At 45.3% G+C, this 461,391-nt stretch overlaps 3 protein-coding genes across 10 annotated transcripts; 2 read left to right on the forward strand and 1 right to left on the reverse strand.

The window, feature by feature from the left end:
* Positions 1-43,112: 43,112 nt before the first annotated feature.
* Positions 43,113-135,815, reverse strand: LOC143810089 (allantoinase, mitochondrial-like). 2 transcript variants are annotated; one of them, XM_077292979.1, is made up of 12 exons: positions 135,598-135,815; positions 120,574-120,728; positions 99,059-99,210; positions 86,827-86,941; positions 84,550-84,696; positions 53,881-53,929; positions 53,419-53,512; positions 52,014-52,200; positions 50,861-50,999; positions 50,588-50,760; positions 50,019-50,051; positions 43,113-45,007 (listed from the first exon to the last, which is right to left on the reverse strand). In XM_077292979.1, exons 1-12 carry the CDS (start codon positions 135,617-135,619, stop codon positions 44,846-44,848), a joined length of 1,428 nt encoding a protein of 475 aa, XP_077149094.1. In that variant the 5' UTR covers positions 135,620-135,815; the 3' UTR covers positions 43,113-44,845. The 2 variants fall into 2 exon arrangements, with proteins under 2 accessions (XP_077149094.1, XP_077149095.1); XM_077292980.1 differs by lacking the exon at positions 120,574-120,728 and having other exon boundaries at positions 135,598-135,778.
* A 56,400-nt stretch (positions 135,816-192,215) lies between these two features.
* Positions 192,216-428,107, forward strand: KIF1A (kinesin family member 1A). Of its 6 annotated transcripts, none has more exons than XM_077291029.1 (49): positions 192,216-192,476; positions 242,471-242,579; positions 248,627-248,703; positions 255,452-255,631; positions 257,751-257,816; positions 261,103-261,281; positions 276,512-276,623; positions 280,004-280,081; positions 280,614-280,679; positions 281,869-281,886; positions 282,171-282,246; positions 294,037-294,115; positions 297,958-298,100; positions 313,181-313,380; positions 315,807-315,886; positions 316,042-316,117; positions 321,910-321,989; positions 333,516-333,622; positions 333,730-333,813; positions 335,371-335,551; positions 336,237-336,309; positions 339,236-339,329; positions 339,429-339,577; positions 343,759-343,937; positions 351,566-351,703; positions 355,598-355,716; positions 359,503-359,588; positions 359,833-359,968; positions 361,422-361,587; positions 361,748-361,838; positions 375,222-375,340; positions 376,963-377,018; positions 381,244-381,352; positions 384,390-384,456; positions 387,491-387,575; positions 389,317-389,422; positions 390,145-390,171; positions 401,354-401,377; positions 404,475-404,589; positions 408,171-408,304; positions 408,736-408,797; positions 409,246-409,391; positions 409,963-410,175; positions 411,156-411,233; positions 411,554-411,678; positions 412,738-412,875; positions 423,669-423,861; positions 424,509-424,627; positions 425,470-428,107. In XM_077291029.1, the coding sequence occupies exons 2-49, from the start codon at positions 242,474-242,476 to the stop codon at positions 425,510-425,512; spliced, it is 5,178 nt and encodes a 1,725-aa protein (XP_077147144.1). In that variant the 5' UTR covers positions 192,216-192,476; positions 242,471-242,473; the 3' UTR covers positions 425,513-428,107. The 6 variants fall into 6 exon arrangements, with proteins under 6 accessions (XP_077147144.1, XP_077147147.1, XP_077147145.1 ...); XM_077291032.1 differs by having other exon boundaries at positions 313,247-313,380; XM_077291030.1 differs by lacking the exon at positions 401,354-401,377.
* A 17,244-nt stretch (positions 428,108-445,351) lies between these two features.
* On the forward strand, positions 445,352-458,799 carry ILKAP (ILK associated serine/threonine phosphatase). 2 transcript variants are annotated; one of them, XM_077291036.1, is made up of 10 exons: positions 445,352-445,553; positions 449,751-449,873; positions 453,452-453,566; positions 454,173-454,279; positions 454,351-454,444; positions 454,528-454,615; positions 455,429-455,550; positions 457,103-457,222; positions 457,897-457,978; positions 458,089-458,799. In XM_077291036.1, exons 1-10 carry the CDS (start codon positions 445,511-445,513, stop codon positions 458,215-458,217), a joined length of 1,023 nt encoding a protein of 340 aa, XP_077147151.1. In that variant the 5' UTR covers positions 445,352-445,510; the 3' UTR covers positions 458,218-458,799. The 2 variants fall into 2 exon arrangements, with proteins under 2 accessions (XP_077147151.1, XP_077147150.1); XM_077291035.1 differs by having other exon boundaries at positions 445,439-445,568.
* The last annotated feature ends 2,592 nt before the right edge of the window (positions 458,800-461,391 follow it).

Genomic DNA, 461,391 nt, shown 5'->3' on the forward strand with positions numbered 1-461,391 from the left:
AATAAGAGTACTTTCTTCTTGGACTGGTTCTGTTTGTTCACTTTGAGCTCTGAGTCTCTCAGTTATCTCATGTTATTGTTTATCTCATGTGAGCACTGCAGTCTATCAATAGCCGCTGATTGTCTGCAGCCTTCAAACTTCCATCTGACAGCAAACAATAGACAATAGAGATCACTTAAACAAATGGGCACCATGGAAGACTAATATATGATCACTTGTCTTACCTGAGCTATGCTACCCTTAACTGTATCAGTGTGCTGTGCAAGTAATCTCTGCCTGCCCAATAGCCAGTACGACTAATTACCCTAGGTCCAGTACCTATCTGACCTGAGGGTAAAGGGGGCGCCAGAGAGCTGCAAGATCCAAACCAGAACTGGGAAGCGGGATATAGGTAAATCCCCTTCAGAAGGAACCAGGGGCATCCAAACAACCCCGGTTTGTGATAAATTGGTGTGAGTAGTGGGGACGATAAAGATATCCTCCCCAGGATCCCTGACATATTGTTGGGATCCGTGACATATTGTTGGCAGCACGGTGTGAACCGTGACACAGTACAACAATTTTTAATCTCCCTGGAGTACGCCTTTAAGTGAGAACTTAGGAAGCATTTGTCTTATAGGGGCAGTCAAAGTACTGTGGCTGTCACAGGGGCAAAATATGGGACTGTTTTCTAGGGAATTTACACAGTGCATTCATATTTTTTTAAGGGGCAATTCCACCATCTAGAGGGCACAAAGGAGGCATTATTACTATGTGATTGTAATGGGCACACTGGTGGGCATTATTATATGGGGCACTAAGAGGTTAGCTGTTATTTTGCCAAAAAGCAGGTGCAATGATAAAGGCACATATCGTAACAGCGGCTCAGTTTTGGGGTATCAGTAGGATGAGGAGTTTGTGCAGGTTGGGAATTGATGGAGATGGTGCTGGAAATGTGAGAAGTCAAATGTGTCTTTGTTGTAACCTCTGCAGACAAGTTGGAAAAGACAGGACAAATGAATGACAGAAAGAACGTCATCTGTAAGTTACTATACAGTATATAACTGTACTGTAATCACTTGTATATTCTAGAACACTGGTATCAACCACTGTGTCAACATATGGCAACCATTTACCGTATATACTCGAGTATAAGCCGAGATTTTCAGCCCAATTTTTTTAGGCTTATACTCTAGTCATTGTCCCAGGTGGTCAGCGGGGGAGGGGGAGCGGCAGCTGTCAAATCATTCTCACCTGCTCCCGGGGCGTCTCTGCATATCCCTGCTTTTCCGGCACCCGCAGCTCTTCCTATGTTCAGCGGTCACATGGTACCACTAATTAAAGTAATGAATATGGATGCGACTCCACTCCCATAAGGGTGGAGCCACATATTCATTACTTTAATGAGCGGTATGATGTGACCGCTGAACATAGGAAGAAGCTGCGGGCGCACGGAGACCATCTGTCAATGAGAAGCTGCCAGGGACCGCGCCGGGAGGGTGAGTATAATGGGGGAGGGTGAACATTCCTATATTCACCTGTCCCTGTTCCACCGCTGCACGCTGCTCTGTCTTCCGCGTCCTCTGGCTGTGACGTTCAGGTCAGAGGGTGCAATGACGTGTTTAGTGTGCACGCCGCCCTCTGCCTGAACAGTTACTGCAGAGAGACTGAAGACAGCGGCGCGCAGCGGTGGAACGGGTACAGGTTAATATCGCAAGTGCTGGTGTCCCCGCCTGCTCAAGATAAGAGGTGACTATGTCCTTTTTCAAATGTTTCTATGGAGCATCTTATGGGGCCATAATCAACCCTTATGCAGCATTATATGGGGCAAATATTTCTATGGAGCATCTTATGGGGCCCTAATCAACCTTTATGCAGCATTATATGGGGCACATTTTCTATGGAGCATCTTATGGGACCATAATCAACCTTTATGCAGCATTGTATGGGGCATAATATTCTATGGAGCATCTTATGGGGCCAAAATCAACCTTTATACAGCATTGTATGGGGCATAATATTCTACGGAGCATTTTATGGGGCCATAATCAACCTTTGTGCAGCATTGTATGGGGCATAATATTCTATTGAGCATCTTATGGGGCCATAATCAACCTTTATACAGCATTGTAAGGGGAATAATATTCTATGGAGCATCTTATGGGGCCATAATCAACCTTTGTGCAGCATTGTATGGGGCAAATGTTTCTATGGAGCATCTTATGGGGCCATAATCAACCTTTTATGCAGGATTATATGGGGAAAATGTTTCTATGGAGCATCTTATGGGGCCATAATCAACCTTTATGCAGGATTATATGGGGCAAATGTTTCTATGGAGCATCTTATGGGGCCATAATCAACCTTTATGCAGGATTATATGGGGCAAATGTTTCTATGGAGCGTCTTATGGGGCCATAATCAACCTTTGTGCAGCATTATATGGGGCATATTTTAATATGGAGCATATTATGGAGCCCATCATTAACTTTTTGGAGCATTATATGGGGCGTATTTTGTATGGAGCATATTATGGGGCCCATCATGAACTTTATGGAGCATTATATGGGGCTTTTTATTCAATATGGATATTCAAAAACACTTAACTTACTGATTTCTCAGTGAATTTCACTTTTATTGGTATCTATTTTTATTTTTGAAATTTACCAGTAGCTGCTGCATTTCCCCACCCTAGGCTTATACTTGAGTCAATAAGTTTCCCAAGTTTTTTGTGGCAAAATTAGGGGTCTCAGCTTATACTCGGGTCGGCTTATACTCAAGTATATACAGTAGTTGTAATCAAGGTTACTGGTTAGGGGCCCATTCAAATGTTTTGCCTCCCCCCAAGCTGAACCCCTTGCTACACCTCTGAATCCTTCCCATATAATTCTATACAATTTTAAAAATAATTACTTAGCCCTTTACCACAATTGGAGGCCAAATTTTTGGAGACAATATCCTGCTGTAAGAGTGCAAATGTTTTGTTTGATGTTGTTCCCCCTTCACCTACAGTGGCCCTTTGTGGTAGAGTAGTACACAGGAGACAGTTCAAGAAAAACTTTACTCATGAAGAGGTAAATAGCTTGGTGGTTATAGATGGCAACAATCTTGTTGGTTTCAGCAATAAAATGGTATACACAATCTACTCTATACAAACTTCTCTGTAGCCCTGGAACAGAGGGTGCCGTACCCATTTTTAAGGCCGGAGTCACACTACCGTATAACACGGTTAAGTGCTATGTGATAAATCATCATCACATAGCACTCTGCCCAGTGTTATTCTATGGTGCAGCTCAGATCTGCAGTTATTTTCTCATGCTGATTCGGCATGAGAGAACAAACGCAGCATGCTGTGATTGGCAGCGAGACTCTGCTCATTCGTACCCATACAAGTCTATGGGTGCGAGTGAAACACTGTATTGCACTCAGATATCACCCGAGTGCATTGCGATATACGCTGCCGCCGGTAGCAGAGAAGATGGAGAAAGTAATTTCTCCATCTCCTCCGCAGCTGTGCTGTGATCCTGTCATGTGAGAGGATCGGAGTACAGAGCACTGACACTCGGCTGACGGTCGCAGCAAAGCAGCAGCCGAGCGTCATTAGCATATCACATCCGATGTTCTCGCAGCAGATGCCATACACTGATGTGACTCCAGCCTGACTCTCATACACACTACTACCAGTTTTCAATCATAGTGACCATTAATTTATCAGCAATTTTTGTGAGATGGTAACATAGGGACTAGCTTCTGCTCATCAGTCAGCTTTGGCTCTACATGAACCTGTCACTCGTTCACCATTTGTCTGTTCTTAGATCACTTTTGGTTGGTAGTAACCACTGTATAATGGGAACACTCCATAGATGAAGGTGTTGTTATGCGTATTGAAGATCTATACTCATACAGCACCCCAACATGAATACTTGTGGACAAAATGCCTGCTGTACCCATATGTATATTGCATGACCCTGGCATATGTACTGTATATGGAGCGCCCGCTAGGGCCTAGGGGTACTGGTGGTCGTTTATGATGCTTTAGTGGATAACATGTCCCCATACTTTTGATATCACAATTACGTATGACCAGGGCACTGGTACCGCATGTTTTCAAGCTGTTTTAGTTGCTCTGGTTCTTGTTAGAGATGCTAGAGCACATTGCACTCTGATCTGCTTCGCCCCCTCACACCTCTGTCACTCCCCTTGTTTGTGTCTGGTTCAGTAAGTCCTGATGAAGTTATTATTTAATGGATCACACACTTAGACTTGCATATCTGAAAGTTATCTCATACATTAGACAGACAACAAATCAAAAGTTCATTTTATCTACAGTCACCGTTCAGTTAAATACTGTATTGCTCCATATTGTATGCTGGGGGAGGGTGGCTGTAGTGTTCTTCAATGGGATGACTATAACAGTAAGTCATTAGTAATAGCATAAGGAAGGCCGGCTGTCTCCCTTTTGTGACTCACTATTCTATCTAGTTACTGTTGATCAGACTCCATAAAATTAGATGCACATGCTGTAGCCCAATATTCAGTTCTCATCCCAATACTAGCCACACCCCACATGATCATACCCACATCTCAAACACGTACCCTATAGTAGAACCTGAATTACTCCGAATAGTAGTGCTTATGTGGCGCCCCTGAGGGTCCAGTCGCCACAGAGGTATTGCACCTCATCCAGAGGTGTGGAACTCCACTCGGGTAAAGAGGGGACACTACCCAGTACCCACACACTGGCACCCAACACTAGCCCTCTATAGCCCCTTAACCCCCAAGGGTGGTTTGCACGTTAATGACCGGGCCAATTTTTACAATTCTGACCACTGTCCATTTATGAGATTATAACTCTGGAGCACTTCAATGGATCCCACTCATTTTGACATTGTTTTCTCATGACATATTGTACTTCATGTTAGTGGTAAAATTTCTTTGATATTACCTGCGTTTATTTGTGAAAAAAGCAGAAATTTGGCGAAAATTTTGAAAATTTTGCAATTTTCCAACTTTGAATTTTTCAACTTTGAATTTTTATGCCCTTAAATCACAGAGTTATGTCACACAAAATACTTAATAAATAACATTTCCCTCATGTCTACTTTACATCAGCACAATTTTGGAACCAACATTTTTTTTGTTAGGGAGTTATGAAAGGGTTAAAAGTTGACCAGCGATTTCTCATTTTTAAAACAAGATTTACAAAACCATTTTTTTAGGGACCACCTCACATTTGAAGTCACATTTAGCTGATCAAAACCACATTCAAGAAGTCTATTAACCCTTCAGGTGCTTCACAGGAGCAGAAGCAATGTGGAAGGAAAAAATGAAAATTTGAATTTTTAGTCACAAAAATGATCTTTTAGCAACAATTTTTTAATTTTCCCAAGTGTAAAAGGAGAATTTGGACCACAAAAGTTGTTGATCAATTTGTCCTGAGTACGCTGATACCCCATATGTGAGGGGGAACCACTGTTTGGGTGCACGGCAGGGCTCGGAATGAAAGGAGCACCGTTTGATTTTTTCAACCTAAAATTGGCTGGCATTGCGATCGGACGCCATGTCACGTTTGACGAGCCCCTGATGTGCCTAAACAGTGGAAACCCCCCACAAGTGACCTCATTTTGGAAGCTAGTCCCCCTAAGGAACTTATCTAGATGTGTGATGAGCACTTTGAACCCCCAGGGGCTTCACAGAAGTTTATAATGCCCGGGTGTGAAAATAAAAAGTCATATTTTTTCCACAAACATGATGGTTTAGTCCCCAATTTTTTATTTTCCCAAAGGTAACAGGAGAAATTGGACCACAAAAATTGTTGTCCAATTTTTCCTGAGTACGCTGATACCCCGTATGTGGGGGGGGGGGGAAACCACTGTTTGGGCGCACGGCAGGGCTCGGAAGGGAAGGAGCGCCGTTTGATTTTTTCAACCTAAAATTGGCTGGAATTGTGATCGAACGCCATGTCACGTTTGACGAGTTCCTGATGTTCCTAAACAGTGGAAACCCCCCACAAGTGACCCCATTTTGACTGAGGAGACCCTGATAGGCCCGCTGAACCCACCGTCAGCTCTAAATCCCAGCCAGGCGTTTAGAAAACTTAGCCTGGGACTGGACATCAGACATCAGAGATAAACTGGTGGTGCTTCAACCTAACCGTATGCCCTGGGAGGAGTGCGGAGGATGGGTGGCATTCCGCTGGGAACGCACAGGAACGGATTTAATGTGGTTTCCTGGGGAGGTCCAAGTGGAGGGGGACCATGTGGAGGCCATTAGCTGGGAAGAATATCGCTAGCAGCAGTTGCTCAAGTGGGATCAGGAGAAGGAAGAGCGCGAAGCCCAAAAGAGGGCCATGGAGGACAGGAACAGAGAAGCTAAGGCCCAGACCCGCCAAGCTAGCCATACCAACCGGGGTCCGCTGAGGCAGGGCACGGTGGTTGACTTTAGACCGAAGAAAGGCTGGGGGCTCATCAAGGAGCCCGGGATGCTCTCTGAGATTTTTTATATAACCAAAGGCCCCCCCAAGATATTATACAGGCCACTGAATGTTTAGTTCAAACATATAAAGTTTATTTATCATACATGAATAAAATTATTTCATTTCTTTAACATCCATAATTACATAATGTGCAAGTACCTCCAATCCAAAAATAGCTGGTCATATGTGCTTAGTGACCAATCCTGACATACTGACAACCAGTTCTATATATTACATAACTTATTTCATGTCAGATCACTTTATAAAAATTGATAAGCAGGATCGAAATATATCTTCAAGGTAAATAAATCTACTTCAGTTTTAAATTTCTAAAGTGCCACCATGCATAAATAAGTACCAATGTACATAGATTTGTAAAAAACTAGCTGTGTAATACCTATGTGCAATTAATATATGCATGTATTAGCAAAATAAGATAGTAAATATAGTGTAATTTTAACAATTTTACTAATTTACAAATAATTTGTCTCTCAAATCTGAGAATAGGACCCCTACATAATTAGCATATGCACCCTTAGAAAAAGAAGTGGTAAGTATAATATATAACTATCTGAGCATATTTACCTTACCAAGCACATATAAGACCAGGAATGGGGCGCGCCCGCACGTCAATAGTTAACAACAGCCGCCAGCCAATTGGAGGCTGGCAGCTGAAGTCGGCCGCAGGCGCAGCGCACACATCGCCGGCTGTTGTGAATTTGGTTTCTGGGCTCCCCCGGTGGTTACTGGTGGTGCTGAACCTGTGTGCTTCATCTCCTCTGTTCTCCTGTTTCCATCGGGATGTGGGAGTTTCTGTTTGGCATGGCTCCTCAGTCATTTCTATGCCGGCCAGCAATGTTACCAGAAGCCTTTCTGTTGCATGTTCCTGCTCCTAGACTACTATCAGCTAAGTTGGACTTGTAGTCCTAAGATTGTTTTGCATTTTTGTTCCAGTTCTCTGTGTTTGAATATTTCTGAGGCTGGAAGCTCTTGTGAGCTGAAATTGCCACTCTGGTGTCATGAGTTGATATTAGAGTCTTAAAGTAATTTCAGGATGGTGTTTTGAAAGGGTTTTCAGCTGACTGTGAAGTTCCCTTTTCTGTCTTCCTACTATCTAGTAAGCGGACCTCAATTTGCTAAACCTATCTTCATACTTCGTATGTCAATTTCCTCTAAAATCACCGACAATATATGTGGGGGCTACTGTCTGCCTTTTGGGGAAAATTTCTCTAGAGGTAAGCCAGGTCTGTATTTTCCTCTGCTAGGGTCAGTCAGTCCTCCGGCTGGCGCTGGGCATCTAGGGATAAAACGTAGGCACGCTACCCGGCCACTGTTAGTTGTGCGGTAGGTTTAGCTCACAGTCAGCTCGAGTTCCCATCTTCCAAGAGCTAGTCCTTTTGTATGCTTTACTACGGTCTCTTGCCATTGAGAACCATGACAGTTTGGCCGGCCAAGGGTTAAAATAATTGGCAGAAGAAAGGAGAGAAAAGAAGTCTGCAGAGAATTTTTTTTTTTTTTCTGAGTTTGCTCATTAGTTGCTTCACTTGCACCTCTGCTTACTGCAGCCTTCATCTCTCTCTCCTTCTAATCCTTGAATGGTTCTGATTTCACCTGATTAAAATGGATCCTCAGAGTTTAGCTACAGGTTTGGATAATCTCGCTATGAAGGTTCAAAGTTTACAGGATTTTGTAATTCATGCTCCTATATCTGAACCTAGAATTCCTTTACCTGAATTTTTCTCCGGGGATAGATCTCGCTTCCAGAATTTCAAACATAATTGTAAATTATTTTTGTCTCTGAGATCTCGCTCCGCTGGAGATCCTGCACAGCAGGTCAGGATTGTAATTTCCTTGCTCCGGGGCGACCCTCAGGATTGGGCATTTGCTTTGGCACCAGGGGATCCTGCGTTGCTCAATGTGGATGCGTTTTTCCTGGCTTTGGGGTTGCTTTATGAGGAACCTCATTTAGAGATTCAGGCTGAAAAAGCCTTGATGGCCCTGTCTCAAGGGCAAGATGAGGCTGAAATATACTGCCAAAAATTTCGTAAGTGGTCTGTGCTTACTCAGTGGAATGAGTGCGCCCTGGCGGCGAATTTCAGAGAGGGTCTCTCTGATGCCATTAAAGATGTTATGGTGGGGTTCCCTGTGCCTACAGGTCTGAATGAGTCCATGACAATGGCTATTCAGATTGATCGGCGTTTGCGGGAGCGCAAACCTGTGCACCATTTGGCGGTGTCTACTGAGAAGGCGCCAGAGATTATGCAGTGTGATAGAATTCTGTCCAGAAGCGAACGACAGAATTTTAGGCGAAAAAATGGGTTATGCTTCTATTGTGGTGATTCAACTCATGTTATATCAGCATGCTCTAAACGTACTAAGAAGGTTGATAAGTCTGTTTCAATTGGCACTTTACAGTCTAAGTTTATTCTATCTGTGACCCTGATTTGCTCTTTATCGTCTATTACTGCGGACGCCTATGTCGACTCTGGCGCCGCTTTGAGTCTTATGGATTGGTCCTTTGCCAAACGCTGTGGGTTTAATTTAGAGCCTCTGGAAGTTCCTATACCTCTGAAGGGTATTGACTCCACGCCATTGGCTAGTAATAAACCACAATACTGGACACAGGTAACTATGCGTATTAATCCGGATCACCAGGAGATTATTCGCTTCCTTGTGTTGTATAATCTACATGATGTGTTGGTGCTTGGATTGCCATGGCTGCAATCTCATAACCCAGTCCTCGACTGGAAAGCAATGTCTGTGTTAAGCTGGGGATGTCAGGGGACTCATGGGGACGTACCTTTGGTTTCCATTTCGTCATCTATTCCCTCTGAGATTCCGGAATTTTTATCTGATTATCGTGACGTTTTTGAGGAGCCTAAACTTGGTTCACTACCTCCGCACAGAGATTGCGATTGTACTATAGATCTGATTCCGGGCAGTAAGTTTCCAAAGGGTCGTTTATTTAATCTATCTGTGCCTGAACATGCTGCTATGCGGGAATATATTAAGGAGTCCTTGGAAAAGGGACATATTCGTCCTTCGTCATCTCCCTTAGGAGCCGGTTTTTTCTTTGTATCTAAAAAAGATGGCTCTTTGAGGCCGTGTATTGATTATCGGCTTTTGAATAAAATCACGGTTAAATATCAGTATCCTTTGCCATTGCTTACTGATTTGTTTGCTCGAATAAAGGGGGCCAAGTGGTTCTCTAAGATTGATCTTCGTGGGGCGTATAATTTAGTGCGAATTAAGCAGGGGGAGGAGTGGAAAACCGCATTTAATACGCCTGAGGGCCATTTTGAGTATTTAGTAATGCCTTTTGGTCTTTCAAATGCCCCTTCAGTCTTTCAGTCTTTTATGCATGACATTTTCCGTGAATATTTGGATAAATTTATGATTGTGTATCTGGATGATATTTTGATTTTTTCGGATGACTGGGACTCTCATGTCCAACAGGTCAGGAGGGTTTTTCAGGTTTTGCGCTCTAATTCCTTGTGTGTAAAGGGTTCTAAGTGTGTTTTTGGGGTTCAAAAGATTTCGTTTTTGGGGTACATTTTTTCCCCCTCTTCCATTGAGATGGACCCTGTCAAGGTTCGGGCTATTTGTGATTGGACGCAACCCTCTTCTCTTAAGAGCCTTCAGAAGTTTTTGGGCTTTGCTAATTTTTATCGTCGATTTATAACTGGTTTTTCTGATGTTGCTAAGCCGTTGACTGATTTGACTAAGAAGGGTGCTGATGTTGCTGATTGGTCCCCTGCTGCTGTGGAGGCCTTTCGGGAGCTTAAGCGCCGCTTTTCTTCCGCCCCTGTATTGCGTCAGCCTGATGTTACTCTTCCTTTTCAGGTTGAGGTCGACGCTTCAGAAATCGGAGCTGGGGCGGTTTTGTTGCAGAAAAGTTCCGACTGCTCCGTGATGAGACCTTGCGCGTTCTTTTCTCGTAAATTTTCGCCCGCTGAGCGAAATTATGATATTGGTAATCGGGAGCTCTTGGCTATGAAGTGGGCTTTTGAGGAGTGGCGTCATTGGCTTGAGGGGGCTAGACATCAGGTGGTGGTATTGACCGACCACAAGAATTTGATTTATCTTGAGTCTGCCAGGCGCCTGAATCCTAGACAGGCGCGCTGGTCGTTATTTTTCTCTCGGTTTAATTTTGTGGTTTCTTACCTACCGGGTTCTAAAAATGTGAAGGCGGATGCCCTTTCTAGGAGTTTTGAGCCTGATTCCCCTGGTAATTCTGAACCTACAGGTATCCTTAAGGATGGAGTGATATTATCTGCTGTTTCCCCAGACTTGCGACGGGTCTTGCAGGAGTTTCAGGCGGATAGACCTGATCGTTGCCCGCCTGGTAGACTGTTTGTTCCGGATGATTGGACCAGTAGAGTCATCTCGGAGGTCCATTCTTCTGCGTTAGCTGGTCATCCTGGAATCTTTGGTACCAGGGATTTGGTGGCTAGGTCCTTCTGGTGGCCTTCCCTGTCGCGAGATGTGCGAGGTTTTGTGCAGTCTTGTGATGTTTGTGCTCGGGCCAAGCCTTGTTGTTCTCGGGCTAGTGGATTGTTGTTATCTTTGCCTATTCCGAAGAGGCCTTGGACTCACATCTCCATGGATTTTATTTCTGATCTCCCTGTTTCTCAGAAGATGTCTGTCATCTGGGTGGTGTGTGACCGTTTCTCTAAGATGGTCCATTTGGTCCCCTTGCCTAAATTGCCTTCCTCATCCGAGCTGGTTCCTCTGTTTTTTCAAAATGTGGTTCGCTTGCATGGTATTCCGGAGAATATCGTTTCTGACAGGGGAACCCAATTCGTGTTTAGATTTTGGCGAGCGTTCTGTGCTAGGATGGGCATTGATTTGTCTTTTTCGTCTGCTTTCCATCCTCAGACTAATGGCCAGACCGAGCGAACTAATCAGACCTTGGAGACTTATTTGAGGTGTTTTGTGTCTGCGGATCAGGATGATTGGGTTGCCTTTTTGCCCTTGGCGGAGTTTGCCCTCAATAACCGGGCTAGTTCTGCCACCTTGGTTTCTCCTTTCTTCTGTAATTCGGGGTTTCATCCTCGTTTCTCTTCCGGTCAGGTGGAGTCTTCGGATTGTCCTGGAGTGGATGCTGTGGTGGAGAGGTTGCATCAGATTTGGGGGCATGTGGTGGACAATTTGAAGTTGTCCCAGGAGAAGACTCAGCAGTTTGCCAACCGCCGTCGTCGTGCTGGTCCTCGTCTTTGTGTTGGGGACTTGGTGTGGTTGTCTTCTCGTTTTGTCCCTATGAAGGTTTCTTCTCCTAAGTTTAAGCCTCGGTTCATCGGCCCGTACAAGATATTGGAGATTCTTAACCCTGTGTCCTTTCGTTTGGACCTCCCTGCATCTTTTTCTATTCATAATGTCTTCCATCGGTCATTGTTGCGCAGGTATGAGGTACCGGTTGTGCCTTCCGTTGAGCCTCCTGCTCCGGTGTTGGTTGAGGGTGAGTTGGAGTACGTTGTCGAGAAGATCTTGGACTCTCGTGTTTCCAGACGGAGACTTCAGTATTTGGTCAAGTGGAAGGGCTACGGTCAGGAGGATAAATCTTGGGTGACAGCTTCTGATGTTCATGCCTCCGATTTGGTCCGTGCCTTTCATAGGGCTCATCCTGATCGCCCTGGTGGTTCTGGTGAGGGTTCGGTGCCCCCTCCTTGAGGGGGGGGGTACTGTTGTGAATTTGGTTTCTGGGCTCCCCCGGTGGTTACTGGTGGTGCTGAACCTGTGTGCTTCATCTCCTCTGTTCTCCTGTTTCCATCGGGATGTGGGAGTTTCTGTTTGGCCTTGCTCCTCAGTCATTTCTATGCCGGCCAGCAATGTTACCAGAAGCCTTTCTGTTGCATGTTCCTGCTCCTAGACTACTATCAGCTAAGTTGGACTTGTAGTCCTAAGATTGTTTTGCATTTTTGTTCCAGTTCTCTGTGTTTGAATATTTCTGAGGCTGGAAGCTCTTGTGAGCTGAAATTGCCACTCTGGTGTCATGAGTTGATATTAGAGTCTTAAAGTAATTTCAGGATGGTGTTTTGAAAGGGTTTTCAGCTGACTGTGAAGTTCCCTTTTCTGTCTTCCTACTATCTAGTAAGCGGACCTCAATTTGCTAAACCTATCTTCATACTTCGTATGTCAATTTCCTCTAAAATCACCGACAATATATGTGGGGGCTACTGTCTGCCTTTTGGGGAAAATTTCTCTAGAGGTAAGCCAGGTCTGTATTTTCCTCTGCTAGGGTCAGTCAGTCCTCCGGCTGGCGCTGGGCGTCTAGGGATAAAACGTAGGCACGCTACCCGGCCACTGTTAGTTGTGCGGTAGGTTTAGCTCACAGTCAGCTTGAGTTCCCATCTTCCAAGAGCTAGTCCTTTTGTATGCTTTACTACGGTCTCTTGCCATTGAGAACCATGACAGCCGGCGTCTGACGTCATTGTCAGTCGCCTGCGAGTGCGTGCTGCTGGAGGGAGCTTCGCCGCTGGAGCGCAAGTCAGGTGAGGAGAACTCGGTTTTTTTTTGCGAACGGCAATCCGGGGGGCCCGGGCCATAATGCTGGACACTGTCTGGGGGCAATATGCTGGACACACTGGGGCAGATTGCAGGACACACTGGGGGCAATGCTGGACACACTGGGGCAGATTGCTGGACAAACTGGGGGCAATGCTGGAGACACTGGGGCAGATTGCTGGACACACTGAGGGCAATGCTGGACACACTGGGGCAGATTGCTGGACACACTGGGGGCAATGCTGGGGACACTGGGGCAGATTGCTTGACACACTGGGGGCAATATGCTGGAGTCAGACACTGGGGCAGATTGCTGGACACACTGGGGCAATATGCTGGACATACTGGGGCAGACTGCTGGACACACTGGGGGTAATATGCTGGACACACTGGGGCAGATTGCTGGACACGCTGGGGGCAATATTGTAGACACTGGGGCATAATGCTGGACACACTGGGGGCAATATGCTGGACACACTGGGGTAGATTGCTGGACACACTGGGGGCAATATGCCGGACACACTGGGGCAGATTGCTGGACACACTGGGGGCAACATGCTGGACACACTGGGGGCAACATGCTGGACAGTTTATGGGCAATATGCTGGACACACTGCGGGCAGGATGCTGGACACACTGGGGGCAATATGCTGGACACACTGGGGCAGAATGCTGGACACACTGGTGGCAATAAGCTGGAGACACTGGGGGCAGGAAGCTGGACACTCTGGTGCAGATTGCTGGACACACTGGGGGCAGGATGCTGGACACACTGCGGGCAGGATGCTGGACACACTGCGGGCAGGATGCTGGACACACTGGGGGCAGGATGCTGGACACACTGGGGACAGGATGCTGGACACACTGGGGGCAGGATGCTGGACACATTGGGGGCAGAGATGCTGGACACACTGGGGCAGGATGCTGGACACTGGGGGCAGAGATGCTGGACACACTGGGGGCAGGACTGGAGACATGGGCAGAATGTAGATACGGGGCATGATTGGAGACATGGGGCAGAATGAAAGACATGGGGCAGGATTGGAGACAGATCGTGCAGGATCATGGGGCAGAATGGATACGATGGAGACTGATGGGGCAGGATGGGGAGATTATATGGGGCAGAAAGGATACTCATGAGGGCAGGATGGGAGAATATATGGCTGGAGCCAGGAATGAGATACACGGGGCCAGGATGGGGGATATTATTATTACCATAGGGGCTAATTAAGGGATATTATTACTGCAGTGATGCATTTATTTTATTTTTTGAGGACACTGTTTTAAATGGGGGGGCTGTCCTGTTACTGTGTAGAGTGACACTATGTCGCCTCTTTTTCTTCATGTGGTGTAATGTAGAAGTTGGGAAAAATTAAGTAAAGTGTTCTACAAGCGGAGCTCGAGATAACTGTGTTTTTTCCTGCAGAGACGAGTCCTGGCTGGATGAAGTGATGGCGTTCTGTGCTGGATGAAAGATGAAGGACTTCACCTAGAGACGTCACTGGTGAGTCAGTGTTACCTATACACTGACACTATACACTGTATACTATATACTGAACTGAAGGGTAAATTGACTAGATCAATGGATGTTTGACAGGTTATAGTTTTACACAGCAACTATTTTTCTGGAATAATCTGGTTCAGGTATATGATGACCCCGTCACGACCCATCACATGACCCCATCATATGACCCCATCACATGACCAGGGGCCCACAGTGTCTTGAACAGCCCGGGGCCCTGGCTACCCTTAATCCACCCCTGGTTGGGTGTTTGAGATGGGTTCCCCCATATTGCACTAAGGACAGTGAGGAGAATACCCAGCTCGGGACCTAACTGTAATTTATTGAACTTGACTAAAAAAGTTTTATTGAAAGTAATGCTATGTTTGACACTTTGTTATGCAACGTTTAAGTGTACAATACCTCCCATAAAGGGAAGAAAAAGTTACCTGTTTAACTGTTTTACATGTTTTGAATGCATTCAGAAAAATATTTGCATGATTTTAAACATTTTATTTTTCTTTGTTCCAGCCCGCAGATGTGCTGTGTTTATCGGGAGGGAGAATGTGGTGCCCCTGAGGGTCCAGTCGCCACAGAGGTACTGCACCTCATCCAGAGGTGTGGTACTCCGCTCTCGGGTAAGGAGGGGACACTACCCAGTACCCATACACTAGCACCCAACTGTAGCCCTCTATAGGCCTGGAGGGTACTAGGTAAAGGGTGCGGGTGGAGGAAGTAGAGAGGGGAGGAGTCTTTAACAAGAAGGAGTTGGTGCTGTGGACTGGAGGAGTGAGGAGCTCGTCCCAGCACGGGAGGACAGGAAGAGAGAGAACAAGGAAGATAGAGAGAAGTTCCAGAGAGTGAGAGAGGAAGAAGGGGTCCTAGGGGCACGGGTAGTAAGGAATCCACCCGTGGGGCCCGAATACACGCCGACCGTAGTTGGGTGAAGGGACCAGGTCGCAGTAGGGGACTGGCCCTAGACTAGTGGAGAAACTGAGGACTCAGCTAGCAAACCGGAGGCTGTGGTATCTGTAAGTGCCACAGCCACATCCACACTTATTCGCTGAAAAGGCAGCCACATAGGATCAAGAGGACATCGCCCGACAGGATTCGATCCTGCTGGCTCGGGACACTGTGTGAAGGCGCAGTGAAGGAGAGGTGTGAACCAGCGCAGTAAGGCTGGTTTCACACTTGCGTTTTGATCTGCAGCGTTTAAAAAAAAAACGCATGTGGTGAAAAAACGCATGAAAACGCATGCAAATGGTGCGTTTTTTAGACGCATGCGTTTTGCGGCAAAAAAACCGCGGCAAAACGCGGCGTTTTCCCGCGTTTACATTCGTTTTCTCCCGTGTTTGCGTTTTTGAAACGCATGCTGAGAAGTGTGTGACAGCTGCCAATCATCAAAATCAACTAGAAAACACACTATTAATAGAATTAGCTAGGGTTAGGCTTAGGATCCCTAGGGTTAGGGTTAGGGGTAGCTTTTTATTAGAATGTCCTGGTCACCAGGTCACTGATAAGCCACCCCCCACCATCAAGGTGATAAAGGGATCCAAACCCTAACCCTACCCCTAACCCTACCCCTAACCCTAACCATAACCCTAGGGATCCTAACCGTAACCCTAACCCTAAGGGTTAGGATCCTAACCCTAACCCTAAGGGTTAGGGTTAGGATCGCTAGGGTTAGGGTTAGTATTCCTAGGGTTACTAAGGATCCTAACCCTAACCCTAACTGTTACTCTAGGGATCCTAACCCTAACCCTAACCCTAAGGGTTAGGATCCTAACCCTAAGGGTTAGGGTTAGGGTTAGGATCCCTAGGGTTACTAGGGATCCTAACCTTAGGGTTAGGGTTAGGGTTTGGATCCCTATGGTTAGGGTTAGGGTTTTCTTGTTTTTTTGTGATTTCTTGTGTTTTTCTATAAAAACGCATGCGTTTTTAACGCAAACAAACGCATGTGCTTAAAAACGCATGCGTTTACATAGACAGCAATGCATTTTTTTGCCACGAAAAAACGCATGCGTTTTTTCACGGCAAAAAAACGCCGCTAGAAATTACTACAGGTTGCATTTCTGCAAATGAACGCACGCGGCAAAAAACGCATGCGTTGCCAAAAACGCGTCAAAATGCATGCGTTTTTAATGTTAAGTATAGGAAAAAAACGCATGCGTTTTTTTGCATTTTTTAGCGCTAAAACGCAGCTTACAAAAACGCAAGTGTGAAACCAGCCTAAGATGGCTAGGGAAGGAACATAAGAAGGGGGTTCTAGCGAAGTGTACCACAAATGATCTGACAGCTGACTGGACCACAGACCCGGAGGACACTGCACCCGGCTGGGAATAGCATATAAGAACTGTGAGTAAAGTGTGGAAACTGCAACCTGCTGTGTCCTCTGAATTATTACTGCGTCACTTGCCCTGCCCTACAACATTCACCATCATTGACTTTAATTCCGTAACTGCCCCGGGGCCTTGCTCTACCCGTGGAGAACTGTAACATCTCTGCTGCGTCACCAACTGCCTCGGTGGACCTGAACTGCAGCGTTGGCCATCTCCTTATTGCTGAATACCACTGGTGGCGTCACAAACACCCCCCTATAAACTGGATCTTCCCCTTTAATTCACTTTTATTGGTCGCCCAGGGCCACAGACTGGTCACTGCTGCCATTACCACCCATTTAAGAACCGTAGAACCCAGCCCGAGTACCCCACGGGCCTAGTGGGTGCGCCACTTACAGCAGACTGTATCCACCATACCGTACCTAGAATCTCACACTGAAAATATCTCATTGTAAAAGTCATGACATCACAATAGTGACCAGTGGTATAGTGACCAGTGGTATAAATGGAGGTGTGCACTAAAGGTCTATCTTCTTCATGAGCAGACCAGGATTACTGAAGATGTGAGGCGCTATGCCCGAAGCCCCTACATGGTGTCCCTTCTGTCACCATGCGGGGATGCCGGCTTACTCCCTGCCCCAGCGTACTCCTGTTCCTGCTTCCATTCTCCTCTGTGCATGTTGCACTGTGTCTCGGTAGTGTGCCTAGGGCGTGGGTGCACACACTTCCCTGCAGGTGCTAGGAGGCATTTAGTAAAATATGCTGTAAAAATGTAAAAATGATGTTCCACATTATTAAGCAGGCCACAGTTTTCAAGAAACATGGGAAAGAAAAAGGATCTCTCTGCTGCCGAAAAGTATCAAATAGTGCAATGCCTTGGTCAAGGGATGAAAACATTAGATATTTCCCGAAAACTTAAGCGTGATCATCGTACTGTTAAGAGATTTGTGGCTGAATCTGAGCACAGACATGTTCGTACTGATAAAGGCATAATGAGGAAGGTTTCTGCCAGGCAAGTTCATCGGATTAAGAGAGCAGCTGCTAAAAAGCCATTACAAACCAGCAAACAGATATTTGAAGCTGCTAGTGCCCCTGGAGTCCCTCGAACCTCAAGGTGTAGTATCCTTCAAAGGCTTGCTTTGGTTCATAAACCTACTATTCGGCCACCCCTAAACAGTGTTCACAAGCAGAAATGGTTGCAGTGGGCCCAGACATACATGAAGACTAATTTTCAAACAGTCTTGTTTACTGATGAGTGTCGTGCTACCCTGGATGGTCCAGATGGATGGAGTAGTGAATGGTTGGTGGATGGCCACCATGTTCCAACAAGGCTGCGACATCAGCAAGGAGGTGGAGGAGTCATGTTTTGGGCCGGAATCATGGGGAAAGAGTTGGCAGGGCCCTTTAAGGTTCCTGAAGGTGTGAAAATGACCTCTGCAAAGTATATAGAGTTTCTGACTGACAACTTTCTTCCATGGTTTAAAAAGCAGAAACGTGCCTTCAGGAGCAAAATCATCTTCATGCATGACAATGCACCATCTCATGCTGCAAAGAATACCTCTCAGTCATTGGCTGCTATGGGCATAAAAGGAGATAAACTCATGGTGTGGCCACCATCTTTCCCTGACCTCAACCCTATAGAGAACCTTTCGAGTATTATCAAGCAAAAGATCTATGAGGGTGGGAGGCAGTTCACATCAAAACAGCAGCTCTGGGTGGCTATTCTGACTTCATGCAAAGAAATACAAGCAGAAATTCTCCAAAAACTCACAAGTTCAATGGATGCAAGAATTGTGAAGGTGATGTCAAAGAAGGGGTCCTATGTTAACATGTAACTTGGCCTGTTAGGATGTTTTGGAGTTAAATAGCTTTTTTGTTCAGTGAATGTGACCTCCTAAAACTGCAAATTCAACAAATGAGCATTTTAAGTTCTTTAAAACATATCAAATGTTTAGAAATTCTACTGTGCCTAATAATTTGGAACAGTGCATTTTGAGGTTTTATTAATTTTGGACATTATACTGTTATCATTGGGGATTTCTTCAATAAAATTTGATGTATACTCTAAAGCAGGAGTCCCCAACCTTTCTTACCTTAAGAGCCACATTCTGCTATGAAAGTTGGTTGAGAGCCACATTGTAGTACAGTGTATAGGGTCAGTGTACAGGTAACACACTGAGTCACCAGTGACGTCTGTACGTGAAGTCTTTCATCTTTGCTTTTCATCTTCATCCAGCACAGACAACCGTTACTTCTTCCAGCCAGGGCTTGTCTCTGTAGGAAACACAGTTTCTAGAGCTCCGCTTGCAAAACACATTACTTTTTTCCCCCAAATTCTAAACTACACCAGATGAAGAAAAAAAGGCGACAAGTGTTGCTCTGCACAGGAACAGGACCGCCTCCCCCATTTAATACACTATCCTCAAAAAATAAAATAAATACCTCACTGCAGTAATAATATCCCCAATCTTGGCCCCCATGTGTCCCATTCCTTGCTCCAGCCATATGTTCTCCCATCCTGCCTCCATGTGATATCCCATCCTGCCCCATCTATCCCATGATCTTGCCCCAACTGTCCCATGATCCTGCCCCATCTGCCCCATGATCCAGCCCCATCGGTCCCATGATCCTGTCTCATGATCCTGCCCCATGATCCTGCCTCATCTGTCTCCATTACATCCATCCTGCCCCATGATCCTGCACCATGTGTCTCCATCCTGCCCCATGATCCTGCCCCATCTGTCTCCATCCTGCCCCATATTCCTGCACCATGTGTCTCCATCCTGCCCCATGATCCTGCCCCATCTGTCTCCATACTGCCCCATGATCCTGCCCCATCTGTCTCCATCGTATCCATCCTGCCCCATGATTCTGCACCATCTGTCTCCATCCTGCCCCATGATCCTGCACCATGTGTTTTGTGTCTCCATCCTGCCCCATGATGATGCCCCATCTGTCTCCATCCTGCCCCATGATCCTGCACCATCTGTCTCCATCCTGCCCCATGTTCCTGCACCATCTGTCTCCATCCTGCCCCATCTGTCTTCATCCTGCACCATGTCTCCATCCTGCCCCGTGTCTCCAATCCTGCCCCCTGTGTCCATTCTGCCCCGTCTCCATTCTGCCCGTTTCTCCCATCCTGCCACCGTGTCTCCATTCTGCCCCTTGTCTCCATGCTGCTCCTTGTCTCCATTATGTCCCCTTATCTCCATTCTGCCACTTGTCTCCATTCTGTCCCTTGTCTCAATTCTGCCCCGTATCTCCATTCTGCTCCTTGTCTCCATTATGCCCCCTTGTCTCAATTCTGCCCCGTGTCTCCATTCTGCCCCCTTGTCTCAATTCTGCCCTGTGTCTCCATTCTGCCCCTTTTCTCCATTCTGCCCTTCATGTCTCCATTCTGCCCCATGTCTACAATCCTGCCCCGTGTCTCCAATCCTGCCCCTTGTCTCCATTCTTCCCCGTGTCTCCATACTAACCCCGTGTCTCCATCCTGCTTCTGTGTCTCCATTCTGCCACTTGTCTCCATTCTGCCCCCGTGTCTCCATTCTAACCCCGTGTCTCCATCCTGCCTCTTTTCTCCATTCTGTCACTTGTCTCCATTCTGCCCCCGTGTCTCCCATCCTGCCCCCTTGTCTCCAATCCTGCACCCGTGTCTCTATTCTGCCCCGGGCAGGATGGAGACACATGGATGGAGACACATGGTCCATGTGTCTCCATCCTGCCAGTGAAACATATTGCTTAAAAAAAATAAAAAAATAAAAAAACAAAAAACAATTTTCTTCGTACCTCGTATCCTGCGGCGATGATGATCCCTCTAGACGTCTCAAGCGCGCACTTGCCAGAGAATGACAATAACGTCATACGCTGGCGAAGTGGGCGTTGACGTCAGCTGCCAGCCTCCGATTGTCTGGCGGCTTTAACTATTGCCGTGCGGGCCTGGGCCCACACTGCAATAGAGTAACTGAACCTGCGTCTCGGATGCGGGTTCAGTTACTTCACGGAGCAGAAGCCTGCCGCTGGGGCTCGATCAGCAGAAGAGAAGGGGCCCGATGTGGGCCTCCTCTGCTGATCAGGCACCATACGCCAGTCAGGGCAGTAATGCCCTGATGGCAGCCCTGGTAGCATGGGTCACTGTGCTCTATTGAAGCCGCAGTAACCAAAGTTTTGCGAGATTTGTGAAGTCTCGCGAGACTTTGTGCAGCTTCAATAGAGCACATTGACTACTGCGCTGGAGTGAATGCAGTCAGTGATTGACACAGGAGGGGCGGCATATTACCATCAGCGGGGCGGGTATTACAAGCGGTGGGGTGGCTCCCTGTGGACTTAACACAGTCTTCTTTCCGGTGACCGTTGACGAGCCACATTTCAGGAGCAGGCGAGCCACATGTGGCTCGCGAGCTACAGGTTGGGGACCCCTGCTCTAAAGGGTGATGACTTTTATTAGACTGACTGTCATTTGCACCAACCATTTAGGAAAATCAGACAAAAATATCATTTGCATAATAATTTGGAACATGGTGTAAATGAAAGAAGAGTTTCAACGAAATATAAAGTACGGTAAATCCAAAATTTCTTATATGAAGCGTAGACACAAGGACATGTAAGGACATTAAACCAAGAAGCATTGTTATACCCCTACAGAAGACATAATATTCATGCCTCAGACTGTTCCTAGTCAGAGATACTTGAAGGTATACAGCAGACCTGCAAGACCTGTGGCCCGCCAAGTGACGCTGTGCCGTCCACGCAGCTGTCTGGGAGATGCTGCTCCCTCTTTCCATCTGTGGTTAGCACTGCAGCCTTGCAGCACTGGGGTTCTGGGTTCAAATCCCACCAAGGACAACATCTGCAAGGAGTCTGTATGTTCTCCCCATGTTTGTGTGGGTTTCCTCCGGGTTCTCCGGTTTCCTCCCACATTCCAAAGACATACTAATAGAGAACGTAGATTGTGAGCCCCATCGGGGACAGCGATGATAATGTGTGCAAACTGTAAAGCACTGCGGAATATGTTAGCACTATATAAAAATAAAGATTATTAGATTAAGTTTGATTTACTTGGAATTATATTCTGTTGTTTAAGTGTTCCCTTTATTTTTTTGAGCAGTGTATTTTAGGGAGGGGCAATGTGAGGGATATTATAAAGAGGGAATATTTTGTCCAGGAAGCACAATGAGGGGCAATTATTTATTCAGTGGTGCAGCATAGAAGATATTTATATTTATGGAGCAGTATAATGACACTTTTATTTTTAAGGGCGACGTGTTGGGATGTGCTGCAGAAGATAGAGAAGATGGAAGTCTGCAAAGACGAACTTTGGGCATGAAATCTCATCATGGCATCTGGACAAAATGGAGACGTAAAGAAAAATGACTTCAAATTAAAAAGGCAGCAGCAGATAATAATAGGTTCCTTATTATGGGAGATTTTAACAGATTTTATTCCGGACATTCAGGGTATGTGCACACGTCCGGATTTCTTGCAGAAATTTCCTGAAGAAAACCGGAAATTTTCTGCAAGAAATCCGCATTTTTTTTTTTGCGGTTTTTTTTCCGTTTTTTTCGCGGTTTTTTTAGCATTTTGCAAGCGTAATTAGCTTGCAGAATGCTAAAGTTTTCCAAGCGATCTGTAGCATCGCTTGGAAAACTGACTGACAGGTTGGTCACACTTGTCAAACATACTGTTTGACAAGTGTGACCAACTTTTTACTATAGATGCTACTTATGCAGCATCTATAGTAAAAGATAGAATGTTTAAAAATAATAAAAAAAATAAAAAAATGGTTATACTCACCCTCTGCAGCCTCCGTTCCTATAGATGCCGTTGTGGTTCAGGACCTTCGGTGATGTCACTGCTTGTGATTGGTCGCGAGCGGTCACATGAGCGGTCACGCGACCAATCACAAGACAGTGACGTCATCGCAGGTCCTGAACCACACCATCTATAGGAACAGAAGCGGCAGCATGCAGCGGTGAGAGGCGGGAACACTCCGGGGACATCGAAGGTGAGTATATGACTATTTTTTATTTTAATTCTTTTTTTTTTTACCAATTATATGGTGCCCAGTCCGTGGAGGAGAGTCTCCTCTCCTCCACCCTGGGTACCAACCGCACGTAATCTGCTTACTTCCCGCATGGTGTGCACAGCCCCGTGCGGAAAGTAAGCAGATCAATGCACTCCTAGGTGTGCGGAATCCCCGCAATTCCGCATTTTTAATGAACATGTTGCTTTTTTTTCCGCTATGCGATTTTTTCACGGAAAAAATCGCAACATTTGCACGCAAAATGTGGAATACACTGTAAATAATAGGAGGCATAGGTTAGCGTTTTTTTCGCGTTTTTATCACGTTTTTATAGCGAAAAAACGTGAAATAAACGCAAAAAACCTGAACGTGTGCACATGGCCTAAATGGGACATAGAATCTTCTGGTTGTGCTAAAAGCTGCTTGTCTGCAGTTTAATACAATTATCTCTCTCAGCTAGTAGATAAACCAACCAGGGGAAATAATCTGCAGGATCTGGTCCTGTCAAATAGACCAGATGCAATTTCAAATCTACAGGCATTGGAGTATTTGGGATGCAGTGGCCATAATATGGTAAGTTTCAATGTAATTTTCAATCAAACATTCAAAAGGGGAAATGAAAAAACCTGGAACTATACATAGGAAAGGTGATTTCAACAAATTAAGGGAAGAACTTAGTCGTGTAGACTGGGACCATTTTTATGACGACTGGAGATACTGAACATAAATGGGTAATTTTTAAGAATAGGCCCCTTTAAAAGACAATAATAACAAATAGAAAAGGCTGAGATTTTAACAGTCACTGGTTCTTTTTATCTCTTTATTAATGACCTTGTGGATGGGGTTAAGAGTAAAGTATCATTTTTTACTATTGACACCAAACTATGTAAGATATTAAAATCTGACTTCGACAGTACAATATTACAAAATGGTTTGGATAAGATGACTGAATGTGTAAACATATGGCAAATGAGATTTAATGTAGATAAATGTAGAGTAACGCACCTAGGATGAAATAATCCTATTGCTTCATATACATTAAATGAGAGAATACTGAGGACTGCAGAACAGGAGAAGGACTTGGGTATTCTGGATACAAGTAAGCCGAGCAGCAGTACTCAATGTCAAGCAGCATCTGCAAAAGCAAACAGGATTTTAGGGTGTATGCAGCGCCCCAGAGTCCTGGTCGTTGCAGTATTGTCGCTCTGCCACAAGGGGGAGTGATGGTACGTCTGATGACACTAAAGGAGTTCACCTGACCAGGTATCACAGTCACACATTACACTTCACATTCTGGCCACCAGGGGGAGCAAAAGGTTCTATGTATTAGGCCACTCCTCACACTCTGGTAAAACTGGGAGTCGGATAGGAAGTTAGAGAGAAGCTGACTGGGTTTTGCCCAGGTAACATCTAGTGAGAGGAGAGCGTTGCTTGGGAAGATTCAGGGAGGTCGCTGTCAGGGGTGGGATCCTGGCAGAGGCCTAGCACGAGATAGATCGTTACGGAGCCGTGCCTGCACCTCATTGCGGCGGCATCCTAAGAAAGGACACGAAGCAAAGTATATTGTGGAGAAGTGAGAAACGAGATCACAGCACAAAGGCGATAGAACCAGGAGGAGTCGTGCCCAGGGCCGGACTGGCCATCTGGCAATTCTGGCAAATGCCAGAAGGGCCTGTCTGATAATGGGCTGCCTTGTCTGCTACTTTGTTAACAGAAATGGTGTTCTCAGGATACCCATACTGTTAGGAGTTGTGATGGAGCACAAAGTTGATGACTCTATCACTTACACCAGTAGCCCACGGGTATCAATAGACATATTGGTCTTGTAGAAAATCTTCCTTTCCTCCATCCAGGGTAATATTAGTAATACATCCCATCTGGTTCATGGGGACAGGGACAACATGGGCCTGTGTGATTTCACATGCCAGGGCTGAATTTCAGCCCCAGTCCGTACCTGGTCGTGCCCCAGGATCGGCCACATCCTTCTGAGGCACGTAGCCAGCGGCCGGAACGCCGAGGAAGTAATAGACTCTACGCATTACTCTGAACTACGGCAGGACAGTTAACTCTAGGTTGGCTGTCTCACCTTTACACCTAATGAAGACAACGGAGGCAATTGTGGGAGAGGGGCGTCTCTAGGGTCCCTATAAAATAACTCCAGGCCTACCCCGTCATACGGGTGCATCCTATCCAAACCATCTGGGGGACGGAGAGAAAGAACAGAAACATACACGACAGTTGTGAGGACTATCCCGTGGTGCTCAGCAGGGAGGTACTACAACACCCAGGCGCTAGTAGGTAGGCTACTGATTTCCACCTGCAAAGGGAACTCTGGATGTGCCTTCGGACCGGCCGGTCTCAGCCAGCCCTGTTACCAGTGCTCTGGATTGCGGATGCCGAAGCCTTCAGTAAAGAGGTAAAGAGACTGCAACCCTGTGTCCTCGTTATTTACTGCGACCTACACCATTACCATCTACTCATCAAGGGAAGCCCTGGGGACATACTTCACCTGTGGGAAGTTACAACATCTAGCTGCCATTCCATCACCCCAGCGGACCCCTAGCAGCGTTGGTCACCCTGACGGAATACCACAGGTGGTGTCACGAGCACTTGACAAACTCTCACCTACACCTTTATTTGGGCGCCCCTTAGCAGGGCCACGGACCGGGTCGGGCCACCGTGACACCCCTAGAACCGGGACCGAGGGACCCGGTACCGAGTACCCCGCTGCCCTGCGTTTGGGGGCCGCTCTATGTACAAAAAGAGAAATAAAAAAATTGCGATCCCAACTTATTTTTACTCCTTTATAAATCAGTTTTGAGGCCACATCTAGAAGATGGGATCTGGTTTTTGTCTCCACATTTTAAACAGGATATTCAAAGTTAGAGTCAGTTTGAAGGCTTAACTAAATTATTACAAAGGATGGAAAGCCCCCCATATGATGAGACGTTGGATAAAGTTTACATGTATATGTCTGGTCAGTACAAAGGACTGGCACATAATTATTCCTTCCAAAAAAACATATTTAGGAACAGGGGGCACTCATTATGGGTGGAAAAAATGTGATTCCAGAAGTTGAATAGGAAGGGTTTTTTTTACAGTTAGAGCAGTCAGACTGTGGAACCGCAAAAAGTAGTAATGGCAGAAGCTATAACAGCTTTTAAAAAGGGGATGGATGATTTCCTCAATACACATAACGTTATGTTATAGTTAATATAGTGACAAAATGTACAGTCTATGTGTATGTCTTTTTCCAACCTATGTAACTATGTAAATCTCAAGAGATGTCATTTTTAAGGTACCTGGATGTAAATATTTGTGATACTGCCTGCGTATCATCAGTACTGTGGTTCCTGTATAGTTCGGAGTCTGATAACTGATAACAGCAACTCCCAGCATCTCCTTACCATTGGTTGAGGTTATAATGGAAGCTGTAGGTTCATGTAATACGCTTGTATATGGGGATGACCTGACATTGCAATTGATTGCTGTACTAAGCTCGGTGCTTGATAGATGTACTGATGGTGTTTATAGCATTGCATTCATGTGCTGATGATGGTTTTGGTGCTGCATTCATGTACTGACAGTGGTTCTGGCACTGAATTCATGTACTAATGGTGGTACTGGCACGGCATTCATGTACTGATGGTGGTTCAGGCGCTGCATTCATAAACTCACAGTGGTTCTGGCGCTGCATTCATGTACTGTTGGTGGTTCTAGCGCTGCATCCATGTACTGACAATTGATCTGGTGCTGAATTCATATATTGATGGTGGTTCTGGCACTGCATTCATGAACTAATAGTGGTTTTGGTGCCATACTCATGAGCTGACGGTGGTTCTGATCTTCTACACACATAGCAATCCTGTCATTACTCAGGTCGGAGCGGTTTTGCTCCATCCTGGTCAGGTCAGGGTTAAGTTTGTCCACCTCCTTGGTTCTGGGGTGGCTGTTGTGAATGCTGCTCTTGGGCTCCCTCCGGTGGTTGTAAGTGGTAGCGCTGCTGTCTCTGAATCACAGCATTTATCAGGTGTTTTCACTTTTTGCAATTTGGACAGGGCTATTTAGTCTTGCTTCACCCTTTAGTCAGTGCCAGTTGTCCATTGTTCCTGGAGGATTCACATTCCTGCCTGGTCTCTTCTGCTTTGCAGTTCTTTTCAACAAAGATAAGTTCTGGCCTTGATTTTGCAGTCCACATGCTGTGGTCTTATTGTTCAGTTATTTTCCATATTTTGTCTTGTCCAGCTTGATCTGTATAAGGATTTGTTTAGCCAAGCTGGTATCTCTGGAGATGCAGATATACCCTCCATGTCTTTAGTTAGCTGTGGAGTTTTTGTATTTTCTGTGGTGGATATTTTCTAGTGTTTTAATACTGACCGCATAGTACTCTGTCCTGTCCTTTCTATTTAGCTAGAAGTGGCCTCCTTTGCTAAATTCTCATTTCAGTCTGTGTATGTTTTTTTCCTCTCCTCTCACAGTCAATATTTGTGGGGGGCTGCCTGTTCTTTGGGGATTTTCTCTGAGGCAAGATAGTTTTCCCTTTTCTATCTCTAGGGGTAATTAGTCCTCCAGCGGTGTCGAGATGTCTAGGGAGCGCTAGGTACATTCCACGGCTACTTCTAGTTGCGGTGTTAGGTTCAGGGTCTGGGGTCAGTACAGGTACCACCTTCTCCAGAGTACGTCCCATGCTGCTCTTAGGCCACCAGATCATAACAGTACAACTGGCCAACAATGAGTTAACCGCATCTCAGAAGAAGGGAAGGAAAGTGCTGAGCCATTTTTTTTTCTGTAGTCTGCTGTGTTTTTTTTTTCTCTTCCCCCTTTGCCTCTGGGTGGCTCAGGAGTTCGGCGCTGGTATGGATGTTCAGGGATTGGCTTCTCGTGTGGATCAACTTGCTGCTAGAGTACAGGGTATTTCCGATTATATCGTTCAGACTCCAGTTTTAGAGCCTAGAATTCCAACTCCTGATTTGTTTTTTGGGGATAGGTCCAAATTTCTGAGCTTTAAAAATAACTGTAAACTGTTTTTTTCTCTGTAACCCCGTTCCCCTGGTGATCCCATCCAGCAGGTTAAAATTATTATATCTCTGCTGCGTGGTGACCCCCAGGATTGGGCATTTGCCCTGGAACCTGGGAATCCGGCGTTACTTAATGTAGACACCTTTTTTCAGGCGCTTGGGTTATTGTATGACGAACCTAATTCAGTGGATCATGCTGAGAAGACCTTGTTGGCCCTGTCTCAGGGTCAAGAAGCGGCAGAATCATATTGCCAGAAGTTTAGAAAATGGTCTGTACTGAATAAATGGAATGAGGATGCCTTGGCGGCAATCTTCAGAAAGGGTCTTTCTGAATCCGTTAAAGATGTTATGGTGGGGTTCCCCATGCCTGCTGATCTGAGTGATTCTATGTCTCTGGCCATTCAGATTGATCGGCGCTTGCGCGAGTGCAGAGTTGTGCACACTATGGCATTGTCTTCCGAGCGGAGTCCTGAGCCTATGCAGTGTGATAGGATTGTGTCTAGAGCTGAACGACAAGGATTCAGACGTCAGAATAGGTTGTGTTTTTACTGCGGCGATTCTGCTCATGTTATTTCTGATTGCCCTAAGCGTACCAAGAGAATCGCTGGTTCTGTTACCATCAGTACTGTACAACCTAAATTTCTGTTATCTGTGACCCTGATCTGCTCATTATCGTCATTTTCTGTCATGGCATTTGTGGATTCAGGCGCCGCTCTAAATTTAATGGACTTAGAATTTGCCAGACGTTGTGGTTTCCCCTTGCAGCCTTTGCAGAGTCCTATTCCTTTGAGGGGCATTGATGCTACACCGTTGGCTAAAAATAAACCTCAGTTTTGGACACAGCTGACCATGTGCATGGCGCCAGCCCATCAGGAAGATTGTCGTTTTCTGGTGTTGCATAATTTGCATGATGCTATTGTGCTGGGTTTCCCATGGTTACAGGTGCATAATCCGGTGTTAGATTGGAAATCTATGTCTGTGACTAGTTGGGGTTGTCAGGGGGTTCATGGTGACGTTCCTGTGATGTCAATTGCCTCCTCCCCCTCTTCTGAAATTCCTGAGTTTTTGTCAGATTTCCAGGATGTATTCAATGAGCCCAAGTCCAGTTCCCTTCCACCGCATAGGGACTGTGATTATGCTATTGACTTGATTCCAGGCTGTAAGTTCCCTAAAGGCCGACTTTTCAACCTGTCTGTGCCAGAACATACCGCCATGCGGAGCTATGTGAAGGAGTCCTTGGAGAAGGGGCATATTCGGCCATCTTCTTCACCATTGGGAGCAGGTTTTTTCTTTGTTGCCAAAAAAGATGGCTCCTTGAGACCCTGTATTGATTATCGCCTCTTGAATAAGATCACGGTCAAATTCCAATACCCTTTGCCTTTGCTTTCTGATCTGTTTGCTAGGATTAAGGGGGCTAGTTGGTTTACTAAGATTGACCTTCGAGGGGCATATAATCTGGTTTGTATTAAGCAGGGGGACGAATGGAAAACTGCGTTTAATACGCCCGAAGGCCATTTTGAATACCTTGTGATGCCATTCGGACTCTATAATGCTCCATCTGTGTTTCAGTCCTTCATGCATGATATATTTCGGAATTATCTTGATAAATTCATGATTGTATATTTGGATGATATTTTGATTTTTTCAGATGATTGGGAGTCTCATGTGAAACAAGTCAGGATGGTATTTCAGATCCTTCGTGATAATGCCTTGTTTGTGAAGGGGTCTAAGTGCCTCTTTGGAGTACAGAAGATTTCTTTTTTGGGCTTCATTTTTTCTACCTCATCTATAGAAATGGATCCGGTTAAGGTTCAGGCCATTCATGATTGGATCCAGCCCACATCCGTGAAGAGCCTTAAGAAATTTTTGGGCTTTGCTAATTTTTATCGCTGTTTCATTGCCAACTTCTCCAGTGTGGTTAAACCCCTGACCGTTCTCGGAGAGGGAGTCCACGGACAGAACTCGCCGAAGTACCATTCATGACCACAGGAGGGAGTTCGAGAACGGAATTCACAACACTTCCTCTTCTGATTTGGATCCGTTGTTTTTTCAGCATGTGGTTCGTTTGCATGGCTTTCCGGAGAACATTGTGTCCGATAGAGGTTCCCAGTTTGTTTCTAGGTTTTGGCGGGCCTTTTGTGCTAGGCTGGGCATTGATTTGTCTTTTTCTTCCGCATTTCATCCTCAGACAAATGGCCAAACCGAGCGAACTAATCAGACTTTGGAAACTTATTTGAGATGCTTTGTGTCTGCTGATCAGGATGATTGGGTGGCTTTCTTGCCATTGGACGAGTTTGCCCTTAATAATCGGGCTAGTTCTGCTACCTTGGTTTCACCCTTCTTTTGTAACTCTGGTTTTCATCCTCGTTTTTCTTCAGGGCAGGTTGAGCCTTCTGATTGTCCTGGGGTGGACTCTGTGGTTGACAGGTTGCAGCAAATTTGGGCTCATGTTGTTGACAATTTGGTGTTGTCTCAGGAAGGGGCTCAGCGTTTTCGCTGTGTTGGTTCCCGGCTTCGGGTTGGGGATTTGGTCTGGTTGTCTTCCCATCATGTCCCTATGAAGGTTTCTTCCCCTAAGTTTAAGCCTCGGTTTATTGGCCCTTATAGGATTTCTGAGATTATCAATCCAGTGTCTTTTCGTTTGGCCCTTCAATCCTCTTTTTCCATCCATAATGTTTTTCATAGATCTTTGTTGCGGAAATATGTGGTGCCCGTTGTTCTCTCTGTTGATCCTCCTGCCCCGGTGTTGATTGATGGGGAGTTGGAGTATGTGGTTGAGAAGATTTTGGATTCTTGTTTTTCGAGGCGGAGGCTGTTGTGAACTCTGTTTTCAGGCTCCCTCTTGTGGTCACAGGTGGTATTGTGTGACTTTTGTTTTTGGCTCCCCCTGGTGGCTTTCTTTGTTATCCTGCGGGTCTGTGGCTGATCAGCTGCCTCGTTATTCACTTGGGAGTTTCCTATTTAGCTCTGTTTCACTTCCACTTGTTGCCGGCTGTCAATGTATTCAGTGCTATTCTGATTTCTTCTGACTACCTTGCTACCAGTCTCTTCAAGAGAAGCTAAGTTTCCGTTTTGTTCATTTTTTGATCATCTGTGTTCAATTTGTTTCTTGTCCAGCTTGCTAATATGTGATTTCTCAGCTTGCTGGTAGCTCTAGGGGGCTGAGTTTCTCCCCCCCACACCGTTAGTTGGTGTGGGGGTCTTGAATTCTCAGCGTGGATATTTTGGTAGGGTTTTTTGCTGACCGCACAGTTCTCTATCTGTTTTCTGCTATCTAGTATTAGCGGGCCTCATTTGCTGAATCTGTTTTCATTCCTACGTGTGTCTTTTCTCCTTACCTCACCGTTATTATTTGTTGGGGGCTTCCTATATCCTTGGGGTTATTTCTCTTGAGGCAAGTGAGGTCTTGCTTTCTCTTTAGGGGTAGTCAGTTTCTCAGGCTGCGTCGAGACGTCCAGGATTTTAGGCACGTTCACCGGCTACCTTTAGTGTGTTTGGATAGGATCAGATTTGCGGTCAGTCCAGTTACCACCTCCCTAGAGCTTGTTCTTTGCTTAGTAACTTAGCTGGTATTTCCTGTGATCCCCAGCCACTGGGATCATAACAGTACAGCCGGCCTGTAAAGTGTTAATTGCATGGCAGAAGCAGGAGAAAAGAAGCCTTGAGAATTTTTTTTTTTTTTTTGCCGTGTGTCTAGCTGCTGTGTGTCTAGCTTCTCTCCTCCTCTTAATCTTGGTGTGGCTCTGAACTCAGCTGCTGATATGGATATTCAGAGTTTGGCCTCCAGTGTAGATCATCTTGCTGCAAGGGTACAAAGTATTCAGGATTTTGTTGTTCACAGTCCTATGTCAGAGCCTAGAATACCTATTCCGGAGTTGTTTTCTGGAGATAGATCTAGGTTCCTGAATTTTAAGAACAATTGTAAATTGTTTCTTTCTTTGAAACCTCGTTCCTCTGGTGATTCCGTTCAGCAAGTTAAAATTATAATTTCTTTCTTGCGTGGTGACCCTAAAGATTGGGCCTTCGCATTGGCGCCAGGGGATCCGGCATTGCTCAGTGTTGATGCGTTTTTTTCTGGCCCTTGGATTGCTCTATGAGGAACCTAATCTTGAGAACCAGGCTGAAAAAGCGTTGTTGGCCCTCTCTCAGGGGCAAGATGAAGCAGAGGTGTACTGCCAGAAATTTCGGAAATGGTCAGTGCTTACTCAGTGGAATGAGTATGCCCTGGCTGCAAATTTCAGAAAAGATCTTTCTGAGGCCATTAAGAATGTCATGGTGGGGTTCCCTACGCCTGCAGGTCTGAATGAGTCAATGACTCTGGCCATTCAGATTGATCGGCGTTTGCGGGAGCGCAAACCTGCGCACTATTTGGCGGTGTCTTCTGAACAGACACCTGAGTCTATGCACTGTGATAGAATTCTGACCAGAAGTGAACGGCAAAATTATAGACGGCAAAATGGGTTGTGCTTTTACTGTGGTGACTCAGCTCATGTTATCTCAGCATGCTCTAAGCGCAAAAAAAAGGTTGATAAATCTGTCACCATTGGTACTTTACAGCCTAAGTTCATTTTGTCTGTTACCCTGATTTGTTCCTTGTCATCTTACCCGGTTATGGCTTTTGTAGATTCAGGTGCTGCCCTGAGTCTGATGGACTTGTCATTTGCCAGGCGCTGTGGTTTTGTTTTGGAGCCTTTAAAATTCCCTATTCCACTAAGGGGAATTGATGCTACGCCATTGGCTACGAGTAAACCTCAGTACTGGACACAAGTGACCATGTGCATGACTCCTGTTCATCAGGAGGTGATTCGCTTTCTTGTGCTGCATAATTTGCATGATGTTGTCGTGTTGGGTCTGCCATGGTTGCAGACTCATAATCCAGTCCTGGATTGGAAAGCAATGTCTGTGTCAAGTTGGGGTTGTTAGGGAATTCATGGCGACGCTCCTGTGGTGTCAATTGCTTCATCCACTCCTTCTGAAGTCCCTGCGTTTTAGTCAGACTACCAGGGTGTATTTGATGAGCCCAAACTCAGTTCTCTACCTCCTCATAGGGATTGTGATTGTGCTATAAATTTGATTCCTGGTAGTAAGTTTCCTAAGGGACGACTTTTCAATTTGTCAGTGCCGGAGCATGCTGCCATGCGGAGTTATATAAAGGAGTCCTTGGAGAAAGGACTTATTCGCCCCTCCTCCTCCCCTCTTGGTGCAGGGTTCTTTTTTGTGGCTAAGAAGGATGGTTCTCTGAGACCTTGTATTGATTATTGCCTTCTAAATAAAATCACGGTCAAATTTCAGTATCCTTTGCCATTGTTATCTGATCTGTTTGCTCGCATTAAGGGGTCTAGTTGGTTCACCAAGATAGATCATCGTGGTGCGTATAACCTTGTGCGTATTAAGCAGGGTGATGAATGGAAAACTGCATTTAATACGCCCGAAGGCCATTTTGAGTACTTGGTGATGCCTTTTGGACTTTCTAACGCTCCTTCTGTCTTTCAGTCTTTTATGCACGACATCTTCCGCGAATATCTGGATAAATTTATGATTGTGTATCTGGATGATATTCTTTTTTTTTCTGATGATTGGGAGTCCCATGTTAAGCAGGTCAGGATGGTGTTTCAGGTCCTGCGTGCCAATGCTTTATTTGTGAAGGGCTCAAAATGTCTTTTTGGAGTCCAGAAGGTTTCTTTTTTGGGTTTCATTTTTTCTCCTTCTACTATTGAGATGGACCCAGTCAAGGTTCAGGCTATTCATGACTGGACACAGCCTACATCTGTTAAGAGTCTTCAGAAGTTCTTGGGTTTTGTTAATTTTTACCGTCGCTTCATCGCTAATTTTTCTGGTGTTGTTAAGCCTTTGACGGATTTGACCAAGAAAGGTTCTGATGTTACTAACTGGTCTCCTGCGGCTGTGGAGGCCTTTCGGGAGCTGAAGCGCCGGTTTTCTTCGGCTCCGGTCTTATGTCAGCCAGATGTCTCTCTTCCTTTCCAGGTCGAGGTTGATGCTTCCGAGATTGGAGCGGGGGCTGTTTTGTCGCAGAGAAGCGCCGATGGCTCTGTGATGAAGCCATGTGCTTTCTTTTCAAGAAAGTTTTCGCCTGCCGAGCAGAATTATGATGTCGGTAATCGGGAGTTGTTGGCTATGAAGTGGGCATTTGAGGAGTGGCGACATTGGCTCAAGGGAGCTAAGCATCGTGTGGTGGTCTTGACTGATCACAAGAATCTGATTTATCTCGAGTCGGCCAAGCGGCTGAATCCTAGACAGGCTCGTTGGTCGTTGTTTTTCTCTCGTTTTGATTTCGTGGTCTCGTACCTGCCTGGTTCGAAGAATGTAAAGGCTGATGCTCTTTCTAGGAGTTTTGTGCCTGACTCTCCTGGAGATTCAGAGCCGGCTGGTATTCTCAGAGAAGGGGTGATTTTGTCTGCCATCTCCCCAGATTTGCGATGAGTGCTGCAGGAGTTTCAGGCGGATAGACCTGACCGTTGTCCACCGGAGAGACTGTTTGTCCCGGATAGATGGACCAGCAGAGTTATTTCCGAGGTTCATTCTTCGGTGTTGGCGGGCCATCCTGGAATATTTGGTACCAGAGATTTGGTGGCCAGGTCCTTTTGGTGGCCTTCCTTGTCGCGGGATGTGCGTTCCTTTGTGCAGTCTTGTGGAATTTGTGCTCGGGCTAAGCCTTGCTGTTCTCGTGCCAGTGGTTTGCTGTTACCTTTGCCTGTCCCGAAGAGGCCTTGGATGCACATTTCCATGGATTTTATTTCGGATCTCCCTGTCTCTCAGAGAATGTCTGTCATCTGGGTGGTGTGTGATCGTTTTTCTAAGATGGTCCATTTGGTGCCCTTGCCTAAGTTGCCTTCCTCCTCCGAGTTGGTTCCGCTGTTTTTTCAAAATGTGGTTCGCTTGCATGGGATCCCTGAAAATATTGTTTCCGACAGAGGATCCCAGTTTGTGTCTAGATTTTGGCGGACCTTTTGCGCTAATATGGGCATTGATTTGTCTTTTTCGTCGGCCTTCCATCCTCAGACGAATGGCCAAACCGAACGAACTAATCAGACCTTGGAAACCTATTTGAGATGTTTTGTTTCTGCTGATCAGGACGACTGGGTGACTTTTTTGCCATTGGCCGAGTTTGCCCTTAATAATCGGGCTAGCTCTGCTACTCTGGTTTCTCCTTTTTTTTGTAATTCGGGGTTTCATCCTCGTTTTTCCTCGGGTCAGGTGGAGCCTTCTGATTGTCCTGGAGTGGATGTTGTGGTGGATAGGTTGCATCAGATTTGGAATCATGTTGTGGACAATTTGAAGCTGTCACAAGAGAAGGCTCAGCGCTTTGCCAACCGGCGTCGCTGTGTGGGTCCCCGACTTCACGTTGGGGACTTGGTGTGGTTGTCTTCTCGCTTTGTTCCTATGAAGGTCTCCTCTCCTAAGTTCAAGCCTCGGTTTATCGGTCCTTATAAGATTTTGGAAGTCCTTAACCCTGTGTCATTTCGTTTGGACCTCCCAGCATCGTTTGCTATTCATAATGTGTTTCATCGGTCGTTGTTGCGGAGGTATGTGGTGCCTGTGGGTCCTCCGGTTGAGCCTCCTGCCCCTGTGCTGGTTGAGGGAGAATTGGAATACGTGGTGGAGAAGATCTTGGATTCTCGTATTTCTAGACGGAGGCTTCAGTATTTGGTTAAATGGAAGGGCTATGGTCAGGAGGATAATTCCTGGGTTGTTGCCTCTGATGTTCATGCGGCCAATTTGGTTCGTGCCTTCCATGTGGCTCACCCTGATCGCCCTGGGGGTTTTGATGAGGGTTCGGTGACCCCTCCTCAAGGGGGCGGTACTGTTGTGAACTCTGTTTTCAGGCTCCCTCTTGTGGTCACAGGTGGTATTGTGTGACTTTTGTTTTGGGCTCCCCCTGGTGGCTTTGTTTGTTATCCTGCGGGTCTGTGGCTGATCAGCTGCCTCGTTATTCACTTGGGAGTTTCCTATTTAGCTCTGTTTCACTTCCACTTGTTGCCGGCTGTCAATGTATTCAGTGCTATTCTGATTTCTTCTGACTACCTTGCTACCAGTCTCTTCAAGAGAAGCTAAGTTTCCGTTTTGTTCATTTTTTGATCATCTGTGTTCAATTTGTTTCTTGTCCAGCTTGCTAATATGTGATTTCTCAGCTTGCTGGTAGCTCTAGGGGGCTGAGTTTCTCCCCCCCACACCGTTAGTTGGTGTGGGGGTCTTGAATTCTCAGCGTGGATATTTTGGTAGGGTTTTTTGCTGACCGCACAGTTCTCTATCTGTTTTCTGCTATCTAGTATTAGCGGGCCTCATTTGCTGAATCTGTTTTCATTCCTACGTGTGTCTTTTCTCCTTACCTCACTGTTATTATTTGTTGGGGGCTTCCTATATCCTTGGGGTTATTTCTCTTGAGGCAAGTGAGGTCTTGCTTTCTCTTTAGGGGTAGTCAGTTTCTCAGGCTGCGTCGAGACGTCCAGGATTTTAGGCACGTTCACCGGCTACCTTTAGTGTGTTTGGATAGGATCAGATTTGCGGTCAGTCCAGTTACCACCTCCCTAGAGCTTGTTCTATGCTTAGTAACTTAGCTGGTATTTCCTGTGATTCCCAGTCACTGGGATCATAACAGGAGGCTTCAGTATCTTGTCAAATGGAAGGGTTATGGCCAGGAGGATAATTCTTGGGTTGTTGCCTCCGATGTTCATGCTGAGGATTTGGTTCGTGCCTTTCATTTGGCTCGTCCGGATCGGCCTGGGGGCTCTGGTGAGGGTTCGGTGACCCCTCCTCAAGGGGGGGGTACTGTTGTGAATTCTGCTCTTGGGCTCCCTCCGGTGGTTGTAAGTGGTAGCGCTGCTGTCTCTGAATCACAGCATTTATCAGGTGTTTTCACTTTTTGCAATTTGGACAGGGCTATATAGTCTTGCTTCCCCCTTTAGTCAGTGCCAGTTGTCCATTGTTCCTGGAGGATTCACATTCCTCCCTGGTCTCTTCTGCTTTGCAGTTCTTTTCAACAAAGATAAGTTCTGGCCTTGATTTTGCTGTCCACATGCTGTGGTCTTATTGTTCAGTTATTTTCCATGTTTTGTCTTGTCCAGCTTGATCTGTACAAGGATTTGTTTAGCCAAGCTGGTATCTCTGGAGATGCAGATATACCCTCCATGTCTTTAGTTAGCTGTGGAGTGTTTGTATTTTCTGTGGTGGATATTTTCTAGTGTTTTAATACTGACCGCATAGTACTCTGTCCTGTCCTTTCTATTTAGCTAGAAGTGGCCTCCTTTGCTAAATTCTCATTTCAGTCTGTGTATGTTTTTTCCCTCTCCTCTCACAGTCAATATTTGTGGGGGGCTGCCTGTTCTTTGGGGATTTTCTCTGAGGCAAGATAGTTTTCCCTTTTCTATCTCTAGGGGTAATTAGTCCTCCAGCGGTGTCGAGATGTCTAGGGAGCGCTAGGTACATTCCACGGCTACTTCTAGTTGCGGTGTTAGGTTCAGGGTCTGCGGTCAGTACAGGTACCACCTTCTCCAGAGTACGTCCCATGCTGCTCTTAGGCCACCAGATCATAACAGGTGGCTATTTAATGCTGGGAGTTCCTGGGTCCAGTGTCGGTGATACTTCTGTTTACTCGGCTAGAGATTGCTGACCCCGGTTACTTGTCTGCAATCGCTGTTCCTCTGCGTGTGAGTTTCGCTGTGTATGACCCGGTATGTCCCTTTACTACTGTCTCTGTCTTCCTGCTCAGTACTGCTTTGTCCCTCCTAGTATTCTGGCCCCTTGGCTCGTCCCTGTTTACTCATCTGTCTTGCCCTTGGTTACCTCGTACTTGTCTGGCTTCTGACCCTTGGTTTTGCTTTGACTTCATTATTCGGTTTGCGCACCTTTTTCCGCACCATGGTCTTCTCTCCGTCCACTCGTGGGTAGCGCCACCCCCTGTGGTCACGAGAATGGCATAGCTCTGCCCCTGTGATCACGTGACTGGCCTAGTTCAGGTCCTGTGCGCTCTACACACCTCAGTCTTCACGCTCCGTGTGTATCGGCTCGCGTTCCCGGCTAGCTCCCCTGGCCTAAACCCCGGTGCCACTATCCCCGTGTCACTACAAATCCAAAACATGTATCATGGCTGTTTAAGACAAGAGTCAAATAATCAGTATATATCACAACGGTCAAGAAAGGAAAGTACCTCACTCCCAATACAGAGTCACCCAATTTCATAGAAAAAAATGTAGAACACCCATAGATGTCAGTGTCCGCTCAGCTCCTTGCTGCCCCCTTGACGCGCCTTTTGCGTGGAAGCTTTATCAAAAGGGTAATGATTAGTGATGAGCGAATATACCCGTTACTCGAGATTTCTCGAGCATGCACGGAGGTCCTCCGAGTATTTTTTATTGCTCGGAGATTTAGCTTTTCTTGCCGCAGCTGAATGATTTACATCTGTTAGCCAGCATAAGTACATGTGGGGATTCCCTTGCAAGCAGGCAACCCCCACATGTACTTATGCTGGCTAACAGATGTAAATCATTCAGCTGCGGCAAGAAAAACTAAATCCCCGAGCACTAAAAAATACTCGGAGGACTCCCGAGCGTGCTCGAGAAATCTTGAGTAACGAGTATATTCGCTCATCACTAGTAATGATACCTTTGTATGTGATATTATTTATTAATAAAATAATTTTAGTTTTTTACATTTTTGGTGGTGTTTCTGTACTCTGTTCTTTTGGTGTGTATCATGGCTATGTTAAAAGGTAAAAATACTCAAATCTTAGAGATTATGATGAGGATTTAGCGAGTTTCTTCTCCAAAAACTCAGTTTAAGTTACCATATGTTCACACTGATTTTGTTGTAGCAGAAACTCTCCAAATCCTCCTCATTTACTCAGAATTTTGTTCTGGTGATGTATTAATGTACTTGTAATAATTATAGGGGATAATTCAGGAGACTCTTTGCATGGAACAAGACAACAGGACACAGTTTTATACACTGTGTTCCAGATTATTATGCAAATGGAATTAAATGTCATAAAGATTTAATTGTTTTGTATTTCAAATAAACTCGTGGATGGTATTGTGTCTCAGGGCTCAATGGATCACTGAAATCAATCTTAAACACATGTGATAATTGGTTTTCCAGGTGATTCTAATTAAAAGAAAACTACTTAAAAATGATGTTCCACATTATTAAGCAGGTCACAGTTTTCAAGTAACATGAGAAAGAAAAAGGATCTCTCTGCTGCTGACAAGCATCAAATAGTGCAATGCCTTGGGTGAAGGGATGAAAACATTAGACATTTTCCAAAAATATAAGCGTGATCATCGTACTGTTAAGAGATTTGTGGCTGTATCTGAGCACAAATGTGTTTGTGCTGATAAAGCCATAATGAGGAAGATTTCTGCCAGGCAAGTTCATCGGATTAAGAGAGCAGCTGCTAAAAAGCCATTACAAAGCAGCAAACATATATTTGAAGCTGCTGGTGCGTCTGGAGTCCCTCGAACCTCAAGGTGTAGGATCCTTCAAAGGCTTGCTGTGGTGCATAAACCTACTATTCGGCCACCCTTAAACAGTGTTCACAAGCAGAAATGGTTGTATTTGGCCCACACATACATGAAGACTAATTTCCAAACAGTCTTGTTTACTGATAAGTGTTGAGCAACCCTGGATGGTCCAGATGGATGGAGTAGTGGATGGTTGGTGGATGGCCACCATGTCCCAACAAGGCTGCAACGTCAGCGAGGAGGTGGAGGAGTCATGTTTTGGGCCGGAATCATGGGGAAACAGCTGGTAGGGCCCTTTAAGGTTCCTGAAGGTGTGAAAATGACCTCTGCAAAGTATATAGAGTTTCTGACTGACAACTTTCTTCCATGGTCTAAAAAGCAGAATCGTGTCTTCAGGAGCAACATCATCTTCATGCTGACAATGCCCCATCTCGTGCTGCAAAGAATACCTCTGTCATTGGCTGCTATGGGCATAAAAGGAGATAAACTCATGGTGTGGCCACCATCTTCCCCTGACCTCAACCCTATAGAGAACCTTTAGAGGATCATCAAGCAAAAGATCTATGAGGGTGGGAGGCAGTTCACATCCAAACAGCAGCTCTGGGAGGCAAAGAAATACAAGCAGAAACTCTCCAAAACCTCACAAGTTCAATGGATACAAGAATTGTGAAGGTGACATCAAAGAAGGTTCCTATGTTAACATGTAACTTGGCCTGTTGGGATGTTTTGGACTTAAATAGCTTTTTTGTTCAGTGAATGTAACCTCCTAATGCTGCAAATTCCACAAATGAGCATTTTCAGTTCTTTAAAACATATCAAATGTATAAAAATTCTACTGTGCATAATAATTTGGAACAGTGCATTTTGAGTTTTTATTCATTTTGGAGATCATACTGTTATCATTGGGAGGTTTATTCCATAAAATTCGATGTATAATCTAACGGGTGATGACTTTTATTAGACTGACTGTCATTTGCACCGACCATTTAGGAAAATCTGATAAAAAATGTAATTTGCATAATAATTTGGAACATAGTGTAAGTGGTAAAGTTTATATTATCACACGGTAATTCAAACAGGTGCAGAGAGAAACTCAAGTCCACAACACTTGGTGCAGATAATAAACGCAGCTTAGCAGTCAATAGGAAGCTTCAGAGGTAGATGCAAACAAACGGAAAGTCTATGAAGCACAGTTATTCTTGAGGAAACTTGACACGAATAGATCCTTGACTTAGTCCAGACACAGATAGATATGCTATAAGGCAGTTCAAATCATATCTTAGCTCAGCCAGGGAGGCCTGGTTAATAGTCTCAGGTTTTGCAGAGCAGAAACAGCTTACATGTTTTCTATCTCTTCCATCTTTTTTTCTTTCCTTTGGTTCTACACGGTGGGAATCCAACTTTTGGCCACCCCACAATGTTGACATGTAACGAGCAAGTATTGTGCTGTTTATGATGATTAGGCCGGATTAACATGAGTGTTTGCAAAATCATCCGCTTTTCATCCCCCCAAAATTTACAATTTTTCATCCCAATTGTCACCCATATGCAATTGATGTGCCTGTTTTTTATGTACGAGTACTATCTATGCCTATTTAGTATATCCTTGTGGCATCAGTTTTTTTGCATGAACAAATTCATAAATAATCAAGGCCAATTACAGTTTCCTATGTTAATAATTATAATGCATCTGTGAAAAGCGCATGACGTGGATGGTAACCCATATGTTACCTGCTTTTTATGTACCCATTGCCTTTTAATGGTCGACTCTGATCTGGAATACCGATCAAAGTAGTGCATGTTGCCATGTTTCACACATGTATCACCAGTCTATGTGTAAAAACGTTCATGTGAACTACCACAGTGAATTGCATTAGTCAGTGTGCTGTCCCTATGCTATCAGTTTTGCATACAGACAGCATAGGGATGTTTAATACGCTCATCGGAACAAGCTCGCACTTACACGCTTGACTGTTATCAATGAGGTTTTAATCGGTGCCTGAATGTTCTGCCACAATGAATGCATTTGGGTGAATCAGCAAGATCCACTGCTGGCAGCTTGATCTGCAATTGCAGACCAATGATGTCCCAGATGTGCGCGATGAGAGACAATTCTGCAGATACTGCAGGCAATGGAAACACATTTAGGCCACACAAGATGCTCACAGTAGCACCTGGAACACTTTAGAAAAATGTCCGTACACCTGGTTTCATGAACAAATCAATGTAACACCGAGCTGTTGGAGTATATGGTATTAGGACTAAAGGGATTTGGCTACTGTACATTATGCCGCCCCACACCATAATCTAATTAGAAGGGCTGGAGTGATATTACTTGGTGAAGGCAATTTCTTGGCGTTGGCCACATGCCCATTGACCTTATCCAAGCTCGCTGAAAATCTATCATGGTGCAATGCAAAATGGCACTGAAGGCTGGAATGAAGGTCTATCCTCTTCAGCGATAAGTCCCGTGTTTGTCTTTGATACAATGATAGCCGGAGATTGGTCTGGAGACCCAATGGTTATGTCTTAAAAATTTTGTTTCCATTTTTCATGATTTACATATCAATAACATGTCTATCAATCCTGGGATTTCCAGAATGCCATGACTTTTCCTTGATGCAATTTCAATGTCGGAGAGTGGAGGAAGATGTTGTATTAATAGGTCAACCTTGTTCAGACTCCACAGAGCCGCAGTAGTTTGGTAATAATTACCGTATTTTTCCGACTATAAGACGCACTTTTTTCCTCCAAATTTGGGAGGAAAGTGTGGGTGCGTCTTATAGTACGGATATAGCATGTGGGGAGGGGGGCAGCAGCGACTGGGATCACAATGATATCCCACTTCAGGATGTCCCCGCTGCCGGAATCAGCTGCTGGGGAAACCACATGGCCCCACTGATTAAGTGCAGTGAATATTCATTAGCGGCTCCCCGCCCACCGATCAGCTGAGCTGTGAGCGGGGAGCAGCAAATGAATACTGCACTTAAGCAGCGACACACAGTTTCCCCAGCACTGATTCTGGGGAGAATCTGTGTGTCCGGGGGAGGAGGCAGCAGCAGCAGGGGCCAGGAGATCGCTGCATACCTGCCTGTGCTGGACGCTGAGCTGTCTGTGGTGCACAAGGAGGACCTGTGTGATGTCAGGAGTGGGCGGGCTGGAGCATCACATGGCAGCTCAGAGCCCTCCCTCTTCTGACATCATGATAGGTCCTTCAGACTCCCACCTAGAATCTGCAGCTTCCTCTTATGTCCTGTGAGTGTGCTGTGGAAAGGCAACAAGAGAGAGGGCTCTGTGTGTGCAGCCATGGGATGCTCCAGCTTTTACCTCACCACAGGCTGGCTGCCCCAATTAAGAGGTTAGTCTTTACAAAACACAATAAAGCACTCTGCCACACCTTTGGTGAACTATAACTCCCAGCATGTCATAGGATCTGCAGGACATGCTGGGAGTTATAGTTCTCCCATGGGATTTTAAAGCAGCACTACAGTGTTATTTTGCAGTGCTGGAGTGGTGCTTTCACTATAAGCCCTGTGCCCCCATTCTTATACTCACCCTCCAGTGTCTTCATATAGTACTTTACAGACACCACACTGGTCCCGCAGCTTCCAACATAATAACGTACTATTATATATAATAACACCACATATAATAGTATGTTATTTATGTTATTAAATATTTTACCACTTTTTTTTGCTTCAAATATTTTTTTCCCTATTTTCCACCTCTAAAACCTGGGTGCGCCTTATAGTCCGGTGCGTCCTATAGTCCGAAAAATACGGTATATTACTTACAGACATATTGCAAATATATTGTCAGCTTTATTTTATATCCTCAGAAACTTACAAAAATGACAATCAATTATTAGTTTAGAATTGCTGATAACACATTTTGCTCTGTGTCCTGCTATCACTTTTGCCAAAATTGTTGATGCAACAAAACTAAAAAAATACAATATCTCTGTGAGCTAAAGGTAAGTAAAACCCATTTAAACTATCATTGTTTTTTGTAACATTAGAGCTTTTCTTTATTGCTGGCCATGTGACAGTTTTCAGTGTTGTATTTTCCATTGTTACTACGAAAGCCCCGTGTGTGTGCTCCACGTTGATAGATGCCCTGCATGTGAGTAGTCACACACTGTCATGGCTGCTTCTACAGGTGTACAAATCTGTGAGGATGATGACTCCCATCATGAGGTAGGGTTTCTATTTTTCGTTATTTTAGGGCAAAGATTTCTTCTTCATCTGTAATGTGTATCTCTACAGTCCTGTGACCCCCAGTACTCATGGGGCGGGGGCTTTGCTCACAGTGAAGATCACACTGCACTGAACCTTACTAATGACATTCAGCATAAGGAACTAGGCGCTCTTTGATCATTTTTATCCAATATTGTCACTGTCGTGTATATTATATCCAACTCTGAGCACAAATTTGTATAGTTTTCAATAGGACAAAAAAGAGAACGATAAAGTGGATGCTTCCTGTATTAAGGACGGCGATTATACAATATGGAACTTTGTTTTACAAGGTCATAATCAGGATTGTATTAGTACATACTCCATTATTCAGCAGGACAGCGATTCGGGACTGGTTTCCGTGCTTTATCAAAAGTATCCAGTGAAGAATTTGTATATCGTTAGAGTTAATTTCGTAAATTAGTAGTAAAGAAATCCACTCATTTGTAGGTTACAGTGCAAATTAGAACAAATCTTTTAATATATGTTGGATTTCTGTGTAATAATGTAGAACACTGATAACATATGATATAAATATTACCACTAGAGGCTTATGATAACAATAAGGTTCAAGATTACTTCTAGTGGCCAATTTATTAGGATCAATAATTAGTTTTTTGGTAAAGCGGTTACTTTGCTGATATTACTAAGGTCAAATCAGTGGAAGGTGTAAGAAGATCAAGGTATTAAAAGGGTTGGACATTGCTTTTGTTATTGATGGCCTATCATTAGGATAGGTCATCAATATCTCATCAGGGGGTGTGTGACACCTGGCACTCCCGCCGATCAGGTGTTACCGGCACCGTCCGAAGTTCTTGGATGTTGCCAGAACACAGCAGCTCTGTCATTTCTATAGTGGTCCCGGCCGGGTACTAGGGGTGGATCTATAGTACCCAGCCGGCTACTATAGTTTTGACAGAGCTGCTTTGTTCTTGCAGTATCCAAGAACTTTAGATAGCGCCGGTAACAGCTGATCAGTGGGTGTGCCAAGAGTTGAACACTCTATGATCAGATATTGATAGCCTATCCTAAAAATGAACCATCAATATTGTGAATCTGGAAAATTTCTTTGAAGATTTTCAGCATTTGACCAGAAGATAGAAATCACAGCCCAAGCAAAATGACCATGCTGATAGTTAGACTGTTAGATGCTGGAGTAGACAAATGTTAACATATAACAGATATTTTGAAGTCGACATTTCAATGTATAGTGAAATGGCGGATACTACAAAGTAGATGGACATGCAATAATTGATCCAACAACTTCTAATAAACTAGTCACGAGTGTATATGTGGTTCATTTAGTAATATCGCGAACTAGGTTCTTGTGGGTCCACAGTGTGATTGAGAATCAGCTGTCCTGTAGGTTGGGGGACATGTTTGCCTTTGTAATAAACCAGAATTCCCCGAATAACAGTTGCCACAACTTGTCCCCAAAGTAGGAATCCCAGGTAAGGTGTGAGCTGAAAAACACAGAAGCAGTATAAGAGCTGGACTGACTTATGACCACTAATATTACAAAAATCACAGGGCTAGGACAATGGAACCATAATGGATGTGCCTGCTGAGGTCTCTTCTCTGGGTGCAATTTACTTCTATTATTCTAACTTCAGTCTTGGCATTTAAGTGACCTTGTACAGTCCCATTCCACCTTCAGGCCGAGTTCATAAAAGCGTATTTCATGGTCCGTATACAGACCACATTACCAAGTGTCTATGAGGCGGTAAGCCTAGTTCGGGAGAACCACTATTAGTCTTGGCATTATGGTCTGTATATGGATCATGAAATACTGGTGCTTCTCACAAAATTAGAATATCATCAAAAAGTTAATTTATTTAAGTTCTTCAATACAAAAAGTGAAACTCATACATTATATAGAGTAATTACAGAGTGATCTATTTCAAGTGTTTATTTTATTAATGTTGATGATTATGGCTTACAGCCAATGAAAACCCAAATGTCATTATCTCAATAAATTAGAATAATTAACAAAAAACACCTGCAAAAGCTTCCTAAGCATTTAAAAAGGTCCCTTAGTCTGTTTCAATAGGCTCCACAATCATGGGGAAGACTGCTGACTTCACAGATATCCCGGAGGCAGTCATTGACACACTCCACAAGGAGAGTAAGCCACAAAAGGTCATTGGGTGTCATGTCAAATTGGCAGAGCCCATGAGGTGCCAGAACAGCAGAAACCCCATTTTACAAACTACACCTCTCAATGAATTCATCTAGGGGTGCAGTAATCATATAGACACCATATGAGTGTCACAGAATTTTATACCAGGCGTTGAAAAAAAAATTACATTTTTTTTTACATTACAATAATTTTGTTTCAGCCCCAGATTCTAAATTTTCACACGGGGAAGTGAGTAAAAATGGACCAAAATGTGTCACACAATTTCTGCTTAATGTGGCAATACCCCATATGTAGCTGCACGGTACTGCTTAGTCATACGGCGAGACTCGGAGCGCTATTTGACTCTTGGAGGACAAATTTTCATAGAATAGTTTGCGAACTCCAAATGCAGAACCACTAAGTGCAAGAAGAGCAGAATCCCACCTTAAGTGACCACATTTTGGAAATTACACCCCTCTAGGTATTTATCTCCAGGTGTAGTGCTGATTTTAGCTCCATGGGTGTTTTTCAGAAACAGACAGCAGTGAATGTTGTAGAGTGGAAATTGCAAACTGCCGTTGTAGTGACCAGTACCCTGTAGAGCCCATAAATTGTGGTTTGTAGTGCCCGTACACTGTGACCAGCTTGTGGTTCTGGAGACATTGACCCCATAAATTAAGTGGGCTCTCTTCCCTACAGAAATACCAAACATGGATGCTAACTGTAGTTAGGTACACTGTGGAACTCAGAAGGGAGAACGGGGTAAGGAGCCATTTCACTTTTCCAGAGTCTTTGTGTTACCAGTAACTTGCTTTTTTTTCTGGATTGAGCTGAAGCTTTTATTGAGAACATTTTACAGAACATTTGGGATCACATTTATCCGGCGCTCTATGCTGAGCACTTTCATTGGGGTTTCCATCTAAATCTCTGAATAACAAGATTCAAATGAACCCCCGAGGGATTCTTTCACTATATGAAGCAGCAAAGTTACTCTGGACTCCATCTGGCTTTTGTTCAACAGTGTCCTTCTTCTCAAACATTCAGAAATCTGTGGTCTACCAAGCTTTTGTGCACGCCTAAAAAGACGGACACCACGGGATTATAGACCAGACAGCGTCCACAGTGCCTCCATCTGTCTTATTATAGAGAATCTTTTGTCAGGGGTTCCCCCTGAATAACGTATTTCAGAGATTGTTTTTTGCAGGATAAGTTGACGGGTTTTTGTACCATTTTCAAGTTCATGACATTTTTTGATCACTTTCAACTCCGATTTTTGGGAGGCAGAATGAACAAAAACCAGTGATGCAGAATTTGTTTTTTTCATGCCATTCTCCATGTGGTAAAATTGATAAGGCAGCTTTATTCTTCAGGTCAGTACGATTACAGTGATAGCATATTTATATCTTTTTTTATGTTCTGTCGCTTTACACAATAAAAGCTATTTTTTCTAAAAAAGAATTGTTTTTGCATCTCTATATTTTGAAAGCTATAACTTTTTTTATTTTTCTTCTCATGGAGCTGTATGGTGGCTTGTTTTTGTGGGACAAGATTCTTATTTACATTCAAGTTTTTGATCGCGTTTTATTTCACTTTTTGTTCGGCAGTCTGATGAAAAAGCATAGTTTTTTGCCTAGTTTTTTATTTATTTTTTACGGTGTCTACTGAAGGGGTTAACTAGTGTGACAGTTTTCTAGCTTGGGTCGTTACGGACTCGTCAATACCATATATGTTTACTTTTTTTTCCTTATTTTTGTTCTTACATAAATATATGTGTTTATTGGTATAATATTGTTTTTCATTTTGTGACTTTTTAAAAATATTTTTACAAGTTTTAAAACTTTTTTTTTTCTTTTTTTTTTCTTTATTCCCTCTAAGGGACTTTAAATTTTATGATGCTAATCGCTGGTATAATGGATTACAATGCACTAGCACTTCAATAAGTTACACCTGTAAGTGCTACACTGACAGAAGCCTCTTAGACCATGCTCTCAGTATGATCTAACAGGCTTGCCATAACTGACCCGGAAGTCAACATGACGACCTAGGGTTACCATGGCAACAATCTAGCCCTTGCGATGACTTTGTGGGGGCACAGATTGGAAGGGAGAGGGAGCCCCCTCCCTCTCTAAGCCTCCTAAGTGTTGTGATCGATATCGATTGTGGCATATCGATTGTTAACTGGCTCAGGGCAGTGCAGGCACCGCTCCTGGCAGTAACATCCAGGGTTCGGCTATTACTAACGCTGAGCTCCCAGATGAGATCGCCATGACATAAGTTTATGTCATAGGTTGTGAACCCCTTCCTGACCACGATGTAAACTTACATCAAAGGTCTTGAAGGGGTTCATTTTCTGTTACCCTATTAAGGCATTACAACATACCCACAATGCATGGCGGATGGCCCTGACTGCATGTTTTCCACAATACTACAGTAAAACCAAAAAACATTGAGCCAGAGCACATGCTGGTATGAGTGAAATACTGTTATGACCTGGTGGTTACGGAGAAGCACTGATATGACCGGGTGGGTAAAATGAATCATGGACGAGCTCTGAGGAGATGGTAGCTTTACTGACCGCAGTTCCTAATCCTAACACAAACACTAGAAATAGCCGTGGAGTGTTCCTAAAACTAAAAATCCACGCAGAGTTTACAAAAATGATCTCCACACCGACTCACGGTGTGGAGGGGCAAATCTGCTTCCCCAGAGCTTCCAGCTAGCCTGAATAATTCATAATGACAAGCTGGACAAAAAGGAACATAACTTAAACTGAGCAGTAAGTCCAAAGCAAATGGACAACCAAAGAACTAACAAGAACTTATCTTATGCTGAAATGGACAGGCCATCAGAGAAATCCAAGGAGAGATCTGAATCCAACCCAGAGAACATTGACAGCTGGCATGGACTACAGACCAGAGCCAAGTTAAATAGCAAGGCCAGGGGAGCCGATTAGTGAAAGCAGCTGCTGCGGCTAAACTCAAGGAGCAGCAGTTCCACTCGAAACCACCAGAGGGAGCCCAAGGGCAGAACTCACAAAAGTACCATTCATAACCACAGGAGGGAGCCCAAGAATGGAATTCACAACAAATACATAGGTGTGCATTCATACTGTGGCCATTTAACAAGCAGAGCTTAAGATAAAACAAAATGAGCAAATACCCTGTAGTATGTAAATAAATAAATAAATAGTAATTGTAAATATAAATAACATGGGGAACTTAGTGAAAATTGTTTTGATAAAAAAAATGTAAAAGTCATCCCACCACGACAAGGTGAACCCCGATCAGGATGGACCCTAACTCTTGTATTATACCTCACTATGTGTCAGCAGACATAGCAATAGATAAGAGCAGAGTAGGACCTGGGTCCCGACTGTTCAGACACTTGACCGTGGAAAACTATATAAACAAAGTCCCCTAAACAGACCCCAAAAGGGGAGCCACGCACCATCTTGTGCAAAGTACAAAAAACTAAACCAAAATTAAAAATAAGGACATTGGGTTGAATCTCAAAAACTGTAATGATTTTTTCTAAAGAGCCCACCTAAACCAAACACCCCCGCCCACTCCAGTAAATCATCTTCTCTACGGCCTCAATCAGACATCCATTTTTCATGTACATGTTCTCTGTTTTTCGTGGACAGAATGCGTACACATCATAGTCTATTGGGCTTTTCACATGTCCAGTTTTTTCGTGGACTGATTGCCCCCAACATTAAAAATGGAGACAAGTCTTTGATCTAACCTGTGGATTGCCAATTCAAATGTATGGGTCCATGATAAAAATGTACATTATAGCACTTGGGTGCTGTTCGTTTTTTACTGTGTGATGGTAGCAGGAGCTTTTAAATAATTTTTTTTTTGTATGTGGAAAACTCAAAGATGGATAATTTGTTAGTGATCAGCGAGTGTACTCGTTGCTCGGATTTTCCAGAGCACACTCGGGTGGTCTCTGAGTATTTGTGACTGCTCGGAGAATTAGTTTTCCTTACGGCAGCTGCATGATTTACAGCTGATAGACAGCTTGAATACATGTGGGGATTCCCTAGCAACCAGGCAACCCCCACATGTACTCGGGCTGGCTAGCAGCTCTAAATCATGCAGCTGTGTCAACAAAAACTAAATCTCCGAGCACTCACAAATACTTGGAGACCACCCGAGTGTGCTCGGGAAAACCCAAGCAACAAGTACACTCGCTCATCACTAAAAAATTATATGATTTTTTCTAGTATGCATTAAAAAATAGAGACCTGAATGAGGCCTTACTACAACACTGAGCATATGAAGAACATATTCTGGTAACCTGTTAGATGACATTTTGGGGTAGAGACTAAGGTCATACATAACCATTAATACCTTGTTTTTATGATAAATGTTCTTCTCTTGCACCTAGAAAACAACCGAGAATTACAATAATAAGACACATGCAGATAGATCAGGGGCATAGATAAGGAGCAATAAGGCACCTAGGAGGAACGAGAGGGCCCCTGGTAATAGTGTTGGGTGCTTCCAATCAGGCCAGAAGTTTGTTGTTCCTATCGTTTCCCATGAGTCCTCCGCCCTTGTTTGCTAATGTTAGTGTCTATAGAGTCCTTTGCAGGTTGTCAACACGTAATAATGAAGGGGACAGGACTATTTCTCCAGGGGACAGGTATGGGCTACGTAAGTACTTGAGATAAATGTAAGCTTCTAATAGGACTAAATAATAAAAATCTCATTATTGATTAAAAAAAATAGTTCACAGTGTATGTACTAAAGCTTAGTGGAGTTGCTGGTCTTTCCATCTAGTTGCATTATGTATTAATATGATCTGTAGATAGGGAATAGGTGTTGTATGCAGTGTGTTGCACGTCCTAATTCCTACATATTACTGCGGCATATACACAAAATGCAGCAATGTCTTTAGTACTCACTATTTTACTTACCTGAAAATTACCATCTGGATCCCAAATGACCAGGTCAGCATCACACCCTATTTTAATGGTTCCCTTGCGATCTTCCATGTTGCATAATTTGGCTGGGTTGCTGCTCATTATACGGGAAACGTCTGGCAATGAAAACCCCCGCATCCTTGCAGAAGTCCAAAAAAGGGACAACCCTGTGTACATCACAGTGAGATAAGAAAACTAAAGCCATTCTCTATATTTGTGGAGTATTCTTCATCCCCCCCCTATCCCCACCATAGCACATCTTCTCACCTAGTTGTAGAGATGAAATCCCTCCCCAGGCCTTTAGGAAATCTCCATCTTGTAGATGCTTGAGGTCTGGTGTGCATGGTGAGTGATCAGATACCACCATGTCTATGTTGCCCTGCAAAAGTGCATTCCACAGCGCCTCCTAGTGGTAAGGTTAGGAATTCCATATAGTTATTATTTGCACACACAAGTCAATTATTGTCAATATGAAACCAAATCGCTGAGACAACTAAAACTGTTTATACATACTTACTAAATTTTAATGCCATATCTTAAGTCATGTGGCAAGGCTTGCTAAAGAGGAGCTTTCACCATATAGTTCACGTTGAACTGGACATACAATGTAATAGTGGCTGCAGAGCTGAAAATAGTTTTTTATTTTGCCTCTGTGTGGTGGAGATATTAGCAATCAAAGTATTTGGCACCTAATGAGTTAATTTTTGTTAAGTCCAAGTGGATGTTATCAGAGAATTTTCACTGGGGGGGTGTACTTCTTCCTCTTGAGTGATTCTGCCCATTCATAAACAGGCAGCAATACTCAAGAGAAAGAAGAATGCGCCCCCAGCAAAGCTTAGAGTCAGTTTCTCAGTGTGTGAGATCTAATAATACAGCTCTGATCTCCTGGTATAACCTCCTGCTTGATTAGAAAGTGCTGTAAGTTGAGCACAGATGACTAACATCTCTCAGTGGCAGACAGTGTGGAAGTGACAGACAGTACGACTGAGTTTAGCTGTGTCACACTACAAACCCTTCTATCCACTCTTCTCCTCTCATATCACTTTTTAATCATGTAGGAGGTTAGACCAAGAGATCAGAGCTGCTTGCCATTACAGCTCCCACACTCATAAACCTGCTCTAAAGTATTGAGAGGCGTGTTTTATTCACGCTCTGCAGCCACTATTACATTATGTGTCCAATTCAACATGAAAAATATGGCTAAAAGTCCTCTTTAAAGAGCCGAATTTGACTTTTAGTATTGTTATATCTAGTAGGTGGAACTAGCTTTCCACTCTACAGAGGCTATATGCAAATTATAAAATCAAGTGACTGGCAAGTGACACTAGAGATGGACTGAGACTGGACTCATTTTTATTTATAAAAGGAAAATGATATGTCTATCAGTTAACTAATGATGTTTCAGAAAGAATAAGCATACCTTATTGCAGTGTCCTCTCACAGGTGGGCAGCACTTATAGTATGTAGCTCCTGGAGGAATGTTTTCAGCACTTAGGGTCAGATAATGGTGAGTAGTCTCTACTGTGATAGGCGCCCCTTCTTTTTTTGCCTTTCTGATAATGGGGAGTGATCGTGCTGATGAAAGGTGTACAATGTGACAGCGAACTCTGGGTATAGAATTGTAGGGTTTTGTTACATATATAACATCAAGCAAACATCATCCAAAGTATCACTTTCATTTTTAAAGAGCAGTTGCCCTCTTCTTCCATGCCTCTGTGAGTTAGTAATTATCTACCCCATAACAATTCTGGAATTTTATTCTTTAGTGTTTTGCAGTCAAACATGCAAAATCAGTGTTGTCAACAAACTAAGAAACATCTGAACAGAACTTTGACAACTTGATTACAAGAACAATTATGTCGCAGGTGAGCGCGTGGTTCATGGACCCACTGTGCCACAGGGCCGGATGTGCCTAGGTAGAGGCGTAGCTAAGTGGCTACCTAGTGTTCGATGGAGCGCCTGATGGAGAAGGCAGACTCCTAGGAGGGCACCGGTAATGTAGCTGCCGATCCCAGGAGTCGGGGTCGCTGACGCAGGGAAACGTGACTGAGGTAACTGAATAGCTGGAACCGAAGATTGGTGGACTGTATGGACAGGTTGAATACAGATGATAGGTTCTTTTTCAGACTTGTAGATATCAGGAAAGGTTCTGGAGCTGGCTGCACTAAGACCAGGAACAACGGACACTGGACTGGCCACACCGGGAAAAGGGTTTGGGTACAGATACCGCAGATGAGCGTTCAGGAATAGTATGCAGCCGAAGCGGTAACAGGAACATGGGAAAACTATACTGGACTAATGGGACACAAGATATGGAAATAACTTTGTAATAAACTCAGGAATAGTAATAATAATAGACTCAGAACAGGGACCTGGCAACAGACAGTTGCACACTATAAACACAAACTATGGGGGTTGCTCAGGCACCTTCCTATTGTCTCTCGGAGAAACGCCTTGCAGGTGAACATATTACTACATTCCTCCCACCTGTTAGCTGGGGGCATTTACCATGTGCGCGCACTACCCTTTTAAGACCTGTAGTGTGTGCACTAGGCACGCCACCGAGAAACAGTGCAGCGTGCACAGCGACAGGAGATGCTGATGGTCATGCTGAGGACCGGGACAGTGAGTAAGCCGATGTGCCTGCACGGAGGAAGAAGTGGACACTGTGCATGGGCGCTGGCAACAGCACTACAAATTAAACCTTTACAATGCACATTTTTTTGGGGAGAAATGCTTTACCATCTTTGTGTCCTATGGGGAGTTTTAAAAAGAACAAACATATTATTGTATTTTTTTTTTCAACGTAGTTACCAAATACTAACTTGTACTGTAGACAAAGATCAGCCACCATCTCAACCGCAGACACTTCCATATGATCTAAACGGGAGTTTAGAAATGTTTCATACTGTGTAGGATCTAAGAAAGATTAACATATTGAACATTAATATTAATAACATTATTAATATAATGGTTTTGTTTCATTTCATTACTTTCGTACCTTCTATAACTTTTACAAGACAGAGTAGTTGCTTTTTTTACTATCACTTTTGTTGACTAGTGGATGTTTTTTATTATTATTTTGAAGGTGCATCTTTAGTGACTTTTTTTACCATTTGTAATATGCATTTTTCAAGTTTAATAGAGATGCCTATGTAAAAAATGTCATACCCAGAGCATGCGGCATTTAAAAAAGCGACATGCTAAAAACAAAAATGTGCTACTTTTTAGTACATATTTTATTTATTTATTTATTTATTTATTATATATCAAATATAGCTCCTTACCTCCGGTGACTGGTGTCACACTTCTTGTATCTTCAAGTTCAGCATGAAACTTTAAAAACAAAATATTTATTCATAAGACTTCTATATATGTGGAGATTATTCATACAGAGGGACAAATCCTCACTATTTTCACTGCTCACAAACATTGTATAAAGACATGGCATTTTATGAGGGTTATTGCTGAAAGTTGACCACTATTTGAGGCTGTGATTCTAGGAAATTTCTGCTACCCCCAACATTAACGTTTTAATCCTTCTTTCACCAATTGCACTCACTAATAACTACATTTGTTTGGGGTAGCAATCTTAAAAGTTAATATCCGTGACGTTCCAGCGATATCCATATGATATCGCTGTGTCTGACACGCAGCAGCGATCAGGGACCCCGCTGAGAATCGTACGTCGTAGCAGATCGTATGGAACTTTCTTTCGTCGCTGGATCTCCCGCTGTCATCGTTGGATCGGTGTGTGTGACACCGATCCAACGATGCGTTCGCTTGTAACCAGGGTAAACATCGGGTTACTAAGCGCAAGGGACCTGACGGACACCGGAATGTGAGTATGTACTGTTTTTTTTTTTTTACTTTTACGATGGTAACCAGGGTAAACATCGGGTTACTAAGCGCGGCCCTGCGCTTAGTAACCCGATGTTTACCCTGGTTACCCGGGGCCTTCGGCATCGTTGGTAGCTGGAGAGCTCTCTGTGTGACAGCTCTCCAGCGACCACACAACGACTTTCCAATGATCACGGCCAGGTCGTATCGCTGGTCGTGATCGTTGGAAAGTTGCAGAGTGTGACAGTACCCTTAGGTGGAGCTAGAGTTCTAATCCTCTTCCTCTCTGAAGAGGCAATTTACATGTTTAATTTCAGCCTATGAAAAAAACACAGACACGTGAATAGACCCATAGATTATAATGGGTATTTGTGGCATCAGTGGAAAAAAAACGGATAGGACGCATACTGGAAACACGGACCTGTGAGTGAGGTCTAGCAGTGTATCACGTGTGATGTTATAGACCTTCACGAGACAAACACTAGAAAGAATACAGTATAATACATTATATGCAGAAAAAAAGATATATTCAGCTCACCCTTTAGATGAATTTCCTTATGAGTCCAGGAATCTTGAGCACGGATTCACGTCTCTGCCAGACGCCTAGAGATGCACATGTGGGAAAAAGGGAATCCAGCTCCAAGAGAGAACATCACTTACCGTATTTTCCGGCGTATAAGATGACTGGGCATATAAGACGACCCCCCAACTTTTCCAGTTAAAAGTTTTTCCAGTTCTTAAAAGTCGGGGGTCTTCTTATATGCCATGTGTCATCTTATAGGGCGGGTGACTAATGTGCCTTTTGATGGGGGGGGGAGTGGTCCCGATGACGAAGAGGGGGGCGTCTCACAGGAAAGTGTGAGTGGAGTATGCCTCCATTACCTCATTGTGGCAGCGTGGGGTCTCTGTGCTGGGGAGCGGCAGCTCCTCTTTGTGCCGCGTGGGTGCTCTGTGCTGTGGGGAGATGGATCTTCATGCAGCGTTGAGGCTCTGTGCTGTGGAGCGGCTGATCTTCATGCAGCGTCAGGGCTCCGCCGGCCTTTCCTCAAAGCCCGGAGGCACCGGCAGCTCCATTGCTGCGATGCGGTGGCCTCCGGGAAAATGGCCGCTGGGGGCGGCGCATGCTCAGATTCAAATCTCGTCTCCCGAGCTTTGAGGAAATGCCAGCGGAGCCCCGACGCTGCACGAAGGTCCGCCGCCCCACAGCACAAAGCACCCACGCGGCACAAAGAGGAGCCGCCGCTGCTGCTCACCAGCACAGAAACCCCACGCTGCCACAATGAGGTAATAGGGGGATACTCCACTCACATTTTCCTTCTTCGTCATCGGGACCACTCCCCCCTCACCCACCATATGCACATTGGTCTGCACCCAGCGTATAAGACAACCCCTGACTCTTAAGAAGATTTTCAGGGGTTAAAAGGTCGTCTTATACGCCGGAAAATACGGTAACTTTAATAGTATTCATTCAAAATAGAGTTTAAGACTGAGACTGGGAACACTTGTGTGTTCGAAACGCGTACAGTTTAGACAGGCACTCGCCCTCCGGTATATCCATTTTTTGCATGTCTCACAGCTTACTTCTATTATAAATGAATACTATTAAAGTTAAGAGATTTTATCTCTTGGAGCTGGATTCCCTTTTTTCCACATGTGCATAATACATTATATGACAAAACGCAGCGGATGCTGGCAGCGTATTAATTTACGGACCAGCCATTTAAAAGTGAATATATATATTTATTCAGGAGGTTTCAGCAAGTGGTAGTTGCATCCGTCTCCACAATTGGGATCCCTTAACCACCGTCCCACCTGGTAGACAAGTATGCTTGGCTGTTTCTGTAATCTCTATAGAAATGGATAGAGGCCCTTAGAGACCATCTCTCCTTTATTTCTCTGCCTGAATGTGGAGACTGCCTCATCTGGCGTGACAGAAATCAGGGGACCTTCGCTCTGTGTAGGACCCACATCTATCAGACATTTATGGCATATCCTGTGTAATATATAGTACAGACCAAAAGTTTGGACACACCTTCTCATTTAAAGATTTTTCTGTATTTTCATGACTATGAAAATTGTACATTCACACTGAAGGCATCAGAACTATGAATTAATACATGTGGAATTATATACTTAACAAAAGTGTGAAATAACTGAAATTATGTCTTATATTCTAGGTTCTTAAAAGTAGCCACCTTTTGCTTTGATGACTGATTTGCACACTCTTGGCATTCTCTTGATGAGCTTCAAGAGGTAGTTGCCGGGAATGGTTTTCACTTCACAGGTGTGCCCTGTCAGGTTTAATAAGTGGGATTCCTTGCCTTATAAATGTGGTTGGGACCATCAGTTGTGTTGTGCAGAAGTCTGGTGGATACACAGCTGCCAGTCCTACTGAATAGACCGTTAGAATTTGTATTATGGCAAGAAAAAAGCAGCTAAGTAAAGAAAAACGAGTGGCCATCATTACTTTAAGAAATGAAGGTCAGTCAGTCCGAAAAATTGGGAAAACTTTGAAAGAGTCTCCAAGTGCAGTTGCAAAAACCATCAAGCGCTACAAAGAAACTGGCTCACATGAGGACCGCCCCAAGAAAGGAAGACCAAGAGTCACCTCTGCTTCTGAGGATAAGTTTATCCGAGTCACCAGCCACAGAAATCGCAGGTTAACAGCAGCTCAGATTAGAGACCAGGTCAATGCCACACAGAGTTCTAGCAGCAGACACATCTCTACAACAACTGTTAAGAGGAGACTTTGTGCAGCATGCCTTCATGGTAAAATAGCTGCTAGGAAACCACTGCTAAGGACAGGCAACAAGCAGAAGAGACTTGTTTGGGCTAAAGAACACAAGGAATGGACATTAGACCAGTGGAAATCTATGCTTTGGTCTAATGAGTCCAAATTTGAGATCTTTGGTTCCAACCACCGTGTCTTTGTGCGATGCAGAAAAGGTGAACGGATGGACTCTACATGCCTCGTTCCCACCATGAAGCATGGAGGAGGAGGTGTGATGGTGTGTGGGTGCTTTGCTGGTGACACTGTTGGGGATTTATTCAAAATTGAAGGCATACTGAACCAGCGTGGCTACCACAGCATCTTGCAGCGGCATGCTATTCCATCCAGTTTGCGTTTAGTTGGGCCATCATTTATTTTTCAACAGGAAAATGACCCCAAACACACCTCCTGGCTGTGTAAGGGCTATTTGACCAAGAAGGAGAGTGATGGGGTGCTACGCCAGATGACCTGGCCTCCACAGTCACCAGACCTGAACCCAATCGAGATGGTTTGAGGTGAGCTGGACCGCAGAGTGAAGGCAAAAGGGCCAACAAGTGCTAAGCATCTCTGGGAACTCCTTCAAGATTGTTGGAAGACCATTTCCGGTGACTACCTCTTGAAGCTCATCAAGAGAATGCCAAGAGTGTGCAAATCAGTCATCAAAGCAAAATGTAGCTTCTTTGAAGAACCTAGAATATAAGACATAATTTCAGAATTTCAGTTGTTTCACACTTTTTTGTTAAAGGGCCACTGTCACCCCCTCCAGCCGTTATAAACTAAAAGAGCCACCTTGTGCAGCAGTAATGCTGCATTCTAACAAGGTGGCTCTTAGAATGTTAGAATGCAGCATTACTGCTGCACAAGGTGCAGTGGTGTAGGAAGGGGGGTGCGGGGGGGGCGGGCCGCCCCGGGCGGCACAATGCCAGGGGCGGCTCCGACGAAGAGAGGAGGAAAAAAAAAAAAAGAGAGACGCGGGCCCTTTAAATCTTCGGGCGGCGCCGACCGCCGCCACGACCAGGCCCCTCCCGGTGCCAGCGCTGGCATTGGGCCCCCCTTTAATACTCACCTCTCCTGGTTCCTGCGGCAGCTGCAGCGTCTTCAGCGCCCTCTGACTCTGCGATGTCTCAGGGCAGAGGGTGCGATGACGTCATCACTGCGCGCTCAGCCTCTCTGTCCTGAGCATTGCAGAGCCGGAGAGACGCTGAGTGCACGGGACCTGCGCTGGGAACGGGAGAGGTGAGGATTTTACTTTTTTTTTTCTTTATGTCTGACTCAGACAGACTGGGGGCAATATGCTGGAGACAGACTGGGGGCGATATGCTGGAGACAGACTGGGGGTAATATACTGGAGACAGACTGGGGGCAATATGCTGGAGACAGACTGGGGGCAATATGCTGGAGACAGACTGGGGGCAATATGCTGGAGACAGACTGGGGGCAATATGCTGGAGACAGACTGGGGGCAATATGCTGGAGACAGACTGGGGGCAATATGCTGGAGACAGACTGGGGGCAATATGCTGGAGACAGACTGGGGGTAATATGCTGGAGACAGACTGGGGGCAGTATGCTGGAGACAGACTCGGGGCAATATGCTGGAGACAGACTGGGGGTAATATGCTGGAGACAGACTGGGGGTAATATGCTGGAGACAGACTGGGGGCAATATGCTGGAGACAGACTGGGGGCAATATGCTGGAGACAGACTGGGGCAATATGCTGGAGACAGACTGGGGGCAATATGCTGGAGACAGACTGGGGGCAATATGCTGGAGACAGACTGGGGGCAATATGCTGGAGACACACTGGGGGTAATATGCTGGAGACAGACTGGGGGCAATATGCTGGAGACAGACTGGGGGCAATATGCTGGAGACACACTGGGGGTAATATGCTGGAGACAGACTGGGGGTAATATGCTGGAGACAGACTGGGGGTAATATGCTGGAGACAGACTGGGGGCAATATGCTGGAGACACACTGGGGGCAATATGCTGGAGACACACTGGGGCAATATGCTGGAGACAGACTGGGGGCAATATGCTGGAGACAGACTGGGGGCAATATGCTGGAGACAGACTGGGGGCAATATGCTGGAGACAGACTGGGGGCAATATGCTGGAGACACACTGGGGGCAATATGCTGGAGACAGACTGGGGGCAGATTGCTAGACGCACTGGGGGCAGATTGCTGGACGCACTGGGGGCAGATTGCTGGACGCACTGGGGCAGATTGCTGGACGCACTGGGGGCAGATTGCTGGACGCACTGGGGGCAGATTGCTGGACGCACTGGGGGCAGATTGCTGGACGCACTGGGGGCAGATTGCTGGACACACTGGGGGCAATGCTGGACACACTGGGGGCAATGCTGGACACACTGGGGGCAATGCTGGACACTGGGGCAGATTGCTGGACACACTGGGGGCAATGCTGGACACTGGGGCAGATTGCTGGACACACTGGGGGCAATGCTGGACACTGGGGCAGATTGCTGGACACACTGGGGGCAATGCTGGATACTGGGGGCAATGCTGGACACTGGGGGCAATGCTGGACACTGGGGCAGATTGCTGGACACACTGGGGGCAATGCTGGACACTGGGGCAGATTGCTGGACACACTGGGGGCAATGCTGGACACTGGGGCAGATTGCTGGACACACTGGGGGCAATGCTGGACACTGGGGGCAATTCTGGACACTGGGGGCAATGCTGGACACTGGGGCAGATTGCTGGACACACTGGGGGCAATGCTGGACACTGGGGCAGATTGCTGGACACACTGGGGGCAATGCTGGACACTGGGGCAGATTGCTGGACACACTGGGGGCAATGCTGGACACGGGCAGATTGCTGGACACACTGGGGGCAATGCTGGACACTGGGGCAGATTGCTGGACACACTGGGGGCAATGCTGGACACTGGGGGCAATGCTGGACACTGGGTGCAATGCTGGACACTGGGGCAGATTGCTGGACACACTGGGGGCAATGCTGGACACTGGGGCAGATTGCTGGACACACTGGGGGCAATGCTGGACACTGGGGCAGATTGCTGGACACACTGGGGGCAATGCTGGACATTGGGGGCAATGCTGGACACTGGGGGCAATGCTGGACACTGGGGCAGATTGCTGGACGCACTGGGGGCAGATTGTTGGACGCACTGGGGGCAGATTGCTGGACGCACTGGGGGCAGATTGCTGGACGCACTGTGGGCAGATTGCTGGACGCACTGGGGGCAGATTGCTGGACACACTGGGGGCAATGCTGGACACACGGGGGCAATGCTGGACACTGGGGCAGATTGCTGGACACACTGGAGGCAATGCTGGACACTGGGGCAGATTGCTGGACACACTGGGGGCAATGCTGGACACTGGGGCAGATTGCTGGACACACTGGGGGCAATGCTGGACACTGGGGCAGATTGCTGGACACACTGGGGACAATGCTGGACACTGGGGCAGATTGCTGGACACACTAAGGCAATGCTGGACACACTGGGGCAATGCTGGACACTGCGCCTGTGCGGCCGCCCTGCTTGTGAATCCCAGCCCCGCACTCTGCATAATGCATAACACACTGCGGGGCTGGGATTACCAAGGTGGGTGGCCGCACAGGCGCAGTCTGCAAGCCTGGCTGTGACGTCAGACGGCCAGAGCTCTCTGCGCCTGCACCAAACAGCGATACACAGCGCAAGTGCAGCGCCCCAGAGTCCTGGTCGTTGCAGTACTATGGCTCCGCCACTAAGGGGAGCTATGGTGCGTCCGATGGCACTGAAGGAGTTCATCTGATCAGGTATCACAGACACCAATACATTTCACAGTCGGGCCTCCGGGGGGAGCTAAGGGTTCTATTCATTAGGCCACTCCCCACCATAGTGGGTAAACGGGGTCAGGCAGGAAGTTAGATCAGAAAGCTGACTGGGTTGGAACCAGGCAACACCTTGTGGCAGAGGGTGTTGTGGGGAAGATACAGTAGGGTCTCTGTCAGGGGTGGGATCCTGACAGAGGCTTGGCAACTTGAACGAACGTAACGGGACCGTGCCTGCTCCGGGTAGCGGCGGTGCCCAAGGAAGGACTAGAAGAGAGATAGATTGTGCTGAGTGAGAAACGAGATCACGCAAAAGGAGAAATACCAGTAGGGGTCATGCTGTAAGACCGAGGCAACATCCTACTGAGGCGCACTACCGGTGGCCGGAACGCCGAGGGAGTATAATAACATTCAGCTTCAAGCAATACTCCAAACAACGGCAGGACAGTCAGTCTAAGGCGGGCTGTCTAACTTAAATCACCTATGCAGTCTTGGGGGGCAACTTGTGGAGAGGGGCGACTCTAGGGTCCCGGAAGAGCTCCGAGCCTACCCGTCAAACGGGTGCCGTCCCAACCAGAACACCAGGGAGGGACGGAGGATTAGCAGAACATCATCTAATTGAGTTGTGAGGGAACTTAAGAAACAGACACAACAGTTGTGGGGACTTTCCGTAAGCACAGCAGGGAAGGACCACAACACAAAGCGCTAGAAGGAAGGCACCGATTTCCACCTGTGAGGAGAACTCTGGAGGTGCCATTGGACCGGCCGGACTTGCGCAGCCTGGTGAACCGTATTCTGGACTGAGGACCCAGAGATCTTCAGTAAAGAGGTAAAGAGACTGCAACCTGGTGTCATCGTTATTTACTGCACTGCACCACCACAGCCTCATCACCAGCATCCGTTATACCTATTTCACTGTGCGCCCCTCGGCAGGGTCACGGACCGGGCCTAGCCACCGTGACAACCCCGGAGCAGAGACTCCGAGGCCCGGCACCGGGTACCCCTCGGCCCTGCGGCAGTGGGGGCGCTACAACTTGGCGTCACGAACAGGATCTACTTAAGCCTGAAGAATCAGGTCATGTGTGCCTTGGAACTGTGATTTACTGTACTTTATTGCAAAGACTGTGGATTGTCGCTTGCCGCCAAAAATTTGCCGCCATCATAGCGCTGAGGAGAGCGCAGAAGAAGAGGGGCGTGGAGTGGGCGTAAGCAAGCTGGAGAGCGCGAACAACCATGGCCGCCCAGTCTAAATATTTCTGTGTCCTGAGGACGTGTCCGTCAACAGCTGAGGTCCGCCTCCTGATCCTGTTTGGAGGGTGGAGACCATGGAGACGGGGCCGCCCACGAAAGAGATCGCGGGAAGAAGACACTGGAGAGGAGATAAAGATGGCGACGCTGGAAGCACCGTATGGGAATGATCGGACTCGGAGAGAGGCTGGGCAGCCTGATGTGGCCCAGGGTACGCCGTCACTGCGGGAGCTGACCCTTGCAGAGCCAACGATGGGCCGACCTCCCCGGCCGCCGTCAGAGGAGTGTATGGCCGCGGCCGAGGCTCGGCGGATCGCTGCCCGCTTGGAAGCCGATGCCCGCGTGATCGCTAGGCTGGGCCAGCCCATGGAGGTCTGCTTGTCCCCAGTGTCCCCTGCTCCTTCCAACCCGGCCGCTGCTGAAAGTGCATTGCAGACGCAGGGCCTGAAGCTCATGCCAGAGGCTGAACACCTGCGGCGCTTGGTGGCTGCATGGAGAGATCGACCACAACCGGCAACCCAGGTTGATCTGACCACCGTTGCAGAGGTCCCCTTGTCCCACTGGGGTGTAGTGGTCTCCTTCAACCCCCGACATGGACGCGGGGTTATACAAGAGATCGGGGAGCCGCTACAAGTCCACGTGGATCGGGAGGAGGTGGAGCCCTGCGGAGGAAGATTCCCTCGCGACCTGGAGCCAGGTGATGCGGTGACTTACACCAGATGGAGGAGGGCTACGGGAGAGGCTGGCTGGATGGCGCGGGGCGTCCAACGGTGCGTCGCCCTCCAAGCCACTGCCGGAGCATCAGAGGATAAATCTCCTGCTGGAAAAGCCGCAGAACCTGACCCTGAAGAACAGCGGAGAACCCGGACCCACCATGTACCTTGGGAGCGTGCCGGGGCCTCGGTGAAAAGAACATCCCGGCGAGGGATCCTGTCGTTGTTGGGGCGGGACCCGATCCTTGAACCAGCAGGATGACCTGTTGGTCTGGTGAGGCCCGGGAGGAAACCACCTTCTTCCCCGAAGAACGAGTAAGCATGACTGCTTTAAATATGTACATAGTTCTTAACTGTTGGTTTGTTGATTTCTGATGCTGCTAGAACCCGTCCAGGGTTAACTCTCAAGGGGATCCTTCTGTTGACCCGGGATCCCTATTGTTTTGTTTCTTGTTTGATTTTTCCAAGTTTTTGCACAAAGTTTCCAGAACTGCTGAAATCATGAACAGTGCATGATCCGAACTTCTTGTACATAGTTTGCACCTTATTAAAGGTGCTCCCTACTGGTTTTACTTAAAGAAGGACTCTTTGTGAAGATACCACACTGGAACCTTTGTTGAGTATGGACTGGTAGCTTGAGAAGGCGTGCTACCTCATAGAGACTTGGTCCCCTCTTAAAGGGGATGTTCAATTGTCGCACTTAAACGATGATATTGCTTTAAGATAAGTAGCAATAATGTTTGACGAAAGAAAATGATGATAATGTTTACATGAGTAAGTTATATCTAGTTAATTGTGAAGAAATGCTGATGATGTTCTCTAAAAAGGAAAAGTGAAAGATAGTAGAGGGATGCAGTGGGCCCGTAGGGGTAGACGTGGTGTCCAGCATGCATGTTAGTGAGAAAGATAATGAGAAGGTTTGATGTTGTGTAAAGAAAATGGTTGATAACGTTGGTAGATAATTAGGATAGAAGGTAAACCCTGAGTCCTCATAGGAGTCATGTAGAGATGGCTCAGTGCTCTTAAACTGAAAGTATGTTATGTTCTATACTGTGTATAGTAGTTGAAAAGACAGAAGGCTCGGGCTGAAAGGAGCGGTCCTGTAAGAAAGGAGAGGCAGTAGGTCTGGCGCCGTTAGGACAGGCGATCCTGCAGATTTAAAGAAGGAGAATGAAAAAGTTAAATTGCCTTATAATGTGATTATAAGAAGGTCTTTAGTGGATGCAGAGTGTATGTCCTTAAAGGCAATGTTAAATTATTGTTCAACAATTTTGTACTTAGTAGAATACCCGGTTGGGTAAAAGGAAAGTTATTTATAGCATGTTGCTATGATATCTAACCATGTTTGTAACGTTCAAGTGTCCTCACCTCCCATAAAGGGAAGCTCTGTTTAAGTATACTTAATGTTCTTGCACTCAACAAAACTGTATGTCTTTTTACTAACTTGTATTGTTGTTTTCTTCCCAGTCCCGGAGTACTGTGTTTAACCAGGGGGGAGTGCAGCGCCCCAGAGTCCTGGTCGTTGCAGTACTATGGCTCCGCCACTAAGGGGAGTGTTGTGAATTTGGATTCTGGGCTCCCCCGGTGGCTACTGGTGGAATTGAACTGGTGTTTTCATCTTCTCTGTTCACCTGTTCCCATCAAGATGTGGGAGTCGCTATATAACCTTGCTGCTCTGTTAGTTGCTTGCCGGTCAACAATGTTATCAGAAGCCTCTCTGTGCTTGTTCCTGCTCCTAGACAACTACTAGATAAGTTGGACTCTTGTCCATGTTTGTTTTTGCATTTTTGTTCCAGTTCACAGCTGTAGTTTCGTTACTGTGTCTGGAAAGCTCTTGTGAACAGGAATTGCCACTCTGGTGTTATGAGTTAATGCCAGAGTTTTAAAGTAATTTCTGGATGGTGTTTTGATAGGGTTTTCAGCTGACCATGAAAGTGTCCTTTCTGTCTTCTGCTATGTAGTAAGTGGACCTCAAATTTGCTAAACCTATTTTCATACTACGTTTGTTATTTCATCTTAATTCACCGCCAGTACATGTGGGGGGCCTCTGTCTCCTTTCGGGGTATTTCTCTAGAGGTGAGCTAGGACTGATATTTTCCTCTGCTAGCATTATTTAGTCCTCCGGCTGGTGCTGGGCATCTAGAATCAACGTAGGCATGCTACCCGGCCACTGCTAGTTGTGCGTTAGGTTTAGTTCATGGTCAGCTCAGTTCCCATCTTCCAAGAGCTAGTTCCTATATATGCTTATGCTATGTTCTCTTGCCATTGAGATCATGACAGTTTGACCGGCCTACTAAAGGGTTAAAATCCTTGGCTGAGAAAGGAGAGAAATAAGTAGTCTGCTGAAATTTTTTTTTTTTTTTTTTTTTCTCTCCTTCTAATCTTTGAATGGCTCTGTGTCCACCTGTTTGTAATGGATCTTCAGAGTGTAACTGCAGGTTTGAATAATCTCGCCACGAAGGTACAAAATTTGCAAGATTTTGTTTGTCATGCACCTGTATCTGAGCCGAGAATTCCTTTGCCGGAATTTTTCTTGGGGAATAGATCTGGGTTTCAGAATTTTCGAAATAATTGCAAATTATTTTTGTCCCTGAAATCTCGCTCTGCCGGAGACCCTGCACAGCAGGTCAGGATTGTGATTTCCTTGCTCCGGGGCGACCCTCAAGACTGGGCTTTTTCATTGACACCAGGGGATCCTGCGTTGCTCAATGTGGATGCGTTTTTTCTGGCCTTGGGGTTGCTTTATGACGAACCTCATTTGGAGCTTCAGGCAGAAAAAACTTTGATGTCCCTATCTCAGGGGCAAGATGAAGCGGAAATTTACTGCCAAAGATTCCGTAAATGGTCTGTGCTTACTCAGTGGAATGAGTGCGCCCTGGCGGCGACTTTCAGAGAGGGTCTCTCTGATGCCATTAAGGATGTTATGGTGGGGTTCCCTGTGCCTGCGGGTCTGAATGAGTCCATGACAATGGCTATTCAGATCGATAGGCGTTTGCGGGAGCGCAAACCAGTGCACCATCTGGCGGTATCCACTGAGAAGTCGCCAGAGAGTATGCAGTGTGATAGAATTCTGTCCCGAAGCGAGCGGCAGAATTTTAGACGGAAAAATGGGTTGTGTTTCTATTGTGGTGATTCTACTCATGTTATATCAGCATGCTCTAAGCGCACTAAAAAGCTTGATAAATCTGTTTCTATTTGCACCTTACCATCTAAGTTTATTCTATCTGTGACCCTGATTTGCTCTTTGTCATCTATTACCACGGACGCCTATGTCGACTCTGGCGCCGCTTTGAGTCTTATGGATTGGTCCTTTGCCAAACGCTGTGGGTATGATTTAGAGCCTTTGGAGACTCTTATTCCTCTGAAGGGGATTGACTCCACCCCATTGGCTAATAATAAACCACAATACTGGACACAAGTAACTATGCGTATTAATCCGGATCACCAGGAGATTATTCGCTTTCTGGTGCTGTATAATCTACATGATGATTTGGTGCTAGGATTGCCTTGGCTGCAATCTCACAACCCAGTCCTCGACTGGAGAGCTATGTCTGTGTTGAGCTGGGGATGTAAGGGGGCTCATGGGGATGTACCTGTGGTTTCCATTTCATCATCTATTCCCTCTGAAATTCCTGAGTTCCTGTCTGACTATCGTGACGTCTTTGAAGAATCCAAGCTTGGTTCATTACCTCCGCACCGAGAGTGCGATTGTGCCATAGATTTAATCCCGGGTAGTAAATACCCAAAGGGTCGTTTATTTAATCTGTCTGTGCCTGAACATGCTGCTATGCGAGAATATATAAAGGAGTCCTTGGAAAAGGGACATATTCGTCCATCGTCATCTCCCTTAGGAGCCGGTTTTTTCTTTGTGTCAAAAAAAGACGGCTCTTTGAGACCATGTATCGATTATCGGCTTTTGAATAAAATCACTGTAAAATATCAATACCCTTTGCCGTTGCTGACTGATTTGTTTGCTCGCATAAAGGGGGCCAAGTGGTTCTCTAAGATTGACCTTCGTGGGGCGTATAATTTGGTGCGAATCAGGCAGGGGGATGAGTGGAAAACCGCATTTAATACGCCCGAGGGCCACTTTGAGTATTTAGTGATGCCTTTTGGTCTTTCAAATGCTCCGTCAGTTTTCCAGTCCTTTATGCATGATATTTTTCGCGATTATTTGGACAAATTTATGATTGTGTATCTGGATGATATTCTGATTTTTTCGGATGACTGGGACTCTCATGTCCAGCAAGTCAGGAGGGTTTTCCAGGTTTTGCGGTCTAATTCTTTGTGTGTGAAGGGTTCTAAGTGTGTTTTTGGGGTACAGAGGATTTCCTTTTTGGGATATATTTTTTCTCCCTCTTCCATTGAAATGGATCCTGTCAAGGTTCAAGCTATTTGTGATTGGACGCAGCCCTCTTCTCTTAAGAGTCTTCAGAAATTTTTGGGCTTTGCTAATTTTTATCGTCGATTTATTGCTGGTTTTTCGGATATTGCTAAGCCATTGACCGATTTGACTAAGAAGGGTGCTGATGTTGCTGATCGGTCCCCTGATGCTGTGGAGGCCTTTCGGGAGCTTAAGCGCCGTTTTTCCTCTGCCCCTGTGTTGCGTCAGCCTGATGTTGCTCTACCTTTTCAGGTTGAGGTCGACGCTTCTGAGATCGGAGCTGGGGCAGTGTTGTCGCAGAAAAGTTCTGACTGCTCCGTGATGAGGCCTTGTGCCTTCTTTTCCCGTAAATTTTCGCCCGCTGAGCGGAATTATGATGTTGGGAATCGGGAGCTTTTGGCCATGAAGTGGGCTTTTGAGGAGTGGCGCCATTGGCTTGAGGGGGCCAGACATCAGGTGGTGGTATTGACTGACCACAAAAACTTGATTTATCTTGAGACCGCCAGGCGCCTGAATCCTAGACAGGCGCGCTGGTCATTATTTTTCTCTCGGTTTAATTTTGTGGTGTCATACCTACCGGGTTCTAAGAATGTTAAGGCGGATGCCCTTTCTAGGAGTTTTGAGCCTGACTCGCCTGGTAACTCTGAGCCCACAGGTATCCTTAAGGATGGAGTGGTATTGTCAGCCGTTTCTCCAGACCTGCGGCGGGCCTTGCAGGAGTTTCAGGCAGATAGACCGGATCGTTGCCCACCTGATAAACTGTTTGTTCCTGATGATTGGACCAGTAGAGTCATCTCTGAGGTTCATTCTTCTGCGTTGGCAGGTCATCCTGGCATTTTTGGTACCAGGGATTTGGTGGCAAGGTCCTTCTGGTGGCCTTCCCTGTCACGAGATGTGCGAAGCTTTGTGCAGTCTTGTGACGTTTGTGCTCGGGCCAAGCCTTGTTGCTCTCGGGCTAGTGGATTATTGTTGCCCTTGCCTATTCCTAAGAGGCCTTGGACGCACATCTCGATGGATTTTATTTCAGATCTGCCTGTTTCTCAGAAGATGTCTGTCATCTGGGTGGTGTGTGACCGTTTCTCTAAGATGGTCCATTTGGTTCCTCTGCCCAAGTTGCCTTCTTCTTCCGAGTTGGTTCCTCTGTTTTTTCAAAATGTTGTTCGTTTGCATGGTATTCCTGAGAATATCATTTCTGACAGAGGGACCCAATTCGTGTCTAGATTTTGGCGGGCATTCTGTGCTAGGATGGGCATAGATTTATCTTTTTCGTCCGCTTTCCATCCTCAGACGAATGGCCAGACCGAGCGGACTAATCAGACCCTGGAGACATATCTGAGGTGTTTTGTGTCTGCTGACCAGGATGATTGGGTTGCTTTTTTGCCATTGGCAGAGTTCGCTCTCAATAATCGGGCCAGCTCTGCCACTTTGGTGTCCCCGTTTTTCTGTAATTCGGGGTTTCATCCTCGATTTTCCTCTGGTCAGGTGGAATCTTCGGATTGTCCTGGAGTGGATGCTGTGGTGGAGAGATTGCATCAGATCTGGGGGCAGGTGGTGGACAATTTGAGGTTGTCCCAGGAGAAGACTCAGCTTTTTGCCAACCGCCACCGTCGTGTTGGTCCTCGGCTTTGTGTTGGGGATTTGGTGTGGTTGTCTTCTCGTTTTGTCCCTATGAGGGTCTCTTCTCCTAAGTTTAAGCCTCGGTTCATCGGCCCGTATAAGATATTGGAGATTCTTAACCCTGTTTCCTTCCGTTTGGACCTCCCTGCATCCTTTTCTATTCATAACGTTTTTCATCGGTCATTATTGCGCAGGTATGAGGTACCGGTTGTGCCTTCCGTTGAGCCTCCTGCTCCGGTGTTGGTTGAGGGTGAGTTGGAGTACGTTGTGGAGAAAATCTTAGACTCTCGTGTTTCCAGACGGAGACTCCAGTATCTGGTCAAGTGGAAGGGATACGGCCAGGAGGATAATTCTTGGGTGAATGCATCTGATGTTCATGCCTCTGATCTGGTTCGTGCCTTTCATAGGGCCCATCCTGATCGCCCTGGTGGTTCTGGTGAGGGTTCGGTGCCCCCTCCTTGAGGGGGGGGTACTGTTGTGAATTTGGATTCTGGGCTCCCCCGGTGGCTACTGGTGGAATTGAACTGGTGTTTTCATCTTCTCTGTTCACCTGTTCCCATCAAGATGTGGGAGTCGCTATATAACCTTGCTGCTCTGTTAGTTGCTTGCCGGTCAACAATGTTATCAGAAGCCTCTCTGTGCTTGTTCCTGCTCCTAGACAACTACTAGATAAGTTGGACTCTTGTCCATGTTTGTTTTTGCATTTTTGTTCCAGTTCACAGCTGTAGTTTCGTTACTGTGTCTGGAAAGCTCTTGTGAACAGGAATTGCCACTCTGGTGTTATGAGTTAATGCCAGAGTTTTAAAGTAATTTCTGGATGGTGTTTTGATAGGGTTTTCAGCTGACCATGAAAGTGTCCTTTCTGTCTTCTGCTATGTAGTAAGTGGACCTCAAATTTGCTAAACCTATTTTCATACTACGTTTGTTATTTCATCTTAATTCACCGCCAATACATGTGGGGGGCCTCTGTCTCCTTTCGGGGTATTTCTCTAGAGGTGAGCTAGGACTGATATTTTCCTCTGCTAGCATTATTTAGTCCTCCGGCTGGTGCTGGGCATCTAGAATCAACGTAGGCATGCTACCCGGCCACTGCTAGTTGTGCGTTAGGTTTAGTTCATGGTCAGCTCAGTTCCCATCTTCCAAGAGCTAGTTCCTATATATGCTTATGCTATGTTCTCTTGCCATTGAGATCATGACAGGGGAGCTATGGTGCGTCCGATTGCACTGAAGGAGTTCATCTGATCAGGTATCACAGACACCAATACATTTCACAGTCGGGCCTCCGGGGGGAGCTAAGGGTTCTATTCATTAGGCCACTCCCCACCATAGTGGGTAAACTGGGGGTCAGGCAGGAAGTTAGATCAGAAAGCTGACTGGGTTGGAACCAGGCAACACCTTGTGGCAGAGGGTGTTGTGGGGAAGATACAGTAGGGTCTCTGTCAGGGGTGGGATCCTGACAGAGGCTTGGCAACTTGAACGAACGTAACGGGACCGTGCCTGCTCCGGGTAGCGGCGGTGCCCAAGGAAGGACTAGAAGAGAGAAAGATTGTGCTGAGTGAGAAACGAGATCACGCAAAAGGAGAAATACCAGTAGGGGTCGTGCTGTAAGACCGAGGCAACATCCTACTGAGGCGCACTACCGGTGGCCGGAACGCCGAGGGAGTATAATAACATTCAGCTTCAAGCAATACTCCAAACAGCGGCAGGACAGTCAGTCTAAGGCGGGCTGTCTAACTTAAATCACCTATGCAGTCTTGGGGGGCAACTTGTGGAGAGGGGCGACTCTAGGGTCCCGGAAGAGCTCCGAGCCTACCCGTCAAACGGGTGCCGTCCCAACCAGAACACCAGGGAGGGACGGAGGATTAGCAGAACATCATCTAACTGAGTTGTGAGGGAACTTAAGAAACAGACACAACAGTTGTGGGGACTTTCCGTAAGCACAGCAGGGAAGGACCACAACACAAAGCGCTAGAAGGAAGGCACCGATTTCCACCTGTGAGGAGAACTCTGGAGGTGCCATTGGACCGGCCGGACTTGCGCAGCCTGGTGAACCGTATTCTGGACTGAGGACCCAGAGATCTTCAGTAAAGAGGTAAAGAGACTGCAACCTGGTGTCCTCGTTATTTACTGCACTGCACCACCACAGCCTCATCACCAGCATCCGTTATACCTATTTCACTGTGCGCCCCTCGGCAGGGTCACGGACCGGGCCTAGCCACTGTGACAACCCCGGAGCAGAGACTCCGAGGCCCGGCACCGGGTACCCCTCGGCCCTGCGGCAGTGGAGGCGCTACACAGGCACCGGATTTCATGGGTAAACAGTGCTGAGGGGGCGGTGCCCGGCGTTGAGTGACGGCAATGGGGGGGGGGCAAACTCGGAATCAGCCCCGGGCGGCAAAAGCTCTAGCTACGCCAGTGACAAGGTGGCTCTTTTAGTTTATAACGGCTGGAGGGGGGTGACAGTGGCCCTTTAAGTTTATAATTCCACATGTGTTAATTCATAGTTTTGAAGCCTTCAGTGTGAATGTACAATTTTCATAGTCATGAAAATACAGAAAAATCTTTAAATGAGAAGGTGTGTCCAAACTTTTGGTCTGTACTGTATGAATACCACTTTAAAACTGAATCTAAAGAGTTCTGTTAGGGGCAATGGAGAAAAGAGAAATGCATAATCTCTGCATCATCATCTCTGGCTATGTGGCTGCCACTTCCCACAGCAGTGAGGGTCCTGTGTCTCCCCATAAGCCCCTTTTTCCTGTGACTGCTTTGGCTGATATTGTACCTTCATGCATGACAGAAGAGAAAATCAAGTTTTTATTTGGATCAGTAAAACAGAATATCTTATTTCTTACACTAGTACCATAAGACAATCAAAAATAGACACAAAAATCCCTAATTGCCTTTGATATGAAAATATAAGCATCTGTTTGTAAGTAACGAGTAAGTATTCAACAAATGCAGCGGGAATGTGACAGTGACACGCGGCTGATAAATGAGAATATATGGCTTCTCACAGTTTGGCATGAGGCTGTATATTTACATGACAGCTGGGGAGTCGGTGACAGAAGCATTGTCTGGAGAATATTAATATGCATGCAAGTGGATCGCTGTCATCTCTTGGTGAAATCCTGCATGTGACACACACAGACTGTAGTACCGGAGACATTTTCGTTTTAGTCATATTTTTACCAAAGTATATTCTAACAAAGCATGTGAGAAACATACTATGCCTCTTCTCTTCTGCTTGCCCATGAGACTTCCTGCCCACCGGTAAGGAATCCCAAGATAAAAGGTGAAGACCGTTTTGTCTTCCTCAGTTTTTATTTCCTAAATGCCAGATGGCATGTACTAGAGGAGAGGCTCCCTGTCTTCTGGAGAACATCTCCTCTGCCCTAATCATGTGTATATCAATGCTATCACTTGGCATAAACCTGCATCATTGTCTGCAATGTAGCCAATTTATTGCCTACACCTTGTCCCATCATGTCCTCTCCTCTGGCGTCGAAAAACGCTAACATGAGTGACACCTACAGGAACGGACACAGACAGAAGGGGTCCGCTGTACAAGAACAATACAGTTGTGCTCAAAAGTTTACATACTGTACCCCGGCAAAATTTTTGCTTTCTTGGCCTTTTTTTTAGATAATATGAATGATAACACAAATCTTTTTCTCCACTCATGGTTAGTTGTTGGGTGAAGCCATTTATTGTCAAACTTACTGTGTTTTCTCTTTTTAAATCAAAATGACAACCCAAAACATCCAAATGACCCTGATCAAAAGTTCACATACCCCATTCCTTAATACCGCGTATTGCCCCCGCTAACATCAATGATAGCTTGAAGTCTTTTGTGGTAGTTGTGGATGAGGTTCTTTATGTTGTCAGATGGTAAAGCTGCCCACGCCTTTTGGCAAAAATCCACCAGTTCCTGAAAATTCCTGGGTTGTCTAGCATGAACTCCGCGCTTGAGATCTCCCCAGAGTGGCACAATGATATTGATGTTAGGAGACTGAGATGGCCTCTCCAGATCCTTCACTTTGTTCTGCTGTAGCCAATGACAGGTCGACTTGGCCTTGTGTTTTGAATTGTTGTCATGTTGGAACGTCCAAGTATGTCCCATGCACAGCTTCCAGGCTAATGATTGCAAATTTGCCTCCAGTATTTGCTGATAACGTGCTGCATTCATCTGTCCTTCAACTTTGACCAAGTTTCCTGTGCCTTTGTAACTCACACATCCCCAAAACATCAGCGATCCACCTCCGTGCTTTTCAGTGCTTTCATCATAGGCCTTGTTGACCTCTCTCCAAATGTAACGTTTATGATTGTGGCCAAAAAGTTGAATTTTGGTCTCATTTCTCCAAATTACCTTGTTCCAGAAGTTTTGAGGCTTGTCTCTGTGCTGTTTTGCGTATTGTAGGTGAGATACTTTGTGGCATTTGCTCAGTAATGGCTTTCTTCTGGCGACTCGACCATGCAGCCCATTTTTTTGTTTAAGTGCCTCCTTATTGTGCATCTTGAGACATCCACACCACTAGTTTTCAGAGAGTCCAGTATTTCAGCTGATGTTTTTTGTGGGTTTTTCTTTGCATTCCCAACAATTTTCCTGGCAGTTGTGGATGACATTTTTGTTCGTCTACCTGACCATGGTTTTGTTTTTACAGAACACCTGATTTTCCATTTATTAATCACAGTTTGAACGCTGCTGACTGGCATTATCAATTCCTTGGATTTCTTCCCTTTCCTGTTTTATACAGTTCAACTACCTGTTCCCATAGATCCGATGACAATTCTTTTGCCTTCCCCATGACTCACAATCCAGAAATGTCAATGGCTGGATGAAAGATGCAAAAGTGTCATGATCTCAATGGCAAGAGAACATAGCATCAGCATATATAGGAACTAGCTCTTGGAAGATGGAAACTGAGCTGACCATGAACTAAACCTAACGCACAACTAGCAGTGGCCGGGTAGCATGCCTACGTTGATTCTAGATGCCCAGCACCAGCCGGAGGACTAAATAAAGCTAGCAGAGGAAAATATTAGTCCTAGCTCACCTCTAGAGAAATACCCCGAAAGGAGACAGAGGCCCCCCACATGTATTGGCGGTGAGTTAAGATGAAATAACAAACGTAGTATGAAAATAGGTTTAGCAAATTTGAGGTCCACTTACTACATAGCAGAAGACAGAAAGGACACTTTCATGGTCAGCTGAAAACCCTATCAAAACACCATCCAGAAATTACTTTAAAACTCTGGCATTAACTCATAACACCAGAGTGGCAATTCCTGTTCACAAGAGCTTTCCAGACACAGTAACGAAACTACAGCTGTGAACTGGAACAAAAATGCAAAAACAAACATGGACAAGAGTCCAACTTATCTAGTAGTTGTCTAGGAGCAGGAACAAGCACAGAGAGGCTTCTGATAACATTGTTGACCGGCAAGCAACTAACAGAGAAGCAAGGTTATATAGCGACTCCCACAACTTGATGGGAACAGGTGAACAGAGAAGATGAAGACACCAGTTCAATTCCACCAGTAGCCACCGGGGGAGCCCAGAATCCAAATTCACAACAGTACCCCCCCCTCAAGGAGGGGGCACCGAACCCTCACCAGAACCACCAGGGCGATCAGGATGGGCCCTATGAAAGGCACGAACCAGATCAGAGGCATGAACATCAGATGCATTCACCCAAGAATTATCCTCCTGGCCGTATCCCTTCCACTTGACCAGATACTGGAGTCTCCGTCTGGAAACACGGGAGTCTAAGATTTTCTCCACAACGTACTCCAACTCACCCTCAACCAACACCGGAGCAGGAGGCTCAACGGAAGGCACAACCGGTACCTCATACCTGCGCAATAATGACCGATGAAAAACGTTATGAATAGAAAAGGATGCAGGGAGGTCCAAACGGAAGGAAACAGGGTTAAGGATCTCCAATATCTTATACGGGCCGATGAACCGAGGCTTAAACTTAGGAGAAGAGACCCTCATAGGGACAAAACGAGAAGACAACCACACCAAATCCCCAACACAAAGCCGAGGACCAACACGACGGTGGCGGTTGGCAAAAAGCTGAGTCTTCTCCTGGGACAACCTCAAATTGTCCACCACCTGCCCCCAGATCTGATGCAATCTCTCCACCACAGCATCCACTCCAGGACAATCCGAAGATTCCACCTGACCAGAGGAAAATCGAGGATGAAACCCCGAATTACAGAAAAACGGGGACACCAAAGTGGCAGAGCTGGCCCGATTATTGAGAGCGAACTCCGCCAATGGCAAAAAAGCAACCCAATCATCCTGGTCAGCAGACACAAAACACCTCAGATATGTCTCCAGGGTCTGATTAGTCCGCTCGGTCTGGCCATTCGTCTGAGGATGGAAAGCGGACGAAAAAGATAAATCTATGCCCATCCTAGCACAGAATGCCCGCCAAAATCTAGACACGAATTGGGTCCCTCTGTCAGAAATGATATTCTCAGGAATACCATGCAAAAGAACAACATTTTGAAAAAACAGAGGAACCAACTCGGAAGAAGAAGGCAACTTGGGCAGAGGAACCAAATGGACCATCTTAGAAAAACGGTCACACACCACCCAGATGACAGACATCTTCTGAGAAACCGGCAGATCTGAAATAAAATCCATCGAGATGTGCGTCCAAGGCCTCTTAGGAATAGGCAAGGGCAACAATAATCCACTAGCCCGAGAACAACAAGGCTTGGCCCGAGCACAAACGTCACAAGACTGCACAAAGCCTCGCACATCTCGTGACAGGGAAGGCCACCAGAAGGACCTTGCCACCAAATCCCTGGTACCAAAAATGCCAGGATGACCTGCCAACGCAGAAGAATGAACCTCAGAGATGACTCTACTGGTCCAATCATCAGGAACAAACAGTTTATCAGGTGGGCAACGATCAGGTCTATCCGCCTGAAACTCCTGCAAGGCCCGCCGCAGGTCTGGAGAAACGGCTGACAATACCACTCCATCCTTAAGGATACCTGTGGGCTCAGAGTTACCAGGCGAGTCAGGCTCAAAACTCCTAGAAAGGGCATCCGCCTTAACATTCTTAGAACCCGGTAGGTATGACACCACAAAATTAAACCGAGAGAAAAATAATGACCAGCGCGCCTGTCTAGGATTCAGGCGCCTGGCGGTCTCAAGATAAATCAAATTTTTGTGGTCAGTCAATACCACCACCTGATGTCTGGCCCCCTCAAGCCAATGGCGCCACTCCTCAAAAGCCCACTTCATGACCAAAAGCTCCCGATTCCCAACATCATAATTCCGCTCAGCGGGCGAAAATTTACGGGAAAAGAAGGCACAAGGCCTCATCACGGAGCAGTCAGAACTTTTCTGCGACAACACTGCCCCAGCTCCGATCTCAGAAGCGTCGACCTCAACCTGAAAAGGTAGAGCAACATCAGGCTGACGCAACACAGGGGCAGAGGAAAAACGGCGCTTAAGCTCCCGAAAGGCCTCCACAGCATCAGGGGACCAATCAGCAACATCAGCACCCTTCTTAGTCAAATCGGTCAATGGCTTAGCAATATCCGAAAAACCAGCAATAAATCGACGATAAAAGTTAGCAAAGCCCAAAAATTTCTGAAGACTCTTAAGAGAAGAGGGCTGCGTCCAATCACAAATGGCTTGAACCTTGACAGGATCCATTTCAATGGAAGAGGGGGAAAAAATATATCCCAAAAAGGAAATCCTCTGTACCCCAAAAACACACTTAGAACCCTTCACACACAAAGAATTAGACCGCAAAACCTGAAAAACCCTCCTGACTTGCTGGACATGAGAGTCCCAGTCATCCGAAAAAATCAGAATATCATCCAGATACACAATCATAAATTTATCCAAATAATCGCGAAAAATATCATGCATAAAGGACTGGAAAACTGACGGAGCATTTGAAAGACCAAAAGGCATCACTAAATACTCAAAGTGGCCCTCGGGCGTATTAAATGCGGTTTTCCACTCATCCCCCTGCCTGATTCGCACCAAATTATACGCCCCCCGAAGGTCAATCTTAGAGAACCACTTGGCCCCCTTTATGCGAGCAAACAAATCCGTCAGCAACGGCAATGGGTATTGATATTTAACAGTGATTTTATTCAAAAGCCGATAATCAATACATGGTCTCAAAGAGCCGCCTTTTTTTGACACAAAGAAAAAACCGGCTCCTAAGGGAGATGACGATGGACGAATATGTCCCTTTTCCAAGGACTCCTTTATATATTCTCGCATAGCAGCATGTTCAGGCACAGACAGATTAAATAAACGACCCTTTGGGTATTTACTACCCGGGATTAAATCTATGGCACAATCGCACTCTCGGTGCGGAGGTAACGAACCAAGCTTGGATTCTTCAAAGACGTCACGATAGTCAGACAGGAACTCAGGAATTTCAGAGGGAATAGATGATGAAATGGAAACCACAGGTACATCCCCATGAGCCCCCTTACATCCCCAGCTCAACACAGACATAGCTCTCCAGTCGAGGACTGGGTTGTGAGATTGCAGCCAAGGCAATCCTAACACCAAATCATCATGTAGATTATACAGCACCAGAAAGCGAATAATCTCCTGGTGATCCGGATTAATACGCATAGTTACTTGTGTCCAGTATTGTGGTTTATTATTAGCCAATGGGGTGGAGTCAATCCCCTTCAGAGGAATAGGAGTCTCCAAAGGCTCTAAATCATACCCACAGCGTTTGGCAAAGGACCAATCCATAAGACTCAAAGCGACGCCAGAGTCGACATAGGCGTCCGTGGTAATAGATGACAAAGAGCAAATCAGGGTCACAGATAGAATAAACTTAGACGGTAAGGTGCAAATGGAAACAGATTTACCAAGCTTTTTAGTGCGCTTAGAGCATGCTGATATAACATGAGTAGAATCACCACAATAGAAACACAACCCATTTTTCCGTCTAAAATTCTGCCGCTCGCTTCGGGACAGAATTCTATCACACTGCATACTCTCTGGCGACCTCTCAGTGGAAACCGCCAGATGGTGCACTGGTTTGCGCTCCCGCAGACGCCTATCGATCTGAATAGCCATTGTCATGGACTCATTCAGACCCGCAGGCACAGGGAACCCCACCATAACATCCTTAATGGCATCAGAGAGACCCTCTCTGAAAGTCGCCGCCAGGGCGCACTCATTCCACTGAGTAAGCACAGACCATTTACGGAATCTTTGGCAGTAAATTTCCGCTTCATCTTGCCCCTGAGATAGGGACATCAAAGTTTTTTCTGCCTGAAGCTCCAAATGAGGTTCGTCATAAAGCAACCCCAAGGCCAGAAAAAACGCATCCACATTGAGCAACGCAGGATCCCCTGGTGTCAATGAAAAAGCCCAGTCTTGAGGGTCGCCCCGGAGCAAGGAAATCACAATCCTGACCTGCTGTGCAGGGTCTCCAGCAGAGCGAGATTTCAGGGACAAAAATAATTTGCAATTATTTCGAAAATTCTGAAACCCGGATCTATTCCCCGAGAAAAATTCCGGCAAAGGAATTCTCGGCTCAGATACAGGTGCATGAAAAACAAAATCTTGCAATTTTTGTACTTTTGTGGCGAGATTATTCAAACCTGCAGTTACACTCTGAAGATCCATTACAAACAGGTGGACACAGAGCCATTCAAGGGTTAAGAGGAGGTAAGAAGCAGCTAGACAGCAATTAAGGGCTAGGCAGCAAAACTCTGAAGGAAAAAAAAAAAAAAAAAAAAAAAAAAAATTTCCCTTAAACACTTCTCTATCTCCTGCTTCAGCCCAAACAATTAACACTTTGTTGGCCGGTCAAACTGTCATGATCTCAATGGCAAGAGAACATAGCATCAGCATATATAGGAACTAGCTCTTGGAAGATGGAAACTGAGCTGACCATGAACTAAACCTAACGCACAACTAGCAGTGGCCGGGTAGCATGCCTACGTTGATTCTAGATGCCCAGCACCAGCCGGAGGACTAAATAAAGCTAGCAGAGGAAAACATTAGTCCTAGCTCACCTCTAGAGAAATACCCCGAAAGGAGACAGAGGCCCCCCACATGTATTGGCGGTGAGTTAAGATGAAATAACAAACGTAGTATGAAAATAGGTTTAGCAAATTTGAGGTCCACTTACTACATAGCAGAAGACAGAAAGGACACTTTCATGGTCAGCTGAAAACCCTATCAAAACACCATCCAGAAATTACTTTAAAACTCTGGCATTAACTCATAACACCAGAGTGGCAATTCCTGTTCACAAGAGCTTTCCAGACACAGTAACGAAACTACAGCTGTGAACTGGAACAAAAATGCAAAAACAAACATGGACAAGAGTCCAACTTATCTAGTAGTTGTCTAGGAGCAGGAACAAGCACAGAGAGGCTTCTGATAACATTGTTGACCGGCAAGCAACTAACAGAGAAGCAAGGTTATATAGCGACTCCCACAACTTGATGGGAACAGGTGAACAGAGAAGATGAAGACACCAGTTCAATTCCACCAGTAGCCACCGGGGGAGCCCAGAATCCAAATTCACAACACAAAAGTCTGTCTGGATCCCAGAAACTCACTCATATACTGTACACACACTGATTACAAGCAAACAGGTCAAAGGTGAGGATGTTACCTTTAGCAGCCATTCAAACCCATTTGTGCCAACTTCTGTGCATGTTATCAGGCCAAAATCACCAGGGTATGTGAACTTTTGATCAGGGTCATTTGAATGTTTTGGGTTGTCATTATGATTTAAAAAGAGAAAACAGTAGTTTGACAATAAATGGCTTCACCCAACCACTAACCATGAGTGCAGAAAAAGTTTTGGTGTTTTTTCCTTTTGGTAATGAAAGTATTTATAGAAAAAGGAAAAGCCAATAGAACCTTTAGTCTGGAATTCCTTTGGCTCTTTTGTCCATAAAAATGTATCCTCAAAAACCATCAATAAATCTACAAATAGTAAGCATTCTATAGTTTAAAAGGAGTTCCAATCTCTTACCTTTAAGGAATCTGTCACTAGGCTATTGCTACCCCATATGAGAGAAGCATGATGTACTAGCGGTGACCTGCAGCGACCAGTAAAGTAAGTGACACATTGCTGGAATCCAGGTATCTGCCCCTACATTCTAATGCTCTCAGAATAGGTAGCAAAAATCTGGTGACAAGTTCCCTTTAAGCTTTCGAATCAATGTTTGAAAATTGAAGCTATTATTGAAATGAATAGTAACTAAACTACAAAATCCTGAGAAAGAACACTACACAGTGAACCAAGCTGTGCTGTTTGGTTACTTTCGTTGTTTACATCTGTCCAGCAATGGAGTTGGAAACAGCTGATCAGTGGGGCTGCTGGGTTTTGACCTCCACCAATAAGATATTGATGACCTCTCCTAACGATAGGTGATAAATATGATAAGCGCAGAAAACCTCTTCAACTCAGCCAAGATAACTTTATACAAAAATGCCTAGAGAAAAAAAAAAGTTTAAAGTATTTGAGGTGTTCCATGAGAAAATAAAGATGTTTATGCGGTTGTGGGGTATTTCGGGACTTTTCAGATCTCCTAAGTTAAAAGCTATATACACATTTCAACACTATATTATTATTATTGCTTTTAATGTACTTTTAGAAATAGAGATTTGATAAAATCCTCTATCATTTGACTTGTAGAGCATGCACGTAAAACACCACAGTGCAGACTGCTTTAGATTGTTCTATTGTCATTTGATCAAGTAAGCTCTCTGCAGCTACTTTCTGACCTCTCATGAATATAAACTCAAATCTAAAAAAATAATAATAAAATGAATGTGAAACAAGCAGAAATTTAGCTTAGATCAGCTTCAAGAGGGGTCATAAAGGGACTGCAAAGAGTTCATTTGACCCAATATTGAAAAAATGAAATAGAGCAGTCAGCATTGTAATGCATTACATGTAAGCTCCACAAGCTAAATAACATATACAGTATACATACACAGTACAGACCTAAAGTTTGGACACACCTTCTCAGTTAAAGATTTTTCTGTATTTTCATAACTATGAAAATTGTACAATTCACACTGAAGGCATCAAAACTATGAATTAACACATGTGGAATTATATACTTAACAAAAAAGTGTGAAACAACTGAAAATATGTCTTATATTCTAGGTTCTTCAAAGTAGCCACCTTTTGCTTTTGTGACTGCTTTGCACACTCTTGGCATTCTCTTGATGAGCTTCAAGAGGTAGTCACCGGGAATGGTCTTCCAACAATCTTGAAGGATTTCCCAGAGATGCTTAGCACTTGTTGGCCCTTTTGCCGTCACTCTGCGGTCCAGCTCACCCTATATTATCTCGATTGGGTTCAGGTCGGTTGACTGTGGAGGCCAGTTCAACTGGCGTAGCACCCCATCACTCTCCTTCTTGGTCAAATAGCCCTTACACAGCCTGGAGGTGTGTTTGGGGTCATTGTCCTGTTCAAAAATAATTGATGGTTCAGTATGCCTTCAATTTTGAATAAATGCCCAAGAGTGTCACCAGCAAAGCACCCCCACACCATCACACCTCCTCTTCCATGCTTCACGGTGGGAACCAGGCATGTAGAGTCCATCCGTTCACCTTTTCTGCGTCGCACAAAGACACGGTGGTTGGAACCAAAGATCTCAAATTTGGACTCATCAGACCAAAGCACAGATTTCCACTGGTCTAATGTCCATTCCTTGTGTTCTTTAGCCCAAACAAGTCTCTTCTGCTTGTTGCCTGTCCTTAGCAGTGGTTTCCTAGCAGCTATTTTACCATAAAGGCCTGCTGCACAAAGTCTCCTCTTAACAGTTGTTGTAGAGATGTGTGTGCTGCTAGAACTCTGTGTGGCATTGACCTGGTCTCTAATCTGAGCTGCTGTTAACATGCGATTTCTGAGGCTGGTGACTCAGATAAACTTATCCTCAGAAGCAGAGGTGACTCTTGGTCTTCCTTTCCTGGGGCGGTCCTCATGTGAGCCAGTTTCTTTGTAGCGCTTGATGGTTTTTGCCACTGCACTTGGGGACACTTTCAAAGTTTTCCCAATTTTTCGGACTGACTGACCTTCATTTCTTAAAGTAATGATGGCCACTCATTTTTCTTTACGTAGCTGCTTTTTTCTTGCCATAAAACAAATTCTAACAGTCTATTCAGTAGGACTATCAGCTGTGTATCCACCAGACTTCTGCACGACACAACTGATGGTCCCATCCCCATTTACAAGGCAAGAAATCCCACTTATTAAACCTGACAGGGCACACCTGTGAAGTGAAAACCATTACCGGTGACTACCTCTTGAAGCTCATCAAGAGAATGCCAAGAGTGTGCAAAGCAGTCATCAAAGCAAAAGGTGGCTACTTTGAAGAACCTAGAATATAAGACATAATTTCAGTTGTTTCACACTTTTTTGTTAAGTATATAATTCCACATGTGTTAATTCATAGTTTTGATGCCTTCAGTGTGAATGTACAATTTTCATAGTCATGAAAATGCAGAAAAATCTTTAAATGGGAAGGTGTGTCCAAACTTTTGGTCTGTACTGTATATCTACACTATATATATATATATATATATATATATATATATATATATATATATATATATACATATATATATATATATATATATATATATATATATATATATATATATATATATATATATATATATATATATGTGCATCTCACAAAATTAGAATATCATCAAAAAGTTAATTTATTTCAGTTCTTCAATACAAAAAGTGAAACTCATATATTATATAAAGGCATTGCAAACAGAGTGATCTATTACAAGTGTTTTATTTTTGATGATTATGGCTTACAACCAATAAAAACCCAAAAGTCATTATCTCAGTAAATTAGAATACCTTATGACACCAGCTTGAAAAAATTATTTTAAAATCCAAAATGTTGTTTATCTGAAATGTATGCTCAGTAAATGCACTCAATACTTGATTGGGGCTCCTTTTTCATCAATTACTGCATCAATGTGGCATGGCATGGAGGCGATCAGCCTGTGGCACTGCTGAGGTGCTATGGAAGCCCAGGTTGCTTTGATAGCAGCCTTCAGCTCGTCTGCATTGTTAGGTCTGGTGTCTCATCTTCCTCTTGACAATACCCCATAGATTCTCGATGGGGTTAAGGTCAGACGAGTTTGCTGCCCAATCAAATACAATGATACTGTTATTTATAAACCAGGAATTGGTACTTTTGGCAGTGTGGACACGTGCCAAGTCCTGCTGGAGAATGAAATTTCCATCTCCATAAAGCTTGTCGGCAGAGGGAAGCATGAAATGCTCTAATATTTCCTGGTAGACAGCTGCGCTGACTTTGGTCTTGATAAAACTTAGTGGACCTACACCAGCAGATGACATGGCTCCCCAAACCATCACTGATTGTGGATACTTCACACTAGACCTTGGAAATCAGGGTCCCAGAGTCTGGAGGAAGAGTGGAGAGGCACACAGTCCAAGATGCTTGAGGTCTAGTGTGAAGTTTCCACAATCAGTGATGGTTTGGGGAGCCATGTCATCTGCTGGTGTAGGTCCACTAAGTTTTATCAAGACCAAAGTCAGCGCAGCTGTCTACCAGGAAATATTAGAGCACTTCATGCTTCCCTCTGCTGACAAGCTTTTTGGAGATGGAAATGTCATTCTCCAGCAGGACTTGGCACCTGTCCACACTGACAAAAGTACCAATACCTGGTTTAAAAACAACAGTATCACTGTGCTTGATTGCTCTGCAAACTCGCCTGACCTTAACCCCATAGAGAATCTAAGGGGTATTGTCAAGAGGAAGATGAGAGACACCAGATCCAACAATGCAGACGAGCTGAAGGATGCTATCAAAGTAACCTGGGCTTCCATAACACCTCAGCAGTGCCACAGGCTAATCGCCTCCATGCCAAGCCGCATTGATGCAGTAATTCATGCAAAAGGAGCCCCGACCAAGTATTGAGTGTATTTCATGAATATACATTTCAGTAGGCCAACATTTCGAACTTTAAAATCATTTTTCAAGCTGGTGATATAAAGTATTCTAATTTACTGAGATGATGACTTTTGGGTTTTCATTGGCTGTAAGCCATAATCATCAACATTAACAGAAATAAACACTTGAAATAGATCACTCTGTTTGTAATGAGTATGAGTTTTACTTTTTGTATTGAAAAACTGAAATAATTTAACTTTTTGATGATATTCTAATTTTGTGAGATGCACCTGTATTCATTTATTTATGAATATCTTAATGTCTTTTATTTAGACCCACAATAATCATAAAATAAACTGTCAGAGATGTAGGTAACTATTAAAGAGGTCTATCACCACAAACAATTTGCTGGAACTCTTCATTGTCCTCAATCTACTCAACACCGTACAAAACTTTAAAACTAAATTTCTGTAAGTGGGAAATGTGTATATGATTTCGTTACATCCATTCTCTAGCACATATTTGTTCTAACTTTTCAGTGATGCAGGACAGATCTAGAGTCAGAATCGTCCAATTTGGGATACATTGTTTTTCACATGAATTAATACTTTTCTAGAGCAAGCCTTAATATGGTATACTAACCAGCAGAACACTGTTGGTCCCCTGTAGTTCAGACATAGCTGAGTGTAGATCCATTAAATTGACATGAGGAAATTCTGGCACCCCACTGTTTATAAGGAAGCATTTGAAGCCTGCAACACCTGCCTGTAGCATAGGGATCAACTCCACCTTCAACACAAAGTCACAGGTAATTATTAAAAAATGTGTCATCTTACCAAGAAAAACAATTAGAATCTGCAATATACTTTCAAAGGCTAATGACTTTTTACATAATTATAGTATTGCTCTGTTAGTTTACCTGTAAACCTATAATAATGAAATTCACAAACCAATGATCTTGTGCAGCATCCTGCTTTGTCTGATTCTTGAGGACAGCGCCTCTCAGTGTTCAATGACGCTTACATGAACCCTATATACAGTATCAACTCATGCAAATTGCTGGGGAAGTCACAGACTTTTATAGGGGGTTTGAAGCATATTAATACCCACAATGAAGACAGCAAATTAACCTCTCATGTTATAGAGGTTATTTAGGGATTTACATGGTAACGTAGGCTACAGGAAGCTGAATAAAATAATACATTGATAGCTGCGATCTGATGTCTTACTCCAGAGAAATCCACGTTTTTCTTATATGTAAATGAGCTGTTCAGATCTGTGAGCCGGACAGAGATCCCCCTGAGAATCTGCCTCCAGAGCTTATTGTAAATGAAAGAAGGCGTTACCAGTGTGAGACATGTAATGACTGACAGTCTGCCCTCCTGATCTCACTGCAGAGCTGTGTGTGATGATACCTGACACATCTGCTGGTTCCTATCAGCTTCAGCTTCCATCTCACAGGCAGAAAGTGCTGCAATACAGCAGAGCTGTGAGAGCTGCAGCTGCTAACGTGTTTGTAAGAAGACTAAGTTCAGTACTCCTGTTCTGTGTTAGTTACACGTCTCACACTGATAACTCCCACTTTCATTTAATATAAGCTCTGGAGGCAGATTCTCATGCAGATCAGTTTCCGGCCCATAAATCTTAACAGCTTACTTACATATTTAAAAAAACATGGATTTCTCTTGAACAAGACATCGGATCGCAGATATCAGGTATCATTTTATTTAGCTTCCTATGAACTTCATGCTCTTATAGACGGCTAAGAGTGATGCTACTGTCAGATTCCCTTTAAGATGGTGCAGGGGTTAATAAAGGTGTATATTTATTCTGTTTGAACACAATTCTATTCTAAATAGTTCCAACATTCTTTATAAGGGTGCAGTCAGACGGCGCAATAACACGGACCATGCAGTCATCACAGTGCACGGACTGGCTTTTTCCATGCAGCCATCACTGGTTAGCCTTTATACTAAATCCATATAGAGATTGGGATTAAGGCACTAAAGAATAAAAAAAGAAATGTGACCTCTGTGAATCTAAAATAAATTCCTAATTACAGAATTTTGGGCTTTGGAAATAAAAATTGTATCCAGGGATGGACATCCTTACTATGCTTGGTGCCACTTTTATGTTATTACATTGTGAAAGTTATAGTCCAACATATTAGTGGATACTTGAACATATTGGGGTAGATTTACTAATCTGGTTTAATATTTAAAGAGAAGTGCATGGATAAGACACTGGCTGTATCATTTCAGCAAGGTATGCTTTACTATGAAATGTTGCAGGATATTTACACATAGAGAGAGACCTGTCACTCAGGGGGATCTGGGCGGGAAGAAGCCACCAGGGAGCGGCCTCTTGCACTAGTCAGCCGAACTTCCTGGTACCTGGCCAGCTTTTAATTGTACGTGGCAGTATTTTGAAGAAAAACACAACTATCTCAAATGATAAAGTCAATGTCTGATACACGGTGCCCATAGCTCGAGTGGCAAGTATCAGCTGTCAGGCTACATTTAAACATAGTAAACTAAGTGTACCAAATTTATCACCACGGCTCATGCTGTACGAGAAATTTTCTTTAGACACCTGTTTTTTCTATACCATCTATTGCGTTGCATGTTTTGTGCCAAAATGTTTACACCATTTTGGTTAATATTATCCCATTAGACAGCGCCCTTCTACACTATGCCACACTGTTTTTGTGATAACCAATGACCACTTGTTGAGTAAAGCACAAAAAAAAGTGTCTTAAAAACCCTTAAGACATGTTCCCCAATTTTGGTTGCAAATTGGAACAAAATTCTGGCACATTTATTCAAGTAAAATCAAGCCCAGTATGACTAAAGTATGGCTAAACACAAGAAAAAAACAAACCATAAATGTATTAATTTTGCAACATGATATTATTCTTACCTGATTATTAGGAATCACTCCTCCCCAAAATGCCACATCCACATAGCATTGTCCCCGAGCTGCCTCCAGTTTTGTATGGAAATTGCTCACAGTTGTAGTAGGAGGGAGACTGTTCCTGCCAACACAAAATATATGTTATATCTATGGTTCTGTATGAATCTGGATCCCAACAATCTCTCCTTTCATCCTAGATGTACTCGCATACTCTCCAACTGGGTAAGATTTGGCTCTCATGCCTATTTTAGAGTAACTGCTTGTAACCTACAGAGACCAAGAAGAAGCAATAAAGTCCACTATCTCAAAAAAGTATCAAAATTTACTGAATACAGAAATTCATCAATACATAAAAACAATAAATCACAAGGTACCAAAAATCAGTACACAGTAATGGTGACAGAAATTCAAAAAACTGCACCCTAAGCCAGAAATATATGTTCAAGCAGAATAGTATCTGTAAATGGATATGGCGGCCATGTGGAGATATAATGGCATGGGCTATATAATATCTCGTATACTACTGTATATAGAATTTGGCCAACCTTATAAATATATAGAAAATAGTATATACAAAGGCAGTAATACATTTTCACTATAATAGTCCCCAATCCTATGTATACTGCCCCAAACCCATGGATGTGACCCAGATATTGTGTGTATCATAATGTAATTATAGCGGCAGATTTTGCCGCTATAAGATGCGGCCACTGCCTTTCAGGGCTTATCAACAGCATTCTATAATGTTGTAGATAAGCCCCCGGTCCGACCTGCAAGGTAAGAAAAATAACTTTTATTATACTCACCCGGGGAGTGGTCCGGTGCGGTTGGGTCCAATAGGTGTCACAGGTCCGGGTCTGGCGCCTCCCATCTTCTTGCAACGCCGCTCTCCTGCTTCTTCATCACTCCCCGGCATCGCGCTCCTGCGCAGGCGTACTTATCTGCCCTGTTGAGGGCAAAGTAAAGTACTGCAGTGCGCAGGCGCTGGGCCTCTCTGACCTTTCCCGGCACCTGCGCACTGCGGTCCTTTTCTTTGCCCTCAACAGGGCAGATAAGTACGCCTGCGCAGGAGCGCGATTCCAGGGAGTGATGAAGCAACAGGAGGGTGGCGTCGCAAGAAGGTGTGAGGCACCAGACCCGCACCTGCGACACCTATCGGACTGGACCGCCCCCTGGGTAAGTATAATATAACTTATATTTCTTCACTTTCAGGATACATCGGGGGCTTATCTACAGGATTATAGAATGCTGTAGATAAGCCCTGAAAGGTGGTGGACGTACCTTATAGCGGCAAAATCTACTGACAGGTTTGTTTTAAAAGTCATCTTCATCGAGATCCCTAAATTTTATCTCCTCTTGAATGTAAACCAAAACAAATTAAAGTTTTTTTCAAGGACTTTAATATTGATGGCCTATACTTAGGATTGGTCATCAATGTCTGATCGGTGATGGGTGCAAAACCCGGCGCCAACGCTGATCAGCTGTTCCCGTTGACACAGCGGATTCCCACCCATGGCTGGGCACTGCACATCCGCCCCCTATTGACTTGAAGAGTGGATGGATGTACAGTACCTGATCACAGCAACTATACAGTAGACGGGGCTGTGCTATGCAGCTCCAGTCAATACTGGGAACAGCTGATTGGTGGGGTGCCGAGTGTTGTACTCCCACCGATCAGACATTGAGGACCTATCCCAAGGATAGTTCATCAATGCTAAAGTCTTGGACAACACATTTAATTGATTTGTTTTACTCACTTTTATAAGACCATCATATTGTGCAGCACTTTAAAGACATCATCATCACTGTCCCCGATGTGGCTCACAGTCTAAGTATCCTATCAGTATGTCTTTGGAGTGTAGGAGAAAACTGGAGGAAACCAAGGCAAACACGGGGAGAACATACAAACTCCTTGCAGATGTTTTCCTAGGTGGGATTTGAACACAAGACCCCAGTGCTGCAAAGCAACAGTGCTAACCACTGAGCCACCTAGCATGCAAGTGAATTGGGCAAGCTGTAGTTTCCTACACATGTAAAGATGTTGTCCTGCTCTGATCTTAGAAGTGGAGCTCTGCATTGTGCTGTTCCTCTATTATCCGTACTGGAAATGAATGAATAAAGTGACAATTGGGCGTTACCAGTTTGTGGTGTATCGCTGCACAGTCTGATGCTCCACCCACATCCAGGTGCAAAATCTGAAGTCCATGGGGCCTATTGCAAAATCCTCAACAGACCCCAACTATCACAGGTTTTTAATAGTATTGGTCTCATAAAGCCCAAAAGGACCAATTGCCCCTCGCCCTTAGTCCCACCCTTAGTCTCCAGGGTCTGAGCCTGGGTGCAATTGCAACCTTTGAATTTATTATAGTTAGATCCTTGTCCAAACCCAGCTCCTATTATTATTTTATGATGGGATAATAGGAAATATGATCTGTGTATTACAGGACCTTAATTAACGTTTAGGCTGAAAGCAGCTATTTTTTGATGCAGCACATGTGAATTTTCCATCGCCTCTGAAGAGGTTTTCATCCGCTTACATCATCTGTAGATATAGATCTTTGTTACAGCTTTTGTAAGTATTCATAATACAGGCTTTTCTGTAGACTGATTATCATACAATGAGGCCCGAGGCATAAATAAAACTGCCCACACACAACAGTCGCCATCATACTAATCTCTGCCTCGAGATCTGCCTGCATTCAGAAAAATGACTATGAGCGGGGAAATAGCAATATTATCAATGTATTCGAGAATTCTGGACTGGGTAATGTCTTTACAAAGGAGGTGAGGCTGAACATAGGCTTGTGCTGGCAGAAACTGGCAGGTTTCATCTAGGCATATTAATATTAATATCGTTTTTACGCATTAGGCCCAGTTCATCATATGTTGGGAGGAAAGCTGCAATAAATGCCTTTGTGTCAGCCTATTGGGGCATATGTCCAGTGGGGAACATAGAAATCACCTTGCAAATGTTTTGCACACCCCCATACTGAATGTAACCCCAGACCATGATCTTTTCACCACCAAATGTAACTGTTTTCTGGGTGTATTTTGGATCCATACGGGCTCCAGTAGGTCTCCTGCAGTATTTGTGGTGGCTGTGGTGTAATTCTACTGAAGATTCCTCAGAGAAATCCACCTTCTGCCACCTTTCCAGCGTCCATCTGTTTAGCAGGCTGTGGGACTTTGCAAATGCCACATGTTTTTTTATTTGCCTTATGTTTAGTGCTGGCTTCTGGGCACCGATTCGACCATGGAGGCCATTTCGAGACAGAATAACGCAAACTATTCTAGTTGACACAGGGACTTGAGGTGACCAGGCCTGTTGGAGCTCTGCTGCAGTGGAAGAGGGGCTTGCTTTGGATTTTTTAACCAACAAACGTTCCTCCTGAGCAGTTGTCTTGAGGGGTCTGCCAGACCTGAGCTTGTCAAACACATCTCCAGTCTCTTCAAATCTTTTTTTAATTCTTTGTACTTGACACTGAGACACATTAAAGGTGCCAGCCACCTCTACAGTGGATCTGGTCTTCAGCCTCTTGATAATCCAGGCTTTGGTCGCAGGGTGGATTTTTGGCATGTTGTCAGAGCTCAAGTTGCAGTTCAAGTGAAGGTCTGGGGTGCTGGGTTTCTTTTTATACACACACACTAATTAACCGCTCATTTGCTGAGCACAGGTGAGGATGTAAACTAGGATTGGGTGCATTATATGACCAGGCGACAAAACTTTTGTCTTGCCAAAATCTGACCATTCTGTGTCCATTAAATGATCAATATTTCTGCCTTGATGCCAATTTATTATCTTAACCAAAACCAAATTTCAGAGGGTTTCAGCTTTCAAAAGAATAATTTATACAACCAATGGATGAATTTAACGTCAGATTATAAGCTTTTATTTACATAACACTAGATGGTGGCCTGATTCTAACGCATCGTAGTATATTGCCCAGCGACGTAGTATATTGTCCAGTGACGTAGTATATGGCCCAGCGACATAGTATATTGCCCAACAGCGTAGTATATTGCCCAGCCATGTAGTATATTGCCCAGCCACGTACTATATTGCCCAGCTACGTAGTATATTGCCCAGTAACATAGTATATTGCCCAGCTACGTAGGATATTGCCCAGCCACGTAGTATATTGCCCAGCCACGTAGTATATTGCCCAGCCACGCAGTATATTGCCCAGCCATGCAGTATATTGCACAGCAACGTAGTATACAGCACAGAGCCACGTAGTATAGAGACTTAAAATAAAAAATAAACATATACTCACCTTCCGAAGGCCCTTTGAAGTCCTGGCTCTGTGTGCGGTGCACGCGGCAGCTTCTGGTCCCAGGGTTGGTATGAGCGCAGGACCTGTGATGACGTCGTGGTCACATGACTAAGACGTCATGGCAGGTCCTTCTCGCAGGACCTGTGATGACGTCGCGGTCACATGACCGTGACATCATGGCAGGTCCTTCTCGCATACCATCCTTAGCACCGGAACCTGCCACTTGCATGGAGCGGTCACCGGGGCGTCGCGAGAAGCGGGAAAGGCGGCGGAAGGTGAGTACATAAAGATTTTTTATTTTTTTATTATTTTTAACATTAGATCTTTTTACTATTGACGCTGCATAGGCAGCGTCAATAGTAAAAACTTGGTCACACAGGGTTAATAGCGGCAGTAACGGAGTGAGTTATCCGCAGCATAACGCGGTCCGTTACCACTGGCATTAACCCTGTGTGAGCGGTGACTGCGGGGAGTATGGAGCGGCCGCCGGGCACTGACTGCAGGGGAGTAGGGAGGGACTAATCGGACTGTGGCAGTCGCTGATTGGTCGCGGCAGCCATGACAGGCAGCTGGCGAGACCAATCAGCGACTTGGATTCCATGACAGACAGAGGCCACAACCAATGTCTGTGACAGACAGAAAGACAGACAGACGGAAGTGACCCTTAGACAATTATATAGTAGATGGATAAGCGACATAACTTCGGTCAAGGAGTGTATGATTTGTGTGCACATTATGTACGTTTTTCAAGACTATTCATTTTGGGGAGAAAAAACGTCTAGGGCAAGCAATTAACTTTTGTGATTGTACTGTACATGTTGGGGCCCAGCAATGTACTGCTTCTCTTGCTTGGTGTGACACTAACATAGTGAAAATATGTAGCCACCACTAGGGGGCGCTTACTGCATGCATAATAAGGCTACGTTCACATTTGCGTTGTTGGGCGCAGCGTCGGCGACGTGACGCAACCAACAACGCATGTACACAACGCAGCGTTTTGCGACGCATGCGTTGTCATAAGATCCTACAGATCGGGAATTTCAGTGCAGGGAAAATGCTACAAGTAGCGTCCCCTGCGCCCTCTCTTGTGCGTCTATATGACGCATGCGTCGTAAAACGCAGTACAACGCATACCGGCGCATGTCCATGCGCCCCCCATTTTAAAGATAGGGGCGCATGACGCATGCGTCGGTATGCGTCGCCGACGCTGCGCCCAACAACGCAAATGTGAACGTAGCCTACTACAGCTCCTGTGCAGTTCAGTACTAGCTGAAAAAATCAAAATGTAGTTAGCTCCTCCTAGTGGTGGCTGTATGCAGATAGAATAATGTACTTCATTACATTTAAAACCTAGGGCTTTTCTATATAAACTAATAATATTATTACCATTATTACTAATATTTTGAACCTGAATTTGGAATGGTGGACGTTTTTTATTTATTATTTGGAACATTTGTGTGTGCTATTCTGTATGTCATCGCTCTCAATATTTGGGGGGAAATTATGCAATAATATGGGTCATATTTCCAGCAGGGTTTTGATCAAATGTGGATTATTTTAAAGGGAATCTGTCACCCCTAAAATCGTATATGAGATAAGGCCTCTGGCATCAGGGGCTTATCTAGAGCATCCTGTAATGCTGTAGATAAGCCCCCGATGGGTGTCATGGTCCGGGTCCGGCGCCTCCTATCTTCATACGATGATGTCCTCTTCTTGTCTTCCCGCCGCGACTCCGGCGCAGGCGTACTTTGTCTGCCCTATTGAGGGCCGAGTGTTGTGAATTCTGCTCTTGGGCTCCCTCCGGTGGTTGTTGGTGGTAGTGCAGTTGTCTTGGGGTTGTAATCCTGGGCAGGTGTTTCTGCTGATTTCAGCTCTATTAGGTATTTAGGTGTGCAGGATCCATGAGTCCTCGCCAGTTGTCCATTGTACTTGGAGGGATTGCATTTCTCTCTGGCACCTCATGCCCTGCTGCCAATTCAACTAAGATAAGTGTCTGTTTTTTTGTCTCTGTGCACACATGCAGTGTGCTTTGCAATTCAGTGCAATTCATTGTGTTTTTGTCCAGCTTAGACTTTGTTTGGATTTTTCAGTCATGCTGGATTCTCAGGAGATGCAGATATACTTTCTATGTCTTTAGTTAGATGTAGTATATTTGTATTATCTGCTGTGGATATTTTTAGGATTTTAATACTGACCGCTTAGGATTCTGTCCTATCCTTTTCTGTTTAGCTAGAAGTGCCTCTTTTGCTAAATCCTGTTTTTCTGCCTGCGTGTGTTTTTCCTCTTATACTCACAGTCAATATTTGTGGGGGGCTGCCTATCCTCTGGGGTTCTGCTCTGAGGCAAGATAGAATTCCCATTTCCATCTATAGGGGTATTTAGTCCTCCGGCTGTGTCGAGGTGTCTAGGACGTGTTAGGTACATCCCACGGCTACTTCTAGTTGCGGTGTTAGTTTAGGGTTTGCGGTCAGTACAGGTACCACCTACTCCTGAGAAAGTCTCTCATGCGGCTCCAAGGTCACCGGATCATAACAGTACAACTGGCCAACAATGAGTTAAATGCATCTCAGAAGAAGGGAAGAAAGAGCCATTTTTTTTTCTGTAGCCTGCTTTGTCTTTTCTTCCCTCTTTTCCTCTGGGTGACTGAGGAGTTTTGTGATAGCATGGATGTTCAGGGATTAGTTTCTCGTATAGACCAGCTTGCTGCTAGGGTACAGGGTATTTCTGATTATATTGTTCAGACTCCGCTTTTAGAGCCTAGGATTCCTACTCCTGATTTGTTTTTTGGGGACAGGTCCAAATTTTTGAGTTTTAAAAACAATTGTAAACTGTTTTTTGCTCTGAAGCCTCGTTCCTCTGGTGATCCCATTCAGCAGGCTAAAATTGTCATCTCCCTGCTGCGTGGCGACCCTCAGGATTGGGCATTTTCCCTGGAATCTGGGAATCCGGCCTTGCATAATGTAGATGCCTTTTTTCAGGCTCTAGGATTATTATATGATGAACCAAATTCTGTGGATCAAGTGGAGAAGACCTTGTTGGCCCTGTCTCAGGGTCAAGAAGCGGCAGAATTGTATTGTCAGAAATTTAGAAAATGGTCTGTGCTGACTAAATGGAATGAGGATGCTTTGGCGGCAATTTTCAGAAAGGGTCTATCTGAATCTGTTAAAGATGTTATGGTGGGGTTTCCTACGCCTGTTGGTCTGAGTGATTCTATGTCTCTGGCCATTCAGATTGATCGGCGCTTGCGGGAGCGCAGAACTGTGCGCGCTGTGGCGTTGTCCTCAGAGCAGATGCCTGAGCCTATGCAGTGTGATAGGATTCTGTCTAGAGCGGAACAACATGGATTCAGATGTCAGAATAGGTTGTGTTTTTATTGTGGCGATGCTTCTCATGTCGTTTCAGTCTGCCCAAAGCGTAAAAAGAGAATCGCTAGTTCTGTTACCATCGGAACTGTACAACCTAAATTTCTGTTATCTGTGACCTTGATCTGCTCATTGTCGTCATTTTCTGTCATGGCGTTTGTGGACTCGGGCGCCGCTTTGAATTTAATGGACTTTGAATTTGCCAGGCGTTGTGGTTTCCTCTTGCAGTCTTTGCAGAACCCTATTCCTTTAAGGGGCATTGATGCTACACCTTTGGCTAAAAATAAACCCCAGTTTTGGACACAGGTGACCATGTGCATGGCGCCAGCCCATCAGGAAGATTGTCATTTTCTGGTGTTGCATAATTTGCATGATGCTATTAAGCTGGGTTTTCCATGGTTGCATATACATAATCCTGTGTTGGATTGGAAGTCTATGTCTGTGACTAGTTGGGGTTGTCAGGGGGTTCATAATGACGTTCCTGTGATGTCAATCTCCTCTTCCTCCTCTTTTAAAGTTCCAGAGTTTTTGTCTGATTTTCAGGATGTATTCGATGAGCCCAAGTCCAGTTCCCTTCCACCGCATAGGGACTGTGATTGTGCTATTGACTTGATTCCAGGCTGTAAGTTTCCTAAGGGCCGACTTTTCAACCTGTCTGTGCTGGAACATACCGCCATGCGGAGTTATGTTAAGGAGTCTTTGGAGAAAGGGCATATTCGGCCATCTTCTTCACCGTTGGGAGCGGGATTTTTTTTTGTTGCTAAGAAGGATGGCTCCTTGAGACCCTGTATTGATTATCGCCTCTTGAATAAGATCACGGTCAAGTTTCAATACCCTTTACCTTTGCTTTCCGATTTGTTTGCCAGGATTAAGGGGGCTAGTTGGTTTACTAAAATTGACCTTTGGGGGGCATATAATCTTGTTCGTATTAAGCAGGGTGACAAATGGAAAACTGCGTTTAATACGCCCGAAGGCCACTTTGAATACCTTGTGATGCCATTCGGGCTCTCTAATGCTCCATCTATTTTTCAGTCCTTCATGCATGATAGCTTCCGGAATTATCTTGATAAATTCATGATTGTATATTTGGATGACATCTTAATTTTTTCCGATGATTGGGAGTCTCATGTGAAACAGGTCAGGATGGTATTTCAGATCCTTCGTGATAATGCTTTGTTTGTGAAGGGGTCTAAGTGTCTCTTTGGAGTGCAGAAGGTTTCTTTTTTAGGCTTCATTGTTTCTCCCTCATCTATAGAGATGGATCCGGTTAAGGTTCAGGCCATTCATGATTGGATTCAGCCCACATCTGTGAAGAGCCTTCAGAAATTTTTGGGCTTTGCTAATTTTTATCGCTGTTTCATTGCTAACTTCTCCAGTGTGGTTAAGCCCCTGACCGATTTGACGAAGAAGGGCGCTGATGTGGCGAATTGGTCCCCTGTGGCTGTCTCTGCCTTTCAGGAGCTTAAACGCCGACTTACTTCTGCCCCGGTGTTGCGTCAGCCAGATGTTTCTCTTCCGTTTCAGGTTGAGGTTGACGCTTCTGAGATTGGGGCAGGGGCCGTTTTGTCTCAGAGGAATTCTGATGGTTCCTTGATGAAACCGTTTGCCTTCTTTTCCCGTAAGTTTTCGCCTGCTGAACGCAATTATGATGTCGGCAATCGGGAGTTGTTGGCTATGAAGTGAGCGTTTGAGGAATGGCGACATTGGCTTGAGGGAGCCAAGCACCGTATTGTGGTCTTGACCGATCATAAAAATCTGATTTACCTCGAATCTGCCAAACGGCTGAATCCTAGACAGGCTCGATGGTCCCTATTTTTCTCCCGTTTTGATTTCGTGGTCTCGTATCTTCCGGGTTCTAAGAATGTTAAGGCTGATGCCCTCTCTAGGAGTTTTTTGCCTGATTCTCCTGAGGTATTGGAGCCGGTCGGCATTCTGAAGGAAGGGGTGGTCCTTTCTGCCATTTCCCCTGATTTGTGACGGGTTCTGCAGGAATTTCAGGCTGACAAACCTGACCGCTGTCCAGTGGGGAAACTGTTTGTTCCTGATAGATGGACTAGTAGAGTGATTTCTGAGGTTCATTGTTCTGTGTTGGCTGGCCAACCTGGTATTTTTGGTACCAGAGATTTGGTTGGTAGGTCCTTTTGGTGGCCTTCTTTGTCGCGTGATGTGCATTCTTTTGTGCAGTCCTGTGGGACTTGTGCGCGGGCCAAGCCTTGTTATTCCCGTGCTAGTGGGTTGCTTTTGTCTTTGCCGGTCCCTGAGAGGCCCTGGACGCATATTTCTATGGATTTTATTTCAGATCTTCCGGTTTCCCAGAGGATGTCAGTTATCTAGGTGGTTTGTGACCGGTTTTCTAAGATGGTTCATTTGGTGCCTTTGCCTAAATTGCCTTCCTCTTCTGATTTGGTTCCGTTGTTTTTTCAGCATGTGGTTCGTTTGCATGGTATTCCGGAGAATATTGTGTCTGACAGAGGTTCCCAGTTTGTTTCTAGGTTTTGGCGGGCCTTTTGTGCTAGGCTGGGCATTGATTTGTCTTTTTCTTCCGCATTTCATCCTCAGACAAATGGCCAGACCGAGTTAACTAATCAGACTTTGGAAACTTATTTGAGATGCTTTGTGTCTGCTGATCAGGATGATTGGGTGGCTTTCTTGCCATTGGCCGAGTTTGCCCTTAATAATCGGGCTAGTTCGGCTACCTTGGTTTCGCCCTTCTTTTGTAATTTTGGTTTTCATCCTCGTTTTTCTTCGGGGCAAGTTGAACCTTCTGATTGTCCTGGCGTGGATTCTGTGGTTGACAGGTTGCAGCAGATTTGGGCTCATGTGGTGGACAATTTGGTGTTGTCTCAGGAGGAGGCTCAGCGTTTTGCTAACCGTCGTTGGTGTGTTGGTTCCCGGCTTCAGGTTGGGGATTTGGTCTGGTTGTCTTCCCGTCATGTTCCTATGAAGGTTTCTTCCCCTAAGTTTAAGCCTCAGTTTATTTGTCCTTATAGGATTTCTGAGATTATCAATCCTGTGTCCTTTCGTTTGGCCCTTCCGGCCTCTTTTGCCATCCATAATGTTTTCCATAGATCTTTATTACGGAAATATGTGGTGCCCGTTGTTCCCTCGGTTGATCCTCCTGCTCCTGTGTTGGTTGATGGGGAGTTGGAGTATGTGGTTGAGAAGATTTTGGATTCTCGCTTTTCGAGGCGGAGGCTTCAGTACCTTGTCAAATGGAAGGGTTATGGCCAGGAGGATAATTCTTGGGTTTTTGCCTCTGATGTCCATGCTGCTGATTTGGTCCGTGCCTTTCATCTGGCTCGTCCTGATCGGCCTGGGGGCTCTGGTGAGGGTCCATCTTCAAGGGGGGGGGTACTGTTGTGAATTCTGCTCTTGGGCTCCCTCCGGTGGTTGTTGGTGGTAGTGCAGTTGTCTTGGGGTTGTAATCCTGGGCAGGTGTTTCTGCTGATTTCAGCTCTATTAGGTATTTAGGTGTGCAGGATCCATGAGTCCTCGCCAGTTGTCCACTGTACTTGGAGGGATTGCATCTCTCTCTGGCTCCTCATGCCCTGCTGCCAATTCAACTAAGATAAGTGTCTGGTTTTTTGTCTCTGTGCACACATGCAGTGTGCTTTGCAATTCAGTGCAATTCATTGTGTTTTTGTCCAGCTTAGACTTTGTTTGGATTTTTCAGTCATGCTGGATTCTCAGGAGATGCAGATATACTTTCTATGTCTTTAGTTAGATGTAGTATATTTGTATTATCTGCTGTGGATATTTTTAGGATTTTAATACTGACCGCTTAGAATTCTGTCCTATCCTTTTCTGTTTAGCTAGAAGTGCCTCTTTTGCTAAATCCTGTTTTTCTACCTGCGTGTGTTTTTCCTCTTATACTCAGAGTCAATATTTGTGGGGGGCTGCCTATCCTCTGGGGTTCTGCTCTGAGGCAAGATAGAATTCCCATTTCCATCTATAGGGGTATTTAGTCCTCCGGCTGTGTCGAGGTGTCTAGGACGTGTTAGGTACATCCCACGGCTACTTCTAGTTGCGGTGTTAGTTTAGGGTTTGCGGTCAGTACAGGTACCACCTACTCCTGAGAAAGTCTCTCATGCGGCTCCAAGGTCACCGGATCATAACAGCCGAGCAAAGTACTGCAGTGTGCAGGCACCAGGAAAGGTCAGAAGCCCGGCGCCTGCGCACTGCAGTACTTTGCTCTGCCCTCAATAGGGCAGACAAAGTACGCCTGCGCAGGAGCCGCGGCAAGAAGACAAGAAGAGGACATCATCGTATGAAGATGGGAGGCCCGGACCGGACCGCGACACCCATCAGACTCGGGCCGCAGCGGGACTGCCCCTGGCTAAGTATAATATAACTTGTTTTTCTTATCGTTCAGGTAACATCGGCGGCTTGTCTACAGCATTACAGAACGCTGTAGATAAGCCCCTGATGCCGGTGGCCTTATATCATATGCGATTTTTGGGGTGACAGATTCCCTTTAAGAGGAGGAATAAGCTGTTGCCATACCCCTATAGTTAACAAGCTCTCAGATGTGAAAAATATTAGATCTGCATTTTTCCCTTCACTGACAGCAAGCTGTTCTTAGCATACTTGTAGCATTCTTACAGTGGCATATCCACAATGGTTGTAATTCCTCCAGCAGCTGCTGACAATGTGGCGGTCCGGTAACCCTCCCAGGCGGTGCGCCCTGGCTCATTAACGTGAACATGAGGATCTATGATGCCAGTCATAACAACAAGTTCACCAACATCCAGGAGCTGTTAAGGAAAAGTAGAAGGTTATACGTAACATTCAAGGTTTTGTGTATCTTCAGGCCAACCAACTCACAAACTATTTTGTTCAAGATTCATAATTTTACATGGGGATATTTAAGTTGTGCTATGTTCACAGAGAGTATTTTTAAGAGTTTTTGGAGCGGATCTGCCCAAAAATCCTCCTAGCAAAACTTGGAAAACGCTTACTATTCATTTCTATGGGAAATCCACTTTGCTGTCCATATCACGAGGTTTGAGGTTTTCTTTCCACATTTCAGGTTTTGTAATAACGATTGATGAAAAAAAACCTGAAGTTGGATCTGATGGAATCTGCTCCAAACTAGGCCCTTCCCAAAAGTAAGCCTGCAAATAAACCTTCAGGGAAAGAAACTCTTCTAAGGCTATGTGCCCACGTTGCGGATTAGTGTGCAGATTTTTCCGCACCGTTTTTGAAAAATCCGCAGGTAAAACGCACTGCGTTTTACCTGCGGATTTACCACGGAATTCATGCGTTATTTGTGCGGATTTCACCTGCGGTTTTACGCCTGTGGATTCCTATTGAGGAGCAGGTGGAAAACGCTGCGGAATCCGCACAAAGAATTGACATGCTGCGGAAAATACAACGCAGCATTTCCGCGAGGTATTTTCTGTAGCATATGCACTGCGGATCTTGTTTTCCATAGGTTTACATGGTACTGTACACCGCATGGAAAACAGCTGCGAATCCGCAGTGTCAAATCCGCTGCGGATCGGCAGCAAAATCCACAACGTGTGCAGAAAACTGCTTCATTAAACGTTTTAAGGGTATGTAAACATAGTGGCATTTAGATGGTGGTGAAGTCACAGAGTTTTTCCAGGTAAAGCCACTTCAGGAAAAGTTGTTTTCCTGAACTACCTTCGCTGACAGTTTCAACATCATTCTTGCAGCAGCTCCTCCACTGACGTGTTACTCTATACTGGGAAGCAGGGGTGGACAGACCATTGCTGTAACCTGTGCAGCCACACAGGGGCCCAAGTGGTAATGGGTGAAAAATGCAGTTGGAATTGTGCACTATGACGAGCTATTGGACTGCAAATAGCCTGTGTATTGTTCTTAGGCCGGTGTCACACTTAGCGTATGGAAAATCGAGTCTCCCTGCTGAGAATCGCACAAGTGTTCTCCGTTTGGTCACCCGTGTATAATGCATTTGCAATGCAATGATGCAATTTTCTCGCACCTATGTATCCGTATGACAACTGTATGACATGTTTATGGCTTTATGTAACACTCCAGGTGACCGGTTGTTACAGTGATGTTGCCTTCCCTTCGGGGAGGGTAGTATCATGCTCAGAGGCAATGGAGTTCTCTTTCCCAGGTAAGGCACCCACACACAGCACATTCCAAATCCAGGCCAGGAGGGGGAGCTCAGGACCCGGATTCAGGGGAGCTTCCCTGAGCTATATGTATCCTGACCTGAAGGAGGAGTGAGAACAGTCTGATAGACACAATGAAGGAGAAGGAAGTCTGGAACTGAGAGCAGACAGAGAGGCTGAGCAGCCACGAGGGAGCTGCAGTCTCTGGAAGGAGTGAGAGAACCTGAAGGGTTGTATGTGGTGGAGCTACAGAGGGAAGGAGCAAAGGAAAGAAAAAGGGCTCAGAGCGGAACTGCGATCGGACACCCTCAGAGCCAGACCGCAGCAGCCGGGTACCGGGAGCCCGAGGCTTTTGTGGGTCTCTAAGACACAGAGCAGACTCGGAGGGCCAAGAACTGTATGTAATTGGCCCACACCACACCTGAGACGCAGCAGCACCTGAAGAGCCCGGGGCATGATAGAGTCCCTGTAAAACGGCTCAAGCTGCCCATCATGCAGGTACCTGTCCCAGGACAGGGGGAAAGAACGAGGACCTTGTTAGAAAGCTTCAGGCAGCAGGGACCTCACAAAACAGCGCAAGGAGGAAAGGCTCACGGACCTCAACTGGGAAGGAGATTCTCCCATTGCCTCCGAGCCGGCCGGACCACAGGACACCTGTACCTGGTACCCTGGACTGTGGACTACTACCACCTGTAAAGCAGGTAAAGACTTTACAACTCTGTGTCCTCCACTTATTCGTCGGCATACACCATCCTTGCCACACACCTTGGGAGCCCTGGGGACCCCGCTTCACCTGTGGGAAGTGTTACCATCTAGCTGCAACAACATCACCCCAGAGGACCCCTTTAAGCAGCATCGGTCCCTATTGACCGAAAACCACAGGTGGTGTCACGAACAATAGACTTTATCCACAATTCCCCTTAAAACACCTTTCTCCTTTAATTGGGCCCCAGGGTCACGGACCTGGTCGCAGCCACCAGGACATCCCCTTTAAGAGTGACCGTACCCGGTGCCGAGTACCCCGCTGCCGAGTACCCCGCTGCCCTGGTGGGTGACTCATCTTTTGGCATCACGAACAGGATGGACCGACCCTGAGAATCGGGTCATGTGCGCCTTAGAGACTGCTTAACTGTGTGACTATTGAACTGTAAATTGTGCCAAAACTGCCGACATTATAGCACCATGTGGTGTGCAGGAGGCAATGGGCGTGTTGTTGTGGGCGGCACTTGGAGGAACGGCACGAAAATTATGGCCGCCCCTCATCAGTACTACTATGTCCGAGAAATTTGACCGTCAACGAGAGAGGTCAGCCTCCTGATCTGGCGGGAAGGAGCGAAAGAACCGCCCACGGAGATGGGCGTGGTGCAGATGTGGTACCCCAGGAGTTCAGGTACCACAGTAGTGCTGCTCGGGGAGGGTAGTGCTTGTCAGGACTCTGAACATTTTTTACCTTTTGTGTCTTACTGCCCTATTCCAAGACGGCATCTTTGGTCTCATGTGCACTGCGTCTTCCTGCTATAAAACTCCACCCCAGCCTTCAGTCTGTGCTAGTGCAGCGCCCCCACTGACGCAGGGCCGAGGGGTACCCGGTACCGGGCCTCTGAGTCTCTGCTCTGGGGTTGTCACGGTGGCTAAGCCCGATCCGTGGCCCTGCCTGTCAGGGGGACGTACAGTGAAGGATATGATATGATGGTGATGGTGGTATAGTGGTGCAGTGCAGTAAATAACGAGGACACCAGGTTGCAGTCTCTTTACCTCTTTACTGAAGATCTCTGGGTCCTCAGTCCGGAATCCAGATCACCAGGCTGCGCAAGTCCGGCCGGTCCAATGGCACCTCCAGAGTTCTCTTAGCAGGTGGAAATCTGTGCCTTCCTTCTAGCGCTAGGTGTTGCGGTCCTTCCCTGCTGTGCTTACGGAAAGTCCCCACAACTGTTGTGTCCGTTTCTTAAGTTCCCTCACAACTCAATTAGATGATGTTCTGCTAATTTTCCGTTCCTCCCTGATGTTACGGTTAGAACGGCACCCGTTTGACGGGTAGGCTCGGAGCTCTTCCGGGACCCTAGAGTCGCCCCTCTCCACAAGTTGCCCCCCAAGACTGCATAGGTGATTAAGGTGAGACAGCCCGCCTTAGACTGACTGTCCTGCCGCTGTTTAGAGTATTGCTTGAAGCTGAATATTGTAATACTCCCTCGGCGTTCCGGCCGCCGGTTGTGCGCCTCAGTAGGATGTTGCCTCGGTTTTACAGCATGACCCCTACTGGTATTCTCCTCTTGCTTTGATCTCGTTTCTCACTCAGCACAATCTATCTCGCTTCCAATCCTTCCTTGGGCACCGCCGCTATACTGAGCAGGCACTGTCCCGTTACGTTCTCTCTAGTTGCCAAGCCTCTGTCAGGATCCCACTCCTGCCAGAGACCCTACCGAATCTTCTCCTGCAACACCCTCTGCCACAAGGTGTTGCCTGGCTCCGACCCAGTCAGCTTTCTCCCTAACTTCCTGCCTGACCCCCAGTTTTACCAGTATGTGAGGAGTGGCCTAATGAATAGAACCCTTAGCTCCCCCTGGAGGCCCGGCGGTGAAATGTATTGGTGTCTGTGATACCTGATCAGATGAACTCCTTCAGTGCCATCGGACGTACCATAGCTCCCCTTAGTGGCGGAGCCACAGTACTGCAACGACCAGGACTCTGGGGCGCTGCACTAGAGTATTCTGCCTTGCATCCAGCTTCTGACCTCTGATTACTCCCTGGCTATACACCTGCTCCTGTGAACCTGTGTGGTGATCCTGCTACTCTGCTCTGAGTCCCTGCTGCATACACAAGATTCCAGTAATCCTCCTTCATCTGCTGCTCGTGTTTACTTCATCTGCATTTGCTGGACATGTAAGCTGCTGCTGCTTTGCATTAACCTGAGACTGTTAACCAGGCCTCCCTGGTTGAGCTAAGATATGATTTGAACTGCCTATAAGCATATCTATCTGTATCTGGAATAAGACAAGGATTTATTCGTGTCAAGTATCCTCAAGAATAACTGTGCTTCATAGACTTTCTGCTTGATTGCATTTTTCTCTGAAGACTGCTAAGCTGCGTTTATTATTTGCACCAAGTGTTGTGGTCTTGAGTTTCTCTCTGCACCTGTTTGAATCACCGTGTGATAATATAGACTTTACCACTTATAAAACTGTGTCCTGTAGTTGTCTTGTTCCACGCAAAGCGTCTCCTGAGTTATCCCCTATAATTATTAAAGGATACTCTAGCCTAAGAAAAAAAAAAGGAGACTGCTGGAACAATGACTGCAGAAAGCAGATTAGAGCAGGTGTTTTCCATAATTAGATCACTGCAGTAAGATGTGGAAGGTCTGCAAAAGAAGTTTGGAAGCTTTGAACTCAATCAACAAGTGTTTGGACAGACTTTGCAGGACTTGAGCAACCACATGGCAGCCCAGGAAAACAAACTTGCTGGCATAGAGTCCCAGTATGGACGGGCTTTTCAGGACATAAGCATGCGAATAGCTGCACAAGTGACTTTAACCTCTGGGCAACCGCCACCAGCTAGCCCACCTAAGTTGCCCCCATTCAGATTTAATGGTGATCGCGACAAATTTCGTGGCTTTGTGAATCAATGTATGCTATATTTTGATGTGCATGCTGACCGTTTTCCTACTGATAGATCCAAAGTATTGTGTGTAATAATGCTACTGACCTCACGAGCGCTCGCCTGGGCGAATCCGATGATTGAGTCTCGTGACCCATGGTTAAATGACTTGGATGATTTCTTAGCCGCTATGGCATTAATGTTTGATGACCCTAATCGCCATGCAACCGCTGAATCTGCTTTGTTGTCTTTACGCCAGGCTAAACGTTCTGTTATTGAGTATGCCACTGAATTCAGGAGATTGGCGGTAGATACCAATTGGGACAGTTATGCACAATTGCCTATTTTTAAAAGGGGTCTGTCTAGTATTGTAAAAGATGACCTAGCCCGCTCTGAGTCACCACAAGAGCTAGAGACATTTATACAGCATTGTGTGCACATAGACATTCACCTTACTGAGCGTAGGCAGGAAAAATTGGCTGCATATAACCGTGTTTCTAACTATTCCCTTCCTTCCAAAGAGCCTGCAAGCAAAACCTCTCGGGAGATGGAGGAGGTGCCAATGCAAATTGATTCCGTTCAGAGGCGCGAGATCAATGAGTGCCGGGAGCATCGCCTTCGTGAAAGTCTATGTTTCTACTGCGGCCAGTCTGACCACTTCTTTATCAATTGTCCTAAGTGTGTTGTGAATTCTGTTCTCGAACTCCCTCCGGTGGTTATGAATGGTACTTCGGTGAGTTCTGTCCATGGACTCCCTCTGGTGGCTGTGAGTGGAGCTGCTGGTTCTGAGGTTCCTTCCTCAGCTGACCTCGTTTAGTCCTAGGCTGGCTGCTCTATTTAACTCCACTTAGATCGTTACTGGATGCCAGCTGTCAATGTCCTAGTACTGGTTCAGTTTGCTCTTGGATCTTTCAGATGACCTGTCTACTCCAGCAAAAGCTAAGTCCCTGCTAGCTTATTTGTTTACCACTGTTTTTTTGTTCAGCTTGCTATCATGATTCTGCCTGGCTAGCTGGAAGCTCTGGGATGCAGAGTGGCACCTCCATGCCGTGAGTCGGTGTGGGGTCTCTTTAGCACACTCTGCGTGGTTTTTTGGTAGTTTTTTATGCTGACCGCAAATATACCTTTTCTATCCTCAAGTCTGTTTAGTTAAGTCTGGCCCTCCTTTGCTGAAACCTATTTCATTCCTGTGTTTTGTGACTTCCATCTTAACTCACAGTCAATACGTGTGGGGGGCTGCCTATTTATTTGGGGAATTTCTCTGAGGCAAGTTAGGCCTTATTTTCTATCTTTAGGGGTAGTTAGCTCTTAGGCTGTGAAGAGGCGTCTAGGCAGAGTCAGGTACGCTCCACGGCTATTTCTAGTTGTTGTGATAGGATTAGGGGTTGCGGTCAGCAGAGCTCCCACTTCCCAGAGCTTGTCCTGTATTACTAGTTTGCTCATCAGGTCATTCCTAGTGCTCCTAACCACCAGGTCATCATAACAAAGTGTCCTAGACGGCCTAACAAGGTGCTAGCAGCAATAGGGGAGTATGACAACTGTGATGATGAATCTGACATATCTGAATGTAGCCTGCCTTTAAACGCTGTATTCCATTCACTTTCTATGACTTCACCCCCCAAGGAGCTGAAGGAAAAGAACTCTCACTGTTCTCTCACTATTAAGATCCTGTGTTCAGGACAGTGGATTTCCAGTTCAGCAATGATTGACTCTGGTGCAGGTGGCAATATCATGGATATCGCATTTGCCAAGGAACATGGTATTAAAATTCAGCAAAGAGCCTCTCCAATTACCATGGAAACCGTGGATGGGTCACCTTTAATCTCTGGGCCTGTGGATCAGGAGACCGTACCCCTTGAAATTTTGTTGGAGCCTAATCATCAGGAGCAACTTTCTTTCTTGCTAATTTCTTCTCCTCATTTTCCTGTGATTTTAGGCATTCCTTGGTTGCGTTCTCAGAACCCAATTATCAACTGGGAGACCAAGGAGATTATCTTCCCAACAAGGAGCAACTCAGCATTAACAGAAACTGTCCCTGAGTCCACGGCTACGGAACCACATGTACAGGTATTTTCTTTACCTCCAGCTTATAAAGAGTTCTCTGACATCTGTGACAAGAAGAATGCAGATCAGCTTCCTCCACACAGGCATTATGACTGTCCCATTGAGCTGCTTCCCGGGGCAGTCATTCCATTTGGTAACGTATACCCTTTAGCGGCACCTGAGCTTCAAGCCTTAAAATAGTATATTGATGAAAATCTGGCCAAAGGCTTCATACGTCCTTCTTCCTCACCAGCAGGGGCACCTATCTTTTTTGTAAAGAAGAAGGATGGGACCCTGAGACCCTGTGTTGACTATCGATAACTCAATAAGGTAACCGTACGAAACCGTTACCCTTTGCCTCTGATTCCCGAATTACTGGAAAGAGTCTGCCATGCTAAGGTGTTCTCTAAACTGGATCTTCGTGGGGCTTATAATTTGGTGCATATTCGTCCAGGGGATGAGTGGAAGACAGCATTCAGATGCCTGTATGGACACTTTGAATCTCTCGTGATGCCCTTCGGGCTTTGTAACGCCCCTGCAACATTTCAACATCTTGCTAATGACATTTTCAGAGATTTGTTGGACCAGTTTGTAGTGATCTATTTGGATGATATACTAATCTTTTCTGACTCTCTACAGGAACATGAAGAACATGTCAAAACTGTTTTAAGACGTCTGAAAGAGAACCATCTGTATATTAAGCCAGAGAAATGCGAGTTCCATCGTTCTGAGATACAGTTCTTAGGTTATATCATCTCTCCCCAGGGGCTGAACATGGAATCTGGTAAGATTCAAGCTATCCTTGACTGGCCGGTACCCAAGAACGTTAAGGAGGTCCACGTTTTATTGGTTTTGCAAATTTCTACAGACGCTTCATTCAAAATTTTTCTGATATTGTCCGTCCCATTACTTCCTTGACAAAGAAGGAAAAGCCCTTTAAGTGGTCATCACAGGCTCAAGAAGCTTTTGATCGGCTTAAGATCTGTTTCACATCAGCACCAATGTTGATACACCCAGACCCAACACAACCTTTCATTGTGGAGGTGGACGTGTAGCGCCCCCACTGCCGCAGGGCCGAGGGGTACCCGGTACCGGGCCTCTGAGTCTCTGTTCTGGGGTTGTCATGGGGCTAGACCCGGCCCGTGACCCTGCTGAGGGGCGTACAATGAAGGTGGAGGTATGGTGATGATGTTATGATGTGGTGCAGGTCGCAGTAAATAACGAGGACACCAGGTTGCAGTCTCTTTACCTCTTTACTGAAGGCTTCAGGATCCTCAGTCCAGAATACGGTTAACCAGGCTGCGCAAGTCCGGCCGGTCCGATGGCACCTCCAGAGTTCCCTTTGCAGGTGGAAATCTGTGCCTACCTTCTAGCGCTTGTGTGTTGTGGTCCTCCCCTGCTGTGCTTACGGGATAGTCCCCACATCTGTTGTGTCTGTTTCTGAAGTTCCCTCACAACTCGATTATGATGTTCTGCTTCATCCCCCAGATGATATGGCTAGGACGCACCTGTATGACGGGTAGGCTCGGAGGTCTTCCGGGACCCTAGAGTCGCCCCTCTCCAAATGTTGCCCCCTATGTCTTCTTAGGTGATTTGAGTGAGACAGCCCACCTATAACTGACTGTCCTGCCGTAGGTTTGAAGTAAGGCCTGGAGCTCAATACTTCCTCGGCGTTCCGGCCACCGACTACGCGCCTCAGTAGGATGTTGCCTCATCTTACAGCACGACTCCTACTGGTGTTTCTCCTTGTTGCGTTGATCTCGTTTCTCACTCAGCACAATAAACCTCGCTTCTTGTCCTTTCTTGGGGTACAGCCGCGACGAAGTGCAGGCGCGGTCCCGTAACGTTCTCTCTGTTCGCTAGGCCTCTGTCAGGATCCCACCCCTGACAGGGACCCCCCTGAATCTTCCCCTGCAACACCCTCTGCCACAGGATGTTGCCTGGTTCCAACCCAGTCAGCTTCTAACTAACTTCCTACCTAACCCCCAGTTTTACCAGATTGTGAAGAGTGGCCTAATACATAGCACCCTTAGCTCCCCCTGGAGGGCAGACTGTGAAGTGTATTGGTGTCTGTGATACCTGGTCAGGTGAACTCATTCAGTGCCATCAGACGTACCATAGTCCCCCTTAGCGGCGGAGCATTAGTACTGCAACGACCAGGACTCTGGGGCGCTGCACTCCCCCCCGGTTAAATCCAGTACTCCTGGACCGGGAAGAAAACAACAATACATGTCAGCAAAAAGACATACAATTTTGAAATGCAATAACAATAAGCAGATTTGAACAGAGCTTCCCTTTATGGGAGGTGAGGACACTTGAATGTTACAAACATGGTTTAATACTTTAAATAACATACTATAAATAACTTTTCTGACCCAACCGGGTATTCGGTATTCTACTAAGTGCAAATTTTTGAACAATAATTTAACGTTGCCTTTAAGGACGTACACGCTGAATCCACTAAAGACCTTCTTATAAAACACTATAAGGCTAATCAACTTTTCTTCATTTTCCATCTTTACATCTGCAGGACCGCCTGTCTATCTGCCCCAGGCCTACTGCCTCTCATTCTATTGCAGGACCGCCCCTTTCCGCCTGGGCCTACTGCCTTTCTGCTACTATACACAGTATAGAACTTATCTTCCTTCTCTCAGTTCAGGATCACCGAGCCATCTCTGTATGGCTCCTAGGAGGACTCACCAACTAACCCCATCCGGGTTCACTTCCTGTCCTCATTCTTCTAGCAACATCATTAAACATTTCTCACAATTAACTAGCTTACTACATATAACTCTCATATGTAAGCATTATTAGTACTTCCTTTCAAAGCATCATCATTCTGCAAGTGCTATGGATGAACGTTCCCTTTAAGAAGGGACCAAGTCTCTATGAGGTAGTGCAACTTCTCAAGCTGCAAGTCCGCATGCAGCAAGGACTCCGGTACTGCTTCCAGGAACAGTTTCTTCGCAAAGAGTCCTTTTCTTTGTAAAACCAGTAGAGGGCACCTTTAAGAAGGTGCAAACTATTTACAATATGTTTGTAATCATGCAGTGTTCATGATCCAGCAGTTCTTGTAACAAAAGGGGGAACAAAGGGACAAAAATGAAAAACAAAAGCAAAAATAAAAAGCAATAGGGATCCCGGGTAAACAAAGGGATCCCTTTAAGAATAACCCTAGTCGGGTTTAAAGCAGCAAAAAGCAGGGAAACAAACAGTTAACTATTTACATACTCGTGGTTCCGAGGTTTACTCTCGCTCTGGCGGCCGTAGCTCCGCATAGACCTCGCCCGGCAAGGTGATCGGCGAGATCGGAGCCTTTAAGAAGTGCTCCATACCCGGGGCCTGATCCTAGGGTGTAAGGCGCTGGAATCTATAGGTCCCAGGGAGAGGGGGTGCCGCGACGGGGCCTATCAGCAGGTCCTCTGCTGGCGGGGCAGGGTCGTTCTTCATACCTGCTTCAGATGCGGTCCCTCCAGTGCCGATCTGCTCCGTCTCCACTGGGATCTGGAACGCTGGTTGCAGGGCCTTGTGCTGCGGCGCTGTCATCTCCGTTTGCAGCATCTCGCTTTCCGGCAGGGCCTTGCTTTCTGGCTTCGGAGCGCTGGAACTTCTTTCCGGCTCCGGACCAGACGAGGCTGCCGACAGACGTCTGGTGAGGCTCCCGATGAAGGTCTTCTTCCACCCGGCCTCAGTGCTCAGCTGCGTCCGCAGGAGTTGGTCGCTGAGCTCATCCACTCCGGCCTGCAGGAAGTCAGTATCAGCGGTGGAGGCCTGGTCACGGTTTCCCTCCGGGTAGCTGGGGGAGTCCTCTGCTCCGACCCCACGCTCCGGTTCTGGGCAGCTCGCCATGGCGTCCTCCACGTGTTCTGCTCCTTCTTCCTCGTCCTTTTCCCGCTCTCTCCTTTGTGGGCGGTTTCGTTTTCTCTGTCTCCGCCCGCCATTGAGAATCAGGAGGCGGATCTCGGCCGCAGAACGGACACGTCCTCAAGGTACGGAAATATTTAGATTGGGCGGCCATTGTCTTTCGCGCTCTTCAGCTTGTCTACGCCCACTTCCACGCCCTTCTTCTTCTCCTGCGCTCTCCTTAGCGCTGTAATGGCGGCGGTTCTTGGCGGGAACTTTTGGCGGCAAGTGGCAATACACAGTCTTTGCAATAAGTCACAGTCCAAGTATAATAAATCACAGTTCCAAGGAACACATGACCTGATTCTTCAGGCTTAAGTAGATCCTGTTCGTGACGCCAAGTTGTAGCGCCCCCACTGCCGCAGGGCCGAGGGGTACCCGGGACCGGGCCTCTGAGTCTCTGTTCTGGGGTTGTCACGGTGGCTAGACCCGGCCCGTGACCCTGCTGAGGGGCGTACAATGAAGGTGGAGGTATGGTGATGATGTTATGATGTGGTGCAGGTCGCAGTAAATAACGAGGACACCAGGTTGCAGTCTCTTTACCTCTTTACTGAAGGCTTCAGGATCCTCAGTCCGGAATATGGTTAACCAGGCTGCGCAAGTCCGGCCGGTCCGATGGCACCTCCAGAGTTCCCTTTGCAGGTGGAAATCTGTGCCTACCTTCTAGCGCTTGTGTGTTGTGGTCCTCCCCTGCTGTGCTTACGGGATAGTCCCCACAACTGTTGTGTCTGTTTCTGAAGTTCCCTCACAACTCGATTATGATGTTCTGCTTTGTCCCCCAGATGATATGGCTAGGACGCACCCGTATGACGGGTAGGCTCGGAGGTCTTCCGGGACCCTAGAGTCGCCCCTCTCCAAATGTTGCCCCCTATGTCTTCTTAGGTGATTTGAGTGAGACAGCCCGCCTATAACTGACTGTCCTGCCATAGGTTTGAAGTAAGGCCTGGAGCTCAATACTTCCTCGGCGTTCCGGGCACCGGCTACGCGCCTCAGTAGGATGTTGCCTCGTCTTACAGCACGACTCCTACTGGTGTTTCTCCTTGTTGCGTTGATCTCGTTTCTCACTCAGCACAATAAACCTCGCTTCTTGTCCTTTCTTGGGGTACAGCCGCGATGAAGTGCAGGCGCGGTCCCGTAACGTTCTCTCTGTTCGCTAGGCCTCTGTCAGGATCCTGTTGTGATTTTGCTTTTGTTTTGTTTGGTATTTTTGTCCAGCTTGTTCCTATCTGTATCCTGACCTTTGCTGGAAGCTCTAGGGGGCTGGTGTTCTCCCCCCGGACCGTTAGACGGTTCGGGGGTTCTTGAATCTCCAGCGTGGATTTTTATAGGGTTTTTGTTGACCAGATAAGTTATCTTGCTATATTCTGCTATTATTAAGCTGGCCTCTCTTTGCTGAACCTGGTTCATTTCTGTGTTTGTCATTTCCTCTTACCTCACCGTTATTATTTGTGGGGGGCTTGTATCTTGCTTTGGGGTCCCTTTCTCTGGAGGCAAGAGAGGTCTTTGTTTTCTTCTCCTAGGGGTAGTTAGATTCTCCGGCTGGCGCGAGTCATCTAGTGATCACCATAGGCATGATCCCCGGCTACTTCTAGTGTTGGCGTTAGGAGTAGCTATTTGGTCAACCCAGTTACCACAGCCCTATGAGCTGGATTTTTGTATCTTGCAGACTTACACGTTCCTCTGAGACCCTGTCCACTGGGGTCATAACAGGATCCCACCCCTGACAGGGACCCCCCTGAATCTTCCCCTGCAACACCCTCTGCCACAGGATGTTGCCTGGTTCCAACCAGTGGCCTAATACATAGCACCCTTAGCTCCCCCTGGAGGCCAGACTGTGAAGTGTATTGGTGTCTGTGATACCTTGTCAGGTGAACTCCTTCAGTGCCATCAGACGTACCATAGCCCCCCTTAGCGGCGGAGCATCAGTACTGCAACGACCAGGACTCTGGGGCGCTGCAAACGCTTCTGATAATGCTTTGGGTGCTATTCTCTCCCAAAGAACTGGAGAGAAGGGTCTGCTACAACCTTGTGCTTTCTTTTCCCGTAGACTAACCTCAGCAGAGAAGAATTACGACGTGGGAGACAAGGAATTGCTGGCTATTATTGCGGCTTTCAAAGAATGGAGGCATCATCTGCAAGGAGCTGCACAACAGATCATAGTACTAACTGACCATCACAATTTAGAGTTCCTTAGATCTGCTAGATGTCTTTCTCCTCATCAGGCTCGTTGGAACTTATTTTTAAATCAATTTAACTTTGTTATCTCGTACCGTCCAGGTTCTCGTAATGGGAAGGCTGATGCTTTGTCCCAAATCCATGCTGCGGATTCCGTACCTGGAGCCCCGTCCAAGACCATTCTATCTGATGCCAATTTCATTGGAGTTATCCACGATCAGGACTTGTGGAAGGAGTGCAGGGAGGCCTATGAAGGTGATGTATTTCTGGCCAACCCACCTGTGGATATTAATCTTGTCTTTAAGGGTGGCATGTGGTTCAGAGATCGACGTATCTACGTCCCGGAGGTCGTCCGTCTGCAGATCCTCAAGTTGGTACATGACTCCAAGTTGGCTGGTCACAGGGGGGTACAGAAGACACAAGACTTCCTGAGCCAATTCTTCTGGTGGCCAACTTGCCTGAAGGATACCAAGGACTATGTTCTCTCTTGCGAGGTATGTGCCCGTTACAAGACTCCTCATGTGGCACCTACAGGTCTTCTACAACCATTACCAGTTCCGTCCCGCCCTTGGGGGTCTATATCAATGGCCTTTATTGTGGAGCTGCCTACATCAGGGGGCATGAATACAATCATAGTGGTAGTTGATCGCCTGACTAATGCTGCTCATTTTGTTCCGTGCACTGGCCTCCCCTCAGCTAAAGATAGTGAACTTGGTTATACAAAATGTCTTTCGGTTGCACGGGGTTCCGGATGAGATCATCTCTGACCGTGGAGTACAGTTCACTTCAAGATTCTGGAAGGGGTTTTGCTCTGCACTCAATATTAATTTCTGTCTCTCTTCTGCTTACCATCCCCAGACAAATGGTCAGACTGAGCGTACCAACCAGATGCTGGAACAATACCTAAGATGCTATGTCAGCCATCTCCAGGATGATTGGTTGGAGTTGTTGCCGTTAGCCGAATTTTCACATAATAATTCTCAGAGCGCCTCCACTAAATTTACACCATTCTTTGCCAATCTGGGTTATCATCCGTGTATTTTACCTAGGTCTCCAATTAATTCTCCGGTTCCGGCAGTGGAGGAAAGGCTGACTGCGATTAGACAAAATCTGGAGTTTCTGAAGGAATCCCTGACTACAGCTCAAGAACCTTATAAGAGATTGGCTGATAGATTCCGTAAACCTGCACCCATGTTCAAGGTAGGAGATTCCGTGTGGTTAGCAACTAAGAATCTGAAGTTAAACGTTCCTTCATAAAAACTTGGACAGAAATTTATTGGCCTTTTCAAGATCAATGGTATTGTGAGCTCTGTGGCCTGCCGGCTGAAGCTGCCTAGGACAATGAAGGTACACCCAGTTTTTCATGTATCTTTACTAAAACCTGTATCTCCTAATACCTTCCAGGGACGTGTTGTGCCACCTCCGCAGCCTGTGGTGATTGATGGGCAAGAACAATTTGTGGTGGAGGAAATTATTGATTCCAGGATTCGCAGGAATCGGCTCCAATATCTGATAAGATGGCAGGGATATCCCCCTGAGGAAGACTCTTGGGAACCTGTGGAAAACATCAATGCCCAACAGAAGATTTCTCGTTTTCATCAGAGATTCCCTGAGAAACCAGGTCCAGGATCGTTCTGAGGCCGCTTCTAAGGAGGGAGTAATGTCAGGACTCTGAACGTTTTTTACCTTTTGTGCCTTACTGCCCTCTTCCAAGATGGCGTCTTTGGTCTCATGTGCACTGTGTCTTCCTGCTATAAAACTCCACCCCAGCCTTCAGTCTGTGCTAAAGTATTCTGCCTTGCATCCAGCTCCTGACCTCTGATTACTCCCTGGCTATACACCTGCTCCTGTGAACCTGTGTGGTGATCCTTCTACTCTGCTCTGAGTTCCTGCTGCATACACAAGTTTCCAGTAATCCTCCTTCATCTGCTGCTCTTGTTTACTTCATCTGCATTTGCTGGACATGTAAGCTGCTGCTGCTTTGCATTAACCTGAGACTATTAACCAGGCCTCCCTGGTCGAGCTAAGATATGATTTGAACTGCCTATAAGCATATCTATCTGTGTCTGGACTAAGACAAGGATTTATTCGTGTCAAGTATCCTCAAGAATAACTGCTTCATAGACTTTCTGCTTGATTGCATTTTTCTCTGAAGACTGCTAAGCTGCGTTTATTATTTGCACCAAGTGTTGTGGTCTTGAGTTTCTCTCTGCACCTGTTTGAATCCCCGTGTGATAATATAGACTTTACCACTTATAAAACTGTGTCCTGTAGTTGTCTTGTTCCACGCAAAGAGTCTCCTGAATTATCCCCTATAATTATTACAGTGCTATGCCTGGAGACAAGTGAGATTCCCTTTGGCAGGTTATCACACACACAACACCTTCCAAATCCAGGCCAGGAGGGGGGGCTCGAAAGCCTGTTTTAGGGCAGCTTCCCTGGATAAAGATCCTGGTTTGGAGGAGGAGCTAGTTGTTCAGTTTGTACAGACAGTCTGTGAGCGAGGACAGACAGGAAAGGAGCAGAGAGGAGAGATTCAGGGCTCAAGGAGGCTGAGAATAGGCCTCCGAGGAGTCAGTGCGCAGAGACCGGATACCGGGAGCCCGAGGCTAGAGTGGAACTACAGTACACTCAGCAGAACTGGAGGGCATAAGATCATACAGACATTGCCCAAATTATGCCTGTGGCACAGCAGCATCCTGGAGCCTGGAGACACCGTGTAGAGACCCCAGAAATTACAGCTCAAGCTGCCTGCCATACAGGTACATTTCCCAGGACAGGAGAAAGAACTGAAAGAATTAGGACCTTGTTTTGAACACTTCAGACAGCAAGGGACTTTAGCAAGCGCAGAGTGGAAGGCTCCTAACTTGACTTGCCAAGGGGATTTCGCTTGTTTTCAGGATGCCTGGACTCCTATGTACCTATTGTCAGTGCCCTGGACTGTGGCCTGCCAACTACAGTAAACCAGGTAAAGACTTACAACTTGTGTCCTTTACTCATTTACCGGCAACCGTCATCACCACCATAAGGCCCCTGGGGACCCCGCTTCACCTGTGGGAAGAGTACCATCAGTGCTGCAATAACATCCCCCAGAGGACCCCTTTAACACAGCGTCGGTCCCACTATTGACTGAACACCACAGGTGGCGTCGCGACAGACTTATAAACACTTCCCTTAATAATAAATAATAATAATAATTTTACTTATATAGCGCCAACATATTCCGCAGCGCTTTACAAATTATAGAGGGGATTTGTACAGACAATAGACATTACATAACAAAATCACAGTTCAAAATAGATACCAAGAGGAGTGAGGGCCCTGCTCGCAAGCTTACAATCTATAGGAAAAAGGGAGACACGAGAGGTGGATGGTAACAATTGCTTTCGTTGTTCGGACCAGCCATAGTGTAAGGATTGGGTGTTCATGTAAAGCTGCATGAACCAGTTATCAGCCTAAGTATGTAGCAGTACAGACAACGAGGCCTAAAAACTGCATGAAGTGTATGAGAACATGATGTGAGGAACCTAATTATGTTTTTGTTGTTTTTGTTGTTTTGTTTTTTTTAATGGGCCACCCAGGGATAGTTAGGTTAATGCGATGAGGCGGTAGGCCAGTCTGAACAAATGCGTTTTTAGGCCACGCTTAAAACTGTGGGGATTGGGGAGTAATCGTATTAACCTGGGTAGTGCATTCCAAAGAATTGGCGAAGCATGTGAAAAGTCTTGGAGACCGGAGTGGGAGGTTCTGATTATCGACGATGCTAACCTCAGGTCATTAGCAGAACGGAGAGCACGGGTAGGGTGGTAGACTGAGACCAGGGAGGAGATGTAGGGTGGTGCTGAGCCATGGAGTGCTTTGTGGATGAGGGCGAATCTAGTTTTGTACTAGAATCTGGAGCAGATGGGTAACCAGTGTAATGACTGGCACAAGGTTGAGGGATCGGTGTAACGGTTGGTGAGGAAAATAATCCTGGCAGCAGCATTCAGGACAGATTGGAGTGGGGAGAGTTTGGCAAGAGGGAGGCCGATTAAGAGAGAGTTACAATAGTCAAGACGAGAATGAATGAGTGAAACAGTAAGAGTTTTACAGTGATGTTGCCTTCCCTTCAGGGATGTTAATATAATGCTCAGAGGCAATGGAGTTTTCTTTCCCAGGTAAAGCACCCACACACAGCACATTCCAAATCCAGGCCAGGAGGGGGAGCTCAGGACCCGGATTCAGGGGAGTTTCCCTAAGCTATATGTATCCTGACCTGGAGGAGGAGTGAGGACAGTCTGATAGAGACACTGAAGGAGAAGGAAGTCTGGAACTGAGAGCAGACAGAGAGGCTGAGCAGCCACGAGGGAGCTGCAGCCTCTGGAAGGAGTGAGAGAACCTGAAGGGTTGTATGTGGTGGAGCTACAGAGGGAGGGAGCAAAGGAGGGAAAAAGGGCTCAGAAGGGAACTGCGATCGGACACACTCAGAGCCAGAGCGCAGCAGCTGGGTACCGAGAGCCAGAGCCTTTTGTGGGACTGTAAGACACAGAGCAGAACCGGAGGACCAAGAACTGTATGTAATTGGCCCACACCACACCTGAGACGCAGCAGCACCTGAAGAGCCCGGGGCATGATAGAGTCCCTGTAAAACGGCTCAAGCTGCCTGTCATGCAGGTACCTGTCCCAGGACAGGGGGAAAGAACGAGCACCTTGTTAGAAAGCTTCAGGCAGCAGGGACCTCACAAAACAGCGCAAGGAGGAAAGGCTCACGGACCTCAACTGGGAAGGAGATTCTCCCATTCCCTCCGAGCCGGCCGGACCACAGGACACCTGTACCTGGTACCCTGTAAAGCAGGTAAAGACTTTACAACTCTGTGTCCTCCACTTATTCGTCGGCATACACCATCCTTGCCACACACCTTGGGAGCCCTGGGGACTCCGCTTCACCTGTGGGAAGTGTTACCATCTAGCTGCAACAACATCACCCCAGAGGACCCCTTTAAGCAGCGTCGGTCCCTATTGACCGAAAACCACAGGTGGTGTCACGAACAATAGACTTTATCCACAATTCCCCTTAAAACACCTTTCTCCTTTAATTGGGCACCCAGGGTCACGGACCTGGTTGCAGTCACCAGGACATCCCTTTTAAGAGTGACCGTACCCGGTGCCGAGTACCCCGCTGCCCTGGTGGGTGACTCATCTTTTGGCATCACGAACAGGATGGATCGACCCTGAGAATCGGGTCATGTGCGCCTTAGAGACTGCTTAACTGTGTGACTATTGAACTGTAAATTGTGCCAAAACCGCCACCATTATAGCACCATGTGGTGTGCAGGAGGCAATGGGCGTGTTGTTGTGGGCGGCACCTGGAGGAACGGCGCGAAAATTATGGCCGCCCCTCATCAGTACCACTATGTCCGAGAAATTTGACCGTCAACGAGAGAGGTCAGCCTCCTGATCTGGCGGGAAGGAGCGAAAGAACCGCCCACGGAGATGGCGTCATGAACAATAGACTTTATCTACAATTCCCCTTAAAAGATCTTTCCCCTTTAATTGAGCGCCCAGGGCCACGGACCGGGTCGCAGCCACTGTAACATCCCCTTTAAGAGCGACTGGACCCGGTATCGAGTACCCCATGGCCCATTTACATTTCTCACTACTTTTGCCCATTGAATTTAATGACACAATGAGCTGAAATTAGGAACATGTGTGCGTATTTGTCGCAAGTCACACTGATGGTCCATGTGGCATCTGATTTTTTTCTTGCACCAATAGACTTGCATTGGTGAGACTCGGGCGATATACGCGTACAATCGTAGCATACTGCGATTTCACTTGCACGCTGAATGTGCACAAGAAAAAAAGGTGAATGGAGCTGCCCCATAGATTAATGGAGCACCCGCTAGGGCCGTGGGGTACTCAGGCCGGGTCCGGCAGTACTTAAAGGGGTGGTCACAGTGGCAGTGACCCGATCCGTGGCCCTGGGCGTCCAGTAAAAGGGGATGAGTGGAAGTGGAGAATAAGTCTATAAAGAATAATTTGTGAGGCCACCTGTGGTATTCGGCCAGGGATGGCTGACGCTGATTAAAGGGGTCCACTGGGGCTGATGGAGTTGCAGCAGAGTTGGTATAGCTCCCCACAGGTAGAGCTTAGTCCCCAGGGCTACCGGTACAGTTGGTAATAGGGATGATTGACAGTGGGGTGCAGGACTGAGGGTGCAGGAAATAATTGAAGGACACAGGGATAGCAGTTTCCTTTACCTTTTACTGATGAAATGCAGGTACAGTCCAGGGTACAGGTAGCAGTTGGTGATGAGGTCCGGGCAGCCTGGAAACAGCTTGGGATCCACCTATCCATGTGGGTTCGGAGGCCTTCCTTCTGCGCTTTGTACTCTGACCCTTGCTGCCTGAAGCTCTGCACAAGTCCTCAGTGTCTGTACTTCCCACCCGTATGGCTGACAGCCTGAGCCTGTCTTGGGCACTGCCTTCTCACGGGCAGCCCCAGGCTCCTGACCTGACGTGCTGCCTCCGGATGTCAGTTGGGGCCAGGAGACTTGAAATCTCCTGCCCTCCGGATTTGGTGGCTGAGTATGCAATACTCTCACCACCACAGATTCCGGTGTCCGGTCTCTTTGCGCTTTATCTTTGGGTGAGCCCAATCGCAGCTCCAGACCCCAGGCTCCTCTCTCTTTCTTCCTTTCCCTTCAGTGTCTCACACTAAACACCCTAACCCTGCCTCCAGACCAGAACTTATAGGGAAGCTACCCTGAAACCGGCTTAGAGCTCCCCCTTCTGGTCTGGAGTTAGGAAGATGTTGTATGTGTGTATTACCTGATTAGGGAACCCCTCCTTGCGTCCAGGCATGACATCACCCCTCCTGTGAGGAAGGCAATTCCATTGTGGCAACCGAACTCCTAGGGTGCCACATTAACACGGGGCCGAGTGCTGTGTGATGTTTTCTTGCATAGCACTCGTCCGTATTCTACTCTAGTGTGACCCCAGCCTTAGGCTAGGTTCAGATTGCGTTAGTGCAATCCGTTTAGCGCGAGCGCTAGCGGATTGCGCTAACGCAATGTCTTTTTCGGGCCCGCATTCAGGGGTCGCGTTAATGTCCCCGCTCTCGCAGATCCCCGATCTGCGAGAGCGGGGAACGGACCTCTGACGCGCCGCGGACGCTGCAAGCAGCGTCCGAGGCGCGCTACAAAAGACCGGCACATCGCTAGCGCGTGCCGAAAATGACACGCGCTAGCAATGCGCTCTAACATTGCCGGCAATGGGAGCGCTAACGGACGCGGTGCACGGCGTTAATTTCGCCGTGCAACGCTGTCCGTTAGCGCTATCCCATTAACGCAATGGGAACCTAGCCTTACAGAGTTTCTCTTCAGTCTGTGTCCGCTCCTGCCGTGAAATTTAGAGAGCGGGTGGATTCAGGGTTTCCAAACCCTGAAGAAGTTCAAAGAAGAGACATAAGAGAATATGTGCGCAGAAATGTTGTTTTGGTATTGCTATGTATTGTGTTCATTTTGTAAAGCGCTTTTTCAAAGAAAAGAAAAACGCCTTCAAAAACTCCTCAAAAAAGAGCGTTTTCTGAAGGTGGCTTCTACTTGAGAAATTCATCCACCTAAAAAAAGAAAAACTATGTATGAACATAGCCTGATATGAACTTTTTTTCCACCACTTTTTTTTCCACCAGTTGTTCTTTCAAAACCTCTTCAGGAAAACAAAATGCCCAAAACACACCTCATATGAACTGAAAAGTGGATTTCCCAGAAAAATTAATAAAAATAGCTTTCCAACTGTTTTTGAGGAGGAATTTAGGGATGATGGTCTCCAATAAAACTCAGTGTGAACATAGCCTTACACAATAAATAGCCCTAATACTACAGTCACAAATAGTCACCAGAAGATATCTCTATTCAGAACTAAACTTGGAGCCAACTGCTTGTCTTTCGAGATGATTCATAATTAGGCTGAGGTCACATAACCATATTTTCGCTCATCCAAGAAAATTGGTCCTATTATACTAATTATGCTGTGATCAGACGCTAATCAGAGATTGATCAGAGTGTGATCACACTGTGATTTGAGATTCTCAGATGTGAAGAAGATGGAAGAAAAAAAAATGTCTCCATCTTCTCCATTGTATCAGTCGGTGAAAATTACAACCACACTCGGATGTGATCCAAGAGTTGTTGATGTTTTCTTTTTTAACAAGAATTTTACTGGTTCATCAGGTGTTTGCCATTCTGTTCATATGGGCCTTGAGCCGCCAAAATTAACTCCTCAATCAATACTTCCAAGACATAGTCATCCTGGGTGTTACCTGTGATTCAGACGACTGTAGTTTTCCCCAAGGCAGAATATTACTAATTTTGCCATCAGTGATGATGATGTCAGCAGCAGATATGGCGTTACCAATTACCACTCTTTTACTCCTTATGATGATCAGCTTTGACCCTAATGTCGTATTCATTTTTCCTATGGCAAAACAATTACAGATTGGTTAATACCATAAGTTTGATATCTCCTGCTTACCTAAAGCATTGCATTTAATCTGCCATTGTAAATGTAGCGCTTACAGGACCAGCAGATAACGCAACTATTGGCAAAGACAGTTCTAAGGCTGTGAACCCACGATGAGTTTTGACGCTGCGTATCAAAAACGCAGCGTCTTACAGTTCCAGCCAAGTGGATGGGATTTATATAAAGCTTATGCCCACAGTGCTTCTTTTTTGGTCAGTGTAAACTGACCTGTGGTGCGTGTTTCAAATCCGCAACATGTCAATCTCTCTTGCGGGTACGCTGAGTTTTATGTGCAGATTTTCCCCACAGACTTTTACTAGATGTGAACAAAAATTAACCAAAATAATGCATGATGAACCAAATAATGTTTATTACAGTACGTATAAAGATAAATCATAGTGCAAAAATACAAATATTACATATACCAGAAAAAGTTAAAAACAATGGGTGAAGCAGCCAACTTGAAAACATACACCACACAGTGCAAAAACTAGCAAAATACAAAAAAGAGGGTTGCTATGAAGAAGTACATACAAAGGACCACCTACTTATTACATATATATTAAAGTCCAAGACAACTGGAAGAATGCATATGAAGGCAAAAAAGTGCAAGAAAAAAACAAAAGGCCTAATAGCTACACAATGAGTTAAAGAGCATAATAGGTCATGAACAACTAAGGCTACTTTCACACTAGCGTCGGTCGCGCTGCGTCGGCCCGACGTACCGACGCATACTGTGCAAGCGCCGCACAACGGGGGCAGCGGATGCTGTTTTTCCACGCATCCGCTGCCCCATTGTGAGGTGCGGGGAGGTTGGGGCAGAGTTCCGGCCGCGCATGCGCGGTCGGAAATGGCGGACCGTCGGCACAAAAAAAGTTACATGTAATGTTTTTTGCGGCCGGCGGTCCGCCACAACACGACACAACCGTCGCACGACGGTTGCGACGTGTGTCAATACGTCGCAATGCGTCGCTAATGTTAGTCTATGGGGAAAAAACGCATCTTGCAGACGACTTTGCAGGATGCGTTTTTTGACCAACATATGCCTATGGGAGGTGGAGCCGCATATTCATCACTGTAATGAGCGATACCACGTGACCGCTCACACAGGACAAGCTGCCGGTGCTGAGAGGAAGCATTGCGGGAGCTGGGTGAGTATTTTAATGCAAGTGGGCGGGCGCACAGGGGGTGGGAGGCAGGAGGTGACCAGGAACTTTATTTTAAACACAAAAATAATTAAAAAAAACCTTGATTTTTCATTCCTTCTCTCCAGCGAACCCTGCTGGGGAGAAGGAATGAGTGCCGGCTTCAGCACCACACGCAGGGGGGACAGCGCTTAACTCTAGCGCTGTCTCCTGCACGGTCCGCGTGGTCCTCAGTCGGCACACGGGCGGCACACGGCTGCCGCACGTGTGCCACACTGATGTGCCACGTGAGCACACGGACACGGATAACTCCGGTACCGCTTTTTCCTGTACCGGAATTATCTGGACGTGTGAGACTGGTCTTAGGTAAAGGCAAAAAAATCCCAGTAAACAGCATATTACAAAGGAACAAAACCTCAGCGCTACTAAGTCACAGCGCTTTTTTAAAAAAATATGTATAAACAGAAAAATAAATGTACAATGGGATTAGGATGCGACACCTGGAACCATTTAATTATTTATGTATTTTCACTTATATTGTGCACAATATTTAATATGTATTATTGTTATAATGTTTTATAAAAAATCACATGTGTATGCACTAAGCACTAATTATATACTTTGTATATATTGTATACTTTTTAATAATTTGTGAATAATTGATATATCAAATTGATGAATGGAGCACCTATATATGTCTGCATTTGTAGTATATTCATTGCTTGAAAAAGGATTGTATCCGAAACGTCGCCACGCCATTTGGGCAATAAACATCACTTTTTTTCTGGAAGTCTGCTGTGCTGTTTCCCCTTTTTTTTCTACTATTGCAAGGAGCCTTCTGAGATTGCTTTTTTAACCTAGATAGATAGATAGATAGATAGATAGATAGATAGATAGATAGATAGATAGATAGAAGGAATGAGACAGATAGATAGAAGGAATGAGATAGATAGATAGATAGATAGATAGATAGATAGACAGATAGAAGGAATTAGATAGATAGATAGAATAGAAGGAATGAGATAGACAGATCTATATCTATAGATACATCTATAGATAGATATAGATAGACAAAAAAAAAATCTGAGTTAGGCTGGGGTCACAATTTACGAGAAACTCGCATGAGTCTCGCACCTCAATATCCGGCACTGGCACCGGCACTCGGACAGGAGCGTTCAGCTGCATACAAATTCATGCAGCTGCACACTCTGGTCCCAGTGTCAGCTGCAGTGCCGGGTATTGAGGAGTGAGACTCGTGCAAGTTTCTCGCAAGAGTGACCCCGGCCTTAAACGCAATATCTGTTTAATTTTTTTTAAAAAATTGCGTGGGTTCCCGTGCAATTTTCAAGTCCAGAGTGGGAAAGCCAGCGACTGGGGGCCGGTGTTTATAGCCTGGGAAGCGGGTAATACTCATGGCCCCTTCCCAGGCTATGAATATCAGCCCACAGCTGTCTGCGTAGCCTTTACTGGCTTTTTTAAATAGGGGGACCCAAAAAAATGACATGGGGTCCCCCTATATTTTATAGCCAGAAAGGCTACGCAGACAGCTGCGGGCTGATATTCATAGCCTAGGAAGGCACCATGGATATTGCCCCCCCCCAGCTACAAATACCAGCTCCCAGCCACCCCAGAAATGGCACCAATGTAAGATGCGCCAATTGCGGCCCTTAGCCAATCTCTTCCCACTGCCCTGTAGCAATGACATATGGGGTAATAAGGAGTTAGTGTCACCTTTGTATTGTAAGGTGACATTAAGCCCGGTTAATAATGGAGAGGCATCAATAAGGCACCTATCCATTATTAATCCTATAGTAGTGAAAGAGTTAAAAAACAGACACAGCTAGAAAAAAATATTTTAATATTCTTAATTTCACCATACTTACAACCATGCCTAATTCCTGCAACACCCTTGATCGCCTGTAAAAAATAAAAAATAATAAATCAAACGTATACTCCCTGTCCGACGCAGTCCAATTAATAGCGATTGTCCCACGACGATCTCCCCTATAGAACAGTGACATCAGGTGATGTCACCGCTCTATAGGGCCTCCAGTGACACACTGACAGGAGACAATGGCTCCTGCAGTGCATCACTGAAGAGGTTACTTTAGTTCATTGCTCTCAGTTTATGGCAATGCTATGTGGGAACTTTCCCACGCAGCAGTACAGCAAGTGACAGTATGAACTATACTGTACTCACAGCGGCGGAGGGATACAGTGCGGAAGGATACCCAGAACCCCTGGAGAGCGGTCGCATCAGCTGATGTGACAGTTCTCCACGGGAGATCATCGTGGGACAATTGTATTAATTGGATTACTGTGGATCAGGGAGTATATTGTTGGTTTATTATTTTCATATTTTTTACAGGAGAATCGAGGGCTTCGGGGATTAGCTGTAGATGGTGAGTATGTTGTATGTACTGTATGTCTATACCTTTGTACTGTATATTCTGTTTATGTGTGTATGTGTTATTTTTTTTACACTTGAACATAGTAGCCAGATCATGGGACTATACTATCCCATCATCCGGCTACCTGTCACTGTAGCAGGCATAGCCGGATGGGACTAGTAGTCCCATCGGACGATGCCTGCCTACATACAGACCTGCACACACACAGCCCCGCACACACCCACGCACAGCCCTGCGATCCTCACACAGCCCTGCGTTCCCCGCACAGCCTGCGATCCCTGCACAGCCCAGCGATCCCCGCACACAGACACACACAGACCCGCAGACCACCGCAGACACACACAAACACCCGCACACAGACACGCACATCTTCCCCGCGCACACACACAGTCTCCACCCACACACATAGTCTCCGCCCACACTCCACCCACACTTCCCCCTCCCGAGCTGCAGCGTTTCTCGCATCAACTTCGCAGCAAAACCGCAGATCCTGTGGTTTTGATGCAGATTTGACTGAATCAATGGCAGTCAATGGGTGCAGAAACGCTGTAGATCCGCAAAAAGAATTGACATGGTCCTTTTTTTAATCTGCTGCGTTTTCAGTGTGGATTTTTCTGCACCATTAGCACAGCATTTTTTTCCCCATTGATTTACATTGTACTGTAAATCACTTGCGGATCTGCAGCGTTTCCGAGCGGAAAAAAACGCTGCGGATCCGCAAGAAATCCACAACGTGTGCACATACCCTTACACTTAGTAAAAAAAAAATCACAATTGGCAGGAGATTTTTATAAATACCATCCCCTTTGCTGGAACTGTAAGAAGCAGCGTCAAAAACTGACCAAAATCTCCTCATAGGAACACAGCCTTAGACTATGTTTACACTTGTACAGTACATTCTGCTAGACATACTGTATATACTGTATGCCTGAGTTGCAAAAAACTGTATTCAAATGTATATGCCAGTGTATCCTGTAAGATGCCTGCAGCGCCCCAGAGTCCTGGTCGTTGCAGTATTGTCGCTCTTCCACCAGGGGGAGTGATGGTACGTCTGATGGCACTAAAGGAGTTCACCTGACCAGGTATCACAGTCACACACTACACTTCACACTCCAACCACCAGGGGGAGCAAAGGGTTCTATGTATTAGGCCACTCCTCACACTCGGGTAAAACTGGGGGTTGGATAGGAAGTTAGAGCAGAACGCTACTGGGTGAGACCCAGGAAAGACCTGTCAGGCAGACAGGGGGAGAAAGAGGAACATCTGAGCTGCAGACAGAGGTCCCTGTCAGGGGTGGGATCCTGGCAGAGACTGAGCGAGAGATAGAACGTTACGGAGCTGCGCCTTCACCTCATTGCGGCAACATCCTAAGAAAGGACAAGAAGCGGAGTATATTGTGGAGAAGTGAGAAACGAGATCACAGCACAAGGAGATAATACCGGGAGGAGTTCTGCCCTAAGATCGGCAACATCCTTCTGAAGCGCGTAGCCGGTGGCCGGAACACCGAAGGAGTAATAGGCTCTACGCATTACTTCAAACTACGGCAGGACAGTTAATTCCAAGTTGGCTGCCCAACCTTTAACCTAATGAAGACAACGGAGGCAAATTGTGGGAGAGGGGCGTCTCTAGGGTCCCTATAAAATAGCTCCAGGCCTACCCCGTCATACGGGTCGTCCTATCCATATCATCTGGGGGACGTAGAAAGAGAATATCAGAAACATACACGACAGTTGTGAGGACTATCCCGTGGTGCTCAGCAGGGAGGTACTACAACACCCAGGTGCAAGTAGGAAGGCTACTGATTTCCACCTGCAAAGGGAACTATGGATGTGTCTTCGGACCGGCCGGATTCAGCCAGCCCTGTTCACAGTGCTCTGGATTGTGGACGCTGAAGTCTACAGTAAAAGGTAAAGAGACTGCAACCCTGTGTCCTCGTTATTTACTGCGACCTACACCATCATCATCTACCTTACTGGGAAGCCCTGGGGACATACTTCACCTGTGGGAAGGTATACCATCTAGCTGCCATAACATCACCCCAGCAGACCCCTCAGCAGCGTCGGTCATCCTGACCGAATACCACAGGTGGCGTCACGAACACTTGACAAACTTCACCCCTTTAATTGGGTGCCCCTTAGCATGGCCACGGACCGGGTCGGGCCACCGTGACATCCCCAGAACTGCGACAGAAGGGATCCGGTACCAAGTACCCCACTGCCCTGCGCCTGGGGGCGATCCATGCCTGCCGGAGAGGTTCTTGAGAGGAGATATGTATCATTGAGGTTGGTAGCTTTGGTGATGTAACCCGGGAAAGCTTGCTCCAGCACGTATAGTGCTAAGAGAGTTAATAGGGCGTATCAATGCCGGGTTTACAAGCAGAGATGGTGGGAATGGCTGTTCACATGTCCCCACCCTGGGGGCATGGTATGACAAATAAAATGGAGACCAGTTGTCTCATTCAGTGGAGGTGAAGTCCTAAGGACTCAAGAACTGGACACTAATCCAAGCAAGTGAACCCGCTGTGTGGACCATTTACTTTGTCTTCTCACTTTTTTCCAGAAAAGGCAGTTTTTTTGTTTGATTTCCGGAGTGGTTTATTAAGTATTAATAAACCAGTCTGGACATTTTTACTGGAACTGCTTCCTGTGCCTACCTCGAATGCAACCAAGTGAGTAGAAACCTTACAATTGGTGCCAGAAGCAAAGCCATGAATCCCAAGGGGCAGTGTGACTGCCCCTGAGATACCGCATGTCCTGGATAAAAGCTACTGCAGGAGCGAAAGCTGACAACATGGAGGAGTTGATAAAGCAACTGGTGCAGGCTGATCTCCAGCAGCAACAGCTATGGCAGCAGCAGAAACAGAAGCTGAAGCAGTGGCAACAGCAGCAGCACAGGAATCAGATGGAACTCCTAGCTGAGGTGATGCATGGCAGGGCAACCGCCCCACCCCATAGTCAAGGTGATGACTTACATGTCAGGAAGATGGTAAGGAGAGCCTTGCAAAATATGACACCATGTGATGATGTTGAGGCGTTTCAAAAGGGTGGCGGAATTTGAGAAATTGTCTCCAGAGCAGTGGGCACAGGTTCTGGTGCCATACCTAACTGGAGAACCACAGAAGGCTTGTTATGACCTCGACTTGCAGGACACAAAAGGGTACGCCAAGTTTAAGATTGAGATCTTGGCGCTCTTAAGAGTGACTCTGACTGGCTCAACAGGTGCACCGCTGGGCCTATTGCAGTGACAATCCCCCAGGTCCCAAATGTTCAATGTTATGGTTCTCAATGGCAAGAGAACATAGCCCAGCAAACATAAGAACTAGCTCTTGGAAGGATGGAAACTAAACTGACCATGAACTAAACCTGCCGCACAACTAACAGTAGCCGGGTAGCGTAGCCTGCGTTTTATCCCTAGACGCCCAGCGCCGGCCGGAGGACTAACTAATCCTGGCAGAGGAAAATATAGTCCTGGCTCACCTCTAGAGAAATTTCCCCGAAAGGCAGACAGAGGCCCCCACAAATATTGGCGGTGATTTTAGATGAAATGACAAACGTAGTATGAAAATAGGTTTAGCAAAATTGAGGTCCGCTTACTAGATAGCAGGAAGACAGAAAGGGCACTTTCATGGTCAGCTGAAAACCCTATCAAAATACCATCCTGAAATTACTTTAAAACTCTAGTATTAACTCATAACATCAGAGTGGCAATTTCAGATCACAAGAGCTTTCCAGACACAGAAACGAAACTACAGCTGTGAACTGGAACAAAATGCAAAAACAAACAAGGACAAAAGTCCAACTTAGCTGGGAGTTGTCTAGCAGCAGGAACATGCACAGAAAGGCTTCTGATTACAATGTTGACCGGCCTGGAAGTGACAGAGGAGCAAGGCTAAATAGCGACTCCCACATCCTGATGGAAACAGGTGAACAGAGAGGATGATGCACACCAGTTCAATTCCACCAGTGGCCACCGGGGAAGCCCAAAATCCAATTTCACAACAGTACCCCCCCCTCAAGGAGGGGGCACCGAACCCTCACCAGAACCACCAGGGCGATCAGGATGAGCCCTATGAAAGGCACGGACCAAATCGGAGGCATGAACATCAGAGGCAGTCACCCAAGAATTATCCTCCTGACCGTATCCCTTCCATTTGACCAGATACTGGAGTTTCCGTCTGGAAACACGGGAGTCCAAGATTTTTTCCACAACGTACTCCAACTCGCCCTCAACCAACACCGGAGCAGGAGGCTCAACGGAAGGCACAACCGGTACCTCATACCTGCGCAATAATGACCGATGAAAAACATTATGAATAGAAAAAGATGCAGGGAGGTCCAAACGGAAGGACACAGGGTTAAGAATCTCCAATATCTTGTACGGGCCGATGAACCGAGGCTTAAACTTGGGAGAAGAAACCCTCATAGGGACAAAACGAGAAGACAACCACACCAAGTCCCCAACACAAAGCCGAGGACCAACCCGACGCCGGCGGTTGGCAAAAAGCTGAGTCTTCTCCTGGGACAACTTCAAATTGTCCACTACCTGCCCCCAAATCTGATGTAACCTCTCCACCACAGCATCCACTCCAGGACAATCCGAAGATTCCACCTGACCAGAAGAAAATCGAGGATGAAACCCCGAATTACAGAAAAAGGGAGACACCAAGGTGGCAGAGCTGGCCCGATTATTGAGGGCAAACTCCGCTAAAGGCAAAAAAGCAACCCAATCATCCTGATCTGCAGACACAAAACACCTCAAATATGTCTCCAAGGTCTGATTCGTCCGCTCGGTCTGGCCATTAGTCTGAGGATGGAAAGCAGACGAGAAAGACAAATCTATGCCCATCCTAGCACAGAATGCTCGCCAAAATCTAGACACGAATTGGGTACCTCTGTCAGAAACGATATTCTCCGGAATACCATGCAAACGGACCACATTTTGAAAAAACAGAGGAACCAACTCGGAAGAAGAAGGCAACTTAGGCAGGGGAACCAAATGGACCATCTTAGAGAAACGATCACACACCACCCAGATGACAGACATCTTCTGAGAAACAGGAAGATCCGAAATAAAATCCATCGAGATGTGCGTCCAGGGCCTCTTCGGGATAGGCAAGGGCAACAACAATCCACTAGCCCGAGAACAACAAGGCTTGGCCCGAGCACAAACGTCACAAGACTGCACAAAGCCTCGCACATCTCGAGACAGGGAAGGCCACCAGAAGGACCTTGCCACCAAATCCCTGGTACCAAAGATTCCAGGATGACCTGCCAACGCAGAAGAATGAACCTCAGAAATGACTTTACTGGTCCAATCATCAGGAACAAACAGTCTACCAGGTGGGCAACGATCAGGTCTATCCGCCTGAAACTCCTGCAAGGCCCGCCGCAGGTCTGGAGAAACGGCAGACAATATCACTCCATCCTTAAGGATACCTGTAGGTTCAGAATTACCAGGGGAGTCAGGCTCAAAACTCCTAGAAAGGGCATCCGCCTTAACATTCTTAGAACCCGGCAGGTAGGACACCACAAAATTAAACCGAGAGAAAAACAACGACCAGCGCGCCTGTCTAGGATTCAGGCGTCTGGCGGACTCAAGATAAATTAGATTTTTGTGGTCAGTCAATACCACCACCTGATGTCTAGCCCCCTCAAGCCAATGACGCCACTCCTCAAAAGCCCACTTCATGGCCAAAAGCTCCCGATTCCCAACATCATAATTCCGCTCGGCGGGCGAAAATTTACGCGAGAAAAAAGCACAAGGTCTCATCACGGAGCAATCGGAACTTCTCTGCGACAAAACCGCCCCAGCTCCGATTTCAGAAGCGTCGACCTCAACCTGAAAAGGAAGAGCAACATCAGGCTGACGCAACACAGGGGCGGAAGAAAAGCGGCGCTTAAGCTCCCGAAAGGCCTCCACAGCAGCAGGGGACCAATCAGCAACATCAGCACCCTTCTTAGTCAAATCAGTCAATGGTTTAACAACATCAGAAAAACCAGCAATAAATCGACGATAAAAGTTAGCAAAGCCCAAAAATTTCTGAAGACTCTTAAGAGAAGAGGGTTGCGTCCAATCACAAATAGCCTGAACCTTGACAGGATCCATCTCGATGGAAGAGGGGGAAAAAATATATCCCAAAAAGGAAATCTTTTGAACCCCAAAAACGCACTTAGAACCCTTCACACACAAGGAATTCGACCGCAAAACCTGAAAAACCCTCCTGACCTGCTGGACATGAGAGTCCCAGTCATCCGAAAAAATCAAAATATCATCCAGATACACAATCATAAATTTATCCAAATAATCACGGAAAATGTCATGCATAAAGGACTGAAAGACTGAAGGGGCATTTGAAAGACCAAAAGGCATCACCAAATACTCAAAGTGGCCCTCGGGCGTATTAAATGCGGTTTTCCACTCATCCCCCTGCTTAATTCGCACCAAATTATACGCCCCACGGAGATCTATCTTAGAGAACCACTTGGCCCCCTTTATGCGAGCAAACAAATCAGTCAGCAGTGGCAACGGATATTGATATTTAACCGTGATTTTATTCAAAAGCCGATAATCAATGCACGGCCTCAAAGAGCCATCTTTCTTAGCCACAAAGAAAAAACCAGCTCCTAAGGGAGATGACGAAGGACGAATATGTCCCTTTTCCAAGGACTCCTTTATATATTCTCGCATAGCAGCATGTTCAGGCACAGACAGATTAAATAAACGACCCTTAGGGTATTTACTACCCGGAATCAAATCTATGGCACAATCGCACTCCCGGTGCGGAGGTAATGAACCAAGCTTAGGTTCTTCAAAAACGTCACGATATTCAGTCAAGAATTCAGGAATCTCAGAGGGAATAGATGATGAAATGGAAACCACAGGTACGTCCCCATGCGTCCCCTTACATCCCCAGCTTAACACAGACATAGCTTTCCAGTCAAGGACTGGGTTATGAGATTGCAGCCATGGCAATCCAAGCACCAACACATCATGTAGGTTATACAGCACAAGAAAGCGAATAATCTCCTGGTGATCCGGATTAATCCGCATAGTTACTTGTGTCCAGTATTGTGGTTTATTGCTAGCCAATGGGGTGGAGTCAATCCCCTTCAGGGGTATAGGAGTTTCAAGAGGCTCCAAATCATACCCACAGCGTTTGGCAAAGGACCAATCCATAAGACTCAAAGCGGCGCCAGAGTCGACATAGGCATCCGCGGTAATAGATGATAAAGAACAAATCAGGGTCACAGATAGAATAAACTTAGACTGTAAAGTGCCAATTGAAACAGACTTATCAAGCTTCTTAGTACGCTTAGAGCATGCTGATATAACATGAGTTGAATCACCGCAATAGAAGCATAACCCATTTTTTCGTCTAAAATTCTGCCGTTCACTTCTGGACAGAATTCTATCACATTGCATATTCTCTGGCGTCTTCTCAGTAGACACCGCCAAATGGTGCACAGGTTTACGCTCCCGCAGACGCCTATCGATCTGGATAGCCATTGTCATGGACTCATTCAGACCCGCAGGCACAGGGAACCCCACCATAACATCCTTAATGGCATCAGAGAGACCCTCTCTGAAATTCGCCGCCAGGGCGCACTCATTCCACTGAGTAAGCACAGCCCATTTACGGAATTTCTGGCAGTATATTTCAGCTTCGTCTTGCCCCTGAGATAGGGACATCAAGGCCTTTTCCGCCTGAAGTTCTAACTGAGGTTCCTCATAAAGCAACCCCAAGGCCAGAAAAAACGCATCCACATTGAGCAACGCAGGATCCCCTGGAGCCAATGCAAAAGCCCAATCCTGAGGGTCGCCCCGGAGCAAGGAAATCACAATCCTGACCTGCTGAGCAGGATCTCCAGCAGAGCGAGATTTCAGGGACAAAAACAACTTGCAATTATTTTTGAAATTTTGAAAGCAAGATCTATTCCCCGAGAAAAATTCAGGCAAAGGAATTCTAGGTTCAGATATAGGAACATGAACAACAAAATCTTGTAAATTTTGAACTTTCGTGGTGAGATTATTCAAACCTGCAGCTAAACTCTGAATATCCATTTTAAACAGGTGAACACAGAGCCATTCCAGGATTAGAAGGAGAGAGAGAGAGAAAGGCTGCAATATAGGCAGACTTGCAAGAGATTCAATTACAAGCACACTCAGAACTGAAGGGAAAAAAAAAAAAAAAATCTTCAGCAGACTTCTCTTTTCTCTCCTTTCTCTGTCAATTAATTTAACCCTTTGTGGCCGGTCAAACTGTTATGGTTCTCAATGGCAAGAGAACATAGCCCAGCAAACATAAGAACTAGCTCTTGGAAGGATGGAAACTAAACTGACCATGAACTAAACCTGCCGCACAACTAACAGTAGCCGGGTAGCGTAGCCTGCGTTTTATCCCTAGACGCCCAGCGCCGGCCGGAGGACTAACTAATCCTGGCAGAGGAAAATATAGTCCTGGCTCACCTCTAGAGAAATTTCCCCGAAAGGCAGACAGAGGCCCCCACAAATATTGGCGGTGATTTTAGATGAAATGACAAACGTAGTATGAAAATAGGTTTAGCAAAATTGAGGTCCGCTTACTAGATAGCAGGAAGACAGAAAGGGCACTTTCATGGTCAGCTGAAAACCCTATCAAAATACCATCCTGAAATTACTTTAAAACTCTAGTATTAACTCATAACATCAGAGTGGCAATTTCAGATCACAAGAGCTTTCCAGACACAGAAACGAAACTACAGCTGTGAACTGGAACAAAATGCAAAAACAAACAAGGACAAAAGTCCAACTTAGCTGGGAGTTGTCTAGCAGCAGGAACATGCACAGAAAGGCTTCTGATTACAATGTTGACCGGCCTGGAAGTGACAGAGGAGCAAGGCTAAATAGCGACTCCCACATCCTGATGGAAACAGGTGAACAGAGAGGATGATGCACACCAGTTCAATTCCACCAGTGGCCACCGGGGAAGCCCAAAATCCAATTTCACAACAGTTCAACCTCCTAAACCTGGTCCATAAGTGGTTGCAACCTGAATCTTCCTCCCCAGCACAGATGGAGGACAGTATCATTATGGACAGGCTCATACACTCCTTTCTGAGCCAGTGCAATCCTAGGTTGCCCAGGGAGATCTCCGGAATTCTGATTACCTAGTGGGCCTGGTGGAAAGGTACCAGGCAGTCAAGAGTTTCTTGGGGAAGAAAGGAGTCTTAACTGGGGGCTGACAACCAAAAGAGGGGAACTAGAGCCACATCTAGGAAGTGTCTGAGTTGTTGCCAAAGGCCCCACCCAACAACGTGTTTTGTTGGAGATGTCACACCCTGGGTTACATAGACACCCATTGCCCCATGACCACTGAGCCAATGGACTTCAGTGTAGGACAGTGCTGCTCATATTTTGCATACCCTGCCTGCAGTGCTGTCTCTCACCCAAGTGAGGGACTGCAGACATGTCCCGTATCAATGAACAATGTGCAAATGACTGGTCTGTTGGACTCGGGTAGTTTGAAACCTTAGTAAGAGCCACAATTCCTTACTGGCTGGTTCCTGGGAAGATGGTGGGCGCTAAAAACTACCCTGTGGCCTGAGTAGTCATAGACACAAACTGTGGCACCAAATCCCATAAGGTTGGCATAGTCAAGGACCTATTATACCCTACTATAATAGGGTGGAACTTTGCATTGTTTTGAGGTTTGTGGAGGAAAAGGAGGACGCCTGGTCCTGCAGATGACAGCCTGATCGCTTCAAAAAAAAAAAATCTTGTTGCAGACTGCAGCTGAAGGGTTTACCTTTTCTGTGCCTGCTGGTGCCTGGGGGTCAAGAAAATCCAATAATGTATCCACCAGAGGGTCTACTGGCCCGGTTATCACCAAGAAATCTCAAACTATTGTAGGTCCTTTCCCACCTGCCAGTTGACCTTCCGTAGCCCCTTAGTGCCATTGCCCATCATTGAGGTTCCTTTTGATTGCATAACCATGGATCTAGTGGGACCCCTGGTCAAGTCCGCCAAAGAGCATCAGTATATCCTGGTGATCTTGGACTATGCTACATGGTATCACTACGAAACTCCTCCACGCATGCGCGGTCGGAAAAAGCGGACCGTCGGGAGCAAAAAACGTTACATGTAACGTTTTTTTCTCCCGACGGTCCGCTACCACACGCCCAAGCGTCGCAAAACGGACGCAACGTTTGGCAATGCGTCGCAAATGCGTCGCTAATGTTAGTCTATGACGAAAAAACGTATCCAGCAAGAACTTTTGCTGGATGCGTATTTTCGGCAAAACGACGCATTTGCGACGTATTGCAGTTAACGCTAGTGTGAAAGTAGCCTTAGATGGTTTAGTGAATCCTGCATTGTGCAGAGGTTTGGACACGATGACCTTTGAGGTCCCTTCAACTCTAATATTCTATGATACTATAAATTTGTAGTAAACCATCCTGGCCATTTTTTACTGTTTACTGAAACCCCTTCCTGTGTCTACCTCAAACGCAACCAAGTGACAAGAAACCCTTCAATCCATAGCCTAGAAGGGGTAAATTTAGCAGGTTTTTTGAACATACAAAAAATATAATTGACCACTTTTTTTGGTCCCCAAGAAACTATAAAAGACATAAAGTTGTTTATCAATTATTCTCAATAAAAGACGTGTTGAAATGTTTTAAATACACTTAAATTATATATATTTTCTTGTCTACACCACACGCACACTTGCATTTGGTTTTGCCGCATATCATATGTCCGACACATAAATTATATGTTTGCAAACATTCAAATGTGAACCTAATTTCTCGTCATGAAATGGATATTCCCATCTTGTCCATTTAGGACATACGCACAGGATACTCCCTAACTGAATGGCAGGTCCCACCCTTATCTCGAGAAATGGACCCCAACGCTTGCCGCTATCAGTGTCGAGGGGGGCAGAATTTCCCTTCATTTGTATGGAAGTTCTCCACTAACATCAGCACGCAATGAGATAACAGGGGTCACATTGGAGGGTCCAACATTTACTACACATTTATGGCGTATCTTGTGGATATGTCATAAATGTATGAGATTCCTCTTTAAAGGATTTGTAATGTTTACATAACCAAAAAAAATGCATGAGAATTTGTATAATTATTGTGATAATGATTTTTGCAATGTAATAAACAAATATACATGGAAATACATGGAAAAGTGATACATAGAGAAAAAGTACATATAGATTGCATAGATTAGCAGCTGCAGCCAGTAGTTATGTAATTACGCTGTCTCATTCTCTGCTATTACCTGGGTTTGTGCTCATAGACATAGTGATCTCACAGCGCTGTTCACTTTCATCCGTGTCCCTTGATTTCTTTGCTATATTTAGGTGTGTGATTACTCGCCTTTTCCCCAGTGAAAGTGTTTTCTCCTCTGATTTCTGACTACCTTTTGACCGTGCCACTCTTGTTCCACAGACTCCCCCTGTAATCTTTGCTCTCTGTGTCAGTGTTTTTAATGTTTTTCTTTGTTCTGTCCTGTTTGCTGACCCTAATAATTGTTGCAGTATTCATTCCCTCCCAGTCTGCTCAGTCTCCCTTTGTAAAGATTAATAATTGACTTCCGAAGCAAAGGCCACCATGGACATTACAATCTGGAGTGTACGGTAATTCAATTTACTGTAATAAACCTATCACTTACAATCTGCAATGACACTTCAATCTATAAAATCATTTATACTCCGCCGTCAGATTGCCTGCTATTCTGTGACATTAGAATTAACCCCTTTTAGCCCCGAGGGTGGTTTGCACTTTAATGACCGGGCCAATTTTTTCAATTCTGACCACTGTCCCTTTCTGAGGTAATAACTCTGGAAAGCTTCAAAACCACTGTTTGGGCGCATGGCTGGGCATGGCAGGGAAGGAGCGTCATTTGACTTTTTGAATGTAAAATTTCCTGGAATCATTAGCGCACGTCATGTCCCATTTGGAGAGCCCCTGATGTGCCTAAACAGTGGAACGCCTCCCCCCACAAGTGACCCCATTTTGGAAAATAGACCCCACAAGGAAAGTATTTAAATGCATGGTAAGTACCTTGAACCCCCAGGTGCTTCACAGAAGTTTATAACGTTGAGCCATGAAAATAATAAAATCACATTTTCCTCACAAAAGTTGTTTTAGCCCCAAGTTTTTAATTTTTCTAAGGGCTAATAGTAAATTTTTTTTTTACAACAAACTGAGGTCCATTTTTTCCTGATTGCACCAATACCCTATAGGAAATATTTTTCAGACACAGTGCAAAGTTCAGAAGCGGGCGATTGCTCTATATTCTGTCTATGGTCAAATAGGCCCAGGACAAATGGACGGAATATTTCGTCTGATGTCAGAAAGGGGTTAAAGAGTAAATATCGTTTAATCTTTTTTTCTTACAGAAATTAATTATACAAGTGAAAATAACAATTGTTGTAATATATATTATCAGTGAAATCCACTTAATTCTCCTACTGGACAGGAAAGATATATACCTTGGTACCGTGTTAGCCAGTGGATAAAAAATATTTATAATTGAGAGTCCTCAGTGGTTGATACGTTTAAATGGCTAACTGAAAAGATGGTAACAAATTGCAAGCTTTCGAGACTACTCAGGTCCCTTCATCAGGCATAGAAGAATAGAAATTCTGAAGAATCACATATTTATGCACAACAAAGCACAGAAAAATGCCATAGATAAGACAGGTGACGTGAAGCAGAATTACAATTATGTGAGTGATAAACAGTTATGTCCATAAATATTGAAACAGTTCATAGATAAGGAGTGTAAATGTTTTTTATTGTCCCCTGATTGGGGTCTGGTTCTATGTTATGATGCCCCCACATGGTCTGTGGAGCAAATTCCTTAATTGATGTAAAAAGACATAAATCCATGCGACACATTCTTTCCTGCACTGAGTGTGTCAAAGGTCATCATCAGCTTATATTCCCAGACTCTTCTGTCTCTCTGAGATTTAAAGTTACCTTTTAATACAAGTAATTTCTTGTCCATAATGCTGTGATCAGGGAGAAAAAAAAATGTATTGCCACAGGTAGATCCATTCTTTTTCTCTTATTTTGTGGCGATGAGAGTTCATTCTTGTTCATCCCAGCCTATTAATATCAGCTAGCAGCTGTCTGTTTAGTCTTTGCTGGATGTCATCTGTATGTCATCTGTGTTTCATCAGTGTGTATGTGCACGGGATGTATTGTGCACCCTGCTGCCAGCAAAAAAACGGACATGTCAATGTGTTTTGCACACGGACATGTGGTCCGTGGAAACACAATGACCTGCACAGTCCCATAGATTTGAATGGGTCCAAGTGTGTAAGTGTCTCCAGTATGTGTGAAAACTGCCACCACGCCTACAGGAGACACTGACCTGTGAAGAGGGCCTTAAAGGGAATCTGTTAGCAGGATAATGAGCAGCATAATGTTGGAAAAGAGACCCTGATTCCAAAGATGTCACGTTCACACGTTCAGTATTTGGTCAGTATTTTACCTCAGCATTTGTAAGCCAAAACCAAGAGTGGAACAATCAGAGGAAAAGTATAATAGAAACATGTGCACCAAAAATATATGCACGTGCCGCCTAATAAGTGACACATTGCTGAAACCAGTGTGTCAGTTCCTAAGTCATACTACCCTCGGATTACATAACAAAAGCCTCCCGACATATTCCCATTAAGCAACCAATAAGGGTCTCTGTACCTGGATCCTTATCTATTTACTGCAAATTTAGAAATTTGGAGGAGCTACAACAAAACAAATATTCAAAAGTTTATTTTCACTTACCGGTGTTATTCCTTTATAACATGATGTTTGCCCAAATGTATCTCTCAATCTGGTCTAGTTATTGGCACAGTGAGACTAGGTTCCGTCTGCAGTTAACTAGTGAAAAACTAAAAGGACTCTCTGTCAGACATGTTAGTTTTTTCGAAGCCAAGATACATACCCACTTATCTGTTACGTATAATAGAAAACTGAAAAAGGCACGGCACTTCTTCCCATTTTTCTGTGAAAGCCTCATTATGCTACCTGCAAATACCACAATGAGGAGTGAAGCCTATTCTGAAATTGTGCACCCTTTCCGGTGTAGGATGTGCCAGGATTATATTCCCTAGCCCATTGTAAATTTTCAAAGTTTATATTTGAGAAAATTGGGACCATCCAGGAAAATTCATAACCATTGACAACTAAAGTACTTAGCAGTAATTCTAAAAATGCTTGATGGAAGAAACTGTTTCTCCCAATGCTCATCATGTTCCTTCCACCAAAGAGCATTCGTAAGAGATAAAGAATATTTACCTAAGCCTTATTTCTCTAGCACTGACAACAGACAGCTTACATACCAGGAGAAATTATTTATGAGACGTTTCTGCAGTGAAGTTGGTTGAATACGAAAGCTAGAAGTCCTTGTGCCCAAAATCAAAACCCGTAACAGAGCCCTTCACCTACATTGTGCCGTTTATTATAGCGTTGTAGTAGTATATGGAAGAGAGGTGCGATTAATTAGTGTGACTGTTACTTCTGTAGGTCTTGGGTCGCATCCAGGGCCAGCGTCACCACCCGGTGCACCCGGATAAGTGCAGGGGCCCTGGACAAATGGGGGGACCCACTCACTGTTGGGGACAAGGCACATTATGGGGCCCGTAAGTCGGCTCCCATCGCACACATTGTACTTTCAACTGTTTCAGAATCCTGGATGCTGATGCATTTGAAAACAATGATGGGAGAGAGACCTGTCTGCTGATGCCCCCTCTCTCATCACTCCTACTCTGTTTCTGAGCTCTATGACGTCTCAGCACAGATGACGTCACTATAGCGAGCCCTCTGTGCTGAGCAGCGAAGAGGTTTAGAAGACACTGAGGAGACTGGAGCAGTTGGGAAATGAGGAGAGGTGAGTATTTTTTTTTTTATGTTTGGAGTATTATATGAGGCCCATTATACTGTAAGTATTAATATATGAGGCCTATTACACTGTAAGGAGTAAAATATAGGGCCCATTATAATGTTTGGAGCATTATACAGAACCCATTACACTGTATGGAGTAACATATTGGGGCCATTATACTGTTTGGAGCATTATATGGGGCCCAGTATACTGTATGGAGCACTGTATGGGGCCCATTATATTGTATGGAGTACTATATGGGACCCATTATACTGTATGGAGCACTATATGGGGCCTATTTTACTGTATGGAGCACTATATGGGGCCCATTATACTGTATTGAGCACTATGTGGTTGCCCATAATACTGTATGGAGGAATATGTGGTGCCGTAATACTGTATGGAGGACTATGTGGTGCCCATAATACTGTATGGAGGACTATCTGGTGCCCATAATACTGTATGGAGGACTATCTGGTGTCCATAATACTGTATGGATAACTGTGTGGTGCCCATAATATTGTATGGAGGACTATGTGTTGACCATAATACTGTATGGAGGACTATGTGGTGACCATAATACTGTAAGGAGAACTATCTGGTGCCCATAATACTGTGTGCAGGACTATCTAGTGCTCATAATACTGTGGCAGCTATCTGATCCATCATGGGTAAGGGTGCAACAACTTAGATACTGCATAGGCACTTTGGGTAAAGATGACTTTGTGTCCATTATGCCGATTATGTTTATATCACACTCTATTGACCTGTGTTTTACCCTTGATAGATTTGGTATTCCTGCTTTTCTATGGTAGGACACACTCTTGTTGGATACTATTACATGCCACTGGAGATTTGTTTGGTTCTCTGTCATCCCGTTTTCCATGTTTGTCTTTATATGCAATTTTATAGTTTATATTTAATAAAGAGTAATTTATAACTTGCCAGTAATACTCCCTTGTTCTTCATCACGTCATGGAGGAATTAAGAAGTGAATTCTTTCGCATTGTACATACCTATATTTCCCTGCTGTATCGTTGCATCATGAAGTGTGGTATGTGTTAAAGGAGCCCACTGAGACTCTTTCACCTGGGGCCCAGGAAAACTTGGCGCTGGCCCTGGCTGCACCCCTGGGGACTATGCTGTTTGTAGCAGCAGGAGTCAGAGGCGTAGCTAGGGTTTTGGATCAGGGGGGGCGAAGCTTCTGAGTGAGCCCCTAACCAGGTAACCTTGATTACAATTCGGTGACGCACCCTAATAGTGGAGGAGAACCTCAGCAGATGACCGCGCTATTACTGAAGATAATCTCTATATAACGACCAACATGGATATTACCGCCATATGGTCAATTGAAGATACCAGTCCTACAGAACATGTAAGCGATCACAGCACAGTTACAGACTTATCGCTGACGTTTTCTGATGGAATTGTCACTTTTCCCGTCTTTTCCATCTGGACCAGACCAACATAACTTCTTCCAGCCATGACTCGTCTGCAGAGATTACAACAAAGACACATTTCACTTCTCACATTCCAGCGCCATCACCATCTATCCCCAACCTGCACAAACTCCTCATCCTGCTGATATCCCAATACTGAGCCCCTGCTGCCGTATATGTCCCTATTACTGCACCTGATATCCCAAAACTGAGCCGCTGCTGCCGTATGTGTCTCTATTACTGCCCCTGATACCCCAATACTGAGCCGCTGCTGCCGTATGTGTCCCTATTACTGCCCCTGATACCCCAATACTGAGCCGCTGCAGCCATATGTGTCACTATTACTGCACCTGATACCCTGATACTGAACCGCTGCTGCCATATGTGTCTCTATTACTGCACCTGATACCCCGATACTGAGCCACTGCTGCCATATGTGTCACTATTACTGCACCTGATACTGAGCCGCTGCTGCCGTATGTGTCCCTATTACTGCCCCTGATACCCCAATACTGAGCCGCTGCAGCCATATGTGTCACTATTACTGCCCCTGATACCCCAATACTGAGCTGCTGCTGCCGTATGTGTCCCTATTACTGCACCTGATACCCCAATACTGAGCCGCTGCTGCCGTATGTGTCCCTATTACTGCACCTGATACCCCGATACTGAGCCGCTGCTGCCATATGTGTCACTATTACTGCACCTGATACCCTGATACTGAGCCGCTGCTGCCGTATGTGTCCCTATTACTGCACCTGATACCCCAATACTGAGCCGCTGCTGCCATATGTGTCACTATTACTGCACCTGATACCCTGATACTGAACCGCTGCTGCCATATGTGTCTCTATTACTGCACCTGATACCCCGATACTGAGCCACTGCTGCCATATGTGTCACTATTACTGCACCTGATACTGAGCCGCTGCTGCCGTATGTGTCCCTATTACTGCACCTGATACCCCAATACTGAGCCGCTGCTGCCGTATGTGTCCCTATTACTGCACCTGATACCCCAATACTGAGCCGCTGCTGCCGTATGTGTCCCTATTACTGCACCTGATACCCCAATACTGAACCGCTGCTGCCATATGTGTCCCTATTACTGCCTTTGGTACCCCAATACTGAGCCGCTGCTGCTGTATGTGGAGCGGCCCCCAAACGCAGGGCAGCGGGGTACCCGGTACCGGGTCTCTCTCTGTTCTGGGGTTGTCACGGTGGCCTGACCCGGTCCGTGGCCCTGCTAAGGGGCGCCCAATTAAAGATGTAGGTGACGGTGTAGGTCGCAGTAAATAACGAGGACACAGGGTTGCAGTCTCTTTACCTCTTTACTGAAGGCTTTGGCATCCACAATCCAGAGCACTGCTAACAGGGCTGGCTGAGACCGGCCGGTCCGAAGGCACATCCAGAGTTCTCTTTGCAGGTGGAAATCAGTAGCCTACCTACTAGCGCCTGGGTGTTGTAGTACTTCCCTGCTGAGCACCACGGGATAGTCCTCACAACTGTCGTGTATGTTTCTGTTCTTTCTCTCTTCGTCCCCCAGATGATATGGATAGGACGCACCCATATGACGGGGAGTTATTTTATAGGGACCCTAGAGACGCCCCTCTCCCACAATTGCCTCCGTTGTCTTCATTAGGTGTAAAAGGTGAGACAGCCAACCTAGAGTTAACTGCCCTGCCGTAGTTTAAAGTAATGCGTAGAGTCTGTTACTTTCTCGGCGTTCCGGCCACCGGCTACGCGCCTCAGTAGGATGTTGCCGATCTCGGGGCACGACTCCCACTGGTTCTATCGCCTTTGTGCTGTGATCTCGTTTCTCACTTCTCCACAATATCCTTCGCTTCATGTCCTTTCTTAAGATGCCGCCGCAATGAGGTGCAGGCACGGCTCCGTAACAATCTGTCCTTTCGCTAGGCCACTGTCAGGATCCCACCCCTGACAGGGACCCCCCTGAATCTTCCCAAGTAACGCTCTCCTCTCACTAGATGTTACCTGGGCAAAACCCAGTCAGCTTCTCACTAACTTCCTATCCAACCCCCAGTTTTACCAGAGTGTGAGGAGTGGCCTAATACATAGAACCCTTTGCTCCCCCTGGTGGCCGGAGTGTGAAGTGTAATGTGTGACTGTGATACCTGGTCAGGTGAACTCCTTTAGTGCAATCAGACGTAACATCGCTCCCCTTAGTGGCAGAGCGACATTACTGCAACAACCAGGACTCTGGGGTGCTGCACTCCCCCCCGGTTAAATCCAGTACTCCCGGACTGGGAAAGAAGAACAACAATACATGTTAGCAAAAGACATACAAAATTTTGAAATGCAATAAACAAGTAAATTTAACAGTGCTTCCCTTTATGGGAGGTGAGGACACTTGAACGTTACAAACAAAAACATATTTACATAGTGCTTAAGATTTTAAATAACATTTATTAAATAACTGACTATAAATAACCATTATTACCCAGCCGGGCATTCTATCTACTAAGTGCAAATTCTGAACAATAATTTAACTTTCTCCTTTAAGGGCGTAAGGGCAGGTACCCACTAAAGGCCTACTATAAAACACTATAGTACATATTACCTTTCCTTTATTTTCCTAAGTACAAATTCACCAACCATCTTCTTATGACTTTCCGGAGGACTCACTAACCCCTACAGGTTCACTTTATTGAAGCTCAGTCTTCAACTTTCCTTCGTCCTCAATCTCTAGAGAACATCATTAAACATTTTCCTATTGCTATCTAACAAACTACTTACTATTCCTATGTAACATTATTACTATTTAACTCTCTTAAGGCAACATTGTATCTTGGCTAAGTGCAACAGTAAGGCCATGTTCACACTTCGCAGTTTTTACCGCGGATCCGCGGCGATTTTGATGCTGCGGGTCCGCAGCAGTTTCCATAGTGTTTACATTAACATGTAAACCCTATGGAAACCTCAAACCGCAGTGCACATGCTGCGGGAAAAACCACGCAGAAACGCAGCGGTTTACAACCCGCAGCATGTCACTTCTTTGTGCAGAATCGCTGCGATTCTGCACCCATAGGAATGCATTGATCCGCTTACTTCCCGCATGGGGCTGTGCCCACGTTGCGGGAAGTAAGCGGATAATGCGCGTTTGCTACTCGGGGTGGAGGAGAGGAGACTCTCTTCCAGGCCCTGGGAACCATAAATAGTGTAAAAAAAAAAGAATTAAAATAAAAAATGATGCTATACTCACCTCTCAGCGCTGCACGCGGCCGTCCCCGGTCTCAGTTGCTGTGCGAACAGGACCTGCGGTGACGTCACGGTCACATGACCGTGATGACGCCGCGGTCACATGACCGTGACGTCACGAAGGTCCTTCTCGGCACAGCAACTTTGGAACCGGAGCGCCGCGTGCAGCGCCGAGGAGATCGCGACGTCAGAGGGTGAGTATAACCAATTTTTATTATTTTTAACATTACTATTGATGCTGCATATTGCTGCATATGCAGCATCAATAGTATAGGCGGAAACCCGCAGCGGAAACCGCGGAACAAACCGCGATAAATCTGCAGGGATAACCGCAGCGGGTTTGCCCTGCAGATTTATCAAATCCGCTGCGGGAGAACCGGCAGAGCACACCGCAAAGTGTGCACATAGCCTAAACATTCCCTTTAAGAGGGACATCTCAAGTCTCTTTGAGGTAGTGCAAACTATCGATTTGCCAGTCTGATAAAGCAAGAACTTCTGCACTGTAATCCGGAACAGTCTCTTCAAAAAGCTCTTCTTTTTGTAAAACCAGTAGGGGGCTCCTTTAAGAAGGTGCAAGTATATACAACAACAGCTTGCGAATTATTCACCGTCCATGATTCGGCAGTCTTTTAAAACAGTGATGAACTTTGTGCAAAACATAAAACAATAGGGTTCCCGGGTAAACGAAGGGATCCTTTTAAGGACTAACCCTGGTCGGGTTTTAAAGCAGCAAAAACAAGGAAAGGAGTTTTAGAGAACTATTTACAGTTGTTCTGATTCTGGGGTTTACTCCTGTTCAGGCGGCCGCAGTTCCACAGGTAGTGTAGCGCCCCCACTGCCGCAGGGCCGAGGGGTACCTGGTACCGGGCCTCTGAGTCTCTGTTCTGGGGTTGTCACAGTGGCTAGACCCGGTCCGTGACCCTGCTGAGGGGCGTACAATGATAGGTGTGCGTGATGGTGGTGTTGTAGTGGTGCGGTGCAGGTCACAGTAAATAACAGGAACACCAGGTTGCAGTCTCTTTACCTTTTTACTGAAGGTTTGGAGGTACCCAATCCAGAGCACTGTTAACAGGGCTGGCTGAGACCGGCCGGTCCAACGGCACATCCGGAGTTCCCTTTTCAGGTGGGAATCAGTGTCTACCTTCTAGCGCCTGTGTGTTGTAGTCCTTCCCTGCTGAGCACCCCAGGATAGTCCTCACAAACTTATTCTGTCTGCCTCTGATGTTCATTCTCTCCGTCCCCCAGTTGATATGGCTAGGACGCACCCGTATGACGGGGTAGGCCTGGAGTTCTTCCGGGACTCTAGAGTCGCCCCTCTCCCACAGCTGCCTCCGTTGTCTGCTTAGGTGTTTAGAGCGACATTACTGCAACGACCAGGACTCTGGGGCGCTGCACTCCCCCCCGGTTAAATCCAGTACTGGGAAAACAAGAACAACAATACATGTTAACAGGAAACACACAACAATTTGAAAGGTTATAAACAATTAAACATAACAGTGCTTCCCCTTATGGGAGGTGAGGACTTCTTGAACGTTGCGAAAGTTAGGTCATGCACAGTTTATGACTCTCAGTTCAATGGTTGAAACAGCAGGGACCCCGGGTAAACAAAAGGGTCCCCTTTTAGAAGTTTTTGGAGCAATTCACCGTCCATTACTCCGTTGTCCATTTTTAAAACCTGTAACAGAAGATATGCACACAAACATTTTCAACTAAATAGCAGCCCTCATTAATACCTCCAAGTTTTGTAGCGGAGGGGAGTTTGATTCTGAGTGCTGCGTGTGGACCTTCGCAGGGCAGTGGTCGCTATTGACCTACCAGGGCCCGCTATGCTTGCTACCGCTGGTGTAGTGCACTGTCTTCTGGCTACACTTCTAGTGAGTCTGGGTAGCACTGGCAGGCTAGAGCTCTCAGGGCTGCTGCTACCAACAGTGGGTACGGCAGGCTCGCCGATAGCAGAGGGAGGATTTGCCATTTCAACGGTCGGCACAGCATCTTCAGATAGGGCTTGTTGAGGTTGCGGGACCGGATGATCTGGTACCACCATTGTTTCTGGTGGGTCCGGCTGGTGGAACGTTAGAACAGGTACCACGATGGCCTGATTTATCTGAGTCCAGGACTGGGGAAAGTCACCAAGGACAGTGTGGATCATCTTCTCCTTTTCTACAGGTGGGGAGGTTCCTGGATCCATTTCCTTCGCTCTCAGCTTATCAGGGCAGGCTTTAAGGTGGTCCCTGGATATCACCGTCGAGGTCTCCCCTCTGTCCTTGCTGATGAGACAGACCTTCGTGTTGTCGAAATCGGATGGCAGGATGGTATATGGTTCTGCTTCCCATTGGTCATCGAGCTTGTGTAGTCTCCTCTTTCGTTTGAGTACTTGCTCACCAGGTGACAGGGGAATCGCAGGAGCGTGCTGGTTGTAGTCCCTTTCTTGTTTCTGCCTAGCCTGGGCGAGACTTCTTTCCACGCACTCCTGTACTTTGCGGTACCTTCGCTGCCTTTCTGCATCCCAATCTGCATCCGGCGAGGTATCTTCAGGGATTAGGACCCCCATGTCCAGATCAACGGGTAACTGGCTAGACCTTCCTCGCATCAGGTACGCTGGAGTGCAGTTGGTAGAATTTACTGGGATGTGATTGTATATATCCACCAAGTCAGGCAACTTTGTCGGCCACAGGTTCCGTTCCTCTACGGGCAAGGTCTTCAATAAGTCGATCACCACTTGGTTCATCTTTTTGCACATCCCATTGGTTTGAGGATGGTACGGTGTTGTTCTGATCTTCTTACACCCGTACAGTTGGCAGAACTCTTGGAACACTTCTGCTTCGAATGCTGGTCCCTGATCGGTCAGTACCTTCTCCGGGTAGCCATGGGGCCTACAAAAGTACTGCTGGAAGGCCTTGGCGGCAGTCCTGGCCGTTAGATCCTTGACAGGCACAACCACCAAAAATCTGGAGTAGTGATCTACGATGGTAAGAGCGTAAATATAGCCTGACCGGCTAGGTGTCAGCTTCACATGATCCAGCGCGACCAGTTCGAGCGGCTGCCTGGTGATGATAGGCTGCAAGGGAGCCCGCTGGCTGCCACGGTCCCTCCTGCGTAGGCTACATGGACCGCACTCCCGACACCACTTCTCAATGGCTCTCTTCATGCCAATCCAATAGAACCTCCCTCGGAGTAGCCTCTCCAGCTTCCTCCACCCGAAGTGTCCAGCTCCATCGTGGTAGGCTCCTAGAACCATGGGCGCATCTCGCCTTGGCACCACTATCTGCCATACCAATTCGTGAGTACGTGGGTCGATGCTTCTCCGGCACAGCTTGCCATCATGGATAAACAGTTTACTTCTCCCCTTCCACAGCTGTTGGGTCTCCTGTAGATCATCTGGGACGGGATGCAGCCCTGCCTGCGTCAAGAGCTCTTTCACCCGACGGACCGTGGGGTCACCATCCTGAGTTTCCGCCCATCCGTGATGGGGCAGGGGATTCAGCGTGGCATCCGGTTGGTTCTTGTGCCTGTTCCTCACATGATGGGAGTTCTGAGTGGCTTTGGGGCGATGGAATGCAGGCAGCTCCACCTCTTCAAGTGCCTCCGGGTCTTCCCCCGTTTCTGGCAAATTTGGCATTCGAGACAAGGCATCGGCATTTGCATTCTTGCGTCCTGCCCAGTACTTGATGGTGAAGTCGTAGTTGGACAGCCGGGCCATCCACCGCTGTTCCAAGGCCCCGAGTTTGGCGGTATCCAGATGCGTTAGCGGATTGTTATCCATGAAGACGGTGAATTTCGCTGAGGCCAGGTAGTGTTTGAACCTCTCTGTCACTGCCCAGACGATGGCAAGGAATTCCAGCTTAAAGGAGCTGTAGTTGTCAGGGTTCCTTTCTGTGGGGCGAAGTTTCCTGCTGGCGTAAGCGATTACCCTTTCCTTGCCTTTCTAGACCTGGGACAGCATGGCTCCCAATCCTACATTGCTGGCGTCCGTGTACAGCACAAACGGTTGGTCGTATTCAGGGTAGGCCAGTACCTCTTCTCCCGTCAGTGCCGACTTCAAGCAAGTGAAGGATCCTTCCAGCCCCTCGTTCCAATCAAATGGGGTGTTCTTCCCCTTGGTCTTCTTTGATTGGCCCACCAACAGGTCTTGCAAGGGCGCTGCCTTCTTGGTGAAGTCCTTAATGAACCTCCGGTAATAGCCTACCAGCCCGAGGAACTGCCGGACTTCGTGGAGGTTGCTGGGCTTCGGCCAGTCCTGGATCACCGTGACCTTGTCGGGGTCTGGGGTCACTCCTTCAGCACTCACCACATGGCCCAGGTACTGCACTTTGGGTTTCAGCAGAAGACATTTGGACGGTTTCACCTTTAAGCCAAAGTTGGACAGGGCTTCAAACACATCAGCCAGGTGTTTCAGATGGTCTTCGTAGGTCTTAGAGAAGACAATGACATCATCCAAATACAGCAGTACGGTCTCAAAGTTCTTGTGCCCCAGACAGCACTCCATCATTCTCTGGAACGTCCCCGGGGCATTGCACAATCCGAAGGGCATGTAGTTGAACTCGCAGAGACCCATCGGTGTCGTGAAGGCCGTCTTCTCTTTGTCCGCCTCCGCCACGGGAACCTGCCAATACCCACTGGTGAGATCTAAGGTAGAGAAATAGTTAGCAGACTTTAGGGCAGCCAGAGACTCCTCTATCCTGGGCAGTGGGTATGCGTCCTTATGTGTAATGCGATTCAACTGCCTGTAATCAACGCACATCCTCATGGTGCCATCTTTCTTTTTAACAAGGACTAACGGAGCTGCCCAGGGGCTACAACTGTCTCTCACCACCCCAGCCTCCTTCATTTCTCGCAACATGTCCTTAGCGCACTGGTAATGAGCTGGGGGTACAGGGCGGTATCTCTCTTTTATGTGCCGGTGATCTCCCGTGGGGATATGGTGTTGGATCCCTTTCACCTGTCCAAAATCTAAGGGGTGTTTGCTAAATACCCGCTCGTACTCGTGAACCACCCTGTAGGCCCCCTGTTTCTGATGGGATGGGGTGGAGTCAGTGCCCACATGCAATTCCCGACACCAATCTTTCGAGGGCCCTGCAGAACCGTTGTCCCCCGCCAGATTAGATGGGGCCAAGGGTCCAGGTGTCTGTATCACACTATTATTGACGGTGAACAGTTTGGCGAGCGTGGCATACTTGGGGAGATGGACCTCTTCCTCCCCGCAATTAAGGACATGTACTGGCACCCTCCCCTGGCGGACGTCGACCACCCCCCTGGCTGTTAGGAGCATAGGTCTATTGTCTGAATAGACGGGTTCTACCAGGGCCTGGTAGTCCTTTCCCCTGAGGCCTATGGCTGCCCGACACCATATTAACATCTCACTCCTGGGGGGTATCGCGATGGGGTTTGAATCACTCACAGTGACACGACCAATCTCACAACCAGTCAGCTCTACCTGCTGTCTTTGCATCAGAGCTCTGATTTCTTTTTGCAGGGCGCGTTGTTCACTGTGGCCAGCGGTTTCTGCTACCTGTTGCAACAGAACAATAACTTCTGCAAGACAATTTTCTATAACATTAGTACCGATAGTCATCATGGGATTACATTCTCGGCGGTCAATATCAACAATTACAATCCCCTGGGCTTTGAATTCCACCCGCCCCACTTTGATGGTGGCCTCTTTATACCCCACTTGTGGCAATGGCTGACCATTACTGGCTATTATGGTGAAATCGTCATCGGGGCCACAAGTAATATCGGTGTCCTCCGAATACCGTTTATAAAGCACGTAAGGCATAGTCGTCACCTGAGAACCAGTGTCCAGCAAAGCGTTCATGGGGATACCGTCAACCACTACAGGAAGGACTGGTCGCCCTCCAACGTATTTGGCTCTCCAATGTTGCGGGCCCGATCGTCCTACTCCTGGGGGTTGGCCCTTTTCCCCAGGGGTTGCTCGTTTAAAGGACAGTACCTTGCAAGGTGGCCCACCTGGTGACAGCGGCGGCAGATGGGTCGTCCGTCCTGATGGAAGCGATCGCTGTCCCGGCCTCTGGTCGGTGGAGTCCTCCTCTGTCGCATCCAGGGAACATCTTCTGGTCTGGAGGCCAGCTGGATCTTCTCCTTGGGGGCCTCCTGTAGGGACTGCACCGTCCGGGCCAGGGCAGCAACGCTCTTGGTCGGCTCCTGCATCTGGAGGCGGAGTCCTGCAGGGGAGTCGTCCTCTAGGCTCTGGGCATCGGCCTCGGCGGCAACTGGGGCATCCGACGCCACCTCCTGGTGGTATGTGAGAGCGGGACGCCTGGGTGGTATTGTGCGGCTGGGTTGTCGCTCCTGCAGCGCCTGGATAACTTTATCCTTGAATTGCGCAAAAGTCAAGTCTGGATTCTGCATGGCCAGGAAGTGTAATTGGCTCCTTTGGTGACTGCACAGGAGCCCCTCAATGAACCGCTCTTTCAGGAGTTTATCCTCATCTTGCTTGCTGCCGGGGTCACTCTGCTTAATGGCCCGCAGCGCCTCCTGGAGATTAAGGGCATGGTCCCGTAAGCTATCCTGCGGTCTCTGTTTGCATCCATAGAAAGTCAATTTAATTTCTGTAGCAGTACGGGTATCGAAGGTGGCTTTAAGCTTTGCAAAAACCTGCTGTGCCGTTCCCTTATCCGCGGCGGGCCAGGACTTCACTTCTCTCAGAGCCGCCCCAAAGAGTTGGCCGATGATCATATGAACCTTCTGAGGCTCTGTCAGAGGATAGAACTCGAGCAGGCTGCAGATCCCTTCTTTAAAGTCAGTGAATGTATGCGACTCCCCGGAGTATCGTGGGAGCCAGGCCGCTCCGGGCAGGTACGGCATAGAGAAGGGCATTATGGCCTTTGTGGTAGCGGCAGCGTCCGACTGGCTGAGGGGGGCAGCGGGTTCTGCGGCCACCAGTGGTGGTATTAGGGCTTTGTCCGCTGCGGGGACCGGAGCTGCCCCTGCGTCCACGGCTGCGACCGCCGCCTCCGCTCCTCCCGACTCGGACATGGCTGTCCCTTCCTCCCACTAACCTGCTGGAGGTCGGAGTTCCTCTTCCGGGGCTGGCACTTTACCGCGCTTTCTCGTTCCGCGCTTCTTTTTGACCGGTTCCGTCCACGAAGCTAAGGCTCCTCTCTCCGTGCGCGGCAATGGTGAATTGTGGCGGGAACTCTTGGCAGCAATTGGCAATACACAGTCTTTGCAATAAGTCACAGTCCAAGCACAACAAATCACAGTTCCAAGGCACACATGACCTGATTCTTCAGGCTTAAGTAGATCCTGTTCGTGACGCCAAGTTGTAGCGCCCCCACTGCCGCAGGGCCGAGGGGTACCCGGTACCGGGCCTCTGAGTCTCTGTTCTGGGGTTGTCACGGTGGCTAGACCCGGTCCGTGACCCTGCTGAGGGGCGTACAATGATAGGTGTGCGTGATGGTGGTGTTTTAGTGGTGCGGTGCAGGTCACAGTAAATAACAGGAACACCAGGTTGCAGTCTCTTTACCTTTTTACTGAAGGTTTGGAGGTACCCAATCCAGAGCACTGTTAACAGGGCTGGCTGAGACCGGCCGGTCCAACGGCACATCCGGAGTTCCCTTTTCAGGTGAGAATCAGTGTCTACCTTCTAGCGCCTGTGTGTTGTAGTCCTTCCCTGCTGAGCACCCCAGGATAGTCCTCACAACTTATTATGTCTGCCTCTGATGTTCATTCTCTCCGTCCCCCAGTTGATATGGCTAGGACGCACCCGTATGACGGGGTAGGCCTGGAGTTCTTCCGGGACTCTAGAGTCGCCCCTCTCCCACAGCTGCCTCCGTTGTCTGCTTAGGTGTTTAACCCCTTCATGACCCAGCCTATTTTGGCCTCAATGACCTTGCCATTTTTTGCAATTCTGACCAGTGTCCCTTTATGAGGTAATAACTCAGGAACGCTTCAACGGATCCTAGCGATTCTGAGATTGTTTTTTCGTGACATATTGGGCTTCATGTTAGTGGTAAATTTAGGTCGATAATTTCTGAGTTTATTTGTGAAAAAAACGGAAATTTGGCAAAAATTTTGAAAATTTCGCAATTTTCACATTTTGAATTTTTATTCTGTTAAACCAGAGAGCTATGTGACACAAAATAGTTAATAAATAACATTTCCCACATGTCTACTTTACATCAGCACAATTTTGGAAACAAATTTTTTTTTTGCTAGGAAGTTATAAGGGTTAAAATTTGACCAGTGATTTCTCATTTTTACAACAAAATTTACAAAACCATTTTTTTTAGGGACCACATCACATTTGAAGTCAGTTTGAGGGTTCTATATGGCTGAAAATACCCAAAAGTTACACCATTCTAAAAACTGCACCCCTCAAGGTGCTCAAAACCACATTCAAGAAGTTTATTAACCCTTCAGGTGTTTCACAGCAGCAGAAGCAACATGGAAGTAAAAAATGAACATTTAACTTTTTAGTCACAAAAATGATCTTTTAGCGAAAAATTTTTTATTTTCCCAAGAGTAAAAGGAGAAACTGGACCACGAACATTGTTGTCCAATTTGTCCTGAGTACGCTGATACCTCACATGTGGGGGTAAACCACTGTTTGGGCACATGGTAAGGCTCGGAAGGGAAGGAGCGCCATTTGACTTTTTGAATGAAAAATTATCTCCATCGCTAGCAGACACCATGTCACGTTTGGAGAGCCCCTGTGTGCCTAAACATTGGAGCTCCCCCACAAGTGACCCCATTTTGGAAACTAGACCCCCCAAGGAACTTATCTAGAAGCATAGTGAGCACTTTAAACCCCCAGGTGCTTCACAACTTGATCCGTAAAAATGAAAAAGTACTTTTTTTTCACACAAAATTTCTTTTAGTCTCAATTTTTTCATTTTCACATGGGCAACAGGATAAAATGGATCCTAAAATTTGTTGGGCAATTTCTCCTGAGTACGCCGATACCTCATATGTGGGGGTAAACCACTGTTTGGGTGCACGGCAAGGCTCGGAAGGGGAGGCGTGCCATTTGACTTTTTGAATGGAAAATTAACTCCAATCGTTAGCGGACACCATGTCGCGTTTGGAGAGCCCCTGTGTGCCTAAACATTGGAGCTCCCCTACAAGTGACCCCATTTCGGAAACTAGACCCCCCAAGGAACTTATCTAGATGCATAGTGAGCACTTATAACCCCCAGGTGCTTCACAGAAGTTTATAACACAGAGCCGTCAAAACAAATAATAATTTTTCTTTCCTCAAAAATGATTTTTAGCCCAGAATTTTTTATTTTCCCAAGGGTAATAGGAGAAATTGGACCCCAAATGTTGTTGTCCAGTTTGTCCTGAGTACGATGATACCCCATATGTGGGGGTAAACCACTGTTTGGGCGCACCGCAGGGCTCAGAAGGGAAGGCACGCCATTTGGCTTTTTGAATGGAAAATTAGCTCCAATCATTAGCGGACACCATGTCGCGTTTGGAGAGCCCCTGTGTGCCTAAACATTGGAGCTCCCGCACAAGTGACCCCATTTTGGAAACTAGACCCCCCAAGGAACTTATCTAGAAGCATAGTGAGCACTTTGAACCCCCAAGTGCTTCACAGAAGTTTATAACGCAGAGCCATGAAAATAAAAAATAATTTTTCTTTTCTCAAAAATGATTTTTTAGCCCACAATTTTTTATTTTCCCAAGGGTAACAGGAGAAATTGGACCCCAAATATTGTTGTCCAGTTTCTCCTGAGTACGCTGATACCCTATATGTGGGGGTAAACCACTGTTTTGGCACACGTCGGGGTTTGGAAGGGAAGTAGTGACGTTTTGAAATGCAGACTTTGATGGAATGCTCTGCGGGCGTCAGGTTGCGTTTGCAGAGCCCCTGATGTGCCTAAACAGTAGGAACTCCCCACAAGTGACTCCATTTTGGAAACTAGACCCCCAAGGGAACTTATCTAGATGTGTGGTGAGCACTTTGAACCCCCAAGTGCTTCACAGAAGTTTATAACGCAGAGCCGTGAAAATAATAAATGTGTTTCCTTTCCTCAAAAATATTTTTTTAGCCCAGAATTTTTTATTTTTGCAAGGGTAACAGGAGAAATTTGACAACAAAAGTTGTTGTCCAGTTTCTCCTGAGTACGCTGATACCCCATATGTGGGAGTAAACCACTGTTTGGGCACATGCCGGGGCTCGGAAGGGAAGTAGTGACGTTTTGGAATGCAGACTTTGATGAAATGGTCTGCGGGCATCATGTTACGTTTGCAGAGCCCCTGATATGCCTAAACAGTAGAAACCCCCCACAAGTGACCCCATTTTGGAAACTAGACCCCCCAAGGAACTTAGGCTACGTTCACATTTGCGGCCAGCGCCGCAGCGTCGGGCGCCGCAGCGGCGCCGCATGCGTCATGCGCCCCTATATTTAACATGGGGGCGCATGGACATGCGGCGCACTTGCGTTTTGCGCCGCATGCGTCGCTGCGGCGCCCGCGTCGGGGCGCAGAGGACGCAGCAAGTTGCATTTTTGCTGCGTCCAAATTCAATGAAAAAAACGGCGCATGCGGCGCAAAACGCAGCGTTGTGCATGCGTTTTGCTGCGCTTTTGTTTGCGTTGTGCGCTGCGGCGCCGACGCTGCGGCGCACAACGCAAATGTGAACGTAGCCATATCTAGATGTGTGGTGAGCAAGTTCAACCCCCAAGAGCTTCACAGAAGTTTACAACGCAGGGCCGTGAAAATAAAAAATCATTTTTCTTTCCTCAAAAAAGATGTTTTAGCAAGCAATTTCTTATTTTCACAAGGGTAACAAGAGAAATTGGGCCCCAATATTTGTTGCCCAGTTTGTTGTGAGTGTGCTGGTACCCCATATGTGGGGGTAAACCACTGTTTGGGCGCACGTCAGGGCTCGGAAGGGAAGTAGTGACATTTGAAATGCAGACTTTGATGGAATGGTCTGCGGGCATCACGTTGCATTTGCAGAGCCCCTGATGTGCCTAAATAGTAGAAACACCCCACAAGTGACCCCATTTTGGAAACTAGACCCCCGAAGGATCTTATCTAGATGTGTGGTGAGCACTTTCAACCCCCAAGTGCTTCACAGAAGTTAATAACGCAGAGCCATGAAAATAAAAAATAATTGTTCTTTCCTCAAAAATTATGTTTTAGCAAGTAATTTTTTATTTTTGCAAGGGTAACAGGAGAAATTGGACCGCAACAGTTGTTACCCAGTTTGTCCTGAATACGCTGGTACCCCAAATGTGGGGGTACACCACTGTTTGGGCGCACGTCGGGGCTTGGAAGGGAGGGAGCACCATTTGACTTTTTGAACGCAAGATTGGCTGGAATCAATGGTGGCGCCATGTTGCGTTTGGAGACCCCTGATGTGCCTAAACAGTGGAAACTCCTCAATTCTAACTTCAACACTAACCCCAACACACCCCTAATCCTAATCCCAACTGTAGCCATAACCCTAATCACAACCCTAACCCCAACACACCCCTAACCACAACCCTAACCCCAACACACCCGTAACCCTAATTCCAACCCTAACCCTAATCCTAACCCTAATCCCAACCCTAACCCTAATCCCAACCCTAACCACAACTGTAACCCCAACACACCCCTAACCCTATCCGTAACCCGAACCACAAGCCTAATCTTAACCCTATTTCCAACCCTAGCCCTAATTCCAACCCTAACTCTAATTCCAACCCTAACCCTAAGGCTATGTGCCCACGTTGCGGATTCGTGTGAGATTTTTCCGCACGATTTTTGAAAAATCTGCAGGTAAAAGGCACTGTGTTTTACCTGCGGATTTACAGCAGATTTCCAGTGTTTTTTTGTGCGGATTCGCGGCCAATCTGCTGCGGATCCGCGGCCAAATCCGCACTGTGTGCACATGCCATAACCCTACCCCTAACCCTAACCCTACCCCTAACCCTAACCCTACCCCTAGTTCTAACCCTAGTTCTAACCCTAACCCTAGTGGAAAAAGAAAAAAATATATTTTCTTTATTTTATTATTGTCCCTACCTATGGGGGTGATAAAGGGGGGGTTTATTTATTATTTTTTTATTTTGATCACTGTGATAGAACCTACCACAGTGATCAAAATGTACTTTGTAATGAATCTGCCGGCCGGCAGATTCGGCGGGCGCACTGCGCATGCGCCCGCCATTTTGGAAGATGGCGGTGCCCAGTGAGAAGACGGACCGACTTCGGGAGGCTCGGTAAGTATGAGGGGGTGGTGGGGGGGTGGATCGGAGCACAGGGGGGGGATCGGAGGACGGGGGGAGCGGGCAGGAGCACGGGGGAGCGGATAGGGGGACGGAGGGGGGTACCGGACAGAACGGAGGACTGGGGAGGAGATCGGGGGCGGTGGGGGGGGACAGAACATGATTTCCAGCCATGGCAGATGCTATTGCAGCATCGGCCATGGCTGGATTGCAATATTTCACCATTTTCATAGGTGAAATATTGCAAATTGCTCTGATTGGTTGTTGCACTTTCAACAGCCAATCAGAGCGATCGTAGCCACGTGGGGGCAAAGCCACCCCCCCTGGGCTGAAGTACAACTCCCCCTGTCCCTGCAGATCGGGTGAAATAGGAGTTAACCCTTTCACCCGATCTGCAGGGACGCGATCATTCCATGACGCCACATAGGCGTCATGGGTCGGATTGGCACCGACTTTCATGACGCCTACGTGGCGTCAAAGGTCGGGAAGGGGTTAAGTGAGACAGCCAACCTATAATTGGCTGTCCGGCCGTGGTATGAAGTAATGCTTAAAGTCTCTTACTTTCTCGGCGTTCCGGCCACCGACTGTTTGCGCCTCAGAAGGATGTTGCCTCGGTCTTACAGCACGACTCCTTCTGGTCCTATCGCCTCTTTGCTGTATTCCTGTTTTCTCACTTAGCACAATAAACCTCGCTTCTTGTCCTTTCTTAGGAATCTGTCAGGATCCCATCCCTGACAGGTCCTCTCTCTAGCTCTTCCCAGTTACTTCTCCCTGTCTTCCTGTCCAACCCCCAGTTTTACCAGAGTGTGAGGAGTGGCCTACTAGATAGAACCACCCCCCCTGGTGGCCGGAGTGTGAAGTGTAGTGTGAGTGTTACCTGATCAGGTGAACTCCTTTAGTGCAGTCAGACGTAACATCACTCCCCTTAGCGGCAGAGCGACATTACTGCAACGACCAGGACTCTGGGGCGCTGCAGTAGCAATGGGCGAGGCCATCCGCCCGGATACCTGCGGTTACCAGGTGTTGTACCAGGAGCTCCCCTACTCCAGTCAGGGGTCTGGGTACCCACAGTTTTGGATCCCGAGATTGGCTGGGCACTAGCCATCACCGCGGTCAGTTCTCTAGCCACAACGGTGGCGGTGGTGGCAACGGTGCAGGTCGTAGTTTTGACAATGGTGCACGTCGGGGTAGCAACGGCGGTCTTTGTAGTAACCGTAGCCTGACCACGAGGGGGCGCCAGTGCCATGGGAGACACTTTCCTTGGCTCTCCCCGAAGGTCGATATCTGTAGACATGGAGAGCGTACCATCCTTTATCTCCCCAATGCCGCGTGTATGTGACACGGTCGCCTGGATACAAATCCCGACCTGGGTGTCCCTCCATGAGGTGTGCCTCCACATCACGTCTGTTCACGAACACCTCCGGATAGAGGCCTGGCTCCTTTATAAAGCCCCAGCCTCGATGTAGGCGGAAGGTCACTACAGTCCCGTAGCGCTGTGGGCCCCAGTCCTCCTCACTCATCTGCCTGGCCCGGGCTTTATCTTGAAGATCTTTCTCACGCTCAGCCTGGCACCGACGCTCTGTTTCCCTCTGCTCCTGCTCCTGCCGTTGGGTCTCCTGGCATCGGTACTCGGTTAATCCGACCACCTCGATCTTTTCTCCTTCTAGCTGGCCCTCTCCAGGGAACCCGATCAGGTTGGTCGTGGCGCGGGTCCACTTAAAGGTTACCCACTCCCCCTTGATGTCCACAGTTTGTTTGGTGAGCTGCAGTGGGACTTCGGAAGTTTTTAAGGTCTCCCAGGGCCTCTCCCACTCTAGGCGGCTACACACCCGGCCGGGTGGTGGTGGTGGAGGGGAGTCTACGGCCACTAGCAGGGGTTCCTAGGCAACCGGGGCAGGGTCGGTGTCTTTACCTGCCTCCGTGGCATCTCCGGTGCCGGTCTCCTCCTCTGCAGGCTGGGGTTCCGGCTGCTGGCGGTGTTGCTGCTCCTCGTGGCCGGTTGTCGCATGATGGCACAGGCTCCGGAACTGCCGACACAACTCCTCCACTTCTGCGCCCAGGATTTCCTGGTTCCTGCTGCCTGGCAGGGTTTCGCTCAGCTCCCATTGGCTGCGACGGTTGCGGGTTTTCTCCCCCTCTTCCGGGTGACCTCCGCTCGCCATGTTGCCAACCAGGTTCTGTCTAATGGAGTCCAGCGGTTCTTGCTCCTCCTCCTCCGGAGGGCGTTTCCCTCTTCTTCCACCATCCCAGACCAGGAGGCGGACCTTTCTTGTTGACGGGCATATCTCTCAGACATAGTAATATCTGTGAGGGGCTGACTCCACTTTCGCGCCGTTCTTCCAAGCTACGCCCACGATGACACGCCCCACTCCTCCTGCACGCCACATGGTGCTGTAATGGCGGCGGTTTTGGCGGGAATTTTGGCGACAATGGTGGTACACAGTTCAGCAATGAAACACAGTTCAAATACAACTCTGGCACAGTTCTTAGGTGCACATGATCTGATTTTCAGGTTTAAGTAGATCCTGTTCGTGACGCCAAGATTTTTGGAGCGCCCCCACGCAAGGGCAATGGGGTACTCGGCACCGGGTCCTTCGGTTCGGGGGAATGTCACGGTGGCCCGACCCGGTCTGTGGCCCTTTGAGGGACGTCCAATAAAGAAATTAGTTTTTATGGTTTTGGGAAAGGTCTTTAAAGGGGAAGTGTTCGTGACGCCACCTGTGGTAATCGGTCAGGGTGACCGACGCTGCTTAGGGTTCCGCTGGGGTGATGTTATGGCAGCTTGATGGTATAACTTCCCACAGGTGAAGTGTATCCCCAGGGCTTCCCAGAGTGTAGATGGTGGATGGTGTGAGGCGCAGTGAATAACGAGGACACAAGGTTGCAGTCTCTTTACCTTTACTGAAGGCTTCAGTGTCCGCAGTCCAGGGCACCGGATCACAGGGTAGCCAGAGTCCGGCCGGTCTGAAGGCAAATCCAGAGTCTCCATATCCAGGTGGAATTCAATAGCCTTCCTATGCGCACAGTAACACCGTAGGTTCCCACTTGCATAAGCTCTAATGAGGTCCTCACTGTTATTACTCCTCTCACTGTTACCCGTGGTCGGATAGAACAAACACGTATGACTGGTGGCCTGAGGCTTTTTATAGGGGCCCTAGAGACGCCCCGGCCCCCACAAGTTGCCACCGTGTCTCCTGTGTATAAAGGTCAGGCAGCCAACATAGAATTAACTGTCCTGCCAGTCTCTAAAGTAAAGCATAGAGATCCTTACTCCCTCGGTATTCTGGCCACCGGTATTCCTGCGCTTCAGAAGGAGGCAGCCTCTCACAGGACAGAACTCCTTCTGGTTTTCCTCTCCTTTTGCTATGACTTCGTTGCTCACTCACTGCAATACACTTCCTTTCAATGTCTCTTTCTTTGGATGCTACCGCACGTGGGGCAGGCGCAGCTCCGTGGACCCTCGTCCTCCTCAGACCGCAGTCTGGATCTGGCTGGAACCCACTCCAGCCAGCTTCTGCCAAACTCCGTTGGGTTCTGACTAACTTCCTAACCAACCCACCAGTTTTACCTATATGTGAGGAGTGGCCTAGTAGATAGAACCTTTGCTCCCCTTGGTGGCTGGAGTGTGAAGTATGTTGTGTGTGGCTGTGATACCTGGACAGAAGATCTCCTTTATTGCCTTCAGACGTAATATCACTCCCCCCTGGTGGGAGAATAACATTACTGCAACGACCAGGACTCTGGGGCGCTGCACTAATGTGCCAGATATTCCTCAATATAGTACAAGACAGTACCCCTATAGACAGACCCTGCAATATAAGACAGTACCCCTATCGGCAGACTCTGTAATATAAGGCAGCACCCCTCATAGGCAGACTCTGTTGTATAAGGAAGCACCCCCCATAGGCAGATCAATTAGTATAAGGCAGCACCACCCCATAGGCAGATCCTGAAGTATAAGGCAGCACCCCCATAGGCAGATCCTGTAGTATAAGACAGCACCCCCCATAGGCAGATCCTGTAGTGTATAAGGCAGCACCCCCATAGGCAGATCCTGTAGTGTATAAGGCAGCACCCCCATAGGCAGATCTTGTAGTGTATAAGGCAGCAACCCCATAGGCAGATCCTGTTGTGTATAAGGCAGCACCCCCCATAGGCAGATCCTGTAGTGTAAGTGCAGCGCCCCAGAGTCCTGGTCGTTGCAGTACTGTAGCTCCGCCACTAAAGGGGGCTATGGTACGTCTGATGGCACTGAAGGAGTTCATCTGACCAGGTATCACAGACACCAATACATTTCACAGTCTGGCCTCCAGGGGGAGCTAAGGGTTCTATTTATTAGGCCACTCCTCACAATCTGGTAAAACTGGGGGTTAGGCAGGAAGTTAGTTCAGAAAGCTGACTGGGTTGGAACCAGGCAACACCTTGTGGCAGAGGGTGCTGTAGGGGAAGATTCAGAGGGGTCCCTGTCAGGGGTGGGATCCTGACAGAGGCCTAGCAACCAGAGAGAACGTTACGGGACCGCGCCTGCACGATATAGCGGCGGTACCCTAAGAAAGGACAAGAAGCGAGGTATATTGTGCTGAGTGAGAAACGAGATCAACGCAACAAGGAGAATACCAGTAGGAGTCATGCTGTAAGACGAGGCAACATCCTATTGAGGCGCATAACCGGTGGCCGGAACGCCGAGGAAGTATAGAGCTCCAAGCCAAACTTCAAACCTACGGCAGGACAGTCAGTTATAGGCGGGCTGCCTCACCTGTAAGAGTCATGTCGGTCTGGTAGTCGGGGGCAGGTATATCTCGCCCAGGTATTTGTCCTATGTGAATTAGGCCGCTCAGTATCTTCAGGATACCGAGGGGTTAATAAGTGCAGGAATAAAGGCTGACCAGCTGGAGGTTTCAGGTGTCAGCCTGGGGCACACAGATTGCCTGTCTGTGTGAGACAAACGTGAGTGAGAGCGGTGCTCAAGGACTGTGTGTTGTTAGCTGGGTGGGAGAAGCCCCCCCAGTTGTTAGATAGCAGCTTATTTGTTTAGTTAGTGCCGGACAGGCTAGGATTTATTTTTATGTTTTGTTTTTTCCTATGTTGCTTTCACGTTAATAAATCTGACCTGAGGTCAGTCATCTTGGAAACCTGCTGTCGCCACAGAATTCAATTCGCAAACCACGTGACCTTTGACCCCAGCAAAGGCGATCCCAGAGTGTTTTGTCACATTGTGGTGGAGAACGCGGGCATCGCGTGGCACAGGCGACAGTATGGAAGACGTGGTGAAAGCCCTAGTACAGTCCACTGCCGTACAGCAGCAGGCCACTGCCGCACAGCATGAAGCTAATCGCTTGATGGCCGCACAGCTGAAGGAGTTAGTGGACATGACGGTTGCAGACCGCCAGCTTCTCCAACAGGTGGCGCAGCGCCTGGTGAGCATGCCTGAGGTGGACCCGGAAGCAGAGTCCAGAAGGATCCATGTGAGTCGATACTGGCAAAATTTGACCGCAGAAGATGACGTCGAGGCGTACCTGACAACGTTTGAGCGGACGGCGCTGAGGGAGAAGTGGCCGAAGGCACGATGGGCCAATTTGATTGCTCCGTTTCTCTCCGGCGAGGCCCAAAAAGCTTACCATGACTTGGACCCGGAAGTCGCTCAGGACTTTGAGAAGCTGAAAGTTGAGATCCTGGCCCGGCTAGGTGTGACGACGGTTGTCCGTGCGCAGAGGGTACACCAGTGGACATACCAGCCAGATAAACCGCCGCGGTCTCAGATGTTCGACCTGATCTACTTGACAAAGAAATGGCTGCAACCCGAGGTACTGACAACCCCAGAAATAATGCAGCGGGTTGTCCTGGACAAGTATCTGAGAGTGCTACCTCCAGCGCTGAAAAGGTGGGTAAGCCAAGGAAATCCCACAACAGCGGATCAACTTGTGGAGTTGGTCGAGCGTTATTCCGTGGCAGAAGGACTTCCCGACGAAACCACTAGCACCCGGTCTGTGCCTTCTCCTCGTGGAACCGGTAAGACTGTTCAAGCAACTACGGGTGAAGGAAAATCGCCAAAAACTGTGGGGGAGGAACCCGGGACTGCTCGCACTCCGAGACCGAGAGTGTGGGACGGTGGTCTCAGTAGGGGGCCTGTTAGGTGTTTCCGTTGCCGTGAGAAGGGCCATGTTTCTGCGAACTGTCCTGTTACCACTGAACCCATGCAGTGCGATGTTATAGACTCTAAGAAACGCATGTCTTTGGTTACACGGCTGGTGAATGTGAATGCGGGCCAAAATGATATAGCAAAACACCTGTGTGAATTATCTGTTGATGGGAAAAGTGTTGTGGCGTTACTAGACTCTGGAAGTGTGGTGACTCTGGTGAAAGCTAGTCTGGTGGCACTTCCGTCTGGTTCGTCTGATAAATTCTCTGTAACGTGTGTGCATGGTGACACCTGCTCATACCTAACAGCGGTCATACCGATTGCCACTCCCTTTGGGTCTGTGCAACACAAAGTGGGACTCGTTCCCGCATTGTTACATGATATAATCCTGGGTAGGGATTTCCCCCATTTCTGGCAGTTATGGGAGAATCAGTTGCTCCTTCACGGTAGCTGTGAACCTTCCCCCATGCCATCTGGAGGTCCCGAACTCCTAGACGAGACCCCACAGGAAGATGTTGCTGGGGAGGTTATTGAATCTAACCTTCAGTTCCCCTTCTCACTTATGGCGGGGGAAACTGAGGAAACTGAGGAAACTCAGCGAGAGGCGGAGGCAGACAGCCATCCAGCACCCTGCCTACCAGATTTGGGAGTTTAGTTGGATGACTTCCACTGCGAACAAATGAAAGATCCTACCCTGACTCAGGCTAGGAAAAATGTAAACGTGATAGATAGCGTACCCGTAGAACCTGACACTAGGCTAGCGTACCCGTACATGGTTCTTGAGAATGATTTACTCTACCAGGTAGAAAAAAAAGGGGAAGACACTGTGCAACAGTTAGTGGTACCCAAACCTTATCGGCGGAAGGTACTGGACCTGGCCCACGGACATATAATCGGGGGACATCTGGGGGTACAAAAAACCACAGAAAGGATATTGCATTGTTTTGTGTGGCCTGGAATACACAATGATGTGCGTAACTATTGTGAGTCCTGTCCAGAGTGCCAAATCTCGGCACCTAAACCTCGGTTCTGTAGCCCTTTGGTACCCCTCCCTATCATTGGGGTCCCATTTGAGAGAATTGGGATGGATTTGGTTGGGCCCCTTCCCCGGTCCGCACGTGGGCATCAACATATCCTCGTCATCATGGACTATGCCACTCGTTACCCAGAAGCCATCCCTTTGCGTAACACTGCTACCAAAACGATCGCCAAAGAGTTGGTACAAGTGTTTAGTCGGGTGGGAATTCCAAAACAGATACTCACCGACCAGGGGACTCCCTTTATGTCAAGGGTGATGAAGGAGCTCTGCAGACTCTTACAAATAGACCAGTTGCGTACGTCTGTCTATCACCCTCAAACAGATGGCCTGGTTGAGCGGTTCAATAAAACCTTAAAACAGATGCTCCGGAAGGCGATTGACAAAGATGGGAAGAACTGGGATTACTTGTTACCCTATTTGCTGTTTGCCATTAGGGAAGTTCCCCAGTCTTCCACAGGATTCTCGCCTTTCGAGCTATTATACGCCCGTCGTCCCCGTGGACTGTTGGACGTCGCAAAAGAAACCTGGGAAGGTCAAGTCACTCCCTTTAAAACGGTGATAGACCATGTAATGCAAATGCAGGACCGGATTGCTGCTGTCATGCCCCTTGAGGCCCCACAGGCAGTACGCTTCTGCCTCCCTAGACGACATCATAATTTACAGCGTGGACTGGGAAGCTCACCTCCAGAAGGTACAGGCGGTGATTGATGACCTGAGAGACGCAGGCTTAACGGCGAATCCCAAGAAATGTCACATCGGCCTTGAAGAAGCCCGATACTTGGGCTACGTGATTGGCAGAGGAGTGGTTAAACCCCAGATCGACAAAATACAGGCAATTCAGGGCTGGCCGCAACCAGTGAACAAGAAACAAGTTCAAGCTTTCCTGGGCATTGCCGGCTATTATCGCCGATTCATACCCAACTTTGCGGCCATGGCTACCCTCTTGACGGATCTTACCAAAGGGAGGGATTCCGTCATGGTAAAATGGACCTCAGCGGCTGAAGAGGCCTTCCACAGTCTGAAACGGGCTTTGTGCTCTCAGCCCGTACTAGTGACTCCTGATTTCAGCAGCGAGTTTGTGGTGCAAACTGATGCTTCTGATACTGGTGTCGGAGCTGTACTTTCCCAGGTAAGGGACGGAGTCGAACACACGGTCCTCTACCTCAGTCGGAAAATGAATGTACATGAGCAGAGGTATGCCGTGATTGAAAAAGAGTGCCTAGCCATCAAATGGGCTCTCGACTCCCTCAAATATTACCTGGCAGGTAGGAAGTTTAGGCTGGTCACGGACCATGCCCCTCTCAAGTGGATGCATCTCCACAAGGACCGTAATAGTCGGGTAATGCGGTGGTTCCTTGCCCTGCAGGCTTACTCTTTCACGGTGGAGCACCGCCCCGGGGTGCAGATGGGGAACGCTGATGCCCTGTCCCGAGTACACTGTTTCGAGAGTATTCTTGCTCGACCTGAGTGGTCTGAGCAGGGGGGGAGGATATGTAAGAGTCATGTCGGTCTGGTAGTCGGGGGCAGGTATATCTCGCCCAGGTATTTGTCCTATGTGAATTAGGCCGCTCAGTATCTTCAGGATACTGAGGGGTTAATAAGTGCAGGAATAAAGGCTGACCAGCTGGAGGTTTCAGGTGTCAGCCTGGGGCACACAGATTGCCTGTCTGTGTGAGACAAACGTGAGTGAGAGCGGTGCTCAAGGACTGTGTGTTGTTAGCTGGGTGGGAGAAGCCCCCCCAGTTGTTAGATAGCAGCTTATTTGTTTAGTTAGTGCCGGACAGGCTAGGATTTATTTTTATGTTTTGTTTTTTCCTATGTTGCTTTCACGTTAATAAATCTGACCTGAGGTCAGTCATCTTGGAAACCTGCTGTCGCCTCAGAATTCAATGCGCAAACCACGTGACCTTTGACCCCAGCAAAGGCGATCCCAGAGTGTTTTGTCACACACCCAATTGACCTAGGAAGACACAGGGGGGTAACAACAGGAGTGGGGCGACGCTAGAGTCCCGGAAGAGCTCCGAGCCTCCCCGTCATACGGGTGCGTCCTAACCATAAGATCTGGGGGACGTGGAAGAACATCAGAATCGAGTTGTGAGGGAACACGAGAAACAGACACAACAGTTGTGAGGACTATCCCGTGGTGCTCAGCAGGGAAGGACTACAACACACAAGCGCTAGCAGGTAGGCACAGATTTCCACCTGCAAAGGGAACTCTGGATGTGCCATCGGACCGACCAGGCTTGCGCAGCCCGGTTAACCGTATTCCGGATTGAGGACCCTGAAGCCTTCAGTAAAGAGGTAAAGAGACTGCAACCTGGTGTCCTCGTTATTTACTGCACCGCACTACCACCACCATCCACACCTATTATTGGGTGCCCCTCAGCAGGGTCACGGACCGGGTCTAGCCACTGTGACAATCCCAGAACAGAGACTCAGAGGCCCGGTACCGGGTACCCCTCGGCCCTGCGGCAGTGGGGGCGCTGCATAAGACAGCATCCCCCCATTGGCAGATCCTGTAGTGTATAAGGCAGCACCTCCCATAGGCAGATCCTGTAGTGTATAAGGCAGCACCTCCCATAGGCAGATCCTGTAGTGTATAAGGCAGCACCCCTATAGGCAGATCCTGTAGTGTATAAGGCAGCACCCCCCATAGGCAGATCCTGCAGTGTAAAAGGCAGTATCCCCCCATAGGCAGATCCCGCAGTCTATACGGCAGAACCCCCCCATAGGCAAATCCTGTAGTGTATAAGGCAGCACCCCCCATAGGCAGATTCTGTAGTGTATAAGGCAGTACCCCCATAGGCAGATCCTGTAGTGTATAAGGCAGCACCCCCATAGGCAGATCATGTAGTCTATAAGGCAGCACCCCCCATAGGCAGATCCTGTAGTGTATAAGGCAGCACCCCCCATAGGCAGATCCCGTAGTGTATACGGCACAACCCCCCCATAGGCAGATCCTGTAGTGTATAAGGCAGCACCCCCCCATAGGCAGATTCTGTAGTGTATAAGGCAGTACCCCCATAGGCAGATCCTGTAGTGTATAAGGCAGCACCCCCCATAGGCAGATCGTGTAGTCTATAAGGCATCACCCCCCATAGGCAGATCCTGTAGTGTATAAGGCAGCACCCTCCCATAGGCAGATCCTGTAGTGTATAAGGCAGCACCCATCCATAGGCAGATCCTGTAGTGTATAAGGCAGCCCCCATATAAAAAAAACACAATAAATAAATACTCACCTCTCTTCCTCCTTGTTCCAGTGGTGCTCCCTGCTCCCGCTCTTGTCCTGACAGCGGGCGCCAGGCAGTGACGTCATCGTGCCCCCTGTCAGTGTCGGCGTCTGTGACGTCAGACGCTGACAGGGGAATGATGGGAGAAGCAGCGCAGCACTCCTTCCCTCATCAATGCGGTGAGCTGTATCGACTAGATGCCGATACAGCTCACCATGCGATGACGGGCAGGGGGGCCCACTACTGGCACCGGGCCCCCCCGTCTGTTCAGGGGCCCCATAGTGGCAGAGCAGGGAGATTGATTCTCCCTGCTCTGCCGCAGAATGTAACGCTACGCTCGCTGATGCAGTTACAGTACCGTAGCTACGGGTGGGCCCCCTCAGAGCGCGGGGGTCCTGGGCGACCGCCCCCTCTGCCCTCCCGGTAGCTACGCTACTGGCAGGAGTGGTAGAGATGTAATATTTCCTATGTATTAATTCCTTTATTAATGAAGCACTACATTCTTTATTTCTTGTAATACCTTAGCCAAGTCCTCAGTATTAGGCAGCATATCTCACCTGCAGGCCAGACACAATAGTAGACATGTACTAATTATAGCCTCGTTGTGTTGGAATTCTGCATTTGTTCTCATTGGAGCCGAGCGCTGCAGGATTTTATTTTTTTTCCATCTGCTGTGCTAGAACTGATGGGAGAAAAAAGAAATGATCACTGTAAGCAGTTCTCCCTTTCTCATTACTTATATGCTGCTTCTTCTTCCTCTCTTCTGTGTTAGGTATCAATCTTCTAGCAGACTCAGCAGCTGTATAAATCACTGCTCGGCATTGTGTGTCCGGCACTGCTTCTTCTGTACATGCACAGTTTTCTGAGTCTATCAGATTTATGATAAATATAGCAGTACAATAACTAAGACCCTGTGCCAAAACAAATGCAAAAAAAGATCTGTGAGTGCCCAGATTCTACCAGATAATAATTAGCCTATAATAATTACCGTAGTTTATTATTATCAAGGCTACTATTATTATTTTGTATTCTTCCTGCAGACAGTACTCAAAATTCAGTAACTGCAGTATCTAACTGCTCCATGCAGCAGAAGACATTACTTGAAAGTCATCCCAGTTGTCCCTAGATGACCCTACCCACTGATTCTAGGAGATACGTTTGTAGAATAGTTTACGGTGTAGTCTCTTTGATTACTAAAGCTCATTTAAAAGAGCAAATTTATAGTAAACTATCATTTTGTTATACACAGAACACATGGCAAGAGCAAAATAAGTTAAAGGGATGTGCATGCTTGGGGCTCAAGTCTGCAGTTATTCTATGTTATTGTTGACTTGGAAATCCTCATAGCACGCAATGTGCATGCTGTCAGGATTCTTCGGTACCAGGAGCAGGCGGCCACGTGACGCAAGTTTGCAATTTGAATTGAGCAGGCCCGGAAACGTCTCTTCAGAATGGAAGCAAATCGCATACTTGCGGTCACCGCCCAGAGCGACAGCTCGCACTGTGCACACTGTGAGGATTCACAAGTCTGCAGTCACAAAGAATCCCTTTAAAGGGGTTCTCTCAGCATCTGATATCGATGACCTGTCCGGGACCATGGATGCATACACTGAGTGGTTAAATGGAGCTGTGCAGCAAATTTTAATTCAATGTGTAGCTACTAGTGATGAGCGAGTATGCTCATTACTCGAATTTCTCCGAGTATGCTCTGGCTGTCTCCGAGTATTTCGGCGTGCTCGGAGATTTAATTTATGTCAACACAGCTGCATGATTTGCGGCTGCTAGACAGCTTGAATACATGTGGGGATAACATGCAGGCTGACTGCAGCTGCCTGTAGAGCAGGGGTGCACAACCTGCAGCCAGGGGTCCACATGCAGCCCACAGTACAATTTTTTTGTTTGCACCAGCCATCTTAGATATTCCCATATTTGAGACTCCTCTTCATTCAGTATTTCAGAGAGGAAAAGATGCCTATGCAAGAATGGGTCACTCTTCTTTGTAGTTAGAGTGATGTGAAACGTTGGGTTGCATATATAATGCTCATATATTACAATGGAGATCGTTGGGTGTGTGTCCACCTTGACTGCTCATAAGTGAAATTCCCAGAAATAAAAAACATTAATTTATCACATATTTATGGAATATACATTCAGATTGAAATGAGACTCCAGGGAGTAGTATAATGCAGCAATGTGTCTTCGAGATGTAAGGCGATGGACATACTGCCCATGTTCCCTCTTGAACAAATGTATTGTTGCATTGTGTAATGTCAATTGACACGTGTTATTGGTTATAATGTTATGTGTTGCCCGACGATAGAGAAAGTTAGGGTTAATGTTTTGGGCTGGTCCAGAGGGGGAGGGGCTAAGGTGAAGGGACAGAGACGGTTTACCGTCAGAGCATCAGTTAGGACCTAGTGTGCATAGAAAACAGACCTGAGATCTGATGAGAGCAGTGCCCCATGATGTGGGTGTCCATAGCGTGAGAGGAGACCGAGGCAGTGGATTGCAAGATTGTAGCAGAAAATAGAGATAAGTGACCAAAAATGTAGACTACTTGGAGACAGATCCAGGGAGAGGACACCTAGTAACACCGCCCATAGTTTATAAATCCAAGAGGTAAAGGCCAAGATGTGAGACGAAGAGAGTGCCCCGGGCCGGACTTCCAGAGTGTCAGCGACAGAGAAGATAAGTACCAGCCATACTGGCAATATAGTTCCCTAGAGGGGAAAGAAGACGTGGACCAGCGGGTTGAATTAAGGACTATTTTAAGGTGGACTGTAGTACTGAGATGGGTTGTGGTGAAGATAGTGGACAAGTGATTAAAGAGGAAGGAATTGAAATTGTGTGGAAAATGCTCTGTATTGTGAAGGACACATTCAAGTAGTGTGCCCGCTATCTACTGTATATAATCCCTCCAAGTTATCATTCAGTAAAAGTTTCTTTTTCGCTGGAGGTCTCCCTCATTAAACTGTTGAACATCTGGTCCTGGCCAACCAAAGTCATCATTTACATGTGGCCTGCAAAGGCATAGTGCCCCATAGCAAAAGTCCACACACCCCACCAAGACCACCACCTAAATGTAACATCTTGGTGCGTAAGAGACAAGTATCTTGGCCATGGCTACCCACACTACAGAGCCCAAAAAAGATTGTGTAGTGAGTTTAGAAGCAAATTTGTAAGTAAGGGTGTCACATACTGCCTCTACATATGCCCCTTCCCGTGTACCTGTGCTGTCCCATCTGCCCTCTTTCTTCTTATCCTCTAGCTTCTATTGGCCCAGCTGTAAGTGATTTTCTCCCTATGTAATTTGACGTATGGGTAGGCTGTCTAGCAGCTGGTGGATGAGCAGAATTCATGAGACACAGGAACCAATTTGGTTACAAGAGATTGGAAGACCCTGTACCCCAATGAAATCAGCGCTAGTAGGATAGGGAGCCCTCTCTTTGACATGATGCAGGCTGTCCTGGAACACATCAGTGCTGGACAGAGTCATTTTGTGCCCAGAGGGAAGGCTGAACGGTATAAGCAAAGAGCTGGCTTTAGTGATCACATTAGGCCATTTTGTATTTATCTTGGGTTTTGTCTGTAAAATGGCCACAATGTGAAAATGCTCCTACACATTGCACGCATAACAACTTATGTTTTGGGTAATTTCTTTGGTTTTGCAGCAGTTTCTTGTACTTTGTACAAACAGGGATGTGGTTTTTCATCTATCTAGCCTCCCTATGGGCTGGTGTCTGAACAGTCGGGTACATGTCCTGCTCTGCCCTGGGTTACCAACTGTCCAGAAACTCAAGGACAGTCCATAAAAATAGGGCACTTTTTTACCCTGTTGGCAAAAAAAGTTTAAGGCTTCTTTGATTTTTTTTTTAAGATGAACAAACTTATATAGATTTTTTTAGCGTAATTATCATTTTACAGTTCCCAGTGAATGCAGCTGATGTCTTCATATCAGAATTATGGGCTGTAGACATGTATCACTAATAATCACAATGATTTATTATGGTTCGTTAAAAATATCGTCTGTCCCTTATTTTTTGATAAATTGTCCAGAAAAAATACAAAGTCAAATTGGCAATACAGTCTTTTCCCTTATATACACTGAGGTTGGCTGTCACATGGTAAGGTTGAATACTAAAGACAGGATAGGACTGTCCCTATGGGGCACCTTTGTTGCGATGGAATACTTTTATTTTATTTATTTATTTATTTATTTTTTTACTGTGTTTTTGTTACTTTTCACTGTTCTTGTTAGTCCCCTTAGGTGACTTGAAGCTGCGATCATCTGATACCACAGCATTGCTGTATATAGTAAAAATCATAGGCTGGATTTCAAAGGAGTTCTGTAATGACAAGCACGGAGGTCTTCAGCAGACCCCTGATGTCAAGCAACCCATCTACAACCTGCGATCTTGTCAAGGGGGTGCCAATCGGAGATTAGAATGACACCCCCCCATGCCAACACATGTTAAATGCTGCTGTCAGAGTTTGACAGCCGAATTTAACAAGTTAGCAATCATAGGAGGCGCTTCGCACCACCACCCGATTGTTAGAAGTAGGTCCTGGCTGTCACGCTCAGCCATCACCTGCTGAGTTTGGGTCGGGGCTCCATACAGCTGCTTCCGATTTGCGCCATATGTATAGTGGATGTCGTGAAGAGCTTAAAGGAAACCTGTCATATAAAAAAACTCTATTAACCTGCATATGTGATTGTAATCTTCAGGTTAATAGTGTTCTAAACCTGTGTGGCCACGGTACTAAAAGCTGGGCCACTTGGAAGAAACTAACTTTATTCCTCTAGGCTGCCTTGGGATTTCAGTTATAGAGGTGCAGCTTCTTTGCACTGATGCACTATAGAGAATGCTGTCAGTCAGTGCCAAGGTGCGGTTACAACCGCTGCTCACTATGTACTAAAGTTATATTCCTCTTAGCAGCCAGGCCTCCATTGCAGCAGCCACACAGTTTTAAAATGCTATTAACCTACAGATTTGCAGGTTAATAGCATTTGTTTTTACATGACAGGTTCCGTTTAACCCCTCTACCCCCCAAAGCCTGTTTTCACCTTCAGAAGAGTATGGGAATATAAGCTGATGATGACCTTTGACACTCTCAGTGCAAGAATGAATGTGTTGCATGGATTTATGTCTTTTTACATCAACTAAAGGTACCGTCACACTAAACGATATCGCTAGCGATCCGTGACATTGCAGCGTCCTCGCTAGCGATATCGTTTAGTTTGACACGCAGCAGCGATCAGGATCCTGCTGTGATGTCGCTGGTCGCTGAATAAAGTCCAGAACTTTATTTGGTCGTCCGATCGCCGTGTATCGTTGTGTTTGACACCAAAAGCAACGATACCAGCGATGTTTTACACTGGTAACCAGGGTAAACATCGGGTTACTGTTGTGAAATTGGATTCTGGGCTCCCCCGGTGGCCACTTGTGGAATTGAACTTGTGTGCATCATCCCCTCTGTTCGCCTGCTCCTATCAGGATGTGGGAGTCGCTATATAACCATGCTCCTCTGTCAGTTTCTTGCCGGTCAACAATGTAATCAGAAGCCTTCTGTGCTTGTTCCTGCTACTAGACAACTCCTAGCTAAGTTGGACTTTTGTCCTTGTGTGTTTTTGCATTTTGTTCCTGTTCACAGCTGCTGTTTCGTTACTGTGTCTGGAAAGCTCTTGTGATCGGAAATTGCCACTCTGGTGTTATGAGTTAATGCTAGAGTCTTAAAGGAATTTCTGGATGGTGTTTTGATAGGGTTTTCTGCTGACCATGAAAGTGTCCTTTCTGTCTTCCTGCTATCTAGAAAGCGGACCTCGATTTTGCTAAACCTATTTTCATACTACGTTTGTCATTTCATCTAAAATCACCGCCAATATATGTGGGGGCCTCTGTCTGCCTTTTGGGAAAATTTCTCTAGAGGTGAGCCAGGACTGTCTTTTCCTCTGCTAGGATTAGGTAGTTCTCCGGCTGGCGCTGGGCATCTAGGGTTAAAAAACATAGGCATGCTACCCGGCCACTTCTAGTTGTGCGGCAGGTTTAGTTCATGGTCAGTATAGTTTCCATCTTCCAAGAGCTAGTTCTCATATATGCTGGGCTATGTTCTCTCGCCATTGAGAACCATGACAGTTTGACCGGCCCAAAAAAGGGTTAAATTACTGGCTGAGAAAGGAGAGAAAAAAGAAGTTTGCTACAATTTTTTTTTTTTTTTTTCCTCTAGTTCTGAGTGTGCTCTTAATTGAATCACTTGCTAGTCTGCCTATACTGCAGCCTTCCTCTCTTTCTCTCCTTCTAATCCTTGAATGGCTCTGTGTTCACCTGTTTCAAATGGATCTTCAGAGTGTAGCTACAGGTTTGAATAATCTCGCCACAAAGGTACAAAATTTGCAAGATTTTGTTGTTCATGCACCTATGTCTGAGCCTAGAATTCCTTTGCCTGAATTCTTCTCGGGGAATAGATCTCACTTTCAAAATTTTAAAAATAATTGCAAATTGTTTTTGTCCCTGAAGTCTCGCTCTGCCGGAGACCCTGCACAGCAGGTCAGGATTGTAATTTCCTTGCTCCGGGGCGACCCTCAAGACTGGGCTTTTGCATTGGCACCAGGGGATCCTGCGTTGCTCAGTGTGGATGCGTATTTTCTGGCCTTGGGGTTGCTTTATGAGGAACCTCATTTAGAGCTTCAGGCGGAAAAGGCCTTGATGTCCTTGTCTCAGGGGCAAGATGAAGCTGAAATATACTGCCAAAAATTCCGCAAATGGTCTGTGCTTACTCAGTGGAATGAGTGCGCCCTGGCGGCGATTTTCAGAGAAGGTCTCTCTGATGCCATTAAGGATGTTATGGTGGGGTTCCCTGTGCCTGCGAGTCTGAATGAGTCCATGACGATGGCTATTCAGATCGATAGGCGTCTGCGGGAGCGCAAACCTGTGCACCATTTGGCGGTGTCTACTGAGAAAACGCCAGAAAATATGCAATGTGATAGAATTCTGTCCAGAAGCGAGCGGCAGAATTTTAGACGAAAAAATGGGTTGTGCTTCTATTGTGGTGATTCAACTCATGTTATATCAGCATGCTTTAAGCGTACTAAGAAGCCTGACAAGTCTGTTTCAATTAGCACTTTACAGTCTAAGTTTATTCTATCTGTGACCCTGATTTGTTCTTTGTCATCTATTACCGCGGACGCCTATGTCGACTCTGGCGCTGCTTTGAGTCTTATGGATTGGTCCTTTGCCAAACGCTGTGGGTATGATTTGGAGCCACTGGAGGCTCCGATACCTCTGAAAGGGATTGACTCCACCCCATTGGCTAGTAATAAACCACAATACTGGACACAAGTGACTATGCGTGTTAATCCGGATCACCAGGAGGTTATTCGCTTTCTGGTGCTGTATAATCTACATGATGTTTTGGTGCTGGGATTGCCATGGCTGCAATCTCATAACCCAGTCCTCGACTGGAGAGCTATGTCTGTGTTAAGCTGGGGATGTAAAGGAACTCATGGGGACGTACCTTTGGTTTCCATTTCATCATCTATTCCCTCTGAGATTCCTGAATTCTTGTCTGACTTTCGTGACGTTTTTGAAGAACCCAAGGTTGGTTCACTACCTCCGCACCGGGAGTGCGATTGTGCCATAGACTTGATTCCGGGTAGTAAATACCCTAAGGGTCGTTTATTTAATCTGTCTGTGCCTGAACACGCTGCTATGCGAGAATATATAAAGGAGTCCTTGGAAAAGGGACATATTCGTCCTTCGTCATCTCCCTTAGGAGCCGGTTTTTTCTTTGTGTCTAAGAAAGACGGCTCTTTGAGGCCGTGTATTGATTATCGACTTTTGAATAAAATCACGGTTAAATATCAATATCCGTTACCACTGCTTACTGATTTGTTTGCTCGTATAAAGGGGGCCAAGTGGTTCTCTAAGATTGATCTCCGTGGGGCGTATAATTTGGTGCGAATCAAGCAGGGGGATGAGTGGAAAACCGCATTTAATACGCCCGAGGGCCATTTTGAGTATTTGGTGATGCCTTTTGGTCTTTCAAATGCCCCTTCAGTCTTCCAGTCCTTTATGCATGACATTTTCCGCGATTATTTGGATAAATTTATGATTGTGTATCTGGATGATATTCTGATTTTTTCGGATGACTGGGACTCTCATGTCCAGCAGGTCAGGAGGGTTTTTCAGGTTTTGCGGTCTAATTCCTTGTGTGTGAAGGGTTCTAAGTGTGTTTTTGGGGTTCAAAAGATTTCTTTCTTGGGATACATTTTTTCCCCCTCTTCCATCGAGATGGATCCTGTCAAGGTTCAGGCTATTGGTGATTGGACGCAACCCTCTTCTCTTAAGAGTCTTCAGAAATTTTTGGGCTTTGCTAACTTTTATCGTCGATTTATTGCTGGTTTTTCTGATGTTGTAAAACCATTGACTGATTTGACTAAGAAGGGTGCTGATGTTGCTGATTGGTCCCCTGATGCTGTGGAGGCCTTTCGGGAGCTCAAGCGCCGCTTTTCTTCCGCCCCAGTGTTGCGTCAGCCTGATGTTACTCTTCCTTTTCAGGTTGAGGTCGACGCTTCTGAAATCGGAGCTGGGGCGGTGTTGTCGCAGAGAAGTTCCGACTGCTCCGTGATGAGACCTTGTGCTTTTTTTTCCCGTAAATTTTCGCCCGCCGAGCGGAATTATGATATTGGGAATCGGGAGCTTTTGGCCATGAAGTGGGCTTTTGAGGAGTGGCGTCACTGGCTTGAGGGGGCCAGACATCAGGTGGTGGTATTGACTGACCACAAAAATTTAATTTACCTTGAGTCTGCCAGGCGCCTGAATCCTAGACAGGCGCGCTGGTCGTTGTTTTTCTCTCGGTTTAATTTTGTGGTGTCGTACCTACCGGGTTCTAAGAATGTTAAGGCGGATGCCCTTTCTAGGAGTTTTGAGCCTGACTCCCCTGGTAATTCTGAGCCCACAGGTATCCTTAAAGATGGAGTGATATTGTCTGCCGTTTCTCCAGACCTGCGGCGGGCCTTGCAGGAGTTTCAGGCGGATAGACCTGATCGTTGCCCACCTGGTAGACTGTTTGTTCCTGATGATTGGACCAGTAGAGTCATCTCTGAGGTTCATTCTTCTGCGTTGGCAGGTCATCCTGGAATCTTTGGTACCAGGGATTTGGTGGCAAGGTCCTTCTGGTGGCCTTCCCTGTCACGAGATGTGCGAGGCTTTGTGCAGTCTTGTGACGTTTGTGCTCGGGCCAAGCCTTGTTGTTCTCGGGCTAGTGGATTGTTGTTGCCCTTGCCTATCCCGAAGAGGCCTTGGACGCACATCTCGATGGATTTTATTTCGGATCTGCCTGTTTCTCAGAAGATGTCTGTCATCTGGGTGGTGTGTGACCGTTTCTCTAAGATGGTCCATCTGGTTCCCTTGCCTAAGTTGCCTTCTTCTTCCGAGTTGGTTCCTCTGTTTTTTCAAAATGTTGTTCGTTTGCATGGTATTCCTGAGAATATCGTTTCTGACAGAGGGACCCAATTCGTGTCTAGATTTTGGCGGGCATTCTGTGCTAGGATGGGCATAGATTTGTCTTTTTCGTCTGCTTTCCATCCTCAGACTAATGGCCAGACCGAGCGGACTAATCAGACCTTGGAGACATATTTGAGGTGTTTTGTGTCTGCGGATCAGGATGATTGGGTTGCTTTTTTGCCTTTGGCGGAGTTCGCCCTCAATAATCGGGCCAGCTCTGCCACCTTGGTGTCCCCGTTTTTCTGTAATTTGGGGTTTCATCCTCGATTTTCCTCCGGTCAAGTGGAATCTTCGGATTGTCCTGGAGTGGATGCTGTGGTGGAGAGGTTGCATCAGATTTGGGGGCAGGTGGTGGACAATTTGAAGTTGTCCCAGGAGAAGACTCAGCTTTTTGCCAACCGCCGTCGTCGTGTTGGTCCTCGGCTTTGTGTTGGGGACTTGGTGTGGTTGTCTTCTCGTTTTGTCCCTATGAGGGTTTCTTCTCCTAAGTTTAAGCCTCGGTTCATCGGCCCGTACAAGATATTGGAGATTCTTAACCCTGTGTCCTTCCGTTTGGACCTCCCTGCATCCTTTTCGATTCATAATGTTTTTCATCGGTCATTGTTGCGCAGGTATGAGGTACCGGTTGTGCCTTCCGTTGAGCCTCCTGCTCCGGTGTTGGTTGAGGGTGAGTTGGAGTACGTTGTGGAAAAGATCTTAGACTCTCGTGTTTCCAGACGGAGACTCCAGTATCTGGTCAAATGGAAGGGATACGGTCAGGAGGATAATTCTTGGGTCACTGCCTCTGATGTTCATGCCTCCGATCTTGTCCGTGCCTTTCATAGGGCTCATCCTGATCGCCCTGGTGGTTCTGGTGAGGGTTCGGTGCCCCCTCCTTGAGGGGGGGGGTACTGTTGTGAAATTGGATTCTGGGCTCCCCCGGTGGCCACTTGTGGAATTGAACTTGTGTGCATCATCCCCTCTGTTCGCCTGCTCCTATCAGGATGTGGGAGTCGCTATATAACCATGCTCCTCTGTCAGTTTCTTGCCGGTCAACAATGTAATCAGAAGCCTTCTGTGCTTGTTCCTGCTACTAGACAACTCCTAGCTAAGTTGGACTTTTGTCCTTGTGTGTTTTTGCATTTTGTTCCTGTTCACAGCTGCTGTTTCGTTACTGTGTCTGGAAAGCTCTTGTGATCGGAAATTGCCACTCTGGTGTTATGAGTTAATGCTAGAGTCTTAAAGGAATTTCTGGATGGTGTTTTGATAGGGTTTTCTGCTGACCATGAAAGTGTCCTTTCTGTCTTCCTGCTATCTAGAAAGCGGACCTCGATTTTGCTAAACCTATTTTCATACTACGTTTGTCATTTCATCTAAAATCACCGCCAATATATGTGGGGGCCTCTGTCTGCCTTTTGGGAAAATTTCTCTAGAGGTGAGCCAGGACTGTCTTTTCCTCTGCTAGGATTAGGTAGTTCTCCGGCTGGCGCTGGGCATCTAGGGTTAAAAAACGTAGGCATGCTACCCGGCCACTTCTAGTTGTGCGGCAGGTTTAGTTCATGGTCAGTATAGTTTCCATCTTCCAAGAGCTAGTTCTCATATATGCTGGGCTATGTTCTCTCGCCATTGAGAACCATGACAGGTTACTAAGCGCAGGGCCGCACTTAGTAACCCGATGTAACCCTAAAGTGAAAGTGAAAGCACAGCGGTGACGTCACCGCTGTGCTGTTAGGGCCGGAGCTCAGTCAGTGTCAGGAAGCAGACGCTGGGGGACGCGCAGGTGAGCATGTACTGTTTGTTTTTTTTACTTTTACGCTGGTAACCAGGGTAAACATCGGGTTACTAAGCGCGGCCCTGCGCTTAGCAACCCGATGTTTACCCTGGTTACCCGGGGACCTCGGCATCGTTGGTCGCTGGAGAGCGGTCTGTGTGACAGCTCTCCAGCGATCAAACAGCGACGCTGCAGCGATCGGCATCGTTGTCGCTATCGCTGCAGCGTCGCTTAATGTGACGGTACCTTAAGTAATTTGCTCCTCAGACCATGTGCGGTCATCATAACAGAATCAGACCCCAATCAGAGGACAATAAAACATTCACACTCCTTATCTATGAACTGTTCCAATATTTATGGACATAACTGTTTATCACTCACATAATGGTAATTCTACTTCATGTCACCTGTCTTATCTATGGCATTTTTCTGTGCTGTGTTGTGCATAAATATGTGATTCTTCAGAATTTCTATTAGTCCATGCCTGATGAAGAGACCTGAGTAGTCTCGAAAGCTTGCAATTTGTTACCATCTTTTCAGTTAGCCATTAAAAGGTATCAACCACTGAGGACTCTCAATTCTAAATATTTTTCTATCCACTGGCTAACACGGTACCAAGATATATATCTTTCCTCTATCAGTACATTGTAGTGACCAGTACGTTATGCCAGCTCATGCATCTGGAGACACACACCTGTAAATTAGGTGGGTTCTCATCACTACAGAAATGCAAAACATGTGGACGCTAAATGTGGTTTAGGCACACTGGGGCTCAGAAGGGTGGGGTCATTTGGATTTGGGAGTGTAAGGGGTGTACCAGGACTGACGTGTATCCCACCTCTCTGTATTAATGTGCAATGTATATAATTGTATATGGTGTATTGTATGATATTATGCTGTAGTTTAGGGTAAGTGCTGTACCTCAAGGTGGACACTAGATGGGGGGTACATTAGTGTACATAGTTTACACAGGAGTCAACTGTGGGATAAGATAGTAAGCTTCCTGTTTTTTAGTCAGTATGGCCTGAAGGCCCAGACAGCCCAGTAGGGCCTGAGAGTCCAGACAGCCCAGTGGGGCCACAGAGCCCGGAGAGTCCTATAGGGCTGGGAGCCCAGGACAGCACAGTGACCCCGTAACATTCACAAGATAGGAACCCAGCCGTCCAGAGCTTGAGTACAGGAAATTGCAGCAGAACAGGACCTCCAGGATGTGGCAGCTTACTACGTGGGCAGAAGCCCTTGTGTCTGGGGCAAAACAGACAGGGAACTCCTAAAAGTAGTGAAGCTAGACAGGGAAGACGCTGTGGCCCTGGATAAGATGACCCGGGAACGTGCTGAAAAACATGAGGGAGAGCGCAGGGAAAGCAAGGAACATAAGCTGTGTAGAACTCTATGTCGTTGAAAAGATGCAGAAGCCTCTGTACCGACTGTGGGGTGATGCCTGACAGCCAGCACAGGGAGCCGCATTTCAATGTCCTGTAGCCGGCCCACACTTCTCTACACGCCCGCAGTCTCGTGCTTAGCTGGGCGCGCGGTGCTTCTCACACTCAGGGTTCCGCTGGAGCGCTCAGGAGTAGGGTTGAGCGAAACGGATCGTTCATTTTCAAAAGTCGCCGACTTTTGGCAAAGTCGAAACCCGACCCGACTCCAGCGTGGGATCGGCCACGTGGTCGGCGATCTTGGCGCCAAAGTCGCGTTTTGTATGACGCCTTCCCCGCCATTTTTTCAGCCAATTAAGGAGTGTGGGCAGCGTGATGACATAGGTTCCGGCCAGCGTCATAGAGCCATATTACCGTTTGGGCTGCAGTGATTTCCGCAGTCAAACACAACACATGCTCTCAGGAGAGAGAGAGAGAGAGAGAGAGAGAGATAATAAAATACACATTGACTTGCATTGGGTTTCGTGTTCCGGTCCGGAACCCGACTTTACAGTAGAATCGGCCGATTTCACGCGATCCGACTTTCGAGAAGGTCGGGTTTCACAAAACCCAACTCGACCCTAAAAAAGCAAAAGTCGCTCAACCCTACTCAGGAGATCTCAGCCGCAGTACGTCACGGCGCTGCTGCTCGGAGCGTAGAGCACGCTTCTCCCTGCCCTGCACTCTCCCTGATGGCGGGAAACTGCCTGCTGCTTTGCGCGCTTTCCTCTCTGTCCTTCCTCTTAACACGCCCCCTCTTTCTGAGTCATGGGGTTTGTCCGGTCCCCTATTCCTTCCCCCGGGCAACATAGAACGCAGCCCCGACAGTTCTGGACCCAGCTCAGCGCAGGTACCCGCAGCCCGGTCTTCCTCCTTACATATACTCACCTCCCATGCTGGAGCCATTCCAGCGCTGTTGGCACTTGTGGTCTGGGGCTCTCATGTGGTTGTTGTGACACGTGAGCCTTGTGCCCAATCAGCTCTGGCATCACTGTCCCCATGTTCGAACGAAGTGAACATGAAGATGAAGTCAAGGCTGCAGCTCATCTCTGCAACTACTTGCTTTAAACAGTCATTTTGTGCAGACAGAGTCCCTTTAAAAGGGTTGTCTAGTCTTCTAAAAAAAAGCTGCATACTGTCAGGATTTTCCAGTAAGCAAGAGAAGGCGATTATGTAACTGCAAGTATGCATTTTTTACTACGTACGGTCACATGCCAACTAGACGTGGTTGGTCTTGCTCGTGTAACACCCCAGGGTCCTGGTTGTTACAGTGGCATTGCTTTCCTTACGGGGAGACTGATGTCACGCTTGGAAGCAGGGGAAGGATCTCTTTCATCAGGTAATCACAAGCATACAACATGTTCATACTCCAGGCCAGAAGGGGGATCTCTGATCCAGCTTGTGGATGGCTCCCCTATATATATATTCTGTTCTGGAGGGAAAGTCAGTTAGTTAGTGCCAGACATCAGACTGGAGTAGTCTGAGGCAGAGAGGAAAGAAAGGGGTCATGCAGCCACGAGGGTGCTGCAGCTCCTGGAAAAGGAAGAGAAAGGAAAGGCACATTTTGTAGAGAGTGTGAAGGAGGAAGGAAGTAAAGGTGAAGTTAAGACCTGGGGAGAATAGCTGCGACTGGGCTACCTCCCTGCAGAGCACAGACACCGGTAGCCGGAAGACCGAGGTTGTGACGGACTTCAAGACACAGCAGAAACTGGCAGGACAGCTGGACTACATGTCACCTGCCCGCCCTAACACCTGGGGACACAGTGGCACATAGAGCCCGGGTCATGATAGAGACCTTGTAAAAATGCTCGAAGCCACCTGTCATACAGGTTAGTGCCCTACCCTTTAAGGAGGACAGAGAGAGAACACGTGAGGACCTTGTGAGAGGCCTAGGGCAGCAAGGAACTACACCACAGCGCTAGAGGGAAGGCTTCTAACCCCACCTGGTATAGGGGACTCCCAACTTACTTCCAAGCCGGAGGGACCCTGCCTGTAGCTGTGATCTGGTGCCCTGGACTGTGGCTGCCTGAGATCTTCAGTAAACCAGGTACAGAAACTGCAAACCTGTGTCCTCCGTTTCTTACTGCACCTTTCACCATCTTCATCACACACACCAAACACATCAACCCCTCATCACACACACCAAATGCCCAGAAAAGGTAGTAAAATGTCAAAATTACATTTACTGGGTAATGGGTTTTTCACCATTTAGAACAATGAGAAAGTGCAAAAACGCAGCAAAAACGCCGGCTACTGGCTCTCCAAATTTTATGAGTGTATGTATGAGTTCTCCTCGGAGCGTGGGGAGAGAAGGGTGAACAATCAGAAATCAATATTGTACAAACTGCACATATAACACATGGGTCACCTGAAATGCAGCAGTACTGTCAGGACTCTGAACATTTTTTACCTTTTGTGCATTACTGCCCTTTTCCAACATGGCGTCTTTGGTCTCATGTGCACTTGTCTTCCTGCTATAAAACTCCACCCCAGCCTTCAGTCTGTGCTAGATTATTCTGCTTTGCATCCAGCTCCTGATTACTCCCTGGCCTTGCACCTGCACCTGCTCCTGTGAACCTGTGTTGAAGATCCTGCCACTCTGCTCTGAGTTCCTGCTGCATACACCAGTGTTCAGTAATCCTCCTTCATCTGCCACTCGTGTTACTTCCATCTGCATTTGCTGGACATGTAAGCTGTTTCTGCTCTGCAAAACCTGAGACTATTAACCAGGCCTCCCTGGTTGAGCTAAGATATGATTTGAACTGCCTAATAGCATATCTATCTGTGTCTGGACTAAGTCAAGGATCTATTCGTGTCAAGTTTCCTCAAGAATAACTGTGCTTCATAGACTTTCTGTTTGTTTGCATCTACCTCTGAAGTTTCCTATTGACTGCTAAGCTGTGTTTATTATTTGCACCAAGTGTTGTGACTTGAGTTACTCTCTGCACCTGCTTGAATCACCGTGTGAACTGATAATATAAACTTTACCACTTATAAAACTGTGTCCTGTTGTCTTGTTCCACGCAAAGAGTCTCCTTAATTATCCCCTATAATTATTACAAGTACATAAAGTTAGCCATGTCCGCCAGAGTCCAAACAGTCAAGACTTCACTGTCCCCACAATGAGGAGGACCCTCTATCTCCCTCTCCCTCTCCTCCTGCTAACATTTCAGTCTTGTTCTTGGCCCAAAACTTTTAAACATTTTTCAAAAAGCCTGTGAAGCAAATAGTAATTGCAAAAGTCGAAACCTGGGAAACTGTTTACATTTTTGTTTTAAAAAAAGGCCCTCTCAATATAGAGTGAGGGCCAAATTAATCGTAGAGGGCTGCCTGAAGGCCCTCACAAATTAATGGCAGAGGGCCACCTGAGGGCCCTCCCAAATTAATGATATAGGGCCAACTGAAGGCCCTCTCAAATATATAGCAGAGGACAGCCTGATGGCCGTCCCAAATTTATGGGCTAGCCAACATTCAGTGTGGGCACTTTTCCGTAAATTTAAGGAGGCAACCTCCGTGATAAGGCACGGACAAATGAGCACCAAGATTCGGCTACTCTTAGCCTGTTTAGAGTCCTTTGGTTATATCTCCCCTGCTTTGTCCATCCTTGTGTGTATAATGATGTAGTTGTAAATGAAACATCCCTGTCCACAAGCACTTGCCCACATGTGGACATTCACAGTAACTGCGATGGTAAGGGCACGCGTCTTGTTATGAAACACATGCTGGTGTAAGGCGAGGATGGAACACTGCAAAAAATTGTCTCAGATCGGCACTGAGTACCGAGGGACGTATGCCACCATGAGGTTGCGGAAACCACAAGTCTAAATGTCAAGATTTCCATGGCAAGCAGTCTGTAAATAAGACAATTTAGTGTTTAGGCATTTGGCTGGGTGGGTGGCTGGCTGGTATTTTCTGTGCTTTTCAAGGCCTGGGGTAGGAACATCAGAACGCTGCTGTAACAAGGAAGTGGAAGTGGTTGATGATGGTGCTTGCGAATGTGCAGCGACAGTTGCAGGGCTGCACACATCTGTGCCATGCATCCTGGACAGGGATTGGCAAGCCTGTAGCACCCTGTTTTCCTCCATCTCTGCCTGGTCCACATGCAAAACTTCCTGTTTAATTTTGAGCAGGGAGCATTTGAGCGGACACAGAAGCGGGATGTTTACGCTGATAATGGCTACATTGCTTCTCACCATCTTCATTGATTCCTCACCGATATCATACATCCATGGCCACTCATCACTTGTTATGTGCGGAGGCTAAACGGAATACCAATGGGCGTTTTGGAGCTGGTATTCAAGTACTGCCCACTGCTGCTCACAAAGCCTTGCCAAGTACAAATTTAATGTTGCGTTCCAGAGCAAGGGCGTGTCGTAAACTAGTCGGTGAGCAGCAGCTGTAGCTGACTCAGATGAGATGAGATACAGCGGTCTGTCAATTACTGAGCTCAATTCCCTCAATATCCGTGGGTGAATGCCATGCGTCCTGTGGGCTTCATCAATGTTTAATTTTCTCAGATGCAGTCATACTTTTACTTGTGTTAATTTAGTTATTATGCCTGATAAACTCTGATTGCTGCCTTGCTGAATGATACCAGGTACAGTCAGTTCATTGGTGAACACGGATTAAAAGTGCCCGTTTAATATTTCAGCCTTTTCTTTGTCCTCTAATATTGCTATAATAATCTTTTAAAGGGCTGATGTCATCAGAGTTTGTCTTTATCACATATATATATATATATATATATATATATATATATATATTTATAAAAAAATTTATTTTAATGTTGCTTGCGATTTGTTTCTCTGTTGAGATCTTTATTCTCCTGAAATGCTATTTACAGTGGGTACGGAAAGTATTCATACCCCTTTAAATTTTTCACTCTTTGTTTCATTGCAGCCATTTGGTAAATTAAAAAAATATCATTTTTTTTCTCATTAATGTACACTCTGCACCCCATCTTGACTGCAAAAAAAACTGAAATATCACATGGTCATGAGTATTCAGACCCTTTGCTCAGTATTGAGTAGAAGCACCCTTTTGAGCTAGCATAGCCATGAGTCTTCTTGGGAGTGATGCAACAAGTTTTTCACGCCTGGATTTGGGGATCCTCTGCCATTCTTCCTTGCAGATCCTCTCCAGTTCCGTCAGGTTGGATGGTGAACGTACGTGGACAGCCATTTTCAGGTCTCTCCAGAGATGCTCAATTGGGTTTAGGTCAGGCCTCTGGCCGGGCCAGCCAAGAATGGTCACAGAGTTGTTCTGAAGCAGGGGCGTAACTACCGCGGTCGCAGGGGTCGCAATTGCGACGGGGCCCGCAGTGCTTAGGGGCCCACCCAGTCCAGCAGACTGGGCGGGCTCCTAAGAACTCTAAGCTACAAAATGGGCCGCCGGCCCTTTAAATAATTCTTCCTTACAGGCCCTGCTGCGCGTGCACTCGCGATCACGGGTGGGACTGCACTTGACCCGCAGCAGAGCCCCTCCACCGCAGAGAGCCGCACACCACTACTATAGCTGCCACTGCTCTGTGCGCACAGGACCTGTGATGAGGTCACAGGAGGGGAGGAGTTGGAGTCACATGATCAAGGGCTTCCGTGTAGTGCAGGACAGTAGTGCAGTGCTGTTTGTCATCATGCTGGAGGAGGGTAAGCTTTTGTGTGAGGTCAGGAGGGGTTTGGGTGGATGTAGCAGAGCAGTGTGTGTATGAGGTGTACAGAGCGGAGCCGGGTGTGTATGAGGTGTACGGAGCAGAGCCGGGTGTGCATGAGGTGTACGGAGCAGAGCCGGGTGTGCATGAGGTGTACGGAGCAGAGCCGGGTGTGTACGAAGTGTACGGAGCGGAGCCGGGTGTGTACGAGGTGTACGGAGCGGAGCCGGGTGTGTACGAGGTGTACGGAGCGGAGCCGGGTGTGTACGAGGTGTACGGAGCGGAGCCGGGTGTGTACGAGGTGTACGGAGCGGAGCCGGGTGTGTACGAGGTGTACGGAGCGGAGCCGGGTGTGTACGAGGTGTACGGAGCGGAGCCGGGTGTGTACGAGGTGTACGGAGCGGAGCCGGGTGTGTACGAGGTGTACGGAGCGGAGCCGGGTGTGTACGAGGTGTACGGAGCGGAGCCGGGTGTGTACGAGGTGTACGGAGCGGAGCCGTGTGTGTACGAGGTGTACGGAGCGGAGCCGTGTGTGTACGAGGTGTACGGAGCGGAGCCGTGTGTGTACGAGGTGTACGGAGCGGAGCCGTGTGTGTACGAGGTGTACGGAGCGGAGTCGGGGGTGTACGGAGCGGAGTCGGGTGTGTACGAGGTGTCGCATCTCTGCTTCAGGAAAATGGCCGCCGCGATCTCCATCTGGGCACGCGCGGCATCCTGCGGCCATTTTCCTGAAGCCGCGGCCAGCAGAGCGCCGCTTCTGCGCACGCGCGGCCAAAGGAAGATGGCCGCCCCCACCGATCACCAATGAAATGTCGCACATCACGCTATTTTCACTCCCCTGTGCAGTGGATTCGGGACCTTGGGCATGCGCACACCACTACGCCACCAACGGAAAACTAAGCAAGATCTGGGGGAAGACACCACGCCCATCTGACCAGACCAGCCTGATTGACAGGCGAAAACGACTACTTTGGTAATGTATTTCGGCAGCATAGGTGGGGAATCGGGGTCCACAAAATACACTATTGCAATGCACAGCTCAGGCCCTATTTAACAGTATTTTTATCTCATACGGAAAAAACGGGGTGACAGGTTCCCTTTAAGAGAAAGCCAAAATAACCCCAGGACAGAAGGCGAGAGCAGGGGGGAGGTGCGGGACAGAGCCGCTTTAGGCTAGTTTCACACTAGCGTTAACTGCAATACGTCGCAAATGCGTCGTTTTGCCGAAAATACGCATCCAGCAAAAGTTCTTGCTGGATACGTTTTTTCGTCATAGACTAACATTAGCGACGCATTTGCGACACATTGCCAAACGTCGCGTCCGTTTTGCGACGCTTGGGCGTGTGGTAGTGGACCGTTGGGAGAAAAAAACCTTACATGTAACGTTTTTTGCTCCCGACGGTCCACTTTTTCCGACCGCGCATGCGCGGCCGGAACTCCGCCCCCACCTCCCCGCACTTCCCCGCACCTCACAATGGGGCAGCGGATGCGTGGGAAAAATGCATCCGCTGCCCCCGTTGTGCGGCGGAGACCACACTAGCGTCGGGAACGTCGGCCCGACGCACAGCGACGGGTTGTTCCCGACGCTAGTGTGAAACTAGCCTTAGTCAGGAGAAGCTGAGGAGCTGCAGCCGGTTTACATCAGCCACCCCTGTACCAGAGAGGAGATTGTGAGTTGTGTATATGAGCTGGTATCTCTGGTGTGTGTGTGTGTGTGTGTGTGTGTGTGTGTGGTATCTGTAGTGTGTGTGTGATAACTGTAGTATGTGTGTGATATCTGTAGTATGATGTGTGTGTGTGTGTGATATCTGTAGTGTGTGTGTGTGTGTGTTATCTGTAGTGTGTGTGTGTGATATCTGTAGTATGATGTGTGTGTGTGTGATATCTGTAGTATGTCTGTGTGTGTGTGTGATATCTGTAGTGTGTGTGTGTGTGATAACTGTAGTATGTGTGTGATATCTGTAATATGATGTGTGTGTGATATCTGTAGTGTGTGTAATAACTGATGTGTGTGTGTGTGTGTGTGATATCTGTAGTATGATGTGTGTGTGTGATATCTGTAGTGTGTGTGTGTGTGTGATATCTGTAGTATGTGTGTGTGTGAGGCAGCGGCGTAACTACTACGGTCGCAGCTGCAAGCGGCTCTGGCAGGTCAGGGGGCCGTGAGTCCCCTTGAGCCTGTCTCCCTTATGCTTGTGTCCCCATGTGCCTGTCTCCCTTGTCCCCTTATGCTTGTGTCCCTTGTCCCCGTGTGCCAGTCTCCCTTGCCCATTAGTCCCTGTGTGTCCCCTTGAGCCTGTCTCCCTTATGCTTGTGTCCCCGTGTGCCAGTCTCCCTTGCCCATTAGTCCCTGTGTGTCCCCATGTGCCTGTCTCCTATGTCCCCTTGTGCTTGTGTCAGTCTCCTTTGTCCCCTTGTGCTTGTGTCAGTCTCCTTTGCCCACTAGTCCCTGTGTGTCAGTCTCCCTTTCCCACTTGTCCCTGTGTGTCCCCTTGTGCTTGTATCCCTTGTTCCCTTGTGTCAGTCTCTTGCTCACTAGTCCCTATGTGTCCCCTTGTGCCTGTCTCCCTTGTCCCCTTGTGCTTGTCCCTTGTCCCCGTGTGTCAGTCTCCATTGCCCACTAGTCCCCTTGTATCAGTCTCCCTTGCCCACTATTCCCCGTGTGTCAGTCTCCCTTGCCCACTAGTCCGTGTCCCCGTGTGCCAGTCTCTCTTGTCCACTAGTCCCCGTGTGCCCTTTGTGTCAGTCTCCCTTGCCCACTTGTGTCAGTCTCCCTTGCCCACTAGACTCCTTGTATCCTTCTCCCCTGCCTCCTAGCCCCCATGTGTCCCCTAGTGCCTGTCTTCCTTGCCCCCTTGTTCCCTCTCCTCTGCCCCCTCGTCACCATTTGCTCGTGTCTTTGTCACTGCCCCTGTATGGAGGGGCTGCATTATACTATGAGGGGGGCTGCATTGTATTCTATGGGGCTTACATTGAATTTTATGGCGGGGGGGGCCCCATTTGGAAGTTCGCACCGGGGCCCATAACTTTGTAGTTACGCCACTGTTCTGAAGCCACTCCTTTGGTATTTTAGCTGTGTGATTAGGGTCATTGTCTTGTTGGAAGATGAACCTTCGGCCAAGTCTGAGGTTCAGAGCGCTCTGGAAGAGGTTTTCATCCAGGATATCTCTGTACTTGGCCGCATTCATGTTTCCTTCATTGTCAACCAGTCGTCCTGTCCCTGCAACTGAAAAACACCCCCATAGCATGATGCTGCCACCACCATGTTTCATTGTTGGGGTTGTATTAGTAACATAGTAACATAACATAGTAACATAGTTAGCAAGGCCGAAAAAAGACATTTGTCCATCCAGTTCAGCCTATATTCCATCAGAATAAATCCCCAGATTTACGTCCTTCTAAAGAACCTAATAACTGTAAGATACAATATTGTTACGCTCCTGGAAGACATCCAGGCCTCTCTTGAACCCCTCGACTGAGTTTGCCATTACCACCTCCACAGGCAAGGAATTTCAGATTGTCACTGCCCTAACAGTAAACAATCCTCTTCTATGTTGGTGGAAAAACCTTCTCTCCTCCAGACGCAGAGAATGTTCCCTTGTGACCGTCACCTTTCTTGGTAAAAACAGATCCTCGGAGAGATATTTGTATTGTCCCCATATACTTATACATGGTTATTAGATCGCCCCTCAGTCATCTTAATTCTAGACTAAATAATCTTAATTTTGCTAATCTCTCTGGGTATTGTAGTTCCCCCATCCCCTTTATTAATTTTGCTGCCCTCCTTTGTACTCGCTCTAGTTCTACTATATCCTTCCTGAGCACTGGTGCCCAAAACTACACAGTACTCCATGTGCGGTCTAACCAGGGATTTGTACAGAGGCAGTATAATGTTCTCATCATGTGTATCCAGACCTCTTTTAATGCACCCCATGATCCTGTTTGCCTTGGCAACCGCTGCCTGGCACTGGCTGCTCCAGGTAAGTTTATCATTAACTAGGATCCCCGAGTCCTTCTCCATGTCAGATTTACCCAGTGGTTTCCCGTTCAGTGTGTAATGGTGATATTGATTCCTTCTTCCCATGTGTATAACCTTACATTTATCATTGTTAAACCTCATCTGCCACCTCTCGGCCCAAGTTTCCAACTTATCTAGATCCATCTGTAGCAGAATACTATCTTCTTTTGTATTGACTGCTTTGCATAGTTTTGTATCATCTGCAAATATCGATATTTTACTGTGTAAACCTTCTACCAGATTGTTAATAAATATGTTGAAGAGAATAGGTCCCAACACCGACCCCTGCGGTACCCCACTGGTCACAGCGACCCAGTTAGAGAATATATTCCATTTATAACCACCCTCTGCTTTCTATCACTAAGCCAGTTACTTAGCCATTTACAAACATTTTGCCCCAGACCCAGTATTCTCATTTTGTGTACCAACCTCTTCTGTGGCACGGTATCAAACGCTTTGGAAAAATCAAGATATACCACGTCCAATGACTCACCTTGATCCATATCCAGATAAATAAAAAAAACAGCGCCTCAAACTGTAGTGAAGATAAATCTTACATTTTATTCTGCCTCCTGTGGTGACGTTTCGGTCCAGAGACCTTTTTCAAGCACCTTGATCCAGTCTATAGCTACCTCTTTATAAAAGCTGATTAGACTGGTTTGACAGGAGCGATTCCTCATAAACCCATGCTGATATGGAGTTAAACAGTTATTCTCATTGAGATAATCCAGAATAACATCCCTCAGAAACCCTTCAAATATTTTACCAATAATAGAGGTTAGACTTACTGGCCTATAATTTCCAGGTTCACTTTTAGAGCCCTTTTTGAATATTGATACCACATTTGCTATGCGCCAGTCCTGTGGAACAGACCCCGTCACTATAGAGTCCCTAAATATAAGAAATAATGACTTGTCTATTACATTACTTAGTTCTCTTAGTGCTCGTGGGTGTATACCATCCGAAACCAGAGATTTATCTATTTTAGTCTTATTTAGCGGGTTTCGCACCTCTTCTTGGTTTAAATTGGTGACCCTTACTGTAGGGGTGTCTTTGTCTCGGCATTTCACCTAACATTTTATTTTCCACCATGAATACCGTGGAGAAGAAGGTGTTTAATATATTTTTTTCCTCATCATATACAACCATTCTTTCCTCATAATTTTTTAAGGGTCCTACACTTTCACTTTTGATTCTTTTACTATTCATATAGTTGAAGAGCAGTTTGGGATTAGTTTTACTCTCCTTAGCAATGTGCTTCTCTGTTTCCTTTTTGGTTGCTTTAATTAGTTTTTTAGATAAAGTATTTTTCTCCCTATAGTTTTTTAGAGCTTCAATGGTGTCGTCCTGCTGTATTGGGCAGGCGATGAGCAGTGCCTGGTTTTCTCTACACACACCGCTTAGAATTATAACCAAAAAGGTCTATCTTCGTCTCATCAGACCAGAGAATCTTATTTCTCATAGTCTGGGAGTACTTCATGTGCTTTTTTTAGCAAACTCTATGCTTGCTTTCATATGTCTTGCACTGAGGAAAGGCTTCCGTCGGGCCACTCTGCCATAAAGGCCCGACTGGTGGAGGGCTGCAATGATAGTTGACTTTGTGGAGCTTTCTCCCATCTCCCTACTGCATCTCTGGAGCTCAGCCACAGTGATCTTGGGGTTCTTCTTTACCTCTCTCACCAAGGCTCTTCTCCCACGATTGCTCAGTTTGGCTAGACGGCCAGGTCTAGGAAGACTTCTGGTGGTCCCAAACTTCTTTCATTTAAGCATTATGGAGGCCACTGTGCTCTTAGGAACATTGAATATTGCAGAAATTCTTTTGTTACCTTGGCCAGATCTGTGCCTTGCCACAATTCTGTCTCTGAGCTCCTTGCTTTGACAAAGACCGCAGCACGGTCGAAACGCGTTGCTTCACCCACAGGGGCCATGGTGTTGTCTGAGGAGCATTTTTGTATTTTGCATTTTAACATTTTTCATTAAAAGTTTATAATATTTTATTCTTATTGAGCTGGAACATCGTATTTTCTTCTATTCCTTAAAGTCTCGTCAGGACCAAGTTCCTGGAAAAGGTGAGCCGGCTTTTCCTCTCTTTTTTTTTTCATTTCGTCTGAGCTCCTTGGCCAGTTCCTTTGACCTCATGATTCTCATTTGGTCTGACATGCACTGTGAGCTGTGAGGTCTTATATACACAGGTGGGTGCCTTTCTTAATCAAGTCCTATCAGTTTAATTAAACACAGCTGGCCTCCAATGAAGGAGTAGAACCATCTCAAGGAGGATCACTAGCAAATAAACAGCATGGGACTTAAATTTGAGTGTCTGAGCTAATGGTCTGAATACTTATGACCATGTGATATTTCAGCTTTTCTTTTTTAATACATTTGCAAATATTTCTACATTTCTGGGGGTTCTTTCAGTCAAGATGGGGTGCAGAGTCTACATTAATGAAAAAATAATATTTTTTTTTTAATTTACCAAATGGCTGCAATGAACCAAAGAGTCAAAAATGTAAAGGGGTCTGAATACTTTCCGTACCCACTGTATGTATTCTGTAATTTTTTGTTTTTGTCTTTTATACTTTGTAATGTCTAATTTAACTTTAATGTCTAATTTAAATTTAAGTTTCTTTTTGTTCCTGGACATTTTATTAAGAGAGGGTATGCATTTTCTACAGCATTCTTGTAGTATATCCGATTATGTTGCATATCTGAGTTATTATTCATGACATGGTCCCTCCCATTCTACACAATTATGCTCTTCACTTGATTGATGGAAATCAGCTTTCCTAAAGCGCCAGGTTTTTCTATTTCCCTTTGAAATGTTTTATTGAATATTACATTGAAACTTATCATATTATGGTCGCTGCCCCTCAAATTCTCCCTGACCTGTAGATCTGAAATTGTATCTGGTCTATTTGACAGAACCAGATCCAGCGCTGGTTGGTTTATCCATCGAGAGAGGTCATTATCCTGAACTGCAGATAAGAATTTGCAGCTTTTAGCAAAACCAAAAGATTCTGTCCCATTGAGTTTCTGGATAGTTAAATTCCACTATAATAAGGACCTTATTATTATATGCTGCCTTTTTAATTTGTTTGGAGTGTGGGAAGAAACCCACGTCAACACAGGGAGAACATACATCCTTGCAGATGTTGTCCTTGGTGGGATTTGAACCCTGGACTCCAGCGCTGCAAGGCTCCACTAAGCCACCATGCTGTCCATTCACTGTTTTCATATATTTTATTGCATACAGTGTGCTGCTGATCTATCTATCTGTTTGTCATGGTCTGTGTTGGGTGATGGTGTAGTATCTGCACAGACGTCACAGCTCTCATCAGCACCACCAGCGGCAGCAGCATTGCTCCTCCTGCTCCAGCATGCCTCCCTCTCCCCACCTGCTCGTCCTCCCCCTCCTCCCTGCTCTATTCTCCATCTCTGCTGCTCTATACATTCCAGCTTCAGCAGCCGGACCATCCCTCCTCCCCACCACACTGCTTCAGCCAACCAGCACTGACAGGCAGGGCAGGGACCCGGAGGGACAAACAGGAGACACAGGGCAGCATCACCCACATCCACACTGGGAGCGGTGACACAGCACTGGAGCATTCCCACTAGCTGTCAGTCCAGAGAAGTCCATCTTGATGCTCCACCGCAGAGAGAAGCAGTGACAAGACAGCCAGGTACCGCCCTACTCCGCTGTCTCCTTCACCCTTGTCTCTCACATTCTCATCCATCCTATTATCTGTATACCTCTGTCTTCCATCCTTATGGATCCATGTATCTCTCCGGTATCATTACCACAGCAGTGATACATTATATGCAGACACATTTTTTTCATCCTTGATCCTTTGCATGGTCTTCATTTCCTCGCTGTACCTCGTTCTATGTATCCAATCGACTATCCCTCCATCCTGAGATCTTCACCTTCATCTTTCCTTCCTCTGTCCTTATTTTTCTTTTTCCATAGCCCTCCCTTCTCTTCTTTACTCCGTCTCCCTCCCTTCTCTCATTCCTATGGGACATTCCTGCACCAGGCATTTAACCCATTCGCATTGCATGGGCCCTTGGTGCACCATTGGTCGTCTATGAATTTACTACCTCTTCGTGTCTATGATGTCTGGCCAAAATGTTATTAACCCAAGCTTATGAGGATGCATTGATGGATGACTGTCATTATTCCAAGTGACGGATCATAAATAGGCCTTTGTAGGTCATGTACAGACGCTGTAGGTGGGCAATTGTATGCGTGTCTTCGCGTGATACATTTTCTGATGATTTTTGCATTATTCCTTTTTAGCCTTTTTATGTAGCTTATTTCGTTTATGCCTCTCTAGCACATTCTCATGTGTAATGCCTTCTACGTCCGTAGCTCAGCGTAATAACAAAAGACCGATATTATCTGTATAGGATCTGAATCCAGCTTTTCTCATCATGCATGACATGTATGTTTATGTGATGTTTTATGCTATTTTATGTTTAAAGATGAGGTGTTTGCCTTTGTGTCTGCTGTGATGTCTATGTGACGTATCCTGTCGAACAGCTGATGTTACCACCTTTTTTTCTTGGTCCGCACCCGCCATTTTTTGCTGATCTCAGGCTAGTAACAATATGAAGCGGCGTCGCACTTGGGCCAACAGTGTGGTCGGAATAAATATACACTGTGCATGGTTTGGTGGGCCAAGGTGGGGTAGTACGTATCCTCTAGGTAGGGGTATGACACTGCAAACTCTGGAGATCAGCCCGCCCATTGCGCTTGCTTCTCGTTTCTGGCAGATAGTGTTTACAGACAGCACAGGGAGAGGTTCCGGGATAAATTATATGTGGACGTTTGGCCGAGCGGTTATGGCTGGAAGCTTCAGCAGGGAGCTGTGCAATGAATCAAATTCTAACAAGGAAGCAATATTCTGCTTCTGGATCTAGATGACTGGTGCAATCTCCTGCAATGTTTGCCAGTGATATCTATCAATATCTGAAATACTCTGCGGACATGACTGTGCCTGATAATTATTCAGTGGCATAGCATGGATCAGTGGGGATGCTATATGTAAAGTCATACATCGAAAACATAAAAAATATACATGGAAAACCTTCTTTGGAATAGCCAACAAAATAGATTTTTAAAAAAATAAATTGATTAAAATTCAAAAAAAACATAAAATGGCACAGCCATATACTGTGATAACTGTACTCGGGGCAACAAATAATTTTAGTAGCCCTGATAGATAAGATGAAATAATTGGCCTTTGAAGCATAGTCTAAAATCATAAAAGCTGCCCACCTAGGTAAAACAAAGATTAGACACACTAAAGACCCCCATACACAGTAGACTAATGTCAGCCATACCCACAGGTATTGACGAATTTGGCTGATGGTCTAATGTGTATGGGGGCGCAGTTTCATTGATGGTAAGGGGGAATGTCAATCTCGTATGTCTGATTTTCAACAGCCAATCAAATTGTTCTCCAGGAAATAAGCCAACGGCAGACACGTCAGCTTTCTCATAGAGAACAGAGGAGAGGTTGGCTGAGCAAGCGCCCCCTGTATATGGGAGAGTAAGCTGAGATGGCTGAATGATCGGCTGCAGCATCATTCGGCCAACAGACATCTAATGTGTATGGCCAGCTTAGCTTTAGTAGCCAGTGCCAAAGTAAATGCAGCAAAGGGTGTCGCAAAAGAGGCAAAAATGGACCTGATAAAAATAGAAATTTGCCTCTATACAAATCTGTAGTAAGACTACACCTAACACTAGATGAAGTTTTCAGCTCTTGTATATAGGAAGGACTTAGTTGAACTCACGCAGTTGTAAAGAAGAGCCACCCAAAAAATTATGGTGTCATTCAGTTTTGAAAAAAATACAGCTTGTACAAAATCATAATTGGACATTACAGAGATATGTTTCATGATCCTTTATATCTAGGCCTCACATCCACTAAGTCCACAAATAAGCAGGTTTGTCTTTCATCAGTTATGAGGATTCTTTACTGGAAGAGCAGAGAGTTTAAAAGGGTTCTGTTTTATCTTAATAAATATATAATCTCACGATTTATGTACTAGATTGTGCAATGTCTACATAGCAATTGGGTTGTTAGTAGCAACGTTGATGCCTCAGTACAGCTTCTAGTTCAGGTATATATTATTATGAACTATAAAGGTGTCCTTAGACAGTGGGGGAAATAAGTATTTGATCCCATGCTGATTTTGTAAGTTTGCCCGCTGACAAAGACATGAACAGTCTATAATTTTAAAGGGACTCTGTCACCTGAATTTGGAGGGAACAATTTTCAGTCATAGGGGCGGGGTTTTCAGGTGTTTGATTCACCCTTTCCTTACCCGCTGGCTGCATGCTGGCTGCAATCTTGCCTTGCGCAGGCATGTACTATGGAGGACAGAGAATGAACTTCAATCCAATATTGCAGCCAGCATGCAGCCAGCGGGTAAGGAAAGGGTGAATCAAACACCCGAAAACCCCACCCATATGACTGAAAATTGTTCCCTCCAAATTCAGGTGACAGAGTCCCTTTAAAGGTAGGTTAATTTTAACATTGAGAGATAGAATATCAAAATTAAAATCGAGAAAATAACATTGGATAAATTATATAAATTTATTCACATTTTGCAGTGAGAAATAAGTATTTGATCCGCTACCAACGGTTACGAGTTCAAGTCCTACAGACCAGTTAGACACTGCTAATCAACTCGTTACCTGCATTAAAGACAGCTGTCTTACATAGTCACCTTTATAAAAGACTCCTGTCCACAGACTCAATCAGTTATACTCTAAAGAGTTTTATAAGGATGTCAGGGACAAGATCATAGACCTGCAGAAAGCTAGAATGGGCTACAAAATCATAAGTAAGACGCTGGGTGAGAAGGAGACAACTGTTGGTGCAATAGTAAGAAAATGGAAGAAATACAAAATCACTGTCAATCGACATTGATCTGGGGCACCATGCAAAATCTCACCTCGTGGGGTATCCTTGATCATGAGGAAGGTGAGAGATCAGCCTAAAACTAAACAGGGGGAACTTGTTAATGATCTCAAGGCAGCTGAGACCACAGTCACCATGAAAACCATTGGTAACACATTACGCCGTAAAGGTTTAAAATCCTGCAGTGCCTACAAGGTCCTCCTGTTCAAGAAGGCACATGTGCAGGCCCGTCTGAAGTTTGCCAATGAACACCTGGATGACTCTGTGAGTGATTGGGAGAAGGTGCTGTGCTCAGATGAGACAAAAATTGAGCTCTTTGGCATTACCTCAACTCACCGTGTTTGGAGGAAGAGAAATGCTGCCTATAACCCAAAGAACACCGTCCCCACTGTCAAGCATGGAGGTGGAAACATTACGTTTTTGGGGTGTTTCTCTGCTAAGGGGCACAGGACTACTTCACCACATCAATGGGAGAATGGATGGAGCCATGTATCATAAAATCCTGAGTGTCAACCTCCTTCCCTCCGCCAGGACATTAAAAATGGGTCATGGCTGAGTCTTCCAGCAAGACAATGACCCAAAACATACAGCAAAGGCAACAAAGGAGTGGCTCAAAAAGAAGCACATTAAGGTTATGGAGTGGCCTAGCCAGTCTCCAGACCTTTATCCCATAGAAAACTTATGGAGGGAGTTGAAGCTCCAAGTTGCCCAGTGACAGCCTTAAAATCTTAATGATTTAGAGATGACCTGCAAAGAGGAGTGGACCAAAATTCCTCCTGACATGTGCGCAAACCTCATCATCAACTACAAAAAAGTCTGACTGCTGTGCTTGCCAACAAGGGTTTTGCCACCAAGTATTAAGTTTTGTTTGCCAGGGGGATCAAATACTTATTTCTCACTGCAAAATGCAAATAAATTTATATAATTTGTGCAATGTGATTTTCTGGATTTTCTTTTTGATATTCTATTTCTCAATGTTAAAATTAACCTAACCTTAATATTATAGACTGTTCATGTCTTTGTCAGCGGTCAAACTTACAAAATCAGCAAGGGATCAAATACTTATTTCCCCCACTGTATATTAAGCGATAGTGGGTTGAACCTTATTTTGGGCTTATTTTGGAGGGGCCAGAAGACTATGTAATGTGTCTTTTATCTAATGTATAGCTGCAGATTTCTTGGGAGAGGGATTAGGCATGTCAGATTTCAAGCCGCCCCATCCTTTTTCTTTTTTTTACATACAAATAATATAATTGTATCTACATAGGTGTCAATCTTCATTTATTGGTAGTGGAGTCAGGTTCCACATCAATGGCTGCCAAAAGTATGTATTTGGAGATTATTTAAAACATTTATTACTATGAGACTTCTTGAATCAAGACTTCATATTTGGGATTTGTTTCCTTGTAACAAAGTGTAGTTGATAACAATTACGGTACCCTGAACATATTTTCTAGCCTCAGCTTTGACTACAATGGCCTAATTTCTCCTAAATGGAGTTCCCTTCTCATATTGCAAATGCAGCCGGCATATTTATATAATATTTATTATATTTTTATGAGTCTCTCTATCTCTGAGAGCTGCTACTTCATTTTCAAATTATTTTTTTTTTCTAGCTGAATAACATCAAGAACATGTATTATTGGCACATGAAACATCCGATTATTCTGCAGCGCAGGTGTCACGGCTGGCACCTGCCTGCAGAAGGTTTTTTTTTTTTTTAAAGTATGTACATATATATTCATTATGTAAACTAGGGAGCAGGTCAGTGAGGGATCAGTGACCTGTCAGCCATCTGTATTATGAATATATATTCAGAGCACCACATGAAACCCCACAGGCCGCCCCGGAGCACGAGCATATCATTAAGTGAAAACTGAAAATCAAGATTAAACAACCACAAGACAGATTTCATCACCCAGGTATCATTGTAATCAGTATAACGGCGCCGACCTGACACTGTCTGTAGGTTACTGAACACAATCCTGATGACCATGTCACGTACCTCCTGGATAAGGAAATAAGAAAAACATGAGATGTCATGTTTCTAATGCAAGTAGTACACCTATAGATTTGGGCAGACTCTGATTGGCCCATAGGTGAACAGGGGAATCCCCCGGTGGGCCCCTGTGCAGATCTGGCCCCCCAGCCCAACTGTACGTGGTATAATTCACTTAATTCACTCTGTACAGAAAAAAGCAACATCTCATCATTCATTTATCAAACTCCCCAGTTTATTATTATATAGAGGTTTAGGTAAATTTGTGATTTAGGGTAGTGAATATTTGCATGCAGGTGAAAGGTGGCCTCCCCCCCCCCCAAAGTCAATGTTACTGGTGGGCCCTTGGCACCCCAGTCCGGGACTGGATGTGGGTTACCAGTATGGCTGATATTCACAAGCTGACAAAGCAATTCCCTAAGAGTAATGAAAGGAAATATAGAATGGAAATTGGATGTTGCACCATTCTGCATGTTACCGTTGAGTCCCAATGTTACCCCTGCTGTGTATATGACCCCTTCTCTGCGTTATCGCTTTTGGGATCACATCTGTGCTATGACATCGCTGCATTATCCCTGCATTCTGACATCAGTTGTGCAATACACCAGCATGCAGTGATGGACGCAGAAAGGACGGCCCCTGTGCAAGAACAATATGGAATCCACTTGCAGTCCAGAAGTTCTGCAAATGACAGAAGCTGTTGTTGCTTTGGAAGTGGTAGTGGCCTCCTTATCTCTCGGGCCCCTGTGCGGCTGTACAGATTGCACTACTGATATGTCCACCCCTGGGTGCTTGTGATATCATTATTGCTTTTCCAATACTGTGATTGCACAGCTGAAATGACGTGACATTTCTTGTATGCTCTATCCATACACTGAAACGTCACTGTATACTGTGCAGACTATCCCTGTACTGTGACATAATTATGTGAAGTATGCCAGTGTTGTGCACTATCCCTATAATGTGACATGTACATTATAACAGTATCGTGACATCAGTGTGTGCATTATCTCCGTAATGTGAGATCACTATAAACATTATCCCCTATACTGTGACATCACTATAAACATTACCCCTATACTGTGACATCACTATAAACATTATCCCTATACTGTGATATCACTATTGTGAGGCAGTGACCCCTGTTACAGCTAGGGGGCGCTGTATGTTCTCCTCGGGATACACACGGAAGCGTATTGAGGCCATGGGAGTGCATGGCAGTCGCAGGCGTAACTGTGATGGTGAGACAGTGACCGGCATTATTGTAAATGGCCGGTATGTGTCTCAGAGGAGATCCTCTGCACTGTAAGCCAGTAATGTTGTTGTTCTGGGACCTGTAGTCCCACAAGTGTTTGTGTAGTTGTAATGGGAGGGTTACAGGGTTAGTCAGAGAACTGGGCGGGTCTGACTAACCACACACACCTCCCACCTATGGGGGTAGCTACAGTGATATAATGTGACTGAGGTCTGGTCACATGGTCAGTGTTCAGAGTGTATGGACCTAAATGGTCAGTGTCAGAGTGTATGGACCCGAAGGCCTGTGTGTTGGGTAGGTCCTGTGTGTGGACTGGATCCCTGAATAGCACACTGGGAGAGGCCACATACCTGAAGGCCTGTGTGTTGGGTGGTCCTGGGAGTAGGAAGGACGTCCTGAATAGCACACGGAGAGGCCGTGGACCCGGATGGCCTCTGTGTTGGAATGTCCTGGGAGTAGGACTGGATTCCTGAAGAGCACGGGGAGAGGCCATGGTCCTGCAGAGCCTGTGACAACTACTGTGTTGGGGAAGCTACCGTCCTTCTGTGGGTCTGGGACTGTCGGGTGGCCTGGTGAGCAAGGCATTGTCCAGGACGGTGATCGCAGTTAGGCAGCTTCCCTGGGAGAGAGGACTGACGAGGAGTCAGAGTGTGGAGCAGGAGCTCCTGGAAGGTAACCCAGAGTATGGGGGACTGTGTGCACTGACGAGCGTCAGTTAATGAACTGTGAGGTCTCCCATGGTAACTGGGCGAAGTGAGGTCCGGTGTGTTTAGAGACTGCAACTTAATGTCATGCTATGTGAGTAGAGACATTAATACGGCACACGGAGACCCCCGCAAACTAGTCAGAGGAGGAGTGGCGGGTGTAGTGTCTGAAAAATAATTGAAGCTGTGTACTATGAACTATATGTGTGTGATGTGTAAAATGGAGGTTTATGACCTGTAAATAAACTGCATGGATTGTTTAATGGAGAAAATCATGCCTGTGTGACTGAATCCAGTTGCTAAGCGAGTGTCCACAACACATGCAGTAAGCGCTATCTTACACTATATACATTATCCCTATACTGTGACATCACAATATACATCATCCCTATACTGTGACATCACTATATTCATTATCCCCATACTGTGACATTACTATATACAGTACATTATCCCTATACTGTGACATCACTATATACATTATCCCCATACTGTGACCTCACTATATACATTATCCCTATACTGTGACATCACTATGTACATTATGTCTATACTGTGACTTCACTATATACATTATCCCTACACTGTGACATCACTATATACATTATCCCCATACTGGGACATCGCTGTGTGCATTATCTCTGTACTGTGACCTCAGTATATACTGTACATTATCCCTATACTGTGACTTCACTATATACATTATCCCTATACTGTGACATCACTATGTACATTATCCCCATACCGTGACATTGCTGTGTGCATTATCTCTGTACTGACTTCACTATATACATTATCCCTATACTGTGACATCACTATATACATTATCTCTGTACTGTGACTTCACTATATACATTATCCCTATACTGTGACTTCACTATATACATTATCCCTATACTGTGACATCACTATATACATTATGCCTATACTGTGACTTCACTATATACATTATCCCTATACTGTGACATCACTATATACATTATCTCTGTACTGTGACTTGACTATATACATTATCCCTATACTGTGACTTCACTATATACATTATCCCTATAGTGTGACATCACTATATACATTATGCCTATACTGTGACTTCGCTATATATTTTATCCCTATACGGTGACTTCACTATGTACATTATCCCTGTATTGTGACCTCACTGGGTAAAATGTATGTGACCTTATTGTGTGCATTATCCAGGTGCATTTCGGAGACTAAAATAATCACGATTTTAATGTTCTGAACTTGATGTTGGTGGTGGCCATGGTGGAGAGTGAGGTCCTATTAAAGGTTATGCAGCAGCGCCCCATGGTTATTTCTTACACCCCTGATTGACTATGTTTTTCAGGACACAGGACACCATTAGATAACGACGACATTTTGACAGTCACATGTAATGCAATATATTTATCAAGCTGAAAGACGTTTTTTGCAAGTTAGAAAAATAATGACAGCCTTATGTCCTGTATCCAGGAGAGCTGTCCCCATAGAGTTGCACTAAATTCTCTAATTTGTCAGTGACATTAATAAGTACTCCTAAAAATGTCTTCAATTTTATAACAAACATTATTGATCCCTGATTTGTTATGTATTAACTTTACGTAAAAAGTGACCGTGTAGCAAGAAGTGGCTCACATTAAAAAAGTGACTTTCTCATCTAATCAAGTAAATGAAGCAGATATGTTTACTCTGGAATCAGGTAAATGACTCAACAAGGCAATAAAAATGCAAAGTAATACACTTGGGCCGCTGAGCACAAAGGCAGCGCACAGGATAAATGACATAATGACTCACACATCAAAGAGACCTGCAGGCAATGGGAGAGAAAGCAGGAGGGCAGATTGTTGGGACAAGGCACTTGTGAATTCAAGAGTAAATAAAGATGTTCATAGATCAGCTGCAAAGAGGCCAAGGCAGCCAGTCATAGCCCATATGGGTCTATGGGGACAATGTAACCGTGTGCACCTTAATAGAGGAAATAAGTGCAGCACCTGGAGGGAGGTGGTAGCCCCATACCAGTCCTGGACCTAGCAGTAGTTATGGCCACTTCCGCTGCTACCACCACCCTCCTCATGTTTTTGACATCACTGACGTATATCACTGACATTTGAGTCCCAGTATTTATCAAATTTCTCACATTGCATATCTTATAACATGTCTGAAGGATTATTAGTGACTTCATGTGTAGCCTATTATAGTCATTTAAAGGGAATATGGCAGCAGGTTTTTGCTCTGTAATCTGAGAGCATCATAATGTAGGAGCAGAGACCCTGATTGCGGTGATGTGTCACTTACTGGGCTGGGTTCTGCAGTTTCATTACAATCAGTGTTTTATTGGCATGAGATTATCACTAGAGGAGTAGGTGTCTCGTGCTTCCTGGTCCGTCACTATACAATGTACGCAGAAAGCTGTGGTGTGGACATGGTTATACACAGCTCAACAACTGAGCTCTGCTAGATCTGTAGGAGAGAAAACTGTGACTCTACCTGCTGCACTCAGTAACCTAAGTGACACATCGCTGGAATCAAGGTCTCTGTCCATACCTCATATTTCTGTCAGATTATGTAATAAAAACCTCCTTGCAGATTCTGTTTCAATGGAAAAAAAAACATATACATAGATCAATAGATCATATCGGTGCAAATTGTCAGAAGATGACTTTTAGATTCATATCTCATTTAATCTCATGTTTAGGGCGTTCAAAAGTGTTCATGTCAAGGGAAAGTCATTTTTTTTGTGGAGCTTTCAGTGTAAAGGCTCATTTAGATGAGCCAATAGTCTTATGGGTCAATAGTCTTATGAATGTTCATGACCTGGCCATGGAAATATGACTCTGATCAGCCACTGAAGGAGCAAATTGCTTGTTCATCTGTGGAGCACATCGTTTATACCGATATAATTGCTGTCGGCAGCACATCGCCCTTTGTAAACATGGAATATGCTGCTGTCAAAATGATGTTGTATGGTGACAGAACTGTCATAATAATCATCATCTTCATACAGCCATCCCATACAGCCATCCCATACAGTCATCCCCATTCATATCTGTATATTCCTTTCAACACACCATCATCTCAAGCACAATATAATTTTTTTTGTATCTTCACATAGGGAGTCCCTTCAGATTTTATTTCCCCAGGACATGGACATCTGAGTCACTCCTAGCGGCTGAATTAAATGGACATCACCAGTCCCAAATGTCAATTGCTACATACTGTGCTGCCAGTGAGTGGTGACATCCGGCCTAGTGACGCATCTGCATGGTGTAATATGAGGGCCGCAGCTGCAGCTCTATTGATCACTGCATAGGGCTTAAGTTACTCCAGGTTACTCAGTAAACCCTGCCGCGTCCTTTCAAAGATCAAATCTAGACGGCTCCTTCTTGTAAATGGAAAGGGATCAATATGGCAAATAGACTGTATGTATAGAAAGGTGTAGGGTCACCTCTGGTAAACCTACACATATAAACCAAAACACGACACACTTCTATTGTATTTAATTTTTATTATTTGTAAAATATATTAGCACAAGTGATAATATGAGTGATCAACACTGCTTGATATCTAAAGCTGGCCATAGATGTGAAAACTGTGAAGTGTTCATTCAGCAGACAGCCGTCTGACTCCCTCATACACATCAGCACTCGATCATGTTTTCAGTGTGGAGAGAAGAGAAAGCCGCTGCCAGACACTTCTTCCTTCTCTCTCCTGAAGACAAAAGGATTGGCTATTGAAATTCCAAAGGGCCGAGGGCCAATCCTTCTCGCCCTCGACATAATCTTTCAGGGGAGAGTTAAGAAGCCTCCGTATACATCAGACGGCCTTCTGGCCCTGCAAAAATTGGTGGGTTTGTCTGACTTTTATTTAATATATATGTGGGGCTTTAAGAGTGTTTTCAAGAGTGATGTGAATACACCAGATAAAACGGGGGCAGATTAGAAGGTGGCTGGTTAAAACCCTCATTGTAGAGCTGGTTACCCTCCTAGTTGGGCTTAATTTACGATGTGAAACCATTGTAGACCACGTTCACAAGAACCAGGTTAGACAATAATTGTGGAGTGATGAAATCTCATGACAATCTGTTTCCCATGTACTGTATGTGAATATGGTCTCTGCATCATCGTTCACATGCAGTGATATTTTTTCACACAGAAATATAAGCCAGTAAAATAAGTAGCATGCCTCTTATTCTGCTGATTCTGTGAGGAATGGCAAGGAGATCAACCCCATGAGGTCTAGCTCCACTGGATGGGCCACACCTTGTGCAAATCCCCCCCGGCTACAAATTTGCTGCAGAAATACAAGTGTTTTCCTGTCATGGATCTTCTGGTAAAGTGTATCTGCAGTGCCCCAGAGTCCTGGTCGTTGCAGTAATGTCATTCTTCCACCAGGGGGAGTGATATTACGTCTGAAGGCAATAACGGAGTTCTTCTTTCCAGGTATCACAAACCATACACCACACTTCACACTCCAATCCACCAGGGGGAGCTACACTCATATCTACTAGGGCACTCCTCACAGATGGGTAAAACTGGTGGACTGGATAGGAAGTTAGGGTACCGTCACACAGTGCCATTTTCATCGCTACGACGGCACGATTCGTGACGTTGCAGCGTCGTATGATTATCGCTCCAGCGTCGTAGACTGCGGTCACACGTTGCAATACACGGCGCTGGAGCGATAATTTCATGACGTATTTGCGATGTAGAAGCCGTTGGTTACTGTGCGCACATCGTATACAACCTGTGTCACACGATGCAATCATGCCGCCACAGCGGGACCCTAGACGACGAAAGAAAGTTTCAAACGATCTGCTACGACGTACGATTCTCAGCGGGGATCCGGATCGCAGTAGCGTGTCAGACACTACGATATCGTAACGATATCGCTAGAACATCACGAATCGTGCCGTCGTAGCGATGAAAATGGCACTGTGTGACGGTACCCTAAGTCAGACGCTGCCTGGGCTTGACCCAGTGAGTTCCTATCAGGCAGACAGAGGGAAAATGAGGCACATCGGAGCTGCAGACAGAGGGTCGCTGACAGGGGTGGGATCCTGTCAGAGGCCTAGCTAGACAGAAAGACACGGAGCTGCGCCTGCCCCACGTGCGGCAGCATCCTAAGAAAGGACACGAAGAGTATTGTGTTGTAGAGGGCGAGAAACGAATTCATAGCACAAGGAGATAACACCAGAAGGAGTTCTGCCCTGAAATAGGCTGCCTCCTTCTGAGGCGCGAAGCCGTGGCTGGAACACCGAGGGAGCAACTGTCTCCAAACCTTGCTCCAGAGACCGGCAGGACAGTCAATTCCAAGTTGGCTGCCCGACCTTAATACCTAAGAAGACTCGATGGCAAATTGTGGGGGTCGGGGCGTCTCTAGGGTTCCTATAAACAAGCCTCAGGCCATCAGTCATACGGGTTTGTCCTATCCACACCATCTGGGGGACAGAGAGGAAGAAATAATGTCTAGAACATCTACAAGAGTTGTGAGGACCTTACCGAAAAGCTCAGCAGGGAGGTACTACAACACACAGGCGCTAGAGGAAGGCTACTGATTTCCACCTGGTTAAGGGGACTCTGGATTTGCCTTCGGACCGGCCGGACTCTGCCTGCCCTGTGATCCGGTGCCCTGGACTGAGGACACTGAAGCCTTCAGTAAAAGGTAAAGAGACTGCAACCTTGTGTCCTCGTTATTCACTGCGCCTCACACATCTCCATCTACACTCTGGGAGGCCCTGGGGATACACTTTACCTGTGGGAAGGTATATCATCTAGCTGCCATCACATCACCCCAGCGGACCCCTAAGCAGCGTCGGTCACCCTGACCGAATACCACAGGTGGCGTCACGAACATTATCCCTTTAAAGACCTTTCCCTTTTAATACGGACGTCCCTAGGGCCAAGGACCGGGTCAGCCACCGTGACATCCCCGAACCGAAGGACCCGGTACCGAGTACCCCATTGCCCTAACGTGGGGGCGACCCATATCAACGTGCCGACATCTTATAGTTGGGAATTTTATCTATATCATAGTAAGTTCTATGACTGAGGTCTTCAGAAATCTACCATGTTGGATGTCGCCAGACTAGAGTTCTGATTCTATGGTCTATGTTCTCCGGTTACCTTGTCTTTGTTCTGCCGGCTATACAGTGTATGATGGTGTTATTTACTCATGCTGGGTATACGGTATGTGTGTGATACACAGGCTTCATTGTGTGAGATTGCAGAGAGTGCAGGCTTCATTAGCTGAATCACATGTACAGGTGCTTCTCACAAAATTAGAATATCATCAAAAAGTACATGTATTTCAGTTCTTCAATATAAAAAGTGAAACTCATATACTATATAGAGTCATTACAAACAGAGTGAGCTATTTCAAGTGTTTATTTAAAGTCATTATCTCAGTAAATTAGAATACTTTATAACACAAGCTTGAAAAATGATTTTAAAATCCAAAATGTTGGCCTACTGAAATGTATGTTCGGTAAATGCACTCAATACTTGGTCGGGGCTCCTTTTGCATCAATTACTGCATCAAAGCAGTATGGCTCGGAGGCGATCAGTCTGTGGCACTGCTGAGGTGTTATGGAAGCCCAGGTTGCTTTGATAGCAGCCTTCAGCTCGTCTGCATTGTTGGGTCTAGTGTCTCATTTTCCTCTTGACAATACTCTATGGATTTAAGGTCAGGTGAGTTTGCTGGCCAATGAAGCACAGTGATGCTGTTGTTTGTAAACCAGGTATTGGTACTTTTGGCAGTGTGGACAGGTGCCAAGTCCTGCTGAGAATGAAATTTCCATCTCCAAAAAGCTTGTCAGCAGAGGGAAGCATGAAGAGCTCTAAAATTTTCTCATAGACGGCTATGCTGACTTTGGTCTTGATAAAACACAGTGGACCCACACCAGCAGATGACATGGCTCCCCAAACCATCACTGATTGTGGAAACTTCACACTGGGACCTTGATTTCCAAATGGAATGCAAAATTTACTTTCATCTGAAAACAATGCCTTGGACCACTGAGCAACAGTCCAGTTCTTTTTCTCCTTGGCCCAGGTAAGACACTTCTGGCGTTGTCTATTGGTCATGAGTGGCTTGACACAAGGAATGTGTCACTTGTAGACCATGTCCTGGATACGTCTGTGTGTGGTGGCTCTTGAAGCAATGACTCCAGCAGTAGTCCACTCCTTGTGAATCTCCCGCAAATTTTTGAATGGCCTTTTCTTAACAATCCTTTCAAGGCTGCGGTTATCCCGGTTGCTTGTGCACCTTTTTCTACCACACTTTTTCCTTCCACTCAACTTTCCATTAATATGCTTGGATACAGCAATCTGCGAACAGCCAGCTTCTTTAGCAATGACATTTTGTGGCTTACCCTCCTTGTGGAGTGTGTCAATGACTGCCTTCTGGACATCTGTCAAGTCAGCAGTCTTCCCCATGATTGTGAAGCCTACTGAAACAGACTAAGGGACCTTTTTTTAGACGCTTAGGAAGCCTTTGCAGGTCTTTTTTGTTAATTATTCTAATTTACTGAGATAATGACTTTTGCTTTTGGGTTTTCATTGGCTGTAAGCCATAATCATCAACATAAACAGAAATAAACACTTGAAATAGATCACTCTGTCTGTAATGACTCTATATAATAGATGAGTTTCACTTTTTGTATTGAAGAACTGAAATAAATTAACTTTTTGATAATATTCTACTTTTGTGAGAAGCACCTATATAACATCAAGTAACTTTTCCCTCTGTTGTATATGACCGGTAGACATCTAGCTCTGACCTCATCCACCATCCACTGCTCGTAGCTTTACTGCCCTACTGTGGCTTCATCATTAATTTATTGCTATGTTATACATGTAGATCATGTCACGCTGTGTCACCAGGCTGTATTACATCATGCCAATGTTAACCCTTACTTACTGTCTAGCTTCGTTTTCGTGGATGCCATACACACAAAATAACTTTCAAATGAATGCTCGTTCCACAAACAACTTTTTCTCCAGACTTCATGGGGAGAGGAGCATAAACCGGGGGTCTATCAGAAAAGTGGCACTCAGGAATGCTAGATCATCCGCGAATCCCATGAAAACAGCAGGTTTGGGCAGGTTTTTGTCCAGTGTGTGTGAGCACTTTGAGTCTTGACTCTTGAGTCATGTCTTTAAGGCTCAGCGACTATGATTGCAGGTGATTGCCTGGTCTGGAACCTGCTGCAGCTAATCCATTTCACTGATACGTAGAATGTAAAATACAGGCATGTTGCAGTCAGAACACATTTATTATATCTTTGATATGATGAGTATTAGGGGTAGCTGTATTTTTCCATTTAATATTTTAATTGATTTTTGCAAGGGACTTCCTACCAATCCAGAGAAAAGGGTTTTCTACACCAACATAGAGGACGGTCACATTCACTTATCCATTTCTATTTTTACACTAGTCAGAAACTGATCTTTTTTTCTCCCATTCTTTCGGTTCTTCATCTGTTTTTAAAGACTCATGCCTAACAATGGATCAGTGAAAAAAAGAAACGAAAACCGATGCAAAATATATATCTGATGGAGATGGGTCGCTCTTTTTTTTCATTTCCATATTTGAAATCTTTAAAAAGAATATGTCAGTATGTTTTTGCTATGTAATTTGAGAGCAGCATGATTGTAGAGCTGGGACCATGATTCCAGTGATGTGTCACTTGCTGGTCTCCATGCTGTCATTTTGAAACAATCAATGTTTTCTCTGCCACAGATAGCAGCTCTCTAATTCTGAGCCCAGTATAACCCACTGAATGGCAGCTTTCTATGTACATAGACAGAAAGCTGCTAATCAGTGGTGGGGCGGTGTTATGTAGGGATGTGGACAGACTTGCCCCATTCCTGCCCCTAAAGACAACAGACGCACTATGTGAGTATCATCGTGCAGTTTTATATGTGAAAGTAACATGTGTCTAATGTAATGTGATATAATGTGTTTTGCTTATGTGCAGTATATAAGATGAATACATAATGTGAATATAGCATCAGGATAAGCTTAGGACACCATAAGATATAGGACCGGTTAGCCTGCAGATAGAAAATGGTTAAGGTTAGGATTAACCCAGTGGGTGGGCAATAGAGCTTAGAAGAAGGGGAGCACTTCCTGGTTAGGAGGAGTTCAGTGTTAGCCAGTGAAATATGGAGGAAAGTTCAGGTTCAGGTGGTGGGTGGGTTACTAGGTGCCTCATGCCATGGGCCAAATGTTTGAGGCAGTGGGCGGCCAAATGGAGATCCCTGATGGACATTCCAACAGTGTCCAGAGCCTAGGGCTCGGCCAGGTACCATGGAGCGGGCCTGGTCTTCCAACATCACAAGGATGGCGGACATTTAGTTACATGAGGGGCAGGTGGCCAGTCCCAGGTGCACTGCCAGGGAGGACAACGAATCCCTGGTGCTGACGGAGTCAGCGGGCTTGGTGATAGTCCAGAATGAACATGTGGCAGAACAGAAGAGGAGTTGTGCTAAGGAGGAAGTAAGTCTGATTGCTGTGCCCTATCATACCTGTGCCCACATGATGAACTTGAACTGAAAACTGCGGCCTACAAGAGAGTGTGATGCAGCGCAACGCAACCGGCGTGCCAGAGCGCAAGCGGACAGAAGCTCGGACGCGACAACAACTCTGCAGAACTTTACAGAGCAGTTGACTAGGAGGCACGAGTCACCTAGTCCTTTAGTGATAATCTCCAACACTGATTTTATTGAAACAGCAACACACAACCTATTATGTGATATCTCACTGGAATCAGAATCTCTGCCACTAGATTATGCTCTTCTCAGATAACATAACAAAAACTCGCTGAAAGATTTCCTTAAAGGAATTGTTGGCTTTCCTGAAAATTATTATCTTTAACCTTATGGATTTTGCCTTCTTCTGTATCACAATTGCAGGATAACAGGCAGACTTACCCATACCTTACTATATTGCTGTCACTGTTATTAGGTATTCTACTATTTACTATCCATATTTTACTGGTCTGCTAAAAATGTGACCAAAATGAGGATTTCTTCTGCTTTTTAATTTTTTCATTGTAGATAAAAATATCACTACAAAGAAACAAGTGTGTACACCATTAATTACTATCAGGGATGGTCTCCTAAATTGTTTGTCTGTAGACGTATGCACAATATTGTTGGAGCGCCCCCACTGCCGCAGGGCCGAGGGGTACTCGGTACCGGGCCTCTGAGTCTCTGCTCTGGGGTTGTCACGGTGGCTAGACCCGGTCCGTGACCCTGCTGAGGGGCGTCCAATGAAAGGTGTGGATGGTGATGATGTTGTGGTGGTGCGGTGCAGGTCGCAGTAAATAACGAGGACACCAGGTTGCAGTCTCTTTACCTCTTTACTGAAGGCTTCGAGATAGTCAATCCAGAGCACTGTTAACCGGGCTGTCTGAGACCGGCCGGTCCAAAGGCACATTAGGAGTTCCCTTGACAGGTGAGAATCAGCGTCTACCTGCTAGCGCCTATGTGTTGTAGTCCTTCCCTGCTGAGCACCCCGGGATAGTCCTCACAACTGATTCTGTCTGCCTCTGATGTTCGTTCCCTCTCCGTCCCCCAGATGATATGGTTAGGATGCACCCGTATGACGGGGTAGGCCTGGAGTTCTTCCGGGACCCTAGAGTCGCCCCTCTCCCACAGCTGCCTCCGTTGTCTGCTTAGGTGTTTAAGTGAGACAGCCAACCTATAATTGTCTGTCCAGCCATGGTTTGAAGTAATGCTTGTAGTCTCTTACTTGCTCGGCGTTCCGGCCACCGACTGTTTGCGCCTCAGAAGGATGTTGCCTCGCTCTTACAGCACGACTCCTTCTGGTCCTATCGCCTCTCTCTGCTGTATTCCCGTTGCTCACTTGTTGCGTTGTTCTCTCAGGAGTCTGCCAGGATCCCATCCCTGACAGGTCCTCTCTCTAGCTCTTAGCAGTTACTTCTCTCTCTGTCTTCCTGTCCAACCCCCCAGTTTTACCAGAGTGTGAGGAGTGGCCTACTAGATAGAACCACCCCCCCTGGTGGCCGGAGTGTGAAGTGTAGTGTGTGATACCTGGTCAGGTGAACTCCCTTAGTGCAATCAGATGCAACATCACTCCCCTTAGCGGCAGAGCAACGTTACTGCAACGACCAGAACTCTGGGGCGCTGCACTCCCCCCTGGTTAAATCCAGTACTCCCAGACTGGGAAAATAAGAACAACAATACATGTTAACAGAAAACACACAAAATTTTGAAATATCATAAACAATTAAACATAACAGTGCTTCCCTTTATGGGAGGTGAGGACTCTTGAACGTTGCAAAAGTTAGGTCATGCACAGTTTATGACTCTCAGTTCAGTGGTTGAAACAGCGGGGACCCCGGGTAAACAAAGGGGTCCCCTTTTAGAAGTTTTTGGAGAAATTCACTGTCCATTACTCCGTTGTCCATTTTAAAACCTGTAACAAAAGATATGCACACAACCAATTTTTACTAAATAGCAGCCCTCACTAATACCTCCAAGTTTTGTAGCGGAGGGGAGTTTGATTCTTGGTGCTGCGTGTCGACCTTCGCAGCGTAGGGGTTGCTACTGGCCTAACAGGGCCCACTATGCTTGCTACCGCTGGTGTAGTGCACTGCCTTCTAGCTACACTTCTAGTGAGTCTGGGTAGCACTGGCAGGCTGGAGCTCTCAGGGCTGCTGCTACCAACAGTGGGTACGGCAGGTTCGCCGATAGCAGAGGGAGGATTTACCAGTTCAACGGTCGGCACGGCATCTTCAGGTAGGGCTTGTTGAGGTTGCGGGGCCAGATGATCTGGTACCACCATTGGTTCTGGTGGGTTCGGCTGGTGGAACGTTAGAACAGGTACCACGATGGCCTGATTTATCTGAGTCCAGGACTGGGGAAAATCACCAAGGACAGTGTGGATCATCTTCTCCTTTTCTGCAGGTGGGGAGGTTCCTGGATCCATTTCCCTCACTCTCAGCTTATCAGGGCAGGCTTTAAGGTGGTCCCTGGATATCACCGTCGACGTCTCCCCTCCATCCTTGCTGATGAGGCAAACCTTCGTGTTGTCGAAATCGGATGGCAGGACGGTATACAGTTCCGCTTCCCATTGGTCGTCGAGTTTGTGTAGCCTCCTCTTTCGTTTGAGTACGTGCTCACCAGGTGGCAAGGGAATTGCAGGGGCATGCTGGTTGTAGTCCCTTTCCTGTTTTTGCCTGGCCTGAGCAAGGCTTTTTTCCATGCACTCCTGTACCTTGCGGTACCTTTGCCGCCTCTCGGTATCCCAATCGGCATCCGGCGAGGTATCTTCGGGGGTTAGGACCCCCATGTCTAGATCAATGGGTAACTTGCTAGACCTTCCTCGCATCAGGTACGCTGGAGTGCAGTTGGTGGAATTTACTGGGATGTGATTATATACAGTGGGGCAAAAAAGTATTTAGTCAGTCAGCAATAGTGCAAGTTCCACCACTTAAAAAGATGAGAGGTGTCTGTAATTTACATCATAGGTAGACCTCAACTATGGGAGACAAACTGAGAAAAAAAAATCCAGAAAATCACATTGTCTGTTTTTTTATCATTTTATTTGCATTTTATGGTGGAAAATAAGTATTTGGTCAGAAACAAACAATCAAGATTTCAGGCTCTCACAGACCTGTAACTTCTTCTTTAAGAGTCTCCTCTTTCCTCCACTCATTACCTGTAGTAATGGCACCTGTTTAAACTTGTTATCAGTATAAAAAGACACCTGTGCACACCCTCAAACAGTCTGACTCCAAACTCCACTATGGTGAAGACCAAAGAGCTGTCAAAGGACACCAGAAACAAAATTGTAGCCCTGCACCAGGCTGGGAAGACTGAATCTGCAATAGCCAACCAGCTTGGAGTGAAGAAATCAACAGTGGGAGCAATAATTAGAAAATGGATAATCTCCCTCGATCTGGGGCTCCATGCAAAATCCCACCCCGTGGGGTCAGAATGATCACAAGAACGGTGAGCAAAAATCCCAGAACCACGCGGGGGGACCTAGTGAATGAACTGCAGAGAGCTGGGACCAATGTAACAAGGCCTACCATAAGTAACACACTACGCCACCATGGACTCAGATCCTGCAGTGCCAGACGTGTCCCACTGCTTAAGCCAGTACATGTCCGGGCCCATCTGAAGTTTGCTAGAGAGCATTTAGATGATCCAGAGGAGTTTTGGGAGAATGTCCTATGGTCTGATGAAACCAAACTGGAACTGTTTGGTAGAAACACAACTTGTCGTGTTTGGAGGAAAAAGAATACTGAGTTGCATCCATCAAACACCATACCTACTGTAAAGCATGGTGGTGGAAACATCATGCTTTGGGGCTGTTTCTCTGCAAAGGGGCCAGGACGACTGATCCGGGTACATGAAAGAATTAATGGGGCCATGTTTCGTGAGATTTTGAGTGCAAACCTCCTTCCATCAGCAAGGGCATTGAAGATGAAACGTGGCTGGGTCTTTCAACATGACAATGATCCAAAGCACACCGCCAGGGCAACGAAGGAGTGGCTTCGTAAGAAGCATTTCAAGGTCCTGGAGTGGCCTAGCCAGTCTCCAGATCTCAACCCTATAGAAAACCTTTGGAGGGAGTTGAAAGTCCGTGTTGCCAAGCGAAAAGCCAAAAACATCACTGCTCTAGAGGAGATCTGCATGGAGGAATGGGCCAACATACCAACAACAGTGTGTGGCAACCTTGTGAAGACTTACAGAAAACGTTTGACCTATGTCATTGCCAACAAAGGATGTATTACAAAGTATTGAGATGAAATTTTGTTTCTGACCAAATAAAAATTTTCAACCATAAAATGCAAATAAAATGATAAAAAAACAGACAATGTGATTTTCTGGATTTTTTTTCTCAGTTTGTCTCCCATAGTTGAGGTCTACCTATGATGTAAATTACAGACGCCTCTCATCTTTTTAAGTGGTGGAACTTGCACTATTGCTGACTGACTAAATACTTTTTTGCCCCACTGTATGTCCACCAAGTCAGGCAACTTCGTTGGCCACAGGCTCCGTTCCTCTACGGGCAAGGTCTTTAGTAAGTCGATCACCACCTGGTTCATCTTTTCGCACATCCCATTAGTTTGGGGATGGTACAGTGTGGTTCTGATCTTCTTACACCCGTACAGTTGGCAGAACTCTTGGAACACTTCCGCTTCGAATGCTGGTCCCTGATCGGTCAGTACCTTCTCTGGGTAGCCATGGGGCCTACAAAAGTACTGCTGGAAAGCCTTGGCGGCCGTCCTGGCCGTTAGATCCTGGACAGGCACAACCACCAAAAATCTGGAGTAGTGATCCACGATGGTAAGAGCGTAGACATAGCCTGACCGGCTAGGTGTCAGCTTCACATGATCCAGCGCGACCAGTTCAAGCGGCCGCTTCGTGATGATAGGCTGCAAGGGAGCCCGTTGGCTGCCACGGTCCCTCCTGCGTAGGCTATATGGACCGCACTCTCGACACCACTTCTCAATGGCTCTCTTCATGCCAATCCAATAGAACCTCCCTCGGAGTAGCCTCTCCAGCTTCTTCCATCCGAAGTGTCCGGCTCCATCGTGGTAGGCTCCCAGAACCATGGGCGCATCTCGCCTTGGCACTACTATCTGCCATACCAATTCGTGAGTACGTGGGTCGATGCTTCTCCGGCACAGCTTGCCATCATGGATAAACAGTTTGCTTCTCCCCTTCCACAGCTGTTGGGTCTCCTGTGGATCATCTGGGCCGGGATGCAACCCTGCTTGCGTCAAGAGCTCTTTCACCCGACGGACCGCGGGGTCACCATCCTGGGTCTCCACCCATCCGTGGTGGGGCAGGGGATTCAGCATGGCATCCGGTTGGTTCTTGTGCCTGTTCTTCACATGATGGGAGTTTTGAGCGGCTTTGGGGCGATGGAATGCAGGCAGCTCCACCTCTTCAAGTGCCTCCGGGTCTTCCCCCGTTTCTGGCAAATTGGGCATTCGGGACAAGGTATCGGCATTTGCATTCTTGCGTCCTGCCCGGTACTTGATGGTGAAGTCGTAGTTGGACAGCCGGGCCATCCACCGCTGTTCCAAGGCCCCGAGTTTGGCGGTATCCAGATGCGTTAGCGGATTGTTATCCGTGAAGACAGTGAATTTTGCTGAGGCCAGGTAGTGTTTGAACCTCTCTGTCACTGACCAGACGATGGCAAGGAATCCCAGCTTAAAGGAACTGTAGTTGTCAGGGTTCCTTTCCGTGGGACGAAGCTTCCTGCTGGCGTAAGCGATTACCCTCTCCTTGCCTTTCTGGACCTGGTACAGCATGGCCCCCAATCCTACATTGCTGGCATCCGTGTACAGCACAAACGGTTGGTCGTATTCGGGGTAGGCCAGTACCTCTTCTCCCATCAGTGCCGACTTTAAGCAAGTGAAGGATCCCTCCAGCCCCTCGTTCCAATCGAATGGGGTGTTCCTCCCCTTGGTCATCTTTGATTGGCCCACCAACAGGTCTTGCAAGGGCGCGGCCTTCTTGGTGAAGTCCTTAATGAACCTCCGGTAATAGCCTACCAGCCCGAGGAACTGCCGGACTTCGTGGAGTTTGCTGGGCTTTGGCCAGTCCTGGATCACCGTGACCTTGTCGGGGTCTGGGGCCACTCCTTCGGCGCTCACCACATGGCCCAGGTACTGCACTTTAGGTTTCAGCAGATGACATTTGGACGGTTTCACCTTTAAGCCAAAGTTGGACAGGGCTTCAAACACCTCAGCCAGGTGCTTCAGATGGTCTTCGTAGGTCTTAGAGAAGACAATGACATCATCCAAATACAGCAGTACGGTTTCAAAGTTTTTGTGCCCCAGGCAGCACTCCATCATCCTCTAGAACGTCCCCGGAGCATTGCACAATCCGAAGGGCATGTAGTTAAATTCGCAGAGACCCATCGGTGTCGTGAAGGCCGTCTTCTCTTTGTCCTCCTCCACCACGGGAACCTGCCAGTACCCACTGGTGAGATCTAAGGTAGAGAAGTAGTTAGCAGATTTTAAGGCAGCCAGAGACTCCTCTATCCTGGGCAGTGGGTATGCGTCCTTATGTGTAATGCGATTCAACTGCCTGTAATCAACACACATCCTCATTGTACCATCCTTCTTTTTAACAAGGACTAATGGAGCTGCCCAGGGGCTACAACTGTCTCTCACCACCCCAGCCTCCTTCATTTCTCGCAACATGTCCTTGGCACACTGGTAATGAGCTGGGGGTACAGGGCGATATCTCTCTTTTATGGGTCGGTGATCTCCCGTGGGGATGTGATGTTGGATCCCATTCACCTGTCCAAAATCTAAGGGGTGTTTGCTGAATACCTGCTCGTACTCGTGAACCACCCTGTAGGCCCCCTGTTTCTGATGGGATGGGGTGGAGTCAGTGCCCACATGCAATTCCCGACACCAATCTTTCGAGTGCCCTGCAGAACCGTTGTCCTCCGCCACGTTTGATGGGACCAAGGGTCCAGGTGTCTGTATCACACTATTATTGACAGCGAACAGTTTGGCGAGCGTGGCATACCTGGTGAGGTGGACCTCTTCCTCCCCACAATTGAGGACACGTACGGGCACCCTCCCCTGGCGGACGTCGACCACCCCCCGGGCTGTCAGGATAGTAGGCCTATTGTCTGAATATACGGGTTCTACCAAGGCCTGGTAGTCCTTACCCCTGAGGCCTATGGCTGCCCGACACCATATTATTATCTCACTCCTGGGGGGTATCGCGATGGGGCTTGAATCACTCACAGTGACACGACCAATCTCACCACCAGTCAGCTCTATCTGCTGTCTCTGCATCAGAGCTCTGATTTCTTTTTGCAGGGCGCGTTGTTCACTGTGGCCAGCGGTTTCTGCTACCTGTTGCAACAAAACAATAACTTCTGCAAGACAATTTTCTATAACATTAGTACCGATAGTCATCATGGGATTACATTCTCGGCGATCAATAACAACAATCACAATCCCTTGGGCTTTCATTTCCACCCGCCCCACCTTGATGGTGACCTCTTTATACCCCACTTGTGGCAACGGCTGACCATTACTGGCTATTATGGTGAAATCGTCATCGGGGCCACGAGTAATATCGGTGTCCTCCCAATACCGTTTATAAAGCATGTAAGGCATAGTCGTCACCTGAGAACCGGTGTCCAGCAAAGCGTTCATGGGGATACCGTCTACCACTACAGGAAGAACTGGTCGCCCTCCAATGTATTTGGCTCTCCAATGCTGCGGGCCTGACCGTTCTACTCCTGGGGGTTGGCCTTTTGCCCCAGGGGTTGCTCGTTTAAAGGACAGTACCTTGCAAGGTGGCCCACCTGATGACAGCGGCGGCAGATGGGTCGTCCGTCCCGATGGAAGCGATCGTCGTCCCGGCCTCTGGTCGGCGGAGTCCTCCTCTGTCGCATCCAAGGGACATCCTCTGGTCTGGAGGCCAGCTGGATCTTCTCCTTGGGGGCCTCCTGTAAGGACTGCACCGTCCGGGCCAGGGCAGCAACGCTCTTGGTCAGCTCCTGCATCTGGAGGCAGAGTCCTGCAGGGGAGTCGTCCTCTAGGCTCTGGGCATCGGCCTCGGCGGCGACTGGGGCATCCGACGCCACCTCCTGGTGGTATGTGAGAGCGGGATGCCTAGGAGGCGCTGCACGGCTGGGCTGTCGCTCCTGCAACGCCTGGATAGCTTTATCCTTGAATTGCACAAAAGTCAAGTCTGGATTTTGCATGGCCAGGAAGTGCAATTGGCCCCGTTGGTGACTGCACAGGAGCCCCTCAATGAACCGCTCCTTCAGGAGTTTATCCTCATCCTGCATGCTGTCGGGGTCACTCTGCTTAATGGCCCGCAGCGCCTCCTGGAGATTAAGGGCATGGTCCCGTAAGCTATCCTGCGGTCTCTGTTTGCATCCATAGAAAGTCAGTTTAATTTCTGTAGCAGTGCGGGTATCGAAGGTGGCTTTAAGCTTTGCAAAAACCTGCTGTGCAGTTCCCTTATCCGTGGCGGGCCAGGACTTCACTTCTCTCAGAGCCGCCCCGAAGAGCTGGCCGATTATCATATGAACCTTCTGAGGCTCCGTCAGGGGATAGAACTCGAGCAGACTGCAGATTCCTTCTTTAAAATCAGTTAATGTGTGCGACTCCCCGGAGTATCGCGGGAGCCAGGCCGCTCCGGGCAGGTACGGCATAGAGAAGGGCATTATGGCCTTTGTGGTAGCGGCAGTGTCCGACTGGCTGATGGGGGCAGCGGGCTCTGCGGCCACCGGTGGTGGTATTAGGGCCGCGGCTACGTCCGCTACGGGGACCGGAGCTGCCTCTGCGTCCACGGCTGCGACCGCCGCCTCCGCTCCCCCTGACTCAGACATGGCTGTCCCTTCCTCCCACTAACCTGCTGGAGGTCGGAGTTCCTCTTCCGGGGTTGGCACTTTACTGCGCTTTCTCGTTCCACACTTCTTTTTGACCGGTTCCGCCCACGAAGCTAAGGCTCCTCCCTCCGTGCGCGGCGATGGCGAATTGTGGCGGGAACTCTTGGCGGCAATAACAATGCACAGTCTTTGCAATAAGTCACAGTCCAAGCACAATAAATCACAGTTCCAAGGCACACATGACCTGATTCTTCAGGCTTAAGTAGATCCTGTTCGTGATGCCAAGTTGGAGCGCCCCCACTGCCGCAGGGCCGAGGGGTACTCGGTACCGGGCCTCTGAGTCTCTGCTCTGGGGTTGTCACGGTGGCTAGACCCGGTCCGTGACCCTGCTGAGGGGAGTCCAATGAAAGGTGTGGATGGTGATGATGTTGTGGTGGTGCGGTGCAGGTCGCAGTAAATAACGAGGACACCAGGTTGCAGTCTCTTTACCTCTTTACTGAAGGCTTCGAGATAGTCAATCCAGAGCACTGTTAACAGGGCTGTCTGAGGCCGGCCGGTCCAAAGGCACATTAGGAGTTCCCTTGACAGGTGAGAATCAGCGTCTACCTGCTAGCGCCTATGTTGTAGTCCTTCCCTGCTGAGCACCCCGGGATAGTCCTCACAACTGATTCTGTCTGCCTCTGATGTTCGTTCTCTCTCCGTCCCCCAGATGATATGGTTAGGATGCACCCGTATGACGGGGTAGGCCTGGAGTTCTTCCGGGACCCTAGAGTCGCCCCTCTCCCACAGCTGCCTCCGTTGTCTGCTTAGGTGTTTAAGTGAGACAGCCAACCTATAATTGGCTGTCCGGCCGTGGTTTGAAGTAATGCTTGTAGTCTCTTACTTGCTCGGCGTTCCGGCCACCGACTATTTGCGCCTCAGAAGGATGTTGCCTCGCTCTTACAGCACGACTCCTTCTGGTCCTATTGCCTCTCTCTGCTGTATTCCCGTTGCTCACTTGTTGCGTTGTTCTCTCAGGAGTCTGCCAGTATCCCATCCCTGACAGGTCCTCTCTCTAGCTCTTCCCAGTTACTTCTCTCTCTGTCTTCCTGTCCAACCCCCCAGTTTTACCAGAGTGTGAGGAGTGGCCTACTAGATAGAACCACCCCCCCTGGTGGCCGGAGTGTGAAGTGTAGTGTGTGATACCTGGTCAGGTGAACTCCCTTAGTGTAATTAGACGCAACATCACTCCCCTTAGCGGCAGAGCGACGTTACTGCAACGACCTGGACTCTGGGGCGCTGCATTGTCGTTCCTGCTCACTCACCTTATATATGGTTTATTCCAAGAGCTTCATCCTATTAATGCATTTGTATATTGTGAATTGAGTACGTACCTGTTATTACCTAACTCCTCTTCCCACACAATTTCTTAGTCTCTTGACTGCATCTCGCCTCCGCTTTGATTTGTGTCTTTGTCACACCATATCTGTAACTCATGGTCTATGGCTCGTAACGATGGCAGATCGATTTGTCGGTGCAGCTGTATCGGAAAAGCTGACAGCTTTGTGGAGCCATTTTATTTCTTTGTAGAAGGTGCTGACTGATGTCTTTTGTGTGCATGACGTATACAATCCCAAGATAAGCATTTATTATAAAAACATGATTCATCCGGCTTCTGCGACACAACAGTAGATAGTCTGGTCTTGTTCTTAACAAAAGAGACTGAAGGAGGAAATGGAAAGAATGAAGTGGATCTTCTTTATTGTTCGATAACATTGAGCTCTAGGAGTCTAGGTACATGGCAAAGATTCTGATGTTCTGGTATAGAGATATAAATATATGTTGATAAATACCCACCACTATCGCACTAAAAAGATCCTGCTTTAGTTTTAGGGAAATGATCCTAATGAAGGAGGTAGAGACAGCTTCTCTTCCTCGTCTGTCCTCATCTCTGATAACCTAGTTGTGAGTTGTAGATCACAATTATATGAGACAGATTGGTTGATATTTCGCTTTTCAGATTTATTGCCAACATGTCAGACAGTAAAACGATGTATGAAAATCTGCGCTTGAGCAAAGTGGCAAATGATTGGCCATAATTGGCTGATAAACCTCATGGACAGTAATGACAAGCAGCCAAAATCGGTTGGTCATTGGCCATCCTGAAGAAGAGGGGTGCAGGACAGAAATCACAAGCGGTGGAATTTAAAGGGGTCGACCTAGATAGGTCATCATCATCAGGTCAGTGGGGGTCCGACACCCATCACCTCCACTGAGCACCCGGTTACCTGCAGCCGCCTTATTAGGGAACAGGGCTAGAAGAGCTCAGCTCCTTACAACAGTACTTTATACTCATAACAAAATGTAGTTTGCGCATCCATTATAATTTATACAGCAAAATCAAGGGAACATCTCTATAAAACGTTCATGCAGGCTAAACTAATGTTTACGACCATTCTCCCCGACCAACAGTACCATAGCAATATATGGCTGCTACTACACTTCCCTTACATTCAGTCGTGGCAGATTTATTACTGAGGTTTAGTACACACTGAATGCAATTTCCACTGCAAAATCACCTGGATCAGAAGGAAACATTATTACAAGAAATATAGTTTTTACCTTATTCTTTCTGACAACATCGCTAGTCTTATTAGTGTAAGAGATAAAGCAGCCGGTCTTTGTACTAGGGGAATGATCTGTCAGTGTCAGGGCTGCACAGCGGCTTTCAGCTTCTTAGAATTGCCTTTATATTCCATTTGCTAATCAGCAAAGGAGAGAGATATAGAAGTAACTCTAATAGAAAATGGATTAAGAACTCTCTACTGGCTTATCCATCATGTGGATGACAAAGTATAAATATATATATGTAAAGAGGGTGCTACCTCAGGTGACCATATAAGTGCTTTATTTTCTACTTATAGAAAACCTATCACTTCTCCTTGTCTGTTTTGGTAAATATCAGTGTAGTGAATTATCAGTGAAATAACAATTTTGGAGCCATTCCCCTGTTATTCCCCCTAACAATTTAGAAATAAATTGACAGCTGGGTGTTACTAGTTGAGGGCTTGTCCCTAAAGAAAATGGCATTGTCCAATCAGTGCCGCCAGTGTCAGACCCTGCAAGTGTAAAGTGCTGCTGGGCGATTGTCACGTCCGAGCTGCTGTCCAGGTTACACTCTGGCAATTTACAGACAGTGTCCCAGTTCCAGTGTGCTGTAGGGTGTGGGTGCATCACACTCACTTGTAGGCCTCAGGCCTCCGCTGCCTCCAGGCCTCCATCCTCAGGAGTCACCACACACAATTCAAGGGACACCAAGTTGTTTACAACAGGCAAACATTTACTGGTGAATTCAAGTTCATCAGGTGGTGACAGATGGGATACGGCACAGCAATTCACGGTTTCTTCCTCCTTAGTACGACACCTCTTCTGCCCTATTACTCGTTTGTCCTGGACTACCCCCAAGCCCGCTGACTCCATCAGCCTCAAGGATTCCTTGTCCATTTCAGCAGTGCACCCGGAACCGGCCTCCTGTCCCCATGTATTTTCACATCCACTGACCTTGAGATGTCAGAAGACCAGGCCCACATCCCCGTTTTGTTTTGCCCATTTTGGCACTCCTGGGCAAAACCGATTTGAAAACTGCAAAAGATTTCTGAAGTACACACTTTGATGAATTGGGGCTTGTGGTTGTCCAGTTGGTGAAGGTTACTAACTTTACCATCAGTGGCAGACAGAGACTGAAGAGGGCCACTATTCAGGGCCGGCATTATGGGCAGGCAGACCAGGCAGCTGCCTAGGGCCCCCGCTCCTCCAGGGTCCCCCAGCCAGTGGCTGATATGGGGCCTCTGAGTAAGAGGGGTCTGGTGCTGCCCCCCGTATCGCGCATTCAACTTCAATATACAGTAGTTGAAAGCAGTGATGGAGGAGAGCGTGCCAGATGACCCTCCCTCTCCCATCACTGTGCCTCTGACTCCATGTGTGCCAGCAGTGGAGCTGATGAGTCGCTGAGACACTCTGCAGAAGCCAGAGTAGCAGGGGAACAAGGAAGAGATATAAGTATTGTGCGTGTGTCTGCTGCACTGTAATGTGTGTGGGGACTGCACTATACTGTGTATGTGGAGGGCTGCATTATACTCTGTGTGGGGGCTGCATTATACTGTGTGTGGGGGATGCACTATACTGTGTGGGGGGACTGCATTATACTGTGTGTGGGGGCTGCATTATACTGTGAGGGACTGCATTATACTGTGTGTGTGTAGGGGCTGCACTATCCTGTGTGTGTTTGTGGGGGGGCTGAGTTATACTGTGTGTGGGGGGGGCTGCATTATATTGTGTGAGGGGGCTGCATTGGATTCCAAAGGGGTTGCTTTATACTCTGAGGGGGCTGCATTATACTCTGGGGGGCTGCATTAAACTGTGTGTGTGGGGGGCTGTAATATACTCTGAGGGGGCTGCATTATACTCGGGGAGCTGCATTATACTGTGTGTGGGAGGCTGCATTATACTGTGTAGGGGGGCTGCATTATACTGTGTGTTTGTGGGGGAGGCTGAATTATACTTTGTGTGGGGGAGGCTGAATTATACTGTGTGTGGGGGGGGCTGCATTATACTGTGTGCATGGGGCTGCATTATAATTTGAGGGGACTTCTTTATACTCTGGGGGGCTGCATTATACTGTGTGTGTGGGGGGGCTGCATTATACTCTGTGGGGCCTGCATTATACTCTGAGGGGGCTGCATTATACTCGGGGAGCTGCATTATACTGTGTATGGGAGGCTGCATTATACTGTGTGGGGGGCTGCATTATACTGTGTGTGAGGGGCTGCACTATACTGTGTGTGTGTTTGTGGGGGGACTGAATTATATTGTGTGTGTGGGAGGGCTGCATTATACTGTGTGTGGGTCTGCATTATACTCTGGGGGGCTACATTATACTGTGTGGGGGGCTGCATTATACTCCGAGGGCGACTGCATTAAACTCTGAGGGGGCTGCATTATACTCTATCAAGGACCATGGGGAGTGCATTATACTATGTATACTATATGGGACCTGCATTATACTGTATCGAGGACTATCTGTACCCATCATTCTTCCTCAGCTGGAGAAAAGAAGCCGGGAGCCAAGCGTCAAACGATTTCAATATGGTCGATCATGCACGTTTATTGGCCTGAACTCAGCGCATGTAAATACAACAGAAATGTTTCTGTGTGATGGTGCAATATGTGAGCATTTGGGCCCCACGTTAAACTTTTGCCAGGGCCCCACTTTGTCTAAAACTGGCCCTACCCCTATGCGAGCATATGTGCCCCCTTGTAGTCCAATAATGTATCTGTGACAGAAGCTGCAATTTGTTTGCGGTGGCAGTGGGCCCCCTTACATCTCGGCCCGCAGTGCGGCTGCACAAGTTGCACCAATGGTAGGTCCGCCCCTTTTGACCCTCTGTAAAGCATTGTCATGGCGTAGGCATATATGGAGGTGAATTTAATTGTTTCCTTGTATACATTGATGATATAATATCTGTCAAAAGTGGCAGGATGAATGTCTATATTACCACATAGACTACACTAATATTACAGCTATAGATCAAAAACGTGGAAGGCTCACAGGCCTAAAAATAATCCCACTAAATGTTTAATTTATAATGGTTAAACAGTGAGGCCAGAACCTATTAAAGTATATATCAAATTAGTTCAACTTACTCTACTTTGAAATATCTCATTAGTATTTAGGACCAGATCTGTAGTTACGCACGCAGTACAGTATACTGGAGACCAGATATGCTGTAATTTCCCAGGCACAGACTCCTACACCATGTTAAAGCCATCTTGCATGATAAATCATGTACTAATGGGAATTATAACTCAGGCGCCAGGGTAGCTTCGCATAGGAACGTATGGGGTTTTTGCTACTACTTTTCAATCAGGCTTCAATGCCCTGGTCTAATGGCCAAATCAGTGGCCAAACGGCTTGGTCAGTAGTCACACAAACATGTTCATGTGATATACTGTAGTACTGAAAACCTCCCAGGAAGGCAACTGGAAGCTCTGGGCTCTAATGCAAAATCTATACCTCTGTAGTCCAAGTTCAACCTCTATTTCTGCCCCCCCCCCCTCTAGAACTGTGCCCCTAAACATCCCTTTGTCATGTCAAGACTCTAATCTATAACAAAATAACACAAAATGTAGCTGATGGTCCATGGTTTCGACCACCATCTTCCTTTGCCTGGCTGTTACGACTGGAAATTACAGAATTAATTCCATTCCAGTATTTATACAGCTAATTTGTATTACAAATTGATGATGTTGGGCTGACAGTTGTAGACTCCTGGAAGACAAGCAGAGGAAATGAAGGGGCTAAAATGGGACAGGAACACTAGTTAGAAGATTTGTTGTGACTCGATTGCAAAAACTGGTTTCCGAGGCTTGTAATCTGTTGCTGTAGAACAGGAACTGTGAGAACCAACCTACCATAATCTCACTTATACGTCACATAAATGTACTTTCACATACTGCTGTACCTGCTTTTTTTCACTAAAAACGCAGCAAAACCTGATAGATGCGTTTTTGTGCTGCATTTTTGCACTTACTCATTGCTTTCTACGGGTGAAAAACGCTGCAAAAACGCTGAAAGAAGTGACATGCTGCAGTTTCCAAAAACATTGCAGTTTTCCAACTCAGTCAGGAAAAAAATGTTTGTGTATGACATTTCTGAAATCTCATAGCTTATGGTGGTCCTGTAAAACACAGCTTAAAATTTAAACACATATAGATTTTTTTGCTCTAGATTGTATCCCCTAAATTGATTAATGAAGACACTAATAGATAGATCTAATCTGCAATCTTAATAAGTTATCATAAAGGCACATGGGTTGCTGCAAACTTCATTCAAATATCTGCAGAGTGGAAGGTCGGAATCTAATATTCCACAGAAGATGAAAACAAGAGTTGGTGGTAAAGTTAATACCTCTTTGTAGCCGATGGAAGAACTATCTGGTGTCCAGTTCCTTGTAGAAATGGCAGAAACGTTGGTGGGTATTCCCCAAAACACCACAGCACCGCCGCAGAAAGGAGCGACAGAAGTGTCTGCCACCGGCAGCACTCCGGAAGAGCAACACATTCAGCTGCAACTAACCTTCACCTTGTGGGGAATACCCACCAACGTTTCTGCCATTTCTACAAGGAACTGTAAAATATTTAGAATTGAGAGTCCTCAGTAGTTGATAACTTTTAATGGCTAACTGAAAAGATGGTAACAAATTGCAAACTTTCGAGACTTCACAGGTCTCTTCATCAGGCATAGACTAAAAGAAATTCTGGAGAATCACATATTTATGCACAACACATCACAGAAGAAAAAAACATGGATAAGCCAGGTGACATGAAGCAGAATTACCATGAGTGATAAACAGTTATGTCCATAAATATTGGACCAGTTCTTAGATAAGGAGTGTGAATGTTTTATTGTCCTCTGATTGGGGTCTGGTTCTGTTGTGATGACCCAACATGGTCTGAGGGGCAAATTCCTTAGTTCCTTAGTTGATGTAAAAAGACATAAATCCATGCGACACATTCATTCCTGCACTAAGAGTGCCAAAGTTTATCATCAGTTTATATTCCCATATTCTTCTGTCTCTTTGAGATTTGAAGCTAACTTTTAATACAAGTAATTTCATGTCCATAATGTTATGATCCGGGAGACAGAAATGTATTGCCACAGGTAGATCCATTCTTTTTTCTCTTATTGTATGTGGTGTACCTAATCATTTGTACTAAATATCCAACTGGGGGTCTGTATGTAGGTGAGACAGGGCAGAAACTGAGAACAAGAATGAACTCTCATTGCCATACAATAAGAGAAAAAAGATTATTATAACAGATTAAAATTTGCATAAAAAATCAGCAAAAATGCAACGTGTGAACATAGCCTAAGTGATTGTTTGCATTAGTTATGCAAACAGAAATAGAGGGGTTCCATTGATTGTTATGGGGTCTGTGTACTGTTTTCTGGAAGCCAGACTTTTATTCCATTATAAAAATGCAAACGTGAACAGAGATTTAAGGCCTCAATACACATTAGGCTAACGTAGTTCGAACCCGCTGATATCGGCAGGTTCGACAGATAGCCTACTGTGTATGGGGACACCCAACAAATAGTTGTCGGGGGAGGTAAGATGCCTCCAAAGATGTCTGAGAGAAAAGACGGAAATAACTGCTGGACTAACGATCAGCTGAAACAACATTCATCTAAAACAGGGTTGGGCAATTAATTTTCCAGGGGGGCCACATGAGAGACCATAACTGTTGAGGAGTGCCGAACCAATATGCTGAAATTAATTTAGCTCAATATTAATAATATTAACATATTAATTATAATTTTAGATTAATATTAATTGTATCATTTAATATTGAACAGAATCAAGTATGCTGACACCCTCCTATATACTGTATGATCCTGCACATAGCTCCCTGTATACAGTATGAGCCTCCACATAGCCCCCTGTATACAGTATAAGCCCCCATATAGCCACCTGTATACAGTATGAGCCCCACATAGCCTCCTGTATACAATATGAGCCCCACATAGTCCCCTGTACACAGTATGAGCTCCACATAGTCTCCTATGTACAGTATGAGCCCCCGCATAACCCTCCTATATACAGACACACATCCCACACATTAAAAATGAAAACAGCACATACCCACCTTGCCCCTGTTCCTCTGGCGCTCTGCTAAACTCTTTGGTGTGTACACTAATGCTCCGCACAGCAGACGCAAATCGATGTAGTGACGTCATCATGTCTGCTGTCTCAGTCATTATATACAACGCTATTAGCATCCTGAGGATGCAGATAGTGGAGACATCAGGACATCGGGTGGGGAAAGGCAGTTGCATGGTGTGGCCCATGGGAAACTGTTTTCGGCCCTCCAGCTGTCTCGGTGCGCGGGCCAGACTAGGACAAACATAGGGCAGGACGTGGCCTGTGAGCCACACTTTATCCATGTCTGGTCTAAAGTGTATGGGGGGCTTTAGACAGCCTAATGACATAAGTAACATAATTATAGAGGAGAGGAACAAGCATGGCAATCTGTCTTCAGTCAGGAATTTACAGCATCCAAATATCGTTCCCATTTCCTGTATACTTTACTTCATTGTGATATTATTTCGGATCTTGCCCATGATCCTGCATTTGTAGAATGCATCAGTCTGAACCTTAATGCATAGTGAAAGGCTTGAAGACATGATGGGAAAGCAGTCATTTTCTTTTTCCCTGCATCCCCTGGAACATTGCCCATTCCTGTTCTGAATGGATGATATTACTTGCAGAACGGCCTAGTCAGCCATGCTGTGTGGAAGAATGGAGGCTGAGAGGTGGATGAGGAAGGTTACTGTTGCCTAGCAGCTGAGCTTTATGTTAATGAGCAGAATAATGACATTTCCACATAAAGCGTCTGATCACCATCTACAATATGCCCGTCTCCAAAGTGTGACAATGGCCGTCCTCTGCTCATGTTTTCTTCTTAACAACAACATTAGTTTTCTAATGGGAATGCCATGATGTCTGTGCGTCCTGGATATAACACAACATAATGGTTATATCTGCAATACATGAACAAAATATTGTCACAGGGCTCGCAAAAAGTGGTAGACATTAGTCGGTAGTCTTACAGTATGTCCGACAATATGATGCCATTACTAAAACTCTGCATCATCTTTGAATCTTCTAGAGGAGCCCCCATCTTTGCATTGATAATATTGTAGTTGCTTGTTTGGGCTTGGGGTAACCAATGATGTCAGATGATGACTGTATAAAAACTCACCATGTTTGTGTTTTGTTATGGGGAATAGAAGTTTAAGGGGTGGTCTAGTGAAAAGATAGGTGAAAAATTCCTGACCGGTGGGGTCTGACCTCTGGGAAGCTAATGGAGGTCAAAAGCGCTATTAGGTAGATGTCCAGAATAAAATGACCATTCCATTTCGTGTTACTATAATGTTCTACATTCTACAATAATAAAAATTAATTCATTTCGCTGAAGACATTTTCTAGCAAGACATTTTAATTTGTAGAGAACATAAATTCATTCATAAAGTACAATCCTTATGACTGTATTAAAGGGGCAGTCTCACCATGTGTTTTCAGGAGCACACCACTCCCCAATTCTTGACCTCCTTGTTGCTGAGGGGCAGGCTCCGATGAGTGGTCATCAACATTGCATCCAGCTTCTGACCTGAATGTGCTAGTGTGACTGAAAGTGGGCTTGGTATAAACTCTACACTATTATTGTAGTGTGGCGCGGGGTGGAACCTGTGGACAAGGTACTCGTGTTTCACGCCGCGGCAGCTGCATGAAAATAGAGGTCCTGTATGGGTGTATGGACTTTAACTACAGGAGCGCTTGGCCCTTGCAGGCCGCATGGTGCCGGTGACTTAGGATGGCCAGGACCAGATGTTAAACAAAAATGGGAGTGACCAGAGGCAAAATACTATTAATAAACATCTGGGCAATACTGTACACAATATTAGTCAAAATTAGAAATTATTAATGCCCAGGAATAATAATTGCCGTGGACCTGTAGAAAGACCGGTTGTCAAAAACATGCCATAGAAAAAGGGAGGGAGGGAAAAAACCCAAATGACAACCATAGGTCTAATAAAACTTGCTTTATTGTGGGGGGCAAGAAGGCAGTGACAACAGTGAACGATCACCCAATTAAAAAATAGGGCACTAGGAACCCTGCATGCCAGAATTTACATAAAGCACTCAATATTATATACAACTTATAGGAGGTAATAGATGCATCCAACAGGTTATATAAAAAAAAAATAAAAAAAAGAGTATATACTGTACAGTTGCTAAGGTGGGGCCCCGACATGGGATAATCACCACACCACCACGGGGATATGAACACACACACAAAATGCGCCACACACTACCACGTGCTTGAACACATATACGACCCTCAGCACACATTTCACCACACACACACCAACCTCGCCACATAAAAGTCGAAACACAAAAGTCACCACTCAAAACTCGCCACGCGCAAAACTCTCCACATGCAAAACTCACCATATGCAAAACTAGGCTCACGCAAAACTCGCCACACGTGCAAAACTCACCTCATGGAAAATTCACCTCATGCAAAACTTGCACACACAGAAAAATTGCCACATGTACAAAAGTTGCAACACATGCTAAAGTTGCCTCACACAAAACTTGCACATACTCAAAACGCACCACACATAAAACTCGCCATGCACAAATCTTGCTGCACACAACTTGCTACACTAACCTGTCACATGCAACTCGACACACAAAATGTTGCTACACGCATGTCACCACACAAAACTCATCTCACAAAAGTCGCTACATGCATGTCGCCACACGCAACTCAACACACATAACTTGACACATGAAACTCGCCCTAAAACACACACAAGTCTGGTATTATCCTTCAAAAATAAAAATCTGATTTAATAAGCTGACAAACTACAAGAGCAACAAATGTACCATATAGGAAATACGGCAGCTGTCAGTCACATGACCAGTCTATTATGTGTATGTGTGAGCTAATATATACTGCCAGGGGGTGGGCTTCCTGTTGGCTGGGGATTTATCAGGCTGCCAATAGCAACCAATCACAGCTCAGCTTCTATTTTGCTACAGTTAATTAATCTGAGCTCTGATTGGTTAATATAGGCAACAAAGACATTCTCAGTATAACAAAGCTAATATATGTTGTGAAATGCTTCTGTAGCACCCCCAATGCCTCAGGGCCGAGGGGTACCCGGTACCGGGCCTCTGAGTCTCTGCTCTGGGGTTGTCACGGTGGCTAGGCCCAGTCCGTGACCCTGCCGAGGGGCGCACAGTAAATGAAAGATGTGGATGGTGGTGGTGGTGCGGTGCAGTAAATAACGAGGACACCAGGTTGCAGTCTCTTTACCTCTTTACTGAAGGTCTCTGGGTCCTCAGTCCAGAATACGGTTCACCAGGCTGCGCAAGTCCGGCCGGCCCAATGGCACCTCCAGAGTTCTCTTAGCAGGTGGAAATCTGTGCCTTCCTTCTAGCGCTAGGTGTTGTGGTCCTTCCCTGCTGTGCTTACAGAAAGTCCCCACAACTGTTGTGTCTGTTTCTTAAGTTCCCTCACAACTCGATTAGATGATGTTCTGCTAATCCTCCGTCCCTCCCTGGTGTTCTGGTTGGGACGGCACCCGTTTGACGGGTAGGCTCGAAGCTCTTCCAGGACCCTAGAGTCGCCCCTCTCCACAAGTTGCCCCCCAAGACTGCATAGGTGATTTGAGTTAGACAGCCCGCCTTAGACTGACTGTCCTGCCGCTGTTTGGAGTATTGCTTGAAGCTGAATGTTATGATACTCCCTCGGCGTTCCGGCCACCGGTAGTGCGCCTCAGTAGGATGTTGCTTCGGTCTTACAGCACGACTCCTACTGGTATTTCTCCTTTTGCGTGATCTCGTTTCTCACTCAGCACAATCTATCTCGCTTCCAATCCTTCCTTGGGCACCGCCGCTATCCTGAGCAGGCACGGTCCCGTTACGTTCGTTCAAGTTGCCAAGCCTCTGTCAGGATCCCACCCCTGACAGAGACCCTACTGTATCTTCCCCCACAACACCCTCTGCCACAAGGTGTTGCCTGGTTCCAACCCAGTCAGCTTTCTGATCTAACTTCCTGCCTGACCCCCAGTTTACCCACTATGGTGGGGAGTGGCCTAGTGAATAGAACCCTTAGCTCCCCCCGGAGGCCCGACTGTGAAATGTATTGGTGTCTGTGATACCTGATCAGATGAACTCCTTCAGTGCCATCAGACGCACCATAGCTCCCCATAGTGGCGGAGCCACAGTACTGCAACGACCAGGACTCTGGGGCGCTGCACTCCCCCCTGGTTAAACACAGTACTCCGGGACTGGGAAGAAAACAACAATACAAGTTAGCAAAAAGACATACAGTTTTGTTGAGTGCAATAACAATAAGTATACTTAAACAGAGCTTCCCTTTATGGGAGGTGAGGACACTTGAACGTTACAAACATGGTTAGATATCATAGCAACATGCTATAATTAACTTTCCTTTTACCCAACTGGGTATTCTACTAAGTGCAAAATTGTTGAATAATAATTTAACATTGCCTTTAAGGACATACACTCTGCATCCACTAAAGACCTTCTTATAATCACATTATAAGGCAATTTAACTTTTCCATTCTCCTTCTTTAAATCTGCAGGACCGCCTGTCCTAACGGCACCAGACCTACTGCCTCTCCCTTCTATGCAGGACCGCCCCGTTCAGCCCGGGCCTACTGCCTTTTCAACTACTATACACAGTATAGAACATAACATTACTTTCAGTTTAAGAGCACCGAGCCATTTTTACATGACTCCTCTGAGGACTCAGGGTTCACCTTCTATCCCCACTATCTATCAACATTATCAAAAACAGTTTCTTTTATCGAACATTAAACCTTCTCATTATTTTTCTCACTAACATGCATGCTGGACACCACGTCTACCCCTACGGGCCCACTGCATCCTTCTTCTATCTTTCACTTTCTTTCGGAGAACCTCATCAGCATTTCTTTACGATTAACTAGTTGGATACATATAACTTTCTCATATAAACATTATCATCACTTTCTTTCATCAAACATTATTGCTATCTCTTAGCCTTTAAAGCAATATCACCATTTAAGTGCAACACATGAACGTCCCCTTTAAGAGGGGACCAAGTCTCTATGAGGTAGCACGTCTTCTCAAGCTACCAGTCCGTACTCGGCAAAGGTTCCAGTGTGGTATCTTCACAAAGAGTCCTTTTTGAAGTAAAACCAGTAGGGAGCACCTTTAATAAGGTGCAAACTATGTACAAAAAGTTTGTATCATGCACTGTTCATGATTGCGGCAGTTCTTTTCAACTGAAAACTTGTACAACAAAAAACTCAGAAAAATAAACAAAACAATAGGGATCCCGGGTCAACAAAAGGATCCCCTTAAGAGTTAACCCTAAACGCCCCCAAGGTACATGGTGGGTCCGGGTTCCCCGCCGCTCCGCAGGGACAGGTTCTGTGGCTTCTGCAGCAGGAGGTTCACCCTCTGATGCCCCGGCAGTGGCTTGGAGTGCGACGCACCGCTGGACGCCCCGCGCCATCCAGCCAGCTTCGCCTGTTGCCCTCCTCCACCTGGTGTAAGTTACAGCATCACCTGGCTCCAGGTCGCGAGCGTACCTTCCTCCGCAAGGCTCTACCTCCTCCCGGTCCACGTGGACTTGTAGCGGCTCCCCGATCTCCTGTATAACCCCTCTTCCATGTCGGGGGTTGAAGGAGACCACTACACCCCAGTGGGACGATGGGACCTCTGCGACGTAGGTCAGATCAACCTGGGTTGCCGGTTGTGGTCGGTCTCGCCATGCAGCCACCAAGCGCCGCAGGTGTTCGGCCTCTGGCATGATCTTCAGGCCCTGCGTCTGCAGCGCACTTTCAGCCGCGGCCGGGTTGGGAGGAGCGGGGGACACCGGAGACAAACGGACCTCCGTGGGCTGGCCCAGCCGAGCGAGCACGCGGGCATCAGCCTCCAAGCGGCGTGCTATCCGGCGGGCCTCGGCTGCAGCTACACACTCCTCAGACGGTGGCAAGGGGGGTCGGCCCATCGGTGGCTCCGTGAGGGTCAGTCCCCGCAAGGTTGGCGCATCTGGGGCTGTGTCGAGTGGAGCAGCCTCAGGCTGGATCGGGTCAGTCCCACGCGATGTTCCCGGTGTCGCCATCTTTTCTCCTTCTCCAGTGTCCTCTTCCCGCGGTCTCTTTCGTGGGCGGCCCCATCTCCATGGTCTCCACCCTCCAAACAGGATCAGGAGGCGGACCTCAGCTGTTGACGGACACGTCCTCAGGACACAGAAATATTTAGACTGGGCGGCCATTATTATTCGCGCTCTCCAGCTTGCCTACGCCCACTCCACGCCCCTCTTCTCCTCCTGCGCTCTTCTCAGCGCTGTAATGGCGGCGGATTTTGGCGGTAAATGGAGCAGCCCAGTCTTTGTAATAAAGTACAGTCCAAGCACAACAAATCACAGTCCCAAGGCACACATGACCTGATTCTTCAGGCTTAAGTAGATCCTGTTCGTGACGCCAAGTTTGTAGCGCCCCCACTGCCGCAGGGCCGAGATGTACCCGGTACCGGGCCTCTGAGTCTCTGCTCTGGGGTTGTCACGGTGGCTAGGCCCAGTCCGTGACCCTGCCGAGGGGCGCACAGTAAATGAAAGATGTGGATGGTGGTGGTGGTGCAGTAAATAACGAGGACACCAGGTTGCAGTCTCTTTACCTCTTTACTGAAGGTCTCTGGGTCCTCAGTCCAGAATACGGTTCACCAGGCTGCGCAAGTCCGGCCGGCCCAATGGCACCTCCAGAGTTCTCTTAGCAGGTGGAAATCTGTGCCTTCCTTCTAGCGCTAGGTGTTGTGGTCCTTCCCTGCTGTGCTTACAGGAAGTCCCCACAACTGTTGTGTCTGTTTCTTAAGTTCCCTCACAACTCGATTAGATGATGTTCTGCTAATCCTCCGTCCCTCCCTGGTGTTCTGGTTGGGACGGCACCCGTTTGACGGGTAGGCTCGGAGCTCTTCCGGGACCCTAGAGTCGCCCCTCTCCACAAGTTGCCCCCCAAGACTGCATAGGGGATTTGAGTTAGACAGCCCGCCTTAGACTGACTGTCCTGCCGCTGTTTGGAGTATTGCTTGAAGCTGAATGTTATGATACTCCCTCGGCGTTCCGGCCACCGGTAGTGCGCCTCAGTAGGATGTTGCTTCGGTCTTACAGCACGACTCCTACTGGTATTTCTCCTTTTGCGTGATCTCGTTTCTCACTCAGCACAATCTATCTTGCTTCCAATCCTTCCTTGGGCACCGCCGCTATCCTGAGCAGGCACGGTCCCGTTACGTTCGTTCAAGTTGCCAAGCCTCTGTCAGGATCCCACCCCTGACAGAGACCCTACTGTATCTTCCCCCACAACACCCTCTGCCACAAGGTGTTGCCTGGTTCCAACCCAGTCAGCTTTCTGATCTAACTTCCTGCCTGACCCCCAGTTTACCCACTATGGTGGGGAGTGGCCTAGTGAATAGAACCCTTAGCTCCCCCCGGAGGCCCGACTGTGAAATGTATTGGTGTCTGTGATACCTGATCAGATGAACTCCTTCAGTGCCATCAGACGCACCATAGCTCCCCATAGTGGCGGAGCCACAGTACTGCAACGACCAGGACTCTGGGGCGCTGCACTTCTATTAGCATAGTTTTTGCCTTTTAATAATTACATTTCTATCTATTTGATTTGTGGTTTTTGCGTGCAGAATACATTTTTGTTAACACATTCTATTTTGCTAACAGCAGTCATTAACCCGGGCGAAGCCGGGTAGTACAGCTAGTATATATATATATATATATATATATATATATATATATATATATATATACATACTTAGGTCATATAATGGGCCGTGCAATACCAATTTATAATATAACCTACACTGTGTTCCACTGTGTGTTTATGCAAATAATATTTCCTCATATTTTCTCTAAATTACCTATCTGAATTGCAGTCATTGTTATTTTCCAGTCATCTACTATTCTAGTATAATTGCAATGTTTTGGAACAAACTGCCTATGAAAACAGTATCTTTTTAAAAAAAATAAACACTTAAAATGCATGTTCCAAATTATTATGCACAGCAGAGTTTTCAACCTTTTTTTTATTTTGAACAAAAAAATGGTCAATTGTCAAGTTCTAAGCATTATCAGCTTATTACAAAATAAAATCAAACAGTTTTCAAGTGAAAAGTTTATTCTAGGTGATGTTACATTTGCACATAGGACCCCTTGTTCGAAAGAAGCTTCTGAACTCTCTCGTCCATTGAATTTGTCAGTTTTTGGATGGTTTCTGCTTAAATTGTTTTGCATGTGGACAGAATACCCTCCCAGAGCTGTTGCTTAGATGTGAACTGCCTCCCGCCATCATAGACACTCCTTTTGATGATGCTCCAGAGGTTCTCTATGGGGTTGAGGTCAGGGGTAGATGGTGGCCACACCATAAGTTTGTCCTCTTTTATGCCCATAGCAGCCATAGATGCAGAGGTGTTTTTTGCAGCATGAGACGGTGCATTATCATGACTGAAAATGATCTTGCTGCGGAAAGCACGGTTCTTCCTCTTGAACCATGGCAGGAAGTGTTGTTTTAGAAACTCCACATAGATTATGGAGTTCATCTTTACCCCTTCAGGGATCATAAAGGGGCCGACAATCTCTCTCCCCATGATTCCAGCCCAAAACATTACTCCACCTCCTCCTTGTTGGCGCCTTAGCCGTGTTTTCATGGGGTGTCCATCAACCAGCCATCCTCCACTCCATCCATCTGGACCATCGAGCGTTGCACGGCACTCATCGGTGAACAAAACAGTTTGGAAGTCAGTCTTCATGTATCGTTTGGCCCACTGGAGCCGTTTCTGCTTGTGTCCAGTGGATAGAGGTGGTCAACAGGATGGCTTACGCACCTCTGAAGGACCCTGCATCTTGTTGTTCTGGGGACGTTGGAGGCACCAGCAGCTTCAAAAACTTGTCTGCTGCTATGACAAGGCATTTTTGCAGCTGTTCTTTTAACCTTACGCAATTGACTGTTGGAAAGAGTCCTCAATTTTTCCTTATCAGCGCGCACACGTGTGTGCTGGGAATCAGCGACATACTTCTTGATTGTGCGATGATCACGATGAAGTGTCTTGGCAATGTTGATTGTAGTCATGCCTTGACCTAAATACTCCACAATTTGTTGCTTCTCAGCAGCCAACACATCCTTTTTTTTCCCATTTTGGCAAAAAATGTAGGCTGCTTAATAATGTGGAACAGCCTTCTTAAGTAGTCTTGCCTTTATTTGGACACACCTGCCAAACTAATTTGCACAGGTATCTGCAATTGCTTTCAGTGATATAAAGAGCCCTGACACACATCACCATCAATGAGTTTAAATGACAAACAGAAAAAGTATAACCTTATCACTCCTAAACTATGTGCATAATAATTTGGAACACAGTGTATAACCATGATGGAAGAGAGATAACATATATACATCACCGTAAAGTGCAAACAGGTGCAGGCAAGTAGAAGGTCTCGGTGCCTGCCACAACGCGCGTTTTGGAACACTTTCACCAGACCAGATGTTATAGCGTTCAATGAAAGAGACTACCACAAAAAAATAAACTGTATTTTACTGAACCATAAGGTGGGGACGAGTATGGGGAGGAGTGGTTAGCGAATACAAATCTTCATGAATGTTTCTCTTAACACACAAAATATCTTTATACAGCTTCTTTCTTTACTTCCTAAACTCACACAATTCTTCCTCAGTTATAGCCTCTGCCTTCACCACAACCCAGCACAGTGCATCGGGAGCTTCCCTTGTCCCTAATAAGAACACTACAGTTCAGTAAGCGAGAGTCCTGTACTTCAGCGTCCTTGTTGCCCTTAGGAGAGCTACTTTGCCAATATGGCCCTTTCTTAGCTTTTCTGCTTGTCAACGCCTTGGAACTACCGCCCACGGCACTCTTTCGTCTCTAACAGCAAACTGGAACCTAAGCTCAGGTAAAGTTGTGGAGAGCGGCACTGCCTAATATAGCACCTGTTAGTTGGTGATTGGTTGGGGAATCCAAACCCTGCAGGATACAGCAGGGTTAAACTCCTGCAGGATATGGCCATGCTCTCCGTGTAGCCATGTGGAGGCATTAGGCATGTGCTGCATGAAGAGTCAGTGTGGCGGCCTGTCATGAGGATAAGCAAATTGGCGAACGCAGTGAATAGCACAGAGTCGGGAATGCGCGCGTGTTACAGCTGTGACAGTACGCCCCTTTATGCTTCCCCCTTTTTCGAACAGACCATCAGAGACAAGGCTCAAGTATGGCAGGGGTGCAGGTGTTTTTAGCAGAAGACACGAGTTTCAGGCAGGGACAGAGGAAATACCCAGCCATGGGAAGAGGAAAGGACCGAAGGCATGGGAGGAGGAATCTTGGGCACGATCTTAGCAAAGCAGTTGGTAGCACAATACAATCCCCACTGATGCACGTGGCCGGTGGACACAACCATGAGAGGCCTAGAAAAACTGTGTCTACGGACTTAGCATGTAGGAAGACATTTTTTCAGAATGCTCAGTTCCAGTCTACAGGGTGACTGGCAGTGTGATATAACAAATACGTTCTGCCAGAAATATTGCTTCAATGGAGGCAATAGACAGGGGGTGATCCAGCTGTTGTGTAGGGAGCTGAAGTCAACGGACAAGAATCAGAAGGATCAAGTTGCCAGAATCCAAATGTGCAGCCGCAGAGAGGGACCTCTCCTGTCAACACAGGGTAGCTTCGGTCACCAGTTTTGGAGCAATTTCTCTTATCTAGGGTCAACTCTCCGACCAACCCTAGATGTGCGGGTTCTCCGGGCTTCATTGGGCACTGATGAACATAATGGCCCTTGCCACCACAGTACATGCACACGTTGTCACGATACCTCCATTGTTGCTCTTGTACAGAGAGTTTGGCTTGCTCTACCTGCATCGGCTCTATAGCATTAACCGACCTGGAAGGTTCGCTGAAAAGAGAAGTCATTTGAGCTGTGTCTGCAGTTTTTGGAGCATAGCAATGCTTCTTTGACAAATCCTGAAACTGCAAGTCATGTACCTGATAGTTAATTTTGATATGCCCAATCATAGGCATAAATGGTTAAAATAACATCTAGTCCTGTGCATAATTAGGCAGCATCTTTCATTAGCATTTACAGCGGCCTTCAGTTTTCTTGATTAGGTGTTCCTGTGCATGTGTATTCTAATATTAATAACATATAGTATAATAGGTCAGTTAAATCTCTAGTGCAGAATCTGAATTCACTCAGTAGAGAGCCAGCCCATTAATATTCACAGCACACTAGCAATGCATCTGGGGCAAAGACGACTTTCAGGGTCATTTTACTCAATAAAATATTTTTAGACTTTATCAGGGCAGCTTAGGTACACTAACTTATTCTGGGTTTACAAATGTCACATCCACTTCTGCCATTAATTAATAGGGTGCTACAATGAATAACAACATAAGAATGCATAGAACTTTGGTCACCAGGTCAAAAGTGACTAGTTTTTGCTTTTATTTTATTCTTGCTGCTCCCCTGAAAATTCTGTTTTTGTTGCATTTTTTTTTTTTTTTAAATCCACCATAGAGATATGGACTTTTTTATTTATTGCTAATTCTTATGGTCTTTACCAATGAGGCGTTGCTCACTTGCTAATAATGCAGAGCAGCCTAAATCTACACCCCCGGAGAATCCTGTAATCTCTTTTTCCTGAAAGTTTTTGCCGTGAAAATTGCAGCATTTTACTGTCCCAGCAAAGTGAATGAGAATTCTGAAATCTTATGCACACGTTGCTTATTTTTTCTTTGCATATTTGAAGCAGTTTCAGACCTGCAGCATGTCAATTCTTTCAGCATTTTTGAAACATTTTTCACCCATTCTAATGAATGGGGGGGAAAATGCTTAAAAAAAGTATCAAAAACGTAAAACAAAAAAGCACTTTTTTTATTCAGCATTTTTCTGTGAGGAGACATGTTGTTGATGCAGAAATGTCTACTGCAAATTAACGTGTGCACATACCCTAAGGTTGTAGAAGAAGCCTAAGTAACTGAAATTTGTAGTGTTCTTCTGGAATTACATAAGAGCTATAGTTTCCCTATAGATGGACTGTTCTTTAACATTACAGAACAATGGCACCTTTAGGTACTTGAACGCACTTGTTCCTCCATAATGTACTAATCTACAGGAGCTTGTTCTAGTTAGTCGTTTTTACACTTTCTAATCAGTTCAGTTTCATCCAGTAATAAATCTTCTTGCTTCAACATCTGTTATGTGGCAGGAATGATAAATCATTAGGCTTCAGAAATGAATATATCTCAAATAAACTGTGTGAATAAGGAATATCTCAAGATCATTAACTCTGCAATACTAATTATTATGAGAAAGCACAACACTTTAGGAGCTCATGATATAAATCCAGCTGCTCCACAGGTTGGGGGTCCAACATAGAAATCAATTGTAGGAGATGCGGGTGTGCTGCGTTACTCGTCAGTATGAATTAGGGATGCGTTTACACTGCGTTTTGACACCTGTTCGTTGACCCTTTCAGGACATAGGTCCAAAGCCCCTGAAAAATGGGATTCTGGCGTATACTCCGACAGGGTCATAAACTATAATGGTGGCGACAGAGTGAATATGCACTCTGTCGTGCATAATTTTTGAGCTTGTATGCCTACTGGAGGCGGACACTCAGATGTAGTAAACTGCCTCTGGGTGTCCATCTGCTCCAGGCATACAAGCCCTAAAATGATGCATGACAAAGCACACATTCACTCTGACGGCACCATTATAATCTATGGCCCCATAGGCGTATACGCCAGAATCCTGTCTTCAGGGGGTTCTGAAGTAAGCCTGGACGGGGGCCAATGAATGGGTGGCAAAACGTAGTGTGAAAGCACCCTAAGAAACATTCAGAGTCCAGGGTACAGTGAGATGATTGCGGTTTTATTCTCAACGCGTTTTGAAGTATCTATAACTTCTTCATCAGGAGAAACCACAAAGCTGCACAAATCAAGTGTTCATTTTGGAGTAGTCTGTCCAGTAGTGGTCTTCATGGAAGAATTGTGGCCAAAAACCAAACTTAAGATGAAGACAAACCCAAATGACTCAATTATGCACAAATACATCAGAACTTGGGTGCTGAAAAATAGCAGAAGGTTCTCTGGACTGATGAGTCAAAGTGTGAAATATTGGCTGCCATAGAAGGCAATTTGTTTGCCAAAGGACTGGAGAGTGGTACAGTAACCAGTGTCTGCAGGTGGCAGTGAAGCATGGTGGATGTTCCCTGCAAGTTTGGAGCTGTATTTCAGCAAGTGGAGTTGGAGATTTGGTCAGGAGGAATGGTGTCCTCAATTCTGAGAAATACAGATACTTATCCATTGTATAATACAATCAGAGAGGCGTCTGCAGCAGGACAACAACTCTAAAACATACGCCCAATGTCATTAAGAACTGTCTTCAGCATGAAAAAGAACAAGGAGTCCTGCAAGTGATTGTATGACCTCTATAGAGGCATGATCTCACATCGAGTCTGTCTTGGATTATGTGAAGACAAAGAAGTATTTGCACAAGCCTACATCATGGATGATCGTGTTTAGTTCTCCAAGATGTTTGGAACAACCTCTCTGCCGAATTAGGTCAAAAACTATGTGTAGGTGTACCTGGAGGAACTCATGCTTTGAAGCTGTATTGAAGACAAATATTGATTTGATTTCGATTTCTATTTTCATTCACTTTGCATTTTGTTACTTGATAAAAATAAACTATTAACATTTCATTCTTAAATTTTAGAAATCTTTCCACACTTGCCTAAAACTTCTGCACAGTACCATACATAGTGATTGTAAACTGATTCAAGCTCTAAAAAAGCCTTGATCTAGCTGTGTTCTTAAAAAATGGAAACGGCTTGCTAGTTGCCACTGGCTCTGGTCCGTAGAGGTCTCACCCCAGAGACCTGGGGATGGTTGGCAAGCAGTTAGTATTATCTCAACAGGTTCACACACCTTAGGATACTTTGCAACATGATCTATGTAAAGTGTCTGGTCCAGCACCTGCCTTACAGGGTTACATGATTCACCTTCAATCTTTCACAAACTGGCAGTAGTTTCCTAGAGGTTTAGCAAAATAGTTTGTTAGGCTCCCTTTAAAACCCTATTACCTTGAAAATGCAGTCTAGTCTGCAGGCACCATCCCTTCCTGATATATATGTCCCCATTTCTGGTATACATGTCCCCCTTCCTGGAATATATGTCCCCCATCCTGGTCCCCTTCCTGGTATATACAGTGGGGAAAATAAGTATTTGATACACTACTGCCGATTTTGCAGGTTTTTCCACCTACAAAGAATGGACCACTTTCTATCTATCTATCTATCTATCTATCTATCTATCTATCTATCTATCTATCTATCTATCTATCTATCTACTGTATATCTTTGCACATCTTTAACACCTAAAAATCTGTAATGTCTATTCTGCATTGTATTCTGGTACCTGTCACACGGACGGCACACAGATGTCACACACATACACATGGATGGCACACGGATGGTACACACGTACATGCCGACTGCCAACAGAAAACCACACAGAGAGTCACGTGTACGTTTTTTTAAGCAGGCGTGTGAAGGGGGCCTAACATAGCATCTCATCAGTAATCTGATCAGTCCTGGCAGAGAAAAAAACAAACTTCTCTGATAATATTCCATAGTTGCTTATTTTCTTGTGTATTGTTGATTTATGAAATAAAAATTAAAATGATAGTTACACTTTAAGACCAGGAAACATATAAAAAATTGTCTGATTTTCATCCAAAAAACTCAGACAAGTTTCATCTGTATTGTCATCCATATTACTATATGTGTAGCATCCATGAGTTGTTTGTTCCATCCATCTGATTTCATACATCAATATTTTAAAATGTACAAGATCAAATACAGTTTCCTAGGTTAATAATGCCAATGTATCCGCAAAAAATTGGATGCGATATGAATGTTCCGCATGGGTTCGATTTTTTTTCTTTTTTTTGCGCACCCATAAAATTAAATGGCTGTGTCTGATCCGAGAGTCAAAAGAGAATATTGCACGATGTGATTTTTTCACACACACGTGATCCCTGTGAAAAGACGATAGTCTGGACAGCTCTATTGATTAATATTGGTCAGCGTGATGTCTGATTTTTTACTCGGTCGGACAGCACATGTCATTATTATTTGTTTGTTTGAACAAGCCCTTAGACTAACACTGTCAATATGCGGCACTGGGAACCATGAAGGGTTCATTTCATTTCTTTGAAATATTTTTCTTTTTAAATTCATCATAGTTGGAGCTGTGAATTCGCTATAATTGGAGTTGTGAATGGATCTGGAGAGTCATAGTTACCATTTTTGAGGGGAAACATTCCTGTTGACATGGCATAATACATGTCTTCCATTGTAAATTACAGAAGAAAACTGTGAGATGTGCTGGTTAGATGTGGAGAATATCACGTTACTAATAATATCAGCTTCATATTCCGTTTTTTTTTTTAAATGGAAATGCCTGGCTATGTCTTCCATCTTTCCACTCTTTTGCTTCTTTGTTGGCTTCACATAAGATATGAATATTTGATAAGGTGAGCTTCCATCTGCTTGTCTGTAACAATGTGAGCTCCTCACACTTACGGAAGACGTCAAAATCACAAAGCATTGTTCAAATGTACAGGAAAACAAGGGACTTATGTTTTCCATATCTATGTCTGGATATAACATACAGTTGGTCCACAGTTTGATGTAACATAGGAATCAAGATCAAGCTGTTTTTTTATTTTGCAGGAGATGGCGGGAGCATCCGTGAAGGTCGCAGTCAGAGTGCGGCCATTCAACTCACGTGAAATTGGAAAAGATTCAAAATGCATCATCCAGATGTCTGGAAACATAACCAGTAAGTATCTCGTGTACTGCTGTTCTCACTAGGAGGTAGATGAAAAATTATTTTACTCATATTGAAATTTCTGGAATTTTTTTTCCACTGACGCAAATTTTATACAAGAACAGAGGTAAGAAGAAACATAGTGGACATGTTTCTTAAAACATTTGACATTCAAAGCTTGCAAGCATTTATGCTTCCTTTATATGCTATACAAAAGACAGGTGTATGTTAAGTGTGGCCCAGAAAATCATGAGGAATAAGGCATAATCTGAAAAAAAAATTTTTTTTCAACATCTTAGCCCCTTTTACATCACATTGAGAAGATCTACTCTCCCATACATCTTTTATCATTGAAATGAAGATCCAATCTTAGCACAAAGGAGACTAGGCATTTTTCTTAATAAGAAAAGCTGATCTCTTTGACATGATGCAATGCACTAAGGTGTCACAATAATAAAAATTTGATACATTGGAAGATTTTGGATGCTGCCCCCTTTCTTGTTATGGCTGGCTGTACACATTAGATACACTTCTCAACATTAAAATTGCAACCCCAGAAGGAAAAGTCTTGGGAGTTTTGGAGATCATATGATGGATAGACATGTTAATGATATACAAATCATAGAAAAATAAAAACATCTCAATTTGTTAGAATAAGAATTAAGTATGAGCACTTGCACGCCTTGGTATGATATCAATGAGGTTTATTAATGCCACTCTAAATGTATTTGCAGATTCACATAATCAATATCCACTGCTGGCAGCTCTTTTTGCAAATTGCAAGTCATTAGTGTTCCAGAGGCACTCGATGGAGGACAAGTCTGGAGACACTGCAGGCCATGGTAACACATTCAGGCCAAGCAGACTAGTCATAGTAGCTTAAGCAACATGCAGCCTGGTGTTGTCAAGTTGAGAAATGGTTCCTAGGACACTAGAGAAATGGCTGTACCACTAGTTCCACCACCAAATCAATGTAATGCCGAGCTATTAGTTTACCTGGAATGAAGACTACCATACATTATGCCACCACACACCATATTCCGGGAATAGGACAGGTGGGACATTACCTCATGAAGGCCTCTTCATGGTGTTGCCCACATAGTCTCCAGACCATTCTACAGCTATGAGTGCATTCAAGACAAAATATGGACTTATTGCTCAAGATAGTCCTCCATTCCAGCCTCCACTACTCAAATTCCAGCTTCCGATCTCCATCTGGAGACCTCGTGGACAATGCCATGAAGGGGCCTTCACAAGGTAACATCACATCTGTTAGGTAGCTGTACGCATTTAGTCTTCACGCAATGTACACTAACAACTTGGCATTACATTGATTTGGTTGTGGAACCAGTTATACATCCATTTCTCCAAAATATTCCAAGAGCTGTTTTTCAAAACAACAATGCCAGGCCTCATGTTACTTGTGCTACTGTGCACAGTCTCAAAGGCCAAAATGTGCTACCATGGCATGCAGAGTCTCCGGACTTGTCTCCCATCATCTGGGACAACATTAGTCAGGAATTACAATGGGAGCTGTCAGAAGCAGATCTTAATGATTTGTATTCCCAATTGCATTCAGCATGTCAGAACATCCCTCCGACATCCATTATTAACCTAATTGATAGCAGCCAAGGCGTGTAAGTGCATGTATTTTTGCGTCTAGTGCTCATACTCAATGCTATCTGGTCATTTGGTTGACAACTATCTCTTACATGGTGGAGGCCCTGATCCTTATCTCTGACAAAATGGTTAGTCTTCCTGCCAAAATTGGTGGGTCCAGCTGATTTGCAACTTTACTTTTGTACTGGTGGGAAGGTCTAGCTTTGAAGTTTGAAAATTCCAATTTTGTGTATTGTAACCACATAAAACATTTTCAGTAAAAGTTTCTAATAAAATTGGGCATTTGTACCAAACATATAAGATGCTTACAGAAAAGTGAAAGTATAACAAACCAGTATAGGAAATAATATTGTACATGTTCACATGCCATTCACCAGTAGTTCTATATGAGAAATGGATGAGAAAGTTCAACAAGTGTTGGGCCAAAGGGACAATCGATAACATACCGTAATTATTCTTTACAATTATTGACTGAAAAATTAAAAATTTGCCATAAACTTGCCTTTTTGACCATAAAATGCATACTTTAAAGCATAAGGGAGAATTAACCATGTCTGTGTAGTGCGGTTGCTGCCACCTATTGCTTACTACAACCTACAGGGGGTTATAATGATATACATGAAATGAAGAGAAGAAACAACGTGATGGAATGGAAAAGTCAGTGGATAAGTAAAGAGCAGTTCCTAATCCATAGTGGATTTTTTCTGTTCCCAAATTGCTGGTAATAGAATTAATGAAGCTTAGTAATTTTGCTAATAAAGGATAATAATATTAATAATAATAATAATAATAATAATAATACTGAATCAAATCCATGAATGTTCAAACATTCATTATGCTGCATCAAGTAGAATCTATTGCTACAGTGTAATACGGCCTTATTATTTGCTATTATTTCTAAATTGGCAGCTGGGAACTTGTCAAATCATGTCAATGCCATCTTCTAGTAACTTTATAACCCACTGGTTTATCATCCATTTGTAGTAACTTATGCTGCTGAACCCTGATGGTTGGTGATGTTGTCTTTTTCTGAATTGACCCTTCTTTTCCCTGTGCCTCTTGGCTCGTTCTTTTGACCCTGATCCATTGTTTTCTGTGGTCTCTCTGGGATTTGGCATGGGTCGGGTCATGCTGACGGAGCACTGTTGTCCTGACAGAACAAAGGGAGTCTCTGTGCCCACATAATCCCCTTGTGTTGAGCAGAGGAGGCGAGCGGAGGGCACTCACCATCAGCTGGTACATGAACACAGAATGGAAATCTGGTCACTACAAACTGATCAGTTCAGGGAAAGAACACGTTTAGGAATTGGATGGCAGCAGGTTAATAAATTAGAAAGGAGTCAGTGGCATAAGCCTATATATATATATATATATATATATATATATATATATATATATATATATATATAGTGATATGGTATTTTCTTTACCTATGTGCCACAGTATTAATAATATCTTTACCTCAGAGATGAATCTGTAAGGCGCTAATCCATCAGGTCCCATAGATGCAGTTACAGAAACAAGATGGCTACTCATAAGCAAATTTTACTGTGTGAAACATACATGAAAAATAAAACCTTTTGTTTTTTCATGACATAATATTGGAGCTGTTAAGTCCTTGTTATCTATTGTCCATGAAGTAGAGAATGATTACAGGATTTTAATTTACTGCAATGAATGAAAACCTTTGGGTCATGTTAGCCTTTGTCACATGTCAGTGGCTCCATCAGGGCTACAGTGTGATGCCATGAAAATTGTCTGATTTAAAGGGCCACTGTCACCCCCCCCTCCAGCCGTTATAAACTAAAAGAGCCACCTTGTGCAGCAGTAATGCTGCAGTCTAACAAGATGGCTCTTTTAGTTTTTGATTCATTTATTACCTCAATAAAGCGTTTTAAAAATTGGCCACAAATACCAGATATTGTACCGGGAGGTGGTCCGAATCGTCCTCTATGAATCTCCCAACTGCCGTCACTCTTCTCTTCTGGGGCTATGGTCGCCGCCCCCTTCGCGGTGTTTCTTCTTAAATCCGGCGCCTGTGCTGTGCGTGCCTGCCTGGGGCCTGCGCAGTCTTCATTGTCAGTCACAGCTCAGATGCCGGGTGCCTGACTGCGCCTGTGCAGGCAGTGCGCCCACCCTGTTGCTGAATCCCCGCCCCGCACTGTGTTATTCATTATGCACAGTGCGGGGCTGGGGTTCCTGGGAAGGCGGGGGAGCGTCTGAGCTGGGGGAGCGTCTGAGCTGGGGGAGCATCTGAGCTGGGGGAGCGTCTGAGCTGGGGGAGCGTCTGAGCTGGGGAGCGTCTGAGCTGGGGAGCGTCTAAACAGCGCAGTGCGCATGCCCAGGGATGCCAGCCCCGCACTGTGCATAATGAATAACACAGTGCGGGGCGGGGATTCAGCAACAGGGTGGCCGCACTGCCCGCACAGACGCAGTCAGGCACCCTGCGTCTGAGCTGTGACTGACAATGAAGACTGCGCAGGCCCCAGGCAGGCACGCACAGCGCATGTGCCGGATTTAAGAAGAAACACCGCGAAGGGGGTGGCGACCATCGCCCCTGAAGAGAAGAGTGACGGCAGTTGGGAGATTCATAGAGGACGATTCGGACCGCCTCCAGGTACAAAATCTGGTATTTGTGGCCAATTTTTAAAACGCTTTATTGAGGTAATAAAGGAATCAAAAACTAAAAGAGCCACCTTGTTAGACTGCAGCATTACTGCTGCACAAGGTGGCTCTTTTAGTTTATAACGGCTGGAGGGGGGTGACAGTGGCCCTTTAAGAGCAACCCTTGAAGGGACCTTTTACTTTTTTAAGGCAGACTGAGTCAATTTGTCTGGCCTCCATTTTTGTCCTTCTTATGGCTGGTAAAAAAGAGTGGTCGACTGTACTTTTGTGTCCAGTCCACCATAAGAAGGCTGACAGTGCCAACATTGAGGTTAGACAGATCACGATGTGTGTCTGTCTGCCTCATTAAAGTTATCGGCCCAGCCACGGGTTGAGCCTGAATAATGCAGAATGAATTAACTGAGGATCTGTCAGTGAGCTTCTTCTGATAGGAGTTTGGAACTCTTTAATCTTTCAATGGATTCCCCTGCTGATTTATTATTACATCAAAGTTCAGTTCAACTGACAAAATGAAAGTGGCAGATAAAAGGGTTAGACTCATTCCGTGGAAATTGGTGCAAGAGAGGACCACAATGCACTGACTGACTGTGGCTCTCCTGACCCGACCATGTCAGCCTCATAGAAATTCAAGAAGCTATCCTGTTTGGGCCAGGAGAGTCTCGGCCAGTCCGTGTATTGGCGGCTCGTGCTCTGATTGATTTACATGACAAACTTACATCAGAATTATCTCAATGTTCAGGGTAATAAAAAGACAAATGATGCAACATTTTTAATGGACCTCAATTGCTAAAAATTATACATGCATAAGAGACTGGACCTTATTGGGACAAAGATAAGCAATAAAGAACCTATGGGAGCGTGAATGCCTAATTAATAAATCAAATGAACAGATTTGTTTATTAGTAAAAAATATCGTAACAGCCCAGTTAGTACAAAAGTGCAAAAATAACTTTATTTTCACAATTACAACAGGGCAAGAAGATTATTCAAAAATTACTGTACAAATGAATTACATCACACACAATAATAATAATGGTTTAAAACCAGAGAATGACAATGCAACCATGGTGCGACCACACAAGCAAAAAGTAATGATTAGAACAGGAATCAATACATTCAAATAACATAAAAGCCATGTTATATATCCTGAACTAAAGACCTACGGGAAAAAGAGGAGCCAAACGGGACATACTAATGAGTCTGAGCCGCGTCATATGAAATCTCGTTTGTAGGTGTATCATATACAACTTCCCCTATCTATAGAAGTGTGACAAGGACTCATAACACCGTATATCACCAAACGGCTACATTTAAAAGGATCCCTTAATGCTAACATAGATACAAATTGCAAGACCTCTTACCCATGGCTCAATAATGTGGATGCCTGTGCGTCGCGCCGAGGCCCCGACGCACGTTTCCCTATCGCTTCCTCGGGGGGCTGGACAAAGACTTTGGGACAAAGCAGAAAACATTTCCAAAGTGTCTTGTCTTTCCTGGACATCTGTTATCAGGGGATGCGCAGGCTGCCCCCATTCACTTTTGGATTGATAAGTTTGCATAGCAGTCAATTGTTGACAAGATGGAGAACTAGTGATCAATTGCATCTCTTTTTAATTTGATTTTCATAGATTTAGTAGAGCACGTTGATAAATTACAATTTCTTCTCCAGGGCAGACATGGTGGACACAACTGTTCTTTATAAATCACTGTCGTACTTATGCCTTGGATGATCAGTTGGTTGAATACTGTTATTGTGTATATCTCAATTTTTACTAACAATTTCTTGATAATGTTCTTTATCATCTTCTTTACAGCAATACTCAACCCCAAGCAGCCAAAAGAAACTCCGAAAAGCTTCAGTTTTGACTATTCCTACTGGTCCCATACTTCAGTAAGTGGCAAAAGAATTGCACACATACAGAATATTGCTCACTAGTAAAGCCAGTGACAGGCAACACAAAGGACAGGGATGGTAGTAGCATACGATGGATACTAAAGTAAAGTGTTACCTACCTTATGCTGTCTTTATACGATTAGTTAGCTGTCAGCTGAATACTTGTTAAAGGCACTGTCCAGGATTATACAGGCAGGTAGTTGCTGGCTACCTGCCTGTTCTGCCCAGTGCAGATCTCTGCCAGCACAGAGCAGCTACTGACCGCTCCTGACTGCAATTCTGCTGCTTCTGGTAACGTCAGACAAGAGTAGCGCCTTCTCTTCTGTGGTGCTCTGTTGATGGGGCGACAGCTGTCTCTTCACTGCATAAATGTGGGAAGCCAGATGTCAATCAGTATGAAGTCGGCAGTCAAGCCCCATCACCAAATCAGACCGGATGAGAAGTCGCTGCCCTGTTGACATGGAACAGCTGAATCGGTGGCAAGAGCGGTCAGTGTCCGCTCTGAGCCGGCGCTAAGTAGAACAGGCAGGTAGTAAGTGACACATTGCCGGAATCAGGGTCTCTGGCTTTACATTATGACAATCTAAGATTAGGTGGAAATAAGCCTGGTGATAGAGTCCCTTTAAGTCAAAGTATGAACATAGGCATGATATTTTTGGCAGAGCCATCCAATTTTTGTTGATTGTGGCATGTAGAAATTAGATTGATATTAAATGGCACTAATCTTGTCCAAATCTGTCATGAAGAATCTCTAGATTAGTAGTCAGGTGTGTTCTATAGCTATCATTAATATATAACTAGGGACTTTGCCTTGATGTAGAATTGTAGTTCTAATGCTTACTCATGCAGGGAAAAGAGACAACCCTTTTTTACATAGAGCTTAGAAGAATTCAGCTAGTCAGTTTTTAATCATATGATGTCATAGACCTAATGGACAAAGAAGAATAATCTGGGTAGAAAAGAAAAATGAGCAATTGTAAGTACAAAGTGCCATATAATATAATGATTGCAATATATTAAGAGGATAAAGAATTTACTGGGAGTAGGAGTGCTTTCTTAATTGGTCAGAGATTTATTTACAAGGTAATTAACTATAGGTGGTAGGAGAGAAACTAGACCTTTTTCTACCTTCTGGGGGAGTACTAATTTGGATAGAAATCTATTTTGTATTCATGTCCCAGCCCTACTTGATCACTCTGGTAGCATTATATCTTATGTTTGACATATATCACTTGTGAATATATAGAAATCAAATGCCTATACAAGGATTTAACTCCCAGAAATGAAAAAAAAAGCCCTTGGTACAATTGTATACTGCAGCACACCTAAATCTATATGCTAAATATAAATGCTATTGGAAATTTTCTTATGCCTCAGAGTGACTGTACATCAAGTAATGTGGCATTTTTACTACATATTGATGGCTTATTCTCAGGGTAGGTCATCAGTATCAGATCAAAGCGCCACCTCGGCCAGATGTACTTAATTGTGGATCGGAACTACCCAGGCGACTACTATTGGCTGTGTCCCGGCCTGCACATCTTCCTCTAATCAACTGAGCCCAGAACAGCTGACTGGTGAGGGTTCTGGCTACCACACCTTCATGAATCTGATATCAATGACCTCCTATAAATAGGCCATCAATGTAAAGTACCAAAAAACCTCTTTGAGGCAGAAGGCGACAGAATCTTTTTTTATTATGTTGAGAAAGTGTCCCTATTCTAGTAACCCGTAACCCCCCATCCACTGACTGGTGGTCCCATCATGCATTGCTCTTGCACTGTCCCATGATTTTCTCTCCTTGAACTAAAAGCCCTCTCTCTGTTATGCCTGTATGCAGTATGGCAGACAGGACAGGCACAGAGGGATAATGACCGTCCCTCTCTGCCTGTAATCCATCTCTGCGGCTCTGCTGCTACAGGTGGATTACACTTGACAACAGACAGAAGGGAGACAGTTGGCGGGCGGCACCTTGGTTATGATTTTCCAGTCTGATAACATCATTTTGGGTGTGTATACTACTTTGCTAAGTCTGTTTATGGAGCGCCCCCACACCGCCGCAGGGCCTAGGGGTACCCGGAGCCGGGCCTCTGGGTCTCAGTCCTGGAGTTGTCACGGTGGCTAGACCCGGTCCGTGGCCCTGTGTGTCAGTGGGGGACGTCCGGTGCAGTAAGTGGTGTTGTAACGGTGCAGTTGTGGGGTGCAGGTCGCGGTAAATAACGAGGACACCAGGTTGCAGTCTCTTTACCTCTTTACTGGAGATCTCTGAGTCCTCAGTCCAGAATACGGTTCACCAAGCTGCGCAAGTCCGGCCGGTCCAATGGCACCTCCAGAGTTCTCTTCACAGGTGGAAATCGGTGCCTTCCTTCTTAGCGCTATGTGTTGTAGTCCTTCCCTGCTGTGCTTACGGAAAATACCCCACAACTGTTGTGTCTGTTTCTTAAGTTCCCTCACGACTCGATTAAATGATGTTCTTCTAATCGTCCGTCCCTTCCTGATGTTACAGTTAGAACGGCACCCGTTTGTCGGGTAGGCCTGGAGTTCTTCCGGGACCCTAGAGACGCCCCTCTCCCGCAATTGCCTCCCAAGACTTCATAGGTGATATGTGTTAGACAGCCCGCCTGAGACTGACTGTCCTGCCGCTGTTTAGAGTATTGCTTGAAGCTGAATGTTATAATACTCCCTCGGCGTTCCGGCCACCGGTAGTGCGCCTCAGTAGGGTGTTGCTCCGGTCTTACAGCACGACCCCTACTGGAATTCTCCTATCGCTTGATCTCGTTTCTCACTCAGCACAATCTATCTCGCTTCTAGTCCTTTCTTGGGGCCCCGCCGCTTCCCGGAGCTGGCGCGGACCCGTTACGTTCTTTCCAATGCCAAGCCTCTGTCAGGATCCCACCCCTGACAGAGACCCTACTGTCTCTTCCTCCACAACACCCTCTGCCACTAGGTGTTGCTTCGTCCAATCCAGTCAGCTTTCTGATCTAACTTCCTGCCTGACCCCCAGTTTACCCACTATGGTGGGGAGTGGCCTAATGAATAGCACCCTTAGCTCCCCCCGGAGGCCCAGCTGTGAAATGTATTGGTGTCTGTGATACCTGATCAGATGAACTCCTTCAGTGCCATCGGACACACCGTAGCTCCCCATAGTGGCGGAGCCACAGTACTGCAACGACCAGGACTCTGGGGCGCTGCACTCCCCCCTGGTTAAACACAGTACTCCGGGACTGGGAAGAAAACAACAATACAAGTTAGCAAAAAGACATACAATTTTGTTGAGTGCAATAACAATAAGCATATTTGAACAGAGCTTCCCTTTATGGGAGGTGAGGACACTTGAACGTTACAAACATAGTTAACATTATAAATTACAGGTTATAAATAACTCCCGTTACCCAACCGGGTATTCTACTAAGTGCAAGATTGTTGAACAATAATTTAACTTTGCCTTTAAGGACATACACTCTTAATCCACTAAAGACCTTCCTATAATCACATTATAAGGCATTTTAACTTTCTCATTCTCCTTCTTTAAATCTGCAGGACCGCCTGTCCAATCGGCACCAGACCTACTGCCTCTCCTTTCAGTTACAGGACCGCCCCGTTCAGCCAGGGCCTACTGCCTTTTCAACTACTATACACAGTATAAAACATAACATTACTTTCAGTTTTAGAGCACTGAGCCATCTCTTCTTGACTCCTATGAGAACTCAGGGTTTACCTTCTATCCCCATTAATTATCCATCAGCATTATCAAAAACATTTTCTATCGAACATTAGCCTTCTCATTATCTTTCTGTCTACTATGCATGCTGGACACCACGTCTATCTCTACGGGTCCACTGCATCCTTCTTCTATCTTTTACTTCTCAAAGCACATTATCAATATTTCTTCACATTTAACCAGTTAAACACATATAACTTTTCTCATATAAACATTATCATCATTTCCTTTGGTCAAGACATTATTGCTACTCATCTTAAGCAATATTACTATCGAAGCGTGACAAATGAACATCCCCTTTAAGAGAGGACCAAGTCTCTATGAGGTAGCGTATCTTCTCAAGCTACCAGTCCATACTCAACAAAGGTTCCAGTGCGGTATCTTCGCAAAGAGTCTTTCTTTAAGTAAAACCAGTAGGGAGCGCCTTTAATAAGGTGCAAACTATATACAAAAGAGTTCGGATCATGCACTGTTCATGATTTCAGCAGTTTTTAAAACTTGTGCAAAACTTTTGGTAACAAAAACAAACAATAGGGATCCCGGGTCAACAAAGGGATCCCTTTAAGAGTTTACCCTGAACGGGTTTAGCAAAACACAGGAAAACAGTAACTATTTACAGATTCATGGTATCGAGGTTTATTCTCTTGGTAGGTTGCCAAACATCAGCTGATGGTGGACACCTCCCGACCGTGCAGGCTTCAACCCTTGGTCCACGGCTGATGCAGCGGTAGTTTGTTCCCTTTCTTTCCAGTCTTTCCATTGTAGGATCAAGTACCGCTTATATTGTTCCCAATTCAGCACGGCAATGGTGTGACCTTCTCGCCGGACTCCATCCAGCCCAATTCGGGGGGCCTCCCACCGGAGGATAACTCCCTCCGGGCTCACATCTACGAACTCCCCCGTCTGGGTCGGTGGCAGAGGTATCAGCCTCCCCGTTGCGCCGGGGGATAATACCCCTAGCCCCGCCAAGAGGAAACGGTTATTGTGGTGGCAGGGATCGATCGCAGGATCGGGATCGGTCGGGGGAGCAGGGACGCTTTCTATACCTGCGTCTGATGTGATTCCACTGATGTCGGTCCGTTCCATTAACGAGGACGCTGGAGTCGGCTGCAGCCCGGACCGCGGCTCCTCCCCGGCAGTCTCCGGATACGGCTCCGCTCCCCATAGCTCTTCTTCGGCTAGTTCCGAGATCGGGATAGGTAGGCTCAGCTCCGCTACCGGCTCCGAGGAACTCAGGTCCTCCCGCTGCGGTGGACGCGGGTCCTCTTCTGATGGATGAGGACAAGCCGGGTTCACCTCGCCGTTGTTCGGGCCCCCGCTGTTCATCGTCGCTGTCCGGCATTCGAGGGCAAGGCATGTATCTGACTCTGCCATTTCTCCAAGGTCGAGCTCCTCCTTCACCTCGTTCCCGCCATCGCAAGTCAGGGGGCGGTTCTCTGCTTTGAGGCAGGTCATCGCTTTGCAACAAGAGGCGCAGGGGGCGATCGCCGTTTCTGGCGCCACTTTGGTAGCCTCCTCCCATGGCACGCCCTCCTGTCTCTCTGGCGTAGCAATGGCGGCGGTTTTTGGCGGGAACTTTTGGCGGTAAATGGCGCAGCACAGTCTTTGCAATAAAGTACAATCCAAGCACAACAAATTACAGTTCCAAGGCACACATGACCTGATTCTTCAGGCTTAAGTAGATCCTGTTCGTGACGCCAAGTTGGAGCGCCCCCACACCGCCGCAGGGCCTAGGGGTACCCGGAGCCGGGCCTCTGGGTCTCAGTCCTGGAGTTGTCACGGTGGCTAGACCCGGTCCGTGGCCCTGTGTGTCAGTGGGGGACGTCCGGTGCAGTAAGTGGTGTTGTAACGGTGCAGTTGTGGGGTGCAGGTCGCGGTAAATAACGAGGACACCAGGTTGCAGTCTCTTTACCTCTTTACTGGAGATCTCTGAGTCCTCAGTCCAGAATACGGTTCACCAAGCTGCGCAAGTCCGGCCGGTCCAATGGCACCTCCAGAGTTCTCTTCACAGGTGGAAATCGGTGCCTTCCTTCTTAGCGCTATGTGTTGTAGTCCTTCCCTGCTGTGCTTACGGAAAATACCCCACAACTGTTGTGTCTGTTTCTTAAGTTCCCTCACGACTCGATTAAATGATGTTCTTCTAATCGTCCGTCCCTTCCTGATGTTACAGTTAGAACGGCACCCGTTTGTCGGGTAGGCCTGGAGTTCTTCCGGGACCCTAGAGACGCCCCTCTCCCGCAATTGCCTCCCAAGACTTCATAGGTGATATGTGTTAGACAGCCCGCCTGAGACTGACTGTCCTGCCGCTGTTTAGAGTATTGCTTGAAGCTGAATGTTATAATACTCCCTCGGCGTTCCGGCCACCGGTAGTGCGCCTCAGTAGGGTGTTGCTCCGGTCTTACAGCACGACCCCTACTGGAATTCTCCTATCGCTTGATCTCGTTTCTCACTCAGCACAATCTATCTCGCTTCTAGTCCTTTCTTGGGGCCCCGCCGCTTCCCGGAGCTGGCGCGGACCCGTTACGTTCTTTCCAATGCCAAGCCTCTGTCAGGATCCCACCCCTGACAGAGACCCTACTGTCTCTTCCTCCACAACACCCTCTGCCACTAGGTGTTGCTTCGTCCAATCCAGTCAGCTTTCTGATCTAACTTCCTGCCTGACCCCCAGTTTACCCACTATGGTGGGGAGTGGCCTAATGAATAGCACCCTTAGCTCCCCCCGGAGGCCCAGCTGTGAAATGTATTGGTGTCTGTGATACCTGATCAGATGAACTCCTTCAGTGCCATCGGACGCACCGTAGCTCCCCATAGTGGCGGAGCCACAGTACTGCAACGACCAGGACTCTGGGGCGCTGCATTTAAACAGCAGTGACCACTAAAAAGAGATGGAGAGGAAATAAGTATATAGGGCACTGTGTTATCTGTTGTAATGTTTGCTCTTAAACTTAAGTAGTAGTGTGTTATCAAGTACATACAGTGACATATAAGGTATATACTAGAACTATAGCATTGTCTCATATGCAGGATGAAGACAGCCAGTTTGCTGGACAACAACAGGTCTACCGTGACATTGGGGAAGAGATGTTGCTTCATGCCTTTGAGGGGTACAATGTGTGCATTTTTGCCTATGGACAGACAGGAGCCGGAAAATCTTATACCATGATGGGCAAACAGGAGCCCAGCCAGCAAGGAATCATACCCCAGGTAATAATATAATAAGGTGTCTCCAGACATTCTATATTATCCCGAGGAGCAACTGTCTTGCAAGAAAGATTCTAACTTTTAAATACATTTTGTTTCTACCGATTTCTTAAGAGTCTTTATTAGATAAGTATTCCACCTAAAAATTATTAATATATGTAATATAATATAATATAATTTTGCCCCAGTATCCGCTATTTGGCTGCAGCCAATCACTGAACTCAGCGGCTCTGCCAGTGCAGATGGCACAAGCTGCTCAGAGTCACTGAGTTCAGTGATTGGCTACAGCAATATCAACTTCATGTCACTGCTGCTGCCAAGCAATGGTGACTGTGGCAGCGGTTGATACAATGCACTGGACCCTGGGATGTCGAGTAAGGCATATTTAGGTTTGTTTTCAATGGATTGTGCATATAGAATTTTTTTCTGAAAGCAGACAACCCCTTCTATCCTCTTCCTCTTTCAAATTATTGAACTCGGTGGTGTTATCCGGTTTACTGGTACTTATGTTGACTATATGAGTGTACATACAGTAGTAGTCATTTTAATTACAAGTTGATATATACCTGACCATAGTCAGCATTATCTTGTGATATTGTTGCCCTTAATGGAAGTGTCCCATCTGACATTTATGACTTAGCCATATGTCAGACAGTTGGGTCCCAGTTAGCGATTTCTGTAACTTCTATACAAATGATTGAAGATCTAATAAGATTATAGCAATGTGCCATAATCTGGCATGGACTGGTCCTCGGGGGCACCGGTGAATCCCCCGGTGGGCCCAACACTCCACAATATGAGCAGTAGTTGACATAATACACTTGATTCACGATATATAGACAGAAGCAGCATCTAATCATCTAATTAACAAACTACCAGTTTTATTATTATTATTATTATTATTATTATTATTATAATAGGTACATTTATGGATGAGGGTAATATAGCTGGACAGTGGGCCCTCAGAATCAATGTTACTGGTGGGCCCTTGGTACCCCAGTCCGATATTGGGCATACTGAATTCAGACACTGTAATAAACCTGTATTGTATAATTCAATCAATCAGAGAGATTCTCCAGCTTCCTGCATGGGTCTATACATGGTGATTGTACTGGCACCAATAAGAAGAAGCTATATGGATGCTGGAGAATCTCTAAGCTTCATTAGAGGACTTGTGGTCCTGAAGGACTATTCGACCATGCATCTGGCAATAACCTGCGTGTCAATGCTGCCTATTGCAATCTTTGTGGCTTGTGATATTAGAATGGACCTGTCGTAAGTAAGGTTTGTTTTGCGGCGTACATAGAGAACTCTTTTTATCCAGACATCTATCGGACTGGGACCGAAATCACCTTCCTGTGACTAGAGGTCTCCTCGGAGGATCTACAATAGTTAGGCCTCATTCACACTTGCATATTTGATTGGTATTTTTTTATTTTCGGTGAACGAAGAAGTAAAGAAGGGAAATGTTTTATTACATCTTTTCTGTGTTTAGAAACCTTTCCTGGTTTTGACTATAAAAAAAAAGAAATGGAGGAAAACCAGAAATACCCAAGTGTGAATGAAGCCTGAGGTCATGAGATATTGTATTACTGTCAGTCTATTGATCTCATTTTCTTTGCTGCATATAACACCACTCAATAAAGTGAAGTCATGGCTGCTATCAGCGTCTCACCACGCAAGGTCATCTAAGGTGATGGACGTCAGATCGTGATGCGCGGTGGTCTTTCATGTGTGGTCATTATACTCTGCCTCGATGACTCCTCTAGTTTTTACTTGTTTTTGCATCATTCATTTCCTGTCATTACAATAATGACATCACAAACAGAAAATGACCCTGCGCTGCTTATGGTAAAAGCACAAGTCTTGTTTTTGAGCGCTCACTGTCCAGGAGGGGGGTTAACTTGCTGCCTTTAATCTGTTTAACCCCTCAGTATCTGAATTATTCATTGACGTCTCACAGTCTATAAAATATTAAAGATATACTCTGTGTCTGTGAATTATTAATTAACCCTGCGCTGCCTGTAAAGTGTTAACCTCTTGATGGCTGTGACTTGGAGGCCTTGGTGACAAATGTGGTCATACAGCCGTATTATTTCATATAGAAGCCTTTGTCTTTCAGCTTTGTGAAGATCTCTTTTCACGGATCAGTGACACAACGAATGACAACATGTCTTACTCTGTGGAGGTATGTGTTATGCATCTCTGTACCTTTAATAAGAACTCTACAGTAGTAGAGTGTGCTCGTTACTTGAGTTCTCCAAGCATGCTCGGGCATTCTTCGAGTATTTCCGTGCTCGTAGATTATGTTTGAGTCCCCGCAGCTGCATGATTTGCAGCTGCTGGACAGCCTGAATACATGTGGGGATTCCCTAACAAACAGGCAATCCCTGCATGTATTCAGGTTGTCTAAGGGTACTGTCACACAGACGGTACGATTCGTGACGTTCTAGCGATATCGTTACGATATCGCAGTGTCTGACACGCAGCAGCGATCAGGGATCCTGCTGAGAATCGTACGTCGTAGCAGATCGTGTGGAACTTTCTTTCGTCGCTTGATCACCCGCTGACATCGCTGGATCGTTGTGTGTGACAGCGATCCAGCGATGTGTTCGCTTGTAACCAGGGTAAACATCGGGTAACTAAGCGCAGGGCCGCGCTTAGTAACCCGATGTTTACCGTGGTTACCAGTGTAAACGTTAAAAAAACAAACAGTACATACTTACATTCCGGTGTCTGTCCTCCAGCGTCTCAGCTTCTCTCCACTGTGTGAGCGTCTGCCAGCCGGAAAGCGAGCACAGCGGTGACGTCTGACGTCACCGCTGTGCTTTCCGGCCATGGCGCTTACACAGTGGAGAGAAGCAGAACGCCGGAGGACAGACACCGGAATGTAAGTATGTACTGTTTGTTTTTTTAACGTTTACGCTGGTAACCACGGTAAACATCGGGTTACTAAGCGCGGCCCTGCGCTTAGTTACCCGATGTTTACCCTGGTTACCGGGGACTTCGGCATCGCTCCAGCGCCGTGATTGCAACGTGTGACCGCAGTCTACGACGCTGGAGCGATAATCATACGATCGCTGCGACGTCACGGATCGTGCCGTCGTAGCGATCAAAATGGTACTGTGTGACAGTACCCTAACAGCTGCAAATCATGCAGCTGTGGGGACTCAAACATACCGTATTTTTTGGACTATAAGACGCACTTTTTTCCCTCCAAATTTGGGAGGAAAGTGTGGGTGCGTCTTATAGTCCGGATATAGCATGTGGGGAGGGGGGCAGCAGGGAGTGGGATCGCACTGTTATCCCACTTCAGGATGTCCCCACTTCCCGGAATCAGCTGCTGGGGAAAGCACATGGCCCCGCTGATTAAGTGCAGTGAATATTTATGAGCGGCTCCCCACCCACCGATCAGCTGAGTGGTGAGCCGGGAGCAGCACATGAATGCTGCACTTAATCAGGGACACACACGGCTTCCTCAGCGCTGATTCCTTCAGCAGCTAAGGAGATTTGTGTGTCCTGTGGAGCAGGAGGCAGTAGCAGGGGCCAGAAGATCGCTGCCTACCTGCCTGGACGCTGAGTGTTGTGCACAATCAGGACCTGTGATGATGTCAGGAGTGGGCGGGCTGGAGCATCACATGGCAGCTCAGAGCCCTCCCTCTTCCTGACATCATCATAGGTCCTTCAGACTCCCCAATAGAATCTGCTGGCTTCCTCTTATAACCTGTGCTGTGCTGTGGAAAGGCAACAAGAGGGAGGGCTCTGTGTGTGCAGTCATGGGATGCATTTACCTCACCACAGCTGGCAGGCTGCCACAATTAAGAGGTTAGTCTACAACACACAATAAAGCACTCTGCCACTCCTGTGGTGAACTATAACTCCCCAGCTTGTCATAGGATCTGCAGGACATGCTGGGAGTTATAGTTCTCCCATGGGATTTTAAAGCAGCACTCCAGTGTTATTTCGCAGTGCTGGAGTGGTGCTTTCACTATAAGCCCTGTGCCCCCATTCTTATACTCACCCTTCAGCATCTTCATATAGTACTTCACAGACACCACACTGGTCCCGCAGCTTCCAACATAATAACATACTATTATATATAATAACACCACATATAATAGTATGTTATTTATGTTATTAAATATTTTACCACATTTTTTTTGCTTCAAATATTTTTTTTCCCTATTTTCCACCTCTAAAACCTGGGTGCGCCTTATAGTCCGGTGCGTCTTATAGTCCGCGAAATACGGTAATCTACGAGCACACCCAAGATACTCGGAGAACACCAGAGCATGCTCGGAAAACTCGCGTAATGAGCACACTCGCTCGTCACTACTCTACAGCAGTCTGGAGGAGGGTTCTAAGATTATAAAGTGGATTGTTCTGGCTGTAGTTCCCTAAAACTTGTGGGAGTGCTAACCTTTAGTGAAGCGGGTCATCATGTTAAATCAGGTTTGGTGGGAGTCCCAGAGGTCATCCAAGCAATATGCCATCCCTTTAAAAGATGGAAAAAATAAAATAGCAATTACTATTGTCTGTAGAAAATGGGTACAATCTCTTTCTTCTGTTCAATAAATGTCGGCTGGATGAGCTGTGATTCCTCACTACGCCACCATAAACATGAATTTCCATTTTTGCCATGTGTTCATGTGTTTTTAATGGGGAGATGTATAAGGTGCTGCCAGACATTTATATCTATAGGGGTTCAGTCAGAATGCCGTATAAATCAGAGAGAGATGGGAATGCAATGCATGGACTGGCCGGCAGCTCTCCCCACCGGAGCGTGACAGCTGCATTGATATTCATGAAGCTGACTCAGCTTGGAGGAGCTGCCTGCCAGTCCATGCACTGCTTTCCAATCTCGCTCTGATTTATGGGACTGTCTGACTGCGCCCCTATGGTGGCTTATCAGTCCCGATAACAAAGAGATCAAACATTGAAATACAACATGTCCAGGGCCCCCATACACATAAGAAAGTTGGCCAATCACGTGGATATTGATGAGTATGGCCCTACCTGGCTCTAATGCTAGCTTCACACAGAATCCCCAAAAAACTGTATTGCAAGGGGAAGCCTGAAAGAGCCCTGATAGAACCATTCACTTGAATGAAGCAAACACAGTCACTGTAGACAATGTATGCTACATTCTTGCATTATTTGTCCTTTCGAACAGGCACAAAAAGTGGTTAACGTGGCTCGGCAATGAGCATTGTTTAAGTGTGAACCTAGCCTAACATGTATACAGCTTTTAGGATAATGGCAGCCAAGTAATGCAGAGTCAACAAGATTGAGAAATATTCTGGGAAATAGAGGAGAATGACAAGTGAAGGATTCTTCTCTTCGATGTATCTTGCGTTGTCACATAAAATATGGATAGACAGATAATGTTAGATAGGTACAGTAGATAGATAGGTATGGTTTTTGGTATGAGCGTGTTTTCCGTGAAGATTTATTTTCTTACCACTGCTTCTTAGGTCAGTTATATGGAGATATACTGTGAGCGTGTCAGAGACCTTCTAAATCCAAAGAATAAGGGGAACCTCCGTGTCCGTGAGCACCCACTGCTGGGACCTTATGTGGAAGACTTGTCAAAGCTGGCCGTTACCTCCTACCAAGATATTCAAGATCTTATGGACTCTGGCAACAAAGCCAGGTAACCTGAATTAAATTGTTAATCCCTTAAAGGCGTTTCTGGATAAATTGTAACTGTGGCAGCAGAGTGGCTCAGTAGTTAGCCCTGCAGCCTTTCAGCACTGAGGTCCTTATTTGAAATCCCACCAAGGACAACATCTAAAGGGATTTTGTATGTTCTCCCCATGTTTGCGTGGGTTTCCTCTGGGTTCTCTGGTTTCCTCCTACAATCCAAAGACATACAGATAGGGAACCTAGATTGTGAGCCCCAATGGGGACAGTGCTGACAATACCTGTAAAGTGCTGTGGAATTAATGGTGCAATATAGTGTAAGTGAGTAAAATAAATAAATAGGTGATACTTGGTGATTGGTGGGTTCTGACAGCTGGAACTTGCAGTTATTGGAATCCCTGTTAGAATAGATTTTCAGTGCACATGCTGAACCGCTGCTCCAATTATCCCCTATGGGGCTGACAAATTTGTACTTGGCTTTTTCCAGAAGCATTACAGAGAATGAGTGGATCTGTGGTTGGGCATTTAACGTGTTGTGCCATTTTCTAATGGGGATAAAAGTTTCCTCTTGGAGATAAAAACTCCACAATCTGCCAATAGGTGCAGGTCTAGGCAGTTGGACACCCATAGATCAGCAAGTTATAACTAGTGATGAGCGAGTGTACTTGTTGCTTGGGTTTTCCCGAGCACGCTCGGGTGGTGTCCGAGTATTTGTTAGTGTTCGGAGATTTAGTTTTCCTTGCCACAGCTGAATGATTTACAGCTACTAGCCAGCCTGAGTACATGTGGGGGTTGCCTGGATGCTAGGGAATCCCCACATGTAATCAAGCAGGCTAGTAGCTGTAAATCATTCAGCTGAGGCGATGAAAACTAAATCTCTGAGCAGTCATAAATACTCGGAGACCACCCGAGCATGCTCGGAAAAACCCAAGCAACGAGTACACTCGCTCATCACTAGTTATAACCTATCCTGCAGATAGGTGATAACTTGTTTTAATCTTCTCTAAAAGAAGATAAGGGTCTAGAACGACTTGGGTCAATTGTCACTTTTAAAAGCAGTTTATACCAGAATGTTTTAGAAGTCATAGAGCCTAAATATTCTTCTACAGCAGCACCATCAAGGTGCTCATATGCCTTAGGTCAGGGGTGGACATGCTATAGGTGCAACCTGTGTAGCCGCACAGATGCCCCAGAGGTAAGGGGGCCACTACCACCTCCAGAGCTGATGGAATTGTCCTATGATGACCTATTAGACTGCAAAGAGCCCATATACTGTTTTTGCACAAGGACCCTCTAATATCAGTGTCCACTCCTGACTTGGGTGCACCATACATGATTAGGACATGGTTACCAAATGAGCTGATATTGGCAGAACATTAATGATGAGCAAACGTGCTCGGATAAAGTCGTATCCGAGCATGCACGTGTGCTAACCTAGTGTCTTCGGCGTGCTTGGAAAATATGTTCGAGTCCCCGCAGCTCCATGTCTCGCGGCTGCTCAACAGCTGCAACACATGCAGGGATTGCCTGTTTGTTAGCCAATCTCTGCATGTGTTGCGCTCATCACTACAGAGCATATAAATAATTATGACCAAATCCTATTCCAATGGCAGATATTGGGGAAAAAAAGGATCAGCATGCCGGTATATGCTGGATAAAGATTCAGTGTCTGTGCTGCGAGTATGCTCTGCTACTCTTCCATACAGAACTATATAAGGTGGCACACCTATAAAGGATATGACTCGTAGCCTGGGCTCCGGCCTTGCCCTTAGCTCTGGCCTTGCCCTTAGCTCCAGCCTTGCCCTTAGCTCTGGCCTTGCCCTCAGGGCTGCCACTAGGAATTTCGGGGCCCCATACTGGCAAAATTTTCGGGGCCACCTTGAGACTCTGCCCCGCCTCCACCCCTCGAACTGTCCACAGCCCCACCGCTCTCTCTTGGAAAAACTCCACTTGAAACCAATCACACATTAAGGCTGCCATCACACTAGCAGTATTTGGTCAGTATTTGACATAAGTATTTGTAAGCCAAAACCAGGAGTGGAACAATTAGAGGAAAAGTATAATAGAAACATATGCTCCACTTCTGTATTTATCACCCACTCCTGGTTTTGGCTTACAAATACTGATGTAAAATACTGACCAAATACTGCTACTGTGACTGCAGCCTAACAGTTCCCATCACCAGATCACACATATAACCAGCAGCCTTTGTTTTGGCCAAAAGATTTTTTAAGCCGCCACCACGACACGATAGACTCTTTTGGCCGAGCCCTACTCTACACTAACCTGTTACACATTTTGTAAAATATGCAATACAATTTAGGTGTATTTTTAAAATGACCAATAATATCACACACAAGTTACAAATACCATAGTACCATGACCAGACCACATATTACTACCACATAGTGACCTATAATACCACATACTAAGAACAAATACCGCCACACCATGTCCAGACCACATATTACCACCCCATGGTGACCAATAATACCACATACAAGGAACAAATGCTACCACACCATGGCCAGACAACATTTTACCACCACTTTGTGACTGAATACTACAATACTGATCAGTTATAAAAAAAAAACCCACAATGCTAATATCACCATATGTGCCATTATACACAGGAGATCTGTACTTAGTATGCAGTGTCAGTGTAAAGGTAATACAGTGATCACCGGTGACATTGTACACAGGACCGCTGTATATAGTATACAGTGTATAGTATCAGTGTATAGGTAACACACTGGCTCACCAGTGACACCTCTGGGTGAAGTCTTTCATCTTCATCCAGCATAGATCGACGTCACTTCTCCCAGCCAGGGCTCGTCTCTGCAGGAAATAGCACAGTTATCTAGAGCACCGCTTGCAGAACACATTACTTATTTTTTTCCCAAATTCTACACTACACCAAATGAAGGAAAAAGGCAACATAGTATCACTCTGCACAGTAACAGGGTTGCCTCCCCATTTAAAACAGTGTCCTGAAAAAATAAAATAAATACATTACTGCAGTAATAATATCCCTTAATTAGCCCCTATGGTAATAATATCCCCCATCCTGGCCCTCGTGTATCTCATTCCTGGCTCCAGCCATATGTTCTCCCATCCTGCCCTCATGAGTATCCATTCTGCCCCCATGTGATGTCCCCATCTGTCCCATGATCCTGCCACAACTGTCCCATGTCTCCATTCTGCCCCGTGTCTCCAATCCTGCCCGTGTCTCCAATCCTGCCCCATGTCACCAATCCTGCCCCATGTCTCCCTTCTGCCCCTTGTCTCCATTCTGCCCCCTGTGTCTCCATTCTTGCCCTGTTCCTCCATTCCGCCCCTTGTCTCCATTCTTGCCCCGCTCCTCCATTCTGCCCCTTGTCTCCATTTTGCCCCCTGTGTCTCCATTCTGCCCCTTGTCTCCATTGTGCCCCGTGTCTCCATTCTTGCCCCTGTATCTCCATTCTGCCCCGTGTGTCTCCATTCTTGCTCCATGTCTCTAATCCTGCCCCTGTATCTCCAATCGTGCCCCATGTCTCCATTCTGCCCCCTGTGTCTCAAATCCTGCCCCTTGTCTCCATTCTTGCCCCGTGTCTCCATTCTTTCCCCGTGTCTCCTATCTTTCCCCATGTCTCCATTCTGCCCCGTGTCTCAATTCTGCCTCGTGTCTCCATTCTGCCCCATGTCTCCATTCTTACCACATGTCTCCATTCTGCCCCGTGTCTCCATGCTGCCCCGTGTCTCCAATCCTGCCCCGTGTCTCCAATCCTGCCCCGTGTCTCCATTCTTGCCCCGTGTCTCCAATCCTGCCCCGTGTCTCCATTCTTGCGCCATGTCTCCATTCTGCCCCCTGTGTCTCCATTCTGCCCCTTGTCTCCATTTTGCCCCGGGTCTCCATTCTTGCCCCTGCATCTCCATTCTGCCCCGTGTGTCTCCATTCTTGCCCCGTGTCTCCAATCCTGCCCCTGTATCTCCAATCGTGCCCCATGTCTCCATTCTGCCCCCTGTGTCTCAAATCATGCCCCTTGTCTCCATTCTTGCCCCGTGTCTCCATTCTTGCCCCATGTCTCCATTCTGCCCTCTGTGTCTCCATTCTGCCCTTTGTCTCCATTCTTGCCCTGTCTCCATTCTTGCCCCGTGTGTCTCCAATGCTGCCCCGTGTCTCCAATCCTGTCCTGTGTCTCCATTCTGCCCCTGTATCTCCATTCTTGCCCCGTATCTCCAATCCTGCCCCGTGTCTCCAATCCTGCCTCTATGTCTCCATCGTTGCCCCTTGTCTCCATTCTTGCCCCATGTCTCCATTCTTGCCCCGTCTCCATTCTGCCCCTTGTGTCTCCATTCTGCCCCTTGTCTCCATTCTGCCTCGTGTCTCCATTCTTGCCCCTGTATCTTCATTCTGACCCGTGTGTCTCCAATCTTGCCCCGTGTCTCCAATCCTGCCCCGTGTGTCTCCATTCTTGCCCCGTGTCTCCAATCCTACCCCTGCATCTCTATTCTTGCCCTGTGTCTCCATTCTGCCCCTGTATCTCCATTCTTGCCCCGTATCTCCAATCCTGCCCCGTGTCTCCAATCCTGCCTCTATGTCTCCATCATTGCCCTGTGTCTCCATTCTGCCCCTGTATCTCCATTCTGCCCCTGTATCTCCATTCTTGCCCTGTGTCTCCATTCTACCCCTGTATCTCCAATCCTGCCCCGTGTCTCGATTCTTCCCCTGTATCTCCATTCTGCCCCTGTATCTCCATTCTGCCCCTGTATCTCCATTCTTGCCCCGTATCTCCAATCCTGCCCCGTGTCTCCAATCCTGCCTCTATGTCTCCATCGTTGCCCCTTGTCTCCATTCTTGCCCCGTGTCTCCATTCTTGCCCCGTCTCCATTCAGCCCCTTGTGTCTCCATTCTGCCTCGTGTCTCCATTCTTGCCCCTGTATCTTCATTCTGACCCGTGTGTCTCCAATCTTGCCCGTGTCTCCAATCCTGCCCCGTGTGTCTCCATTCTTGCCCCGTGTCTCCAATCCTACCCCTGCATCTCTATTCTTGCCCCGTGTCTCCATTCTGCCCCTGTATCTCCATTCTTGCCCCGTATCTCCAATCCTGCCCCGTGTCTCCAATCCCGCCTCTATGTCTCCATCATTGCCCTGTGTCTCCATTCTGCCCCTGTATCTCCATTCTGCCCCTGTATCTCCATTCTTGCCCCGTGTCTCCATTCTACCCCTGTATCTTCAATCCTGCCCCGTGTCTCGATTCTTCCCCGTATCTCCATTCTGCCCCTGTATCTCCATTCTTGCCCCGTGTCTCCATTCTACCCCTGTATCTCCAATCCTGCCCCGTGTCTCCATTCTACCCCTGTATCTCCAATCCTGCCCCGTGTCTCCACTCTGCCCCTGTATCTCCATTCTGCCCCCTGTCTCCATTATGCCCGGTCTCGATTCTGCCCCCGGCAGGATGGACACTTGTCTCCATCCTGCCGGCTTGCCGCTTTCAATAAATAAATGAAAAAAACCCAAAAAAACCTTTCCTTACCTTGCGGCAAGCGATTTTCCCTCCAGGCTGAAAGCGCGCACTCGCTGGCGAATGACGATGATGTCAGAAACCGGCGACGTGCGCGCTGATGTCAGCTGCCAGCCTCATATTGGCTGGTGGCTTTAAATATTGCCATGCGGGACCGGGCTCGCTGTTGTGACCCCAATGGCAGAGGGTCTCAGGAATGATTGCTAAGTCTGCAAACACAGAAAACCAGCTCATAGGGCAGTGGTAACTGGGCTGACCATATATCTAATCCTAGCACCACAAATACCAGCAGCCGGGGAACGTGCCTACGTTGATTCTAGACGTCTCGCGCCAGCCGGAGAACTAACTAACCCTAGAAGGGAAAAGAAAGACCTTTCTTGCCTCCAGAGAAAAGACCCCAAAAGTTGGATACAAGCCCCCAACAAATAATAACGGTGAGGTAAGAGGAAAAGACAAACATAAGAATGAGCTAGGTATTTAGCAAAGGGAGGCCCACTAGCTAATAGCAGAATATAGAAAGATAACTTATATGGTCAGCAAAAACCCTATAAAAAATATCCACACTGGAAATTCAAGAACCCCCGAACCGTCTAACGGCCCGGGAGGAGAACACCAGCCCCCTAGAGCTTCCAGCAAGGTCAGGAATCAAATTTAGTACAAGCTGGACAAAAATGAGAGCAAGCAAATAACCCAAAAAACAAAGAAGCAGGACTTAGCTTAATTTTGCACGAACCAGGACCAGCAGATAGGAGCAAACAGAATGTGTCTGATTACAACGATGCCAGGCACTGGACTAAGGATCCAGGAGGTTAATATAGCAACACCCCTGAACTAACGACCCAGCTGGGTGCAAACTGAGGGAAGAAAATCCCAGAGTCATATCACTAGTAACCACAAGAGGGAGCCAAAAAGTCTAATTCACAACAGTACCCCCCCCTTAAGGAGGGGTCACCGAACCCTCACCAAGACCACCAGGGCGATCAGGATGAGCAGCGTGAAAGGCACGAACTAAATCGGCCGCATGCACATCAGAGGCAACCACCCAGGAATTATCCTCCTGACCATAGCCCTTCCACTTGACCAAATACTGAAGCCTCCGTCTGGAGAGACGAGAATCCAAGATCTTCTCAACCACGAACTCCAACTCGCCCTCAACCAACACCGGAGCAGGAGGCTCAGCAGAAGGAAGCACAGGCACAACGTAGCGTCGCAATAAAGACCTATGGAACACGTTGTGAATGGCAAACGAAACCGGAAGATCCAAGCGAAAGGACACTGGATTAAGGATTTCCAATATCTTGTAAGGACCGATGAAGCGAGGCTTAAATTTAGGAGAGGAGACCTTCATAGGAACAAATCGAGAAGACAGCCACACCAAATCCCCAACACGAAGTCGGGGACACACACCGCGGCGGCGGTTGGCAAAACGCTGAGCCTTCTCCTGTGACAATTTTAAGTTGTCCACCACATGATTCCAGATCTGCTGCAACCTATCCACCACAGAATCTACCCCAGGACAGTCAGAAGGCTCCACATGTCCCGAGGAAAAATGAGGATGGAAACCAGAGTTGCAGAAAAATGGCGAAACCAAAGTAGCGGAACTAGCCCGATTGTTAAGGGCAAACTCAGCCAACGGCAAGAAGGTCACCCAATCATCCTGATCTGCCGAAACAAAACACCTCAAATAAGCCTCCAGAGTCTGATTAGTTCGCTCCGTTTGTCCATTAGTCTGAGGATGAAAGGCAGACGAGAACGACAAATCAATGCCCATCCTAGCACAAAAGGATCGCCAGAACCTGGAAACAAACTGGGATCCTCTGTCAGACACAATATTCTCAGGAATGCCGTGTAAACGAACCACATTCTGAAGGAACACAGGAACCAGATCGGAAGAGGAAGGCAGCTTAGGCAAAGGCGCCAAATGGACCATTTTCGAGAAGCGATCACATACCACCCAGATGACAGACATACCCTGAGACACCGGGAGATCAGAAATGAAATCCATGGAAATGTGTGTCCAAGGCCTCTTCGGGACAGGCAAGGGCAAGAGCAACCCGCTGGCACGAGAACAGCAAGGCTTAGCTCGAGCACAAGTTCCACAGGACTGCACAAATGACCGCACATCCCGTGACAAGGAAGGCCACCAAAAGGACCTAGCCACCAGATCTCTGGTGCCAAAAATTCCCGGATGACCTGCCAACACCGAGGAATGAACCTCGGAAATGACTCTGCTGGTCCACTTATCAGGAACAAACAGTCTGTCAGGTGGACAAGAGTCAGGTCTACCAGCCTGAAATCTCTGCAACACGCGTCGCAAATCAGGAGAAATGGCTGACAAGATAACTCCCTCTTTAAGAATACCAACAGGTTCTGCGACTCCAGGAGAGTCAGGCACAAAGCTCCTTGAAAGAGCATCAGCCTTCACATTCTTTGAACCTGGTAAATACGAGACCACAAAGTCAAAACGGGAGAAAAACAATGACCAGCGGGCCTGTCTAGGATTCAGGCGTTTAGCAGACTCGAGATACATCAAATTTTTGTGATCAGTCAAGACCACCACACGATGCTTAGCACCCTCGAGCCAATGACGCCACTCCTCAAATTCCCACTTCATGGCCAGTAACTCCCGATTGCCAACATCATAATTCCGCTCAGGAGGCGAAAACTTCCTAGAGAAGAAAGCACATGGTCTCATTACCGAGCAACCAGGGCCTCTCTGTGACAAAACGGCCCCTGCCCCAATCTCAGAAGCATCCACTTCGACCTGAAAGGGAAGTGAGACATCAGGCTGGCACAAAACAGGCGCCGAAGTAAACCGGCGCTTCAACTCTTGGAACGCCTCCACGGCTGCAGGAGCCCAGTTAGCAACATCAGAACCTTTCTTGGTCATATCCGTCAAAGGTTTAACAACGCTAGAAAAATTAGCGATAAAACGACGGTAGAAGTTAGCAAAACCCAAGAACTTCTGAAGACTCTTAACTGACGTGGGTTGAGTCCACTCATGAATAGCTCGGACCTTGACTGGGTCCATCTCCACAGCAGAAGGGGAAAAAATAAACCCCAAAAAGGGAACCTTCTGTACTCCAAAGAGACACTTTGAGCCTTTAACAAACAAAGCATTCTCACGCAAAACCTGAAACACCATCCTGACCTGCTCCACATGTGAGTCCCAATCTTCAGAGAAAACCAGAATATCATCCAGATAAACAATCATAAATGTATCCAGATACTTCCGGAAAATATCATGCATAAAGGACTGAAACACTGAGGGAGCATTAGAGAGCCCAAAAGGCATCACCAAGTACTCAAAATGACCTTCGGGCGTATTAAATGCAGTCTTCCATTCATCTCCTTGCTTAATGCGCACAAGGTTGTACGCACCACGAAGATCTATCTTGGTGAACCACTTGGCACCTTTAATCCGGGCAAACAAGTCTGACAACAGCGGCAAAGGATACTGAAATTTGACAGTGATCTTATTCAAAAGCCGATAGTCAATACAAGGTCTCAAAGATCCGTCCTTCTTGGCCACAAAAAAGAATCCCGCACCAAGAGGGGAAGAGGAAGGACGGATATGCCCCTTCTCCAGAGACTCCTTGATATACGAACGCATTGCGGCATGCTCAGGTACAGACAGATTAAATAATCTTCCCTTGGGAAATTTACTACCTGGAATCAAATCTATGGCGCAGTCACAGTCCCTATGAGGAGGCAGAGCACTGGATCTGGACTCGCTGAATACATCCTGATAATCAGACAAATACTCAGGAACTTCCGAAGGAGTAGAGGAAGCAATAGACACCGGCGGGGAATCAGCATGAATTCCCTGACAGCCCCAACTTGACACAGACATTGCCTTCCAATCCAAGACTGGATTGTGGGTCTGTAACCATGGCAGACCCAAAACGACCAAATCATGCATTTTATGCAGAACAAGAAAACGAATCACCTCCCGATGTTCAGGAGTCATGCACATGGTTACCTGCGTCCAAAACTGCGGTTTATTTTCCGCCAATGGCGTAGCATCAATACCTCTAAGAGGAAAAGGATTTACCAACGGTTCAAGAACAAAACCACAGCGCTTGGCAAATGACAGATCCATAAGACTCAGGGCAGCACCTGAATCCACAAACGCCATAACAGGGTAAGAAGACAAAGAGCAAATTAAAGTCACAGACAGAATAAATTTAGGTTGCAAATTACCAATGGCGACAGGACTAACAACCCTTGTTAGACGTCTAGAGCATGCTGATATAACATGTGTAGAATCACCACAGTAAAAACATAACCCATTCTGACGTCTATGATTTTTCCGCTCATTTCTAGTCTGAATTCTATCACATTGCATTAAATCAGGTGTTTGTTCAGACAACACCACCAGAGGATTAGCGGTTTTGCGCTCCCGCAAACGCCGGTCAATTTGAATAGCCAGCGCCATAGAATCATTCAGATTTGTAGGAACAGGGAAACCCACCATCACATTCTTAATGGCTTCAGAAAGGCCATTTCTGAAATTTGCGGCCAGAGCACACTCATTCCACTGAGTAAGCACGGACCATTTCCGAAATTTTTGGCAATACACTTCAGCTTCATCCTGGCCCTGAGAAATAGCCAGCAAGGCTTTTTCTGCCTGAATTTCAAGATTGGGTTCCTCGTAAAGCAATCCGAGCGCCAGAAAAAAACGCATCAATATTTGCCAATGCCGGATCTCCTGGCGCTAGGGAGAAAGCCCAATCCTGAGGGTCGCCCCGTAAAAAAGAAATAACAATTTTAACTTGCTGAGCTGAATCTCCAGATGAACGGGGTCTCAGAGAAAGAAACAATTTACAATTATTCATGAAATTCCTAAACCTAAATCGGTCTCCAGAAAATAATTCCGGAATAGGTATTTTAGGTTCAGACATAGGACTACTGGTAACAAAATCTTGTATGCCCTGCACACGAGCTGCCAGCTGGTTTACACTTGTAATAAAGGTCTGGACATTCATGTCTGCAGCAAGCACAAGCCACTCAAAGGTAAAGAAAAAAAAACCAAAAAACTCAGAATTTCCTTTCTTATTATCCCACTTCTGCAATGCATTAAACATTCAATGTAGGCCTGGCATACTGTTGTGACCCCAATGGCAGAGGGTCTCAGGAATGATTGCTAAGTCTGCAAACACAGAAAACCAGCTCATAGGGCAGTGGTAACTGGGCTGACCATATATCTAATCCTAGCACCACAAATACCAGCAGCCGGGGAACGTGCCTACGTTGATTCTAGACGTCTCGCGCCAGCCGGAGAACTAACTAACCCTAGAAGGGAAAAGAAAGACCTTTCTTGCCTCCAGAGAAAAGACCCCAAAAGTTGGATACAAGCCCCCAACAAATAATAACGGTGAGGTAAGAGGAAAAGACAAACATAAGAATGAGCTAGGTATTTAGCAAAGGGAGGCCCACTAGCTAATAGCAGAATATAGAAAGATAACTTATATGGTCAGCAAAAACCCTATAAAAAATATCCACACTGGAAATTCAAGAACCCCGTCTAACGGCCCGGGGGGAGAACACCAGCCCCCTAGAGCTTCCAGCAAGGTCAGGAATCAAATTTAGTACAAGCTGGACAAAAATGAGAGCAAGCAAATAACCCAAAAAACAAAGAAGCAGGACTTAGCTTAATTTTGCACGAACCAGGACCAGCAGATAGGAGCAAACAGAATGTGTCTGATTACAACGATGCCAGGCACTGGACTAAGGATCCAGGAGGTTAATATAGCAACACCCCTGAACTAACGACCCAGCTGGGTGCAAACTGAGGGAAGAAAATCCCAGAGTCATATCACTAGTAACCACAAGAGGGAGCCAAAAAGTCTAATTCACAACAGCTCGCACGGCAATGGAGTGTAACTGAACCCTGTGTCTCGGACGTAGGTTTCAGTAAATCCTGCCGCTGGGGCCCGATCAACAGAAGAGACGGGGCCCGATGTGGGCCCCCTCTGCTGACTGGGCCCCATAAGCCAGTGCCCTGATGGCGGCCCTGCTTGCCCTTAGCTCTGGCCTTGCCCTTAGCTCTGGCCTTGCCCTTAGCTTTGGCCTTACCCTTAGCTCTGGCCTTGCCCTTAGCTCTGTGCATCTAACCATGGATGTTCTATAGCTATCATTGCAAGATCTTGCCTTAAATATTGCATCTGTCCATAGTAGTATGAGTACGGAGGCTACGCACAGCTAACATTATTTCTGGTGGCACTGAAGCAGATGAATGGCAGTGACAGAACATTCTGACTTCTGACACAGGAGATTAGTCCAACGCAAACACAAAAGTTCTAGATGTGTTTCCAGAACTCTTTAGGAGCCATATCGCTGCTCTCTGCATAAAACAAGCTGCAGTCGTTATTGATTTGGCAAACATTCACATCACTGATATTCATGAAGCCAGTGCCCATGGGATTACGCCGTCATTACAAATGTCTTACTTGGAGAGTTAATGCTAGCAGAGCAGATCTGCACATTTTCTGGCAGAATATAGTTAACTATTGAAACTTTGTGCACACGTTGCCGTCATTGGATTTGAACCATTGCTTCAAAATGGAAATATTAAGACTGTTCTTATTGTGAGGCCGCTCTCTGACTCTGATCATGTCTGTATGAGGCGTCCACATATAGTGAATATATTTATAAGGGATTCAAGCAAGAAGTTGTGTGGTCCTAGCAGATATTGTTATATTTTAATAGCTAATTCTGAGTGCAATCAAAGACTAGACCATTTTAAAATGCACCAGAAAAATTGGCCCCTGTTTTTAATATTCTTTTGTAAATCCAGCACATCGTTAGCCTGTCTAGCCATAGTTTACATGACTTATTAGTTGGCTCCTTTTGTGCCAGAAAATTGTGCCAAATTTTGGTGCAATTTTTGGCTCAAAGTGTTACATGCGAGGCCATGCCCCTTTAATATAAGCCACATCCTTTTTCAATGAAGCCACAGGGCCGGCCCGAGAGATTACGGCGCCCTAGGCAAAACTATTTTGTTGCGCCCCTACTACTTTTAACATACCTCCCAACTTTTGAAGATGGGAAAGAGGGACAAAGTTTACGGCGCGCGAAGCGTGCCGCGGCAAATTTTAGGCCACACCTCTGACCACACCCATTCATAACTAGCCACACCCATATCCATGTCCCAACCACACCCATTTAGCACTGCTGATCACACTGTTTCATAAAGAATAATTATAAACAAAAACACAGTGCTCCATACTGTATAATGGCCACACATGATGCTCCATACTGTATAATGGCCACACATGATGCTCCATACTGTATAATGGCCACACATGATGCTCCATACTGTATAATGGCCACACATGATGCTCCATACTGTATAATGACCACACATGATGCTCCATACTGTATATTGGCCGCACATGATACTTCGTACCGTATAATGGCCACACATAGCTACTCCTACACACGCGGCTCCGCTCCATACACCTCGTACACACGTGGCTCCGCTCTGTACACCTTGTACACATTTAGCTCCGCTCCATACACCTCATACACACACGGCTCCCCTCCATACACCTCATACACATTCAGCTCCACTTCATACACCTTTTGCCTTTTGAAAAGATTTTTTATAATTGTTTCTATTTTTTCTCTGGCGCCCCCTTAGGGTCGGCGCCCTAGGCGGCCGCCTAGTTCGCCTATACGTTCGGGCCAGCCCTGTGAAGCTATGCCACCATGGTGGACAAACCACAATAAGTGCCTGAATGTACCAGAATTCTGCTGCATCTAGATTAATAAATGATCTTCTGTTATGAAAAAAAATCTGTATGTATATCATGAATATTAGATGTGGAGCAGCCATAAATGTGTGAAAACTTACATATTTGTTTCTTTTCTTTCCTATGCACCATTTTGTTAAATTTACACAGACACAGGAGAAGTGGACTCAACCATTTTTCTTCTCTTAGTCTGTGCTACTAAAGTCTAGGTTCCTGACTCATCAAAGAGTTTTAGACAGAAATCTGATGCAATAAAACCTTTTGATAAGTCATAAAATGTTTGCACAATTCACGTATGCACAAAAGTTTTGTGGCCTTATCACTTTTACACCAGTTTAACCTAGAGGTGTAGTTGGGGTGGGGCGGGAGACCAATGAAGGCTTGCACCACAGCTCATGCCAAAAATCTTACTCCAGTGCCCAGACTAATATTTGTGGCCAGGCCAGCACGCCCCTTCTTCTAGACTGGTGTGAGCAACAATGGTCTTGAGAAATCGGGGCCAATATGATTAGACACTAAAGAGGTTGCTGAACATTTTCGAAGAGCTTATAGACAGTCAAAGGTTCCTAGAAAGTGTCTCCACCTTGGACATTTATGGCATATCATTAGGATAGATGTATGTTCCACATTTGGGACCTGCCCATACTGTATGTGGAACACAGCTGCTCAGCTATTTCCATAACTCCCATGGTATTTTTTACTTCATGGGGTGGATTAAGGGTCATGAGACCTCCATTCTTCAGAAAGGTGTATTTCCAAAGGTGAGACCCATATTTATTTAACAATAATGGCATATATGCTGGGAATTTCCAAGGTGGGAATACCATTTTAGAAAATATTTGTAATTATAATGACCCTTTATGGGGATTGTCCTAAAATACATTTGTCTACTAGATCCTGGAAACCTTGCAATTTTTCAACTGGAATAATTTATAAAACATTCTTATGTCTAGTATTGCCATTACTGCTCGTTACGGGCCCCTGCTGTTCTTTAATTTCCCCTTAGGTTGTCTACCTAATGATTTCAGTGCTGGTAAGAAGAATTCACTTCCAGTGCGCTAGAAAAAAAACATAAAATAAAGGTGCGTTCCCTTGCACAGGACGTCTCAACTTGGCATAATAGATCTAAGCTAGAAATGCAACAAATCTTATAGGCTGTAGGCACAACTCTATAGATGGACCTTGCTGGTGATAAAACATCTTCCAGCTGGTGTGGACAGTTGCTCCAATGTGCAGTAATTATCAACTCCATGTTGTTTCAGGGTCTGGGAAGAAAACCAAATATCCAGAAGTCAAACTGCACTTACTCAAGTGCTGCCCAAAGGAAGATCACCACAGTTAGGCCTCCATACAAACGACTTTATTAAACATAAAGAACAATGTGCGTTGCACCTTCAACAGTTTCGCCTTCACAATAGCAAAAATCACTCCATTGCCCATATACACAAAGATTGGGGTGATCTGACTAAATTACCAAGCATGTGTGACCATCATCACTGAACATATTAGGTGGATGGTCTAAGAAGAAATCTAAAAAACGTGATTCGCTACCTGGAGAACCTCTTTTTTAAACATGAGTAGTCCCCTTTTAAAATGAAAATAACAAATAATTTCTCCACCACCACTGTTCCAGTAATGTTGGCGCTGGGTCTCCCTGTGCTCACATGACATTATAGTAAGTGCTCAGTGGTTGCTGGTGTCAGGTGAGAGTCTCTGGAGACATCGTTGGAATGGTGCCGGTGCAGAAGTTGATCATCTTTTATATTAATTTTACAAGGGGAAGTACCTATTTTAAAAAGAAGTTGTCCAAGTAGTGTATAGTTCATTTAAGAACAACCATAAGGCACCATAAAGTGTGTAAAAGTAATATCTAACCACTGAAGAATTTCAATTAAAAACTTGCTCTGTTTTTTTGTTTTTTTAATCTTACAAACCAGAAATGTTTTATTTTTTTTCTTTCATTTGCTCGTGTCTTTACAGAACTGTTGCAGCCACAAACATGAATGAGACAAGCAGTCGCTCCCATGCCGTGTTCAACATAATCTTCACCCAACGCAGGCATGACGCCGACACCCAGACCAGCACCGAGAAGGTGAGAATGGTTAACATTATGTACAGTGGGAACGAAAAGTATTCAAACCCCTTTAAATTTTTCACTCTTTGTTTCATTGCAGCCATTTGGTAAATTCAAAAAAGTTATTTTTCTTCACATTAATGTACACTCTACACCCTATCTTGATTGAAAAAAAATGTAGATATTTTTACAAATTTAATAAAAAAAGAAAAGCTGAAATATCACATGGCAATAAGTATTCAGACCCTTTGCTCAGACACTCATATTTAAGTCACATGCTGTCCATTTCCTTGTGATCTTCCTTGAGCTGGTTCTACTCCTTCATTGGAGGCCAACTGTGTTTAATTAAACTGATAGGACTTAATTTGGAAAGGCGCACACCTGTCTATATAAGACCTCACAGCTGACAGTGCATGTCAGACCAAATGAGAATCATGAGGTCAAAGACACTGGCCAAGGAGCTCAGAGACAGAATTGTGGCAAGGCACAGATCTGGTCAAGGTTACAAAAGAATTTCTGTAGTACTCAAGGTTCCTAAGAGCACAGTAGCCTCCATAATCCTTAAATGGAAGAAGTTTGGGACCACTAGAAGTCTTCCTAGACCTGGCCGTCCAGTCAACCTGAGCAATCGTGGGAGAAGAGCCTTGGTGAGAGAGGTAAAGAAGAACCCCAAGATCACTGTGGCTGAGCTCCAGAGATGCAGTAGGGAGATGGGAGAAAGTTCCACAAAGTCAACTGTCACTGCAGCCCTCCATCAGTCGGGCCTTTATGGCAGAGTGGCTTGATGGAAGCCTCTCCTCAGTGCATTTATAAGCCAAAACCAGGAGTGGAACAATCAGAGGAAAAGTATAATAGAAACACGTCACCACTTCTGTATTTATCACCCACTCCTGGTTTTGGCTTACAAATACTGATGGGAAAGACTGACCAATTACTGAACGTGTAACCGTAGCCTTAGACTGAACATATGCATAGCAAGTCATTTTTACATTGCAGTGCATTTGTTCATTTTTTTATGTTTATTAAGTGCTCCATAACCCACTTGAAAGAGTCATATGCATATACCCCTATGGTATGTGCACACAAAGTTTTGTTGAGCCAGTCACAAATGACTTTTTTTTTCAGGGAAACTACTTGAGGAAACTTTGGGGAGTGTTTGGAAGAGTTTTTTGTTTCCTAAAGCAGTTTTGGGGTATGTGCACACAATGACTTTTTCAGGCAAGTCCACTCTGAAACCCCCCTGAAAAAGTGCTTAATAAACATAATAAATAATTCTAAAAAGATTGAACATATGCACTGCAATGTCAAAATGACTTGCTATGCTTATGTTCAGGCTTTTTGTGCTTCTTTTAATCCCTTCAAAGCCAATGAGTAATAGTAGTAATAGCTGTGCATTGGGTAAGACTTGGCTGCTCTGTTTGGACTCACCTTTAAAGGTTTATTCACAAAAAGTCAAGTTACCCCCTTTCTGTAGCCTAGGAGATAATTTGCTGATTGCTGGGGACCGATTGCTAGGAGTCCCGGCGATCCCTATATGCGGGCTCTGGAACACTGAGTATGGCGCCCTGCAACCCCATTCTGAATGTAGTGGAGGGGCGCATGTTCAACCTCTGCTTCATTCATTGTTGATGGGGCTGCCAGAAATAGCCGAGCAAAGCCTTTGACAGCTCCATAGACAACGAATGGAGCAGAGGCCAAGCATGCGTCCCTACACTCCATTCAGAATGGGGCTGCAGAGCCTAATTCTCAAGGTTCCACAGTCCCAATGCCAATTAGCAAGGTATCACCTATCCTAAGAATCATGGATACCTTAATTTTTGGGGAATAACCTTTTAAGCACATAACAATTTCAACAGGAAACATTTTAATATTTCCCTTATTCAACAAACTGTTTATCTGAAAAATTTACCCCACATAGTTATCAATATTGCCAAAAATCCGAATATAGGGTGAAGATCGAGAAAATTAGCTTATCTAGCACATATTTAGCTGTTTGTGTTCCATGCTATATTTTTTACCCATTTCATTCATGCAGTTGTCTGAAAATGTAGACCCCTATTTAGTCACTATGGCTCCTATGTAAGAATGGGCATCAGTGTAATAAATGGCCAAATGGAGTTCTCCCAAACAGGAGTTACTACTTTATATATGTTCTCCCTCTAAAAGAACATAAAGGCAGTGGTTGTTATTGAGACAAAGCCTTTAATCATATCTACTCATCTTAATCTTCCTGTCATGGTATTCCCCATTTTCTAGTCTTGTCATCTTTCCGATATACCTCAAGTTCCATCTTTCCGATGTACCTCAAGTTCCATCTTTCCGATATACCTCAAGTTCCATTTTTCCGATATACCTCAAGTTCCATCTTTCCGATATACCTCAAGTTCCATCTTTCCGATATACCTCAAGTTCCATCTTTCCGATATACCTCAAGTTCCATCTTTCCGATACACCTCAAGTTCCATCTTTCCGATACACCTCAAGTTCCATCTTTCCGATATACCTCAAGTTCCTTCTTTCCGATATACCTTAAGTTCCTTCTTTCCGATATACCTCAAGTTCCATCTTTCCGATATACCTCAAGTTCCATCTTTCCGATATACCTCAAGTTCCATCTTTCCGATGTATCTCAAGTTCCATCTTTCCGATATACCTCAAGTTCCATCTTTCCGATATACCTCAAGTTCCATCTTTCCGATACACCTCAAGTTCCATCTTTCCGATATACCTCAAGTTCCATCTTTCCGATATACCTCAAGTTCCTTCTTTCCGATATACCTCAAGTTCCTTCTTTCCGATATACCTCAAGTTCCATCTTTCCGATATACCTCAAGTTCCATCTTTCCATACGAATACTTTCATCACTTGCCTCTTCTCCATACTCCATATTGTCTTGATTTGCTGTCAATAGTATTTTCCTCGCACTTGAAATACCCATATTTCTCCATACCTTTCGGTGTCTTTCTTTCACGTGATCTTGTTTACTTGATTTCACAGTATTGCTTCTAAATCTATTCCCCCTCCTGTTCTTTTTTTTACCATCCATCTTTTTATCTCTTTTTTTCTCCTCTTGACTACAAACTAAATGGCAAAATTATGCAGAACTCGCTTCATCCATCTCTTGCTGGTTCACAAAAATGCTGAATTCTACAGAAGCCTCATCTTCTTACGTTCCATAATGTATGAAGATGGTGGCAAGTGAGATTGAACTTTCAGACCTGTATTAAAGTGTCAGTAATCAAACATGATTATGGCGGCAGCTCCAGTGTTGTATTGTATGAGATACTCTATTTGCAGCACGTAATACATATTGTTTACCTGTCCAAGGAGAATTGTGTCAGATGTAACTTGTATTATGCTAATATGAATTGAGAAAATGGCATTCTTCTTCGTTGTAGGTTAGCAAAATTAGCCTTGTGGACCTTGCAGGAAGTGAAAGGGCAGATTCCACAGGAGCCAAAGGGACGAGATTAAAGGTGAGGCACTATCACTCCTAAAAAAAATGTTTCAGTATAAATTACAAAATAAAAGGGGTTTTGGATTAAAGGATATAGGAAACCTTGTAAAATTAGGACTTCTGAATAGGAAAGATGATTCATTTTTGTGTTGATTATTTTGTGGGCACCCCTAGTATTTAATCCTCATAAATTTCTAAAAACTAAACTGCTATCATTTTTTTTTTATGCTACATAATTCCCAATGTTAAAATAGTTGGACATGGCCATGTAAAATGGAGAAGCCTTTTTCCTTTATACATTCAGCATTTCTAGGAATATACGGTACTTTTTTTGCAGTTTAAATAACGCAGATTAAAACCTCTGCTATCACCACCCAAAATCCTGTGCCCTCTATACTTTAATGACATTATGTGGATTTGGGACACAGGGTTTTGCTGCATTTATGGATATCTGGACACGAGGAGAAACCTTCTAATTTGTGACTATGATATGTGCCGCGTTACATCTATAACTTTATTTACGCCTTGGTCTTTTTCTTCTCCACTTAAAGGAAGGAGCAAACATCAATAAGTCTCTCACAACCCTGGGGAAAGTGATTTCTGCTCTTGCTGAAATGGTAAGTATGTGCTTATAATATGATCAGCAAGAATCTGTCTGTCACCATGGGTCATAAATTATTACATTGTGTTTGATAAAGACACTTCACATATTTATATAAAGATATCACATCATTTCTCAACCAACTTCTATAGGGTTCAGTTTTGACAACCCTTCTTTATAGCTGAGTTCTTGGATCCCTCTTATTAAAGCACAACTCCAGCAGGTTTTGTTTTATTTTATTTCACTGCTGGAGTGGTGCTACTAATCTAAGTTCCCTGACCCTAGTCTTATACTCACCAGCCACCATCTTCTTCTGTTCTTGGTGCCGTTCCGGTCGGTCTTCTGCAGTGTGTGACCTGCTGGAACGCTTCAGTGTTTGGTGGGCTATCCAAAAGTCACAACTCAATGTAAGTCTATGAGAGCCAGAATGAACTGATAGACTTACACTGAGAGCTTGTGACCGTTACCGATGACTTCCAGTCAGTCAGAAGTTGCAGTCACAAGCTGGCGGCACGAGACCGGAGTGGCACCGGGATAAACTGAACACAGTGACTGATAAGTATAAGACTAGGATCAGGGAACTTAGATTAGTGCCACCACTCCAGCGCTGAAATAAAAAAATGCTGGCGTGATGCTCTAACTTCATTTATGTAGTTTCAACTTTCACCATCTCTTTCAAATTTAGCTTTTTTTGTTTAACTGGTTCCCTAATATATTCAATATGCAGTGATTAAATGATCCATACATTCTTCTGTAGGACCTATACCCTTTCCAATAGAAGACAATATCAGCTTTTGATCCAGCAGACTAGAATTGAGCGCTATTCATTACCTAGGTTACCAGCCAACACTGAGGTTTATCAGTAATGGCCGGTTTCCTAAGCAAGGAGCTTGTAAGCGCTGTTCTGAAGCTGGCCGGATCTCTGGAGGGCTCTCTGTAGACAGGGGTGTAGCTATAGTAGCTGTGCTCTGGTACCTTCTCCATAAGTGGCACAGGAGCTTCCACTGACCTCTCTGCTTGTAGGGTTAAGACATCCTATGCCGTGTCTACAACAGCACAGAGCTTTGGACCATTTGCATTTGTGTTGACCGTGATACGAACATATACACAAAAAAAATCACTTACCGTAAATGTTTTTTTACATGACTATTAAAGTTACTACTACAAGTGTGTAATGGCTAATGTAATTTCTATTTTTTACACAGGACTCCGGAACTAATAAGGTAAGATCTTCATTAATTAATATTGACACGTAAATTTAAAGGGTCCTATGAATTACACATACATATTTCCTCATGTCACCATATTAAAAAGGCTCTGTTTACTCCGCTTTTGTTATTTCTCAGTTAATTCACTTTATGTAACACCTAGTTAGTAATAATAGTTATTTACTTATTATGAAAATACCTCTTGAATCTCTCCTGCATTAAGTCATTGTATTATTGTTGCAATGTAGGCATGAAACATAGTAATGCTACCTTGTAACCCATCTTCCTATTTTCTGCAGAATAAGAAAAAGAAGAAGACGGACTTTATTCCATATCGAGATTCTGTACTCACATGGCTTCTAAGAGAGAACTTAGGTAATACATTTATTATACTTGTATACCACACATGAACTTTTCAAATGCAACTCTTTACCCACAGATTAGGGCAGGTTGTGACTTTCAAAGTTGCGATATGCCTTGGTCTGGAGGCAAAGAGAAGCTAAAGAGATGGCTTCTGTGTGGAGTAATAAAAACAAGAACTTAGTTGTGAAATATAATGGGCACCTTGACAGAAACCTGATGGACTTCATTATAGTCAGTTAGGACAGTCGGGCACCCCTAGTGAGCATCTAACGATGAATCCTTCCCCAGCTGGATTTCCATTGCTCTGTTCCTATAGTGAAACCCTTTTAGCAGTAGTGTGTACACAACCTTTAAGGGATTGTCCTTCACTTTCAAACATTTTCAGAATGTGGTCAATGGAGAATGAAATGGTAAATGGGTGTGGCTAGGGGGGCGTGGTTAAGCATGTGGCGCTATACGTGTCACGTGATCTGAACATCTTCTTTTCTTTAAAACGTGGGAGATATGCCAAGAGTAACACATAGTTCAACACATACCAAGATGAATAAGTGCCCTTTTTGCAAGCTTAAAATCTATGAGGAAATAGGGCTGACAGACCTGCAATGATAATGTCCTAGTGAGAAAACCTTCAGTGTAAGTAAACAACAGCACACAGCTTAATAAATTACACATGGTTGAATTCAAGTTTTTTAACCTCTCATGCTGTCCTCAGATTGCAGAGCAAAAACCTGTTGACAGATTCCCTTTAACCGGATTGTCTAGGGTAGTGCATTTCAGAAAACTGGTGCAGCATAAGAGAAGCTCTGGAGATGGGAGTGTGAGGTTTGGATTATAGAGGATGTTCGTCTTAGGTTATAGCAGAATGTAGAGGATGGATAGGGTGGTGCTATTAATGTAATGGTTGGGCAGAAATATGATCCGGGCTGCTGTATTCATGGTAGACTAGAGAGGGGAAAGTTTAGTAAGTGGGGGGCCAATTAGTAGTGGATTGGAATAGTCCAGATGAGAATGAATAAGAGTAACAGTAAGAATTTTTGCAGAGTCAAAAGGAAATTCTAGAGATATTTTTGAGGTGCAGGTTACATGAGCAAGCAAGTGATCGGAATGAATGAATGAAAGATCTGAATCAAATATAACCCAAGACAACAAGCTGTCTGCTTGGGAATTATGGTAGAACCACACACAGAAATGCCAATATTGGGATTAGGTAAATTAGTAGAGGGAGGAAATACAAGGAGGTCAGTTTTTGACAAATAATGTTAGAGACTGCAGACAGAAAATCACTGGTATTTTGTAGTAATGCAGGAGTTGTGTCAGAAGTGGAAGTCTATAATGTGGTGTCATCAGCATAGAGATCTAAGGAGTAACGTTTCTCCTTGTGGAGAGTCAAGCCAGTGTGAGGAGACATATAGGCCATGCAGTGTTCCTGGGAAATTAAATATGCAAATTGACTCTTCAGAGAGGAAGAGGAATAGAACCCTATTGCCACCTGTAAGAGAATTGTCAGCCATAATATGCTTAACAGCCATGTTGTTGCTAGCATCCATCTTGGACAATCTCTAGTCAACAAATTTTGAAGCTATGAAGCTTAGGCTCCTAGAATGGAGATATAAAGGGACATCAGTGCCATAAGTATAGATCGAGTCCAGAAAGACTAATTGGAACAGCTTTAGTTAATAAGTGGTGTTATATGGTAATGAGTAGTATATATTGTGAGAAGGTCACTGGTAAAATACTGGAGGGGAGATACATGTCACTGAGGATGTTAGCCTCAGTGATATGAACCTGGAAAAATGCTCCAGTACACTATGTGCTGAGGGTTTAATCGGCCAAATAAATGGCTGGGTTTTTGTGGACAACTGAAAAGTGGGTGGGAGACTGTTCACCATATCTGTACCCCAGGGAGTGGTCCAGAAGGTAAATGTGGAACCCTTGGACTTATTCAGTGATTGATGTGTCTGGAGATGAGATTTCCAGAGTTGTGGTTGTGTTAAAGAGAATTGAACCTTGTTTTTTCCCTGAGCGGGCTGATCCCCGCAGCCACACAGACTGTACTGTAAGCTATTTTGTTTTTGTTATGCCAAAATGGCCGCGTTTGTTTACCTAATTTTGGACTGGTTTATGCAGTACGTTTTTAATAAACCAGTTGAAAACTTAAGCAGAAAGTGATCCTGTTACTACCTCTTTGAGCAGCCGAGTGAGTCAATCTGCCACAATATTTATATAGAAACCAGGACCATAGGGCTGTCAGTGTTTGAAGAATTATGTGAGTAGGCTAAGAGCAGTGATGTGACTAATGGCATTAGCTAAAATTAACATGGAGATTTATAGGATTATAAGGTTTGTTGCAATACTCCTAAATATTGTCATGTTGTATTATTGCTTGCATTGTTCTAAATTATATCCACCTTTTTCGCAGTATGTAGTGTCCTTTGTCTAACTATGTATAAAAAGCCCCTATACTGTAGTCCAGGGCCAGACCACCCACCGTTCTCTCATCTTCTATATCTTCACGGACTTTGTAAAGCTCTCTGAACTTTCTACCACAAAAGCAATCCTAAAAAGACAATATTGACCCTTTAACATGCCTTGCCATGTAACTTAGGATAAAAGTGAAACAGAGTGTCAATTTGCAGACACTCTGTTTTGGGGTGCTGCCCCTCATCAGTGTAAAGTTTGAGATCTGATTTGGCTGTATGAGAGGCTCTGACTGGGGTCTAAGGGGTAACGTTTCTCTTTGTGGACAGTGAGGAGGCTTACATGCCATGGTATGGCTCGTTAAAGGGTCAATATTGACTTTTAGGATTTCTACTTCCATTTGGTGGCACTATAATTCTAGTCCTCTTTCTCTCTGAAGAGCCAATTTGCATATTTAATTTCTCAGAGGAGCATTGCATAGCCTATAAGCTTCCTCACACTGGCAAGCCAGGCATGGTATGTCACTCCCCAATTTGCAGCATAAAGATACTACTGAAAACCAAATCTGTTGATGGTTTGTCCAATAGGCGTAGTGTATAGAGAAAAGAGAAGGAGGCCTAGGACTGAACCCTGAGGAACCCCGACAGTAAGGGGAAGACGAGGGGCAGAAGAGCCACCAATTGATATACTTAAGGAGAGGTCAGAGAGGTAGGAGGAGAACCAAAAGAAAAAGCGGATTGTAAAGGATCAAGAAGCGAGTTATCTGACAGATACTGAATAAAGGCCCCGTCACACTTAGCAACGCTAATTCGATCCCGACAACGATACGACCTGTCAGGGATCGTTGCTGCGTCGCTATGTGGTCGCTGGTGAGATGTCAAACAGTGAGATCTTCCCAGCGACGCAGCAGCGATGCGGCGACCTGTAGCGACCTGTACAACGATGTCACATGGCAGCTATTATGACGATTCAGACCTCGATGAGGGACGTCCTGTGTGACGTTGTAGTCAACGAGGTCGTTGGTAAGGTGTCAAACACAGCGATGTGTGCTACCTAGCGGGACCTCAACGATCAAAAAAAGGTCCAGGCCATTCCGACACGACCAGCGATCTCACAGCAGGGGCCTGGTCGCTGCTACGTGTCAAACATAGCGAGATCGCTACTGAGGTCGCTGTTGCGTCACAAAACTTGTGACTGAGCAGCGATCTCGCTAGCGACCTCGCTTAGTGTGACGGGGGCTTTAGACTGGAGTAGACCAAGCATTCCAGGTGGTATAGGTTACAGGTAAAGGGGAGATAAGAGAGAGTTCTGTAGTCACAACCCAATGCTGCTTAAGGGATATTTTTAGTAATGGGTTTATTATGGTGTGTTTGAATTAAAAGGGAAAGATAGCGGAAGAAAGAGAGGTGTCAAATATTTTATTAAGTAGGTAGTGACAACCGTGGAGAAGGACTGAAGAGGGTGAAAGAGAATAGAGTCAATGTTTCACAGAGTAAAGCAGGAAGATGCAACAAGCTTGGTTACTTCTTCCGTGACGGGTTCAATGACGGAAAGTGAACTTGGTAAGTGCGGGAGGGAAGAGGATCCATGATATTGGGGGAATGGGAGCCAATTTCCTGTCTGATATGATCAATTTTTTCTATGAAATTATTGGCCAAATCATTAGCAGGGAGGTTGGTGATAGGGACCTACACTTTAGGTCTGAGGAGAGGGTGAAAAATGTCAAATAGTCATTTAGGATTGTTGGATAGTGAATATGGTGTTAAAATAGGCCTGTTTGGAGAGGTGAGGGGCATAGTGGTATGCTTTAAGCATAAACTTATAATGGATCAAATATTCGGCCTAAAGACATTTTCTCCACAGACGCTCGGCACACCAGTTTTGGGGTTATGTGAAAACTATAAGCCACCATTGTTATGATCCCAGTGGCTTAGGATCACAAATCTAACAAGCTAAGTCAGAGACAATAGGACGAGCTCTGGGGATGTGGTAACTGGACTGACCGCAAAGCTGATCCTAACCAAACACACTAAAGGTAGCCGTGGAACGTTTCCTGAAATCCTAGACGTCTCTTCACGGCCTGAGAAACTGACTACCCCTAGAGATAAAGTAAGACCTCACTTGCCTCAGAGAAATAACCCCAAAGAAATAGAAGCCCCCCACAAATAATAACAGTGAGTTAAGAGGAAAAGACAAACGCAGAGATGAAACAGGTTAAGCAAATGAGGCCCGCTAACACTAGATAGCAGAAAATAGCAAGGGATCTGTGCGGTCAGTAAAAAACCCTATACAAAAATATCCACGCAGAGAATGCGAGAACCCCCACACCAACTAACGATGTGGGGGGAGCAACTCAGCACCCCAGAGCTACCAGCAAGCAGAGAAATCACATATTAGCTAGCTGGACAAAACTCATAATATTCTAGGAACATATTGAACACAGATGAGCAAGAATAAGCAAACAGAACTTAGCTTCTCTTGAAGAGACTGGTAACAGATGTAGACAGGAGCAAACAGAATAGCACTGAATACAACGACAGCAGGCATAGACTGAGATTCCAAGTGAGCTTAAATAGAAAACCAGCCCACAGATAACGAGACAGCTGATGCCAGTCACAAACCTGCAGAAAGACAGCACTCACACAGTACCACTTGTGACCACAAGAGGGAGCCCAGAAATAGAGTTCACAACAGTACCTCCCCCCTTGAGGAGGGGTCACCGAACCCTCATCAAAACCCCCAGGGCGATCAGGACGAGCCACATGGAAGGCACGAACCAAATCGTCCGCATGAACATCAGAGGCGACAACCCAGGAATTATCCTCCTGACCATAGCCCTTCCACTTAACCAAATACTGAAGCCTCCGTCTAGAAATACGAGAATCCAAGATCTTCTCCACCACGTACTCCAATTCGCCCTCCACCAGCACCGGGGCAGGGGGCTCAACAGAAGGAACCACAGGCACCACATACCTCCGCAACAAAAACCTATGGAACACGTTATGAATGGCAAACGACGCTGGGAGGTCCAAACGAAATGACACCGGGTTAAGGATTTCCAAAATCTTATAAGGACCGATGAAGCGAGGCTTGAATTTAGGAGAGGAAACCTTCATAGGAACATACCGAGAAGACAGCCATACCAAATCCCCAACACGAAGTCGGGGACCCACACCGCGACGGCGGTTGGCAAAGCGCTGAGCCTTCTCCTGTGACAACTTCAAATTGTCCACCACATGGTTCCAAATCTGCTGCAACCTATCCACCACAGAATCCACCCCAGGACAGTCAGAAGGTTCAACCTGACCCGAGGAAAAACGAGGATGAAAACCAGAATTGCAGAAGAAAGGCGAAACCAAAGTAGCAGAACTAGCCCGATTATTAAGGGCAAACTCGGCCAATGGCAAAAAAGTCACCCAATCATCCTGATCAGCAGAAACAAAACATCTTAAATAAGTTTCCAAGGTCTGATTAGTTCGCTCGGTTTGGCCATTCGTCTGAGGATGGAAAGCCGACCAAAAAGACAAATCAATGCCCATCTTAGCACAAAAGATCCGCCAAAATCTGGACACAAACTGGGATCCTCTGTCAGACACAATATTTTCAGGGATGCCGTGCAAGCGAACCACATTCTGAAAAAATAGAGGAACCAAATCGGAGGAGGAAGGCAACTTAGGCAAGGGCACCAAATGGACCATTTTAGAAAAACGATCACACACCACCCAGATGACAGACATTCTCTGAGAGACTGGAAGATCCGAAATAAAATCCATGGAAATGTGCGTCCAAGGCCTCTTCGGGACAGGCAAAGGCAAAAGCAAACCGCTGGCACGAGAACAGCAAGGCTTAGCCCGAGCACAAATCCCACAGGACTGCACAAAGGAACGCACATCCCGCGACAAGGAAGGCCACCAGAAGGACCTAGCCACCAAATTCCTGGTACCAAAAATCCCAGGATGGCCTGCCAACACCGAAGAATGAACCTCGGAAATAACTCTGCTGGTCCATCTATCTGGGACAAACAGTCTCTCTGGTGGGCAACGGTCAGGTTTATCCGCCTGAAATTTCTGCAGCACCCGTCGCAAATCTGGGGAAATGGCAGACAAAATCACCCCCTCTCCGAGGACACCAGCCGGCTCTGAAACTCCCGGAGAGTCAGGCACAAAACTCCTAGAAAGAGCATCAGCCTTCACGTTCTTCGAACAAGGCAGGTACGAGACCACGAAATCGAAACGGGAGAAAAACAACGACCAACGAGCCTGTCTAGGATTCAGCCGCTTGGCAGACTCGAGATAAATCAGATTTTTGTGATCAGTCAAGACCACCACACGATGCTTAGCTCCCTCGAGCCAATGTCGCCACTCCTCAAATGCCCACTTCATAGCCAACAACTCCCGATTACCAACATCATAATTCCGCTCGGCAGGCGAAAACTTTCTTGAAAAGAAAGCACAAGGCTTCATCACAGAGCCATCAGAGCTTCTCTGCGACAAAACAGCCCCTGCTCCAATCTCAGAAGCATCCACCTCGACCTGAAAAGGAAGAGAGACATCAGGCTGACACAAAACTGGAGCCGAAGAAAACCGGCGCTTCAGCTCCCGAAAGGCTTCCACGGCCGCAGGAGACCAATTAGTCACATCAGAACCCTTCTTGGTCAAATCCGTCAAGGGTTTAACCACGCCAGAAAAATTAGCAATGAAGCGACGGTAAAAATTAGCAAAACCCAAGAACTTCTGAAGACTCTTAACAGATATAGGCTGAGTCCAGTCATGAATAGCCTGGACCTTGACTGGGTCCATCTCAATAGTAGAAGGAGAAAAAATAAAACCCAAAAAGGAAACCTTCTGTACTCCGAAGAGACATTTTGAGCCCTTCACAAATAAGGCATTAGCACGCAGGACCTGAAATACCATCCTGACCTGCTTCACATGGGACTCCCAGTCCTCAGAAAAGACCAAAATGTCATCCAGATACACAATCATAAATTTATCCAGATATTCTCGGAAGATGTCATGCATGAAGGACTGGAACACAGAAGGAGCATTAGAGAGTCCAAAAGGCATCACCAAGCACTCAAAATGGCCCTCGGGCGTATTAAATGCTGTTTTCCATTCATCCCCCTGCTTAATACGCACAAGGTTATACGCACCACGAAGATCTATCTTGGTGAACCAACTGGACCCCTTAATCCGAGCAAACAGATCAGATAATAATGGCAAAGGATACTGAAATTTGACCGTGATTTTATTTAGAAGACGATAATCTATACAAGGTCTCAGAGAACCATCCTTCTTGGCCACAAAAAAGAATCCAGCACCAAGAGGGGAGGAGGACGGGCGAATATGTCCCTTCTCTAAAGACTCCTTTATATAACTCCGCATTGCGGCATGTTCTGGTACAGACAAATGAAAAAGTCATCCCTTGGGGAACTTACTACCAGGAATCAAATTTATAGCACAATCACAATCCCTGTGAGGAGGCAGGGCACCGGATCTGGGCTCATCAAATACATCCTGGTAGTCCAACAAAAACTCAGGGACCTCAGAAGGAGTGGAAGAAGCAATTGACACCAAAGGAGCATCGCCATGAATTCCCTGGCAACCCCAACTTGAAACAGACATAGCTTTCCAATCCAGAACTGGATTATGGGCCTGCAGCCATGGCAGACCCAAAACGACAACATCATGCAGATTATGCAGCACAAGAAAGCGAATCACCTCCTGATGTACAGGAGTCATGCACATGGTCACTTGAGTCCAATACTGAGGCTTATTCTCAGCCAATGGTGTAGCATCAATACCCCTCAGTGGAATAGGGAATTCCAAAGGCTCCAGGACAAAACCACAGCGCCTGGCAAACGACACATCCATCAGGTTCAGGGCAGCACCCGAATCCACAAAAGCCATAACCGAGTAGGATGACAAAGAACAAATTAAAGTAACAGACAAAATGAATTTAGGCTGTATAGTACCAACGGTGACAGATTTAGCGATTTTTTTTTACGCGCTTAGAGCATGCTGAGATAACATGAGTTGAATCACCACAGTAAAAGCACAACCCATTTTGACGTCTATGATTTTGCCGCTCAATTCTGGTCAGAATTCGGTCACATTGCACAGACTCAGGTCTCTGTTCAGAAAACACCGCCAGATGGTGCGTAGATTTGCGCTCCCGCAAACGCCGATCAATCTGAATGGCCAAAGCCATTGAGTCATTCAGACTTGCAGGCGTAGGGAACCCCACCATAACATTCTTAATGGCTTCAGAAAGACCTTCTCTGAAATTTGCAGCCAGGGCACACTCATTCCATTGAGTAAGCACCGACCATTTCCGAAATTTTTGACAATACACCTCAGCTTCATCCTGGCCCTGAGAGAGAGCCAGCAAGGCCTTTTCTGCCTGGTTCTCAAGATTAGGTTCCTCATAAAGCAATCCAAGCGCCAGAAAAAACGCATCCACATTCAGCAATGCAGGATCTCCTGGCGCCAGGGAGAAAGCCCAATCTTGAGGGTCGCCGCTTAACAAGGAGATAACAATTTTAACTTGCTGACCGGAATCACCAGAGGAACGAGGTCTCAAAGAAAGAAATAATTTACAATTATTCTTAAAATTCAGAAACCCAGATCTATCTCCAGAAAACAACTCAGGAATAGGTACTTTTGGCTCAGACATAGGACTGTGAACAACAAAATCCTGAATGCTTTGCACCCTTGCAGCAAGATGATCCAACTAGAAGTCAGACTCTGAATATCCATGTCTGCAGCTGAACTCAAAGCCACCCAGAGATTAAGGGGATGAGCAAAGCTGGACAGACTGCAGCAAAGGGAGAGGAAAAAAAAAATAATTGTACTCAGGACTTCTCTTATCCCACTTCTGCGATGCATTAAACACTTTTCAGGCCTGCTGTACTGTTATGATCCCAGTGGCTTAGGATCACAAATCTAACAAGCTAAGTCAGAGACAATAGGACGAGCTCTGGGGATGTGGTAACTGGACTGACCGCAAAGCTGATCCTAACCAAACACACTAAAGGTAGCTGTGGAACGTTTCCTGAAATCCTAGACGTCTCTTCACGGCCTGAGAAACTGACTACCCCTAGAGATAAAGTAAGACCTCACTTGCCTCAGAGAAATAACCCCAAAGAAATAGAAGCCCCCCACAAATAATAATGGTGAGTTAAGAGGAAAAGACAAACGCAGAGATGAAACAGGGTAAGCAAATGAGGCCCGCTAACACTAGATAGCAGAAAATAGCAAGGGATCTGTGCGGTCAGTAAAAAACCCTATACAAAAATATCCACTCAGAGAATGCGAGAACCCTTACACCAACTAACGATGTGGGGGGAGCAACTCAGCACCCCAGAGCTACCAGCAAGCAGAGAAATCACATATTAGCTAGCTGGACAAAACTCATAATATTCTAGGAACATATTGAACACAGATGAGCAAGAATAAGCAAACAGAACTTAGCTTCTCTTGAAGAGACTGGTAACGGATGTAGACAGGAGCAAACAGAATAGCACTGAATACAACGACAGCAGGCATAGACTGAGATTCCAAGTGAGCTTAAATAGAAAACCAGCCCACAGATAACGAGGCAGCTGATGCCAGTCACAAACCTGCAGAAAGACAGCACTCACACAGTACCACTTGTGACCACAAGAGGGAGCCCAGAAATAGAGTTCACAACACACCATGCAATAGAGGCAGTGTCTGAGTGTTGGATTCAGGCTTCAGTAAGAACTAGAAGTTTAAGACTATTTTAAAGGAAAAAAGTCAAGGATGTAGGGGATTTTTTTTGCATACTGATCTGGCATTCCAGAAGGAGTACAGTTGAAGAAAACAGGAGAAGGCATGCACTGAAAGTTAATGAGTTTAGTGAAGTTTCAGCCTACAACGAGGAAGGAATTAAATTTAATACTATAATGAGAGCCTGGGTTGGGGAAATATCTCCTTTGACTAGTAGAAGAAGAGTACAGAGAGTAAGCAGATGGTTCAGTGATTTGTGAGAGCATCTCTTGAGCTGTGCAATGGGAGTGGATGGATTTGTGTGGTTTAGGAATGTGAAAAGAGCATGTAAGCTGTACATGGGAAAAGGGAGAAGAGAGGGACTGACATGGTTGGAGTGTACAAAGTGTGTGAAAGGGCGGTGAATTTGAAAGAATGCAACAGCTCGAACATAAATTATACAAATAGATGTGGTATATACATTTTGTAGCCCAAGTTAACAAGTTTGCTTGAAGATCTTGCATGGCTTACTGGACTCCCACCCTGTCCAACTGCCATGTTTAACTGCCTGGCACTACAACCAGTTCTTCACCAATGCCCACCTGCACAAAGAGCCCTTGCCTAGGTATAAATGTATAGGAAGGTTTGTGCTTAGATCTAGGTCTTAGGGTACTTTCACACTGGCGTTTTTTGTCCTCCGTCGCAATGCGTCGGTTTGGTAAAAAAACTCATCCTGCAAAAGTGCTTGCAGGATGCGTTTTTTCTCCATAGACTAACATTGGCGACGCATTGACACACGTCGCAACCGTCGTGAGACGGTTGCGTCGTGTTGTGGCGGACCGTCGGCAGCAAAAAACGTTGCTTGCAACGTTTTTTGGTACGTCGGGAACGTCTTTTCCGACCGCGCATGTGCGGCCGGAACTCCGCCCCCTCCTCCCCGCACCTCACAATGGGGCAGCGGATGCGCTGAAAATCTGCATCCGCTGCACCCCTTGTGCAGCGCTAACAACGCTAGCGTCGGTACGTCGGCCCGACGCACTGCGATGGGCCGAGTACGACGCTAGTGTGAAAGAAGCCTTATTTTAACGTTAAGCGTTAACAATTAATCAACTGATTTAAGATAGTAGGAAGCAATAATATGCAAAAGCAAACAAGCTTGCAGGCCAACATGGACCATCAAGTCTTTTGAGCAAGTGAGATAACTTTACAGCCTTTAGGAACAGACACAGTAAGATGAAATTAACTTATACCATTAATTGAGGCTTTAGAAAGGTTAACGCAGCAGATGAAATCAACTTATACCTGTGTTTTACTATTCCATGTCTATATTACAGAGAACAAAGAAACAGAATTCATGTGGAGGACATATCAGTTACACAACAGTCTATCTGGCTTTCGTTATTGGGAGAAATTTAACAAAACCATTCAAAAGAAAGTGTCTTAGTTGCGCATAGCAACAAATCACTGTGCAGCTTTCTTTTTACCATAGAGGTTTAAAAAATGAAAGCTGAGCTGTGATTGGTTGCTATGGGCAACTAACACAAGGTTTTTTCTTAGACAGTTTTGATAGATGAGGCCCAAAAATAGTGTTTTGGATATGCGATGTGTTTCTTGAGAATCAAAGTAATTAAATCTTCTTTTTGATTGTGTACTTCAGGTGGAAACTCTCGCACTGCCATGGTCGCTGCTCTGAGCCCTGCAGATATTAACTATGACGAGACCCTTAGCACCCTGCGGTGAGATGTTTTGTCTTTTATTCACCTGTAAAGCTGATGCATGATAGAGGAACTTAACAAACAGTGAAACTGCTTAGTGTAAGATGCTGCTTTTAAAGGGGTTGTCTGGGACTTTAACATTGATGGCCTATCTTATTTAAAACTCATATAATTTTTATTTAACATTTTTAAACAAAAAAGTACAAACATAGCATCATGTACCCTATGCCCTACTAACCCCTCCTTCACCGTACTCACTTCAATAAGTGTCCAGCAAAATGAAGTCCTGGTTACGGTAAATCCAAAGGTGTGATCATCTTCTTCTTGGTTGATGTGTCCAGAGGATCGTCCATTTACTTCTTACGTTTCCCACCCGCTACCCATCTCTCATAAAAAGAAGCAAAAATTTAATTGTCAAATGAATACATCCTATTCGTTCGCAATATCCAACACATATATACCTAGCTGTAGTATCAGAATGTACCCACCAACTCTGGGTCTACAACCCTCGATTACCAAACCTTCAGTCTTCATCTGAGACTTGTTTTTTCCCAGGGAATTTTGTGTAAATTTTGCCCGGGATACCAGCTTTAAAGTAATTATAAATGTTAAACTGTTGATTTTAGGAGTTGCCTAGTTGGTAATTGGACATTGTAATATTCTTAACCAAGTCAGAGTTAGATGAGCCAGGTCAGGGGAGAGCAGTAATGGCACCCAGAGCTTCTCAAATTTAACCTCTCTTTTGAAATACAAACTTTTCAGGACAAAGCATACAATTCATTTTAGGGTTGAATTCCTGTATGGTAGAGGAAGCTTTATACTTCCAGTGAATGTCAATTGATTTCCTTGCCAGGTTAAACAATCCTAGAATAGATATCTAATGAACCTCCCCAACTGGTAGGTCACCAATATGGCCCAGTAAACATGCTGTGCAATAGGATCTGAGGGGATGTTGCATTCAAATACCTTGATATTTAGATTTAGCAATGTCAAACTCTATGAATCATGTAATATTGTGAAAGTCTTTGTCCTTCACTCATTGATACACTGGGGACCATCTGAAGGATATTGTCCAACTTATCTTCACTAATTGGACCCATGTCTTGTTCCCACTTAGCGTTAAGGGTACAATCTCTATTTTTAAAGGACCTGTTCCATCAGACATTTGTATTTAAGCAAAATTATACCTGACCTTGAGCCCTCTTTAGGTGTATTATCTCGGAACGCAGCTGCCATAATTTGTAAGAATGGAAGTTTTTTTATATTCTGTAGTGTGAAGGCATGTCTCAATTGTAAATACTGGTAAAAGCATTTGTTTGGAATATCTAACTCCTCCTGAAGTTTCTGAAAGGCTTTAAATTGATCATTCTGAATTAGTTGTGAGTCCTCTGCTTTGTCAAAGCTTAAAACCATCTAGTTTATAGAATTCTAGGTAGAGTTGTTCCAAATGGGCGAGTATTCGAAGTGCCCCGCTAGTCCTTCCTGTTAGTTTAGCTTTAGACCAAATTTTATGAATCCCTCTAATAGTCACACATGGCTTCTGCTAAATTTCTTACCCCCTAAGGTGTGATAAATCATTCTGGTGGAGGAAGAGGGCAACTCCAGGTTGCCCCAGCCTCTGAGGTGCTGCGATTGGGAAGAGATGGGGAGTCTGCAACGGCCATGCCTTCATCTTCTTTGGGCCTCTGAAGGGTTTGAAGGCATAATCTTGGTGTATCCTTTTTCATTATCAGGTCACTAAAAGTACTACTTAATTTATAGAAAATTTGCAAGGAAAGCCATATCAGTGCATTATGTATCAGATAAAGTATCTGTGGAATGAAAATAATCTTATACAGATTGGCTCTCCCCACTACTACACCATAGTCCTCCATATAGTACAATGCAGCCCCACACAGGAGTACAATGCAGCCCCATATAATGTAATACACCCCCATAGAATGTAATGCAGCCCCCACAGATTGTAATGCAGCCCGCCCCCATGGAATGTAATGCAGTCCCCAAAGAATGTAATGCAGCCAGCCCTCATACAATATAATGCAGCCAGCCCCCACACAATATAATGCAGCCAGCCCCCATACAATATAATGCAGCCAGCCCCCATACAATGTAATGCAGCCAGCCCCCATACAATGTAATGCAGCCAGCCCCCATACAATGTAATGCCGCCAGCCCCCATACAATGTAATGCCGCCAGCCCCCATACAATGTAATGCAGCCAGCCCCCATACAATGTAATGCAGCCAGCCCCCATACAATGTAATGCCGCCAGCCCCCATAGAATGTAATGCTGCCAGCCCCCTTACAATATAAGGCAGCCAGCCCCCATACAATGTAATGCAGCCAGCCACCATACAAGGTAATGCAGCCAGCCCCCATACAATGTAATGCCACCAGCCCCCATACAATGTAATGCAGCCAGCCCCCATACAATGTAATGCTGCCAGCCTCTATACAATGTAATGCAGCACCAAAACAATGTAATGCAGCCAACCCCCATATAATGCAATGAAACCCCAAACAATGTATTGCAGTCTCCATAAATAAATACAATACTCACCTCTCTTCGTTCCCGCTGCCGTGCGTCTCCTCATCTATGATGCTGATACAGTTGAATGAGCGATGAGGAGGGGAGGGGCGCTGGAACTGGGTGCCGCTGACTTATTGGCCCTATAGCGCCCACATGGCCTGCCGCTGTAAGCTGCCTAGTCCGCCTGCCCCTAATGCCGGCCCTGAGTGGGCCAATGTTAAGGGATTCGTAGTCCAAAATATTTTCACTCACCGTTACTCCTAGATGTTTAAGGCTACGTTCACATTTGCGTTGTGCGCCGCAGCGTCGGCGCCGCAGCGCACAACGCAAACAAAAACGCGGCAAAACGCACGCTAAAATGCTGCGTTTTGCGCCGCATGCGTCCTTTTTGGCCGAAAGTTGGACGCAAAAAAATGCAACTTGAAGCGTTTCTTGCGTCCAACGCTTGCGGCCATGCGGCGCAAAACGCAGCACAACGCATGTCCATGCGCCCCCATGTTAAATATAGGGGCGCATGACGCATGCGGCGACGCTGCGGCGCCCGACGCTGCGGCGCTGACCGCAAATGAGAACGTAGCCTTAATGAGTGGACTATTCTATTCTATCCTGCAGCTGCCATCTCATTCGAGCAGTTTCTTTCCTAATGTCATAAGTACCGATTTGCTCCAGTTGACAGAAAGTCCGGACAACGGTCCATATTTGTTATTAATTTCTATGGCTGTTATAGCAACATGGACAACGAACACCCCTGCCTTGTAAACCTCTGTAAGTAAAAAGAATACAACATGAAGCCGTTAATCTGAATCCGAGCCTGAGGCGCGGAGTAAAGGAATTTATCCCAAGAGATAAACCGATGACCTAGGAACTGCACATCCACCACCTAATCAAATCAATAGGGGGTGTGGGCGCAGTACCCAGCCACGGCCACTATTCCATCCACGAGTTGTGCCGCTCCATAACTGAGCAGTTCCAGACACTGCCGACACAGGGAACAGCTGATCAGCGGGGGTGCCAGGTGTTGCAATATTAAAGTCCTGGAAAACCCCTCTAAGGTGGCTATGGGCCTTCTTTATACTTGATTCTGGTGGCTTATCTCCTGAACAATAAAAGGGTCAATCATTAATGCAAACTGCTGATCCTTATCTCCCCTGATATGATCTACAGGGAACAAGTCATAATACCGTTAAAACACTAATCACAAATCATAAATTGCAGTTAAATTTATGTCCTTTATAAGCTCAGAATTTATGAAATGTCACTATTTCTGTTCTCCTATTTTGGCTGTTGTTGGTTACTCTGAATGGTCTATAACAGATGTTGTATGCTCTTGCAGATACGCCGACCGTGCCAAACAGATCCGATGCAATGCTGTCATCAATGAAGATCCAAATAATCGTCTGATCCGTGAGCTGAAGGACGAGGTGGCACGTCTGAGAGAGCTTCTAGGAGCCCAGGGGCTATCTGACATTATTGACAGTGAGTGTGGTCCATCATTACCATCACCATAAACCCCTGTGTACTTGAGGTCTCCTTATGTGTTTTCCCTATATGCTCTGACAATTAGAAGAATTTTAAAAAAGTACAACATTGTACATAATATACACTTCAGGTTCTCAGTCTTTTGGGGAGTAGTCAAATAGTTCTTAGGGCGATGATGATTTATTTTATGGGCTTGTACACATAGCTGTGTACAACACATCAGGCTCAGGACCACAGTTCTGGCTGTCCTCTGCCATATAAAGATATCTAGTAATACTTATAGGGGAGAAAACCTCAGGAAGCCTACATGTGAGAGGTACAATAGTGGCCCCATGGGCTTCCATGTCAATGTTTTTTTGGCTTCACTGCAGGTATTATTTTTTAATATTAATATGGAAAGTCATTTTGTTCTCAGGATCACGTATTACTTACTAGATAAAGAAAAATTATTATGAAACAGAGGCATTTTCCAATGGTTAAATTGTTGGCATATCCACAGAATATAAATGTCTGATTTAAGTGAGTCCAACAGTTAGGACCGGCATCTATCCTAAAAAATGTGGCCTGTTTCATGCTGCTTGGAATCAAAAGGTGGCTACGCATACATGACTTCTTTTTTTACCTCCATGAGAGTTCCCGAAACAGTCGAGCACGCTTTCATGGCTGTTTTCAGATTTCCTATACTGGGAGAAGGCTGCAAATGCGTGGTCACTAGCGATGAGCAAGTGTGCTCGTTACTCGAGTTTTCCGAGCATGCTCGAGTGTTCGAGTATCTTGGGCGTGCTCGTAGATTATGTTTGTGTCCCCGCAGCTGCATGATTTGCGGCTGTTAGGCAACCTGAACACATGCAGGGATTGCCTGTTTGTTAGGGAATCCCCACATGTATTCAGGCTGAAAATCATGCAGCTGCGGGGACACAAACATAATCTACGAGCAAGCCCAAGATACTCGGAGAACACCCGAGCATGCTCGAAAAACTCGAGTAACGAGCACACTCACTCATCACTAGTGGTCACCACTCCATTCCCGGAGGCACAAGACAAGATCCCAATCTTATAGATCCTGAGGTGAAATCTTTTATTATTATTGTTATTATTATCATACATTTTTATAGCGGCATTTATTCCATGGCGCTTTACACGTGAAAGGGGCAAATATAGACAAGTACAATAGACATGAGCAAAACAAGGCACTAACAGGTACAGAAGGAGGGAGGACCCTGCCCACGAGGGCTCACAGTCTACAGGGGATGGGTGAGGATACACTAGGAGAGGGTAGAACTGGTCGTGCGGTGGTTCAGCAGACTAAGGATCACTGCAGGTTGTAGGCGTGTCGGAAGAGGTGGGTCTTCAGGTTCTTTTTGAAGGTTTCTGTGGTAGGCGAGAGTCTGATGTGTTGGGGTAGAGAGTTCCAGAGTATAGGGGAAGCACGGGAGAAGTCTTGGATGCGGTTGTGGGAAGAAGAGATAAGAGGGGAGTAGAGAAGGAGATCTTGAGAGGATCGAAGGTTGCGTGTGGGTAAGTACTGGGAGATTATGTCACAGATGTATGGAGGAGACAGGTTGTGGATGGCTTTGTAGCGCCCCCACTGCCGCAGGGCCGAGGGGTACCCGTTACCGGGCCTCTAAGTCTCTGTTCTGGGGTTGTCACGGTGGCTAGACCTGGCCCGTGACCCTGCTGAGGGGCGTACAATGAAGGTGGAGGTATGGTGATGATGTTATGATGTGGTGCGGTGCAGGTCGCAGTAAATAACGAGGACACCAGGTTGCAGTCTCTTTACCTCTTTACTGAAGGCTTCAGGATCCTCGGTCCAGAATACGGTGAACCGGGCTGTGGGAGTCCGGCCTGGTCCGATGGCACCTCCAGAGTTCCCTTTGCAGGTGGAAATCTGTGCCTACCTTCTAGCGCTTGTGTGTTGTGGTCCTCCCCTGCTGTGCTTACGGGATAGTCCCCACAACTGTTGTGTTTCTGAAGTTCCCTCACAATTCGATTATGATGTTCTTCTTCGTCCCCCAGATGATATGGCTAGGACGCACCCATATGACGGGTAGGCTCGGAGCTCTTCCTGGACCCTAGTGTCGCCCCTCTCCTGTTGTTGCCCCCTATGTCTTCTTAGGTGATTTGGGTGAGACAGCCCGCCTATAACTGACTGTCCTGCCGTAGGTTTGAAGTTAGGCCTGGAGCTCTATACTTCCTCGGCGTTCCGGCCACCGGCTGCGCGCCTCAGTAGGATGTTGCCTCGTCTTACAGCACGACTCCTACTGGTGTTTCTCCTTGTTGCGTTGATCTCGTTTCTCACTCAGCACAATAAACCTTGCTTCTTGTCCTTTCTTAGGGTACCGCCGCGATCAGGTGCAGGTGCGGTCCCGTAACGTTCTCTCAGTTCGCTAGGCCTCTGTCAGGATCCCACCCCTGACAGGGACCCCCCTGAATCTTCCCCTGCAACACCCTCTGCCACAGGATGTTGCCTGGTTCCAACCCAGTCAGCTTCTAACTAACTTCCTATCCAACCCCCAGTTTTACCAGATTGTGAGGAGTGGCCTAATACATAGCACCCTTAGCTCCCCCTGGAGGCCAGACTGTGAAGTGTATTGGTGTCTGTGATACCTGGTCAGGTGAACTCCTTCAGTGCCATCAGACGTACCATAGCCCCCCTTAGCGGCGGAGCATCAGTACTGCAACGACCAGGACTCTGGGGCGCTGCACTCCCCCCCCGGTTAAATCCAGTACTCCTGGACTGGGAAGAAAACAACAATACATGTCAGCAAAAAGACATACAATTTTGAGATGCAATAACAATAAGTAAATTTGAACAGAGCTTCCCTTTATGGGAGGTGAGGACACTTGAATGTTACAAACATGGTTAAATACTTTAAATAACATACTATAAATAACTTTTTCTTACCCAACCGGGTATTCTACTAAGTGCAAATTTTTGAACAATAATTTAACGTTGCCTTTAAGGACGTACACACTGAATCCACTAAAGACCTTCTTATAAAACACTATAAGGCTAATCAACTTTTCTTCATTTTCCATCCTTACATCTGCAGGACTGCCTGTCTATCTGCCCCAGGCCTACTGCCTCTCGTTCTGTTGCAGGACTGCCCCTTTCCGCCCGGGCCTTCTGCCTTTCTGCTACTATACACAGTATAGAACGTATCATCCATCTCTCAGTTCAGGATCACCGAGCCATCTCTGTATGACTCCTAGGAGGACTCACCGACTAACCCCGTATGGGTTCACTTCCTGTCCTCATTCTCTGACACATCATTAAACATTTCTTACTATCAACTGTCTGACTACATATAACTTTACATGCAAGCATTATCACTATTTCTCTTAAGGCATCATTATACTTTAAGTGCTATGGGTGAACGTTCCCTTTAAGAGGGGACCAAGTCTCTATGAGGTAGTGCAACTTCTCAAGCTGCAAGTCCGTATGCAGTAAGGACTCTGGTGCTGTTTCCAGGAACAGTTTCTTCGCAAAGAGTCCTTTCTTTTGTAAAACCAGTAGAGGGCACCTTTAAGAAGGTGCAAACTATTTACAATGAGTTTGTAATCATGCAGTGTTCATGATCCAGCAACAATGATAAAACGAGAAACAACAACAAAAGCAGCAGAAGGCATCCCGGGTAAACAAAGGGATCCCTTTAAGAGTAACCCTGGTCGGGTTGTAGCAACAAAACAGCAAAAAGGCAAACAGTCAACTATTTACATGTTCAGAAGATTAGGACATTTACTTGAACCACTCAGGAGGTAGCACCGGCGGAGGCAACCCCTTTGGATATTGCCTGCCGCCTGGTACTGCGTAAGGGGGTTCGTTGTCCCATCTGGGGGTCTGAGTACCCACTGTCTTCAGTTCTGGGGCAGCAGAGGCACCGACCACCTGAGGAGGCGCCTCCTTGGCCACAACGGTGGTTGAGTGTTGTGAATTCCGTTCTTGGGCTCCATCCTGTGGTTGCGAATGGTATTTTTGGGAGTTCTGCTCTTGGGCTCCCTCTGGTGGTTTCAAGTGGAACTTAGCAGCTGCGTTCACTAATCGGTTTCCTGGCCTTGTTATTTAACTGGGCTTTTGGCTTTAGTGGATGCCAGCTGTCAATGTATTTCCTGTGGATTCAGTCCTTTCCTGGAAGTTCTCTGTTGGCCAGTCCATTTTCAGCTTAAGATAAGTCTGCTACTTTTTGGGTGTTTCCCTGCTTATGACCTTCTGTTCAGTTCAATTTATGTCTCTTTTGTCCAGCTTGTCATTATGAAATATTCCAGCTAGTTGGAAGCTCTGGGGTCGCAGATTTGCCCCTCCACACCGTGAGTCGGTGTGGTGGCTATTTTTGTAAACTCTGCGTGGACTTTTAGTTTTTATACTGACCGCACAGCAACCTATCCTATCTCTGTCTATTTAGATAGTATTGGCCTCCTTTGCTAAAAAATCTAGTTTAATTTCTGAGTTTGTCATTTCCCTCTCCACTCACCGTCAATATTTGTGGTGGGCTATCTTCCTTTGGGGGTTTCCCTGAGGCGAGATAGATTTCCGTTTCCATCTTTAGGGGTAGCTAGTTCTTAGGCTGTGCAGAGGCATCTAGGCAGAGTTAGGTACGCTCCACGGCTATTTCTAGTGTTGGTGTTAGGAGTAGGGATTGCGGTCAGTAAAGTTACCACCTCCTCAGAGCTAGTCCTATTTTTGTTTTACCCACCAGGTCATTTCAGTGCTGCTCCGTAGTGAGTCCATGATTGGTTTTGCCCACCAGGTCATCTCAGTACCGCTCCGTACCCACCAGGTCATAACAGTACAGCTGGCCCACAATGTGTTAAATGCATCTCAAAAGAGGGAAGAGAAAGTTCTGAGTCATTTTTTTATTTTTTATTTTTTTGTGTTGCTTGTTTTGTCCTTTTTTTTTCCCCTTGATTTTTGGATGGTGCAGGAGCTTGGTGCTGATATGGAGGTTCAGGGTCTGTCTGCGCGTGTTGATCATCTCACTGCAAGGGTACAGAGTATCCAAGACTATGTTGTTCAAACTCCTGTTTCTGAGCCTAGAATTCCTATTCCTGATTTGTTTTCTGGGGATAGATCTAGGTTTTTGAATTTTAAAAATAATTGCAGATTATTTTTTGCTCTGAGACCCCGTTCCTCTGGTGACCCCATTCAGCAGGTGAAGATTGTTATTTCTCTGTTGCGTGGTGACCCGCAGGACTGGGCATTCTCCCTTGAGCCAGGGAATCCTGCATTGCTCAATATAGATTCGTTTTTTCAAGCACTTGGACTGCTTTATGACGAACCCAATTCTGTGGATCAGGCAGAAAAAAATTTGCTGGCTCTGTGTCAGGGTCAGGAAGCAGTAGAGATATATTGTCAGAAATTTAGAAAGTGGTCTGTGCTTACAAAATGGAATGAGGATGCCCTGGCGGCTATTTTCAGAAAAGGTCATTTCTGAAGCTCTTAAAGATGTTATGGTGGGGTTTCCCACGCCTGCTGGTTTGAATGAATCAATGTCTCTGGCCATTCAGATTGATCGGCGCTTACGTGAACGTAAGGAGGTGCACCATATGGCGGTGTCCTCTGGGCAGAGTTCTGAGCCTATGCAATGCGATAGAGTTTTGACGAGAGCAGAACGGCAGGAGTTCAGACATCAGAATGGGCTGTGTTTTTACTGTGGTGACGCTACTCATGCTATCTCTGACTGCCCGAAGCAAACTAAGAGGGTTGCTAGGTCGGTTACCATCAGTGCTTTTCAGCCTAAATTTCTCTTGTCTGTTACCCTGATTTGCTCATTGTCGTCCTTTTCTGTAATGGCATTTGTGGATTCTGGCGCTGCCCTGAACTTAATGGACCTGGAATTGGCCAAGCGTTGTGGTTTTTCCTTGGAGCCGTTGCAGAGTCCTATTCCCTTGAGGGGGATTGATGCTACACCATTGGCCAAGAATAAACCTCAGTACTGGACACAGTTAGCCATGAACATGGCTCCAGCACATCAGGAAAATATTCGCTTTTTGGTGTTGCATAATTTGCATGATGTGGTTGTGCTGGGGTTTCCATGGTTACAGGTACATAATCCAGTGCTGGATTGGAAATCCATGTTCCTGACTAGTTGGGGTTGTCAGGGGATACATAGTGACATTCCTCTGATGTCAATTTCCTCGTCCCCTTCTTCTGAGGTTCCTGAGTTTTTGTCAGATTTCCAGGATATATTTGAGGAGCCTAAATCCAGTCCTCTGCCTCCTCATAGGGACTGTGATTGCGCTATTAATTTGATTCCTGGCTGTAAGTTCCCTAAGGGTCGACTTTTCAATCTGTCTGTGCCAGAGCATACCGCTATGCGGACTTATGTAAAAGAGTCCTTGGAGAAGGGGCATATTCGCCCGTCTTCGTCACCGTTGGGAGCGGGGTTCTTTTTTGTTGCCAAGAAGGATGGCTCCTTGAGGCCCTGTATAGATTATCGCCTTCTCAATAAGATCACGGTCAAATTCCAGTACCCTTTGCCTTTGCTTTCTGATTTGTTTGCTCGGATTAAAGGGGCTAGCTGGTTTACCAAGATTGACCTTCGAGGGGCGTATAATCTGGTTCGCATCAAACAGGGTGATGAATGGAAAACAGCATTTAATACGCCCGAAGGCCATTTTGAATATCTTGTGATGCCTTTCGGGCTCTCTAATGCTCCATCTGTGTTTCAGTCCTTTATGCATGATATTTTCCGGGAGTATTTGGATAAATTTATGATTGTATATTTGGATGATATTTTGTTTTTTTCCGATGATTGGGAGACTCATGTGAAGCAGGTCAGGATGGTATTTCAGATTCTTCGTGCTAATGCACTGTTTGTGAAGGGGTCTAAGTGCCTTTTTGGAGTTCAGAAGGTTTCTTTTCTGGGGTTCATTTTTTCTCCCTCGGCTATTGAAATGGACCCTGTTAAGGTCCAGGCTATTTATGATTGGACTCAGCCCACATCTGTGAAGAGCCTTCAGAAATTTTTGGGCTTTGCTAATTTTTATCGCCGCTTCATTGCTAATTTTTCTACTGTGGTTAAACCTCTGACCGACTTGACCAAGAAAGGTGCAGATGTGGTGAATTGGTCCTCTGCGGCTGTGGAGGCCTTTCAGGAGCTTAAGCGTCGTTTTACTTCTGCCCCTGTGTTGCGTCAGCCAGATGTTTCTCTCCCTTTTCAGGTTGAGGTTGACGCTTCTGAGATTGGGGCAGGAGCTGTTCTGTCTCAGAGAAGCTCTGATGGCTCTGTGTTGAAGCCGTGTGCTTTCTTCTCCAGAAAGTTTTCGCCTGCTGAGCGTAATTATGATGTCGGCAATCGGGAGTTGTTGGCTATGAAGTGGGCATTCGAGGAGTGGCGACATTGGCTTGAGGGAGCCAAGCATCGTGTTGTGGTCTTGACCGACCATAAGAATCTGATTTACCTTGAGTCGGCCAAGCGCTTGAATCCTAGACAGGCTCGGTGGTCTTTGTTTTTCTCCCGTTTTGATTTTGTGGTCTCGTATCTTCCGGGATCTAAGAATGTGAAAGCTGATGCCTTGTCTAGGAGTTTTTTGCCTGATTCTCCTGGAGTCCGTGAGCCGGCTGGTATTCTCAAAGAGGGGGTGATTCTTTCTGCTATCTCCCCTGATTTGCGGCGGGTGCTTCAGGAGTTTCAGGCTGATAGACCAACCACTGTCCTGTGGGGAAATTGTTTGTTCCTGATAGATGGACTAATAAGGTGATTTCTGAGATCCATTGTTCGGTGTTGGCTGGTCATCCTGGGATCTTTGGAACCAGAGATTTGGTTGCCAGGTCCTTTTGGTGGCCTTCTTTGTCACGGGATGTGCGTTCCTTCGTGCAGTCCTGTGGAATTTGTGCTCGGGCTAAGCCCTGCTGTTCTCGTGCTAGTGGGTTGCTTTTGCCCTTGCCTATCCCTGAGAGGCCCTGGATGCATATTTCCATGGATTTTATTTCCGATCTTCCTGTGTCTCAGAAGATGTCTGTTATCTGGGTGGTTTGTGACCGGTTTTCTAAAATGGTCCATTTGGTACCTTTGCCTAAGTTGCCTTCCTCCTCTGATTTGGTTCCTTTGTTTTTCCAACATGTGGTTCGTTTGCATGGTATTCCGGAGAATATTGTGTCTGACAGAGGTACCCAGTTTGTTTCTAGGTTTTGGCGCTCCTTTTGTGGTAGAATGGGCATTAATTTGTCTTTTTCTTCGGCATTTCACCCTCTGACAAATGGACAGACGGAGCGAACCAATCAGACCTTGGAAACCTACTTGAGATGCTTTGTGTCTGCTGATCAGGATGATTGGGTTACCTTCTTGCCGTTGGCCGAGTTTGCCCTTAATAATCGGGCTAGTTCGGCTACTTTGGTTTCGCCTTTTTTTTGCAATTTCGGTTTTCATCCTCGTTTTTCTTCAGGGCAGGTTGAGTCTTCGGACTGTCCTGGGGTGGATTCTGTGGTGGACAGGTTGCAGCGGATTTGGACTCATGTGGTGGACAATTTAACATTGTCTCAACGTTTTGCTAACCGCCGTCGGTGCGTTGGTCCCCGGCTTCGGGTTGGGGATTTGGTCTGGTTGTCTTCTCGTCATGTTCCTATGAAGGTCTCTTCCCCTAAGTTCAAACCTCGTTTTATTGGTCCTTATAGGATTTCGGAAATTATCAATACGGTGTCTTTTCGTTTGGCCCTTCCAGCTTCGTTTTCCATTCATAATGTGTTCCATAGATCTTTGTTGCGGAGATATGTGGTGCCCATGGTTCCCTCCGTTGACCCTCCTGCTCCGGTGTTGGTTGAGGGGGAGCTGGAATATGTGGTGGAGAAGATTTTGGATTCTCGTCTTTCAAGGCGGAAACTTCAGTATTTGGTCAAGTGGAAGGGTTATGGCCAGGAGGATAACTCTTGGGTTTTTGCCTCCGATGTCCATGCTGCCGATTTGGTACGTGCTTTTCATTTGGCTCGTCCCGATCGGCCTGGGGGCTCTGGTGAGGGTTCGGTGACCCCTCCTCAAGGGGGGGTACTGTTGTGAATTCCGTTCTTGGGCTCCATCCTGTGGTTGCAAATGGTATTTTTGGGAGTTCTGCTCTTGGGCTCCCTCTGGTGATTTCAAGTGGAACTTAGCAGCTGCGTTCACTAATCGGTTTCCTGGCCTTGTTATTTAACTGGGCTTTTGGCTTTAGTGGATGCCAGCTGTCAATGTATTTCCTGTGGATTCAGTCCTTTCCTGGAAGTTCTCTGTTGGCCAGTCCATTTTCAGCTTAAGATAAGTCTGCTACTTTTTGGGTGTTTCCCTGCTTAAGACCTTCTGTTCAGTTCAATTTATGTCTCTTTTGTCCAGCTTGTCATTATGAAATATTCCGGCTAGTTGGAAGCTCTGGGGTCGCAGATTTGCCCCTCCACACCGTGAGTCGGTGTGGTGGCTATTTTTGTAAACTCTGCGTGGACTTTTAGTTTTTATACTGACCGCACAGCAACCTATCCTATCTCTGTCTATTTAGATAGTATTGGCCTCCTTTGCTAAAAAATCTAGTTTCATTTCTGAGTTTGTCATTTCCCTCTCCACTCACCGTCAATATTTGTGGGGGGCTATCTTCCTTTGGGGGTTTCTCTGAGGCGAGATAGATTTCCGTTTCCATCTTTAGGGGTAGCTAGTTCTTAGGCTGTGCAGAGGCGTCTAGGCAGAGTTAGGTACGCTCCACGGCTATTTCTAGTGTTGGTGTTAGGAGTAGGGATTGCGGTCAGTAAAGTTACCACCTCCTCAGAGCTAGTCCTATTTTTGTTTTACCCACCAGGTCATTTCAGTGCTGCTCCGTAGTGAGTCCATGATTGGTTTTGCCCACCAGGTCATCTCAGTACCGCTCCGTACCCACCAGGTCATAACAGTTGAGGTGACGATGCTGCAGGTCGTGGTTTTGATAATAGTGCACGTTGGAGTGGCCACGGTGGTCTTGGTGATGATTGCAGGCTGACCACAAGGGGGCACCTTCGCTACGGGGGACAGCTTCACCGGCACCTTAGTCGGGGGTGTCACAGGGTTTCGCTTCTTATGGACATTCAGGGCGAACCACCCCTTTTCCCCAAAATGCCGGGTGTAAGTGACTTCGTCCCCCGGATAGAGATCCCGGTCTGGATGGCCCTCTCTGAGATGAGACTCCACATCCCGCCGGTTGACGAAGACTTCGGGGTATAGGCCCGGCTCTTTTATAAAGCCCCAGCCTCCGCGGAGCTTGAAGGCGATGACGGTGCCCTGCCTGCGCGGGGCCTGATGAGCGGTGGGGTCCTTGCGGGCCCGGTCCTTGACCGCCAAGTCTTTTTGGTGGTAGGCCTCTAGTCCGGCCTGGTAAGCCTTTTCCTTCTCCTCCCACTGCTGTTCCAGCTGGGCCTGGTATTCCTCCCAGCTCAGGGCCTGCACCATCTCCCCTTCCTGTGTCTTCACCCCGGGGAACCCCATGAGGTTGGATCCTGGGTTCACCCAGCGGCACACTGTGCGCTCCGCATGGACCTCACACAGCAGGGTAGTTGGTGGAATCGGGGCTTTCAGGAAGTGTTCCATACCCGTTGCCTCCTCCCATGGTAACAGGTGCTGGAGTCTATGGGTCCCAGGGAGACGGGGTGCCGCGACGGGGCCTATCAACAGACCCTCAGCCAGCGGGACAGGGTCGGCGGACTCACCAGTCGGTGTAGGCCCCTCCTCCTTGGTCGGCTCCGCTGGCGGTATGGTCGATGGGAACGTCGGCTGGAGTTCCGGCAGCGACGCAGGGTCAGACGTTGGAAGGTCCTCCACCGGCGCCTCCATCCGCAGCTGGAGGAGTTGTTCAATCAGGCCCTCCATTTCAATCTGCAGAATGCCGGTCCCAATCGCGGAGAGCTGACCACTGTGCTCGTCCGGGTGGCTGGGGGAGTCCTCGGCTCCGACCCCGCATTCCTGGTCTGAGTGGCTGGTCATGGCGTCCTCCACGTGGGTCGCTTCCTGGTCTTTTTCCCGCTCTCTCCGTCGTGGGCGGTTCCGTTTTCGTTGTCTCTGCCCTCCATTGAGGATTAGGAGGCGGATCTCGGCTGCTGACGGACACGTCCTCACGGTGCAGAAATATTTAGACTGGGCGGCCATTGTCTTTCGCGCTCTTCAGCTGGTCCACGCCTACTCCACGACCCTCTTCTCCTCCTGCACTCTCCTCAGCGCTGTAATGGCGGCTGGTTTTGGCGGCAAATGGCACTCCACAGTCTTTGCAATAAGTCACAGTCCAAGTATAATAAATCACAGTTCCAAGGCACACATGACCTGATTCTTCAGGCTTAAGTAGATCCTGTTCGTGATGCCAAGTTGTAGCGCCCCCACTGCCGCAGGGCCGAGGGGTACCCGGTACCGGGCCTCTGAGTCTCTGTTCTGGGGTTGTCACGGTGGCTAGACCCGGCCCGTGACCCTGCTGAGGGGCGTACAATGAAGGTGGAGGTATGGTGATGATGTTATGATGTGGTGCGGTGCAGGTCGCAGTAAATAACGAGGACACCAGGTTGCAGTCTCTTTACCTCTTTACTGAAGGCTTCAGGATCCTCGGTCCGGAATACGGTTAACTGGGCTGTGGGAGTCCGGCCGGTCCGATGGCACCTCCAGAGTTCCCTTTGCGGTGGAAATCTGTGCCTACCTTCTAGCGCTTGTGTGTTGTGGTCCTCCCCTGCTGTGCTTACGGGATAGTCCCCACAACTGTTGTGCCTGTTTCTGAAGTTCCCTCACAACTCGATTATGATGTTCTTCTTCGTCCCCCAGATGATATGGCTAGGACGCACCCATATGATGGGTAGGCTCAGAGCTCTTCCTGGACCCTAGTGTCGCCCCTCTCCTGTTGTTGCCCCCTATGTCTTCTTAGGTGATTTGGGTGAGACAGCCCACCTATAACTGACTGTCCTGCCGTAGGTTTGAAGTTAGGCCTGGAGCTCTATACTTCCTTGGCGTTCCGGCCACCGGCTGCGCGCCTCGGTAGGATGTTGCCTCGTCTTACAGCACGATTCCTACTGGTGTTTCTCCTTGTTGCGTTGATCTTGTTTCTCACTCAGCACAATAAACCTCGCTTCTTGTCCTTTCTTAGGGTACCGCCGCGATCAGGTGCAGGCGCGGTCCCGTAACGTTCTCTCAGTTCGCTAGGCCTCTGTCAGGATCCCACCCCTGACAGGGACCCCCCTGAATCTTCCCCTGCAACACCCTCTGCCACAGGATGTTGCCTGGTTCCAACCCAGTCAGTTTCTAACTAACTTCCTATCCAACCTCCAGTTTTACCAGATTGTGAGGAGTGGCCTAATACATAGCACCCTTAGCTCCCCCTGGAGGCCAGACTGTGAAGTGTATTGGTGTCTGTGATACCTGGTCAGGTGAACTCCTTCAGTGCCATCAGACGTACCATAGCCCCCCTTAGCGGCGGAGCATCAGTACTGCAACGACCAGGACTCTGGTGCGCTGCAGCTTTGTATGTCATAGATAGGGTTTTGAACTGGAGCCTCTGGACAATAGGAAAGCCAATGAAGGGCCTGGCAGAGAGGAGAGGCTGGGGAAAAACGGGAAAACAGGTGGATTAGTCGGGCAGCAGAGTGTAGGATGAAATGGAGTGGTGCCAGAGTGCTAGAGGGGATGCCAGAGAGTAGGAGGTTGCAGTAGTCGAGACGGGAGATGACATGGGCGTGCACTAGCGTTTTTGTGGTTTCATGGTCAAGATATACATGGATCCGGGAAATATTTTTGAGTTGGAGCCAGCAGGAGGAGTTAAGGGCTTGGATATGTGGCTTGAAAGAGAGGGCAGAGTCAAGGATCACCCCGAGGCACCGAGTGTGTGGGACTGGGGAAAGTGGGCAGCCATTGACATTGATGGATCTATCAGACATTTATAGTGTATCCTGTGAATATTCCATAATTGAATGAGATAACCACTTTAAAGGTTATGTACACCTTCACATAAAAAAAAGTATTGTTCATTTTTTTTCTTGCAAAAGTAAGCAACTTTCTAAATAGTGTTAATTACAGTTTCTACAAATTTGCCACTGTTAGTACTTTATCTAGCTCAGTGATCTGCCAAAAAACATTCCAGAACTCCTGCTCGTTACTGGTCTCTCTGCTCTCTCCTCCCTTGATAGAAGGAGAAGGGAGCTGTGCAGATTTGCAGTAGAGAGAAGAGAAATTATCTACAGTTTTTGAGAGGACAGACAGAACATGCTAGAGACAAGGAGGAAAGCTTATGGAGATAGGAAAAATGCAGTGTTAAGCAAAGCAGGAGCACCGTGAAAACACACAGAACTCAAATACAGCATGTTTAACAGGGAGGGAAACTCCCATAGGAGAAAGTAGGTGTATCTTGATCAGGCTTTGAACTTCATATAAAGGGGTCTGAAAAAGAATGAAGAAATAAAGATTGCAGGATGAAACTTAATGCAATTTAATTAACTAAAGGTAACTAGCAAGATATAAAAAAATAATTTCTTCATCTCAATCAGCTCACCACCCCAGAGAGGTGCACAGCTCAGGAGACAGGAGCGCACAGCTCAGTAAACAGGGGTGCACAGCTCAGGAGACAGGAGCGCACAGCTCAGGAGACAGGAGCGCACAGCTCAGGAGACAGGGGTGCACAGCTCAGAAGACAGGACTGCACAGCTCAGGAGACAGGGGCGCACAGCTCAGGAGACAGGGGCGCACAGCTCAGGAGACAGGAGCGCACAGCTCAGGAGCGCACAGCTCAGGAGACAGGGATGCACTGCTCAGTAGACAGGGGCGCACAGCTCAGGAGACATGAGCGCACAACTCAAGAGACAGGAGCGCACAGCTCAGTAGGCAGGAGCACACAGTTCAGGAGAAAGGGGTGCACAGCTCAGGAGACAGGAGCACACAGCTCAGAAGACAGGAGTGCACAGCTCAGGAGACAGGAGCGCACAGCTCAGTAGGCAGGAGCGCACAGCTAAGGAGACAGGGGCGCACAGCTAAGGGGACAGGGGTGTACAGCTCAGGAGACAGGAGCACACAGCTCAGAAGACAGGAGCTCATAGCTCAGGAGACAGGAGCGCACAGCTCAGAAGACAGGACTGCACAGCTCAGGAGACAGGAGCGCACAGCTCAGGAGACAGGGGCGCACAGCTCAGGAGACAGGAGCGCACAGTTCAGGAGACAGGAGCGCACAGTTCAGGAGACAGGGGCGCACAGCTCAGGAGCCAGAAGCACACAGCTCAAGAGACAGGGGCGCACAGCTCAGTAGGCAGGAGCACACAGTTCAGTAGGCAGGAGCACACAGTTCAGGAGACGGGTGCACAGCTCAGGAGACAGGGGTGCACAGCTCAGGAGACAGGAGCGCACAGTTCAGGAGACAGGGGTGCACAGCTCAGGAGACAGGGGTGCACAGCTCAGGAGACAGGGGTGCACAGCTCAGGAGACAGGGGTGCACAGCTCAGGAGACAGGGGTGCACAGCTCAGGAGACAGGAGCGCACAGCTCCTGGCTGAGCACAGACACAGAGGAGGGTACGGATACAATAAAAAGCATAGGCTCCGTGGATCAGAGGTTCCCAGTTCTTCTCGTACAGTAGGTGGAGGTTCATCCTAATATACAAATTTACCATCTTTATTTTATCTGTAATTCTGGAATGCAAATAATAATATGATACATCGTACACACTGGTGAGGCGTGTGATGTATCACATGATACATTATATTTGTGGTTCCTTGTCTCCTCTCACATGATGTATCTACAACATCCAAACAAAGATTTCTTTTCTCGCTTCCCTGCTTGTCCTGAATCCTTCCACTTTTACAAACTTTCCTAAATCCTCACTTTTCTATGCATCTTTTGTTTATTTCTGTTGCCCCATACCTTGAACTACAATACTTTTCTTCTGCTTTGATTCTTACTGCATTTTCACATATCTATTTTGTACAACATGACCTTTTCTTTTTTAACATTTGCCTTCCTTTTCTCTAACTATCCTATATTTTTCCTATTCTTCATCTTGTCTCATATCGCTATATCTTGTCACTTCTACTGTTTTGTACATTACATTGCACCATCTGTGTCCCTTCTCGTCTGCACCTTCCCCGTGTCCTTCTGGATCGGTATCCCCCCTCTCTCTGGCTTCTGCTCTTTATAGATGTGTGTCCTGTGGATAACGCCAATGTACTACACACTCGTCATCCTCCTGACAATCTCTTCACAGCGGTGAATGCCCTAACGGGTATGAGTCCTTCATCTTCTATGTCTGGTTTGTCCAGTCGAGCTGCATCTGTCTGCAGCCTACATGAGCGTCTTGCATTCACACCTGGAAGCGAAGAGGCTATTGAGAGACTCAAGGTATGCAACCTGCTATACGGATGTGTCCTTCTTACCTTTCCTCTTGGCTTGACATTTCCAGAGATAAATGGATACTTTGTTAGGAGATATTTATGCTATATGTATCTATATGTGGCCAGTGGTTGCGATGTAAATTGCAGCCTCTCTAGAGTTTTACAAGTATTTCACAATAATGTATTGTATCTGCATTTTTAGAATTTAGAATTTGCAGAAAGGAAATGGTGGACACATGTACGTCAAAAATAATATCGTAGTTATCAATATTTAAAATATTACGTATCTCTTAAGGACTTTTCTGATGCCTGTCGTAGGTGTCGTAGCTCATTCTTTTATGATACAGTGCTACAAATTTCCTACGTATAGGGTGGTTTAGAGTCCGCATTGCCGGAGGTCCAAAAGTATGATTACATACACAGATGAAGCACGAATGCGATTTATTTCATCATTGCGTTTCAAGGTTTTCGAACCCCTTCATCAGGACAAAACCACAATTGTTGTTTGTCCTGATGAAGAGGTTTGAAAACCTTGAAACACGATGATGAAATAAACCGCATTTATTCTTCATCTTTGTGTGTGATCATGCTTTTGGACCTCCGGCAGTGCGGACTCTGGACCACTGTATTCCTCATCTATTGCATCTATTGTATCCCATTGGTGGTCCTGCAGCAGCCTTTACTTGATGCCGCTTGGTTACAGTATAATATCCTATTTTGTGCTTTTTTGTCTCTGTATTTATTCTATCTGATTAAATTTCCTATGTAGGCATAAAAAAATATATTCTTTCTGCCTATAACTGCCAGTAGTTGGAGCTTTTATTTTTGACCGTATTGTATATTCGGATTTGTAATAAGCTCTCATGCTTCCTTTATAGGGAACCTGTTACATTGTGCATCCAGTATGTTATAAAGAAGGTGAAGCTGAGCAGAATGATATATAATATTGGTTTGTCAGAAAAAGGTTCAATGTAACTTGCATTTTTTTCACTGACATCCCTGGTGCTTGTATGTATATGAGTCCAGTGGGCGGTCCTACTGAATGATTGACAGCTACCTCTGCACGCTCAGTTTTAACAGGAAGACTGTCAGTGATGACCACCTACTGGACCCCTGTGCAGATAAACACTAAGGATTTCAATAATTAAAATGTAAGTTTTGCTGAATCTTTTCCCACAAAAATGTCTATCAATCTGATCATCTCCCCCTGCTCTACAACACCCACCTGCAGATCAGATCCTACTTTCATCATGTCAGGTTCCAGTTAATGACACAGAGATCGTGCGCACGACTGATTATATTGGACAATTGCTATCTGTGATTTTCACGGACCACTCTTAAGTTCTATGGGGCTGTGCACATGGTTCGATTTGTTCCTCAGATTAAGTGGCCCGAGGAAAAAATCGGCGGCATGTCCAATCTTGAGCTGAGTGTTGGATCAAAATTGCCAAATCTATGGGTTCGTGGAAAACATTGGACTGCACTCGGATTACATCAATTTTGGGCCGATTTTCGCAAATTGACATAAGGAGAAGGTGGATAAACTTTTTTTTCTTCTCCAGTGGGAATTGATTACATTCTGATCAGATTCTCATCAGAAAAATCATACCAATTTTATTGGAGAGAAAACAGTTGTGGACCCTACCCTTATAGACAGAAAGAAGTGCAATTTATCCTTATTGCTATGCAGGGCATTTGGACCTCTGTTTCAGAAAACGTGAATAGAATTTAGTATTTATTTAAATTGAAGAAAACAAAATTTATGTTCAATTGAGGACCAGGTAATTAAGCCATAGCTGACATAATAATTAATACAATGTATGTAAAGAAGCACTCCTCCTCCCATCAAAATTTGTATCCTCTTAATATATTGCAGTCATATTATATAGTACTGTGTACTTACAATTGCTCCTTTTGCCTTTCTTCCTAGTTAGTTCAATTTTCCCTGCATGGGTCATAAGTCACGGCAAAAGTCACCGGCAGGCGGGAAGAGGAAGCAGCTGGGTCAAGAGTTGCAGAGGGGGATGATTCATGCAGGGAAAAGAGACTTCCTGTTTCTATATGGAGAAAAGAGAAGAATTAGCTGGGTAGAAAGGCAAAATGAGCAATTGTAAGTAGACAGTTCCATATAATATGATGATTGCAATATATTAAGAGGTAAACTTTGATGGGAATGCTTTTTTAATAAGCCAATGCATCAATTTTTCCATAAATGTGAAAAGTACTTCTATTTTATTAATTTATTGAGAATATGATCAAAATCTAACAGGTTCACAAACATTCTATGATCAGCCCACCATTTGCTGTCAGTGAAGATACTGCTGGAACCCTTTTAGTTTATGTCATTGCTTTATACTGACATCAATTTTATATTGACTAATATTGTACACAGTGAAAGTGTATTATTTCAGTATTTTTATTCTCATAATTCAGGAAACCGAGAAAATCATTGCTGAGCTAAATGAGACATGGGAGGAGAAGCTGCGGCGCACTGAGGCTATACGTATGGACAGGTAATTGACAAATTGACCATGAAAGCACTTTAGATAATGACCCTATACTTATTCACAGACACGTGCGTTCTTATTTCCTAATAAAATTATAATTATTCTGTGCAGATGAGACCTGCGTATAGTCTGATAATATGCTGGTCTTCTTGTTCTTACAGAGAGGCTTTATTAGCAGAGATGGGGGTGGCCATGAGAGAAGATGGAGGAACGCTTGGAGTATTTTCACCTAAAAAGGTAAATGTAGGAATTTTTGTGACACTTATTCACAGCAATGTTTCATTTGACCTTGTTTAAAGGGAACCTGTCACCTGAATTTGGCAATATTGCCTTGCGCTGGCGTGTACTCCGGAGGACAGAGAATGAATTTCAATCCAATATTGCGGCCAGCATGCAGCCAGCGGGTAAGGAAAGGGTGAATCAAACACCCGAAAACCCCGCCCATATGACCCAAAACTGGTCCCGCCAACTTCAGGTGACAGGTTCCCTTTAATGCAGCATATACAACATTTTATCATATTTATACACGCAATTATATACATACTGTAGCAAAGCTAGGTAGGCTAGGGTTAAATCCTAGCACGCCAGGTCCTGGTTAGTTGCACTTGGATAGCTATGACTAGAACCAGGCCATGTTTTCACTGTTGTCAGTCAGCTGGGGGAAGCTGAGCAGAGTGGGTTGTGTTGGCGGTAAAGAGATAGACAAGCCAGAATTTCTCTGAAAAGAGACAGCACAGGCCGTTTTCACCGAAATGCAAGTATCAGTGGTTGCTTTATACGACAGCTGTTTTGTGTGACTGAACTGAGACTAGATCAGTTGTGTATGAGTTGTCAGTTGTTTATATTGTTTAGTTAGTGCCTGGACAAGGCTAGGGATTTTATGTTTTATGGTTTTGTTTTGGTACTGTGCTACCAGTGGAAAAAAACACTATTCCATGTGTGATATGAAAAGACCCTGTGGCTTCGTGTTCCAAGTGGCTGCTTGAGAGAGTGAACCCCTACAATAACAATACCAATGAAAAACGATAAGACTGGCCACTACCGAACACTGTTACCAAGCTTAGAGCTTAGTGTACACTGCTGACACTACAATGTGGCAGAATGGGTACGAGACTTCCAAACTTATATAAGAACAGACCACATGTAGTTTTAGCAGACTAATTGAACAAGATAAAATCGTTTGCGAAAGTATTCACGACCCTTGGCACTTTTCGCGTTTTGGTACCTCACAACTTGGAATTTAACCGTTTTTTTTAGGTTTGCATCAGTTCATGTAAAGAACATGAGTACAACTGTGAACATTTGGTTTTCTTTTTTTTTTGGTGAAGCAAACAACAAATAGGAGAAAATAACTGTACTTTGTAGAGCCTCCTTTTGCGGCAATTGTAGCTGCAAGTCGCTTTGGATAAGTCTCTATGAGCTTTCCACATCTTTCCACTGGGATTTTTGCCCATTCCTCAAGGCAAAACTACTACAGCTCCTTCAAGTTAGTTAGTTTCCTCTGGTGAACTAAAATCTTGAAGTCTGACCACAGATTCTCAATTGGATTAAGGTCTGGGCTTTGACTAGGCCACTCCAGAACATTTATTGTTTCCCCTTAAATCACTTGAGTGTTGCTTTAGCAGTATGCTTTGGGTCGTAGTCTTGTTGGTAGGTGAACCTCTGTCCCAGTCTCAAATCACTGACAGACTGAAACAGGTTTTGCTCAAGAATATCCCTGTATTTTGCATCATCCATCTTCTCCTTGACTTGGATCATTTTCCCTGTCCCTGCTGCTGTAAAACATTCCCACAGAATGATGCTGCCACCACCATGTTTCACTGTGGGGATGGTGTTCTTGGGGTGATGAGCTGTGTTGGATTGGCTCCATACATAGAATTTACCTTGATGTCCAAAGAGTTCAATTTTGGTCTCATCTGACAAAAGAAACTTCCTCTATATATTTGGGGAGTCTCCCACATGTCTTTTGACAAACTCAAAACTCAGGGGTCTCTGGGCTGCCTCTGTGATTAATTCTTCCTTGCCTGTGCTAAGAGTTTTTGTGGGCACATAAAGGTTGTGACAAACAGGGGAACCCCTCTCAATGATGTCTATGTAACCCCAGGTAGAGCATATGGACTGGGGCCATCTTGATGAGACATGATGATGTAACTGTTTTAAACTGAACATATTAAAATCAGAAGCGGTATAGTTAAAGCAGGCTAGCATCTGTATGCAGTAATTTATCCTCGCAAATTGTCATCCATGTGCCAGAAAATTGTATTTATGTTGCATAATTGCTTCAATTTCCCTTATATTCAGGTTGGCTACAATTTTTAAAGGCACTGAATGGCAGGATCAGTTTGTAATTAGCCTACATGCTTGGAAGACCAAATTGGAAAAAAAACACTTTTTTTTGCAAAACAGATTCATTGGTTGTATTATGGAAGTCTGTTGTAGTTGGCAACATGGAAGAAGTTATCAAACGCATGTAGAGTATTTTGTGATATCATGGTTGTTTATTGGCCTACATATCTACACATAGCAGCATTTTGCCATTAATTAACCAGTGATGTGTTTAGATAGATGAGTCTTATTCTGACTGTATCCACCTGATAGTATTAACCTTATTTGTTTGTTTTTTCACATTTTCCCCTCTGGTAGTAACAGGAAAATAACAAATCACGAATGTTGGATAAGCCAAAGATACAGTAGTCTTATTAAATATCCTGATAATGCATCAAGGATTACTAATTGCACTGAACAGAATAAAGTGAACTACTCATCAACACCTTAGTCTTCATACCCAAATACAGAATGGGACTTGCTGAAAATAAGTTCAGATGTTCCCATGCTCACATACATATAAATAACCATGCTGAATGATGTATGACACAGGCACCACTGGGGCATCTGTGGGGCAACTGTTTTTAAACGGTCAACTCTAAAGGGGTTTCCCTTAGCTTTGCTTTTCTAATGTACTTTCATTCCTTTAACTTCCTCCATATCGCATCTCGGGGTGGGCCATGTATTCCTTTGTTGACATGCAGGCATTACTAATTGTTTGTTACTTCCAGTCTGCCCCTCATCTGGGAAAAAGATCTGGACAGAATGAGAAGAGGACATCACTCTGTTCCTGATGGAAGCGGAGGTGCCTATAAAGAAGCACTCCTCCCATTAAAGTTTTATCCTCTTAATCTATAACAGTAATCTTTAGATAGCACTCTGTACTTACAATTGCTCATTTTGCTTTTCTACCTAGTTAATTATTCTCTTTTCATTCAGTCTATGATATAAAGTGATTAAAAACTGACTAGCTGATTCCTTACAAGCTCTATGTAGAAACAGGAGGTCAAATTTCCCTGTGTGAGTCATAAGTCACTGCAAAAGTCCCTGGCATGGGGGAGAAGGGAAAGCTGGATCAGGAGTCAAAGAGGGGGTGATAAATGCAGGGACAAGAGACTTCCTGTTCCTACATAGAGCAGAGAAGGAGAAGAATTAACTGTGTAGAAAGACAAAATGAGCAATTGTAAGTACACAGAGCTATATAATCTGATGATTGCAATATATTAAGAGGATAAAAATGTTGATGGGAGAAGTGCTTCTTTAAATGATTGACATTGTGTCTGAGCACACATGCTCAGATGAAAGACTTCACTGTCCTCTGCAGTGACCCTCCCAATGCTTTGGAGTGCCAGCCCGTTCAATTGACAAGCATTGTTTTGTGCTAGTCATTAGAAAGCACATTGCAGCAGATATCAATGGAAGGGCCGGCATTTGGGCATCAGAGCATTGATAGCTACTAACTAGCCGTAAACACTGTGAAATCCCCTTGTATATAGTCACTTTATTCTGTCTGTCCTTTACATCTTTCTAACCTAGCAAATATATGTTAGAATAAAATATTAAACAATTGTGTATGTAGCTGAAGGTTGTGAATATTTATGTTGCCATTGTGTTATTTACGTTGTTTTATGTCCCAATCACTTACATTCTCATTCCATGGTATTATCAGATCATCTCTGCACCTCTGGAAATGTACTCAGAACTTGTGGGGGTTTATTCCCCAAAAGAGGTTGGTGCAGGTTTGGTGTGCTCTTCTACCTCCAGCCTCTTCTCTTCTTCAGTGTATTCTGCATGTACAGTATAATACGGTGAATGCCAAATGTCATATGAATCATTAGGACATTTTTTCCTCAATTCTTTCTTTATACAGTTTGAAATACTATGAACTTTCATTTTAAAAGGGTTTTCTGAGACTTTCGTATTGATGACCTATCCTTAGGCTAGTTGTTAATATTGGGGTTAATTAAGTGGGACACATATACTAGCTAGGTGAATGAAGCATCCTCAGCACTTGCTGGATTCCCCTTCATTCTTTCATCTCAGTTCACATGTACATGTATTTTTTCTGTTTCTGTCCCGCTTAGAGCAAACAGAATAGATAAACAGAATTAGCATCCTGTGCATTCCTGTTTCAAACTAATGGGGTCTGTCTAGTTTCCATTTAGTGTCCGTTTTTTAGAATGGAAAAAAAATTTTCTTATTCTTCCTGTGATTCTAGTCACTACTCACGGATAAGCTGTGACGCTCGGTAGTCAAGAGGTTCGAGATCAAAAGCCGAGAGAGTACATCGTAGACAGAGGGGTGAGACAAAGGCATGGTCAGGAAACAGTCCGAGGCCAATACTCCAAGAAAGTAGCGGATCACAAAAAAAGGGCTAGGCAAACGAATGGTCAGGACAAATCCTAGGTCAAGCAACAAAGATCAGAATACCAGACAAGGAGCACAGTGCACACACCTCATGAGCAAAGCTACAATTGGTAGCAATCAAAGGCAGAGAGCTGGTTAAATAGCCAGGTAATTACTCTGGACAAGTGACACATGGGTGAAGCCCCGGCACACCCTGGGCCTAATTGGACAGTTAGACACTGACAGATCAGCACGCCCCAGCATCCGATTGGACAGCTAAGCTGTCCATTACCATACTGACAGATCAGCACTCCCCTGTCCTAGATAGGACAACAGAACTGTCCTGTCGTTCATTGCGTCCAGACACTCAGATAGGAGGAATTGTGACACTTCCATTCCCAAAAAAATGGTGTCCTCTGCTTCCATTTAAAACAGTCATACACAGGATGCAAATTCAGTTTTATCTGTTTTGGACAGAAAAAAATAAATGGACATGTGAACAGAGCCTTACCAGCATAGCATCGTTCATTTTGCAGTTGTTGTCCTTGGTATTGCAGCTCAGTCCCATGCATTTGAACTGCAATACTAAACACAGCGGATATAAAATGTGCCTGGAAAAGAATGAAAGGAGACATGGCATATGCTAGAGAACCACAGACCGGTCACTTAGCTGATCCATGTGGGTGCTAGTGGTCGGATACCCACTAATCAGCGATTAGCTGCCTATCCCAAGAATAGGCCATCAATATCACATTTCTGCAAAACTTTGATAAATAAATGTACAACAATGCAAAAGTGGGAGATTGTACAGTAGACTGTGCTAAAAGGCTTAGCTCCAACCTGTACTATGTAAGTCTTGGTAAACTGTGTGCCTCTCAATGAATTAGGCGCATCTGGCAAATACCGCGCCCCTCTGCCAGAAATGTTACCTTAGTCAGGAGCTGGCGGACATTTCCGGCTAAATTTAAGACAGTTTGTAGGTAGAAATTATGATTAATTTGTCAGGTGGCTTAGCCAAGCTCCATTCCACTCGAGCTGACAGGGAATGGTGTAAAAATGCCCAAAGTTGCCAAATTTTGAAGCAGTTTTGATTTCCACAAAAATGTTGCTACATTTTAAGCAGTCATGTGCCAGAATTCTAATGTAAACTGCTGGATGTACTGGGGCCGTTGTATCTTTCTGTGTTTCACCAGTCTCTTTTCTGTTCTAAGTGGTAATCCATATATGTAAGCACAAGTCTTCCTACTGTGTCATACACGTGCATCGTTACCTACTATTTTGCTTTATATGCAATGTCCATTGCTATTGCATCGTATTCAATTTGATATCTTCTTTACTTTTCTTTTTGTTTTTCTCAGACTCCTCACCTTGTAAATCTCAATGAAGATCCTCTAATGTCTGAGTGTCTATTATATTACATCAAAGATGGCATTACAAGGTGAGAACAGACACATGATAAGTTATAGATGTGATAGAAGTATACAATACTGACATTATCATTGAGGTTGCATGAACACAATTCATGGCATGGCCTACAATAGTGTGTACTCACCTTCTTGTATAAGTATATGAAGAATAGGATGGACTATTCTTACTGTAGACATTGTCTGAACTGTAATCAGATCCAATCTTCCTTAAAGACAATCTGTCATCAGGATTTTGCCACCTCAAGAGCAGAATAATATAAAGGGTAGAAACCCTGATACCAGCGATCTGTCACTTACCGGTCTGTTTGCTGTAGTTTTTATAACATTTCTGTTTTATTAGCAGGAAATTATCACTAGAAGACTAGTAAACCTGCTGGCATGTAGTCCAGCCCCATTCCTACCACTGATTGTTAGCTTTCTGCCTATACACAGCATATACATAAAGCTGCCAATCAGTGGTGTGTGTTGAGAAGGAGGGTTACAAAGGGCTCAGCATTCATAGAATTGTTAGATCTGCAGCAAATAAGATACCTTTTAATCAAAACGTCGTCAAGCAGCCAAGTAAGTGACACATTGCTGGAATCAAGGTCTCTGCACCTACATTATGCTGCTCTCAGTTGGGGTTGCAAATCTTGGTGACAGATTCCCTTTAAAGGGTTTTCCACTACTGATGTCCTTAGTAAAATGTTAAAAATGCATACTTGCCTTCCTGAGCGGTGCTGCTCTTCTGCTCTAAACGTTGTGTCCCCTGGCAATCTGGTGATATTGCTTATGTCATGTGCACACTGCAGCCTATCAGTGGCCGCTGATGGGCTGCAGCCTTCACAGCTACAGTGATCACATGACATAAAATCGCCGATCGTGGCACAGCGCTCGGAGTGGCACCAGTATCATTTATTTCTTATTTTGTTAAACATACTTGGGTCATACAAAAGGAGTTGTTAAGTAGTAGACAATCCCTTTAATTTATGTCAATAAGCAAGCGGTGTGTGATTAAAGCACAATGAGTAGAATGTCCAGTGCTGTGGAAAAGATCTGATAATGAGTTAACACTGCAAATAGCAAAAATAACATTTTATATAGGAAATAACATTACCCTGCCATTACTAACGAGGAGAAATCTGTGCTGACGGGTTCCCTTTAACACCTCTACTAATTACATCTTGATTGCTTTGTTTCATATTCATGCAAAAAATGTGTGTCAATCTCCGAAAATGTGTGGTCCCTGACTTCACATAGATATGTATAGATATTTATGCATGTATTCTACCAGACCATGCTTGGCTCCGTCCCATGAAAGGATTAGAGGCGAGAGACAAGCTGGCAGTATAGTTATAATAGACTGCACGCCTATTGCACTTATTGGGTTTTAGTTCACTTGTCCGTTCAGACTTTCTTTTTGTACGTTCTGTTTTAAAAACCATACTTGTATAAGGCCGGCGTCACACTAGGCGTAAGACAATACGGTCCGATTTTTACGGCCGTAATACAGCCGTAATACGCAAAATGTTCCCAAAATAGTGATCCCTGTGTCATCCGTAGGCAGGGTGTGGCAGCGTATTTTGCGCATGGAATCCTCCGTATGTAATCCGTATGGCATCCGTACTGCGATATTTTCTCCCAGGCTTGCAAAACCGACATCGAATGGATTTTTCTGCTCAAATGTTCGTTAAAACATATATACAGTCATATATATATATATATATATATATATACAGTCATATATATATATATATATATATATATATATATATATACATATATATTGTAGGCAGGGGTGGGATTCAAATTTTTAACAACAGGTCCTCTAAGTCGCGGCGGCCGGAATTTTGGCCACGCCCATTTTCAATAACCCCGCCCATACTAATAAGCCACGCCCAGTGGCACGATTCATATTTTTTGAAGCAGTTTGTCTCCCTTAATGACAAGAATACGTTGTGACATACGGTATTAAAGTCATTCAAAGAAACAAACGACTAAAGCAAATGCACTGCACAGGACAATTGTCCGTGTACAAGCTCTATAGAGCGCCTGTTCTCGAGATCATGGGGGTCCCAGCGGTCAGACTCCAGCGACTACAAAGCTCTCGGGAATGGGGATTACTTGGCATAATCCATTTAAATGGGTTTTCCAATATAAACCAATATTAACCCTCCCAAAGATCAATGTCGCCTCTCCAAGAACAGGACAGGAGGAGTGGTACTGTACAGTGTATATATACAGGACAGAAGTGGTACTATGCAGTGTATATATACAGGACAGAAGTGGTACTGTGCAGTGTATATATACAGGACAGGAGGAGTGGTGCTGTGCAGTGTATATATACAGGACAGGAGGAATGGTACTGTGCAGGGTATATATACAGGAGGAGTGGTACTGTGCAGTGTATATATACAGGAGGAGTGGTACTGTGCAGTGTATATATACACAGGAACGGAGGAGCGGTACTGTGCAGTGTATATATACACAGGAACGGAGGAGCGGTACTGTGTAGTGTATATACACAGGACAGGAGGAGTGGTACTGTGCAGTGTATATATACAGGACAGGAGGAGTGGTACTGTGCAGTGTATATATACAGGACAGGAGAAGCAGTACTGTGCAGTGTATATATACAGGACAGGAGGAGTGGTACTGTGCAGTGTATATATACAGGAGGAGTGGTACTGTGCAGTGTACATATACAGGAGGAGTGGTACTGTGCAGTGTATATATACAGGACAGGAGAAGCAGTACTGTGCAGTGTATATATACAGGACAGGAGGAGTGGTACTGTGCAGTGTATATATACAGGAGGAGTGGTACTGTGCAGTGTACATATACAGGAGGAGTGGTACTGTGCAGTGTATATATACAGGACAGGAGAAGCAGTACTGTGCAGTGTATATATACAGGACAGGAGGAGTGGTACTGTGCAGTGTATATATACAGGAGGAGTGGTACTGTGCAGTGTACATATACAGGAGGAGTGGTACTGTGCAGTGTATATATACAGGACAGGAGAAGCAGTACTGTGCAGTGTATATATACAGGACAGGAGGAGTGGTACTGTGCAGTGTATATATACAGGAGGAGTGGTACTGTGCAGTGTACATATACAGGAGGAGTGGTACTGTGCAGTGTATATATACAGGACAGGAGAAGCAGTACTGTGCAGTGTATATATACAGGACAGGAGGAATGATACTGTGCAGTGTATATATACAGGAGGAGTGGTACTGTGCAGTGTACATATACAGGAGGAGTGGTACTGTGCAGTGTATATATACACAGGAACGGAGGAGCGGTACTGTGTAGTGTATATATACAGGACAGGAGGAGTGGTACTGTGCAGTGTATATATACAGGACAGGAGGAGTGGTACTGTGCAGTGTATATATACAGGGGAGAGGTACTGTGCAGTGTATATATACAGGACAGGAGGAGTGGTACTGTGCAGTGTATATATACAGGACAGGAGGAGTGGTACTGTGCAGTGTATATATACAGGACAGGAGGAGGAGTATTGTACAGTGTACATATACAGGAGGAGTGGTACTGTGCAGTGTATATATACAGGACAGGAGGAGTGGTACTGTGCAGTGTATATATACAGGACAGGAGGAGTGGTACTTTGCAGTGTATATATACAGATACTTAGATTTACAGATTTACACCACGCAGGCAATATATATATATATCATAACTGAGCAGCACCAAATCTTTAAGGGGTTGTCCGCTACTAGGACAACCCCTAAATGTTTGGCCCTGATAAAATTATAAAGCCTACACTTGCCTCCCGTGCCAGCGTCCAGGATCAAGCAGCTCATCCTGGACTTCCTCTTCATGTTCAGTTTGTCTGAAGGCAGAGACAGTGACACCAGCGCTGATTGGCGCCGGGCATCACGTGTCACAACACATCACAGCCACTGTGGGAACGGCGCTGGCAAAGGAGGTGAGTATAGGCTTTAGTTTAAGAAGAGGTTGTCCTAGTGGGAGACAATCCCTTAAAGCAGTGGACGCTTTATTGGCCCATGTGGCAACATTTCAGTTCCATATCAGAGAAATGCTCTGTTATTGATCCGAAACATTGCCATTTGGGCCAATAGAGTCCGCACTTTTTTCACGATTAATCAGAGTGGTGTGTGTCTGTGTATGTATGGGTATAATATACACACACACACATAGACACACACTCATACACTCACACACACATTACATAGGTGAAACTGCGACTATGGTATGTACGTTATATAGGTTATACCACTAATATACTGCGACCGCTGTGTATAGCCCATATAGGGCAGCTACAGAGAGTGTGTGTGTATATATATGCATACACACACACACACACTGCGGCTGGCCTATATGGGCTATACACAGCGGTCGCAGTATATTAGTGGTATAACCTATATAACGTACATACCGTAGTCGCAGTTTCACCTATATAATGTATATAGACTGCTGTACATACATTATATAGGTGATACTGCTACTGCGGTATATAATGGCAGTATCACTTATATACTGTATATACAACAGTCAATATACATTAGACAGGTCAAACTGCAAATGCTGCATATACAATATATAGGTGATACTATGATTGCAGTGTATAGTTCCAGTATATATATACAGCAGTATCACTTATATAACATATATACACATCAGCTGCAGTATCACCTATATAATGGATCAGATGCCGGCCGGGGATTGGTGAGGAGAGCGCTGTTCTCTTACACTGGTCCTGGCCAGGGTCAGACACAGTGAGGCTCGGGCGTCTGTGCATGCAGTGGCGGCCTTTTCAATCTTCTGCACAGGTCCAGGTGCGTGTGCTTTCCTGTTTTCCCTCACTGACAAAGGCCGCAGCTACATACGCAAGCATGAATGAGGGCTGCCATGGCCTTGGTCAGCGCGGGCACCGAGAGTGCGCACAAAGGCCTGTGCAGAGGATTTGAGGGGCGGGCGACCCATTTTGTAGCTCAGAGTGCTCCAGGCCCTTGATAGTTGTATACTATGGGCACAGATACACAACATTATATACACTGGATGGATCCATCCTGCACCTGGCCCTGGACATACATGCACTGTATATATACAGGGCCATGTATACAGCATGTGATGTCCAGTCACCAGGTTCAGGCGTGATCACTCCAGTGCTGGATTCTGTAGACAGTCTCTGCTCACTATCAGTATAGGGAGATTTATTGCAGGAGACTGAACTTTCCTGCAGTCTGGTGACCCTGGAGCCGATGACCTGGCACTGACAGGGTGAAAGTTCAGACTCCTGCAATAAATCTGTGAGCATCAGCAGAGCGGCCACTGATACTATAGGGACCGGCCCTGGACTTATCACCGGGAGGTGAGCAGCAGCGTCCATCTCCTCACCGCACACAGAGCTGAAGCTCCCCCTGATGTCTGAGTCATCCACCAGATCCTCTCCTGCAGGTAGATGCAGCCATGTTCCCTCTTCAGGAGGCCGCACACAGGGAGCAGGGGGCGTGTCAGCTCCACTGTGACTGTGATGATGCAGCTGGCCGGACATAGAGAACAGCGCCGGCCACCAGCAGCCCGAATCGCTGCTAAGTGACCGGCCCGGGGGGCACACGCCCCTTTGCCACCCCGCGCCTGGCGCCGCGCTACCCCGCATTATTAAAAAAAAAAAAAAAACACACCTTGCTCAGGCGCCGCCCCCCCGCATCCTCCCGCGGCCCTGATTACCGGAACGCTGGCAGATAGAAATTTTAGTAAACGGCTGCCCCGTACCGGGTCGTACCGGCTGAATCCCACCCCTGATTGTAGGGGTTGTACTCGCTCAGGTGCGGCAGATGACACTCTGGAGGCACGTTTCATTAAAAGTTCACCGGGTTCATTGCTCCATAAACCACATAGCAACATGAACAACGGGTAAACAGTCTTACATCAGACGGATGAGACCTCAATGTCCATAACAGAGCTCCGCTCTCTCAGGTCTGTAGGCACACAGACTTTGCTATGTCCAGCACGCAGGCCCAGTCCTGGAGCCTTAACACACTGTGGAGGCTTTCTGCTCCACACACACAGACTCCTGTCTGTAGTGTCCCGCCTGGACACAGGGATCTCTGTCCACACTGACGGATTCCCAAACACTCACAGCCATGTGCCAAACACAGCTCCATTATGTAGCCTGAAACCACACCCAGGAACCCATCACATGATTAGACATGTGGTTCTGACATCACCACAGGTCCTGAAACAAACATAGATAGGCATGGTTATGCCCCTTACCCAGGGGTGAGGTATATGGGTAGCCAGACCCTCCCATCTCTCATAGCTACCCGTAACCCGGACCCAAATATACTAAAACACTTCCTTATTGCTTTATGCGCTTTACAGAAAACACTCCGGGTTACATCACAGCGACAAGCCTTCTCTGTGATACATACCTCCCGTCGACTATCCAACCTTTAGCCACGCTACATACCTCCCCCCTCTGCCTAAAGCCGTGGGGCTTGGCACTTTTCCTAAACCGACTAGAGACCCCTCTCAGTCGTCAGGGCCTGTTATTGAACCCTTTCGTCTGTATTCGTCATCCCTTTCCGTCACATCCATTGATAACGATGACCCCTTGTCATCTCGTCCGCTACAGGATCTCCCGCTTAAGTCACTGAGCCCTGAGCTAACTGAGGAGTCACTATTTCTAGCTCTTCCATCTGACCACCTTCGGTTCTCTCTGTCGTTGATCTCTCCTATTGTCTTTCTTCGGAGAGCAGCTCTTCTCTTTACGTCTATATCCTCTGTTAACTTCAGCTTGAGGACTTCCAGGCTTTAGAGCACCTCTTCGCCTCTCTGGCAGCTGTTTATTAACTTGCAGTCTCTCAAGTCTCAGCTGTTCTACCTCCCTTAGGTATGCCATGCGATATTCCAGGAGCATGCGGATATTCCTAAGACTCTCTCTGGATCCGACAACCAGGAACGGAACCATCCCATCTTCACCCATGGCCTGGACCTCTTCATCAGCCGGTATCCTCAGTCTCTTCAGACCGGATTTATCCACCATCTCCTGCATCACTCTCCCAAGTTTTCCAATGACTTTCGCCACCAGAACTTTGGGTACTTGGACTGTGTCTTCCACTAAGCCCAGCCGACTAAGAGCTTTCCTTTCACGCTCCAAACGTCGAACGGCTTCATCATTCTTCAAAATGATCCTCTGTTTTGTACGGAGGCAGTGTAGGTGCATATCCCTCAGGATAGCCACTCGCTTCACTGTGACTTTCATAGTCGACAGTATCACCAACTGTTTAGTCTCTGGTGCCCACAGCACACTACATGCTTCCACTGCTTTTCTGAAGGCCTCATGCACACCTTCACTGGTACAGGCTTCTTGCACCTCTTCGGGAACATCAATCATGGTCTTGAAGAGCGGGGTCTCACTCTCTTCATAGACAGACGGCTCCCTTTTTGCCTCTGACCTTTCCACCAAGACGTCTGTCACGACCAGGTGACTGTCTTGTTCCGCTTTTAGCACAACCTCTTCCTCAGTCTTGTCTTCTGCTTTAGCCTTCGCCAAGATGGGGATTGGCAACTCCTCTGCCCGGCAGCGATGTTCCTCCTCTCTCTGGAGAAGCTCCTGCTGATGCTTTTCTTGAGCCATTCTGAGCACGCCCACATCTTTCAATATGGCCCTATTCACGGTTTGACACGCTGATAGGTGACCTCTGAGCTTAGAGACTTCCTTCTCCAGCTCATCCACTCTGTGCTCAATCGCCAGTTTCAGGACCCTTTCTTGCTCGACTGTCTCTTTAAGCAGCTCTATCTCATGGTCCTGCTCTCTTTTGGCTAGCACATGTCGCACCACCAGTTCTTTAATTAAACTTTCAGACGGGGTCTCTTGCCCAGCCACACTCTGCCTCTTCAGAGTTCCACCTGTTTCTGCATCCACCTCCATGGTCTCTCCTGGGCTCTTGGTAACTTCAGAGTTCTCCATCTCTTCAGCATCAGGTACTCTGGAGCCTTCATACTGAGCCACTTCACTCTTTCCGGGTATTGCAGATATGGGACTACCACAGGTCTGTTTTAATTCCAGCCCTACCTCTGTGCTGGGATTTGTCAGAGGTAAAGTGACCTCCTTATCAAGGACAGTAACCTGATCTGTACCTGACCCTGTCTCTTCCTCATCATCTCTCTTCTCAGAGGATGTAACCTGTCCCGCCTTTCTGCGGCCCCCGCGACAAGATGAAGGTCTGTGATTTTTACTCGGCTCCTCCTTAGTGCACTCTTTTCCCTTTGCGCTCAAGTCACAGTCTGGATAGGAGTCACCCCCTCTCACTCTGTCATCCTGGAACAGCAATTCCCCATTTACACAAGTGTCAAATCCACACTTTCTTCCAGTCACCCGGAACTCTGGATTATCGACCTTAGGTGTCGCTATCTCCTTTTCACACATCACACCACTCGGAATCACTACAGCCGCGTGTTGTGGTGGGGCTCCCTTAGGGTCATTCTGAGTCCGTTCTGAGCAATCAGACACTCCCCTTTCCTCCCACAAGTCCCAAAACCTTTCAAAGTCCTGGCCTATTACAACAGGGAATGGCAAATCTGAGACTACAGGTACATCATGGCTGGAAATAATAGTGGGCGTCTCAATGATTACCCTGGACACCGGATAATCCCTAGTGACCCCATGAACGCAGTGGACTTCCATCTTCCTTCCGGGAATCAAATAGACAGGGAGTGTGGCGCTCACCAGCGTCACCAGGCTCCCTGAGTCCAGAAATCCAGTCACGCACACTCCATTGACTTCTGCAGAACAGCTCTGTGTCATCTTGCCAGATGAAAAGTCAGTACAACATTCTGAACATGCGCTGTTCGAACACTGAACCCGGCAACAGTCCATCAGCGCATTCACCGCCACCCCTTTTTGGGCCACCACCCCTATTTGGGTCACCGCCCCCTTTTTGGACTCCACCCCCTTTTGGGTTATCGCCCCTTGTGGACCATTTTCTCCTTTAGGGCCACCACCCCTTTTAGGGACTCCACCCCCTTTTGGGCAACTACCCCCTTTTGAGATGCAGCCCCTTTTTGGCCAACCATAATTATTTGGGCACCACTCCGTTTTTGGGACTCCACCCACTTTTAGGGACACCACCCCACTCTGGGGTACACCCTGTGGACTTCCCACAGCACTCTCAGGCCCCAGTTTGCCCAGCACACCAATGTGACTCTGGCCCTTTAAGAGTCCGCACACTCTAAACCAGCAATGTCTTTCTTTTTTTTTTTTTTCTCTCTGCTGCAACCGTGCTGCACAGCTCAACCGCAGACTTCGTGGACCCGCTGATCCACAGCAAGCCGCTTGTCACCTTCGTGGACCCGCCGATCCACAGGAAGCCGCTTGTCACCTTCGTGACCCCACCGAGCCACAGCAAACTTCGTGACCTCACCGAGCCACAGCAAGCTGACTCTCAGGAAAAAAAAACTCAGTCTCTCACTGACCCCGGTCAGAACACCACAGACTCCGGTCTGTTACGCACCCGGCTTTACACACAGCCCAAAAACAGTTTTTCACTGACCCCGGTCAGTACAATACACGGTTTTCAGACCATCACCCGTTGGCAACTTCATGGGTTCCTGGACACCCCTCAGCCTCAGAGATGCCCAGACGCACTGTCTCTGTTTTCTTCCACTCTGACCCCGGTCAGTACACACGGACACCTGTCCGTTACCTGTTGGTGCTGGCCACACAGGTTCCCGGATCCCTCTTCTCCTCAGAGGTATCCCAAAACAGCAGTTCTCACTGACCCCGGTCAGTACTGTATTACTCACGGTTGTCAAGACCGTCCACTCTTCTGGCTCAGTCCAGCCAGCGCTGCAACCTGTGTTCCTTGGATTGTTGCCCGCATCCGAAACACCAATTGTAGGGGTTGTACTCGCTCAGGTGCGGCAGATGACACTCTGGAGGCACGTTTCATTAAAAGTTCACCGGGTTCATTGCTCCATAAACCACATAGCAACATGAACAACGGGTAAACAGTCTTACATCAGATGGATGAGACCTCAATGTCCATAACAGAGCTCCGCTCTCTCAGGTCTGTAGGCACACAGACTGTGCTATGTCCAGCACGCAGGCCCAGTCCTGGAGCCTTAACACACTGTGGAGGTTTTCTCCTCCACACACACAGACTCCTGTCTGTAGTGTCCCGCCTGGACACAGGGATCTCTGTCCACACTCACAGATTCCCAAACACTCACAGCCATGTGCCAAACACAGCTCCATTATTGACGCCTCTCCATTATTAATCTGGCTTAATGTCACCTTACAATAGCAAGGTGACATTAACCCTTCATTACCCCATATCCCACTGCTACACGGGAATGGGAAGAGAGAGGCCAAGTGCCAGAATAGGCGCATCTTCCAAATGTGCCTTTTCTGGGGTGGCTGAGGGCAGATGTTTGTAGCCAGGGGGGCCAATAACCATGGACCCTCTCTAGGCTATTAATATCTGCTCTCAGTCACTGGCTTTACCACTCTGGTGGAGAAAATTGCGCGGGAGCCCAAGCCAATTTTTTCCGCGATTTAACCCTTTATTTTTAAAGCTACAGCGCCCAAATTTTGCACATACACACTACTAACATTAGTAGTGTGGAATATGCAAAAAAAAGGGATATTAGATGGTTTACTGTATGTAAACCATGTCTCATATCCTGTCGGGTTTGTGAAGGAGAAATGAAATGAATTACCGGCTTTTCGATAGAACACCGGTGCGTATTTCTCGCAAGTCACACTGCTGGTCCGTGTGGAATCCGTATTTTTCTCGCCCCCATAGACTTTCATTGGCGTATTTTTGGCGCAATACGGTGACAAACGCAGCATGCTGCGATTTTCTACGGCCGTACAATACCGTATATTACGGATGCGTAATATACGGCTGATAGGAGCTGGGCCATAGAGAATCATTGGGCCGTGTGTAATGCGTATTTTACGGATGTATTTTCTGCGCTCATACGTCCGTAAAACTCGCTAGTGTGACGCCGGCCTTAGTGATCCATTACTACAGGTATGCAACAGAGAAAAACAGACGGGCCCCATTAATTAATATGGAGTCCATTTTTTAGAATGGAAGAAAAAGTTCTGCTGCATCTTTATTTTTAAGGCTTCAAAACCCGGCCACCAAATGGACCCCATAATAATTAGTGCGACCCTCTTCGTCTCCTGTTTGCATACGATGGATTTAGTTTGCCTTTTCCTAAAACAAATGAACAAACGGAATGTCCGAACGCTCTTGTGAACAGAGCCTTAAAGGGTTGGTTACTGGCAAATGTGACATTTAATAACATACTTAAATAACATAAAAGGTATCAACCACTGAGGACTCTCAATTCTAAATATTTAATAAAATAGAAGAAGTCCAGGAGATAGAAAAAGAAATAATAATAGTAGAGGAGAGACGGTTGAGCACAGAATAGACTTTTTTGATTATTCAGCAAGAGACTTGGAGCTTGTAGTTCTGATCGCTTCCTTATAAATGGACGGAGTATTGGGTACATGACCTACGCATTATTTTCCATAATTCTTTCGGCAGAGTTGGACGTGAGGAAATACAGAGGAGACAGGACATTGTCCTCAGTGGACACTTTATCCGTGATGAACACTGTATTTTCCGGAGTGATATGATGATCTGCGGCTCAGGTAATACGATCAAATACTTTGTGCTGAAAAATTGTCTTAGCTCAGTAATGCAGAACAACATTTGTAGTAAGAAATACTTAATGTTGTGTTTTTTCCCCTTCTCACAGTTGCGGTGACACTTGAGCCTTGTGAAGGGGCCGACACTTACGTTAATGGAAAGAAAGTGACAGAGCCGTGCGTGCTGCGATCAGGTGAGACTATGTCCCCGGTACTCAGGCCTTGTGATAAGTAAGAAATACCCGAAGCTACCTGGCATGCAAATATACTTATATAACCAGTAGATAAAAAAAGAAGATACTTTGTGGCTCCAGTCAATAGTTAGGAGAACACAACATAATGGATTTATTGATGAGACGTAATAAGCCAGTATCGACAATGACATGAATCCTAATGGCTGATCAATGTGCTCAGATTGAGTCTGTCAAAAGACCAAAAATGTATTTTACCCATGTGGGTCCCCGACAGTTTCCCCAGGGCCCCTGAACCAAAACCAAGTATTGATTGCCTTCCTAACAAATGCTTTGGATAGTTTCATTGACTACTGCCAAATAATAAAAATGTTTCTACTGTGGTGGGAATATGCTAATTAGTGGGAGACTAGTCGTGGGGTGTTGTTTTCCTTAGACTAGTCATCCCACTAATCATGTTACCACTCCCCAATGGCAATGTATATCATGCTCTGCAAATCTGTTAATCCGCTGGTTCTGCAAATGTCCCATCTGGCTGTGTCCTACGTCATCACTGCCTCCGAAGCATGCACAATGCGCTGATGAGGCCAAGGTGCATATTCCTGCATTAACTGCGCATTGTCAGGGAGGCCGAGATTTGCATAAAGCCAGCGGTGATGCCGCACTTACAATTTATATTACTCACACCATCAGGGGTGTGATCACATAATCAGTGGGATGACAAATCTGGGGAAAACAATGCCTCACTGATTAGTCACCCACTAATTACCTTATCACTAGAGGAGCTTAGAGAAGCTGTTGGGTTTCCTTTAAACAAATCTTCTGAGACCCTAGAATAGTATTTTACTGCATATACAGAAATGACATCAGCTTTATAAATCTAAATATTTCTACATTGGAACAGTCTGACATTGCGTTTCACTGCATTCTCTGGTGTCCATTTGCTATAAGCACCAGGATAGGCTCCCATTTACCAGAGACCAAGAATCATCCTCTGGCCTCCATCAGGCCAAAGTAGCTTTTCATTTGCTGAATAGACTAGAGATGGAATAAAGCTTCAGATTGTGCTATTCCATACAAACGAATACAGTATAAAAAAGTATACCTCAAGTATATGGTGTTAACAATGGAAGCTTGTAGACAATGTACGACTCTGTCTGCTCTTACTTCAAAGATATACCGGTAGTTTGGAAACCTTCCACATCCAAAAAACCCATTAAGAGTAATCCTCAGGTAATACATTTCCTTGAGTCTTCTTCTGTTAGACTGAGTAATAGTATAGTAAGCTACGGTATTCATTTATTTACATCTGTTTTTGGGAGAACTCATTTCGAGTCACTGATGGTAGCCACTAGAGACATTGTTGCTTTACCTCGACAGTAAAGGACTAGTCAAGGACTTACAGTGTTTTAAAAAGTGAATTTTTTAACTAACATGATCTTGTATTGGGAAGGCTCAAACTGTTAAGGCTCATGATATATTATTGTCTTCCTGCTTGTTGGTACCCTGTGTAATACTGTATATATGGCACTTGGCTACAATCTCTATTTTTTTATTTAGGTAATCGAATCATTATGGGGAAGAGTCATGTGTTTCGCTTTAACCACCCTGAACAAGCCCGCCAGGAGAGAGAACGGACTCCTTGTGCAGAGACTCCTGTAGAACCTGTGGACTGGGCGTTCGCTCAGCGAGAGTTACTCGAGAAGCAGGGTATTGACATGAAGCAGGAGATGGAGCAAAGGTGAGTCTGCGTGTAAAGCAAAGAGATTGGGTGTTCACATACGTTTCTTTTTGTGACATGTCAATTACGTTCCATAACAGTCATAGCGTTGGCGGGTCCAACAGGAACCCCTATCAATTGATGACAATAAGGGATTACTTACTTACTGAAGAGATGATGACTTTGTACTCAAGATTATCTCTTCAATCACGAATAACAAATCATGATGATAGTCCTTGCTAACTTTGCATTGCATTCTACAGGAAGAGTGTACATTTATCAGTCCTTGAAAATTAAAATCAGGCCCTGTTTTCTATTTGTGACAGGATCTAGTTGTTGTCAAATGTTGACATGTTCACATACTTAAAGCCACCATATACCTTAAAGTAGATCAAACCCAACATTTTTGTCGAGAAAGGTCAACCATCCAGTGTTTACAGGGCTCACCTGACTTTCCTGGAGAAAGACTGAGCGTGTCGAATTTCAATGCAGAATTATTTTGCTCTTCGGTTAGATAAGCCGTCCCCCGAGGAGTCTGTCAGCAGCTTATTCCCTTCTAACAAGCAGCCAGGCCAAGCGTTAATATGCAGGAAAGAGTCTAAATCGATAGCTGTTGGCCGACATGTATATAAGATATATGGGCACCTTCACATGTCAAAGAGGACCTCATGGTAATTAAAATAATGCTTCTACTTTTTCCCATTAGACTTCAGGAACTGGAAGATCAGTACAGAAAAGAACGCGAGGAAGCAAATTACCTTCTGGAGCAGCAGAGACTGGTACGAACTTAATAGAATATGTATGGGAATAGATTAGGTTGAAGCACTGATAGATTTCTTTTTTATGTAGTTCACCCTGCAGCTTAAAGGGAACCTGTCACCCCCAAAATCGATGGTGGGGTAAGCCCACCGTCATCAGGGGCTTATCTACAGCATTCTGTAATGCTCTAGATAAACCGCCGATGTTACCTGAAAGAGGAGAAAAAGAGGTTAGATTATACTCACCCAGGGGCGGTCCCGCTCCGATGGGCGTCTCAGGTCCGGTACAGTGCCTCCCATCTTCATTCCATGACGTCCTCTTCTGGTCTTCACGCCGCTGCTCCGGCGCAGGCGTACTTTGTCTGCAGAGCAAAGTACTGCTGTGCGCAGGCGCCGGAAAGGTCAGAGAGGCCCGGCGCCTGCACACTACAGTACTTTGCTCTGCCCTCAACAGGGCAGACAAAGTACGCCTGCGCCGGAGCCGCCGCGTGAAGACCAGAAGAGGACGTCATGGAATGAAGATAGGAGGCGCCGGAGCGGACCTGAGACGCCCATTTGACCAGACCGCAGCGGGACCGCCCCTGGGTGAGTATAATCTAACCTCTTTTTCTCCTCTTTCAGGTAACATCGGGGGCTTATCTACAGCATTACAGAATGCTATAGATAAGCCCCTGATGACGGTGAGCTTACCTCACCATCGATTTTGGGGGTGACAGGTTCCCTTTAAATATAGTGTGAATTTTATTCTATGGGTTGTTATGATTGAGGTGATATCCTATTTGAAGGGTTTTTAACACTTTTGTCAAATCAAACCATTTTTTAAAATATTGTTGATATTTTTTTTACTGTCATTTTTTTCTAACCTTTATTTAATCTTAATCCTTCTAAGAGACTTAGCTACTTATTATATCATAGCATTAATATGCATTATGTCCTGTTAGTGTAAAACTGATCACATGGCAAGTCTAGGGGCCCAAATGATATAGAAACTCACCAGCACCCCATCATCACATTGTAGAGCACCGATGTGTAAGCAGAGTTGTTAAAAGGATGTTATAAAGTGGTTTACTAGATGTCTTAGACTTGATGAAGCTGGTATATTTACTTATAAAAATCAATGTCAGAATGACTGACTAATACTTTTGCAAAATACTTGAGCACACTGAGTTCAACTTGAGATTTGAGTATGTAGTTTGTATTGTGCAAAATATGGTGAAAAATCTGCTTTAAAAGAACAGATATTGATCTTTTTTTTTTTTTTTTTTTTTCCTTTTTTTTTACAAAAAAGTTATCCAGTGCCATTCAGAAAGTGTACTTATTCACATTAGTATCTTTCATTAGTGGGGCTCATGTTCTGCTTTCCATAGCACACATGCACACACTCAGTACAACTAATATGAAAGGAAGTCAATTTATCTATCGCTATGTTTTTGGTATGCGAGAGGAAAAGCAATCCCGAAATGCTGCAAGGCAGCCAACCAACCAGCCAACCACTTTCCTGCCCACATTAGGATTTATCTCATAGGGACCCAACTGACCTATCCTAACAAAGGAGAAATCATGTAAGCTACATGCAGACGTGTGCTGTCCGTTCTAGAATTGTGTAGCACACGGACAGCTTACATACCAATGTTAGTGAAAATGACCAAGTGATTGGGCGGAAAAGATCACAGCATGCACTAGTCCAGGGGTGCACAACATTTTTGGTCGAAGGGCCACATTGTCATACTGAACCAATCCCAAGGGCTGCAAAATAATTAAAGCGGTACTTACATGAATACATTACCAGAACCACCATAAGTACATTAATACATCACCAGAACCAAGTTTTAAGTATTTGAGGAGGGTTTGGAGAGTTTATGCTAAAAAAAACCACGTTTTGGGACCATAATTCTTCTCCATTTTGTCCAGACGCCATGATGAGATTCCATGCCCAATGCTTGTCTCTGCAGACTTCCCTCTTCTCAGCAACACTTCCCAACATGATGCCCTTAAAAATAAGTATCATTATATTGCCCAATAAATCAAAATACCTCCAATACTGCGCCCCTGAATAGATAATTGCCCTTCACTGTGCTTCCTGCTCCAAATATCTCCCCCACACTACCCTTCTCCATAATATCCCCCACACACTGCTTCGCTCCAAAATGTCACTTCAATCTGCCCCTTTCCATATCTTACTCACAGTGCCTCTCTGCATAGAGTCGCCACTGCCCCTCGTTATACTATGCTCCCTTTCACAATTCTCCAATTGCTCCGTAATGTGCTCAATGTACCCTTGCAGTATCCCCCAACCCTTACATCCCCTACCCTGACACCCTCTTCCAAACCAGTGCCTGTCACATCCTCACTAGTTCTGCGGTCCCAACATCAGTGTGATGAGGTCATTAATGAGCTGATGTCATCACGCCTCTGCACATTGGGGCTGGGGCTGACAGCCGATTTCACTGCCCCATGCCCGATGCACACAGTGTTGTTTTAGACGTGAATACATTTGACTATATGAAGAAGGTAGCGGGGTCTCCTGGGCAGCTCCGTGGATGCACAACATCCTTCGGCAGACCGTATGTTGTGCGGGTCTGCGCTACTCTCTTCCATTTTTTGGCTGAGATTCAGCTATTCAAGTCTGTGGGTGAGCAATAAAAACTTGTTCCAATATGATTCATCCATATTGCATCTGTTTTTCCTGATACATTGCTGTTATTAACATAAGAAACTATATTTGGACTTGTATATTTTATAATATAAGTAAGATGTATAAAAACCGATATCATAAAGATGTAAGAAATGAACATACAGATGACACACAGATGGAATATTGATAAAAATCGTCTGTTTTTTTTTTGCGGATGAAAATCAGATGTTTGCCTGAACCCTACCTAAAGGATCAGCACTGACTACTTAGCCATCATTTGGTTCACCATACATTTCTTGTTTTACTCCTCAGGATTATGAAAGTCGTCTGGAAGCTCTTCAAAGACAGATGGATTCAAGATATTATACTGAGGTCAATGAGGAAGAGGAAGAGCCTGAGGATGATGGTAAAAATACCAAAGTATCTGGTCGTCATTTACACGCTCAATCACAGCACAAAATCGAGCTTTCCTCCTTATTATCTGTTGTATGTGGTTATTTTTTAGTTCAGTGGACGGATCAGGAGTACGATCTGGCCCTGTGGGCTTTTCGAAAATGGAAATGGTACCAATTCACGTCACTGCGTGACCAGCTGTGGGGCAATGCCATCTTTCTGAAGGAGGCCAATGCAATCAGTGTGGAACTGAAGAAGAAGGTGATACTGATGAGACAATTCAGGGACATTCAACATCTCCATCCACACTTTCTCTCTGTATACATTTTATGCTTGTGTTTGATTCACATAATCAATCAGAAATATCCATTGATTTTATTAGTTTATGCAAGTCCGTTTTGCTTTCTGATATCAGATAACTAATATAGAAAAGATTTAGTCTAAAACTCTTGCTCATGTATATATCAAAAATGTGCTGGAGGATGGAAAATTGCATTGTGTGTACCTATACATCCAAAGACAAACTTGGTTAAGATTAGATAGGGTGTAAAAAATATAAAGTGATGCATATGCACTAGTTTATCTGCAAAAAAATGTGCCCAATGTCTATAATGTTTTTACATGACTAGCTCAGTGTCTTCAGGCGAACATACACATTTCAGTCCATACTGACTGTCACAGTCGTTTAAATTGGCCATATACGCAACCAGCCCCTTGTATACTGTAGTCCCATGTAGACTGTGAGCCCTTGCGGGCAGGGTCCTCGCTCCTCCTGTACCAGTTAGTAACTTGTTTTGTTCAAGATTATTGTACTTGTTATGTATACCCTTTTTCCCATGTAAAGCGCCATGGAATAAATGGCGCTATAGTAATAAATAATAATAATAACGTACGCAAACATCCTCCTCAGAGAAGAAGAGGACTTGATCTCTGGAACCATCTATTTGAGGTAGCAATCCTAAAAGTCAATATCAACCCTTTAATGAATCTTAGTTTCTAGTTTGTCTTCTTATCCTATTTGCAGACACAAGTCTCGGGACATTTTCCCTCATCATCAGTACAAATCAGGAGATCTGATTTGGCTACTTGAGAGGCTACTTGAGAGGGGTTCTAAGGGAGAATGTTTCGCCAAACTGGTGTAAGGAGACTTATAGGCTATGCAATTCTCCTATGGGAATTTAAATAGGAAAAGAGCCTCCTCATAGAGGAAAAGGTCTTGAACTCTAGTGCCACCTACTGAATGTAGCAATCCTAAAAGCCAATATAGACACTTTAACAAGCCTTAAATTTGTCATACATGCCCAATCATAGTGGGCAAAGGACAAAAGATCTGTCTCTGTAACATTCTTGGAATGTTCCTTTACTGAAAGCTCTTTCAGGGAGTAGCAGCTCTTGGATAAAAATGTTAAACTTGGCTGATTTCAGTCCACATGATTTTGTCTTCGGCTAGATCATTGTTCACTTTTACCAGATGAATTATCAAGTCAACGGTAGACGAATGCGTATGATATGGCCGCCACTATCCTATAGAAAGTCTTATTTTCTTACTTAATGTCGTAAATATAGCACCAACATATTGTGTTTTAGTGTCTATGGGCTCAAAATTGAATTTTCTTTGCCTAGACACACAGAACTATACATTAAGTCCAATTTCACAGATATGTTTTTGTATGATGACAATCAAATTACCTAAAGGAACCCAAGCAAACACAAGACACACAGACACCTTGCAGTAAATATACAATAGAAATATTAAGTAATTCTAGCTAATTAATGAAATGAAAATTATAATAGGAATATTTAATTTATTATAATCAGCTCCTTAACAAAATTAAAGGGAATCTGTGAGACGAATTTTATCCCCCCACCAAATGATTTATATGTACAAGTGGCTCTTTCAAAGACAAGTCCAGCAATACCTTTACATGGATAGTCCGCTCCTCCACTATTGAGAAATCAATGTTTGAATTGATATGCAAGTTAGGCTCAAGGGCTATGGTAGATCTTAAGCCTCTGTAATTCCAGCTCTATTCCCCTTATTCCACCTCCTTCTGTTGGACTGACAGCTTTATGCTGTCTGACTTTAGTCAAAGGAGCCGTCAGACAAGCAGGAGGAGGCGAGGAATAGAGCTGGAATGACAGAGGATTTAGATCTACAATAGATCTTCAGCCACATTTGCAATTCTAACACTGATTTCTAAGTAATGGAGAAAGGGACCTGCCATGTAAAGGTATTGCTGGACTTGTTTTTAAAAAGTTATATCCACATATAGTTAAGGGGTGAAATCCTGCTGACAGATTCCCTAAAATACAGTTGGGAAAATAAGTATTTGATACATTGACGATTTTGCAAGTTTACCACCTACAAAGAATGGAGAGGTCTGTAATTTTTATCGAAACACAATGTTGCCCAGCGACAGGCCCGAAACCTGAAAGATCTGGAAAAGTTCTGTATGGAGGAGTGGGCCAAAATCCCTGCTGCAATGTGTGCAAACTTAGTAAAGAATTGTAGGAAATGTCTGACCTCTGTAATTGCAAACCAAGGTTTCTGTACCAAATATTAAGTTCTGTTCTGTGACCCCTCCATTCTTTGTAGGTGGTGTAGGTGAGAAAACTTACAAAATCAGTATCAAATACTTATTTTCTCCACTGTGTATATATATATATATATATATATATATATACAGTGGGGCAAAAAAGTATTTAGTCAGTCAGCAATAGTTCAAGTTCCACCACTTAAAAAGATGAGAGGCGTCTGTAATTTACATCATAGGTAGACCTCAACTATGGGAGACAAACTGAGAGAAAAAAATCCAGAAAATCACATTGTCTGTTTTTTTTATCATTTTATTTGCATATTATGGTGGAAAATAAGTATTTGGTCAGAAACAAAATTTCATCTCAATACTTTGTAATATATCCTTTGTTGGCAATGACAGAGGTCAAACGTTTTCTGTAAGTCTTCACAAGGTTGCCACACACTGTTGTTGGTATGTTGGCCCATTCCTCCATGCAGATCTCCTCTAGAGCAGTGATGTTTTTGGCTTTTCGCTTGGCAACACGGACTTTCAACTCCCTCCAAAGGTTTTCTATAGGGTTGAGATCTGGAGACTGGCTAGGCCACTCCAGGACCTTGAAATGCTTCTTACGAAGCCACTCCTTCGTTGCCCTGGCGGTGTGCTTTGGATCATTGTCATGTTGAAAGACCCAGCCACGTTTCATCTTCAATGCCCTTGCTGATGGAAGGAGGTTTGCACTCAAAATCTCACGATACATGGCCCCATTCATTCTTTCATGTACCTGGATCAGTCGTTCTGGCCCCTTTGCAGAGAAACAGCCCCAAAGCATGATGTTTCCACCACCATGCTTTACAGTAGGTATGGTGTTGGATGGATGCAACTCAGTATTCTTTTTCCTCCAAACACGACAAGTTGTGTTTCTACCAAACAGTTCCAGTTTGGTTTCATCAAACCATAGGACATTCTCCCAAAACTCCTCTGGATCATCCAAATGCTCTCTAGCAAACTTCAGACGGGCCCGGACATGTACTGGCTTAAGCAGTGGGACACGTCTGGCACTGCAGGATCTGAGTCCATGGTGGCGTAGTGTGTTACTTATGGTAGGCCTTGTTACATTGGTCCCAGCTCTCTGCAGTTCATTCACTAGGTCCCCCCGCGTGGTTCTGGGATTTTTGCTCACCGTTCTTGTGATCATTCTGACCCCACGGGGTGGGATTTTGCGTGGAGCCCCAGATCGAGGGAGATTATCAGTGGTCTTGAATGTCTTCCATTTTCTAATTATTGCTCCCACTGTTGATTTCTTCACTCCAAGCTGGTTGGCTATTGCAGATTCAGTCTTCCCAGCCTGGTGCAGGGCTACAATTTTGTTTCTGGTGTCCTTTGACAGCTCTTTGGTCTTCACCATAGTGGAGTTTGGAGTCAGACTGTTTGAGGGTGTGCACAGGTGTCTTTTTATACTGATAACAAGTTTAAACAGGTGCCATTACTACAGGTAATGAGTGGAGGAAAGAGGAGACTCTTAAAGAAGAAGTTACAGGTCTGTGAGAGCCAGAAATCTTGATTGTTTGTTTCTGACCAAATACTTATTTTCCACCATAATATGCAAATAAAATGATAAAAAAACAGACAATGTGATTTTCTGGATTTTTTCTTCTCAGTTTGTCTCCCATAGTTGAGGTCTACCTATGATGTAAATTACAGACGCCTCTCACCTTTTTAAGTGGTGGAACTTGCACTATTGCTGACTGACTAAATACTTTTTTGCCCCACTGTATATATATATATATATATATATATATATATATATATATATATATATATATATATATATATATATATATACATCCATTTGATTGCAGTACTACCATTTCCTGATTTTATAGGTTTTATAGTCTAAACTGTCCAAAATCTATGTATTTCCAGGTACAGTTCCAGTTTGTGCTTCTGACAGATACTCTATATTCACCACTACCACCTGACCTGTTGCCACCTGATGCCCACTCAGAACGTGAGAAACGTCCCTTCCCGAGAACCATTGTGGCTGTGGAAGTTCAGGATCAGAAGAATGGAGCAACTCACTATTGGACCCTGGAAAAACTCCGGTAATTTTTGAGTCTTTTGGATTTAATTGCATGTCTGACAGTTATTTTATTATATAGCTATCATGAATGGAGGCTTATCTATAACTATAATATGATATTTATTGTTGCTTTAGACGCTCAGTGGTCGCAGGCAGTACGTGGTGAGACAAAACTGCAAACTAGCTCTTTGCCAGCTAAAAGAAAACTGTCTCTTTTGTGCAAACTATTGAAAGTTGCTAACTGTAGAGAAAAAAAAGAAAAGATAACCATTTACAGACAGTTTTGTTTTTTTCAAAGCCATACTTTTTTCTTCAAAGTACAAAAAAGTTCAATATGTAACACAAAAATGTGTCTATTACAAGTACTCTCTAAAAGAAACAAAGGTCCGCAATGAACTTTCCCTCAACCCTCCAAACCAGAAGGAAAGGAATAGGTATAGGGGGTCCTCCTTCACTCTAGCTTAGCAGATGAATTCCAGTAGTAGAAGAATGAGGTCCTATCCAGCGCTGTCACAGGACATTATCAGAATGTGCAAAGCTTGATTTTTTTCTCAAATTACCTTATTTATTACAAAAAGTCAAAACAAATAATTGAATAAAATATAAGATATTAAAAGGGCTAAAACAAGCATGTGTATTACCTTATATTTATTGGATTCTTTTATTTTACTTTTTATAACTAATAAATAAATTAATTTGAGAAAAGAATCAAGATGTGCACATTCTGATAATGCCAACTGACAGTACCTGATAGGACCTCATTCTTCTACTATTGGAATTCATCAGCCGTACCTACAATAACTCCATCCGGGGAGATCTGGATAAAGAGGCAGCCAGCAAATACAGAATTTGGGGATGCTTTTTGGCATAGCTCACAAGGTGAGCACAGACATATACATATTCTCTTCACCCTTTTTACCCGATGGTATTTCACTAGGGAGCATCTCTCTATCACTCTCCTTATTTTGCATATATAGTATTATTCTCACTTTAGGTTAGGGTAGAGCCTGTCTTTGTCCCAGATTCCACCAGTGTCCACAGTCTTGGACTGTTCCTTCATTGAAGGGCCACCTCATGGATGTAGCAATCCTAAAATTTAATATTGACCCATTAGCAAGATTTGCCACTTAACAAGACTAAGAAGGCAAACCAGACACTCAATTTGCAGACCCACGTTTCGGGGTGTTTGCCCCTGCTCAGTGAATGCAAAGCAGGAAATCTAGATTGGTTAGGTGAGAGGCCTAAGACTGGAAGTATAAGAGGGAATGTTTTCTCCTTGTGGAAAGTGCTATACCGGTGTAAGGAGACTTATAGGCCATGCAATGATCCTCTTGCAGTGCCCCAGAGTCCTGGTCGTTGCAGTACTGATGCTCCGCCGCTAAGGGGAGTGATGGTACGGGAGTGATAGTACGTCTGATGGCACTGAAGGAGTTCACCTGACCAGGTATCACAGACACCAATACACTTCATAGTCTGGCCTCCAGGGGGAGCTAAGGGCGCTATGTATTAGTCCACGCCTCACAATCTGGTAAAACTGGGGGTTAGATAGGAAGTTAGACAGAAAGCTGACAGGGTTGGAACCAGGCAACATCCTGTGGCAGAGGGTGTTGCAGGGGAAGATTCAAGGGGGTCCCTGTCAGGGGTGGGATCCTGACAGAGGCCTAGCGAAAAGGACAGAACGTTAAGGAACCGCGCCTGCACTACATCGCGGCGGTATCTCAAGAAAGGACAAGAAGCGAGGTTTATTGTGGAGAGTGAGAAACGAGATCAAAGCAAAAAGGAGATAACACAAGTAGGAGTCGTGCTGTAAGATCGAGGCAACATCCTACTGAGGCGCGTAGCCGATGGCCGGAACGCCAAGGAAGTATCTGGCTCCAAGCAATACTTCAAACCAACGGCAGGACAGTTAATTATAGGTTGGCTGTCTCACCTAAATCACCTAAGCAGATATAGGGGGCAACTGTGGGAGAGGGGCGTCACTAGGGTCCCGGAAGAACTCCAGGCCTACCCGTCATACGGGTGCGTCCTAGCCATATCATCTGGGGGACGGAGAAGAACATCAGAACAGACATAAGTTGTGGGAAAGAACATCAGAAGCAGACACAACAGTTGTGAGGACTATCCCATGGTGCTCAGCAGGGAAGTACTACAACACACAGGCGCTAGAAGGTAGGCACAGATTTCCACCTGCAAAGGGAACTCTGGAGGTGCCATCGGACCGGCCCGGTCTCAGACAGCCCTGTTAACCGTACTCTGGATTGAGGATCTTGAAGCCTTCAGTAAAGAGGTAAAGAGACTGCAACCCTGTGTCCTCATTATTCATTGCGACCTGCACCACGCACCATCACCTACAAACTTTCATTGGATGCCCCTTAGCAGGGTCACGGACCGGGTCTAGCCACCGTGACAACCCCAGAACCGAGACAGAGAGGCCCGGTACCGAGTACCCCGCGGCCCTGCGTCTGGGGGCGCTCCACTCTCACCTAGCCAAATCACATGTACTATTTTGCACTCAGGAGGGGAAAACACCCCTAACACATATCTGCAAATGAAGTGCCTGATTTGGTTTCTTATCCTAGGTCATGTGGTAAGGCTCTTTAAAGGGACAATATTGATTTTTAGGATAGCTACATCCAATTGATGGCTCAATAGTTCAAGTCCTCTTCCTCTCTGAAGAGAAGATTTGCATATTTAATATACTAGAGGAGCTTTGCATGGCTTATAAATCTCTTTACAGCGGCTTGGCACTCTCCAAAGAAAGAAATTGTTCCCCCTTAGACCTCCACTACAGGGGAAACAGAGGTGTGCAGAAGAGTTGCAGGGGTGTTTGGAACTTGATCCATCAAACCCCCCTAGATCTCACAATGGGAAACCCCCTAAGTGCATCAAATCCAAAGGAATCCTTTTTATAAAAAGTAAACAAAATAAAGAATTGATCTAGGCATAGCGAGATGAATGTACGGTATTCATTTGTAGACAGCTCTACAAGGTTTTGCAACCTTCATGAGTGCAAAGCAAAGCACTTATTGGCTTGTCTAAAAGCCTTTCAAGATGATCTAGTGCAGGGGTGGATTAAGGGTAGCCAGGGCTCCAGGCTGTTCAGACACTGTGGACCCCCCGGTCATGTGACGGGGGTCATGTGACGGGGGTCATGTGACGGGGGTCATGTTATACCTGAACCAGATTATTCCAGAAAAATGGCCGGGCCCTACTCTACTGTAACCTATTAAATATTTGTTAAAATATGCAATACAATTTAGGTATATTTGGATTTATTTTTCAATTTTTAAAATGACCAATATCACATACAAGGAACAAATACCACCGCACCATGACCAGACAACAAATTACAACCACAGTGATCGAATAATATCACATACAAGGAACAAATACCACCGCACCATGTCAAGACCACATATTACCACCACTTGGTGACCAAATAGCACATACAAGGGGCAAATACCGCAACACCATTTCCAGACCACATAGTGAATGAATACTACAATACTGATCAGTAATAAAAAACCAACACAATACTATCACCATAAGTGCCAGTATTCACAGGAGATCTGTACTTAGTATGCAGTGTCTGTGTAGAGGTAATACAGAGATCACTGGTGGTATTATACACAGGAGCTCTGTATATAATGTATAGGTAATACAGTGATCACTGGTGACATTATACACAGGAGCTCTGTATATAGTATACAGTGTATAGTGTCAGTGTATAGGTAACACTGACTCACCAGTGACGTCTCTAGGTGAAGTCCTTCATCTTTCATCCAGCACAGACCGCCATCATTTCTTCCAGCCAGGACTCATTTCTGCAGGAAATAACACAGTTATCTCGAGCTCCGCTTGCAGAACACATTACTTAATTTTTCCCAACTTCTACATTACACCACATGAAGAAAAAAAGGCGACATAGTGTCACTCTGCACAGTAACAGGACAGCCCCCCTTTTAAAACAGTGTCCTCAAAAAATAAAATAAATACATCACTGCAGTAATAATATCCCTTAATTAGCCCCTATGTCCAGCATTGCCCCCAGACAGTGTGTCCAGCAATCTGCCCCAGTGTGTCCAGCATATTACCGTCAGTGTGTCCAGCATATTACCACCAGTGTGTCCAGCATTGCCCCAGTGTCTCCAGCATTGCCCCCAGTGTCTCCAGCAATCATCTGCCCCAGTGTGTCCTCCAGCATTGCCCCCAGTGTGTCCAGCAATCTGCCCCAGTGTCTCCAGCATTGCCCCGGGCCCAGTGTCTCCAGCATTGCCCCCCAGTGTCTCCAGCATTGCCCCCCAGTGTCTCCAGCATTGCCCGCAGTGTCTCCAGCATTGCCCCCAGTGTCTCCAGCATATTTCCCCCAGTGTGTCCAGCATTGCCCCCAGTGTGTCCAGCATTGCCCCCAGTGTGTCCAGCATTGCCCCCAGTGTCTCCAGCATTGCCCCAGTGTCTCCAGCATTGCCCCAGTGTCTCCAGCAATCATCTGCCCCAGTGTGTCATCCAGCATTGCCCCCAGTGTGTCCAGCAATCTGCCCCAATGTCTCCTGCCCCAGTGTCTCCAGCATTGCCCCAGTGTCTCCAGCAATCATCTGCCCCAGTGTGTGTGTCCTCCAGCATTGCCCGAGTCAGTGTCTCCAGCATTGCCCCAGTCATTGACTGTCCAGCATGCAGCATTATTGCCGTTACTTAGGTTAGCAAAATACAAAAAAACAACAAAAAAAAAACAACCGAGTTCTCCTCACCTGACCAGCGCTCCAGGCGACGAGCTTCCTCCAGCAGCGCGCACTCGCCGGCATCTGTCAGATGCCGGCGACATGTGCACTGCGCATGCGGCCGCCGACTTCAGCTGCCAGCCTCCAATTGGCTGGCGGCTGCCTGTTGTTAACTATTGACTTGCGGGCCCGCCCCCGCACATCAATAGGAAACCGCCGCAGCGCCGGTAGGGGCCCGGTGAGCAGATGAGACGGGGCCCGATGCGGGCCCCCTCTTTCTGCCCACCGGGTCTGGGCCCATAAATTATACATACGCCAGTAGTCAGTCAGGGGGCCGTGCAGCGGTGCAGACAGTAATGCCCTGATGGCGGCGGCCTGCGGGCAATCTGTGCGGTAGTAGCCCAGGGCCCCCCCACACCACTGGGCCCTGGGCTACTGCCCAGATTGACCCTCTTATAATCCGCCCCTGATCTAGTGGATCTGTTTCTTTTGTAGGAGACCATTAGAGTCATGTAACTCTACAGTCACATGAACCAAGTGTTGTCAAGTTGTCAAGGCTGTTTAATTATCCAAGGAAATTGTAGGAGAGATCAGCACAAAATAGGTTCTTATCCCAGAAATATAGTGAGCTTTGCGCTCAGATTAAACTTACCTGTTTAATCTGTAAAAACAGCAAAAAGTGCAAAATCAGCTGCAGCAGATCCACGGGTCAGCCAGTGACCATCAGACATCAATAGGTTAGAAGGAGTTTCTATCATGTGGTTTTTCCTGAAAAAGAAGTAACTTTGTACTTCGAAACGCGTCGAAATAAACCATCATCTTATTTTACTACACTGAGATATACAGCTCTGGCAAAAATTAAGAGACCACAACGTCAAAACCCTGTCATGGGCAGCCCAATCTCCAGACCTGAACCCCATTGAAAACTTCTGGAATGTAATCAAGAGGATGATGGATAGTCACAAGCCGTCAAACAAAGAACTGCTTAAATTTTTGCGCCAGAAGCAGTGTGAAAGACTGGTGGAAAGCATGCCAAGACGCATGAAAGCTGTGATTAAAAATCATGGTTATTCCACAAAATATTGATTTCTGAACTCTTCCTGAGTTAAAACATTAGTATTGTTGTTTCTAAATGATTATGAACTTGTTTTCTTTGCATTATTTGAGGTCTGAAAGCACTATTTTTTTTTTTTTTTTAATTTTGACCATTTTTCTTTGTCAGAAAAAAAATACAAAATTTATTGTTTGGAAATTCGGAGACATGTTGTCAGAAGTTTATAGAATAAAAGAACAATTTGCATTTTACTCTAAAATATACCTATAAAGAGAAAAATCAGACAAACTGAACATTTTGCAGTGGTCTCTTAATTTTTGCCAGAGCTGTACGTCTTAAATCCTGTCGGCAGCACGGAGACTATGCACAAACTCCTTCTAGCCTTGAATTAGAAAAATTAGATTTACCGTATATACTCGAGTATAAACTGAGAATTTCAGCCCATTTTTTAGGCTGAAATTGCCCCTCTCGGCTTATTCATCGAGTCATACCCAGGGGTCGGCAGGGGAGGGGGAGCAGCAGCTGTGTAATAATACTCACCTGTTCCTGGCGCCAGGACCCCACACCACTCCCATAGGGGTGGAGCCTCATATTCATTACTGTAATGAGCAGTACCATGTGACCGCTCACTACAGGAAGAAGCTGCCAGCGCCAGGGAACCAGGGACCGCGCCAGGAGCAGGTGAGTATAACACAGTGCGCGATATTCACCTGCTCCACCGCCGCCGCATCTTCCCTGTCTACTGCACTGACGCTCAGGTCAGAGGGCGCGGTGACGCGATTAGTGTGCACCCTCTACCTGATCATCAGTGCAGAGGATGGAAGACACAGCGGCGCCCGGCGGCGGTGGAACGAGGAGCAGATGAATCTAGCAAGTGCCGGGGGCCTGAGAGGTGAGTATGTGATTTTTTTTTATCGCAGCAACAGCATATGGGGCAAATGACTGTATGGAGCATCTTATGGGGCCATAAGAAACATTTGTGGAGCATTATATGGGGCAAATGACTGTATAGAGCATCTTATGGGGCCATAAGCAACGTGTGTGGAGCATTATATGGGGCAAATGTCTGTATGGAGCATCTTATGGGGCCATAATCCGCATTTGTGCAGCATTATATGGGACATATTTTAATATGGAGCATCCTATGGAGCCCATCATAAACTGTATGGAGCATTTTATGGGGCGTATTTTGTATGGATCATCTTATGGGGCCCATCATAAACTTTATGGAGCATTATATGGGGCTCCTGATTCAATATGGATATTCAAAAACACTTAACCTACTGATGTCTCAATTAATTTTACTTTTATTGGTATCTATTTGTATTTTTGACATTTACCGGTAGCTGCTGCATTTTCCACCCTAGGCTTATACTCGAGTCATTAAGTTTTCCCAGTTTTTTGTGACAAAATTAGGGGTCTCGGCTTATACTCGGGTCGGCTTATACTCAAGTATACACGGTAAGTTGAGTCTTTTAGGGATTGTCTAGATAGAAAAATGAACATCATAGAGAAGAATTATCTACTCTAACATCCCACAAATAACCAGAACACAGAAAGAAGTTGGATTGTGTCAATGGATGTATATGTGAGTTGAATGTCTTTTGAAAAGTGGTTAATAAAAAGGAAAATATAGGAAAATAAAAAAATAAAATCACTTTACTTTATACCTTATAGTCTTGGATTCTACGGATTGATAAAACATTTCATATCTGTTGGACATGCCTTTTTTTTTCTCACTTCAGCCCAGGTACAAAGATGATTGTCTCCAATTTTATACCCATTGTGATCAAGCTGTGATCTGGTATTCGGGGATTAGATATCGCTCTGGGTTCATACATTTTTATTGCGTTCTTCAGTATAATTATGCCTCCACAGGCAACGCTTGGATATGATGCGTGAGATGTATGACCGTGCAGCTGAGCTTCCATCTGGCCTAACAGAAGACTGTGATAATGTGGTGACAGGAGGAGATCCTTTCTATGATCGGTTCCCTTGGTTCCGTTTGGTGGGCAGGTAAGTTCCCCTGTAATTCTAGCCTGCACCTCGTATAATATCGTAGGTTTGGAAAACTGGCGACTACGTATTTGGTGAGTTAGTGGTCTCTCCATCTACTTGAATAATGCCAGCCTGTCTCATCATACTAAAGACATAACTTACCCAGCTCTTTAATTAACCATAACTGTGTACCTTATTTAGCAGGGAAAGTTGTCTTCCTGCTCTCGACCTTCTTTATCCTTTCTTCCCTGTTCCACAACATTTCTTTGTTCATTGGTTTGTAGCTTTTCATTCATAGTTTCCTATTTTTTGTATACACCTGCCATCTTGCTTACATCACCAGTTTATATTCTTAACCCTTTCTGTAGGTCCCTTGGGTTTTCCATCCCTGGTTTGGGTTACCAATTCTGTTTTTTACTAACCTACCCCCTCCTCATTTCTGATCTCAGCTCTCCCTTATTCACCACATGCATGAGCGACAGCATGGCCAAAATAACCCCCTCCCCCACCCTCTCAAGCCCTGGCTCCGAGGGCCCTGAGCCAGCCTCCCAGCTTGAAGAGGAGGAGGGTTTGGAGTATGAGGAGGAGGAGGAAGAAGAAGATGGATCCCAGGAGCATCCCTGCTGTGCTGTCAGATCAGACCCGTTTCATGACCGCTCCCCTCTGTTCAGTGTAGTGGGAAGGTTCGTCAGATCTGCCCAGAGCATGCTGGGAAGCAACCAGCTCTTTCAGGACGATATTTCTCGCTCCAGCATCACTGCTAGAGTGCACCACTATCAGGGGTCTCAGATCACATTGTAGGCCTGCAATGCACTGTAAAGCCATAAATCATTTCTCTACATTACAGTTTGGTTCTCTAATAATGATATAATTGAGATATTGGTGTTATTTAAGTACCAGTAAATCACTATGAAAACACTCATATCAAACCTTTCCAGGGTCTAGGACCAGTAATGGTGCTAGGTTGAGCTAATAGTGGGCTATTTTGTATCTAAAGATGGTGCTTTATGGTTCCACTTAACATGGACCATCTTTGAGTGTTTTTCAAACCCCTCAATTTTTAAAGAAAAACCCTACTAAGATCTAAAATACCAAAAGTGTAATACACACTTTACAATTATTCTGCTGTTCTAATGCAAAGACATATCTAGCCATCTACTGACATTATTATTATTATTATTATTATTATTTATTATTATAGCGCCATTTATTCCATGGCGCTTTACATGTGAGGAGGGGTATACATAATAAAAACAAGTACAATAATCTTAAACAATACAGGTCACAACTGGTACAGGAGGAGAGAGGACGCTGCCCACGAGGGCTCACAATTTACAACACATCCCAAAACATCTGAATTCGGTTGAGGTTGGGTGATTATGGAGGCCATGTCACCTGACGGTTTACTCCATTCCTCCCCTTCTTGGTCATATAGCCCTTACATAGCTTGGAAGTGTGTTTTGGGTTATTGTCCTAACCAGATGGGATGGTATGTAGTAGAAGTTTAGTGATCTTCCTTTCCTGGGGCGGTTCTCATGATATCCCGTTTCATCAAAGCGATTGATGGTTTTCATGACTGCACTTGAGGATAACTTCAGGTTTCCTGATTGACTGATCTTATGTATTAAAGTAATAATGGCCTGTTGTTTAATTACTTAGCTGAGGGTTTCTTGCCATATCCTGGCTTTTCCATATGACTTTCTCCTTGTACAAGTGCATACTGTGCAGTTTGAAAAGGGTCACTAACTCATTTGTTTTTAGACAACCATAGGTTAGTAGTGATATACTACCTTACAGCCGTGGTCTTTACTAGGATGTCAAGCAGAGTGTCCATAGCTACAAGTCGCTCTCACACGCAAATCATGCCTTAACTTTAAATATAGGGGGTATCATGCTGGTCCCAGTTCCCCTATAAGTGTTTTCATTTATGATATGTGCTTTGAAGAACAATTGCATTGCAGGCCATAGTGAATAAGCTTCATAATCTAATATATAATATCCAATCGGCTCTGTCACAGCTTCAGGCGATTGTGTCGCTATCCCACAATCCATCGCAGCCGAAGGCTACGAACTGCGCCTCCACAAGTGACAAAAATGGCACCGCTATTCCGTCGGGAGATCAGTGGCGCTCAGTCAATCAGTAGTGCAGCGCGGCTTTGGTGGGGGATTTGAATCCCGTGCCGCTCATTGGCTGAGCGCGAGGGGGATGTTCATTTCACCGCACTCCCGATGCAATAGCATCTGGCCTATTTCTAGTGAGTTATAACGTCCTAATAATTTTTCAATGGACTATTTCAATTAAATCTAAGCTTCCTTGTGTTCCTACTGGAGTGCGGTGAAATGAACATCCGCCTGGCGCTCAGCCAATGAGCGGCGCGTGATTTAAATGCCCGGCCAAAGCCGCACGGCACCGCTCATTGGCTCAGCCACTGCCGCGTGGGATTTGAATCCCCCGCCAAGCCGCACGGCACCGCTCATAAGCTGAGCGGTGTGGGATTCAAATCCCCTGCCCCGCCGGCTGAGCCAATGAGCGGTGCCGTGTGGGATTTGAATCCCCTGCCAAAGCCGCGCAGCACCACTCATTGGCTCAGCCGGCGGGGGATTTGAATCCCGCGCCGCTCATTGGCTGAGCGCCAGGGAGATGCTCATTTCACCGCACTCCCGATGCAATAGCATCGGGCCTATTTCTAGTGAATTATAACTTCCTAATAATTTTTCAATGGACTATTTCAATTAAATCTAAGCTTCCTTGTGTTCCTACTGTATCACTAAAGAGGTTGTCTGCTTTGGACAATCGTTTTTACTATATAGGTCCAGAGTATCTCAGTGTTGAGACATTCGTGATTTCAGAAAGACCTGAGTTATCTGTAAGGCAAGATATGCAGCACCCCCACAGGGCAAAGGAAACATTACACCGATCCTATTGAGATCAATTGCTTTGGTCCTCCTGAGACAGAGACCTTCTTGGTAACAACATAAGAAAACATGAAGATTATAGACATGCTGAACTTGACAGTAAATACAACCTGTACCAGTTTTGGTTTTAGTACATTGAGGAGTGAGCAATATACGTGAAACTAATATGTTCCTATAAAGTATCTTTGATAGTAGTTGATTTCTCTTTCCCATGTATGATAGCAGATGGCACATATTATTATATACAGGATCAGTGGTGTATAATATCTTTAGAGTGTTTTCCTAGCTATAAAAGTAAATTATGGGACCGCTACACTAGTTGGTGGGATTTCCAACACCATGTTCACCACCAATATAAAGAAAGAGCTGGCTCCTTCTCATAGCTCTCTGTTTCTTTTTGCTTTGGTCCTTTTCATTTGATTGATTTCAGGTTTTTGCCGGCACACCCATACACCTTTATGCTCTGCTGCTGGCGTTTTCCCTCACACAGAACACCGGGGTCCAGTTGACCCTCCTGTCCGCCTCCAACCCTCCCTCACCTTCACAGTTCCTCCCCATGTTGATCAATGTTCGCCACTAGTTCGTCTTACCATCCCATTTACCCTATATTCTGCTGTGGCTGACCCACTTACCTCCGAGCTGCTAGTGGCTGCCCACCTCACATATTTTTTGTAGCTTGGCAGCTCTTGTTGTGGTGTGAGCTGTATCCCTCCTACTAAAGAATTGCAGTGTGTATCCTGACCTCTTCTTTCTTGTTTTTCTTCACCCTTCTCATTCCTGTTCTTTCTTTTTTCTTTGCTGATTATTCTTCTCCATTCTCTTCAATCTCCTTTTTAACTGGTCACTTTATTCACAATCTCTGTGCTCATCTCTTCATCAATCCCTACTATTCTATTCCCGACTGGTCTTCTCCTTTTCTTCCATCCACTTTTACTGTTTTCTTTCTACCTTCTATACTTCTTTCTCTCCTCCTGTAACCTATGTCCCACTCTGCAGGGCCTTTGTATACCTGAGCAATTTGCTGTACTCTGTGCCTCTGGTTCATCGAGTCGCTATCGTTAGCGAGAAGGGAGAAGTGAAAGGATTCCTGCGAGTTGCTGTTCAGGCCATTTCCGGTAAGGATTGTTCGCTGTGAGTGCATCAATCGTTTTTGATGGATAAATAGTGTATACGGTTCCATACATATCATTTTTTTGGAAAAAAAACTCACAAAATGTTTTTTTTCAAAGTAGTAATTTTCTTAGTAAAATACAGTAGTGGATTAAAAAGGAACATAAAATATATGGTAAGTCAGGTCTTAGGCTGGATTTCCATTTATATTTCATCAGAATAATTTTTCCTATGCCTCAACCAATCACAACTCATGTCAGAACTCATGTTCACCAGTTTCTATGGCAAAAACATGGAGACAAATTGAAAAAATGCCAGAATTTTCTGATCCACCTCTTGGAGAGGTCCAGTGTAACAACTGATGTGCGCGGTGATGTGGACCATGCCGGAGAGAAAAAAACCCAAAATGACTGGTTAGATGGTAATGTAATGAGGCCTTATATTTCTAATTCCTGTTGAATTCACTTCTGACTTTGCCTCAAAAAAAATTGCATAAAAAAACTTGAGTTATTTAACTTACTTTGCTTCTAAAGAGATGTATGAAGTTGGCAGGATGTATTATTGTATTATTGTATGAAACACTACAGGTTACTGTCGGGCTCCCTCATTTTAAATGTATTATTAATTAAAATAAATATTATTCAATAATAATAAATTAATATTATTCAATTATTTATTAAATAATGAAGCTCACCAGAATATTAAACAGTTGAATATGAAGGGCAGATAATATCAAACTGCATTTAGGCTCACACTTTAAGTAGCGCCAACCTGCTAGTCTGAGATACATAAAAACCACAAAAAGAGGAAAAAATCCTCCAATATTCAAGAAAACAAAAACAGGCAGATATACTTACCTGTCTAACTGGGCCTCAATGTAAATGCACTAACAGGGTGCAGCAGACCCAAGTAAAATGGCAACCGCACAGGTGCAATAATACCAAATGAGACAGCCAGCCTTCAATCAGGGATTGGCCATGTGGCACACCAGTGCAAAAAATATATAATCTGTATGTGGCAAAGTTCACACAAGGAATGCAGAGCGTCTGGTTCTCAGCCTATTAATGATGCCCCATGGTGGGCGGCCCAGTGCTAACTATAATGCATCCTGTGTGAACAGAGGCCACATTTTACAGAACCATTTGGGCCCAACTGCACCCCCAAAAAAAATATAAAGTGCACAAAAACATATCAATATATGTAAGGTATTGGTTGATATTCTGGCCATAATACGTAAGCTGTCAACCCACGTAAAGGGTCCTTACACTTGCCAGTCCTACTCTAACATGAAAAACACAAAAAGAGGAAAAAATCCTCCAATATTCAAGAAAAAACAAAAACAGGCAGAGATGCTTACCTGTCTAACTGGCCTCAATACAAATGCACGAACAGGGTGCAGCAGACCCAAGTAAAGTGGCAACTGCACAAGTGCAATAATACCAAATGAGACAGCCAGCTTTCAATCAGGGATTGGCCGTGTGTCACACCAGTGCAAAAAAATATAATCTGTATGTGGCAAAGTTGTGCAGTTGCCATTTTACTTGGGTCTGCTGCACCCTGTTAGTGCATTTGTATTGAGGCCAGTTAGACAGGTAAGCATCTCTGCCTGTTTTTTGTTGTTCTTGAATATTGGAGGATTTTTTCCTCTTTTTTGTAGTTTTTATGTTAGAGTAGGACTGGCAAGTGTAAGGACCCTTGACACGGGTTGCCAGCTTACGTATTATGGCCAGAATATCAACCAATACCTTACATATATTGATATGTTTTTGTGCACTTTATATATTTTTTTGGGGTGCAATTAGGCTCAAATGGCTCTGTAAACTGTGGCCTCTGTTCACACAGGATGCATTACAGTTAGCACTGGGCAGCCCGCCATAGGGTGTCATTAATAGGCTGAGAACCAGATGCTCTGTGGTCTGAGATACACCAAATTCCATCTCCCTCTCCAATGTCAACAACGGGGTTCTAGAGCCGGGCTTTGCAGAATCACATCTTAGATGAGACAGTGGTGTGCATGCTCAAACTGCACTTCATCCACCCCTTCATTGTCTGTGGGACTGTTGGAAAAAGCCAAGCACATAGGATATAAAGTCACTATTTTAGGAATAACACTTTACCGAGTTGCTTCATGATTTTAAATTGGTAAAGTTGCACGGTCCTTGTAGAAACAAGTAACTTTGCAGTTCACCTCTTCTTAAAGATCACCTTCGTTCTCAAAAACAGAGGTATTGTCATGGAGTTACCACGACAGAGAGGAGCCAGAAGACCGCAGCTTCTGATTGCTCCTACTCCTGCGTTGAACAGAAGTACTTCACTTACTTTTTAAACGGTGTAAATTTCTTTTGGCAGTACAGGGGTTAATCGGCCATGTTGAGGGCTCTCAGCTGAGCACAGTTAGCCATTCCTATCCCTTATATAATCTGGGTCCTAACTGACTCACATTGTCAGAGCTAGCTTATGTTGCATGGCTGGGAGTATAGTAGTTGGTAGTTATAAGAGCAGGCGTTTGGTGGACTTATCTGTGACTGTTGCTTGGTTTAGTGAGTGTGATAATTCCCTTTCTTCTCCTACTTTGGTTTTACCCATCCTCCACTCCCAGGTGCATTTCTCTGTTATATGTGAGTATATATTTTATATGCCTGGTAGTTTGTTTCCCTGTTCGTGTTACCCTGTTCGTCTGGTTGGTGTACTATGGTGCACTTCAACTCCCCTCTTCCCTGGGCAGGTGAAGGGTACAGACAGAGGGTGGATTCAGGAGAGAAGGCAAGGTAGGTGGCCCCGGCATCTTCACCTTCAGAAGTAACCCCGGGGAACAGGGCAAGCTAGGGGGCGCCCCCTAGCATTAGGGACAGGGAAGGAGCCCTTTCCCGGGTCACCCGACAACAGAATCGTGACAGGTATTTTTGATTATATAGTTTACTCTTACTTGTCTAGGTTACTGGCCACCTCTGAGGTCTATCAGAGGTTGCTGGTCTCCAAGTCAAAGAGCACATAGCTTGAAAGCTGTTAGCTATAGTGCTTGCAAATGAAGTTTTGAAGTTGTCTGGATTATGGGATCTGGCTAGCTTCAGTGCCTTTGTTCTCCCCTAATTCTGATGATACAAAGCTACCTCTGTTTTCAGCATCAGAGATTGCACAGTTCAGGCCAGCAGCACAATCGTGTCACAGGTTCAAACTGTCAATCAGTCAGGAGCATACCTATAGACAGGAAATGGGATAAACCCTTTAAGAATAAGTGCCTTAAAGGGAATTTGACAACAGACAAATTGCTTGCCTGAGGAGGTGGTGATGGCGAACTCAGTCGAGGGGTTCAAGAGAGGCCTGGATGTCTTCCTGGAGCAGAACAATATTGTATCATACAATTATTAGGTTCTGTAGAAGGACGTAGATCTGGGGATTTATTATGATGGAATATAGGCTGAACTGGATGGACAAATGTCTTTTTTCGGCCTTACTAACTATGTTACACATGCTCGCCGATCCACGGGCAGCATGTGTCAGACATTGGCTATGTGATTTCAGCCATGTATGTTTGACTCTGAAATACTGCGGCAAGAGTCGCTGAGGACCGAGCAGCATGGGAGACTAGTTGGACAGGCAAGTCCCCAGCGGTTTCTCGCTGCACGCTTCCCTTGCGTGACAGGTCTCTCCCTGCCTGTGGATAGGGCAGCATGTAACCGCTGTTAGGTTTCCTTTAATACGGAGGTCTGCTTTCCATTTGCATAGGTTTCTCTTCTCCATCTGATATGTCTAGCTGCTCATAATCTTGGTTCATCACTGTTTGATTTCAGCGGATGAGGAAGCTCCTGACTATGGCTCTGGAGTTCGGCAATCTGGAACTGCCAAAATTTCGTTTGATGATCAGCATTTTCAAAAGGTGAGAAATGTCGTCTCTGAGTTCAGCATTTCAGTTCCCACTATCACGTAATAGTATTACATTGTAACAACGGTGGTTCTTTAAAAGAGGCTGAATGCTTTGTAGGGCACCAGCAATATTTAATAATTACAGCTTAGCAAAATAACCTAACAGGAAAAAACACCTAGCATTTGAAGAATTCCTTTCCTTGCTGGTGGCAGTGGTAATTTTGTATATTCACTCTTATTCATTCCACTACGGACAGTTCCAGGCGGAGTCCAGTACCGGAATGACCCGCTCAGGCACATCTCAAGAGGAGCTGCGAATAGTCGAAGGGGGACAAGGTCAAAACCCAGATTGTGGACCGAGTGCAGATGAGGTCAATAATAACACTTGTGCGGGTAAGAAGAACCTATTACACAGTGCCTAGCGGTTATATTACTGTATATATTGTACTTGATTGTGACGTATGCATTTGGAACATTTTTAACAGAGTATTATATTTGTTTCTACTGAACCTCTATTTGTCTCTAATTTTCCCAAACTGCAACATACATGGTATGAAAGCAAATCTGCCACCAGGTTTTTGCCACCTAATCTGTAAGAGGCTTAATAAAGAGACCCTGATGTCAATGATGTGTCACTTACTGGGCTGCTTGGTGTAATTTTTTATAAAATCATAGTTTTATCACCAGGAGATTATACTACAGGACTAGTAAACCTGCTGCCATACAGTCCTCCATACTCGTGAGCTTTGTATAACCCCACCCTCACCAACTATTGGCAGCTTTCTGCTTATACACAGTGAACACAGAAAGTTATCAATCAGTGGTGTGGGTGGGGTTATACAGGGCTCATCATTCAGAGAATGCTAGAATTGCAGTAAGTGATGCATTGCTGGAATCAGGGTCTCTGCCCTACATTATGATACTCTCAGATGGAGTAGCAAAAAAAGGGTGATAGATTCCCTTTAAAAGAACAGTAAACCTAGAAATTTGGACCCCTCATTCTTCATTTATAGGATCCTCTGTGTGTTCCTTAAGTAAGTAGTTTCAATTTTGGGCTAGCAATTAGCCTAGATTGCAAGGCTTAGCGGCTTATCCAATGGTGCAGCGGTTAAATGAAACTTGTCATGTAGAAAACCTCTATTAACCTGCAGATATGGAGTTAATCTGCAGGTTAATAGCGTTCTGAAGCTGCTTGGCGTTTGCACTGAGTGCCCTGCTGCCAGGAAGAAATTAACTTTATTCCTTCCAGCTACCGCTGGCTTTCAGTCAAAGGTGTTTGCTCAGCTCGACTTTAGCTACCGCTCGGTGCATAGTGAGCAGCGGCTGTAGCCGCTTCCCTGGTACTGACTGACAGCTGTACTGCCTATGCTGCTGTCAGTCAGAGCCGGGGGTGCGTTTACATCCGCTGCTCACTATGCACTGTGATGACTGAAGCCGAGCTGGTCCACCCATATAACTGAAAGCCGGAGGCTGCCCTGGAGAAAATAAGTTAATTTCTTCATGGCAGCGGGGCTCTCAGTATGGGCACCAGGTAGCGTCAGAACACTATTGACCTACAGATTGACCCCATATCAACAGGTTAATAGTGTTTTTTTATGTGACACCTAATTTCTTCTTTTAAACAGACACCTATAATAATGTATTTGCTAAACCAAAGATTGCATAACCTAAAACAACACATTGCCTATTAATTCAGCACTAAGGATTTACAATGCTAAGGCATGAGCAAGCATGAATATTGGCACTGAAGACGGGGAAGTAGGAATTGGAATTGTCATTTTTTGTTTCAATATCATTTAGTATTGAATTACTAATTAATTATATTATCCTGTTTTTTTATTTCTAGCTTCTCAGCAGGCTGCTCTGCTTGACAGCCCAATAAAAGCTTCCCTTGACCTCACAGATGGAGGTGGACACCCACTAAAACTGGGCTCTATCTTTACATTCAGAGTGACCGTCCTGCAAGCGTCAAGCATTCCTCCAGAATATGCAGACATATTTTGCCAGTTCAAGTTAGTGTTTCGATAGATTCAATGTGATGTTTGATGAACTATCTTCCATGTTCTTATTGGAAATGTCACATTAACAAATATCTGTAACCAGTGAAATAATACAGTACAAGCAGATACAAAGAATTATTCCTTATATATATATATATCTTATGTCTTTCAGCTTCATCCATCGCCATGATGAAGCATTTTCTACTGAACCTTTAAAAAACACCGGTCGTGGACCACCCCTTGGTTTCTATCATGTTCAAAATGTAAGTAAAGTGGTGTTATACAGTTAAGCCTAGAAATATTTGGACAATGACCTAATCTTTGTGATTTGGATTCTGCTTGCCACTATTTTGGATTTAAAATGAAACAACTGAGATGGAGCTGAAGTGTAGATTTCAGGTTTAATTAAAGGTGTTATAGAGAGAAATTAAAATCCATAAGACATCTCCAGATATACCGTACTTATAACTAGGGAAGAAAGAAATGAATTGAAACAGGGGAAGAGAGAGAAAGACCTAACACTCCAAACATCAACCTTGATGCAGGGGTATCCTGCACTGATCAGATGATTACAGCAGGGAGATTTTCTGGGAAAAAGGCACCAAGTTTGAGATTTGTTTAGAGGCGAGTAAGTATGCTTCAAAACCAAAGAGCTTCCTCTGATTAAAGAATATTTCTAGACCTTTTGGACCAATGGTCAGTGATAAATATTGGAGTCTGCATCGATTCGATATTTATGGCAGATATATTTTCGGCTTCGCAGCGTAAGGACATACATAACATAGTCACTCACATAGTCACTCACGGAAGGTCTTAAGAACCCGTCCAACTAAATATTGGTCCGATGGATGGTGCTATTCATGCCATGTTTCATCTCTATAGACAGATAAAATCACGATAAGAAACATGACGACAAAATCTACCACCTGGGACCTCCAGGGGCGAAGATATGCCAACAGTTAGAGATCTCATAAAATTGCAACAAACTTAGCATATCCCACAACCAGCCCTCATATGAGCTCATCAAGAGGAGGTATGAGGGCATAACCTTGATGTAATAAAAAGCTGAATTTTGGCATCTCTCTTTGTCATTCTGGAAGACATAGTTTGCTGTGAGAGTGGTTATTGTGGAGCTAGCAGTGACCATACTGGGTATATACATATAGTGAGGAAAATAAGTATTTGAAACACCGCCGGTTAAAATGTAACCTGTATAAAAGACACCTGTCCACACACTCAATCAATCACACTCCAACCTCTTCACCATGGCCAATACTAAAGAGCTCACTAAGGACTAGAGATGAGCCACCTCCCCAGTGTTCGGGTTCGATTCATCAAACAGGGACATGTTCGACGAACTGTTCGTTGAACGTTCGACGAATACCATCGAACCCCATTGAAACCAATGGCAGGCAAACACAAACACATACAAACACATGGAAAACACATAGAAAACACCTTAAAAGGTGTCCAAAGGCTGACAAACTGCTCAGAAGACACAACAAACACATGGAAAAGTCACAACCACACATAGTCATGCGAAAAGAAAAGAGGTGGAGGAGTAAAAGGAGGAGGAGACACAGATATAGGCATGTCATGCCCTTCTAAAATCAAGAAAGGCTGGAGTAAAAATCTAAACTCACTCTACCAACACCCAGACGTCTTGACAAAAAAAATGAAAAAAGAAATATCTTTAGGTAGAATGGCGGCGGGTCCATTCAGAACACTTTCCTTAGAAGACGTAGTGGTACCCCCGTTGGGAGTTGTGCCAAAAAATGAACCCAATACATTCAGACTAATCCACCATTTGTCATATCCAAGGGGCAGGTCAGTAAACGACAACATCGATGCGGAACCAAGTACAGTTCTATGTACTGTACCTCCTTTGATGAGGCAATCAGGGGGGTGAAGAATTTGGTAAGGGGCACCCTAATGGCGAAAACAGACATTGAGGGGGCGTTCCGGTTACTACCTGTGCCTCCGAATAGTGTCCTCCCATTGGGCTGCTTCTGTGAAGGAGCATACTACATAGATCGCTGTTTGCCCATGGGGTGCTCCATATCCTGCTCACTATTTGAGGCGTTTAGTTGCTTCCTCGAATGTGTCGTCATGGACGTTTGTAAGGCGGCACATATTATCCATTACCTCAACGACTTCTTATGCCTGGGCCCAAAAGATTCACCACAGTGTGAAAACACGCGGTAGTCCGCCTGTGAGAAGGAGAGAGCTGGAGGGAGAGTGGACACCCCAGAGCCGAGGGGTTAGATTGAGAAAGAAAGAAGGCGGTGTAGCTTGCTTCATGGGTGGGGTACTCTGCTGAGTAGCAGAAATTGCTACTAGGCCCAAAAGGATTTCCTGGGCCAGATGCCGTTACAAAATAGTAGTTAGGTAAACAGGCGGTGTAGCTTGCTTCATGGGTGGGGTACGCTGCTGAGTAGCACCAAATTCTACTAGGCCCAAAAGGATTTCCTGGGCCAGATGCCGTTAAAAATAGTACTTAGGTAAACAGGCGGTGTAGCTTGCTTTATGGGTGGGGTACGCTGCTGAGTAGCACTAAATTCTACTAGGCCCAAAAGGATTTCCTGGGCTAGATGCTGTTATAAAATAGTAGTTAGGTAAACAGGCGGTGTAGCTTGCTTCATAGGTGAAGTACGCTGCTGAGTAGCACCAAATTCTACTAGGCCCAAAAGGACTTCCTGGGCCAGATGCCGTTAAAAAATAGTACTTAGGTAACCAGGCGGTGTAGCTTGCTTCATGGGTGGGGTACTCTGCTGAGTAGCACAAAATGCTATTAGGTACAAAACGATTTCCTGGACTAGATGCAGTTAAAAATTAGTACTTAGATCAACAGGTGGTGTAGCTTGCTTCATGGGTGGGGTACGCTGCTGAATAGCACTAAATTCTACTAGGCCCAAAAGGATTTCCTGGGCTAGATGCCATTACAAAATAGTAGTTAGGAAAACAGGCAGTGTAGCTTGCTTCATGGGTGAGGTATGCTGCTGAGTAGCACCAAATTCTACTAGGCCCAAAAGGATTTCCTGGGCCAGATGCCGTTAAAAATAGTACTTTACATGGGTGGGGTATGCTGCTGAGTAGCACTAAATTCTACTAGGCCCAAAAGGATTTCCTGGGCTAGATGCCGTTACAAAATAGTAGTTAGGTAAACAGGCGGTGTAGCTTGCTTCATGGGTGGGGTACGCTGCTGAGTAGCACCAAATTCTACTAGGCCCAAAAGGATTTCCTGGGCCAGATGCCGTTAAAAATAGTACTTAGGTAAACAGGCGGTGTAGCTTGCTTCATGGGTGGGGTACGCTGCTGAGTAGCACTAAATTCTACTAGGCCCAAAAGGATTTCCTGGGCTAGATGCCGTTACAAAATAGTAGTTAGGTAAACAGGCGGTGTAGCTTGCTTCATGGGTGGGGTACGCTGCTGAGTAGCACTAAATTCTACTATGCCCAAAAGGATTTCCCGGGCTAGATGCCATTACAAAATAGTAGTTAGGTAAACAGGTGGTGTAGCTTGCTTCATGGGTGGGGTACGCTGCTGAGTAGCACTAAATTCTACTAGGTCCAAAAGGATTTCCTGGGCCAGATGCCGTTAAAAATACTACTTAGGTAAACAGGCGGTGGGTGGCTGGGCTACTCTGCTGACTAGCAGTCACTGGAGCTTTGGAGCAGACCTCTGAATCCCAGGCCATAGTATGAGTAAACAACTCTGCAGACGACCCCACCCACCTGGAATTGACGATGGCAACGTCTTGTAAAACTCAGCAAGGGGACTAAATAAAAGAGTCTCAATTTTTTCAAAAAATTCGGCCACAGACACCACTTAAGTGGCATCAATTTCGCCAGAGTTTTTTAAAACGGTTGGTGAGGTGATTTTCAAAAATCATCAAGCTTTTAGTCTCCCCAAGATAACCCGGGTAGAAAAGTCCTTGCAGATCCAGGATTTGTTCATCTTGATGAACGTTAGTCTGTCTACATTGTCACTGGACAGCCGCGTGCGCTTATCTGTCAGCACACCACCAGCAGCGCTGAACACACGTTCAGAGAGAACGCTGGCTGCGGGGCACGGAAAGATCTCCAAGGCGTGAGTGGCAAGCTCAGGCCATTTTTCAAGATTGGAAGCCCAAAATGAGCAAGGGTCCAGTTCCACAGTCATGGCATCGATGTTAACTTGGAGATACTCTTGTACCATCCTCTCTAGGCGTTGGCTGTGCATCAGACTTCTTGTCTCCTGTGGCCTTGGAAAGGATGGTCTAAAAAAATCTTGAAACGATTGGAAAAAATTGCTGTTACCACCAGATACGATGGTACTGTTACGGTTAGAGTGATGACTTGATAGTCCCACGGTTGGCAAGTTAGAACTCAGAGATTGACTACGTGCACCACTGGTGTTTTGTGGAAAAGCAGATGTTAGATTCTGTAACAGTCTCTGCTGATACTCCTGCATGCGTGAATCCCTTTCTATGGCAGGAATTATTTCGCCAAATTTGCTTTTGTACCGGGGATCTAAGAGTCTGGCAACATAGTAGTCGGCATTACTTCGGATTCTGACAATCCGAGGGTCATGTTGCAGGTAGTGCAGCAAGAAGGCACTCATGTGTCTTGCGCATCCAGGAGGACCAAGTCCTTGTTGTCTTGGTGGTGGCGAGGTGAGAATCATGCTTCCTTCGTCTGCCCTCTCCCCCCAACCTCACACAACAGAAAGTTGATCAAGGTCTCCCTTATCTGATGAGTCTTCCATGCCCAGCGCCAGTTCGTCCTCCACTTCTTCCTCGCCTCCTGCACCTTCCTCAACAGTTTGGCTGCTACCATGCGCCCTCGGTAATCCCTCTCCCCCACCCCCCAATGCCAGCCGCCTTGGTGCTGCCAACCTTCTTGACCTTGGAGATATGATCCCTTCCGCATACGACTACTCCTGTTCCTCCTCCTCCTCTTGTTCCACCACCTGACTCCGAACACTGTGTAAGGTGTGCTCCAGCATGTAAATCACCGGAATGGTCATGCTGATAATGGCATCGTCAGCACTAAACATCTTCGTTGCTATTTCAAAACTGTGCAGAAGGGTGCATAGGTCCCTGATCTGAGACCACTCCTGCAGCGTGATTTGCCCCACCTCTTGAGCTTGTTGGCCCAGGCTATACGTCATAACGTATTGCACCAGGGCTCGTCGGACAGTGCAGACACTGCTCCTAGGCCCAAAACTATTAACTGGATTAGATGCAGTAAAAATTGAGATACACAGGCGGTATAGTTTGTTTCACAGGCGGGCTACTCTGCTGACGTGCAGACACTGCTCCTATGCCCTAAACTATTAACTGGATTAGATGCAGTAAAAATTGAGATACACAGGTGGTATAGTTTGTTTCACAGGCGGGCTACTCTGCTGACATGCAGACACTGCTACTAAGCCCAAAACCCCAAAACGATTTACTGGGTTAGATACAGTAAAAATTGAGATACACAGGCGGTGTAGCTAGCTTCACAGGCGGGCTACTCAGATGACTTTCAGACAATGCTACTAGCCCAAAAGGATTGGCTGAGCTAGATTACACCAAATGCTGTGACTAGTGTTGTGGATTCTGTTTGTGGGCTCCCTCTGGTGGTTACTGCTGGTACTGGGTGACTTTGGTGGGTTGCGGCCTTTGGTTTCCACCTGTCCATCAGAGGCTGGGTGTTTCCTATTTTACCTGGCCTTTCTGTCATTTCCCTTGCCGGCTATCAATGTGTTCAGATGTGCTCTGTTTGGTTCCTGCCTACCTGCTCCCAGATCTTTCAGGATAAGCTAAGTGCTGATTTTCAGTTGTTTGGTTTTTTGTCCAGCTTGCTTAGAATGTCTCTATGTTAGCTGGTTGCTCTAGTGGACTGAGGTTCTCCCCATGTGCCATGAGTTGGCACATGGGTTCTTGTAATCTCAGGATGGTTTTTTTGATTAGGGTTTTTTGCTGACCGCTCAGTCCCCTTTTGTGTCATTCTGCTTTCTAGTTTTCAGCGGGCCTCTATTTGCTAAAGCTATATACATCATCTCTATGTGTGTGCCTTCCTCTCATTTCACCGTCAATACATGTGGGGGGCAACTATACCTTTGGGGTTAATTCCTCTGGAGGCAAGTGAGGTCTTTGTTTTCTCTGCAGTACTAGTTAGCTCTTAGGCTGGTGCGTGGCATCTAGAACCAACGTAGGCACGCTCCCTGGCTATCTCTAGTTGCGTTTGTCAGGCGTAGGGCAGCGGTCAGCCCAGGTTCCATCACCCTAGAGCTCGTCCGATATTTATTATACTTTGCTTGTCCTGTGCTATCCCTAGCCATTGGGGATTCATGACAGTATAGCCGGCCCACAAAGTGTTAATTGTTTGGGCTGAAGCAGGAGAAAAAGAAGTGTTCAAGGGAAATTTTTTTTTTTTTTTTTTTTCCTTCAGAGTTTTGCTGCCTAGCCCTTAATTGCTGTCAAGCTGCTTCTTACCTCCTCTTAACCCTTGAATGGCTCTGATCTTAGCTGTTTATCATGGATGTCCAGAGTTTGGCTTCCAGCCTGAGTAATCTCGCAGCAAAGGTTCAAAACATACAGGATTTCGTGGTTCACACTCCCATGTCTGAACCTAGAATTCCTATTCCAGAGTTTTTTTCTGGAGATAGATCTACCTTCTTGAATTTCAGGAACAATTGTAAATTGTTTCTCTCTTTGAAATCTCGCTCCTCTGGAGACCCTGCTCAACAGGTCAAGATTGTTATATCGTTCCTACGGGGCGACCCTCAGAATTGGGCATTTGCATTGGCACCAGGGGATCCTGCATTGCTCAGTGTGGATGCGTTTTTTCTGGCATTGGGATTGCTCTATGAGGAACCTAACCTAGAGATTCAGGCTGAAAAGGCTTTATTAGCCCTCTCTCAGGGGCATGATGAAGCGGAAATATATTGTCAGAAATTTCGGAAATGGTCGGTGCTTACTCAGTGGAATGAGTGCGCCCTGGCTGCAAACTTCAGAAATGGTCTTTCTGAGGCCATTAAGGATATTATGGTGGGGTTCCCTGCGCCTACAGGTCTGAATGAGTCTATGGCTATGGCCATTCAGATTGATCGGCGTTTACGGGAGCGCAAACCCGTGCACCAGTTGGCGGTGTCTTCTGAACAGGCACCTGAGACTATGCAATGTGATAGAATTCAGTCCAGAAGTGAACGGCAAAATTATAGGCGGAAAAATGGTTTGTGTTTTTATTGTGGTGATTCAGCTCATGTTATATCAGCATGCTCTAAACGCACAAAAAGGGTTGATAAATCTTTTGCCATTGATACTCTGCAGTCTAAGTTCATTTTGTCTGTGACTTTGATTTTTTCACTGTCTTCCATTTCCGTCGATGCCTATGTGGATTCAGGCGCTGCCTTGAGTCTTATGGATTGGTCATTTGCTAAACGCTGCGGTTTTAGTCTAGAGCCTCTGGAAGTTCCTATTCCTCTGAAGGGAATTGATTCTACACCATTGGCTATGAATAAACCGCAGTATTGGACACAAGTGACCATGCGCATGACTCCCGTTCATCAGGAGGTGATTCGCTTCCTTGTACTGTATAATTTACATGATGTACTAGTGCTTGGTCTGCCATGGTTACAAACTCATAATCCTGTCCTGGACTGGAAAACAATGTCTGTGCTAAGCTGGGGATGTCAGGGGGTTCATGATGATGCACCTCCGATTTCTATCGCTTCATCTACTCCTTCGGAGATCCCTGCGTTTTTGTCGGATTATAGGGATGTTTTTGAGGAGCCTAAGCTCAATTCGCTCCCTCCTCATAGAGAGTGTGACTGTGCTATAGAATTGATTCCTGGCAGTAAGTTCCCTAAGGGTCGTTTGTTTAATCTGTCACTGCCAGAGCATACTGCTATGCGGAATTATATTAAGGAGTCCTTGGAAAAGGGACATATTCGTCCATCTTCGTCCCCTCTGGGAGCAGGGTTTTTTTTCGTGGCAAAAAAAGATGGTTCCCTGAGGCCTTGTATAGATTATCGCCTTCTGAATAAGATTACAGTCAAATACCAGTATCCATTGCCATTATTTACTGATTTGTTTGCTCGCATTAAGGGGGCTAGGTGGTTCACTAAAATAGATCTTCGTGGTGCGTATAATCTGGTGCGGATAAAACAGGGTGATGAGTGGAAAACCGCATTTAATACGCCTGAGGGCCATTTTGAGTATTTGGTAATGCCTTTTGGACTCTCCAATGCTCCGTCAGTCTTTCAGTCCTTTATGCACAATATTTTCCGTGAATATCTGGATAAGTTTATGATTGTGTATTTGGATGATATTTTGGTGTTTTCTGATGACTGGGAGTCTCATGTTCTACAGGTCAGGAAGGTGTTTCAGGTTTTGCGGGCCAATTCTCTGTTTGTGAAGGGCTCAAAGTGTCTCTTCGGAGTCCAGAAGATTTCTTTTTTGGGGTACATTTTTTCTCCTTCTACTATTGAGATGGATCCCGTTAAGGTTCAGGCTATTTGTGACTGGACACAACCTACATCTGTTAAGAGCCTTCAAAAGTTCTTGGGGTTTGCTAATTTTTATCGTCGGTTCATTGCTAATTTTTCCAGTATTGTTAAACCTTTGACTGATTTGACTAAAAAGGGTGCTGATGTTGCTGATTGGTCTCCTGCGGCCGTGGAGGCCTTTCGGGAACTTAAGCGCCGGTTTTCTTCTGCTCCTGTGTTGTGTCAACCAGATGTTTCACTTCCTTTTCAGGTGGAGGTTGATGCTTCCGAGATTGGAGCGGGGGCGGTTTTGTCACAGAGAAGTTCTAATGGCTCGGTGATGAAGCCATGTGCTTTCTTCTCTAGAAAATTCTCGCCCGCCGAGCGCAATTATGATGTGGGTAATCGGGAGCTTTTGGCCATGAAGTGGGCATTTGAGGAGTGGCGTCATTGGCTTGAGGGTGCTAAACATCGTGTGGTGGTCTTGACTGATCACAAGAATCTCATTTACCTTGAGTCTGCCAGGCGTTTGAATCCTAGACAGGCTCGTTGGTCGTTATTTTTTTCTCGTTTCAATTTCGTGGTTTCATACCTGCCAGGTTCAAAGAATGTGAAGGCAGATGCTCTTTCCAGGAGTTTTGTGCCTGACTCTCCTGGAGACACTGGGCCTGCTGGTATCCTTAGGGATGGGGTAATATTGTCCGCCGTATCCCCAGACTTGCGACGCGCATTGCAGGAGTTTCAGGTGGATAAACCGGATCGATGTCCACCAGAAAGACTGTTTGTTCCGGATGATTGGACCAGTAGAGTCATCTCCGAGGTCCATTCTTCTGTGTTGGCTGGTCATCCTGGAATATTTGGTACAAGAGACTTGGTGGCCAGGTCTTTTTGGTGGCCTTCCTTGTCTAGGGATGTGCGTACCTTTGTGCAGTCTTGTGAAGTGTGTGCTCGAGCTAAGCCTTGCTGTTCACGGGCTAGTGGGTTGTTGTTATCATTGCCCATCCCGAAGAGGCCTTGGACGCACATTTCCATGGATTTTATTTCTGGTTCCTTTGTTTTTTCAGAACGTGGTTCGTTTGCATGGGATTCCGGAGAATATCGTTTCTGACAGGGAATCCCAGTTTGTGTCTAGATTTTGGCGGACGTTTTGTGCCAAGATGGGCATTGATTTGTCTTTCTCGTCTGCATTCCATCCTCAGACGAATGGCCAGACGGAGCGAACTAATCAGACCTTGGAAACTTATTTGAGGTGTTTTGTTTCTGCTGATCAGGATGACTGGGTTGCTTTTTTGCCACTGGCCGAATTTGCTCTTAATAATCGGGCTAGTTCTGCCACGTTGGTCTCTCCTTTTTTTTGTAATTCGGGGTTTCATCCTCGTTTTTCCTCTGGTCAGGGGGAATCTTCGGATTGTCCTGGAGTGGACGTGGTGGTGGACAGGTTACATCAGATTTGGAATCAGGTGGTGGACAATTTGAAGTTATCTCAGGAGAAGACTCAGCAGTTTGCTAATCGCCGTCGCCGCGTGGGTCCCCGACTTCTTGTTGGGGACTTGGTGTGGTTGTCTTCTCGTTTTGTCCCTATGAAGGTCTCTTCTCCTAAGTTCAAGCCTCGGTTCATCGGTCCTTATAGGATCTCGGAGATTCTTAACCCTGTATCTTTCCGTTTGGATCTCCCAGCATCGTTTGCTATTCATAATGTGTTCCATCGGTCGTTGTTGCGGAGGTATGAGGTGCCCGTTGTTCCTTCGGTCGAGCCTCCTGCTCCGGTGCTGGTGGAGGGAGAATTGGAGTATGTTGTTGAAAAGATCTTGGATTCTCGTGTTTCCAGACGCAAACTCCAGTATTTGGTTAAGTGGAAGGGTTATGGTCAGGAGGATAATTCCTGGGTGGTCGCCTCCGATGTTCATGCGACTGATTTGGTCCGCGCCTTCCATAGAGCTCACCCTGATCGCCCTGGGGGTTCTCGTGAGGGTTCGGTGACCCCTCCTCAAGGGGGGGGTACTGTTGTGGATTCTGTTTGTGGGCTCCCTCTGGTGGTTACTGCTGGTACTGGGTGACTTTGGTGGGTTGCGGCCTTTGGTTTCCACCTGTCCATCAGAGGCTGGGTGTTTCCTATTTTACCTGGCCTTTCTGTCATTTCCCTTGCCGGCTATCAATGTGTTCAGATGTGCTCTGTTTGGTTCCTGCCTACCTGCTCCCAGATCTTTCAGGATAAGCTAAGTGCTGATTTTCAGTTGTTTGGTTTTTTGTCCAGCTTGCTTAGAATGTCTCTATGTTAGCTGGTTGCTCTAGTGGACTGAGGTTCTCCCCATGTGCCATGAGTTGGCACATGGGTTCTTGTAATCTCAGGATGGTTTTTTTGATTAGGGTTTTTTGCTGACCGCTCAGTCCCCTTTTGTGTCATTCTGCTTTCTAGTTTTCAGCGGGCCTCTATTTGCTAAAGCTATATACATCATCTCTATGTGTGTGCCTTCCTCTCATTTCACCGTCAATACATGTGGGGGGCAACTATACCTTTGGGGTTAATTCCTCTGGAGGCAAGTGAGGTCTTTGTTTTCTCTGCAGTACTAGTTAGCTCTTAGGCTGGTGCGTGGCGTCTAGAACCAACGTATACACGCTCCCTGGCTATCTCTAGTTGCGTTTGTCAGGCGTAGGGCAGCGGTCAGCCCAGGTTCCATCACCCTAGAGCTCGTCCGATATTTATTATACTTTGCTTGTCCTGTGCTATCCCTAGCCATTGGGGATTCATGACAGACTAGCACTTGCACAGCACTGGCTGAGACCTGCCTGGCAAACAGTGCTATGAACTGCTGTAACCTACCCTGAAAAGGGCTGATATTACAACTAGTCCCGACTCCTCCCGACTCCCTAAACCTATCTCTCTGACAATTCGCTCCAAAAAAACACTCTTAGTCCATATAGCGCCCACAGCAGCAGGGGTGCCGTCTAACACTAAGCTGCAGCAGTGAGGAAATGGTGGCAACGGGGCAAATGGCTGGTTCTTATAGGGCAAGGACATGTGACATACACAGCCAATGACACATGCCCTTGCTTGTGTGCATCACATGCACATTGCTGTGTGTGCACGCACTGCTGATAGGCTGAGAGACTGCACCGCCCCTCTGTAAATACGGGAGAAACAAAATGGAGATCGTCGTTATTTCAGCACAGATCTATCCCCCCCCCCCCCCGCCCACTATACACTGAAACAGTCCATTAACAAAGATAAACAGTTTTAATGTGCAAATCAAGCTAGGCTTTTGGTGAACAAACAGTTATCGAACAGAAACTCGAACAGCCGAATCTTAAGCAAATTGTTCGGGTTCATCGAACGACTCGAACACCGCCAAAAACAGCTTGAATTTGAAATTGGCGAACAGTTTGACTCGAACACCGCTCATCTCTACTAAGGACACCAGGGACAAAACTGTAGATCTGCACAAGGCTGGAATGGGCTACAGGACAATAGGGAAGTAGGTTGGTCAGACGCCAACAACTGGTGGTGCAATTATTAGAAAATGAAGAAACACAAGATGACTGTCAATCTTCCTCAGTCTGGGGCTCCATGCAAGATCTTGCCTCGTGGGGTAAAGATAATTCTGAGAGAGGTCAAGAATCAGCCCAGAACTACACGGGAGAACCTGGTAAATGACCTGAAGAGAGCTGGGACCACAATCTCAAACATTAAAGTTAGTAAAACACTACATCGTCATGGATTTAAATTCTGCAGGGCACGCAAGGTCACCCTTCTCACGCCAGCACATATCCAGACCCAACATTGAAGCATGGTGGAGTTAACATTATACTTTTGGGGCACTTTCCTGCAAAGGTGACAATAATACTGCACTGTATTGAAGGGAGGATGGATGGGGTCATGTATCGTGAGATTTTGGCCAACAACCTCTTTCCCTCAGTAACAGCATTGATGATGGGTCGTGGGTGGGACTTCCAGCATGACAATGACCTGAAACACACAGCGACGACAACTAAGGAGTGACTTTGGTAAAAGCATTTCAAGGTCCTGGAGTGGCCTAGCCAGTCTCCAGATCTGAACCCAGTAGGAAATCTTTGGAGGGAGCTGAAACTGAATGTTCCCAGTGACGGCCCCCTGAAACCTGAATGATGTGGAGAAGATCTGTATGGAGAAGTAAGCCAAAATCCCTGCTGCAGTGTGTGCAAACTTGGTTAAAAACTACAGGAAACATCTGAACTCTGTTATTGCAGGTTTCTGTACCAAATATTAAGTTCTGTTTTGCTATTGTATCAAATACTTATTTTATGCAATGAAATTAATTGTGTAAAAATCATACAATGTGATTTTCTATATTTGTTTTTGTTAAAATTCTGTCTCTCACAGTTGAAGTGTACCGATGATAACAATTACAGACCTCTCCATTCCTTGTAGGAGGGAAAACTTGCAAAATCAGCAGTGTATCAAATACTTATTTTCCGGCGCCGAGCCCACATTTTTACTAGCACATGTCAGCTGTTTTGAACAGCTGACATGTGCCTCTTAACAGCCCCGGGTGGCATCGCGATCCACCCACGGCTGTTAACCCGTTAAATGCCGCTGTGAAACTCTCACAGCGGCATTTAACACGTGCTTCCGGTAATCCCGCCTATCGGCACCCGTGTCACATGACCGTGGGTCGCCAATGGGTTGGAATGACAACCAGAGGTCTCCAGCAGACCTCTATGGTTGTCACTGCCGGATTGCCCAGTGGTCAGCAATTCTGCTACATACAGGAGATCTGATCATCTCCTGTATGTAGCAGAGGCGATCGGGTTATGGCAGCTTCTAGTCTCCCATGGAGACTATTGAAGCATGCCAAAAGTTAAAAAAAAATTTTTTTAAAAAACATAAAAAAATAAAAAAAATATAAAAGTTAAAAGCACCCCCCTTTTGCTCCATTCAAAATAAAACAATAAAAAAATCAAACATACACATATTTGGTATCGCCGCGTTCAGAATCGCCCGATCTATCAATATGAAAAAATTATTAACCCGATCGCTAAACGGCGTAATGAGAAAAAAGTCAAAATGCCCGAATTACGTTGTGAATAACTTGTGTCCCTGTCCAAATATTTCTGGGTGTAACTGTAATTATGACGCTGTGTTCTCGCTATTATATTGTATGGAGTTTAGGTGCACTCAGTGCATTCCGTGTAATGTATTCTTCTTGGTTTAGATTGCAGTTGAGGTTACACAGTCCTTTGTGGAATATGTGAAGACGCAGCCCATTGTATTCGAGGTGTTTGGACATTACCAGCAACACCCATTCCCACCATTGTGCAAAGATGTACTGAGGTAACAAACGAGTATTCATATTCCAAACATTGCCTGCAGTGGTAATGAAAAGTACACTTTGGACTACACTTACAGGGCTTGTTGACACAGGGCATTTTTGCATTGTTTTGTTCCTTGTGTTTTTGCGGCAGAAGAAAATGCAGCATTTTACAGTATGGGCAAAGTGAGTGATATATCAGAAATCTCCTGCACATGCTGCTTATTTATTCCTTGCAGAGTTGAACGAAATTTTTTTTTACTGTCAAATCTGCATCATTTCAATTCTTTCATCATTTTTGCAGCATTTTTCACCTATTTAAATGAATGGGAACAAAACGCAAGTAAAAATACATAAAAGTAAAATTTCCAGCTTCTGGTAAAAAATATTATCTCAAAACTTTATTCCATACGAAAATGAAAAACTGTATCGAAGGCAGATGTGTACAAAAGCAATAAGTTTCAAACGTTTGTGTATGTTTGAAATACATCTCTTTTGTACATATCTGCTTTGGATACAGGTTTTCATTTTCGTATGGAATAAAGTTTAGAGATAATACTTTTTACCAGGTGCTGACAACTTTGCATGTTTTCCCTACTTACCGCACGAATGGTCGGATCGTGCTTTCGGTGCTGACTGGACTACTATTGGTGAGCTGGCAATTCCTCCTTTCCCAAAAATACATAAAAAGAGTCAAAAATTAGCGTATTTTGCGCAGCATTTTCCTGCCAATTCTCTAGTTTTTGCTGAAGAAAAATCTGCTGCAAATACCCAGATACAGTTATTATACCAACCTGTTACCACACCAGATACTGTTAGATTCCCACACTGTTATGCTTAGTTAGGGGCCTTAATGGGACCCCTTAGGCCCAGAACACAGTTTATCCTTTTTTCTTTTTGTGTGTTCCTTTAACATATCACAGGAGATAAAACCCGCTAAAAATGTCCTCTTATTTGTATTTGTGAGCTTTATAAAATAATAAAACCTAGAAATGAATGATAAAGGAAATATTCCTCCCGTGACTACTTGTAGAAATCCTGCAGAGAATACAGGGGTTAATCGGCTGCCGATTTGTTCAATTTTGGGCTTGAGAATAGTTAGCCATGGCTTTGTCCTACATTGGACAGGACAGAGGGGGGAGGCTCCTGCTGCAGCCAGTAGCTTTATGTAATGGTTTTCGTGGCTTCCAAAACGTTGCGTTCTAATCACGCAGTTAAATCAGCATGTGTTCAGTGAACCTTTCGGATTTACCGCATCTATTGAATGGCTATGGGTGAGATTAGCGTCTCTGCTGCAGATAATTGACATGCTGCGGCTCGTAAACCCGCACCGTGGGTGAATTTACACAGTGAATAGAAAGAACGTAGCGTTTTGGAAGCAGCGCGTCCAAGACGCTACTATTCCTGATCGTGGGCACGTTGTCTTACAGCCAGACACAAGATTTGTGGACTAGGAGGTGGGCAGAGCTGAACTGTGAAGACTTCTTTATATTTCTTATAAAGGTCTCAGATTCTCTATTTTTTGTCTCAGTTTCATGATAATATTGCCCGAAATAAAATCAAAAAAGGAAAGAGCTAATAACATTAAAATAATCTGTATTACTCTTTGTTGACCTTTCACAAATTATTTTTTTTATGTTCACAGCCCACTGCGTTCCTCCAGACGTCTTCTTCCTAGGGTCATGCCATTATCTAAACCAGGTAATTAAGCGGTTCTTTGTGTTACCAAAAATATGATAATAAAGTCAATTAAATTATACTCAACATTTATAACCAGCACATATTGTATAAGATTCTTATATGTTTTCTATCATGTTAGTTCCATTATTCAATTCAAAGTGTAAAAGTATAACTGTGACACTGCTTTATTCATGTACTAGGCTCCGTTCACACTAGCGTGCTGAATTGTATTTAGAATGGAGCCCGTCACTGCTATGACACATCTGTTTTCCAACTGACCTAAATTGTCATTGAGATTTTTAAAGGCTGGATTTCCAGATGTAGGGATGACTCCTCTGTGTTATATTAGGATATTCTTTTCATTTGATTCTATATTCTATAAAATAATGCCGAAGACATAAGGAAAAATAGTAAAGTCAGAAAAAAGCAACTATGATTTTGAAACCCTGTAAGGACATTACGCAGTTCCTAGTATTTATCAGGTTATTATATCAGCATGGAACATATTCAAGTTAAAGAATGAAGTTGATTGTGGTTTTACCCTACAAAATGATTGTGCCCATTGTGGAGCGCCACTCCTCTGCGCTCACTACTGTGGTCTCCACCAATCTCAAGGGGTCAATATCCAAAGGGGCTGCTGGATGAGTGGCTGCCGTGGCCAAGTGGTGCCGCCTCTGGATGCTGATACCCTAAGAGACTAAGGAGGAACACAGTAGCGAGTGTGGATGAGTGCTGACAGTCCGAGAGCAGAGGATTTTTTTACCCTCCCTGGGCCCATTGACAATAATTTTACCCCTTTAACTATATTCATACATATCCCAGTCACTTCATGTAAAATGTAGGAATGTTAGACCACGTGCATACTTTGAGTATTTGGTCAGGATTTTACATCAGTACGGTATTTATAAGCCAAAACCAGCAGTGGGTGATAAAAACTGATGTGGTGACGTATTTCTATTATACTTTTCCTCTGATTGTTCCACTCCTAGTTTTGGCTTACAAATACTGAGGTTAAATACTGACCACTTACTCAACTTGTGCACTTCGTGTTAGACTCTAAGGCTTAGGCCTTTTTCGCACTTCCATCTTTGTAGTCCCGTTGTTTTTTGAGAAAATAGGATCCTGCAAAAAGATTAGCAGGATCCTGCATTTTCTCATAGACTTGTATTAGCGACGTATCGCGACGGATGGCCACACGTTTCGTCCGTCGTGCACTGGATCCTGCGGAATTTGACAGCCCGTCTTTTCCAAAAAAAACTTCCATGAAACGTTTTTTTGTCTGCAGTGGAAAAACGTTCCCCGACACCTCCTGCCCCATACGTCTAGCTAATAAGGAGCATGAAAAAGGGTAATGTGTGCAAGAGGGCATACAACATCAGTGCTTCAAACACAGGCCCATCGGTAATCTTGTAGACCTTCTATAATCCTTATACAAGTGTGTGACCTCACTAGGATATCCTCTTTCCATATACCACATTATGGACATCATATAATGAGGTCCCCCTGAGGACCCCAGAGCAGTGATACAATACAGCAGTAGGAAAATATTACAGGCCCTAATAGCAGTCATTTATGTAAATGTTATATTTTTATCTAACCCACACATCCTTTTTTTTTTGCTTTCTTTACTCTCACTATTTACTAATCTAACTACAATCTACCATCTACGTCTATGGCTCCTTTGAATGCAACCCTACTGGGTGCTCTCCTAGGCTTGCACACACCATTTCTTCCTCCTTCATTACACTCTACTTTCCATATGCTGAGCTCGATGGTCCCTATACTTTCTGCAGAGGAGGAGAATCTAGGCAGCTGTATTGTAAACTCAGTTAAGGGACCAACACATCATGGGCCTCCAATGCTAAGGATGGCTGGCGCAGTGATGAAGGCCCAGAAACATGGTGCGTTTGGATCCTCCTAAGGTTAATAACTGTGTGCTCTCTAGCATTGTGATCTCTGTAGCATGTGCAGCGTGCTTTTCACCACTATACTATGTAAGCTTTATGCTGGGTGCTCCTCTAACCTCTAGATCAGGTTTCCTGACTCCCAACCTATAGGATTGCAACACTTGGTATTTAGAACTGCATCTGTATCTTTATGCCAATGACTTGCTGTATGTAAAAAACAAAAATGGATATACGGTATTTAACTCCTGCTGATCTAGTATCAACTCCCTCTTGCTTATTGATCTGACTGCTGCGGTGTCGTTATTAGTAATTGACCAGCTCAAAGCTCTTCTGATGGCTATGTCTATATCATGTCTGAGTCCATTGATTGCAGCTATGTGAACAATGACTAGGGGCAGATGCGCAGAGGCAGTGCTGGTCGGAAGAACAGCTGATTTCCCCTTTAGCAAAATATTACATTTAAAGATGATTTCTCACAAAAATTTTGGGGAGACTGCTGCTGCAATTTTTGATACATGTTGTTTTTTTTAAACCAAAGCTAGAAAAGTCCTATTATTTCCCATTTCTTCTTTATTTGAGTAAAAAAAATACACTGAAACTATCATTGCGTTATTCCAAAAGTTGCTGTATGTGAAACCCACCTTACCATCCGTTAAAATAAAAATTATAGATTGAAAAAAATATTATTAATTGTGAAATAAGCGACTCATGTTGTCATACGTAGAAAAATAGGTGACATTTGTCATTTCAACATTCTTGTCTATAGTACAAAATGCAGTAAAGGAGAGTTTGATGAAACAAGATTTATCTATATCTCCGTGTGGCTGAATTCTAAGTTTGATTAGAAGAGAAATGTGAAATACTCCATGGAGCCATGGGGTCAAAGGAGTAACGTTTCTCCTTGTGCAGAGTGACAAGCCAAACCTGGCAGAGTGAGGAGACTTTTAAGCCACACATGCTTCTCTGGGAAATGAAAATGCAAATTGACTTTTCAGAGAGGAAGATCACTAGAACTCTAGCGCCACCTATTGGAAGCAGCTATCTTAAAAGTCAATATCGACTTTTTAACAAGCCTTGCAATATGACTTAGGATAAAAGCCAAACCAAAATTTAAATTCAAGCATTTTTGCCAGAGGCCTATCTTTAAACTCCTCAACTCTGGTGCAAAATCTGATACAGATCATCTTGATAGAGGGAACTTGCCACCCTTCCTTTACCTGGGTCCAAATATTCCTGCTAACATGTGCAAACTTTGCATCACTGACTACAGAAAAAAAAACATGGCAGATTTCACTGATTTGGGTACCATTGGACTTAACTATAAATAATATTTTTGTTCCTTATTGGCAAACATTGATATAAAGTTTAGTATACTCATGTATATAAAGATGCACATTGAATCATTACATTCTCATGGCGGGCATCGTCATCAATATAAGGATCCTATATGTGTGTAACAGAGAAAAGTAAATACATAGTGGAATATCATACAATGAATATACATATATAAGACACAAAAAAACTCTATACTCCATAAAACTGGAGGAAACACACTTAAAAAACAACACATCATCAAGCACAAAAATGGTATGGTTGAGTAATAACACTCGCCCAAAATAAGGGCGCCCCGGCCAAAATATTGCCCATTAGTACACAGAAGGATCTGATAGTAAGTACTGAATGAGAAAAATAATACTACAAAATAATATAAATTGTCAAAGTGCAAGGATTAAGCTCAAAAGAGATAAATATGATTCACAAAATGCACAAAAATGTAAAGTGCAAGGCAAAATTCCTATGTGCAAGTACAACATCAAAGACCATGTAATGAGTCAGTGCAAATCAAGAACCTGGAAAATTCTGGAGAAACAGAAATATTGAAAAACCCACTTGTTTCGCTGCTGGTGTCAGCTTCCTCAGGGAATCTTTGTGATGAACATGCATGTTACTGAAATTTCAAGTCATGTGTAATCTTAATCTGCATTGTGTAATCTCTCATGTGTTCTGCTCGCGATTCTGGGTACTTTTTTTCAAAATTTTCTGCTTCCTTGCATAGTATTGCATGCACCGTGCTCTGTTGGTTTTATTTATTTTATTTACATATGCATAGATAATCACATAGAATACAGTGTATACCTGTGTCACCTATCTACATAACATTCCCTATAAAGATTTTTCATTTGCAGATTAATTTACAGATATGACAGTAATGCTCCCTTAACTATATACGGTACATCTGATAGATTATCAAAGCTTCACTCACCAAACACCAGTGATATAAGTGATGTCCACACATCATTAGCTATTAGTCAATAAATATTTGTATGCATTTTTTCTAGTTCCTGCCACCAAGTTAACAAGACAGCGTGTTCCCAGTACTGGTCAATGTCACTGCAAGTATGACTTGATGTCCTTCTTCCAAATCTGTGAACTTGAAGCAAATGGAGAGTAAGTATCTAATCATGCCTAGTTTATATGCAATGGATCCGATTCACTATTGCATTTGCACATTTTTATCTAGTTTTTGGTGTTTTTAGCCTGTGTTATTTGCAACAAATTCTTCTTTATTTATTTTTATTTTATTTGTGCTTGTTTGAGCTACTTGTTTTCCAGAAGATTGTGGCCGATTCATCAATTGCAACTTTTGATTAAGTTGTAAAATTCTTTGCACAAATTTTTGCTGCAATTTTGGTGACATTTTAGCAGAATTTGCATTTTTTATTAAAAAGCACAGGAAGGTGAAAAGGCAAAAACAAAGAGCATTTTGATTTTGCACAAAACACATGAACCACATGCTCCATTTTGAAGAATTTAGCACAAAAGATATCAACGAATACCACAAGACAAAAGAAAAAAAAGTGACGAAAAAATATGCGAAATGATGAATTGGGTTCATCATTTTATTGAGTAATATTACAATGAATACGGTTTCATTGTATTGTGTTAACTTTGTAAATACAATTAATCACTGCTGTATAATGCTGAACTCTCTGAGTTTTGGGGAAGGCAGCAGTGGCCAGAGATATCACTTTCCATCACTTTCACACTCGGTACAGAAAACTGATTTTACTCTGCTCAAATATGTCAGGCAATACCTAAGCAAAGTAATTCACAGCTCTTGGCCAGAACACATCACTGGGATGATTTGCTATAGTGGCTTGCGAAATTGTTCACCCCTTGGCTTTTTACCTATTTCATTACATTAAAACCGGTGTTTAAATATTTTTGTAATCTGATTTGTGTGTGATGCATCAGCACTAAATAGTCTAAGTTGGTGAAGTGAAGTGAGAATAGTATAGGCATAAATTAAATTTATGAAATCAAGTAACTGGCATGTGCATATAAACTCACACCTTTTGCTATAAAGTCTCTAAAAATAGATGGTGCAAGCAATTACCTTCATAACTCACATGGTTACTGAAAGGAAGTCCCCCTGTGTGCAATCTAAGTGTCACATGTCTGTCAGTATATATACACCTTTTCTGAAAAGCCCCAGAGTCTGCAACACCATTAAGCAAGAGGCACCACTAACCAAACACCATCATGAAGACCAAGGAGATCTCCAAACAAGTCAGGGACAAAGTTGTTGAGAAGTACAAATCAGAGTTGGGTTCTAAAAAATATCTCAATCCGTGATGATCACCCGGAGCACCATCAAATCTATTATCATCAAATGGAAAGAACATGATACCACAACAAACCTGCCAAAAGAGGGCCACCTACCAAAACTCTCAGCCCCGGCAAGGAGAGCATTAATTAGAGAGGCAGCACAAGACCAAAGGTAACCCTGAAGGAGCTGTAGAGTTCCCAAGCAGAGACTGGAATATCTGTCCATAGAGGTGGCCTTTATAGAAGAGTGGGCAGAAAAAATCCTCTACTTACACACGAAAAATTGTAAGGCTCATTTTGAGTTTGCCAAAAGACATGTGGGAGACTCCCCAAATGTATGGATGAAAGTGTTGTGGTCAGATGAGACCAAAATTTAACCTTTTAACCATTAAGGTAAACGCTATATCTGGCGTCAAACAAACAGAGCTCATCACGCTAAGAACACCTTCCCCACATGGTGGTGGCAGCATCATACTGTGGAGATATTTTTCGGCAGCAGGGACAGGGACAATGGTCTGAGTTGAGGGGAAGATGGATGGTGCAAAATACAGGGATATTCTTGAGCAAAACCTGTTTCAGTCTGTCAGTGATTTGAGACTGGGACAGAAGTTCACCTTCCAACAAGACAATGACCCAAAGCATACTGCTAAAGCAACACTTAAGGGGTTTAAGGGGAAACGTGTAAATGTTCGGCGTGGCCTCGTCAAAGCCCAGAGCTTAATCCAATTGAGAATCTGTGGTCAGACTTGAAGATTGCTGTTCACCAGAGGAAACCATCTAACTTCATGGCGCTGGAGCAGTTTTGCCTTGAGAAATGAGCAAAAATACCAGTGGTAAGATGTGGAAAGCTGTTAGAGACTTATCCAAAGCAGCTTACAGCTGTAATTACTGTAAAAGGAGGCTCTACAGAGTACTGACTTTAGGGGTGAACAGCTATGCATACTGAAGTTTTCAGAAATGTTGCCCTATTTCTTGTTTTCTTCACAATAAAAAAAAATCATAAATGTTCACAATTGTAGGCATGTCTTTTGCATTAACTGACGCAACCCCAGTGAAATTCCAGGTTGTGAGGTATCAAAAATGCCAAGAGTGCGTATGTGCGTGTGTGGGGGAGGGGTTGAATACTTTCGCAAGTCACTGTATATCTATCTACTTTTCTCTGTAAAAACTTCTTTAATCTCTCTGTTTTTCCCAGCCTTCTTTTTTCTTTCTCCCCTCTTACCTATTTTATGTTTTTTCCTCTCCCTCCCTCTTTCCTTCCTTTCCTGCTTTCTTCATCCCACTCTCCCTTCTTGTTTTTTTTTTACTCCCTTTCTTCCCTCTTTCCTTTCTTTCTCCTTTTCCTCTTTTACTCTCCTTTCATCCTCATTTCCTTACTTCCATCCTCCCTCCCTTTTTCATTAATTACTTCCCTCTTCTCCTTCCTTCCTACCTCCTTCTCTTTCTTTCTTCCTTCCACTTTGCTTCCTTCTCTTTTTCACTACCTGCCTTCTTTTTTTCTACTTCCTTAATTCCTTCTATTCTCGTGCTTTCTTAACTCTTCTCTTTTACGTTCTCATTCCCCATCCTTCCTCTATCCTTTCTTTGCCTCATTCCTCCCTCCTTTTCTTTTCCGGTGGTGGTGACGCTGGTGTGTGTTATATGAAGATGAATATGTAAAGTGTATGGGGATGGGCAATTGTAGTAGCAATCATTCATCGCCATATAGTTTGCACATGCGAATGATTGCTGCATTATAGATGTTAGCATAACAAGTGCAAATCAACATGCTATATCAAGAATCTGCATGTATTATAGTAGCAGATTATAAGGTGCAAGGTCCATTCTAGTAAATTTAGTATTACATATCATATGTGGTTTGCATTCTCTGTTACAGCTATATACCTGTGGCAGTAGATCATGGAACGGGTTTACCCTGTCATGGCACCTTCCTTCTCCATCAGGTAACCTCTTCCTCTGTCGTTTAATTCTTTGGCATAATAACGCTCTAGTTTTAACCCCTTGATGCCTGCCAATATGTCTGAAAAATTAAAGAACAGTGCCCCCTGACAGGCAAAAATGTAGCAGGTGTCAGCTGTATTTTATAGCTGACACACTGCTGCATCGGCCATGATCAGCGTTAGCACTGACCGTGGGCTTTAAACCCCATAGATGCTTCTGTCAATAGATACGGAGGCATCCAGATGGTTAACAGAGGGTGGGCTCCCACATTACCCCCGCTGGCGTCCCACAAGCATGATCGTGTGGTTCCAATAATTTCCACAGCAACCCGAGGCCAAGGAACGGCTGCAGGGTCTGACAACTATGGTGACTTGTTAGGAGGTTAGCAACAATTTGGTGGGAAAAAATAATTTTTCATTCCATTTATTCTCCATTGCTTAAATTCCTGTGACGCACCTGAAAGGTTAACAAGGCTCCTGATGGCAATTCTAAATACTTTGAGCAGTGGTGTCTTTAAAATGGTGTCACTTTTGCGTGTTTTCCAATTTATAGACCCCAAAAAAGTCACTTCAAAATTAAATAAATCCCTAAATTATTGTAAATTTTCATTAAATAAATGAAAAATTGCTTCTAAACTTTTAACCCTGCTAACATCCTAACAAAATAAAAGGACATTTGAAAAATGATGCTGGCGTACAGATGTAGCTAAGTGTACCATAGCACAGATAACACAACAGTGGGATATCACGGAACAAAAAAGTGTTATTTGACACCTCACATCAGTCAATGACTTATGCAAAGTTAGTTTATTTTAATCCTCTTAAAGGTGAACAGTGCTTTTATTTTATTCCAGTTGCTCCTCTGAATCTTCTCTTTTTGTTTTTTTGTTTTTAAATCGACCATACAGTTCCAGAGATATGGGTCTTTTTATTTAGTGCTTTACTAAAGGGGCGTGGCTCCCAGGGTAATTATGCAGAGCGGCCTATAGACACACCCCCATAAATATATTGAGCCACACCCTCTTAATAAAGACCATAAAAATTAGCACTGAATAAAAAGGTCCATAGCTTTGAAACTGCATTGCGGATTTAAGAAAAACAAAAAGGGAATACTCAGGGAATAAAATAAGAGCAAAAACTGGACTCTTATGACCTGGTGACAGGTCCTCTTTAAATGAGATAACCTTCTGTGACAAGTGTCTGTCAAGTTCGACATGTCTCTATGGTAAATGTTATTTATTAACTTTTTTATGTACAATGGCATATAAAAGTTTGGGCACCCCTGGTCAAAATTATTGTTATTGTGAACAGTTAAGCAAGTTGAAGATGAAAATGATCTCTAAAAGGCCTAAAGTTAAAGACAACACATTTCGCTTCCTATTTTAGGCAAGAAAAAAAATATTGTCCATTTTTCATTTTAAAAACTACAAAAAGGAAAATGGGCCGATGCAAAAGTTTGGGCACCCTTGGAGATTTGTGTGATCAGATAACTTTCACTAAGGTTTCAGAACTTAATTAGCCTGTTAGGGTTATGGCTTGTTCAGTATCATCATTAGGAAAGGCCAGGTGATGCAAATTTCCCAGCTTTATAAAAACATAGACTCCTCTAACCTTGTGCCAAGGGTTCTTCTAAGCAGCCGCCTAGCACTCTGAAAATGAAAATAGTGGAGGCCCACAAAGCAGGAGTAGGCTATAAGAAGATAGCAAAGTGTTCTCAAGTTGTCCTTTCCTCAGTTCGAAATGTAATTAAGAAATGGCAATTAACAGGAACAGTGGAGGTCAAAATAAGGTCTGGAAGACTAAGCAAAATTTCAGCTGCTCATAGGATTGCTAGGAGACAAATCAGAATATCAGCTTGACTGCAAAACACCTTCAGAAAGATTTAGCAGACTTTGGAGTTGTGGTACATTGTTATACTGTTCAGAGTCATCTGCACAAATATGGCCTTCATGGATGAGTCATCAGAAGAAAATCTCTCCTGCATCCTCACCATAAAATTCAGCATTAGAAGTATGCAAAAGAACATATAAACAAGCCTGATGCATTTTGGAACCAATCCTGTGGACCGATGATATTAAAATCGACCGCTATGGCCATAATGATCAAAGGTATGTGTTGAGAAAAAAGGACACTGAATTACAGGAAAAGAATATCTTGCCAATCATTAAGCATGGGGGTGGGTCAATCATGCTTTGGGGTTGTGTTGCAACCAATGTCATGGGGAACATTTCATGGGTAGAGGAAAGAATGGGTTAAATGAAATTTCAACAAATTCTTGATGCTAACATAACACTATCTGTAAAAAAGCTGATATTGAAAAGAGGATGGCTTCTCTAAATGGATAATGATCCTAAACACACGTCAAAATCCACAATAGACTACATCAAAAGGCGCAAGCTGAAGGTTTTACAATGGCCCTCACAGTCCCATGATCTGAGCATCATTGAAAATTTGTGGCTAAACCTCAAAATAGCAGTGCATGCAAGACGACCCAGGAATGTCATAGAACTAGAAACATTTTCTAAGGAAAAATGGATGAAAATCCCTCAAACAAGAATTAAAAGACTCTTGACTGGCTTCAAAAAGCTTTTACGAGCAGTGATACTCTCAAAAGGAAGTACTACCAGGAACTAACCATGTATAATTTTTATCGTTAGGTCTATTAGAGATCATTTCATCTTCAACTTGCTTAACTGTTCACAATAACAGTAATTTTGACCAGGGGTGCTCAAACTCTTACATGCCACTGTAGTATAAATATCTAGTCTTAGGATATAAACATTAAATGTTTGAAAATTACTAATTTTTCCAAATTGTCATCCAACATCTGGTATTTTTCTAAAAAAGCAACATCTATTGACCTAAATTTACAACTAACAAGGTACAATGTGTCATGAAAAACAAATAAACTCAGAATCACTGAGAGATGTTCCAGATTTATTACTACGGTACAGAAAGTGACAATGGTCAGATTTGAAGAATTAGGCCTGGTCAGTAAGGGATTAAATCTTTCTGATCAATAATGTTTTCCACACAGGGCATTCAAAGACGTATCTCTGTGACTCTTGTTCATGAAGCAGGGGCTGAGCTGAAATGGCTGGAGGTGCGGGAACTAGTAGTTGGTACGTGTCTTCTTTCTCATCCTGAAACTTTCAAGATGTCTGCTTACTGTCAGTGAAATTTTTAATGCTTGTTTGAGAGGCTGAAAACCTGTAATTACCTGCATATCCGGTCCAAAGCAAATTCGAGTATGCTGAATGAGCTGTGCACCCGGGAATCAGAGCAGTAACATCACAGATTTCCAGCTCCTGAAAGTGATTAAAGGATATCAGCAGCTTTGGGGTCAATTTTGCTTATTTATAGACATGCATTTGGAGCAATAATTTTTTCAGTTTAGTTTTATTAAAAATTTTGCACTGTTTGCCTGTTATAGTATCTGTGTGGTATTATGTATTGCTGGTTGAAGAATGAGTTAAAGGGGTTGTTTAGGTTTAGCACGAAAGTCTGTAGTCACTCTATGTGACTGCAGACTTGTGAATATTCACAGTGTGCTCCGTAGGTTTTCTCCAGTGTTGGGAGCGGGTGGTCATGTGACAGCAATTATGCGATATGCATTCTTCCAGCTACATTTTAACTATACGTGCACAGCTTCACTCAGTTCACTTGCATTGAGAAAGGACGCACATGTCTAGTCAGAATGTGGCCGGGAGTATTCATATTGCAGACTTGGGGTCACATGATCGCTCTCGACACCGGAGAATCATGACCATGACGCTGTGAGGATTTACAAGTCTGCAGTCATATATAGTGACTCCAGTCTTTAATGCCAAACCTGGACAACCCCTTTAACTAAGAAACCATCAGTGAGCTCGTTCTGAAGGGGAGTTTGCACTTCTTTTATGTCTTTTTCTGAGCTTCTCTCGGTTAATTTATGACCAAATTAAACTTCCGCCCCCCTGTAATGTGGTCCATGCTCATAAGTCACACAGGGGAACTCAATAAAAGACAGATACAAACTCGCCATCAGAATGGGCTGACTGCTGATTTCTTAGTTAATCTCATATTGCAGCGATCAATGAGCAGAGAAACAACCAGCCTAAAACGCCAAACAAAAAATTTTTAGGAAACCCATTCGCTAAAAAATAAGTTTTAGGAAAAATACATGCATTCAAAGCACCACTCCAGTGTTTTATTATTACAATGATGGAGTGGTGTCTCTAATCTAAATTCCCTGCCCCTAGTCTTATACTCATATGCTGCCATCTTCACCTTCTATCAGCCCCTCTCCAGTCGGTCTGCAGCAGTGTGTGACCTGCTGGTTCACTCCGGTGTTTGCTGGGTCACTGGACAGAATATGTATCCACTATGATCTATCACATGTCCATGTCCTTTTGCAGTCTGTTTATCAGTTAAAAAAGCATGGAGATCGTTTTTCATCCAAAATGTGTATTAAAATCACCCATATAAGTCTACCATGCCATACATGCCATGGCATACTATGCCATCCATGTACAATCCATGTGCTGTCCATTTTTAGCATTGCAATGAGAAGAACTGTTGTTACTTTTTTTTGTATATGAGAAAAACACTGATGGTAAAAATGGTAAAAACTGATCAAACACTAATGAAAACCTGAACCCACAACAATGATTAAGATCAGTCTTTTTTTCCCCAAGTATAAGGGTGAATTCGCACATGTAGTTATTTTGGTGCCAAGCACATGGATCTTTCAGGTTCCTATTTAGATGAAAAGAACAGTGATCGAACCCTGCCATGTGTGAACGTACCTTGGCACATCTTTCACTTTCATGTTTATAATGTGGAATATGATTCCAAAACCAAAATCTCATCTTGTCATTTCAGGAAGGATCCGGAATACTCCAGAGGCTGATGAGTCTCTGATTGACCCAAACATCTTGTCCCTGAACATTTTATCTGCAGGCTATCGTCCCCCAGAGGGGGGTGACAGGTAAGTGTTCTTGTGGGTATTAGTGGGGTGCATAAGATTGGAATCTCATTGGCTTATAGGAGAAGAGCTAGAATGGTTCAGCTACAAAGCTTTGCTTGCCTCCTACTCTGCTTTTGACCCTTTCATCAAGCATGAAACAGAGGAACTTTAGCATGAGCTTCCCCATACCCTAACCCAGTTTTCCTTTCTAGCTCACATATCTTCAAATCCCAACCACAACATTTCTGGACTCATATCATCATCCTTGTACTTTTTCAAATAAGCATAATATTTAGATCCACCTCTTCCACCAGTAATCCCAATCATTCCATGCCCTCTTCACACCCTACCCTCTATCATACTAAGTTCTTTTCACCATACGTGTCAAACTTTTTTCTTACATGCCATCTGCAAATGCCTAGGTTGTCCATTTGACTCCTTCCACCCGTCACATTATTACCATTTGAGACTATAATCTCGTTATAACACATATCTCCTTCTAACCCACATTTATTAGTTTTCACAAAGTCCCCCTCCTAGCACCCCCGATGTCACTACTACACTGCCCTTTATGATTGAGGTTGATAACCGATTCCAGGCAAGAACTGCTTTAGTAGAGCTCTACTTACTAACACCTTGTCCATTGATATGCAGACCTCTGAATGAATGTGTTGGGATACATTGGGGCTGATGATTCCCGTTCCCCTGATGCCGGCACTAACGTCTCATTATTTGTATTTCAGGCAGTTTCTTGATTCTGACACACCTAGGTATTTTATTTTTTATCATTCCTCAACCCAGCTACCTATCTTTTCCTTCTTCCCTTTCATGCTACCATTTCCACCACCTGTTGTGTTCCTTCTCCTTTTCTGCTTTCCATTTAAAGTTTCTACAATAATTGTCTTAGTATTTATCCACTGGGGCTTTGCTATTCCTATCATCCCTATTGACAGTGTTCTCTACCCTTCATTGCCAACCTTCTCCTTAAACCTGCTCCTGGTCTTCAGCCCATGCCATTCCCTAATAGTGGCACACTTTGTACAATATACACCCAGTAATGCATGGAGGAAGAGAATCCTAAGATTACAGTTTGGTGCCTGTGGAGTATGGTGTATTTAACTCACAGTCATGAAGCTAGAGACAATATAGAGGGCATCTGTTCAAAAACTGCCCAACATAATCAAAGAAAGTCATTAAAGACACTTTTGTAGTAAGCACTTTCTCAAACACCCATATACAGTATATAACCATGTTAGGAAAGCAAAACGGAATAACAATACTGTCAGATGACAAATATGAACTAATAAAAAATATAATGAAAACTGTACTGATATGTGTTACTTCATATATGGATACCATAATAGTCATCAAAAATCCACTAGGGATCCTTTTTAGAGGAGTGAAAATAGAGAACATTATACAACAAAGGAGATGGCGTACTGTATGTGTTGGGAGATGTGTATTAATGGAACACTATCAAACATGCGGTATTGAGATACTTCTGAGGAAGGTAGATAACATGATAAGCATATCCCTGCACAGTCCGTAATACTAGTAGACTATTCCCTACCTTACTGCTGAGGTTGGCACCCTAATGTTAAATCGAAAATGGGGCCCTCTCCTCAATGGTTCTGGAGCGCCCACCAGGGGCGTGGGGTACTCGGGTCAGGTCCGACGGTTCTTCATGAGTTGTCACAGCAGCAGTGACCTGGTCCGTGGCCCTGGTCATCCAATAAAATTGAGATGAAAGGGGAATAAAGTTTATAGGGGATTAGTTTGTGACGCCACCAGTGGTGCTTGGCAATAGGGAAATGGTCCGACGCTCCGGTTCAGGTCCACTGGGGCAGTTGGTGATGCAGCAGAGATGTTACAGCTCTCCACGGGTAGAACTAGGCCCCAGGGCAGTTAAAGAGTTAAAGTCAATGATGGTGAATGTTGTAGTGCAGGGCAGGTGACGCAGTAAATAATTCTGAGGACACAGCAGGGCGCAGTTTCCACACTTTACTCACAGTTCTTATATGCAGTCCCCAGCCGGTTGCTTTGCCCTCCGTGTCTGTGGCCCAGCCAGCTCTCAGGTAATTTGGGGTTCACTTTCCCAAGACTACCTTTCTTATGTTCCTTCCCTGGCCGTCTCTCTGTGCTGGCTTCTCCCTCCTGCCCTGCACCTCACACACAGTGTCCCAAGCCAGCAGCCTTGGATCCTGTCGGGTGACTTCCTCCTGGTCCCCTTGATCCTATGTGGCTGCCTTTTCGGCGAATGTGTGTGGATGTGGCTGTGGCTCATACAGATACCACAGCCTCCGGCTTGCTAGTCTTGCAGTTCTCCACTAGTCTGGGGGCCGTTCCCCCACTGAGACCTGGTACTTCCACCTGACTACGGTCGGTGTGGATTCGGGCGCCAGGGTGGATTCCTCACTTCCCTGGCCCCTAGGACCCCTTTCTTCCTTCTCTCAGGAGCTTCCCTCTCCACGTCTGCTCTCCTCAACTCCTCCTCACCAACGTCTCACTAACTCATTAACTAACTGCTCCCTTTAATTGTAATTTTCTCCACCGAAAAAATACATACAATGAGATACGGCCTTCCCAAAACCCTGTCTGATGACAAATGCACACTTAGCAGGATGCAGCAGGCCTCCACTGATAAAGGCTAGGAGCGGCACAAGTGCAAACTACTTGATAAAAACAACCACCCCCACCCTCCAAACATTGCAGGGGTTGGCTGCCTAGTAGAAAAAATGCACATTGATATAACTCACATAGGACGCCAGTCACACTGATAAGTGTGGTGCACAGTGTCTGGTATGCAACCTATTAATGACGCCCCTTGTATTAACAGGTGGGCTGCCCAGCACTATAATATGCAGCACACAGTGACAGACGCCCCAGAAAAACCTAACCACCATAAAGAGGCCTGGCCACATCCTGCAAAAAAGGATATGATATAGTGCAAAAAAATGTATGCATATGATAAACACATACACTATATGAGGTATTGGTTTAATATTTTGGCCAAAATAAAGTAAGCCCGCAACCCAACGTCAAGGGTCCTCATAATATTGCGGGTCCTACCACTAATATCAAAAAACAGCTAACATAGAAAAAACTCAGAAAAAATACATACAATGAGATACGGCCTTCCCAAAACCCTGTCTGATGACAAATGCACACTTAGCAGGATGCAGCAGGCCTCCACTGATAAAGGCTAGGAGCGGCACAAGTGCAAACTACTTGCTAAAAACAACCACCCCCACCCTCCAAACATTGCAGGGGTTGGCTGCCTAGTAGAAAAAATGCACATTGATATAACTCACATAGGACGCCAGTCACACTGATAAGTGTGGTGCACAGTGTCTGGTATGCAACCTATTAATGACGCCCCTTGTATTAACAGGCGGGCTGCCCAGCACTATAATATGCAGCACACAGTGACAGACGCCCCAGAAAAACCTAACCAACATAAAGAGGCCTGGCCACATCCTGCAAAAAAGGATATGATATAGTGCAAAAAAATGTAAAAAAACCTTTCTCCACCCACACCCTCTACCTAGTTCCACCTCCAGCCTGAGATGGGGCCCTCCCTCAATAGGGTCTGCCCAGATCCCCTGGCCTGGAGTGGTGTAGTGTTGGATGCTAGTATGGGTCTTGGGTGGTGCCCCCTCCTTACCCGAGAGTGGAGTACCACACCTCTGGCTGAGGTGCAGTACCTCTGTGGCGACTGGACCCACAATTCTCTCTTGGTATCCCTGGTTTCTCCCTCCACAAAAAATGTGACTCAAGAATACAGAATTTGTGACCAACAAAATAGTTAGTCATCTATTCCTAAATAGTGTCCATAATTATTATCTTGTATACTCACTAAGAGGTTAAAACCTCCAATAACTGATAGAGGAGTCTGGTCTCTTCCAAAGTATGTAATCCAAAAAATCGTACCATGCCAACACATGTTTCAATATGTTTGTGTAAATCAGGAGACCAGTGGAGCCCGATCCACGTTATTTCATCTAGAGCAGTGATTTCCAAGCTCAAGTCCTCACAAAGCCCAACAGATTATGTTTTCAATATTTTCTTAATACTACACAGGCGATGGAATTACTATCAAAGCCTCAGAAATTGCCACAGGTTCTCTCACCTGTGCAATACTAAGGAAATCCTGAAACAAAATCTGTTAGGGGCCATGAGGACTGGAGTTCGGGAATCACTGATCTAGAGGTTAGCTTGATGTGCTGACATTCTGTGGAGGTCTTCCACTGTGTGACTTATCCAAATGGTGTGCGTTCGAGCACTAATATGCATGTCAAAAATAGAGAGGAGAGATGATGTCATCCCTGCCACATCTGGACAAGCCACTCTACAGGAGACCTGCATGGAGTGTAGGCACATCAAGCTAACCTCTGGGTGGAATAACATCTATGTGGATCTGGCCTCACTGATCTCATGATGATCCCAACCCATAGGGGGAAACGCATTAGTAAAATAAATATTATATTGGTTTCCACGCTTTCCAAGGGACCAAACTATAGGTTCTGAATAATTTGCTGCTCACTTCTTACTGGAAGTATTGACCACTTAATGAGATTACAAAATAATCATTATGGACACTGTTGTACTATTTTGGAATAGATGATTAACTATTTTATTGGTCACAATTTCTGTACTTTTGAGTTGGTGGAGGGACACCAAGTGAGAGTTGATCTGGAGTGGGGTTGCCATTTTTTATTCAACGTTTGTGTGCCCACCTCTGCGGTAAGGTAGGGAATTATCGGCTTATATTTGGGATATGTTTATCATGTAATCTGCCTTCCTCAGAAATTCTCTCTTCACTGCATATATGATAGTGTTACACTAATACACTACTCCCAATAGACAATCCCCCCTTCTCTTTTTATATGTATTCTATGTTTTTTCATTTTAGTTTTTTTTTAACCTTTAAAAGTGATCCCTGGTGAATTTTTGACAATTATAGAATCCATATATAGAGTGACATATGTCAGTATAGTTTTTCCTTTATCACTAGTAGTTCATGTCTCTGACTGACAGTATTGTTATTCTGTTTTGCTTGTCTGAAAAGATTATATATATGTTTACACACATATATATGTGTTTAAGTAAGGCAGTGAGTGTACTAATTTTAGAGACTATTATTTATTAGCAAACATAATACTAGTGATGAGCAAATCAATCCATTATAAATTAAATTGGTTACTAATTTCCCCATACTTTTGGATTCTGACAAATCAAAATTTTTGGGGTCAGCCAGCATTTTGCCATCTTATTATTTTAACATCTTTCCGGTCCACAAAAGAAGAAATGTTCTACTCATCTATCCTAGGCCGTTCTCTGCTACAGCTCCCCGGTTCATTCCTCCTCGCTGGTCTTTAATTCTGCAATATTGAGATCAGTGATTGGCTTGACATGATAACAGAGGACAACACACGTTATTGATGTCAATAATGTGCACCACCCTGTAAAGGTGGAGAAATTGTCCTGACACCCTCTCTGAAGATTTATTGAGTTAATGTATTGCAATAACTTGTTTTATATGTGATTTTACATGCTGTATGCAGCAGCAGTTTAATTATGCTTGATAAGGTTAACTGTAGTGCCATCCCTGGTTTGGGAGGACAGGCACAAAAAGGTTAAGAGCAGCACAAAAAAAACAAAAAGCAAAGTTAGGGTGCAAGGCCCCCCAGGCATGTACCAAACCTTATTGTAGAGATCCAAAAAATCAGAGGCAGCACACCATTGTAGATTAAAGTTTAGAAGATGCTCAAAATTTAATAGCCCATTATGGCAAGGTTTCGGCCCATGGAGAGCCTTTCTCAAAGTTTGGGAGGAGCTACATGGGCACACAGGAAACTAGTTCCTGATTGTTAGGCAGCTGAGAGAAGATACTGAAGAGATAAGAAGTATTGTTGTTTAGAAGGCCACAAGTTGGAGAGGGTGTAAGCAACAGAAGAATCAAAGTGCTAGGCCACAAGTTGGAGAGGGTGTAAGCAACAGAAGAATCAAAGTGCTAGAGTTCTGTAGCGCCCCCCCACTGCCGCAGGGCCGAAGGGTACCCGGTACCGGGCCTGTGAGTCTCTGCTCTGGGGTTGTCACGGTGGCTAAGCCCAGTCCGTGACCCTGCCGAGGGGCGTACAGTAAATAAGTATGACGGATGATGGTGGTGAAGCTGTAGTGGTGCGGTGCAGTAAATAACGAGGACACCAGGTTGCAGTCTCTTTACCTCTTTACTGAAGATCTCTGGGTCCTCAGTCCGGAATCCGGATAACCAGGCTGCGCAAGTCCGGCCGGTCCAATGGCACCTCCAGAGTTCTCTTAGCAGGTGGAAATCTGTGCCTTCCTTCTAACGCTATGTGTTGCGGTCCTTCCCTGCTGTGCTTACAGAAAGTCCCCACAACTGTTGTGTCTGTTTCTTAAGTTCCCTCACAACTCGATTAGATGATGTTCTGCTAATCCTCCGTCCCTCCCTGGTGTTATGGTTGGGACGGCACCCGTTTGACGGGTAGGCTCGGAGCTCTTCCGGGACCCTAGAGTCGCCCCTCTCCACAAGTTGCCCCCCAAGACTGCATAGGTGATTTAAGTTAGACAGCCCGCCTTAGACTGACTGTCCTGCCGCTGTTTAGAGTATCGCTTGAAGCTGGATGTTGTAATACTCCCTCGGCGTTCCGGCCACCGGTAGTGCGCCTCAGTAGGGTGTTGCCTCGGTCTTACAGCACGACCCCTACTGGTATTCTCCTTATTGCCTTGATCTCGTTTCTCACTCAGCACAATCTATCTCGCTTCTGGTCCTTCCTTGGGCACCGCCGCTATCCTGAGCAGGCACGGTCCCGTAACGTTCTCTCAAGTTGCCAGGCCTCTGTCAGGATCCCACCCCTGACAGGGGCCCTACCGAATCTTCCCCCACAACACCCTCTGCCACAAGGTGTTGCCTGGTTCCAACCCAGTCAGCTTTCTCTTCTAACTTCCTGCCTGACCCCCAGTTTTACCAGTATGTGAGGAGTGGCCTAATGAATAGAACCCTTAGCTCCCCCTGGAGGCCCGACTGTGAAATGTATTGGTGTCTGTGATACCTGATCCGATGAACTCCTTCAGTGCCATCAGACGTACCATAGCTCCCCTTAGTGGCGGAGCCACAGTACTGCAACGACCAGGACTCTGGGGCGCTGCACTCCCCCCTGGTTAAAAACGGGACTGAGAAGAAAACAACAATACAAGTTAGCAAAAAGACATACAGTTTTGTTGAGTGCAATAACAATAAGTATATTTAAACAGAGCTTCCCTTTATGGGAGGTGAGGACACTTGAACGTTACAAACATGGTAAAATATCATAGCAACATGCTATAAATAACTTTCTTTTACCCAACCGGGTATTCTACTAAGTGCAAAATTGTTGAACAATAATTTAACATTGCCTTTAAGGACGTACACTCTGAATCCGCTAAAGACCTTCTTATAATCACATTATAAGGCAATTTAACTTTTACATTCTCCTTCTTTAAATCTGCAGGACCGCCTGTCCTAACGGCACCAGACCTACTGCCTCTCCTTTCTCACAGGACCGCTCCTTTCAGCCCGAGCCTTCTGTCTTTTCAACTTCTATACACAGTATAGAACATAACATTACTTTCAGTTTAAGAGCACTGAGCCATCTCTATATGGCTCCTAGGAGGACTCAGGGTTCACCTTCTATCCTCGTTGTCTATCAACATTATCAAACATTTTCTATAGAACATTAAACCTTCCCATTATTTTTCTTACTGACATGTATGCTGGACACTACGTCTACCCCTACGGGCCCACTGCATCCCTCATCTAGCTCTTACTTTCTTTCAGGGAACATTATCAGCATTTCTTTACAATTAACTAGTTAGACACATATAACTTTCTCATGTAAACATTATCATCACTTTCTTTCATCAAAACATTATTGCTACCTATCTTAAAGCAATATCACCATTTAAGTGCAACAAATGAACATCCCCTTTAAGAGAGGACCAAGTCTTTATGAGGTAGCACATCTTCTCAAGCTACCAGTCCGTACTCAGCAAAGGCTCCGGTGCGGTATCTTCACAAAGAGTCCTTCTTTAAGTAAAATCAGTAAGGAGCACCTTTAATAAGGTGCAAACTATGTACAAGGAGTTTGTATCATGCACTGTTCATGATTCAGCAGTTCTTTCAGTGATGAATAAACAGGAAACAAAACAAAAAGCAGAAGAAGGGATGCCGGGTAAACAAAGGGATCCCTTTAAGAATAACCCAGGTCGGGTTTAAAGTAGCAAAAAGCAGGGAAACAAACAGTTAACTATGTACAGTTTCAGGTTTCGGGTTTAGTTGGACGGCTTCCAGGGCTGCACCTGGCACTTAACCCTTCCTGGCCTGGGAAAAGTGAGGTCCAGGGTTACACCCAGTGCTGGACAAACGCTGTTAATCCGTCTTTCATGTACAGTTAAATCATGCGCAGCGATGGAGGTCTGCGCAGCTTGAGTATGGGCATTTGCTGCAGCAGAGGTAGCGGCTGCTGCAAGATCAGTCACGGGAATGGAGTCAGCAGTTGTGGCACTAGCAGTCACTGGAGTGGTGTCGGTCGTCAGGGCAGGGTCGTCCTTCATACCTGCTTCAGATGCGGTCCCTCCGGTGCCGGTCTGCTATGCCTCCGCTGGGGTCTGGAATGCTGGCTGCAGGGCCTTGTGCTGCGACGTTGTCATCTCTGCTCGCAGCATCTCGCTTTCCGGCAGGGCCTTGCTTTCTGACTTCGGAGCGCTGGAACTTCTTTCTTGCTCCGGACCAGACGAGGCTGCCGACAGATGTCTGGTGAGGCTCCCGATGATGGTCTTCTTCCACCCGGCCTCAGTGCTCAGCTGCGTCTGCGGGAGTTGGTGGATCAGCTCGTCCGCTCCGGTCTGCAGGAGGTCAGCGTCAACTATGGAGGTCTGGCTGCGGTGCCTCTCCGGGTAGCTGGGGGAGTCCTCGGCTCCGACCCCACGCTCCGGCTCCGGGCGGCTGGCCATGGCGTCCTCCATGTCGCTGAATTCTTCTTCCTGGTCCTTTTCCCGCTCTCTCCTTCGTGGGCGGTTTCGTTTTCTCTGTCTCTGCCCACCATTGAGGATCAGGAGGCGGATCTCGGCTGCTGACGGACACGTCCTCAAGGGGCCGAGATATTTAGACTGGGCGGCCATTGTCTTTCGCGCTCTTCAGCTTGTTCACGCCCACTTCCACGCCCTTCTTTTTCTCCTGCGCTCTCCTCAGCGCTGTAATGGCGGCGGTTTTGGCGCGAACTTTTGGCGGTAAATGGCGCAGCACAGTCTTTGCAATAAATCACAGTCCAAGCACAATAAATCACAGTTCCAAGGCACACATAACCTGATTCTTCAGGCTTAAGTACATCCTGTTCGTGACGCCAAGTTGTAGCGCCCCCCCCCCACTGCCGCAGGGCCCCCGGTACCGGGCCTGTGAGTCTCTGCTCTGGGGTTGTCACGGTGGCTAAGCCCGGTCCGTGACCCTGCCGAGGGGCGTACAGTAAATATGCTATGTGTTGCGGTCCTTCCCTGCTGTGCTTACAGAAAGTCCCCACAACTGTTGTGTCTGTTTCTTAAGTTCCCTCACAACTCGATTAGATGATGTTCTGCTAATTCTCCGTTCCTCCCTGGTGTTATGGTTGGGACGGCACCCGTTTGACGGGTAGGCTCGGAGCTCTTCCGGGACCCTAGAGTCGCCCCTCTCCACAAGTTGCCCCCCAAGACTGCATAGGTGATTTAAGTTAGACAGCCCGCCTTAGACTGACTGTCCTGCCGCTGTTTAGAGTATCGCTTGAAGCTGGATGTTGTAATACTCCCTCGGCGTTCCGGCCACCGGTAGTGCGCCTCAGTAGGATGTTGCCTCGGTCTTACAACACGACCCCTACTGGTATTCTCCTTATTGCCTTCATCTCGTTTCTCACTCAGCACAATCTATCTCGCTTCTAATCCTTCCTTGGGCACCGCCGCTATCCTGAGCAGGCACGGTCCCGTTACGTTCGCTCAAGTTGCCAAGCCTCTGTCAGGATCCCACCCCTGACAGAGACCCTACTGTATCTTCCCCCACAACACCCTCTGCCACAAGGTGTTGCCTGGTTCCAACCCAGTCAGCTTTCTGATCTAACTTCCTGCCTGACCCCCAGTTTACCCACTATGGTGGGGAGTGGCCTAGTGAATAGCACCCTTAGCTCCCCCCGGAGGCCCGGCTGTGAAATGTATTGGTGTCTGTGATACCTGATCAGATGAACTCCTTCAGTGCCATTAGACGTACCATAGCTCCCCTTAGTGGCGGAGCCACAGTACTGCAACGACCAGGACTCTGGGGCGCTGCAGTTCTACAGTAGAATACGTTTTACAGCAACTAGCAATAAGGGTATGTTTCCACGTTCAGGAAACGCTGCGTTTTTGACGCTGTTACAGCATAGTGGATGGGATTTCATGAAATCCAGACTCCACTATGCGTTAAAAAACGCATGCGTTTTTGCCGCGAAAACGCATGCGTGGTGCGTTTTTTCGAAACGCAGCATGTTGCTACTATGAGCAAAACACGCAGGTACACCGCAGGTGACCTGCCAGTGACCTCAGGTGCAGTTTTGGTCAGGATTTTACCTGCATAAAATCCTGACCAAAGCCTGAAGCAAAACTGAACGTGGAAACATACCCTAAGAAGGTTCCTTTCCATCAGCGAGTATCTGCTGTAGGAAAATAGAGCTGAGGGAATTGCAACTATAACATCAGAAATGCCATATGCAACTACAAACAAGTATGAGTCTCTTCCTAATGCAGAAGAATTGTATAAGAAGTATTGTGCATGTTATTAGGTTTAGAAACATTTTTTACTTTTTAAAATGGATCCTGGTCCCACTGATTTGCCTCAAATATTCTAAGGTTCCCATATCACCACACCACTTGTGGCCCAGAAAGGGGAAAACAGCAAACCTCCAGATCTCACACACACTCAGGGGTGCCATAGCAGGGTGTTTTGGGACAGCAAAGCAAACCTTGCCCCTAAGGATCCCTTACAGCCCCACCACCGTTCGTGACCAGGTTGAAGCCAATAACTGACCTCAATGTTGCAAGAGCCTAATACCAGCAGGGCGGACAGGAGATCTCTGGCAGAGGTAGCATAAGGACTAAACAGTTGAGTATAATTTAAGCCTAAGAGAGACATCAGAGCATAATAAATGTATTTTCACTGCCAATAGAGCACATCTATCAAGAACAAATTTAGGGAGAGTCGCTCATCTCTACATACAGTACTATACATATATAGTACAGTATACAGTTTTCTATACGGTATCAGTGGTCTTTTTGGATTGGTTGCAATTTTTTTGAGCGATAACCAAAAGTGAGTTTGATTCAAAACAGAGGAGTGGCCTACTAAGTAAAAGGCCATCACAAAGCAGTTTGTTTCAGTTTTGAAGCATTTTTATAACTGTGTCAGGAGTAGAATAGGGAAAAGTATAATAAAGTTCTTTAGGTTTCCTTCCCATGAGAGTTATTGACTCACAGCCCAGCCAACAGAAAAAACCTCCAGGAAAAAAAATATTGCAAAAATGTATGTGAAGATATCCTGTTCATAATGTATTTATATAGAGGTTGCAAACGGCTTTATTAAAGAGTTTAGTGGGAGCTGAATAAATATGTCTCCGGTAACTTTAATATTTGTTACCAGATTGAACATACTGCTTGCTGCTTGTATTTTATTCATTTAGTTTGTCTCATAGATATTTTGTAGAAAAAAATCACTTAGTGTTGATGGTAGAAATATATTTCAAGAACCTAGAAAGCATTGCTCGATAACTCCCTATTCCTCTCCCTCCATGCTCTGATTCCTGCTTTCGTGTGTCTGGGTTTCCTGCCCCGCGTTGTTTTGTATTGCCCCTGCTTCTTGCACTCTCTCACTCACTGTATATTTGGGGCTCCTACCTTCAGCAGCCAGTCCGTGTGGGGCACCAGGTACTCACTTCTGATATTCTGCCCTTGTTTCTCTGTGCCTGTCTTTCCTTCATTATGGTTATTTATTTATACCTCTTGTTGTAATCCTTTCTAATCTCCAGTCCCCATAATGTTGCTTCTCTCGGTCAGAACTGTCTTACAGAAAGAGCTCTCTCCTTACCTGAACAAGAACCATTGCTAGCACATTACTCTAGATTCATTAGTCATTTAGATCTGACTTACAAGTTAATAAATCCATGTTCTCTTCCTTTCTTACCACTTCTTCCCATAGGTATTTAGTTTATCTCATCTTCTCATCCAGGTCCTCCTGTATTCTCAGTTTTTGATGTTCTTAGAGTCTCCTTTTGCTTCTCCCACCCATTCATTGCTATTCTAGACTCCTCTTTGCCATTTTCTCCTTAGGGCAAGGTCCTAATCCCTCTTCTCCTACCATGAGTTTCCTTTTCATCTCCTTTGTATCGCTTTTCTTACTGGTATCAAACTGGTTCCTGTGTTATATTGTGGGCTATTCCTTGTATAACGATACACATGCAGAAGCAGTCTGTTTTTCTATGTAAAAATGTTATTGAATAGTAGTTGATACAGTTATATGAACAAGTTTGGGCACCCCTACTAATCTTAAGCTTAATGTTTTATAAAAATTGTTTTTTTTGCAACAGCTATTTCAGTTTCATATATCTAATAACTGTTGGACACAGTAATGTTTCTGCCTTGAAATGAGGTTTATTGTACTAACAGAAAATGTGCAATCTGCATTCAAACAAAATTTGACAGGTGCATAAGTATGAGTTCCTGGATCCTGGATGAAGGTATTTTTGACCATTCCTCTTTACAAAACAATTCCAGTTCAGTTAAGTTTGATGGTCGCCGAGCATGGACAGCCCTCTTCAAATGATCCCCCAGATGTTCAATGATATTCAGGTCTGGGGACTGGGATGGCCATTCCCGAACAGTGTAATTATTCCTCTGCATGAATGCATGAGTAGATTTGGAGCGGTGTTTTGGATCATTGTCTTGCTGAAAGATCCATCCCCTGCGTAACTTCAACTTTGTCACTGATTCATGAACATTATTGTCAAGAATCTGCTGATACTGAGAGGAATCCAAGCGTCCCTCAACTTTAACAAGATTCCCGGTGCTGACATTGGCCACATAGCCCCAAAGCATGATGGAACCTCCACCAAATTTTACTGTGGGTAGCAAGTGTTTTTCTTGGAATGCTGTGTTTTTTTGCCGCCATGCCATTTCAAGGCAGAAACATTACTGTGTCCAACAGTTATTAGATATATGAAACTGAAATAGATGTTGCAAAAAAAACAATTTTTATAAAACATTAAGCTTAAGATTAATAGGGGTGCCCAAACGTTTTCATATAACTGTATATCAATAACTCATCCATGCTACAAACAGCTGCACAGTTCTCTCTCTTACCAGACAGAGGGCATTATGGCCAAACCAAGTCCCAGTCTTTGAAGAAAAAGCCCATGTCCCCCAGATTCTAAACTATAAGGGTATGATTTTTCACTCTTGAGAAATCCAGCTCGGAATAGCAGGAGAACCTACTGAAAAAATTCTAAGCAATCCACTTGGATTTCTGTTATAGATTTGCTGTTCTATGTTTTGCACATGGATTAGACCTATTCAATAAAAAAATAATCTGAGAGGCTTCCCAAACAGATTTTCATGCAGAATCAATAAATGTCGTGTTAACTCATTTTTTTACACTGCGTAAATTCCTATAGAATTGTAACAGATTTCACTCAGATTTTGGTTACGTGGACACATTGTAAAAATGTGCAATTCTCACCCTGTGTGAACGAACCGTAAGCTGCGGAGACTTTTAGACAATTTTTTGTTCAGTTTCAAAAATAGGTTGATTAATAAGTTATAGTGAATTGTTCACAGCTTGGGAGAAAATTGCTTTGTTTTATATAAACATTAAAAAATTGGCCCCAAAAGTGCAAATTGTTTGTAAACATCTGCATGTGGGTTTTCATTGACATCCACTGTAGAAACTAATGTATGCATTATGTATACTTTTAGCTTACAGAGTATTCCAGAAAAATCGATAGCATACATTTGGCTTATAACAACAATGAAATTCTTTAAGCGTGCAGGTTTTTTTTTTTAGATAAAACTAGAGAATTTGCCAAAAGGGTGATTAAAAAACCATGATGTGGAAAATGGCTAATATCAGGATTCCAAAAATGATGTCAATTGTTGGGGTTGCCCATTAAAGTGCACAGTAAAGGATCAAGTAAGAGTTGTTTAAGTGAGAGGTGCACAACACGGTACATGGGTAATTATGTTGGCCCTGACGGGTAGAAAAAGAACACTACTTTAAAATTTAGAAGAAAATAACCACGGCACTCCTAGAAATGTGATCAGAAAGCTCCAATATGCAAAAGAGGCCAACGTTTCGGTCATCTGTGGACCTTCATCACCGCCTGTCTGTGTCATGGAGCGTACTGTGTATTGCTGACAATAAAATCTTTATCGTTTGTCGGTGTATGGTGCCCTTTGTATATATTCAGCGCATGTATGGGGGGCTTTTTTGGAGCAGACGCTGGCCGTAGGCAAAAACCCTAATGAATGATGCATATATTTGCTCTGACCACTTTCCACATAGACTGCTGTACATATGTGTACCGATATACATGATGAAAAACTATTTGTTAGTATTTTGTGTGATGTACATGTGGCAGACTCTACTTACTGCTTGTACATATGTTATTATTCATGCGGAATTTTAATTTTTAAAATTCAGATTTCAGGTTCTGTTTTCATTAATTCCGCCAGAAAAAAAGTTTATGCAGACACTCCATAGTTGCAAACATATTTAAGGGCAGTTTTACGTAATATTACCTGGAAACAATGATTATTAGGGGCATTGTTTCATGATACGTATTGGAAAAGTCCCCAAGCTAGCAGACACTGTTCCTTCTCACTGCTGTGGCAATGACTTTCACAGCCTCCAGAACCTGGACCTTGGTAAATAGAGTCTTTGGTGTAATGTTCGTTTGTTGTGTCCCAGTGTGTATACAATCCAGTCCCCACATATGATCTCACCAAGGACGTAACCCTTTTCCCACCACAGGACCTTCTATCACTTTGAAGTAGCATGGGACAGCTCTATGCACAACTCCCTACTGCTGAACCGGGTCACCCCGTACAGGGAAAAGATCTACATGACATTGTCCGCCTATGTAGAGGTAAGGCCACAAATGATTGGAAATCACTCTGGATAAATTTAGCTGCATAGACCAATATGTTGCATCCATGAAAGATGGCTTAGGTCTCTTCTTCACATATTCTGTAGAACGGACATAAACTGTTAACGCTTTTATCTGTAATCCGCCTCTCTACTGTCGCTTATTGGAGATAGCCACCTTATCGGCCAATGTCCAACCCTTTAACGAGCATTGGGAAATGACGCAGGATATTTTGCCGAATATCAAAGGCCTCTCAACAAGCACCATTCCTTGCACTCAAGAGGGACAAGAACCCTAAAACAGCAATGAATGTCTTTCTCCTTGTGATGAAGATACAGTAGTTACTCCCGTCTTCATTGATGGGTATAAACAGACAGCTCTTGTGAAACAACCAACTTTCCAATTTACTTTTTTCCTAAAATTCCCACTCCCCTTATAATTAGAGCTTTTTGTTTTAGTATTCACAGCTGAATGACTAGGGGCAGTATAGAAGCGAAGGCCAAACAGGCTAACAAATGCTTTTCAATAAAGTTTGTAAGTTCTCCCCTGAATCTGCCCAGATCACTGGAGCGCACTGGTACAGGCCAACTTCAGTCTTTCTAGTGCTGCAGAGGTAAAGCTGCCTTATACAGTAGCAGCATCAGAGTGCACACAGTTCTGGCCAGTGAAGCAGCTGATCTGATCTGTCAATCAAGAAGGAGTGCATGCCTGACAGCAAGCAGGAGGCTGGGTAGCGGTGCGTCTCTGCTTCATAGCATGGAACAAATAATATCAGTTGCGTTGCTGTATTACAGATATTAGACAGAGACCGTATTATGTCTGCCTGAAATGCACTGAAACCAGTTCAATTAACAAAAAAATATATTTGTAAGAGTAGCTTACAATAAAATCTTTATTATTAAAGGGAATCTGTCAGTAGGATCAATCCTTCTAAGCCATCTATATGTGCACGTAGGTCATAGGAAGCGGAATAAAATGATACCTTGATATCTGTGATACAATGTTTTCTTCCAGATAAATCCACATCTTTCTTAATATGTAAATGAGCTGTTCAGATCTATGGGTCGGACATAGATCTCCCAGAGAATCTGCCTGCAGAGCTTATTTTAAACTAGATGGTGGCCCAATTCTAAGGCATCGAGTATTCTAGAATATGTATAGTAGTATATAGCACAGCCCACGCAGTATATAACACAGCCCACGTAGTATATAACACAGCCCACGTAGTATATAACAGCCCACGTAGTATATAACACAGCCACGTAGTATATAGCACAGCCACGTAGTATATTGCCCAGCCACGTAATATATAGCACAGCCATGTAGTATATAGCACAGCCCACGTAGTATATAACACAGAGACGTAGTATATAGCACCGCCCATGTAGTATATAACACAGCCACGTAGTATATTGCACAGCCATGTAGTATATAGCACAGCCCACGCAGTACATAACACAGGCCACGCAGTATGTAACACAGCCCACGTAGTATATAACACAGCACACGTAGTATATAGCAATGTGGGCACCATATCCCTGTTAAAAAAAAAGAAATAAAATAAAAAATAGTTATATATTCACCTTCTGGCGGCCCCTGGATCCAGCCCTGGCCTTTAGCGATGCTCGTCGCGACGCTACGTTCCCAGTAATGCATTGCGGCAATAACACGTGATGATGTAGCGGTCTCGCGAGACCGCTACATCATTTCTGGTCATTGCCGCAATGGATTCTTGGGACCGGATCGTCGCGAGGAGCGGGAAAGGCGCTGGAAGGTGAGAATATAATGAATTTTTATTTTTTAAAATTATTTTTAACATTAGATCTTTTTACTATTGATGCTGCATAGGCAGCATCAATAGTAAAAAGTTGGTCACACAGGGATAATAGCAGCGTTAAGGGACTGGGTTACACCGCATTATGCCGTGGTGTAATGCAGTCTATTTAACGGACTGCTAAACCGTTATGGGGGCACTGACTGGATGGCAGTAGGGAGGGGGCAGTGACTGGAGGGGAGTAGGGAAGGGGAATTCTCGGCCGGACTGTGCCCGTCACTGATTGGTCGACGCGGGATTTCCATGACAGACAAACAAACGGAAGTGACCCTTAGACAATTATATAGACGAAAGGAGGTGAGACATGTAATGACTGACAGTGTTATGAACTGTCCTGAGTTGGAGAAGTGGTATTGCAACCACAAGGGGCAGCATCAACAGAAAGTGTAGTCAGGAGTTAGCCAGAGGTCGGTACACGGGAACAGCAGTATACTTTGGAGGATAAGCAGGTTGCCTAGTCAGGAATAGCCAGGGGCCGGTACACGGAAACAGCAGTATAGTTTGTAGGATAAGCAGGGTGCATAGTCAGGAGTTAGCCAGAGGTTGGTACACGGGAACAGCAATATAGTTTGTAGGATAAGCAGGTTGCGTAGTCAGGAGTTAGCCAGAGGTCGGTGCACGGGAACAGCAGTATAGTTTGTAGGATAAGCCGGTTGAGTAGTCAGGAGTTAGCCAGAGGTTGGCACATGGAAATATCAGTATAGTTGGTAGGATAAGCAGGTTGTGTAGTCAGGAGTTAGCCAGAGGTCAGTGCATGAGAAAAGCAGCATAGTTTGGAGGATAAACAGGTTGCGTAGTCAGGAGTTAGCCAAAGGTCGGTACACGGGAACAGCACTATCGTTTGGAGGATAAGCAGGTTGCGTAGTCAGGAGTTAGCCAGAGGTCAGTACACAGGAACAGCAGTATAGTTTGGAGGATAAGCAGGTTGCGTAGCCAAGAGTTAGCCAGAGGTCGGTACACAGAAACAGCAGTATAGTTTGTAGGATGTGCAGGTTGTGTAGACAAGAGTTAGCCAGAGATCGGTGCACGGGAACACCAGTATAGTTTGGAGGAAAAGCAGGTTGCATAGTCATGAGTTAGCCAGAGGTCAGTACACGGGAACAGCAGTATAGTTTGTAGGATAAGCAGGTTGCATAGAAAGGAGTTAGCCAGAGGTCAGTGCATGGGAAAAGCAGCATAGTTTGGAGAAAGCTACAGGTGGAAGGAAAGCTTGACTAAAGGTTGGGAGCTCAATAATCTCACAAGGAAGGAAGTGCAATGCCAGGTTTAAGTAGGGTGTTCAATCAGGAGATCACAGGGTGGAACCAATCAGGAACAACACAGGTACTAGTATCCGGAATAGCAAGGAACTGTCCAGTGAGCTGAATAGCTCAGAGGGAAGAGCTGCTGTCTGGTGCACAAGAGCTGCTGGGTTCGAGTCCTGACAGACAGTATGGTCTCCTGATCTACATGTCTCACACTGGTAACATCCCAGTGCATTTATAATAAGCTCTGGAGGCAGATTCTCAGGGAGATCAGCATCCGGCCCATAGATCTTAACAGCTCATTTACATATTAAGAAAAACGTGGATTTTTCTGGAAGAAAACATCTGATCAGAGATATCAAAGTATCATTTTATTCAGCTTCCTATGACCTAAATGCCCATATAGATAGCTTAGGGGGCTTGATCTTACTGACAGATTCCCTTTAAATTACGAACAGATGCACAAAAGGATTTCAATAAGCAATGAAATCTCTTCCTCACAGATGGAGAACTGTACACAGCCTGCTGTTATCACCAAGGACTTCTGCATGGTCTTTTATTCTCGGGATGCCAAACTGCCTGCATGTCGTTCCATTCGAAACCTATTTGGTACAGGCAGTCTCCGAGCTTCTGAGAGGTGAGTTAATGCTCAAAGGGATGACTTTGTCTATGCATCCTCTTGTTGACAATGGATATACCCAATACTAGGTTTAAGTAGTACAAGGGATAACTAATGACTTGTCCCTGAAGGCCATGTTTGTGACGTCTGCATGGTGGTACTCATCTCGGTACTATATACACACCTATATAGTACTGTATTATGTATCTGAGAGTGTTATATTCTCTCCTAGAATTGTTGCATCTACGGTATATAAAGCACGTCACTAATTTTAATATTTTGAAATTGTTTTATATGTGGTACAACCAGTTCAATGTTTAATACAAATATTAAAAACATGTTCACAAAATTGCACCATAAACTTAGAGTCATAAGACCAGATTTGGTTGCATTGGTTTAATATGTCTACTGTGGCTTCACACCTTGACGTTAGGTTTTTAATTTTACAGTAACCGTGTGACTGGAGTATATGAACTCAGTCTTTGCCGAGTTGCAGAAGCCAGCAGTCCAGGTGAGTTGTATTTTAATATCTTAGAAAGTCATGTCAGTCCATCACGGATTTCTAGAACGAAATCGCCCTACAGAAAGTTCTACTCCTCATGACACTCTTCAGAGATTTCTGTTGCTAGAAATCTGACAGCGCATGTTACCATTTTGGGTACTGACTACATTGCCTACACAGTGAGCCCATGAAGATCATAGAGCCTAAACAACAGAAACAAAAGCCCATGAAAACATCAATACCGAATGCCCACGTTATGGAGTTTACTAAAAATCCTAAACTCTTTCTTGGCTTAGTATAGGGTGTTCAGAACCTACAGTAAAGTGACCTGTTAGCATCCCATAACCCTGGCTATAGGCTGTTGGAGATGAAACATTCAAAATTTCCAAATGTTCCATTATTGAAGTTAATACCATTTTTTGTATATTACTGTCTCTTTCCTGTAATTTTTATTTAGGGATGCAAAGAAGACGTAGACGTGTGCTGGACACCTCTGTGGCATATGTGAGGGGTGAAGAGAACCTCGCAGGCTGGAGGCCAAGAAGTGACAGCCTAATTCTTGATCATCAGTGGGAGCTGGAGAAACTCAGCCTACTTCAGGAGGTATTTCTTGGATTTTATTACCAATCATGCTTGCCAAAAAGAGAATATCAGACCAGTATGTTGAGGTAATTTTGTTGCAGTATTATATTGAATTTTTACGCATTCTATTTTGCTGATTTGGAGTAACTTACTTCCACTTATGAGCTTAAAGGGGTTTTATAGCCCCATATTTTTTTTTACAAACCATTTGCAATGGTATACAATAACAAAAATTGTAATTTTCACCATGCCAATCCCCTGCCAACACTTTCTTAATCCTTTGATTGAGTCTTGCACCCCCTGCTATAGGGATGATAGGGTGTTAAGGGTGTGAAGACACTTGACTGCAGCTGCAGTTAATGAAGGGCTTTAGGGGGTGATGTTTCGATCCCATTGAGGTTATTGTTGAAGCCAATAATTGACTAGATTTGCCACAAATCAGGATGACAAAAACATTACTTGAGCCATAGTGATTGGCAAAGCTGAGATAATCCATTGCCAAAAAAATAAATTCTAAGAAAATAAAAACATATAGATTCTTCAGGGTTGGTCAAAGTTGTTTAAAGTATTCCTTTTTATTGTACTTGTTTAGGTTGAAAGGACTCGACATTACCTACTGCTACGTGAGAAACTAGAAGCCACACTGCGGGGAGCAACAGACAGTCTTACTCCTTCCCCTACTGATGAGATGCTTCCACTCAGCCCCACATGTCACATGGCGCCACCCCAAGATGAAGGCTCCCCAAATGTGGAGGAAAACCCTCTGGAGATGGCCAGTGAAAGACAAAAAGAGCTGGCCGCAAAGGTACTGGGCTGTCTACTTGTATATGGATATAGTCTAGCATAAAAACATACAGTAGATTTGTCTTGTAGCCTAAAATCAAGAGACCTCACCCTGTCCCTATGCATAAGTAGCTTACTAAAAGGTATTGGCTCATCTGAACAACTTCTGTTCATATGCCTTAAAAGAGCCTACAGATGTCATAGTAAGCATAGCATTGCATCCATCCTGCCAGGACATGGTTATCTGCCAGGACATTATTATCTGCCAGGACATGGTTATCAGCCAGGACATGGTTATCAGCCAGGACATGATTATCAGCCAGGACATGGTTATCTGCCAGGACATGGTTACTTGCCAGGACATGGTTATCTGCCAGGACATGGTTATCTGCTGGGACATAATTATCAGCCAGGACATGGTTATCTGCCGGGACATGGTTATCTGCTGGGACATAATTATCAGCCAGGACATGATTATCTGCCAGGACATGGTTATCTGCCAGGACATGGTTATCTGCCAGGACATGGTTATCTGCCAGGACATGATTATCTGCCAGGACATGGTTATCTGCCAGCCTCCTACGCCTCAATATTTTGTAAACTCCTGGATCTATTTAAGTTTCATATGTTGTGACACCTTATTCAATGGATGCTAGTTAGATATGGCAGAAGAAAAGCCATCAGAATTAGTTTACAAAAATAATGCAACCCCATACAGAGACAGTTTTGGGATAAATAGAAACATAAACAAATTGACTCTCTTGATAAAGGGTTATTTCCAAGTTTTACATTTAGTGCATTCGTTTCTCACCACTTGTGAATGGTGCCCCATGTTGATCCACTTTCAGAAGACAGGTGGCTGCCCATGCTTGGCTCTCTCTATTTATATGGACGCTCCAAAAAAGATGTGAATAATCAATTAAATCACTGCATAATATATCACTGTTGTCCTCTTATGGAATCCATGCTGATATTTATATTGTAATCTTATATGTTTTACAGTGTCTTCGTCTTCTCACCCATACCTTCAACAGAGAATACACTTACAGCCACGTGTGTGTAAGCGCCAGTGAAAGTAAGGTGAGAAATCGCATCTCAATGTAAAGTAAAAAAAAGTACTCTGCACTATTTGTAGCATGGTATTTAGTACTTTTCCTACAAAAATGTACAGTCAAGGCTCCTAGTCTAGTTTTTCCCTAGCATCTACAGAGTTCTCCCACATTCAGAAACAAGTATTGATTAATTGTCTTATATATGTGGATAGCAGATTGTTATTCTAATGCATGGATATGGATAATGCATTATCTTGTTTGTTGCTGCATGGTAAGATGGTGCAGTAGACATAATAGATAAAGATTAACTGGTCATAAGGAGTAACTTGTCAAAATGTGTATTTACAGCTGTCTGAGATGTCAGTGACCCTCCTACGTGACCCCTCTCTTCCAGTCCTGGGGGTTTCAACACTTACACCCTCTAGTACCTGTCCATCCCTGGTAGAAGGACGATACTGCAGCCCAGAAACCAGGTCAGTTTGGGCCAACAGACAATGAGACGGCATCAGAAGATTACAAGGACAAGGATAAATGGCTGTATGGCATTAGCCTTATATATATATGATGTAGGAAGTGGACCAGATCTTAGATCAGAGGAGACGAGGATAGGAGGCTGTACTGCATTAGCCTTATATATAGGTTGTAGGAAGTGGACCAGAGGAGACGAGGATAGGAGGCTGTATGGCATTAGCCTTATATATAGGTTGTAGGAAGTGGACCGGATCTGAGATCAGAGGAGACGAGGATAGGAGGCTGTATGGCATTAGCCTTATATATAGGTTGTAGGAAGTGGACCGGATCTGAGATCAGAGGAGACGAGGATAGGAGGCTGTATGGCATTAGCCTTATATATAGGTTGTAGGAAGTGGATCAGATCTGAGATCAGAGGAGACGAGGAAAGGAGGCTGTATGGCATTAGCCTTAATTTCAAGTCGACTATATGTCTAGCGATGGTTAAAGTTTTTTTTTGGATGGTACAAGTTATCACCTATTTAAAATAGAAGGCTTTCAAATCGGTGGGGAGCAGACGATTTGGACCCCCCACTGATCAGCAGAATGGTACAACAGTGCTCATGCTTGACCGACACTCCCTTCATTCTCTATAGGACTACCGAAGCGCTGTTATTGGCTTTCTCCGCCAACTCCATAGAGAATGAATCGAGCAGCAGACAAGAACGCACACTGCCGTTTTATTCTAATAGGGTTAAAAGTGCCTTATTTTAGTGACAAGTGGGGATCCCAGTGGTTAGACCACCACCAATCTAAAAAGCTATCACCTAATGCCTTTTTAATAAGTGAAAGACTGTATTTGTATCTTAGAGAATCATCTTCAACAACTATATAAAATATACATGTATGGATGAAATATTTTTCATAATTATAAGCATTGATACACAGAAAATAATAATTGCTTATTTCTTATGTGCACGTTATTCACGTCTTGTTGCAATCAAAAATGTTATATAAAGTTTTTATTATACCAGATTTCCTAATGTCGTGACCTAATGTAACAACATTTCTAAAACTTCCAGCCCCCAGCCTCTGTCACGCACATTTAGCCCAGAGAGGGATCCTCCAAGCCCTTCGGGGGAGCTGCTGAAATCACCCAGCGGTGGACTCAAGACCCCTCTTAGATTGTTTATTCCTGACATACAAGAAATACGGGTCAGGTATGTATGAAACTGGACTGGGATAACATTCAGCGTTCCCAATAAATACAGGTGGCTCTGTTTAAATTGATACAGTGTGGAAAATTAGTATTTGATCCACTGATGATTTTGCAAGTTTTCCCACCTACAAAGAATGGAGAGGTCTGTACACTTCAATTGTGAGAGACAGAATCTAAAAAAAAAAATCCAGAAAATCACATTGTATGATTTTTACACAATTATTTTGCATTTTATTGCATGAAATTAGTATTTGCTACAATAAAAAACAGAATTTAAAATTTGGTACAGAAACCTTTGCAATTACAGAGGTCAGACGTTTCCTGTAGTTCTTGACCAAGTTTGCACACACTACAGTGGGGATTTTGGCCCACTCATCCATACAGATCTTCACCAGATCTTTCAAGTTTTGGAGCTGTTGCTGGGCAATATGGAGTTTCAGCTCCCTTCAAAGATTTTCTATTGGGTTCAGTTCTGGAGACTGGAGACTGGCTAGGCCACTCTAGGACCCTGAAATGCTTCTTACGGAGCCACTCCTTAGTTGCCCTGGCTGTGTGTTTCTGGTCATTGTCATTCTGGAAGACCCAGCCACGACCCATGTTCAATGCTCTTACTGAGGGAAAGAGAGGAGGTTGTTGGCCAAAATCTCGCAATACATGACCCCATCCATCCTCCCTTCAATACGGTGCAGTAGTCCTGTCCTGTTTGCAGAAAAGCACCCTCAAAGTATGATGTTTCCCCCACCATGCTTCACAGTTGGGACGGTGTTCCTTGGGTTGTACTCATCCTTCTTTTTCCTCCAAACAAATCAAGAGGAGTTGATACCAAAAAGTTCTATTTTGGTCTCATCTGAACACATGACCTTCTCCATTGCCTCCTCTAGATCATCCAGATGGTTATTATTAGACTAGAGGTGGGAGAACCCGAACAGTAAAATTCTGAGCCAGTACTGAATACCAACTGCTTGGGCACGTACACCGAACACGGACTTTACCAGGAAGTTTGTGTTACTATTCAAGTTCGGCCCCCAGAACCCCGGGCGTTTGTCGCGCTGTCATGTGCATGACAGCGCAGCAAAAACTGCAAATGACAGTGTGAGCCCGCAGCTGTGATCAGAGGTAAAAATTTTACCCCTGGTCACTGGCGTCGGCTGATGGGACTCCTGCTCCCATTAGCCTATGCCTGCTGCCACTAATAACAGTGAGAGCAGGCGATGGCTCACTTTATATTTTCAGCCTGCACTGAAAATATAAATAATAATTTAAAAAAAAGTGTATAACCCTGTATTTTTGATAACCAGCCAGGCAAAACTTACAGCTGGGGTTGTAACCCTCAGCTGTCAGCTTCAGCAAGGCTATGTTATCAAGAATAGAGGGATTCCCACTCTGATTTTTTTAAATTATTTAAATAAATAATTTAAAAAAATGGCATGGGGTCCCCCCATTTTTGACAACCAGCCTAGCTAAAGCAGACATCTGGGGGCAGATGTCTCAGGCTGTTAAGTGGCCATGGACGTAGCTCCCCCCAGTGTAAAAATAGCAGCCTGTAGCTGCCCAGAAAAGGTGCATCTATTAGATGATAATCAGGTAATGGGTGCAGAGAAGGAGAGCTTCTTAAAGAAAAACTAACAGATCTATGACAGACAGAATTCTTGCTTGTTGGTCAGTGATCAAATACTTATTTCTCCTTCGCCACATTGGGGGACACAGGACCATGGGTGTTATGCTGCTGTCACTAGGAGGCTGACACTAAGTTGAGACAAAAAGGTTAGCTCCTCCCCTGCAGTATACACCCTCATGCTGGCTTCCAGAGACCCAGTTCAAGCTTAGTGTCCGTAGGAGGCACACTGGATTTAACACTTCTTTTTCCGGACGAAGGGGCGACGGATTCTTTCATGTTCCGATCTCCCCGAACCAACAACAGGCGAGCACGGGAGTTTTACCTCTCCGTATCCTCTCCTGCGACGTGGGATGCCACTGCCTGAGCTGATTCTTTGGGGGCGACGGGCCCTTTTCGAGGGACCGATCTCCCCCCCCCTCTTCTTACAGACGAGCACATGGAGTGTCCTCCACGTATCCTCTTCTGCAGCCAGGTCTTCTTTGCCGGACATTTTGCCCTGCCCACCAGGTTTTCCCTCGGCTGTTCAGAGGCACTCTGCATTGTGGCATCCGTGCAGCCCCCACTGCATCACCACTGAGAAAGCGGACGGTTCCTCTCCACCCCCCTCTCAGGGGGATGGTGGATAGAGGCTTCCCCAACCCTGCACCGTCCTAATCACCCCGGGCACAGCTAACATGCGGCAAGCTTCTCTGCGATCCCCTTCTGTTCGGGGTAAGTGCCACATGGGGGGGGGTCGGTCATCCTGGCGGTTCCGGAGGGCTCCTTCACAGGAGCGGGGCAAACTTTTTCAGGGTCTCCACTAGGCGCCGGCGCTCCGCGGCTGCGCGCCGGGCCGAGGCCGCAAATTTAGTCCCCGGCTTCGGCCTAGCACAGGCCGCATCCCGATAGGCCCCGCCCACCTTTTCGCGTCATCCTGAAGCTCCGCCCTCCGGTCCTGGCGCTTCTCGCTCTCTGCGAGATTACCCTCCCAACCCCCGGCGGCCATCTTTCTTTCCACTGCACACCGCAGCTGCTGCTCCACGTGCAGCGCTCTGGACGCTGGCTGTCTTCCCTTCAGCGCCGCTGCCGCCTCACTCTTTGCAGGACACAGGACCACGGGTAAGGAGACCACGTTAGGTTCTCCCTTGCAGCGTCGCACTCGCTTCCATAGCCTATAGACCCTGAGTACTATCTCTCACATTAGGGTACATCATGTCCCAGTCAAGGGCCAAAAAGATCACAAAGGTGCATACTACCTTTTTTTTACTGCGTGTACCACCTGCCAGGCTCCACTTCGTGTACCCCCCTCTGCTCAGCCTGCGATGCCCCAGGTGCCCAGGAGCCCTCCGCCGCCACCGACCCCAGTGTATCTAGCCCCCCTGAGTGGGCCGCGTCACTGTCACAGTCCGTGGATTCTTTAGCCAAAGCGATTAAATCCCTTCATGACCCCTCTGGGGAGCGGGGCATTCTTTTTCATGGCTTAAGAGATCCCTCCGTATCAGGGGAATCGTCGGCCAGCAGGGGTCGCTCTCACCGGAAGGAGGCACGGTCATCCAGAAAACGGATCCGCACTACCTCCCCAGAGAACTCACCACGCCAGTCAGCCTCTGGTAGCTCCACTTCTCGCTCACCCTCTCTAGGGGCTCGTAGCGATCATGACTCTGAATATGAGTCTGACGCATCCTTAGACCCGGATGCTCCGGAGTTTAGATCTACTGTCGACTCCCTCATCGAGGCAGTCAATCATGCACTAAAAGTGGACGATGTCCCTAATTCTGCTCCGGACCATTCGGTCTCCTTTACGAGAACCAAGCATTCCCATAAGACATTCGCCTCTCACCCAGATTTCCTGGATATAGTCAGGCGACACAGGGAGCGTCCGGATAAGCGTTTTACGGGCAAAAAGGCCCTGGAATCGAAGTATCCCTTTTCCGCAGATCTTGTTAAAGATTGGACGGAATCTCCACTAGTAGATCCTCCGGTTTCGCGCTTAGCTACCAAAACTCTCTTATCCGTTCCTGATGGTGCTTCAATTAAGAATCCTACAGAACGCCAGCTAGATTCCCTAGCTCGCTCAGTGTACGAAGCCTCAGGTTCCTCTCTATCTCCCTCCTTCGCTGCGGCTTGGGTTGCCAAGGCAATGGTTTTCTGGGCAGATGCCCTCGCAAAATCCATTCAGGAACAGGAACTTCCGTCTGAGGTGGCGGACCTTGCCAAACAAATTGCCACGGCTGGAGATTATATGATGTATGCGTCTCTCGACGCAGCGGACTGTGCAGCAACTGTGGCTTCGAACGCCATCACCATTAGGAGAGCTATCTGGCTCAGAGAGTGGCGTGCAGATTCCTCCTCAAAAAAGTCTCTGATTTGCCTTCCTTTTCAGAGCGGGCGTCTTTTTGGAGAAAAACTAGACCAGCTTATTTCCGACGCTACAGGAGGGAAGAGCAAGTTCCTCCTGCAACACAGGCCCAAAGCTGCTTTTCAGCGCCAACAATATTTTTGCTTTCGGCCCTTTCGCAGTAGCCCATTCTGGGCCAATCCCGCCACCTCATCCAGATCAGAACGATCCGCACGCACAGACAGAGACTCTCGACCTTCTTTCAGGCCGAATCAGTCCTGGCGAGGAAAGCCTAGGCAACCAAGAACCAGAGGGTCCAGGCCTGCCAGATTCCCTTTGCAATGACTCGGGGACTATTCCAGTCGACACCTCCAAAGTAGGCAGACGTCTGCTTCTTTTTCAGCAAGTCTGGCTCTCCGTCGTCCACGACGAATGGGTCAGGTATCTGGTGTCTTCTGGCTACAAAATAGAATTATCCGCCTCCCCTCCAGCACGGTTTTTTCCCTCTCGTCTCCCAAGTTCGGGAGCTCTGTCTCGCGCCCTTTACTGCGCCATCGAATCTCTCCGCCAAAGCGGGGTCATCGTTCCGGTTCCGGAAAACGATAAATTCAGAGGTTTTTACTCAAACCTCTTCGTCGTGCCAAAAAAGGACGGGACGGTACCCCCCATTTTGGACCTGAAGCTCCTAAACAAGTACGTAAAAGTACGGCACTTCAGGATGGAATCTCTCCGGTCGGTCATCTCCTCGATGGAGAGAGGGGAGTTCCTAGCATCAGTAGACATCAAAGATGCTTACCTTCATATCCCAATCTTCCCGCCACATCAAAGGTTCCTCCGTTTCGCCATCCTAGAGGACCACTTTCAATTCACGGCCTTACCCTTCGGTCTTGCCACGGCACCCAGGGTATTCACAAAAGTCATGGCGGCTGTCATGGCCATTCTTCACTCCCGAGGAGTGGTCGTGTTGCCATACTTAGACGACCTCCTCATAAAAGGTCCATCTTATCAGGCCTGCGAAGCAAGCGTCCACATTACCTTGGATTCTCTTTCGCGCCTGGGCTGGTTAATCAACTCGGACAAATCCTCTCCCATTTCTGCCCGACGGATCTCCTTCCTAGGCATGATCATGGACACATCAAGGGGACTGATCTTGCTTCCTCGGTCCAAGGCCCAAGAGCTTCAGCAGGGAGCTTGGACGCTCTGTCATCCTCGTCCACGGTCCATCCGGTTTGCCATGAAGATCCTGGGAAAAATGGTGGCTGCAATAGAAGCGGTCCCCTTCGCTCAACTCCATCTCCGCCCCTTACAACAGGCTCTGCTGGACAACTGGGACGGGAGTCCCTTATCCCTCGATCGGCCATGCCCTCTGTCCCCACGGATCAGACAAGCCCTCACATGGTGGACTCTGGGATCATCTCTCCTCCAGGGGAAGTCTTTTCTCCCGATCCGCTGGCTGGTGGTAACTACCGACGCCAGTCTCCTCGGTTGGGGAGCGGTGTTTTCTACATCACTCTGCCCAGGGGCGTTGGACAATTCGGGAGTCGAGGCTCCCCATAAACATCCTGGAGATTCGAGCGATCAGACTCGCCCTGAGATGCTTTCGCCCCCTGCTCGCGGGTCACCCAATTCGAGTTCAATCGGACAACGTCACAGCGGTGGCATATATAAACCATCAGGGGGGTACCCGCAGCAGGGTGGCGATGCAGGAAGTCTCCCACATTCTTCGTTGGGCCGAGGCCAACCACTCTACCATTTCCGCGGTGCACATTCCGGGCGTCGAGAACTGGGCGGCGGACTTTCTCAGCCGTCAGGGTCTTGCCTCGGGGGAGTGGGAACTTCATCCAGAGGTTTTCCGGCAAATCTGCCTTCGCTGGGGAACCCCGGACGTGGATCTGATGGCGTCCAGACTGAACGCCAAAGTTCACAATTTCATAGCATGTTCTCGGGATCCCCAGGCCATCGGGGTGGACGCACTGATATCCCCATCATCGGCATCGGTTCCAACACCCGTATGTGTTTCCTCCGCTTCCCTTACTGCCGAAGGTGATCCGAAAAATCAAGACGGAGGGGGTTCCGGTCATCCTTGTCGCCCCGGATTGGCCACGTCGCGCATGGTACGTGGAGCTCGTTCAGCTCGTATCCGACATTCCATGGCAGTTACCAGACCGCCCAGATCTGCTTCGCCAAGGGCCGATCTTCCACCAGAGCTCAGGGGCCCTACGTTTAACGGCGTGGCTGTTGAAACCTGGATTCTAACTCAAGCTGGTTTCTCTCAGCAGGTCATTCCCACTATGATAAGCGCTCGCAAAGCGCCTTCCGCTTGCATCTATCACCGCACCTGGAAAACCTTCTTCTCGTGGTGCAGGCTCCGAGGTCGCCCTCCGCTCGTTTTCTCAATCCCTTCCATTTTGGATTTCCTACAGTCCGGCTTGGATTCCGGCCTGGCGCTGAGTTCCCTCAAGGGTCAGATCTCAGCTTTATCCGTGTTGTTTCAACGTAAGATCGCTGCCAACTTGCAAGTCAGGACCTTCATTCAGGGAGTCTCCCATGTGGTACCCCCCTACAGAATGCCGTTAGAGACCTGGGATCTCAATTTGGTTCTGATTGTTCTTCAGGAACCTCCGTTTGAACCTCTGCAGGACGTCCTGCTAACTGTCCTCTCCTGGAAGGTTGCCTTCCTTGTAGCAGTGACATCTATCAGACGGGTCTCAGAATTGGCTGCTTTATCCTGCCGGGCGCCTTTCCTTGCCTTCCACCAGGACAAGGTAGTCCTACGCCCTTCTCCGGCTTTTCTCCCTAAGGTGGTCTCATCTTTTCACCTTAATGAGGACATCATTCTTCCCTCCTTCTGCCCACAGCCAAAACACAGGGTCAAAAAGGCCCTCCATACCCTGGATGTGGTCGGGCCCTTAGGAGGTACATTTCCAGAACTGCTCATTTCCGCAAATCGGACTCCCTCTTTGTTCTCCCGGAGGGTCACAGAAAGGGTTTGGCTGCGTCTAAGGCCACGATAGCCAGATGGATTCGGTCTGCTATCCAAGAATCCTATCGGGTCAGGGGCAGACCTATCCCGGCGGGGATTAGAGCACACTCCACTCGGTCGATGGGTGCTTCCTGGGCCATCCGGCACCAGGCAACGGCGGAGCAGGTTTGCAAGGCCGCAACGTGGTTCCGCCTGCATACTTTCACAAAGCACTACAATGTCCACATTCATTCTTCTGCGGATGCGGCCTTTGGCAGACGTATTCTGCAAGCGGCCGTCGCGCATTTATAGTCAGATGGTACACGGAGTTATTTGGTTGTATTGTTTCCCACCCAGGGATTGCTTTGGGACGTCCCATGGTCCTGTGTCCCCCAATGTGGTGAAGGAGAAATAGGGATTTTTGTGTACTCACCGTAAAATCCTTATCTCCGAGCCACTCATTGGGGGACACAGCACCCACCCTGTTAGCCTGTTCGGCTCGTTACCTTTTTCGGTTCTTTTTTTTACTTTCTTTGACATGTTATACTCTATTGTTACGTGATATATTATTTTTAATCTCCTACTGCTTTTGCACTGAACTGGGTCTCTGGAAGCCAGCATGAGGGTGTATACTGCAGGGGAGGAGCTAACCTTTTTTTGTCTCAACTTAGTGTCAGCCTCCTAGTGTCAGCAGCATAACACCCATGGTCCTGTGTCCCCCAATGAGTGGCTCGGAGAAAAGGATTTTACGGTGAGTACACAAAAATCCCTATTTCATGCAATAAAATGCAATTTATTTATGATAAAATCATAAAATGTGATTTTTTTAAAAAAATTTTTTAACATTATGTTTCTCACATTTGAAGTGTATCTACGATAAAAATTACAGACAACTCCATTGTTTGTAGGTGGGAAAACTTGCAAAATCTGCAGTGTATCAAATACTTATTTTCCTCACTGTATGTTTATAATACTGTATACAGAGATGGCGATGTTATTAATTCAACATTTATGAACTGTGTGACTACTCCTCTCTAAGTGTCCAAAAGGGCAGATAGCATTCATTAATTAAGAAGGAAGCCGCAGTGCTGTTGGCAGCCAGTGTGTCTAATCTGTAGAGGTAGATACTGGGGTAGATCACATTTTCGAGTTTTATTGTAAATTCACTTGTTTCTTGTACAGATATTCAAATCCTTTTTGCCTCTTTTTTTTGGTGATACAATGGGATTTAATTTTTATGTAATTTATATATTCCTTTTTTATGATATCAGTGGAAAATGTAGTTAAAAATACTTGTATTGCACTTTTTTATCTTTAATTTTCCCCACAAGAGTGGGGCTAGAAATAGCAATTTTGACTGGCAGTGTTTGTTTTTTTTAAATTTTGCCACGAAGGACTAGACTGGTTGCCGGACCAAGGCAGTATCCAATCTAATCTATGTCCAAACATCAGTGTTCAGAAGTTACTTACATATCTGCCTTCTCAGTAGAATTCTGTAACTATATTTCACTTAAGAAAGTGCAAAATGAAGGTATGGTACTTCACAGGGCTGAAAAAATTCAGGTTTATCCGATTCTGCCTTTTACACATGGTTATTTAAAACTTAATTATGAATCATTAAAGAAGCACTCCCATCAAAATTTGTATCCTCTTACAGGGAATCCGTCAGCAGGTTTTTGCTATGTAATCTGAAGACAACAGGAGATAGAGGCAAAAAAACAGAATTGAGGGAGGTGTCACTTGTCAAAGTGCAAAGTGCTGTTTACTAACTGAAGGATTTAGCACTAAGAGATTAGCATTGCTGACTACACTAGTAAAGCCATGCCCCCTCCTGTGATAAGCAGCTCACTGTCTATGGACTTTGTGCATACACAGCCTGGTGTGGGCGGGGTTAGCTTTCTCAGCTCTGCCTCATTCTAAATCTAAAAGCTCTGTTTATTTGTGAACGGCTGCACCTAGTAATCAAAGTAACACATCATTGGATTCAGCTTCTCTCTACCTACATCATGCTGCTCTCAGAAGAGGTAGCAAAAAACTGCAGACAGATTCCCTTTAATTTATTGCAGTCATCATATTACCGTATATACTTGAGTATAAGCCGAGATTTTCAGCCCAAATAAATTGGCTGAGTGCCCCTCTCGGCTTATACTCGAGTCATGGTCGGCGGGTGAGGGGGAGCGACGACTGTCAAATACTCACCTGCTCCCGGCGCTCCTGACGCGGTCCCTCCATGTCTTCGGGTGCGGCAGCTTCTTCCCCTGTTTAGCAGTCACTGGTACCGCTCATTAAAGTAATGAATATGGACTCCACTCCCATAGGGATGGAGCCGCATATTCATTACAGTAATGAGCGGTACCATGTGACCGCTCACTACAGGAAGAAGCTTCCGCGCCCGGAGACCGTGGGACATGCAGGGACCGCGTCAGGAGCGCCGGGAGCAGGTATTTCATAATCACCTTTCCGCGTTCCACCGCCGCTCCGTCTCCCGCATCCTCTGCAGTGACTGTTCAGGTCAGAGGGCGCGATGATGTATTAATATGCATGCCGCCCTCTGCCTGAACAGTTACTGCGGAGAGACAGGACGCTGAGGAGCAGCGGGCAGCGACCAGAGGTGAGCATGTCATTTTTTTTTTTTAGTGCAGCAGCAGCATTACATGTGGCGCAATGTTATATGGGGCATCTACGGGGCCATAAAGAACTGCATGGAGCATTATATGGGGCATCTATGGGGCCAAAAAGAACTGCATGGAGCATTATATGGGGCATCTATGGGGCCATAATGAACTGCATGGAGCATTATATGGGGCATCTATGGGGCCATAAAGAACTGCATCGAGCATTATATGGGGCATCTATGGGGCCATAATGAACTGCATGGAACATTATATGGGGGATCTTTGGGGCCATAATGAACTGCATGGAGCATTATATGGGGCATCTATGGTGCCATAAAGAACTGCATGGAGCATTATATGGGGCATCTATGGGGCCATAATGAACTGCATGGAGCATTATCTGGGGCATCTATGGGGCCATAATGAACTGCATGGAGCATTATATGGGGCATCTATGGGGCCATAAAGAACTGCATGGAGCATTATATGGGGCATCTATGGGGCCATAATGAACTGCATGGAGCATTATATGGAGCATCTATGGGCCCATAATGAACTGCATGGAGCATTATATGGGGCATCTATGGGGCCATAAAGAACTGCATGGAGCATTATATGGAGCATCTATGGGGCCATAATGAACTGCATGGAGCATTATATGGGGCATCTATGGGGCCATAATGAACTGCATGGAGCATTATATGGGGCATCTATGGGGCCCCATACACTTAACCTACTGATGTCTCAATTAATTTTACTTTTATTGGTATCTATTTTTATTTTTGACATTTACCGGTAGCTGCTGCATTTTCCACCCTAGGCTTATACTCGAGTCAGTAAGTTTTCCCAGTTTTTTGTTGCAAAATTAGGGGGGTCGGCTTATACTCGGGTCGGCTTATACTCGAGTATATATGGTATATAATACTGTGTACTTACAGAACCAAGTTTGTCTTCACTATGGCAGCCAGAATCCTGGGTGCCTCTTGTACGTAGAAGGCTAACTAGGTCACTACGTTAGTGACGCAATGTCATGTCGTGGGAACTAATCACCACAAGAGGCACCCAGGATATCAGGCCTCGCTTGCTGATCACAAAAGTAGAGACTGTCCTGGATTACCGGACTAGATGCCAAACAAGGACAGCAGTAGTATTTTAGCTTCATCCACCCTTGAGTGTAATGTTCATTGACATAGCTTTAACAATTAATATTGTTGTTTTTTTTAAACATTTTTTTTCAAGTTTTAGAAATAACAAAGTGTTTCTTCTTGCATTTTTCTCACAGCCCTATTGTCTCTAAGAAGGGGTACCTACACTTTCTTGAACCCCATACAGGAGGTTGGGTTAAGAGGTATGTGGTGGTTAGACGTCCATATGTCTACATCTATAACAGTGACCGGGATCCAGTGGAGAGAGCCATTCTTAACCTCTCACAAGCTCAAGTGGAGTACAGTGAGGATCAACAGGCCATGCTAAAGGTAAGGTCATATGTATTTAGAGATGTGCTAATATTTTGAGATTGGAGTTTGCCTGCTTTGCTGATTTTTTTTCCCAAAATTTGATTCACAGCAAATCAATTTGCTACAAATCACAAGTAATGTAAAGCCTCCAATTGCCCTGAAAAGACATGAGTAACATTCTGAGGTCTCCAGCCCCTTTCACGCTCATTAATGCAAACACAGCCTTAGTAATACAAAAATACTGAGGGAATTCCCTTAGGGAAACGGAGAGAGGTGTGGCACTATCTAAGCGTCGTAAGTGAGTATATGATCTTTAGGTGAGAAACAGAATGTCTGCTTACTAGGGATGAGTGGACCTGTGGAAGTTCGAGTTCGCCAGGTTCACTTGGACAGTAGTCTAAAGTTGGGTTTGCATACCAGAACTTGAATCTCAACCCAAACCTCAAAGAAATCAATGAACTTTGGAGCAGGAAAATCTTTCTCTTTAAAAAACCATGGACATGTGAACAGCACCATAGACTTTACTGGGTACATGTTATATCTATGATAATCAGGGACAGAATATGTAGGTGAAAAATCGCATCCTGAATGGGGCCTTACCGCTACATCCAGTGTACACTGAATATACTGACATGCTGATTACAATCCGTGTGTTTCTTTTGCAGACCCCCAATACCTTTGCTGTATGCACACAACACCGCGGCATCCTGCTGCAGGCCAGCAATGATAAAGACATGCATGACTGGCTCTACGCCTTTAACCCTCTTCTGGCTGGCTCCATTCGGTGAGGCTATGTGATGGATTACAAGTGGAAGGACGGGCCATTACCTTGCAGGGGTGGAGATGATCATTTCTGAACATTTTTACATAGATCTTTAAGAATTTGAGGCCCAGACTGGACACGATTTTGCACAACCAAACACATTTCAATATTTATAAAAAAAAATCTACTTCATCTGTGATAAAATGGAAGTTTTAAAATAAGATATTTTTTGCATAATATACATTTTACAGCTGATTAGTAACTCACAAGATATTTTGTCATTTGGCCCCCGTACTGATTGGATTTATGTGTGATGACCTGGATACAGATGTGGAAGTAATGAAGTAGATATAGATTAAGTTGATTCCCTTATTTCCTAGTAGAAATGATTTAAAGGGGTTGTCTGGCCTTAGGGTATAAGTTTGAAATCTCTCTATGTGACTGCAGACTTGTGAATCCTCACATTGTGTGCACTGCGCGCTGTGAGGATTCTTCAGTGCTGGGAGCAGCGGGCGCATGACCGCAAGTATGTGATTTGCATTCATGAGGTCATGTGCCGACTAGACGGTTGGGGCCTCGCTCAGTGCAAATGTAGTGAGCGAGGAGAACAGCACTTCTAGTCAGCATGTGTCCGGAGGTCACCTGACTGCCAGCTCCCGGAGCTGGAGAATCCGTATATCGCACAGTGCACACACTGTGAGGACTCACAAGTCTGCAGTCACATGAAGGGACAACCTTTTTAAGCGTCTCTTTTGGGAAGCCTATTTTCTGATGTGTGATTCTGCTATGCCTTCAGTGTAGACTTTCCAACACATTTCTAAGTTCTTTCTTTCTTTTTCTTTGTTTCTCTGCTCCTCTCTTAGGTCCAAACTGTCTCGACGCAGAACAGCCCAAATGAGAATTTAATGGGAACCTGCACTCTTCCTTATTTTTATCAACTTGTTAAGTCATTTAATAATTCCCCTCCATGCCTACACATTACACCAACTCCTATCCTGTATACTCCCTGCTCATGCTCATTTCTGCTCCCACTGAGGATCTGCAGCTCTTGTCATCCCGGGAGGTCTACCATAAAAACATCTGGGGAATCTCAAGGTGCCTCCATCCGATTCAGTGTAGGGAATCTTGATGTGCTGCACTCTCTATTTTTCCTGTCTCTTACCTATACCATGGGCGGGCAGCAATGTGGTCCAATGTCTATATTCAGAAAGCTCTTAGGCAATGTCTGGTTTCAATTTCAATAGTCAAGACTTTGTAGGCTCTAAACCAGCTTTAATGTGATGACACTGATGATACATAAGAGCAAGATTAGCAAACGATTAACGAGCAGAGTTCTACCATTGGAGCTAGCTTCTATGATAATGGCAATGCAATGTTCTAAAGAAATTACCATCATGGGAAGTAATTAGGGGCCCACTTAAAGTATGCCCAAACAGCACCCTTCATCACCTACACTCGGCAAAGCTCAGTCATTTCTAGACTAAATATTCATGAGTCTATGACTAAACACAGGATGGTTTCCTAGTAGTAATTAAATAAGTATTGATAAGCTCCTTACTCATGAAAATTCACCTTGCCTAATCATCTCATATCCTGGCTGTAGGTGAATTATACATATATGTGCGTGTCTGCCCGCTGCATTGTATATATTCCCACCCAACACAAAAAATCCTCATTTCCACCCTTCAAGACTTTTAGGGACATGTTGCAGCTTATCGGTTTCCTATGTGGATATGTGAGGAAGCAAGCTTACAGGGTTAACCTAACAAATAAATCCGGTAGAACACAAGAGGCACAAGAAGTAGAACATTTAGAATGTTTGGCTCCATGATGAGATGATACTAGAACCTTGCTGGCTAGGATAATTACAATGCTATGTCGTACTAGAAAATAATTATGCATTTGCTGTATGTATGTACTAAACTTACATTTATAATTAATGTAAATTAAGGGGCTTATTATAGAAGCTGTTATCCTTTGGCGCAAAAAAGATGGAGTTCCAGTATATTCTTGGATTTTATTGTAAATTGTTACAAGCCTAGTGTCCTACAGGTGATATTCATGCATGGTTATGTCAGTGATTTTCAGAAAAGACAACCACTACCTAAAGTTAAGTAAACATTTTGCTTAGATAATTACATTTCCAATAATCTATTATTACAGTCTATGTATTTTCACATTTTAATCTCATGATGATGACCCGGAAAATAGAACGCACCAATATCCTAATGCAATCCAAAGATAGGTAATTTAAGCCAAAGAAAGGTAAAAACCAGAGTTAATTTACAAGGGTTTCCCCATTCTTATGCACTTTAAGTATAAATTCATAAGAAGCCGTGTCTTATAGCCACTAACCGCCTGTGCTCTTACATGTGAGGGCAGTGTATATAGCACTCTGCTTCCCCTGATGTCTGCCCATATGTATTGATTAATAGTACAAAGTGAGAAACAAAAAGAACGCACAATATACATCAACCAGTAGAAACTGGAGAGTACCAAATTAGGACCTTTGGCAAGGCGATGATTGTGAGCTCTCTCAATCTGGCTTGGATGTTCGCTTTGGTATATGTCATGCTTTTTTGGGATGCCATTGTATTAGCTGAGAGGACTTGATATAGTCTCAGGGTCAACCAGCTTTAGAGACCACTAAGTCCGATCATCTCAAACATGGACAACTGTATGTCTTAGGCCGGCAAACCTATAGATGATACAGGCCAAGATGCATGAGATCTTGCCAGAACCCACACCAATCACTATATTGAGAGGTAAGCAACCGTATTAATATTCTCCATAACTGCTACCTAATGCAGAAAGAAAGTATTCACTATGTCAAAGTAGGAGTAGGCCCTATACACAAATTGGGTCTTATTTGGTGCTGGTTTGCACTTGGTATACAAGGACTTGGTGCTTGTTTGCCATCATCTTATTTCCATAATCCTCAAATTATTTCAATGATTTTAGGGCAGGTGGTGATGGGATTCCTCTATGGGTTCTCACCATCTATTAATATAAGGGAAACATGGCCCCCATAGCAGCTACATGGTCTACCTTTATAGTGCACCCATCCACTGATGTAGTTAAGTTGTCAGTATTGAAGTAATTACCGTTTTCATTGAATCACATGTAACAATCTCATGAAGTTTATAAAACCCTTGCCGCGTTTGTGTGAAGTGCAGTCTTCCAGAACAACGAAGAATCGTCCTAAAATGTACCCTGAAGAATGGCCAAGTGCACTTTTGCTTTGCTGCTTGGGTGAGAATCACGTTGCTTTCGAACAATGACCGTCTTGTATATTCTGTTAATGTCATGTCGATGATCGGTGGGAGCCTGCCTTGTAGAATACAGAACTGTGTACGCTGTCATGGTTAGAGTATGCTATCAGCAGTCAGATCTGTCGGGCCAGCAAGGGATTACTAAGACATCACTGTACATGTTTCGATAGAAGTTTATCTGAAAAATAAATGAATGTGAAAACTGACCGGTTTAACATTTACCATTCCAGTTTGTCAGCTTCCTTATTCTTTGCGGTGACACCGGCATCACCAGTAGATCAGAATACTGGAATCATATGATTTGGGTGATTGAATAAGTAGGCAGGATCCATATTCACCAATTATTAATGCTGCTCCTTGACACACATAGGCATTAGAATGGGCTCTTATCACATAAAGAACATTTTATCTGAATCTTCTCTATCTTGTTGCCTTAAGATTGTAAACTTGATATGACATGAAGCAATAGTGGTAAAGAATGGTAACACATCTACAGTAATTGCTTTGGCCAGGTACAGGATAGGGGCAGCCGAAGTATTGGGAACCACCTTAATACCCAATACCTATAAGTATCCAAAGGTCCCCCATCTGTATAAAGGTCCATTTACATGGGGCAATAATTGGCCGTATGAATAGTCGTTTCCTACCACTGAGCAGTATAAACATGTCCACCGATCAAATGACAATCACTTGATCGTATCTTCTATGTGAACATAAAGATTATCGTTGTCTGCAGCACATATTCTAATATAAACAAGAGATGTGCTGCCGACTAAGATGAAACTTTATAGAGATGAATGGTTTCACTGATGGTCATGTGTCTGACCATCCTGCCGATGATGGCTTTGTGTAAGTGGAAGTAAACGATTGACTTGCGATTTCGTTGATCGATGCCCGTATTTCAGAGGTAATGCTGGGCATGACTGTGGGTCTCCTGACCCGAACTTACAGCCATATAGGCTATATATACGTTCACGTCAGGAGACCTGTGTTCCTTGTACGGACCGTGAAATAGAACCTTCGAAACCTAACACATATTAAGATGTACAACATCTTGGCCGGGTCTGAAGGAGGTCTTATATTATCCTTCATTCTCATTTAATACTGTTGCACATGACTATATCGCTACATATTGCACAGTAGTGGAAGAATGTATATATGCAGTATAGCTCGTGATTGGATTATAACCCAATTGTGTATATTCACGTTTTATTTTTATTGTATATCAGTACAGAACAACAATACTTTCCAATCACTACCTTCAGTCTCTTAATAAGTTCCGGTTCCCTATCTATATAGTATGTTGATTTCTGGCTTTTCTACCTACTGTGGAACGCCTCATTCACAGTTGTAGCTGATACATTTGCGCTTGTTAATATGCCTTAAATGGAACAAATGAAACGTACAGAAAATAAATTGAAATGAGCGGTTATGTTATATTGTGTATATGACTGGCAATGTATAATATAACGTTGTATGTGACACGTGTTTCATACATGTCATAGTTTACATGTTCTGTAAATGTTATTTATTACACCGTGTCAGTACAGTATGGTGGACCTTATGACTATATGATAGAATGTTTTTTTTTTTTCTTTTTGGGGGGGGTATTAACTATTGCATACATTCTCACACAGTATACATTACATTTTGCATTAAAATCTTCCTGTGAATAATTGGGATATCAGTTAAAAGAGATTTTCTCACGATCATAAATAGAGAAAATTGCAAAGTGCTTGTAAAAAGCAAGCAAATTCCCAATTGACTTCTTATTAGAAATCCTCTCCATTCTATAACCGGATATCCAGGAAAGCCATGACATTTCTACAAATGATTCAGATGGATATTCAATTTATAAAAATAATCAGTACTACAATTATTGCACAGGAGACATTGCAGGTCTCTTCAAAGATCTTAGGTCGCTCCACCTTCCATCTAGAAAATTAATTATTTAAATATGTATTTTACTGATTACAGAACTGTGTTTTCTATTAGTGATGAGCGAGCATACTAGGGGTTATCCGAGCATGCTCGTGTCTTAATCGAGTATTTTCAGCGTTCTTGAAAAAAATGCTCGAGTCCCCGCGACTCCATGTCTCTCGGCTGTTTGACAGCTGGAACATGTGCAGGGATCGCCCAACAACAGGTAATCCCTGCATGTGTTACGGCTATCAAACAGCCGCGAGACATGGAGCCGAGGGGACTCGAGCATTTTTTTCGAGTATAACGGAAATACTCACACGAGCGTGCTCGGATAACACCTTATCTGAGCATGCTCGCTCATCACTATTTTCTATATACATTGTATCATGTTATCCTTGGCAATATCATTTTAATGAATCAGATGCTGTGATACAGCGAAAAATGTGGAAAGGATTGATGTTGTCATTCAATCGGTATCCCTTGAAGTACTACATTCTCACCGAAGGTGTTACCAGTTGGGGGGGTGACCTTGCACATTCTAACACTAAGAGGTGTGCCTGACACTGTCAGCACTGATTGGTCAGTCATGGGAAATGGGAACTCCCAGATGTCAATTTATTTAAACATTTCTAATGGAAATAACAGAGGAATTGCACATCACAGAGTCCCGAGAATACATCCTTCAGAATTGTTGTCTTATGGAGAAAACAACTTTTTATTAAAACTGACATGTCATGAGAGGCGGCAGGTTCTCTTTAAAAAAGAAAAATATAAACAGAATTTTGTAGAGTGTTGTTATTGCCAAGTATCAGTTCTTTCTATTATCTGAGAAATATATTTTCCACCTTCATTTGATCAAAAGTCAATAGATCCCTAATAAAATACAGACTCATTTTTCTGATTTTTGAGGACTACCCCAGGAAATAATGGAATAAAAAATGTTTATAGAAAACCTGTCAGCTATTTAATGTCTACAACTTACCGTATCTAAAAACCTAGCTATGAAAATGACAAAACGTTCGTGGATGATAAAAGCAATGTGTCTAGCAATATCCACATCATGGATTTATACGATATCTTTCTCATAGTACATTGCAATGCATTGAGTTCATTCTGAGATCAGTAGTCACAGCACAAAGTCAGAGATGTAATGGCTGCTATCTGCCAGAATTTTAATATGCTAATTACTGTTATAATATTAAAGTGTATTCAACCTTGTGGTGCATAGACATTAATTATTTTATGGCAGTTAAAGGGAACCTGTCACCTGAATTTGGCGGGACCAGTTTTGGGTCATATGGGCGGGGTTTTCGGGTGTTTGATTCACCCTTTCCTTACCCGCTGGCAATATTGCCTTGTGCAGGCGTGTACTCCGGAGGACAGAGAATGAACTTCAATCCAATATTGCGGCCAGCATGCAGCCAGCGGGAAAGGAAAGGGTGATCAAACACCCGAAAACCCCGCCCATATGACCCAAAACTGGTCCAGCCAAATTCAGGTGACAGGTTCCCTTTAAGAGACTATTAAAGGGAATCTGTCAGGACAATTTTACTAATGAAACTAATGGTACGGCTGCATAGCCTATATAACAGTAATAAAAAATAATAATTGTTTTATAGTAATCTGATGTGTTGGTGCTGAATAATCAAGCTTTAAAATGAACTGCAAATTAACCTGGAAGTGCATTGGGAGGGGCGTGTCCATGTATTCCGTGTGCATCGACACACCCCAATGCACTTCCAGGCTATTCTGCATGTGGCTTCAAAGCTTGATTTCTCAGCGATGGCGCATCGGATTATTACAAAACCAGAATCATTTGTATTGTTTTATGACCTATACAGTGATAATTAGGTTAGGAGAATCATTCTGACAGGTTCCCTTTAAATTCGCTAGAATTAAAGGGGTAGTCTACTACTCGGACAACTCCTTCTGAATCCCTATGTTTTGTCCCAATAGAATAATAACACTTATACTCACCTCTAGTGCCTCTACCATTCCAGCTGTGTCTACACTGGCTCTCCCAGGGATCGCAATCCTTGTGGCCAATCAGTACTGGCTTCACTCTCCTCTCCTATGGACGTAATTGACATCTGGAAGAAGTGAGTGAGCAGCCCCAGCTCTCACTTCCTCCAGATGTCTTGATTTGTCTGAAGGAGAGCTGACTAGCCACCGGGATTGCTTGACATAACAATGTCACGGGATCCCCGGGAGAGCCGGTGCCGACACCTCTGGAATGGCACCAGCATCGGAGGGGAGTAAAAGTAATATTATTTCACTTGGGGGGACATTGGGATTTAGAAGGGGTTGACCGAGTAGCATTTAGTACCGAAAACATCCTGTCTGTGTGCTGCCACTATATCCCCTTCTGTATGCGGCAATGGGGGAGAGCGGAGTCGCCGAGAACTGTATGTATTCTGGTAGGATTTGCCTTTCACACGCTCATTTGTTTTTAATCACTGTACAGTGCATGGGTGGTCACTATGTATAGAATACATCACAATAAACAGTGTAAAGTGTCTAACAGTGAGCACCATTAAATAACCTGTCAGCTCTCAGTATATGAGAAATATGTATATGTTATAGGACAGTAAGAACTGTGTAACATAACTGCACCCCCGAGTGCCTCATTGTGTTAGTACTGCTACGCTAGATGGTACTGTAACCACTGGAACTTAATGTGTTTTGGGCCAAATAATACTTTAAAAATCGTATAATTCATGGATATAGATCATTCAAAGTATGAAAAATAAATATTTGAACAAAAAGTTTTAAAAAGTTTTCTCCAAAGTCTTTTTTTCCCCCTCTTGGGCTTTCTATGTGTAATAGCCCCTCGTAGTCTTGTACATTTCTCTCAGCCCTGTCACTGTAGTAACCACCACTGGCCTTGTTATCTGTCTTGTAACTATGATGTGTAATGCTTGGGGTGCAAGATTGTACAAATTGGGGCTTTTTGATTTTTCTAATCCTTTCACTTTCAGAACGTTCTACTAGGAATTTTACCATAAATTGTTTCTGATCAGGAAAGGATTACAAATCTAGGGTTGCCAGGCTCTGAAATAAATAATGCATTAATAAACGTGACAGTTATGCAATTCATGATTTTTTGTCTTTTTTTGTACTTTAGTTTTATAACTGATAAGTTTAAAAAAGATGTCAATTAAAACGTATTTGTCCTTTTACACAAAACCTGTAGAGAAGCATCCTCATCCTCCACAACAGGTTAAAACTGCTTTTGGTGCACATACCAGTCTAATATTGTCCCAGGATTGTCCTCGTTCTCTTGTTCTGTAACTTTCCTTTCATACTTTTTGATTGGTCATTTTCTATTCAGCAGCATTCTGTCAGTACTAAAGGTGGAGGAACTTCCTTTAACCCATTTCTCAGAAAAGTATTGTCCAATCACTTGCCTGCCCTGAAAGTCTGACTCTCTGTTATGTCTGTATGCATTGGTTCTGCAACTAGAGATGGATTATACTTGACAACAGGCAGGATAGGGCACGTTAGACAGAAGGGATACACCCAGTGGCTTCCACTTTGGAGTCATATTTTGGGGAGTGAAATAACTTTCTGAAAAGTACAGTGACCATTTAGGTCTAACCTCTAACCTTACAGTGATCCAGATGACAAAAAAACCACTAGAAGGCAAATGCCAATTACTCCATGTTAAAAAGAAAAAATCCTTCCCATATAGCAATCCGAATAAATCCTCATCCTCACATGGGTCATAACAATTTCCAATCAGTCAAAGAAACTAGACAGCAGATAATGTCTAAAGCCTTAGGTTAGCATGTAGCGCGAATGTAGCGAATGCCCGAAGTGACCTCATAAAAGCCACAGTGGCTTTCTGCTATATCAGTAGAAATTAATTTCCAAATAGCTTTTCATTGTTAATATTTGCATAGTTTTCTGTTCCAATTCCCATCTTTACGACGTTGTGTGCCATCCAGCTTCTTTGACTGATTGAAAATTGTTTTGACCCATGTCTGTGGATTACCTGAGAAGGTGCACCATGAATGGTGATCTAACTTTGGTTCCAATTTTGCCATCATGACGCAAATGCTAAACACTCGTTCTGCTATCTCTTCCAAGCTACTCTTGCACACTCAAATTTCCAAAGCATTCAGGTTTATTTTTATCATAGATAGGAAATTAACTCACCACCAGGCACCTTGGGCAGTAGCGTTTTCCCTGGAGAATGGATTGATCATAATGAACAGGTCTCACAGGTGCCACAAAAAACATTCCTAGCCAGGCTCGGACTGGCCCACAGGGTAACAGAGGAATCCCCCGGTGGGGCCCCTGTGTAGATCTGGGCCCCCAACCCCACTGTATGGGCAGTACTTGGCATAATTCACTTGATTCACTCTGTACAGAAAATAGCAGCTTCTCATCATTCATTAACCACGCTACCCAGTTTATTATTATATAGAGATATAGGTAAATTTGTGAACGAAGGTAGTATAATATTTGCATGCAGGTGAAAAGTGGGCCCCCCCAAAGTCAATGTTATTGGTGGGCCCTTATCACCCCAGTCCGACACTGTTCCTAGCATTGAAATGTGTAGTATGAGAGCCCACCTAATTTACGTGTGCATGTCTCCAGAAGCATGAGTTGGGCACTACAATGTACTGGGAACTATAACATACTGGTCACTAGAATGGCAGTTTGCAATTTTCACTCAGCAACATCCACTGCTGCTTGTTTCTGGAAAGCACTTATGGAGTGAAAATCGTCATTACACCTGCAGATTACGCCCCTTTGGGAATTTATTTCCAAAATGGGGTCACTTGAGGGGGGATTGTGCTCTTTTAGCACTTAGGGGTTCTATATATGGAGTCCGCAAACTGTTCTAGGTAAATCTGCGCTTCAGGAGACAAATAGCGTGCTGTTCCTCCAGAGTCTCTCCGTATGGCTAAGAAGTACTGTACAGCCACATATGAGGTATTTCTACATTCAGCGGAAATTGTGGGACAAATTTCGGTGCCATTTTTACCCATTGTCCCTGGTGAAAATGTAAAATCTGTGGCTAAAACAAAATTTTGGTGGTAAAAATGTAATTACCGTATATACTCGAGTATAAGCCGACCTGAGTATAAGCCAACCCCCCTAAGTTTGCCACAAAAAACTGGGAAAACTTAATGACTCGAGTATAGGCCTAGGGTGGGAAATGAAGCAGCTACCGATAAATGTCAAAAGTAAAAACAGATACCAATAAAAGTTAAATTAATTGAGACATCAGTAGGCTAAGTGTTTTTGAATATCCATATTGAATCAGGAGCCCCATATAATGCTCCATAAAGATTATGATGGCCCCAAAAGATGCTCCATATTAAAATATGCCCCATATAATCCTGCATAAAGGTTAATAATGGCCCCATAAGATGCTCCATAGACACATTTGCCCAATATAATGCACAAATGTTGATTATGGCCCCATAAGATGCTCCATAAAGATATTTGCCCCATATAGTGCTGCAGAAACCTTGATTATGGCCCCATAAAATGCTCCATACAGACACTTGCCCCATATAATGCTCCACAAACGTTAATTATGGCCCCATAAGATGCTCCATAAAGATATTTGCCCCATATAGTGCTGCACAAACCTTGATTATGGCCCCATAAGATGCTCCATACAGACACTTGCCCCATATAATGCTGCACAAACGTTATGGCCCCATACAGACACTTGCCCCATATAGTGCTGCACAAATGTTATGGCCCCATACAGACACTTGCCCCATATAGTGCTGCACAAACGTTATGGCACCATGAGATGCTCCATACAAACACTTGCCCCATATAGTGCTGCACAAACATTATGGCCCCATACAGACACTTGCCCCATATAGTGCTGCACAAACATTATGGCCCCATACAGACACTTGCCCCATATAGTGCTGCACAAATGTTATGGCCCCATACAGACACTTGCCCCATATACACTATGTTCCAAATTATTATGCAAATGACATTTTTCTCGGATTTTCCTAAATGGTCAGTGCAAATGACAGTCAGCCTAATAAAAGTCATCACCCGTTAGAGTATACATCGAATTTTATTGAAGAAACCTCCCAATGATAACACTATAATCTCCAAAATGAATAAAAACTCAAAATGCACTATTCCAAATTATTAGGCACAGTAGTATTTCTAAACATTTGGTATGTTTTAAAGAACTGAAAATGCTCATTTGTGGAATTTGCAGCATTAGGAGGTCACATTCACTGAACAAAAAAGCTATTTAACTCCAAAACATCCTAACAGGCCAAGTTACATGTTAACATAGGAGCCCTTCATTGATATCACCCTCACAATTCTTGCATCTATTGAACTTGTGAGTTTATGGAGAGTTTCTGCTTGTATTTCTTTGCATGAAGTCAGAATAGCCTCCCAGAGCTGCTGTTTTGATGTGAACTGCCTCCCACCCTCATAGATCTTTTGCTTGATGATACTCCAAAGGTTCTCTATAGGGTTGAGGTCAGGGGAATATGGTGGCCACACCATGAGTTTATCTCCTTTTATGCCCATAGCAGCCAATTACTCAGAGGTATTCATTGTCATGCATGAAGATGATTTTGTTTCTGAAGGCACGTTTCTGCTTTTTAGACCATGGAAGAAAGTTGTCAGTCAGAAACTCTATTTACTTTGCTGAGGTCATTTTCACACCTTCAGGAACCTTAAAGGGCCCTACCAGCTGGTTCCCCATGATTCCAGCCCAAAACATGACTCCTCCACCTCCTTGCTGACGTCGCAGCCTTGTTGGGACATGGTGGCCATCCACCAACCATCCACTACTCCATCCATCTGGACCGTCCAGAGTTGCTCGACACTCATCAGTAAACAAGACTGTTTGAAAATTAGTCTTCATGTATGTGTGGGCCCACTGCAACCATTTCTTGTGAACACTGTTTTGGAGTGGCCGAATAGTAGGTTTATGCACCACAGCAAGCCTTTGAAGGATCCTACACCTTGAGGTACACCAGAGGCACCAGCAGCTTCAAATAACTGTTTGCTGCTTTGTAATGGTATTTTGGCAGCTGCTCTCTTAATCCAATGAATTTGTCTGCCAGAAAACTTCCTCATTATGCCTTTATTTGCATGAACTCTGTCTGTTCTCTGTTTCAGTCACAAATCTCATCAGAGTATGATGATCACTCTTAAGTTTTCGTGAAATATCTAATTTTTTCATACCTTATCCAAGGCATTGCACTATTTAACGCTTTTCAGCAGCAGAGAGATCCTTTTTATTTCCCATATTGCTTGAAACCTGTGACCTGCATAATAATGTGGAACATCATTTTTGAGTAGTTTTCCTTTAATTAGAATCACCTGGAAAACTAATTATCACATGTGTTTAAGATTGATTTCAGTGATTCATTGAGCCCTGAGACACAATACCATCCACGAGTTTATTTGAAAAACAAAACAATTAAATCTTTAAGACACTTAAATCCAATTTGCATAATAATTTGGAACACAGTGTAGTGCTGCGCAAACGTTATGGCCCCATACAGACACTTGCCCCATATAGTGCTGCACAAATGTTATGGCCCCATAAGATGCTCCATAGAGACACTTGCCCCATTTGCTGTTGCTGCATTAAAAAAAAAATCACATACTCACCTCTCCGTCGCTCAGGCCCCTGGCACTTTCAATATTCACCTGACTTCGGTCCGGCGCCGCTCCATCTTCAGCGTCTTCTGCACTGACGTTCAGACAGAGGGCGCGCACTAACCACCTCACCGTGCCCTCTGACCTGAGCGTCACTGCAGAAGATGCTGAAGACGGAGCAGCGCTCAGAACGTGGAGCAGATGAATATCACGCAGCGCTGCGCTCTCCTCCCCATTATACTCACCTGCTCCCGGCGCGGTCCCTGCAGGTCCCTGGTTCCCGGCGCCACACTTCTTCCTGTACTGAGCGGTCACCGTTATCGCTCATTAAAGTAATGAATATGCGGCTCCACCCATATGGGAGGTGGAGCCGCATATTCATTACTGTAATGAGCGGTACCATGTGACCGCTCAGTACAGGAAGAAGCTGGGGCACCAGGAAGCCAGGGACCTGCAGGGACCGCGCCAGGAGCAGGTGAGTATAATTAGACAGCCCCCGCTCCCCCTCCCCTGCTGACCCCTGGGTATGACTCAAGTATAAGCCGAGAGGGGGACTTTCAGCCCAAAAAAATGGGCTGAAAATCTCGGCTTACATTCGAGTATATACAGTATTTCTTCTTCACTACCCAATGGTATAAAATTCTGTTACACACCTGTGGTGTCAATATGATCACTGCACCCCCCAGAGAAGTTTATTGAGAGGTGTAGTTTGTAAAATCGGATCACTTATGGGGGTTCTGCAGTTCTGACACCTCAGAGGCTCTGCCAATGTGACATGGCACCCTCAAACCAGTCCAGCAAAATCTGAACTCCAATATGGCACTCCTTCCCTTCTTAGCTTTGCACTGTCTCAAGAGTAGTATTCAACATATGGTGTATCAATATTGCACAACAAATTTTGGGGTCCAGTTTATCTTGTTAGGCCGGTTTCACACTTGCGTATGGAGCAAGCTGCGGAGGGCTGCGGACTTCCTCCGTGAAGCCCCGCCCTCCGCCGCTAGCTCCGCCTACTTCTGCATGCGGCCAGCATGCGGCCTGTGTACCTATATTTAACATTAGGTACGCAGGTCGTGCCGCAGTATGCGGAGGCTGCCGCATGCGGCGTTTTGACGCTGCAGCTACCAGCGTAGGACGCAGCCTGTAGCATTTTTTTTTTTTATCTGCAGCGTCAAAACACCGCATGCGGCACCATCCGCATACTGCGGCAGGACCTGCGTACCTAATGTTAAATATAGGTACACAGGCCGCATGCAGAAGTAGGCGGAGCTAGCGGCGGAGGTGCAGCGGGGGGCGGTCTTCACGGAGGAAGTCCGCAGCCCGCCGCAGATCAGGTAAACGCTAGTGTGAAACTAGCCTTACCCTTGTGAAAATAAAAATATTGCTGCTAGAAAAAAAATTTGTGGGAAAAATGTGATTTTTTTTTATTTTCATAGCTTTACTTTCTAAACTTCTGTGAAGCACCATTCCTTGAGTGGTCTACTTTCCAAAATGGGGTCAATTGTGGGGGGTTTCCACTGTTTAGGAACATCAGGGGCTCTCCAAATGCAACATGGCGTCCGTTAATGATTTCAGCCAATTTTGACCTCCAAAAGTCAAATGGCACTCCTTCCCTTTTGAGCCCTGCACCCAAATAGTAATTTTCCCCCAAATATGAGGTATCAGCATACTCAGGATAAATTGCACAACAAATTTTGGGGTCCACGTTCTCCTGTTACCCTTGCAAAAAAAAAAAAAAGGGCTAAAAGAACATTTTTGTGCGAAAAATGTGATTTTTTTTTTATTTTCATGGCTCAACGTTATAAACTTTTGTGAAGGACCTGGGGGTTTAAGGTGCTCACCACAAATCTAGATAAGTTTCTTTAGGGGTCTAGTTTCCAAAATGGGGTCACTTGTGGGGGGTTTACACTGTTTAGGCACATCAGGGGCTCTCCAAATGCGACATGGCATCTGCCAATTATTCCAGTTAATTTTGCATTCGAAAAGTAAAATGGCATTCCTTCTCTTCCAAGCTTTTCCGTGCACCCAAACAGTAGTTTTCTAACACATATAGGATATCGGCTTGCTCAGGAGAAATTGAACAACAAATTTTGGGGTCCAATTTCTCCTGTTACTCTTGTGAAAATAAAAAAAATTGGGGTCTAAAGTAAAAATTTTTTTAAAAAAAAAGTAAAATATTTATTTTTTCCTTCCACATTCCATTAATTCCTATGAAGAACCTAGAGGGTTAAAAACTTCTTGAATGTGGTTTTGAGCACCATGAGGGTTGCAGTTTTTAGAATGATGTCACTTTTGGTTATTTTCTGTCATATAGACATGTGGAAAATATTATTTATTAACTATTTTGTGTGACATAACTCTCTGATTTAAGGGCATAAAAATGTAAAGTTTGATTATTGCAAAATTTTCTCAAAATTTCCAAATTTTTGACAAATAAACGCAAGTCATATCAAAGAAATAATTTTACCACTATAATGAAGTTCAATATGTCACGAGAAAAACAGTCTCAGAATCAGTGGGATCCATTGAAGCGTTCAAGAGTTATTACCACATAAAGTGACAGTGGTCAGAATTGTAAAATTTGGCCTGGTCCTGAAGGTGAAAACAAATATCAAAAGACTGACCGTCACTTCAAGGTGCTTACTAAGAGTAGCAATCTTCATATGTAACCAACAAATAAAGCTGCACTCTGTAACGCTATAGCATGCAAACATAAATATATGAAATTGGAATTGCATTACTGCTCTAGAAAATATGAAAAAATTGAGAATACTTAGCGCATAAATTGGCCAATTCATGTGTGCCCGGAAGCCATGATAAGGCGATTCTCGTTGCTGGGAACCTATCTAATGTGAATCCTCTCTTAGACTGACATCTACATTAATGTGGGAAGGTAGGATCCTACTATAACTAAAAACATCTGAGGCTGAGGGGTGGAGCGCCCAGTCAGAGAACCTATACATATGTACAAAGTTCAAAGGACTACAATCACTTCCAAACAAATCAGATGTGAGCACGTGCATAGTAAGAGTAGCCATCTCCATATATAACCAACAAAAAAAGTAGGCAATTCTTGTTGCTGGGAACCTACCGTATCTAATGTGAATCCTTAGACTGACATCTACATTTACACAGGAATTGGCCAAATTAGAGCTTAGTATTCTCAGTTTTTCATATTTTCCAGAGCAGTAGTGCCATTCAAATTTCATATATTTCATGTTTAAATGCTATAGCACTACAAAGTACTACTGAAGGTGAAAATAGGCTCAGGAATGAAGAGGTTAAATTATGTTATTTGGGGTGTTTCATTGCGTTTTTGTGTGCGGCTGTTTAACATGTGTTTTCATCGCGTTTTTCACGCAGTGATTTTTGTCTCTTGTTGGTGTGTCATGCTTTAAATAAAGCTGCTTTGTTTTTTATACTTCCAGGTATTTGGCTGTACTGAGGTGCAGATTACATGCGTTTTTAATGTGTCTCCTCTGTGGAAACGCACTTATAATGCAAGTGCGTTTCTTACTTGCGCAAATTCAGAGTACTCCACGTACCCGCAATAAAATGAAAATGCTGCGGATTTGAAACTCGCACCGCAGGTCAGCTTAAAAAAGAATCACAGTGGGCAGGAGAATCTATAAATCCCATCCACTTTGCTAGAGCTGCGTTTTTGCCACATCAAAAATACACAAAATTGCACCAAAAGCTCATGGTGGGAACATAACCTTAGGACCATAGACCTCCTCCTCTGAAAAAGTCTATACCCAGCTGAGAGACAGCATTTAAGGGGGTTGACCTCGACTAGGAGAACCCCTTGTTGAACTAAATGTTCGGCCCTGATAAATAAAAAAGCCTATACTCCCCTCCCATGCTGGCGCCGCTCCCATGGTGTCGGTAGTCGCAGTCCCATGCTGTGATACGGTGTTCTGACACGTGACGCCAGCGCCCAATCAGCACTGGCGTTACTGTCTCCGCCTTCGAACAAGCTGAACTAGAAGAGGAAGTCAGGGATCAGCTGCAGCTTGGACTTCCTCTTCATGTTCAGTTTGTCTGAAGAAGATAGTGACGTTAGTGCTGATTGGTTGCGGGGCATCATGTGTCATTCCACATCACAGCTCCAGGACCGAAAGTGTCGACACCTTGGAAACGGCGCCCGCACGGGAGGCGAGTATAAGCTTTGTTATTTTATCGGGTTGAGCATTTAGTTTAACAAGGGGTTGTCCTAGAAGTGGACAACCCCTTTAAGCAAGACTCCAAGGAAACGGAAAAGACAGCGCGCAAGAAAATGAAGGCTCGGTCATTTTACGCTGACTCCATGGGCAAGGCCCTGCAATTAAGTTTTGAGGGGGTGCGGGAGCTCGGAGAAGGTTTTGGAGACCTATAAAGGTCAGCCAGGATTGGGTCTAGTAAAACAACTTGTAGGAAAGAAGCACAAATAGTGTCTTATCTCACAAATTATAGAGGATTTACTTGTAAAATTAACTGCTCACCTGATGTAGAATAATCACAAGCATATATTGCTGGCTGCCGCAGATCTACCAGTCGGCATGCGACCGTAGTTAAATCGCTGAAAAGGAGGATTTGTGGGTTATGATCCGCGCTGCCAGCACATCCAAAAACAGACCAATTGTATAGTTGGTTTATTCTACGCTTTTCGGATTACACATGACTCTTTCCTCAGGAAAATACCACAAGTACAGACAAAAGCTGTTACACACTTTAAATAGGTTCAGATTTCAAAATTCAAATAAATGCGCCAAGGATTCACCTGACATTTGACGTCACAGGTGCACATGACAAGTATATTATTAAATAAAGAATTGGTGTAAAGATAGCTCAATATATTATAAACTAGATGGTGGCCCGATTTTAACGCATCGGGTATTCTAGAATATGTATGTAGTTTATTTATGAAGTTTTCAGAATAATGCAATGTATACACAGGAATCGGCCGGCTGGGAGCGACCAATTAGCGAGGCGTGGTTCAAATTCCGCGGCCAATTCGCGGCTGGACTGCGCCTGTCGCTGATTGGCTCCAGGTTTTTGAGGGCCCCGGGCAAAAGAGTCTCAGTGGGCCCCCCTCTTTAACACATACCACGATTCATGATGCACAGATACAGCAGAGAAATATACCACAGCCAAGTAGCATACAGCTCACGTAGTATATAACACAGCCCACGTAGTATATAACACAGCCCACGTAGCATATAGCACAGCCATGTAGTATATAGCACATCCCACGTAGTATATTGCCCAGCCACGTAGTATATAGTACAGCCCCCGTAGTATATAGCACAGACACGTAGTATATTGCCCAGCCACGTAATATATTGCACAGCAACATAATATATTGCACAGCCATGTAATATATTGCACAGCCACGTAATATATCACACAGCCACATAGTATATAGCACAGCCAGGTAGTATATAGCACAGAGACGTAGTATATAACACAGCCCATGCAGTATATAACACAGGCCACGTAGTATAGAGCACAGCGATGTAGTATATTGCCCAGCCACGTAATATATACCACAGCCACGTAGTATATAGTACAGAGACGTAGTATATAACACAGCCCACACAGTATATAACACAGCCCACGTAGTATCTATGACAGCCCACGTAGTATATAGCAATGCGGGCACCATATCCCTGTTAAAAAAAAGAATTAAAATAAAAAATAGTTATATACTCACCTTCCGTCGGCCCCCGGATCCAGCCCAGGCGTTTACCGATGCTCCGGTCCCAAGAATGCATTGCGATCTCGCGAGATGATGATGTAGCGGTCTCGCGACACCGCTACGTCATCATCTCGCGAGACCGCAATGCATGGACCGGAGCGTCGCGAGGAGCAGCAGGAAAGGCGATGGAAGGTGAGAATATAATGATTTTTTATTTTATTTATTATTTTTAGCATTAGATATTTTTACTATTGATGCTGCATAGGCAGCATCAATAGTAAAAAGTTGGTCACACAGGGTTAATAGCAGCGTTAACGGACTGTGACGCAGCCATTAACCCTGTGTGAGCGCTGACTGGAGGAGGCACTGACAGAGTAGGAAGATGCGAATTCCAGGCCGGACTGTGCCCATCACTGATTGGTCGCGGCTGTACAGGATTTCTGTGACAAACAGACAGACGGAAGTGCCCCTTAGACGATTATATATATAGATGCCTTCTTATCTATATATTCTTTTATAGGAATACAGAAACAATGGTGGAATATACACGTACACATTCAGAGAAATATATTGTAAACACTTGAAAAGAAAATTTTTCGTGGAAGGTCATGGCAGATAATAAAGAGAGAGTGAACTAGATGCAACTACGCATTTTTCTCTACGAGTTCTAGCCCCCTCTTTTTTCTTTCTTCTTTTTATATATATACTGTACATATATATATTTTTTCTGTATTCCTATAAATATTCCTATATACATGCTCAGAATAGAAAAACGGGATACGTCACTGGATTCCTGTTTTTGACGGTCAGCGACAGATCCTGCGCCCATAGGCTGCTATAGCCGACGAAGGGCAGCGCAGGATCCGTTGCTGAGCGACTTTGGCTACTTTCACACTAGCGTCGGGCACTGCACGTCGCAATGCGTCGTTGTGGATAAAAAACGCATCCTGCAAAGTTGTCTGCAGGATGCGTTTTTTCTCCATACTTTTATTAGCGACGCATTGCGACGCAGTGTCACACGTCGCAACCGTCGTGCGACGGCTGCGTCGTATTTTGGCGCACCGCCGCCACAAAAAAACATTACATGTAACTTTTTTTGCGCGTCGTGTCCGCCATTTTCGACCGCGCATGCACGGCCGAAACTCCGCCCCCTCCTCCCCGGACCTTACAATGAAGCAGCGGAAGCATCTTAAGACTGCTTCCGCTGCCCACGTCGGGCATTTTCTTCACAGTATGCGTCGGTACGTCGGGCCGACGCAGCGCGATGGCCCCATACCGACGCTAGTGTGAAAGCAGCCTTTCCGACGTGCAGAAAAAACGTTCCTCATTGTCTCCGCCCGACAGACAGCAATTTTCTGATGGATCCAGTGCACGACGGATGAAACGGATGGCCATCCATCACAATCCGTCGCTAAGGCTACTTTCACACTAGCGTCGTACGACGCATGACGAATTGCATCGTTGCGACGTACCGACGCAGTGAAAGCGCCGCACAATGGGGGCAGCGGATGCTGTTTTTCAACGCATCCACTGCCCCATTGCGAGGAGCGGGAAGGAGGGGGCGGAGTTCCGGCTGCGCATGCGCAGTCAGAGATGGCGGACACGACGCACCAAAAAACGTTACATGCAACTTTTTTGGTGACGATGGTCCTACGCAACACGACGCAACCGTCGCACGACGCTAATGCAAGTCTATGGAGAAAAAACGCATCCTGCAAGCAATTTTGCAGGATGCGTTTTTTCTACAAAACGACGCATATAGCGACGTGCAGTGCACGACGCTAGTGTGAAAGTAGCCTAATACAAGTCTATGGGAAAATGCAGGATCCTGCATTCACAAAAAAAGACAGATTGTGACGGATTCAAAAAAACGCAAGTGTGAAAGTAGCCTAAGGAACCAATGTGCTGCAGAGGTCAGGTGACACCCAGCTCCAGGTGTTGATGCCTTGGGACCGGCGAGGGACACAGAAGCGAGTGTGGAGAAGCAGTGTCTGCCTGGGAGCTGTATAGGGATCTTCCTTAGTACCCACTCTGGGCCCAGTGACAATTAGTTTTAAAGTAAGGAAGAAGCCATCTAGTTGTGTCATTACTCTGTGAAGGATAACAAAGTCTCTGCGGTCCTCAGCTCTGTCTCTGCACCTTCCATTAAAAGGAGAGATTAAAAAAAACTTGTAAGTTAAATAAATAAATAAATAAATACCTCTGTTCTATCTAAGATTTGTTAATAAAGTTTTTTTTACAAGGCGGAAGTATGTCTCCAGCAGTCGTACGCTGATTGGCTGGAGCTACACCGGGCACCACGCTGATTTGCTAGACTCCCGCTACTCCGCCTACCTCATTGGTTGGAAAAATTGCTCCGCGATTTTCCATTCTGATCTCGCGAGAGTTATCGGCGTCAGTTCTCTCGGCCGGTAGTCTTGGATGGAGCTGTATGACGAGCTGCCCGAGCCGCCGCGGGCTCCTGGTGAGCACACAGCCGGTACATTACTAATCTCACCAGGGCGTCATGTGCTGTCAGCGCCGGAACTGCAGGGCGGGTGCAGTACTCCCCGTAGTCACTAATGACAGGGGGGCGCTGCAGCAGAAAAGTGCAAAATCTTCCTTGTGTTGTGCCTTTTACCCTTTATCTCCAATAATTCCACCAGTGTGACTGCAGTCCAGCGCTGTGTGGGATGGTCTTATGGGGGTGCTGGTTACTACAGATGTTCTGTGTGAACAATATCGATCCCCACCTTTCCCCTGAAAAAAGAAATATTACAAATTGATTATACATAGTTTTATTAGAAATCTGACCTCCCCCCACTGGCATTTATTTGTGCCTCGTGTGTGCACTGTCTGTCCTGTGTGTGCACTGTCTGTCCTGTGTGTGCACTGTCTGTCCTGTGTGTGCACTGTCTGTCCTGTGTGTGCACTGTCTGTCCTGTGTGTGCACTGTCTGTCCTGTGTGTGCACTGTCTGTCCTGTGTGTGCACTGTCTGTCCTGTGTGTGTTTGCGCGTTGTGACCTGTCCTGTGTGTATGCTGTGATCTGTGCTCTGTGTCTGTGCGCTCTGACCTGTCGTGTGTGTGCGCACTCGCTGTGACCTGTCCTGTGTGTATGCTGTGTGTGTGTGTGCGCGTGCTGTGACTTGACCTGTCCTGTGTGTGCGCTGTGACCTGTCCTGTATGTGTGCGTGCGCTGTTATCTGTCCTCTGTGTGTATGCTGTGATCTGTCCTCTGTGTATGTGTGTTGTGACCTGACCTGTCGTGTGTGCTGTGTTCTGTGTGTGTACTCTGACCTGTCCTGTGTGTGTTTGCGCGCTGTGACCTGTCTTGTGTGTATGCTGTGATCTGTCCTCTCTGTGTGTGTGCGCTGTGACTTGACCTGTCCTGTGTGTGCGCGCGCACTCGCTGTGACCTGTCCTGTGTGTGTGCGCGCGCTGTGACTTGACCTGTCCTGTGTGTGCGCGCGCTGTGACTTGACCTGTCCTGTGTGTGCGTGCTGTGACTTGTCCTGTGTGTGTGTGCGCTGTGACCTGTCCTGTGTGTGTGCGCTGTGACCTGTCCTGTGTATGCTGTGATCTGTCCTCTGTGTGTGCGCTGTGACTTGACCTGTCCTGTGTGTGTGCTCGCTGTAACCTGTCCTGTGTGCTGTGACCTTACCTGTCCTGTGTGCTGTGACCTGACCTGTCCTGTGAGTGTGTGCTGTGATCTGTCCTCTGTGTATTTGTGACCTGACCGGTCGTGTGTGTGTGTGTGTGTGTGTGTGTGTGTGTGTGTGTGTGTGTGTGTGTGCGCGCGCACGCGTGCTGTGACCCGTCCTGTGTGTGTGTGTGTGTGTGTGTGTGTGTGTGCGCGCGCATGCACTGTGACCTGTCCTGTTTGTGTTACGACCTGTCGTGTGTGCGTGTGCTGTGTCCTGTGTGTGTGGTGTGACCTGTCGTATGTGTGTGTGTGTGTGCGCGCTGTGACCTGACCTGCCCCATCCTGTTTGTTGTTTGTGTGCTGTGACCTGCCGTGTGTTGTTTGTGCATGTTATGACCTGACCTTTCCTGTGCGTGCGCTGTGGCCTGTTTTATGTGTGTGTCGTGACTTGACCTACTGTGTCCTGAGTGTGAGTGTGAGCGTGCGGGTGCTGTGACCTGCCCTGTCCTGTGTGTGCATGTTGTGACCTCACCGTGCGTGCTTGTGCTGTGGCCTGTGTTGTGTGTGTGTGTGTGTGTTGTGACCTCACCGTGCATGCTTGTCCTGTGGCCTGCCCTGTCTGCTCATCCCGTGCTGTAGGTTAATGTGGAGCCTCATCTGCAGCTCTCGCAGTATGTGTCCGGCCCTGTGCTCCTCTCCCCATTGGCAATGCATGCTTGTCTGAAGTATCCAGTGTGTACAGAGGGTTGGGGCTGGGAAAATGGATGCTGCGACACAAAATATCAGATGCGATTTATAGGACTTGCTTATGGATGGTTTACCGTGTGGGAAGTTCATGTGCACCTCCGCCGGTCAGCGTGTACCTGCTCTGGCAGCGGCTTGTGTAAGAAATACAGGGAGATACACTGCAGAGCTCAGCAGCCGACACTACCAGGTGTATAGAGCCGCAGTGTAGTGCTCTGCACATTGCTTTCATCTAGCTAATCAGTGGGAGCGACTGGTATCGGACACCCACCCATCTGATATTGATTGCCTTTCCTCTAGATAGCTCATCTACAAGTAGATCCCAGATAACCCCTATAGCACCGAACAATCTTTGTAGCCGACCAATCACAGATGATGGCCATTTTGCCAACTATGGTCCCTCTGTAGATCTTTCACCCTTGTGTAATGGACCTCACCGCAGGCTATACTCTGTGTACGTCTGTGTGATGAGAGTTATAGGAGAAGAGGGGAGAAAAACTGCACAGAAAAATATATGGTGCAGATCAAATAATACATGTATATGAAAAAAAAATTATTGAAAAAATAGGACAACACTGACAGATGACGAGATTGGTACAGGTTGTTACGCACTTTGCACTGAGCATGTACATATTTATTTTTTATTATTTCGGATGGTTATACTTGCCCTATTGAAATAAATGTGTATATATTGCGGTCTTGTCTTTTTGCACATATTTGTTTCGTCATGTTTTTAATATATAGTATAATTTTCATGGTGATATTTTTACGGGTCACATGAAATGTATTTCATGCAGCAGCTTTTTGTATGAGTAAGGCCAAGTTCACACTAAGCGTTTTTGCTACGTTTTTATTTTTTTTGCAGCAAAACCTACACTTTGGGCAGAAAAGAAACAGTGTTAAAAGCGCATGTTTTGGTGCATGTCTTTGCTGTGTTTTTTAGGATCCTAATGTTCAGTTTTGCTTCCACCACAGAAGCCTGAACACAGGTCACCAATACAAGACATATGCTCATGGAAAAAATACACATACAAATGTAACAGCTGGGCGAGGTGAATTGGTCTGGAATAATTTACCCAAGACCTTGGCAGTGCATTGAGTTTGTAGGACACTGTTTAACTTTCACACTTTGGCCATCCATTGAGTTGCTCACATATTGTGCATCCTCACACCTTGGTCAGCTACAGGCATTGTTCAATTTCACACCTTCCTTGGCCAATTGTTACTTTGTACATATCACTCATTTAATGAAACTACTAATCCAAACTGCCATCTCAGGTGACCAAGGCAAGATGGTAAACCTGGGTTTCATATACTGCTGTACTTGCCTTTTTTCATTTTGTCAGCATTTTTTGCTGAAAAACCGCTGAAAGAAGTGACATGCTCCATGTCCAAAGCATAAAATCCTGATGACAAAAACCCAATGTGTGTGCATGAGATTTCTGAAATCTCATAGGGTATGCTGGTACTGTAAAAAGCAGCTGAAAATTAGCATAAAAATGCCTAGTGTGAACTTTGCCGAAGTCTTTTACCTTTCATCCTTTTTTTTTTTTTCTCCAACAGGAGTATTTTATTACTAATACACTATTCTATTCTTTATGAGATACGTTTATACTCGGCTGCATACTTTATGATTACATATTGATGATGATGTCCGCCTGGATTGGGGTTTATTCCTGGATTATTTTATCCATACCCCTATTTGTACATTTTGTGTGCTCTTTTTAATTGTTTTTAAGTTGTCTGTCGTTGTCCTAATTTTTCATATAAACTTTGTTTTTTCATTTATTATTATATGATGTGCACCGTATATTTCTGTGCAACGCTTCTCCCCTCTGCTCATGCAGCACCCTGAGTTTATTGCTTCTTTCCTCTTTTTCTATATAATGAGTTTACAAGACTGATATCATCCATCTTTACCTGTGTGTAGGACCATGAGTGTAGTGAAAGGAACAAACACTTCATATTAGAATGCACAGAGCACGGATATACATGTATAAAGGTAACAGACCTTTAAAAGATAGGTCGAATTATTTTTTACTCCTTTCCTGTCTATATGATTGCCTTATCTTGAATCCCAGAACATGGGCTCTAATGATGTATGTAGCTGTCTTTAAAAAGAAGAAAAAATTCCCTGCTTTCTGCACCATTCAGTCCACTCTTTTTGTTTTGTATGATTTGGATTCTATACCACCAGATCTCAGCTCCATATTTGCTTTTTTCCCTGTCTGTCACCCTTGTGTGTTCTTCTTTCTATGATGGTCCCTAAGTAATCCCAGCCATGCTCTTCCAGCCCCACCAGGATCGCCCCCTGACCCCGGACCTCTGAACGGTAACTCTCGGGGAAAGCGAAGAGCAGAAGCCAGTGACTTGGACGGCTGTGAGGGCACGCACCAGGAAAAGAAAGTTTGTAAAGGTTTTCACACAACTTAACACTGCACATGGAGTTTGTGTGTCCTGTAAACTGTGAGGGGTGGTCCTGCTGTTTTATTTTAACTTTTTATACTCCATATGCTCAGAGACTAATTAAATAAACGGAGCACACTCCCCTCCCCGGATTAAGCACTGCCTCGTCACTGATGATCCGGTGGTTTTTGGTTTGCAGCGGTACTGTCAAGTCTACATACTGCAGCCAATCAGCGTCTCGTGCCTTTTACACCGGCAGAAGCACTCAGTCCAGTCACTGGCTGCAGTTCTGTAGACGTGACATTGGCCGCAGTGGTAATCTACAAAGACCGGAGCAGCGGTGAACAGGCAGCCCTGGACCTGGTGGATGGTGATAAATAAAAGCTCGCTTTTTTTTTTCTTTTTAGTCTGAGCCAATGTAGTATGAAATCTGGACTTGAGATTGGTGCTTCTTTGGTATTTCAGATAAAACACTTTGATGATGATTAGTCTGAGCCAGGTCCCCAAAGATTTTTCCCCACTCCCCAGGCTGACAAGTACAGCATGTGAAATAAGGATTGAACAAGTCACCAATTTTCTAAGTAAATATTTTTCTAAAGGTGCTATTGACATGAAAATCTCACCAGAAGACTAACAACCCATCCAATCCACACAGGCAAATAAATCAAACCATACTTGTCCATAAATTAGGTTATGTGTAATAATGAGAAATGACACAGGGAAAAGTATTAATCACATAAAGAGAGGTGCAAAAAGCCTTGTAAAGTCACGACACCAGCAGAAATCTATCAGTAATTAGAAAGTAATCCTGTCACTTAGTGAAAAATATTAGCTGGTTCAACTGATGGCCTATAAAAAGGTGTCTCATTACCAAGGTACCACACAAGAAACATCTCATCTTGGGTAAAACTAGTGAGCTGTCTCAAAACCTTCGCAACCTTATTGTTGCATAACATACTGATGGCATTGGTTGTAGAATAATTTCTAAATTACTGAAGGCTCCAGTGAGCACTGTTGCGGCCATAATCTCAGTGAAAAGAACCTCATTTCACCATAAACCGGCCATGACCAGGTGCTTCACTGCAAGATTTCAGACAGAGCATTGAAAAGAATTATCACGAGAGTTGTTCAAGAGAAAAGGACCACTTGTGGGGAGCTACAGGAAGACCTGGAATCAGCAGGTACAATTGTTTCAAAGAAAACTATAAGTAATGCACTCGACCTCCGTGGCCTGTATGCACGCTCACAACGCAAGACTTCATTGCTGAACAAAAAGCGTGTTCAAGTGCGTTTACAGTTTGCACAACAACATTTAGACAAGCCTGTGAAATACTGGGAGAATCAGATCAATTATGCCAATGACACTCTGATCAGAGTGTGATCACAGTGAGCTCTGATTCTCTCAGATGAGCAGAAGATGGATAAAAAAATGTCTCCCATCTTCCCCATTGTGTCGGTTCGTGGAATTTGGACTGCATACTGATGTCATCTGAGCGCAGCCCGATGTTTTCAACAGACTCATTGACTTGTATGGCCGATCAGTTTAAACTCTGGCATGCTGTGTTTTGTTGGGTTTTTTTTCACAGGCAGACTCCGGCAAAGGAAAAGCTCCATTGGCTAATGTTGGTCGGAGTGCAATGTGATGTTTTGTTGGATCATACACGGACCGAAAATATGGTCGTTTGCACAAGCTCTAAAAGATTGCTGTCAGTGTTTAATTTCTGAAAACCCCCTTAAAGGGAGTGATCAAATAAATGGTTACTCATGGTGTAACCAAACATTTAAGTGCACCTTCACACCTACTTGTTTTCTTTCTCTCTCCATCCCCCCTCTTCTTTGTTTGACAGCTCTGGCTTTATAGAGCTAGAGAATGGCGGCACTAGATGGAAAACAAGCAGGTGGAAAGGTGCACTTAAATGTTTGGCCACACCAAGGGTGCACCGAGCGCCTGTACTTGGTGACTGTGCTGGCAGAGTTCCTTTATTGCTATATTGGCTATTGAAAATGGGGATCTCATTGGCTTCAACTAAGTAACTTTGTCTATGGGATCCAGTAGGGTAACTTAGCCCCCCTAAAATGGGCCTCCATCAGACCACATCAGCATGTGATAGAGGAGCCAGAGACTTTTTATTGGTAAATGTTGGGCAGTGTTGAAATCCCATTCACGTTCTTAGTAATATTGAATGTTGTCCTGAGACGACAATTTGTATCTGTGCTGTAATCATAACTTTAATGTGGCAACAGAAAATGTATTTTGTTATGATTTGCTTGTATACCATCATTAATTCCGCAGCACTTTACAGACATTATCATCACTGTCCCCATTGGGGTCACAATCTAGATTCCCTATCAGTATGTTTTTGGAGTCTGGGAGGAAACCGGAGAACCCGGAGGAAACCTACACAAACATGGGGAGAACATACAAGCTCCTTGCAGATGCTGGACTTGGTGGGATTTGAATTCAGAACCCCAAAACCACTAAGTCAGCGTGCTAGCCTTGTATAGATTTCTATACTTCCGTCACAGCCTCATTCACCAGATCATTTTGTTTGAAAAAGTAATATGTGAACCGTCATTATAGAAGCACTGGAGACCTATAGGTGAAATGATCCTCGCTGGCTGCTGAGGCCACAGCGCTCGTGAGCAGAAGGATAGGGGTCTGTAGTATGTGTTTAGGAATTGGTTTATGATGTAGGACCAGCTGCAGCCACAAGGGGGCGCAAGACAACACAAATCCATAATGAGCTGCTAGACGTGAAGTGACACACTGTAATACAGTCTTCCCAAGATCTAGATCCAATTCTATGGTAAGATGTCACTTTATGAATAAAGCCCAAGAAAAGTCACCCAGAATGAGAAATACAACGTTACTGCTGCATCTGACATGGATTTGTTCGGTAGACCTGCCTTTACCAGGAGATTCCTAGGAGTTGTTCCCAGCTTTTACAGTGATGGCAGTCAGCTAGGATGTATCATCACTGTGTGACAGGTGGTGGTTCATTCTCAGGATCGTGGACGGACCGCCATTATTTAAAAAAAAAATGATGGAAGATGAGGCGGAAATAAACCTTTATTAATAGGGTTTTATTGTCTTTTGTATCATCTTAATTACATGTATATGTATCATGGTAGTGCTGGTGGTCAAAGGTTTTCTGGCACAGTTGGGCATCAGCAATCCAATATCTTATGGCATAAAACGTGTCTCTGCTTTTGGTCATAAAGACCTGCACTTCCATGTGAAGGCTGCCAGCCCAAAGATCATGGCCCAAATAGTGATCATGGCTCCTGACTATTTCTTCCCACATTGTGCCCTGGCAGCCTGAGACACTGACCGTAGATCATGGCAGCGCCTGTGTTATCAGTACAGGCTAGTGAATGGAGCAGGCAGAGACTCCATCAGTTAGCTCAGGTCCTCACCTAAGGCGGTTGTTATGCTGCGGCTGGAGCCACCCTACATGATGGGGTAGTGTCAGCCACAAGACAACAGCAAGGTGTCAACACTGCCACATGCAAGACGTGCATATAAGTATAGGAGCATTTACTTACCTGCAACGTTGTTCTTTGCTTTCTTTTTGTCCCACAATGTAGGAATTCTGTCTTTAAAAGCTCATGTAGCAGAAAGGAGGGGAGAAAGGGAAGAATTACAGGATGCCCACACGGTGTGCGATCTCAGCGAGGAACGTGGGCCTGTGCTGGCCAACATGTAAGTGTAAGAGAAATCATGGATATATATTCTGTAGCCTGTGGCTCCAAGATCAGTGATCTGTATACAGTATGTGTCTATTGGGGGTCCTCCGCCGCACAACCCCCCAGTCCACTGATTGAAGTAGCTGTCCCACACCAAGGCCAGGTCCCAAGTGCAAATATACTGACTTTGCCTCCTATTTTTCCTGAAAGTGCCTGCACCAAATTATGGAATAGCAATCTGTAGTGATTATTGAATTTTTTTTTATATGCGTTTTTGTTGCAGAATTGAAGCCGTGTTTATTACAGAAAACCTGTATTCTGCATTTTTTTTCAGGTTCCCCATAAACGGCCTATATAGAAGAACCTAAAGTTCTATAACGCCATTAACTGCACAGTGTACAGAAGTTTTGACGAAATCCTTACCACTTTGCTTGACGTGGTAAATGCAGCAGATTTTCTGCACAAAAAAAACAGCAGAAAAATGCAGTGTTTATGACCCAAAGTGGCACCGCTCTAATGTGTAGTGACTGCCGATGGTACCTCAGCTCTCTCCTACTCATCAGAGGGCTAATGGGGATAAATGGCGGCTGTAACTGCACGCTGTGGGTTCTCCTTCTTGCAGATCACGCCTTTCATACTATGCAGTATTTGATGGCCATGGCGGGAGTCGGGCAGCACGATATGCAGCGCACAATCTGCATCTTAATCTTGTGAAGAAGTTGCCTCGCGGTAAGTCACGGTTGTGGCGTTCTGGCCCTCAGTAATAACAGAGAACGGAGTCATGAGTCCTCTCTTTACAGGAGATGGAGGCAGCGTGGACAAGACCATAAAGAAGAGTCTGCTTGAGGCTTTCAGGCATACTGATGAGGAGTTTCTGAAGCAGGCAGCCAGCCAGTTGGTGTCTTACTGATTTCTGCAGCCGTAGGAATTAACGCCTCTTTGCATTGTTGCCTTGTCATTTCTGTTTTATTCTGTAGGAAGCCATCATGGAAAGATGGCACAACGGCCATTTGTGTACTGGTTGCAGATAACGTCCTCTATATTGCCAACCTTGGGGACAGCAAGGTGATTACTAAACCCTTTTTTTTCCCCCCCAATGCAGAGCGAGTGTCAGTCGGGCTGGTGACGCGGTTACAGCTGCTGCTCTCTATACTCAGAGCGGTGACTGAACCAGCACCGGCGCCGCCCTGTGACTGAAACCTGAACGCTGACTGGGGTAATAAAGTAAATTTTCTCCCCACAGCGTTCGGCTAAGTGCGGGCACCAGGCCGGTTAATAACTCTATAGTGTTTTTCCTGGTACCAGGTTACCTTTAAACACAACGATCCAGCGATGAGGTTACAGGTCAGACTTCTCCAGTACCCAGTTCAGTACCCAGTTATTAGTTGTTATTACAGTGGGCCATGTCTGGACAGATATTTCCTCTGTGGCAGAAAAATAACATTACATGGTAGCCATCCAAACGAATGTCCTTCTAGCAAATCCAGGGAGGGTCGGGGAACACCAGAGTGACGTTTTAGTTGCCATTACCTTCGGACTGGTGTCCAAATTGCATGAGACGGTCTGTGACCTGATTTGTGAGTCTTTGGCTTCTAAGATGAGTAGGAATATGTGCTATTTGATCTGCGGCAGAGGGTAAAAGCCACAATGAGATCCGAAGCCTAGACTGAGATTTTCAGATCCACAGCACTGGTCCATTTGCTCTACACAGATTTTTTTTTTTTTTTTTTTTGCAGTGTGTGTTTGAAATATTGTAAAAAGCGGCCAATGATATTCCTATTTGTTTGAATAGCCTTCTGCCTTGGCATAAAGCTTAGATTTTGTTGCACTTCTGCCTTTTTTATTCCAGTAATCTTATGTATTGCGTTCCTTATCTAGGCTTTGCTCTGCAGAATGAATGAGGAAACCCAGAAACCCACTGTTTTGAGTTTGAGTAAAGAACATAATCCCACTCAGTATGAAGAGAGGATGAGAATCCAAAGAGCAGGAGGCAATGTGAGGTGGGCACCGCTACAATGCGTCACATACATGTACACCTGGCTGTTTGCAGGGAATTCAGGCAAAAACTTCTATTCTCAGTGAATCCTAAAACTGTCATGTACCTGTATCATCTACATAATCATATAACCCGCCTGGGAGGGCAATGGGAGAAACCGGCTTATACTTCCTGAGATGTTTTTAAGTTTTCGTGTCTACAATTATTTCTTGACGTTCTTCCTTCAGGGTGGAGGAGCCCCTCGCTCTCGGGTGTGTACAGTATTCTGCAGAATCAGTAAATTCTGTGAAATGCCAGGCAGTTATCTGTATAAGCCACACTGCCGACGCCGCTCTGCCCGAGGGTTCAATTTGCTAAAAAAGTTTCACCAAGATATGGACTGAGCCATGCCTCCCTGCTGAAAATCTCTTATATAACTCTCCAGCTAAAGATATGCAGACTGCTTTCTTGGGGAGAGTGTTTTTTTTTTTTTTGTTTGTTTTTTTCCTTCCTGCTGCTTCTTTGCCTGCACGAAAACATGGCTTTATAAACTGTAAAGTAAAACCACACAAATCACTACAGCTTTCCACATTTGTTAGCTCAGGCAATAATATTGGACGAGAAGGTCATGCTCGTAAGCGGAGATGCAAGTCATCCTAAAGGCGATGGATGGTGCAGAGGTCAGGTCTCGGTGCAGCGACTAGAGTTCCATCCATATTTTTTTTGAGATCTTTGTGCACAAGTGTACTATTGTTCCCATACTGTTGCCACAAAGTTTGAATCTTTCAATTGTGTAAGTCCCTGTGTGCTGTGACAATCAATATTAAGCCCCATATATTACCCCTCCCACCAAGTGTTGCAGAGGGCACAAGGTTCTGGTAGATGGTGTGCTCAGAGCAGTTGTTAACCTAGATTCGTGCAATGTGACTTGTGATTCATGACTTTGAACAACATGCTGTCATTGCTTTAGAGACTTCTTGGGCTGATGTCTCTTCAGGACACAGTTTGGACCTAAATGGTCAATTTTGGGCTACTCCGCACCCGTGTTCCCGCTTTATGGGTGTTTGTGATGTACCGTTTCTTGGCTGAGTTCTTACTATTCATAGTTGCATCACAATAATACTATTACATTACCACTAAAAGCTTTGCATGACCCTGGTCCATCAGCCACGTTGGTAGTCTGTGGATGCCAGGATCTAACCCTTGAGACATATGGTTCAGCATCCATGGGTTTCCAGCGTGGTCACAGGACCAAGGTTCTGCAAATCTTTTTGCTCACTAAATACGTACAAACATCGGCTTTATTCTGATGATAAGCAGTGGTAAATGTAACCGTTGTCTCCGTTATCTGGTCGTCCCTGGTCTTAGTGGTACATTTAATAAGGGAAGTCTTTTAGGCATTCTCATGACCGTAGTGTGGGGAAACAAAACATACAAAGGCCTGTAAACCGCCCGGAATATGATTAATGGCAATGAATAAAATAAAGGACGCTCAGATTTGGGACAATGCAACTTTTTCTATTTGGGGTAAAACCCTGATTCTGGTTTCCCAGTAAATTTACTCTTCTGTTAAACAGAGATGGTCGAGTCCTTGGGGTGTTGGAGGTGTCACGCTCACTAGGAGACGGGCAGTACAAGCGTTGTGGTGTTATCAGCATCCCGGATGTCAAAAGGTGTCCACTGACTGACAGTGACAGGTAAGTAAGGCCATCGCTCACCAGCACTGCGGCTACTCGACCATTTATCTTACGCCCTGGGACCTTTAAATGGCTCCTAGGTGGCTATAATCAGTCATCTCTATATACCTTCCCACTAGACAGGTGTTTTTTCAATTGAATATAAAGGAAACCACAAGACCCCACAGTGTGTAGCCAGCATTGTTGGCCACAGAAAGTGGTTGTCTCTGCTGGAAGCTTGGAGACCTGGCATGTTCTTTTTGGGTAGAGAGCAGGTGGTAATACACCATGAGAATCCTGCTCCAGTTTATTGGTCTGTTTACTTACATTCCCCAGGAAATTAACATTTTTGAGTGTCTTTTTCTCATAACTTTGCGCCATAATGTCAGGTCGTAGGAACATATCTACATGACAATTGCGCTCAGTTGTCAGATTATTATACACTTCCACCAGGAATTAGAGGAGCAGTACAACACAGATGCGTCGTAATATCACTTTCTAGAATTGCGTTTGTATTTTAGGTCCTCCTATTGTATCCTCTTCGCAAGGTTGTAGATCATTGATTATAAGCGTGCCTTTACAATATGACCCACTTAGTTCTTCCTTGCTTTTGAATACCTTGTCGATGCACGTTCTTTAAGGATCGTCTCTCATGTTGTATTGAACCAATGATACTACTTTTTATTTGTTTCAAGGTTTGTTTTATTAGCCTGTGATGGACTTTTTAAAGCCTTCTCAGCAGATGAAGCGGTGAACTTCATCCTCAGCCATGTACAGGTGGGTTTCTATAGCGGGAAATCTGTGCGGCTCAAGACGTTACTTATTAAAGGGACATTCCAGGAAATGAGTCCAATTTAACGTGTCTGTAAAATCCTTGTCATCTGCAGGACGAAGGCTCTGAATCTGAAGACATGGATGCTCAATATGAATCTGCCTGCCACCGCCTCGCAAACGAAGCTGTGCGCCGGGGCGCCGCCGACAATGTCACTGTGCTTGTAGTACAGATAATGCACTGATGTGGTGGAAGGATGGCGGCAATTAAATGGCAAACCATTACATTAATGCCAGGTTCACATTGGAGCGTGGTGGTGAGGCAGAAAGTCACATTACTACGTTATCTAGAAATTATGGCAAAAATATCATCATACACAGTAAGACTGTATTTTCTTAGACCAATAATTTCTCCCTTTGAAGTCAGCTAGGGAAAGAAGTGCTGCTCTATATTGTGAGAGATATCCTGCTCATTTCAAAGGCATTCTGTTTATTCCTTCTTGGAGAAAAACAATATTATAGAAACCCCCCCCAACACGACTGTGCGGACCCTAGTGCAGCGACAGCCTTGTCTTTCAACCTGGATTATCACTAAACCTCTGAAACTCTTTTCCATCAGAGACTTTATTCAGCACCGTGCCATTATGAAAGCTTTTCACTGAAATACTGGGATATGATGGATCTCTGGATTTATGTTAAGGTAATGATAAATTATTTATGCTTGGAAGCCTGTGAAGTCGGTATATATTATACCATCCCACGATACCATTATTGTTTGTGACATTGTTTCTGATCCTGTATATTTCAGTAAAATATTTCACATTTTATTCCCTCTGTGATAGTTTATTTCACATCTTTCGTTTTTTTTCCAACAATAAATTTTTATTGAAAGTTTACAATTTACATATGATGCAGTAATAAGGTATCATTACAAAGCTGTGAATACAATGTGTACAAATGCATGTAAACAAGTAACACACAATCCTATGATCTTACAACAGCAGGGGATAGGGGGAGGAGTATGAAGAGGGGAGGGGGGGGGGAAGAGGGGAGGGGGGGGAAGGGGGGCCCGAGGGTGGAATCGCATTGTTTACGATAATTACGGAAAGTCATTCTGAATCGGATGGTTCAGGGTTAGTTAGATAAAGTGTAGGTACGGCAAAAGGAGTGTGATTAGTATATTCCGCCCAGGGAAGCCATACTTTCTCAAATTTACCGACTTTGTCCATAAGAATAGCCGACAGTTTTTCGTTGATCATATACCAGGAGAGGCGTGATTTAACTGCGGAGAAGTCTATGGTTGGTTTTCTCCAAGCCAAAGCTATAGTTTGCGTGGTTGCCAGAAATATGAATGATATAAGAGCCTGGGTGTGTTTGGGAATGTTGGAGATGCGTTTGTTGAGTAGGGCCTCCCAAGGGTTTTTTCTGAGGTTTATATTTGTGACAGAGAAATCTAAATGGTAAATTCTAATCCATAGTCTCCTAACAGTTGGGCATAGCCACCGGATATGGAACATGTCTCCAGTAGAGTTACAACCTCTGAAACAATTTGGGGACTAGTTGGCCACTGCCTCAGCCACTCTAGCTGGGGTCAGGTGCCAACGGGTCAACACTTTATAGTTGGTTTCCAGCATGAGGGTATTTAGTATTCCTTCTGTTGAGGAGGACCAGATTTGGGACCACTCTGAGTCAGTCAGGGTAGACCCAATATCGGACTCCCAGCGAAGAGTGTATTTTAGACAATTCCTATGTGAGGGGGAGTTGATTTGTGAATAGAGGAGGGAGATAGTACCTGAGGCATGGGGGCTTTGACGACATCTTTGTTCAAATGAGGTAAAGGAGTATGGAGGGGTAGAGTTTTTCAATAAAGAGCTGACAAAGTTCTTTAATTGCAAGTATCGAAATATCTCTCCGGGGGGAACCGTATTTTTCTCTAAGGGCTGGGAATGGGATAATCCTGTCCACATTAAAGAGATGGTGAACTCTAGTTATCCCCGCTTCAACCCACTTATGGAAGTATCTAAGGGGTCCCATACCTGGGGGGAATAGAGTGTTGCCCCAAATTGGAGCGAGGGGCAAAAAGGGTGAGATTAGTTGCGAAGAGTATTTAGGCGAGTCCCAGATTGCAAGAGAGTGTTTTATAATAGGGTTTGAAATATGTTTACGTTGGGTTGGAAGAATCCATAATATTGTATCTAGGGTATCGGGTTGCAGCTCGGAGGCCTCTAAAGATAGCCATAATGGGGGTTCAGTGAAGGCATGGTATAGGGTCAGTTGGCCCAATTGGGCTGCGCGGTAGTATTTAGAAAGGTTGGGAACTCCCAAACCTCCTTTTAGGCGGTGACGGTAGAGAGTGGCTTTATTTACTCTGGGGAGACCTCCCCTCCAAACAAAAGCATCTATTGATCTTTGAGCCATTTTAAGGAAGTGCGAAGGGATAGGGATTGGCAGGACATGGAATAGATAAAGTAGTTTGGGGAGAATAGACATCTTTAGGGCACGCACTCGGCCTAGCCAGGAGAGGTGCAATTTCTCCCAAGATTGAAGCAAAAGGCGAAGTTTTCGAAACATGGGCGGGTAGTTGGCTGTGTAGAGGGAGTCTAGGTTAGCCGTCATCTTCACTCCTAAATAATCCAAGTGTTTAGTAACCCACTGGAACGGAAAGTCTTTTTACACATCTTTCATTTTTGATCACTCACATATGAATCAAAAATTCTATTTCGGGTTTTTTTGTTTTTTTTTTCCCGGCAGCAGCAGACATTGCAGAAACCGCTGTGTTTGTAGACATGAGTCAGTCAGGGCCGGGGGTACAGTTACAGCGGGCCGATCTGTATACTCAGAGCGGTGACTGAACCGTCGCCGCACCCGTAACTGAAATCAATTTTAGCGTTGGGCTAAGTGCGGGTGCCGTGCAGGTTACTAATGCTATTAACTTGCAGATTATCTCCATATCTGCAGGTTAGCATTTTTTTTTCCTGTGACAGGTTCCTTTTAAATGCGTCTGTCGGCGATATTGGTAGTGGCATTTAATTGGTTAAACAGCAGTGATCGAAGCTGGCTCTGATTGTTGCTGTTAGTCAGGGGTCAGTAGTATGACACAGCTGGTACCTGCCCTGTATGGAGCGGGCTCAGCTCCTGAGTCTGCACATCTTACATACATGTATGCCTCATGTTGAGAAGGAGGTACGGTAAATTGCAGCACAGTCTTACACTTTTTACCATTATGTCATGGATTTTGTGTACTTTTGATTATATATGTAAAAAATACCGATTCAAACAGAACAGAAGCACAAGGTCTTAATATATCACATTGACATGCTATGCACTAATGGCCATGTATTTGCAATATGAGTATCCAGGTCTGTTCTTCTGTGTGAGGCTAATCACAAAAGTCACCATCTGCTTGCTTGCTTGCATTT

Source organism: Ranitomeya variabilis, chromosome 2 (assembly GCF_051348905.1).
Source record: "Ranitomeya variabilis isolate aRanVar5 chromosome 2, aRanVar5.hap1, whole genome shotgun sequence".
NCBI lineage: Eukaryota > Metazoa > Chordata > Amphibia > Anura > Dendrobatidae > Ranitomeya > Ranitomeya variabilis.

Coding starts and splice junctions, on each gene's coding strand:
- LOC143810089 (XM_077292979.1), bottom strand. CDS start 135,619: ATGTCTATGAGCACAAACCCAG. Junction 84,697..86,826: donor GAGTGATTCCTAATAATCAG/GTAAGAATAATA, acceptor TTTGTGTTGAAG/GTGGAGTTGATCCCTATGCT. Junction 53,930..84,549: donor GGACCAACAGTGTTCTGCTG/GTTAGTATACCA, acceptor TTGTTTTTAAAG/TTTCATGCTGAACTTGAAGA.
- KIF1A (XM_077291029.1), top strand. CDS start 242,474: ATGGCGGGAGCATCCGTGAAGGTCGCAGTCAGAGTGCGGCCATTCAAC. Junction 255,632..257,750: donor AGCAAGGAATCATACCCCAG/GTAATAATATAA, acceptor TTTGTCTTTCAG/CTTTGTGAAGATCTCTTTTC. Junction 389,423..390,144: donor CCCCCAGAGGGGGGTGACAG/GTAAGTGTTCTT, acceptor TTTGTATTTCAG/GCAGTTTCTTGATTCTGACA.
- ILKAP (XM_077291035.1), top strand. CDS start 445,511: ATGGAGCTGTATGACGAGCTGCCCGAGCCGCCGCGGGCTCCTGGTGAG. Junction 455,551..457,102: donor AGAGCAGGAGGCAATGTGAG/GTGGGCACCGCT, acceptor TCTGTTAAACAG/AGATGGTCGAGTCCTTGGGG. Junction 457,979..458,088: donor TCATCCTCAGCCATGTACAG/GTGGGTTTCTAT, acceptor TGTCATCTGCAG/GACGAAGGCTCTGAATCTGA.